At 43.9% G+C, this 504,934-nt stretch overlaps 2 protein-coding genes, 1 non-coding gene and 1 pseudogene across 8 annotated transcripts; 1 reads left to right on the forward strand and 3 right to left on the reverse strand.

Annotated features, from left to right (window-relative positions):
* Positions 1-75,679: 75,679 nt before the first annotated feature.
* On the reverse strand, positions 75,680-76,043 carry LOC105089098 (large ribosomal subunit protein eL31-like; annotated as a pseudogene).
* Positions 76,044-168,214: 92,171 nt separating this feature from the next.
* On the forward strand, positions 168,215-396,405 carry JARID2 (jumonji and AT-rich interaction domain containing 2). 6 transcript variants are annotated; one of them, XM_031435169.2, is made up of 19 exons: positions 168,215-168,362; positions 169,138-169,341; positions 274,856-274,991; positions 304,861-305,002; positions 337,664-337,833; positions 351,020-351,196; positions 367,119-367,357; positions 373,925-374,993; positions 377,977-378,479; positions 380,917-381,009; positions 383,759-383,877; positions 383,958-384,028; positions 384,662-384,776; positions 386,842-386,947; positions 387,885-388,067; positions 388,507-388,637; positions 389,197-389,380; positions 391,763-391,870; positions 395,102-396,405. In XM_031435169.2, exons 2-19 carry the CDS (start codon positions 169,297-169,299, stop codon positions 395,255-395,257), a joined length of 3,747 nt encoding a protein of 1,248 aa, XP_031291029.2. In that variant the 5' UTR covers positions 168,215-168,362; positions 169,138-169,296; the 3' UTR covers positions 395,258-396,405. The 6 variants fall into 6 exon arrangements, with proteins under 6 accessions (XP_031291029.2, XP_064332285.1, XP_064332284.1 ...); XM_064476215.1 differs by lacking the exon at positions 168,215-168,362 and adding an exon at positions 168,745-168,865; XM_064476214.1 differs by lacking the exons at positions 168,215-168,362; positions 169,138-169,341 and adding an exon at positions 171,519-171,647.
* TRNAV-CAC (transfer RNA valine (anticodon CAC)) lies at positions 190,255-190,328 on the reverse strand. Its single transcript has one exon. It is a non-coding gene; the product is annotated as a tRNA-Val (tRNA).
* Positions 396,406-397,647: 1,242 nt separating the features above from the next.
* Positions 397,648-487,379, reverse strand: DTNBP1 (dystrobrevin binding protein 1). Its single transcript, XM_031435170.2, has 10 exons — positions 487,176-487,379; positions 479,041-479,094; positions 478,271-478,321; positions 473,308-473,368; positions 466,716-466,848; positions 457,254-457,386; positions 446,438-446,460; positions 404,923-405,078; positions 399,143-399,286; positions 397,648-398,032 (listed from the first exon to the last, which is right to left on the reverse strand). Exons 1-10 carry the CDS (start codon positions 487,229-487,231, stop codon positions 397,815-397,817), a joined length of 1,029 nt encoding a protein of 342 aa, XP_031291030.2. The 5' UTR covers positions 487,232-487,379; the 3' UTR covers positions 397,648-397,814.
* Between the last annotated feature and the right edge of the window lie 17,555 nt (positions 487,380-504,934).

Below are 504,934 nucleotides of genomic sequence, written 5' to 3' on the forward strand. Positions count from 1 at the left end.
GGCACTGAATTAGAGTCCAGGATGAAAAGAGGCAATGGCAAGAGAGAAAGTTGAAAATGTAGATCACTCAGGACTGAGTAGGTTATACTGCAGTGACAAATGACCCCCAAATCTCAGTCGCTTACAAAGGTCGAGTTCTCCCTAATGTGACTCATCCGTTGCGAATCAGCGGGTGTTCTGCTTTCACTCCAGGAGCTGGTAGATGGTAGGAATAACCTCTGTGTGGAACATTACTGGTCTCATGAGAGGGGGAAAGAGAACCGTGCACTGGCTATTAACTTCCGCCTGGAAGTGCCGTCGCTGCTCACATTTCACTGGCCAAAGCAAGTTGTGTGGCCAAGCTTGACATTAATGGGGCAGGGGAGGTTTAATATCCCCCCTCCCCAAGGAAGGAAGAGCAGATGATGGTTAAGAACAATAATAGAGTCTGCCCCAAGAGGTAGGAGGCGGGGGAGAACCTAATCAAGACGCATCTTCCAAATGACATCAAGATAGTTGGGATTTATCCTGTGGGCAATGATGACTTATTGAAAAGTTATAGGCTAGGTGATCACACTGATTCTTTTGAGAGCTCCCTCTGTCAGCAGAGTGGTGAGTAGATTGGGAGGAGATGTCAGTGAACCACTGAGGCTGGTCTTCTGGACCAAACCAACTGTCTTGCTAAAGAGGCAAAGGGCCAGCTCTTCCCTCCCAGAGAGCAATCAACCTCAAAGCCCCTCTCAGAAATTTAAGGTTAAGAAACACAAGAAATTTAATCAGGAATATGGGATCAACAGATACACACCACTATTTATACAATAGATAATAAGGATTTACTGTATAGCACAGGGAGCTACGTTCAGTATCTTGTAACAACCTATAAAAGAAAAGGATCTGAAAAATATATATATCTATATATCTATAACTGAATCACTTTGCTATATACCTGAAGCTAACATAATATTGTAAATCAAATATATTTCAATTAAAAAAAAGAAATTTAAGGGCCTCCATTTAGTATTAGCAAAAATAGCAGCTGCTACTACTCAGCCATCAAAAAGAATAAAATAATGCCATTTGCAGCAACATGAATAGACTTGGAGATCGTCATTCTACGTGAAGTAAGCCAGAAAGAGAAAGAAAAATACCATATGATATCACTTATGTGTGGAATCTTAAAAAAAAAAATGACACAAATGAACTTATTTGCAAAACAAACACAGACTCACAGACATAGAAAACAAACGTGGATACCAGGGGGGAAAAGGGGTGGGGAGGGATAAATTGGGAGTTGGAGATTTGCAGATACTAATTACTATATAGAAAACAGATAAACAACAAGCTTCTACTGTACAGTACAGAGAACTAGATTCAGTATCTTGTAGTAGCCTATAATGAAAAAGAATATGAAAAGGAATATATGTCTGTCCATGTAAGACTGAAACATCATGCTTTACACCAGAAATGGACACAGCATTGTAAACTGACTACACTTCAATTAAAACAAAAATAGCAGCCTCTGTACAAAATGAAATGTTCAGGCACTGTATGATGATACGATCACAACTGTGTATTAGTGAGAAACTATGTATGTACATATACACACTCAGACACATACACACACACATACATATGCATGTGTACATATGTGAAATTTGAAACTTGGCTGGAAGGTGATGCTAAGGCTCTTGTTTTTTTCCTTCCAAACACTAGTAACTTAGGTTGGTTTACATTCTGATGGGAAAGAGGGTATAGCTCAGTGGTAGAGTTGTGTGCCTAGCGAACACAAGGTCCCAGACACGCAAAAGGTCCCAGGTTCATTCCCCAGGCCCTCCATAAAAAATAATAATAATGATGATAAAGCTAATTATCTCCCCCTCTGAAAATTTTTTTTAAAAATTAAATAACAATTAAGAAAAAAATTCTGATGGAGTGGGGAGGGTATAGCTTAAGTGGTAGAGCACATGCTTGGCATGCGTGAGTTCATGGGAGGTTCAATCCCCAGTACCTCCATTTAAAAAAATAATTAAATAAATAAACAAACCTGATTACCTCCGCTGCCAAAAAACAAAAAAAAAACCCACAAAACTAAATTCTGATGGAAAGGACACACTGGAAAGGCCAACATTGGAGATACGGACAAGAGCAGACAACTGACAGAGCAAAGCTGCAGTAAAGGGGCAGAAGGCAGACTAGGGAGAAGCAGTGACTCAGCTCAGGGGGAAGCTGGGCCCCTGCTCCCTTGGGCCTGACAGTGAGAGGCAGGGCAGGGGCTGCACAGAGAGAGGCTTAAGTTGGGTGGCTAAGGTTGGGCGCCCTACCTACTCTGAGAAGTAGGGGGCAGGACATCTTTGGAGAATAAGGGGTCAGTAACTTGGGAGAAAAGCTTTGAAGGGAGATGAGAAGTTGTAGAGGACACAGGATGAGTTCTGCTTGGCACTGAGGACTGTTGAAGAGACAGTCTCTGGATGCCCTCCACCCTCGTCCATGCAGAACCTCCACCAAGACGGCCAATGTCCTCCCCTCTCCTCCTTTGTTTTGCCCACCTTTCAGCCAAGGAACCCATCGAGAATTATCTAAGTATCTATACAGTGCTTCAGAAAAGGAGAGGAGGGAAGGGAATTGCTACTGGAGACAAAAGAGGAATCCTAACTTGAATTTTGACAAGATAAGAATGGAGAGAGGGACTAATACTGCAAGCAGAGGTCCATAGCTGCGTTGCAAACGGCTCCAAGAATCAAGCCAAGAAGGGCTGGGACAGATGGGAGGGTCTTAGGCAGTTTAAAGGAAGGGTAAGACCAAGAGCTTCAGAATCAGACTGCCTGAGTGACGAAGGCAGGACCAGAACCCATTCACCCTTTCATTCAGCAAATCCTGAGTTTCTCACAGACACCGCTGCTGGAGCTCCTGCAACACAGAAATAAAGACACAGCCCTTCTGGAGCTGAGATTTTAGTGGACGGGACACTAAACAAATAAACACACAATAGGGGGGATGGTGGTAAGTGCTATGGAGAAAACTCAAGTGGAAGAAGTGGGGATGGGCATGTGGGGGCAGAAAGTGGGGAGCTTTTCAATACAGGATGACCTGGGAAGGCTTCACAATGATGTGACCCAGATTTCCAGGCTTCTTTCTATATACGTTCTTATTTTTTTTAATTTTATATAACCACAGCCCTTTCCTTTGGTGCATTTTTTTTTAAGCATTTGTAACAAAATGTGTGCAGAGCAGTGGTTAGGGTGTGGATTTTGACATCAGTTGTCTGCTGACTTGTGAGATATAGTTCCACTTCCTCCTTCCTGTGTGATACTGGGCAAGGGGTTCCATCTCTAGCCCTGGGTTCCTCTGTCTACAAAGAGGAGATAATAATAAATTCCCCACAGGTTTGTTGTGAAGTAAAATCAGATCAAGTATGCAAAGTGCCTGACTTTTAGTCCCCTGGCAGGAACAGGAGTGGCCAAACGAAGGCTCACAAGTGGTAGCTCTTGTTAGGAGCACGTTCTGTGTGTTTAGGTTTTAAGATGGATATTCCCAGCCCCCGCCCCCCGGGAATACTGAGTCCAGTAATCCCCACTCACCTACCTCTCTGCACCCACACTTTGCCTTGCCCCTTCCTGTAATTCTGGTGATAAACGAAACCTCATCAAATCTGAAGATGCAATATTTCAAATTTTTGCATCTCCCATGTCACCAGGCATCTTACAGTTGATGGCATCTTATAATTGATAGATTCTTTTCTTTTGTAGTCATCTGTCTTTAAAAAGAAAAAAAGTGATCCTGGAATCAATAGTGCTTAGCTATGACAAGTGTAGCAACTCAGAATAAACCACAGCCAACTGGTACCCCCAGAGTTCCCATTGTGACCTAGGCATCAGCTGTTCTAATGAACAGAACCAACAGAGCAGGTCAGAATGAAGGCAAGGTCCTGGTCCAGAATCTGTGAGATCCTCCTAGTTTTTTTGGTAGAGGTGACACACACTGTGCCCAATAGTGAAAGGTCCAAGAGGTGCCAGAAATTTGGAGAAAGTTCCATCGATGGGATGGATACATCACCCTGCCAGAATCTGGGCTTTTCTATTCTACTCACTCTTGAGGTTTAATGTTAAAAACTTTTGAACCTACAGAAAAGTTCCAAAAATAGTACAACAAACACCCACATGTTCCTCATGTAGATTCACCGATTGTTACCAGTTTGCATATTTGCTTCCCTCCCCCTTTACCTTCTCCCTCCCTATGTGTGTGTGTATATATGTCTGGATGGATATACACGCACACATGGTTTTAGTTATTTCTGTTTATTTTAAATTTTTATTTATTTATTTTCAGCTGAGTCATTTCAGAGTTTCTTGCAGACAACATGACACTTCACTCATAAAAACTTCAGCACTACTAAGAACAAGGGCCTCCTGCTACAAAACCATAGTGCAATGGCCTCATCAGGAAAGTTAACACAAGCACAACACTACTACGTCACATATAGCCCATAGTTAAATTTCTCCGATTATCCCAACAATGACCTTTCTAACTGGACCAGTGCTCTTTAAATAAGAAGACATTCCTGCAGGGGTTTTTTTGTTGTTGTTGGTTGGTTTTTTGCAGTTTTCTCCAGACTCAAATAAATGAATGTTCTCCTGTCAACTAATTCCTTTGATGAGAGGGAAAACAAAATTCATATGCCACTAGAAATGAGAAAAAGGAAACAATAATTTTTTAAAAGGATAATTTATAGTTTCTCAAGATATGCATAATGATGGATCCATTCTTAACAGATTGATATCTATACATCGCTACTGTCTAGCTAACCGTGCTCAGTTTTGCTAATTGGAATAAGAGCAGCTTTTTAAGAAGCAGACAGTCATATCTTGAGATTTCTTTTTGATTCTAAATTTGTAGTCTGTGAATACCAACACGTCTATGTTAGGTGTCTTGATTGTGGTGGTGGTTTCAGAGGTGTAGACATCTATCAAAATTCATCAAATTGTCCATCTGAAATATGTGTAGTTTACTGTACAGAAATGATACCAAGATAAAGTTGTTTTCAAAATTAAAAAAAAAAAAAAAGAAATATAACATGTGTAGACTGTGGGCTCCTTTAGGTTAAGCTTGTGGATCATGCCACAGTCGTCTTTTAATTCTCAGTAATTATACTGCAGCTGGCACACAGAAGAAACTCAATAAATGGTGATGTGAAGGAGTGAATGAAGGCTTTTTCTGGCCACTCAGGGCAGGCTCCACTCCCCTCCACGTCTCTGCCAGTTTGCAGACGTGAGGTCTGTGTGCTCTTTTCCAGCTTGGCTGCAGTCATATAGAGACTGACACAGAGAAAGCGGGACCTGGAAAGTCAGTCCTTACTCGGCAGAGGCAAGATATTGTTGGAACACAACAAATCTGAATCACGGCAGGTTTTAACTGCAAATAAGTTCTATCGAGAGACTGGGGATGCACAGGAAGTGATACCGTTTGCCCTGCACAACTCCATGCCTCCTTTGAAATAGAAACCAGGTGTTAGGCAGCAGGTGGTGAAAGCTATGGTGGGCTATAAACCCTTCTTTAAAAAAAGAGTCCACTCAGTTTCCTTCTGACCTTGAGGGAAACCCTCGTTCTTGGACCTGTCCAGCTAGGTGAGTGAGGAAGTAAAATACCTTCTCTCAATGTGAGATGAATGCCTTTCACTCTAAAGTCTCAAACATCCTTGGGTCAGGGTTTGCGCATGATAAAATTTGGCTTCCTATTGATTAAGGGAAGAGAAAGGAAGGAGCAAGGGGGTTTTATTAAATGCATCTTCAATCCTGTATCCACTTATTCCTTTAAAGAATCACACACTGTCGATACATAGAAATAAATCAGAAATATATGGATCAAATAGTTCAAAGCTACTAAAGGTATATACCATGTGGATGTAATTTCTTGTTTGAGCCAAACCAATATCCTCTCCCAACATGCTCCAAGCTGATAATTGAAACTCTCACTATGGACATGCAGTGAGAGAATTTGGGTTTTTTTTTTTTTAATTCATTCTTTTTCATTTATTTTGATTTATTTTATTTCAGTTGATTGATTTCAATTTATTCGATAACATCTAAATGCACAAACACTGCAAAAAAATAAAATTCAACCAGTTTAAGTTGAAAGCCCTCTTGATTTCTTCTAATTCCTCTGCCTTTCCTGCAGGTGTCACTTCTCACAGGTATTTCGGATTCCTCTAGTTCTTTCTCTGGAGGTTTACAGACACATTAAGCAATAGAAACATGACAAGTATTGGGAAGAGGAATTGGACCATATCATGTGCACTATTCTGCCCTTCACTTTTTGTTCTTAATGTGTCTTAGAAATCTTTCTTCACTAAGGAATTTAAGAGGTGACCTGGACCAATGGTTTGTACCTGGGCTCCCCAGGACCCTAGGGATCCTATAGGGGTCCCTCACAGGCTGTCCCAAGGAGCAAGGAGGAGCCAACAGGGCAGCTCCAGGCTCCCACCCCTGCCCCAGCCAAGGGGCCTCCCATTCAATCTTCCTTTCTTTGTTGATTTCCATATAAATTTTTTAACGGTATACTTCTTTTTTAAAATTTTCTTTCTTTTTGGTGGGAGGAGGGGTAATTAAGTTTGTTTGTTTGTTTATTTAAGTGGAGGTACTGGGGATTGAACCCAGGACCTCATGCATGCTAAGCACACACTCTATCACTGAGATGTACGTTCCCTCCTCCATATAAATTTTAATTTAAAGTTTTTAAAAATGTGTTGCTTTAAGAAAGGGAGTGAGAAGAATTAATCTAGGTTAATTCTTTTGTCTCTGCCTTCTACTAAGATGTAAATGTTTCTGAACAGATTTAGACAGGCAGTCTCAGATTTCATTGGCTTTTTTTTTTTTTTTTTTGAAAGCAATTTTAAGGCAAAAGTGGAAAGTAACACTGAATTGCCTCAATTTCCCCAATGTGACCAGTTTTCAAAAGACTAGAGACAGAAAGGATTGGGAAAGGCCAGGGATAGAAGCAGACAGATTCCCTGGCCACTTTCTCTCTCCTCCCATATGTTCACCTTAGGTCTTGTATATTGCTGTGTATGTGTTACTGTGTATACTTTTCATACAACCAGGGTATCACTTCCCATGTGCATCCTGAATCTTCTCTGGGTTTTCTCTAAGCCCTAGATTCTGGACCTTCCTGTACTGCTGCTACAAACCCATATCCCCACAAATGGTCAACATTGTACTCATATCCAGAAGGAATGGGGGGAAAAATCTGACGAGACAGGGTGCTCCAGCCTATGGGAAACTTCCTTCCTGACTCAGGTAACCTGACTCTGAAAAATCTCTGGATCAAACAAAGCATAATAAGGCCCATCACCAAAATGCCAACGTGCAAGAGGGTTCTAGAAGTCAAGTCTCCCCTCTCACTGTCAAAGTGCTTGGTTACTTGCAAAGGCGAGCGATAGGAGGACATCTCCCCAGTTGGGAAACCCAAGCAAGCTCCTGATTTCCTCTAAAGCTCAGTATCCTTATCCATCTAATGAAGATAATAACTATTAATCTCATTCTAAGGTTGTTGTAAGGAGTAACAAGATGCTTAAATTCTAGCTTAGTGCCTGACACAAACTGTTGTGGGTTCAATTGTGTACTCCCCTAAAAAATGTGTTGAAGTCCCAGTCCCCAGTACCTCAGAATGTGACCTTATTTGGAAACCAGGTCATTGTAGATGTAATTAGTTAGGTTAAGATGAAGTCATCCTGGAACAGGGTGGGCCCTTAATCCAATATGGCTGGTGTCCGTATAAGAAATGGAGAGAAACACACAGGGAGAAGACGGCCGCGTGACGACAGAGGCAGAGTTGGAAATGGGGTAGCTACAAGCCACAGAACAGCACAGATGGCCAGTAAACCACCAGAAGCCAATAACAGACAAGGTAGATTCTCCCCTACCAGTTTTAGAGGGAGCACAGCCCTGCCAGCACCTTGATTTCAGACTTCCAGACTCCAGAACTAGGAAAGAATAAGTTTCTGTTACTTTAAGCAATCCAGTGTTGGGCTGCACCCCCCAGGTCTGCAAGCCCTGTACTTGCCCAGCCTCAGGACCTGAGGAGGAGCCCAGAGTCAGCAACAGAGACATCAATGATATAATGGATAAGGGATCTTACATGTGTAAGATCATACCCCTTGGTATGGCTACTTTCAAAAAAACCCAGAAATTGTAACAGTAAGTGTTAGCAAGGATGTAGAGAAATTGGAACCCTTGTGCACTGTTGGTGGGAATGCAAAATGCATAAAATGCAGCCACTATGGAAAACAGTATGGAGGTCCTTCAAAACCTAAAAATAGGATCACCATATGATCCAGCAATCCCACTTCTGGATATATATCCAGAAAAATTGAAAGAAGGATCTCAAAAAGCTATTTGCACACCCTAGTTCAACGCAACATTATTTACAATAGCCAGAAGCTGGAAGCAGCCCTAGTGTCTACTGACAGATGAATGGATAAAGAAAATGTGCTAAATCCATATAATGAAATATTATTCAGCCTTAAGAAAGACATCCTGTCACATGGACATTATGCTAAGTGAAAGGTGCCAGTTACAAAAGGACAAGTACTATATGGTTTCAATTATATGAAGTGTCCAAAGTAGTCACACTCATAGAAACGGAAAGCAGAATGGTGGTTGCCAGGGGCTGGGGGGAGGGAGAAGTGGGGAGTGGTTGGCCAATGAAAAAGTTGATGGAAAAGTTCTAGAGCTCTATTGCATAACAATGTGAATATAGTTAGCACTACTGTACTATACATTTTAAAATGGTTAAGATGGTAAATTTTATGCTATGTGCTTTTTACCATATTTAAATACGTGTGTGTGCATGTATATGTGTACATATACATAGATCTATGTTCTGTGAATCCACCATGATTCCTAAATAATACTATTGAATATAATGATTTAAATGAAAATTATTACAGATTTGAGGCTTAAATTTTTAACTTAACAAATCAGAATTTTAATAAATAATAACATTTAATGTCTAGTGATATGTCTTCAAAATATATAAACAAATGTCTTAACACAGTCGATTCTTACAAAAAAACAACTGTGAGAAACTATACATTCTGACCATGTTTTCATCATAGTATTAGCTAATATTCACTGGATGCTTACTCTGTTCCAGGCATTATTCATATTTTTATCTCATTTAATTCTCATGCCTATCCTGTGATACAGGTGTAAAACTGAGGCACTGAGCGTAATAGTGATTTGCCCAGGGTCACACAAGGACTGGACCCAGGCTTTGAGCTCAAGCCAACGCAAGCACCTAATCTTGTCCCCCACACTAAGCTGCCTCTGTCATAACCTCTGCCCTTGGTTTTCTCTGCATGGCAGTGTTGACATTGTGATGTGAGCCTGGGTTTAGTTATCCATCCACCAGCCCCCAGACGAGGGGAGTTGAGAAGGATGATGTGGTCCAGTTACCATTTCATCACGTGCCGTCACAATCCAGTGAACCCTGCATCTGCTGGCCCCCATCTCCTCCTTCTCTCCTGGTAGCTCCCCAGTGGGCTTGCCTGTGGGAAATCCCAGCCTTACCTCAGAACTGGGAGAAGGCACACTCGCTCAAGGAGGGCATCTGACAAAAATGGGGCTCCTGCTACTTCAGAAGGCAGGGGAAAGTGCACATAAATGAGCGTATTTTCAGATTTGATTTGAACATTCAATTTCATCTGTGTGCAGCATGTGTTTCATTTTTCAGGCAACTGAGTCCTGCAAAAAACAAGGTTCCAGAACGCCATTCCTGTTTGTGTAATTCTGTGTGAAATAAGTTCCAGAACTATGTTCCTGCACACAGCCCCCCAAAATAGCAGTATGTGTGCATACATATGTATATACATGCCTAAGTACCAGGTAATGCAGCATAAATATGGAAGTGGAATGAGCAAGCACATGTTTAGAAGAGCTGAAAAGCAGCACAGCAGACAGAGCCTGGGTTTTAGGGCCAGACTTCTATTCCAGCTTCATCATTTGCTAGTGAGGGAGCGTGTAGGCAAAGTGCTAACACCCAGACAGAGACACACAAAACCCTAAACAGAGCAACCTCTCTCTGACTACAGGGCAATGGTGAGGGTGATACACAAATCCACCATCAGGATTGCATTCTTCCATCTTTTCTGATCACTTTGCCCTAAGAAAATGTTGCCATTTTTCTAACTACTTTCCAAGATCTTAACCCAAGGGAACCTGACAGTTTTGTCCATCACTCTTCCAACAAATAGCTCAACTAAACAGCTTTCCCTCTCTCCCTGATACGTGGCAGTTTTTTTGTTTGTTTGTTTGTTTGTTTTCGGTTATTCCCCTCCTCTGACCAATAGGAAAACCATCCCAGAGAATCAGTGGAGAGCCTGTTTGCAAAGAAGTACTGCACAGCCCAAGCAAGGGCCCCTTTGAGAAATAAGAAACTGTCAGGAAGGTGGATAGAATGAACCTGATTTCCCATTATTTTTTTCAATAGATGGAGTCCAGTTTGCCTCAGCTATAATCCAGGCATAACATTTATATGAGAACATAAAATACTACACAGCTCTAAGTAAAACAATATGTGTGTTCCTGAATAACAGTGATACCACTTGCCAGTGAGACTATATTTTGACCAAATAAAAGATGACCTACATTTGACTCAGTGGGATGGGATTTACTACATGATTGCTTCTTGAAAATAAAGGGATAGAGACAGAGGGGATTCCCTGAGGGTAGAAGGAAATGGACAAGGAGAACAACAGAAAAATAGGATGGAGGGTTATACGATTAGGACTTGACTTGAAAGCTCCAATCATAGAAAGAATAAAGGGCACTTAACTTTAACTGTGTAGTGTGTCCCTCCCAAATAAAACCTCGTTTTATATGAAACATCCATATTGCATACTCCCACATGGGCAGACATCAAACATATAGAGAAGTGAGTTTTCAACCATAACCATAACGGGAGACAATCATTATAAACACTTCAGTTTACAATGGCTTTTATGCATTCCTCCAATCCTTCCTTCATTCACATGTATGATCACTTAACAAATATGCTTTGTGGTCTTAATATGGAACAGGTTCTCTGCTGCAACAAGACACAGCCCTGCCCTGAGGGAGTTCACAGCCCTGCAGGGAGGGAACCCAGGAATGGGGCCCTTTCAATCCCGTGTGTTAAGGGCCAAGAGGGGAAAAAAATCTCAACACAGGGTGCCGTACCAGTGCAGAGACGTGTACAAGGGATCTTAAGACCACACACAAAGAGGACACTGAATGACCCAGAGGGACCACAGTTGATAACACTGGACTTGGATTCGTAAAAAGGAAGAGGAGGGAGTAAATCAGAGAAACTGGAAAAGAGCACAGAGCAACTTATCATCCAACTCACAAACAACAACAGGTAAAGCTCCAGGTGCATGGCTTTTACACACATTCTCACATTTGAATAATACACAGACTGTTCCCAGATGTTTTGGTAAGCATATGCATTAGCTGGGACTTAGGTATGGCTGATGTAACAAAGATCTGAAATAAGAGTGGCTGAGGCAGGTAGAAGTTGATTCTTTCCCACAGAACAGTCCAGGCAGGAGAGCAATCCAAAGCTGCCTGGCAGCTCCCAGCTCGATGACAGTCTTTCTGATTTGTGGCTCCACCATCTTTAGGATGTTGTATTCGGCCATTTGGTCCAAAGTGGGGCACTGCTGCATCTCAGTTCCAGCTGGAGGGATGGGGAAAGGACAGAGGGGAGGACACAACATTCTCCTTTACCGACATCACTTCTCTCCACACGCCATTGGCCAGAACTTGGTCACATGACCACACCTGGCCACAAGGAAGCTGGAAACAGACTTTATTCAAGGCAGCCATAAACACAACTGTAGATGCATATTCCAAAGAAGAAAAGGAGATGGATACGAGGCAGAAACTAGCCATCTCTGTCAGCACACATGAGCCCTCCCTCTTCTTCCCATCCGGTTGGAAGCACACAGATTCTAAAGGACTCTCCAGGAAATCACTGGAGAATTTTATACACAACCATATGTGTACACATGCCCAATAATAATATATAGTCAACCATAAGGTTTTTTTTAAACCATAAGTTTTTTATTAAAAAAAAATAAGAAGATAAAGATTGTAGAACCTTGTATCAGAAGATACTGTAGATTAGACCCAAGATTATGGCCAAGAGGTTGGGACAGGCTCTCTCTACAGGGACTCAGGGTGGAGGAATCACGTGAAGAGGTGGATGGAGCCCCCCCCACCTCCCCCTCTCCTTCTTCCCCTGCAACGTTCTCCCCCTTATTCTCACCTCTTCATTGAACCAGAATATGATAGAACGCATTGCCTGGGTGATAAGAGCATGGATGAGCATGTTAGGATGTGCAGGACATGGTAGAGCCAAAAGTACATCACTGTAAGGATCAAAGACACCAATCTACTCCCAGCTCTGATTAATGAGTTAAATAAACTTAAGCAATCAATTTCCTCAGTATCAAAAGAAAATAAAAATACTTGCCCCACCTTCTTCATAGGCTCAGAGAGAGAACCGGCAAAATGGAATATATGTATATTCGTTTCTATTGCTGTATAACAAGTCACCACCAACTTAGTGGGTTAACGCAAACACTCATTTATTATCTCATAGTTTCTGCAGTTCAAAGTCTGAGCACACAGTAACTAGATTCTCCGCTCAGGGTCTCACTGAGCTGAAATCAAGATGTTAACCAGAGTTACGTTCTCATCTAGGGTTCAATCTTTTAAAAAAAATACTTTATTTAATTATTTTATTGGGGGTAATTAGGTTTATTTATTTTTAGAGAGGGTACTAGGGACTGAACCCAGGACCTACTGCATGCTAAGCATGTGCTCTACCACTTGAGCTATACCCTCCCTACCTAGGGTTCAATCCTCTTCCAAGCTCATAGGTTGTTGGCAGAATTCACTTCCTCGTGAGTGTAGGACCGAGGTTGCTGTCTTCCTCCTAGCTGTCAGCCAGGGACCACTGTCAGGTGCTGGGGGCTGTCCACAGTTTCTTGCCATGTGGGCCCCATCAGCCAGAATCAGCCACAGGCATTTCAGAACATGTCGTTTGCTTCCTCCAAGCTAGCCAGATGGAGACTCTCTGACTTCCTCTTCTACAACCAACCAGAGAAAGCCTTTCTTTATGAAAGGGCTTGTATGATTAGGTCAAACCTCCCTGAAAACCTACCTGTCTTAAGGTCAAGTGATTTGACACCTTAGTTATATCTGCAGAATCCCTTTCCTGGAGCACCTAGATTTGTGTTTGATCAAGTAGCTGTGAGATGGTGTATATACATCAAGGGCCAGAATCTTGGAGGGCCATCTTAGGATGCAATCTTTTGGCCCCCAAAGATTCACACCCTTCCCAAATGCAAAATATGTTCACCCTCTCCCAAGGTTCTCAAGAGTCTCATCCCATTAAAGCACCAGTGTTTTTTGTTTTTTAATAAGCATAGATCTTGTTAATTTGTGGATCTAAGTATTCTGCTAAGGCTCTCTTGCATTTTTCAAGCTGACATCACAGACTCCACGCTTGACTCCTTCCTCCAACTGAAGCATTCTTGCTGTGCTATTTTATTCTTCCATCTGGTTTTCTCTAGAGATGTTGCAAGGTAACTCCTGACTCCCCCTTCTTTTTCTGTCTAAGTTGACTGTGTTCCAAGCGATGTTCTTCTGTCGGCATCTGTTTAAACTGGCGGAGATAACAGCCTCCACTATCTGGATTCTTTTCCTTCCCCGGCATAATTTCCATTCACCAGAAAGATAATATGGTATCATGGCAAGAGCAGAGACTTTGGAATCCAGTAAATGTAGATTCAGAGTTTTCTCTCCAAGCATTGTTTAACTGAATGTTACTTGTTACTCAGTCTCTCTGAAAACCCACTTCCTCCTCTGTATGTTTGAGATAATACCTACCACACAGGGCTGTTGTGAGAATTCAATGACATCATTTTCTTCAGGATTAAATGACATAATGTTCATAGCATAGAGCAGGTGTGAATTCCAGACCCTTCCTCCCTTCCCCATCTCCTATCCCGCATCATCACTTCCCTTCATTTCTCCTTCTCTTCTTTGCCTTCCTCCCATCACCATCTCAAAGAACACCTAAAACTGGTGATACCACAGTATATCACATTAAAAGATAACTGCCTTGTTACCATATGATCCAGTAATCCCACTGCTGGGCATATATCCAGAGAAAACTCTAATTCAAAAAGATACATGAACCCCAATGTTCATAGCAGCGTGATTTACAATAGCCAAGACATGGAAGCAACATAAATTTCCATCGACAGATGATTGGTTAAAGAAGATGTGGTATCTATACACAATGGAATACTACTAAGCCATAAAAAGAATAAAATAATGCCATTTGCAGCAATGGGATGGACTTAGAGATGATCATACTAAGTGAAGTAAGTCAGGCAGAGAAAGACAAATATAACACAATTTCACTTATATGTGGAATCTAAAAAAATGACTCAAATGAACTTATTTACAAAACAGAAACAGACTCATAGACATAGAAAACAACCTTATGGTTACCAAAGAGAAAAGAGTAGGGGAGAAGGATAAATTAGGAGTTTGGTATTAGCAGATACAAAGTACTATATATAAAATAGATAAACAACAAGGTCCTACTGTATAGCACAGGGAACTATATTCAGTAGCTGTAATAACCTGTAATGTGACATGGACTTAACACAGGAATTGTACAGGTCACGAGGCTCTTTTTTCTTTTAATGCCAATGTGTGATCCTAGTTTGGTGTATAAGTGAATCACTGCTGTACACCAGAAACTAACACAACATTGTAAATCAACCATACTTCAATTTAAAAAAAAAAAAAAAAGATAACTGCCTTGTAATTTCATCCCAACATTACATTTGAATGCCAACATGGTAAGTGGGTTTCAATACCAACCAATTATCTCCATGCCAATCTATCATTGTGACAATATTCTCTCATTGTCCTGACACCCACTTTACTTTAAAAATGTGCTTGGACTGTTTTCTCATACTATTTCTACACTCTAACAGATTTATGCCTCTTAGAAAAAGGGGTCTGGTCTTGAAAGTGTTCCAGATCTCTGCCTTATCGAGATGCTTAGGATAAAAAAAAGGATTAATAGTCGAAAGTAGCATAACAGAAGAGCTGAGGCTGCCCAGAGGGAAATGTTAAGGACTGCCTGGCACAAGAGAACACTTTCTGGCAAACTTCTAAAAGTACTGAAATAAAAGGGTCAAGAGTCATCTAGTTAAGTAACAGTCTCCAAGGTGGAATATTGGAAGTTGAGTTCAGCCATCACAATGAGCTATTATATATATGTGACATGGACTTAACACAGGAATTGTACAGGTCACGAGGCTCTTTTTTCTTTTAATGCCAATGCATGATCCTAGCTTGGTGTATTTTTTGCAGAGTGAGGTTGGTTACATGAGAAGGGTTTCTGAAGCAAGTTTCTAGGCTCAAGCAATCACCAGCGGATGGACACAAACACGCCTTCTGGAAAAAGAATAGAATTGTCAACCAGGGGCCCCCCAGTTCCCCCCTCCATAGGTCTGTTAAACAAGGATGTAAGGGAAAGGATGACACTTCCTCTGAGTTCTAAAGATCACATTAGAGGCAGTTCATCAGCTCAGGCGGATCACGCCGAAGTCAAGCCCCCTTCAGTAAAAGAGGCCTATCTATAAATCATTAGAGACTCAGGGTGCCAAGAAAGCTACTGTATTAGCTCAGTATGACAGGCAGAGGGCTTGCATTTGCCAGATGTTTTACAACCATTTTTTATGAAGTGTTACTCATAATACCCTGAGAGATAAATGAACGATATAATCTCCATTCTATAACTAAGGAAGCAAACAGCTATGGAGGCATTCTGGAAGTGAGTTGCAAGCTAACGTTAGAACCCTCGGCCAGACTCCCCGGGTCAACGATCTTTCTAGTGAACCAGTTTACCTGGAAGCAAGAATGTTCTTAGGTTGATGTCAAACAAGTGTCTAAGTCTAAAATCTGAGCCAGAGCAAAACTGACCTTGGTAGGGGGAGGGTATAGCTCAGTGGTAGAGTGCGTGCTTAGCATGCACGAGGTCCTGGGCTCAATCCCCAGTTCCTCTGTTTTAAACAAACAAACAAACAAACCTAATTAACTCCCTTCCCACAACAAAACAAAATAATACCAAAAGAAGGATAGGGCTCTGCTGCTATAAACAAACAAAGAAACAAACAAACTGACCTTGGTGGACTGCAACTTGGAGTTAAAAGGAGAAGTCTGCTTCCCACGATAGCACAGGACTGTTTGATTGATATTGAGTGTATCAGTGAGGGTACAGTCACAGCTGCTGTAACAAGAGGACCCTAAAACACAGTGGCGAAACAAAGAGAGAACTTTATTTTTGCCACATGTAATAGTCCAGAGGTAGAGGTAGACCACGCAAAGCTAGGAGGGCAGCTCTGTCATCCTTAATATGTGGCTTCCATCTTTTGAGTCCATGGTGTCTGCTCCAGTCTCACCATTCCCAACCAGCAGAAAGAGGATGGGGAACAGGGCATGACACAGAAGCTGTACTCACTCCCACCCCATTGGCAAGAACAGTCACTTGGCCAAACTGAGATGCAAGGGGGGCTGGGATATGTAGTCTGGTTGGGTAGCTGAGTGCCCAGCACAAACTTGGGAGTTGTTGAAGGGAGAGAAGAAAGGATACTGATGAAGAAGCAGTAGTCATTGTCTCACTACACTTAAGAGGCAAAGATACAATCCCCACACACAGTGTTCCATCTTCCCTGCCCCAGGAGCGGGAAACAGAGCAAGGTCAAGCCTGAAGTGATTAAGAAGAAGTGTGGTACAGGAAAAGAGTCCTGCTATTGGGACCTAGAAGAGCTGAGTTCTGGGACCTGCTCTGTCACATGTAAGCTATGAGATCTTAGGCAAGTCATTCAAATTCTGGGTCTCAGTTTCCTCATATATAAAATAAGAAATTGGACCAGGTGACATCTGAGGTTACCTCTATATCTTAGATTTAATGATGCCAGAGTAGAAAACATAACAGGAGAGACTAGACTTCATAATGTAACATATCCACACAAGTTGACTCATAAATGACCAAAACTTACATCATGACAAGTTTTTAGTCTTTAATGGAATGTATAAAATGAGTCTACTTTATGAAAACCATGGCATGATTTAGTATGTAAACGAGTCTTATGTGTTCATAAAGTTTTAATCTTAACCAAAATATTCACTAGTCCTACTCACAGGTTAAAAAAAACAAAACAAAACTCCATTTCATCTATAAGCATAAACTACTACAAATACTTTACCAAAGTTTAATACAAAGCATATTATGCACTTTAGATTGCACTAATCTTCACAGTTAGTGCAGACATATTTATATATACTTTTCTCACTTATGTTCATATAAATATCTCCCCTGAGTCTGGGAAAGATGGGAGTCTGGCTTCTGGAAATAGGAGATAATTGAACCAGAATTCCCTATAGAACTTGCTAAACGTTTTAAACATATTCTTACCAGTCAACAACCATCATCCTTGAAGTGTCATTTGAAGCTAATTTCATTGACTATAATAATGAGGAAGGTGATGGTGGTGAGAGTAACTAACAGAGCCGTTGTTCTTGTATAAAGAGAAAATGGTTCTGAAACTATTTCTGACGGCAGTAATAGAAAGTTAACGGAAATGATATGTTGCCTTCCAAGGTAACTACTTTTGAAGGCAAAAGCATATAAAATGTTCAATTTGATTACCTTTATAAAAGTCTCATTGCCTGATAATTAGATAATAATGACATATTGGGTGCCATGAGTGTTTCCCAAGTGCCAGCCATTTTGCTAAATACTTTTATATGGATTTATCATCAACTTCACGAAGGTGTGTCTGTCTCCATCTCCTATGACAAAACATGAAAGCTGCCTGCCCAAGAGCTAGTCTCCCTTTCTTCCTTAGAAGTGAGCGCCTATTTTCTATAAAACATCGATGTGCCCAACTAAAGTGACCGATGAGATGAAAACCAGAAGTTGTTGAGTAAAGCTTGCAGAAAGGCAGGTTGACAGACTAAAGGCATGTGCCCCTTTGACTTTTCCTATATATCCTGCTGCCTGGAATTTAGATGAGATGGCTGGAGCACCAACTGCCATTTTGTAATTTATGGATGGAGACCACAAACTAAAGATGGCAGAAGATAAAGATAAAACAAACCTGGGTCTCTGGTAGAATCATGGAGCTGCCATCCTAGCCATGCCTGTCTACCACTTGATTTATTTTATATAAGAGAAAAATTAACTCATATGTGACTGAGCCACTATTATTTGGGATTTTGGTTTATACTTTTAAACCTAATTCTAACTGATATAGCTTTCCTCATTCTTATATATGAGAACTAAGTCTTAGAGGATAGCTTGTCTAAGGTCTAACAGCTAGGCAAATGGAGAGCCAGAATTCAAGCCCAGGCAATCTGATTTCAGAAACTCATAACTCAGAACCCATATATTCTTTAATTTACTAATTAAGACACAGCATTTCTCCATTCACTTTTATCTAGCCCCAACACACTGCTATAAAATCACAGAAGTGACAGAAGGTAAAATAAGGTAGGCTCTCTAATAATCCAATATACTAAGCCCATTGGATAGCTGAGTAATTAAGCATATCATTTATCTGCTACATAAGTTAGTGAAACTGATGTAAAGACCAGTATTTAAAGGTGCAAGTCAACTTCCCTCCCATATTACACTTCATAAAAGACTTCTCAAGAGGCCAGTCATGCCATACAACCAGGCCCTGTGTCCTTCTCCAGGGATATACATGTCTACGTGCATAAAGCCATCTTGCCAACCCAGGCCTTCTTCACAAGAGCATTCACATGCTTCACAGGAGGATTCTCAGTTTCCTGGATTGTGTGACTAATGAGAAAAGAAAGACTCAAGTCAGCAGTGATACGTAGAAGATATTCTGTACGTGCAATTAAATAACATTCATGCACAAAAGAGCTATATTTCATTCACAACAGAATACCAGGGAAGCAGTTTTTCCACTTGAAACCACATTCTCCCATGACCTCAGATGAGAGCCAAGAGCAACCAAAGGCTCATGTATGGTTTCAATGCCTAACCAAAATGAAATTCTACAGTACCCACCACATTTCACTCTACTGATTATAATGAACCCCAAATAGTTTCATTAAAATTAAGGCCTATAATTGCACAGGAAACACAGTCAGATTGCAACGTAGGCCATCCTGTTTTACCAGAAATCGTGGTAACTGACACAGCCACCACCTAATCACGAGAGTCAGCCTGATCATGAAATTACTGAAAGAGACCATGACCAGTGCAGAGCTTTGTGAAGAAAGACCAAAATTCAGGGGCCCACTTACATAAAAATGGTGGGGGAGCGGGGTATAGCTCAGTGGCAGAGCACATGCTTAGCATGCACAAGGTCCTGGTTTCAATCCCCAGTATCCTCATTAAAAATTAAATAAATAACCCTAATCCCCCTGCCCCCCACCAAAAAAACATATATATAACCATGGGCCAAAGTCCTCCAAAATGCAATCAGGGCCTAGGGAGCTAGGGAATGCTACACATCTAGATTTTTCTCTTCTTCCCTGGGCAATTTGAATTGTGCTTCTCAACTTTTGTGCCAAATGTCTGTTTAACCCACTTAGATCTGCCCTTCTCTACCCAAAAGGCTGATCTGTAAGGACAACATCAAACAGATGACTGAGGGACAAAGCCAGTGTCTTAGCCAGCTCAGGCTGCCATAACACAATACCCTAGACAGGGTAGCTTAACCAATAGAGATGTATTTCTCATAGTTCTAGAGGGTAGAAGTCCAAGATGAAGGTGCCAACTAGCTCAGTTCGTGGTGAGAGCTCTCTTCCTGGCTTGAAGAAGGACACCTTCCCGCTGTGTCCTCACTTGGCAGAAGGAGAAAGATTCAGCTCCCGGGTGTCTCTTCTTAAATCAGGACATTAATCCTATCAGATCAGGACCCTCTCTTGTGACCTCATTTAACCTTAATTACCACCTTATGGACCCCATTCCAAATACAGTCACAGGGGGGTTTGGGATTCAACATACGAATTTGGAGGAAGCACAGTTCAGTCCCTAACAGTCATGCTAGGGGGCTGCAGATGTAAGCCCATTCTACAGCTCTCCTCCACCTTCCCTGTCCTCCCCTCCTCTTCCTCTTCCTACCTCTTCTTTCACACACACCCAGTAGCCACCCCCCATCCACACCACACAAATCCCACGTGTCAGCCAAAGAAGAAGAAAGGACAACGGGGTTAGAAAGTGAACAAAGAGATTATTTCTTTTCTCCACACACGTCTGAAACTCAGAACCACTACAAAATCAGACTTGATGAAAATTCCATTTAAAATATTAAAACTGATTTAAAACTATCTGGCAATGTGGTAACTGGCATAAATTGCAACTTCATGGTTAAAACAACCCAGGTTAAAATTAGTTTTGGATATTGACAGGCCCAAGGTTAAGGAACTATAAATAGATCCCTGGTCAGCTAATTCTAATCCACCCTGGGCTTCTGTTAGCATTTAATTAACGCAAAACTGCAACAAATGCAGAACTGTGTTGGAATCTGGTGTCCAGAAAAGAATTCAACCAACTTATGGTTGTCAGGCACTTGTGCAACCTGAGCCTCGGATAAAACGGAGCTCAAAGTCTTCTCCCATTTCCAATTATGTAAACTAGAAAATCAGCTGCTGCCAAGAGCGTGCATAAATTAATCCCCAATTTTCCAAGTCAAAACTGGGTATGTACTTCAATGATACGGATAAGGCTGGTCCTCAGAAGGGGATGGAAGTGGGCAGAGGCTAAAGGCTAGGGTCAGACCTCGCTCTGCAGCCTTCTGCCCGTGGCACCTTGGGCAAGTTACAGGAGTCCCCTGGGCTTCAGTTTCCTCATTCATAAAGTGGGGATAAAAATGCCTACCTAATCCAGCAATTCCACTTCTGGACATGTAACCAAAAGAATGGAAAGCAGTCTTTCAAAGAAATATTTCTACGCTCACATTCACAGCAGCATTATTCAAAATAGCCAAGAGGGGGAAGCAGCCCAAGCGGCCATCAATGGATGAATGAAGAGACTAAATATGGTTAGTCAGTGTAATGGGATATTATTCAGCCTTAAAAAGAAAGATAATCCTGTCACCTGCTACAACATGGATGAACCTCGAGGACATTACGCTAAGTGAAATAAGCCAATCACAGAAAGACAAATGCTGGACTTAGAGGAGGTACAAAGAATAGTCAAATTCATAAAGACAGAAAGTAGAACGGTGCTTACCAAGGTCTTGGGTCAGGGAGGAGAGGAAGAAAGAGTTCTGTAAGAAGAAAAAGTTCTGGAGATGTTTTTCACCATAATGTGAATATACTTGACGCCGCTGAGCACACTTTAATATGGCCAAGACGGTAAATTTTACATTGTGTGTTTTTCTATCACAATTTCAGAAGTGCTTATCTCATTTATTCTCTGAGAGAATTAAATTACAGAAGTGAAAATGCCTGGCACACAGTAGATGTTCAGTCCATGTTACCTCTTTCTCCCTCCACCACCTCATTCGACAGGCTTGTAAATTACTTAAAAGAAAGAGACTCCTAGCATCCAAAACATACGGACATGGGTCGGAAAGAGGAATCAGGGCCCAACTTACTTTCCTTACCTCCCTTTCCCTTTTTCAGTTCTTTGAACCTGGTCCAGGTCACCATCCAACTCGAAACCTCAGAGTAACAGCTCTGGACACAATCTGCCACCCACCCAGGAGGTGCTGAGTGTCTGTCACCTAGTACCCCAGAGCTGATCTCTGGCCCCCAGAAGCATGCCTTGCCTTTCTGTGCTCCAGAGAGAAAGGTCCTGAGACAATTCCTTCTGTGTTCTGCTTATAGTTTTTAAAAAGTAGCAGTGTGTTCACTCACTCATGCAGCTAATAGCAGATGTCTCCAACGGGCCAGGCACTGTTCTCGGCACTGGGGGCAGGGCAGTAAACAAGGAAGACAAGGTACTTGCTTTCACAGAGCTTCCCTTCTATTAGCTTCTTTTGCGGGCTCATAGAAATTGTCAGTTTCCACCTCTGTGCCCTCACCCATACGGCCTCGAATTCCCTCCCTGCTTCTCTTTTCCATTCAAATAATAACCCATCTTTTCAGAGTCCAGCTCAAGTCCAAGATCTGCCTTACCACCCTTCAAGTTCCTCTGATCGTGACTCTGAATCCTCCGATCCCTGACAGCCCTTGCACCCAGCTCCTAGCCCACACCGCTCAGCACTGGCTCACGCTGCTCTCTCAACGTGGCTTGGGGTTTCATCTTGTTTCCTGCCTAAAGTATGGCCCCTTGATAGTCAAGGCCATCTTCATTTGTCCCTGAACCATCCCCGCCTCCGCCATAGGACACAGCACATAGTGTCTGCTGAGAAAAGGTCACAATTCTTAGCTTCTCAGATCTTTGGGTGTGATGTGGAACATGTGTTCTTGGTGCCAGGTTGGCACAGCAATCTGTTTTCTGCAGTTGTGTGTATAAATCTCTACCTCCCTTAAATTATATCTAACTCAATGTGCTAAAATAATTTCTATCAGAAGTATTATCTATGGAGTAGGGTTAAATACAAATGCTTAAAAGAACATCTGTATTGATTTTTCCAAAAAGTCCAATATATATTTTACACTTAATCAACCACACTGTAAACTGATTTAGAAAAAAACTCTCATATGCCTAGTACTGTGTGTAGGGGAGGAAAACTTTCCTCTACTCTCTTAGGTTCTGCTACTAGGGCCTGAAAATTAAACTGACAAAAGACACACAGGAGGCCTCACAGAAAAGAAATGAAGCCCCCAAAGAAGCAGTTAGACCTGGGGGCTTATATACCACTTTAACAAAGGGCAATAGATTGTGGGAAAATAACTAGACAAAGGAAGGTGGGTGGTTGGAGCTTCTAGGGGTTGTAAATTGTAGGCAGCTAAATATATAGGAGGAAATCATTAAAGATAAGGGTTATTTAGGAAGGTTTATTATGCAGACTCAACTTTGTGCTTTCTCCATTGATGAGAGTCATCTCCAGTGATTGAGTCCTCCTCCTCTTCCATGTATGGGAAAAGGAGACAGCTTTAAGGAGGTGGGAAGGGATAAGTTGGGAGTTCAAGATTTGCAGATACTAACTAATACATAAAAAACAGATAAACAACAAGTTTATACAATATAGCACAGGGAACTATATTCAATGTCTTGTAGTAACTTGTGGTGAAAGAGAGTATGAAAAACAAATATACGTATGTTCCTGTATGACTGCAGCACTGTGCTGTACACCAGACATTGACACAACATTGTAAGCTGACTATACTTCAATAAAAATATGTTTTTTTAATGTAGATGGAAGACATCTTTATAAACGAAATTTGTGTTAGCTTTTACAAAGGAAAATTTATGTCTTCCTTTTGGACAGAAAAAGGGAGGGCAGAGAGTTAACTTCCTTCAACTCAAAACAATCCTGACATCAAAGTGGCATATTGTGGGGTGGGACACCCTGAGTCCCTGCGTGTGCTGGATGGCAAGTGGGAAGAGGGGACTGGGAGAGACAAGAAAAGGTTAGGCAAGACAACAGATTTGTCAAAAGATTTAGAAAATGTTTGCAAAACTACATGGAGAATTGTAAAGCATTATTTAAAACTAATTTCTCTCAGTTCTTGAAGTTTGATTTTATTAGAACTTATGTTTTTTTTTTTTCTTTTTTTGTTCTGGATCTTTTTGAAGTGAAGGCAAGATGGACAACTTGACCCATAATTGTAATGATGCAAAATAGCAGAAAATAACTCCAAGGAAACACATGACTATCTGTATGCAATTATGTAATAAACAATCCTCCATTAGCTACGGAAGACACAAACTCTATGTCTGCAACAAAACACAAAATTATCAAATCATTCATAACACTGTCACTTTCAGTCATGCTTCACTACCTAATTCTAGGAGAGAAGAAGTAAACTTACCCTTTGACAGTCTCCATTTCAAAGTACAAGTGTGCAGAGAGAACACTGGATTGAGAATCAGACTTGTATTCTACACCAGTATCCAAAAGGAATATAATGGGAGCCATATATGTAATTATAAATTTTCTCATAGCCACACCAAAATGAATGACAAGAAACAGGCTAAATTAGTTTTACCCCAGCATATCCAAAATCCATCATTTCCATAGGTAACCAATATAATTAGTGAGATCTTTTAAATTTTTTCATACCTGGAGAAAAAGATTCTCCAAAAACCGATGTCTGTCTTACACTTAGAACACATCTCAGTGTAGACTAGCTGCATACAGGAGCAGCCAGTGTCCGGTAGCTCCTGGACTGGACAGCTCTGCTCTAAACTCTGAGATCTTGGGACTAGCTACACGACCTTGGATTTAACCTCCCTGTTCCGAAGTAACTTCACTTTCAAATTGAGAGGGAGAAATAGTCACCCAAAGTTCTTTCTAGTTTAAATTCTATTGTATCTATAACTTGTGTATCAGTGGAAAGACAGCCATTCCCCAAATTCCAAATGTAGCCCATGACATTTATTAATAATGTGCTGCTTTTTATGTAAAATACATGCCCATTGCAGAAAAAGTTGAGAAATACAGGAAAAGTATAAAAAATACAATAAAACAATCTACAATCTACCCAAACATATCTGCTACTAATATTTTGAAGAATTTCTTTCCTGATTTATTTAACTCAAGGAGTGAAGTTGAAACTTTGAGAATCAAGTAATATGTTGCTATATTACTCTTACTTACTTTAGGATTTTTTTTGAGTTATGTAATTTAGTTCCCAAGAAGACAGATCCACCTTGTATATACTTTTTTTCTCTCTCTCTGTTTTTCTTTTCTTTTTTTATTGTGATATAATGGACATACACCACTGTATTGGTTTAACTGTATTATCAACATAATGCTTGGATGTATGTATACATGGTGAAGTGATCACCACAATGAATTCACATCCATCATGATACATAGTTATAATTTTTTTTTCTTGTGATGGGAACTTTTAAGATCTACTCTCTTAGCAACTTTCAAATACGCAATACACTGTGGCTTACTATAGTCACCACACTGTACATTACATCCCCAGGACTTATTTATGTTATAACTGGAAGTTTGTACCTTTTGACCCCCTTCACCCATTTCACTCACTTGTGTATATTTTTAACATGAAAAGCATCCAAATCATTTCCTTTCAAAATCAGCTCATTACAGGGATCTTCCCTGGATTCCTCATGTGAGTTCTGTAGCCTTTTGTACATTTCCATATCATCTTGGGAATCTTTAGTTTCTGTTAATTTTCTCTCCTCTCTTGCTATCTGTATGCAAAATCACCTGCATCTGCACATCCCTTGGGGGGCCTCTCTAGTCAAACCACAGAGGCAATCCTCTCCTGGGGATGATTTCCTGGCCAGGGCCAGTCTCCATTAGGTAAGGATGGCCAGGCGGTCCAGGCTTAGCTCGGCTATTAACGGTTGTGATGATTTCAGATCAGCACCTCAGAGCAATAGTAAAATTTAGCCTAAATTGCTTCCCCAACCTTTGTGAAGGGTTTATTTTTTTCTTTTAACCCAGCAATTAGTCTAAACATAGATTCTAGAATAGCTGTTGAAAACTTAGCATATTTATCTGTGGGAGTTTTGGGATTTTAAAAAGGGATGAGAAGAAAATAGGGTTTAATCTCCCTTAAAATGCCTCCCTTTCCTTTTCTTTCTTTTTTTTTTTCATTTCTAATTTCTTATTGTCTCTCAGGGAGGAGTGTGTGTGTGTGTGTGTGCGCGCGTGCATGTTCGTGTTTAATTGTCAAAAGTGCACAGCCGAAAGAAGAGAGGAAATGGAATTAAAGGTGAAACAAGGAACCACCCTGGCAGCAGGGCGCGTGTTAGCAAAGCCCTGTATCTCCTTACATCCCAAACGTGGGCCCGAGCGCCCCTCCTGCAGCCCCCATCAGGACGCCCCCACTCTTTGATATGCTAATCGTGGCTGTGGGTCGGTTCGAGCTGGCAAGAGAGCAGAAGCTTTCAGAAGGCCGACACGTTACAAAGCTGCAAACTTCAAAGCCCGGTTTAAAAGGGTCTGTTCTCATCCAGCAAAATAAGTTTGCTTTTTACAATGCCGAAGAGAAAATCCCAACAAATTAGAGTGGAATCTTAAACAATGAAGCAGGCCCAACTCAGAAATAAGGAACCAATTAATGCTATCAACATGGCTTCTATCTGTCCTTAGGACTTTAATCATTTCCAGACGAGAGCATGCATCTGATTAGGGTCCTTCAGCAGCCCTCACCCCCATCAGGGCTCAATGAAAAGAATGAACAGGAGGCTCTCAGGCTGGCGTCCAAAATCTGGACTCATCGGCAGGTAACACTCTACCTTGAACCAGGCTGACGTGATTTCTGGCAGAAAAGTCCAGCAGAGGGGTAGGACTTCAAAGAATGCAACTCCTATCTTTCAGAAACACGTGTATGATTTGCAAATTTCTCAGTTGTTTTGACTCTTGACAAAAATTGAGGTATCTCACTAGGGTTGGCCTTAGATGTTCATAAAGTGCCTGCTTTCTCCCATTATCTTATTTTGTGGTATGTCAGTCAGTCCAGGTTCCGACCTCAATCTATCACACACTCAATCTACAATTCTACCATTTTTTTAATTTTATCTCTTTGGCTCTTGAAGACTATTTTAGTCTTTGTCCTTGGGCTGCCATAACAAAATCCCACAGACCAGGTGACTTAAACAACAGAAATCTATTTTCTTGCAGCTTTGGAGGTTAGAAGTCCAAGACCGAGGTGTTGGCAGGATTGGTGTCTGATGAGAACGCTCCCTTTGGATGGTAGGTGGCCGCCATCTTGCTGTAGCTCATAGGACCTCTTCACTGAGTGCATGGGGCTGGGGTTGGGGGGGGGGCTCTGGTCATCTGGGGATCTCTTCCTTCTTTTATAAGGACAATAATCCTATTAGATTAGGGTCCCACCCTTATGACCCCATTTAACCTTAATTATCTTCTTATGGGCCCTATCTCCACATACAGCCACATGGGGCTTAGAGCTTAAAGGGTATCGGAATATGCCACTCTAAAACATACCACTTTAGCATAAGGATTATTTTGAACTGAAGGTAACTGGGAATCAACAGATGCAGAAAGAAGCCTTCTCAGAGCATCCCTTATCTGACAAAAAGCAGCAAGTTCTGGGAAATAAGGCTGCCATAATTCCCTCTTCAGGTTGAATCTACTCCCAAGAGGGAAGAAAGCCTTCCCCAAATCCCTTCTCCACAGGAATTTAATATCCCTAAAGGAGAGAAATATCACTCAGACTTGTAGAGGCAAACATTATCACAAACTTTCTTATCTGTCCTTTGTTCTCCTAAAAACCCATTTGTCTTTCTTAAAGAAACCCATTAGCTTCTTCCATAAAAGCCTTTTATCCCCCATCCCTTTCTCCTACTAAGTTAGGTACATAAGCGTATAGCTTTAACCATTTAACCAGCTAGCTTCCTCTTTTGTTAACTTCCACATGCATAAGAATAATCTTTTTCTCCTGTTAATCTGTCTTTTGTTAGTTTCATTCACAGGCCTCCATTTTTCTGAACATAAGAGGGTAGAGAAGAAATTTTTTCTCCCCTACAAGCTTCAACTTATGAATCTGGGTTGTGGGTCATGGGGACAAGCTTCAGTCGGTAGCAGTCTCCAGCTTCCTCAGTTAACCCTTATACACACCTTTGAAGAACAAACACAACAATCTGGGGGATACACCTTGTCCATGAGAGAACAGGAAAGGAACAGGGGTGATGAACTCTGACCACGATGGTGGCAGGCCCTGCTCCTTCCCTGTGTTGCACCTGAGGTCTCCACCACCTCCAGCCTTACCAGCTTTCTGTTTTGGTCTTAAAAGGACAGTCTATTCCTTTGGCTAATGGGTATGACCTGTGTTGACATGTGTGAGTTAATGGGTGGTAGAGGAGGCTGAGAAAGGGTTGTCAAGACTTTGAAGAGGGGCAGGATATGACACCCCAAAGTGTGCTTCTTTAGCATAAGGACTATTTTTGAGCTGATTATTCTTGAGAAACTGCAGACACAGGAGAATCTCTGAAAACAGAGTAGAATTTGCCCTTTTGTAAGGGATATTTACATTTATAAAGGAATTCTCCTTTGGTCAATGTCTCCCTCATTCTACCAGAAAGAGGATGAGTTGTGAATCACAAGGAACTTTTACCCATGGTGAAGGCACTGGCATCATTCTGCATAACAACCGTACCCTTGTTTACTGGGCTTTTCCTGGTAACCTCCCACCCAACACCCTCCTTTGTCTTTAGCTGGAGATGGGATTTACGGTGGTGACATTTCCAGGAGTTTCACTCAGTTTTCCTGGGTCTCTCCTATGTTTTTATGTTTTTAAATTTCTGTTTGTTTTTCTCTTGTTAACCTCTTTTGTTACCAGGGGTCTCAGCCACAGAACCTAGAAGATAGAAGAAAAATTATTCTTCCTCCCCTACAGTTTGAACTTCAACCTGAGTGTAAGTAGTGCTCCTCCTGGAATCCAACTCATCAGTTCCTCTGAGGACTCCTGCCTGGGTCCCAGGGAGAGAAGAAAGGGTGAAAAAACAAAAGGCCTTCTTACTAAATTCTTTGAGAGCCCGTGAGAGCCCTCTTTGGAGATGAGGGTGTCGACTGAAATAAATGCACAGCGTTAAAGTTGAGAGTTATGTTTTATTTGGCGGACATTTCTGAGGACTTGAACCCCTTCGAGCCCGGGATGACAGCCTCAGATCGTGCTGAGGGACTGCTCCAAAGAGCAGGGGAGGAGCTAGGATATGCAGGAGCTTTACAACAAAGACCAGGTAGTGGGAACATTAAGATTACTTGTTAGCTAAAGAAAACCAGGCATCTCAAGTTAAAGAATTTAGCGCTTTTCTACGTATGGGAGGAAGCAAACATTTGGGCTCATTGAATTCATTCCTTTGACAAGCACCTAGCTATCTAGGGCCAGTATCCTGTCCTTTCTTATTCTGAGTCCCCTCAGAGTGCACCATTGTGAGTGGCTGCAGAGGCCGGGCTGCAGGCTTGTCTTCACTGGGGGGTGGTGGCAGCCGCTGAGCACTTGATGGCTTCAGCATTCCTTGTTTACTGATATGGTTTGTAGTATTTTTCATTCACAAAGGTATCATAAAGGTGGGAGACAGGAGGGGGTGATCAACTACCCCCTACCCACTGGGGCACATGAGCACATGTGCGTGCGCACACACACACACACCCCCTCACTCCTGGGCGGGCGGTTCAGGACAGCCCTGCCCTCCAGGAACAGCTCTAGAGGCACCAAGGGGCTGCAATCCCAACAGCTCGGTCTCTGCCAGGCACTGGCACTAGATGGTGGCATTGGCAGCATCAGAAACTGGTTTCCACCTCCTCCGGGGACTGGTGCAACCATCCAGAAAAATGGCCATTGAAGGATATGCCACCCGAAATGTGCCTCGTTGGCTTAAGGATTATTTTGAGCCAGTTGAGTTTTGTTTGTTTGTTTGTTTTTGTTTTTGTTTTTTAAACAGCAGACATAGGAGAACCTCTGAAAACCAAGTAGACGGTTACCCTTTCGTAAGACTTTTTTTTTAACGTATGTAGGGAAAATCTCCATGTGTGAAGGTGTCTCCCTTTGCGTACTGGGAAGAGGAAACCCTTATCAATGGAGAAGGCAAAAACTTAAATCTGCATAACAACCTTACCCTTGTTTACTGGGCTTTTCCTGGTAACCTTCCATAACTAGTTTCCCCGCCCACCCAACATTCTCTTTTGTCTTTAGCTGGAGATGGGATCTAAGGTGGTGACTTGGGCCATTTCTGGAAATGAGTTTTCCTGGGTGTCTCCCAGGTCTACAGGAGGTATCCGTGTTACTAAACTTGTTTTTCTCCTGTTAATCTGTCTTATTACAGGGAGATCTCAGCCAAGAACCTAGAAGGGCAGAGGGGAAATTACCTTGCTCCCCTATACTATATACAGCAAGGTTAACTACATTTTAAAAACGCGTAGAAAAAAATACTGGACAGAAACACAGCAAATGATTTTCTTTCCTGTATAGACAGCAGACTAAATAATTGCATCCTTTGAGATTTACATAAATCTCACTCAAACCCCCTCTTCTGGGTCCAGAAGGAAGTCTGGGCTCCTCCTGCAGGTCTCCTGAATTCTGAGGGCTTGGCTTGGAAGATCCGCTGCTCCCATTTCCTGCACTCCCTTCATTCTCAGAGCCACGGACACCTCACCACCCTCAGCTCATCTCTGTGCCCTTTTATTTTCCTACCCCCTCTTAAAACATCATTTGCACTTGGCTTTGGGTGTAACTGCCTTCACTGAAGGTGTGGGGATTGGGTGGGATGGGGGAGGAGACAGAAAGGGTGAGCATTTCATCGTGGCACTTAAAATTCCTTCAGCCACCCCACCCTGGTGAATTTCTCACCCGCCCACATCTGCACAGCCCCAGGCCACCACCTGTCACACCGCAGCTCAGCCCACTCTCCCGCCCTCACACCCCTCCCTCCGCTCTGCTCACCTCTCCCGCCCTTGCTCCGTCACCGCCCACGAATTGGTCTTCATTCTTATGCAGAGCTCGGAAACAGCCCCTGTGCTTCCTCTGCCTGGCCCGGTAGTGTCTTGTCAAGGTATTTTACCAAACAAAGGCACCCTACTCAGGAGAGGAATTTTGCCACTCTTTGAGGGGCAGAGGCAGCTGCCCTTGGGCTTTGGTTTAAAGCAGTATTTTTACTTTTGCTGCAAGTATTTTCCAAGCTTTCCTAACGCATTTGTTAATGTCAAAATATTTTTAAGTGAGAGTTCACAGACAGACCAGTGGTTCTCAACTGGGAATGATTTTGCATCCCCAGGGGACCTATGACAATGCCTGGAGATACCTTTGGTTGTCATGATGGTGGGTGCGAGGGTGCTGCCTGTAGTAGATGTTGACCAGAGATGCTGCTAAACCTCCTCCAGGGCACAGGACAGCCCCCCAGCAGAGAATTACCTGGCTCAAAATGCCAACAGTGCTGAGGATGGGAAACCCTGCTATAAGTTAATAAGATTCTGAAGAGAGGAACAGAGCGACTCTCTGTCTCCTCTCTTTAAAGTGGGATCAATGAAAGGAAGCCTGCAGAATAAAAACAACTAGGAATTACTGAGAATTTACTCTGCCCCTAACAACTCTTATAAAGCAAGTAGCGATTCAATTATTATCCCCTTTCTAAGGATGAGGGAGCCAAACTGAGGCTGGGAGGGTAAATAATTGGCCAAGTTCACACACAGTGACAGACCCAGTATAACCTGAGACAGAGAAGTGTCAGGCAGGGAGGAAATCATGCTAATATTCACACTTTGGTCCTAAACTTGCCACACATAGATATTTCTTGCATTTCTAGCCCATTGCTGAGCAAACAGAGAAGGTGTTACAGGAAACATGAAGTTTTGGCCATCAAATTTCATTCCAAATTTGTGAATGACAATTTTGTGCTTTGTAATTAGAACTTCAAAAATACGTTTCATTCGAGAGACTTGATTTTTGTCCTGTAAAATAATTATGTTATTGGAACACTATATATATGTGTGTATATATACATGCACACATATGTATGATATACAGATAATATATATTTTTAATACTTTAAATGTGCACTTTTAAATATGGAGAGAGAAGAGAGGCAGGTCCAGATGGTTTCACTGGAGAATTCTACCAAGGGTTTAAAGAATTAACATCAATTCTACACAATCTCTTCCAGAAAAACAGAAGAGGAAAGAACATTTCCCAATCCATTTTATGGGGCTAGTGTTACACTAATACCAAAACTAGGCAAGGACAGTTCAAAAAATGAAAACTACAGACCAATATCCCTCATGAACATAGGTGAAAAAAATCCTTAGCAAAATATTAGCAAATAGAATTCAACAGTACATTTGAACAATTTACTGTGACCAAGTGGGGTTTATTTCAGAGATACAGAGCTCACTCATATTTGAAAGTCAATCAGTATAATTTATCATATTAACAGGCTAAAGAAGGGGGAATAAAATCACATGATCATTAAATTAAAAAAAATCATTTGACAAAATTCAGTATTCATTAATGATAAGAAATGTCAGAAAAATAAGAACAGAGGGAAACTTCCTAAACTTGGTAAAGAGTATCCACGAAAAAACCCACAACAAATATACTTAATGGTGAAAGGCTGATTGAACTGTTTTCTCCCTAACAGTAGGAACAAGGCAAGGATGCCTGCCCTCACCATTCTTAGTTAGCATGGTACTGAAAGTTCTAGACTGTGCAAAAAGGCAAGAAAAGTAAGTAAAAGGCATACATAACAGAAAGTAAGAAATAAAGCTGTCCCTATTTGCAGATGATATATAATAACTGTCTGTATAGAAAATCCAAAGGAATCTATTTTTTAAAAAGAAAAGAAAAATAATAAATTCAGCAAGGTTGCAGGATATAAAATAAATATACAAAAATCAGTTGTATTTCTATATATTAGCAATGAATATGCAAACACAAAATTCTAAAATATCATGCCATTTATAGTCCTCCCCCAAAATAAAATAGGTGTAAATCTATTTTACACACATTTGTATGCTGAAAACTTAAACAACGCTGATTTTTTTTTAAATCAAAGAAGATCTAAATCAATGAAGAGACATCTTATACTCATGAATTGGAAGACTCAACATAGTAAAGATGTTAATTCTCCCAAACCTGATACACAGGTATAATGCAATTCTTATTAAAATCTCAGATATTTTTGTAAATAAAGATAAGATTACTCTAAAATGTATATGGAAAGGAAAGGAATTAGATTTTGGAAAAAAAGAGAACTCTTGTCTTGTTGACTTTGAGACTTATCATGTAGCTATAGTAATCAAAACGATGTGGGAATTGGCAGAGGGACATACATACACAACAGTGGAACAGAATAGAGACCTAGAAACAGACCCACACAAATATGCCCAACTGATTTTTGACAAAGATGCAAAAAGCAGTTCAATGAAGGAAAGACAGCCTTCTCACAAATGGTCTTAGAGCAACTGGACACCCAAAGTAAAAAGCAAAACAAATAAACAAACAAACAAATCCTTGATCTAAGTCTCACACCTGACTTATGCAAAAATTAACTCCAAATAGCCATGCTTTAATATAAAATGTAAAGCTATAAAACCTCAAGAAAATAACACAGGAGAACGTCTTTAGGATCTAGGACTATGTAAAGGGTTCTGAGATTTGATACTAAAAGCATGATTCATAAAAGGAAAAATTAATATATTGGACTTCATGAAAATTGAAAACTTCTCTGTGAAAGACCTTAAAAAAATGAAAAGACTAGCTATAGAGTGGAAGAAAATATTTGCAAATTATATCTCTGTCAACGGACTGGTATCTAGAAAATACAAAGAATACTCAAAACTCAAGCACAAAAGAGAAAGAGACATAAAGAGACATTTTACCAAAGAGGATATGCAGATGGCAAATAAATATATGAAAAAATGTTCAACATCATTCACCATTAGGGAAATGCAAATTAAAACCACAGTGAGATATCACTACAAACCCATCAGAAGAGCTAAAACAAAAAATAGTGACAACTCTAAATTCTCCCGAGGACGTGGAGAAACTGGATCATTCATATAATGATGGTGGAAATGTAACATAGTACAGCCACTCCAGAAAACAGTTTGACAGTTTCTTAAAGAACTAAACACACTTATCACATGACCCAGCAATTGCTCTCCTGCTCATTCACACCTGAGAAATTAGAGGGATTTACGTCCACACAAAAACCTGTACATAAGTAATCGCCAAAAACTGGAAACAACCCAGGTGTCTCTCAGTGGGTGAATGGTTGAACAAACGGGGTACGTCTTTACTGTGGATGATTCAGCAAGAAAAAGGACAAACCACTGATGCAGGCAACAGCCTCGATGACTCTCCAGAGAATTATGCTAGGTGACAAAAGCCAATCCCCAAAGTTTACAAACTGTGTGATTCCACTTATATAATAACATTCTTGACATGAAAAAGTTCTAGAAATAAAGAACAGATTCCAGGTTGCCAGAGGGTAAAGAAGGGTTACAGGCAGGAGGCAAACAGTGTGGCTACAAAAAGACAACCTGAGGGATTCTTGTGGCAATGGAGATGTGCTCTGTCTCGACTTCCAGTGTCAGTATCTTGGTTGTGCAAGGTGTTTGGGTGGGTGAGGGGCTTGGTAAAAGGTACAGGAGCTTTCCCTGTATTCGTTCTTACCATGTGAAACTATAATGATCTCGAAATAGAAAGTTTATTTAAATAAAATATATTTCCATTATATTATAGTATTGTAATAGACCATATCATAGTTATACAAGTGTATTATATTTAACCTATTTAAATAACCGGATGTCTACATGGAATTCACCGTAAGGTTTTCAGAGAGCCATAGTTTGAAAGAAAGACAAGCCTTAATACAGTCTTTAGGAAAAGGTAAAATCAGCAAGCCCAGAACAGACTAGCTCCTTGATTAAGGCTAAAAAGTACCCATTCACTGGAGGAGGCATCCCTAAAATGTGACCAGGAGACAAGCTGCTCACTGTGCTGAACAGCAGGCACCTCTAGTCCATGTGAAATAAACTGTAGACGTAGAAATTCTGATGTGAGAAGAGTGCGGAAACCGAGGAGGGGGATGTCATCATGACAAGTGTAAACAGAGCGGGGAGTCGGCCTGGAGTCTAGAAGGAGCTGGAGGGTGAGACATGGGGTGTTTTCCCAGCTCTGACCAGGACAGACCGCAGCTGGCCAACACAAACATCCAGTCCACTGGGTAAACATACTCCTCACTGAAGGAGGATTTTTCACTTGGGGCAGTCACCGTGTGATGAAAATATACCCTCTAGGAAATCCAATTTCCTTTGCTTGGGTTCTGTATTCATCAAGCAACCTTCTGATCTTAATTTGATTTCTGATGGTTTCCTCGCTAGAAGAGAAGGAGCTAATGGGATCCAATCTGTTAAATGATTATGTGTTTTCTTCCTTATGACCCTCTCATGGCTTTTTGGCACTGGGTATTTTGTTCCAAATTGTTTTTTCTCACAGGCATGGCAGTATTTTCCCTCCAACAAGAACATAATCCCCTTGAGCAAAGGGACCGAGTCAACAACCATTTATTAAGCACCTGCTATGTGCTTGGTACTGTGCAAGGATCAAAAGTAAAATGACAACTGAGATATGATTTGTGCCCCACGGATGGCTAATTTCCTGGTGGTCCTGTGCCAGCTGAGCTGGTCGTTGTGGCATTATGGCCACAGCTTCAAAATCAAACCAATGGGATTCATATCCTGTCTCCAACATTTACCATCTGTGTGATCTTGAACAAGTTATATAACCCTTCTGACCCTCAGTTTCCCCATCTCCAAATTGAGTAGGAGATTTCACAAGTTGCTGTGAGGAACAACTGAGTTACCCTGGACAAAGCATAGTACTAGAGACACAGTAAGCATTCAGTAAGTGGGAATTATTATGACTCTGCAATCATTCTCACAGTAAAAATTTTCAATTCTGTGAGATTACACTTCCCTCACTGCCCACCTAACTTGCCTGGCTACCTGAAGTCCAGTTATTTTCCAGCCATCTGAGAACACCAGGAATGCAGAGAAGTTCTACACATCTGCTTTGTTTGTCACTCGTCACCAACCAACAACTCATGCCCATTGCTCTGTTTTTTAGGCACCTTGAGACCTGCTTCTGCTACCCCTGACATGTTGCGTCCCCTCCTCCCCAAACTGAGCCAAGGCCTCACCTCATTCCCCACAGTGCTGGCTGAGGCCTTCACATTTATGACTTGCGCTTTAGAAGGTTTGGGGATAACCAAAGAGACCTGCACCCAGAAAATTCTAAACAGCTCTCAGAGTCTGGTCTTCCTAGTATATTTCAGAACCTGCCTCGCTTTCTGTCTAAAAAGCCACGCCATCACCAGGCCCATAGAGAAGGGGAGGAGGGAAGGTGTTTTGTTCTGTTTTGTTTCACTTTAAACAGAAACGTAATCTCAGAGATGCAGCTCTGCCCATCAGGGAGACAGAGCTGTTGAGCCTCCAGCTTTACCTGTGCGGGACCACAAGGTCCAATATAGAGGGAGTCGGCCGTTAAGGGACATCAGGCCTCCCTGCAGCAGAAATAGGCTTGCGGCATCAGTGATTTTTATGATCCCCCTCTAGCCACGAGAAACCTTGAGCTCCTCTGTTGATGGAGGCACCCCCCTCCATCTCCATTCATCTTGCCCAGCATAAGGCACAACAGCCGAATTGGGGGGCACAGTCAGGAGAGAGCATGCCCACCTGGAACAGCTACAGTCACACCAAAGGGTCTGAACAGAGTCCTGAGCAAGACGGACACCTGCCTGATCCCCCAAAATAATTGAAAAGCAATGTGAATCTGCTGTTAGGCTTCTTTCAAAAAAAAAAAAGAAAAAGAAAAAGAAAGAAAGAAAGTGCTTGGTGGGAGAGTATAGCTCAGCGATAGAGTATGTTCTTAGCACACACAAGGTCCTGGGTTCAATCCCCGGTACCAACACTATAAATAAATAAGTGAGCCTAATTACCTCCCCCTGCAAAAATAATAATAATAATTAATTAAAGAAAGAAAGAAAACGCTTAAGGGAAATTCAGCAAAACCTATTTAAATTCTCTTTGGAGGTGGGGGTGCTTGGTGTTCCTGAGGTTTTGGGTTCAATCCCCAGTGCCTCTGTTAAGGGGGAACTATACATATATATATAAATAAAAATTTGCCCTGTCCTCCCAGGCCACTGCCCCTGTATTTGCTCTTTGAGCTATTCTTTTTTCTTCCTCTTAAGTAGCTCTTTCTAGAATAAATCTATCAAGACTTCCTCTATTCGTCAGCCTGGATGGGGGCAGCAAGGCCAGCAGAAAGAAACAGAATCTTCCCACAAAGTTCAGAAGAAATCTCTACCTGTAGAAGGGTGTAAATTCCTGCTTGAATTTTGTTTGCTTTTTTTCTCCCACGTATCAGGTTACCCAGCAAGAGGCGGTTTCCCACCAGTTATCACTAAGCACAAATTGTCTCCCGCCACCAACACGACTACATGTTCACCCTTGAACTTGACCCACAACTCAACAACTGCTTTATTTTACAAAAGGAAACTAAAAAGCTTTTAAGAAGAGAAGGCAGAGGAGGAGAAGAATGTAGAAGAGTGAAGATGAGAAGACCAAGAGAAGAAAGAAGGCAATTGATGGTGAGAGAGAAAAGTGAAAGAATGGAAAACTGACCAACAAAATAGCTTCCCTGATGCGAAAGCTGTTTGCTGATTCATCCTGACTTAAAATTCTTGCAACTTGTTTTTCTCCTTCCTCTGACAAACCACCATCACTGCTTCACTTGCTCAACTGCTTTTGTGCTAAACAGCCCCCAACCTTTCCATTACGCTCTCCACTCCCTATACATTCTTGACCCAGAATAGCTTATCCTTTAACCCAGAAGCTGTATTCCAGAAAGGTGGCCACGGGCTAATAGCCTCAAAAGAATCAACAGACCTTCCCAAGTTTCTCCGTGACACCAGGTGGATTCATCAAGATTGAGAAGAATACAGCGCCCCAGAAAACGCCCTGATTGGTGTTGCCTTTCTGTTCCATCCAGTTTTTCTATAAAACCTCAGGGCACCAGCTCCAAGATGGATTCTCAGTCTCTGGGGCACTAGCCTGTGTGACGCCCCTTTGCCTGGCAAAGCAATAACGCTGCTCTTTTCTGATTCTCCCAAAACTCTGCCTTTGAGACACAATTTGGCTACCAGGGTACAGAGGCTGGTTTTTCAGCAACAAGAGGACAGAGCCGGACAGAACGCTCTCTGGGCAGTGCAGGGAAGAGCCACGAGAGGGGAGAGGGGAGCTCACAGGCAGCCTGCTCACTCTCCTGCACAGCCCAGTGATCCTCAAATAGGATCCACGGTCGGCGACACGGCGCTGTCTCACAACACCTTTCCCAGAGCACCTCCCACAACGTGTCAAAACAAATGACATTCCACATTCCTGCTTGTAAATATTTCTCCCCAGCAATAAATGAAAGCTGCAACTCTACAGATCGCTCACAGCTTAGCATTCTTTATGAGGTGCATAAATAAGACCTCCAGCGCGATTGGGAGAGCTGCTCTCCCCGCAGTCTCGTTTTTATACCATGGGCGAGCACACATTTCCATAATTCAATTCAACAAATACTGATTGAATATACAGAGTATTATATAAATATGTAGCAATACAGATGAGAGCTAAATGAAGAGAAGCTGGTCAGAGTCAGGCAGTGAGTGGGAGCCCCGGCGGCGACCCCCCTCCATTCCTGCAGCGGGACTGTGCTGTCTGACTTCGGGGAACAGATGCCAGCGGAGGGCCAAGGCATTACTCACCTGGCACTCCCCTGTGCCCGTCCCCGCTCCCACAGTGCGGTGGGTAAATAAAATCTGTGCTTGTACATTAAGTCAACATGCCTTCCACATCACTGAAAATACTTATAAGATGCAGGAATTGCATCTTCAGTTCCAAACACATTTGTTAGGAAAGTCTCTTAAAGAGATGGGGGGAAACCAGAGGGTTGAAAAGGTTAGCATTTTTGACAATGGAGGAAAAGGTTTTGAGTCGCATCTGTTATTTGAATTCTTAGGCTGAAGAGGTGACTTTCTGGATATTAGCAAACACCTTTCTAAATGAGTTTTGCAGAGAAAAAGATACCCTGTAAATGTATTTGTTTCTGAATCTACACTGAAGGAAGAATTAAAACAGCTCTATATAAGCCTGCTCAAGCTGCCATGACACAATGCCACAGACTGCCTGGCTTAAGTAATAGGAATTTATTTTCTTCACAGTTCTGGAGCCTAGAAGTCCAAAATCCAGGTGTGGGCAGAGTTAGTTTCTGGTATAAACTCTCTTTCTGGTTTGCAGACGGCCCCCTCCTCACCATGTCCTCGCACAGTGTTCACTCTGTGTGCTCACAAAGAGAGCGATGTCTGGTCTCTCCTCCTCATCTGATAAGGACACTAGTCCTATTGGACCAGTGCCCCTTCCTTGTGACCTCATTTAACCTTAATTACTTCCGTAAAGGCCCTATCTCCAACTACAGTCACACTGAGCATCGGAACTTCAACACACAAATTCAGACACAATTCAGTCCCTAACATGATCCTAAGCGTTTTCAACTAAAAATATTATTTCAAATATCTTCTGAAACTAAAATCTACAGATAAAGTTTTATAAGTACTAAAGGTGAGAGTGACAAGCACAGAACGAATTTAATCCATGTGTTGTTACTCTGATTGTAGGCTGGTGGTGGTGATGCTGGTTTTGCTTTGCTTGCTTTCTTCCCCCCATTATTTCACATTCTCTTAACTTCTCAGCATCCAAAGTTCATCCATGCTAGGCTATGAGCTCTCTGAGAACAGAAGACATTTCTTTTCAACTTCCTACAGAGTCTGGCACATATCAGGAGCTCAATGAATGCTTGTTGCAAAACTGCATGGCTCCTTCCCTTGTAAACGTGGGGCTGGGAGGAGAATGCTCATAAGGGCCGGAGCGGGTGGAGGCAGGCTGAGATGGACCCCCCTCTTGATCTACCCCGCCTCTGGAAGCTGAGGAAGAGAACCCTCTAAAATGTGTGGCCTCCATTTCCTAAGGAGAGAAGACATGATACCCTATGTCGATTCTCTAAGCACCACGGGCTCAAAGAACGTTGACGCATCAGTTGGGATGAAGTACAACCCAGCTACCCTTGGGTTCCCCTGGCCACACACCCAAAAGTTGCCAGGGCCCAGGTCAGGGGAGAAGGCAACTACATCAGAGCATAGAGCATGTGCTTAGCATGCACATGTCCTGGGTTCAATCCCCAGCGCCGCCATTTAAAAAAAAGAAAGAAACGACTGGCAAGCATGACTGAGTACCTGCTCTTCAGTCACCCCGTGAATACTTATTGAGGACATAGTTTGTGCCAGACACTGTTTGGCACTGCAGACACAAAAGATGAGTAAGACACTCTTGTCCGCTAGGAACAAGTATGGGGGTATCCAGAGAAACTGACGATGCTGCTCTGCCGTGCCAGGCTTCCTCTAATCTCCCACTAAGCATCACGTCATAGCTGGTGGTTCCCCAGCATCTGCAAGTAAAGACCTATCCTGCGTGCGTTCCCCTGAGCCAAACAAGAAGTTTTTCTTTTAAGTTTCCCTTGATCTGCCTGGACTAAGAGGCACAGGACTGGGCTGTTCTGGCACTGAGCCAGAGGAAGGACTAACTGGATATCCAACTCAGAGGGATAATTGAGCACTCCTGGGGTCATAAGGCTGAAGGTAACAAACTACGAGGTTAGGATGAATGCCCAGGGAGAAGGGGCTGCCCCCAGGGAGAGGCCATCAGGCAGCTGACAGGGACCACAAAGGGAGGATTCGTTACTCAAATGACAGCTCAGCTCGGTGACCTGGCCTCCCGCCAGGGCCAACCTCTCTGGTGGCTAAGTCACCCAAGATGTACCCCCCCAAGCACAGTATCACCACCACCCTGTACGTGAGATTAGGCTGGGCAGGACATCGTGAAGACCTCCTTGCTTACTCCGTCACTAAACTGGCCCAAGGAAAAGTGATTATGAGCTTGGTCTTGCCCTGGAAGTCACACGGGAAAGGCAGAGACACACAGACACTCCTGTGGAGCCGGCAGATTCTACCAGCAGCCCCCATGTGGGAGACGAGCCTGAAGCAAAGAGTTGCAGCAGAGAGGGGCAAGGATCAGGTTGAATGAGATGCAGTTGTCAGCACTGGATTGTTTCTGCCCTACGAAAACAGAAATTCCATATGGTCCAACCTAATGGCATCATAGCTAACTCTCACAGGCGCCTCCACCGTGCCAGGCAAGGCTCTAAGCTCTTTACACGCAAACCCGTTTCATCCTCATAGCGACCCCGGGAGGCAGGTGCTGTGGGTATCTCCACGTCATGGAGAGGGCTGAAGAAGAGGTTGCTAGGAAGGGCCAGGGATTCAAATGCAGGCAGCCCAACCCCAGAATCTGCACAGGATGAGGGGAGATGTTCAGAAAAGCCTTCCAGAAGGAAGTCAACCCAAGAAGCCTGTGCCCTCTGACACCCAGCAGAGCAACAAAGACCTTCATCTTGTTTTAAAAGGGGTGAGTTTGCCCAGCCAGGAGTTGTCCCTGGGGGTTCAAGTCACACCACCCAGACTCACTAAGATGTTCACTTAGTAAACATCTGTTGCATTAATGCCTGAGCGAGGAGAAAAAGAATGAACAAAAGCAGAGCTCAAGCTTGTTTGCTGACGCAGAGAAAGAACAGCCCCAAAGCACCCGGGATACTCGGGTGTGTGGAGATGGGCGGGCAAATGCTTACGAATGCACGACCTGGAGTCATTTCACAAAAGCTGCGTGTGGAAACTATTACCGCCTTCATTTTACAGACAAGGAAGTGAGTTGGGAGAGTTGACGGAAGCCATCTGCCCCTAGTTCTGACCATACTCCTCTCACCCCTGCTTCTGCCTTCCAAGCCGCTCAGCACTTGCTCCTCCCAGAAGAAAAATTAACTTGGGCAATTCAGTTAGGATGGTTCCACTGCAGGAGGGCGCACTGCTTAAGAGGAGTGGGGAGGTCTTCAGGAACAGCTTCTGGCTGTAGTACCCTGGTGCACCTTTCTCCACGGCGCAGCAGCGCACCCACCCAGCAGAAGAGCGCACTTAAGTCGGCGGTCAGGGCCTCTGCACCCTGGGTCACCAGCGGAGGAACTAGACTTTGTCATTCCCTCACTTGGGCAGCTTTTTCAATATTCCTTATCAGCCACCAAAAGCTACCGCCATTACAACATTGCCTCATGATGGGCATATTACAACTTCCTAGATAAATCTTATCCGACATTAGTTACATTTTAGGGCTGTTGCTTCCTGGCACTTTAATTTCGTAAGCAGGCTATCTCCAAATCACAGAGGAGGATGAGTTACAGGGACTTTACCATCCTCTAAGCTGCGTTTCCAGAAGCGAACATTTTCTTCCCTGGGCCTGGACTCCGTGGTGTACGATCGACTGGTTGTATAGCTTCCCGTCCATTAACTGTAATAGGTGATGTGATGTTCTTTGCCTCGATTGCTGTGTTTTCTTTTTTTGGTGTTTGGCCTGAGAGGAACTACAGGCAGAGTCTGACTGTGTAAAGTTGTCATTGTCAGAGCAAAGACTCCTTTTGTCAGAGATGGGTCATCAAGCTGCTAAGGAATTTTTCTTTCTTCTTATTGTTCTTAATTTTAATTATGGGGATTAGATATCATACAAAGAGACACCAAAGATACAACTCTACGTGGCATTACCATATAACCATCAAAGGTTGACAAGCACAAAGGGAAAAGAACGTGTTCTTACAACATGCAATGACTTACCTACATTTTCTTTCCTACCACTGCTGAGTCAAACAACAACAGAACTTCAAATAGAGCACATGAGGGGTGGGTAAGGCACTTGAAACGCTGTCTATTCGACTTCTCTCCACTGCCGGACAGCAGGATTCAAGAGTGGAAGACGGGATGGAGATAGGTCTTAACTCAGTTCCCCAGGAAATCCTCCCCCTAGTACAGAGCATGGTAAATCATAAAGGATAAAGAACAAAGCTAAGAAACAGGCAAGTTGAGATTACTGGCAATGATGAGTCGAAAAGCATAATTGTGTTAAACTTCTTCACAGGGCAAACAACTCTCTTCCCCGGGGGAGAACTTTCTGTAGGACGATCGTTCCAGCCCTCTGGCCTTCACTTCCACTGCACCTCCTCCACCAGCCCCAGATGTAAACCCTTCTGCAACTGGCTGCCCAGAAGTCGCTGTTCTGTTCTTCACGTGTAACGAAGACTTGTCATTTCCCACGCGTTGGGAAAACTAGAAGTCTTCGATGGATGTTTTACTGGATGGATTTGCAAATCCATTGCTTTAGCAATCCATCTTTCAATACACATCCTGTGTGTTAGCTATTGGGAATAAAGTAACGATGTCCAGAAGGTATCTATGATTTAACGTCCTCAAGTTCTTGTGGCTGAATTTGGATGAAGGGGTTGAATGCTAAAATTTACAAATCATAGCTAAAAAAAAATAGTAAGACTGAATTCAAAACAAATCAGATCCTCCAAACATACAAAGTCTAATGCAGGAAAGTTGAGAGGAGGGTGAGTGGGGTACACTCATGACTGGAGCAGGGCACCGAGGACCCGGCTCACTGTAGGAGACCATCAATTTGAGGTGACTGGGCCCCCAGGTTATGTGTTATTTCCACTCAGCATCCATTCTCACCTCCTTCTATCTCCCCCACAGGTTAGGGGCTGGAAGACTAAAAGCTCACATTTCTCGGCCTCCCTTGTCAATAGGATTCTGGATGTGACTTAGGCTCTGCCCACGAGATGCCCTTGTGTGATGCTGGAAAGGTGGAAGGGAGGCAGAGGCCCTCTTCTCGGATGGGGCAGTGGATAAGTGAGCTCAGCAGATGTGGGTGTTTCCCGTGAGTTCCACCGTCCAGTCACCAGCTTGCCAGGTGTGACACGGTGGTGCAGTGGCAACAAAGGTAGCAATTCCTTCCAACTGAATTCCAATGATGATCCAAGTATGATTGCAAATCCAAAAGCTGAGTGGTGCCTGGACCTCGGCTCCTTCACATCTTGACAGTTTTCTACGTACCCAACTCCTTGCATCAAATCCACTTCTGCTAGAAATCTCTAGAATGTCCTCTGTCTCCTACATCAAACTCTGATTAATATGTGTTTCCTCTAGTGCCAAAACAGCCAGAGATTATGAGGCTGAATAGTTGGACTGATCTCGGATTAGTATGCTGCAGGGCCAGCTGAACGGAAGGGAAGAGGGGAAAAAGTGATTTGGATAGCGTTTCCCAAACTATGCCATGAATAGCTTCGGTGATTTAAGCGGCACAAGGACACGGCATTAAATAACATTGGAACATGTAATGAAAGAGTTATTCCCTTTTCAATTCTCTTTTAATCATTTAGAGAGAATTCTTAGGTTGGGACTTGATTTCTTTAACACCCCTCTAATACTGACTAATCCCCTTTATTTGTGAAGAGAATAGGCACAGAGCCTTTGATCAGGCAACGATCCTTAGCTGGAATAGAAAGACTCTGTTTTGTTTTCAATGTATTTATTTCCAGTTATCACCCCAGTATGGTAAGCAATAGAGGTTTTCCATTTATGTTATTGAGAGACATGTCTTTTTTACTTGTTACTTTTTATTTTGAAGTCTTTCAACTATTAAAAAAAAAAAATGGAATAACACAGTGAGCATCCACATCCCCACGGCAGGGATTCTACCACTGTTTACATTTTCCTTCATCTGTAGTGTCTTTTTTGTTCAACAACGTAAAAGTAGATTGCAGACATTGAGGCACTTAACCCCTAAAATTCTTCAATTCCAGAAAACAAGACTATTCCTCTACAAAACCATACCTATTATCACACAAAACAAAATTAATAATTCCTCAAGTTGACTAGCCCATGTTCAATTAGGAGGGTTGTTACGGTTTTTTTTTTTTTTTTTTTTTGGTAAAATAAATTCACTTTTAAAATGTGGAATGATTTAAAGAAAATATAGACAAATAAGAGTAAATAATACTATAGACGTTACGTGGCGATGGAGGAAAGCGTGATGCTGGGGGTAGCAACAGTATGTCATAGTACAGGAGGTATGTGGATCTGGGGAAACATGTGGTGATGGTGGGTTTATAAAACTTCAGCCTGAACAGTAATCCCTGAGAAATGGTACAAATGATGAAACATGAGATCCAGGCTGTGTAGGAAAGGGAAACTGAACAAGAAAGCTGATCACAGGTTGGGAGAAGAGGAAGCGGGCAGAGAGATTCAAGTCACTCATCATTGAAGAATACGTGCGTTGGGAAGAAAAGAAAAAGCCAAGTGGAGACATAGTGTCCACCCGTGGAGTTAGAGGTTACCCCTGGGAGCCGTAGACAAGAGGCGACTTGTACGCTGTCGCTGGAGGACATGACCCTACAAGCTCTAGAATCAGCCTGCCTGGTTTGAATCCAGATTAAGCCACTATGAGCTGTTGAATCTTGATCTGATTACTTAAGGTCTTCACCTCAGTTGACTCATGTATAAAATGGGAGGGAAACACGGTTCCCACCTTATATTCCGCTGTAAGGATTAAATGAATCAATCCACCGTAAGCCCTCAATTACACGCGAGTGCCAAACATGACTCAGAAAATTCAGTGGTATAAAATGCGGGTTCCTGTTACGGCAAAGACAATGAAAAACGGTGTTTCCATTGGGTATGTGTGGTCATGAAAAGCACAAAGCTAAAGCGAATAAAACCTGTACAGTACACAACTGAGCAGAAATGGTACTGGGGCAGGGGGAGGGGAGGAGCAGGGAGAGGAAGTGGCCCAAGGGTGGGCAATCAGAAGTGGGCAGGAAGGTGGGGAATTTTAATTTCAAAGTCCGCGGGAAGTGGGAAAGGGAGGGGCCAGGAAAAAGGAGGGACTAAGATCAAGGTTAACATCCAGCACCTTGGAGTATAAATGTTTCTCCCAAGCAGAATAAAATCCTACTCAGCTTCCATGGGACACTGGGGGCAGGCGGAGAACAGGAGATAATTACCAGCAGCCAGCTGTGTTTTATGGGATATTGATTTATCACTTGGTTTTACTATATATGTCAAGTGCTGAGAACAGACCCTGGCACATAAGAAGCACTCGATAAATGTTCACCATCATTATTATCCCCTCCCTCTTCTCCGTTCCCACTACCTCACCCTATTTCAGGTCCACTTGGCTGGTTTATTAAATTCACTCTTCCTAACTAGTCTCCTGTCTGGACAGGGAATGCAAAGAACTGACCAGGATTCCCCACACTACTGAGTTTCCAAGGGTCCACCACATCCCAGCCACTTCCTAGAGTTTCTTCATACAACTCAGTATGCTCGATACCGTGGTACCCTGCAGTGCCGGCCACAGCTGGGTGGACCACGTGGGCACCTGATTCAAAGGCAACTGTTTAGCAGCCAGTAGTGTGGTCAGCAGCCAGCGACGTGACCTGCACAACAGGGGTCTCTATGCTAGCCTGTGATTGACTGGTCCAAACACATCCTTCCATCTAGAAAACTGAACATGAAATGTAGAGAGGACCAGTGGGCACAAAGGAAACAGATACAAACAACACAGAGACAAGGCAGTGAGCAGAACCGCTGAGGCAGGAGAAGCCACGAGTAAGCAGAGTACTTACTACTCATCTCTGGTCCCTACTGAACCTTGAATTAGGAATTTCAACACCTTGGTCTTAGTAATCCTCTCTGGTCCAACTCCCAGCATAATTGTGGGCAACGTCAAGGTCCATGTGGACGGATACCCAAGGGCTTCAGGTCTTAGAGTTTTCCAAATCCAGTGACTTTCTCTTTAAGTCCCTTCCTTCCTCCAGCAGAGCCTTAATACTTCCTAAATCTAGGAATCCCAGAATCCCAGAATTCTAAAGCTGGAACAGACCTTATAGATATCACTCCTCTCAAAAAACACTTAACTGGCTTCCTTCTGGTAGGATCTTTCAGATTGAATGACCATCAAAAGCCATGTAAGTATATACTTGTGCAGCCAGCAGTCCCACCTCTAGCCATCTATCCCATGGGAAAGAATCGGACAAGCACACAAAAATGATATGACAGGATATTCATGGCAGCGTGCTTCAAAATAGCAGAAGTTTGAAAACTACTTACATGTGTAACAATAAGAGACTGGTTATGTAATTGTTTCTACAGCCATTCAGTGGGACTCCAGCGACGGAAAAGTGGAATAAGGATTATAAACCCATTAACATAGAAACATGTTCTCCAGTTATCACTGGGTCACAAAATGGGGTGTTATGTTCTGATTTCACTTATTGGAAGATGTATCTTAGATATGTTTACATCAACAGGAAAAGACATGAAAGGAGTTTATAAAACTTCGAAGCGGCAGGGATGTAAGTGACAACTTTGCTTCTCCTTTGTTTCCTAAATTTCTTCACTGAAGATACATTTCTCACAAAATAAAAATCCTACCTAAGGCCCAGATCAGGTGACACCCCCCCTATAAACTCTGCTGAGAGACGCCCGTCCACAAACGTCACGCGGGTGCGTCTACGTCTGTCTCCACACGAAGCACACGCTCACAGTCGGGTCGCGCTCTCGCTGTGTGACCAACAAGAGCCTGGAGAGCACAGCTGCCTTTCCCTCTCCAGGGCCAGACGCATGTCTCACACATCATGGTGGGTTCTACGTCTCTGCTCCGAAATCTGCGCATGCCACCTTATTTGAGAAAACAGTCTTTGCACACGTGGTTAAGGATATTGATATGAGATCGTCCTGGTTTATCTGGGTGGGCCCTCAATCCAATAGCAAATGTCCTTATGAGAGACAGCAGAGAAGACAACCCAGGCACAAAGGGAAAGGCCACGTGAAGATGGAGACAGACCCTGGATGTAGGAAGCCACTGCCCAGGGACTCCCAGGGCCGCCACCAGGAGCCCCAGAGGAGGCAGGGAGGGATCTCCCCAGAGACTTGAGAGGGAGCAGGGCCCCACCGACACTTTGATTTTGGACTTCTGCCCCCCCAGAACTGTGAGAATACAGTTCTGTTATTCTAAGCCACCAAGTGTTTGGGAATGTGTCACAGCACACAGAGGAAGCAAAAACACACACAGTAGGCATTTTGTCAATATCTGTGGCAGGAAAACAGAATTATTTGAAGGGCTATGTCCTCGGTTCTAACAGCTTTGATTCAGAAAGAAAGAATATCTCATTAAAATACTTTTCTAAACCCTAGTTTCTTATGGTCAAATCTGAATTCCTCCTCCCACGGTGTACTGTAAGGCAATCAGAACAGCGAAGTGTTACTTGGTGATCCCTGAGCCTTGACTGGAAATGTGGAAATGAAAGTAATTGACTCCCCCTTACAACGTCTTCCTGGAGGCCCAGGGCTCCTCCACACTTTCGCAAATGCTAAGCTCCTTATTTTACTGAAGTGTGACTTCAGGATTCCCAGCTTTGCACCGACTTCACCGAACACTGACAGTGAGAGCTTTAAAGGGACGATGACAGAGTCGAGAGGTTGAAAAATTTGACCTACTTTTCTCTTCCGTCTGTTCTCAAAAATCCATGTCATTTTCTTCCTGTGATTCAACTCCGTTCTTTAATCCACACTCGCAGTTCCTTCACACGGAGGGTGTAATTTGGCCTCATGTGTTTGCTTTTTGTTTTGCTTTTGAATCAAATGCTCCAGTGCTTTGATACCTCACAGTGAAGAGGAGAAGAAAATGTGTTTTTCTTCGGGCTTAAAAAAAAAAAGTGCTGAACACTCAAGGGATTGTCATGTTAAACAAGGTGTAAGGAACGGTGAGTGGGGTGGGGCTGGGCCAGAGAGAGGGGACTTTGAAAACTCCTACATTGCTTGGAGGACAGTGTCTGCTCTGGATGACATGTCTTTAAGGTCGCTTCTTATCCATGTCGTGTACAACCGTGTATGGTTCCAAATATAAGGATGCTCAGATGCCAGCGTGGAGAAGGAATGAACAGAATGAACCCACGCGTACGTGAATGCAGGGCCACTGTGACAAGATCACAGAGAAAGATGTGCCCACGCCGCTCCACTTCCCCGCGTCCCACTCCCTGCCCCGTCTGTTTGATATGGGCTCCTCTCTGACCCAGAGATGCTCTGTGACTTCAGGCTAGACTGGAGTCCTTCCCCCACATCCCCCATCCCAAGGCAACCTTCAGTTTCCCATCCCTCTGAACCTGCATGGTGAGGGGGCTGCTCTGCAGGGGGCCTGGGCCAGGTTTTGAAGAAGGGGCTGCAGGAAGGCTCTGTTGCTGCTCTTGAGCTGTCCATTGAGTTTGTTAAACTAGATAGCGGGTCCCTTTCTTCCTCACAGGTAAAGTGAAGCCTTGGCCTTCTCACCTCAGAGAGCAAGCAGAAGGGCCTAGAAAAAAAGGGAAGGCTTTGACTGTTGCACCAACCAGAAATGAAGGAAGGCCTACAGCCTGGGGAGGAGACATGCGGGTAGGCAGCCTGCTCAAGGGACTGGAGACCAAGCCCATGACCGTATTGGACCAGGATGATAATGGCAGCTCATGGTATGGATTACTCTTCTAAGGCATAAATTGCATTTTAATGGTGGCTTTCAATGCCTGAAAAGAAGATAAACTAACATGGGAACGTTGGCCAGTGGCCAGCGAGGGAAATATCCTGTAACAGAAAGGCTTTAAAAATGCCCCTTTAAAAATCACATTGAAATGTCACTCTTACTCCCTGTGCCCTCAAGAGTTTAATGAATAGATGGCTCTGAAAAATATTTCTCAAAATAATGGAAAAATTGGAATGCACTTCCCAATTTGACTCCCTCAAAAGGACAGTGGTGTCACAGGACCACTGTCAGTATCACAAACCAGCTGGAGTCACTTAAAACGATGGTCTACGATAAATTGACTTGCTCAAATGGTGTAATTGATCAGGAAAAGGGAAGAATGACTGAGTCCAACAAGAGCCCAACTTTTGTCCAGACGTGGGGAAGCAAGCTGACAAATTGGAAAGACTAGAGTTAGGCCTCCCCTGGTGCGGCAGGAAGCCTAGTTCTGGTGACAACTGGCATCTGGGAAGACTGGCAAGTGCACTGCAGAATGAGGGACTTTCCCTCAGTCTGTGGAGAACTGGTCTTTTCTGTGGATTGATCAGGACCAAAAATATTTCAGGAGAAAGCAGCCTGGTAGACTGCACACCCCAGCATCCTGAGTCCCTGCTGACCATCCATGGGCTAGTAGGTCCCTGCCGACCATCCATGGACTATAGGTCCCTGCCCTTGACTCTCAGCAGGGTCTGAGTGGTAACGGGACATGGTCCAATATTTTCTTCCAGGGGAACATAATCACAAAATACATGGCATATCCCTGACCCATACCTCAGATCTCAGCACAAATCCAAGTTAAATGCCCTTTTCTGATGTTTGAAATAGCGTTCTGTGTAGCCCCCATCAAACAAATTCTCACCTTTCTTTAGGCTGCCTTGGAGCTGACATCAGCTGTGTATGTCCCCATGTGGGCCTAGGAGCAGGCCAGTCCTTGAGGGGTTGTCGGGGAGGGGAGAATGGAGCAGACACACGGAGAAGGTCAGAGGCCAAGGGCAGAGGAGAGCTATGACAGTGGGTCCCTGGTTCTGGCGCTCCTGGTGGCTGATCCCAATCCTGCCATGGGGGGTCACGAGGTACCCCATGATCGTCACCATAAAAATTCCCACTCTGGATAATGGTAGGTTCCCACTACTTGCTGCCCAAGGTGACCTATGGCTGTGTCCCCACCTGGACGGTGAGCCCTGTGGATACAGGGGCCGTGTCTGCCGAGTTCACACTTCGGTGCTGAACAAAGGCATGTACAATAAAGACCAAACATCTGAAAATCCTCAAAAGACAAGGAAAACAGGAGGTTTGTTGGAAAAAGTCTTGGATTGGGAGTCAAAGCCCTGTGTAATCATTTTATTTTTACCCCTGCATAGTTGTGAGCATAGATAATTTACTGAACTTCTCTGGGTCTCCATTTGGTCCTAGAAAGGCCAGGCCAGAACATAAAGCAGAACATTAAGTGGTCGGCACACATTAGAAAGACACTTTTATTATCTCCCCTGTGTTCCTCATAGTTTGTAAATGTTTTATCTGAAACAAACTGCATAAGCTAATTCATTTTTCCATAAGATAGCCAGTGTTACCACACCTGGCAGATATCATTCTAGTAAAAGCAAAAGCAAACAGATAAACCATCCCCTTCCCATTTCAGTTATGCTGTGCCCTCTTCCCCCAGACTATGACACACAGTTTCTGTTAGATTTCCTGAAAGACTGAAAACAGCTTGAAGACTCCCATCACTGCCCTCAGGGACGCCAGCCCTCTGGGTGTCCCAGGTGGAAACCATTTCACCTGATGACTGATAAACTCTCAAATTCAATGATTCTGATAACTTAACAGATACCTGCAAGTTAGTACAAATAGACAACCTGAAGGAAGCAGGCTGGACACCTACAGGAAAGTTAAAAAGAAAAGCAGGGCGCTCGCAGTTCTCAGCAGTTTGAGAACTGAATGCTCCTTCCAAAGACATTGCCAATGGCTTGCTGCGAACATTTGCAGGCCAGTAAACTAGTCCTCTATCTAATGACTGACTAATCACGTTTATTGAGTGTCTCCTATGTGCATACTAAGTAGTTTTCATCTTTGGTCTCCATTACCCTTCCCCCTGCCTGCCAGTCTTATCTGGTAGGCACTAACACTTTATCCCCCCCATTTTCCAGATGAGGGAACTAAGGCACTAAGGATAAGAGCTGGGATGAGACCCAGGCTGTCTGACTCCATCCTGAGCTTCCTGCTACGCTGCTTCTCAACATCCCTGTTGGTGGTTGGATGACACAGTCTGAAATCTTCAGTAGCATCTGGATTAGTTTCCCAGGGTTATTGTGACAAATTACCACAAACTTGAAATGTACTCTCTCACAGTTCAGGAGGCTAGAATTTCAAAGTCAAAGTATCTGGAGAGTCGGTTCCTTCTGGAGGGTCTGACGGAGAATCCTGGTCTACCTCTGCCCTAACTTCTGGTGGCTGCCAGCAGTCCCGGCATCCCTGGCTTGCAGCTGCGGCACCCCAATCTCCGCCTTCACATCCCTTTCTCCCATATGCAACTCTGAATCTCCTTTTCTGCCTCTTGCAAGGACCCCTGTTATTGGATTTAGGACCCACCCAATCCAGGATGATCTCATCGTGGGATCCTTGCCTCAGGTGCATCTGCAAAGACCCTTTCTCCAAATAAGGTCACATTCGCAGGTACCGTGGTTTGGGACTTGGTCATATCTTTTGGGGGACAACCACTACAGCATCTGACTACTGCAGCTCAAACTTTTCATGAGCCTTATTGTCACACAATCTCATGGCTCTTTATTGGAGGATGGTACCAACTCCTATACCCTAAAACATAGACCATATAAGATTTATCAGTCCAATTACTTAGATGTGACCAATTAGAAAAAGAAAAAGAAAAACAGAAACAGAGAGAATATTGAGATGATAGAAGACATAGAAGCATTTATTCAATTAACAATTGCTGAGAACTTCTGTGGGTCAAACACTGTGCCAGATGACAGCCCCTCCCCCCAAAAAGACATGGCGCCTTCCTTGGGGAGCCTGTGGTTCAACTTGGCGGGAGAAGGACTCAAGGGCAGTTGCAGTGCAATGAAAGAAATGTCATCAGGTGCACGGAAAGGCTTGTGGGGTCACAGAGAAAGGAGCAGTTAGCATCCCCAGGACAGGGAGAGACTGCCACAAAGCAGGTGACCCTGGAACCACATACTGAAAGATGAGTGGGTCTGTGCCCGGGCGGGAAGCAGCCCAGGAAGGGCATTTCAGGCAAAGGACAGAGTGGGAGCCAAGCTGCAGACGCTGGAAGAGACTGACAATCTCAGCACACAACCAGCAGTTCATTACCAGGCCCGAGAACCATCCCGTCAGCCTCAGCTCCAAAACTTCCAGTGACTTTCCATCATTTAAGACAAACACCCAAATCCTCTGTTGTAGAATCCTGGCCCTCGGTAACCCAGCTCACATCACTTCTTCCCAACAGAAGTGCTCGCAGTAGCCCTCCTGTCCCCAGGATGTCCTTATATGGAGTGACCACTCCTGCCCAAAGGCTCCTAGGCTCCTGTGGGATCTGCCACATAAGGGATGCTCCCAAGTCCCGGCAGTCTACAAAATTCTAACCATTCTGGGAGAACCACTGCCCACCAGCTTTAATTATCAACATCTAAAGGGAATCCTTCAGGTTCAAAAAAATTGGCCTTCTCTTATGGAGCTGCATCCAGAGGGTGGTGACATAGCACCACTGTCAACCCCAGCCAGCCAAAGTGTATGTTTGTGTTTGAGATGAACACTACGGAGGAAATGGGGTGGCGATGGTCCAGAGAGGCTAAGGGTCTGTCATTCTTTATCCACAATTCTCAAATCCAAGATGCTCACCAAACCACGAGTTAATTCCTAACTCCCTGGGTGTCCAGGACTGACCTGAACCGATGTGAGACTATTAATAGTCTGCCTCTTTCAGAGTGCAGTCCGTGCCTTTGGCTGCAGAATTAATAAGATGCTTGATTACACAATGCTTCAGGAGTCTCCATGAGGGGTGTTAGGTAATATTCTGTGTCCTGAAACTCATCTGGCCCCAAGGATTTTGGATGTGGCACTGTGGGCCTGTGGTTGCTAAGATCCTGCCACAGATGTTTTTAATGACTGAGTTCCCCGGGGCTGTGTTTATTCTTAGCTTGAGCTCACTTGAGGGATGCTCTTTGTCAGGGGCAGGTAAAAGAGCCAGCCCCGGGCAAGTGAAACAAGCAAAGTCAGCTGGAGATGAGAGCCGAGAGCCAGCACAGAGCCTAACTCTACCCCTTCCTTGGGGCTCAGGTGTATCAACATGGTCTCCCAGAAGCCATGCATCAGCAAGGGGTCCTGACCAATGCAACCTGAGTTACACTGAAGACAGGATGTAGAAGGACTTGGAATCTCCACCTCCTGGCCCTGTCTCACACCCACCTCCAGGTATCCTGGGTCTACAGATACTCACAGCTTCCTGAGAACTGCTGCAATGCTCTGAAGGTCAGCCACCTGGGAAGAATCACCAGACATCAGCAGTCCACGTCTCCATCCAGTGTCCCTCTTTACACACACGCATGCGCACGCGCACACACTCACACGGAGAACAGCATGTTTTTAACGTAGGCACATGGACCTTTGTCCCAATTCTTGGACCCGCCAGATTCGTGAATTGGAACCATCTAACTCATTCTCACCTTCATCATTTAAATGGTTATAATCATGAGAAGTGTCCCTACCTATTCTTTTCAAGGTGCAATAACAGGATAGATAAGATAAGCAGTAAAATGATACACAAATATCATCATTGTTGATATTATTATTTTTCAGGTTAGAATATTATTTATGCTGGAACACATGCATTAAGGCAGGACTTCTCAAAGCTATCATCAGGGGCGCTAATGTTCCAAAGACGTTCTGCTATTAAAATTGAACAATGACAGTCTTTCTCACGCTCCAGGAAAAAAAAAAAAAAAAAAAACTCAGTTAATGACAGCGTTTTCTCAATACTAAATTTACCATCAATTAGGTTTTTCTTAAACATTGGGGTCCAATTTTACTTGTCTCAACAGTCACGTGTCAGATGAGACTCATGTGCTTAACGAATGACTTGTGCTTGAAGAATTTCTCTTTTGTGCCATTTCACAAAGAGCATCTCTCCAGGCATGTGGCTGAGTGCTGAGGACACGCATACAAATGGGGCAGTGTCCTGTATTCTAGGAGCTGCCCGGTGGGGGCAGGTTGGTGTGAGGGCAGGTGGATGAACAAGCAATTGCAGTAAAATAAAAATAAAATCAGAGACACTGGGACACCTGTGTGTAAAGATCTTACCTGGGCACAAAGGAGGGAGTGTTGTCCACTTCTAGGGGAGAGAGGGTAGATTCAGGAGACGATTCACAGAAAAAAATGATACCCAGGCCAAGACTTAGGAAACAGTGAGCAGGAAATACTCCCCTATTTCCCCACTTTGCGGGTTTGCTATACTGAGGCTAGTTCTTGGACTTACCAAATGATGTTTTCTTTAACAAGATTTGAACTCTGGATTTTGCGTTAAAATTCAAATTTTTTTCTTAGTAAGACTCTCATGACTGAAGAGCCCAGCAGTCTGAGTTACGGCCAGACTGGAGCCGAGAGCGGCTGGGGAGAGGTTAATTAAGGCCGTGGCTTTGGAAGGACAAATGAACCTGACATACGAACGTGACAGATGCGTGTGAGTCCAACACTAATTAGCAAGAAAAAAAATACTTATCTTCTAAATACACAAAGCACATATTTTCAGTGACAACTCATTCCACACTTAATCCCGACGTAAACATGGAGGTCAAAGAATGCCTGGGTCAGATCACGGCTTTCGTTCCCGGGACCCACACAGGCCTTACTAACTGGCCCACAAGCGAGGGGAGGGGAAGCAGTCCGTATTAGCCCATGCGGGGGAAATGCTCATTTGCAGATGGGCAGAGGAACCCCAAGGACCACCTCGCCACGCATAAAGCCGTCTGTAAATGCGCAAAGACTTCAAAGGCAGCTTCGCGTTGACGTACGTACTCCTCTGCGTTTCTGCCCCTTCAGCTGGAGGCAGGATGGCTTGTTTAACCCTCCTCCTGAAGCCCAAAGAGTTTGTGTTCAGTCTGGATTGAACTAAACAGTCCTGATTCCAGGGAAAGAGTGAAAGAGCCCCAACTCTGAGTCTTCTAGACCAGTCAGCTAGTTAATTAACTATTCAGGCATCCCCTGATGTGTTTTGAACACTGTTAGGCACCATGTGCTGGGTCTTCCTCAGAGAGAACGTCCCTCATCACCTTATCAAAAGTAACAACCCCGCCTCCGCCCCGCCACCCACACACACACACACATATTCTTTGCCCTTCCCCTGCCTTATTTTCCTACAGCATGTTTATCATTTTCTAACTTTGTAGTTTCAATGGATTTGTTATTTCTATCTTCTCCACTACTAGGAAAGCTTCATGCGATGGAGACTTGGAGAGTTATGTTTAATTCTGTAAACCTAGGGCACAGAATAATGCCTGGTACATGGCAGGCACTCAGTGAACACTAGTACAACAAATGAATGAATGAAGCTGAATGAATAACTCAAGAACAAAACAGCCATGGGTCCTCTGGGATGGGTCTCTCTGTCTGCAGGCTGCTTCAGATGATTCTGGGACAGTCCTCTGACTATTGAGGACTGAGTCTCCCCAGTGGGTCTTCCAAAGAAAGCGTTTCAGGGAGAAGCACCACCCCTCACCGTGTGGGGAGGTCCTAGCCAGTGGCTAGAGCTTCAGATAAACATAAGAAAAATGAAATCAAGTTTGAGGCTGTCCGAGAGGCTTAGAAGAGAACGCCCCACCAACGGGGAGGAGGGAGGAGGGAGGAGGCAGGAGGCAGGAGGCAGGTGGCTTTGGGGGTGCGGATGACTCAGCAAGCCTTGTCAGGACACGATTTTTAACTTTCCACCCACGGCCATGTTGGGTTGGCTAGAGAGCTCTTGCTAAATTCCAACGAACTGTGCCTACAACTTGATGATTGTTCTATTTCTCCCCATTCTCCTCTCACTGCCTTCTTCCCATGCCATCACATGCATTGTTTCTGGGAAATCTGTGAGGAACAGTTGATCGATGTAGGCAAACGCTTATTCCTGTAAGCTACTGCAGTCGACCTTCATGGGCTACTTTCCCAGCATCATTTCTCCTTCCCTTCCCTATATAGGTCCTGGCTCTGGGCTGGCCATTGAGGATCAAGTCCAGAGGTGAAGTACACAATGCAGGGTAAGAGAACCAGCCCCTTCCATCCCCCTGGCCACACCAATTGGTTTAGGCCAACGAGCTTCAAGGAAACATTGCTGGGGATTTGTGAGAAGGAAGCTTCCTAGTTCTTTCAGTGACACCCGTGGTCCACAGATGGGGAGAGGGAAGCATGTAGTCCAACCATCTTGTGACCCTGAGGTGAGCTAACCTTGAGATGCAGCAATACCACAAAAGACAGATAGGACAGAATGAAGTAATCAGGATCTTTGGTGACGTTACAGAGCTAAAGGAAGCTTGCTTAGCTCTGGGCATTTCAGTAGATGCAAATCAGTATATTCCGTTTATTATTCTAGTCATCTTGAGCTGTTGTTGAAACTGAGAACTACCGAACTCACACACAAGTTCTGATTCCTTTTCCCAAAGTAAGGTCAATTGGGGGAGTCTGTCCTGAAAAGTGAACTCGGGGGAAGATAAATGTTTCATTTCCCCAGCTTTTATTATGGATAAACTATTTGATTTTATGATTTGTTTGGAATGAAATCCCGTACACTTGCATATTTTGGACTCAGAAAGAGATCTGGAACTTTGAAACTGAAATAACCCACTCATAAACTGACAATCAAATATGTTATGCCAGAATATTCTTCAACATTAACTGAGACTTATAAAACATCCTTTGAAAAATGGCTATCTAGAGAAGTTAAACATGTCTCAGATTTCGAACAGCATTTATTCACCATCTTTTCTTATACTGGCTGAAGTGTTTCTAATTGACTTAGACGTGTGGAATGTTTGAGATGGCGTGAACATGGAACCGTGGTTAAGAACAAGGCTAATTTGCCCAAGATTAATCTCAGGCAAGTTTGTTAACCTCATTTCAGTAGATATTGTTGGTGGCCCACCCAACATTCATGTCCCTCCTTCCTCTTTCCTGGTGGAACCTTGATTTTTCTCTGCCAAGCACACAGCCAGTGTGACTCAGGGGAAGTGTGACTCAGGGGAAGCCAGTGTGACTTACTTCTCTAGCTCTGGATGTGGGTCTTGATGTATCTAAACTAACCACATCGTTTTATCCTCCTCTTCAGTTTATGATACATGATGCAGATCAGGCCAACAAAAAATACAAGGGGATTTGCCCAGAGTTTCTAGGACAGTTCCTCTAAGAGAATTTCCAGAAGCAATTCCCTCCCTGAAGCTTAATATAAAGAAGAAAGCTGGGAAGCCTGAGTGCTGCTGACAGCCAGCCCTCAACCACAAGGAGACCCAGCCTTAGCATAAAGTCCACACCGCTGATGGCAGGGCAGAGAGATGGAAAGAACTTGGGTCCCTGAAGTCATTCTTCTAGATAAAAGATCACCCAGCTCTACAGTCCATTCTGCCTTTGGACTTCCTGTAAGCTCTGTGAGCCAAGAAATGTCCTTACTGTTTAAACCACCTTGATTTGAGTTTCCATTAATTACAGGCAAAAGCATCCTCACTGCTAAGTTCATTAAACTCTGTCTCACAGAAATGTTGGGAGGAATAAATTTGATAGGTCATATGACATGCTTAGCATCATGCCTGAATCATATAAGTGCTCAATAAATGCTCACTATTATTATTTAACCTCCTTTTTATGATTATTTGCCCAAGTTGCTAAAGATCTCCTACGGAAGTTTTCTGAGATTAGCCCAAATGCATCAAACCAGAAAGAGGGCCAACTCAACAATCAGATGGTTAAGACAAGAAGACTGATGACAAAAGTACCAAAACCCTAGAGGCAGAAAAAGGTCAAAATCCAAAAAGAAGTCTGGCTAGAAAGTGCTGGGATCAGATGCCTTGTAAGTGGAGTGAGATTGGGCCAGAGCGGATCTCCTGGTTACCAGGCTCCCAAATGACAGTCCCCCCTGGTCCTAATAGGTCCAGCCGAGGTCTTAAATGGAAGATCCGGCAAGACAGCATGTTAGCAGCAGAATCTAGTTGAACATCAAGATCTTATTTCTAGTCCAATGCCCTTTTCACTACATTAAATTCAGTCCCATCCCATGGGCACTTATTTTGGTTACACTCAGAAGAATCTCCCTAAGTTACCTAAGTAAGGCGTGCAGAGGCAAAGTGCCTACCTCTCTCTTCAACGTAAGTTGATGGTTACCTTGGGGTAGAGAGGAGATAAGCTAAGATGTTACTATCCACATAGCTTATTCCTATAATGACTGAAGTTTTTACAAATCATGTAAAAGTTTCTTTTTGTGCATCAAGGAAACTGATCCATCTGTTTAACAAGCTCTCAGCAGTCCCTGTGCTTCTGCCCCTTCAAATCAGGGCAAGTGACTGACCCATGAAGAGCTCCTCCCTCCCTGCATGCAGCTTTCTGGCCACTCCAAAGCCCGGGCAGCGTGCCGCAGCTGGGCCCTTCTGGGAGCGACAGGCCTTCCCAGTGCGCCCCGCCCACCTCTGTCCACTCTCACCCGCCCTCCTGAGGAACTGGGTCACTCTAGGAAAAGTGTGCAAAGAGCCAGCCCATGCACACAGTGGGCTGAATCATCCGAGAACACGTTCAGCACGGAAGGGTTGGCCTGCGGCACCTGCAGAAGGTTGGGGAACAAACCTGCTGTCCCCTGGGCGACCTCTCTCTCCTGTCGGCCGAGCCTCTTCGGTGTCCTCAGCTCACGGACCTTACAGCCACACAGGCCACCCCTGGTCACCAGGGTGATGGCAGAAAGCAGGTCATCTCTTCTCTTCGTCCTGGGCCCTTTTCTCCCTCCTCTGGGCTTTCTTGGGCTAGTTTTATGCCCGTTACCACCGTCTACCATGTATTAGGGTCGGTATGGGAATTAAGCTGGTTCGAGTCGAGGCTGGGCCTTTCTGGCTGGGGAATTCGGCAGGCGGCTCCATGACTCTGAGTAGGAATCATAAAGATTTGGTAAGATAATACAGAGACAGTATGGTCTGTGTCTAAGGGATACACCACAGAAGTCGGTATTTTTCCCTTGTCCTGACTCAGAACGCATTCTCATTCTTCTCCCTCAGCGCCCGACACAGGGCCCCACCCACGGTCGCCACCTGAATTACTTTACCCAATTAATTAGCCTACCCTTGAGTTTTCCCGGGGCCGGTTCCACTCGCACCGCCACTTAACGCTTTACGTGACCACCAGCAAAACCTATGCAGGCTGCATGCTCTAAATAAAATCCTTATCTACCGACATGAATTCAGAGATGTTTTTTGGGTTGTTTTATTTTTAATTGAAGTACAGTCGGTTTACAATGTTGTGTCAATAAGAGTTACATTTTGTTTTGAACATAGAGACTGGTTTATATTAGCATCCACTGACCCTGAGAACACTTTTAATAACCAAGAGGCATGAGCTGGGACCATTCTGCCTTCAGCAACCCAAGTTTTACATTTTATTTTTTTTTAATTGACTTTCATTTTTTAATTTACTTTTTATTTTATTTTTGTCAATTTATAATGTTGTGTTAGTTTCTGGTGCATAGCATAGTGATTCATTTATACATATATATATTTCTTTTCATATTCTTTTTCATTATAGGCCATTACAAGGTATTGAATATAGTTCACTGTGCTATAGAGTAGGACCTTGTTTATATGGGGGGTGTGTGTGTGTGTGTGTGTGTGTGTGTATGTTTTCGGGGTGGGGATGGTAATTAGGTTGGTTTATTTATTTATTTATTTAGTGGAGGTGCTGGGGATTGAACCAAGGACCCTGTGCATGCTAAGCACACACTCTAGCACTGAGCTATACTCTTCCCACCCAGGACCTTGTTGTTTCTTTATTTTATATAAAGTAGTTAGTATCTATAAATCCCAAACTCCCAGTTTATACCCCCTCCACTCCCTTTCCCCTTTGGTAACCATAAGTTTGTTTTCTATGTCTGTGAGTCTGTCTCTGTTTTGTAAATAAGTTCATTTGTGTCTTTTTTGTTTGTTTGTTTAGATTCCAAATATAAGTGATACCATGTAGTATTTTTCTTTCTCTTTCTGGTTTACTTCACTTAGTGTGACAGTCTTCAGATCCATCCGTGTTGCTGCAAATGACATTTTTTAGGGCTGAGTAGTATTCCCTTGTATATATATACCACAACTTCTTCATCCAGTCATCTGTCGGTGGACATTTAGGTCAGCAACCCAAATTTTAAAATGAATTATTCCCACACAAGTCTCTGTATCTCTTCCCCACCTAAATTATGCTGGCTCTTAACATGTGGAAGCAGAAAAATTTGGTTGGTTTGAGTCAACTGGGCAGCTTAACTGACACAAAAGAAGACTTTATTTCCAGTGCCTCCCAGGGAGACAAGGATGCCAGTGGGGGAGGGAATGTCCTATTTCAAAGGAGCCTTCTAGAGGTGGACTCTGGTCTTGAGGTCGCTGAAGGTTTCTTCCAAAAGGTGATCTAGCTGGAGGTAGTGCCAGGTGTCTGCGACCCAGCTGCCCACACTGTGCCATGCCCTCTGCCCGGGACCGGGGTACCGGTGGTTAAGGAGCTGTAGAAAAGCCATGTGATCTTCAATTATTGGGAGAGTAGGCAGGAGGGAGAAAGGGGACTCTGGTAGCTCTCTAATGTCCAACCCTGGACAGAGTGTGTCTGACAGGCGCAGCAAAGCAGTTTCAGTGCCAGAACTTGCCAGATCATCTGACGCACTGGGATCTTATGGACCCACACTAAGCCTGCCCATGTCCCCGTGGTAACTCGTGGGACGGACCTGTGATGAGGCTGGGTGTTCTCTAATAAAATGTCACCTGATGATTCCTAAGGATAAATAACAATGTATGATTTTCCATATTCAGACGCTTGTCCTTTGGCTGAACAGGAAGGCAGTTTGCTTTGCTATTGGCCCAAGCCTCTGAGTTTCTAAGCCCTTTTGTATCTTGGAACATTTTGTGTGAGAACTTGGCAGCAGAAGGCCTGGCCTCAGTGAGAGAACCTGGGAGCCCGTGTGCACAGACTTCCCGAAATAGAGACACAAAGAGAGCGGAGGCCTCCTGAGCTTGGCCAGCGTTCTAAGGCAGCGGAGGTGTTTGTGGTCAGCTTGAAAGCGCAGCTGAGCAGCCCTGGACCCTAGAGTGTTAATTTCCCAGGGCTGCTGGAACAAAGCCCCCAAACTGGGTGCTTTAAAACAGCAGAAATTTATTCTCTCAAAGTTCTGCCAATGAGAAGTCCAAGGTTGTGCTCTCTCTGTAGGAGAGGTTGGGTTCCCTGCCTTCCTCTCAGCTTCTGGTGTGGCCAGCAACCTTGGGCATCCCTTGACCGGGAGATGCATCATTCCAGCCTCCACCTCCGTCTCCACAAGGTGTTCTCCCTCTGTGTGTGTCGATCTCTTCTTGTACGGACACTAGCCACACTGGATTGGGGCCCACCCTGCTCCAGGTCGACTCCATCTTATCTAATTACATCTGCAATAGCCCATTTCCAGGTCAGGTCACATCCTGAGGGACTGGAGGTTAGGACTTTGTCTTAGTCTGCTCTGCAGACACAACAAAGTACCATGGACAGGGTGGCTTATAAACAACAGGAATGTATTTCTCACAGTTCTGGAGGTGGGAAGCCCAATATCAAAGTGCCAGTTGGGCCCGTTTCTGGGGAGGAATCTCTTCCCAGCTTGCGGATGGCCTCCTTCTCTCACAAGGTGGAGAGAGAACAAGAGAGAGCTCTCTGACCCCTCTTCTTATAAGGGCACTAATTCTGTCATGAGAGGCCCACCCTCAGACCTCATCTAAGCATAATCACCTCCCAAAGACCTCACCTCCAAACACCATCACATGGGTGGTGATTAGGGCTTCAACATATGAATTTTCAGGGGATACAAACATCCAGCCCATAAAGGACTTCAACATATCATTTGGGGGTGCCCTGGGTACACACACCTGAGCAGCCACAGGGATCAGGATCAGGAGGGACAGAGATGCACAGCCTGAGCTAAATCCTTCAGTGGGAGAAGAGTCACAACCCCTAACATAGGAATTGTTACCTCCCCAGCCTCCCCACATTAATCCTTCAATGACTCTACCATTTGATACTGAAATCTGCATGGGGTGCACTCCAACTTTTAGGGGGTTGGGGTTAATCCAGGAGGGTCATTTCCTCTCCTCCCATAGAAAACACAGCCAGCTAAAGCAGAGAGGTGTCGCTCAGGGAAGGCCGGCCAACTCAGGCAGTGCTCCTGGAAGCTGGTACAGTCTCCCCAACTGGAAACAACCCTTGGGGGGCACAGCCAGGCCAGCTAACTGGTTTCCCTCCTCAGTGCCCCCGTCACAGACCAGTGCCCTGTTCACCTTGTCCACATGAGTCCCGCCTGTCCAGGGGATGCTCCACAACTTCCACTTCACGCTGGCAGTCCCCGCCCACTGTCCCCATCCCGAAGATCACATGATGGGGCCGAAGGCCTTCCCAAAGGATGGGCTCTCTCAGCTGGGTCAGCTCTCCAGCCCTCCCCTCTGTCCGCCCTCCCTCTGCCCCGGGTATTTAAGTAGGCACGGCTTTGTTTGGAAACACTGTGCTCACCACTATTAATAATACATGGAGAGGCGCCCGTCTCCAAGGAACTCCAAGTGCTTTGCAGGCATTATCTAATTAGCCCTCACCCAAAGCCCTGCTCCTGCAGAACCATCAGGGGAACAGCAGCTGATTCAGAGCTGTGGCGGGACAGAGACACCCCTGGGGCTCTCGGCAAGGGCACAAGGCGCAGTGCTGACCCAGGAGGTGGGCTGACACCGCTTCCAGTGAAGAGACTATTGTAAAACTCTTCTCTTGCTTCCCCCCTCCCCCCATTCCAAATTGGGAAACTGGGTCAAAGGAATGATTTGCAAAACCCCAGAAGGGCATTCCTTGACAACTTGTCCAGGTAAGTCACCGTCCCCAGGCACACTGCCACATGCCAGTCAGGGCCCTCAAGATGACGACCCTTGTCACAGGCTCACTCTCTGCTTTTCCATCCCTGGGTGCCCCTCCCCACCCCTTCTACACCTACTCCAGCTTCTCTTGATGGGGCTACCAAAAGTGAGAGGGGGAACTGGGGGGGAGCAGTCAGTGCCATCCCTTCGGGGATCCATCTTCCCTTGAACGTTCCCCATCTCCCCGCCTCACACACGGCCTGTCTCTGCGGTACCCACAATAGCCAGAGTGCTCACAGCCCATGAGACTAGGCCCCCAGCCTCCCTGCAGAAGGCCCAACAGGCCTCCCATGTGTGCGCAGGCTCCTCGTACATCCAACTAATTTCCCCCATGCACCTGACTCAGCGCCTTACTCCCACCTTGAAAGTATCCTCTGCATATCTGGGGACACATAAGGGGAATGCTAATTCCTTTATCCTCTCAAAAATCCTCTGTGGAAGATAGGGCTGGAATTTTTATCTGCACTTTACAAATTAGCAAAATGAGGCTGAATTGACTGGGGGATTTGCCTTTAGTTTACAGATAACAAAACCCTGAAGGGAACCCTGATCATTATGCTTCCAGGAAGGAATGCTTTGCTATCAGGCCATGGTCTCAGCCCACCTGCCCCTCTTGGAGAGTTCAGAGAGCTCATGTTACTGACACCTTTACAGAACCAAAACTCTGTGTCATCTGTGAGGAAACAGACCACTGACACAAGTGTGAAATGAAAGCACAAACAAGAGAAAGGAACAGTTTCCCCCAGGAGACTACCTGGAAAATCAGAACCATTTCTATCAACCTGCATTTGGGGAGAGCAGAATAGGATCAGAGTGGTAAACAGAGTCAGCAATTTCCAGAACTGACAAGGGTTGATGTTAAGGTTTTACATAAGTAGAAGAAGTCAAAGAAGTGTTACGATAATTCTTACGTAGCATACAGCGGTTACAAACGCGTGGTATGCTTTCCCATGGGTTATTTCATCCAACTGTATAAAGACCCAGCATGATGGATACAGTCATTCCTATTTTTACAGTTGGGAAAACCGCGGCTCAAAGATTCCTTGCCTAGAGACACAGAGCTGGTAAATTTCAATCACACTCCAATCCGGATGTTCAGCCACAGTGTTGGTGTTCTTTCCAGTTCATCACAGCCACCTCCCAAAATCCTTTTGTTATGATCGCAGAAGTATCACCTTGAGTATTTGTGGATGACCTTTCTGCATCCGCTCCTGCTGAGTCAGCCATCATTGCTGTTCACTGACACAGCTGCCCTCTCTTTCCAGGCCTGCAGGGGGACTGCACTTTCCTGCCTCCTTGAAGGCAGACGTCACCATTCGGCTTGTTTTCCCCAATGAAAGGCTTCCGTAAGTGGTGCGTGTCATTTCCAGGTGGAAACATTTAACTGCTGGCGCCAAACTCTCCAGCTTTCTTTCCCTGTGACAGTTGTAGTGAAAGCTCCTGCACAGACTGAGCCTCCATCAGCCTGGGGCCAGGAGCAACCCCCACGAGCAGAGCCTTCCTGTTGAACCTGCATCAAACTTGAGCAAGAAATGTCTCTGTTGCTTCAAATCACTAAGATGTTGGGTTTGTTTGTTACAGCAGCATGACCTGTTCTACCCTGACTGTTGCACTACCCAGAATTTCCTTTGGAGAATCTGCCCAGCCTTGAGGAGTCTTGGGTGGGACTGAATCTACCCCCAGCTCTAAAGGATAGATTCCACTGGCATCCAGCCATCAGTAAAATATGATCCCTTGTGCCACAGTGCTTGATTTTAAGTGTGGATAATAACCTGGGCCCGTGCCAATTAATTCCTAGGATTTATTTAGAGCAGTTCAGGGATGAACCAACCAGTCTGAAAGTAAAAAACTGTTCAACAGTTAGGAAGCAGTGCTTTCTCCCCTTCGATGACAGCAAGCCCCTGTCACTGAGGGTGACCGTCTTGCAAACGAAGGACAAAGGTGAACCATGGGCTAGGGCAAAACCTAGACAGGAAGAGCAGAAGCCTACCGTCAGCTCTGGACTTTCAGAGACGAGCCATTAAGTCCCCTATTCGCCAAGCCAGGCAGAGGTCAGCTTTCTGTTACTTGAAATTAAAAAATAACCATTAACAGATAGTTTTAAACAGCTCCCTCCTTAGAATAATAACCTATTGATTTACTGATGGATAAAATATTAGAACTTCTACAATCAGTCCTGCATCTTTTTGGAGCTTACATTTTGACTTTTGTGGGGTGGCGGATATTCCTTAGAAAGGCAACAGAAATGAAGTTTGGAGTAAAAGATTTTAAAGAACATACTAGTTTGGGATTTGTGGATACTAACTACCATATATAAAACAGATGAACAAGTTTCTACGGGGAACTATATTCAATATCTTGCAGTAACCCAAAAGGGAAAAAAATATGAAAAGGAATATATGTATGTACATATATGACTGAAACATTATGCTGTACACCAGAAATTGACACAAAATAGTAAACTGACTATACTTCAATTTAAACAAAATTAAAAATTAATTTTAAAAAAGAAAAAAAGAAGGATGGTGTAACTGGCTCTTTTTACAGATGAAGGACTAAGGCGCAGAAAGGTACGGTCACTTCCCCTGGACATTCTGAGCTGCCCGGCTCCTGCTGACCTCTGATCCCGTGGGTTGTGCGGTCTCAGGGTTGTTCTGGGGATTAAAAGGAGATAACGTGTGTAAAGCTCCTCTCACGGTGGTTGGCGGTGTGGATAGCCAACAATTGCTAAAGGCTTTTATCAGTGACTCGCATTTTAGTCTTGGCGGGGGATAAATACTTGACACTCCCCTTATCAGTTATTACATTACAGAGAGAACCCGCCCAGAGCAAAGAAGGCACCAGGCCCTTGAGCTTGACCCAGTGACCAGCCACAGCCATCTGCAGAGAGGCGGGTTGACCCTGACCCGAGTCCCACATGGCGCCAGGGGTCACGCAGGGGCGTGTGTGCCAAGCACGCTGGGTGTCAAAAGTTAATCCTCACAAGGAACCAGCACCTGTAACTGTGTCCTAAGGTGACTGGGAGTCCTGTAGGATGCCGAGCAGCTTTGCTGCTGAAATTCTGAGGCACACTGGGGCACTAACGGCCCAGAACAGGCAGCCTCCCCCACAGAGAATCACTGAGAATGGACACCCAGAGGCTCAGCACCTCCTGGGGACGGCACAGAGCAGGCCAGAGTGGTTACAGGCTTGTTGGCAGCAGAACACTACTGAGCATCCTCAGAAATACCTAGTGGAGGTTCTGCAGGGGCTAGAGGTGCTGACAAACCCACAGGACAAGGGCCCCTGGTGCAGCAGTGGCTGCAGAAAGTGACAGGGACCCCACACGTACAGGGGACATTGGCCACAGGCGCAAGACCCAGCCCTGGTTTAATAAGCAGCGGCAGGAGCAGAGCTTCCACCTCATGGATGCAGGCAGGACGGAGCCCTGAGTGAGAAGAGAAGCCCGGGCCACCAAAGGCAACTGTGATCACTTCCCCTTTTGTTCGAGGCCAGCCCTGGGTGTACCTTTTGGGTCCTGGTGTTCTAAGGTCTCGGAGTAAATGAGTAACCAACGTAATCCCACCCCCTCAAATGAGCCTAAAATAAATGGCAAGTGTCTTTCGCTGCTTCTCTTCCAAGTGTGAATCTCCTCCCAAAACCAGCTGGACCACAGATATTCAAATGGGTCATCCAAAGAGCAGAGGCTTTGAGCTGGACTCAGAGGTTAGAGAGGGACCCTCTCCTTGCCGGCTGTGCAGCGGTGGGTTCATCTCTCATTCTCCTTATTTATGAACTGAAGGTAATATAACTCCTATGCTACCATGCCCATCTCATTGTGAGGATTAAATGAGACCATGAAAAAGGAAAGGGTTTTATCAGATGCCAAAGGGCTGAAAGGCCTTCATAATTCCTGTTAGCCCAATGCTTCTCTGTGGTTGATGGACAGAAGATGACCAAACTCCCAAGTGAAGCCAAAGTCTCTTGAACCCACCCCCTCAAAGAGCCAAGCGGCAGCCCTCTCTTTCCCCAACAAATGCATTTTTTTAAGCAACAAATTCATGGGATTTATCTAATCGCCACTTTGCTCAAGCAAATCATTTTTCCAATCTAAATTCAGTAGCAGCTGCGGCAAGTGTAAAATGACTTCCTCTTAATGCTTTGCTGTGGTGACAGGAAGAAAATGAGACGAAGTGTAAAGGTATGCTCTGTATTTCATCCCATGTTCTGTAAAAACCCCAAACACAATAATCCTCTGCAACTGCTTCCAGAGGCAGATGGGCCCGAGGGCGGGGAGGTGGGAGGCAAGCAGCCAGGCTGGGGGGCTGGCACTCAGAGGGCAGCTCTGGAGGCAGTGACGAAGGGGCAGAGGAAGGCGGGCATGGGGTCATAGGTCACAGGTCAGCGTGGCCATCGTCCGCACCCCACCCACATTCACACATCATCACCCGCCATCCACATCCTCTCTTCCTTCTCAGGAAAGTCCACTCTTGGGAAAGGTTCTAATAGGCGTCTGGGGCCGCAGCATGAGGTCACCATCCTCCATGTGGGTGGAGGTCCCAGTTCCTGCCGAACAACTCAGAGATACAGGTCAGACTGCTAGACACATCCCGGGAGGAGGAACTGGGACTGTTTTATCGCTGAGCTGTTGTTTCTTGACTACTTTTCCTTTGTTTCCACATTCCCTCACTTCCCTAATTAGTAACTCCTTGAATCTGCTCTTTGGAACTCAGAAAAGGCCTACAACACTAAAGGCTTTTTCTGCAAACAAGAGTCTCTGTTTAAAAAATAAAAAAGAGTGTGTGTTGAGGGGGAGGGGACACAAAGGGGCTTTTGCACCCTGAAGGCCCTGCAGGGTCCTGCCTTCTCTCAGTCCCTCCTTTTCTTTGATACTCCTCCATCCAGAGGGCCACGGGGGCGGGACAGGACAGGGAATGAAGTTCTGGAGAGAGAGGTTAATCACAAACTCAGCAGAGGCACTCAGGGTTAGGGGAACTAGGTTTCAATGCCAACTTCAGGAGAGCAGGGCTGAGGGGCGCACAGGACTTCTTTGGACATTCTTTTCACAACTTCCCATAAATCGATCTTTATTTCAAAATGAGACAGTTAAGGTAAAAGGCACCAGGTTCTCTGGTGTCTCCTTCCTTCTTTAGGGCCGTCTAACTCTTCCTCTTCAAACTCAGCTCCTGCATCATGTGCGGCACAAAGTACACACTCAATAAATGTTTTTGTTAACAAGTCAATGAATAGTCCCCGTTATTTCTGTGATAAAGAAAGAGGCTGTGGGATCAATAAACCAACATAATTTAGCAGTTAAAAGCATGCACTTAAAGTCAGGCTGCCTGATGGGAACCCCTGTTCTCCAGGCTGCTCTAGCTGTGTGACTTTCTGAGTCCCGTTTGCTCACCCTCAAGTAGGAATAGTGTTACCGAAAGAAAGTCCGCGTTCCCGATGCCCAGTGAGGCCAAACAAAGTAAAACATTAGAGTTTGGATCAGAGAAAGTTTTTGCAGGGCCAAGCAAGGAGAACCAGTGGCTTGTGCCCAAAAATCTCAAACTCCACGATCGTTTTTTGGGAAAAGTTTTTTATAAGTAACATTTGGGGTGAGGGCTGCCAGGTGTATGACTTTCTTCTGATTGGCTGGTGGTGAGGTAACAGGGTGGAATCTTGTGTCCAGCCTGAAGTTGCCAACCTCACCCGGGTGGGGATCTTAGCAGAACTCAAAGGTATTGTGACGTATATTCATTGAGGAGGAAGCAAGACCCTGCCCCAAGGCTGCACTCTTGTTTCTTGACTGATCCTCCCTCCCTTAGCAACTGTGTGAATCTGCCCTTTGAAACTCAGGGAAGGTCAAGGAGGCTGAAGGAAGTCTGTTTCCTACAAAGAAGAAATGGGGGACACAGAAAGGATTTGTGCCGGGGAGGACCCCACAGGTCCTGCTCTGTTTCAATAGTATTGACATCATAGGGTTGTTGGAAGGACGAAATGAGCTAATTCACTGAGACACAGTAGGAAATGTCCATTTCATCTTCTCCCCAGTTCCCGACACAGAATTTCTATAGTGCTTGGGACTTCCTGAGTGATAGGGGCTTTCTTTGTAACTCGTAACAAGCCCTTTTCAACAAAACCTAAGTTTATGCAAATGAGGTGGCACTTGGTGGGCCCCCGGATAGCTTGGGGATGGAGGCTGAGTGCCAGAGGAACCAATGGTGTGATCAGAGGGTCCCTCTCCCAGCCCCACCCCCAGCCTCCTGGGAAGTAAGGAAGATGGAGTTCAGTCACCAATGGCCACGATTTGACAAATCATGCCCGCATAATAAAAACCCCATGAAGACCCCCAAATGATGGGTTCTGAGAGTCTCCAGGTTGGTGAACATATCAAAGTGCTGGGAAGATGACGTGCCCAAGAGGGTATGGAAGCCCCACGCACCGGTCCACCCCCATTCCCTTGCCTTACGAATCTCATCCATTGGCTGATCCCGAGTCGTAGCCTTTTTAATGAACTGGTAATGGTAAGTAACTTGCCCCGAGTTCTGTGAGCCGTTCTAGCAACTATCAAAGCTGAGGAAGGGGTTGTAGGAACTCTAGTTTACAGCTGGTTGTTCAGAAGTACAGGTCACAACGTGGGACTTGCAACTGAAGTGGAGGGAGGAGGTGAGGGGGGCAGTCCTGCGGGCCTGAGCCCTTAACCTGTGGTGTCTGCACTAAGGCAGGTAGTTAATGTTAGAATTAGACTGGACTGTAGGATAGCCAGCTGGTGTCCAGAGAGTTGGAGAACTGGCTGGTGTAAGGAAGAGCCCCACACATTTGATGTCAGAAGTATCGGGAGTGGAAATAGTTCAGATGAACAAAAGCAGTTAGCACAGTGCCTGGGCATGCAGTAAGCTCTCAGTCTTGGTTATTATCATCCCTGGAATGCCCTTCTGACCTGCCTCCACCCCTAACCCTGTCCCTACTCTCCCCACGTGGATGCCAAACCTCCAGAGCTCTCCCCACAGCATCATCTTACCACCCTGGGTCCCGGTTACCTCCCACTGGGCAACAAACCACCCCAAGAACAGTGGCTGAAAATAATGACCCCATGTATTTTGTTCTTGAATCTGCACTTGGGCAGGCTCGACAAGGATGGATTTCCTCTGCTCTAGTTGGCATCAGCCGGGGCGGCTCAGAGGCTGAGGGCTGGAATCTAAGGCCATGTTCACTCCCGTGTCCAGTGCTAGGTGCAGGCTGACGACTGGGCGCTTGGCTGGGGCTCCCCATCAGAATATGGACGTGCGGACTCCACAGGTCCCTTGGGCTTCCTCTTAACGGCAAGTGTCCCTACAGAAAAAGAGCCCAGTAGGAGCCCTGATCCCTTTAGTGACCTAACTTGGAAGTCACACAGTGTTATTCCTTCCAGTCTATTCTTTGGTCAGGTCATAAAGGTCCTCCAAGCTCAAGGGCAGAGGAAATAAACCGCCTTCTTGATGGGCCAGTGGCAGGTTCTGGAAAAGAGTGTGGGGCCAGAAATAATACTGCCGTAGTTATGGCTTTTACTTTCTGTATTCTGATGCTTTGACAGACAGCAGGGTCCGTGCTGACCTCGGAGAGACTGCCCTCCCAGGAAACCCATTCTGAGACATAGTAAACAGCTAACCCACGAGCGCACTTTTCAAATACAAACCAACCAATCCAGAGCCGGCAGCCCAACCATCTCACTTATCAGCTGTTCTCACTCAGAGCCACCCTGCACCTGCCCTAATGCCCTCAAGGCCAGGTACCAGACAGCTAGGGACAGTCGTATGCCCCAGAGCCCACTGAAGGCATTCCAACTAGACAGTCCTAAGCCTCCTCACCCTGCCTCATGGCTCCTCCCCACAGAAACCACTAGAAAGGCTCCTGCCCGCAGTTTCTCCCTCCCTCTGCCTCCTGATGACTCTGGACCTTCCCCGTGTGGCCCCTCATGGCGTGGCCTGCCCCCTCCTCTTGCAATCTGTGATTATAACACTATCTTTTCAGTGGTAAATGTCTCCTGATCTGTTGGCCTTACTATACCTCAAGCTTTCTATTAATATACCATATTTTAGAATAATGACTGTGGCCATTTGGAGGAAATAACAACCTTCCACACTCTGTTTTATAATTGATTATGTACTTGCCTTTCTCCTCATCTTGACTTTATACACACAGAAAACAGACCTTTATCTCCTTATCTCCTGTGCCCAGTACATAGGAAGTACCTGCTGAATGTCTGTTGACTGACTAGCTGACTGAATTTGACAACCACACTACCACATTTGTCCTCCTTATTAAGTGTCCAAAGAGAAAGGACTCTTTGCAGATTCCTTTAACATGCCCTGCCACAATAGTTGCTTGCTCAGCGGGCTCTTCTCTTTCTGTTCCACCACGTGTGTGTGAAGGACACTCCAAAAAAACCCAGCTCCTGTCACCTCTGCTTTGTGAGGTTTCCTGGGGCAGAACAAGCCTCCCCTGTGTCTCAGGGGTTGGACATGCGGAGGCAGAGTGGGAACCCCTGAGGCAAGTCTCATCACCAGAAGGCTGCCCTGGCATGCAGAGCACTTGGAGAAGCTGGTCTCTGAACCATCTGCAGTCGTGCATGCAAACAGCTGAAGTGTCCCCCATCCAGGCAGGTCAGTCACGCTCTGTGAAACTAACTTGGGGATAGTTTCCTCAGTGCTCAAATCTCCAGACAGTCCCCAAAGGAAGGGAGTTATGCCCTCAACTGCCCCCATCCCGGAAAAGCTGAGAAACTGCAAGGCTGTGCAGAGCCCCCGGGACAGTGCCTGGATTCTCCCTGGCAATGGTTGCAACAGGAAGGAGCAAAAGCAAGGGAGTGCTCCTCCATCCTTCAGGTTTCTAGTCCCTCCTCCCGTTCCTCCTGTGGGGGCAAAGCCTTCCAAAAGAGCCAGTACCTTCCTCTTCAGCCCAAAGGGTGTATGAGAGGAAGGTCACCTTAGCCAGACTCCCAGCAAGGCAGGAGGTCAGGGAAGAGCCCCCCCACCTCTTCCACCTGAGTACCAACTGCTGGAATCCATTTGACAATTAGCAAAATCTAGTTTTATTCCCCGATGAGAGATGAGACTTAAAATGCAAATACTCCTGAGAGAAATAACAAGTTGGCTTAAGATCAGTCAGTACTTATTGCAACAAATAACCCTTCTCCGTGAGCAGATTTGGGGGAGGGCAGGAGAGGAAGCGGAGAGGAAACTCGGGGCAGAGGATGGATTTTCCCTCTCCTTCCAGAGGACGCTTCCATCCTTTGGCCATAACCTTGTCTAAAAATCTCATTGAGAGTTTCAAGCAGCTGTCAGAAAGCCATTCTAGTTCCACATCCCCAATGGCCGTCAGATCCCATTCGCCACATCACCCGACTAACCAGGCGCCTAGGAGTCCTTCAGTTGCTCAGAGTTCTCCGCAGAAAAATGGTTTTTTTAATGCGTAGAGGGTGAGACTTTTCTCAGGCAAATTCCAAATTGTAAATGCAGTATCATTCACAACAGCCAAAAGGTGGGAACCAACCAGCAGATGCATGGATAAACAAAATGTGGTATAAACACAATGGAATGTTATTCAGCCTTGAAAACGAAGGAGGTTCTGATCCACATCACAACATGGATGAACTTCAAGGACATTATGCTAAGTAAAATAAACCAGACACAAAAGGACAAAAATTACATGATTTCACTTGTAAGAGGTACCTAAAACAGGCAAATTTGTAAAAACAGAAAGTAGAATGTGGTTACCAGGGGCTGGAGAAGGGAGGAATGGGGAGTCATTGTTTCATGGGTACACAGTTTCTCTTTGGGATGATGAAAACGTTCTGGAAATGGATAGTGGGATGGTTGTTTGACCACGTGAATGTACTTAATACCAGCAAATTGTATACCTAAAAAGTGGCTAAAATGATAAATTCTATGCTGTATATATTTAACCAAAATAAAAAGGGTTTTAATGCAATTACCACTCTCCCCAGTTTATTACTTGTCTTTTTCCCTGACTTTTTAAAAATTTTTTAATATTTTTATTATTGTATTATTTAATTATTTTATTTTGGCAGGGCGTAGGTAATTAAGTTTATTTATTTTTGGAGGAGGTACTGGGGATTGAACCCAGGACCTTGTGCATGCTAAGCATGTGCTCTACCACTTGAACTATACCCTCCCTACCTTTTGCCCTGATTTCTGACCCAATCCTCTGTCGCTGACTGAGCACCACTGAGCAGGGAGGAGCCGTGTCCAGGAGCAGGGGGAGGACATCCAGGTGAAGCTTCTGATACCACAGAGAGACCGGTACTTATGCCAGAAATGAGGGCTGGTCTGTTTCCACACCACCCCTGAAACACCTTGTCTAGCCTGCCCTCTGTTACATCACACCTTCAAGAGCTGCCTTTTACCCACAAACTCCTTAGGCCAGAGTTCACCACCCTCCCATCGGGCCCCAGCCCAACTTGCCAACTTCCCTCCGGATACCAACCTTGACAAACTGCTCCGACCGCTTGGCCTCTTCCCTGTTCTCCAAATACACCGTGTGTTGACGCTACTGGATCTCCTGCCCACCTTTCAAAGCCCAACCCCCCAAGCCGCTGCTCCTCAGGGGTCCCTCCTCCAGCCATTTCGTTCAGAGACACAAGCCCTTCCTGAACCCTGGGCTCACAGCATCTTTCATCTGCTGCCTTCCTTTTATTGCTTGGTTCTACGACAGATCTATCCACTGGTGTTGGTGATTAGATTCTGAAGATTAAGACTCTAAGGAACTTTAGGAGATTATTTCATTTGACTCAATACGTAGCTAGGGCACAGAGCCTGAGCAATAGCTTGCCTGGGGTCCCAGCACTCCTTAGTGGCAGAGGAGAGAAGAGAGGCTACGTCCTGATCCCTACTCCATTCCCTCCTTCGTGGCACCACGTGGCCTCTTTGAACTATTCTAAATGTGTTCGCCTTATTGTCCCCAACAGGACTTGGACGCCACGTCAGGGCAGGCAAGGACCACACCCCATGTCATTTCTGTCCTGACGAAACCCAGCACAGCCTTAATGAGATGTCCATGTTAAAACCATAAAGGGTCACTAGGTCATCCTCTTAACCGCTCGGGCCTGAAATTTCTCTTAACCTTTTCCTACAAATAAGGTCTCTTTCTCCTCTGCCAATTCAGAATACCTTCCTTATGAGTCTCCTACTTGTGAGTTAGGCAAACCCAAACAAAAGCAGGTGGATAATAGAGTTGCAGGTGGATAACTTCACCAATTTTTGCAACCTCAGAAGCACGCTCGGTTTACTTCTTGTCCCTAACTGTGGACCCACCACAAGTTGAACCAGACTTACTTGCTCTAATTTTATCTCCACTTGGCAGGCAGACATCGGTTCCCTTGATCTGTCTCCTAGACCGTTCCTCTGTCACTCTTTCTGTCTCGGCCACGCGGGCTTTCTCTCAGTTGGAACCTCTGTAGGCTGCTTCCGCCTCCATGTAGCTCTTAGAAAGAGAAAGAAAAAGAACAAGAAATCACAGCTTCTTATTCGTGATAGAGGCAGAACCCTCCTGGCGGGCCAGGTGGCATCTACTTACAGGGGTTATTTTGCAGATGTCCCACTACCTGGGACAAGCCCAGCTCTCCTCCCACAGACTCTGGAGTCCGTTCTCTCCGCCAGCCTCATGGCTTCCATCAGGAGCAGGATATGGCTCCTGCTATCACAGACCATAAAACCCAAAGGCTGCAGGGCTGGGGGCACCCACCCGTCCATCAACATTGGGGTTTGATGATGGGGAAGGAAGAAAGGAAACCTGGGGAAAGTTCTGAACTCTGAGCAAATTTGGAGAGGTAGGATGAGGGAGACAGACCCAGACAAGGCCATAATTACAGAAGTCTCGTGCAAAACTTAATTAAAATTTGGGCAGAAATGAACACCAGAAACAAACGTCATCAACTTAAAACACCAAGGAAGGTAAACACTGCCCTAGACTCAGAACAAGAAAGGGAGGAGGAAGGAAAGATGGAGCGATCACTCCAGATATCAAGCAAATCAAATTACCCTGAAGGCCGGGCCAGACACATGCATTAATCACCAGTTATCCCAGCTGCCCACCTGTATGGCGTGCTCCGGACGACTCCAGTGGATGGGAGCGGGCCAGCGGCTTCCCCGAGGCTGGCTGGAAGGGACGGGGGGCAGGCCCAGTGCAGCGCTACCAGAAGTGGCCATGTGGCACCCCCAGGTCCCCTGGGCGGTGGAAGAAGGAACAGAAGAGTTAGATTCAGGCAGGTAAATGCAATCCCCAGCTCTCCAGCCAAGTTACTTTTTTCTTCCTTTTTTTTTTTTTTTTTTTTTTTGGCAGTTCAGTAACTTTATCTGACCATCAGCAGTTAATTCTCCTGCACATTAACTGTTGGTAGATTTTTGAAAGTGGCGACTAGTACATAGGTAACCAATGTACAGAGCTTGTTTGTTGAATCTAATCTTCATGACATATTCTGGACAACCGCCCGTGGATACAGTCTGGGCCGGTCCTTATTCCTTTGGCCCAGACAGCTTTTTGAGCCTGGTGTCAATGGGAAGAGATCCCATCCTTCATGGCCAATTTCCAGACTTCTCTGAGTGCAGAGAGGCACACTTCTTGAAACCCACTCCACGGATGCGCTTGTGAACGTTGATAGTATATTCTCTGGTCACCACCTCCAGGATGGCTGGCCGGCCCTTCTTCTCACCACCCTTCTCTGCGGCAGCCATTCTGTTACAGGAGGCAAGTTCACGTGCCCGCTGCACCATGAGGCCAAACAAACTGAAACAATGGAGTGTGGAGCAGAGAGAGGTTTACTGCAGGGCTGGGCAAGGAGGACAAGGTGGCTCATGCCCAAGAAAACCCTGAACTCCCCTAAGGGTTGCAGTAAAGCATACTTAAGGGCCAGGTAAGGGATGGGGGTGGGGTAGGGGAGTAGGGGGTGGGCACAAGGCACAAGAACCGCTCTGATTGGTTGATGTGGAGGTAACAGAGCGGTCAGTCAACACTACCAACCCCAAGGCTCCAGGAGGTCTGGGGGCCACGTGCTCTCCATCGTCTAGTTAATTTCTTCCCTCTGGTGGTGGTTTGTAGCATCTGAAAAACTCAGGAAATATACATGCGATGCTATTATCTGGATACTTCAGAGAGGAGCTACAGCAGAGGATATAGGGGAGGGGTCTGACCCTGGAAGGCCCCACAGGGTCCTGCTCAGGCTGGGGTTGGAAAAAAAGCCCAAGTTAACTTTCCTTGGCTCCTTTTATTTCTGGAGCCCTCGGGCAAGAGGGCCAACTCCTAAACTCACACTGTTGATGGTTTTCTCCTCTCATGAAGTTCAGAGTGGAGGGGGAGGGAGAGCAGGGGAGTGGACAGGAGCAGTGGGGTGGGGTGGGGACAAAACGAGCCTTTGACTTTGTTCCCAGTGCTGCACAGGCTTTATACACCCACAAGTGAGTCCCCAGGGCTGGTCACAAGCTGAACTTCCTCACAAAAAGGGTCTGGAAGGCAGCTTGGCCATCCAGGCTGGGAGCTATTTGCCCCTGATGAGACATTGCAAGTGGGAACCATCTGAGTCTGTGCCTATGTGAATGCCAGAGTGCATGCAGAGGGAACAGATGATTTATTAGTGGGGCCTCCACACAGTCTCCTTCAAAAAGGAAAGGAGCTTCTCCCCACCCCGACCCCCACCCCCTTATCATTAAAACCTTAAAGGGGTAGACTCTGTTTGGTCTCTTAAGCCAGCCTGCAAGGGAGTCACAGCTAATCAGGCAGCCAGCTCAGCTCCTCCAGCCTTTCTCTGAGTACAACAATATGTATAAACTGGCGAAATGGACTGCAGACCACTTTGATGTTAAACAAAGAGGAAAAAACTCCAAAAGAGCTAAAAACTGTATTCTTGTTTAACTCCTCTGTGTCCTCTCTGCAGAGCAAGTTTAAAACTCACACAGCCAAGTAATGATTACCATTCCAGACACTTAGACCCAAGCGTTTCCTAGCAAGACAATAGCCAGTCTCGCCCTCTGAATGACTTGCTCTGGTTATAAGAGACCTGATGCCATAAGATCGCTACATATATGCATACACCATCTCATTTAATCCTTCCAACACCTCTGTAGGATCCATATTATCATCCTATTTGGAAGATGGAGCAACAGATTGTTTAAGTGATGTGTCTCATGTCTTGGTCTGTAATGGGGTTTCAATCTCTGGTCTCTAGGGTTCCAAAGCCCTCCCTGGAATGCAAAGCTTGGGTTCTTTCTCATTCTCCCTTAATGAATGAACTGAACTCCCTTAGCTTGGGAATGAGATGGTTTACATATGTAAACTTTTCCGAAATCCAAAACCTATCCCTTTAAAGCCAAATCTTTAAAAAAAAATTTTTTTAATTCATTTGAAATAGAATTTTCCTAATATACATTGTACACTCCCATAGCTTACAAAAGAGAAAATTCCTGGGAAATGTCCAGAGAAACGAATCCTAGGCAGGCAGGAATTCCAGCCTTCAGGTCCTCGGAGATGCCAAGGAAGGGCTGCCTCTTATGACCAGAGAGGATAGATGTCTGGGGAGGAAGGGAAGAGGGGTGTGCTTGCCCTTGCTCCCTAGGAGTACAAGAAAGCAACAGAAAGATTTTCAACCACCATCTGGAAATGGAGTCGGAAAACTAGCCATGGATCAAGAATTAAGAGCTTTGGAAGAAGATTTTGGCATCCATATCGTCCCATTTCCCCCTTGCTAATAAATAGTAAAATAACCTCTAAAACAAAATAAATTTTTAAAAAATGAAAACGTATATGAACCAAAATATAACAGTGACGATAGCTTGGTGATGTTATTAACCTCATTCTTCTTTCTTTTTCTCCGAGGCTCCATTTTACTTTAGATCAGAGAGGTGGATTGGGTACTCAACTTTCAGGCAAGCATTGTACCCAAAGAGCATGCAGAAGAGAAGACATCATCTGACTCCCAAGCAATGTCATTGGATCATGTATGTTATTTTGTTTTATTCAAACCGTGTGTCCATCAGCCTGGAAAAGGGGGAGGCTTTGGAGTCAGGAAGAACCTACTGGAATCCTAGCTCTGCCACTTACTAGCAGAGTCACCCAGGACACTGAATCTCCCAGCCTTAGAGTCTCTGTCTATAACATGGGATGGGACTAGTGTTACCTACTTCATGGGACTGTCATCAGATTCTATACTTCACGGGGCACTCTTTCTAAATATGGGATGTATATACCAAATGAACAGATGCATTCATGAGGGCAACATATTCTGCCTACATTTACAATATGACACCTTCACCTCCTACCCTCTCATATATTGTCAAGTTAGGCTTTATTGAACCATAAAATTCATGGTGAGATGAATCTGTCCTGGACACCACTTTAAAGACTAATGGCAATTACCAAAGTGCCAAGAGAAACTGGCAGTAAGATTGGTGCTGCAGCATGAGACCATACTAGGGGAAAGCTACCAGCAGAGAATTAATGTGAGTTAAGCATCCAATTAAACATATGCACCGATCACTTTCACATGTCTTATCTCACTTCGCTAATAAAATAGCCTCCTAAGGTTGGTATTATTATCCCCATTTTACAGAAAGTTTCAACAGCTCCCCATGGTCACAGCACTAAGATTCATATCCAGACCTCACTGACTCCAAAGCCCCTTCTTTATACATTGTTTCATGTTGTTTCCTATTTGCAGTATCAACTGAGATACAAGATCTATATTAATAGTATCCAGAGCATTATTTAAGGCTAGACAATTCCAAGGAAGTTTTTCAACGGTTTATGACCCATGGATGAGTGATTCTGAATATTACTGGTGAAATGCAATTTCTTCCTCCATCTGTCTTCCTCTTTCTGGTTCTGTCTCTTTCCATCCTTGTCCCCTCCCTCCCCCTACTTGTTAGTATTCCCATCAATATAAAAATAAGATTATAAATCCAAGACGTTAGTCCAAACATTTTTTTTCTATTTAATGTACAAGAAAGAGAGAGAGCATATGAGAGAAGGATTACAAAGACATCTCCTTTTACTTGTTTACCCTTGGAATTTATACACAACCCATTTACCCTAAGGCTAAGGTCGTACTTGCAATGTTTCTGCTGGTACTTTAGCCAGTTTCCCAATCAGCGTGCTGAAAGCCTGGGTACAGCAAGGATGCCCTGGGACCTCAGGGCAGCCAGGCAGAGCCACAGTGGCCAGAGTCCCAGGGTGTGTCACCTCCAGCCAAGAGCAGCCCTTACCAAGTTACCATTTCTGATTGAGTCCCTCCAAATGGGAAAGGTTAGAAAGCTCTGCATGTCTTAAGTGGGGAGGCAAACATTAGGCAGAAAAATCATCTGATAGAAGAATTTCAAACACTCCCCCCAAAAACCTAAGGTGTCCAAAGATACTTAATCCCTTTCTGGGAAAAATACGGGAGAGGAGAAAAGTCCAAAGTCTAGACCTGGAATATCATTCAACTCACTGTGCATCCCTCCCCTCTCTGAGTTGGACCCGACACTTTCTAACATCCTCCACCATTCTAATTTCCCGCTGAAAACACCCCATCGTTGTGAAGGGGCAGCTTGAAGGGAAAGCAGGCAGCACAGGGCAGCGTGCAGAGCCAGCTGTTTGCTCTTCATTTTTAAGTAACTTAGTGGAAATCCAGTCATCCTGATGGAACCACAATTTGACCAAAAGGTGCCTCCATGAGTGACCGGTGTTGATTTGGCTTAAGTCTCAGCCCGCCCCACACATATCTTGTTCTCAAACACCCACCCTGCAGACACTCTGTGCTCGACATTGGTCTGGCTGAGGCAGGTCTGCTGGCAGCATCTTATCTCCTTCGGCACAGAGCCTCGGGCCTTTCCAGAGCAGGCCTGTTCCCCAGGGAAGAAGAACAAGACGACACTTGCTGTCTTGTCCTCAGACCACGAATGTCTATTATTTGAACAGCCATTTCCACAATAAGCAGCCTACCTAACTCTCTGGACCTCAGTTCTCCTTTTGGGTAAAACAGGAACATCTGCCCACAAAGGGCAGTTGTGTCAATTAAATGAGAAAACCTCTGTGTCATGTTTGACACAGAATAAGGGGTCAGTTAGCTCCTTCCCCTTCTGGCTTTCACCATAGCCTTCTCCACAGATGATGTGGGAGTGAGGAGTCCCAAGAAGTGGAAAAACAGATGCCGAGAAGACAAGCAGGCAAAGACTCTTAGATGAGAAAGGGTCCAGCCAAGGTCCCAGGCTTTCCCCAGAATGTAATCATGAGCGGAGGTAAGACGCTTCCGTGAGAGAGGCGTCAAGCAGCATACTTAGCCGCCAAGCCTCCAGCTCACGGCAATGGGGACGCGTGAATGCTCATCTAACAGCCTTGACGTGTGTTTATTTTTAACTCCACAAATTAAAATGAGATTGACGGCATTCGAGCTATCGCCACCCGTGCCAATAAACGATTTACTTCGTGATGGAGGTGTGTCCCTATGACTCCAGAGCAGACAACAAAGCAAACTAGAGATTCAGAAGTGAACCTAGGTTTAAGGCTAATACAGAACACTCATTTGAAACTGCAAAAAGGCAGGTAAATCAATGAAGTTAGAACACACCCTCACACCATACACAAAAATAAACTCAAGATGGCTTAAAGACTTAAATATTGGACATGACACCATAAAACTTCTAGAAGTGGGGGGAGGGTATAGCTTGGTGGCAGAGCACATGCTTAACATACATGAGGTCCTGAGTTCAATCCCCAGTACCTCCATTAAAAATAAATAAATAAACCAAATTACTACCCCCCCAAAAAAATAAATTTTAAATAAGAACTCCTAGAAAAGAACATAGGCAGAACATTCTCTGATGTAAATCATACCAATGTTTTCTTAGGTCAGTCTCACAAGGCAATAGAAATAAAAGCAAAAATAAACAAATGGGACCTAATCAAATGTATAAGCTTTTATGGAAAACAGTATGGAGGTTCCTTTAAAAACTGAAATAGACTTACCATATGATCCAGCAATCCCACTCCTGGGCATATATCCAGAGAAAACTCTAATTTGAAAAGATACAGGCACCCCAATGTTTATAGCAGTACCATTTACAGTAGCCAAGACATGGAAGCAACCTCAGTGTTCATAAATGGATGAATGGACAGATAAACAGATAAAGAATGTGTGGCATATATACACACAATGGAATACTGCTCAGGCATAAAAAAGAATGAAATATTGCCATTTGCAGCAACATGGATGGACCTAGAGATCATCATACTAAGTGAAGTAAGTCAGAAAGAGAAACACAAATATCATACGATATCACTTATATGTGGAATCTAAAATATGACACAAATGAACTTATTTTAAAAAACAGAAACAGACTCACAGATGCAGAAAACAAACTTATGGTTACCAAAGGGGAAAGGGGTAGGGGAGGGATATATTGGGAGTTGGGGATTTGCAGATACAAACTACTATATATAAAAATAGATGAACAACAAGGTTCTACTGTATGGCACAGGGAACTATATTCAATATCCTATAATAAACCGTAGTGGAAAAGAATATGAAAAAGAACACATATATATGTATAACTGAATCACTTTGCTGTATACCTGAAACTAATGCATTGTAAATCACCCATACTTCAATACAAAAATTAAAAATAAAAATAAAAAATAGAAAACTGCAAAACGGACTGGACATGTGCTGCTTTAGCTCTGTACATATGTGCCTGAATCTTCCTAAGGCACTAAAACTAATGTTTAAACAATATATGTGCCAAGAAATGCAAAGACATTCATTCTCTTTGATCTTTCTATCTATGGGAATTTGTCATAAGGCCATCATTCAGTGGCTCAAGCTCAAAACCTCAACATCACTCGGTTAGAATAGAACACTGCTGCAGGCAAGGAAGGGTGATACAGTGAACCGCGGTACAGCCACATGTGGTGTTTTCTGAAATCCGTATCATAACATGGAAAGTGCCTACAATATAACATTAACTGACAGGGAACCAAATAATAAAAATCAGCCTGATTACAACTCTATTCTTAAAATAAGCACACATAAAATTAAAGTATTAGAAGGAACTATGCCAATGTCAACAGCGATTTTCTTTGGGTGACAGAACTATTAAAATATTTTTCTTCTTTTAACTTTTGCTAAATATTCTTTTTTTTTAAACTGCAGCATTATTTACCTACAGTAAAGCACACAGATTTTAACTGTACCATCAATGAGTTTTGACAATTACATATAGCGATATCCAAAAAAAGTCGATACCCCTTTCTTATCAACTTCTCTGTCCAGTAGCAACCACTATTCTCATTTCTGTCTCCTTAAATTTGTTTTGCTTGTTCTTGAACTTCATATAAATGAGTTCAATCAAGTGTGTAATCCTTCATATGTGGCTCCTTTCACTCAAAATAATGTTTTTTAGATTCATCCAAGTTTTTGGATTCCTTTTTACTCTCTGAGTAGTATTCCAATGTGTGGACATAACACACTTGATTTATCCATTCCTCTGTTGGTAGATACTTGGGTTGTTTCCAATTTTTTGATATTAGGAATAAAGCTACAATGAACATTTTTGTAGATTCATGCTTTTATTTCTTTTGAGTAAATCTCTAAAAGAAGAAGAGAAGAATGTCTCTGTTCTGTTTATGTAAATAGAAACTGCCAACAGTTTTGCAAACTGTGCCATTTTGTACTCCTACCAGCAAGGTATGATAGTAGGAAAGTTCTAGTTGTTCCACATACTCTCCAGCATTTGGTATTATTATATTTTCATTTGGGGGGACATCGAGACCAGGAAACAGCCAATAGCAGCCCAAGGTGGTGAGTACTCTGATGGGGTTGGGGGCTGGGAGACGGGAGGATCCAGAATAACACAGGAGCATTTTGGGGGTAATGCGTGAGACCAGAAAGATAAATAGTGAAAAAGAGTTCATGGAAATGTATTAAACATAAATGATTTAAATTAATAACTGCAAAATACATGAGGAATGGTGAACATGGACTGCCAAGTGAAGAGAGAGGAATTAAAGACACCTCTTGCCCATTTTAGAGGTAGACGCGATGGGTTTAGCGATGTGCCTCTGCCAAGCTTTCACACTGCCTTGGGATGTTTTTCTAAAGCGGGAGGGAGCTGCCTAGGAAAGTAGGGGGCAAAACACCTGCAGGGGCGGTGAGCACGGGGCACAGGGTCCAGCAGGAGGCTTGCATGTGCAGTTCGCTGGCGTGCAGACCGTGGGGAGAGAGCGCAGGAGGGAGAGGGGGAGGAAAAGAGCTGAAGAAGAGGTTACAAATGGTGAAGAGAAATCACGGCGTTTATTTCTAAACGACAACTCTTTATCTTCCGACCCCAGGCCTATTTGTTGACAAGCCATTCTGTCAAAACGTGCTGGTCAGGGGAAGGGAGGCCCGGTGTTCCGGGTGCATTAGGCCTTGATCTTGTCTCCGCTGGAATTCAGGAGGCTCCCCGTTAGCAATCAGCCTCCTAATGGGCAGGAGGCACCTCTGGGAACGGGGATTTGACAAGGCTTGTCAAAACCGTCAGGCAGTTGTATTCTCCTCTTTCATTCTCCTGTTCCTACCCTAGGAGGGGGGCAGCTCCGTGGGCTCTGCCAGTCCCTCCCGGACGAGAGCAAAACCCACAGTGAAAGGCGGCTCAGACAGGAGCGGGGCAGATGCAGAAACCCATCCTATAAAAGAACATCTGGGCGAATAAAACAGGTGCAGGCCCAGCACAGTGTATCTCAGGGCTGCGGGAAGAGCCCACGGGGAGCTCAATAGAGTGCAGCTCGCTCTCTTTCCTCTTCTCGCAGATTCCCTATTACGAGGCAGAAGTGAATTTAAATTGCCTGAGAATCAAATAGGTGGTAATGGCCTCTCAGGCAGAGAAAAGTTATCTGAGGATAGACTCCTCCCTGAGGCTCTTACATTGTCTCCTCCAGCTCCCCGGCAGACGGAAACCAGCTGCACGGTGGACAGTCACACCCCACCAAGAGGTCCGGGGGCTGAGAGGCTGCAGAGGAGCCCTGGGCTGGGGGAGGCCAGGTGGGGGGAGGCTCTCTCGGCCCCCCAGGCTTCAGTGATGACGGCCTCGCTTTGTGTCCTCAGCTTCCCTTGGGAGAGCAAGGGTAGCTGGAAGCCAGAAGGTGATTTTGTCTGGCCTCTCCTCCGACTCCTGTTTAGCACAAAGCCAAAAAGGAGTGGGGGGCAAAGGGGAAGAGGTAGAAGAAAAGTTCAATTGTCACACGATCCGCAGGATGGGTCCTTGGCGACATGACAACTCTGGGAAGATGAGAAAAGATCTCAGGCTGCAAACATCTTCCCATTTCCTCCTTTATACTAACCCAGGCCCTCCCGTGACACACACACATGCACACGCCAACCCCAGCTCATCTGTCCTGAAGATAAACATGTTTTCTTTACATCCTAAAACCCATCTTCCATTAATTCTGCTTTCCCTGGTGACTGATTACAGAAAATTGCTGATTTCAAGAAACATGGAATCTCTCTTGCAGACAATGGCTTTCATTCTGGACATAGTTTCAGAGACTTCTGCACAGACAGGAGAGCACTTCGAGGTGATCAGGAGTGAGGAGGAAGAGGGGAGAACTGGTTCGCAGAAGCATCCTCCAAGTCACACACACACACAGCCCATCCCAGAAATCACACCACATGGCACAGATACATTGGGGCTTCTAATTACTTTACTGTCTAATTCATGCTAACACAGCAATTAGCGATAAAGCTCAAAACACTCATACACATTAGCCTGATGACATTTAATTATGACATTAGATGTATTGAGATATGTAGCTTAGCAAGTAATAAGAAATCTACATGTATGGCCGATCGAAACGGCAATGTAATAAAAATAAAGGAAAGCCATGAAACCTTTACTTTGTCATTTTTTTAAAAAATGGTGTAATGGGTGCATTTCTATGTGAAAAATGCCATTTCCAGAGGCTGACTAGAATCTGGTCTCCTCTGTTCAGAAAACATGGCTTGGTCTTTATTTTTGAAAAAAAAGAAAAGCAACCCAAGAAAAAAAAAAGGTAGGGCATACCTGATGATTGCTCCAAGCCTCTGTATATCCAGCCTCATTTTTAGTCCCTTAGACATCAGCAGGAGATGTAGGGGGAAACGTGACATTGTTTTGCTGGGATGGTCCGTGAGATGTGCTATTTGCTCGTGGTTTATATGGGGCCTGTTTTTGAGACATGATTAATAGCTCAGCAGCACTGCCAAAACGCACATAAATCTGGCCATCCGCAGAGTAATTGACACACTGCTCGTCTCGCAAATACCTACAGCGCTCGCTTACCGCGGGCCAATCCCCCGGTGGGCGCTCGGAAGCAGCTGATTATGCAATGCACAGTTGCTGACGCTACAGTTCGGGGGTCTGTTCCTTATAGCACCCAATTAGCTGCCACATACAGCCCGACTCCCCTTGATCAACCTTGGCCAGGTGCTGAGGACCAGCTGAGTAAACACAGGCTACCACAGAAATTCCACCGGAGCACCCAGGCCTTAACAGAGCTGGATACCTCAATCCCCAAATTCTGAATCAAGTTTTCCTCCGGGTTAGCTGACCAAACACCCGTGCTTCAGTTCCTTGTGGCCAGAGCTCGGCGATCTGCCACCTCCACCCAGCCGTGCGTGGTAACCACTATCACCTGGACCTCTCTTCTCCACCACCCCCTTCCAGTTCATCGTCCATCTTCACTTTCCACATTGGAACCTAGCAGCTCCACATGGACCTGTGCTGCATGAACTTGAAAACTTCAGCCCCATTCCCCCTCCTCCAATGTCTCCCTCTCCATGAAATTGTGTAAACAAACAAACAAACAATACTGACATAGCACAGGAGCAACTGCAGAGATTAAAGATTACATAATGAACCAGTTGCAAAGCCCTTTGAAAGCATTAACTGCTGTAGGAGTAATTATTATCATTGTTATTAATCACCTCGGTTCATCACGTAGAGTAAACATGAGATAATAAAGAGGAGACGCTTAAATGCAGTATCAGCAGCAAGACCCATTTATTACAATGCTATTTGCTTGGATTCCATTACAGATATAAAATTTTACGCTCATCTAGCACTTTTCATCCAAGAACGTCAAAGTGCTGCACAAGCACCGGCTCTAATTACACTAATCCTCCCAACACTGGGTTGGAGGGAGTGGGGGTTAGTGCCGGTGAACAGCACAGAAAGGCCCCTTCCACTTGTGGAACTCGCCATCTGAGCAGATCCCCGTCCAGGGCTGGGGAGGTCTCCCTGCTGAAGGCTGCATCTAGAAACTTCCAAAATCTGAAAAAGTTTTTAGGTGATTCATATCATTTTTTTTTAAAGCACAAATAATTAATATCAGATAGACACACAGGCAGATGTCTGAATAGTTTCCTTCAGTGAAGGGAAGACATAGTCAACGTCTTGCAAATAACCCGCAGGCTTTGATCTCTCCTTCTGGGCCCATGATCTGTATGTTTGCCATCAGAGTCTGAAAGAAAATCTTCCATGTCTTACTGGTTGTAACATGGCCAGCCTGGAAGTTTTCATACAGGGATGACGAGTAATGATAGTGAATGATTGTCTACATTGAGAAACACGATGAAAACAATGTATACTGTCAACATCTTGTCACTCTGCCAGTGTAATACTCATTTGAGGGAAAAAACAATTTTGGATAATTCTAATACAATATTTACAGTTTACAATTTTTTTTTTTTTTGGTGGGGGGAGGTAATTCAGTTTATTTATTTACTTTTTCTTAGAGGCGGTACTGGGGATTGATCCCAGGACTTCATGCATGCTAAGCATACACTCTACCACTTGAGGTAAACCCTCTTCCCTAAAATTTCTAATACTTGGTTGTAGGTTTTGGTTTAAGTAAATGCATAGTTCCTGCTGTAGTAATAACCCTGCCCCGCCACTAATGAGACTAGAACAAATGACTTACACTCTCGGGAATTTTCATCCTTACACTTTTAAAAGTGTGTTGCTGACTCCAAAAAGCAAGCCCAGAATGCGTGCAAGGTCACCGGCTGAGGTCCAGAAAGGAAATAGTGGGGCTTCTATTTGATTCACTTGATTCTATTTTACTTTATAAAACTTATGAAATAAGTTTTACTGATGTGTTATTCCATTTGAGAGTAGAACACATAGACATACAAATATGGAGAACGCCTGCCCAAATATTTGAGGAGTTCGAAAACCAAAGGGACAGACATTCACCGTGAAAGAGGGGTGTCTCAGGTCAGGCTCCACTTCCCTGTCCATGTTAGAAATGTGCAGGGAGAGAGGGCCACGTGCAGTCATCGAACAGGATGTGGCTGACATCCCTGGAACCAAAGAGGAGTTGTCACGCTGAGGTGCTGTGTCAGTCCTCACCCACAACAAGCAGAAATGACTGTCTGGTTCCCCACACAGTTCTGAGCACATGTAACTGTGAACAATACAGGCTGTGAAGCATCTTCAGAAACCAAAAAATCTGAGCCCAAAGTAACACAACTTTATGTAAAAATTAATTAATTGATTGATTGATTTAAAAAATGAAATATTAAATTCCTTTGGATGAAGTGCCCCCTAAAAAGATCTTACTGCAGTCCTAGATTTGGAGCCCCAGCCTCGTGTCCCAGCCCCACACCCACGGGCAAGGCCTCCACCTTCCAGGTGTGTCTCCTAAGCCCTGCTCCACAGCTGGGTAGAGTCCAGGTCAGAGTCGAGGCCAGGGTCTGACTCTGAGGAGAGGATAAAATCCCTCTCATGTGCCCCCGATCCCCCACCGCAATCCAGTGTCTTGCAATCACTTTTATAGAGACAGAATTTCCACAGTCACCAAAGTTGGGGGCGGCCGAAGGCAAACAGAGAAAGGATCTAAGAGGAGTCGCACTGCAGAGAGGACAGCGGGAGCCCAGGGGGACGCGGAAGAAGGCCGCTGGCCCGCAAACTGGGCCAGCAGTGGGCCTGAGGGGCGGATGAGGGCAGTGTTTCCAAGCCCTTATTGGAAGCCACTCAATGCCACCCTTTGGCCATTTATAAACACCCCAGCACAGCCCTGCTGGATAGAAATATAATGTATGCCATATATGAAATGTAAACCCTTCTACATTATTCACAATAGCCGAAAGGGAGAAACAACCCAATGGCCATGGAAAAACAAAAGACGGTACACGTAGGTACACACACACACAGAATATTATTTAGCCTTAAAAAGAAGGAAATTCTGATGGGGGTGGGGGCAAGAGGGTATGGCTCAGGGGCAGAGCGCATGCTTAGGTCCTGGGTTCAATCCCCATACCTCCATTAAACAAATAAATAAAGCTAGTTAACCTACTCCCACCAAAAAGAAAAAAAGAAAAAGTAAACAAAGAAAAAGGGAAGGTCACTTCTGTGTTGGGAGGACAGAAAGAATCACCGCAAAGCTGGAACTGTAGGAGAAAATGTTCAAGGAAATAGAGCAGGAAGAGAACCTCTGTTCCTGTCGCACACGTTTATACCACGTGCCAAGCACTATTCTGAGTGGTGGACCTGTGTGTACTCACTGAACCCTCCCAACAACTCCGTGAGGTAGAGGTACGAGTGTTAGTATCCCCATTTCACAGGCGAGGAAACGCGCAGGGAGAGTGTCCTGCCCAAGGTCGCGCAGCTGGCAGGTGGCAGAGCTGGGACTGGAATCCAGGCTACGACCTCGGGACCGGTGCCTTAACCCCTCCGCCTCCCACCTTCCCGCGAGCGCGCCATCTTCTCCGCGCACATCCGAAGGCTGCGGACCCAGGAGCCTGGCAATGGCCTCGGGGAACCGCAAGGTGGTGCCTCCCGGCCCGCTGCAGGCGACGCGGCAACCTTGAGCATGAGCAGAGTCCACGGGAAGAGAAAGGAGGAGGCAAGGAGCCTCGAGCAGCACGCAGGAATCCGGGCACAGGTGGGACACAGGGACCGTGGGCGGCAGCCACACGGAGGGAACGCTGGATGGAGTCCAGGAGGACCAGCCCGAGGTGGCGCGCGTGCTCTCCGGCCGCGGCATGGCCCCTAGCACCGGCCGCGAGGCTGTGATGGCCGGAAAGCGGGCACCAACAGAGATTACAGGTGAGCACCACCCCCATCCCAGCAGGATGGAGAACGCCCCGAGAGCAATGGCTGGGAGGTGAGCGAGGGCACCTGGGCAGCTGCACAATTAACTCTCTACCCTCAAACCAGTGAGACCTAACTCAGGTCACCAACTCTGCCTTAGGTTACATGTGAGTGTCAGATACTTGTAAGCATTCTCTGGTTCTAGCCTTTTTTGAGATTTTAAGTATTTCTTCTAAAGAAACTGGACAGCTGGACAGTGAAATCCACGGCCTGTCGAAAAAAAAAAAAACCCAGTAGAAGGAACTTGGCCTGTGGAGTAAATTCAGCGGTGTTTCTATCTCCCTCCGCGTTCTGCTCCAAAGTGCGCTAAATCAAAGAAAATAAGACTCGAGTGAAAAAAAAAAATGTTTATTTCAAGACGTGGTGACTCCTCAGCCAGAGAACTTAAGTCACCAAGTTTCGGTATTCTGAATGATGGAAATCAGGTCAGTCGGGGCTAATGAACAGCACAAGAATAAACAGCTTAATTTATCCTTCAAAGAGCGAGAAACCAGCCTAGCTCGGTAGAGAATCTGTATCACATGGGTGAAATTTCGCTTCTGATTATCACGTTAGTACCACGCAGACCCCCAGCCTCCCACAGAGCTGGCATATCAGAGGTGAGCCGTTGCCTGTTCCATCCCAATTGTCAACCACTCTTATCATCCCAGAGCCCACGCTGAGCCACTGCTGAGCTTGACAGACAATAACAATAACAACAACAGAAAGCCCTGCCTGGAAAATTATTGTTGTTATACACAATACACATCCGTTTGGTCGACAGTTTCCAAAACATCCAGCAACCCACAAACAGTCTCACCCAGTCAGCGGCAAGTGTGCCCTAAGGGCACACAATCCTTCTCCAGGCCACTGTGGTCTAACACAAACATCATAATTAGTAGCATGCTTGCTTCTATTAGCATCAGCAAAGAAGAATAAGAATGGCAGAAAAAAAAAAGAAAGAAAAAAAAAGAGTCCCAAGGAGAGAAATCAAAGTGGGTATATTTTCAAATTCATTTTTATTATACAAATAAAACACACAATTATGGGAAATTTAGAAAAGGCAGATAAGAGGAAGGGGGAGAATTTGTGACCTGGTCCAGAAACGAATTTATATTTCTGCATGATTTATTTCAAAACATAGGTTGGCAAGATACAGCTTCCCAACAAGCACCTCAGAGTTCGCTAACGCAGAGAGCAAACTCATCAGTCGAAAGCCTCTCACCAGGAACTTAACCAAGAGCAATGGACTCACTGGAGGTTTCCTGGCGGCTGGATCCAAATGGGTATAATAGGAGGTTTGCTTAGAGAGCTCACTCTCATGGTCTTAATTCCAGACTCTCAGAGCAAAGAGAGTTAGGAAGAGCAACAAGAGGCAGTTAAAGCAAGAATATTTGGAATTTCAGTATCTGATGGGCCACCAAAAAGCCAGGGTCCTTTGCTCTTTTCCAGTGGCCCCTACTCTACAGGCAAAGGGGATAATTGCAAGGAGGTTGCAAGTAGTTTGCAACACCAAGTAGTTTCCAGCAGTAAGATAATTAAAAGTATAATGACTATCACGCAAGGCTCATTAAATTCTTTGATATTAACAAGAGGTCCTCACCCTCATAAAGTTTGAGGGCCATCACCCTAGTCTGTCTTTGACTCCTAAGATTTTAGTTCCTAAGTTATTTCCCATCTAGGTCCTAAATATCCTCAGGCGGAGGGTGTGCCCAGAGCCTCCTCTACCTCTGTGGCCCCAGACACCTCACTTCTTAGTTCAGGTCTTAGCTTCAGTTTCTCCTTCACAGTCATTGTCCTACTGGTGGCAATAAGTGACACAAACGGAATTTCTAGCCCTCGAAGATAATTTTGGGAGTAGTGAGATAATATGTGTCAACTCCCTAGAGACGTCCATTTCCAAAAAAGGATGTAACTGTAATGATGTCAAGTTTTCTCGAGAGCTCAAATTGTGACCCCTACCTCACCACTTGCTAAATCTGTATCCAAACTGATTCTCAATCACAGAAAATCTATTACAAGTCTGCCAAATGGATAATTTCTCACATGGAATTAGGCACTCAAGATTCATGTTTTCTATTTCCACTGTCTGCCATCAGAGTCTTACCTATTTATCCAAACAGGGTCTCAAGCTGCAAAATGGATTAAAAATTCGCTCCATTGAGAGTGTTTGCAATTGTGTTTAGGGATGCTATAAATTAAAACCTTTGTCCAAATTATAAACTAACATCACATAATTAATGTTCACCTTTAAAGATAGTATAAAATAAATATTTAAAAAATACTAAAAAAATGTATTACATTATTTTTCATCCCATAAAAGCTAAGCATGTCAACCTTAATCCGGGAAATTTCTGGCCAAATATTATGTAGTACTTTGTTTCCAATAGGACTCCAACCAACAGAAAATTATGGAAAAGAATAGGATTTGGTATCAGAGACCTGGGTTTAAATCTCAGCTATGTCACTTGCAGATCTCAGTGTTGAGTTAATTTTCTCATTAACTCATTTCTCATTTAAGTAATAATGATAAATTTATAACATTAATAAGTAATAAATTTATAAATATACAAAATTAATAAAATAAAAATAATTATTTCTAAATAATAATATTCACAAGTTTGCACAAAAGGATTAAATGTAATAATGTACATGGAAGCAAAATTGCCATGGAAACATTAGCTGTTATATTGTTATACAACCTGTTATTCTTCCAGTCCAGCTAGCTAGTTAATAACCACAACTAGTCTTAACTAGAGTGAGATATGGGCAGCGGGGTATAATCACCCCCCCAGCCCTACCAGAAACATCTGTCAGCCTCTGCATCTCTCTTACCATCTAACAACCCACACTGAGAGAAATAAACAGTAGCCCCTCCTACCAAAAGACAGCCTAAGTCCTCACTATAGTAAGTCTGTTAATACTGGCTTAGTGGTTGACACTTCCTAAAATATTTTTTCATGAAAACCCAACATCAGAATCATAGGGTAGACTCAGAAATAGCTCTCTGTTGAACTAGAACAAATCATAATAAAATTTATATGGAACTATCAAAGACCTAGAATTGCCAAAGCATTACTGAAGAGAAAGAAAGAGGCTGGAGGAATAACTCTCCCAGACTTCAGACAATACTATAGAGCTACAGTCAAGACAGCATGGTATTGGTACAAAAACAGACATATAGACCAATGGAACAGAATAGACAGCCCAGAAATGAACCCACAAACTTTTGGTCAACTAATCTTCGACAAAGGAGGCAAGAATATACAATGGAATAAAGAAAGTCTCTTCAGCAAATGGTGTTGGGAAAACTGGACAGCAGCATGTAAAACAATGAAGCTAGAACACTCCCTTACACCATACACAAAAATAAACTCAAAATGGATCAAAGACTTAAACATAAGACAAGATACAATAAACCTCCTAGAGGAAAATATAGGCAAAACATTATCTGACATACATCTCAAAAATTTTCTCCTAGAAGAAATAAAAGCAAGAATAAACAAATGGGATCTAATGAAACTTACAAGCTTCTGCACAGCAAAGGAAACCATAAGTAAAACAAAAAGACAACCTACGGAATGGGAGAAAATCTTTGCAAATGAAACCGAAAAAGGCTTGATCTCCAGAATATATAAGCAGCTCGTACTACTTAATAAGATACAACCAAACAACCCAATCGAAAGATGGGCAAAAGACCTGAACAAGCAATTCTCCAAGGAAGACATACAAATGATCAATAAGCACATGAAAAAATGCTCAATATCACTAATTCTCAGAGAAATTCAAATCAAAACTACCATGAGGTATCACCTCACACCAGTCAGAATGGCCGTCATTCAAAAATCCACACATGACAAATGCTGGAGAGGCTGTGGAGAAAGGGGAACCCTCCTGCACTGCTGGTAGGAATGCAGTTTGGTGCAGCCACTATGGAAAACAGTTTGGAGATTCCTCAAAAGACTAGGAATAGACTTATCGTATGACCCAGGAATCCCGCTCCTGGGCTTATATCCAGAAGGAACCCTACTTCAGGATGACACCTGCACCCCAGTGTTCATAGCAGCACTATTTACAATAGCCAAGACATGGAAACAGCCTAAATGTCCATCAACAGGTGACTGGATAAAGAAGATGTGGTCTATTTATACAATGGAATACTATTCAGCCATAAAAAAGACAACATAATGCCATTTGCAGCAACATGGATGCTCCTGGAGAATGTCATTCTAAGTGAAGTTAGCCAGAAAGAGAAAGAAAAATACCATATGAGATCACTCATATGTGGAATCTAAAAAACAAAAGCAAAAAAACAAAGCATAAATACAAAACAGAAATAGACTCATAGACATAGAATACAAACTTGTGGTTGCCAAGGGGGCGGAGGGTGGGAAGGGATAGATGGGATTTCAAAATTGTAGAATAGATAAACAAGGTTATCCTGTATAGCACAGGGAAATATACACAAGATCTTATGGTTCTCACAGAGAAAAAAATGTGACAATGAATATATACATGTTCATGTATAACTGAAAATTGTGCTCTACACTGGAATTTGACACAACATTGTAAAATGATTATAAATCAATAAAAAATGTTAAAAAAAATAGCTCTCTGTTTAGAAGTCCTTGTGAGAATTGCCATTTTACGTCTTGAAAATTAAGGACATAAAATAGCACACGCATGTAGTGATCATTTCGGAATGTATAAAAATGTCACATCACTATGTTGTACACCTGAAACTAATACAATATTGCGAGTCGATTATACTTCAACTTAAAAAATTAAAATAAAAAAAAATTTTAAAAGAGCGCATTTGTTTCAGCAAAAGTTCTCTTCCTTCCCTCCCTGTTAGCATTTGTCATATCACCGGCACCATCTTGGCCCTAGCTGTAATGGCAAGAGTTGCATGCATGACCTTTTACCTGCCTGATTGGAGCTGAGTTAATTCCTGGGTGCTTTTCAGAGCTGTGAGGGAGGAAAAATTGTTTCTAGGTAACATTTTTTTTTTTAATCAACACTAAACTCTGGATTTTAGAAAACAAAAGAGACTCCAGGGTCAAACATCTTCCCTCCACATATGTTATCACCATTTAAGTTACAACCAAATTGAGCTGTTGGAGGTTAATGTAGAACCACTCATCTATTTGAATTTTCATCTACAAAGAGATTCTCATTTAATGTTTTCCTATACAGTTTTTTTCAAGTAGGGTTTTGGGTACAAAAGAAATGTGATTACTATAAACATTCAAAAATAAGAGAACTTCACTCATAATCCCACCAAAGATAACCATTAACATTTTGCCACATAATTTATGGTCTTTTTTTCTATGTGTGAATATACATTCCTTAATGACAATACAATCACATGCATATAGTTTTTTAATCGTTTTCTTCTTACTGTCAACATTGTTGCATGTCACACAATGTTCTTCAGCATTACTTTAAATGATAGTATGGTATCCCACGATGCAGAGTTACCATGTGTTATTTAACCAACCCTCTATTGCTGGGCATTTAAGCAGTCTGCAAATTTCATTATTATAAACAAAGCTGAGCTAGACATCCTTGCAGCTAAAGCTGTAGGCACATCCACAACTTTTTTTTTTTTAGGATAAATTCTATAGGCAAAATTACTGAGTCGATGGGTACGCCAAAGTTTAAGGCTTTGACGTGTGTCTGTGTATTTTTCTTCCTCAAAGCAAGATACTACAGTCTTTAAATAGGCTCAGAGATGTAAGAGTTACAGTGGCCTGTTATTCATAGAAACTAATTACTGACTTAGTCCTACTTCACCTCTCACTGATGGACATATTGGAAGCACTGAGGAGGAAAATGTGTCATTTGACCCAACAATTATTTATTAATTTCTCAAGAACCTATTGTGTCTGGCACATAGCAGCTCCTTCATCAATGGTTTTTAAGTGAACCCCAAGTTTGCTCTCATGAGGCCATGTGCCCCATTCTTTCTTTAAAGGAGCTTGCACAAGGTCTCTTAGCATCCTCTGTATAAGAAGAAATACAGTTTCCTTTGGCCAAGTTGTCCTCTGAACCATCCACGTATACACAAAACCAAAGTAAACATCTAAATATAGTCCAAGTAAGTTTCCCATCCAATGTCTTACAGACAGTTCTTAATACCACCACCGGGGACTGTCCTCTCCATGCTTATATATAGGAATAATGAAACAGTAGCCCTTGTATAAATTCTCTTAAACCGTATGTTAAATTATTCTCACCTTTCTTGATGAAATCCAACTGCGAAAAATAAAATAGACTATTAAAAATAAGAAGTATTTTGGCCAGTGTTTTAGAATCATTTTTAATATAAGTGCCAGTTTGTCCCCTGGATATACATGGAACCGCACCACACCTCTACCACCCTCAGATTGCTATCCTAACATCCCTTTCCTGCTATTTCCAAGAAGTCAGAGGGAAAAGGTAAGTAGCAAAAAAAAAAAAAAAAAAAAATCAGGGAGATAATTCAAGATTTAGGAAATTTTGACATCTTTTTCACGACCATCAGAAAATGATTTTCAGAAATAAGTACCACCCTGGCTATCCCTTGATAGTTTGGCAGACATGGTTCTTTCCTCAAAAGCATAATTTAACACAGAAAACATTGTCAGGGGCTGTCAGAACAAGTTATTACTGACTGGCCGTTGAATGGGACACAGATTCCAAAAATCAGTCATTGCTCTGCAGTTAACACCACTAGTGCTCGAATTTGGGTAAATCACCCGCTTAGCAGTATCTGGGTCATTGCAAAACTCGAGCTTAGAAAGAGAACTGGGTAGCCTTGTGCAGCCTGAGATTCATGTAGGACCACAGGGACCACACCCTCTGACTGGGCACCATGTTCTCAACCCAGTAAGGTGCTGAGAAAGCTTGAAGATTTCAGCTCTGAGTGCCTGGAGGGAAGAAAGCAGGTCTTACTTACCTTTGCAAACACTGTCCCTAGCACAGGGCCTAACACTGTGGATGAATGAAATAAAACACTATCAAAAGTTGCACCCTCTGGAGGGTAAGTTTTCCAACATTGAAAGATGTTTTAGGGCAGCAACAGTGACAACAATTATTCCCCAAGACCTGAAGTTGACTCTTTTGAGCACTAGAGATAGCCCAGGGAAAACACTGGTGCATTAAAGCACCTTTTTTTAATTTCTATTTATTATTGCATTATTGTTTTTTGGCAGAGTTGGGGGAGGTAATTAGGTTTATTTATTTTAAGTGGAGGCACTGGGGATTGAACCCAAGACCTTGTGCATGCTAAAGCATGCTCTCTGCTGCTTGAGCTGTACCCTCCCCCCATAAAGCATCTTTTTTGAATGTAGCCTTCTCTTCCTTTTTGCTGCCTTCATGCCTCAGAGCCCTAAATTGGCCTGCCAACTTTGCTCCTCTCAACTCACGTACATTTCCACTCAGCCGCGGGCTCTCCAAAACATGCTTTCAATCCTGTTTTCTTAGGACTCAATTTTCAAAAGATGAACAAATCCAGCAAAGCTGTGTTTGAATCCCAATTAACCTCCCTAAACCTTAATTTCCTCATCTGTAAAATGGAGAGATTTCCTACATCAAATTATATAAACTTCTCAACACGGGGCCTGACTCAGTGCTCAATACATACAAGTTTCTTAACTAAAGACCACAGAGGCATCCAGCAGTGTAGATTCACAGAGGAAAGTAGGAGGGGAGGGGGCCTCTTTATTTTTAATTTTTTTTAATTGATGTAGAGTTGATTTACAACATTGTATTAGTTTCAGGTGTACAGCAAAGTGATTCAATTGTACATATATGTACGTATCTATATTCTTTTTTATTCTTTGCCACTATAGTGTAGAGGGAGGCTCTTTAAAAGTAGTTAAATCACATCGTACTTTTTGATCTAGGGAAATTAAGCTAATCATAATGGAATGGTTACAGGTGTTGTGATCTGTGAGTAGGGAATCACATTTAGTTAGGAAGGCTAATTATTAGGTTAAAATTCAAATTTTTTACTGGGAAAAAAGTCATGGGGAAAACAAAAAAGAGAGAAACTCAAGTCATTTTAACACAGACGCTCTCTCCCCCCCCACACACACACACGGCTTTCAAGCATCCTTGAAGTCGATAAAATTGTGACCCTAATACATTAAGAAAAATGCCCTAAACCAGCCAAGAGTGAAAATAAACATGACTGAGCAATAAATTGGGATCTCCTTCACTCTCCTTCTACCTCCCACGTACTTGAGTTCTGCAGGGGAAAACAGTCCACATGGAGGCTCTGGTGTAATCATGCCCCACCCCCGCCCTCTCTGCATGGGCCTCCCCCAGGTGACTCCAGGCCCAGGCATCCAGGAGCACTGTATAAACATTAGCTGATGCAGATGGAATGAGCAGATGTCTGGCGTCCCAAGCCCAGGCTGTGAGGGACAGGCAGTGAGAGTCAGGAGGAGGCTTAGAGGGGAGCGGGCACCCTGCTTCCCTGCCTACTCCCCCATCCCTGGGTGCCAATGGTGGGGAGAAGTGCTGATTCTAGCATGTGGTGACTCCCTCCTCGTTGCCTCCCCCGAGACCACGACTCCCAGACCCAGGCAGAGCAGAGAGTCAGAGCATCTTGGAGGTCACCTAATCCGATCTGTCCATGTGACAGATGAGGACACTGAGGCCTGAAGGCTTTAAAGGGCTTGATCAACCTCCTATACCAACTTACTGCAAAACCCAGAACAGATTCCAGGTCTCCTGCTTTTAGAGCAATCCTCTTCTTTTGTGTCTACTGCTTTCATAATATGATCCAAGATCATTCATCCAACTTCTCATGAAATGCTCACTTTATGCCAGGCACCGTGGCAGACATTTGAAACAGTAAGACTCCCCATGGCAGAAATAAAAGATCTCTCTGCAGAGGCCAAAGAAAGACCAGTTATTCTGGGATCTTCTGGTCCTTCAACATCAAACAATTGGTAAGCACCTACAATGTGCCACATTCAGTACTGGGTGCCAGAAAAGAGAGAAATGGATAAGATTCTCCTTCTCCTCCTTGGGGTACTCCTAGTTGAAGCTAGATTCCACTAAAACGGATCAACAGAGAGGAGATTCAGGCCATGAATTAACATGGAATAAACACAGATAACAAATAGACAAGATTAAATATTTAGATTCTGTATTGGCCAGGGGTTAAGTGGATTAGTGGAGTGATGAGTTGGGCAGAGTTATGGGATTTCCATGTTTAGACAGGGTGGATTAGGGTGTCTAGCATATGGAAATGCAAATCGAAACTGCTATCATCAGCATTAACACCCTGTATTCATCTCTAGAGCTGCTTTTCTGTCAAAGGGCGGAAGGCGCAGGACAGACTACATCTCGCCTGTCTTTATGACATCCTGGTGAGTCAGAGAGCCAGTGCTGTCATTCCCAGACTCCTGGTGAGGAAACAGAGCCAGGCGAGCGAGTGGGAAAGTCAAGAGCCACTAAAACGGAGACCTGGCCCCTCTCCACCTCCAGTGCAAATGCCTCCAGAGTACTTTTGCAATTCAGACAGGCAGCAACCTGATGCCCTGTTGTAACCCAGCCCTTTTGATCACTCACCTCAAAGGAGGAAAAATGATGAGCTACTTTATAATTATTCCCCAAGTACTGCAAATAAATGTTTTGGATTCTCCATAGAGCGTAAGTTTCTTAAGGGTAGGACCTCAAGCGCCCCGTCACTTGCGGCTCTGTAGATGCAGCAGGTCTGTTCTTTCTTCCTGATGACAGAATGGTCTAGGGAAGAAACAGCACAAGAAAAAGACAGCTGCCCACCAGGCACAGTTCCTGCTGCCCGTCCACTTCCTGTCCTGCACACCTCCTGCGCCTGTGAAGCCTGCTCCTAAAACAGGTCTCAACCTGGTCGGTGACTCACTTAGGCGCCCCTGAAATCACTTGCTTGACTCGGCCGCCAATAGACACAAAAAGGGGTTATTCATGGATCCCTGTGAGAAGTGCCCGAAGACCAAGCTATGCTGTTTTTCTGGATGGAGGAATTCCATGACCACATTCTCATGCGCATCCCACAGGTACCACTTGTCAAAGAATAATTAGGGCACAGGCCTGCCTTTGGTTCCAGTGCCAAACCTGTGTTTGCTCCCAAACCTGAGGCCCATTCGCTACCCAGAGAAGTTGGAAAAAGTCTTTTTCAAAAATGATTAACATGTTGCTTCTCCATAGCATCATACATTTTGGACTGCATTTGTCTGTCTTCCGGGCCCCTGTTATGGGCGAGTGCTAATTTGCAAAGCAGTTCTAAGAGAGGTTAAATGTGGACACAGTGGAGTGGAGAAGTCTGGATTTGGCTCCAGGCCCTGCCCCAGCATTAGCAATGTGGCAGCCTGCTAATGGAAGTTCTTTGTTTTTCTTGTTTTTAATTGAAGTGTAGTTGATTTACAATGTTAGTTCCAGGTGTACAGCAAAGCAATTCAGTTATACATATACATATATATATATTTTCTTTTCAGATCTTTTCCCATTATATCTTATTACAAGAAACCTTTTGACTTACAGATAAGCTAAGGCCCTGGCACATTAAATAATCTAACTTTAAAACAAGGCTTTAGTCCCTCACTTCTAAAAAGTGGGAACTGTTCTAGTCAATCTCAAAAGCCTCTTCCAGCTCCATGCTTCTGACTGCAGTTTACCTGCCTGTAATCTTCCCTGCCATAAACTCTATCCTGTGAGATAAGGTGAGGAACCTCACCTGTGCTTGCTGGGAACCGTTCCAATCTTACCATGCATTGCAGTCAGACAAATGCGGCAAATTGGTGCCAGGTGTGGGCAAACAGGCCTGTGACCTTTATCCACCCTCCTATTGGGTGTGCTCTGCCCTGGTTCATTTCCCTGTTTGAATACCCTTTATCACCACCCTACACAGAATGGAACTTGATTCCTGACCCTGGACCATCTGTTCCACCCACCACTCCTGCCACCATTGGTTCCTGCCAATTCAGCTACCATTTTCCCCAGAGAGATGGCGCGTCCTAGGCCTTTGTGTCTCCTCCAAAACTCACTGACGCTACAACTAATTTCTCCTTGCCTCTAGTTCATCCTCCGCTGGGTCTTCAAAGTGTGTCCATTACTGCTTCCCCGGCACATTGTTTTGCTCAATAAATGAGAACATAACACAGAGCCCTGAAGGTCTGAGGGAGTCTCGGCCCTTGAAAGACTGACTTATATGTTGCTGTCCTGGTGAGTCTGCAAAAGGAACTGTGAGTTCAAAATGGCTTTGGCCTTCTGTGGCAGATAGAGGGCAATATTTAGAGGATGGGAGCTGGGAAGTCCCTCAACAGTTAAAATATTCCTTGAAAACACAAACTGGCAGACTGAATTCATTATTGTCGATTTTTTTTTTCTTTTAAAGCAGAAAAAACATTTTTCAATACTCGGGTTATATGCTTTAAATATTGTTCTGACATCTGTTCTTTAAAAGCACAATAGAAGGCACGCTTTCAACTACAAACAGATAAAATATGGAAACACAGCTCTGCATTTCTGGGCTCTGGACATGCTAAGTAATAGGGATTTGCATGACTAAGCTTCTACTATGCTGACATATGCAAAATTCAGGAGCAATCCAATCGGTCTTCTTAGTTTGACAATGTTTAAATTAGAAACAGCCTTCACCCTGGGTCTGAAGACTTTGTGAGCTCACAGGAGAACCTGATTGCACTCAATTTAATAGCAATTTTAGAACAGATCTATCTAAATATTAAGTCTCTTTAACTAATAGTGATGCAGGCAGTGATTCTAATTACGGGAACAAAAGGTCAGTAGAGATTAGACCAGGGCAATCGGGCACAATTCACCTGAGAATTGGCTCAAGCTGCTTTTTAAGAGCTCACCTTTACTTGTAAATAATAATAATAATAATTATTATTATTATAAAAACCCTGGACCTAATGAATATTTATCCTGAAACTTAGTTCAAGCTTAAGTTTTTGTAGCAAGATTTTTTTTTTCTTTTGCTTTAAGATGTGCTACCTCGTAACAATAAATGAATTCTCAAAAGCTTAGTCAGTTGAACACTACAGTGACAGCGTCTGTTCTGTTCTTTTCAATGACAGTAAAAGTGGATTAGGGGTTCTAATCGAATTATTTTTCCCAAAACATCAATTACCCACTCAAAAAAAGACTCCCATTTTGAATTTCCTGAATCAGCCTTAATTTCAAATTTTCTGTGGCCATTTCACAATAAGTAATTAAAATGTCCTGGAAATTCTTCATTGTTTGTTCAGGGAGGAGGGAAGCATTCAAATAGCATTGAAACTCTGAGTTTGCTGGCGTATCTTGATGTGGGTTCAGGAAATGTACTCACTGCCCAGAACTCGAGAAAGAGTTTTAGCCACCCACTGGTACCTGGATGATTTCACAGGACAAAAACACAGCCAAACCCCCAGTTTCACTGGTCCAGCCTGAACCTGCATTGAGACTGGCTTTTTCTAGTGTTTCCCTGTGTTTATAGATTAGCTGCTGGTGATGGCTCCAGTTCACTGCTAGAACCAGGTGTCAGGAGTCACTGGCCAACCACACCTGAAACCCATTTCACAGAGCCTCACAGAAAAGATAGTGCGGCTGACAGGTTAGTGAGCCCATGTAGGGCCTCTCCTGGGTGCTACCTCCCTCCATCCTTAGGACCAGTAATAGTGATGCAAGAGAAGATTGTTGGCCCCAAGCGTCTGAGGTATGGTGGTTCTCAGGGGATTGGAAAAGGATGCTGGTGATTTGAGAGTGGCAGGGACCTGCCCACCCAGGTCCGCTGTGGTGGCGGGGCCTCCGATGGAGCAAGAAAAGCCCAGAAATGCCTGCCTTCTAATCAGCCCCAAAAGACTGCTCACTAAGTTATTCAGCAATGATGGCGAAGATCTGAAGACCAGTGGCCCTTCCTTAAATTTTCAGGACTGCCTAGGCGTCCGAGTCTCTCGCCTTCGTGCTTCCCAAACTGTACTATGCACACGAATCACCTGGGTCTCTTGTTAAAATGCAAATTCTGATTCAGTAGGTGGGACCCAAGATTTCGTGTTACTAATACACTTCTGTGTGTGGGGGGGGGAGGAGGTAATTAGGTTTGTTTGTTTGTTTATGAGGGTGCTGGGGATTGAACCCAGGACCTGGTGCATGCTAAGCATGTGCTCTACCACTGAGCTATACCCACCCACCCCGTGTTGCTAATAAGATTCTGACAACCACACTTCGAGTCGTTCCTTAGTCTGTTTGGGCAGCTATAACAGAATACCGTAGACTGGGTAGCTTATATAAACAATTGTTTATTTTTGACAATTCTGGAGGCTGGAATGTCCAAGATCAAGGCACCAGCAGATCCAGTGTCTTGTGGGGTCCTGCTTCCTGGTTCTGGGTCCTCACATGGTAGAAGGAATGAGGGGGCTCCTTGGGGTCTCTTTTATAAGGACACAAAGCCCATTCATGAGGGCTCCACCCTCATGACCTCATCACCTTCCAAAGGCTTTCAACCTATGCTAGGATTTCAACCTGCGAATTGGGGGAGGATACAGACATTCAGTCCATAACATACCCTGTTACAGACTGAGAGGGATGTGGAGAAGCCCACCATGGATGGGTCATAATGGCCAAATTACCAGCCCTAGGAGGTGGCGCCCAAGGAGACAAATTCAATTTCACTTAGAAAAATTAAATAAGTGAGATTTCCTACATCCATGTGTTGTGGAGCACATTCAGACTCATTTCTGGGGAGACATGCTTGCCCACTAGTGATTTAAAGCTTTAAAACAGCTGTTACCCATCAAATTGAGCCATCAGCAAGGACCGGCACTCTGTGTGAGCACCCACAGAGCCCCCACGGGGTCCCTGTATCATCCACTGTCTGCCCTTCACCCAACGGGTCCCTCATCACTTGCTGTCATCTCAACCCAGAGGTCATAATAAACGGTTTTTCAGTTATTACAGTGCTTTTATTTTTATAGTGGATGATTTTTGTAAGTGCTTTAAGAACCATTTCATAATTTCATTGTTTCCCTACTTCAAAGTTGAAACTCCTAGCTAAATCCTCTTTTACTGGAGCCCCAGGTTCTGAGCCTCTACCAGGTATCTGCCATCACGCTGGGCTCTTCACAGACACATCGCCTCACCCCCACCCCCTTCCCTTGAGAGAGAGGTATTATGAGTCTCAGTTTTTGGCTGGGGAAATTGATTCTCAGAGAGTTTAAATAACTTGTCAGTTTCACTCGGTACTAAGTGGTTGATCTGAAAATTTAAAACAGGTCCACTCACTCCAGATCTCCTTTTGTTTGCTGTCTCTATCCGGCCAAACTATCCCGGAGCCTTCTCCCGGGTCCACAAATAGCCTTCAGATCATCCACCAACCTTAGGTTCTACTTCCCCACGGACCATCATGACATTTCCAAATAAAATAGAAAAATACTCTGCCAGGGGCTTACTCCACTCTTTTCTTAACATCCATTTGGAGCTTTCCCAGAAAAGCGGTCACCATAGTGTCGAGTCTCAAGAATATGCCTGATCTTTGATTCATCTTAACTTTCCAGATGTCTACTGAGAGTTTCCAATCCTTTTGGAAAAGCTTCTCTAACAAAGAATTCTCTATTCCTAGAGGGCTAAATACAGCTTTCTTAGAGTTTAAGACACTGTAGACACTACCAGGTCTTACCCATTCCTAAAAGGATACAAATCTCTACGGGGTTCAATTTAACCCTCTGCCTTCTCATTAAGAAACTTTTCCAGGAATTCACTGAGAATTTCCCTCATCCCTGAGACAGCTGACGTCACTAGGTCTACTAGTACAGAGATTGTGAATTGCTCCTAAAATCATTAGTTTGGGATCCCCTGTCTTTCAAGTCAAACTGAAGCGTGCATGGCACGGGTTGTCATTATACCAGAAGGCAGGTAGCGCTAGCAGCAGGGAGACCTGGATTCAAATTTGACTCTAAAACAAGCTGTGAAACCCTGGGCACGCTGCTTTACTTTTCCGAGTCTCAACTTACCTAATTGCAAACTATTAGCCATGGTAGTTGAACAGAAGGCCGTTTCAGGATGAAGTGGGATATTCTATGAAAAGTACCTGGCCCAAAGTCGCTATGCAGTAGAATGAATGAGAGGCCTCTCACAAGGTAGAGGTTTTCAGACTCTGTTCCTTCCACACTCTGTTTTGTTTTGTCTGAGCTGAGTGATGGGTAGGGGGAATCCCAGTCACTTTTATATTTCTCCTCCCATCAGCTAGCAATCTATTTTCTGGCAGTGAGGCCTTTTCCATCTTAGTCAGGCTCTTTCCATCTTAGTCAGGCTGAAAGCCAAATAATAATAATCAAACAAAGAAGAATCTTTTCCATCAAGGTATCATTAATTCTTCTAAGATTGTAAACTGGGCCAAGTACGGGTCAAGCTAAAATTCTGTCATTCTTCTGAGATGATGTGTTGGGCCATGTCTTGACTGCATTAGGTCTTATCTAGATGACCTCTCTTCGTGCTGCAAAAACAGCTCAGAAAGTACACATTTAGACTGTGGTTCGCCCACAGCTATGTACACCATCCATCCACCCCTCAGTGACACCCTATCAGTCCTCTATATTGAACTCCTATCCTCCGATTATTCAAATTCTACATATAACCCAGATCCTGCTTTTTCTTTCTGTCTCAGAATTATCTGGCTAAAGAAAATTGCTTTCCATGTCTGGGTTCAAATCCAGGTCAAAATGGTCCCTTTTCCCCTGCTCACTATCCTGCCCCGACGCCCCTCCGAGGCCCCCAGGACTGAGCATAGAGAGCTAGGTACAGGGTTGAATGATTGAGTGAATAAATGAACAACTGTTCCGGCAGGTTTGGGCACTGTGTCAAGTGTGCTAGAACACAGGCCATCTGCTTTGTATCTTAACACCACACGGTGTTTGAGTCATTTCTCTTAGGTCGTTCCAGCCCCCCAAGCACCAGCACACTGAGAGCCATTCAATAACCCCTCTTAGCCAGGGAATTCAAACTAGTGCAAGATAAGTGGCAATAATTAACAGTCCTATGAAATGAGGTCTTTGGGAAAGGGGAGAGAATTGCAAAGGTACAAACAGAACTCAGGTGTCCTTGCCCCATATACACGGCCTACAGGATCAGCTGCACACGCCCTCAGGACCCCCTTCACAGCCTGCATCCTGTCACTCCGCATCACAAACCTTATGCTCAGATGCTCTGTTTCCTCGCTACTCAGAGTGTGTGAACCATCAGCATCATCCAGGAATTTGTAAGAAATGCATGATCTTGAGCCCTCCCCAGATGTACTAAATCAGGATCTGCCTCTTAGCAAAATCTCCAGATGATGAAAACGCTATTGGTCTGGGAACTCTACATACTTCAAGTAGCATGGCTCTAGATTACCCATCATCCTCTAAAGAAGTCCCATGTGGTCCTAGCTCCAAGCCTTTGCTCATATTATTCCTTCTGTTTACAGTGCTCTTCCCCATCTTCTCTCTGTAAATCCTACACAATTTCAGTTCCCAGGCAAAAATCCCCAGAGCACCCGTCTCAGCACTAAGCAAAGAGAGGAGCTTGCTTATTGGACCCTGCGTCTGCATTCCTACCTGCCCCGAATTGTATGTAGTTGTTTTATGTGTTGGTCTCTCCTGCAGGAGTGAGTTGGTCAACAGAAGAGACCATGTTTATTTATCACATATCATACGATATGTGCATAATAAGTGTTCATTGAATCAATATTGATACTAGCCCTGTGCTCTGTGATTTTCGTATGTTCAGTAGTTTCCAGAAGAAGCCACGTGGCTTAGAAGACATCTCCCCAAATTTCAATGTGTGCCACGCTTAGCAGACTGCAAATGCCCGTGTGCTTGCTGAATGGTGGCCCAACTTGACACAGAAACTTAAGAGATTACATATAATATTATACACCACATATGTCCTCACAGATGTGCTGAAACAGAATAGTGGTCTACTCCTGATCATCTTTGGCAGGTGATTATATATTGCAGCGTAAACGTAAAGAGTGATTTGTAAACCATCAGGAGGAGCCTTCATGGTCCAAAACAGGCTCTTATAATGTTTTTCTCTGCCAGTCCAGGAGTGCACAATAGCAAGCTTTGTGGGTAGGTTAAGTTGATGATCAGGAAAAAAAATATTTGCAAAACACACTTTGAAAATGGACGGCATTGAAATAAACCATAAATTCGTCTCATTATTTCCTGCTTTTTACTCCAACCTCATTCGTGATGATACTCTAACAGCTTGGTTTGAAATGACTACTACTATGAAAATTTCCTCCTTTCTCAGGGCCCCAGCCAAATCCCACTGGAAATGAAAGAACTGAGCAGAGAGATGGTTGAAATTTCCCATAAGTTGAATTTTTTTATTACAGCGACTGCTGCTTTAAAAGCCGGTCGTAACACATATGGCTTACAAATGATTGCCTCATGTAGGGAAAGCAAAATTCTCTTTCTCCAAGTAGATGTGCACTTGCCCAAATCCTATAGGGTGGTTAACATGTTTAGAATTGAGATCCTGTAGCAGACGAGGTTCTGTTAAAGGCGCCACCAACAAGTGGGACAATGTGTATTTGTGCCTTCCTCGTCACTGTGTGCCAAGATTGTCCTGGACTGCCGGGACATTTATTACGAGGCTCAGTCACTGACAGTCCATGACTAACGAGAGTTTTAGAATTTTAGGATGAAGATTAAACCTCAAGGTCATTTCATCCAATGCTTGAATCTCCCAGATAACATCCCTACCGAGTGGTCATCCAGCCAAGACCAGAATATCTCCAGTAACAGGGAGGTATCTTTACCTCCCCAAACATTTAGGTTCCATAAGTCTGGTCTACACTTCTTTATGCTCCATCTTTTCCCAAAAAGGAGCCCAAGAACAGCGTTTTTAGAATCCCACCATCAGGAGAATTCAGGTCCAGTGGTTCCCAATCTTGGAAACTCTGGGTTCAAGTTCGAAATTTCAGGGAAACAGAATCTGCTTAGTCTAACTGGATGCCACTCCTTGTCCAGAGAAAGGCCACCACCATGGAGACCACATGCAGCAGAGATGGGGAGTCCTTCAAAGTCAAGGAAGGTGCTGGCACCAGAAAAAGGAAAAACAGTGCTAGACTGACAAAAACCAAACAGATGTTTACAAACTCACATTCCTGCTTTTGCTCAAACCTGGAATAACCTCTTCAACCCCCATACAATTCTAACTGGCGGCCTGGATTCCGGCTCCACTCCCCTTCCCACACTCACTGCATCTTGCCTTGATGTATAGACACCAATGTGCTTGTACATCCCACTTTCCCTACCAGACTGTAATCTCTTAGAGGGCGGGGAACCACTTCTTTCCGTTTTTTATCTGCCACAACAACCACATACAAAGTACACGCTTACATACTGTTGCTGTTTTCCAAATTATGTTTTCCAAAACAGCAGAAAATGTCCTACTTCAAATAGACATATACCCAGACAGCAGGGTGAAGGGTAGGAAGTTGCGTATAACCCTGGGCGCTTAAACACGTTCCTTATAAGATTGTATGACATATGGGATTCCCACTGGTTAAATAAAGATTTCTTTTTCATGATTGTAGTGTTAAGTTGAGATATCTCAGCATGTTACTATTCATCCTCTGACATTTTAACTACTATTTCTATCCTCTCATGAAGCCAACAACCCGTACCTGGGTCGGGACTCAGGAATATCAAGATGAGCATCAGATGTGTCTCTGCCCGCAAGGAGCTCACCATCCTTGATAAATGGGGACAGAAAAATAATCAGGGATTACAGTATGAGAATCTGGATGCCAGTGGAATAGACTAGGTGCCTCTCGAATCCTCTAGGTCAGAGTTTCTCAAAGCCCAATGTCAGACTTTCTGCAACAAACCCACTCCTGGGACTTCTTACACTGCAGACACCTAGCTCCATGTCTGACCCATAGAATCAAGCATGTAGCTTAGTGCTGGGGCTGAAGAGTTTTTAACAAGCACCCTGAGTTTATGTCATGCACAGTGTATACTAAGAGTTACTACTCTAGTCATAAATTCTTGAGATTTGAGTTTGTAGAATATTATAATATGGATATTTCAAAGCCAAAAAGAAAAACCCCCCAAAATTGTTAAAATCCCAACAAAACAATATATAAACTCACACTAGCTCATCACGTAATGAAAGGAAACTTCCGTGCAGTATTATATTCACTTTCCATGGGCTGCCAGTTACCAGCATACGTTGTTCTGTTGTTAAACCCTGCAGGAGATGGATGGCCTGCTTGACAAGAAGAGTTTTCAGACTGGCAAGTGGCTGGAATGTTGCCTGGTCCGGGCGCTGGTGAGAGGCTGCACCAGACGTCAGCACATCCGGGTTGCACGGTGAGCTTTCTGTTAACTGCGACCTGCAGTGCTCGTCATCCAGGCATACGTGGACCCCATGACAAGTAGGTTTTTTCTGACAAAGGGAAAGAAGCAGCCACTATAACATGTGTGTAGTTGAGCTGGAACAAGGTGCTATTGACCCAGTCAAAGGATAAAGAAGAAATGTCATCTAATTTCTCCCTTTTCTAAATCCCCTGATAACTAACAAAAAGTTTGTAAAAGGTTAAAAATTAAAAGTCTGTCTTTCGAACCAGCAGGTTCCAAATCGCTAGGGGACAATGGAACAAGATTGGCGTTAGAGCTCCAAGCCTTAGCCCCAGGCTGCCTCATGACAGATGTGGGGCCAAGTCCCCCCACCCCTGGGCCTCACCTGTCTGATGCTGTAGCACCCACTCTGCCTCTGGGGTTTTCGTCAGAGCCTCGGTTATGGTTGCAAAAGTATTTCACATACTCTAAGTCTGGGCTTCCTATCCAGGGGTCCATGGACCTCCTTCCTTGGCCTCGGCTTCAGGATCTGAGTGAACATCCTGATGTTATAAGTAAAATCAGCTACATATAGGCATGTGCTTTTATCTGGGGAGAGGGTCTGTAGCTTTCATCAGATTTTCAAAGGAGTCTCTGACCTAAATGAGTATCCTGTTCCTCTTCTCTCTGTAATTAATTACCAAGTGTTTACTGAGCCTTTACCGTGGAATCTGTCATTAGTGGTGCAGCGAACCTCCACTTCTCTTCTAAACTTTGAGCAGTCAAGGAGGATTTACAGGGTTTATATTGGTTTGGGTTTCACTTTATAGGAAGGAGGGGGCGAGAGTCACGCACCAAGAGACGCCTGAGAAGCATTACCTCATCTCCGGGGGAATCTAAGCCCAAGGGGTTCTCTCCCCCGGCCTCCAACAGGGCAGAGTGGGAGGCTGTCAGGCCTGTTCGAAGTCAGTGTAACGTGTTTTCCACTCTAGCAACACCTAACATATGGCGTGTGCACTGATGCTTATGAAAACAGTGATTCATCGTTAATCCTCAAAAAAAAAAAAAAAAAAAGTCGACCCTATGTGGCCTTGGCTCTCCTCTCTGAATGCCCTTCTGTTCTCCAAAATGTCTGTGTGGTCACCTGCCTCCACCTGGTCCCTTTTGCTCCTTGGTCCTCCTCCCCTGCCAGCCCCCTCCGGCCTTCGGATCTCCGTCTCCTTCCCTTTCTGTTGCTCTTTCTTCTGCTCCCCCACTGTCACTTCTGGAGATTTCAGCTGCACATCCTCAGCCCTCTCTGTAGGGTAAAGGCCTTTCCTCTCACTCCCATCCTTGTGCCTGGCCTCAGTGTCCCCCCGCCGACACACCCTTCCCACGCCTGGTCTACTCCACACGTTTACCATCCTCCCCTTCGAAGGAAAACCTCCCTACCTGGGTACAAGGGGAGGGACGAAGGGGAGGGAAGATGTGGGAAAAGTTGGGTTATGGGATAAGTAGGGGAAAGTTGGGGGAAGAAGAGTAGCAGGATGAAAACACGGAGAATCACTGACTTTCTCCTGCCATTTTGATTTACTTCACAAGGTCTTTTGTTTGATGCCCAAAAGGCAGAAGGCAAAGGTGTTATATCCTGAGGGAAGACCAAACCTCTCTGGTCTCATAAAAAATGAAAAAAGAGACGAACAGAGATATAAGGAAAAAAAGGGGGGAGGGGATTGTCAGGGAGTGACAGTGAGTGGAGGGTAAGACTACATCGTAATCTCCCAGCTTAACTCTGTTTAAACCAAAGCTGACCTTTGTCAGTGGGTAGGCAAACAGGACTTGGGGATCAAAAAGAGTCATATCTGGAGACAAAAGCTGCCAATCATTGTCAATGAGATTTGGGATTAGGGCAGTCCCGAATTATGCAACTGGGTGTGTTCCAAACATTGGCTATTTGTTGGGGCTCAAAACACGTTTTCAAAAAAAGGCAGAGTGATTCAGAGAAGTCAGACCAAACTGAGTGAATCCTGGTTCAATGGAACCTTCGTCAAGTCACAACCTCTCAGAGCCTCAGGTGAAGACAAGCACACCTTCTTAAAAGTGTGTCTCTACCGCAGGCTTGTGCCAAATAATATGTCTTAAGCTCCTGGCATACAGTAGATTCTCAATAAATTATGATTATTATTACTACTACTATTATTAAAATTCTGCTATATGTGGCAGTTAGAATCACAGGGAAAGCCACCATAGCTAATAACCTGCAATCTGTACTTCACAATGCTTCTAGAGGGGAATATCCTGAGTTCAGCCCCCAGGGGTACGAGTCAGTGCTTCTCCAGGTACAGCCTCTGCTGGACTCTGCACTGCAGGCTGGGTGGAGAGGGTGGGTATCCAGCAGGTTGGGGGTAGGGAGAGCCAACCTCATAAGTGGTGGTCAAGTTTCTAAGCCTCAACTTGTCATTTGTAGAAAAAGGAGAGTAATGTACACTGTACACAGGTTGGAAGATTAACAATTGACCAGTTTTCCAAACCTGTGTTTTCTGTAACATGAGCTTTCTAGGATATTAATAGGTATTACCAAAATGGAGAGACGCTGGGTCTCATACATCCTTGTACATATGTAGAAACAGGCAAATCTGCAGTATCTACCAACATTGCAAATGCACATACCTTTGGATACAGCAATCCTGCTAATGAGATGAGGGGGAAGAGATTAAATTGATTTCCTATTGCAGGACTTCTTCAAGACAGGAATGTGACATGTAGCTTTTCTCAAACACATTTAAATCCAGGCCCCTTTTCTTGTAGACCGTCTCCTGGGACTAGTGTTCCAAAGAAGACATTTGGAAACACTAAATTACATCATGCATGTGCGAGCTGGTACAGATGGCACTCCATAAGCCTTTTATTTTCTTCTGATGGTCCCAGGATTAGCCCTAGACCTCCTATCCCATCCCATCTGTTCCTTATGACCAAAGTCTCTCTTCTCCCTGGTCTGCTACAGAATACGATATGGTCCAGTAACTTCTCCCAGCCTCCCGTCTCTGAAGTATAGAGTCCCTTAGAGGCTTTCTAAGGATCTTCACTGCGTATAGCGGTAAGAAATGAAGAACAGGAACATTTTCTCCTCGAACTTCTTTCTCTTTATTCGCTTCGTCTCTGTACGGAACGACCAGGTCAAATACAGTTTAGAAAATAAAGGTGAACATTAAAGACTCAAAGTGAAACTCATCTACTTTGCAAAGAAAAATTAGATAATATATCATGGTCCTTCAACAGAAAAAGTAAGGGAGCATGGCTTGTGAACTAAAGCACAAATCAGAACAGAGGCTGGAGAACCACAGCAGTCAGCTAGAAGGCGCTTCGAGAGGAAGTTCCCCTTTCCTTTCTCGAGTCGTCCTTAGTCTTCTCCCCCAGGGTCTGACGTGGTGCCAGTGAGGAAAATGCGGAAGTGGTCAAGGTAAGGAGGACGAAGAGGAGGGAGGCAGGGGAGTGGTGGGTTTTAAAAGGGAAGCCGCTGTATGCTGTGTATGATGGAGGTGGGTGATGCCTACACAGTAGGTCTGAAATAAATCCCTGAGTGAATGAATGAACAAACCAGCTAGACATAAATTGAGTACAAATCAGAAAATCATGGTCAGTGTCTTCAGATTAAGAAAATCAAGGTTTTGGCAAGAGTCAGATCCAGTTGAGCAAGGCTGCCTTGGTTGACCAGGTAAGCTGTGTCCCAGTAGCAGTGAGACGCTCTGATAAGAGAAACACCCAACCATCGCTTTTTTGTTCCAGTTCCTTCTCAAATCCCAGGAGGTGCCTGAGGGAAGGTTATTCTTTCAGCATTTGTCAACAGATCTGAATTTTACCCTAATATGCTCAGAGAGGCTTTCTCTTTCTTTGTTTGGTTTCCACCCCCTCTGAGTATTGCCCGGTACCCACCTAGATAGCAGAGATCTTCGCCAACTCGCCAGCCATCAGGGGTTTGGCGCTGTGACTGTGGACTCTCTGATATTCCTTGAATATGAAACAAACACAATGGAGACTCAATGTGTTGTTATTGTCTAACATAGACAGGAGGAAAAGAAAATTTAAGTGTAGGCACAACTGAAAATATCAACATTTACAAAGGACTCCAATTACCATAGTTAATGATTGTGGAGTATCTTACAGAAGATGATGGAATGCCATACAACAGATGAAGGCTGTATACTATGTTTTTTTAAGGAAATTTTTTTTTGAAGTATAGTCATTTTACAATGTTGTATCAATTTCTGGTGGACAGCATAATGTTTCATGCATATAACCTTAAAAGTACATGGAAACTCTGACACATATGATAAAAAGGAAATGTTGTTTGGCCTAGAAAGATAGATTTAAATGTCAATATATTTGTTTAAGTAAAATATAATTAGGAAGATGAATCTTCAACCAGCAAAATAGGACCTACATTCAAAGCCAAAGATAAAAATTTTAACTTAATCATTGATTTGAATTACGAATACAAATTCCCCCACATTTCACTGTAAATGATTGAGAGTTAACTGAAGATTTAAAGTTTTTTTTTTTCTTTTTCAGAATAAAGGAATGAGTTTAACTCAAAAATTTAACTAATGCTAACTTTCTGTTAAGTACAATTAAAATAAAGGGATTAAGAAGACTAACATAAAGAAATAAAAACTAGTAACAGGAAGATTTAAAATTGACTTTGTGGGTAAACGAAAGTCACGCTTTCCTAATCAAGGATGAATCTATGGAACACAATTCTGATTGAAAAACCAACACATGCTTCTCCAGAAACTGCTCGATCTTTTTTTTTAACTCCAGCAACTTTTGATCTGAGTTCCTCTTCTTTACTGAAAGATAACATCTACTTTTTCAAATCACTTCTGTTGGTTAAGATTAATGAGTTGGAAGAAGGTGATCCTGGACAATTCTGCCTCCAGCTGTGGCAGATTAATCTGTAACAGACTAACACTCCCCCTAGGAACAATTGGAAAAAGTGGTGATAGGGAAGAAGAGCCTGTCTGAGGGCATCAGAGAGGTACCAAGGCACCTCGGACCGGAGGGGGCAAAGTTCCAGACAGCAGGGAATCCTAGGTGTGGGCCTGATATTTGTCAACTAAAGCAGCTTTCTCTTCAGGGCATTTGATGATTCAAAACAGCAGAATAGGGGTCAAGAAAAAAGAAAAAGAAGGAGGGGTGGGGATAGCTCAAGCAGTAGAGTGCATGCTAGGCATGCACAAGGTCCTGGGTTCAAGCCCCGGTACCTCCTCTAAAAGTAAATAGATAAACCTAATTACCTCCCCCTGCCAAAAAGAATTTTTTGAAAAGAAAATCCGAAATCTGTGTGTTATCAGTTGACGCGGCGATTTCATTAAAATGTCCAACTTCAGCCAAATGTGTATTACTCAGCACCAACGAGAAAGGCATTACCAGCCTCTCCAGGTGAGCGCTCCCTTGATGTTATGCCCAGCTTTTGTCTGGAGCTGTCGATGGTCTCCTGAGCCACAATCAGAATTGAATATCTCACAGCCTTGACAAAATAAATCTTGTACGCTAACTCAGTGAATAGTCCGGTGACCAAAGGGAAAGAGCTTTTTGCAAAGGCACGAGAAAGTCATTGCAGGTTGGGCTTCCCAGAGGCAGCTGCTGAGATGGAGTCTGGGGGACAACAATGTTTACTTAATGACCAGCACCTGTGAAAAGAAGCTGGGACGAAGGAAGGGGCAGAGAGGGGAGTTGAAGTGTGATGTGGGCTCAGTAAAGTTTCACTTAACCAGGCAGGAATATATTACCCCTCTGAGTTGGCTCCCACTGGGCCAAAATAGCCAGACCTTTAAGTCCTCCTTTATTCAGTCATGGGATTCAGAATACCCCGCTACGGCATGACCTCGGACCAGGTGGCTCTCTGCGGATAAAGCAGACCCTGGAGGAGCTGACAGCTAAGGGCTTTCTTCTGACTTTACTCACTACAGCTGGGCCGCAAACCTTCCCTTGGAGGTGGAGCTAGCTCCTGCATTTCCCTATTTCCCGGAGCAGCAGAGGCCAAGAACCGTAGCATGGGATACTAGTGGGGGATGGAGTCCGGGAGGGTGCCACCCAGGCAGATGACTCATTCAACGCTCCCCAGACGTTCACTGCATGCTTATTCTGGGTCTAGAACTCTGCTGGGTACTATGGATCCAGAGAGGAGGCTTACACACCCCCTACCCTCGAAAAGACATCCACTCGAGCGGGAGAGAGCAGCCCTGCAGTAAGTACTCTGAGAGAAGAAAGCACGACCGGAGGAGGGAGGTGCTGTGGGATGGAGGAGGGGCACCTCACCCAGCCAAGGTGGGGAAAGGGTTGGAATCTTCTCAACTTCCCACCCAAGTGCTTTCTGGACAAGTGTGTCTGCCATGGAACTAAGCACAAGCGATTCTCTATGGGGGAGCAGACCCAGGTGATTTTACGGAAATAGTAAAACATAAGGGGCAAAGACGCTTGGCCGTCATCCCCAATAGTCACATGATGGCGAATCACCGTCAACTTCCCTAGGCTTTGTTTTTCATCTGTAACAAAGGGGAACTCTATTTCAAAGAACAAATTAATTCCCATGAAATGTGTTCCCTGTAATTGGTCAGGATTATATAGAATCTGATCTTGGTTCTTCCGGTCGCAGAAGGCTCAGTAAGTTCAATGTACAGAGTCTACAGAAGTAGCTGAGAAGGGGGCTATTTTTGTCTGTTTTGCTTATAGCTATGTTCCAGCTTCTACAAGGGGGCCTGGCACAAATCGGAAATTCAATATTCATAAAGTCAGTTACTGAGCAGAAGTATGATCACCTCCAGCCTGCTGCTTCCCCCCTCCGCCTTCTTCCTTTCTCCCATCCTCCTCCTACCTAGGACCACCTCTGAGCTAAGGCTGTAGGCTAAAACACCTGCAAGCAGCTTCTCCAAGTGGCCAGGGCTTCCTCACAGCATGGTGCCTGGGTTCCCAAGGGGAGCATCCTGAGAGAGAGAGGGAGGGAGCCAGACAGAAGCCATACTGCCGTTTGTGGCATAGCCTTAGAGGTCAAACTGTACCACTTTCTCTGCATTCTATTTGTCAAGGCACTTACAAAGATTTTCTTACAAAGAGTTCAAAGGTAGGGAACATACCTTCTCAAAAGGAGGAATGTCAACATCACATTGCAAAAAAAAAAAACATTGGGGTGGGGTGATCCAGACATAGATACAGATATGGCATATTGTATTTTCCAAGGGATATACACACACACACACACACACACACACATACACACCATTAATGCTCAAACTTCCCCTTCCATTTACATTGTCAGATGTCCCCCACTGGAACCTGCACATTCCTTGTGCGGTGTTCAGAAGCTCTGCAAAGAAAATATGGACAGAACAGCTCTCCTTCCCATTCCTGCCCCAACTCAGGGCTGGGTGTGAGTAGGGGGGGTCGGGGCCTGCAAAAGTGGGACATTAGGAATGTTTATCTCAGCAAGCAGAGGACTCACCGGGGCTCTGGGTGACTTAGGAGCAAAGCCACACACAGTCATCACCACTGTCACCCATGTCAGCATACCATCCATGTCTGTCCCTTTTAGTCCTCAATTTCATTGTTTGTTTGTCATACATGTTTGGTTTATGTTGTAGGGAATAAATCCACTTGGGAAAGAAGATCTTACTGAACAGTAAAGCTCCAGTTTCATTTATTTATGACGGTGCCTGTGGCATCATTGGAAATCTTAAGCTGAATTCACTGATGCTGGGAGGCCCATCTGATAGAAAGTGAATTTCAGACCAAGTCATACTCAGACAGTAATTCACCTCAAAGTCAGGGTACAATTCAATTCTTTTTTTTTTTTTTTTTCCCTAAATGGAGGTACTGGGGATTGAACCCAGGCCCTCGTCCATGCTAAGCACAGGCTGTACCAATGAGCTAAACCCATCCCCCCAGTTCTTTTTGATATCAATGGATGCATTCTTAAGCTAGAGTTAAAATAATCTAAAACTATCTTCAAACAACATGACTGGATTGAAATAATACCCAGAGTACTTAGGTTAGAAAAAATGACATTATTCAATTTCCAAATATAGTCCCTCGAATAATGAACTTGAAGAACTTGTTCTTATTTTATTATTGGTGTGGCTTCGTAATTGTCCTTTGTGTTCTCTGTTTATTTCTTTGTGGGAAGATGGGGAAGGGGTAACTAATACAAAAGCAAAGTCAGCAACTTACCTTAAGCCGTAACTACTTTCCTGTATCCTAAACCCTCAAGAGGGGTTTCTGAAGAAAAAGAAGATTGGGGGTGGAATTAAACCTTATCCAGTGGAATTCAGAGAGCTAGAAATAAAATGGCCTTAAAAGTTGTAACAGATACCTTTCTGGTTTATGACCACATTCCCTAACATCTGTTGAGGGACATTTTCTGACCAAAGGGCCTGTCAGTATCAATAAGGAAAGACGCATTCCTCGTTGTTCTAGAATCTACAGTGTCTAGGGTTATTGAAATGGATATATACTGTGGTTCATACCAGAGGATGGAGAGGGAGACTACAGACGGAAGGAAAAGGGGAGTGTGGATTAAAGTGTGGAGTTGCCCCTGGCCCTGCTTTGAACTCTCCCTGGCTTTTTGGAACTTAACCAAGATCAAACAGGCAGTGGCAGCCAGCTCAAGGCCTCTGGTCCTCTGTATAAATTTAGGAGTAGATTTTGAGGTTAAGATTATGAAGTTTTGTGGTAACTATAAACTGAAAAGTATTGCAGTCACCTTTTCTACTCCCCAAAGAAAGAAGAAATACCCAGCCATGTAATGAAACTCCTTTCAATCTGACCATTGTGTTAGGAACAGATTTCACACTGAGCAAATCTTTGCAACCAGACTCAAATGTTTCCCATTAAGGCTGTGCATGGGTATAAATGTGCAAGGGCCTGCAGCCGGGTGTGCAATTCTCCAAGCAAATGCACACACGTGGTGACTTGGATGGAGTATTAAAAGCAGATCCACGTTTGAACACTTGTTTGTAATACACACATACTGCCGTTGCTTAGGGCCTAGGCAATGTGAAAGCAAAGTCCCTAAACCATCTAATTGGTGTTGGGGGGGGTGGGTGCTGTCTGATTAGATGGAACATGTGTGGCTCAAATTGTTGCAGCCTTAATGCCTGGAATCAGAATTGCTCCTTTGCAGTGGCTACAACGGATCTTACTAGACTCTTCACAGTTTAGCAACTTTTGCTTCAATGTAAAACAAGTGCTAAAATGTGGAGTTTAAAATGATACACCAAATGTTAGCCTGTCAAAGCAGAGATTCTAGCAGAAAGCAATTTTCCCTAAAGTTGAAGGAAAGTACATTAACGGAAAGTTTCAATTTGCTATAAGATAGTTCTTATTTGGATTATTTTGGGGGTGAAGGGGGGAACTTTCCCTCCCCTTATATCAGAGTAAATGTCAAAACCAAGTACTTCTTATAAAATAGCTGCATGCAAGGGGGTGTTGAGTCAAATGAAAGTCCCCAGGTGTAACTGCAATGATGCTAATGAGATAAATTTACACTGTGTAGCACGGGGAACCATGTTCAATATCTTGTAGTAATTTATGGTGAAAAAAGAATATGAAAACGAATATATGTATGTTCCTATATGACTGAAGCATTGTGCTGTACACTGGAAATTGACACAATATTGTAAACTGACTATACTTCAATTAAAAAAAAAATTTTTTTTAAATAATGCTAATGAGAACAGAAACAAGGGCAGTTATAAGCCGCTTTCACCCCAGACTTCAGGAAAGTTCACAGATGGTATCTTATGAATCCATTTTGGAAAAATGGGCATTGCTACCTCTACTTTATCAGTGGGGAAATCAAGGCATCCAAAGAGAACCTGCCGACGTCGTAAGACTCAGAGCCACCACCAGGAGGGAGCGCCCCTAACAGCGCGTGCTGGCTCAGGCCCGAGCTCATCTAAGAGGCCACTTTGTGTTCTCAGCTCAGAGACCGACTTTGTGCGCACACGTGCTAGGAGTAACTTTTGTAGACAAAGTACTAACTGAGGGAAGTGGCAAAATAAGAGGAAAAAAGAATAAAGAGAAGAACGAAGGCTGATCTGTGACTCCTCAAAAAAACTTATTTCTACAATTGTTCAAAAGGAGACCATGTTTCGGAGACATAATTTAATACAATTTGTGTGACTCAAATACATACTTCTAAAATTTCCCCATTTTTTAAATTGAAGTATAGCTGACTTATAATATGTGTTAATTTTAGGTGTATAGCAAAGTAACTCATCTTTTTTTTCAGATTATTTTCCATTCTAGGATTACAAGATATTGTTACAAGATACAAGTTCCCGGTGCTTTACAGTAAATCCTTGTTGCTTATCTGTTTTATGTTTACTAGTTTGTATCTGTTAACCCCATACTCCTAATTTATCCCCCACCCCAGTTTCCCTTTTCTGATCGCAGAATTTAAAATTATATTGAATACTCTTACCTAATATGTCAAACTTACTACATTGGCCTTCAGTAATTTAAAGTGACACTTTAAATTGATTTCAGTGTGTATTATGTTATACAAATATAGTATATTGTTACTCTCATATACTGATATCAAAAAACATACACAGAAAAAAGACATTTCCACTACATGATATATTCAGACTTTGGAGAGTTGATTTGCAGTGTTATAGGAATTACTTCAGTTTGTCTGGAATTCATCCAAAGAGCTACTTCTCCTTGGTTTGTTTGTTTGTTTTCCTTCAACTTAAATTCTCTTATTTGCTTACAGTACAAGTGGTTAGAATAAGTACGGGGGGAAAAGGTGACATTTTTCTCCCCTGAGAACATAACCAGCATTCAGCGGAACTCTCCTTTCTTCTACCCTCCCCCCATTCTTTTTGGTCCCAATTCCAGCCGTCTCAGACTATCACCAAGATGCTCAAGACTCCCATTTAAGGTGTTACTGGCGCAGCAGTACATACATTGTAACAGCTAGACTCTGCAGGCCTAACAATTTTCCAGGGTCCAAAGGCCGTCATTTGTAATGGTAGGATTTCATGTACGTTGACAGGTGGTAGGGAGCCATTTTTGAAACCAGAGTCGACTCCCCTCAATTCATGTTACAGAAGTAACTTCTTATGTGTAAGGCAAGTTTTGAGCACAGGTTTTGATTACTTTTCAGCTTGACTTAAATTTTAAAAACCTAACAAAGCCGGAAAGTAGTCTACTAAAAATGAGGGTCATGGACTCTCCCGGTCCTTGAAATTCAAGCTAGAGACAGATGATCCCCTTAGACCTCAGGTGCCCACCTTCCCCCCACTCCCCACCACTGCTACAGGGAAAAGAGGGGGCAGGAAGCAAAGGAAAAAGAACTGCTGATGGGGTGACAGGATTTGCCAGGAAGCGGTACCCCTCATAGAACCTCTCTAGACACTCAGATGGCCGACGTCTGCAGGTTCACAAAGAACCCTTCCTCCCCCAATAAAGTGAAGATGCCCTGGTAAAGGGTCACGTCTTATCCAATAACTTAACAGCATATCTCAACACCTACGACAGAAGTACTTAAGGTGTATGGTAAAACTCCAGATTCCTAGACCTCCACACAGAATCACCGGATCAGAATCCTGGACCCCATGGCCCAGGAATCTGAATTTTTAACCCAACATCTCCTGTGATCCTTGTGCACAGTAACATGTGAGAACCTCAGGCTTAGAGCTGGAGAGGAAGGGAGAGGAAGAGAGAGGATGCAAGGACAGAAGAGGTGGGCCCAGGGCTGTATGTGGAATCGGAGGTAAATATCATAAAGTGTGGCCTGTCTGACAATTTAAGCCAGTCTTGGAAAGCACCGGGGAGGCCAAAAAGGAAAATCAATGAGAGAAAAAGGAAAGAAAGAGGGCCCAGGTTTTATAGACCTGCCATGGAACTCTGAAATGTTGTCCTCATTAACTAGGTCTCTGCCACTTGACAAGGAAGGAGTTTTGTGGTGTCTCTTCCTTTCTTGTCTGTTTTCTTTTTATATAAAAAGATTCCTTATCTAATACACAGAATTTTGCTAAGGAAACATGGGTTTTGTGAATGCCTTGTACTTGTGAATCCGTATCTTTCCCCGTATTAGTTCCTTCAAGGATTTCAACAAAGGTGGGTTTTTTTTTTCAGGTTTTTTTTTTCATAACATCTTAAAATAAGCAAAACATTTTATTCACACAAATATCTTTCACTAACTCTACCCAATATTAGAAGCTTTGTCGGCTCCAAAGACTATCATGATTAACCTTCTTTGGATAAAACTTTAGGGATGTGCTTTGAACCCACAAAAGAAATTAAATGCACAGTTAAGACTGATTTTCATCATCAAGTTGCAACAGGGAATTGTCTTCAAAGCCATCTCCTGCTGCCTTCATTAGAGTCTTGATCTCTTGCTGCAAATTTATATTCCTTTGTGGGTTTAAGGCAGATATTGGATATCCTTTTAATCTATATTTATTAAGCGAGCTATTGACGAGTCTCATTCTGCCACAAATTCATGAGCAATGTTCCCATGACCACTCTAGTGGGAGTCTTAAGTGAATACAACACCTTCAGGATAAGTGGCCATTTTTCACAAGGTAAATGGATATTTTTTTTTAATTATGCAAGTTAAAAACACATACCAAAATACACTTTGACTTGTTTCACAAGCCCCAGTCAACCAGCAAAAAAAAAAAAAAGCCAATAATAGAACTCCAAAAGAGACATTTGCTCCCTACCCTGCTCCTCACCACCACTCTTTCCTTTTCCAGATAGCCTCTCCCAATTTAGGATATTCTGTATGTATCTAAGCCAAGCTCCTGATTGGAAGAAATTCTGACCTAGAGAGGAGAGACAGTTTGCCTGATTGCTCTCAAATTTATTTACTGCCCCTCTGTCCTACATCACAGGGGAACTGAGCTGCTGAGCTGTGCAAACTCCATCTCTCAGGGCCCCTTGCCACTGGCTGGATGGAGACTGGGGAGCAGAAGGAATGGAGAAGTCAGAGTATTTCTCCCCCTTCATCTCTGTCTTTAGTAGCATCTTTGGCCATGGCTCCACCTCCTCCATGGTTGCAGCTCCCCCAGGGCAGCCTCCCATTGGCTGAACCTAGCTGGAAGCCAGTCAGCAAGGGAGCCTGGGAGATGCTTTTGCTGATCAGCCCAATGTGAGTGATCCAGAGCAGATGAGGGGACGTATGGGTCCTGGATCCGAGAACAAACAGCCGAAGGACAGCACAGAGGGCTGAACTAAGACTCACTGGGCTCCTCTTTAGCTTGGTAGGGAGAAGACTGACAGCTGACTCCAATGCAGCCGCTCAGCATTAATGATGCATTTACCATGTGTCAGGAGCTGTGCTAATGTCTAAGATAGAGACCACGTTGTCCCAGCTCCCACAGTGTTCTGTTTGAATCCCAGCTCTGCTCCCTTACTTCTAGCTGGCTTTGGGCAACTGACTTGACCGCTCCAAGCCTCCTCCTCCACTGTGAAATGGGGACGGTAATAGTATCGACTTCCTAGAATTGTTGTAAGGGTTCCATTGCTTACAGTAGACATTCCGTGATCATTTGTTGGATAAAATTGTGCCTACTGAGACAGACATTTAATAAGTAAAATGAAGTTACATTTCACTGATTGCCTGCCCAGTGCCAAGCACATACTTTAATGCCTGCAGCCACCGTCAAGTAGGGTAAACAAGCAGTTTCAATACAATGTCTTAAGGGCTATCACAAACGCACCCACAAACTATGTGGGAAACACAGTAGGGGCAAAGCTGTAGAAACCTCACAGAGAAGACGTGAGGCAGTTCATCAGGGGAAGCAGGACACACAGCCCAGAGAGTGAGGGCTTGTAATAACAATGGGTAACAGCGACTAAGAATTCACTCCGAGCCAGGCCTGAGCAACAGCGCTCCCTGAGTCTTCCTCCATGGAAAGCCCTACTTCCCTAGCGAACCCATTTTACAGAGAAAAGAACTAAAGTTTAGAGTTCTAAATAACATCACCCAGCCAGTAAGGGTGAGGGTCACGATCCAAACCCAAGTGTGCCTAACTCCAAAACTGACGCCCCAAGGGACAGCAGGTGCCCTCCTGGCTTTATGGTTGGATTGCTTTATTAAGAGTTCACTAAGGAAGGGTGGGTATAGCTCAGTGGTAGAGTGTGTGCTGAGCACGCATGAGCTCCTGGGTTCAATCCCCAGTACTTCCTTTAAAATAAATGAAGAAACCTAAGTACCTTTCCCTCAACCCCGCCAAAAAGAGTTAGTTAACACACAGCAGCCGCAAAAGACAAATCTGTGTGCTAACATCCAACAGACGGTAGACTCCTTGGGGTAACTGCGCAAGGAGAGCCTGACTCTGAAGGCACTTAATTTTGGGGGAGGTCCTGGGTGCTCCATTCCAGCTGTACCGCCCCAGCTGAGCAGAGGACTAGGGCACAGAGGGTGCCATCCTGGGATGGGGGAGGCAGCCAACAGGAACATGTACTCTCTAGAAATAAACTGGGGGCCTTGAGAGATGAGTTAACCCTTTCAAGACGCCAGGCTCATATTTGGTTTAATTATCTTTTCCAAGGTACTAAATGGCACTCTGATGGTCTCACAGAGCAAATTTAGCTCTCAAATAGGAGCCACTGAACAACCTACTTAGGCGTCAATTCCTCTGCCTTCTCTTCAAAGGCCAGTTGCAGGCAACATCACTGCTTTTCTGCTTAAAAGAAAGTGAAGAGAAGTCCTTAAAACCTCCCAAGATGGTTTTTAATTTAAAAATACTCATCCTTATTTTTCCTATTTCTCCAACCTTCTTTGCTGTTGGGGGGGAGTGGAGGCAAGATATTTTGCAAATAAAAGTAGATTTTTTTTTTTTTTGCATTTCAGAGCTGTGCAATTATAAACACAGCCACCTGCAAAGTTGGAAATCAATTCAACTGCAATCTTCTTTAAAGCGTTTTCAATGCAACTGCTAACCTGTCTAGATGTTTAACTTTCAGGTTTCAAAACCTGTCAGTTAAAACTTGCTTACTGTTACTCCTTTTCTCTGAAGCTGCAAGCCTGAAGAGAAATTATGTAGCAAATTGGAAACAAGGAACTAAGACTTGATAGGAACACAAAAGACCCGCTGATGGGCTGGGGTGCAAGGAACTACAATCCCTACTCTGAAAATGAATGAGGATTAGGGAGCTCATCTACCCGCAGCCTCTAATGAGGTTGCGCCTTCTCAGTTCTGAAGCAAGCAGTGAATTGATCCCTTCACAAGAACACCTGGTCTATTCCGAGAAAAAAACATTAGTCAAACCTGTTGTTGGCTGAGTTTGCCAGTCAATTCCGTTAAATTGTAGCATGGGTAGCAAGGGGTAGACACAGCTCATTAAAAACACCATTGGGGAAGTCCTAAGGTGACAGGATAGTCATTATTGAACTAATTCTGTTGGCCTGAAAGAGTTAATTCAACTCCTAGAGGGAAGCAATGTACTTTCTATTCCCTGGGATGAGCCAGCTCTCACCCAGCTTAATACAATGAGGCTGTTTGTCACCAGCCCTCCCCTCCACTGTCTGACAGTTGACAAGCCCAAGATAGGGCGCGCTGGGAGGGTCACCTCTCGTTCCGCAGTGGGCCTAAGACGGGCTGGGTAATGCTGAATAAATCCACACACGCAGGGAACAAGCAAAGGACAAATCCCTTGACTTTGTGTGTCTGGATTCTACACACCTACCCAGATTCTAACAGTGCTGGAGATCAATCTATCAACAAGAGTAGCCAAGGGATGCCTGATTTATATGCACCCTTCTCCGTGTTTCCCTGGGCGCCGAGCGCCTGTGTAAACTGTTCTGCACAGGCTCCAGTCCTGGCCCAACCAAGAACAGAGGCCATGGCTCTCCTGGACCACAATGTCCTCACTGCAAGAGAGAAGAGAGCCACAGAGGACAGGGGAGTGTTAAATGATCCACACGTCCCCTTCCAGATACTTTTTTGTTTTTGTTTTTGTTTGGGGGAGTAATTAGGTTTATTATTTATTTTAGAAGTGGTACTGGGGATTGAACCCAGGACCTCGTGCCTGCTAAGCATTCTACCACTGAGCTGTACCCTCCCCCCTCCCACCAGATAATTTTTTAAAAGCAATTTATTATGAAAAATGTCAAACATCAATCAAAATAGACATATTATAATGGCCCCCTATGTACCTATCACCCAGCTGCAACAATTAATAACTTGCAGCTAATCCTATTTCAACTGCATCCCCAGCCACTGTCCCACCAGGTTAATCTTGGAGGAAATCCCAGACTTTCTATCATTTCATCCATAAATATTTCAGTGTGGAGCCTTTTTTTTTTTTTAAACAAAACACAAAACAATTACTACCTCAAAGAAAAAAAAAATACCCTTTTGACACAGGCTACAACATAGACGAACTTTGAGGACATTATGCCGAGTGAAATAAGTCCATCACCAAAGAACAAATACTGTATAATTCCACTTACATAAGGTTCTTAGAGTAGTAAATTTATAGAGACAAAAAGTGGAATGGTGGTTGCCAGTGGCTGGGGGAGGAGGGAATGCAGGTTATTGCTTAATGGGTGCAGTTTCAATTTTGCAAGATGAATAGAGTTCTGTGGTTGGATGGGGGTAAATATACTCAATACCACTGAGCTATATACCGAAAAGTGATTAAAATGGTGAATTTTATGTTAGGTGTACATACTTTACCACGATTTTTTCAAATGGTAAATTAAAATCAAACCCTTCACATCATAAACTATTCACTAAATGTTTAACTATCTCATAAATGTCATAAATTTTGTTTGGTTTGTTTGCTTGGGTCAGAATCCGCAGAAAGTTCACATACCGTGGTTGGTTGTCAGTTCATCTGTGTTCCCCTCCATCTGTTTTTTTTTTTCCCCGTTGAAATTTATGTGTTGAAGAAACTTTTCCTGTAAAGTTTCCTACAATGTAGATTTTTCAGCTTGCATCCTTGTAACGGCCTCTGTCCTATTTTCTTAAAAGTTTGAAGTTGGATCATGAGAGCAGGTCAGATTCAAATTTGATATTTGGGGCAAGATCACTGCACAGATTCAACTAAATTTTGAAAATGTGAGTGTGCAAAGATTAATCAACACACTGTCACAAACATTTAGTATGAGCTGACCACTGTCAGTGGCCTTGGGGTGCAGGCGGAAGGAATGAGAAGAATTTGACAGAATCCTTGCTATCAAGGAGCCTGCGATCTTGTTCAAGAGGCAAAACTGATAGAGGTGAAACAATTAAATCATAATTAAGGGCAAAACTGTGCTGTGACTGTAAAAGCCAGCTCATTCCAAGGGTGGGGCCCATCTAAAAAAGGTTTTAGGTAGATAAACAATAAGTTTATACTGTACAGCACAGGGAACTATATTCAATATCTTGTAGTAACTTATAATGAAAAAGAATATGAAAAGGAATATATGTATGTATATGTATGACTGAACTATTATGCTGTACACCAGAAACTGACACAACATTATAAACAATGACACAACATTGACTACACTTCAATTTAAAAAACAAAAAAAAAGTTTTAGGTAGGGCAAAGTTCCTGAAACGGGTCTTGAAGGACTGGTAGATTTTGGAAGAAAGAAGGCATTTGCTCCTCTTGGGGAGTGATGGAAATGTTAGCTGTCTTGATTGTGGTGGTAATTTCATAGGTGTGTACATCTATCAAAATTTGTGTAATTGTACATCTGAAATATGTATAGTTTACTGTACAGGAATCAAACCACAATAAATGTGTTAGAAAAAAAAGAAAAAGAATTTCATGAAAAATACAGTTAGAATTTGATAAAATATTTAGAATTAGCCTCAAATACTCTGGAGGGGAGGAGGGGTTCTAGAGGGATATAGATTGAAGAAAGATGGTCAAAGAGTTGAGAATCATTGGAGCTGAGTGATGGGTACATAGTGCTCTTAATGCCATCCTCCCTACTTTCAATCTTAGGTTTCAGTCTTTCCGTAATAAAAAGTTATTTGTAAGCCTATTACTGTTGGGGTCAAGGGCCACTCCCACATCCCATGTTTCCCATGTAATAGGGGAAAAAAAAGATTCACTGGACCAGAAGATGTGGCGCTTGTCTCTTCTGTTACTAAGCTGTTTAACTCTGAGCCAATTACTTCACCTCTGTCAACCTCAATCCCTTTTTCTGTAAAACGAGAGGAAAGGGAACAACTCACATTTATTAAATGCCTACTATGTGTAGGAATTGTGCAATGCACTTGATGTAGATGCTCTCAGTTTTCAGGAGGGTGGATGCAACGTCCTCCTCACTCTCCAAAGATTCTTTCTGGCTCTAGGGTTCCATGAATTAACCATTTCACTTTCATTTAGTTTTTTTGATAAATCCACGTGCCAGATACCTTGCTATATATATAGGTTTCGGAGGCACACAGATAAAAGAGTCAGCTCCTGTCTTCCAGGATTTTATGATCTAAAAAGACAGACTAGTAAGAAAAGTTATAATCCAACTGGTAAATGTTATAATAATTACATAGGTAAGATGCTAAGTGTTTTACATTATTGATACCATATGTCCCAACAATATAAAAAAAAAAGTGGGAGATGGTTTAGTAATAAAAATAGTATTGTGTGCGCTGGGATCAAGTAGAAGGAATACCCATCCCAGACTGAGGGGATCAGAAGAAGGTTTTAGAAGACAATGTTTATGTTAAGTCTTTTTTAATTAATTTATTTTAATTGTGGTAAAAGAATCACAACATAAAATTAACCATTTTAAGTGTTCATTCAGCTCAGTGGCATTAAGTACATTCACATTGTTGTGCAACTATCACCACCATCCATCTCCAGAACTTTTTCCATCTTCCCAAACTGAAGCTCAGTACCCCATTAAACACTAATGTCTCCCTCCTCCTCCCTCCAGCTGGTGACAACCACCATTCCTCTTCCTGTCTGTATAAATTTGACTATTCTAAGCACTTGATATAAGTGGAATCATACAGTATTTGCCCTTTTGAGACTGCTTTATTTCACTTAGCATCATGTCCTCAAGGTTCATCCCTGTTGTAGTATGCATCAAAATGTCCTTCCTTTTTAAAGCTGAATAACATTCCATTGCATGTACTCCATAGCCGTGAGTTCTGCATCTGTGGATTCAACCATCAATCAAAATGATTAAAAAACATTTTCTCCAGACAGTTCCAAAAACCAAAACTTGAATTTGCCATGCAATGGCAACTATTTACATAGCATTTACATTGTATTGGATAGTATAACTAATCTAGAGATGATTTAAAGTATACAAGAGGATGTGCATAGGTTATATGCAAATACTATGCCATTTTATTTAAGAAACTTCAGCATCAGAGGATTTTAGTATCTGTAGGGGGTCCTAGACCCATTCCCCGGTGGATACTGAGGGGCAGTGGTATTTTGTTTTATCCATTCATCCTTCAATGAACACTAGGGTTGCTTCCACCTTTTGGCTCTTGTGAATAATGCTGCTATGAACATGGGTAGATAAATGCCTCTTCAATATCCTGCCTTCAGATCTTTGGGGTATATACTATGTTAAGTTTTGAAGAGTGAGAAGGAATTAAGGCAAAAAGGAAAGAAGCATTCCAAAGAGAGTGAGCGAATTTTGCAGAGACATGGAGGACTACCGTTCAGTTCAGACTGTGAAGGCCTCGCACACCTTGGGGAAGGGGGGTGGTGGCCACAAGCAGAACTGAGATCAAGCCCCTCCTTTTACTGCTATTCTTTTTTTTTTAATCTTTATATATATACATAGTATAGGCAGTTTACAATGTGTCAATTTCTGGTGTACAACAGCATAATGCTTCAGTCATACATGAATATACATATATTCATTTTCATATTTTTTCACCATAAGTTACTACAAGATATTGAATAGAGTCCCCTGTACTATACAGTGTGAACTTGTTTGTCTTACACATTATTAGTTAGCATCTGTATATCTTGAGCTCCCAATTTATCCCTTTCTACCCCCTTCCCCCTCCTGGTAACCATTAAGTTTGTTTTCTATGTCTATGAGTCTGTTTCTGTTTTGTAAATAAGTTCGTTTGGCTTTTTTTTTTTTTTTTTTATTCCACATATAAATGATATCATATGGTATTTTTACTGCTATTCTTAAAGGGTCTATTTTAATGTCATTCTAAGCAAATAATCAAAAACAGTTTTTCAGGAAAGACTTTGCACCCTACTGGAAATGACCACTAGCTGTTCATGCGTTGTGGGGACCCCAATCTTACGTTTCTTTGTCAATAGGCCCCCTCACCCTGCAGGTGTCCAATAAGTAGTAACGAAATGCTCAGTAAAACCAATTCTTTATGGTCAATGGATTTATGCTATTTCATAAAAATCTTTTGCTCAAAATAATATTCTCTCATACCCTGCTTTTATCTTACTGAATTCTTTTCAGGATCCACTAAGCCAGAGCACAAATCCGTTGATAAGATTCTGCATTCAACTCTCCAGCCTGCTGTCTCTAACACGGACTGAATCCCTTCAGTTGTAACGAAAATGGTGCCAGGTAAACTCGGGGCCCCGCCCAGCTCTGAAGGATAATATGACGATATAATGCATAATCTATTCATTTCTATAAAGGGTCTTGATCCCCTGTGAACCCAGTTAAATTCTAGGAGAAATAGATGGCAGTTCGTATGTATGTGTTTGTGAGTGTGTGGATCAGTGTGTAGATGACTCAGGGGGCCTCTGGGAGTTTCTCACAATGCTGATAAACACGGACACCCTGCATGGACAAGCTGTTCTCACAGGAGGATCTGTGAGTCATGCCCGTGTGTTCTTCAACTTGTTTAACTTTTCTGGTATATTCATGTTTATGCTTTGGTTTATGATGTGAAATAATAGTAAAAATCAAGAATCCCTAGAACGATTTCTCAACAGAAGTGATTCAGCCAATGGAGGTTTGGTCTGCGTACATGGTCACGGGTCAGGGGAGTGTCTGGAAAGGGGAGGATGTACAGCCAAGGTCACTTTAGTTGTTGCTTTGTAAGATGGTTCGCAGACCCCAAAATGCTATAAAACCAGAGCTCTAGACCTGAAATCCTGCAGCATGGCTCAGTCAGTGGAGGCGGATTTTGAAATGACCTTACGAGTCAGAGAGCAATACAAAAGCAGTGTGAACTGGTGTTTCACCCGGTGAGGGGTGCCCCCAAATGCATCGATGAAGGTGCAATTATAGAAAAGGAGAGTCTGGTCCTTCCCTTTTAGAGACTCGTCACCTCACACCTGAAGTCTAGTGTTCCACTCTGGTTATCCTGGTGCTCAAAAGCAACTCTGAGGCATGTAGGCAGTAAGCATCCATTTTCATTATAGTCTCCTTCTTAATTTTTAAAGTGTATATTAATTTACAGTTTCTGTAGCAGTTTCTATTTGCAACTTCTTATTATGAATGAGCCAATATCTTTGCACCAGTTAAAAGCCATTTATATTTCCGTTTCTGTTAACTGTTTATATCCTTTTTCATTATTCAACTGGGTTATTGGGGTTTGGGGTGTGTTTTTGAAGAAGCTTTTACATTTTAAAGCTTTTGAAGTAAGCTTTTACTATTAGCACTTTGCCCATTACATGGGCCATTATATTCTTTTATTCAATGTGAATGATGTGATAGGCACGCTGTACTGCTTAGGGTTTAAGTTCAACTTCAGATCCCAGAGCTCCATCTCAATGCCCCTGGACAGCGGTTTATTTCTCCCTCAGATGTAAGCATGACCACCGGATGTTAGGAATGGTGGGGTGGCTCCGAGTCCTTATTACAAGGCACAGGGTAGAGGAAGATGGGGTATATCACCTCCTTTAAGAACGCCTCCCGGAAGTGGCCTGAGTTCCACATGCCAGAATTCATCACAAGGCCACGAGAAGCTGCAGAGGTTGCTGGCAATGTTGTCACCACAAGTAACACGGGGATTCTATGATAAGCACAAAGAGCATCGATTAGGGGACCCCTAGCAATCTCTGCCACATCTGTTTTCCTTTTACTGAATTGGAAAAGAAAAACTGATTCTCAAAGAGGGAAAACTCCCCCAAACTTACCTGGTTAACACCCACTCACTGCTCTTGTGTCAACTTAGAAGTCGCTTCCTCCAAGAAGCCTGCTCGGGGTTTCCCCTCCTTCCCTTCACCCGCTGCACCCCATCTGGAGGAGGGCTCCCTGGTGCTCTCTGTCAGCAGCTCTCCTCTCCAAGCGTTTCAGCTTGCCAGAGCTGAAGTTAACAACTCACCGATGTGACTGTGCGTGTCATGTCTGTCTCCCGAAGGGCACTCTGTGCTCTGTGAGGGCAGGGGCTGAACCTTTCATGGTCACATGGGCCCTTGGTAAGCACCCAAGGCAGAGTACTCAAATCAATTCATAAATGAATGGGAAGGCACAGGGTGTGCTCAAGGTCGCACAATTAGTGCCGAACCAAGACCGAAACTGGGTCTTTAAACTCACATGTTCTTCCTGTCACCTCACACAGCTTTTCCAGGGGACAAACTGAGGCCCAGAAGGACAAAGTCACTTACCTGAACGTGTGCAGATTACTAGTGGTAGGACAAGCTCTGGAATCCGGGATGCTTAATGCTCAGCTCAGTTCTCCGTCCACTATAATATGATAATGCTTCTATTGCCAAACCCAAGGAGAAAAAGTCAAGGTGTTCACAAAAACATGTTCAATCATGTTCATACACAATTTGCTTAAACTCATTTTGATTTTGAGAATAAATCAGAATAATCATGTGTAACACGTGAACCCTGATTGGATTCTAGATGATCAGGGAAAAAAAACTGTAAAAGGTATTTTTGGAACAACTGGAGAAATGTAAATATAGATTATATACTAGATGTTAGATATTAAATAAATGTTAGTGTCCTTGGATGTGATAGTAGTATTGTGGTTGGGTCGAAGAATATCCCTTTTCTCAGAAGGCACAGACTGAAGTATTGAGTGGGATTGGGGGAGAAGTGTTATGACGGCTACACTAAAATGTCTACCCTATGATGTCTACACGGGTAAAATCCCGCCTTTGAGTTCAGTTTGGAAGATAGTGCTGGTCTGTATGTACAGGGGAGCTGCTTATCTTCTCCTCCCGGAGAAGAAGTGGCATTTTGACCATCGTATAAACCACTATTGATCAATATTATTATTTTGATCAGCTGAGACTAAGGCATTTCTCCCCCCCCACAGCCCTGATTGAATGAAAGATTTTGCATCATCTATTTGCTGACAAATGGTAATAATACAGCTGCTTTTAAAACCTCTCTTTGCACATCCTGGGTTGGCTGTGTCGGGGAGTACATTACAAGAACATATGTTACAAAATATTCTGTGGCTTTTTAAACACAATGGACCTCGCCAGAGAAGGCCATGTACTCTTGGCGTCCAGTCCTCATAAACAATGTTTTCGTTGTCTCTGAGAATCATTTATGTTTAGCACGTGCTGTTTTAAAGAATGGCAAGAATTCCTAAACAATTGAAGCTCTAATCTATGATTGTCCTCTAGAAACAGAAATCCAAATCACAATATTCTAAACCAAAGAATAAGGTACCTAATGTGTCTCCCAAGTGTTTTTGTTTCTCCTGCCTTCTCCTCAAACTTCAGTCACCTACTCTACTACTCCAAAGTTACAAAACTGTAATTTTTAAAATAAAGCATTAGTAAAGGGGGAAAAAACCTCTTTAGATTCCACAAAGATGTTAAGGAGACTCAAAGAAGATTGACTAACTATAATGGTCTTTTAACACTAAAACAGGCAACTAAGCAAAGTCTCACAAATCTCCATCCCTAGAGAGCATTAAGAATAGAATGGGCCACCACATGCCTCAGATGATTTATTTTCTCAGATGTTCTAGGACAAAGGTCTCGACCACACCTCTTGAAATACTTTCTAGCATTAATATTCTATTAAAAAATTAAAGCAGACCACAAAAGTGAGGTCAAATTGTGTTTGTGATATTCCTGGATATACAAATATCAGAGGAGTACCAGACTCAAATATTAGTGTGAGTGACCCTAGGTGGTCTCCAAGCCTGAGAGGGAGGTGGGGGAAAGGCAGGACTTTTACTGTTGATTAATTGGGGAATAAGCATGAGGAAAAACAGCCCTCTGTTGTCTGCTTACCTGATGTGTTCTCATCAAAGTCTTGAAGATGAATCTAACATATTACCTTTTATTTAATAAGGCTCCTTAATCAAGATGTGAGCATGAGGAATCTCAAATATTCCCAGGGAAAGCAAGAGGATGCTGGTAGAATTTATCTGACTAGAAATGTCTGCTGCTGCTACCTTGAGAAAAGCTTCCAGAATATGACCAATACCCATAGGACCCATCAATTTATGGCCACTCATGAACTGTGAAACCATAAGATTAGCCAAAAAACAAAAAACCAAAAAAAAAACAAAACAAAAAAACCCATAAGATTGGCAATATTTAGAGGAAAGAGTCATAAATCACTTTAGCATATTAAGAAGTCTAATAAAGGAAGTTGATTAGTTCTTGTCCTCCTTTCAGGGAGAGCCACTTCAAGAATGAGGGCAGACACGAGGCACATTTTGGAGCAACAGCTAGGAGCAAAGAAGGGATGGAAAATACCAGCTGTTATGGATGGAATGTTTGTCCCTCCTCAAATCCATATGTTGAAACCTACTCCCCCACTGTGATGGTATTAGGAAGTAAGGCCTCTGGGAGGTAATTAGATCATGAGGGTGGAGCCCTCATGAATGGGATTAGTGCCCTTTTAAAAGAGACCCCTAAAAGCTTCCTCTCCCTTATGCCATGTGAGGACATAGCTGGAAGGCAGCTGCCCACCTCTGAATCACCAGACACCAGATCTGCTGGACTTCTTGACCCCTAGGAGTGTGAGAAATAAATTTCTATTGTTTATAAGTCACCCAATCCATGGTGTTCTCTTATAGCAGCTCTAACAGACTAAGACACCAACTAATTTGGGAGCATTCTGCTTACACAGAGTCCCATGCATATTGCTGGCTCCTGCTAATACTCTACCATTTTCACATGAGGCACCTGGATTAATTTCCTGGTTTAATTTGCTGCAACAAACTACCACAAACTGCGTGACTTAAAACCACAGAAATTTATTCTCCCGGATTTCTGGAGCCTAGAAGTTTGAGGCTGTGGTGTCAGCAGGACCATTCTCACTCTCCTAGCTTCTGGTAACTGCCAGTATCCCTTGGTGTTCCTTGATGCTATGGTCTGAATGTTTGTGTCCCCCTCAAAATCCATTTGTGCTGAAATCCTAACCCCTGAAGGCAGTGATATTAGAGGTGAGGCCTTTGGGAGGTGCCTCTAACCTGAGGGTGGAACCCTCAAGAACGACATTAGTGTCTTATAAAAGTGGCCCAGTGAGGTCCCTGGCCCCGTCCACCATGTGAGCAGGTAACAGTTCTGAGACCCAGAAAAGAATCTTCACCTGACCATGCTGGCTGCCTGATCTTGGACCCCAAGTCTCCAGAAAGTGAAGCATGAGTTTCTGTGGTCTGCAGGCCCCCGGTCCATGGTATTTTGTTACAGCTGCCCGAATGGGCTAAGACTCTGGGTTTGCAGCTGCATTACTCCCACGTCTGCCTCCAGTAATGTGACCATCTTCCTCCTGTGTGTCTGTGTCCTCAATGGCCTTCTCCTGTCTGTGTGTGTCTGTCTCTGTGTCTCTCCTCTTCTTATCTAGACTGTATTGGAATCACAACCCACCCTAATCCATTCTGACCTCATCTTAACTTACACCTTAATTACATCAACAAAGACCCTATTTCCAAATAAGGTCATATTCACAGGCACCCAGGGTTAGGACCTCAACTTTTTTTTTTTTTTTTTTGGTGGGGGGGACACAATTTAACCTACAACAACACTTGCCAGTCAGTCATTCCATTGATTAGAACCACATTTATTGAGCAGCTACTTAACACTTCCAGGCCCTGTGAGTTAAACAAAAAAATCTAGGCTGAAAGATGATTTTTTTTCCCTCAAGGAGTTAGAAAAGAGCACTTATTATAAAAACAACTTGAAAAACCATTAAATGCTAAAAAGAAGTTTGCATCAGTGCTATTTATAAGATTGAAAAATGGGGGGAAAAACTAATTATCCAATTAAAAGGGTGTGTAAAAGTAGAACGACCAACTCAATCCTGGTTTGTCCTGGACTCTCCAATAGAAGTTTTGCGTCCCAAGAACCCTCTCCAGACCGAGGCAAATGGAGGTGGGTGGTCACACGATAGCAATATAGTAAAATAGTATGCAATTTTCATTTTTAAAGTGCTAATAAAGATTTTTAAGTGATATGAGAAATGTTTTTAATATAATGTAAATAATTTTTTAAAATTCTATAGAAAAAAAAAAAAGGTACGAAATATGCCAAAAAGTTAACTGCAGTTGCCTCTGTTTAGTGGGATTATGAGAAGTTTTCCTTTGAGCGTCTTTACACTTTAGTGTGCTTTTCAATTTTCTATTGATGAATATTTATTGCTTAATCAGGAAAAAAAATTAAGGGAAAAACTAAAAAATTTCTGAATGGAAATTAGCCTCCTAAATTCCTACTACTTTTACTCTCATAGAATAATTTAAAAACCACTCTTAATAAGTATTTAGTCCGTGCTGAACACTGCTACTCATTTAATCATTATTCCTTAGAATAAAACTACAACGTAGGTACTTCTGTTATCACCGCCTTTCAGGGGAAGACACTGAGGCTCCCAGAGGAGAAATGACTTAGTAGCTGGAGAGTGGAAGAGCCAGGATTCTAGCCCATGTTCTGGACCGCTGCTCTCTCCTCCGAGAGAGCTTCCTGTGTGATCCACATCTGTAGCAGCGTGTGTAGGACACCCCGCTACTTCCCCCAAAGCGTTCATGGCATGAGCTCCCCTCTGGCTGCTGATACACACAATTGAAAGCAAGGTTGAGAGTAAGTGGTGTTAAGTGCATGGAAAATGAAGAGGAGAACAGGTGAATCATTAACAGGAAAAGCAAATTTTGTGCAAGGAATGAAAACTTATCACGTTATACCAGGTGGCTAAGCTATGATTAACATTTACATAGTAATAATAATGTACATACTTAGTATTGATCCAAATTAAATGATGGTTAAAACCTGTAACAGGAGAGTGGCGGCAAGAAGTGTGTGTGTGTCCTCCCCTAAGCTGCAGGAGGGCACTATGGCCTCATGCCCCACTGGGAAATCAACTGATAATGCCTAAAACTGAAAACTCTCGAAGGAAGTAAACATACAACTTATTAATAAAAATGTATGAAGATGAATACTGAAATAAGCCACTAAAAGTGTTGGAAGTGTCTGGGGAGCAGAGAATAGGTAGAGTTGATCAGGGTTTGCTGTTTTTAGTAACAAGCTTCGTAGAACTCTTTCACTCTGAAAATTACATGCATGTATAATTTTAATAAAAATAAAAACAGGAGAAAGATTAAAATAATAACAACAGATACCCATGTACATATCTTTGCACTCATTAGAAAATCATTTATAAAAAGTTGGATTTGGGGGTCAATGAAAATGCATATTTTAAATTTTGGTGCATTTTGTACAACTGGGATCTAGAAAGGTTAGATAAATTTCAACTACAATCAATAAATACATGACAATATTCATTTCTCTACTTCTTTCCCAATCTTCTGTCAATTTTTCATCTCTGACAATATGATAGAAATAATGAGACACTTTATTTGCATTCTTTGATGATGAAAGTCATTTCTCTCAGTAATAAGTACATAAATGTGATTTTTATTAGTTATTTCTTTTAATTGTTTTGTGAAATTGGCTGCTTATATCCCTCATCATGTTTTTCTTTTCTGCTTTTTCCTGTTGACATGTAAAAAGTTTACTATGTGTTATCAACATGAACCTTATGTTTGTCACATACTTGGCCAAAAATTTTCCAAATTTGCCCAAACATTTTGTGGCATAGTTAGAAAAAAATTTCTCTATCCCATTTTTCTTCAATCATCCATATTTTTTATTTCATTTTTATTTTTGAAGTTTTATGTTTCCCCCATTTGAATTAATGTTGATGAAAAGTGAGACAGTGATAAGTCATTCATTCTGAATTAATTTCTGAGTGTTTTAAGTTGGGGGGAGGGCTCTTGCTCCCCCTAGATGTGTAGCCAAAGCAAACACTAATTTCTAGATTCCAATTTATTGTGTTGTCTCCCCTTTTAGTGGAAATTAGAAATACCTTACCCTTACTTTCAGTTTTTGATTGCATTTCAGTAGCAATCAGTTATATTAAAACATGAATAAAATTTTAATAGCTTGAAATTAAACCAAGATTTCAATGATTTTTTGGCATTTAGATTCATTTTATGTGTTCTTGCTGCCATGGCTTTTGAAGTCTCAGAATGGTAAGCATTTTCTAGAAATCAGTGGGATTTAGAAAAGAAGGAATTTTAGGTGCTTTTTAGCTTCTGTTCGTTATTGATAGAGTAGAGGGAAAAAAGGGTTGTGATAAGATTTCTCTGCTCTAAAACAGGACTTTCCAAGAAATATTAGAAGAAACAGTTTCCTCAAAGTAATGAGGAAAAAAACAGTGGAACGTCTTAATAATTTCGGATGTTCCCCATCTAGGTATGTACTCTGTAGAACTAAACTGGGATGTAAATAAATTAGCAATGCCCAGAAGTATAAGGACAATTACATTCAAAGACACATAGGTGTATGAAAGAGAAACTTAAAGAGGTGGTCTGTAGACTAAAGAAGGAAATTGCATTTTCTTAAATACTGGACAACTTAGTAAACAAAAATCAAAGGAAATGTCCACCCACAAATTTTAGCACTCTTATTTGGATTTGGGGGAAAAATATATGGAAATTGTTAAGAGAGTAAATCCTAAAAGTTCTCATCACAAGGGAAAAAAAGTGTTTTATTTTATTTTGTATCTACATGAAATGATGGGTGTTCACAAAACTTGTGGTAATCATTTTGTGATGTATGTAAGTCAAATTATTTGCTGCACACCTTAAATTTATGCAGTGCTCTATGTCAATTACACCTCAATAGAACTGGGGGGAAAATGCTTTCAAAAACTGCAAGATGATAGAGTAGATAAAGCACAATGTTTTATCCTGTTATGTTGGGATTATCCTGTTAACTCGTGTTTATCCTGTTATCCTGTTAACTCGTGAGTAGAAGAAATGCAGTTTAATTTTAAAACATTATTGGAGTGTCTGTTATGTACTAGACCCTGTGTTGGGTCTAAGGTCATGAAAATGAATGTGACACAATCCCTGACCAACAGGGACTTAGAGTTTGGGAGATCTCGTTCATTTTGACATTCAGAGCAATCGCTCTATCAAGTGGAGGCACGGCCTTCTCTGCAGGTGGAGTGGTGGGGTTTAGAGCATCCTTGGGGTTTGGAGGAGGCATCTGGGAGGAGCCAGTCCCTGAGTAAGAGTTAGTCAGGGGAAACCTGCAAGGGCAAAGCCACCAAGACATGAAATAATATGACGTTCACAGCAGAGGGATTTACAAGGACTTTGATGTTACGAGAGCAACAAAAGAGAGGGCTGAATAGGTGGGAGATCAGTCTGGAAAGGGAGACAGAGCCTGAGGAAACTGCACGCCATGCTGAGAGTTTATTCTGTACGGACTAAGGAGGGATCATAAAGGCAGGACAGGAGGGACAGGGAAGTAGCAAGTCACTGGATGTCCCTGGGCCCCAGGTGTCCCACAAGTCTAAATTCTATAACCAGAAACCCCCTCATCATGGATGTGCTTTATCAACTGGTGTGTTTTGAAGGGGGTCAGGATATGCCACCCCAAATATGCCACTGGGGAATAAAGGTTGTTTTGCTGAAAACAATCAAGAAGTGGCAAACCCAGAAAGAACGCTTTGCCTTTCCCAGCTGCCTAAAAGCAGGTCATAAATTTCCCTTTGTGAAGGTGTTCCCCCTCCCCTTTCCTGTAGGAGGAGGAAAACAACCATTATCACTGAAGACAGAAAAATCAGCCCTGAATTGGGTCTATGTAAGCAAACCTTATTAAAATAACCCTTATCTGCCATTAGATTTCCGCATATATCTACCTTCCCACAGTTTACCAGCTCTAGGAGCCCAAACCCTTTTCCTGCGTCTTATCACTTCTCTATAGATTTATCACCCTTTGTTAAGAGGGTGTATAAACCCCACATTCTAACCACCCCTTGAGTTGCTCATCACTGACTACTCCCACATGTATGCCTGTTGCATGTATCAACAGACTGTTTTTTCCTTCTGTTAATCTGTCCTTCGTCAGTTTAATTTGCAGGCTCTAGGCACTGGACCAAAAAGGGTAGAGGAAAAAGTTGTTTGTTTGTTTGTTTTTCCTATCCTACAATTCCTGCATTCAAGCCAGGTCTCACACGGGGGGAAAAATGGCTATCTTAATAATAAAAGTTGAAATGAGACTTAGGGGAAGAAGGCCATGTGAAGACAGAGGCAAAGATTGGAGATATGCTACCACAAGCCAAGGAACACCTGGGGCCACAATATGCTGGAAGAAACAAGGAAGAATTCTCCCCTCAAGGCTTTAGTTCCTGCTGTCACCTTGATTTCAGTTGTCTGGGCTCCAGAAATGTGAAAAGAGAAATTTCTATCATTTGAAGACACTCAGGCTGCGGTAGTCCGTTATGGCAGCTCTAGGAAACACACGATGCTATAAAATTATCTTTCCGAGAGGAGAAAACCATGAAGAGAGTGATGTCAGAGAATTCCAGGAGGAGAGGTGGATTCTCAGGGTTGGGGGAAGAGTACAGTGTGAGTTTCTGGATCATACTTGAAGCTTCTTTAAGGTACACAAGCCAATCCCCTGATCTGGGGAAGCCTCATCCCCACCCTCTCCATGCCCCGGCTGTCACAAGTCACCGACTGTGATGAGAACATGTCACATTCATGTGCTCAATTCGCCTTGAGAACATTAGCCACGATGGAGAGACACAGGCCAGGCTGCGCTCTGCCTGGTGTGTGTAAGCCTGTGGGAGTTGTGGCTGGGGTGGGGGAAGGAGTGAAGAATACTGAAGGCAGGCCCCTCACGTAGAAGGGTAACTCCACTGGACCCCTCTGGGCTCTATGGCCAATTGTTTCCTGCCTGGAAAGGATGCCTGTCTTGTCCCCCCCCCCCCACGCACCCTTGAGAAAGTGAAAAGGAGGTATTTTTATGCTCGGGACTGGTTAACATCCTGAACTTAGCAGCAGCGAGTCAATTAAGCAATAAAACTAAGACTTTTATAACACTTACTTTAAAATAAAAGTGGAACTGTAACATAACAAGAATAAGAATTCAGGATGAAACTTAGATAAACTCTCTGCCCAGGGATTTTAAGCAAGATACTAAGTTCTCTAAATTCAGCCTCCTTCTCTGTAAAACATGGTTAAAATCCAGTTCACAGAATTGCTGAAGGATGAAATGAGGTGATGTCTACAAGAACTGTAGGAATCGTGACTCACTGGGTTCAAATATTAGAAACCCAATTAAAACCATTTTTTTAATGGAATGTATTGGCTCCTATAAACCGGGACATCCATGGATGTGACTGGCTTGAAAAGATACAGGTGCCTACATGTCAACAGCCCTTTACTCTGTCTGCTCTCTCTCTCTTCCCTTCTTGGCTAGTCTTTGTGTAGTGGTTTCATTCTCTTTCTCCAGGATGCTTCTTCCATCCTTAGAAGACGTCCACCACTAGTGCCAGGATTTCACATGCCAGCCTGGCAGTTCAAGTCGAAAAAAGGAAGCTTGCTTCTCCCACGGTCCATGTATCAGTCCCAGGGAAGGGCTCTGACAGGACCGGCTGTCCCACCCCCAATGCCAGAGTGACTGACGGGTCTGAGTGTCTCCCAGGGGCTGGGTGACAGCAGTAATCCTGGAGAGTTTTGGGGTTTTTTTTTTTTGTATATACGTATTTTTTATTGACATACAGTCAGTTTACAATGTTGTGTCAATTTCTGGTGTACAGCATCATGCTTTAGTCATACGTGAATGTACATATATTCATTTTCATATTCTTTTTCACCATAAGTTACTACAAGATATTGAATAGAGTTCCCTGTGCTATACAGTACAAACTTGTTTCTCTATTTTATATACAGTAGTTAGTATCTGCAAACCTTGAATTCCCAATTTATCCCTTCCTACCCCATTCCCCTCTGGTAACCATAAGTTTGTTTTCTATGTCTGTGAGTCTGTTTCTGTTTTGTAAATAAGATTTTTTGTCTTTTTTTTATATTATCACTTTATGTAAGTGATGTCATATGGTATTTTTCTTTCTCTTTCTGACTTACTTCACTTAGAATGATGATCTCTAGGCCCATCCATGTTGCTGCAAATGGCATTATTTTATCATTTTTATGGCTGAGTAGCATTCCATTGTATAAATATACCACAGCTTCTTTATCCAGTCATCTATCAATGGACGTTTAGGTTGTTTCTATGTCTTGGCTAGTGTAAATAGTGCTGCTATGAACGTTGAGGTGCATGTATCTTTTTGAATTAAGGTTTCCTCTGGATATATGCCTAGGAGTGGGATTGCTGGATCATATGGTAAGTCTATATTTAGTCTTTTGAGAAATCTCCATACTGTTTTCCATAATGGCTGCACCAAACTACATTCCCACCAACAGTGTGGGAGGGTTCTTTTTTCTCCACCATCTGTGGAGAGTTTAAAGTATGTAGGTGTTTTCATGTTCAGGGAAATCATGTGTAGAAAAAAAAAAAATCTATGGACATACACCAAACTACATTATTTCTGGTGGAATTATGGTATGTATGTTTGCTTACTTCTTTGCAAGTTTTGGCATTTTCTAAACATTCCATTAAAAGCCATATTACCTTGAGAATGAGGGGTTAAAATTACGAAAACTAATTGGAAAAAGAAAATACATTGCCGAGGAAGACAGGCGTAATACACCACCCCCCGCCAAGATGTGCCCCTTTGGCATGTGGATTATTTTGAGCTGAAGGCAATCAAGCCCCAGCAGACTCAGGAAAAACTTTTACCTCTCCCTTAACTGCCTAAAAGAATTTAGATAGGGGGCCTGGCCCAGAAAGAGAGCTATTACGAAAGATAACTTTTTATCTGAAGGACTTACCTGCATGGCGCTGCAAACATCTGATTACCAAACCCCTGCTTTTCTTATCTGCCTGTAAATCCCTCCCCCGCTTTCAAGCCCCAGGCCCCTCTCCCATTCCTGAGCTCAGGGTGGCATTTGCCTGACTACCTTTGGGTCTCATATTTTCATGGGACTCCCATACATGTGAAATTATGTTCTTTTCTCCTGTTAATCTGTCTTATGTTAATTTAATTATTAGACCAGCCACTGGACCTAGAAGGAGGAATACTTTATCACCCAGGTACGGATGAAACCATTTTTCATCAGGGAGTCTAGGGTGTGTCTCAAACCACACGGAGCATTAGAAAATATATGTGCCATTTCCAAGTTAGAATGTGATTGATTGTAGTATATCCAAGACAGAGTTTTCCCAACAGGATGGAAATGGGGAGAGGAGGAGCCCCCTGGAGGAAAGGGAAGGTGGTTTTGTGAAGCTCCCACAGGAAGGAATGCCAGCAACACTCTTGTTGATCAAGTCAGCCTGCTGTTCCAGGGAGAGCCCCAGTCCCTATGGGATGTTACTGGATCTGCGCAGAAAGATCCCTGGAGGGAAGAAGGGGGTCGGTGCTGTCCCCTCCAGGGGTCTGTATCTTCCTTCTCCCCTGTGCTCTCATTCCCTGTCTCCCAGAACTCCCCAGAACCAAGCCTTGGCCTCCTCCATGAACCTACTTATTCTGAAGATGAACAACCCTGGTTCTCCAGCCAGGATAAATTCCAGCTGAAATCTGCAAACCGCTGGAGGAGAAGAAAAATGATTTCCCTTCTACCCTTCTAGGTTCAGTGGCTGAGATCTCCCTGTAATAAAAGACAGGCAAGAGAACAACATAAACTTTAATAACATACTCACCTCCTGTATACACGGGAGAGACCCAGGAAAACCAAGTAACTCCCTGAAATGGCCCGAGTCACCACCTTAAATGCCATCTCCAGCTACAGACAAAAGATAGGGGGTGGGGAGGCCAGATATGGGAGGTTACCAGGAAAAGTAAAGTCAGGTTTTTATGCAGATTTAAATCTGGCGCCTCCTTCACTGATGAGAGTTTTTGGTGATTTAGAATTCTCTTTCTCTTCCTGGTACAGAAAGGAAAAGACCCTTCAGGTAAAGATTTCCCTCATAAATACAAATATAAATACAAATTTCTACTGTTTTTAGAGCTTCTCTTGTATCTTTTTTCTTAAAAATGATCAGCTCAAAATAATCCTCATGCCAAGGAAGCACATTTTGGGGTGGCATATTCTGCTCCCTTTTAATGCCATCTTTTTTTTTGTATGTATTCAAGAAACTGAAAGGGGGCCAGTGTGCCTGGAGTGTGGCACAAGAGGGGACTGCAGAATGAGATGAGAGAGGAGAGCTGAGCAGTTGGCACAGGGCAGATTATTTCCAGTAAAAGCATTAGTTAATGTAGGGACCCTTAGCTTGTGTTCCCTGAGAAAGCAGAGCCTGAAAAGAAAACTTCTGTGCAAGGAGTTTTCATGAAATGACCTCAGGAAAACGGCAAGATCAAGAGATTAAGACAAAAAAGGAGGAAAAACCAAAGTATCAGGTTGCCACTTACAAACCAAGCAGTGAGTCTTCATTCCGAGACCTCCCGAGAAGAATATAGCCAGCCTCCCAGAATGGTCGTCCTGATGGACTGGACGTGGGACTGTTCATCCTTTGCCTCTGGCTTCCTAGCATCTACAAATGTGGAGGAATCCTCAGGCAGGAAACAAAGGTCCCCCTTACCCAGGTGAGCACAGCAGGAGCCACTAACCTAGGAACTGACTTGAAGCCCACCTGGAGCTGAAATCCCAGGTGACTGAGAGGAGAGGACAAGAGGCATCTGATACCGAGTTTTAGGCCGAAAAATCATGAGGTCCAATTTCTGTTTTTTAAAACGGCCACTCTGGTAGATTCTTGGAGAATAGATCTGAGGACAGTCAGGGCGGAGATGGAGACCAATGAAGAAGTTATTGAAGCGGTCCTGATGGGATGATGATGTTGTTGTCAAAAGCTGACTTGCCAACACAGTCTGTTGAAGAGACAAAGCTGAGTTTATTGCTTTCCAGGGTAAAGCGGAGGAGGATTTGGGCAGTGTCTTAGAAGGGAAAAGACAAGGTCGAATTTTTTGGTGGATCTGGAGTGTGGTTTAAGATAGGTCTTTCAGTGTGGATCTGGAGTGTGGTTTAAGATAGGTCTTTCACGTAGGATCATGATAGAACAGTTTCAGATTGTTGAACCTAGCAAGTTGAGAATCTCAAGGCAAGGGGCTCAAAGAATTTGGGGGCATAATGTGTCTGTTGATGCTTTATAGTGAAAATTCAATGGATCTTCTAGGAACTTCCTGTAAGAAACAATCAAATTCTTTTGGAAGTATCTTCTGGAAGAGTAAAGCCACACTCAGGAAGGCAACGGAATAGTAAATTCATGTTAATGTGGACAATTCTGGGAGTGGAAGCTTCTTTCAGTTCTCTGAGTCCTGGCTCTGTGTCAGGAGTAGACAGCTTCTGTTCTCTGTGTCTTGTTATAAAGTGGGAGCCCTGAGGATAGAGAGAAGTCAATGGATTCTCAACATATTTAAGAGGTACAAAATATAGACCTTCCCATTGGACAAGATTGTGAGATGTGGAGAAGAAACAATACCACCTAGAAATCTCAATAAGACACTGAAATGTAGGTGCCAAGTTTGGGTTGGAGGCATTAATTTGGCTATCAGTATGTAATTATAACTTAGAGCTAAGAAAAAGTCACCTAGTGAGAGCTTCCTTCTCCCAGATCTTGAATATCACTAGAAAGATGAAGGAAGAGGGTCTAAGGACTAAAATCCTGGGTATTTTAAGATTCAGCTACAAGGTGGTAAGTGTGTCAATTCAGAATGTATTTGATGACAGCGGGGAGGCCATAGCTCAGTGGTAGAGCGCATGCTTAGCATGCAAGAGGTCCTGGGTTCAATCCCCCATACCTCCATTAAAAATAAATAAGCCTAATTACTCCCCCTCAAAATGTAAGAAAGTAAAAAAGAATGTATTTGATGACAAATGACAGAAAACACTAGTTGGGTGTCACAGACGGGGTGTATTCTTGTCGCATTCGTGAAGTCTGGAGCTGGGCAGCCCAAGGATGATGCAGCTGATCATAACACTTTGGGGACCCAAGTTCTTTAATCTTCCTCTTCTACCTTTTTTTCCACATAGGTCTCTGTCCTTGAGCTTGTGGCTTCATGGTCACAAGATGGCAGTTGTCCCCTTAGGCACACAACCACCATCCAGGCAGGAAGCAGGAGGGTCACAGGGCAGGTCAGCTCCTTTTTGTCAAGAAATGAAAGCTGTCCTAGAAGCCTTTGCTCTGCCAACTTCTTCATTGTCCAGAGCTATGACACACATCCTCCCAACTCCAAGTGTGTCCCGAAAAGGAAGTATTTTTAGCCGGGCACTGAACAGCACTGGGGTTTTATTCGTAAGGAAGGAGGAAGGAATGGGTATTACATACAGCTGGTGATATGCGCCACCGGCAAATAAAAACCCATGAAGGAGCCAGAGGGGTGGCTCTAGGGGTGAAAGGGAAACACTGAATTGTGTGGTGTCCCCAAAACCAAGAGAGGACATCCTTTCAAGAGGGAGGGAGGGACCAACTGGGTCAAATATTCCTAAATCTGAAAAAGGTGGGGAGGAGGGCGAGTCCAGGGACTCTGGCAACATGGAGGTCATCGGGGACGGTGACAAAGGCAGGTTCTGTGACAAGGTGGGCGTGGAACCCCAGGAAGTACGCTGAGAAGAGAATGATGGGTGATGAAGGGGAGACTAACTTTATTTTAGAAGTTTGGCCTTGAAAAGGGTAGTTGGGAGAAGAATGAGGTGTGAAAAGGGAAGGATGTGTTAGGATGGAAAATATTGCCATCCATCTCACTAAACTGTCTTGAGGGGACGACACATATTAACTAGCTTTAATATCCATTTAAAAATATTAAGTTAAGGGCATCCTAAGCCATTTTCTTCCCAAAGCTATACAGCGTGGCGCATAGAATAGGCTTTGGAGTCAGGAAGAGCAAGGTTTGAAACTCAATTCTGCCTGGCTGTGTGATCTTAAGCCAGTTGCTTAACCTCTCTGAATCTGTTTTCTCGCAAGCGAAATAGGACATTCATAGCTACCTCAAAAGCCATGAAAGAACAGATGTATGTAAAGTACCCATCACAGTATCAGGCACATAGTAAATCTTCACTAAGTGGTACTGACATTCTTCTGGCAGGCCGGACCTAGCATTTATATATCAAGGGGCTAAATGAAGCTCCCACGAGACAGAGCTAACAAACGCCTCATAACGTCGTGTAATTTACTTTGAGCCAAAGCACAGGAGGCCAACCAAGCCTCACAGAGCCACCCTACGTAATGCGTACAACCCAACTTACTCCTTCATGTTTCCCGATTTGTATCGCGGCAGAAAATCGTGTACCTGCTTGTCTCTCGGAGGCTCAAAGTATAGCCAGAGGGCTGAGCAGCAGCTGAGCATCTGCCTCCTCCTTGAAATTCGGGGTCAGCAGGAGGACAGACCCGTAAGAACACTCACAAGGGGAGAGAGTTCTTTGCAAGGCAGATGGAAGAACAAATATTAAGCAAGAAATGTGTGGCTGTGGGTGGAGGGAGAAGTACGTACCGTGAGAGAGTGCTCATCGCGAGAACTAACTTTGTATTATTATTATTTGGTCATAATGATGGTGATATTTACCTTTACTAGGGTTAGCTCTTGGTCTGAAGCTGAATGTGGTGGAAAGCGGTGGATCACAGTAGGCAGTTCGGAGGGCATTCGTTGAGTGAAATGAAGGACTCTAATTTCTCTCTCCTGCACACCACCCGGAATGATGCTCCTGGCTCTGAGCTCTGAGAAAATAACTGAGTGTTGATAAAGATGCCTTTGGCTTCTGGGGCTTCAGGAAGGAATCAGGGCCCACTGTGTTGTCTTACTATCTGCACAGCAGCACAAAGAGCCCAAACACTGGAGCCCAACAGTCTAGGTTCAAATCCTGGCTCCACCCCTTAGTAACCAAGTGACTTCAGGCAAGTTTCGTTTTTGTTTGTTTTGGGTTTTTGTTGTTTTTTTTTTTTTTTGGCATCCCTGGGTGGGCTCGAACCACCCCAGGCAAGTTTCTTAACCCTTCTGAGCCTTGGTGTCTTTGACAGTAAATGGAGGTACGAAAACCTACATCGCAGTTTCAGTGTGAAGGCTAGATGAAATACACAAAGGGCCAGGTTCAGAGCTCAGCACGTAGTCATAGTTGGTGCTCAGACATTTCTTGCCCTCTGAGCCCAGTGCATGTGACAACCTGTCCCCTTTCCTGACACATACAGCCCTAGGGATGGAAAACCCAGGAGCATAGCTTCTTGGCTTCTCTGGGAAGCAGATGCTTGAAATGGATTTTCACAGGAACACCTGTGAAAGAAAAGGGGCAGGGGCAGAACCAGGCTGGGGAAGTCTCAGGACCAGGATAAAGATGCGACCAAGCCTGTGCCAAGCCAGCCAAGGGAGCTGTGAAGCAAGGAACGCCCGTTAGAGGAGTCCCTCGTGGGGCAGAAACAGCCCAGACCGGGCTCCGACAGTGACCTTTGGCTGTCTAGAGAAGCCGGCCTCCAGCTGAGACGGGTCCTCAAGGAGACAGCTGGGGACAGTCAACTCCGCGGCCCGTCCTTCCTTAAAGATGCCTCTCTGGTCTGTCATGCCTCTCTAAACAACACTTATTTTTAACACACGCTTGAAAGTGCTTTTTAAAAACCACTAGGAAAAAGAAGATATTGGAGGATTTCCTAGTGTTCCTGGTGCTGGACCAGTGGTAGCAGCTGATGGAGAAGAGAGGTAGGAGGATGGAAAGGAAGGAGGGAAGGGGGAGAAGGGTAAGAAGAAAAGTGAGATAGGAGGGGCGGAGACAGGAGCAGGAACCTGACTCCCAGGCTTTCGAGGGTGGGCCTGCGCTGGGCTAAGGGGAGCAATGAGCCCTAAGAACTCGCATCATTCCCTCTCCCAGGAGTGGATGAACTGTCACCGTGTCATACTCACTACTGCTAGGCTGGCACCGGGAGAGGCAGGGGGACTCCTTGGCCAAGAAAGCTGTCCTACTGAGAAGGGATGAAAGCTTCCAAGACACAGCTGGGAGAAATCCACACATCCTTTACCCTCGAACAGTATTTGAGCCCCCAGTAAGGAAACCGTGTCACTGCTAACAACAGTAGTATGAACCTATGCTGACCATGTGTGAACTAAGTACTACGCTGAGCACTTCCTTTCTACAACGACTGTTCCTTGACGGTAACGTTACTGGCCCCATTTGAGAGAGGAGGAAACTGAGATTTTTCTCATTGTTTAGTGTCACTAAAGGTAAAGAGTTTGCCCAAGACTATGCAATCAAGCAAAGGCATAGTCTTCAGTTGAACCCAGGTGCTCTGATTCCCAGAAGCCTGCCCTCTTAATCCCAGATCTTCCCCATGTGGCAGATGGTCCCTCTGTTAGTAATAATAGGTCTGCCTCTTACTGAGGTCCAGTGTGACACGTGAACTCTCCAGAGTTCACTCAGCTGAAGTTCTGTGGCAAAGGAAAGGGAACAGGCCTAAAAGCCAAAAGCCCCGCATCAAGGAACAGTGTTCTGAGCATGTTCCAGTAAATCTTATCCACCTCGTTTCTCCACGCCCACCCATCTTTGAATTGACGAGATACGTGAAAATGATCTCCAAGATTCCTTCCAGCTATGTAGTCCTGGGAGTTATTCACTATCAAGGGTGAATAACCCCCAAATAATTCCAGGCTAAGTCAGCACTAAGTATATAGCCCAAGGCACTTGGACAGGTTTTGTTTTGGGGTGTTTTTTTTTTCCTAAGGAGAAAAAAGGGCAAAAAAGATCACTGCAGACTATTACATCAGTGCAGGTTGTTCATGGAGAGTCAGAAAAGGGGGAGTTTATTTTCTCATGAGTTTGACAAAGACCTTTCCCGGGCCAGAGGCCCATGTGGCTGTCTCCTTTGCTGGAACCAGACCTCCCTCCCTTAGGAGAACACACTCATTTCCCTCTTCATAAAGGGGAAAACCTCACACGCCCAAACCTGAAATCCTTCCAGTTTAGATGTGCTCTGTGCCTACGGAGGCTTTTACTCCCTCTTTCATGAAATGAATCATGAGTAATAATAGCCAGAGGGTGAGGAATTATAGTCATGCCTTATTACTGAAGACGCATCTTCACCCTAGCCGATGACGAAGCATTTCATCACCTGGAAGAGAGCCTCAGCCCCAGAATTTCACTCTTGCTTCCCCAGGGAAGGGCTATTCCAAGGTGCTTGGAAGAGCAGAGGGGGCCCAGCCCGGTTAGTCAACTGTGTCAGCCCATCCACCTCCTACTTAACTGATGATTCAGCTCTTGGCCCCCCCAAAACCGTCCTTTCTTTTTTTACTTTCTCTTTTTTTGTTTTGAGAGAGAGAGAAAATCCAAAAGTTAGTACTGATCTAAGAAAATGAATCAAATTTTCTCAGGACAGATGAAAATCAGAATGGGTGAAATAATAATTTTCAACTAAGTTACTTCCCCTTCTGGGCATTTGCCCAATCAAATAATCAGTAAAAGCCACTTATAGAGAGAGGTAAATGCAGGAGAGAGGCTGAGTGGCTGCTGCTTTTCAGCCTGGCTGAAGTTCCGTCTTGATTAATTCTTGTGTAATAAACCAGTCTCGAATTTAAACACTTGAGGGTGGTGAGGGAGAGTTCACACACATGGGACACAGGAAAATAAAATATATGAAAGGGGGAAAAAAGGATTGAATCAGCATTACTCACATATTATCTCTCTAGCCGCATCTCATCCTTTTGGTTTGAGAACTAATGTTTTTGTCACCACAAGTACAAATGAGGCTTATTCATTCAAAAGAGTCAGGTTTAGCCTGACCTCTTTACTAACTGGAAGCAGTGGATTGTTAAATCTAATAAGCATATGCACATTTGTTCTAGGAACAAATAGCTTTGGGGTGCAATGCAAGATGACCTGCAATGAAAATAAAATATTAAGTACTTAACATTTTACCATAAAGAGTAGTCCATTGTCAAGTCGTGTGGGATTTGATGTCTTATAATTTGATCCAGCTTCAATTACGTTCTGTTGTTGCTTTCAGCACCCACTCCACCACCTTCACCACCCACCCCCAGTGCCCAGCCCCCCTCAACAGGTCCTCATATTGCCCTTAAATGACTCTGAACCCACACACAGAAAAAGGAAGTCTGTTTGAGCTTCAAGAAATTGCCCCTTCCTCTCTTTAATTACTGTATATCCAAATGGTAAGTGATTTCATTTGCATTTGAAGGGACAATTCAAAGAATTGGGGATGGGAAGGGGAAATTCTTAAAATCTTTCCCTAAATATTCTGGCAATATACACCCAAAGGAAGGGGCAGTCTCCAAGGTTAGCAAGTGTAATGATAGACAAAATAAAATATAAAGGACCACAAAAAACCCTCCAAAATACCTTATTCCATAATCAGCAGCATATTACATAAAAAGCAGGCTATCCCAAATCTTGTTTTTTTTTTTCTTTCTTTCCCCTTTGCCTCTTCTGTTAGGCTTTCTCCCTTTGGCCCATAGGTAGAGCCTCTGGGACTTCTTTCAGAAAACAATGGTTATTATCTAAATTCTAAGCTATTCCTTTCATCCTAAACCCTCCCAAAGACAAACAAGTCACCTCCCTCCCTGCCCCACCCTGGAGCACTTTATTTTAGTCATGCCATATATTTAATTCTCCCTAGATCTGTTTCCAAGGCTGAAAAGGAGTGTCCTCTGAAACGTCTCTACTGTTGATGGGTGTCACTTCTGTTCCTGTTTTAAAAAATTGTTTATTGAAGTGTAGGTGATTTACAATGTTAGTTTCAGGTGTACAGCAAAGTGATTCAGTTATACATACACATACACATCTATTTTTCCTTTTCAGATTCTTTGTCCTTGTTTTTTTTCCTGCACCCTTAAGGTGAAAGGGTAAAGAAGGAAGTCAAACTTGAGAAAGGTTAAACAAAGGCAGAATACTGTGGGTCCTCACTGACAGGAACCTGGGTGGCAATAGAGGTAATTTGCCTTATTTCTCTGTCCAACTCACCTCCAGAGGTGGTTCAAATCAAAGGTGATCCATTGAACCAAAGAGCTCAGCTCTGAAGTCTGGATTGGTGTCTTGGATCACTTATTTTTCTCATTTATTGGTCAGTTTAAAACTTTTAAATCAGCCTAGGCACCTACAATCTGCAAGGCCCTTAATCAAGGCGGTGGGTTTACAGCAGTTCACAAGACGAAGAATCAACACTTGTGGAACTTCCATTCCGCTAAAGGAGACCAAAATTCATCAAATAATTGAAAAACCATCAACACTGAATCTCGTGTATGAGAACTGGGATATAGGTCAAACACAGAGACAGCCTTGCCTAGAAAGATCCATTTATGCTAAGACCGATAGGAAGGTCTCAGATGGGGAGGAATCAGAAGAGCTGTTCCCAGGAAGGACAAGTGGCAATGCAGGAGCCTGGCTCAGCGCTGGCTGAAAGGAGAGTCTGGTGACTGGAGCTTATTAGCAAGGGAGAAGGTGGTAGGAGATAAAGTTACAGTTTAAATCTGCTGGAGAACAAAAAGTCAGCTGGGTAAATTTTAAAGACCTTATTGGCTTTATTTAGCAATTTGGTAATCAGGCAGCATCCAGTCTGATAGAACGGAGCTCCAGAGTTGTGCAATCCGAGACAGGGTTCTACAGACAAAAATGAGCAGAAACAAGGCATTTGCTGATTGGTTAAAGCAAAGTTACTCTCCTTATATGGAGTGAAGAGAAGGCTTGAGCTGGTGAGGTTAACTGACGCTGAGCAGACAAGCACTGATTGGCTGACCTAGGCCTTCCTTTTCTGGGAAAGCCAAGGGTAGAAAGTAGTTAAGTTTTGGTTTGCTGACCTGGGTCTTGGCATGAGCAGCTCCATCTTGGGCCCAATCTGATTGCTTTAACAAACGCTATGGGAAGGCATAGGAGATTTTTACTCAGAGGAAGAACATTGGGGACTTACATTTTTAAAGGACCCCTTGAACCATCGGTTGAAGAATAGACTAAAGGTTAGAGTACCAGCCAGGAAACCAATAATCTGAGTAAACGGAAGATTAACTGGGATCATAGCAATAGGTGTTGAAAGAGGTGGGCATATTCTGATTCAACTGGATGATTGTCACAGAGACCATAGGAAACAGCAGGCTAGTTAGTCATCAGCAGAATTGATCCTACTCACTTGTTTCACCAACCAGCTGTATGGCCCTGGAAGCCTGTACAACCTCTGCTTCCAAACCTGTGACAGAGAACTACACCGCCACCACCTTTCTATTTATCTCACAGAACCGGCGTGAAAATCAAATGGATAACAGGCATGACACCCCCTCTAAGAAAGTAAAAACAAACCAAAAAATTTTTTTAAATAAAAATAATTTTTTTAAAAAGTAAAAACATTTATAAAAACAAGGCATTTATTCCCTCTTACCTAGCATGGACAAACACTGGCGTTCTTTAGGGAATTTTTAACATTGGAGTTGATGAAGAGGTGCACACGTAGACTGTCATAAACTGGCTCACTAAATTTTCAAAAGTTAAAACTAACCTTTAATCTCTGACAATTCATGATTTCAAGGTTTCATCCTATCCCAGGACTCATCATCGAGAGTACCAGGCACTGTCCCTTTGAAGATAGTTGAGACAGAGAGGAGAAATTCAAGATTCAGCGTTCCAAAACAAAGCTTTCAGGAAATAATATCTGCTGGGGATGACCAGGAATGGTACAAGGGAAGGGCAACATGATCAAGTCTAAAAAGAACAGTCCATAGTTTTAGTCCCTTATTCTGTTGGCCTTTCATTCATTCATTTGTCAAACACTGAATAGCACCTGCTGTGCAGATAGTGTCTGAGGAATAAGGGATACACTTATAAAAAAGGCAGAAAGTCCCCACCTTCATGGTATATACTTCACTAAAAGTATAAAGGTAGATTGTACAACACAGGGACTATAACCAATATTTTATAAAAACTATAAATGGAATATAACCTTTAAAACTGTGAATCATTTTGTTGTACATCTGAAAGTTACATGGTATTTTACATCAAATATACCCCAATTAAAAAAAAAAGTATAATAGTGGAGACAAGTAAGTACCCAGGGCAGTATAATAGTGGTACAGTAAAATAAATACAGGGTCAACAGAAGGCCTGACAAGGCCTCCAACCTAGTCTCATGGAATCAGAGATTTCCTGGAAGAAGTGATGTTTCCTGGAAGAAGGAAGCTGATGGGTGACCAGGTAGGATTAAGGGGGATGAGAGAGATGTGGTATAAGGTATGTGCAAAGGCCCAGAGTAGAATCCTAGGTGGAGGGGTGAGAGATGGGGCTGAACATGTAGGGTCTAGGTCAGCACCATTTTAAAGAAAGTTCCTTTAAGTGTAGGACAGGTCTTAGCCATGCATTGCTATGTAAGAAACCCTGCCAAAACTTGGTGGCTTAAAACAACAGCAACCATTCATCTATCCGTAATTCTGCAATTTGGGCTCTTCTTTGCTCCAAGTGGTGCTGTCCTGGCTGGGGTGGTTGGATTGGGATTGGAGAATCTGACATCGCTTGGGTTCAAACGTTCACGTGGCCTCACTTACTTCTCTGGTGCTGCAACATATGGGGGCTGGGTGGTCCTCTGTCTCTTCATGTGGCCTGTTATCATCTGGTAATCCGGCCCAAGTTTCTTTTCGTGGCAGTTGACTCCCAAGCGAGGAAAAACAGAAGTGAAGCTCTTAACCCTGAGGGTTAAAAGTCCCAAAATATCATTTCCACCACTAACAACATTCTGTTGGTAAAAGCAAATCATAAGGCCCAGATTCAAGAGGAAGAGAAATAGATTCTACCTCTTCGTGGGAAGAGCACACACATGGGGTTGGGAGTGACTGTTGGCAGCCACCTTCGCAGACGATCCACCACAAGACAGAACCAGATGTGAATTGTGGGGAGGACAGTCTCTCTTCACTGCAGGGAGTGGATTGTAGCTGGGCAGGGTGTGGGAAGGAAGGCCGGTCTGTAGGGAATTACAGTGGAACAGGCCAGAGTTGAAGGTCTAGGCTAGCGGTGAGGACAGAAGAGAAGTGGATGGGTTTGAAGGATGCTTTATAGGAGGAAGAGTCAGGTGACTGATTGGCTGTTGGGGCCAGGAGAAGGATGGGGCGAGAAGAGTCAAGAATGTCACCAGCGTTCCTCCTTGATTTCAGAGCGGCTGCTCCTGGTTCCATGAAATCCCAACTCAAGGAAGCTATTCTTATTCCTAAATGAATTATATCTTTCACCAATGCTCTGTCCTGCTAAGGAAGCCATTCAAGTAGGGTTAGCTTGACTTCAGGGAATCCAAGTTAAACACGTTGCGCTTAAAGAGCTCAGTCAGGGACACTGCGTATGTGTGAGTGTCAAAAATGCAGCATGTCTGGTGGCTTGAAAGAGTGTGAGTGCATTGGAAGGCGGAGTGGTCAGCCGGCCCCACCCCAACCCACTTCTCCTTTAGCCCCTGTGGAGAGAAGCAAGGGTGAGGCTATTCTGTCCCTCCTTGACCCCACACTGTGGGACTTTCTCCACTTCAGCAATCAGGAGACTCAGGCTGACCTATCTTCTCTCTGACAGGTAGCCGGGGCCACCAGCTGGAGCAGGACTCTAACATACCTGAGGTAACTGAGTGTCTGGGAGGCTGCAGAAGCCATGGCTCCTGTCCCCAGCGAGCAAGACCCTGTTGAGAAAGCTTTTGCTCTAGGAAGCTGAGCCCGGATGGTCCGAGATGACAGACCTATGATTCTTGTTCAACAGGTCCATCGGGAAGCCCTGATTCTTGGAGTAAGGACTCCTGAGAAAAACAAAAGTCTAGCCAAGCAGGTGAGGTTCCCAAGCCTCCCTTCACCTGAGGCCAGGGATGACAAGGACAAAAATGCAGGGGGAACAGCCTCTCCCATTGCACCTCCTCACCTTGGCACCTGGCACTTAGAATCTGGAACAGCTCCATTGTCTATTGATTCCTTAAGCTCTTGGGCCATTTTAGGTTGTATGAACTGATGTACTTCAATCTTGTACAAGATACAAAACTGGGCTCTTTTTTTTTCCCCTCTAAGCACTGAAACTAAGTTTTAAGAGAAGAAGAAACAGCTACAGAAACCAAACAAAGCAGCTCAAGAGAGCAAACAACGCATCCAAAACTGAAATCACCGTCTTTCCCCCACCCCCAGTTTCCCCTCCAAAAACCGGTTTCCCCTCTGAACTTCCCTATTTCTGTCAACAGTAACAGCATTTTCTGAGCTGCCAAAGCTCAAAAAACTACATATTTTAAATGATGACCCTTCCCTGTCCCTTGTCCCCTGTAACCACTGGCACCATGTCTTGCTAGTTCTTCCGCTCAAAAGCTTTGTGAGTTCCCACAATCCTCCTCTCCCCCCAGGGTCTGGCCTTTCATTCTTCAGTCCTCTGAGTGCCCTGCTGGCACCTCCCCTCCTTTCAGACTCCCATCAGAGGATTCCCATCAGACTGCTATCCTGGCCATGCCCCACTCCCTCACACCTTCTGCTTCTCTCCCATATCCATTCATGATCTCATGCCTGCCATCTCTCCAAGATTCCCCTCTGGTCACCTGGTCTTGTCCACCCTTGCCCGAAGCCAACCAATCTGCTTGATTCTCACACTGCCCCCTGCTCTCTCTTGCTTTGATGCCTCTGCACCTGCTGTTCCTCTGCCCACTTCTGCATCTGGCTAACTCTATTTAGTCCTTCTGGTGTCCCTTCCTCTGAGAAGCCTTCCCTGATAGCCCAGGCTAGAAATTCCCCAGTCTTCTACAGTAGAGTTCAAGACACTGTGTTAGGATATTCTGTCTCCCATCACTAGACCGTGAGCTCCTCCAGAGAAGAGCTGCTCTCTTCCATCTCTGCCCTCAGAACAAGATAAAACAAAACAAAGCACACACTTTGGGGAGAAATTCTTAGTGAAGCTGGTTTCCTGACACTACTTACTCTTGGTTCTCTCCTGAGACCCTCTCCCCACTTCATAAGCACCTGTGTTTCAGGGCTGTTACCCTGAGGCTTCTTGAATATGTACATATCGTGCTCCAGGCCACCCAGTTCCCCTTTGTTCCAGTCCTCCTCCCCCTTCCCCCATTGTTCTGGGCCAGCCTAAACCTCTTAGTCTGTTTTGAAATCTCTGCTCAAGCTCCACCCCTTCTAGGATGCCTTCTCCACCCACTGGATCTCTCTCTCTTATCGGAATCCTATGGCATTTGTTAATCTAATCTGAATCTTTATTTGTACTTACCCATATGCCACCTTGTGCTGCTATTAATTTTTCTTGAGGATATATTTTTGTTCTAACTAGATTCTAGGGCAAGGGTCATTTCTTACACAGATTTTTACTCCCTTCAGTATCAATTATCAGGCACATTATAGGCTCTTATAGTTAACAACTCATGGGAAAATATAAAATCATAGAAATATACAATCCAGCAAAAGCTATATTAAAATTTTTATCTTTAGCATACTGTCAAGAGTTGGAAAGGAAGTAGAAAAGAGGGTCCTGTCTTCATGAAGGAAGCTAAGACAATAACAAATAAATACTTAAGACAAGTGATTTTTTAAAAACTGCAGTTGTAAAGAAAGTTATTTACACAGCGATTTACTAGGTAATTTGGGAAATTCAAATCAGCTGTCAGGCCAAACTCAGTTCGCGTTTTTTTCCAGTTTCCACATCACTCTTCCAAACGAAAATGTCTACACCAGAGGCTTTCAGACTTAGATGAGCATCACGACCCCTGGGAGGGCTTGTTAAAACACAGATCGCTTCCTCCCGCCTCAAAAATCCTCATTCTGTTGGCCTAGGGTAAAGCCCCAAAATTTGCATTTCTTAACAAGTCCCAGGTAATTCTGATACTGCTGGTCTGGAGCCTCACTGGACTGGACCATTTTGGAACATAACCACCGATATTATTGAATTTTTTGTTGGTACTTCTCCCCTCACCCACCCCCACAAACCCCCGGAGTGCCTATCTTTTCTTTCAGATAGACTGTAATCTCCCACAGGATAGGGACTATTTTATCATTGTTTTTCTAACCTTCTCAAATCCCCAAATCCTAGCACAGCTATACACAGAATGTAATTTAATACATCTGTGAAAGCTGGAAAAGAAAGAAAATTGGATCCTTCACGGCAAAAAATAAAGGCAAAAGAAAATATTTGCATTCTTTCAAGTCTTGGTCAAATTAAAGGAAATAAATAGTACCAGTATTCATACTAGCGCCTTCCAAGGTAGCCCGTTCTCCTCAATGAGACTGAATTCTTCTCGAATTAAAAGGATCGTCCGTGAGATCTACACTACATGACTCAGTCGACTCGTTCGAGCACCCCAACCCTGCAACGATCTGAAGCAGTTTAAACATGAATGAGCAGCGCTCTGCAGGATTTATCACATTTGCGACACGAAAAACAAGCCGTTTGGCAGGGAACAAATGATATTACAAGGCCCAAAGGTGAGTAATTGGCCCTAATAGCTTGGAAATAAATTTGAATTCGCATTGGGTAGGCTGTATAAGTATCTACTGTATAACTGAATGCCTGGTGCTTTTGGGGGTGGGGGCAGGTGGATTGCGGGCAGGGGGGTGGGGACGGCGAGGGGAGGAGAGAGCATTGTTGTCTGCTGCCCCCTCACAGCTGGTGCTCTTCCCAGTTTCTTCTCCTCCCCAAGCTGAGTGACAGTAGCTTAAAGGAATTGCTGAAGCAGGGACGATCAGCGAAGAAAGTGGCAATTCATAGCCTATTAACCTTGGATTTTGCAAGGTGTGCCACTCCCAGGATTCTCCTCTGCAGCCGATTTTAAAATCGCAGCTGTGACAGAACCCCCTCCAGATCAGCCCTGAGACTTCCGTGTTTGGCTAAGACTGGCAAGAACTGGAAGAATCTCCTGGGGGGTCCCGGAAAGGTAACTCAGCTGAAGAAAGACTCCTTTGTGGACCCGAGAGGCCAAATGAATGATGGTTACTGGTTTCTGGGATGTATGCCTTTTTTTTCCCCAAGTGTTCAGAGGAATGGGTACAGTCTTTGTTCGTTGGACATTCACTGATTCCATCAGTCCAAAAATATTGCCCAGGGGCCTGTTCTACCCTTCACTTGGGTGTACAGTCAAGAATGGAACGAAGGCTCTTCCCTCTTGGAGTTTGCGGCCTTAGTGCCTTTCTAAACTGGGGTGACCATCCTTGACGGTGTGCCCAGCACTTTCAGGGCCAATACCAGGAAAGTCTCAGACAAACCCAGAGGTAGACTTGTACCTGCGCCCACCATTTCCTGGTCATGGTTGGCATTCATGAACTTAGGCTCAAGAATCCATAATAAAGGACTCTGCTTCATTAAAAACTGTAGAAATAGGTCTGTGTCATATACTAAAGGAGATCTACAGTGATACCTGTGTTTCCATACTGTTTTTCCTTTGAGTTGGTTTTTTATGTATCTAATATTCTTTCCCTCATCAAAATCCATACTAGGGTATGTGAGAATTTCTCCATTTTGTTGTTAAGAAAGCTGAGATGTAAAAGATACTTCATTAAAAGTGTCATGCATATCAACACTTCCTTATTTTGCTTCCTTAGACCTTGCTAGAAGTCTGGGTTGCTAATCTCTAATACTTAATTTATGATAACATATTAATGACTGATAACAGTTTAATAACTCTCTCATAGAACTTTCATGTAAAGATAGATTCCTAGATCTTAGAGTGTCTTATCCCAAAGGGAGTAATTTTCTTTCTTTTCAAGAATGGTATTGTAATGTAGAATTCTATGTAGGCCAATTAACTACCTAAAAGGGCAGCAAATGCTCTGTGGTCAACCTTGACCTTAGATTTAAGAAAGGAGATATTTTAAGTGCTTCTCTTCACCTAGATAATGATTTTAGCTGTGGATAGATAACATAAACTAGTTACTTTTGGGAATGTAAAGGCCATTATGTTGGGCTTTTAAAATTACTGGTGACTGTTAGAAAAATGGAAGTTATGCTTCAATAATACTCTACTACAGTATAAGCCCACCTACTAAACCAGCAAAGTCAAATACTTTGGCTGCTTATTTGTTTAAAAATTTAAGGAAGAAAAGAAAATATATTAGGCAGAAAAAGACATTCTGTCTTTTTGAAACTCATCTTTCCCTATTCTTTAGGAGAAAAACCCCTCAGGTGGCCAACTGTGGAGATGGATCTTGGGGAAAAGCAGGAACCTTGCCTGAAACCTGAAGAGGACCAGGTAGTTTTCTTAAAAGGGACACCCTTGTCCCCTCTGTGGCTATTAGACCCATCCTTGGCCACAATACTGAAAATTGAGATGCTTCATCCCTTCTCCCCACCCTGCCCCAATTCCCATGCTCATGTACCCTAGAAGGTTGTAAATCTTTGGATCAAGTAGACCATGGCTAACAGATCAAGTGCTGGGAGTGTACCCTAGTCTCACCTACCTCAAATTGCAAATTCATGTCACAGGGGACGTGGATGCCACAAGAGATCCACACAGCCTATGCTCATTACTAGAAAAACAACTCAACCTCAAGCCCTTTTGGCCCTTGGTCAATTTCACTTGAAAGGTTAAATTTACAAGGTAACTGCTAGTTTGCTGGGGCTGCCATAACAAACTACCAAAGGCTAGGTGGCTTAAATAACAGAAATTTACTTACTCGAATCTTTGGAGGCTGGAAATCTAAGACCAAGGAGTCTGCCAACACATTTTCTTCTGAAGCCTCTCTCCTTGGCTTGTAGATGGCTGTCTTCTCCCTGTGTCTTCCCTCTCTGGGTGTCTGTGTCCAAGTTTCCTCTTCTTATAAGATACCAGTCATATTGGATTTGGGCCCACTGTAATGACCTCATTTTAACTTAATTATCTCTCTAAAGATCCCGTCTGCAAATGTGGACACATTCTGAGGTACTGATGGTTAGAACTTCAACGCTGTAATTTTTGGTAGGGACACAATTCAATCCATAACAGCAGCAGACAAATATCATTTGTCAGATGAATATATCCATACTGGTCTTGAGCTTTAGACTCACTTTGTGAAAGTGTCTGGGCGTGTTTTGGTACTGAAGTGATATGAAATATTTCATTTCATTCTCTCTTCTTTGGACATTTCATAAGAGAAGTGCTGGCTGGGAAGCAAATGGAGATCTCTTAAGTGCCACTTGTCAATCAGTTTCACTTCCTCAGTAATTGCAACTCCTTGGTGGGAGCTGACCTCTTAGAGCACTCCAGATGCAGAGAATTATTTGTGAACAAAATGATAATTGGCACAGTGCCAGATTCCATTCATTTATTTAAGAAGCATTTATCTACCATGTGGAGATACTTTGCTAGGTAAGTGCTGGGTACTTTGCAAGTGGGTAAATGGAGACTATAAGGAATATGATTCTGACTACCTATGTCTGAGGCCTGGAAAAGTTCAGGACAGCTGTAGGCATATTGACGGGTCTGAGAAATTGCCAAGGATCTGTTCTCTAGTAACGTCAAAGAATCTTAGCCTCCTTCCTCCTGGTTTCTCCTGCCCTCTGGTTGAGAAAATCCTTTGAGACCCTTTTGGGTCCAAAGTTGCTTGAGAGATATGGATTCTTGTCCTAACTCAGACTCTAGTCTCATCTTCAAACATATTGACCCAGAGTACCTTAAACATATGCTGTGACCAATGTTTGTTCTATTTCTTTTCGTCTACCTATCTATCTATCTATTTATAAGTTTTTGATAAGCATGTCTGTTCATATACCATGAGTCTAATGAACTATGTTCACAGTTTGTGCACTGTGTGTGTGAGAATTTATTGTTGTATTTAAAATTTACAACGTTAACCATGTGTAAAATTGGTATGATCATAAATTACCCAGATTAGTATTGATTTGTATAGAAACATAGAATAGTAGATTTGGGAGGGTCTTTAGTTCACAGTCTCCTTTTTCACAAATGAAGAAAGTAAGGCCTAACAAAGTGACTTATCCAAGGTCACAAAAACAGCTGAGACTAAACCCACAGCCTTCAGATTCCCAGTACAATCTTGTCTGTAAGCTGTACTGTGTTAAATAACCACTCTGATTTTATAGCTTTTCTCTTTGTACCTGTATTTTTGTCTACAATCATAAAGGCCTAAAATCCTCCAGGTACCATACCCTGTTTAAAAGTCCTCACCTCCCTTGGCTTATGCACACACACACATGGACACAAAAAGGCATCGTCATTTTGTAAGAATAAAGGCCAGATTCTGACAACCTGGGTACCCTTGCCTTGACCTAGGTTTCCTAGACTTTACCCAGATTCAGTGCCTCTTCCCTTTTTCTCATCCCATGCTCTTTTCCTGTCTGAGGATGGTTGGGTTCTGCTTTGCTTATTCAGAAGGGCTGCAAGGAACCAGAAAGGGGTAAGTACAGAGGAAGGGGAGCATTATAAGCAGGCACTGGGTGCTCTTTGGAATAATGGATGAATGAATGAATGAATGAATAAATTAACAAATGAAAGGAGAGAAAAGAAAAAAAATTAAAAAGGAGAAGAGGCTGACTTGGATTCTCGTTATATATGAGTCTTGAGGCTGGGGCTGGGTAGACGGGGATTGGAGGTAAGAATGGGGCCTCTTCTGCAATCTTCTGGGAGGCTCGACACCAGAACCGCTCATGGTCAGCCCTGAGTGGAGTGGAGCCCAAAGATCCCCTACTACCTTCAAATGTCTTCCCTGACATTCCTTTCCAAAGGGAAAACTCTTAGTGCTTTGTGTGCATGCTTTGAGGACAGCGTCTGTGTTTTATTCAATTTTACATCCTAAGTAAATGTTAAAGAATTTTTTTTTTAATGAATGCTTGACAACTGTAGGAAAGATAAACATCTGGACATTGATAATCCACCGATTTCTAGTCACAGTATAATTGGTGACATCCAAATCTCTTCTGTTTTACTATAGGCATGTATATGTGTAGGATCAGAAAGAAAGATGGTCCTGGATTTCTGTAAAGGTAAGGATGAATCTGGGGTTTTGGAAACATTAAGGTTGCAGAAAACAATACAAACCCTGTAGATGTGACAGTTTTACAGGAGATAGGCCCTGTTTTTGTTGAGCAGCATATGGAGTCATAGGAGCTGTGGGCAGAGTGTCTAATATGAAGATTAATCAACATCTTGGAGTGGATTATGTCTGTGAAAACCTCCAACTGTGGAAGTTGGGGTGAATGAGAGCATGTAGCTCTGGACTGAGCTGGACTTGTCTGGAATCCAGTGCACCCCTAGGCTTCTGACTGGGAAAGGGTGCTTTTCTCCCACCTTACTCACTTCTGTGGCCCTACAGAGTGAAAAGCTAATGATTTCTGTGGTGGGCGTGACTGCTTTTGCTTTTTTGCAGCTCTGAATTTTTTTTTCCCCCACCCCTTCTGATCAAAAATTGTGCTCTACTCCTATGTCCATGGTGGGAAACGAGATTTTCCTTTGGAGCTACCTTTGCTGGCTGCCAACAGAAGAAACAAATGCTGATATGCATGGAAAGAGAACAGAAGGAAGGAGGGAGGGGGAAATGATGACATCATTTGTAGCCCTGAAACTAGGACCTCAGATTCCCCAGTTAGATGACGCAAACCTCTCCACCTCCTCTCTTTTTTTTTTTTCCATTAGCCATTTTCATTTGGGTTTTGTTCAGTTGCAACAGAAGGCGTCCTGATTAATATATTCCTTCCCTCTTTCCCTGCCTACTTGTAATCTTTGTGCCTCAGTTTCCTCATAATGATCCCCTGTAGTTTTGTTGATCATGGATAAGATTTTTCCCCCCAAACACAGAGTACAGTATTATTATAAACAGTAACTTCTATTCTTAGGAACTGCAGGTTTCCCATCTTGGCTGCCTTACCAGAGTTTCTGAATCAGGGCCAGCTCTCTTTCAATAACAGAAGACATAATCTAAGCAGAATAGTAATGATAGTCCAAAAATTGTAGATAATCCAAAGAACCAGGGACATTCAGTGACTTGTTTAAACGAGGTCCACAGTCAACCAGTATAAAATGCCATTTTATTGTATCTGGTTTGTGCTGCGACATTTGAGTGAAGCTTGACAAATAAGACTGTAAATTCAGGGACAGGAAGCAGTGAGTAACGAAAAGAACTAATGTCTCCTTGACATCACTCACTCTTAAGAAGGCTGTTTACTTCTGGGTTTACCTCCTAGCAGGTTTTAAAATACTCTTGCAAATCTCAGCTTGAAATAGCTGTTCTACCTTCTCTCAGTAGAAGCCCCCACCTTATAAGTACACTGGCTCATAGTTATTTATAAACCTGATGTCAGTCAAAGATTATTTTTTACATCACTCCTCCTAACTCCCTTACCCCTACATACAAAGATAGACCTATATAAAATTAGAACCTTCACATTGAGTATTCAAGCACTTAGGTAAGAATTATTGTCAGTCAGCAATCATTTATGAAGCATCAATTCATCATATTGGGTGAAGTATGTCTCTAAGACTGTTCCACGGGTACCAGCTCCTTAAAACAAAGGCTTCTGTGGCCAAAGTAGTTTGGAAAGTTCTATGCCTCTTTGGGATTTTGTTTTCTTTTTGTTTTCTTGGTCAGGGGAGGTAATTAGGTTTATTGTTTATTTTTAGAGGAGGTACTGGTGATTGAACCCAGGACCTCCTGCGTGCCAGGCATGTACTCTACTACTTGAGCTAGTCCCTCCTGGCTGCCTCTTTAGGGTTTTAAAACTCTTCAGTAAAGTATCTTTGGGTGAGTTAGCAATTTCCAAATCTACTTCTTCAAAGCATTCTTTTCTTTCTGAATCTAGTAACATTTCATGGAATAATGCATCTTGGATCATATTTTGAAAAGCTAGGGAGGTGGCCAGGATTTGACTCCTGGCTCTGCCACCCTACTAGTTATATGACCTTGAGCAAATCATAACCTCTTAATATTTAATTTTCACATTGAAAGAGTGAGGCTGATAAGACCTATCTTAATCTGAGTTGTTTTATGGGTTAAATTATATTACTATGACTGTGCTTTAAACCCCATAACAAGTTATATAAATGGAAGATATTACTAGATATCACAGAGAAATGTAAGGTTGTATTAGGCAGTTAATAATGTACAAGTGTAAAGAAATTTGCCCTAGCAATCCTTACTCAACAATTGTGTATGTAAGTCTATTTAGGGACCAGCACTGAGAGGGGAACAAGGAGGCTCAGTACAAAGGTCAAAGTAGGATTAGAACATGTTGGATCCAGAAATTTCTTTGGTGATAATTGAATTTAACCTCTCATTTTATAGATGATAAAGTGGAGACCCACAGGGGTCAAATGAATTGCTGAAGGTCACTTGGAGAGTTAATAGTAGGCCCAGGGACAGGCCTCATTGCCAAGGGCTGCCTCAATATGAAAATTTCAATCTAATTAGGAGAGACAGGATACACAAATGACATAATCAGAAAACAATACAACATGGAACATAATTTTAAAGCTCAAAAAATGTGTCTGATGGTAGCCTTGTGAGGCGAGAGATTTTTTTAACCAGCTTGACTGTAATGGTCATTTCCAAATGAATATGCATACTTGAATATCATGATGTACACCTTAAATACATGTGATTTTTACTTTTTAAAAATGTGGCTGAAGTAACAGGAGCACTGAGAATTCAGCAGTGAGTAAGCCAAGTAGCCAGGCTGAATTGGAGATAGGACTGGAGCTGAGGCCTTAACAAGAGTACAGCACTCTGCCGAATTTGGGTACTGTAAGAGGAAAAACAGTGGTATTCCAAAAAGGGGAACTGGAGAGGATAGTCAACAGACTAAATGGCTGGCAAAAGTCTATAATAGTCAGACATTATAGTTTTGGTGAAGTACTCCTGGGTGAGCATTTTCTGGACCCTTCCAAATTCTAAGAAGTTTCTGGAGCTTTGGGGAGGGTCTGAGAAGCAGACAACATGGTCTCTGACTTTAGAAAGCTTATTTTTTATTTGGAGAGAAGAGGTGGGAACATAAGACAAAACTGGAGAATGTAAGCAAGTAAGTATACAATACAAAGAGGGGAAAGAAAGGCAGGATTTCTGGAGCATACGAAGCTTGAATTACTTCTTAGGAGAATCATGGATATGATTGGTATTTGGAAGCACCTATATCATCCCCTGCATTAAAGAGGGAAATTTCAATATGCATATAATACAGGACCATGGATTATTCCTTTGTACTTGGTCTTTATTAACTTTTTACTTCCTTCCTTGTCATTTCTTATAGGAAATCAAACAGGGACTAGAACACTTGATTAAACATGACTGCCCATAGAGATCTGGACGCAGAATAGTGTCTGATGATTTGCTACCTCTTCCTCATTCACTACCATTGCGTTCCCATTCTTCCTACAGTGGATAACTGATCTAATTAAGAGCATAAAAGGTAAGATTAAGGAATGACTTTTAGACTCTACCCTGTTAGTCACCATGCCCTCCAGTGAACAAGTTACCAAGTCCTGTGGACTTTTGACATTCTAAATATTTCTCAGCCTCTTCACTGCTCTCTCTGCTATTTCCTCTGCTGCTGGATTCAGATCATAACCATTTCTCACCTCATTTATGCAATAACATTGCAATTCCCTGCCTCCTGCCTCTCTTTTCTTCAGTCCTCAATTTCATCTCTCACAATCGAAATTACTTTTCAAAAACACAGATTCACTTTGTACCTCTAGTGAAATCCTTCTGAGCTTCTTTTTAGCCTATAGGCAAAGTCCAAACTCCTTTGGCTGGGAGACTGAACCTTTCGGGTTCTAGCTCCTGCCCACCTCTTGGTTTCATCTTTAGTCACTCCTAAACAAAAAAATGAGTCCCATCCATTAAGTGTTGTTCCTTTTTTAAGGTCTCATGATTTTTTTTTTTTTTTCATGTTGGAGAGTTGCTTGGCTTACTTCAAACTGCTGAACTCCTACTCAGCCTTCAAAACGCCTTCATTCCTGGTCACTTCAGCTATGCGTTCTCTCTAGCACCTTTTCCATTGTGCAAATACAGCACTTTTTAGAGGTATCATAATGGATTATAGAGTCTGTCTTTTCTACTGGGCTGTGTGTTGCCTAACAAAGGACTTTTGGGCTCTCTTGCTCCTGGATGAGGACACTGCTGGCAAATAGGCCCTGCAGAAGCAAGGTACTTAGTGAGGTCTTCCCCCACCCTCCCATCCCCCACTCCACGACTTGCAAAGGTCGACAGAAGTGCTGTGAGGGGTTAAAATCATCAGGAGAAAAAGTGAATTAGAAAATGAAAAACAGAGGAGGAAAAAGACAGGAAAGTTAATATATGGCCTTGCCAAGATGGTAGGGAAAGGAAGTTCATCAGGAGACAGTTACTTCCACAATAGGAAAGGCTTTCAACTGCTAAAAAGGCCAATCCGTTTTCCTTTTAAGAGAAAACAACACTAATGTTATCCAAATCTTTTGGAAATGAGCAAATTCCTTCCTTTTCTCTTAAGCTTCACCTAGAAAGGTTTTCAAAATGTGGTGACCTGGAGTTGGTAGCCCAGCACGGGAGTTCACAGGCCCTGGACAGCCTCGGGGTGGGCTAAGGGAAGCTGGAAGAAACCCATCTTTGTTCTTTAATATTTTACCTGGGGAATGACAGATCTAACATTAAACCTCCTGGAAGCTGGTTAAAACCCTAACAGTATGGAGAACTGGAGACCTCTAGCATGCAGGTCATAATGATCAGAAAGTCTTTTGAAACCATTTCGTTGTAACCTAACCATGGAGTCACTTGGGTGGCCAATATGGAAAAGAAGAGTCTGTTCTGTTTGGTCTTGTGAGCAAACGGCACGAGCAAACAAGTTTTACCATATGAAGGCACAGAAGGTCACTTATTTTTCTGATTGTGAAATGAACACATGCCAAATGATTTCAATTTAGAAAGCAGTTTCTTTTTTTTTAAGGTAAAATAATAATTAAAAAGCATTTTAAAACAGCGTTTTATTTTGTTTACCAAAAGCTTCCAATAGCATGTCTGGTTCTTAGCTGGGTGAACATGATTATATAATCCTCCTCACACAAGGTTTGATGATTATTAATCTGCAGATGAAACTCAGAGAGGCCACCGGGTACCTTTTAGGAAGGGACCCAGGGGTGATTTGAATCCAGGTCTTACCTCCAGTTTCTGAGACCTTTCTAGACACCAGGTTCTCTCTTCAAACACTGCTGCAGATAAAACCTAATAATTGTGATACTTTCGAGGTAAGGGTAACCTGAGGGATGCGAAGGAGGCCTGAATGTATAGGAATGACTACGAGGGGGCACTTATCCCATTTTTCATTTCTTAAAAGGATTGCCTGAGAGGAGATCATTTAAAACACGACTTCTGTAAAACCAAGGTGAACACAAGGAAATTAACAATGCAGAATGGCTCCGAGAGAGACTTGACTAAGTTGTTAATAAGGCGAAGGCCGGAAGAGATTCACCAGGGCCTCCTACTTCATTTATATCAACGATTAAATAAGCACAACAGGGGGCAGAGGCAGGTATAAAGCGGGCTCTCGCGTGGCTGCGGCGGTTGATATTCCTGGCACTTGGTGTTCCAGATGCTTCCTTACGGTTTGCCTGTCTGTGTGGCTCGGGCTCCATATTCCACTCGTTTCCCCCTCAACGTTTTAATCTCGCTCAGAGGCACCCCAGACGCAGAAGGCGCCGGGACTGGCGATCTCTCTAAAAACGGTGGTCTTTTGTAGGAGGCGGCAGCCAGGGCTTCCCTTTTGGGGTCCCCCACCCCCCCTACGCCGCCCTCGCCCGCCGGGCCGCGGCGGGAGGTGGCCTTTCCGTGCGTTGGGGCGCGGGCAGAGGTGACCTCAGGCTCCCCCGAGCCCGACCGCGGCACGCTCCGTGCGAAGACGCGAAGCGGTGTCCTGAGGTGACACCGGCTGCGCCGCCGAGGCAGCAGGCGCCGCCGATCAACTAGTTCGCACAGAGGATTCCTCTTGGTGCGTGGCCCAGTTTTCCTTAGGACGGGCTCCAACCCCTCGCCGACACCGCCCCCCGCGCCGCCACGCTCCGAGGCCTTCCCCCGGGACGCCGCGCGTCCCTCCCCCGCCACTCGGCGGAGGCCGGCGCGCGCGCGATTCCTCGATTCCACAGGCGGTTCGCGCCGCGGGTGGGGGCGGGGCGCGCGGGGAGGGGGCCGGCCGCCGCGGGGGGAGGGGGACCGCGGCCGCGGGGCGGGGGCGGGCCGGCGTGGGGAGTTCCTCGCTCGCGGACCACACGCTCCGCGGGCCAATCCCGAGCCAGCCTCTCGCAGTGTCACACGCGGGACACGTCCAAGCGTTTGTTGGCAGGGCCGGCGAGGGGGAGGGGGAGGGGGCGGGGTGGAGGGAGGGGAGTTGAGTGACAGACTTGCGCGGCAGGCTGGGAATTGTAGTTCCCAGATCCCGTGGCCATAGCCATTTTGTAGTCGGGGGACTACAACTTCCAGAAGATCAAGGGGACCATTCTAAGGTGCCCCGGGAATAGGCGGCTCTCCCCGAGGCCGGGTGTCCTGGGGCACTGGCACCCAGCAGCCCGGCTGCAGGTAGACATGAGGGCAGTGGCGGGGGCTAGCGCGTGGCGGCTGTAGGGTGAGCGGCAAGCTGGGGAAAGGGGGTGAGGTGGAGCGACCGAGCGTGCCTTGCATTGAGCTAGGGAGCCTCTCTCAATTCCACTCCTAGGCTCGGCGTGGGAGCGATGCCTGGGGGGTAGCCCGGGAAGGGTGAGTCGAGGCCTCTTGGCGTGTCACGTCGGTGGGGCTGCGAGAGTCCTCTGGGCTGGGCCAGGGGTGGTCGGCGCCGGAGTAGGCAGGCGCCTGGTGGCTCAGCTGTGGGAGTTTTCGGCTAGCGTCCGGTGGGGAATTATCCGAGGAGCCCTAACTTGTATAAAAGCAGAGTCCATTTAAAGTTGGGCTGGATAGCCTCTCTCTCATTGGTTAGGGGGCTTGGAAAAAAGAGACTCGGCGAGCCCTCGCTGTGGTGCTGCCGCCGCCGCCGCCGCCGCCGCTGGAGTTGACTCTTCTGCTCTCACTGCTGCTGCAGCACAAACGTGACTTCCAACATTTTTTTATTTATCTTTCCCTTTTCTTTTCCAAGATGTAACTACAGATCAGACACTAAGGACCTTCACGTTTCGCGGATGTAGTTTTTGGAGGAAAAAGGGGGGGAGTGAAGGGCGTCGGTTTTTTTTTTGTGTGTGTGTGTGTGTTTCGGGGGAAATTTTCCATTATGAGTGTTTTACTAAAGTGAATTTTTTTTTGTTGTTTGCTTCGTTCGTCTTTGGCTTTTTTTTTTCTTTCCCAATTTCGGATTTATTTCAAGGCGAATCAGGCTTTGGGGGAAGAGGAAGAAAAGTCGGATTACAAGATCAACCACCACCAACAACAATAAAAACCACCGGGATATTTTTTTGCAAATTTCTGACGGCTTTAAATTCATGAAGCAATTGTCCCCTTTTGCAATCAGCATTTGGATCTCAGAATGAGCAAGGAAAGACCCAAGAGGAATATCATTCAGAAGAAATACGTAAGTGCTCCTAACAACACATCCTTTGACTTGTAGTTTTAAGCAATGGCTGTGAATGTCAAGTTTATAGATAATTCTGCAGCTGAAGGGTTTTAAACACAGCGTCCGATAAGGCTGTTTCTTTCTTTTCAGAAAGAAGGCTATTCAGGCAAAGTCGTGTCTGCCTAGTTGGGATGAAAAAACAGATTGGTGTAGCGATACCTCCAGTGAATAAATTGACCTCGAATGACACAACCATAATCTAGTTTCAGATGAAAGGCAAGGGATTTTGGTGGAGCACAGGAGGGTAGGGGCTGCGGTAATGTAACTAAACTGCATTCTCGGGCGGATTTGGCCTCATATTGCACTTTGCATGCAAATGAGCCTGTGTTATTATTATTATTAATGTTATTTGGGAAATCGTGTAACGCGTGTGTTTTGGAAGACCTTTAAGTTGCAATCGAGGGTCCGATTATGGCGATCTTGTTCCTTGCACTGGTACATCAAATTTAATGTATGTGGTCGTTTTGGCTTATTTGGTTCGCAACATAAACCAGTTGGGAATCGTGTTACAGCGAATGCATTTGTTGGGATTGACTTTAATAATGGGACCGGTTTTGTTTAAAAATCCATGGTTTCCAGTTTTAGGGAGAAAAAGACATACAATATAGCTAATGTTTTTAAGTAGGAATGTGAATGCATATGTAAGTGACTACAAATAATTTCTCCCAGTTAACTGGGCTTCTGAAATTGGGTGATTATTCAGAGATCTAAATGGTTTGGAATAGTTAAATTTTGTTTTGTGCATAGTACAGCTACGTTTTGATTGGCATGGGGAGTGTTTTTGTTTTGTGTGTGGTGGCTTTTTTTTTTTTAAGTTTGGGGGGAGGGAGGGGAGTGGGGACCGAGGATTAACCAAATATGCACTCGAGTGATCGGTGATTAGCTGCATACTTTAAATCAAAGAACTCATTTTAAAAAAGGCCAAATGAACATACATTAGGAATAATGCAACGTTATAAGAAAGTTTCATTTGACTCGAGACGACAAATTGGTGTTAATATTTTCCTTTTTGGAGCAATATGATGTATGTAATGGGAGATGACCTTCGGGGCACTGGTTTTATAAAAAATACATTTAATGGAAAAGCTGAATGCCTCTTTTAAAGGGCTGATTCTAATGTAGACACGTAAACTTCAACTATGAAAGAAATGCAAGGTTAAATAAGCAAGCTCAACTTAAAAAGCTGTTCCCTAAAGAATTTAAGAATTAAAATACATCCGCATTGCAGAGGGCTGGGGAGAATGCAAAGGACTACTTTAAACTCGGGCTGTGGAAACTGCTTGGAGACAACCTTGCTTGGGAGCGTGGACGCCTTCCCGGGGCACCTCCGATCCGGGTGCAGCCACAAAGCAAATGGGGTAGAACTTGGACCAGAGCCACCCCCGCCCCCGTCCCTGACCCCATCCCAGTCCTCGCTAAGTTGGAGAGCAGCATGGGGTGGGATTTTTTTGTTGCTGGTGGTCAGCGGATTGTGTCGAGTTGCTGGCGGCGGCCGCGGGAGGCAGAGCAGGAGTTAACGCTCGGGGAGCCGAGCCCGTGTTCCGGACGTGCTCGAACCGGCGGCAGAGGGGAGGGCGCGCGGGGGTCGTGCCGGCTAGGCCGGGCCGGGCGGCCGCGTGCGGCCTGTAGGGGGCGGGCTGTGGGCTCCGGGCTGCAGGCTCCGGGCCGGGCTCGGGGCCGGCGGCTAGGGCCCGCAGGCGGGTAGGTGGGTGGGGCGCGGGGGCGGTGCGGCCGGTCGGCCCGGGGAGGGGGCGGCGCGGCACGGCGCGCGGGCCGGGGGCGTGGCGGGGAGGGGGCGCGCAGCGCGCGACTGCTGCGGGCGCCCCCCAGCGCGCGCACGGCCGAGCATGGCGGCGGCGGCCCGGCCGGCTCCTCGCGGCCCTGCCCGCCGGCTCCAGTGCGGGCCCGAGAGCAACAGGTTAAGCCGGCGAGACGTCAGCGCGCCCCCTCCCCGCCCCTCGGTTCCTCCCCCGCCTCGCGCGGGCCTCCCCTCCCTCCCTCCGCCCCCCGCGGCTCCGGGTTCCCGGCCGCTCCGGCCGCGTTCTGTTGTCATTGTGACGTCACAAAGGGACGGGCCCGGGTGGAACCTTCTCCTCCTCCTCCGTGACGTCAAAAGTCGGGCGGGAGGTTCCAGCGCGGCGGGGCTGCGGGGGCGGAGGGAGCGGCGCGGAGGCGGGGGCTGCCGCGTGGGAGGAGGAGGAAAAGGAGGAGGAGGATGCGACCGGCGTCGGCCTTCCGCCTTGACACGCCGCGCTTCCCCTCAGGTGAGCGCTGGGAGCCTCTGGTACCCCAGGGAGTGGCCCCGACCCAGCTCCGATTCCATTTAGAGGGTGGGGAGCAGTGCGGAGACGCCTCCTGTCTGCGGCAACGTTTTCGCTTCCTGTTTCCAGGTCTGCTGATGGTGTGGCATTACTGCGGTGGTGGTCGTGTTCTCTCAACTAACGCTTTTGAAAAGCAAGGAAACTTCATTCAGGGAAGCTTGGCTTTGTAAGAGGACCATGTTGTGGATTTGGTTACCATGTCACTTTAAGTCGTGTGTAGGGTGTCTCCGCAGGATGTGGCGGGATGCCTTTCAGGGTGATGCTGCCCAGCGTCAAATGTTACTCTTTCTGGAAGCCTTGAAACAGCAGGGTGGCACTTCTTCGCTGTGCCAGCTCTAGGCTTATGGAGTATTTTGAGGGGCCAGACGAAGGAAGACTTCTCACTGATACTTGTGCTTGGAAGAGCACTGGACTGTAAGTCTAAGGTGTTTTGGGCTTAGTTCTTCTGAACCGGAAAATAAAGAGACTCGAAATCTGAGTCTATTTACTCTTCTGTAAAATAGAAAAAGTAATACCTGCCTTTGCCACTTCAGTTTATCTGAGTTCACGTGCGTGAGATAATGTGCGTGAAAGATGTAAAACTGCCATCTACGTAAGGTGGAATTATTACTTGAGCTGGTGAAGGCAGCACATTTCCTACAGTTGGTCTCAAAAGCTTTTGATGCCTGCCGCGTTGCCGTTTAGTTTATTGCCTTAGCAAAGCAGAGTTTGGGGGTGGGATTGTAGATGGCAGGCTTTGGGAGGAATGATTGTTATATTTCATATTAAATGACGTCCTTGAGAAGCTCATAAATTGCGATGTAATCCTGTCTTAATTGCCGGGCACGACTCCCACTACAATACCTTAAATAACTGAAAACATTTGCCTTTCAAAACCCCAATCCACTTGGACAATAAAAACAGTTGCATGTTTTGCTCTATGGTTATTTTGTGCCATTTATGTCACTCCACTGGTTGATTATTCCTATGGAGAATAGCAGATATGATACCCAGGCTTCAAACCCATTTGATCTTTGATGCTTTATAGCACGTATGAGTTTGAAATAAAAAATCTCTGCCGTGTGAAGATAAGATTCATGCAGTTAGCACGCAAACAAATTACCAGTTTGATTTCTGGGACTGCTCAAGCAGAATTTGTACCAGCAGGCTGTAAGTTTTAAGTATCTAATTTTCTGATTTGAAAGTGCACTATGATTGGAAAAACTGAAAAGTTTGTTACAAGATTCAAAAACAGGATTTACTAGAATTACATAAAACTGTAAAGAAAAAAACAGAACCACCCCAAAATGTACTGATAGGATTTATGAGCACCAGCCCCCTCCCCATTTTACACCTAATTGGGTTATTTTACAGTTCTGGGGGAAAAGTACACCTTATTTAATGGCTACATTTTTCCTTTTCTGAGTTGTTCACGTGGCTTTCTTCCTGTCTCTAGTAGTGGAAGAAACTTTTTCTCTTTTGTCACGCAAGTCTAGAGTAGAGACAGTTTAGCAACTGTCACTGTCTGGAGAGATTATGGAAGGAATACTGTCAAGTCTGAGGTGCGTCACTGAAATTTAAAAGGAAAAAGATCATGCTTAAAAATTATCCAATTTGAGTTATTACTACCTGGGTTACTACTTCACCATATACAAGTATCTGATTTGTGTGTCCCCCGTTGCCTTTGGCCCAAATAGCCAGCTAGAATTATTTGGTACTTGGATGGTATAATGGCTGTTCCCTCTGTCTTAGTAGGTCAGACCAGTTCCTGTTGCTGGGCTGAGGGCTATTGACTCTGAAATAACTCCAGTGTTAATCTTAACATATATTTTGCTCCAAAGGTTATTTAAACTTTCAGAAAGAAGAACTCTTGGAGTATATCACTGATGTCTCTTAGATTCAAAATAGAATCATTTTCTGTCTTTTTTTCCTTTCAAAGACGACATGGGAAAGCCATATTAAGCCTGGTATATTAAAACACTTGGTAAAAGCTAACCTGGATTTTCAAAAATTTAGTCATACTTTTATTTAACCCAGTGTATTAAAAACATCATTTTACCATATAATCAATTCAAAAATTGTTAAGGTATTTTACATTTTTTTCATCTTAGGTCTTTGAAATCTGGTGTATTTTTTTTTTTTACCTTGCAGGGCAACTCATTTTGGACGAGTCATTTCAAAAGTGCAAGAGCTACGAAAGGCTGGTAGCTATCCTAGTGGACAGGGCCGACTGCAACTAGAGGTGTATCTAATGTAGCATGGTGTCTGCATTGGTGAAACACTTCAAGTTCTGCAAAATTGCACACCAAAAATAGCAGGGGTAATGGAAAAATAAGGATGGAGCAGGTCACTCAAAACCTGTGTGACTTGGGTAAAAGTGAGCCGCAATGAATTGATAATTTGGATCTGGAAAAATGACATGAAATGCTCAGGCAAGCGCTTAGATTCCAGAGTGAATTTTGAAAGTTGAGAGTGGTTATGCTGGCAGTGTTTTATATAGTATGGAGCTGATGTAGCCAGGACAGTATGGATCAAAGTTTGCTGTTAGCTGTAGGCATTGTTTTTTTTTTTGTTTGTTTTATAGGGTTTTTTTTGGGTAGATGAATTTTGAGGTGTTTTTTTGTTTGTTTTTTTGTAGATGCACACTTTTGTAGTTTGGGAATTTTTAACAAATCATGAGTGGATACTGAAAAGCTGGACTATTTTTAAGGTTTGCCCTTGATCATGACGGTCTGAGGACCTAGACTCCTGACATTTTTATCCGAATGGTTAGAAAGTTTTGCAGTCAAAGAAATTTGGTTTTTGGAATTCTCATTGCATTGTTCTAATCCTCCTAATGTTACTAGTCCACGTCTGAGTCTCCCCCAGGTTTACAGTAACAGCTCCTGGTCACCTTTCATCTACCCGGTTCTCCTGGCTGCAGAATGTCCTGGCTGTGATACCGACCCCAGCACGAAGCTCCTGGCCAGTGGGCAGGCCTGGGGAGTGTGTGCCTCTGCCCCCTTTGGCTCCTGCCCAGATAGAAGGCTTGCCAAGTGTCAGTTGTTTGTTCCCAAATCTGGTTATTCCAGTTAGACTTACTGCAATTTCAGTTAAATATTATGTAAACCTTTGAAAGAGTGTGAAAAGAGTTGGTTTCTCTGAAAACTTTAGGCTGAATGTTTGGGAACCCTTGGTAAAAGTGAAGTACTGAAAAAATGAGGCTGTTCAATTAGATGTGGGCTAGAATTTTAAAAGACTTGGGGAAAATCTGTAAGGATTCTGCTCACACATTGCTTTGCAAGTGTTAAGAACTGAGCTTTGTGGCCAAACTCCCTTCGCAGCAAACAAAACAGTAACGCAGCAAACAAAACAGTAACGCAGCAAACAAAACAGTAACGTGGAACACCGGAATTCTCAAATCTATCTATCTGTAACTGAAAGTAAGTTCATGTGTTCATTGCATATGTATATAATCTACTTCTGTTTATCTATCTAGATAGTTTTCTTTTCTTTTTTTTTTTTTAAGGTTTCCCACCTATAAAGTTTACATTAGCTAACCAGCTTTGGGTCCCTATCATCTCTGATAAGAGTACTTCCATTGTATTTAGCCTTAATCCCCAAATATGTGCTTCCTTATCTAGTTCATGCCAGGTAGCACAGATAAAATTCTGATCAGTTTAGAGTGGCCCTACCGAGGTAATTTGTATTACTTTTAGAGGTAAAAACAATTGAGTCATTCTCAGGATGGTGGGAGCAGAAAGATTAGTGATTTTACACATTTATGTGGAGTTCAGAGGCTCATTTCTTGTAATCCAGCAACTTTAATTATTTTATCTTATTTAGGAGATACTGCTGAAGGTCTGTTCTCATTTTAAATCCTTAAGCTTACCTGTTAATGGAAATGAGACATGTCGAATCTGTTTCGTCCTTGTGAATCAGTTACCTTTTGTTTCTTTCCATCTCCGAGGTAACTGTTCTTTCATTCCTCTGACTGGCCTCCCCTCCGCAAGCCTCCTCAATTCCTTTTCCAGGCCCCAGACTTCGTCCCCTTTGTCCGCAAAGCCTTTTCCACACTTGTCTCATCATCGCAGGCTCCTTTCCTTCCAGGCTGGTAGGAACTGTGATGACTGGTTTTCTCAAGCTGTGCTGTAGTATAGCTATTTGTATCCTTTTTGGTAGACAATGTGAGATTTTTCTTAGCCTTTTAGGGTTTAATCTTTTCTAGGAACTTCAGAAAACCCTATAGCCTTCTGGCAGCTTCACACTTTTAAGGGGTTTTCATTCATTTCTGATTCAGAATAAAATTAAAAGTGGAGCTGAACCTTGTGGGAAGTCGGAAGTGGCAGCTCTGGCCTGATACTCTTTTGCTCCTGGTCGAATGACCTGGCCTGCTTCCAAGACTACTGCCCTGTCACCTCTTGCAGATGGCTTTTGTCTCTCTTGGTCTCTTAGTCAGGATGTGTGGGATGGGAAAGGGCCCATGTTTTACAGATATCGATCCTGTCCCAGAGGGCCACACCTGAGTGGGCGGCTGGACTACAGCCCTGGGTCTCTGGCTTTCTGTCTTCTTCCACCAGTCTGTCTTGTCACAGGTTTTACTGCTCTTGTGAGGAGGTGGCCCATGTCTCCTGGGTCCTCTTTGCCATTTGCAGAAATGTGCCAGAAGAGCTTGGATTGTGGGAAACACTCTTGGTGACCCTGCCTAGCACCCACCCATCCCTGCTGAAAGCATCTTCGGGGGAAGAAGACATGGTCGGTTCTGAACCGACCACTCAGTTACTGTTTCCTTAGTGAGTTCACACGAGAGAAAGAGGCTGTTGAGTCCATTTTACTGAAGGGAAAACTGAGGCAAGTTGAGTCTGGCCAGTGAGTTAAAGGCTGCGTCTCCTCTCCAGTTTTCAGTCCAGATGAACTAGAGGTAAAAGGAATGATGAGAGTAGCCTTGAAAAGGGGAAAAAGGTTGTAACAAGGGCTCTTGGCAGCCTTTCGTTAGGATATTTTGCTTGAGAAAGTCGGGGGGGGGGATGTTAAGGCATTTTTGGTCTCAGATGCATGTTTGTTTTTTTAAACACCAGTTGGGGGAGCTACCCCCTTATCCCCAGCTGCCTGTCTCCTTGGGTCCTCATTGGAAAAAGCACTGAGGTCCCCGTTGCCTTTGAAACTGGCTGGTTTGTACTCTGTGTTTTATAAGTGTCCCCACCCCTCCCTCTCTGAGTGCCTGAGGGCTGGCCTGGGCCACGTTAGCACATTTGACTTTGCAGGGCTTCGAGGCTTTTTCTGGCACTTGTGTTGTTGCCCCTGACTTTTGCTGCATAGGGGACCATGGGGCGCTGAGGGAAATAATCATTTGCCCTCAAATCTCACCAGGGTCCGGGCCAGGTGGTAAACAGAGGCTGCCCAGATATGTTAATGAGGCAGCATGAGTAACGGGAACATTATACATAATTACTCACATACTCAGGGGATGTCTGAGGGCCTTAGAAAGGGGAGCTCTACTGGCAGAAGTTCTTGAGCTGCTTTTGAGAACTGGTGCGGCCTCGAAGGCCTAAATTGGATTTTAAGTTCTAATTTTGTAAGGCTGTCAAGCTCCACCACCCATGAAGAGGAAGGCAGTGAGCGCTGAAACACTAGCAGCGGTGTTCAGTTACCGTGAATCCTAGAAGGTTCACCAAATTCATAGCCACAGATTTGGCCCCTCGGTACTCCCAGTACAGCTCTTCTCTCACACGTTTCCTCCGGTACAACGAGGATTTCTTTTCCAACAACATTTTTTGGGTGGACGGGGTGGGGAGGGGTGAGAGGAGTGAGTTTTGTGCATCAGTTTTGCATCGGGAGACCCTCTGGTTTATGGTGACAGCAGCCCAGGATCTAGTGACTGGATCACACAAGGGAGTGTGGGAGACTTTCTGGCGCCCTGTTTTATTGCTGTCTTTTTAAATCTGGGTGGCTCTTTCTCTGTTATTTCCCAACCCTGATTTGGGTTAGGGCTTGGTCTGCAGTGATTGTGTGTGTTATCTCTTGGTTCTCATTTCTTTCAGCTGTTAAAAGTGTTTGGTGCCTGTGGGGGCAGAAACAGGTGCCAGGAGGAAATGAGAAGGGATTAGGGCTGAGCATGTGTTTCTTGCATTTATTCCTTCCCTAGGTTTGGGGAAAGGGAGCTGAATGAATGCTTATTCTGTTAAGCAGCAGTTGGATGTGGATCTTATTAAAATGTGGAGTGTTTTGTGCTTTGTGTATGTCTTACCGCTAGTATGTGGGCTTCAGGAATGAAATGCCTCAGATTGGGGCAGGCTTGATTTAAATAGGTAGGGCACTTCTGCATTCACAATGGACAAGATTGGGAATACAAGCTGAGCTCGGAGTTGAGCCCTTCATGACACTGGCTGTGTGACCCTGGGCAAGCAACGTAACCTCGCTGAGCTGCTTCCTCACTTGGAAAACTTGTTCCGTGCACCTCACAGGCTTCTTGCTGGGAGGGTCTGAGGTTTTTGATGTGAAAGCACTTGGTAAACTGCATACTATGCACAGCTGCTCAAGAAGGTACTGTTACACAGTTGGAAATCACCAACCTGGAGACATCAGGTCTGTCCTTCCCACCTGACTTGGAAATAAATGAAATTTTTATATTAAAAAATTTTTTATTTTAGTAGGGGGAAGGTAATTAGGTTTATTTATTTTTAGAGAAGGTACTGGGGCTTGAACCCAGGAACTCATGCATGCTAAGCATGCTCTCTACCACTTGAGCTATACCCTCCCCACTAGTGACGGATCTTCTAAAGTCCATTTTGGAATATAGAACAAAGCTTTAAAGGTTAGAAAATGATATGATCTCTTCTCACCCCTACCCCCTGGTGGTGATTGAGTCTTTTCTATATTATCCAGAACATGTCTGGATTAGAAAGAGGGAGAGATTGAGAATTGAGATCAGAGTGGCACTGAATCTGTGCACAGAGATGGTTCCCCAGATTTTTAACCTGGATCTTAGAGCAATGATCACCTTGAACTTGGAAATCCGATGATCATCATCCTGCAGTGCATCAAGTCTAAACTGTCTGTCCTCAGCACCACGTACAAAGGCTTTGCTCTGCCTTGAGCTTCTGGCCACCCTGTCTGCTTTAGCTGAGCCCAGTCTCCTGGCCTTTGCACATCCTGGTTCCTCACCTTGCTCAGGGGATTGCCTGCGGAGCACACCCGACCTCTCTGAGGCCTAGCTGGATGGCCTGTCACCCCCTTCCCCAGTCGGGCAGAGCCAGGCCCCTTCTCTCTGAGGGCTGGAGTCCTCACACCCACTTCTAGGTGCTGGAATTAGCATTTACGTGCCTCCCACCCTGTTAACCCCACAGAAGTAGAGGCTGAATTTTATGCTATCACATGGTTGAGTTGAAGCTTTTGGAGTATTTCAGATCCTACCCAGTAGTGGGAGGGAATTGGTAAAGACCTACTGGGAAAGGGTGAAACTTCACTGATCAGAGAATTTCATAGCTGAGGAAACCTGAGGCATCTAGTAACAGAGGTTGCACATTTTGTCAGTGACACATCCGGGGTGTGAAACCCAGCCCCTGATACAGTGGAGGGCCATCCGGGTACTGCCTTTGGAGCGGTCTTTCAGAGATGCTGCCTCTTGCCAGGTGAATCCTCAGTTATCCATGTTAACTGCAATAACTGATTCATTTTCATGGAAAAATAAAATCCATGTGTAATCCCCATACCTGATTAGGCCAGTAGTGTTTGTCCCCCTTTGAAAATGACTTTTTCGCTTTATGAACTACTGCAGTTACCTGCGGGGCACTCCCAAAGTTATAGGAACGTCATTTTACGTGTGGGCTCACACTCACAAGTGATGTTCTGTTCCACGCTTTTTGTATTTATATCTCATCTCAGTGATCAAAACACATGATTCTGCATCATTATTTTTAATGGCTGTTGGGCACTCGGTCGATCTGTACCACAGTTTGCGTGTTCTTGATGGGTTTTTCACAGTTTGGGGGCTGTTGTCCAAAATGATGTGTGCAGTGAGCTTTTCCGGTATCCTATATCCTTTTGCCCTTAATTCCAAATTCCTCCAAGTGGAATTACTGACTCACAAGTGCCCGTGTTTACGTTCAGATCCCTCTTACGTGGCTTTCTAGGAGAAAGGCTGTACTAATTTACGGTCCCCCAGGTAGTGCCAGCGGGTTTGTTTGTTTGCTGGCTTTTAAAAACCAATACAGGCACTTGTAACAAGTAATAAAGATGTCAGTTGGGTTTTATTTAAGTTTCTATTTCCTTTCCTTGTCCTCTCTCAGGGCATTAGAACTAAATGAGATAAGATATGGGAAAGCACTTTGTAAAACAAAATTGCTCTGAGAACACAATGTGTTATTAGGACGACTGTAGCAGTGAAGGAAGAAGAGAGTCTAGAATTGTACAACTGCATAGTTCATATTTATGAAATGCTTTTTTTGTGAGGACATGACGTAACTTTAAGGTGACGTAGAATTGCATTGTTTTCATAAGTGATTTCAGCCTTGTTTGTGAGGTGGGCTTTGTATGGTTACAAAGGTCCCATTGGGCTCTGGCTTGGGAGATGTTTCAGTTAAAGATAGCTGGTATATTCTGGTTGCTTACCATGCTCAGACTGTTAAGCATTAGAAAATATGACATTGTCCTTGTCCTCAGAATTTACAGTTGACACTGGGAAGAGGGGGGTGACCTTGGATAAATCTCCTACCTCCGTGAGTCTTGGTTTCTTCATCTGTAAAGTGGGGAGAATTATACCTTCATTTATTGGCCTCTCAAGGTCATTTTGGGGGAGGCAGAATCGGATGTTAACATGTGAAGTGCTTTATAAACTGTCGAGACCATGTTATTCTTAAGTCTGCAGGTCTTTGTGGCTTTAACTTTCCAGCCTCAGAGTTAAAGAGGGAACCCTGTTTCTGGGTCATCCTTGCTGATTGATTGCAGCCTCTCCGGGTGTCTGAGGAAGAGGATAGAGATGAAGCTAATATAGGTGCTTAGCACTCTTGTCACCGAGGCTTGCCTTCCTCCCTCCCCCAACTTTATGGGAAAACCGCAGTTCGATATTTACATCAGACACATCTTTTGATCATTCAGATGAATTTTTTGCCATCCTCCCTCCCCACCTGTGAGAATGAGGCGGTCTCACAGAGCTACTAGGAAGCAGCATTACTTTTTGGTATTTAAGAATACTTTTGCATAAACTTCCTCGCCTTCCTTTTCATTCCCCAGACAAGATGTCCCTTTAGAGATGAGGTAGGACTAAAAGGTTTATTGTTTTTACCCATAAGTTGCCTCCCTTTCCATTCTTTCACATGAAAGCTTCGTGTGTTCTATTTTCAGCTTGTAATAATGTCTTGATGTTGGAGGAGGAAAGAGGCAACGGGATCTCGAGGAGCCGTGGTCTGGAGTCCTGGTTACATTGGTAGCACATGGCTTCCACCTGCCTTGAAAGGCTGGGGTTGTGTTAACCTGCGGAGCTGTTTATCTGCCGCTGGGCCACAGGACTGGGTCCTCTGTCTGCACTTGCCACGTGACTCCTTTCCAAACTGATGATCCTTTGATAGATGCCAGACAGTCAGCCTTGTTTCTTAATCATTTGAAAATGATGAAACATTTGGTGGGGCTCTGTAAAGAGCTCACTCCTGTGCATTTGAGAGGGTTTGATGGGGACCAAGGAAACAGTCTCACTAAGGAGCCTCGTTACTGTAGTAGTTCTGTGTGACATTCCGTTCCATCCACTCCGCAGCTTTTTCTACTGGGACTTGGACTTAGTTACAATTTTTTGAGAGGGGGTTTATTTGATATGTTTCCGTGTATATACCACACCTCATTCCGAAAAGGATTGAAAGCCATAATGAGCAGTCATCCCGGGAGCAAACAATTTTTGCTTTGATCTGACTGAAGTTCACTTTCTAAATCCCCGGAGTGACAACTAGATTAAAATATGGGCAGCAAGGGGAGAGAGTACAGCTCAAAGTGGTAGAGTGCATGCTTAGCAGGCACGAGGTCCTAGGTTCAATCCCCAGTACCTCCTCTAAAAAAAAATAAATAAATCTAATTACTTCCCTCCCCTACACACAAAAAAGTAAAATAAAATAAATTAAAATATGGGCTGCGAGCATTTGTCCTTCTCAACCCAGCAGTGTTTGGGCTGAGTAGCTTTTTGTTTTAGCTCTGAAAACTTGACCTAAAACTTTAATTAAAGGCAAGGTTTTTTAAAGTGATAATGGTATCGACACCCTGACAGAACTTTTAATCTGGAAGAATTTCAGAGATACATCAAAGTAATCCCCAGTGGTGATCACATCCTTGAATGGCAGAAATCAGATTTGTATTTAAATGCCAGTGCAGTCTCTCTCACCTTTTTCTGCTGTGCAGGGGGCCAGGGAGGGTCTGGATTTAATAAATGAACTTCTTTGGGGTAGCGGCTGGTAGGTGTTGTTGCATGATCCTGCATTCTGTGTCTTTAAAAATGTTTTGAAATTCTCATTTTGTATCGTAATCCTTACAACTACTGTTAGGATTCCAAACCATTGTGGTTTAAACTTCGCTGAAATCTGAAAGGTGGCTGACAGAGTGAAAGGAAACCTCCTTTAAGTGAAGAACACACTTGGCCTGCCTGATTGTTCCAGACTCTGGGCTCTGGGCATAATCCGAGCCACAGGCCACGTCTCCTGGTTGAAGAGGGAATACTTGTTCCTTCCTCCTGGACTGTTTTCCCCCCAGCTCAGTATAAATACCATCATTTAGTCCCGCGGAAACCCCTGATAACAAATAGGAACTGCAAGAAGCCTGCTCTCTTGTGCTTGTGATAAATCAAAACTCTAAAGATGCTATTAAAATGGGTTTTGTTTTGGCTCTGGTAAGCTAAAACATGAGGGGAGAGGGGGTGGGTCTGACTTGGTAGTATCTGAAGCTGAAAAGTGGTTTTTCCCTCTTCTAATTCTGCTCCCTGCTCCAGGTAACCACTGGAAGAATGGAAAGGTCCATTTTCTACCTTTTTTCCTTTCTTTCTAACATAAGACTAGCTGAAGTTGTCATGTTATTTCCTTCCAGAATTTATTGGAGCAGTAGGCAAAGCCTCTTGGGAGTATAAATAATGATGATTATAAAGAACAGTCAGTTTACCAAGGAAGGCCATTATCTTTGACTTGCAAAAGCTTTTACAGCTGAACATTGTTTGCTTACAGTTGTTTAATACAAATGAAGACCTTCATGGTACCTATTGTAATAGGAGTCCTTTTACTCTGTACACGAAGGTCATCTCAGTAAAGGACGGAACACCTTGCCCAGTCCTAACTGCTTGTTTCTCTGGACAGGCTTTATAAATGGTCCAGGGGAGGCCTGGGATCCTTTTGTTCCTATGGACAACGGCACAGGATCCTCCTTGCTGAGTGTTGAAAGATTTCTAAGGCTGATAGGTGATACCAAATGTACTTTTGGAGTTTCTCCTCTGTAACTGCTTCATACCCAGTTTACGAATCCAAAGATGGTTTTAAAACTAATTTAAGGGACTTGCCTGAGTAGGCACTGACTTTGGATAAATATATTTAAATAGTAGGCTGTCATGCTCTTAATTAAGGCCCACAACATAGCGACAGGGGAATAGGAAGCCTCCAGTTGCAGTTTTTACTTTTTGGGAGATGAAAGTTGTCCCTCGTCACACTTAGCAGTCTAACTCCAGTGTGCAGATATATATGTATGTATATATTCTTGGCATACGTAGCTGCCTTGGCTGCTGCATCTTTAGCAAAGTGTCAGCCCCTTTTAGCCTTTCTTTTTTTAAAACTCTTATATCCCCAACTTATTCCAATTCTTTTGGCAGTTCTTCAACTATGTTTCTTCTGGCGTTCCACTGGAGGTTCAAGACAAAAGGCATCCTCGGCATCTCAGTCTTCCCTGAGTGGTTTTTGGAAGCGAATGCGATTTTTTTTTCCCTTTCCTTAACAGTTCAGTGGTTTTTAGTATATTTGGAGTTATGCAACCATCACCACAATCAATTTTAGAACCTTTTCAGCACCCCCAAAAGGAACTCTATACCTCTTTGGCAGTCACTCCACATCTCATCCCAGTTTTCCCAATCTCTGGCAAACCACTCATCTACTTTCTGTCTCTCTGGATTTGCCTTTCTGGACATTTTATGTAAACCGAATCATACGATACAGGGCATTTTGTGACTGGCTTCTTTCACTCAGCGTAGTGTTTTCAAGGTTCCTTTATGCTGTAGCTTGAATCAGGACTCAGTTCCTTTTTATGGCCGAATAATACTTCATTGGATGGAGGCACCATACTTGGCTCACGTGTCCATCAGCTGATGGACATTTGGGTTGTTCCTGCTTCTCGGCACTTGTGAATAATGCTGCTGTGAACATTTGTGTCCAAGTCTTTGTGTGGATGCTGCTTGCGTTTCTCTGGGAGTATCATATTAGACAGGCGTGCACATCTCGATTATGACTACGTTTATTTACTGCTCTTTGACTAACCTGCTAAGCTGTTCTCCAAGCCTGGTCCCTGAGCATCCTGTGTTCTGTTCAGCAGGGTGCTGCATTGGGGACCCTCTCCTTCTAGGCAGCTGCTTTGCCCTTGGGGCCTGGGCTTCTTGTTTCCCTCACTGCCTGACTGCCACTTCTCCCCGTGTGTGGGTGGCCAGCAGTGGTCTCATTTCCTCTCCCCCTCTGCAAGCTCTGAACGTGTGCTTAGTTAGGTGTGAGAAGATGGTGGAGCTTGGAATTTCATCATAGCTGATGGGCTTTTTGAGGGGGCCCAGGTGTTCTGGGTTGTCATTCCGGGCCTTCAGGTGTGTCTTTTCATAGCACTTACCAGATAGAGGTTTGGGAGGATGGGGTAGGTTAAAAACCCTGGCCACTCTCTGGGAGCAGAGCAGCACCGAGGAGCAGTTTTCCTGCCTTCCCTTTGGTTTTGTCCTCGTTACCAGTGTTGACAAGGAGTAGAACTGCTGTTGACCTACAGATTCTGCTGGATTTTCTTGCTCCTTCCAGGTCTGCTTTTTACCCAAGTGAAAAATGCTTAAAAATTTTTTTAAAAAAGGCCCTCCTAATGGAGTCCTTTGAGAAACGGGGGTTCTTTTAAGGGAGAGGGATGGGGCATGTTTTCTATTGATATTTCTGATTTTTGCCAGATTTATTTTTCCCAAATCGGTGTGGAATTGTTGGTGAGATGGATTCCCTATTTGAATCAGGCACTTTTTGCTCCTTTGCAAGTATGATGCAACAGAAGAGAGGTGGGATGGTGGGGGCTTGAGGAAGTCCTGTTACCCAGGGGTGCTGGGAGCATTTGGAGATGTGGACTGGGCAGGTCCTGATTCTCTAGGGGTGATGACTTGGTGTGGGTGTCCGGGCTTTTCCTCAAGGTTCCTGGTGATGGGAAGCCAAAGAACAGCGTCTTAATGTTTAGGGATTTTATTTATTATGTAGTGCTCAAGTTCAGTGTCAAGAAATTTCCTGGTAATGGATTTAATCCTGCTTTTTCATACTCCGTGGTTTTTCTGGTACAACACTCGGTTCCGGATTGACTCTTGTGCTCTGGTCACTGATTTGCCTTTCGTTAAGGGGACCCCTGGCAGACGGCTGTATTCACTCTTTTCTCAGTATGTGGTTGAATACCCAAGAATTTTCAAGATGAGATACCCACTTAAATTTAGAAGGTAGGTGTGAGTGTGTGTGAGAGTGTGTGTGTGTGTTTGTGTGTGTGTGTGCATGCATGAATATCTAAGAAGGAGTTACTATTTTAAACTTTGCATTGTTTAACTGGAAATCTGTGTTCTGTTCTGCCAGGCCGCCTTTGTGTGGTGTACCTATAACCTCTGCACATACTTGTGCCATTTCAAAAGCAAATGCCACATCCCGCCTACTAAAATTGCTTATTAGAGCTAATTTTAAGAATTGAGTTAGAACTGCCCTATAATGTAATGCAGAATATTTCCCAATAATGCCTAGGTTAACAATGATAGTCTTGCTGTATTGTGCAAAAAAGGCTTCTGTTCAGACCCAGCTGGGTTTCAGGCTTAATTCATTGCTCTATGGTGGGATCACCACAGCTGCTGTGGGGCCTTTACAAATGCAAAAAAGCTGTCAGTGTTTGTTTCATCAGCTGCATAAGTGATGAGGCCAAGTTGAGGAATCCATTCCAGTGCGCAGTGTGCAGGCTGTAGCCATTATTGTTTACAGAATTAGTGTGTTGGAGCTTTAAAATAGTTGGCACATCGACGGCCCTTTAAAAGCACAAGACTAAGGGACAGGACCAGTTGGTTGTCCTTGTAATGTTGGCCGGATCTAGCCCAGCTCTTGTCTTTGACAGTCACTTGCTCCAGTCTGTGCTGTGGGACTGACCCTCTTTTGGGCAAGGTGGGGGTGCTGAATTCATGTCCCTTTAGTTCTACATCTCAAACTTAGGTTTACAGTCTTTTTTTTCCCCCACTGTTATTTTAGAGTCCCTTAATTGTAATTGAATTTTAAAGCCTTAATAATCCTCCTCCCTGCAAATAGGTATAGGACTGTCAGCAGGTCCAGCTCTGTGGGATTTATTTTGCGAAATGATACTGCTTTGGGAATTGCCCTTATTTCTCCCTCTGGGTGCAGAAGTTCTTGGCTACAGAAAAACTCACTGTACAGTTCACTCTCCAGCCAGTTAGGGGTGTTGCTGCAGGGTTCCTCAGTGGATGCTGACCCCCTTCCCCAGGGACCTGGTGTAGCCATGGTACCATGTCCAGTCCCTTTTGGGACCTGCGTCCATGGTGTTTCACAGGGTAGTGTATAATAATTGCCCCTTTCATTTTAACATGATAGATTTTTACCCCCCTTCTCAGCTCAGGGATCTCTCTGAAATTCGTCATGCCTCGTGGAGTTGGAGGGCACTGGTGGTGGCCAGTCTGTACAGGTTTTAGAAGCAGAGCTTGTCAGGTCTCTGAGCCAACGGGAATGAATAATGGTACTTCTTTCCTCCCAGCTGGAAAGGTCCCACAGTGCTCTCCCATATTATAAAAAAGATGGCACGAGGCTCAGGTCTCCAAATTAAAGGTCAATACTGATCAGCTCTATCTCAAATAACTGTCACATACGCTCTCCTTCATTCCTTTATGTCTCTACGTTTTACCCCATGAAGTGTCTGGAGCCCAAGGGGACAAGTGGGGTTCGATGAGTCCCATGTGGTATTTGTGCTGATTAAGCAGAGTTTTGGGATCCTGGTGTGTCCTCCCTTTAAAAGAGCTCTTCTGAGGGGAGAGGGGGGTCGCCGACAAGCATATTTTAACTTTCACACTGAACTTCCATCAGAGAGCAAATTCGGGTACCAGTCTAGGTTTTTTTTACCACAGCCCCGCCCACCGACCATCGCTCTCACCCTGGAACGGCAGCAGTGAAAAAGAAAATGGAAAACAGTGAGGTCCACATCCTCTGCCCCTGGGGGGAAGGACTTGGCGGGGCCTCAGAAGGAAATGGCAGTTTCCTGGGCCAGAGTGCTTGGTTGCCTTCAGGAACCGCGTTGCCCCCACCTGTTTCTCCTGGCTGGGGTGTGTGCTATGTATTTTGGCTTTAGGAATCTTTTATCAAAGCCCCTTATGCTTTTATTGAGTCTTTTGAGGCAAAAACGTGTTCTTGTGTTGGTTTGTTTTAAAACAGTTTCCTGAATCCGTATCTGAGCCTGTGTGTGTGTGTGTGTACACGTACGTACGTACATACGTCATCACACGTTCCCCGGCGACCCTCGGTTGTTGCCTGCCTCCTAGGACACTGCTCTAGATGCCCCTGGCTCGCTGAGTGCCCTGGCAGATCCCTGGGCCGCAGTGTTCTGCACTGTACGGTGGGATGGGATGGCCTCCCAGAGCAAAGCTAGGTGCTGATGGGTGTAACCGTGTTCCCTTCTGCCTGCACCGCAGTGTGGCTTTCTACGCCTGCTGTGATGCAGGGTTTGGACTAATGCTGACACATCACAACGTGCTGGATGGCAAACAGTTAAATTGTTCTCCTTCGGCTGTGGGGAGAGATGGTGAGCTCAACCCTGAACATTAACAGTGTGTGGAGAGCCTGGGCTTCCCGGAGTGTCGTTCTCCTGACCTCAGCGCTCTCCACCCACCCAGCAAAGAGTCTTAGGTGAACAGCTCACTAGCATCAGATACAGAACCCTGAGTGCCTTTCCTTTTCCCACGCGGAGGTTCAGAAATTGAGATCTGCTTCAGGGGAAGCAAAAGGCCCAGGGATGCCAGCAACTAGAAGGGGAGTGCCCGAATCCTAGGCAGCTGGCTGTAAACGGAGGAGGGAACTGCCCCCTGGAAGGGCACCAGTTGTGAAATAGTCCAGGTAGAACTTTGTTCTTAGAGTTGGGTTTCAAATGGCAGTAAGATGTGGACACAGTTGGAATACTAAGAATGAATGTGCTGTTTCTGGTGAGTTTTCTGGTTGGTTGTTTCAGCCCCTGCTGTTAGTCTTTATGAGAGAGCATTTCATTGGCTCTCCTGCCTTCAAAATCTGCTGTGATGTAGGAAGGAGATTTCACCTGTATTTCATTATTGAGGACCTTACTAGGCCCTCCCGGCTGTCAGTCTGACAGTTCTTTGTTACTGTACGTCCATCTGGATGGGACAGAAGGATGCCAGGCTATATGCCTGCTGATCTGCAGAGCGCTGTGTGTTTTCCCTACATTCCGAGGATGTGGCGGGGCCATGTGGAGCCCTGGAAGTAAGCACCATTCATCCGAGGGTTCACATGAGGAAAGTGGTTCCGCAGATTGCAGATTCACACAGCCTCCCGGCATGTTAAGGGGGCAGAACTTCTAGTCTTAACCCCAGAGTGGCAGAGGGGGAATCAGTCGTTTTTACTCTGGCCACAGTGTCAATGTGGACTCCTCCCCACCTTGGAGAGTGGAGGATGGAGGGTGAAAATGAATGCCCTGCTTATGAAACTGCTTCTCTGCTCACTGGACATTGTGCAAAGGGGTGGTGCACTCCCTGCTCTTGAAAGCCCGTCTCCATCACTGGATGCAGAAATTTAAACCAAAACCTCCAAACCCTCTCAGGTGGCCTTTTTGACCCGAATTAGCTTTTCATAAGGGCGTAGCTGGATTTTTCCTGCATGAAAGCTTTAACAGCACAACAGAAAAGCTCATCTGCTTTCAGCTCTAACTCCTGTTGACTTGTTGGTTATCTTGCTGTCGCTAATAGAAACTAAAAAGGTCATTTGCCAAAGTGACTTCCTAGGAGCTCAGCTTAATGCCAGGCTTCCTCTGGTCGGAGGGAAATGGTTGCTCCCTCCCTGTTCCGCTTCTTTCCCTTATTCAGTTGTGGCAGGATGAGTGCTGGGGGAGGCCAGGGAGATGGGGTGAGAAAAAGGACCAGTAAGGAGTGGCTGTGCAGAATGTGGACTCCTCTCCGAAAGCCTGTGTGCAGAGGCTGGTGGCTTTAGAAAGGGGGTAAAATGGGAGGGGGTGACGGTTGCTGAAGCATGACAAGTCTCCAGAGGCCCCGGGACTTAAAAACAAAAAAGGGAGCTTTCTGCACATCTTTTGCACTCACACGGCTTCCTCTCCTCCGTCCTTTCCCCCCTGCTGTTCTGTAAATCTCCCAGTTGGAAAGTTTGAACACAGGAGCGCTTCTTCCTGGGCTTCCCTTGGCAGAATGCTCACACGCAGCTGCAGAGAATTTGCTTCCCTCTTCACAGCATCTCCCCTCTAGAAGCGTTAGTGGGACGACGAAACAATGACAACTTGAGCATTTTTCAGAAGTGGAAGCCAAGTTTAATTAAAGTCAAGGAAGTTGGAGGCTGTAACTCTTTTGTTCAACCTCTTCAGGTCAGGCGTGTGCCAGTGACAGGCAGGGTGGAAAATGCCGGGTGGCTGCTCCCAGTTGGGAAGTTGAACGCCTCCGTGTCTGGTCTGGGGAGCACTCCAGAGTGTATCACATGTGCTGGGCCATCACCTCTTGGTGGGCTCGAGATGGTTGCGCCTTTATAAGGCGCCTCTTTCCTGTCAAGGGAGGAAAACTCTTAAGTGGCTTTGTCTCCCCTACCGTCTGAACGCCCCCCACCTCTGCCCACCCTCCTCCCCCTGGACCAAGCCTAGGCTGTAAAACGTCTTAAAAAGTGAAATTTCTAACTTGATAACTTCCTTCTCACATTGGCTTTTTAATCTTTTAGTGTACTTTGGAGGTACCCCTGAGCATTTCCTTGGCCTTGCAGGTTTTACACATTTCAATTTGCCCAAGAGGAAACCCTGTGTGTTATTCAGGCAGTATTTAGGTGTGTCTGAAGTGCTTTCTCTCTGACTGTAGACCAGGGTCCAGAAGTGAGCTGTGGTCTAGTCCGACCTGGATTGTCAACTGGAAGGACACTGAGAATTCACCTCACAGACTGAAGAGTTGTACATTCCATATTTGGTGACATGGCCTGAAGTTGAATTTTGCCAGGAGATTATCTAGCTTTATTCCTCAGTAGTTATATAGAAATTGTTTAATTGTGTGTGTGGTTTTGGGTTTTTATTTTTAAAAAATATTTTTGTTTTATACTTTTATTTTTTATTTTTTAAAAGCTTATTTATTTTTTTGCAGGGGGAGGTAATTAGGTTTATTTACTTAGTTTTTTAATGGAGATACTGGGGATTGAACCCAGGACCTCATGTATGTGAGGCATGCACTCTACCACTGAGCTATAACTTTCCTCACTAAAAAAAAATTATTTTTAAAGGCACAGGGAAGTTATAGACAGTTCTATAGAAGAGGAACATAGTCATTCTTTGGTACTTTGTATATTCCAGCAGTTGTCTTCAGACTGAGGAAATGAGTGACCCAGGACCTTTCTTGGGTATTTTCGTGTATTTGATCCTCCCCATTTATTAGGAAGTCTGACAATCTTCTTTCATTTCACTGCTATGGAATTGGAGCTTTAATAAGCTTAATGGTTTCAAATCCTGTCAGGCTAATGTGTAGTCAAGTCTGGAACTTGCAACTGTACTTTCGGACTTTACAGGGACTGTGTTGTAGAGGTGTTGAGCTCTGGTTTGGGTTTTTGCTCTGCCTTGAAAAAGCCATGGGACATTGTCCAGTTTAAGTTTTCCTCAGCTGAGAAGTCCTAATGTATGATTGGAATATTCTGATTTTTGTCTTCCTAGGTATTTTTAGCCCACCCTCCCTTCTACTTTATTCAATTTTAATTCTACAAATACTTGTTGTCTACTTTGTGCTATTTGTCCAGCTACATATTTTATACTCTCGTGGTGGGGAAGGATGTGGGAGGGAGTTCAGGATTGAGACCAAATAAGGTACCAAGAGGGTTTCAGGCCGCTGTGCGCTGACCACACTGGGATCTGGTTACAGGGAGCGTCTACGGTGGGGCCTGAGCATCTCCCAGGCACTCAGCACGTGGCCCTGCATCCTTATCCTCGGGGGGTGTAGGACTGACTTGGCTCTTGTGGGTGGCTTGCGCCGTGATTCTCTTCACGTCTGTGTCCCAACCAGGGAGGCTCTTTATTCACTGGGGAGTTCTCATAAGATCTCCTTTGCCAAAAAAGGTTTGTAAACACATTTTAGGGGATCCAGCTTGGCTGAATCAACAGGGGCTGAAGACCATGTTAGTCATTCTCTTCCAACTGAGAGGTGTTTAAAAACGGTGATGGGACTGTGAAGCCTACCCATTGCTTCACACAGCCTCTTTTGGCCCAGAGTCCTGTACATGCTCCTTCCTGAGGACTGTTCTTTAGTTTCTATTTTGGAAGGAAGCCTGTTGTTGCGTCAGTGCACTGTCTGTGTAGTGTTGCGCGTTTCCCCAAACTACGTCCTGTCTCATTTGGTAAACACAGAGCGGTCTCAGGGATTTCTGTGCAGAGCGCTTGCTGTTCTGCCAGTTTCTCTCCAGAACTCATCCTGAAAGCTAATGTCTTGAAAAAAGAGAAGTTCTCTATTGGATAGTAGCTACCCATTGGTCGAATCTGTACCTCCTTAAATGTTGTACATGCAGTATTTCGTATACTTGAGTCTGACTGCGACCTGTGAAGTAGCCTTTTTCCCCAAATTGCAGTTGAGGCAGGGAAAAGCGGCCAGGGTTGCACCGGCGGGGCCCCCCACCCCCCCATTTGAATCCTGCTCTTGTTTCACTTTGAAGTCTGTGCTTGTCTTCATCTGGGTGGGCAGTGCTGCTGGGATGTTACACAGCCCGAGTCCTGGGGTTCAATTCTGACTCTTAATAATTATTTAATCTGTGTCTCAGTTTCCTTACCTGTAAAATAGGGGTCGTAAGTAGTGTAGTATGTCGTTTAATTTTGACTGGCTCAGTTTGTACATTTTCATTTCATTACTGCAATTTTATTTATTACTATTGCCACACTGTCGCTGAATTTATGAACCTAGTTCTCCCCACCCCTCGTACCCCCAGTAGTTCTTTACAGTTCTACTTTTAACACTCAGGAGAATTATTTTTAATGACTTTTTTTTGTTCGGGTTAAAAGATACAATACTAGGTTAAGATTACTTATTGTTAATCGGTATTCAAAACAATAACTTAGTAAGTGGCTATTTATAGAGAAGGAAGTTGGATGATTCAGAATTGGTGCTTACTAAATTTTATGAGTCTTCATTGTTTTACTCGCTCAGTTTCCCCGTCTGTGAGGGGGAATTCCTTTTGCCTGGAAACAACGCAGCTTCCTCAAATTAAGAGTAACTACGAGTGTGGTGGTCTTCACCATACTCATGTTCACTGTCATCTTGACTTTTTAAAAATATTTCTACTTTGCTAACAATATTGAATATACCTGGTGGGTTCTCTGTAAATGATTGCTGAATTGAATAGCAGAATGATTAAAGATTTGTTAAGTGGTGTGTTTATATAATCTCTTTTTCCTCAATTGTCACCACCGATTTCTCTCCAGGACCAGCTATTATTTATAAAAGTAAGAAAGTGATCTTCAAATAACGATTGTGTTGTTTTAAAGGATGGTTTTTTAAAGCATGATCTTTTTTTAGAAATAATGTAAATTAGTAGGACCCTGGTTTTGAATTCCTAAAGATGAGTCTCATTCTTTCGGGGCTACTCACTGAAGAACATAGTGTTTCATTTCTCCCCTCTTCTGTACCTCTTTCAAAATATTTGTTTATATCTTCTCGCTTCACTACCCTTTTAAAAAAAATAGGTTTTTAGGTGTTAAATATTTTTCTTTGCATTTTTATGATATTTTTCCTTACTGTTTTTGCATGTTTTTTTAGAGGTGAATGAAGAAACTAGTGTATCTTTTTGTGTCTTAACTGGAGAATTATGACTCTATTTTGCATTCACAGGAAAGCTAAAGCTTCTATGTATTATCCAGTATTTCATTCTAAAGAAACGTGCTATTTGTAAAAACAGGAAATGTGTGGGAAAAGGGCAGTTCAGCACGAGTTGAATTCTGAAATCCAAATTAATTTGCCTTCATTCAATAGTTTAACACAGCCTAGTAACTGATCTTTCTAGAGTGGCTTATTATATAGGTGCCCAGGAGGTGAGAGGGAGATTTTAGACCTTGAGTTTTTATGTATGAAGGGGATGATTTATTAGACCAGAGCCAGCAATTCTGTTAGTCGACTTTTTGTGTGTGTTTTTTTATGTGTGTGTATGTGTGTGGAGGATAACTAGGTTACAAAATTTTTTTTATTTTTGTTTATTTTAATGGAGGTACTGGGATTGAACCCAGGAGCTTGCACACACTCTACCACTAAGCTATTTCCCCCCTCCCCTCTGTTGACTTTTAATTCTGGGTATTTCTCTTTGAGGTGACCTTTGGCATCCTTAGTCTCTGTTGCATCTAAGAAGGAGGTTTTAGAGGTTTCCACTCCCTCTTCCCTGATTTTCCCCATTGTCTGATCGCATTAGCGGGACCCTTAAAAAGCTATTGGCAATCTGATGGTCTGAAGCTCCACCTGCAGTTAGAAGCTGGTTGTCCTTCTGGAATGTTCTTTCCAATGGAGGCTGCTGGTTCTAGTCTCTGGGACAAAGGAGGTTTTGGTTCAGCCTTTGATTGATGGTCTCTGGAGAGGCCCCCAGTCTGCAAGAGTCCTCCAGGCTGCCCAGTTTGTGTGATGGGATTAAAAGTGGATTTTGCTGGGTTACCTGGGTCTCTGTGACTTGAAGGTCACAACTCTGGGTCAGAGGAGCGGTTGCAGGTGCTCAGGCAGCAGGAAGAAACACTGTCTGGGCTGAGGCTCCAAGGATGAAGATGCACAGTGCAAGGGGCAGCAGAAAGGCCAGCCCTTGGGGTCAGAGGCAAAGATGAGAACAAGTGGAAAACTTTGTCCTGACCTTGAAAGAGGTTATATAGACAGGCCTTTGGATCTTTGGCGTTTCCTTTCTTGCAAAAGGCCAAGTGCACAGCTGAGTCGGAAAACTTCCCCCATCCACAGCTTCTTCATTAGGTACTGATACCGGTTAATTCAAAATCATTTGTAATTGGAAGCAGCTGCTGTTTCCCAGCTGACTAGGTGTTTGAGTCAGATGCTTTGAATTAGCTGGACTTGGATTATTCATATTTTAATTAAAGTCCATTTTATCCTCCCCTAGTCTCTTGTCTCTCCAATCGTCAGGATTTTACAGTAACACATTTGAAATTATGAGAGCATCCCAGTAGAAAGGCATAATGTAAGTTCAAGGACTTGCAGTTGATTATGGCCTTGTATTATTAAAGAGTGAATTTAACTGCCTTGCAATTCCCTTCTCTCACCCTCTGAACCTTGCTTCTGTAGTGGGGAAATTCTATTCCATTTAGAAAAGTTGAGGCTTTGCTTTCCTCCTCTTGGGACACAGATGTATTAGCTTAATTGCTTGTGTCACTGCTATGGGGAAGGTGCTGCCTGAAATGGGACAAGCAATTTTCTGGTACTTTTCGTCTAATGGGGTTTGCAGATTAAGCCATGAATAGTGGGGCTTTCGGGGCAGTGGGGTTATTTATTTTCTTATAAGAAGAAAAGTAAACAAGTGCGGTGGTGAGGCTGTTTACTGCTTCTGTATAGATACAGAATGTTCAACAAGCAGCTCGCCGGGAAAAAAGAGTGCCTTAATTTTGAGAAAAAAAGGTTAGAGGGAAACTGCTTTGTGTTTCTCTCTCCGTTGTTGCTAATGAGAAAAAGAGGCAGTGCCAGAGGGAGGAGAAACACGGATGTCTCCCTTCTTCCTTCCTTTCTCTGTTTGAGGTACCTAACTTGACTAAAGTTTGACTTGATAAATGTCCTACTTAATTTAATTTTATGTTGGTCCCTCTCCCTCCCTTGAATGTCCATGTTTAGCTGACTCTCAGAAAAACCAGGGCAATGTAGAGCCATCTGATTTTTTACACCTGTTATAATGCTGAAGCATTCTTTGTGGTCTGGGACTTTTAAAAGGGTTTAAGATACATACATGATCTTTGTCCAGAAGGAGTTTGAAGTGTCCCTGGAGAGACAAGCATGTACCTGTCAGTGCATTTAGGGGACTGTGTAAGTCACTGTCAGCGTGCCCCATGTGAGCTGGCACTGTCAGGTATTGAGCTGAATGAGAAGGAATTGTAGGTGGATTGGCTGTTTGGAGGTAGCAGGTTACCCCTGGAACAATGAAGGAAGTGGTCTGTCCAGTCTAGTCCTTCCATTTATTTCCCTGTCTTCCCAGAGGTTGCCTAAGGATGTACTGCTAGTTGGCAAGCCCCTTGTCTAGAGATCCCAAGTTTATGTAGCACTTTCTTCTGTGCCTGTGTTGCCTTGGGGCAGAGATGGGGGCCCTACGGAATGAAGCAAGGGGTGGTTTTGTTGGTACAGACCGGGACAGAGACTGGCCTTGGAGAAGAGACACCCCGGGGTGTTACTTTCAGGGGCAGTCATTCTGTGTTTCATTCGTGCTGCCTGGAATCGCCAGTGGCTGTTCAGCAAAGAGTTGCTGTGCTAGTTTCTTGGTAACAGGCCTGGCACAATTTGATTGTTTTTTGGACTTTCCCTCACGTTACAAGGCCATCAGCAGGCAAACCCTTGCCCGTATACTTTAAGGAAGAGGGAACATATTTGAGGAGGCAAAATCTTAGCACCATGTATTTCATTAAAAAGCTACGGCCCCTCCAGGTTTCCATTCTTCATGAACACGCGCTTAGTGAAGGGGCTTTGTGGAATTCTCTGCACAGTAGTGAGTACCACATTTTTGAGTGCCTGGCCTGCTCAATAATAGAGTTAAGTGGTGAAGTATAGAAACCATATATACTCTCACATACCTCTGCAAAGCGGAGTTTATTCTTTTATTTTTATTGGTTAACATTCTTGGCTTTTGAGAGAGAAGTGGCTGAAGGAGCATGTGGTGTAGATGGAGCTGGTTGGAGCCCCTTCTTTCCTCCACTGTGCAGTGTTTAGCAGTGAGGTGATGTTCCTGTACCCCAAGGTGTCTAAGCTCAGGGGTTTTGACCCTTCCCTCTCCTGGATGAAGCTCTTCAGGGTGGTCAGCCATTCCCTTTTTCAGGGTACTTGAAGGAAAAGAGGAACCTGTAGTTAAACTGAAATCTCTAATCAAGGTCCAGCAGGCCTCATTTTGCATTTTAGGGTAACTTGAAAATAATAACTTACTGAGGTAAAATAATGATTTTAACAAATTGAATGGCTATTACTAAAGCATTGCATTTATTATATCTATTTCAAGCAGAAAACCAGGAAAAATGTATACTATATAATAGTATAGCCAAGATTATAGAAATAATAGATAGCCAAGGATTCCATCTAGTGAGACATGCTTGGGAAAATTTCAGGGGGAAGGTAGTGACAATACGGACAAATGGAGAGGAAGCAGAAACAACTCTTTTGGGTGGAGAGAACACTGTTGGAGCATGCTATACGAAGTGCAAGGAAAAAATTAACCCCAGTAAGAAGTATGAACTCAGGAAGATGAGTGTGGCTGACCACTGATGATTAAGGAAGGTGCAGTTCAGGAGGGGAAGGTCCCCCCTCCCCCGCCCCATCTGCTAAACCTGCTGCCTGGGAGGATTGATTGCAGGAGTGAATCGGGGCAGAGGTTACCCAGCTGTTGTGTAAACTCACTGCAGACCCCCAGATTGGTCACCGGTGGCTTCTGGGGGTCAGCACTAACACCCCAGGCCTAGTCTAGCCCTGCCTTCCGAGTTTCTCATTTTGTCTGAGATTTTCGCCTGGTGGGACTAAGCCCATGTTTGTGGAGGGGTGGAGGAGGAGAGGGAGGCAGGATTCAAGGAAGGTGGGGAGGAAGAGGTGGGAGGGGTAGGGATTGACCATGAACCTTCTCAACTCAAGGAGCTGGAAAGCGAGATGCTGAGTATATAGAAGGAATTCTAATTAGAAGATAAAAAAAGAATTGAGAATAAAGAGAAAGAGAGGCTTTTGGTTTTCAAAACCTGGCTGGGGATGCATCACCTGTCTACCCCACTGAAGTCCTGAGATGTTGGTCCCACCTAGCACCTGGCGAGAAGATCTCAGCTGGGATGAGAACCCTGCCTTGTGGGTGCTGTTATTGATTGACTTCAAAAAAGAGTTTTTCTTTGCCTCCTCACACACAGTAAAGTGTATAGGAGGCCACTTCGGGTGTGTCTGTGTGTGTTGGGGTGTGATAATAAAGGAGAACACAGAAGAGAGGGGGTGGCAGGTGTCCTGGCAGAGGAAAGAGGGCTGCTGGCTGTCTGCCTTAGAAAGGGGAAAATCATTTACTTTTGAAATGTGAGATTCAGGGACGAAATACTTTGAGATTGAATTTTTTTCCCCCAAGAAAAGCTCTTATGTATCTGTTGCTGATGGACGGTAAGCTGTTTCCTTTTTTGTTTTCTTTCTTTCTCTCTTTCTCTCTCTCTCTCTCTTTTTTTTTTTTTTTTTTTGCTACTAAACATAGCTGTGAGCCTCATTTGTGCATCTCTGGACTCACATCTATAGAAGTTCTCTACTGTGTAGACCCAGGATTTCGGTTGTCAGCTCACACATACTGTGTGTGCCTTTTCAGCATTAGTAAACACTAAGATGTTCTCTGAAATAGTTGAAGCATGCTACTCCTACCAGCAACATCTGTGTCCTGGCTAAAGTTTGATATTATCAGGGTTTTTTTTGTTTTTTAAGTTTCATGCGTGTTGAACTTCATGCACGGCACAGCTCGCCACCTGTTTTCAGTGATACTCTGAGGTCATAAACGTTTGTGTCCAGGTATATTACTCTTTTATCTCCCTTCCTGCAGATTTATAAAAGCCTTTGCTGACAGCACTTGAATTAAAATTCTGCTGTCACTTCCCTTAGCTCTCACAGCACAACTTTCTTGTCCTTAAATTATACCATATTAATCTGCTTGTGTTGTTGGGTTAGTGTGGATGAGGTACTAGCCCTAAGCTTCCTACTGTTGTCATCATTATCTGTCATGGAAAAAAAAATTTACTTTTTACCTTTTTTTTTTTTTTTTTGGCTGAAATCTTCCATAGCTCTCCATTGCTTATGGGATAAAGTCTAAGCCCTTAAGCATTACCTAAAACCCTTTATTAGCTCAGTCTTATCCCAGGATCATCTTCTGCAGCATACACTCCTGTTCATTTTTCTGTCTCTTTCCTGTCCAGGTCATGGTCCTTTAAGGCTACGGTTGTATTGCCCTCTTCTTCCATTTCATCGCTGGTGAGCTTCTGCCTTCCCTGAAAGGCTCAGCTTCTGAGAACCCAGGGCTTGCACTGTGTGTTGACACCCTAGTGAGCATCTGCTCTGTGCTGGGCACGTGGCCTTGTTCTGGGAGAACCACATGTTGTTGACAGGTAGACACCTGTGCTTCATCTTTGGTTCCACTGTTTCTTCTTATCCTCGTTTCCATCTTAACCCAAGGCTTGTCCAGACAGACTTGATTAAATTCCTTTCCCCAATTTTTTATATTTGGAGAAATCTCACATGGAGAAGCTGAAGGCACAGTATCATGAACACCGGGAGACCCGTCACCTAGGCTGTGGGGTGTGTCTGGGTATTACCCAGTGACTCCTTTCTTCCTTTCAAGTCTCTGACTTTGGAGAATTTGAAAGGTGCTCTTTCTTAATCATTAGAGAAGGACTTTAGTAGTGTAGCACTTTAGTGGGAATAAAAAAAAATAACTTCAGTGACTTTGGTTTTTTTCTGCCAAAGTAAACGTTGGCTGTCTTTCAGCTGTAGTAATGTAGCGTCTCTCAATTTGTTCAAGTTAAACTATAGCAGGGCCAAGTCGAAATTCTCGGGTTTTTCCTTCCAATTAAAAAAAAAAAAGAAAAAAAACCCTAAGATTTTGGATCCTCTTGTTCCTATAATCTTCCTGGTTCTCCCCTCTTCCTGCATTAAAAAGAAGATCATGAAGAATTGGCTAAAATGCCAGTGGAAAGAATGAAGATCTGAATTTACAGTATTTGTGGCAGATTGTTGTTGATAATCTCCAAACAGGGTGTTTGGACCTGTGTTGAGGGTAGTTCCTTTAGTACAGTTCCTTCTGAACCAGAACATGGGAAGTAAAGGGCCACAACCCTTTGGTTTTAACGTGTGTGTGTGTGTGTGTGTGTGTGTGTGTGTGTGTGTGTGTGTGTGTGTTTGCTTTTCTGGGACAAAAATGTTATTAGCCTGGAAATCCAAGTGCTGTCAACTGAGTGTTATCATGCAGTAGCTGATTCTTGAAAGACTGATTTGGGTGAGTGTTAAGAGAGTTTCAGGTGTGTCAGTGTTTGATTTCTCTAAGTGTGGGTGAGCTGTGTCATCTACATTGGCATTTTGGGTTTGCCCCAGATTCTGTCTTTTCACTCTTCACTGCATTTGATTCACGTGATGCCATTAACATGTAACTTTGTGCCTAAAAGAAAAATAACGTGAATATATCATGGTATGCAAAATTCAGATTGATTTTGAGTTTAAATTTAATTTTGAATTCAAAATCAAATTCAGAAATGTTCAGAGCAGAATGTGAACCCCACCCCCACCCCCTGGGTCACTCGGGCATTCCTGCCCAGTCTGCTCTCTGTGTGTTTACATGCATATTTATATAGACATGGATATATAGGCTTTTCTTTTTTTTTTTTTCCTTTTTGGATTGTTTTATATAAATATAATCAGTCATGTTGTGTGGTTTAGCCTTTTCTTTTAACTATGTCTTGCAGATCTTTTCATGTCATTCTTTTTAATACTGTGTAATATCTGACAGGACCAGTGTACTGTAATTTATGTAACCACTTCCTTATGATCCCCTTCCTAGAAGGGAGTGCCTGGCATTTAGGAAGCACTCAGTAGACATTTAGGTTGTTTTCCTCTGTTTTGTTTACTTAAAATCAAATTTCCATCTTCCACACATGTGGGCATATTGACATAGTATTGCAGTGGAAATACTGAGTCCAAGGGTACGTGCTCCGTTTTTACAGTAGGAAGAGATTTTTTTTTCCTTCCAAAATGGTTTAACCAATTTACATCCCCACCAGCAGTGTGTGGAGAGTCTGTTTCCCTCCCTTGCCAACACTTGGTATTATAAAGCTTCTTTAGATTTTGCAAATGAATAAAATATGACTCGTTGGATTTGCATTTCTCTGTCTTGAGCATTTTTCATGGGCCTTTTGGCTGTCCATATTTCTTTTGTTCATGACCTCTGCCTATTTATATATTGGTTTCTTTCTCTATTTTTTGGAGCAGGGGAAGGCAATTAGGTCTGTCTGTCTGTCTGTCTGTCTGTCTGTCTATCTATCTATCTATCTATCTATCTATCTATCTATCTATCTATCTATCTGTCTTTTGGAGGAGGTACTGAGGATTGAACCCAGGACCTTGTGCATACTAAACAGCGCTCTACGACTTGGGCTATACCCTCCCCCTGAAGTTTTAAATTTTTCTGTAGTTCAGCTTAGTTTTCCTTTACGGGTGTTGTGTCTTGCTTAGGAATGCTTTTCTGACCTCAAGAATATGAAAATATTCTGTAAGAAATTCTCTTTCTCTATTACTTCCAGTCTCCTTAAATACTACTCTCCAGTTTCTTAACCTTCTCTGAACCCTCCCATCAGCCGCTAAACTGGTATGAAACCTCCAGTCTCTGTCTGGAATCATCCAGTAATGACTTCTTCTGACAGCCACGTTTTATGGGGATGTTAGGGTTTATCCCTTCTTACATACCCAAAGGCTTCAAATGTACTTTTGCAAAGTGTTGGTACTTAATTATTGTCATGACTATCATTATCCAGTATTAAATAACATGTTCCTGTTCCCATGGATGTATAAGAAGACAGACTTGGCCTATGCTGGGATTCTAAATCCACTTTAAATACATAAAAGTCTGCATAAATTGTGTCCATGAGTTTTATAGTCCTTAAAAAAGAGGACAAAACAAAGGATAAGATTAAAGGGGTAACATTTATTGGGCCACTGTTACATACATGAAAGGTAGAAAATGGATAAAACTAACAGATAAAACTAGGAGTCTGCCCCTGAACAACATAGCTTTCTTTGTGGCCGGATTTGCGTTGGTGAGAGTCCCTTTGAGGACTGGCTCTGAGCCTTCATCTGTTGTGCGTGTTTTGACCATCCACGAGGTTTCTTTTAAAGGATAGAACTACTTTAAAAGCCTTTTAGAGCAACTGCTTTAGACTTGTATTTTCCCCACTCATTCGAGTTCTCCTTGATTTCTTTTGACACTTGCCACTTAACTGCTGGTGCAGTGGATGTGTCTTTAAGTCTGTTTTTGTCAGGTAGGTAATTATAATATGGGAAACCAGAAACGAGGCTTTTGCTATGTAAAGTAAAGCTAAAAAGTCCCTGATTCAGGGACTGGGCCTCTGTGAGAAGTAAAGTATCATTGCTCTTGTCTGTGAACTTTCCAATTGCTTTTGGTTCCTCAGAGACCCTTTGTTTATTGTCTCCTCTAATAGACTCCCTAATAAGTGAGGCTATAGTACAACTGTGTTCTAGAAAGGAAGGCAGCGTCTTTGTGTTTCTAACCTTTTGCCTCCATAAAATTTACACAGCAGTAGAACAGTTTGGAAGGTCTTTGGAATCTCTTAATAAAGGAATTTTTGCTGGCATAGAGCACACATTATGTATCAGACACATATATTAAAACCCACTTGATGGAAGGAGAGCAGATTTATGCTGGTTGACTTGGCAACCTGCAACTTCCAAAGTGTAAGTCGCGTTATTCTTTATATATTCATTTTACTCAGTTTGGAGCTCCTTCTAGTACAGTGTTTCTACTGAAATCAGTCTGTTTTCTGTGAGTGCTGCCTCCCTCGTGCAGCCCACCAGAACCTCATCTTGGGAGGCATTAGCCTCCTAGCTCATTTGCTGGTACCTGCCTTCTCTTTGTTGCCTGCTCCTGTGTCCTTTGCCCGTTTTCCAGGTAGCAGTGAAGGTAATCAGATGATCACCTTGCTCTGAGTCCAGCCTTCTGGCGAGAGCCTGCCAGGTTCTGTTGACTCTGCTCTCCCCTCCCCCAGGCCTGTTCTTCCAGTCTGCATTCCCCAAACACATGGCTGTTGCCTTTTCCCAAAGGTGCTTGTAACCTTCTGAAATCTGGTGCAGTCTGTTGACCCCTTTGTTGTTTTTTTTTTTTTCCCTTTTAAACATTTTTCTATTGAGTAATAGTCATTTTACAATGTTGTGTCAAATTCCAGTGTAGAGCACAATTTTTCAATTATACATGAGCATACATATCTTTTGACCCCTTTCTTAAAATGTTTCCAAATGCTGACAGTAAAATATCCAGGATTACAAAGGGAACCCATTACACGAAAGTATAGCCATCAGGATATTAAAAAGCAAATTTGTGATATGGTAAAACGTGTGTACTTCTAAATCCCTTGTTAAACAACAGGCCCTGTTGGTGGGTTTAATTACTGCAGCTTCAAAGCAGTGATCACAAACGGTATTTCTTTCATGCTGTCCTCAGCCACTGTAATGTGATAGGAGAATATTTAGGATCTTTTTGGTATCGGACTCCCGGTACTTCTGTCTCTGGTTCATGGCCTATATTAATAGTTGATGACAATGAACGTGGAGCTGTTTCCTTCTCCAAGATCGTCACAAACTTAAGAACCTTTGTGAATCTTCTTGAATGCCCTGGACGCCCTTTCTTCATTTGTTCTTTCCCTGGAGCCTTCTTTATTCTGCTGTTCTCAAGCAAAGTCCTGCTTCAGGCCTCAGCTTAAATGTCACATCCTCAGGGTGGCCTTTCTAGGTCAGGAGCCCATGTTACATGCACTGTCGAGGCCTCTGCTACTCATTTACAGCACTTTGAGTTGTGGACATCCGTGGAATGATTTGTGTGATACCTGCTCCCCAGGTGGGAGCTCTGTGGCTTTGTGAGCTTTGGGAACACAGTGACTGCTGATCCCCCGTGCCTGGTGCAGCGTCACAGGCACTTGTTAAATACTTGCATCTTACATAACGTAGATAGCACCTTAAGCAGAGAACAAACCACATGAGAAAAGCTTAGAAGGGATGGAAATCCCAGACAGTGACACCCAGGGTCACATGGAAGTCATGTTGGTGCATATGATCAGAGATGATGTTGAGCATAGCTAGGAAAGACTGCAGATGTGTTACTTGTTTGTCTGAATTCCTTCCACTGGAATGTAAGATCCATATATGTAAAATTTCATTCAAACCTAGCTGCATATGTATGCATATTCATATATATTATATGAAAACGATGTTAGTTGCACTGCCTTGCAGTGCCTGGCACATAGTAGGTGCTCAGTGCCTATTAAATGTATGAATGTGTAACTTACTTGGGCCATAGCTTGCTCATTTGCAAAAAAATGAGGGGCTTTTCCTGCTAATGTTCCTTTTGGCTTGCTTCTACCTAAGGTTTTTGTCTATAGTTAGAGAACTTACTTACTATAGGACATTAAGTAGATCCTCTGGGGTTGCAGAGGTGAATTGATTTGGATGTTGCCTTGTGCAGGCAGGAAGAAGGTAAGGATGGATGGACCCTAAAACATCTGGTGTGGAGGGGAGAACTTCTTCAGAGCCATTTGGATGCTAATGGCCCTGATGCCCAAGCCAGTGATCTCATTATGACATCAGCTTTTTGTATTATGGAGCAGTGGAGTCTGTAGTTGAGCAGGAGTGGTTGTCCAAGGCAGGGAGCGGGGAGAGAGGCCAAAGAGAGAGATGTCTCCACCCGGGACAGTTCTGTTGGGGAGAAGTTGGTTGCTCAGACATATAAATGGTCCTGACTGGGGTTGAACAGTTTGCCAGTTTGATGACGTGGCACTTGAGTGGGCCTTGAAGAAGTGATTTCCTCCAGTATGAGGGTGAGTCCAAGGGAAGGGGTAGGGTGAACAAGAAAGAGTAAGGAGGAGCGATTAAATGCATGGTGTATTCAGAACACTGAATGTGGTGTGCTCCTTTTAAGGGGAACGGTCTTTAAAGAAAATCTTTTATTTCATTATAAAGCCGATTTTTCTACTCTTACGTGTTTCTTGAAAGATAACTTAAATGGGACAAGAAACTGTACTACATTAGATCTGGGAAAAAGAGAAATCTATAACCACCTATATTAATGGAAAGAGAGGGCGAAGATTTTTAATTTAAAAAATAATCTTAATTGTAATAAATACTAATTTTGCTGCTATCCAAATTAGCAAATGTTTATTGACATATAATTTACGTAGTTGGACACACCTATTTCAAGTATACAGTTCTTTGAGTTTTGACAGTCTTCTACAAATCCCCATGTAATCACCACCCAACTAAAATATATTTCCAGCACTCTAGAAGTGTTCCTCATGCCCTTTGTAATTACTTTTTTCTCTTTCCAGGCACTGTTTTGATTTCTGTTCTATACACCGTGATCTTTTCAGATTGATTCGTGTTGTTGCATTTCTCAGTAGTTCATTCCTTTCTTATTCCTGAGTAGTGCTCCCTGGTATGGGTACACCCCAGCTTATTTATCTGCTTGCTGATCGGTGGACCCTGGGGTGTTCCCAGTTTTTGGCTGAGAGTTGCTGTGAACATTTCTGTTCAAGACTGGGTGTAGCCAATAAGTTTTCATTTCTCAGGGGCCAGTCAGTCCTTAGGTGTGTAATTAGGTCATAAATCAGGTGTATGTTTAACTCTGTAAGAAACAGCCACACAGTTCTCTGAATGAAGTGCCACCCTGAGCAGTCCAGCTGCTCTGCATCCTTGTCAGCACTAGTATACAGTCTTCCTGCTGTCCTCAAGTGGTTAGTAGTCAGTGTCTGGCTAGAAGCAAGCTCTCACATGATGGAATGTTGATTTTCAAGTGAGTTTAAAAATGCTTTAAAAATTCTCATTAGATTGAGCTTGTATGATTACCGAGTAGCATCTTGGTTTAAGTGTTTATCTTCTCTTAGGTTGAAAATGCTCATTTATTTATCTCCTTGAAGTTAAACTGTATATATACCCAACCCCCCTCCCTTTTCACACATGGTCTTCCTTTATATTGAGGGAAGCAGAGGAGCTGTTATCCCTACGGTTCTCAGTGACCTAAATGGTCTGCCTTCTCAGACTGTGTCAGACTTGAAGCAGCAGTTAAGTCAAGAAGGGGAATTTCTTGGAGCCAGGAAGGAAGGAGCAGTGACCCTCCAGTGAAGCCGAGGGCCCGTGACCCCCCCCCCCCCATCATGGTGACCTGGAGCCGGGTCACCATGGAGCGGGGTGCAGAGCGGGTGAGCAGACCTCCCTTCTCAGTGCTGGGACACAGCCTTCCCTCACACACAACATATTTTAAAGTGTTTTCCCCCCTTGCAAGTAGTAACACAGAAACAAACCACAGAAAAGCAGAGATGTTACCTAGCTCTGCTACCCCACACAAGTTGTAAACATTTTGTTGTTTTTCTTTTTTAAACAGCTGTTCTTTCCCTCTGTGAAAATATTTTGGTAATCCTGAGGTATATATAATTTTATTTCTCTCTTTTTCCACTAGATATTATCACATTTCCTTATGTGAGTACATAGTTTCCATATTAACACTTTTTTGCCCCATCTCATTGCCAGCTTTTCTGAATCAGCTCCTTCACTTTAGGTTTTCATAATGACTGAGTCTGAGGTCTTCCCTGGGTTTGCCTGTCCTGTGAGATGAGGCTTCTTTTTGTATTGATTTTTTTTCTTTCCATAATATCAGTTTTAATGGGGATACATCTATTCAGTGAACCTATAACTGCAGTTTAAAATTTTTATTATTAATAATTAATTTATTACTTTTAATTGTTTCTTTTCAGATAGGTTACCAAATACACTTTTGGATTTAGATCTGCTTGCTTGTTTTTTCCTCTGCAGATTTTACACTGAACTATAGAAATGGCAAACCTTGTTAGATGTCATGAATTCATGGTTGTTAAAGGAAGATGGCCTCATTTCGGGGATAACCCTTTTCCCCTTATCTAAGTTGTGATGCCTATTAAATCTTCCTACTAATCATTTTAGAAATCATTTTTAAAGAACTTTGGTTCTTTAAAAGGACAACTATTTTGTAAACAAAGGAATTAGTGGGCTTTACTTAATTTTTTTTTTAATTGAAGTATAGTTGATTTATGTTAGTTTCAGGTGTACAGCAAAATGGTTTAGTTATAGATATATACATTTAGACATCATAAATGTGGTGAGGTCTTACTGAATAATCTTTGGTTTGTTTAGTAAACATTGATCATCTTAAAGTGTTTTTCAAAAGTAAGATTGTATTTTATTTTAAGGATCTCTTTGTCTAGCAGGGGAGACAGATACACAAACTGATGAGGAAAGCAGTTATAAAGGATGAGTAGAAGTTACTCAGGCAAAAGGCTGGAGCATGAATGGTTAGATAAGCAGGGTCAGAAAGAATATTGCAAAGGACCAGGGCCTGGCGCCACATGGGCACACATGTAGGCTTCCCTGTGTATGTTGGTGTGTCCATTGGCTGGAGTGGAGGGTTATTGCAGGTCTTGGAAGGAGATGAGCCTGGAGATGGAGGGCTCGTTCCTGCCTGGAATCAAGAATGAGTGAACCATGAAAGATTTTTAGGCTGGACTGGTGGTGAACTGTGGGGTGATGGACATCCTGAACTCTGCTGGGGGTAGCTTTGGGGTCAGGGCCTCAATCTGAGTTCTAATGGAGAAGAGACACAGGGGAAGGACTTTGTCATCTGGGGGAGAGAAATCTGGCATCTTGGGACAGAGGGAGGATCCTGGAGCAGGAGTTATTTTAGGAGAGAATGTAATGAACTCAGAGACCCTTTCCATTTTGGTGGATCAACTGTGATTTCTTGAAAGCACCGTAACAGGTAACTAGAACTTGATCACCAGGGTCTTCCTGTAACTGCTCCCTGGTATGGAACCATCTCGCAGCATTATGCAGATTGTAGGTGTGGCCATAGGTGGCATTGCTAACGTTAATGAAGTTATTAGTAAGGTTTCAAGAAATGCAAAGTATTTAGCATTTTAGGGCCATTTTAATTGAGGGGGAAATTGTTTTCAATTGAATAGCTTTTTTACTTTGGTTCTTAAATGTAGATTGTATGATCTAACTAAACTGACAGACTGGAGGAGGCCGGAGACATTTGATAGATTTAATCATCTTCTCGGCACTAGGGGTAAGTGTACCTGCTTCTGGATGGAACAGGAATAGTGCTGGGATTGCTGGAAGCCTTGGGTGTGAGGAGACTGCTGGATGATGAAGGATTTAAGACATGCCAGTTTCATTGCTGGACAACTCTTGGCTGCCCAGGATTTTATATTTAAAAAACATTTTGTGTGTCACATAAACATACAAAAGAGAGACTGCTTCTGCCAGACCTGTGCCTTTCTCCCCTTTTGAGAGGCCGGAGCTTAGTGTGGAAAGGTGTTTTTTTTTTTTCCCGTTTCCTTCATTTTCTGATCTTGCTCCTTTTCATTCCACAAGGAGAAGTTTCCCTTTTGTCTTTTAAATAACTTACAAAAAGAAAGGCCTTTGTCAGTAACATTTTTATAAGTGGCTTTGCCAGGAGCGTTTTCATTAGTTTGGAGTGAATGCTATTTTTTATTTTCTTGGCATAAGTTACTGCAGTTGGTCATTTGTAGTGTATGTTCTAATAGTACGGTTTTTGGAGTCTGGGCTTGCAGATTTTGCTGGAGAAGACAACACCAGCAGATCTTTATCAAGCAGGGATAACCTGATATCCTCACATCTTGGAATGCCTGGTGACTTATTTTTTTCCCTCACTTTGTGGTATGTTTTAAAAGTTTATTTTTAACTGGAGAGTTGCAAAATTAGTATAAAGAATTTCTGTCATTTAAGATTTTGTCACATTTGGTTATGTTTTCTCTCTGTGTCTCTCCCACGCCACACACTTCTTATTCTGAACCATTTGGGAGTAAGTTGGAGACATAGTGATGCCCTTTTATCTCCAAATACTTAACTGTATTTCCTAAAAATAAGAACGTTCTCTTACAAAACCGCAGTATAGTTATCAGTGGGGAAGTTAATGTTGGGAGCCCCGCCTCCTGCGTCCCTGTAACACGTCCCCATTGCTCTGTAAGCACTTTCTTACTCTCTGACAAAACCAGGTGTACCAGGCCCATCTTGTATGTCTCAGCCCTGTACATATCTAGACTACTTTATGGTTTTCATGCTGTGAAAGTTTGTTTTTTTTTAATTCCATTTTCCATTGTGGTTTAACACTGCAGTATTCATAGCACCTCACGTGTGGCTTTTGTCCATATCCTGGCTTCCTGCTGACATCCTCCGACGGTCTCCATCCTTGAAGTGTCCACTCCCAATTTGCGTAATTAGTGTAGCAAGGCTCACAATTCCTAAGCTAAGTTAAAGGAAGGCATCTTCCTAGGTGTGGTTTCAACCTGATGTTTCTTTTCAGCTGTCATCCTCTGTTTATCTGCTTATGCTTTCATAAGTCACACCCTTTCCCAGACCCTCCTTCCGTGCGCAGCACCCACGCCTCATCATGGATATTTGGCCCCTACTCACCAGAGTTGGTAAATTCGCTTCACCCTTTTCCTTCCCTCTGGATCATGGCTTTGGCGGGTCCTAGCCCTCTTTGAATCCTTCTTGGAATCCTTTCCACATAACTCGAGTGGTAGCCCTACTAATCTGTAAGAATTGGCAGGGAAATTGGAGAAAATCAAGTATTAGGATATTTAGTGAGCCCTGTGTTTTCTCTTTAAGTGTAACATGTGAATTTTTTCCTTTTGAAAGGAGCATATATGTAGTACAGGAAATTCAGAAAGTAGAACAAGGACAGGACTGGGGAAACAATATTCTTGGCGCGCTCTTACTGCATGTAGTCCAGATCTGTGCACAGATAGATCTGACACGGTGAAACCACACTTACAATGTAAGACTGAAAAAGTGACTGCTAGGTGTTGTTAGACAATTTGTAATGAAGTCATAGTTCTGTTAAGGGTCCTAAGAGTTCACTACTACAATGAGAACTTGAAATTTTATGAGTTTCTCTAGTTATGTTTCATTAATAACTATTTGTATGCTTGAAACCTCCAAGGATAAGGATAATTGCCTTTTTCCAGCTTCTCTAAGCGAACATATTTTTCCCTTACATACTCAGTATCGTTGACTTTTTCAGTGAACATTCATTAGTATATTACTTAGAAAAACACCCTCCTCCCCAAATAAAAACCTGAATTAAAACGCAAAATTAGTTAGACAGGATTGTGTGGTGTATCCCAAATGTGTTTTGAGAAAAATGTGTTATGCTTTTTTGGGGGGGCAGCGGAAAGAAGCTTCTGTGGTCAGATTTCTTAGAGAACCACAGTGCACATGAACAAAGCTAAAGGAAAAAAAGCTGTTTAAAGCTGACATTTCTCAAACGTAGCTGGTCAGTGAACCCTGATTTTGAATAATATCCACGGACCTAGGCTTCTCTGGAACCCTCTTTGGGAAAGGCCAAAGCAGTGTAAGGAGGGAGCATCGGCTATGTTCTGATTATGCCTCTGCTGCTACCAACAACTAGTTTGTAAAACGTGAAGCTGTCAGGAGGGTAACTCAGACTTCAGGTTTCTCTCCGGGTGTGTTTGACTCAGGAAGAAATGGCTTTGGTCTCTGGGTGGGGTCATGAGGAAGAGGGTCCGTGGAGTGATAGATACTTTTCTTTGTGGCAGGAAGGGTATAGCTCAGTGGCCGAGTGAGTGCCTAGCCAAGTACAAGTTCCTGGGTTTGACCCCAAGTACCTCCATTAAACATAAGTAAGTAAATAAAAACCCAATTACCCACTCCCCCAAATACTTTCTTTGGGAAAAGGGTGGGGGGCAGTTTTTGAGGGGACCAGAACATCTGTTGAGTCTCTGCTTTAACTCACTAAGCCTGCCATCAGCTCTCTGAAGCTGGCATTACCCCTTTTCTATAGGAAGGAATTTGCACTTTGGAGAGGGGGTGGAGCTGGCATTCAGAGCTAGGTTGGCCTGCATTCTGCAGCAGCACTGGTTTCCTGCTCAGTTAGGCCTGGGAGGGAAACAGAAGTAAACCCACCTAGCTTTGCCAAACCCTTGGTCTTCGCCTCTGTTCCCTTTCTTTCCCGCCGCACCATCGTTTGGGGGCCACGCAGATGGCCCTGCTGCAGTTTCCAGAGCAATCCTCACTTGGCCGGAAGTTACTGAGGCAATCTTTTGCCAGTTTCCTCACTTCAAAGGGAGTGGGCTTGGGTGAATGAGATAAAACATTTTGTATTGAATCATATTTTCTGTTGGTCTGACTTGCCTGCCTTGAGGCTGATCACCAAGTCTCCTCTTGATGATGATCGCTTTTGCTGCCCTTCAGAGAACTGGAGTTCTGCCAGGATCTCAGGCCCTGTGGTCGTGGGCTTCCGAGTAACTGTCAGACTGCTTAACAAGTCTGTCCTCCCCCACCACTGCCCTGCCCCACGACCTACAGTTTCTGATGTCTCCCTGCACGGAACTCCAGATCGGCCTGAAGTGTGATTTCTAATTAGTCTGATATTTGTAAGAATCAGTCACCAGGTCCAGACAGTGTTTGTTTATCCCTCTGTATTTGGGGTTGGGATAGTGTGGAGCAGTTTTGTGCAGACTGAAGTCTGTTGGAAAACTTCCCAGCAGTGAAGGTTGGATGTGTGTTTTTCCTAGTTCTTTGACTGCTCTACCTTTCATCTTGTAAGCATGTGAAAACCTCTGCTTGCAGACTAATAAATCGGCAAGGTCTGATCTGAAATACATTTTAAGGGAAGATGCATAAAATACATGTAGAACTTTTCCACCTTAAAGTTGTGCTGTGGGCAGTGAGGGAAGAGGGAGTGCCTGGGAGCAGGAGAGATCATCGCTGCCGTGGGAGAAGTGACATTGAAGCATCTGGGCTTGCAGCTGACCTCCTTCCAATCTTGGCTCCCGAGATGCTGGACTTGTTCTGAGCTCATTGAGAGTAATAAACTGCAGCCGTAATTCATGAGCTTGCAAGGCTTTCTTTAACCGCTTGCAGCCAGGAGAATAATGACAACATTTAAAATTACCGATCGCTCATTTTGGGCCCTTTCTGTTTCAAGTTATGAATGAAATTTATGAGCCAATTACTGGATGGTAGAGCTTGTTTGCAAAGACCAAGCGCACCCTGCTGCGGGCAGAGGGTGTGTGCGTGTGTGCACATGCGTATGAGAGGGAGAGGGAGAAGTGGAGAATGGAAGCAGGTAACCCCCCTGGTGTCTTCCCAAATCTTGCATTCTTAATTTGAAATATTTTTTAAAGAAGAGTTAGGGTTACCCAGACTCTATCAAGGGTACTAGTCAGTAAGTAACCCTTCAATGAGTGAATTTTGAAAGCCAGGAAGCAGAATATATTGGGGTGAGAAGATTCTGGTAAAAAGAACTAGGTATGATTCTCTGCATAGTCTCTGTACAAACTAAAGACTCAAAGGCAAACATTTAAAGCAGTGTGTAGGTAACTCGATTTTCAGTAACTGTTTCTGAAATGGCTGTAATTACTCAAATCCCAGGTCTTTAAAAATTCCAAAGGAACAGTGGGGCCATCTAAGGAGGAAAGCTACAAAATGATAGGGTGTGACTTGAGTTAGCAAATTGGAACCTATGCCCTTTTTGAACTTTAAATTTTTTTCTCTTTTCAGAGACTGGTGAGACTGTTAGCGTAACTTTAATGCATTTAGAAATGAGACCATATTAATCACAGGCATTTCACTTTCTGTCTTGGGTTCTAGACATTTTGGCTTGAAATCAGTCATCAATGTGTTCCTTAGATATTTACAGAATCTCATTTGTATCTTCATTTCTTTCTAGCCCTTTCACCCAGGATTTATCTGAGTGATGAGAATTGACATTTATTTATTGACTACGGAGGGTAGGTTACATTAATGGATGATTGCAATCCAGCTCCCATTGTGAGAGGATCACATTAAATGGGGAATGTTGGCCAAATTTTATTTTATTTTATTTTTTATAGGTTTAGCTCTGCAGCCTGTAAGTTCTTAAGAGTGATTTGTGTGAGATGATTCTGTTTTCTTTCCCACCGTGGTTTGATAGGAAGGATGAATGCAGAATTGTAGCTGTCCTGTGTATTTGCAATGTAAGGAAATTACATGGATACTTGAATATGCAATTCAGATCAGGAAATGAGGCTGCCCTCTTAGTGTGTTGATGGACACATTTTATTATTAGCCTGGGAAGGAAATGTCTGGTTTGGTGACTTAGGTAGTAATAAGGAGAGCTCATGATTTTTCTGGAGTAGTAAAAATTTGATTAACATGGATTGTCAGTGTTGGTGAGTTGTATGTTGTGTTTTTTTGAGTCACTGGTAACTTAGGGAAAAGTATATCTCTAAAGGGGGGAAAATGGTTTACACTCCTCTGGACATAGGAAAGTAACAATGCATGACGTTAAGATCCTTCATTTTAGAATTATTACAAATGTGTTATTTCAGAGTGTGTTCATCGTGGCTTTAGTAGGCTAAAAAGCCAGTGCTGTAAGTTCTGTTCTTGCCTTAATAATATTCTGGATGTTTGTGGATATGCTTTATACTGATTTAGGGTGGCCCCTGTACTCGGGTGTCTTTACTCTTTTCTATATTTCCTTATTTTGCAAGCTTCATTCATTGTATAGTGATCCACTTTTAGTAACTGGGAATTTCTTATAAAACTAAACGGGACTTTCTGCCCATTGCCCAGGATGGACAGTTTTAATGCAAAGAATAAGAGAACGTCATTTAATAATATACTTCTTGCGATCACAGGATTTCTGGTGGTTAACTTTCAAAATAGGTGACAGCTATGAACTACAAAGACTTTTTCAATAAATTTCCTCTTGTTCACGCTTGATGGCAGAATTAGAATAAAATGGTAATTCTAATTTGTAGTTTATAAACATAAGTTACAGGAATCGGTGCCAATTTTGACAGCCTTGTAGCACTTGGTTCCTTCACATCCCTGCCTCCACTTGCTTTCTGGTAGAAAGTGTGATCGTGTCTTCAGGCACACATAGGCCTTGCACAGGGCGGCACTTCTCAAACCTGCACAGGAGTCACCACGGGATCTTGGATGCCTGTTGGGGTTCGAGGCCTGAGAGTATGTATTTCAAGCAGGCTCCCTGAGGCTGTCCTGAGCAGTGATGTGCGGAATGGGACTGTGTCCGGGGCCCAGAGCCCCATTTGCAAGTCTAGCTGCTGCTGGGCTTTGCTCTTCAGGATGTGTTTTATCCTTAGGGCTTGATTTTTCTCAAATTCAGCTCTTTGTTTGCTTCTATTAATTTATTAGAAGCGCTGTTTTTAAATTTTAATACTTGTCTCCCTCTTTGCCCAATCAAATAAGATCTGTTGGGAGAAGAGTTGCCCCTCTTTTGCTACTATTTACATGATTGTGATTCAAGTCTCTGGTATTGTTTTTAATACTGGCCTCAGCATCGTGCTTCCAAGAAAACCCCCAAACCCAGTCACCATTAAACTAGGAGAGCTCGTTGGACCAGGTGTTAGTTGAAGGGAATAAATAGACGTTTCCAAGTTTGTTTGGACAGTACTCTTTGAGGTGCAGACTGTACTGTGTATTGTTAGTGTTAAATGCCTCAGTTCCAGTTCACCTGGGGTGAATCCTGGCTGTAGGTTTAGTGATATGTGATCTTGAACCCAGCACTGAACCCCCAGTGCATAATTTATGGTTCAGAGCACTGGGTTTAAATCCCAACTCTGCCACTTGTTCAAACTATGTGATTTTTTTGCAACTTGCTTCTTTTCTCTGGGCCTCAGTTTGTTCAACTGAGATGATCATAGTGTCTTCCCAGTTGGGTTGCAGTAGAGGTAATCAATGTCAAGTGCTTGTGAACATTCCTAGAGGAAGCGCAGCGGGCAGTGGTCACTCTCCCAGGTAACTCACTGGCCCTTGCCTCCCCGACTTAAGTTGTCCTGGCCCTTTTCTACTGTGCCTTCTTTTTCCTGCCTCCTGGAGTTGGTGGTAGAGGATGGACATGATTTACTGATCCTCATTATAATTTGGAGAGATAAACCTGCACTTTTTGGTAGTCTCCTAGAGGGCTGATCATTCATTTCATTGTTTAGAGGAGTAATTTAAAGCTGGAGGATTCCCAGTCTGCTGGCAGCCTTTCCCAGGCCTGCAAGTTGCAGACACTGGAAGAAGTCGGCTGGTGGGGGCAGCGGCGAGACCGTCATCAAATGGCCCTTCACAGACTCCCATTTCTAGATGACAGATGCTTTACTTTTGACCTTTGGCCCTAGCCTTTTTTCCCTCTAGCCCTTTAATCATCTCTTAAAAAAATCAGTCAACAAATATTTATTGAATGTTTCCTCGTCGGCCCGCAGGCTGCTTTATGGATTTCTGCCCTGAACCCCACTCTTAGCCTGGACAGTATCCTACACAGTAGCCCTGGACAGTTCCTTTGGCATCTGTTTTCGTAGATTATGGCCAGGAGCTGAGCCGGCTCCTATGGCCAGGAGCTGAGCCGGTCTGTGGTTTCCTGGCATCACCAGGTGTGTGCAGAGCCCATGCGGGCAGGGGAACAGCCCCTTCCCAGTTGTGGACCAGCATCCTTGCTGCCGGGTGTCAGGGAGAGTGGGCGAGCAGCTCTTACTCCTCCATTAGCCCTTTCCTCTAGGCTGAAGGCCTTTTTAGGACAGTTGGGCTGAAACAAGTTGTGGGGTCACTGCAGCCCCCCTCCCCCCCCCGGTGGGAGTGCACACAGGCCTGGGGTTTAGTTGCACAGGGTGTCTTGCCTGTAATTCCAGCTGGAGAGTGAACCTAGACCGGACGTGCTGCTGGCTTTTGGAAGTCCTTCTGTCTTTGGGATGTTAGCCATGGTGCTAGCATTGGTGTGAGGAGAGATTTTTAAAGCTGTTTTCTTAGGTTGGCTGGTCCTCATGAGCACACCCCCTTATGTCATGTCACGCGAGGGGGTTTCCTCTGCTGAGAGCAGCTGACATCTGGGCCCACCCCTGCAGACCGCTGCCCCAAGGGCTGGGCTGGGCTGGGGACACGGCGCAGGCTAGTGATAATCACTCCACTTTGGAGACTTCGGAAAAGGCCCCACTGTGTGGAGTTGCTCCCAAACAGTTAGGTGCCTTTGGTCGTCATTTTCCCGTTTCACCACGCTCCGTTACATTCTTCACCTTCGTCTTTTCCTACAACGTAGTTCAGCTTCGAGTTCATACTGGTTTCATTGTCTGGTGGTGTTTCCATCTGTGGGCGAGTTTAGGTTCAAGCTAGCTTCGCGGGTTCTGATGTGTGAGTGAGTAAAGCAGCTTATTTCCCCGTGGACCGTGACCTTGTAGTTGTGTAATAGACTAGAAGCAGATGTCCTTGTTGACTGAGAATAAACAGAGTTCACCAGGTCTTAAGGGTTCTTGGCCTTGGTTTCTTAAACTGATCTCTTTGGATTATTCCTTCAATACCTAACATTCTGTTCGAAAGAGATGTACTTACCAGTTCAGATGAAGTCACAGAAATTGCTTGGAACTGGGTATGAATGTTGCAGGCGATCTCACCATCTCTCTAGGGTACTGTGCTGTACATATTATACACACACACATACACACATCATTGCGAACATTTTTAAGTTAAGAATTTACTGGTATTCACTATTGCGTTGGCTACATTTTTTAAAATGCAGAGAAGAATTTAATTTACTTTTCTAGAGGCCCACTTGTGGGACCCAATTGATCTCTTTTCTAAATGTGAGGTTTTTTCTTTGAAGCTGTAGCAGCAGTTTCTCAAGGCCTATCGTGTTTTGAGTTTCTCTGGCAAGTAACTTCAGTTTTCATACTTTGAGATCACAAATGGCAGCTGCTTTAAGTGTTTTGCAATCAGGTGGTTGTATTTGAGGGGAGAGTCATGTGACATGTCCTGACTGCCTTTGGGAGTTGAGTACACCAACCCCAAGAGCAGTGGCCACAAAATCTCAGTGGTGATCCCCTGCCCACCTACCCGGCCCCCTCCCTCATTCACAGTGAAGCAGGAGTTGATAGTATTTTACCTTAGGGATCATGCCATTTAGCTCAAATTCCAGGGAACTAAAAAGAGTGTTCTTCTTCAAGCTAATTTTTAGGTACTTTAAACTCTTTAGAGTTTTTGAAATTTCAGTTGAAGTACCAAGATCAAGAAACAGTTTAATCGGCCCCCCCTTAGGAAAGCTGTCTTCATCCCAGGTTTGGTTTTGACGTGTAAGTAGGTCTGGGATGTGGAGAGCAGACAGCGTACAAACAGTGTGGGGGCAAAGCCCAGAGGCAAGAGGGACATGTGGGGTGGAGAACAAATAGTGGGGAGAGCGGCACCCACTTTCTCCTGAACACATCCTTCTGCTTTGAATTTAAATGTCTATTTCCTTCTGTTTTTAGTAGATTGTGGTTAACGTCTGTATTTAAACTCCAGAATTCCTTTGAGCTCTGCTTGAGTCAAGAGGTTGTGGCTTCTGCAGAAGACCTGTATCTCACCCACCAGGGCACTGGGCCTGTCCGTTCTGGAATTTCATTGTGTTGCATTTGAGGTTGGAGGTTGCTGTGCAGATTTTTACCTTTCTGTTAACGTACTGCCATGAATCAAGAACGCTTTTGTTTATAGGGGGCATTTTTGTATATTTCTGTACTTTAGCTAGTTTCTCCCTTTGATTATGTGATTTACTTTCAGACTTGGAACTAGTAACCGATGAGAAATATGTTCGTTGTCCAGATTTCCTTAGGAGAGCAGAGCCTGGTTTCAGTTAATTTGCAGAGTTCATTACAGTACATAATTCATCAGGTCCAAGAAATCCAGACTCCCAGCCAGTGTAGCTTAAAACTTTGTTATAATTTTCTCTGGAACTAGTCAAGTGACAGCTAAAGACAGCACTGGCTAACCTGTAGACCATGACTTGATTTTTCTCATTCAGACCTGGGTTTCCATTCCAGTGTTTCTGCCACAGCGTGTTGGGGACAGTGCTTCCTCCTCAAGTTTTTCCACATTTTTTTTTCTTTTCTTTTGGTCTTGGCATAGAATTTTTTTCCTCCCATAATGTTCCTGAGCAGTTTCCAGTCATTTTCCTTAATCTTTTCCCTCTTTTTTCATTATTATCTGACTGAGTTTTGTTTAATTTCTTTGTGTTGGTTTAGGAACCCAACCACCATTTGAAACATCCTTTTTATCCTGAGTTTTCAATGGCTAGTCAATAAATGATCTTTTCAGAAGGTGGGCTATTTGAAAGTCGGTTCTGCTTGTGTTTTTGTCACCTCCTCACCAGCCCTTCTGGCTTACTTGAAGTCCTGCATTATCCTCGTGGGTTTCATCCCTCTTTAAGTACGCGTGGAAATGACACTGATGGTGAAAATAAGTGTCTGACGGTTAAATGGCACTTCCTGTGCTGGGCACTCGTCTAACCATTTCACATATATTAACTCATTTAATTCTGTATCAGCATGGTGCTGTTAACCCCATGACAGAGATGTGGAAACAGAAGTCAGAGGGGCCAAACTCACAGCATTCTGGCCCTGAGCCTTGTTCATTGTCACCGAGGACTTACTGCTGACACTCAGTTTGTCATTTCATTAATCCTTCTGCCAATCTTTCTGTTTCATAGAAATAGAAACACAACGTTGTTTTTCTCCTTCTTCGACTTTTCCTGTTTTTTTTTTAAAGTATCTTTTAGAAACTTACTTCATTTACATATGAACGTTGGTAAAAATTGAGGAAGAGATAATCCTGTACCCCCTGTGGTTAAATAGTGACAGTTGATCTGTTGAATACCTTCCTTCTTTAAAAACCAGGGAGATTAGGCAATTACAACAAATGTTATCATTAGTCATTTACTCTTGCTGCATACATTACCGTGAGGGTCTTAAGCTGTGAGGCTAAGCCCAGACCCTCCCTGCTTTGAAAAGATGTGAGGCCTGCACTGTAGAACAGCCCACCGTTCCGGTTGACCAGGACTCTTTTGCTTATTGGTGAAATTGGTTCTCTCGTGAGCAGTTTGCAGTCAGTATGCCTCGTGCTCTGGAAGCTGTTAGGCTAAGTTTCCTTATAGTTTTTCTCCAGTTTCGTTTGAAGAGAAGGAGCCCCCTGGAGGGTTGACACAGTGGTGGTTGAACACGAGTGACCTTTTTGGTTGAACTGACCTTCCTGTGGCCCAGTCTTCCCCTGTCAGGGTTCCCACCTGCCTCCTCCTGAACACACGGCAACTAACTGCGAGGTCGGAGTTGGCTCGCTCTCTGGGAAGATTCCATTCTCCTTCCATCTCGTTCAGAGGTTCCAGTTGGATCCTCATAAGGAGCTCAGTGTGACTCCCATCCAGCAGACTTGCTGTGCATCTTTTCTGGGCTGATGGACAGCTCTGTGTTCCCTCATTATTCTGCTCGTGGAGATGATTTCCATCTCCTTAAAAAATGATAACCCGTGTTTTAAGCTTTAGGTTTGTACTACATCTAGTGTGATATTTTGCGTACCATTTGACTCAGCCTCTCTGCTTCTAGGAATTTATTTAGACTTGGCCACAGGGATGTGTATCAAGTGTATTTCACTGTGTATCACAGTGAAAAATTGTAACCAATGGGGGATTGGTTAAATTAGTGAACATCTGTTCCATGCAATCATTAAAATGATATGGTAGCAAGAATATTTAATGACATAATGTAGTAGGTGAAAAAAGCAAGTGAGAGAATAGTATGTACAGTTTAATCTTTTGTTATTATAATAATTCAAGTAAATAGTATATTTAGGAAAGGGAGATACACACACCCCCCACACCCAAAACCAACAGTATTCTGAGTGTCAAAATAAGTTTAGTTTAATTCTTGTTTATCTGAGAGAGATTAATTGCTCTCCTGCCATATGCTAGGTGTGTGCCAAATGCCAGGCAGGCAGTGGTGAGCAGTGGCCATGGCCTTGTTATAGTGGGAGAGGACCAGTGCTTTGATAGATGAGTGTCCAGGGTGCTCTGGGCACACTTTGGAGGGACATCTAAGACTGTGGATGTCACAGTGTAGACACTTGGAGGGTAGGAATTAGCGGGGTGAAGATGGGAGTGGAGAGCATTGTGTTGAGGAGTGAAGGTAAGGATGGCATGCAGGAGTTTGGAAGGAGGAAGGGATGCTCAAGAGATAGGGCTTAATTTGTATTTTCTCCAGGAAATATGCATTGCAGTGTAATTTTTTAAAAGTAGTATCTGGAGTCTTTCTCTGTGAAAGAAGAGTAAGGGAAGCAGTGGGAAAACAGAGCCATGTCTTCTTAAGAGAAGCGGCCCATCCAGCTGTGAGTTGTGGACTCCTGTGGAGACAAGGGAGGTTTTCCCAACTGACTGGTCGGGCTAGACTGGACGTCTCTGGTGAAATAGATGAATACCAGGTAGCTAATTTAATTTCTAGAAGTGCTGCTTAAATGCCTTTGCCTCCTACTACTGGTTAGAGCAAAACAAGCATGTGATTTATGTAAAAATACCCGACTGTGAGTTTTTATCAGGACTCCGCAGAACAGTGTAAAAGTGATGCTTCCTGTCATAGCCACTTTGCAGAATAAAAGTAAGAAAATCAGTATTCTTTACAAATGACTAGTCACAGTGGAAAATACTGTCTGCTGAGCTTATTTGTAGATAGCGTGAGTAAAGCCCCCCAACCCCATACCCCAGCCAAAACCAAAACGGTGATTTACATAGCAAAAGTGGAACAAAGATGGCCCTGAATCCTGGTGAAGGGATTCTCAAGATGGTACAAGCCATGCTGTTTCTGGCCTGTGCTCTCTCTGCATTTTTTTGCCAGGTCATCCTGGAGAGCTGGGGATGCCCTGGCTTCTGGAGGTGCTGAAAGGAAATGGGCCTGTCTTCTGACTGATCCTTCCTAGGAGATGGGATTTAACCTTAAATACCCAGTACCGTTTGACCAGATTTAGACCAAGATTATTGCCTTAAAATAGCTCTTGGACGTGACCCTTGCCAGGATGACTTGTAAATCATTTTCTGCCAGGAACTGAGCTGACTTTGGTTTGTGGGCTGCTGAGTCCAGGTCTGGGAACGTGTTCTGCTTCTCTATGTCTCCATAGGGCTGCCTGCCCACAGCCGCCTTTTGAGAACTCTCATAGGCTTCTTGACATCTTGAGTGCCGGGACTGGACCCCTTTGGGATGCCGAGATTTGCCACAGCACTTTTTGGAACTGTAGTGAGATTACTCCCTGTAATGTTTCTGTAACAGGAAGCTGATGGGCTCAGAGACTTCCATGAGTGTCAACTGGGGCAGGAGGATTCATACCACCCCAACCCCAAATCCCAAAACCTTCCCCCAGAAGGACTGATCAGCTGCTCCCTGCCACCTAGAGTGAATCCTGGCTGTGGAGAGCCTCCCCCAGTTTGAAACCTACTCACTGGGTTTGAAAAACTTGGAAGCCTTTTCTCTGCAGAGGTCAATATTGGATTTGTTTTTTTTCTGCCCAACACAGAAGCAAACCCCTTAAAACAAAGCACAAGTGGTAGTCTGATTCAGCTTGCAAAAAAGTGGCTTCTTAGTTTTTTTTTTTACCTTTTTTCTTTTAAAAGATAAAATCTGCTTTTTCTTTAAATATCCCAAGGCCTGAAAGGGAGTTTGTATTATAAATATTTCTTTAATAAGTCACTTTTAACAGCATGAAACTTGGGGGAGTTCCCCCATAATTGGACCAGGTCCCTGAATTATGTCACTAAAGGTGTGGCTTTTAGCCTTGACTTGTATTTAATTTGGGTGGCTACTTTCCAGAAAAATCAGTTTAACCTAGTGAGTTGTCACAACCACCCCTCCTGTCCTTTTTTTTTTTTTTTAAAGACAATCGTAAATCAGTTCAGATTTTTTAAAAAAGCAAGTTTACTGAAGTCCAGTTTATAAATGCAACCATTTCAAGTGTGCATTTTGGTAAGTTTTGGCAACTTCGTTATATATTAGGTATTATACACAGCCCTCACCTCAGAGGGTTGTGTCCTTTTGCAGTCAGTCCCCTGCCCCTCCCCTTCCGTAGTCCCAGGCCAGCACTGTTCTGATCTCAAGCTCTGTGGTAGGAGTTCATGTAAATGGAAGCAATCTTGTGTCTAGGTCCCTTCACTGTAATGCTTTTGAGATTCATACGAATAGGTTCTTCCTTCCTTTTATGGCTGAATAGTCTCTTTTTGTCTTTCTGTGCCTTTCAATGGCTTTCTTTTTTTCTACCTTGCTTTCTCTTGCCTTATCTTTTTTTTTTTAGGTTTGTTTTTCTTTGGGGGGTAATTAGGTTTATTTTTAGAGGAGGCACTGGGGATTGAACCCAGTACCTCATGCATGCTAACCACACACTCTACCCCTTGAGCTATGCCCTTCCCCTTGCACTGCCTTCTTGAATGGTCTGGTCTTTCCGTTTATTTCGCATTGAGTCCATTTCTCACCTGGGCATTAAAACAACCTTTACGTTTCACACAGACCAAAAAAGCCAAGTAACTGGAGAGGTGATCCCACGCTCACCCCTCTACACAAAAGGGAGAAACCAGCAAACATGTCAGCAGACCCAAGCCTTGTTCTGTAGCTTCAGAGCTGGGAGTAAACCCTGGAGTTCTTACTCTCCCTTCAACATCTTTCCCTTAAACCAGGCTGCAGCCTCCAATTCCACAAAATATAATATGTGAGTGTTCTGATTGCTTGTGTTGCTTGTTTTGAAACTGATTTTTTTGCGACAAGAATTTGGTGCTGAATACCATAGAGTTTAGCACTGGGCAACTGTCTTCCTACCTGTTTCCATCCCTTCTTTTGATCTGAGGGAAATGTACCAACTAAGCAGGGAGGGACCACGGAGCCTTAGGTGCACAGAAAACATCTCCTGACTTCTGCTAAAGTAGTTTTTTTTTCTGTAAATGGCGGTACTAGGGATTGAACCCAGGGCCTCGTGCATGCTAAGCATGGGCTCTACCACTGAGCTGTACCCGCCCCCACCTCTGCTGAAGTAGTTTTAATCAGTGAGAAAGTCGCATTCTGGTGGATCTGGGTGCCTTGTTGGGGCTTGCTGTAACTTCTCAATTTTTTGTGCAGAAACTGTGCTCTGTTGAGAAGAGGTGTCTTGTGTGGGCAGTGGGGGGTTTGGTGGGGGGCCTGGGCTGGGAATCTGGAAGTGTGCCCACTCCACTTGCCTCTGAGCTTCTGTGTAAATACTGGAAAGCAGGGCCCAGTTCTCACAGATCTGACATTTGTACCTCCTCATTGTGGCTTCACATTTTCAAGAGAGCCAGCTTTTCTGGGAAGTCTGCCGTCAAAACCAAAACACAGGTTGCTGGTGAAGCTGAGAGCGGGTTTCTGGCACTTTGGCAGAGTGGGGTGTGTCCAGGCGCAGTACTGAGAGCCACGTCTGTTTAATTTGTTCGCAGAAGGGGTGTGTCTTTTCTCTGTGGCACTGGTTTTTTGACTTGCAAATCTGGGGAGGAGCCAGCAGTCTGAAAGTAAGTAGACTTTGTGGGAGCACTCCCTGGTGACAGAGAGGACTTAACTGCATTTTAAGAACCTGTCATTAGAAAGTTAGTTTCTTCCCACTTGGCATTTATCAAAGCAGTGCCTTAGATACATCTGTCATCTCAGCCTTGCCCCTAATGGCAGCTGAGCCTGCCAGGTGTGGGGTTGGTAATTACCTTTGTCGTCCTCTCCCACAGAACCTCACACCTGCTGCCCCGGCAGCCCCTCTTTGTTTCCTCCATCATCTTGTTTGAGGAGGAAAATACTGTGTTTGGGTCCAAGATACAGCCACGATAAGTTGCTCCAATTCTGGATAGCAATTATTCAGGTGGTATGGTTCACGGGTGAGGGACACCTGTGAGGCTTCCAGCGGTCAGGGAGGATGCTTAAGGTAACTCAGGCAGTGGGTGGCACGGCTGGACTGAAACTTGGCCCTGATCTACCCTTGGACCTCCTGTGGCTCTCTGGCCGGCCTGTGCTCCCCAATCCTGCCAGTTACTCTACCACCATATCCTTTTATTTCTAGCATGGACCACTACCTCTGTTACCTTATTTGTTGTTCACTTGTTGGTTTTCTCCAGTAGAATATAAACTCCATGAGGGCAGGAAGCTTTTAGTTCTTGGTCACAGATCTACCTCAAGCACCTAAATGGTGCCAGATGCTTGGTGCTTCCTAAGTATTTGTTGAAGGAGCGAATGAATAAATACTATTCTGAAATTTGCTGTAGTTCACTTTGTGACTTCTGGTATAAGTTTTCTCATAGGGCGTTCATTCATTCAGTAAATGATAGCCGGAGGTACGTAAAACCCCCATGTGTTGGAGATAACGCATGTTGTTTGTTTGGTACGTGTGTGTTGGGGCTGATAGGTCTCTAGAAACACAGTTGAGGTGTCTTGGAGTGGGAGGAAAGAGGGAGCCTGAATGTGCAGAATGGCAAAGGGAACCCACAGATGTCAGAGAGAGATCTTGGAGGAAAAGTTTGGGGACTGTGAAATGAATTGGCAAAAATAATTTGTGAGCTGCTACTAATGACTTACATCATTCTTGGCTTCTAGAGCACGCTGGTAAAGCAAGACCTCTACCTACTTGGCCTGGTTTGTTTGGTCCTCGCTGCCATCATAAAAACCTTCCACGGAAACTGAACATTAGCATGTTTGTCCAAAAATCCTCACTGTATCTCCGTAGATTGATTCTGTCGGAAAGAAGAGTTCAGACATGTTTTGATTACTGTCATCACTTCCTTAAGACGCCAGCTAGTGGACAGTCTGGAGGATTACAGAGGGTCAGAAACAGCGCATTGGTCCCTTCGAATTTTGTTTGAATGACTCCGTCACTGGCAGCTTAGCAGAGTTGATGCCTTACGTTTCCCTCGTCGGTATCAGCTGGCTTCCCAAGGTGGTGAGGACTGTGTGAGGACTGCGTGGAGCTGCGTCTTGAAGCATTACATTTTCAAACATAGCTTTGATCTTAGCACGGGAAGCTTAGGAGAGTCAGTAAGCCCTAGAGGGAGGAGTGGAATCTGGAGTCTTGACCCACACCACTTAGGTATTTTGGAGTGCAGTGTGTTCAGAGTGCAGCTAGAGTATTTTCCTAATTAGGATGGGGTCCGGCCGGGTAGGTGAAGTGTCTTCTGCTGCTTGGGGTCCCCGTTAGTTGTGGTGGTCCTGAGTTCCTGGAATAACGGAGCCGAGTTTATGCCCAATTCTTTCGTGTCTAATTTGGTTTGAGTTTTGAGTCGAATACTGTAACCAGAATTGGGAAAGGGCTTTAATGAAGCAAATGCTGTGCTGTGTGCCGGCTCGGCCCCATGTGCTGCCTATTTATTAGCACCTGCTAGGACTGCCTTGGGAGTACGATTTCTTTATGGCACCCAAATCTACAAAAGAAGAAAGTGATGCTTTTAGAATTAATCTTTTTATCTTCAGATTAACTCCCTAGTGACCGAGGACTTAGCTGGAGCCACAGATCATTCACCTGGGTCCTGCTTCCACTCAGTTCTATTCCATAAATGTCGTTTTGTTAAGTATTTTCTCAATACCACAAATACAACTACAGTGGTGGACTCTACACATTTTGATTCTAAAAAGGGGAGCTGCTTGCTTGAAAAGCTATATGAAATACAGATTCTGTTGTTACTCAGCCGAGGTTACCAGTTACGCGTCTTATAATAACGATTGCTCCTGTAGTAATTTTAAGGTTTATTTCCGAGGGCGGTAGAACTCCTTTTGCTTTGTACTGCTTAAAAGCAAGGACATTTTTGTCTATTCTTGCCAATAACAGTAGTGCCATCACACAAGAGTGGAGAGCCATCTTTATTTCCCCTTTCAAGCACCAGAAGATGGTGAATAGTGCCACCAGAGAAGCGGCATATATCTTAGCGTTCACTGTGCCTCTGGACCAGGCAACAGAGGAAGAGGGAGTGAGTGCTGAGCGAGCTGTGCCTGGGGAATTTTTCTTTAGACCTCATGTGAATAGGATCATTGCTATCACATGAAGGACTTGAAATCAGTGAGACTCCTTATTGCAAAGATAGATTGGTAGATCGATCAATTGATCGATAGGTAGATCGGTTGATTGATCTGTCTGCCTACTATCTCTATCTATCTATCTATCATCTATCTATCTATCTATCTATCTATCTATCTATCTATCTATCTATCTATCTATCATCTATGGTTTTTGAAATGTCATCAGTTTCTTTGAAGCAGTGTCATTTGGTTGATAGGATTGCTTGAAGCCAGACACCTTGGGTTTTTTTATTTTAAATATTTTTAAATTGAGTTATAGGCGTTTTACAATGTTGTGTCAAATTCCAGTGTAGAGCACAATTTTTCAAGTTATACATGAACATACATATATTCATTGTCCCATTGTTTTTTTCGCTGTGAGCTACCACAAGATTTTGTATATATTTCCCTGTGCTATACAGTATAATCTTGTTTATCTATTCTACATTTTGAAATCCCAGTCTGTCCCTTCCACCCCCTGCCCCCTTGGCAACCACAAGTTTGTATTCTGTCTATGAGTCTGTTTCTATTTTGTTTTTTAGATTTCACATACGAGCGATCTCATATAGTATTTTTCTTTCTCTTTCTGGCTTACTTAGAATGACATTCTCCAGGAACATGTTGCTGCAAATGCCGTTATGTTGTTGGTTTTTATGGCTGAATAGTATTCCATTGTATAAATAATACCACATCTTTATCCAGTCATCAGTTGATGGACATTTAGACTGTTTCCATGTCTTGGCTATTGTAAATAGTGCTGCTGTGAACATTGGGGTGCAGGCAGAACACCTTGGGTTTAAACCCCAGCTCTGCCTCTAATGGAATGACCTTCAGCAAGTCATTTAGTCTGGACCTCAGTTTCCTCACTTGTAAAAAGGATAATAGTAGAACTGTTGCCTTAGGGTAGCTGTGGGGTTTAAATGAGTGTATGTCTGGTCTAGAATGAGTCCCAGTAGACACTCTTGAGTATTAGCAGCTGTGATTCTATATGCCTCCTTTCCCCACTGGTTATTTATAATTAGAAGTGTCACGTTGCTCAGCTCTTCACTTGATTCTATCAATTTAGCAATAGAATTTTAAAAGTCAGAAATAATTTCTTCCTGTTCCCCTGTGAAACCCCCTTGAGAAAGGGGGACGAAATAGCCGTTAGAACCAGTTCTGTGAAATGTAGAGACAATATTGACATGTCATTTTTTTCCTATTTTACTTGAAAATGCGAGCCTCACTGAGGATAACAGTTTAGCTTCTGAGATGGTTATGAACTGGTCCATGTGGTTTGGGAGTCATTTAAAGGTGATGCATAGATTTGTAGTAAAGCTTTGCTTTGCTTTGAAATCTGAGATTCAGCAGACAGTGCCCTGAAAGTAATTCCCCCCAAAACTCCCCAGGAAATTCTCACCATTTACTTTAGTAAAACTGGAAGTTTGCCTCTTGAACTTAAGTTTTGCACTGCTTACACAGTAGGTCAGTAAAGGTGAGTTTTTCCAAAGGTACCCTCTTAATTGCTTATCCTGTAACCACTGGGGCCAGGATCCCAACCAGAATATGTCCTCTGAAATCCTGAGGTGTTGGCTTGGAATGTATTTTTGGGTTTTTTGTTTGAATTAATTTCACTTGTTGAGAGTTTCTAATCTGAAATGTGACTGCACTGGTGTTTGTTCTAGGCTGTCCTGTCCCCCTCACTCCCCTGTTCATCCCTCAGGGTAGGTTTGCCCCTGGGGGCATGAGTTAGCTCCGAGGACCACACGGAGCTGGGGTATGCAGAGCTGGCTGAGGGCAGGAGTAACGAGGTGTTGATCTCTGTCACACATCTTTTCAGTACCAGCTCTGCTCCCACAGAATGCTGGAGTTTAGGCCTCCCTTCCCCTCCCGTGTTTGCGGTGATGGGCCTCACCAGCCAGTGTAGCTGAGGTGAGTGCAGAGGGCGGCAGAGGCACACGTGTTCCCTGGTGTCGCAGAGGTTTGCTGATGATCCCAGGCATGGAGCACGCCCCCCGAAAGTGAACTCAGGTGTGAGAATGAGAACGCTTCGTCAGACGGAGCTTGTTCTGCCTTTGTGTTTAAGCTGCAGAGAGGCAGAAGCCCAGGGCAGGGCCAGAGGACAGATGGGTCTGGCCGGCACTTTGAGAGGGAAGGAGAGAAGTGAACAAGATAATGAACGCTATGCCCTGGCTGCCCAGGTGGGTTGTGCTCTCCAGCTGCACATCCTTCTAGAAGAGGCATGTCGTTGTCCGTTGTAGGGTACCTGGGACCTTTTACACATCCGACAGGAGCTTTTTTTTTGGTGTTGTTGCCATCCGACTACAATGAAAGAACCTTTTTTACAGCACTTCCAGCTGCGCAGTTGCTGGGAACCACAGGCTCTCAGAGCTGGTCCTGAGGTTCCCCAGAGGCACACCACTCCCCCTCTTTAATCATAAGGCATCTCAGAGGAGCGTCATTTGGGGCAGGCCTGATTCATGGGTATGACTGTGCCCTGGCTGGCCAGCCTCATTAGAGATATTTTTGGGAACAGAGACAGTGAGGGATGGGAAGGGTAACAAAAACCTCTTGGGATTCCCGGATTGCTCAGGATGTTATAAACAGTAAGTGTTGCCTTTGATCTTGGAGGGTGGTGTGGGGCAGGCAAGAAAGGGGGTGGTGGTTACAGAGGAGAGAGCTGGAGCCAGACAACCATAATGGCCTGTCCAAAGGCTGCTGTGAATCCCAGTGGCGAAAGGCTCTGTACTTGCCACTAATTTCTGTTTTCTTTGCTGTGGTTGGCTTTATTAAAAGGGCATAAGGAAGCAGCCTAGACATTCAGTTCTAATCAGTTTTCTGAGTTAACAGTGGGGAGGAGAGAGAGAAATCAGGCCTTTGGTGATGTCAGAGAAAGGATGACTGGCTCTGTGGCTTATTCACTTTCTTGGGGCAGGAGAGAGATAATGTGTTACAAATATATAATATGCAAGGAATGTTATAAATCATCAAAAAGATTCATGGGACACAGCTGTTTCCTTCTCTTTGGAAATCTGGGACTAGGGAGGGGCTGCTGCCTTAAACATGATTTTCAAAGGGTGCTTCTGACAGTCATTGTATTGTGTGTAACCTTTTCCTCTACACAGTTCCGCACTGGCCGTTCTGTGTGTGAGTGAGGTGGACTTACCTGTCCTGCGTGCCTGCAGCAAGACCGGGAAATGGGGTCTGCATCGGAGAGTAGCAGGGAAGATCTCACCTGTGGATAGCCCTTTAACTTTCTATGAGGGAGAACCACCTAATCAGTGGCTGCACATTATGTAAATTTGATGCAATAATCAAGCTTCATGCTCCCTGCATCATCTGCATTTTGATTTCAGGGAAGTTCAGCCCTGTGACTCTTGGCTTATTTGAACTGGAGCTAAGCGCTAAGATATTTCAGTCACACCCTAGTTAGGGAGTGTATCTGTGTAAATACAAGTTGGTAATTTCAAGTAGACACAGCTATATTAGAGCTTGGTTAATTTGAGCTCCCTGGCTTCTGCCATCATCATGGTATGTTTTTCAGTATGTTTCAGAAAATTAAGACTTTGTTGTCGTCCCCTTTTCAGCATGGTTCACTTCTTATCCTGTGCATGGAGAAAGCTGACGGGAAGAAACTTAGACTGTGCTTGGGGAGGCTTGTGAAGAGAGTGGAAAATGCATTGCTGTGTTAATTTACCCCACAATCCCAGTGACTTAATATTTATTTAATGAGCAGGTCAAGTCTTGGTTATGTATGTATCAGTTATCTAAGCTAGGCTAACCCTGTTCTGTTTCCAGCTGGGCCGATTTAGAAGGAAAGAGGAAAACCTTGCCTTTAATTAAGCAGCTTGTAGGATTGCATGGGTGAAAATAGGAAAAACAGACTTTAGGAACTTCAGTAATTGTACTCTGCAGCCCACACCCTTAGAGTGGACTAGTACCTGCGGGGGGGGGGGGGCTACCGTGCAAGTGGGTTGAGGCAGAAGTTGAAATGTTGACTGTTCATTATCAGCAGGCCACATAAATGTGATTTGGAGGTTGTTATGAAAGCTACTGTACTTTAAACTCATCTGGTATTCATTACAATGCAGTTACTAAACAAGATGAAACTGTATAGCTAATGGCATAACATGTTTCCTCCTTATCTAATCAGGGATCTTTCTTGAGCAGCTAGATTAGATGTTATTCAGAACAGATAATATAGGAAATAATGACTATATTTCATTTGTGGAATTAACCATATGGCCTCTAACTTAACATATATTGCTTATGAATATAAAACCAGCAAAGAGCAGTCTGTCATGTGTTTAGCCAATGGCAAACAAGATTATGTGGGTTTTTTTTTTAAAATCTGCATATGCAATATCTGCAGTTTGGAATGATTTTATGGTTTTGGTGCTTTTGCCCATCTTGTTTATAGAATTTATGAAACTGTAGTCAGAATGTGGGTGAGGTAAGGTAGTGAATCATAATGAATAACATTCACTCAAGAAGATACGTATTGATTGTACAAGGCAGTATGGTGGGCACTGATTTGCCTGTTGTGAGCATGTTGAATATGCCGGAAACTCACAAGATCATTTTGAGAAGAAAACAGCTAGATTTCTTCAAACATTTGAGTTTGATTTCTGAATGTTACCAGTTATAGAAGACCTGGGCATGTGCCAAATCGTACTGCATTGAGTTTCTGTATCATTGATATAATCAGCCACTTTCTTCTTGTAGGGGTGAAGGACTTGCCGTCTTTTACCTCATGAGGAAGGAAGTCATAAAAATGATTCTCAGTAGTTACTTGTGAGTTGTCCGCTCTGTGTGTTAGCTGAGGCTGACTGTGCCCACGTGTGTGTTCAGATTAGAGAACACATCTCATTGCTTACAAGTAGGTGCTGTTACTGTAGCTTTTTATTACTTCTGCTTTCTGTGTTCAAGGATTGGTAGCAGTGAAACCAAGCAGTATGCTCAGAACCGAAGACTGTGAGTACCAGGAGACTGGTTATTTCATAACTTGTCAGCAGAAAACACATTTCTGCAGCATCTCATGAATACCCCTTGTCTTTACAAATTAATAGCTGCCTTCCCTGCGCCAGTGGCTCAGTGAAGTAACAGCAGCAGAAATACTTTCCTGGAAGATAGAAGTTAATCAGTAGGAACAGAGCATGAGTTGGAACTCTAATTTTATAATTTGAAGGGTTCTCAACTATTAAAATTGGTGTCTAGGGGTTGATGGGAGGGTGGGAAGTCTTCGTAGGGCCTGATAGGTAGAATGGAAAATGTAATAATATAACTCTGGACATACCCGGAAGCATGTAGAAGAATATGATGACCCCTTGTGGGACCTTCGTTTTCAAGGGACAGAACAAGGGGAAGGGGGTGTGGGGACTGCGGTTGTGGTCGTACACCTGGTTAAAGAACAGACTGCTCACAGATGAAGAGCCATGTTCATTGCTCTGGACTAATTTAGTATTGATTTGCAGTGGCCTGCCAAATATTTTCTCCCTCAGTGTATCTCCCGGAGCCCAAAGAGGTCCGGACAGACGCTGCGGTGTTTGCTTTGACTTAAGTCCTTCATGTCTTGAGTCCCGTCCATCTCTGCAGAATGGGAAGTATTAAATCACAGCACCTACTTGAAAGGATTGAGTGTTTGGATCGCATGAGAAATGCTTAGAATAGTACCTGGCATAGATTGAAAGCGTTCAGTGACTGTTTCTAAACCTAAATTGTGGGCAGTATTTTCAGCCAGTGGTCAGGGGGCGTCTGCGTCAAGCCACAGGCTTAGCTAGACTCTGTCTCTCAGTCTTTTAGCTAAAAAGGTGGCTTTGTCTGAGGAATCTGCAGCATTGGGGGTAGGGGGAGATTTCAGGATGGAGAAGGATAGATGGTTTCCTGACTTCTTCCAGAATATGTCTTCAAACACCCCCCCCACCCCGTGTCAAATTCTGGAATATCAGATGTAACCATAATAGAAACATAACAGCATACTCATAAACCAAAGAGAGAAAAATTTCAAGCTGTTCTGAATTATCTGGTTCATTTGAGAATTGGGCTTTGCCATTTGGTTATAGCAGGCTCACTCTAGAAATGCAGTGCAGTTCAGTTCACTGCTAAGGTAGCCAGCACCAGGTCTGTAGTTTGCTCTGCCCCACAGCATGGTGGTTGTGGGTTTAACAACAGATTCATTCTGACTCTTTTCTGCTCCCCTGGGCTGTAGTAAGGAACCACTTAGATCTGAGTGGGTGGTGGGCTTTTGCCTGCTAAGCAGGCAGACACAGCCTGGTTTTCCAAATGCATTTCTTCTGTCTTGCTTTCTGTATCCATGAAGCATATTTGAATTGTGTAGGAGTAGCTAAGTATCGTTTCCTTTCTTACTCTCAGAGGAATGAGCTGGGACGCGTGCGTGCATGTGACTCACCATAGCCTCGCTTGTGTGCATTACAGCACCAAGGGAGATCCTGTCCTCCTGGCCCCGCAGATCTGTGGGTGACTGACTCTCCACTATCCCCAAAGAGTCAAACCCAGGGAAGGTTTTCTAACACCATGTCCTTTTTCCTTTTGTACTTCTTCCTTGGAATCATGCTTTGTCCTGCACTTTTAACGTTCAAAGCTGTGAAGGCTAGTAGCCTCTAGCCACCTGTGAGCAACTGAAGCGTGCCTGGTCTCTATCAATACGCATCCTTGGTAGGAAATACACACTGAATTTCTAAGACTTAGTAATATGAAAAGAAAGTGAAATTATTTGATTTTTTTTTAACTGAATGAAAGTGTCTTTAAATTCTGTGGTGTTTTACAATTTTTAAAAGTTTCACACAAGTGATTTCAAAATAGACCCATAATAACCCTTTCCCCTCTACCCTGGTATTGCTCCTACCCCTTCCCTCTCCTCACTGGTAACTGCCAATTTATTCTCTATCCCTCCCCCACTTTTTTTTTTTTTCTTTTTGCAGGGGGAGGTAATTAGGTATACTTATTTTTTCCCTGGGGATTGAATTTAGAGTTAAATAAAATATTTTAAAAATCTCACCTGCTTTAATAATTTTAATGTGGCTATTTGATAAAATTGTGTTATATTTATGTTGGACAGCACTCATCTGTGTGCAAGGATCTCGGAGCACACCTGTGTCATTATGCCCTGAGTAAAGTGGACATATATTGAGGTATAATTAGCATGCTGACTAATTCACCTGTTTCAGTTCTGTGACGTTGGATAAACGCATGTAACCTATCACAGTGAAGGGCCCCTTTGTAGTTGATCCGCGCTCTAACCAGTTCTTTTCTGGATTTCCTGCGACTTTTCTGGAATGTCTTAGGAATCACACAACACATAGCCTCTTGAGTGTAGTATATAGTTTCTTCATGTTTTTGAGATCCAGCAGTGTCATTCGTATTAGAAGTTAATTTCTGTTGCTGAGTGGTGTTCTGTTTGGCTGTGCCACAGTTTGTCTATCTGTTCACCAGTTCGTGGACATTGGCAGTTTTTGGTGATTGTGAATAGACCTGCTGTGCATAGGTTTTTGTGAGGTGATGTTATTCACTGCTAGGTATTTATTGTTAGTGTGTGTTTAACTTTATAAGAAAATACCAGTCTTTTCCAGAGTGACTACTCTGTGCATTCCACAGGCAATGTACGAGGGTTCACTGCTTTGCTCTGGAGGGTTCATTTGTATTTGGTGTTGTCAGCTTTTAAATTCCAGCCATTTTAATAGGTATGTAGTAGAATTTCACTGTGGTTTTAATTTGCGTTTTCCTGGTGACAAATAGATGTCGAGCATCGTTCCGTGTGTGTAATTTGCCCATTTAAAGTTGGGTTGTTTTCTTATCAAGTATTGAGAATTAAAAACAAATATGTTGTGGATGTAAATCTGTTATTAGATATGTGTTTTGTACATATGTTCTTTTCCAGTATTAGTTTGCTCAGGGCTGTTTTAACAAGTACCACAGACCGGGTGGCTTAAACAATCAAAATTTACTTTGTCATAGTTATGGGGGCCAGAAATCTGAGCTCAGGTTTGTTACTTCTGGGGCTGCCTTTCTTCCTTGCTTTCTGGTTATCTTTTCCCTGTATCTTCACATTCTCTTTCCTCTGTCTGTGTTCAGTCTTCTTTTTATCAGGACACTGGTCATAATCCAGTGGGCTCCACCTTTAATGACCTCATTTTAACCCAGGCACCTCTTTATAGACGCTCTGTCTCCAAACACAGTCACATTCTGAGGTACTAGGGGTTAGGATAATTGAGGTTTTTTGTGGGGAGAGGAAATCACAACTCAGGCCATGCCGTTTCTTGACATTCATTGTCGTCTGTAGAACAGAACCATTTTTATTTGAATGAAGCCCAAATTATCTTCATCAGTTCCTCCTTTTTGTATCCTAAGAAATCTCATGGCCAGGATTGTCTCCTGTGTTTCCTCTAGGAGTTCAGTGCTGTGTTTTTTAAATTTATGCCATGACCACTTGGAGTTAAGTATGGTCCAAAGAGTTGTGTGTGTTTGTTTATTTGTTTGTCTTGTTTTTTGATGAGTCTCCTTTTACTTTTGATTTTAAACTCCATTCCCTTTGATAAAGCATTTCAACAGCACAGAAGGGAGTAAAGTTATAAATTCTCCACCCTGTCCAGTCTCTCCCTCTGTTTTTCTCTGTATTTGTATGTGTCTATAATTTCATTTTTCTCCTACCACAATTTTGAAACTTGCTTTTTTCACTTAATTCACAGCAGGCCCTCGAGTCTGTTGGGTCACATTCAAAAAGGTTGATGGAAGCACAGAAGGCCTGTTACTGAGCCTGAGAGCCGCGGCTGCCAGCCGGGAAGGGTGCCCCGGTTTCACTCTGACATTCCTAGGTTGGAAGCCTGTAAGGGGAGGAGCTTGTGTATCATAGATACTTCTTGTACTGGGCACGGCTCAACTTACATCTTTTTCACCAGCTGCACTGTAACCTCTGGTTTGCAGGTATTGGACTTGAAAAAAAAATGTTTTTTTTTTGCACTATTGACTGCCAGGCTGCCCCTTTTCAGTCATTGATCATCCTCACAGGTCTGTCTTTTGATTTTTGCATTTTTTTGAGTAAATAGCTTGGTAGGCTTGATGCTTACGGTGGGTTGTGGAGTCTCCTGGGTTCTGTTCCCCTTGGCCCTTCACCCCGTCCCCTGAGAAGTCAGGTTCTTTCCTATTTACCCAACAGGCCCCTCGCCTTCTCTTGCTTCCTCTTCAGATGCTCTTTTTCTTCCTATGCTTTCTTTACAAAGACTTTAGAATCTGGACCTTGTACCTGAGCATGGTGTTTTGTTGTTTGTTTGTTTGTTTGTTTTGAACTTTGACCTGCACTAAGAAATTTTGAGTGTGACCTGTGCTCGTGCACACGTGCATACAACTGAAACACGTTTCATGAAATTTAGCCATATGTTCATTATCCACGATGTACTTGGATCTGTCTACTGTTTTCCTATTTGAAGAAAAATGCTTGTCAGGAGACCCCATGTATTGATTTCCTATCAGGGACCAGCAGCCTAGAACACAGTGCATCTTGGCTTTTCACCACTCGCCTTGGATTTCTGCACGTGAATGTTTAAAGGCACTTTGTACCAGTCCCTGCCACCCAGAGGCCCCACGTTGTCATGGCGCTGTGTGCGGGAGGGGCGTCTAGGGTGACACTGTTCTTCTTTTGCCAACTTCGGGCGAACCTTGTGCCTCATTTCACTTCAATGAAGAGGAGAGGGTCTTTGCTGGGCCTGGTCGCCGAAGTTCTGCCTTTTGCCATGGGCTTTCCCCTCTATCACAGTCGTTCTCAGTGCCACCCAGGGATCTGTGAGGTTCTCAGAGTCCCGTTTTGGGGAGTTCACAAGGTAAAAGTACTATAGTAACACCAAGGCATTGCCTTCCCTTTTCACTCTCATTTGTCTCAAATGTGCAGTGGGGCTTTCCAGACACTATGTGACCTGTGATAACGCAGCGGGTTGAATTCTGTTATGAGAATCCAGCTGATTTCTGTTACAGCAGACATTAATGAGACTTGCCACATTGCCACCTTTTTCAGTAAATTTTTTTATTTTGGGAAATACAACTTTCATTGGAATGTTATTAACGTGTAAGGGTTTAATTATTTTCTAAATGAATTAATGTATATTTAAATGTTTTTTTCACTTTTAACTTGAGTATCTTGCGTATCAATATCTAAATCTCTGTGCAATGTAAACAGCTCACTGGATCCTCAGTAATTTTTCAGAGTTCCAAGAAATCCTGGGACCCAGCAGTGTGAGAATTTTGCTTTCTCTATTTACTGGCTCTGTGGTTTGAAACCTTTTTTTTTTGTTTCTTTTTTCTTAGAGGTGCAAACACCTTCCTTTAAAAAACATTTTATTATAGGAAATTGCCGGCATGTGCAGAAGTAGTGAAAATAATATGCTACCATGCACCCATCTCCTGGCTCCAGCAGAATCCAAAGCGTGGTCGATTTGTTTCATTTATAACCTCTACTTCCACCCGTTTGGATTGACTGTAAAAGCAGATTTCAAACATCGTGTCATTTAATGTGTAAACATTACATTATTAAACTTGAAGATGAGGATTCTATTTACAGAAGACATATCCATGATACAGATAACATAAATAATAGTTTTTAACATGAAATAACTAGTCGGTGTTCAAATTTACTGTCTATTTTAAAAAAGGCCGTTTTAAAATAAGGTCTGTGCAGTCAGATTGGTCGGTAAAAAATAAGTGTGTTGCTAATATAACACCCCACCGCTGTCCCCACCCACCCTGCAATTTGTCATTTGTTGAGGGGACAAGGGTCTCTTATCCCCAGGGGCACAACTTGTGAGTGTGTGGGTTTGTGGCCTTAGATGCCAGCAGCCTTTGGGAGAAATCGAAACACCATTGATAGGCTTTTGCTTTGAGGGAAGACTGGACCAGCCTTGGGTTTTTTTTCATATCTCATTCTTGCCTTCTGATTAGTCTCCACTTCTCTCCCCAGGTGCAGAAAGTCCTCTGCACATTTTCACATGTCAGTCCCTCACTTGCACTGTTTTGGGAGCACAAGTTTATGGTATGTGTAGTGTTCAATATCTGGAAACTTCTGCAAGAGCCTCTGGGGTCTGCGGGTGGCACACGGTGTGGAGTGTGGTTGAGAGTGCTACCCTGACTGCCCACCTTGCGGGTGGGAAGTGACCGTGGGATCTTAGGTGGGTGTAAACGTGAGTGAGGCAGAATCCACTGACCACCCTTTCCATTCTGATCCTAGTTGACCTGCGGTGCTTGGAGCTGGGCTGGAGAGGAGAAAAGAGGATGGGGAAGGGTGGAGAGGATTCAGCACCTGTGAGCCACTGGGAGGGTCTTGTCAAAACAGCCCTCATAGGATGGTAGAACTCTGGTTCTAGGGCAGTTTTTACAAAAATCACATTAATGTGCATGGAGATGAATGGGGCTTACAGGAGGCCTCTATCTAACCTCTTTATTTTTACATTCTCACCCTTCAAGATTCAGTGTCATTTCCTTTGTGAAGTCCTCTCTGTTTCCCCAATTAGATGCATCCTCCGTGCTGGTGTTACCTCGTGCTTATTCCTGTCACAGTGCAAGTCAAACAGGCTCTTAATTCTTGGTTTTCAGATGTGTCTTTCCCCCCAATTCTGCCCTGGCCCCCTGTTGGTCCGTCCTGTTAGCTGAGTGCTGCTGAATATTTATTTACCACATGCCTGAGTGTTCCAATAAATGTTGGCTGAATAAAAGACTCACTTGAGTGAAAGTTCATGAAGGGGAGGTTCCTGGAGCTGTGAGGGTCAGCCTCCTGCAGCATCCCAGGAGCCTCGTAGGTCCTGACATGCAGGTTGGTCCTGACATAGAGGTTTAGGAACAGCATTCTGAGCTCTCAGGAAGCAGAAAGAACTCTCCCGCCCAGGCACGCACCCGTGGGGAATTCAGGCAGCTCACAGAAGAACTTCCACCAGCATCTCTAACCTCCCTGAAAGTCATACCTTGGTAGCTACTGTTTCCTGAGCACCTACTGTGTGCCAGGCGCTCTGCTTCACATGTGTTGTTCCCACTTCAGCTCTGCTTGCATGGTGCTGTTTCTCTGTTCTGTTGCCTTCTATCTGTAGGAGTTGGGCAGGTTCCTTAAAGTCATGCCGAAAGTTGAGGGTAATAATAGTAAAGCTTATTATTTGCTGTTGTTGGAAGGATTAAGTGATTACACGTGTGCAGTGCTTAGAATATAGCTAAAATGTACTGAATGCTCACTCCTGTTTTTACAGAAGAGGGATTCGAAGCATGAAACTGTTCATCCAGGTTGTCCAGAGTAATATTAATATTGCCCAAAAGCCAGGAGTGAGAGCATACATACAGTCATAGTGAGACTGTGTGCACCCTGTGACCTCAAAGCAAGAAATGCAGATTGTCAAGACACCCCACCCCTCATTCCAAATCGATAGCAGCGTGGGTTTTAAGGGACGGGGGCTGTTGCTGCTGTAGGATGGCTACTCGTCAGGTGTGTAGAGTTGTCAGGTGTCCATTAGATCTCTCACTTGAGAGGCCCTCCCCCAGCGAGGATGAACTGGGGGCACGCATAGAGCCGGTGTATGAGAGACCAGCCTGGAAAGCCAAAGACGTGACTGTAGGCTTCCAAATGTGATACCCTTGAAATGGGCTTTTTTTTTCCCCCTCCTAGGTTCTCATTTTCCCCTTGGGACCAGGGAAGTATCTGTACCCCACTGTAAACTCACTGGTTCAAAGAATTATCTAGGTCAGAAACAGTTCAGGAGCCCAAAGAAACAGTCTGTATATTGATGCTTGATTTTATTGAGGGAGAAACAAATGTCTTCATAATATGTTTGTTTGCATTATTTGGGGATCCCCTTAGCCCTGCAGTTCCCTCCTTAATCTTCCTCCTACTGTCCCTTGGGACTCTGGCCTAGGCTGCTTCTGCTCAGTGATTGTGATTAATCCTGCCAGAGGAGGCAGCGGAGGGGGGTGGGTGTGGGTGGGACTGGGGAGGGATGGACCCAGGGAAGCCGGCTGCTGCCAGGTCCGTGGTAGGGTGTAGGGGGAGAGTGGACAACCTGCCTTGATGTGACAGAGGTTTGGGCGCGATGGAGGTGATGTGCTGAAATGAACACCCTTATGATCCTGCCCCTTCACTTGTGACCAGTGTACTGAATCATATGACGGCCTCGTGGACTGTTTCTTTCCTCATTTGAGGGTGCCCAGATTAGCTAGCATCTCCCCTTTGTGAGCAAGAGCTTCCATCTTTAATATGCAGCTTAAACCGCTTAGCACTGTCTAGCTTGTGAACGGCAGGCGGCTCATTTGGATTTTGTTTCCAGACTGATGTCAGAGTTGTTGTGCAGTGTTAGCAAAGTTACTGGGTTTTATTTTAAGATGTTTTCTGCTCTTGCTCATCCATGGAATACCTTTATCCTTCCTGGGGGAGGAAAATAAAGAACACGAGTCCTGTGCTGGGTTGCAAATGTTGTTTATTTTTGGGGGGGAATAATTGTTGTAAGATGTTGTTAGAGGTTTGTGTTGTTTCGAGGTCTGATGATTTGAAAATTTTACCTTGTATAATTATTGATGCACATCTCAGTGCTGCTCAGCAAAATAGGTGTTTAGCATCTTGCCTTAGTTTTTCTTTTTCTTTTTTTTCTTTTTTTTCTTTTTTTTTTCTTTGGTTCTTACTGTAATTAAACTTGGCATTCATTTAAGGAATATGTTGTGATTTCTTTGGCCATGACCTAGAAAAAATGACATGTATGTGCTCAGAGTGAATTCTGGTGAGAACTTTTCTATCCGCTCCCCACCCCCTTTATTATTATTATTTTTTTATTTCACAAGTCAGGCTGTAACTTTAAAAGAAACTGTAGGAGCTGTTCCCCAGGTTATTCACAAAATGAGTCTTTGTCTGCTTTTTCATTCACCATCTGGTTACAAAGCTAAATTGGAATCGTGCTTGTTTTAATTATTTTCTACTTGTGTGGCCAGGAGGTTATTTGGTCTGGCGAGGTTACACTGTAGGCTCGCGCTCTCATTAATACCACCGCATCCACATCCTGCACCAGCACCAGAATGGTTAAGTTGATCCACTTGTGTGGCCAGCGCTTGATACAACACAGTGGTCACGACTTAAAATTACCAGAGGAAATGTGGTGTCAGTGTGTGGGTTTTTCCCCCCCCTTTCTTATTTTTTTTTAAATTTCCAATAATGTTAATTGAGTACATTATTCTTCCAACAGAAATATGATTATAAATGGCTTAGGTTGGCAACCTTAGATTAGTGCATCGTGTTATTAAAGGGTTACAGTGTGTATTTAAAATATTGGTAAAATAAGAAATTATTCAAAACACATTTTGAACACTCCACAGCATGAATAATGGAAATAGTGTAGTCAGAAACTTTTCTGTTCAGTCATTTTTGGTGAATCAGCCAAAAGATGCAAGTATTGTAAAGAGGTATTGTTTAATACTAGGAAAGTGACATAAAAAGATTTCTTAAAAACAAAAAAATTTCTCCCTCACTTCTGTACTTTCCTGCTTGGGAAAATTGAATACTGAAAAACTTGAGTTTTTTTTAGAAGATGATCTTTATTCACAGTTCTGTGAAATGTTGCTGTTTGTTGTAATAAAGTAATTGTTTTTTAAGATAGTCTAATAAGCGCTTACATATGTAACTTACAGATTCATTAAAATAGGTAATGAAATTTACATCTCCATTGGCTTGTGAAGTCAGTAGTAGTTCTGTCCCCCCCCAGTCTCCATTTAAAAAGCAAGACAAGCGTGTAGTCTAATATTGGGAGAGGAAAGCAGAGAAAGGTCCTGCAGAAATACTTGAAGTAGTCCATTTAAGCAAGAGTTTACGAAACACCCTGAGACTTGGGAGCATATTCGCTGAGGTAGCCTGTTAACAAATGCATACTCTGGCATAAGGGCTGCAGCCGGGTCATGACCGAAAATACTTGGAAAGGCTGGTGAGAAGTACTGCCAGACTAAAACCCAGTAGCTCTAATTCAGCCATACATCGGACTGTAGAGGAGGGAGGGCGTGGAAGGATTACAACAGGCCAGGAAAGAAAGGCCTGCAAAGAAGGATGAGAATATTCGTACGAAATTACTTCACTGATAATTTATTGATACTTTACAGGAAAGGGGTTAAATGGTTATTTGAGAAAAACAAATTAGCAATTTGCCTCATGAGTTTAATTTTTAAAGATCTATCTGAATAGTAATTGGAGCTCAGACTTGTCACACAGTTCCTTTCGTCAGTGAATCAAAATACATTGTGTAATAGTGTTAACGTAAGAGACTCAAACCCAGATCTTTATTTTCATTTCGTTAAACTGGCTGGTCTCTTACAGCAGCACCGCGGAGAAACAGTTTTATTATGTGGAAGGAGTAACATTTAAAACTCCCTCTTCTAAAGTGCCTGTAACTTTGTGAAACTCCTAAAGGAGTATGTGTGGTGGTCACTTCAGCTCCAGAAGAGCCCAGGGTGTCGTAGATTTGGTGGATGCTTGTTGCACAGGTGCTGTTGGCCTCCTCTGAGTTGTGAGAAGAATTGAGGGTTTCACTCTTTAGAAACTACAGAGCTGGAAACAATTCTTTGTGTGGATTTACTTTGAAAGACAGGCAGATCCAAATTGGGGAAATAGACATAAGTTCTTGTATTTTAACACATACACATTTCCTAAGCCGATTCCCGCTTTTTTTTTTTAAATAACAGCTTTATTGAGATATAATCCATGTACCCAAAAATGTACCCGTTTAAAAATTCTGTGGATTTTTTTTTAAGTGTATTCACAGAGTTATGCAACCATCACCACTATCTAATTTCAGGACATTTTCGTCATCTCTGAAAGATACGTCATACACGCCCAGTAGCGGTCACTGCCCATTCCCTGCCTCCCCCCAGGCCCTGGCAGTCACTGCTGTCCTCTCCGTTGCTATGGATATGCCTATTCTGGACATTTCATAAAAATGGAATTGTGCAATTTGTGGCCCTTTGTGTCTAGCTTCTTTCACTTGTCATGATGTTTTTGAGGTTCATCTATGTTTTTACCACAAACCAGTACTTCATTTCTCCCTTGCTTTTAATTTCTTTTTAAAATGTGATGAAATATACATAACAAAATGTCCCATTTTAACCACTTTTAGGAATATAATTCAGTGACATTGACAACATTCAGTGGACAATCATCACCGCTATTGATTTTCTAGAATTCATTATAAATAATGCTGCTATGAACTTCGGTGTACAAGATTTTGTCTGGAAAGAGGTTTTGTTTTTTTTTTTTTTTGGTGGGAGTGAAATTGGTCGTGTGGTAGCTACGTATGTCTTTTGTACGTCTTTATTGGAGAAATGCCTATTCCTTTGCGCATTTTTTGATTGGGTTGTTTGTCTTTTTATTATTAAGTTGTAAGAATTCTTTATTTTGGGTACAGATCCCTTATGATACATGATTTACCAATAATGTAAATGTAATTAATTTCTTCCCTGTTGTCACGGAAATAGGGGTATGTTGGATGCCCCCTTTTCCTTAAGTCCATTTGAGTGAGTTTTGGTATTTGCAGAAAGGATAATAGCTGGTTCAGCATCCAGATTTGTTGAGGAACGTGTAGGTGAAAAAGAAAGAAACTGAGGTTGAGTTCTGTGTTGTCAACAGACATGAGAGTCCGAGTTGGTGCCCCAGCCCACAAATGCTCAGGGGAGTTGGTGCCCCAGCTCACAAATGCTCAGGGAGTCTTAGGTCAAGGGTAACAGCCCCCTGAGGTGGTAGGACAGAGTTCCAACGAGTGCAGAAGGAATCTGTCATTATGCAGGACATTCTGGAGGAGAGAGGAACAGTTTTTTGTTGTTGTTGTTGTTGTTGTTTGGTTTTTGAAAGTCTGTGGTTATTGGTAAGGAAGGATACGCAGAACACATTAAGTGGGTAAACCTTTACAGTACAGCTCTTTACAGAGGGGAAGACCACAGCCCCAAAGGCAGGCTGGCTCTGTACAGGCAGAGGTGTTTCTCGGAGCACATGTAAGGACGGATTTGCAAACAGGAATTGATCTGACAGCGTGAAGACACGGCAGCCTTCTCTAATTAAAGCCTCTTGATGACATTAAGCTGTGTTGCTTAATTACAATAAATCATACATTAACAGATCACCTCTCTGAAGAGCACGTTGTCGTGTGCTGCATAATGGAACAAAATGTGACCTTGTCATCGTGGGGGTTCCTGCGAGGGGATGGCTCTTGTCGCCCAGGGGAATGCAAGCCCTACTTGAGTTACTTTGGATAGTAACTCTCAGAGAATGCACCCTGATAATTCTGCTTATATACGAAGATGCTTTTTATATAGATACGTGCTGTAAAATGTAAGGCCGTTTTATATACATTGAAGGAGAATAGAGTTTTCATCCCCTGTGTGTTTTCACAGCCACTTAATTTTCTGACTCCCTTTTAATTTTCATGCTGGTCTGGGCTTGGCTTGACCTAACTTCCACAGTGTTTTCTGCAGGCTCCTCCGACAAAGCGCTTGTTTCTTTCCCCTCCTTCAAGCAGCACTTGGAGCCGGCTGACTACCAGATGGATCAAGCAGGTATTGGCTATTTTTACCATTTGAGCATCTGGTAGACATTATATCATGTTCTGTACGGCTTTCTTAGATTCTTAATACTGAAATACTTGGGATAGTGTAGACCTGTAGAAACAGAAGACCTTTTTGAAACTCAGCATGAGGTAATAATAAAATAAGGGCTAATGTGGGACTGGGAAAATTCTAGTTCCTGTTAATAACCGACTCGTACCACCAGTTCAAGAACTGGAACATAATGACACCACGTAGGCTCCCGAAGGCTGCTGTTAATTTATTTTCATTGGTTTAATTTTCAACAGTTAATGGTATTAAACCAGTGGGGTATATTTAATTTCTCCTTAATGCAGACTGTTACACTCACCAGCCCTTTTTCTTCTCTTGATTTTATAAATGGCAGCTGAAAGTCAGTACATCTTAGCTGTGTACATACAACCAGAGGGGACCCCAGGGAGTGCTCTGTCCACACCCCTCGTGTTGCACACAGCAGTGTCAGAGACATCAGGGTTTCCTTACTTTCCGGCAGAGGTCTGCCCTGAGCCCAGATGTCTTAGGCCAGGCCCAGGCCCCTTTCTGTGCTGTAGTGTTAACCTCTTACAGCGCTGGACACATTTGACTGTTCTTCCTGCAAGTGCTGTCTCCTGTCTTTGCACCTGGGACACCATTTTCCTCTTCCTTTATTCTCTTCCTGTCTCTGACCATCTCTGGCTGCAGTTCCTCTTTCTCTGCTCACCCCTTGACAGTGAGCTGTCTCTGAGCATCTTGTCTCGTGGTGTCTGCTGTCCTTGCAAGGCCCCCCAGCTCTTTATCCATAGTCTTTTCTCTAAGCTCCAGCCATTCCTCTTTGACTGCCCACTGCTGCTGTTGGACAGCATTCAGAACAGGCTCCTCCTACTCCTGGTAGAAGCCGCTGTCCCCCCATGGCCCCTCATTGTCCTGGAGGGCATCCAGGTGGCTGGGCTTCTGTCTCTGAAACTGTAAAAATGAGGGAAGAGCTGAGGGACATTGGGTAGATTGCCTTTGGGAGGGAAGGAAAAGCATGTCAAGTCTGACTTCTAGTTACATGTTTTGTGGCGCTGTTTCTATAATTTCAGTTTGTTGTTTAGATATCCAAGGATTAAATGTTTTGGCTTTTCAAGTTTTGGAATGAATTATTTCTGTCAACCCCAGAATTTAATAATTGCTAACATTTAGTTAGAACTGTAGTATATACTTTTTAAGCATACTCTGAAAACAACATTTGTAAATTCCTGTAGACAATGATAGATACTAAGGCTTTTGTAAGGAAACTATTTTGCCTGGGGAAAGAATGTTCTACTAATTCCCAAATGTTGAAAACTGCTCTCTGGAGCTTATTAAAAACACACCCGTCTCTGTGTTCCATTTCAGCATTGGTTCACTGGTAAAATACAGCGTTATGGTTTTTTTTTTTTTAAAAAGTAAAGTAAAAATTTTAGGTGTAGACCGTTTTATCATGCTCTCTAGGTTGTGACGTGCAGTCAGGACTGGGAGCCAGCACTGGACTTTTATGAGATTTCTTTTTCCAGCCAAGGGTTAACTTATTTTCTGTACTGAGTGTGGTTCCGTAGGTCACATGTGAAAATCAGTTTGTTACTTCTAATCACCCCTCTTATATGCATTCCAGATAACAGGGTTATCTCTGTTAGAGTGCCGATGCTGTATTCTGATGCCATGGCTCTAAGGTTGTTAGAGTCAGGACTCATTACACGTGCCTGTAAGTACCTGGCGGGTCTCTCTTATTTGTATGTGGCTACTGTAGTTCTTAATTTTACAGAGGGAGGAAACTGATGACCAGTGAGGTCACACAGCAGATAAAATCATGGCTGCTTTCTGGGTCTGATTCTGATTATGTGACTTGTGTGACATGAATGAAACTTTTGATACTTTGCTTTTCATTAGTGGGGCATGTAATTCACCTACTACATGGGAGTTCTCAGTTCTCTGGTGCTAGGTGTGATTCCTTGGGTGGGTGTGCTAACCCCCAGGCTGTAAAGTCTATTCCCCGTCTTGCTTTGACTGGTCCTTTTAGTGGGTGAATTTTGGAGAGCTGTTAAATTTGTATGCAGGAAACATCTGACTTCCATTCATATGACTTAGTGGTGTTCTATCCGTTTAGTATAATTACAACGAGATGGGGAAGGTCGATTTATGGTGTTGGTGCCATGATCTTTCTCGCAGGCCTAATTTCCTTCCAGGTCAGAAATGTATCTTGTTTCCTCTTCGTTGGGAACAATGTGCATGTGAATGTAAGATGGTTTTAGGTAACAGTCCCAGATCTCAGATGATCTGCTGACCTTATAGCCCTGAAGTCACTTCTGTGGGCTGTTAACTGAATTGTGCTTCCAGGCTGTGTGTTGGGACATGTCTGTCTCTCTGTGATAATTTTAACTGTCAGAGTCCTGGCCACCTTGAGCAGGCTAACAGTGCTGTGTACTTCACACACACCCCCAATGACCTTTATCTCTTTAAAAAAAAAAAAAAGTGAAAGAAAAGAGACTGTTTGCAAAAGGAAGTCTTCTATACCCACGCTATTCTTCCTGCATGCGTTATGTTAGAAAAAGTGTGATTTTCACTGTTATGTAAAGCTCTTGATGGTTTCTTCTGTGTAATTTTGAAATGTTCCCTATTCGATGGAAAAGTGTGAAATACACTGCAGAACTCCTTCCCCCTCCCTAGCCCATTTCTTCCCTTTCTCTACCTGTTATTTACATGACCATCTCCCTCACATATGCTCTTCCCAACTCGGCCACATTTTGAGTGGGGAAAATTTAAAAATTGTTCTTAAATAAAGTTAGAATTTTTCTTTGAAATAGCAGATATAAGATCTACAAAGGCTTCCTTAAGCAGACAGGCTTTGAGTTTCTCTACAGCAGATAGGGAAGTGGTCACAGTGTCTGGGGAAGGCCCCAGCCTCAAAGCTCATAGGCATTTGCCAGAAACGCCTGCTTTTCCTGGGCCGGCCACAGTATATATAGGTGCTCAATCAACAAAACTTACCACACTCCATTGACTGGACTTCCTATTCTGTGTTCATAAAACTTATTATTTACATGTAAAATATCTTCTTTGGGCAATACTGTATTCTAGGAATTATTGAAGGGGTGCCAGTTAATTTTGCCACTTATTGCTAGATTAGTCATTATTCTTAGTAAATGGAGATGAGACATCACATTGATGAAAGACTAGGTTTGGAACAGTGCCCAGGCAGGGGCGGAATCACAGTCTCCTCATGGTACCTTCATTGATAGATAGTCAATAAGTGTTTTCAACAAATGCAGTTATGTAATTACGTATTTATCAGGAGGGTGTGCAGTATGAGAATGTCTAAACTCTGGAACTGCAGAAAGAGGAAGTGTAATTTGGTAACAGTTGGATACCCTATTTTGTGTTTGATTTATTTAAAGTAGCTTTTTATATCACACAGGCATTTCAGTTTCATTTTAGAACATTTAGAAACTGGATGCTAAAAAAAAAGAGCAGCATTTGTACCACTCTGATAATTATTAACATTTTGTGTTTATCAATTTTTCCTCTCTCATTTAGTGGGCTGAAACATGAAGAAACAAAACAGAAACAGTCCCCAAAGCACATTTCATAGAACACTTAGTTTCAAGTCTGGTTTTAAAGTAATTTTCTGCACATTTCTTTGTAACTGGCTGTAGAGTGTTCCACAGTGCAGCAGGTTTGACTCACCACACGTTCCCTCCCCCAGGAATTTGGCTGTATGATCTCTCCTGCCTCCCCTTTCCTTAATTCCCTGGCTACTTGATCAGCCTATTTGAACAACCCCAGAGGGTTGGTGTGGATGTGGGAACCTGGGGCAGAGCACGCTCAGGGTGGTATGACAGCCAGGTGCTCAGCTAGCCCAGCTCTGCCACCCTGCTGTGTTCCATGTTATAATTTATTAACACCTGGCTTTGGAATAAAGTAATAAACATCCCCCAAATCTAGTGCATCTTCATAATTATCTCCTTAGGATACAAAGGAGTGAATTACTTGGTCCGCATATACACTTTTTAAAAGTCTTTTGTTGAGTCTTTTTACATAGCTTTTAAATCATAGAGATGCCTTGTGAAGTTTCCTACTTGGTTAAAATTATAGGAAAAAGTTAGGCGATGGTTTTCATTGACAGTGTTTTTCATAGGGTTCTTCAAATTAAGTCTCCTACTTTAAAATGAACATTACTATGATTGTATGAACCTTTTCCATCCCAGTATTTAATTTGTATCCTTATTTACCCAATACTTAGGCATTTAATACTAGTACTATAAACTAGTTATTATTTAGTTGCTTTGATTTTAGAGTTTATGTTCATGTTCTAAAATGTGTTGACTTGAGTCTAGGCAAGTAAAATAATGAGGATTGTTGTGAATAACTTTCACTTGTGCAGTCCTAGTTAGGATTTAAAAATTGCCGTTGTGCATGCTTGTCAAATTTGGTTTTGATTTCTCGGATGTTTCCCCAGAACTTCAAAGGACGGTTGTCATTAAGTTCTCCTTAAATGCAACCAAATCAGCCTGCAATTTTGGTGGGCATACTTACTGCTGGGGGAGTTCAAAGATGGTGACTATTATATTTAAAAACTCCCCCAAAGCTGGGTTGCGATTATGTTGAAGAGTGGATGTGTGTTGGAGTTGGAGCGTATGATCATCTCTCCGTGTAAAATTAGGCTGTTGTACATCAAAGAAGCCTGTGTACGTATGGTTCCACCCACATCTTGGAGGGGGAAGGGCAGCTTGATACCCTGTCACTGTGCCCTCCAACAGTTAGCAGATGTTCTGTGAGTTAATGTGGCCCTTCAGTTATCTTTGACAGAAGCAGGGTCTGGTTAAGGTCAGATTGTTTAGACTAACGCACGTTGATCTTGGCATAGTAATCAGAAGCCTATGAGCCAGCCAGACGAGGAAAAGCCGGTGGTGAATTGTTAGATTAAAAAACAAAGCAATTAATAATTGGAGAATAGCTTTGGCGCCCTTGGCTCACTTTATAGTCATTCGTTCTGATGTGTGCCGATTTTAGATTTACCCAGGAGGCCCTTTTAAGCAGCTCCAGAGTATTAGCGGCGTGCTCTCGCTGATCTGGGCGTCAGAGATGGCACCAGCCCCCCCTTGAGCCCTCCAGGGAGATCACGGAGACAGCTAGCCACTGGGTTGCTGTTGCAGCAATGTAACACCTCACTGTTTGGCATTTGTCCTGGAGCTTCGGATTAACTTAATGTTCGCTTAATGCTAATGTAATGCATATGTATTTGAATTGAATGCAAAGTTTGCTTGAGTTTTAGGGGAAGTACATGAAACTCTGTCACACTTGGGGAGTAAGTGGTGATTTTACAGTTTCCAATGGTAGCTGTGAAACTCACTTTCATAGTTTGACTATAAAGTAAGTAGTCAAACCTAAACTGGTTTTGGAAGGAAGAAGGAGGTGTTCACTGATTCGCTCTCTTTTAAAAAAAATTCAGTAGGTGGTGCTTGAGTATATGATTTCCTCTCTTCCATTCTGTCACGTTCCATGTAACCAAGATGAAACACACTTTGGCATATGAGATTTCCCTGGGTTCACTGGGGTGAGGAATCAGCATGGAGTATGTGGAGCTCTGGCTGACTCAGCGGTTGTGATTGAAAAATAGAATTTTTCTGAAATACTTCTTTGAATGAGGTTCATCTGAAAGTCGGATAAGCTCTCAGCTATTTTCTTAAACAGCTTTATTGAAATATAAGTTTCATACCATGCAATCCCACCCATTTAAAGTGTGCGATTCAGTGATTTTTTTTGTAAGTTGTCAAGGTTGTGCAGTCATCACCATAATAGAATTCCACAGCATTCTCAGTCCACAGAATCTCTGCAAATCAGTAGTAGTAGATTACCTACGATTGTTTCTTTCCATGAATATAGATTATCCAGTGTTGACTGGAGCTATTTTGATGGGTTCTATGCTACCTAGCATGTATCTTTATGTATTCTTGGTGGAAAAAAATTTTAATCCTGGGTTGCCTGTCTCTTCTTGGTCTTGGTTTTAACAGTCAACTCTTAATTAGCTATAATAGTTTTACCTTCCTATACTATTGTAGTGCTTTAGACACCTATTTTTATTAATAACTTAATCCATCAATTGCTGCTAATATTACAGTACACTTCTAAAGACTTGGATTATGTGCTGTTTGCATCATCATCTTCTATCTTTAATATGTATACTCGAAGTTCCATTAATTTTTTTTTGCCAAAGCCTAATTTAATTATAAAGATGAATTTGCTATTGTTGCAAAAATCGTAAAATGCACGTTAAGCGTGACTTCTCTCTGTATGGCAATTTTAACTTGGTTTTTCTTTTTTTGAAGCTGCAGCTGTCTTGCAGGCTCAAGGATGATAGTTGGCGGGTATTCCTACTGCTTTCTTGTTAGACTTGTCAGAAGTTTCTATATATTCTTGTATTTCTAAGCTTTGGAGTAGAGACTTACACGCTACTTCTCATCTATTCATGTAGACAGGTTTCTTTCAAGGCCTATTCCAGAGGGAGAGGATAGGTTCAGGAATGCAGTATGTATGGTTTCATATTCTTGACTAGGGATGTGCATCTGAACCCCTCGTGGAGCTGCAAAAATTAGAGCTGAGCTCTACCCGCAGCTACTCTGGTTAGGAATAACTGGAGTGGAGCCCTGCTGTCATGATTAGAGCTGCACCCCAATTTAAGAACTATTTTAAATTCGTTTGTCTTTGTACCGAAGGTCGAGTTTATCAACTTACCTGGTTTAGCCACTGCATTCCTGTTTTTCGCCTGTGTAACTGAGAAGGAGTTTTGATATGAATTAGACAGTGTTTGGAAAAGTAGTTCGTGTCCGAGTGAGAGGATGTGATTCAGCTGAAATTCAATTTATAATTAAATATAGCTGACATTTTGTTAGTATTGTGTTGGGAATGAAGCAAGACCATCTCTGCATTTTGTGAATTTTATACTTTTACAAATTTACTCTCCTTTATAACTACTGTTTCCCCTTTATTTTTAAAAATCTGTTTTTTAAAAATTTTGTTCTGGGGGAGGTAATTAGGTTTATTTTTTTATTTTTTGATGGATAGAACCCAGGACCTCTTTGTGTGCTAGGCATGCACTCTACCACTGAGCTATCCCCTCTCCCTACTTTATTCTCTTCAGAAGAAATTGTTTAAAGAGCATTTCCATTTTCTTATGCTTTCCTAGAGTAGCATGGGGTAAGGTTCCTTTTCAATAGAGACCTCAGCTTGCCGTGTACTGTTTGGGTCTCACTGTGCCTTGGGTAGACCAGAAGGCTTATTAGCTCTAGCTAACAGCTTGGTTACTTTGGAAGGAACTGCTTGGGGGTGAACCTCTCCCCTGCCTCTTACTAACTGTGCAATCTGGGTCAAGTTAACCTTTCCTTCGTGGGGTTGTTCTGAGAATTAGTTGTGGTTGTACATGTGAAATCTATTCAATAAATGTTTATTGTTTTTGTTGTTGTTACCCAGCTGTTTATATTTGAAATAATGAATTATTATTAAGTGCATTTTTTTTGGTCTGGAATTACACAACTTTTTTGGGAGCGGAGAGGGTTCAGATGTAGACTGGGACCTTTGAAGAAGTTCAGGGGCTTTCTGTCCTGGTAAATGAACATTGAAGCATCTGTTTGGTGAATGCTACTTTGGAGGTTTAAAGGAATTTAAACGTACTTCCCAAAGATCCTGACTCACATTAATGTATTCATTTATTCATTAGGAGAGTCATTCATTTTTTACTACACAGTAGCTTATAGCAGGTGTTAGAAACTCCTGTTGTTAACACCAATGGCAATCAACATTGAACTCTTTTCCTTCACTGTCTGCTGTCTTGTGGTTTTCCACCATTTATTCTTAATTGTCATGTATAGTGGAAGTAATTAAACCCATGAGCCTCCTCCTCTTGTTATAAATGTTTGCACCCCTTTTAAGTTTTCTTGGCTTTTCCAAATTCTGGTTTTAATCAACATGCTGATGGTTCTCTGGTTTGTAGGGCAGAACAATTGGCTTTGGTGTGGCTTTTTTCCTTCTTCCTTCCTGTTTTTCTGCGTTTGGTTGATGCACCTGTGTACATAAGTCTAAGAATTTCCCTTTTATCTGGAAGGAGGGATGTGGAGTCACTTAAAGAAGCCTTACTGATTACCTCCAAGAGCATTGTTTAATATCATTGTCCTTAATATGCTCCACTGGATGTAAGCGTTTGGATGTTTGTAATTCCAAATAGGTTTTAAATATAGTTGTCAATTTTATGTAATTGGACTATTTTATATCAGAAAAAAAACAGGTAGAAGGATTTCCTGAAGCAGTATTTGTTACCTGAGTGGATAGGTGATTAAGTAATCCAAGTACACGAGGGCGCATGTTATGTAACTGAACATTCAGTGGCTGCTCTGTTTGAGTTTGGGGTTGAGAATTTGAATATGTTGATTTAATGCACGATTTCATGAACATGTGTGGGGAGGATGTGGAGAGAAAGAAGAGTTGCATGCATGCTTCTCATGAGAGAAATGATTTTTTTTTTAAGCAAGAAAGCATTCTTCTAAGTATTGTAACTATTTATGCCTTCAGAATCCATTTTGCCTTCCCTAATTATTTATTTATGAGGCTGGTGAGCATTTGTGTGAAGTGTTCAGTTCTCTTTATGTGTGTTTTAAATTCTTGATATATTGTGTGGTGGTTTATTTTTGAGGATATGAATGAAAATGGGACAAAGAAGGAGACGTTCTCCACCAAGTACACCAGTGTCTTTTTGAAAGATACAATTCTGTTGGGGTTGAAAAGTTTACTTTTTGTATATGTTGGTGGTGGCAGCTTGAAATCCGTTTTAAAGGACAAGGAAATTTAATTACGTCTCTTAAGTATGCCATTTTCCCTGAATTTTCACTGTAGCAGAGTACTGTGTGTTGGAGGCAAGCTAGTCAGCGTTCTCTAAAATGTATTTTGGAAACTTCCATTGACTGGTTCAGACTTTCCATACATTCACAGAATGGTTTAACGTTTTGGTTTGATGTAGCATTTTGTTCCAGATGTTATCTAGTGGATTTTCTTTTCCTTTTCTAGTTATATTGGAAAAGGCAGAGAGAATTGTTCCTGCTTTCTTCTCAAGTGTAAAAACGTCAAAATGCTCAAGTTATCCTTTCTTCTTTATTGAAACCACTAGAGGGTAAAAAGCCCACAACCAAGCCTTTGCTGAGGGAACAACGTAAGGCTGGGCGAGAAGCAGCAGTGCCGGAGGGCAGGGTGGGAAGACCCCACCGGACCACACTTAGCTGCTGACTTAGCACTTACTGTTGACTGCCTCTTTTGATGGGTGGGTGGGTGGGTGAGAAGACTTGAGCCAGTTAATCGGATAAAAATTTAATTGAATACAATGAAAGAGGCAGGTTATAGTATGCCATCTGAAGCACAGGGTGGAAAGTTGAAGACTTGTTAACTGAGGCCATGCAAAGAACTCCAGGGACACCGTTGGAAAGGTTTCTTTTTCACATTGATTATGTGTACATTAAGGAGGGAAAGCATTTTCAGTGAGATTGCTAAGACTATCTTGTAGTGTGAACTCTCCCTTTGACTTGCACTTCAGGTTGCTCTGCTGATCACTATTCTATTAAAAAAAAAAATCTCTCCATGAGGTCACCTATGGGTGATGTGGTACTGGTGAGTTCTGAAGGACCTTGTTATTTTTAGCTTTTATTTTCTAATCCAAGATGGTAACTTCCTTTGGGTGATGGAAGATACTGAGCAAAAAATGTAAAAATGTTCCATCTGAGAATGGAATTTTGTGGGCGGGTAAAATGTTAGTGTCTCCATCCATGGCCACAACCACATTGTGTGTCCTAATTAGGCGCGTATGAGTGAAGTGGGTATCACCGGGTCATCCAAAGAGAATGAGTAGGGAAGTTTTCAGTCAGAACTATTTCCAGGTTGGAAAATTCCCATTTCTATTTCCAGGGTTGTTCAGTCTGGAGGTAGAAGACAGATTAAAGAGCACAGTTTTAGAAGTGGGATTGGGTTTTGGCATCAGCAACTTGATAATTGCAGTTTTGGCAAAAGATCCAGGAGCTCCTGAAGAAGAAAGGAAGGGATGCCATTAAGGAAGGTCTAAACTCAGAGGACACAAGCCTCCATTCCCCCTCCTCAGGCCGCAGTTTTGTTTGTATCAGTGAGACTGAGGGAAAGTTGAAGATCTGATGGATCAAAACCCAGCAGTTTCTTATTGTTACTCATCTTAGTGCGAGCAGCATCATTTCTAGCTGAAATCCTGGTCGAGGCAGACGCCATGTGAGTGTAGGATGAAGGCGTTTCTTTTTGTGCCCTTTGATCTCTTGTCACAGATGTCAAATGTGGCCCTTCTTAGTTTTATCCTCCATCAGATGGTGAAGTTGTAGAGACTGGTTCAGGGGTGGTCGCTGGGCCCACTGCAGCTGAGAGGTAAACGTTGCTTAAGTCCTCTGGCTTATTTGTTCAGCTCCATAGATGTACAGCGTCTGTTCTCACATCTCAGGGCCAGAATCTGGGGAGATGGATCAAACTCCAGGCATGAACAGATACCCGGGGGACCACAGACTCACCATCGGCAAGGTCTGCTGGGTGGGCAGCCACTCAGATTGCTCGTCTCTTTGGTGCTGCGTAGTGACCAGGCACCTGCGGTGACCATGCTGTTGGCTGTATCCATGAAGAAGGCAGGGTGCATGTCTTCCTGCTCCAGCTTGTGTGGTTTCTTTATCTGGAGACTTGCATCAAAACAGGTATTGAATTACGTGTCTGTCTGGCAGATGCTCATTGTACTCCTGGAGACTGTGTAGCTGTTGGAGGAACTTGGGTGGTACTGACAGTGGTACTCAGTCATTCTTTGATTCTAAGATGCATTTGGTTTTCATATTTTAAAATGCAGAAACTAAGAAATCACCTGATGGCGTCTGTGACATAGTTTCCATAGCCTGAGCACGAGTGGATTTGGTCACAGTGGTTCATCTGACCATTTTTGCAATCAAGTTAGAGACACTGTTGGGTCTTCACATGTTGGAATTCACTCCTATTTAAACAAAATTCAGAAAGACTTCATTTCAATGCCAGATCATACTGTAAAGTTATTGTGAGTAAACGGCACAGAAATGAAACAGCAGGCTGTAAATTTGATATTAGTGAAACAAATATTGATTGTGGCCACAATTTCATATTTTCATGCAAAACAACTGCCAAGTGTTTTATGGCACCTGAAAAAAAGAAGGATGGCCCCCAGTGGATGAAGTTCTTTTGGATCTGCGAAGATTGTCTGTTCCAGGGAGCCTGAAGGCAGGAGGAACTGGACTTAAAATTCAGAGCAAAACTGTGGTATCTTTCAGCACAATGAAGGGACTGTGTCCGGGTGAACTGACGGAGTTTTCTGTCCTAGTGATATGTAACATCCTGGGGACTGTCATACTTGTCCACGCCGTTACTTTTTGGTGAAGGAAGAGGATGTTGCTCACTGTGCTCGATGAGGAGACTGAGCCTCCTGGAGTTACTGTGTAGTGGGGGAGCCAAGCGTGGGTTAGAATCTCTGGGTGAGCATATTGTCCTCATAGAAGAACTGCATGCTAATGCTCTGAGTTGGAAGAGAGACATCTTTGGCTGATACTTAAAAGGTGAATATGGGGTGATGAGGGGAAAAGCTGGCAGTGTTTGAGCAGAGCCCTCCTGGTTTGCTCGCACAGATGGTTGCCACGGTGGTGGGGATTGTTCTGTTCCCTGGTCACACAGACCCTTCTCCCAGCGCGGGGCATTGACATAATGAAGCAGGAGGTCTGGATTCTCATCCCTACCTTTCTTAGTGGGGTCTGCACAAGCCGTTCTGACCAGCATTTAGACTTTCTGGATCTTCCCACTGTCCTCACATGTTCGTCCTGGTGCAGGTGTATAGGTTCTGTCAGAGGGAGGTGCATTTGTGTCACTGAAGCCTGGTAATAACTGCCGCCTCTGAGACAGTTGTTTTGGGCGCCAGTGCTATTGACCATTACTTTCATCTTTTATTAAAAAATTTTTTTTCCTTTGATACATTTTGTTATTTCTTTTTTAAACACCTTTATTGTGGTATGATTCCTGTCCAGTGAACTACACATATTTCAAATGTATAATTTGATGAATTTTGATAGATGTGTATACCCCAGTGAAACCACTCCCACCATCAAGATAACTAACATTTCTATCACTCCCCAAGAGAAGAAATTTTCGAATTCCCAATTTATTCCTTCCCTACCTCTTTACCCACTGGTTTGTTTCCTATGTCTGAGAGTCTATTTCTATGTTGTAGGTAAGTTCATTTGTGTTTTTTTTTTTAAGATTCCATATGATCATTACTTTTATATTTGCTGACTTTTTTTTTTTTTTTTAAAGGAGTGACCGCTTGATGGGTTAAACTTGGAAGTTATTCTAGCTTTCTGAAAAGTTGCTGTGTGGTCCCTCTGTGCACACGCTGTTGTGCGGCATTATAAGTTGGATGTTCTGGCATCGGAAGCTGCTGCATTTGGCAGAGAGACAGCCTGAGTCACTCACTCTCCCTGCTGCTACTTCCACGCTTCCCTGGCCCCTCGCTTCCCCCTGCTGATCACAACCCTGGAGATTGTCTCCACAGACTAGTCTGGGCTTGGCTGGAGCCTTGGTAAAAAGGAGCAGATCCTCCTGTATATAGATAAGCTTTTTAAAAAGGAAAATCACTGCTGAATCTTAAGAGGCCAGGAGGTATTTAAAGTCTATGTTGATTTTTCTTCTTCTCTTTTATTTTTTTCCCCCATGCATAGCCTCATTTCTGTCAGATGCAGCAGAAGAGCTCAGCTCTGGCCACACAGACAGGCATCTTCCTTCGCATGAACCCAGTCTTCACTGCCAGCTCATCTTCCCAGCTCCCCTCCTCCCTGAAACTCTGTTTGTTTCTTAGACTCAAATTAATTTATTGACATGTAGTTCTTTGTCACAGAAAGCAAGCGTTTAAGGCTGCTGTAAATCTGAGCACTCATGCTTAGCTGAGACTCCCGTGAGGCAGGCCCTGCGTTTGGACCACTGAAGCTCTGGATTGTTACCAAGGACCTCTCCTTAGATTCCCCTCCCCTGGCCCGCCTCCCCAGCATTAATGTCACACTGGCCTCTGCCTGCGAGTTGTTTCTTAGTAACACACGCACCGCTGCTGTCCCGCACCTGCCCCGCTGCGGAGTCACTGAGTGGTGCGGGAGGGAGGTCTGTGTCTGGGAGACGGGAAACTGCTGCATCTCGGGGTTAGTTCTCTCATTTGCTTCCCTAACCTGCTGTTACACATGGAGTTGTCTGAATGTCTATTAAGGCGGGCCTGCTGTGTAGGGAACGGACATGGTGTGACGTGCCTCCAGCTGGTGGAGCAGTTGAAGGGTTGCAAGCAACTCCAACTCTTTCCATTGCTGATGTGATTGTAAGTCTAAATTCTCTGTAAATACTTACCAAATGTGCAAAGTAGATGTGGTGTATATAGCATGGCTGGAGTTATTTCTGTGCACATGGCAACTTTATTGAGATAGAGCAATACTGCCTTTCTTTTCTCTGTCGAACAATTCCATTTGTGGATATGTATCACCTTTGATCCACTCATCTTTTTGATGGACATTTAAGTCTCCATGTTTTGGCCATCACGTATGATGCTACTGGCAAAATGTGTGTGCCGCTTTCTGTGTGGACATACGTTTTCACTTGTCTTGGGTATACACACCTTGGAGTGGAGTAGCTGGGTCCTGCGGTAACTCGGTTGAACTTTCTGAGGAATAGCCAGACTGTTTTTCAAAACCACTGCCCCAGTTTTCATTCCCACCACAATGTATGACGGATCCAGTTTCTTCACATCCCTGTCAGCTCTTACTATCGTCTGTCTTTTTGATCATAGCCGTTCTAGTGGCTGTGAAGTGGCGCCTCATTGTGGTTTTGATTTGCATTTCCCTAGTAACTAACTGCTGCCAAGCACGTTTTTTCGTGTTTATTATCCATTTGTATATCTTAGAGTAGAAATCTTGAGGTTAATTCATATCATCTTGTTACCTCTGAGAAAGTTTCAGCATATTTATATGTTCTTTATTTAAATTTCTAGTTTAGTGCTAGTTTTGAAAAGACCATTTTGGAGATTGCAAAGGAAAAAAACCTTCCTATATTTAGGAAACAATAAAAATAATTACCCAGGAAAGGTTCTTTTTGAATAATAAAGTAAAAAATATAAAATTCCAGCCCCAAGTTTAATGCCATTGGGTAAGTTAAATTAACCATTAAAATCCTAGCAATCAGTTGCAGGCTTCGAAGGGAAGACCTGTCTTCCCTGTCACACGTTAATCCCGTTCCTCACGTGCACCCCACGTTCCTCTTTATTGAGGAGTCCAGCAGTAAACCCTTCGACCAATTTGCCACTCCCCCTATCTGCTATGATTTCAGTACAGAAAAAAAAAGTATTTTCAATCAAAACACTCAATTACTTTGCTGTTTCTAGGGAAACATAATAAACTTTGAGAGATGGTAGTTCCACCCGGTATTACTGACCTACTCAGGGGTTCCTTCCTGCTTCATTAGTAACGGACTTGAGGAACTGATTGTATTTTTATTTGCACTTAAAAACAAGTGGGAGAAAATCCTGAGGCCCATATTCCTTCAGTCCTTCAGGTACAGCTTAAGATAGCGGAGGCAGTGTAATGACCCCCAAATATATTCAAGTACTTTATGTGGTAAAAGGGTCTTTTACCCCAGATGTGATGATGAGGTTAAGGGCCTTCAGAGGGGAGATGATTCCGGATGGTCCAGGTCAGCCCATTGTAATCACAAGGGTCCTTAAAACACAAGGGTAGGAGCATCGGAGGCAGAGAGAGAGAAAGGAGATGTGAAACCAGAACCAAGAGGTTGGAGTGATGCTCCTTAAAGATAGGTGAAGGGTGCACAAGCCAAGGAACACAAGTGGCCCCTAGAACCTGAAAAGGCAAGGAATTGGATTTTCCATTCAGAGCTTCCAGAAGAAGCCAGCCTTGCCAAACACCTCCACTTCAGCCCACTGAAACTGACTCTGAGCTTCTGGCCTCCAGATCTGCAAGAGAGTGAATTTGTCTTAAGACACTAGTCTGCAGTACTTGTTAGCAGCAGCAGTAGGAGACGAGGCTAAATGGTATCCTTGCTTCTTTGTCCTCATTAACAAGAGAGATGGACTTGAATTTGTAGCATTTGTGAGGTAATCTCTTTGACCCTAATTACCATATTAACATTTTAGGATGAAAAATAATGAACTGTATCACCCTAGAGAAGTCACATTTTAAAAAAATTTAATTTTTAAAAAAAAACTAAAAAAATTTTTTTTGGGGGTGAGGTAATTTAGGTTTATTTATTTATTTATAAACAGAGGTACTGGGGATCGAACCCAGGACCTTGTGCATGCTAGGCATGCACTCTACCTCTGAGCTATATACCCTTCCCTCTAGAAAATCAAATGTTGAATATATTGGGGGGCCTCAGTGTCCTAAGGCAGCCGGGCTTGTCCACAGGCTCTGCCTCCCCCTCCCCTTAGTTTATTGCCCCTGGCAAGCCGTCTATCTCCCCATCTGTGCATTATTTCTCCAAAATCTTTTAGGAGGCTGCCTAGAGTGTGGTGAGCTCAATGAGTGTTAAGTGTATAACACTGGGTTTTGCAGTGGTGAAGATACTATTTTTCATCATAGAACATTTCTTAGTCAGATGTGTACAATTCAGACTGGTGAGGAGTATGAGGCACATTCACGGACTTACTCTTATGCTCCTCATTCATTATTAGTATTTGCTTCGTCTTTAATCACAGGTTCATTATGGATGTGACTAAAACAGTACCTGTCAGTGAACTTAAATCATCATTTCCAAGTGATAACATAATCACAATGGGAGCTGGTGTGGTTGAACGATGGACCTTCCAGTTCAATTGAGAGGCGGTCAGGCTCTCAAGCTATTTTTAAGGGAGAATCTAAAATAGCTTCTCTAAGTAATTGGGTTTATTGATTTTTTTTTTTAATTTCAAGACATTGGACTGATTGGGGAATTTTGTACCAAATGCACAGGAAATAATAAGTGGAAGTAATGAGAAAGAAATCCTTTCTCAAATATTTTCTTAAGCTGTATTTTGTTGGGTTTTCCAGAAACTTTTCTGTTCGTGCTACAGAAAATGAATTGCCACCAGGTTCTCTCTTTGTATTTCAGGGCTGTGCTGGCACTTTATACCCTCGCGGCCTCTGTGGGCTTGCGGACGTGTCCCCTTCCCTTGCTGGAGCATCTCCCAGATGCGTTTCTTTGCATCCCACTGAGAAGCAATTCCACTTTCCTCCCAGTTTATTGCCGGCCGTGTAATTTTGTTTATGATGTTTTTGTTGCTGGTGGTTTTTCTCCTACTCTGTACTCTGACTCAGGAAGCCCATCTCCTTTTCTATTTATGGTAATTACTAGAGAGCATTTTATTTTGGCCCTTGGGGAGTGCCTGCTGGGTTTCTTTGTGTGGGCATGCATGTTAAAATTGGGAAGTGTTTTCTTTGAGGTCAGGGCTTTTATAAAATGGTCTGAAAAGTTTGTCAAACCCCAACTGACCATTAAAAAAAAAGATTTACAGGATAACCTCTCCTCTGTCCCTTCCTTTTTCCTACCATCTTTTTTTCCTTTTAAGTCTTTCGTCATCAACTTTGTGGGTAAATTGAGTACCTTCCTACCCTGTTGGAAGGACGAGACCTGTTTCTCTTGTGTGTGGGGTGGACAGGTCTCTCCGAGATCCGCTGTGTTACTGGGGAATGTGAAGGGCAGGAAGGCGGCAGGCAGGTAGCTCAGTGCCTCCTGATGTGTTCTAGAGGCCCGTTTATCTGGAAGCCGAAATTGAATTAGATGTTGACATGGGCAGGAGATCTCACGGAGTAGAGGCCTTGTTCTGACGGCACAGGGAGAGGAACGGAAGCCTCAGTTGTGTCTTACTGGTAGCCCGGGGCTGGCGCTGTGCTGCAGCAGCTTGAGTTTTGGGTTAATGAGAGAATGAACATATGAAGGTCCCCTTCCCCCTCCTTAATTTAGTTCTTAGTTTCCAGCGATGGATCAAAGATGATCTGCCTTTTCAGTCTCTTCCTCCTGGTGCAGGTACATCTCCGAGCAGTCATAACCTAGTTTCCTGATACTCATACTGAGATGTTATTTTTGTATTTATTATTGACAAATCAGAACTTAGCTCTGACTCATAAACATGCAAGGTTGGTTTTCCTCATTCAGTTGAAGGTGTTGAAAGTTTTGAGTAGTTTATTTAGTATGATTTGATTCTTTGAAGGCACTAGGGACTTGTTTTATGTTTCAGAGAGAGAAAGCTTTAGTATCAGGCAAAACTTCGTTTTTCCTGATTTTAGGGAATACTGAACCCTCAATTTTAGAGAATTACTGTCAAGAAAATAAAAGTGTATTAAAACATTCTGTGTGTTCTATTTAAATAGTTACCTGGTTCCCTTAGTTACATGGGTTTCTTTTCTTTCTTTCCTTCTTTTTTTTTTTTTTTTTTCTTTTTTTAATTTGAAAGCTTCCTTTCCTCAATGCTTGCTTACTAAGCTTCTGTTGTGTACCTGGCCTGATGTTAGGAAGTTGTCAGGATGTGGATGATTTTAGTGCCGTGAGACTGATTCTGTGGCATGTTGTTGGATGGGCGGTGCCAGGGCTGAGTTCCAGAGCCCTGATTCTGAGTTTACTGAAATCAGGCTACACCCTGGACCAGAGAATGGTGATGAGATGTGTCCTTTATAAAGCTCCCCAGAGGATTTCCAGGGCAGCCAGTCTCAAAGACAAGTATTGCTGGTGTTCTGGAGACATGCTTCTGGTGCTGTTCAGACTTGAACCCAAATCACCAGCAGTGGCGATGCTGAGGACTGGTTAGGAAGATGGGAATGTGGGTTTTGGGAGAGCCCCATGAAGAGCATTTTAAGGAGAGAAAAACTTTGTTTCAAGAGCTTAAGGTTTCCTGAAGTTGAGAAATTGAAGGAGAAAGCCCAGCGTGGGCATGGCCAAGGGTGTGACTCCCGGGTGGGCGCAGTACAATATAAAGTTGACTGTCTAGCGGGAGTTGTTCTTTGCAGTTTTCCTCCAGGTCTCAGGGGCCCAGCCAGTAAGTGGCACTCAGTCGGAGCTGCTCTGGAACCTTCCAGGATGCACTTGAAATAGAACAGGTTGTAGTCTGTCTCACCTCTTGGGTACGTCTTTCTGCTTTGTTGACCACTTGAAAACTTGTCTGCATAGTCGGTTGTTGCCCAGGGTGTCCTGTGAGCATATTTTGGTTCCCTGGGAGAGCTGGCCTCAGGCCTGCCTCTGTCTGCCGGGGACTGGATGTCGGTCATTCTTCTCATTTGCGTGTGAAGCTAAATGTAAGAGGGGGTGTCTGGGTGTGGGTGTGAGATAGATGAGTGAGTGGTTTATGACTCACATGGCTACACAGAACTTTCTTACCAGCGACAGCTGTTGAGCTAGTGTGGCCCGTGCTGAGCAGATTGCTAAGGTCTCCTGCCAATCACTGAACTGCTCTGATGTCAACTGTAGATGTTTCTAGAATGACTCTGGAGTGTGTGAAACATTCCTTTTCTTCTGTGTTCAATCCTCTGCCTTCATTCACTCTATTTTAAACCGTCATTTCCCCCAAGACCCTGAAAACCCTCTTAGCTATAAAATGACTTGGCCAGGTCAGCCGGCCCTTATGTGACTTCACTCCTGACTTTAAATGAAGAGATAAACTACGTTTTTCTGTCCTTTGATAAAGTACCTAAAGTTGGATTCTAGGTTTGATGGTTAACCACCAGGCTTATTCAGATCTCTGGCTCTGACACGTGGCATGAACTCTGACCTCTCCTCCAGGGTCTGTGTAGACATCCCCGACTTGGCTTGTCTAAAATCTAAACTCTTAATTCCTCCTTTCCTTCTGTCTGCTCCGAAGTGCTCTTTTTCAGACGTGCCCTTCATTCCCCCAGCGACCACTCTATGTCCTGAGATGAAGGATTTGGGGGTTAGTCTCTGATTCCTCCTTTCCCACAAGTTCCCCATCAACACCGGATTGGTTCCACCTTCAAAGTGTTTCCACAATGTAATCAGTCCTTACAGCCTCTTGCTACCTCCTTAAAGTTCTCACATCTTATGTAGGCAATTTCCACAGCCTTTCTTAATCCCTCCGCCCCCCTTCCTCCATGGTTTGTTCTCAACCCAGCAGCCTGTTCTGAGCTTTTAAAAATGTACATCAAATTATGTTACTTTGCTCAGAACTCCTCCCCTCGTTTCCCATCGAGGGTAGAGTTGTCATCTCCCCATTTCTGCTTTATTCTTTCACATACATTACCTGATGTGTAAATAGTAAAGTTTTACTTAACATCTACTGTGCTCATAATGAGTTTTATTTCTTTTATCACTGAAATGTCAACATAGGAGGAAATAAGATGTAGCTTCTAGATGGCCATATTTGCTTTTCCTAACTCCTTTGCTTGAAAATGAGATTGCATATATGCCATGTCATCTTTTGAGGTGGGGGTCAACCCTCATGACTTTGGGGGACTTTGTCAGTTGATAGGTAAGCGTGAATCTTTTCATTCAATCATTCACTGGTATATCATGATTTTTAAAATTTGAAGTATAGTTGATTTACAATGTTGTGTTAGTTTCTGTTGTACAGCATTTTGATTCAGTTATATATATATATTCTTTTTCATCTTTATCATTATAGGTTATCACAGGATATTAAATACAGTTTCCTGTGCTAAACAGTAAGACTTTGTTGTTTTTCTGCATAATACTATCTTCAGATCCCAGACTCCTAATTTATCTCTCCTCCCCCTTTCCCCTCCTAGTAACCAGAAGTTTGTTCTCTATGTCTGGGAGTCTATTTCTGTTTTGTAAACAAGTTCATTTGTGTCATTTTTTAAGATTTCACATACAAGTGGTACCATATACCATTTGTCTTTCTCTGTCTGATTTACTTTATTTACTATGAAAATCTCTAGGTCCATTCATGTTGTTGCAGATGACATTATTTTATTCTTTTTTATGGCTGAGTAGTATTCCTCTGTTGTGTGTGTACCACAACTTCTTTATCCAGTCATCTGCCGATGGGCATTTATGTTGTTTCCATGTCTTGGCTGTTGTAAATAGCGGTGCTGCTATGAACATTGGGGTGCATGTGCCTTTTCGAAGTAGAGTTTCTTCTGGATATATATACCCAAGGGTGGGATTGCTGGATCATAGAGTAAGCCTATTTTTAGTTTTTTTACGGAATCTCCATACTGATTTCCATAGCGGCTGCACTAATATACAATTTCACCAACAGTGTAGGAGGGTTCCCTTTTCTCTATGCCCTCTCCATGTCAGGCTTTATAGAGCTTAAAAAACAAAACAAAACTGTAGGAAGTCTTATTTTTCATGACAGAAGCAATACCAGAACTGGCTTGGATACAGGAGCCAGTGAAGATACTCAGTTTTGTTCAGGTGGCAGAAATAATTGTGATCTTTGCAAACCATTGTGAACTAGTGATACAGTTAAATTTTGTCAGTGGACTAGGAGTAGATTAACTGATAGGAAATATATCAGGTAAAAAAATTGGTATCTTGTACTCAGGGTCCTGGTCACATAGAATCATGATTTATATGCATTATAAAAACCAAGAGAGCTATGGGTAAATACTGAAAAACAGACAGAGCTGGTAAATTGAGCCTAATTGACTATGTATTTCTTGGTACTAAAGTATTGATGTAAAAAAAGATTTGAGGATGGACTTTTATCTGTATTTAGAAAGTCTGTTCTTTACTGTTGAATTACTGTTGAAGTCATGATCAATATTTAGTTAATGATCACCAGTTCTTCTGTTTCCTGGTGTCTGTTTTGAGATGAGGATGCAAAGTTGAGAGCTGTTGCCTCTACTTGAGATGCTCACCCCTTGTCGGTTGGGGCAGGGGATTGGGAGTTCTAGAGAGGGGGAAGAATTAAAGCCTTTGTGGTGAGTTGGGCTTACCATAGCGGCTTCAATATATTTAAATAAATACAATATAAAATAATTTATAGGCCATGCTAAGAAATTTGGAAATTAGCCACTGGGAAGGCCACACAAGGCTTTTGAGTAGGCGGGAGGAGTGTGGTGGATTGGTGGTTTTAGGGAGTAACACACTGCAGTGTGGCTGTGTTTTAGAGAAACAGTGTGTGGAAGATGGTTGGACTAGCAATTGGTTGGTAGTGGTCATCAGGAGGGTTTCTTCTGTAGGAGAGGAGGTGATGAGAGCCAGTTTTAAGTCTGTGTCTAAGGACAGGTAGCATTAACTGGGTTTGGAGGTGAATATGAACAATTAGAAAGAATTTGCATGCCCTGCTCAGGATTCTAAACCCTGAGTAGCCAGGCCCGGGGTTGGGATGGGAATGGGGGGTAGACTTAATAGAGAGAGAATCACACAGGGAGATAGGAGGGTGTGGGAGGAGATTGTCAAGCAAAGGACTTAGTAATCATGGGTATTTAGATCATAGAGATTGGGGAGGGCAGAGGAATCAGAGTTGAAGGGTAGGGAGGAAACAGGAAAACCAGGGGAGAGTCAGGTTACCAATAAATTGCATTAGATTTGGCAATTACATGTTTTGTGGCATTGAGAACAGTTTTCATTCAAAGGCCGTGCACAGCTGTGGTTCTCAAACGTGTTCCCTGACCAGCAGCCTCAGCCGCACCTGGGAGAAAGTCCGGTGGAACCAGCAGTGTGCGGTTTGTTAAGCCCCGGGGTTGTCACGGATGCTCAGGTTGGCAAGCACTCAGCAGAAACCCAGCACTGAAATCCAGCTCTCTTCTACCTCGAGACCACTGTTTATGTGTGTTCTCTCTATTGAGATGGTTTTGGATACCTCCTGTGCACTAGACTCATTCCTTGGGATGAGTTGGGAACACAGAGATTAGAAAGATGTGGCAGGTCCTCTGGAATCAGACTAGTTAGGACACGGTCTGTCTTAACCTCAGGTCCATCATTTGGAAACATTACTTTGACACTGCTTTTCACAGACTAGTTCTAGGATGTAGAGGAAAGACTGTATGAGAAACTAGTAGTATGTGGCCTGCCACACAGTGGTCTGCATGTGCCATTAGTGGGAGGCACAGCTTGAAGGGGAGACAGGCATTAAGATTGTTTCTGGAGACCCATTCATTCCCGAAATGACAGGATGCAAACCCATCCCTGGGTGGTCCCAGAGGGTATGATAAAAAGGGGGACAGGGTGAACATGGCGTGATGTTAACGTACATTAAATCCAAGGATAGGATTTATTTCTGTTCTTTAGAATAATCTGAAAATTTTCATACAGTGGCCCCCAACCAAAGCCCTAGTGGTTTCCAGTATAGCATGACCAGATGACCGGTCCTCTGGGAATGTGTGTATGCTTATGTTTTATTTCCTGGATGGAGGTCCTTGCGGGGCCAAAAAAGCCAGCAAGTCAGTCAAGTATTGACTGAGCTTATAAAATGACCCAGCAGTGTCCTGGGAAGAAGCAGAAGTGTAAAAATTGCCCTAACCTTTGGCCATGGTATGGTCCCAGGCCCTTAACCTTGACTGGCCCTGGCAGGAGGCGGGACAGTAATCAATCTCAGAGGCTTGGGTCCCCCTGTTGGTGCTTGGAAGACTGGCTGGTGGAGTGCTGGCTTTTGTCTGGTCTTAATCCCAAAGGATTTATTTTGTAGGGGAATTCCTTAGAAAATGGTTTGAAGGCATTGTAAAGCAGTGTGTGTTACCAGGTTTTCCTTATAGACTGAATCTTATAATACTTCATCCTCAGAATTTTCATATACTCCCGGCAAATCTGAATTGGAACCACTTTCTTGAGACTTGTATGGGTGCATATCTGTTCTTACGTATTTTCGACTCTGGTTTTCTTGTGTAAGGTGAATTCTCACATTCTGGAATATTCCTGCTAGGCTGAGTAGAGCATAAAGATACAAGTTTTGAAGAGTCTCAGGGAGATAAAATGAAATGTGTTGACAAGTAACACAGTCACTCAAAACCCTGTCCAATTAATTGTAAGGACTGCTCTGGAACAGTGCTGTCCAGTAGAACTTTCTGTAAACATTCTGTAGCTGTGCCATTCATTTTGGGAGACATATGGCTGATGAGTACTTGAAATGTGTCTGGTATGACTTAAGGAAGTTAATTTTTTAAATTTAATTAAGTTAATTGTAAATAGCTGCGTGTGGTTGGTGACCACTCTATTGTATAGTGCAGCTTAGAATATGCCATTTGAGGGATTTGGGGGGTATTTTTATTAACCTAAAAATGCTCTAACGATTAGAAGACCCAAACTCAGCCAGAATTCCTTTGGGAACCTGCTTGTTAATAATTTATTCCCAAATGAGGTTGTTGTAGAGGTGCATGTTGGTATTGCTCATTGTTCCTCATTCTGATTTTTTTTCCCAAGACACTGTTCAAATATTTATTTGTAATTTGACTTAGTATCCTCTCCCCTCTCAGTTCCCTCCACTGAAGGTAGATTGCCAGTGCGATTTCTGCTGGATTCTTGTTGTCGATTCCTGTTGTCGATCTCAGGTCTTTTTTGATGATGTTGAAGCAACAAACTGTCAGACCAAGAATTGCGAGGGAGTGGGGGTTTGCACCCTGTGTTGCGTGGCCCTCACTGCTGTTCCCTGACTGCACCGTTTAACCGTGAACGTGTGCCTCTGCAGCCCAGGCTGCTGCTGCCTTGACAACGGCGGTGTCTGACACGCTCAGACGCAAAAGAGCTGACTTGGCAGCTGCCCAGCAGATTTTTATAAAGGCTCAGTTGGTGGCCGGAGATTCAGGCTGTCAGAGTTGTGTTATGCAATAAATCGTTTTCAGCAGAAGTTCTTAATCCAATTTCAGTTGTGGCTTTTTTTTTTAAATAGGCGGTAATCAAAGATAAGTACACATTATTTAATGGGAGTTTGGAAGAAGTAAAACTCTCCTTGCATAAGCATTTTTCAGGCCATTTACTTTATCCTGGGAAGCATGTCTGTTGGAGGAAATTTGCTGCTTGAAGTGCTTTTAATTTAAAACCAAGGCAAAGGAACAACGTTCACAAGTTCAGTAAGTCAATGGCTTCCTGGGCATTTATCTGATTTCTAGATGTGAATATCCCCTGATTTCTCTTTGATGTTTGAGTATTGACAGTTAAACCATTTTATGGAATTTATAAAAATGGGTTTGCAGCAAGTTGATTTGAGAAATTGAGTCGATTTCCAGTGAAGGAAATATTTTGTTAAAAGGGGAAGAAACAGTACTTATAGCCTAAGTTGTGCCCTTCTCTCACGTTTTCGTTCAATATTTCTCTCTCTCTGGCTCTGTAAACCCTTGATTATATGGAATCTGTGCCAAGAATCAGCATCCCCCCAAAATTATTATTATTATTTTTGATGCTTTCATTGTTCTCTCAAACTGTTGATGGAAGAGGCTGACATTTCAGATGGCAACAACTTGCATTAAGTGGAATGATTTAACAGCAGGTAAATGCAAAACTTGTTCTCTTGGAAATAAAAGACATTCATGGAGAGGTTTCCAGATATTTTTCCCTGGAAGGAGAAAGAATTCCTAATCCTTTCCTCCCCACCTTCCTCCTAGACCAGTCTTTCAAATTTTGTTTTCTTATTGGTCATCTGTGCTGCGGTCAGTCAAACCCACCTTCTCTCTCTGCCACCCCACTCCTATTATGTGGCATTTCCTGTTAATCCAACCCAGGGTGGGGAACTGGACATCACACTTCATTTTTTTTTTTTAAAGGGGTGGAAAGTAACAAATCTGTCCACTCCCAGAGCGTTGGCAAGGTGGATAGAAATGGGATATATGCACATGGTTGTATTGGTAACTCATCCAGTGGCTCCTGTAATCCAAACACATGTTGTTTGTTTTAGGAGTTGTGTAAGTTTTAATAAATAGGTTTCATGTTAGAAGGTTTTCCTGCCTGTGAACCTAATGTTCTCTTTCCTCTCAGTCTCTGTGCCCCCATCTGCTTGTTTTACTTACCAGAGCCTGTGAGGAGCGTCTGACTCACTGTGCCCCTTCCCCATGGAAGCAGGAATGCTTTCTATGGAATGTAGTGCCTTCTGCAAGTGCCTGTGTGCACCCCTACCCCAGCAGGTCGACATTTAAAACATTGGTTCAAGGCTCTGGATTTCAACTTAAAAAGCACTTCTATCCTGCTGTGTCTTGGCTATTGACTTTATTTTTCATAGTGGTGATGTTAAAAATGACCTGTGTGGTAGTGAAGATCTTTCCTTAATGGGTTCAGATCTGCTAGAAGGGTCGTAGTATAACTGGTAGACCTATGCCCTGGTTTCTACCAGTTGTCCCAGCATCATTGTTAACCATGCCCTTGGTTGTGATGATGAATTACTTGGTCACTCTGCCTGCGATTCATGAGTCTCTTAGGCTGTTAACTATCTTTCATTGGGGCCTGTTTCATTTTTAAATAGTTGTATTGTTAGAAAAAATTTTTTTTAAATTGATCAAGAATGTGCTTCCCTAGAACTTATGATTTTTTTTGTCCTTGTTTCCCCTCTCTTGAATCAAGATGGCCTGAATTTGAAACCAGAGAAAAAAACCAAGACAGAGAAATTGCTTACAGACGCTTTGAGAGATGCCCTTAGAACTGATATGCTTTCAGTTACAGAAGGTAGTTGTAAAGGCCAGTCAGAGGAAACTCCCTCCCTCCCCCGCTCCCCTCCGCTGCCTCCTCTTACTAGTTTCCAGCTCTAGCTCAGGGTCACAAGTTGTTTCTCATATAACATTTATATTTGCCTCTTGTAATTAGTAATTTTAATGGTGCTTTCATGTAGAAGCCAATGTGAGTTACACGTTTAATGTTTACTCTTTAATAACAAATTTCTGAGTTTCAAAATTTCACTTCCTGATCTGGCACCTGCCACATAGTGGACTGGTGGACTGGTGGAGCTGGTGACTGTGCCATCCCCTGGTTCTCTCCAGCCATGGAACCTTTGGGCAAGATACTGAAGCTCATTAAAAAAAAAAAAAAAAAGACAAAACACGAAGAGTTTTGTGATTCCTTCGACTTTCCCATCCCTTTTAAACTAAAGGGAGAAAGTATGGTGTGAACCTTGTACAAAGGGAGGCTGAGCAGAGAATTACAGGAGTTAATTACTCCTAAGTGCTGAGCCCAACATCTAGCATGTAGTGAGCACCCGGTAGACGTTTGCTGTTGTTATCCAGTTGGCACTCTGTCTCCATGGGTTCTGCATTCCTGGGTTCAACCAATGGAGGATTGAAAACATGCAGGGGGAAAAAAATTTCAGAAAGACACAAAAAGCAAAACTTGAATTTGCCCCACCAGCAAATATATAAATATTTGCTCCACCTGTAAAAATGTAAGCAGCATTTACATTGTATGAGGTGACAAGTAATCTAGACATGATTTAAGGTGTACAGTGGATGGATGTGGATGTTGGTAGGCTACATGCAAATATAACCATTTGTATGAGAGACTTGAGCATCCTGGGATCTTGGTATCATTGGGCGTTCCTGGAGCCAATCCCCTGCTGATACTCAGGGATGGCTATAACCATTACCATTTTTCATATTCCCCTGTTATGACTCCAGGGGGTATCGTCCTCTGCCTAGCACCTGTTTTGTAAGCTTGACTGACCTGGCGTCCCTGTTTTCTTGCACTAAAGCATTTGAGTGCTCTAAGGAGTATTGGAAGCTGTAAGGAGTATTAGAAGCCCATCTTGTTGAAGAGCTGGCTGTCACTGGAGAGCAGAAGCCAAGGAAGCCTCCGCTGGGCCCTGTGGCCTAGTGGAGGGCATGGCTTTACTGTATCAGTGACCTGATCAGTTTTGAGACAGTCAGTTACAAGAATCCTTGGTGCCGTTAGAGCACATTAAATCAGTAACCCAGCGTTTTAAAGCATGGGCCATGGACAGGTGATTTGAACGGTCAGCAAATTTATGTTAAGACGGTTTTGGGCTTTATTTAAAGTAGCATTGGTTTGAATTTTCGCCATCAGTGGAGGTTGGGGTAGGTACTGAAGTACTTTGAAAACAGCCAGAGTTTAAGTCCTGCACACTTACATCAGAGCCCCAGCCTTTCTCCATGAAGGTGCGAGGGTAGGAGAATCTGCAGCCTGTCCTATCAAATAAACCTGGTTAAAGAGAACAACTCGATTTATGTTCTCATGCACAGTGACTCTTTTTGTGACCTTTTTGTTTTTAGTTTTTGCCTTAGCAATCAGGAGACCATCACAGAAAAATTCTATAACTTGGAGCCATGATTTGTTTTTTTGTTTGTTTGTTTGTTTGTTTTGAGTTGGATTCGGGCCTTCCTTTGGGTTTTGTTGTAATGGAGAAAACAAAGTATCTCCGCCCCTGCCCCCACCCCAAATAAAACTACCATGGAGGGTATAGTTAGCTGCAAGCTTAATGAGATCCAACCGTGTAATGTGGCCGCATTATAGTGTATCCTCACTTTTGGATTTGTGCAAGGAAATAGAAATGATCTTGTTGCACATGTTGGCCCTGTTCTGGAATACTGTTTATTCACATGTTGAAATGTATGTTTTATTCCGGGCGTCACATTTTAAACGGAAGTCACCCCAATTTGGGTAATCAGAGAATGAGGATTTGAGAGACTGTGTTACATAGGAACGATTCAAGGAACTAACACTACTTAGTGCCTTACTTTTTTTTGTTGATTTCACTTTTTGCTATTTGGTCACTTGTTTTAATTCACTGAATTGAAGTCAAAGGGATTTCTTAGAATATATTAATACAGACCTCTTATTTCTGACAGTAGAAATGGCACAGTTAGATGGAGTTCGGGAGCATTCATCTTGGGGTTTCCCCTTATCTTTCCCTTTGCCTTTACTTTGACGGGAATGAGAAAGTGATGTGAAATGGGCAGGATGGGGAACCAGTGTGTACAGCCGAGCTTCTGAAACTTTCATGTGCATGCGAATCACCAGCGGATCTTAAAATGAAGATTCTGATTAAGTAGGTCTGGGGAGGGCCCCAAGAACCTACATTTCTAACAACTCGCCAAGTGGTTAAGGCACTGGTGGTCTTGGGTGCGCATTTGGAGCTGCCGGGATATGGACGGAGGTGGGAAGAAGGCGGCTGTCTCTCTCCCGGGACCGTGGGCTTTGGAAAAGTTGTTGCTTAGATGGTGCTGCCCACTGCAGGGTGTGCAGTGTCTTCACGCCTTACTTTCTGTGCTCCTTTTTCTTACACGTCTGTCATAAAACTTGGAGCAGGTAGAGGTTATGCTGTGCTCTGTTTTTCCTTTTAAGAAAAAGGTCATGACCATAAGCATTCTAGTTTAATTCCTGACCTATTTCCATTTTTGACAAGAAATTATCCAGTTACTTCAAAGAATGGCAGATGTTTTGCAAATGAAAATAACACTGTCTCACTATTACTTTCAAAGGTCTTACTACTCAAATCTTCCATTTGCCTAAGAAAGGTATTTTTCACAGTCCATAGCAAACTGAACCTAGAGCTAGGTGTTCATTTCCCCCTGTTGCCCCTGTTGGCAGACCCAAATATTTTTATTTCAGTGTTAGCAAAGCATTTGTTTTGGGCTCGGGGAGAACCAAGTAAGAGATTGGCGGGTGGGAATGAGGAAAGGTGGGAGCTTGAACTGTTCTTGCCATATTTTTGATGGGCCATTAACCTAGAGGTCTTATTGAAACCCCATTTGGCAAGGGGTGTTTTTAAATGATGAATGCAGTTCAGAAGAACCGACGCACACTCTTGGCAACTGAATTTGTATCAGAATGAGTGAGGTTGCTGGACTCCTGTACCGTTGGCCGTGATTCCTCCTGTATCTGCCTTTATGAAGCGGACCAGTAGAGGAGAAGGGACTGGGTGCTTGGTTTAGTGGAGGAAGCTTGGAAAGGATCTCTCTGTGTTTAGTGCTGCAGTTCAAATCCCGAGTGATTCCCTCAGGGGAGGGAGAGCCGCGTGGTTTGAAGTGGCCCAGGAAGGCCAAACGGAAATAATGTGGATTTTGAAAACTGAGGCCCAATTGGGCTGTTTGACAATAGTGATTTGGGAGTGAATATTTGAATACAGGAGGCTGGGGGTGGGGGTGGGGGAGGGTATAATGAGAGAAGCCTGAGAGAGCGAGGAGGCGCCTGTGTGGGTGTGATGGTGACTGGTAGGTAGAGGGGCCACGGGAACAGAAGAGGTGTCTGTGAAGGACTGGTTAGTGTTTAGCTGAGGGTAAGGGACTATGATGGGGGTCACTAGATTGGAGCCCTGCAAGGCCATGTGGGCTTTGAGATGGGCAGTGTGTGTTCTGCAGGGAACTAGGCGGTTGCAGAAGGGGTGGTGTGGCCACCGGGTTGGGGATTTCTCCAGGATGTGGACACCACAGGCTTACGGCTGAGAATGAGAGGTGTCACCTGGGTTACTAACTGGAGTGTTTCATGGGGAGGAGCTGTGATTTCAGTCAAGAAAATTGTCGTGATTTCATACTTCGCCCATCCTGGATGTTGGCAAGGCCAGGCCCCGGCAGGCCACGTGTGGATGACCGTCTGTGGGAAGCCTGCCTTCTAACGAGGGAGTTTTGTCTGAGCTGTTCTCTAGAGCACTCAGCATTTGGCCTTTCACAACGGTGATGAGTGTCAGGCCCCTGAAGTACCTTCTTTCTGGTTTCCCACGACCCCAATTTACACAGCGTGGTGTTGCCTGGGCATTGGGTGCAGGCCCATCTTACCTTCCGGCACCTCGCCTTCCACTGGGGAGGCTTGTGAGCGTAACGTAGTGATTCATCATGGCTCTGCAGCTGCGAACGCCAGTTTGATTTTTAATCTCTGAATTATTACTTACCTGGTGAGTCTTTGGAAACAACAGAGTCAGCTTCTTAACCTACTAGGTTTGTGTCTTGCATCATTTGAGGGAGATGACAAGTCTTGACCGGCACTGTCAATTGTGTGTTTTTTTAAGTTTGATTTTTAATGTCAAGAACTTGAAACCCCATATTCTGTGCCCTGGATTTGCTTCTCTTGCATTTAAAGCACTTCATGGGTGTCAGGGGGCCTCTGGGGTCTCGGAGCGAACCTTCAGTGCGTCTTCCTTTGCAGGAGTTTTCATCTCACGTGGTTTACTTAGACTTTTAATTAGGCTTTAGTTGTCCGGGTATAATTTCTCTGCATGGGGGCCTGGAGTCAGAATGAAGGCACTAGTCTGAACAGGAGGCAGTAAATTGCCGTAGGAGTTTTACATTGAAAGCTATTTTGGGGCTTTGTAATGTATAAACTGTGTGTATGTAGAAATAATCATTTATAATCACAGCACTGTTTGTTGTGGATATGTAAACCCTGAGAGAGTAGGAACCTGGTGGAGACGGAGAGAATTCTGCCTTCCCTGGATCCTGAAAGGTGGATTGCCGCCTAATAGGCCTGGGCGCTTCCTGAAGTTGTGCCTGTCCTTCAGTTGAGGCTAGAGGTGCTCTCATGCCCATCCAAGGGAGTTGCTCCAAGAGTGGATTCGGCCACGTTGTGCTTTTCATGCAGCTGAACCTTCCTCTTAACTCACCGTAGTTACATGGGCTCCCCAAGTGGGGTCTGGTCAGTGCTTCATTTTTCTGGCTTTTAACCGTGCGTTTGGAACACCTCTGGTGACTTGGACCCAGTAGCAGTTAAGAAGTTATGCATGTTCCTCCTGTCGGGTGGAGGCAAAGTTTGCTGCCGTCCCTGTGAGCCGCGACCACCACCACCCTGGTCTGCAGCCGACTGGGCTCTCCCAGGAGGGCGACTGGGGAGACAGGATGTGCCTCTTCCCCTGGAGGTAACGGAAATCTCAGCCCGGCAGGCCTGCAGCAGTGAGGGACGTCCTGGACGTGGTGGAAATCCTAGCTCTTCTCTCCCGGGCCTTCTCTTCCCCTAATTACAGAAGATGGAGAATCACTGTCATTCTAGGAAATCCTGGAAGCTTAACAGGCGCACCCTTATGTTATTTAGGGCTTAGAGTCCGTGCGGCTGGATTTCCAAGGTGCAATTTTTGTACGCAGAGTGTAGCTGAAAGAGGCCTCGGATAAGCTACCCCCTTGTCTAGTCCCACGGAGGTTTTCGTGACCCGGTGCCCCGCAGAGAACAAACCACTTCTGTGGAGCATTCCGAGCAGCAGCACCAGCCTGACTCCGGGATACCTGGCCTCCTGTTTGAACAAAAGGCACTGGAATATCCAACATCCTGCTCAGTAAAGCCTGAGTGTTCATGTCTTCCTTATTCGCTTAAGGCCCTAAATATCTGAGAATGCTTCCATCTCTAAATTGAACTCTTAGACACTGCTTAAGTGTTGAAGTAGGTGTGTGACGGTAAGGACTTCTTAGATTGGCAGACAGTGTGCAGATACCCGTGGAAGAGAACCTGTGACTGTCCCCAGCTGTGTGAAGCAACACTTTAAACCTTGAAAAACCTTCTTGCTGGGTCCCTGAAACAGTGAACTCAGCGTGGACACCCGTTCCACCATCTCTGTCTTCCCAGACTTGGCGCTTGTCCTGCCTCAATCCTTGCTGGTCTTTAACGTTTCTGTCTTTACTACTGGAATTGCTGGAGTGGTCTCTGGGCTGCTGCTGGTTCTTTGGTTCCCCCACCCACTAGCCCAGCCTTTATTTTATTCATTCATCTCTCTGGAACTTGTACTGGATCTGATACGACAGAAGGGAGCCACACTTTTACACAAGACCTTCAAGACCTGTTATTAACTTGTGTGTATTCTTTTCAAAAAACCATTCCTCCTACCACTGCATTTTCTACTCCATCAAGATCCATTGCCTCTTTCTGCAGTGGTCTCTCTCTTCTTTCTCTCTCTCCCTTTCTTTCCATCCTGCCTCTACCCAGCTCCCCTTTTGGGGACTCATTTCCTTAAAAGGCCAGTGCAGATTCAATTTCATTTCTTCTGACTGAATTTTAAATTCCTCCAAAGCAGCACCAACCCCCAACAACAACAACAACTTTTCCAAGAGTGTAGCACATACTTGTAGGGCACATGCCTCTCTGGCATTACTCAGTTTAAAAAGCTCCAGTACAGAGGTGCATTGCATCTCCTGTTGTGGGTGCAATCACTTTCCTAGACTTTGCCAGGAGTATAAAACTTCAGTATTACTAGTTCATGATGGTATTTGGGGCTGGGGCGTAGAAAGGATGAGAGATGGTTGTGTCTTTCTTCCAGTCCCTTTGCGGCCCTTTGGGGAGTTCTTTTCCTCAGGTCTCTGCAGGTGTCGGAAGGCCCAGTGCCACCCCTTCAGCAAAGGATTTGAGTTCTCATCTCCGGAACTGGGTCTCGATCACACATTACTTGCTTGGATTTTTTTTTTTTTAAGTTTATTCCTACTCTTAGTATTTGCTTGCTTTCTTTTGAGTAACTTCCCGTCTCCCCATTCTTCCTTATGTCTCTCCAGGACGACAGTGATGGGATCCCGTGGTCAGAGGAAAGGGTGGTACGTAAGGTCCTTTATTTGTCTCTGAAGGAGTTCAAGAACGCCCAGAAGAGGCAGCACGGTGAAGGCATTGCTGGGAGCCTGAAGGCGGTCAATGGTGAGTTGCCTGTTTTGCTGGATTTGATGATGTCTCTGGGCCTGGCCTTGTTTCTGAAGTGGACGTGCTTTGGGTGACTCGTGCTTCTCAGGCCGGGCCCCTAATGGCAGCTATTCGGGACATTCTGTTGGGTTTATAGGTTCATTTTCATGGTGCATAATATAATTGGCAAGGTGCCTTAGTTAGTCTGCCCTATGGGCAAGACCAGGGCTGCGATCTGGTTTCTGCTGTGGAGCCCGACTTCCAGGTTTTTTATGCGGCTATCTGTCTCTCTACCCAAGTATGATGGTGGAAGCCTTTGCTGTTCTTGCTGAAATGTGGTGGCTTGATTCTTATCCCCTGTTTATATGGGAAGTAGTCTAAATCTGTGTGCCTGCGTCCCTTCCTGCTCTCTCTTTGGCTCCGCAGCTGCCTGAGGCCCGGCTTCCTTGTTGAGCAGGCCAGGCAGGTGGCTGCGCGGCAGCAGGTGGACAGTGGCACAGAACTCCTGTGCTATGCGTCGGGAAGTGCACCTCATCCTGTTTGGTTATCAAACAGATCTGTGGAAGCCGGGGGAGGAACCTTGCTCCTCCCTGAGCTTATTCTGATGTCTCTTTTCAACAGGATTAACATGACTCAGGTGAAATCATCCAGTGAAGACCATTTCAGAACTAGCATGTGGTTATTTTACCTACGGCTTATATTTTATCTCAGGGGATGTGGCCGTGGCAGCATTGCACAGCCTCTCTCATGCTTATTAATCTCTTAGAATCTAATGTAAATGTGAATGAATTGATCATGTTCTGGTTTGTACTTGCTTGGAGCAAGAAGATGAGGAAGAAGAGATTCTGCTTTTCTTTTTGAGTCTTTGCTGTCATCAGGGGATAATAGAGTCATCACACATGGGGAACCTGGCCGCTTGCCAGGGTGCAGAGGGACAGGTTGACTTACGGCCTCCCGTTTCTTTCCATCCTGCTTAGTTGTAAGGTGACTTGTCTGAGAGTTGCTTGTTGGAACCAGTGCTTCCAGACAGGACCCATTGGCACTCTGTTTCCATAAGGCCATGACGAGGTTTTCTGAGATGACCTCTCTGAACTCCCCCGGGATCTCCTCTGCAACCTACCCATGTTCTGCTAGTATTGTGTGACTTGAAACAGAAACCCCCTGAAGTCTGAGTCAGTGTGTACGGGAAAGGCCCATTTGTGAATCTTTCGCATGTGCAGAAGCAAAATAAGTCAAAGAATCTTGCCACAGTTGCACAATTTGGACCCTGTATATTCCTGCGTCTCCTACAAGGTGGGGACGCCACCAACTCCTTGGCTGCCTGTAATTGAGTAAACACCAAGCCCTGTGTCTATTTAGAGGGCATGTGATGTGATCGTTCTTTGTCACGGCTTCATGTTGAACACAGGGTTTTGCTTTACGTTTTTGAGGGGAGGGTGATTGGGAGGAGAGGCTCCTTGGACCCCGGAGTAACAGTAGAGCTGTGGATGCTGTGGGTTTCGGTCTTACTGCTGTGGCAGTCGTGTTCTTATTCTGTTCAGGAGTGGTGATGCCTTAGTGCTTTAGGAGTCTGTCAGCAATTAAAAAAACCACCCAACTGGGAAAAGTCAGCTTTCAGGACAAGAAGGTAGCCAGGTGTCCAGGATTGAATAAAGGCGGAATTTGGGTAGAAGAACAGAAACTAAGTCATTCAAGAAGCAACTAGTGCTGCCAGCCAGTTGGCCAAACACAGCCCTCGTTTTCATTGGCACAGTCACAGAGGTGGCGATATTGAGGAAGGAATTCTAAGAATAAAGTTGGCAAAGATATCTCTGTTGGGATCATTGAAGACTTTAAAGAATTCTTTAAAACCTGCATTTAAAAAAAGGTACTTTTTGTTTGTTTGTGGTAGGTGATCTCTCACCCTGATAAAGACTGACTGTTTTTTAAATACTAAGACATCATGGCTTCCGTCTTTTGGTTGTGACGTTGCTGTGAACTTTCCCTTTTCTGCTTCATGTTGAGTGTTGTGCAGGCAGTATTCCAAGGCCACCTTTTTCTTATTCTGTATATTGGATTTTGATAGTAGTGCTAATAAGTAAACACATCGCCTTGTTTCAGAACTTATTTGTGTTTTAAGAATAATTTCCTTAAAGGCAGCTAGCAAAGTGTGCTTTCTTGTTTGGAGGCTACTGGGAAGCACAGAAATCATGGGAATAACTCCTCCTCTGTAGGTCCCAGCATCTCAGGGGTGCTCTCCTAGGGGGATGTGATCCAGAGAAGGCATAAATAGCAGGCAGCCTCCAGGACTGTGGGGGAGCAGCTATGATTGCAAGCAGCGTTGTCTCTGAATGTGTGTACATACGTGTGCTTCAGTGTGTAGCACTTGAGTTTGAATGGATGCTTTGTAATAGATCATCGTTCATATACTGTGCAATAGAATGACCTTGTCTTGAGCTGTACGTCACAGCACACTATTTGGGGTTCTTCATTGTGGGGCAAGAGAAGATAGGTTAGTTGTGGGAGAAGAGTGGTTTTAACAGTCATGCTTTTCCTTTTTTTTTTTTTTTTCGGTCCCCCATTCCCTTGAGATTCGTTTTCAAAAGTTGAAAGTTTTTTGTTTCAAAAGTTCCATTGGTCCTGGTTGGTTTGTTTGTTTCTTTTTTTGGTGGGAGGGGGATTAGGCTCATTCGTTTGTTTAATAATTAATTAATGAATTAATTTTTAGAAGAGGCACTGGGGATTGAACCCAGGACCCCATGCATGCTAAACATGCACTCTAACACTTGAGCTATACCCTATCCCCCCATTGGTCTAGTTTTAATTGTGACAGGAAGTTGTCTGGTGGTAGAATTTTGAAACTGTCCAGCACAGAGCCTCACTGGGTGGTGTGATATGAAAGTGCCCGGACAGAGGTGAGAGCAGGTGCCTGTATCCCAGATAGCATGGTGTTGGGGTGACTCTCTCCCCCACTTCCCTTTTCTTGCTTTGCAGCTCGGGGATCTTGGATGGTGAGGTACCTCTGAGACCCCTGGCGTTTTTGTTGTAATGGGAAGAAAACATTCTGAGTGTTCTCTGTGGTAGTGACTTTCCCAGCGTCACACGGTTATTTTTTATGCAGTAGCAGAATTGGAATTACAGCTCAAGTCATGTAACTTTGACTCCAGTACTTACTTTAGAACGCAGAATGGAATGAGAATGACACCATATCTTTGCAACAGTAGTATTGAAAAAAAGGCATTTTGGTTTTTTCTCCCTATATTAAGTAAAGACGTTTCTGGGTTATTGGTCTTCCCAGAGTTTCTTGGGAAAATTCAATTTAAAAATAATATTTTGAGTTGGCAATAGCATGGGCTTGACGTAATTTTTTTTCTATCTAACTGGGAAACGAATTGGCAGCCCCTTGGCTGCGCCCCTTGTGTGAGGAGGGCCGGGGTCTGGTGTCTGTTAACAAGCAGGGTGCCAGCAGCAGCAGCTTGTCTCTCGGGGGCTGAGCTCCACCGCCCGCTCCTGCAGGTCTCGTACAGTGGTAATAACCCACGCAGACAGAAGATAGTAGAGAGGCCTCACATTTTATGTTGTAAAATCCATGTTTGCCATCAGTCTTGCTTTTGTGGTTCTAAAGTGACAAGGAAGGAGTGTTTTTGCCTACTAGAGGGAGCGAATGTGTGCTGGAACAGCCTCGTGGATTGTCCTGTAGGAGTCGAAGCCATCATTACAGCTGGTTAGTTAGAGCCAGGCTTCGGGGGGAGGTGGCACTAAGATTTCTGCTGAATGCGGGCCTTCTGTCTCCTTCCTGTGTAGATTGCGTTGCTTTTTGCTGGCGGTGATAGATGGACGAAAGCTTCTGAAAGGGCTGGCTGAGGCTGAGGCCACTCTCTGAGGGCCCTTGGCCTGCTGGGGCTGAAATTAGGAACATTTAAATAATAACATGCTACACACATAATGAGTACACATAATTACACGGTAAGAGAGGGGAGCTATTAGCTGTATTCGAATTTCATTTGCTTCCTATAAATTTCATCTGAGATCTCAAACACTCTGGCCAGCTATAGAGCCTTGACTAGATTTCAGGGATACTGCATCCTTTTTTTCTTAGAATCTTCCAGTAGTTGTGATAGCTGGAACCTGTCTTGAGAGCTTCCGTTTTTGCCAGTCATTGTTCCAACCCTTTACCTGTGTTTCATGCATTTAATCTTCAGAACCAACCATTTTATAGACGAGGAAACTACACAAGGGTGGACTAGCAGTTTGCTCACACGAATAGTATGGGGCAGAGCCAGGATTTAAACCCTGGCTTTCCACACAGAGTTCCCCTGCTTTTAACTACCACTTAGGTAAATAGAGGTAATTTTGGAACCATCTATAAAAGGTAAGATTCCAAAAATATGAAATTTAGGAGGGTGAGTGTGGTTCTGGGCTTTATTAGCACTTAGAATTGAATTGGTAGTCAGGGGGAGTCAAAAACTGCACTCCTCCTGAATGGCTGCCCTCCTTACACACACATACATTCATTATTTCTTTCTGTTTCTTCACCTAGCGATACAAATCTGTATTTTTAATACTGTCATCGACCCAGCCGGCTGGCTGAGGGCTGCCACTCATCTCCATGAGGTGGTGAGAGAGGCAGTGGCCTTGCTGGCAACACCGGCCAATTTGTAGCCAAGGACCGGAGTTAGAAGTGCAGAGACAGGACCCCCTGCACCACCGTCCCCACCGGCACTATCTTTAAAAAAAGAGTAGAATTTTTATTGACTCTCTTCAAAATCTTTCTCAAAGATTACTGATGTCTATGGAGTGAAACATATGCCCAACTCCTGCAAATTCAGTTTACAGGATAAAATTAAAATGACTTGTGAGTCAAAATCAACGTCTGGGTGTTCTTGGAGCCACATTTGAACGAGGGCAGTGGTTGTAGAGTTGCCTTCCCTCGGCCTGAAGCTCGCGCGTGCATCCTCCGTGAGCTGTGGGCAGCAGCGGCTGCAGGCTGGGCCGCGAGTCTCAGACGTTTCTTACCCGTGTCCCCGACATCATTCCATGTGACAGACAGCTGGGTGCAATGAGGGCGAATATACTTCTTGAAAACAAATTAAATTTATTCTTCGTTGAAAAACAAAGCTGCAGCTGTCTTGGAAGACTGTAGAGTCGAGAAGGCTTGATTTCTTTCTGTCGGTAGCTGTTTTGTCGTGGGTCTGTTCATGACCTTGAGTCAAGCAGGTGGGGCATGTCTAGATAGAGTTCCCGTTTGATCAGTACCTGATGGAGTTCTTCAGGAAGCAGAAGAGTAGGAAGCATTGTGACTGATAAAAACGGAACTGAAGTTGCTTTTTTTGGAGGAGTCAGAGTAGCTTATTTCATCTCCTCTAAGATGCCATTGGTTGATGCATTATTATTTTATGTAAGAAAGGAAAAAATACTTCCAGTTATATAAGCCATCATCATTGTGAGGTGCTTCTAACCAGAGAAAAATATGTGTGACTTGTTACCAATGAAGCACAACAAAACACAGTGAAATGCTTTAAAAATCAGATGTTTGTGACTGTTGGGTTTGGTGTGAGGAGGCTTCGCTGGGAGGTGGGTGATGTGAAAGGCCCAGCGTTGAGCAACCAGGAAAAACTTAATCAAAGAAGTTGCGTTTGGAGAGGGGCCTTGAAAACTCTGGGGCTTTTTGAACAAGGGCTGAGGATTGGGACAGGGGAGTGTTGGGGGCAGGGGTGAGGACCAGTAAATAGATATTTGCCAGGAGTGTGGATGTCACAGTCCCGTGGGACAAATGGCAGGTTTCTGTGGCCAGCCTGCTTGTCCTACTCTGGCACCAAGGGACTGGTGAGCCCGCCTGCAGAGTTACAGATTGCTAGAGCAGGAAGGGACTTTCGGAGGTTTTAGGTCAGACTCACATTTTACAGATGAGGTATTTTGAACCTTGATGATGAGCTTAACTGGAAGGAATGGACCATGCCGAAGACTGAGTGGAACCGGAAAGCCAATATAAGTGACGGTGAGACACCAGCCTTCCCAGTAGGCATGGCTGCTTGGGAGGAGGTTAATGCACTCGTTTCCCTTCACTGTGCTTGAGACCCGCTGCCTTGCAGCGTCCGCAGCCTGCCGCCTTTGGCATTTCTGCAGACTCGGTGGTGGCTCCCCAGCACATCACTATCGGTCGGCCTGGACTGCTAATGGGAGAGGCGACCACACCGGTAGTGTCTCCGGGTGTGGGAGAGGCGTGTGATGTCTGAGCTTGGGACAGTCGAGTTCTTAGAGCAGCCCAGTTTTGAGGGGTGTTGAAGGCAATTGAAAGCAAGAGGCTGAAAACCTGCTGTGGTCTGGGATGGTTTTTGAAGCTCTTCCACCTCTAAGTGTCTGTCTTTGGGCAGCGCCTCCCATTGCGCACCCAAATCCATTTTTCTCGTCTCTACTAGGACACCACTCTGGGAAGTATCCCTCCTTTCTTCTGCATTATTTATTCTATACTAAATCATTTCCAAAGCATGTTGTGGTTTCTCCCATAAAATAAATCCTCTGTTATTCCTGTCTCCCCCCACCCTGCTGTTCATTTCTTTTTCTTTATAGCATAATTTCTTGAAAGAAAATGTCGTAACAGTTTATCTCCCTCTATTATTCGTATTCATATTACTGTCCTCTCCCCACTCACTCTCTTTTGAACCCCCAGAGTCAGGCCACTTGCCAAGGCTAATAATGACCTTGATGGCTACATCCAGTAATCACTGTGGCTTTAGCTGCCCATTTCGCTGTGTTTGACACAGTGATTCTCTCCTAAACTCTGTTTGCCTACTTGCCTTCTGCGCTTTGATTTCTTGATAGTCTTGTGAACTTGAGGTTTCCCAAGCCAGCTCTGTATGTCCACTCTCTCATCTGCTCCTTGCCTGTCTTCCCATTGCCAGTAAATACCGGTTCCTTTTCTTTGGCTGCTTTGCTTAAAATCTTGGAGTTATCTGGTACTTCTCTATTTTTTCCAGATTTTGCGAAACCCATTTATTCTAAACTCACACTGTCTTCTGGAACTGGGTTGGCAGCACTGCCACCAGTCCATATAGTCTCTAGCTTGAGCTAGGATTCCTAAAGCTCTCTGTTTCTGCCTTTTAACCTTTCCTGGCAGCAGCCACAACAGTCCTTTTATAAATGCAAATCATTACACCCCTGCAGTCTTCCCCTGTCTATCTTGGCGTCTCTATTAGCGTGAAAGCTAAACATCCTTACCCTGGACAGCTGATGTGTCCCCGTAGTATCTCTCTGGTCTTACCTGCCTGTCTCTTCCTCACCTCTGTCTCACCTGATGTTCCAAAGGTACTGAGTAGTTCACTCTTGCCTCAGAATTTTTCTGTTGTTGATGCTTCTTTCTAGAACTCTCTCTTTAGGTCCCTACATGACTTGATTCCTCCCAGGGTCCTGTTCATATGTACCCTTACTGGAGACTCCTTCCTTGAGCATCTGATTAAAACTTGTGCCTTTACCTGTTACCCTTTAGCTCCTTAGCTTGAACTATTTTTCTGTATAGAATCCTCACTGCCTGATGTTGTATTATGATTGTTTATTATAAGCTCTCTCCCCACAGTAGATTGTAAGTTCCAGGAGAGAGAAGCTTCATCCGTGTTGACTGCTGCCATATGCACGACTCCTGGCCACTTTCTGTAAAGCCACGTGGTCGCCTGCACACCAGCCGTGCCCCGACCCCCGCCCAGCACCCCTCTGCCCCTCTGCTCCTCTCTGTTCAGGGGTTTGTACCACTGCTCACTCCTGTTCTCATTTTGGGAACACACACACCTTGACCCTCCAGTCCTCTTGCCCCAGATCAGAGCCCATGCTGTTTTACCTGTCACCAGAGTGCCTGTTGATTTCATAAATGTAGTGTGTTTATAAGTCTCATTATCATAAACAGTCTTAGAATTGGGTCACCATTTTCCTCTTTGTTTTTGAAGCACATTTGTTGAATACCTACCTAGTACAAGGTACATAGTTTGGTAGTTTAAATTAAAATTGGGCTTTTAAGAAAGTTGAAGGTGCCCTCTTTAATTCTCGTAACAGTACGGCAATTATACTATTACTATCACAATTGTGCATTTGATTAGTGGGTCTCAGATGTAAAGCAACTTGTATAAGGCTGCAGAGCTAAAGAAGTGGTCAGATCAGGGTCTGAACCCAGGACTCCTGACCCCGTATCTTGCTCCCTCTTTTGTTTTTAAACTTGAGGAAAACTTTACAGTCTGTGAAATCACTTATCTTAGGCGTGCAATTCCCTGAGTTGCCAAATGCACGTGTTCCTGTGTGAGCAAGGCTCCAGCGTAGATACAGGGCTTCTCCATTGTTCCAGAGAAGTTTCTCCCTGCCCCTTCTAGTTCACTCAGATTCTTCAAAGTGTGTGCTCATTTGGGGGTTTGGCTACATGGCTGTTTCTATTTTTAGATGCTGTTTTGATTATACATGAGTTTATGATGTTTCCCTAGGTTGTACCAGATGCTTGAGCGTGTCTGCTGAGACTTGAAAATGCCTCAAAGCCAGAGGCTCATGTGTGTCTGGTAAGCCACTCTTGGAGGTGGCTTTAGGAAGTGTTTGAACGAGAACCCCACATTGGACTTTCTCATAGATGACGTTCACTAGCTTGTGGTGGCCTTCGTGGAGCCAGGTTCTCAATCCTAAGCTTGCGTCGTGGCTTTCCTTCTGAGCTGCTGCACCAGTCCAGACCAAGTGGCCTTTCAAACAGTTGCTTCTCATCGTCTTCCTTGTCTCCTTTCTCTCGATGCGTGCCCCAGCGCCTCCCCATTCCCACCCTGCCCTTGTGGCACTGTTCTCAAAGTGTTAAGAATACTCAGCCTTAATGTTACAATTCAAAACATTCTAGAACTGGGGGCCAAGACTTGGCTTTTCCCCAAAGGCAGGCTAAAGGGATATGTGTATGCCATGTCCTTTCTCTTCTAATACAGTGTGTTTTCAGTTAGATTGATTCTCTGTAGGACCCCATGATCTACCTAATGGCCATGAGGATGCAAAGACATGTGGCAGCATGGTGTGATGGCTAATTTCTGTTCATTTTCTTGTGGCTGTGGTGTAAGCCAGTATATTAGTCAGCTTGTGCTGCCGTAACAAAATACCATAGATTGAATGGCTTAAACGACAAAGCTTTACTTTTCCTAGTTCTGGATGCTAGAAGTCCCAGATCCAGGGTGCTGGCCACTTCCCGTTCTTGGTGAAACCTTGCGTCCTGACTGTGTCCTCACATGGCTGAGGGGCAGAGAGAGAGAGAGAGAGAGAGAGAGTGTGTGTGTACACTGGTGTCTTATTAGGACACCAGCCGTATCATACCAGGGCCTGCCCTTGTGACCTCATTTAACCTTTATCACCTCTTTACAAGCTCTGTCTTCAAATGCAGTCACATTGGGTGTTAGGACATCAGCATAGGACTTTTGGGAGGTCATGTTCGGTCCATAACAATTCACTGCTTGGTATGGATTTGAGATGGTGAGGATTCTATTTGTTTTAATTTTAGATTAAGTTAATTTCCGTGTTAATCTGCACCATGTTTCTTTTTGTGAGACTATAAACTGTTTCCTGGTAAAGTCAGGAAACCCTAAGAGCTGTTTGACCTGAGAGGAAATACTACTCCTCTCACCTGGGTGGAATTAAACTTGGACATTTATTTATTGAGTGGTTGCTTTTGTGAAACCATTTGGACTAACCCAAGTCCCTTACTTCGGTGGGGATTGGAACATAATTCATACGCGTGGGAAGCTGCTGTCCAAGGCTGAGCATTCTAAGAGAGGTCAAACAAGGTGTTTCAAAGGCGCTAAGGGTTTGGGTGGGGACTGGCAGTGGAGATGGCCCAGGAAGGATGGTTCTGTTGTTGATTTTGAAAAAGTCCTGGGATGATTTGAAGTTGAGGGAATCCTATTTGTTTTACATTAGTTTACCTTATTTGCCTGACTATTATGCTGGAGGTGTAATTTAGGGCAGTGCATCCGAAACATTTAAAACTTTCAACATGTAGAGAAAGGGAAGGCCTGTGGGCTCACCAGGTAGGGCTGCACTCAGCCAGAGGCAGCTTGCCCACACGTGGAGTTGATCTGTGTTCATTCTTGTAAAGATAGTGCCGTTCATTTCCTTCTACTTGGAGAAAGGCCTTAGGTGTTGTCTAAATTTTTCCCGTCTCATGATTTGAATCCTGTGATATGTGGATTTATAGAGCTTATAATTACTATCGGATTTACCACGTGGACCAGTGCAGTTTTGCTTTGCTTGTGAATTTCTTAGATCCCATTTCCCCCAAGTTTAGAGGACCTTTTACATAGCTTTTGGAAACAGCCTGTTATGACTTGAGCCACATTAAATGTTTAGAGTTTGCTATGAGTATATTTAAAGCCAGAGGAGTGATAACTCATACGCTTTTGGGAAAATACCCCACAGTCCACAAATCCCTTAATTTTCAATTTGTTGCTTAATCTCACCTGCTGCCAAATCTCATGTATCTTTCTAGCTTCTCCATCGTCTTTAGGGTCCTTCTGCAGAGTCCCAGATTTAGCGTCCTCATAGTTTCTTTCCAAGAGATTGTAAAGCAGTCCAGATCTCTCATTCCAGGAAGTTTGGGGGCAATGAAGGAAACGAGCTGTTCTATAACCTGAGACCTGCCTCTCAAGGAGAGGAGTGGCAAGAGCTGTGCCCAGCCTGCCAGCCAGGCTGTGCCCGTGCTGTGCCTGATGTCCTGGGATCCTGACCTGTCACTAGTGCTCTTGACCCATTCCCGCTCTGGTGTAATGGGGCCCGCTCTTTCTGCACACAGGCGTCTTCCTGGATGCCCCACCCCGCCCTTGTCTTCTGGGTTATTTCTTCGCCAGGTCTGAGCTTCCCTTTGGCAGGTAGATGGACGGGCATCCTGGTCACGGTTGGCACCTGGTCTGATGACAGGGACTGCCATCTGGGCCTGAGACTCCGGGCCAGCTTCTGCTGCTGTCTGAATTGGCAGTCTCCTTCCAGTTTTCTGTGGTTCTGAACTAGTTCTGCTGCCTTCTGATTGATGCATGAAGGCAGCTCAAGGTCTCCACGTTGGAAACATTTAACTGTTACTTCTGACAGTCTCCTGCCTTCCCATACGGTTGGGTATTCGTGGAGGGACTCATTGAATCTGTGTTTTGAAAGTTGTGTTCCACCTTCTAGAGGGTCAGTGATTCCTCTTTGGTCCTGATCAGGGCAGATGGCACGGCAGTGGAAATACTCCGTTTTGGCAAACAGGGGCTTCTGCAGATTTCTAGAGGGATCTGCACTTGAAATGGCCTAGCCTGTACCCTGGTGGCTTTACCCCGGCTCACTCAGTCCTTGACCTGACTTCAGGCTAGTGCTGTTTGAAAAGGGCCTTTCCAGTTGGAAAGTGTTACAGTTGTAAAGGGTGAGCTGGAAGTCTCTCAGCTGGCACTTTCTGAATCCCTCAGAGGAAAATATTGGCACACGCTCCACTCTCCAACTGAACCCTCCTTATAAATCCAGAAGCCAAGAGTTACGAAGCCATTGCACAGGGCCAGGTCGAACTGTGTGGGGGGACACGTTGTCATCCAAGCTGAGATAGCCGACTGGCTCATGATATAGTCCCATTTCCTTCCCCCTTCTGCCCACATTTTGATGGTAATCTTCCTGCCACTGAAAATAGAAGTGTCTAGTGAAGGCAATTTACAGTGTGTTTCTTTCTTTCTTTTTTTTTCTGGAGAGCCTTTTCTGCAGGAGATGCAAATAGCTTTCTGGTCCGTCTCCCCCCCACCTCCCCACCCCCCGGTCTTTTACAATTTAAATCAGAAGGAAAATGCCAGGCTGCTAGATTCAACAAGTGTTACACCTTTTAAGGAAAGTTGCCTTTTTTCATTTTTTGGCTTTTCTTCTATGGTTTCAGGGGACAAGGTGCTGAGATAAGAAGCAGGAACTTGCCATTGATTTATTATCCTGTTTGTTACCATCTGTCTGCCTCGCACTTCAGTCTGTTGGTGGAAAGCCCAGTGTGAACAGGCCATGGGGCCTGAGAGGTTTCCGTCTTCCCGAGCTGTCTGACTGCAGGCTGAGTGTCATCCCTCCTCCTCGGGCCCCCAGAGGAGTCTGGGCATGGAGAGTAGCCCACGGGAGAGTGCTGGTCCATCCTTGGACACCCCTGCCACTGCAGTCGCAGGCCCAGCAAAGATGCCCTCTCTAGCAGTGTCCACAGTGTCAGCCAGCCCCCGTGGTGCCTCTTCCCTCCCGGGGTCTCCCTTTATGGAAGAATTCCAAGGGAATAGGTTAAGATTGCCATCAAGTGGCTACTCCTGGTAGTGGATGGGAGGATGCTGGTCACCACCATGGGCTGACTTGTCACACATCCTCCAGTTTCTTAGCTCCTTGTGAAGCATAATCATGGTCAAAAATGCCTTCCGTCTGAGGAACTGACTGGGTTTTTTAGTGGGGAGTGGTGGGGAGAGAGCTCAGAACATCTATATGGCACATCCTCAGAGAGAAGGCATCTGTGTGAACGAGAAGTGTGCCCTCCCAGGTTAGCTGTAACAGAGGCAGGCTTGGGTGCATGGGTCTGAGCGCGGGGCCCTGCAGCTGTGAATGCACATGATCTAGAGGCTTCCTGGAGAGAACTGCTGGGCATTCACCCTCCTGCCGGTTCTGGGCCAGGAGGTCACAGCCCTCCCGCTCCGCTCTTGGAAATTGGTGGAGAAGACCATGCTGTCATCCCTGAAAGGATGGCTCTCAGTCCCACCAAGGGCGAAAAGAACTAACAAACCTGATCTGGCCATTCTGTTTGGCTCCTGTTCGTTGCTGCTTAGCTCTGTAAGTGGCGGAATGATTCCTTTCTCAGACAGAAGTGATATTCTTTGGGTTAATGGGGTGATTAATTTTAAGTCCTTAGTACCTGGCAGAAGGCAAGAATTCAAAGGGCAATTGTTATTGAGGTTCTAGATATACATTACCTAACCACTTCTCATAAAAGCTGTGGCTGTGTCATTAAACAGCACACTTAAGAGACTGCATTAAAGTCAGTTTGCTTGGTTCCCTGCGTCTGGGTGCCAGCATCCTGTAATTAGACCTCACCCTAGGACTTGGAGAGAAGAAACCCCGACCACGCTAGAAGGAAGTGATCCCTGTTTAGTTTTCCCCAGCAGGTCATTCCTCAGTGGTGCTGGGAAACCTGCCCTGTAGGAATAGTAAGAGTTAGGTTTGTATTGGCAGGGCGCCCCTACCTGTGCACAGAGTGCTGAATTCTGTGGTCTCTGAGAAGCCTGAGAGGATGGTTCCTGAGCTGGTGCTTGGTATGTGGAAGAAGATGGATCTGTGCCAGCTGGGCTGGTGGGGACAGACCTGAGGCCGGCAGAGGGGGAAAGTGACTTTGGAGTACATCAGAATGGCACCTAAACTTCAGGTCACAGTCAAAAGAAAATTCTTAGGGCCTATGTATTTTCAGCTGCCTTTTAGAAAGGATAGGGGCTGTGTTATGTAACCACACATACTGCAATCTGTCAAATCACATTAACCCCAAATTCCTGGATTCCAGCCATTTAAAGCAATATTGGATGCGTCAAAAATTTGATGTGCTGTAGTAAGCACTGACATTGTCTTATAATTCTAGTTCTGCCAGTAACTGGGTATCGCTCTGAGCAGTCCTCCCCACACTGGTTTTGTCCTTAAGTAAAGCGCTCGACACCCCTTTGTCTCCCTTGGGTCTGTTTCAGTGAGAGGGATGACAGGGTATGTTTATGGCAGACTCGAATTCTTCCAGTTCGCCCGATGCCCTGTGCTGTTGGGTTTGGAAACATTTGGGTGCTTTCGCAGAATTTGGAGGGAAGTGGATAGGAGGTAATCTAGAGGAAATGTGTCATCGTTAGCCACTGCTTCTCTCCTGTGGCGGGAGCACCCTTCCTCACCCCCGCCTCTCCCTGAGCACAGGAGTGGGAGGGCGATGCTTTCTCTCTGGAGGTCTCACGCAGGTGTAGACACCAAGGCAGCCAGCCAGGGTCCTGTATTTGTGGGTTCACACTTCTCAGCCCCTGTCACTGGGAGGGCAGCAGGCTGCAAGTCTAACTCCAACAGTTTCCTGTGGCTCTTTGTGCATCTTAGTTGATACTCGCTGACCTTTTCACCCGCAGGCTACATGGGTATCACCTAAAACCATTTGTGATAAAAATCCCCCTTTGGGGTAATTGCTTTGCATAGAAAAAGTTTCTGCCATTTTTTAGTTTTCTGAAAAAGCTTGTGGCTTTTGAATGGTTCCACCCTCCGTTTTCCCTTCTCCCCTCCTTTAAGAGCTAGATTACACCATGAGCCATCTGCCGCTGAATTGAGGGGATTTGTCAGCTTGCTGCTCTATTCACTCCCCCTCTCCCTTCTCCCTGCCGTCTGTCTGTCTAATGTGCCCTTTTTACTGGGTCTTCGCTCCTAGCCAAGGACAGCAGAGAGATACGTGGACTGCTGCTGCCTGCAGGCTTGGCGACAGGGTCTGGAGACGAAATGTTTGAAAAGTCTTTAGATCTGCTCCATCCAGGAGAGCTCTGGGCCGGTTTATGTTCTGTGTCTGCGCTGTCCTGTACAGTGGCCACTAGCCACTTGTGACTCCTGCTTCCTTGATGCCTAGCCGGTCTGACTGCTAGGTTCAGTTAATTTTAAAAGCCACATGTGACCAAAGGCTACCAGAGTAGATCATGCAGTTACAGAGCCAGGATGGGCATAGCGGTGGACTTCTCTTGTATCCTCATGCTCTGTCTTTTCTTCTTGTTGTTTTTGGCTGGAAGTCTTTTTAGATGGCCAGTGTAATTAATTTCAGAAACATTCTCTTGATATGTTATGTAGACAACTGCTGACAAAGTGAAACATATTGATGTTTGATTTGATTCACATGCTTTTAGTGTTTTGGGCAATTCCAGAATACTCCTGCCCATGGTATTAATGTCACAATACTTACATTATCCCTGACTTCAATATAGCGATGTTTCACAGTCTCCAGAGTTGTCTACTGTCCTCATGTACCTCATCTAGGGTTTTTTGTTAGGGCCACATAAGCAATGTTTCGAATAGCTGCTCCTTTTCATTAAGTACTATTGTGTTTGGAAGCTAGTTCTATGACGGCAACACACCTATATTTTTCCTTTTGATACCATGTTAATAATTTTTAAGATTTCCTTTTTACTTTGTAGTTAATTAAGGAAATCCATTTTAATTGTGGAAAATTTGGAAATTTCATAAAATGATGCAGATTGCCACTGGAGAGAATACTGGTTTTTATTACTAGTTTATTTCTTCTGGTCTGCTTTCTGTACACTTATGTATTTTTTTTAAACCCAACATAATTGTTCTATGCAGTGGAACCTCTACAGGTTAAATTAAACTGAATTTCCCTCATGTTACTAAGTATTTGAAATTGTGATTTAAAAAAATTAATCGGCTCCAAAATGAAACTTTAAAAAGGAAATCATTAAGGGGTTAAATATCTATAAAACATAATGTGAAGGTTAGTGTTAAATTTATGAAAGCTCTAACTTTATTTCATCTGAGAATTTGAAGGTTATTTCTCAAGAATTCCTAATTTTGATCAGAGAATGGCAACAGATCAGTTTATTGTAAATTAAATGAAGTACTCCCTAGCCAAATACTTTGAAACACAAAGAGGTAATAATTTGAAACATTTTCCTTTCCAGGAAGAAAAAGGGAGGGGGGTTGGTCTTTGATGCATTTTATTTAGAAAGGGGCCTCCCCATGGTCTCAAGAAACAGCTTACTCTTGAAACAGCATTTATCAGGCGTCAGCTATTTTTCTCTAGCTTATGCTAGGTTTTGAGGGTTATTAAGATGAGGAAGACTAACTCCTCCTAACAATCAGGTAAACTCCTGCTCATCACGGCAGATATTGTATAGAATATCATCTGCAGAATGGGTTGGGTGTGTCCCTGAAGGCTGACCAGCAGGAGGGGCAGGAGCTTTCTGGGCAGACAGAGAAGAGAATATTGCAAAAGAGGAAACAGCACGTGCAAAGGCACTGAGGCTTGAGAGATCAAGTAACGATGAGGGCTTGTCATTTGCCGTACATGCCCCCAAGCCAGCTACCCCAATGCCTTCATGGACTGTATCATAGGCTGTTGCCAGGTTTGTAAACCAAAGCACTGATAATCTATTGGCTCAGAAAACTGATATAGAACTTTCTCACTTAAAAAAAAAATGAACAAAGAATTTAAACCAATATAAGAACCAACAAAATAATAAAGACAAACTATGTCATTTCTTGCACATGAATTCTTGTTTCTTTAATTTTTTAGTACTACTTTTTAGAAGTGAAATTTCTGAATTAGAGACTTTTGAAAATGGTTGGCATCTGTTACCAAGTGGCTCTCTAGAAATACTTTTATCAGTTTATCACCATCTGTTAAGACTCTAGGTTTTGACAGAGTTAGATTTTAAAAGGTGGCCAAATGCTCTTCAGTTGTGACCTGAGTCCACTCTTTGTTTTAGTACTTTGCAAATGTGGTTTACCGTTAATCGTTATTCGTAAGTAGGTAAAATGTCCATGCTGTGATTCTGGTTGAGTTTTACTTAATACTATTGTGATTTATTTTCAGAATCTTAATGTTGATCATCTTCTTTAACTTGGCATCGTTTCTCTATACCTTTTCAAATCCATTACCAGAATCATTTAAAACATACATTAAAAGCTAAAGTATATTTTATCTTCTGTTTCTTTTTACAATCAAATTATGAAAAGTATGTATCAAGAAATTGTATTTCATTAGCACCCAAGTTTTATTAAGACATATAGGTAGCCCTTAATAAAGCACTCACTGTGTGCCACAGGTACTGTTACATACACAATTATTTTAATGTCTTAAACCACCATTGCCCTTATGCCCATTTAACAGTTGGGGAAACTAAGGCACAGAGAGCTTTTGGTGATTCTCCTCAAGTTCAAGCAGTTCATGAAGAGTAAAACTAGGGTTAGAACCAGGTGGACTTGTCCAAATTGTGGTGTGTTCTCTGAACCACTATAGTTCTTAGTGGCTTAGGTGCTTACCAAATCAGTTTTTTCTTTTTTTCAATTAAAAAAATCTGATGAAATATTGTCTCCCCCCCGCCCCCCATAGCTTGTTAATTTGAACTTCCTGGTTTAATCATAGTGCCATTTTATTGGAATTAGTGACTGAAACCATAGTAACCAAGTTTGTTTCACTAGTTAACATACGGTCGCCCATCCTAGATCTCCCTTCTGTTTCCTTGTAATTATTGGTATTATTTTATAATTGTACATTGTGGCCTAGAAGTCACGTTGGCTGTAGGGCCAGCCACATGCATTATGCAGTTGAGCGCTGTGGTACTTCAGGAATTACCAAGCCCTCTTGGAAAGGGTCCAAGCCAGACTCCATGTGTACTTAATTCTGCTTGGTATATTGCCAATGTCTTAACTTTTACTTAAATACAATTCTAACAGGCGATGTTTACTGTTTATGATGGCTGCTATATAGTGCCCACACTTCAGTAATGTTTTTGAAAGTCACACATATTAGTGCAGTGGATCACTTTTCTGTATTGGCTTTTAAAATAATAATGTAAGTGATATGATCAATACTATGTAATTCAGCCCAAATAACAGGAATATCTTTTGAGTACATGGCTAATGCAGTACAATCTCTTATTCCTGTATGGACTTCTAGACTCTGCAATCTTGCATGCTTCTCTCTCACACAGGGCAACTGACTTCACCCTGTATTTTGGGGAAATTGCTGTTTGGAGCATGTAACGCAAATGCTGAGGTGCCTCTTGAATGCAGTAACTTGTACAGGTAGCAGGAAATTGGAGAGCTTTGGGAGACAGATCATGGGTGGTCGGGGGTACTACAGGACTGGAAGGCTTGTCTTTCCTTCATGAAGTGGGTCCTAGCCTTCAACATGGGCTGATGTCCTTGACTGGATACACGAATAGAAGAAGGTCTTAATACTTCTGAGGCAGCAGGTTCTTTAATTAATCAACACAGGGTACTATTAGATACCCAGATTTGATTAAGGTGAGCAAATGGATCGCTCTTTCACGTTTCATCCACATCCATGATTGGGGTTTGCTACAGTAGTGTATTTTTAAAATGCTGAGTACAGCTGGTAGGCCACTGGAGATGGCCCAACCCAGAGATAATGAAATGGTTGTGCACGTAGGTGGGTCCTTGATTCTGAAGCTCTCAGCAGCAGAATAGGTCCTCAGATGTCATGCTGGTTAGGTGATGATTAGGTGGACGGTGGGCATGTACCTGGCTGGCTGCAGAGCGTTTCTTTGGATAGGACATCCTTTCTGAAATTCTGGAGTAGCAATTGTAGTGATTTGTACTCTGGAGCCTAAAGACCTAAGAGGTCTTTATAGTCAAACATTTGGAGATTCAGGGTTACATTGCTGGTCCACAAGCAAAAATTGACACCTGCTTTGGAAACTAGTTTGCAGTTAACTGACACATTTGAGTGTTTGTATATTTGAGGATTTCCAGTAATTCCACTCCTAGGTGTGTATTCCAGAGAAACTCTAGTACCTGCTCTCCATGAGGCATGCAGAAGGATGTTTGCTGCACGGCTCATGATAAACCAGCAACACTTCAGATGAACAGGAGAATCAGAATGATTTGTGACATATCCATACAGTGGAGTATGATAAGTAATAGTGAAAATGACCAGGCAAAGTGTAAGCAAAATCATGAATGGATCTTAGTAACCTCATGTTGGGGGAAAAAGATCTTCCAAGACTTAACACAGTGTGGTACACTTTTGGTGAAGCTCCTAATCAAGCTTAGTGAAATAACACATTATTTAGGCACGTGTATTTGTGCTGTAATTTAAAAAATAATGAAATAGGGTAGGGGAAGCAGAACAGATAATGTTTAGTGGGTTTGTAAGTATCCTTTGTATTATAAAAAATTAAACAGGGCTAGACTGGAGTTGATAACACTTGGGGGGTCTTGTCTTCATTTAAGAATTGAGACTTGCTCTGATCTTTGAATGTTGAAACTTACCGGGTGATGCCATCAATCATGTTAACTTTGAAAAGAAACAGCCCTTGCCAGTCTCTCCCTTTCTACCCTTCCCTCTTTTCAGAATTTAAATGTTGAAAGTTGTGTTGCTGTTCCTAGTTGTCAGTTTTATTGTGTGTCTCCCAGAGGGTGCTGATGCCATTAGTCCATCTGGTGCTAAAGATTTGTTTCTTCTTTGGTAAACCAGCATTTTATCTAAACAGTCCAAAACCTACTGACGTTTTCAGGGACTACCCAACAGCAGAGCACAGGCCAGAGTGGACACACAAGGCCAACTTAGCATGTGTTTTAGGTAATACTGAGTCCGTGGTCAGATGCTGATGATGATTTTGGAAGTAAGAGCAGCCTGGGGCCAATATCTTGTCTTTGTGAAGTTAAACACTTTGTTACGTTCTCTATTGATGGGAAAAGGCAGGAGCAGTGAAGCCAGGGAGAAGAGAGAGAGGAAAGAGCAGATAGACCTTACCCCCGTGGCTGTGTACACTCCTGTTGGATTGGTCAGAGGTGGGGATGCTAAGGATGGCCAGTATCCGTTCATGACCCTTAGGCTTCATTTCTGATTGGTGGTTTATGTCTTGTGGTTCCTGCTTTCTTACTAATCTTTTCTCAGAATTACCGTACATTCAAGTATCTGCCTCATATCCCCTTTCCAGCTCTCCGTTTTGTGTGTTTTGATTAGTGAAGGCATCCAAAGACAAATCCCAGTACAAAGAGCACGAAAAAGCCAAATAGGCATCCCTTAAATGTCCTTTAATTGACTGTGTATGACTTACGCTGCAGTGGGATCCATGCCAAACAGCTGTTCAACATAATAGAAATGTATTGCACTGGAGAGAACTGAATGAGGGTCTGCTCTGTGCTTACACTGGCCATGTGATGATTGGAGAGGGATTTTCCAACCCTGTGTATTCTACAAGGGAATTGTATCATGAGATTATTCTAGTGTGTTAGCTTGCCCCCATCCCCAAAGCCCTAGGATTCTTGGATGGCCTCCTGCTTGATGAGAGCTTGTAAGGAACTGACGCTGTGATCTTGGCTAAGAACCAGACCTGCATAAGCTTCAGTTTACTCATCTGTAAAGTGGAATATTGTAGCAGGTTATCTCTAGGGCCCTATCTGTAATTTTGGTTTTAAAATGGTGGAAATCAGGTAGCGGTTAGGGAAGACCATCCCCTGCCTCCTGATACTTTTTGTTTGAAAGTGAGGCAGGTAGATAGGTCATGGTGATTTAGGAATTGGGAGCCAGCTATAGCGGGATGAGTTAGGGACCAGCCCTGCCCAGCTAACAGAGCTGCCCTCAGGGTCTTTGTGAAATAACTGCACCTGTGAAAAGCCAAGAAACTGCTCAATCAGTAGTTAAATAACAACAACAAACTAAAAATGACAGTAAAGGGGCATTCTTTCCCCAGTTGCCTTGGACAAATCTGTGAGTCCGGCTTTCAAGGCTGTGTGGGTTCTCTGCGTGTGTGGCCACCACCCTTTTGCCCCACAAGAAAGGCAGAAAGAGGAGGGTGTGGGGTGGTGTCCAGAGCATGTGTTTTGAACGTTATAATTGCCAGCTGAAGTTCGAAAGCTTCAAAAGAATCGACTTTGAAAATCAAAAAAGCTTATGACACGTGAGAGGAGATGTGAGCTGCAGTGATAGGAGGCCAAGGAGCTGGCCAGCCCTGCAGGAATGTTGCCTTTTCACCCCTTTCGGCAGCTGCCAGGCCACAGAGCCCATTTTGTGAAAGATCCTCCAGAAACAATGGGGAAAACAGCTTCTGTTTTATTAGATTAGATGAATTTATGTGCCTAGGGGAGGGCTGTCTGGGTGTTGGGGGCGGGGAATGCAGCGGTGGCCCATGCGGTCATCACATAAGTAATGAAGCACCCTGGGAGCAGGGATGGGGAGGGGGGCGGCTGGAGGAGGAGCGTGTAGAGAGAGATTTCTGCGTTCTCTCTGGAGAGCTGCCCAGGTTTCCCAGCCAAAAAAACAAATAAAAATAAATAAAAGGCAAGTGCTGAATGACACAGATTATGATATTAAAAAGGGATGCCATTGAAAGTGTGCCACGGACCCCGCTGCCGGGGTTGGGGGGAGCGCGTGCACGGAGAAGGGGGCGGTCTGGCACTGGACACACAGAAGTGTGGACAATTAAACTGCCCCCACCTGAGGTGTCCCCCACCCCCTCAGTGTCGGAAATTCTAAAATAAGGATTTGTCTGCATTGCAGGTTGAGGAAATTGCAGGATGAGAAAGCTAGTCGAGCTTTCCCTTTTTCTCATTCTAATTTATCAGGGAGGGAGAAAAGAGCCCCAGACCCCTCCTCTTTGGTGTTAGATTCCCTCCCAGCCACATAAATAACCTTCTCTCCCTGGCGCCTCCCCTCCCCCTCGGCCCCTGTGCTGCCTGGCCGTCCTATTGCTGCGCGGAATCTGCACTGCCGGAATCTGCACTGCCGCCTGCTTATTGCGTGCAGGGGAGGATTGTTGACAAGTGCTCTGGAGCCTGCCTCGCCGCGCTCTCCCTCCCTCCTCCCTCCCTCTGTCCTTCTTCCTCTCTGTCTCTCTGCAATGATCCGGCTCTGAGGATGGCTGCTCCACGGGTCTGTCAGGTGCAGTTTTTGGTGGCTTATCTTGAGGAACCTGGGATAGAAGGTCTGTTCCTATAAATAAAATAAAAACCAAATAGCTCTAGATTTGTTTCAGGCTGCTAGGGCTTTTGTTGGAGAAATAGGCCTTTTGTGGGTTTCCCTGCTGGGGTCCTGATTAAATCCATTATGGATGGCAAGGTGCTATATATATATATAGCTATACATATATATATATATGAGTATGTAAAAAATGTTGCGATTTGCTTAATGTTAATGTTCTTTTAGGTTTGATATCCTCCCTAGGGGCAGTGGTGGCTCCTGCAAAGGCACTGTGGAAATTTACAAGAGAGAATTAATGTCGCTCTTAAAGCATTGAGCTCTGTTGACCATTTTAGCCAAATCTGCAGTTTTTAGCCAAGCTTGTGTGAATTTAGACCCTTCTCTGGGGACGGAATGCCATCCAGCTATGGCTGGTCCCTTTATTTTATTGCCAATTTATGTGATCATTTCCCAGCATTTAAAAATTGTTGTTTGATTAAAGTTAATTAGTTCATCCTCACCATAGCTTTGGTTTCCTTTATAAACAACATGCATGGTTTTCATTTCCTTTCATACTTTTCTTTCTCCGCTTCTGTGTCCCTCCTTGAAAGATGGAGGAAACTGAGGCATGTAAACAGATACCGGTTGGGTGATTCTAGGTTCGACCTTAAAGCTTTAAACTCTGAGTGCTTGTTTCTTCTCCTGTATTTCGTGCATTCATCCATGTTTATATCACTGAATATAAACACAGGTGAATTTTAGCAGCCATCAATTGTGGGTGCCTCGAATCTTTGCAGATTCTGAGGCCAGGTTTCTGGGGTTCTGCTTTCTGTACCATTTCCATTAGGTTTCCGTTAGATTTCCACTCGGGAGAGAAGGCAGCTCTCCGAGGCAGTAGGCCTCTCTGAACTTGCTTGTTGTCAGCAGATTTTTTTTTTTTTTTTGGACTTTCAATAGCCCACTTAATCCTTCATCATAGTCATCTGAGAAGTGGGTGTTCAGTTGACTTGTCTATATGTGAGTACTGAGTGTACTGGGAAACTTCTGCCCCTCCCAGTCATGCTGTGAACAAAACATAGTTTTGAACTTCTGTGGGTCCATTTTACGGTCTTAGAGAATAAAGGCAGCCAGAGAGGTTTGGGAGTAAGGATGGGGATATTAACTTATCCACGAATTAAGATGTTAGGACACAGAGTATTTGGAGTTGTTCCCATGTATCTTCACTGACTTGTACACAAACTAGTAACTCTATAGGATTTGTCAGTTTGCGTTAAAGCCAGCCTTGCTTAACTTTGTAGAGACTTGTTATTACAGGAGAGCCGGTTTCTTTTGATAATTTCTAATTTCTCTTTGTGGGGTACATGTAATGACGATGTGAAGCTTTAAATGATTATCTGTATCTGTCTATATCTATACCTAAATACATGCACACACATGTATTGCAGTTACTTAAAGGTAGAGTATCGCTAGCTATCTGAGAACATGCTGTGCATATGGAACTCTCCCTTTGAGAACCGCAAATTCTGTGATTTGTAAAACCAGATTTTGGCATGTCAGCTTATCTGAATGTAAGACTTAGGGCATGTTGGTCTCATTTATGTATCTAACAGAATTTCTCTAAAAATGCCCCATGTTTACCTCTGCCGTGTCTGCCTCTAAGTTCCCATGCTCTGCAGCGGTCCATTGTTCTGTGGCTTGTCTTCCACACCAGCCTCACTGAGCCTAGCACTGTCTTTAAGCACTTCTTCTAAAGTGGAAGGCAGTTTTTGACCTTTGGGGTGTCCAGTTCTGGGCCACCTCACCTGCGCAGTGGAACCCTTTCACTTAGCTGATAGAAACTTACGTTGCATATCCTAGAGGATTCCAAGGATTCATGCTTTTGGACAGTCTAAACTGGGCTGACTGGTTTGCCGGTTTAGAAGTTAATAAGGTATTGGGATGGGACATGGATCTGGGATAGAAGAGTTTAACATGAATGGATGTGGAATAGAACTTTTCATTGTACAGCAATGTGGTTGCATATTTGAGTGGTTAATATTACTCAAGATACTGTACCTGTTCTGATTGTTAGAAAATTCTCATTAAGGATGAACAATGGGGCAGGGGGAGTACAGGGAGAAAGGAGCCTTTGCCTCGGAGCAGTAAGGGAGTTGTGCCAGAACGCACAGTATGTTTTGCTCACTGTTGTGATCATCAGAGTTTCAGTAGCCTCTCGGCCCCCTCCAGAAATCTTTCCTGGAGATCATGGCTCCTTCCCGCTGAGGGAATTTCGTACCCAGTGAAGTTCCGCTGTGGCTTTCTGGTTGTTGTTGTTGGAGCCTCTCCATGAGGACTGTTGGCTCTCCTCCTGTGACCCCTGGTCAGGACATGGGAAAGGAGAGGTCTTCTGTCTCTTGGTGGTGCTCACTTGTGTAGGGTTTAGTAAGAGCAGCGTCTGGTCACCCTTCTGTGTGTAAATGCGACATGTCTGCTGGCTTTTTCCTTTGTGCCCCAAGGTGAGGAAATGCCTTCTGGGCTGAAGGGTTCTGTTTGCCTCTTGTCCTGCTAGTGCCTCTCAGATGTAGTCATTTGCTTGGTCCTGAAGTAGGAGACAAGGATGGGGTCAGACATCCTTGCCTGCTCAGGGGCCCAACTTTTTCCCTGTTATTGCGTCGGGTTTTTTATCTAATATCTTTTCTCAAAAAAGGGAGCGTGCAAAAGGAGATTCAGATTGCTGAGAAGGTTTTGTGGGAAAAATGTCTGGTGATGGTGAGGGGCTCCTGGGGGACTATCAGATGTCTGTCTACTTTTTGGATGTTTAACGAAAACCTGTGTTGCCCCTGTATCTTGGGGGCTCTTCTGAGGGGTTGTTGGGGCTATTTTTTGGACTCCATTTTCGTGGCTGGAGTGGGAAATCTCCACAGCTGATTTGAGAGCAGACAAAGGGGAGCCCTGGTCTGTCAGGGCCCATTCTCCTGAGGGAAGGGGGTAATTATTTTCCATAAGCTGAGGTATTAAACCACGCTCATTTGTGCTTCGTTGACCATGAGTGTGGCACTGACATCATGCCTCAAGACTGTTACTTGTTCTCAACCACCTCGGCGTTTTGAGATGGAGAGGGTGTCAACAGACGGGCCTGGGCTTAGCTTTGCAGACCCCTCTGCACTGCTCACCCCTCCCCTGGAACCCTAGGATCGAGCCAGACGCTCAGCTGCTGACCCAACTGTGTGCAGTTGGGTTTAAACTCAATATTCATGTTGACCCCGTGAAGCTGGCCTGAGCCAGATTTTCCCTGGCATCCACACGCAAAAGCAAACAATCTAGTTTTCCCCCCACCAAATTTGAGTGAAAATAAGCTTTATCTTGCACTAATAATGGCAGCAAACTAGGCATTCTGCATGCCTCAGAGAGGGTCCTGCCTCAACCACGGGGGCTGCTTTTCTAATCTTTCAACTCCAAATGCAGCAGCCCCCACCGCTGCTGAAAATGAAAGCTCTCTTTGGATGCATGACTGTTTAATATGTAATGTGATACCTTGTCTCACAGTGACAGGGTGACAGACGGGCATTGGCTCTATAATACAGAATTACCTTTTGTGAATCTCTGCCACAACAAAGCCAAGCACATTGACTCTCCCTAATATGCTAATATGTCCGTGTGCTCCAGATGTTTTGGAAGCTCGGGGACAGCTTCAAAGGTCCCCTTGTTTTTCTTTCTCTTTAACCCTCGTTTAGGCATCGCTTTTGTGAAATACAGGCACTAGATTTTCCTTCGATTTTGTATCCCGAGTAGCTAATGGGAGGACTGGCGGAACTTCTTTGTGTCTGAAACATCATAAAATTATAAGGACCATTCTGGTCTGCCTGTTCAGATGTTAGGAAAGAATCTCCTTCTCTGTAGATGTTTGTGTTCTGAAATCTGTAGCTCTCACCCGTTGCCTAGCTGAAGGAATCTTTGGCCTCGTCTGTGTTTCAAATTCCTCGTCCGCCTTTACGTGAAGGCAGGAGGGCGAAGTTCATGCACACGGATCTCCAGCCTCTGAGAACAGAAATTCTCCCTCTTTGCTGTTGCTGGTCCAGGCTTAGGATGAACCGACTTGGGTGTATTGCTTTTTGAAAGCCTTTTTGTCGCTTGCTTACTTGGGAGATGGGAAGAAAAGCTCCTGAATTTGGTTACCTTGGGGTTTTCGGATTGTGAGCGTGGGCACTGCCCTTGTGGTGGCTGAGTGGTCTCAGGCCTGTGACTCGCCACTCCTGCCAGCTGATGGGGACTTGCCGGGGTCGCAGGCATTCCCCAAGCTGCCTTTACCCCAGTGGTTTGGAGTTTTCAGCTCATATTTATTGCTTTTGTGCAAGACAATAGGCATGGTTTAATTTAAGTTCCACCTACTGAATATTAATAGAGGAGAACGAGCGCTGGGGTGGGGAGACCGAGTCTGTGGGCTGGTCCGTTTCCTCCTGTAACCTCCTCCCCACGTCCTCCCTGACAAAGGTTTGTGTTGGTGGGGGGAGGGGTTTGGAAAAACAAAACCAGCCTGTGTGTTTCAAAGAGGATGTCATTACTTCTCATTGACTAAAAATAATCTTAAAAATTGTTGGCGGGGCTTTGTTGGAAAGGGGGAAGCAAAGGCCACGCACACTGGCTCGTCTGGTGTTAGAATAATGGCTGTCCTGCCCCATGGCATCACGTTCCATCTTGCTGCCCTGGCTCTCCTGGACTGGGCAGGTGCATGAGCTGGATGAAAACATTCAAAATGAAAAGGCGGTGGGTAGCTAGTACATTGGAGATGTGAAAAAGAGGGTGGGGGTGTGCAAAAGACAAAAAGCCCAGGTTCATCCAACCATGTAGACTGTCTAACTAAAAATAAATGTACATTTTCTCGGTGCTCACGTACAGGATGGGAGCACTCAAACTGAGAAAGTCGGTCACATGCAGAGCAAATCATCTCGCCTCCTCTAAAGGCGAGGAAAAGCCGAGGCCCTCGAGTTTGCAGAACAGGCAGCCAGTGCCCTGTGTGTGGGCCCCCTTTTCCTGATCTGGAAAGTGATGAACACCCATGTCTCTTCCACTGCAGGTCATCAGACATTGTTAATCCTTGGAATGAGGGAAACTGGAGTTCTTTGAAGGTACTAGTCTGATGAGGGCTTGGGACAGTGGATTCACCACTTCAGTTCCTTTCATCAGAGTTTGGTTGTGCCTTAGTGTTTCAGAGCATCATCCATTTTGCCTCACGTTGAGCCTCCCATGCAAGTTGGTTAACCTCCGCTTTATGTGAAATTTCATAAACCAGTTTTTCTGAATTTGTGCTTGGGCCGTGATTATTTTAGGAGGGAAGAAACATCATATATCTATATCCTTATTTTACATTGATGTCTCTTACACATGTGTTTTTTTTTTTTTTTCCAGCATGTGTTTCTTATTAAAGTCTGTATTTGTCATCAGCGGTCTGACGGCTTTGTGATAAGTTCTGTAAGCCGCCGTCTCTCCCTTCAGAACATTAATGATTTCGGGGGAATAATGCCCCAGCAGAACTTTGGGCTGGGATGTCTTACTGTGGGTCGTGTTATGACAGCTTATGGCATCATAATCAGTTTCCTGAGATCTAGTGCACACCTGCCCAGAGCTTTCAGTGCCTGAGGGCAGCAAGATCTCTTCCTGCCTTGAACCTTGCTTCCTCCTACAACAGTGGTTCTCAAAATGTGGTCCCCAGACCAGCCAAAGCAGCAGCCGCAGCACCTGGAAATCTCTTAGAAAAGAACACGCTGGGGGTGAGGCCCGGGGAGACTTGTAGAACAAGTTTGAGAGCCACTGCTCTTTACAGTCTACTGAGGTTCTTCTTGTCTGAAGGACGAGCATATAGCTGTCCTTGCGTAGCTTAACTTTTCTCTGCCAAATCACTTGTTCACTCACTCACTCACTCACTCACAGGATACAAAAAGGATACAGCAAGTGCTTCTAACCCGAATTCTCCTCCCAACGCCCAGTCCCATCTTACTTCCTCCTTGATCCACATACAGCGTCAGGACAGCCAACCACCCCTTCCTCCTTCACTACCACCGGCACCACTGTTTTGTTTTTGCTTTTAGGTGTATTGCAGATACCAACTTGGCTGTTCTTGTTTTACTATTGCAAGTTTGCTTGCTGGCCCTGGTGATTCATCTTCACTGTCCTCTCCTGTCACTTGCCCTGCAAGTGTCAAGTTTCTGCTTTGTACGTGCTGCTACGTCATACACACAGGTGTCTCCTCTCACTACTAGAATTTAGGTTTTGATTATGCCTTTATCCCCAGTGCCCCGGCACATATAGGTGTTAAGAAAATGAAGTTATATTTCCTTCCTCCTTTCCTGCTTTATTGTCTTTTATGTACTTACGTACTACTGAAAAATTTGAATTCAAGCAAGAGTATACTTCTATGTAAGAGGCATGTCTCCCTTTAAAAAGTTCATTTTATATATATGGTTATGTAACCAAAATTTTTATTTTGAAATTTACCATTCTTTTCCAGTGTGGTAACTCATACGTCATCTCCCCTTTTTACACATGTGACTCCTGTCCCTGGGCTGGTTAATAACTGTTAACCTCATCTCATTTAATAACTATGGCCGTTTCATCCTGCTGTTTGGGTGGGATGCTGCATCCCCCCCCCCTTGTGACATTATTACAGCGCTCTAATTGAATGCTGATCAATAGCAGTGTTATTTCAACCACATCCTAGTGTTAGTATTAGTTTTCTAGTGCTGTGTTAAAAAATATATAAAAGTAGGTAATACTAGTTAGTAATTATCTGACTTAGCCTAATAATACACCCAAAATAGTTCAAGAATTAATTTGAAATTATTAAATGTTGGAGTCAGCTTTAAAATAATAAAAGTTAAATAAAAGTAATAATTCATTTCCTTGACCACACTAGCTATATTTCAAATGCTCAGTAGCTCCGTGTGACTGGGGGCCACTGTAATGGATAGCACTGCTCTAATCTTTGAAATGTTGGCCACACTTCAGCCCTGAGACTCATAGATTTCCCTACAGTTATGTCTCCTGTTTGCCTCACAGTGCAGACTCCCCACATTTTCTCTTTCTCTGGGAAGTTGTCTGTGTTTTCATTTCCATATTGTAGTCACGACTCCCAAAGCCACAAGTCTAAGTGACAGCTATGGGATTTTATTTACTGCATTGTATTTGATTTCCAGCCTTATGTTATTACTCATACTCTGAAATGATGTAAAAATAGATAACTGGGGAAATGCATGCATAAACAGGCCGAGTCCCAGGGTTTTGTTGCAGTATACTGTGTTCTTTCAAAAAATCTTAACAGTATGTGGAATAGTGTGTTCTGTTTGGTGTTTGCTGTAACTAATAGGAACCACTCTAAGTGCTTCAACCAAAAAGTTATTTAATACAGGGATGTAAGTGCTTACCAATTTCCTGGAAGGGTTAGGAGAACAAAAATCAAAGGGCCACCCCGCCCTTTTGGCTTCACATAAAAGCCAGACACTGAAGCTGTGAACATGCAGACCTTGTGCTTGCATTTCTACTGATGGCTCAAAGGCTGGTGACTAGACAGGGGCCAGTTGCTGTGGACACTTGTGCTGATGCGAGCTTCTGATTGGTGGAACCTACATTGTACCCAGAACCCCAGATGCAGGGACACCTGAGTGGAGGCAAACCAGCCAGGCTTTTATTCAGCGGTTACCCATGATTGTGGCCTGACTGCTAAACTGGGCCATGTACACCATCATGGAGAATCCTTATCCTTTGAGACGATCAAAGGCAGATGTGGTGACCCTGATCTAATGGCCTGCTAATGAAGAGAATGTTGTACAGTTGGATTTCTAGTTAAGAACTCAGATACGGCTGCAGAGTAATGATGCTTTTTCTTGTGTGGCAGGTACTGCTTCCTGAAGGCAATTCCAGAAAGGATTCTGGTGTTTCTAGAGTAAATATTTAGGAAGGATAACTAGTTTGGACTGAGGTCCTCTCTTCCTTTCTCCTCCCCAGCCCTGCGAGATGTTGATGTGCTTCAGAAAGAACTCTGCAGCGTAGTATCACCATTACAGATTTCTGCTGGAATTTCTTCCCTTTGAAATGATCTCTTTGGTAGGCATTCCACTCTTGTGTGAGGTCTAAAGTAGGATGAGGTGTGACTTTCCCCCCCTCCATTCACGAGGGATACGTGCCTTTCCTTCTCTCCTCTCCGGATCCTTGTCTGCCCTCATCAGCCACTGTGTAGGGTTAACTGTGGTAAAGTGCTGCTTCCTGATGTCATGTATTTAAGTGTTTGTCCCCTTTTCTCACCTGTAGGGCTCCTTGGTAATGGCCAGTCTAAGGGATTAGGACCAGCATCAGAACAGTCAGAGAATGAGAAGGACGATGCATCCCAAGTGTCCTCGACTAGCAACGATGTTAGTTCTTCAGATTTTGAAGAAGGGCCGTCGAGGAAAAGGTTAGTACCCAAGGCTGAAAACATTGGTGCCTTAAACCAGGGACTTCAAACTAGGTGCCAGTTTTTTGGCCCCGTTGGAACATACTTGGGCCCACTCACCTGATCTCCTGATTTTTTTTTTTTTTTAATAGAGGAGCCAGAATTTTGGATTTTAGTTTAAAATTTCCTGGTTTCTATATACTGTCCACTATTTACAATTAAAAATGAATAAGCCAAACAAAAACAAAAAGAAAAAAAACAAAAGGCTTTGGGCCAAACAAAACATGTTCCTGCCATAAAAATTGGCTGAGAAGTTGCCAACGTGTAATTCCTGTCTTTACTGTTCATTTTAATTGATTTCCACCAGTTGTATTCTTGAGTATATTAGATACTATTTTGCCATTGCTCAAGAGATGTTTCCTAAAATTTGAAGAGTTAAATGTGGCGTTTCTGAAAAAATTTCCCCATCATCAGGAAAGCAAAATCCACTTGGTATGCAACCAACTTAGTAGATGTTTCATCGGTTCTTAAAACTTTTATCGGGAGGTTTTAAATTTTTTTTTTAAATGACTTTCCTAAATAAGCTTAAGATAGTTTGATCAGGAAGTTGGCTATGGTCGTTTGATAGGAGTTGTGGCTTTATGGTCAAACAGGGATAGTGACATTATATAATAATACTTTTAATTGAGTGTTTAAAAAACACTTTGCTGGTTATCTGCCTCATTTTGTGTCATGTGTTGTCTCCCCCCTGCCCCCAATTTAGAATTTATATTTCATTTCTTTCCTTTTCCGTTCTCATACTCGGTGTTTTCCTGGATGAGTAGGTTAATTACTTTTTCTTAGAATCTGTTTGTTTGAAAGGTTGGGGAAAGGGGAAAACAAATCCCCTGAGCAGGCCTTTGTTTACCCTTTCCATAGAATTATAGTTACTTTTCAGAAACTATCTAGCTGTGTGTATGTAATGAACTGAGTATGGTGGAAAATTAAGAGGAAACAATTAAGAGCGACCACGTGTGGATATTTAAAAATCCTTTACCAAACTGTACTTTAGATCTGAAATTTGAGATGTGCAGCTCCGAGTCTTTGTTTTCCTCTACCACGCAGTGTCTTCGTTTTAGAACATCCATGGTATAGACTGTTAATTTCCATCTCCTCTTTTTCTCTTAATCCTCAGCACTGTGTCTTAGAAGGTGTCACTGGATTTGTTGGTAGTACAGTTTGTGTAGGAAGTGTCTCTGCCAGCGTACTGGACTTTGCACATTACTCTTTTTAAAGACTCTTGGGTGAGTGTAGCCGTGCTAAGCCCTCTTTGTTTCAGATGCTCTGTGACAAACATTTGCTCTGCCCCGATTTGAAAAATGCGTCATCTCAAGAGAGGGAGTTCAAGGTTTGTTTGTTTGTTTGTTTAATCACGTCACGTATTGGAATGTGTAATAACATTATCCATGTTTACAGACATGAGTGGAGGGTTATGCATCTAGCATCGTCTTCACCTGTGTTTGGGGAACAGAAGTCTGTGAGTTTGGTAGGAAAGGACAACACCCTGTCCTTCAGCTACATGACTGCCCATCACCTTCACCCCTGGGAGGATCTGGTCAGCATGGGGGTATGATGACAAAGGTCATTAGGCTTCATTCTCTTGGGGTGGGAGTGGGGGCCATTTGTCCCTGGCTCCTAGTGCCCTTCTCAGATGACAGTGCTTCTGGCTTCCTCTTTGTCTGGGACTGTGTGGCAGCTGTGTGCAAATTAGTTAATTAACTTTAGTTCTCCAGGGCAGAGCAAAAGAGAAACTTTGTTCAGGGTGAACTTCATGAAAACATAACCATTTCTAATCTGCTTTAATTATTAGCATGCCGACTACCTTGTTTTACTGAATTAAGGGTACATAACAGCATTTTGGCGGATTATAATCACACTCTGCTAGTGAAATCCATCAGGGGCATAGTGTAGATCAAGGATTGACAGGTTAGGCTGGATTTAGGGCTGGTGTAGGGCGGCCTGCATTGCAGAAAGGGGTTTTGTAGTTTACGAATGAGTAGTGTAGTTAGGGCATAAATTTCTTGCAGTGTTGCAGGGTATGTAGCAAATACAAAATAATAACTTTTAATACTTTTTGGCTTTTAAGAGCTCATTTGTTTTGATCCCTTGTTGGTACTGAACATAAACATTTAGTATAAATTACTGGGTATGAGCCCTGCCTTCTAAGAACTGGAATCTCAGTTCCTGGAGGTTGTTGTCAATTACTGTCAGACTTCAGTGCTCAGCCTTCCTTCATCTCCCATATAATGTACCTTTTCTAGTAAATCGAGGAGTGTGCTGTCTCCGCTGATGCCAAGCCAAGCCCAGAGTAACTACCTAAAGTGATTTTAAAATGTTGCTTCAAGCACTGGATGGATTGTTGACTAGATGTTACTTTTCACCTTGTGGCTAACATTCCCAAAGTCTTGTAAATATGCATGAGAAGAGCATGTTTTATGATGGGCCACTTGCATTCTCTGTTGGCATTTGGACTTTCTAGGAGGGATCACTGAATCCTAAAATTCCAGAGTCATGATTTATGTATTTGCCTTGGAAAAAGCTCTCTCTCCCTCCCTCGCTCCCTCTCTTAAGAATGATACGAATTACTAGCTATTCTTGTACAGTTAATTGCTCTTTCTAGGTACATGTTTTTAGGATCACCAGTTAATAAGCCTTTTGTCTTGATGGGGGAGGGGGAAAGACAGGAAATTTATGTGTCTGGTGGCTTCCTTAAGAAAAATTAAAATCTGAGGTGTAAGCTGCACCAGCCTCAGTTTATCCCTTGCCCTGATTTTCCAGCCTGCAGTTTGAAGCAATTCCATTTTCTGATTGATGCCTGTAACACATTTCTTAAGTCTTTAGTCAAAACATCCCATGTGTTTACAATGTGTTATTTTTCTACGGGAAGCCCCCTACGCTATGTTTGGCCCTGTGTCCTTAGTGCCATTGGTTTTATGTAAGATGGGAATCTTTTTGGTACATAGAAAGCAGTAGAATCCAGAGTTCCATAGGATTTATTTTTCTTTATTGAGACAAAAATAAAAGGTATTTCTTTACCTAGCCATTAAATCACTCTGTAAAAGGAAGAGCCAACCTCTAGAAGCTTTTTGCCTGTTTGATGGACAGGGCAGCCCAGCCAGTGCAGATCTGAAGGACTCAGTGCTGGTGGGAGTTCCTCAGGGTTGGTTTTCTGTTTCTTTTGATCATTGTGGTAGGTGAATTTAACAAATCATTTAAAAAATTCATATATTAATTAGTTATTACTATTTAGAATGGAAACATCATAGAGACCCTCAGCCTTTAATTAGCCCCTTCTAAATTTGTTGGTGGCCATGCCTGGCTCCTTAGCCCCTCCCCATTATATGGCTCCTCTCCTTACACTCGGTTATTGTAAAAATTTGTGTTTCCTGCAAGAAATATCTGATTTCTAAAAAGGAAACCAGAATGGACAGATGTTGTTCGTCAGGTGTGGCTGGGCTGTGAGAAACACGGGAATGAGGGTTGTGATTGGGATGGAGATGGTGTTTGGCTGGTGGAAAGGAAGGTGTGCAGAGACGTTGGTGATGGTGTACTTTCAGGTGTAAGTACATGAGAGATCCAGGAGGGGTCACCTGCATCAACCACTCAGATATCTAGCCAAATTAACCGTGTGTCCTGATTTTACTTCCACTTGAGGGGTGGAGGGGATAAGTAGGGGAAGTGTAAAGGCAGTGGTAGTTATCAGGGATGTGTCACAGGGACCTGGCATGTGGCACTGTGGTTAATTAAGACTGTGGGCTGGAGCCAGACAGTATGATTTCTGGCAAGGCTATGTACCCGTCACGTGCTCGTGGGCAGGTTCTGTAACATCGCTGGACCTCAGTTTCCTCATCTGTAATATGTCTGTTGACAGTGGTTTGGTGTACTGAGCAAGTTAATTCTGGCGGAGCTCCCTGCTGCGTGATGAATACTGCGTGTTCGGTATTACTGTTCGCTGTCATCTGCGTATTTGACACATGGGTTGCTACATGGGGGCAGGCATGTTCATTGAAGACTTCTCCGATGTGTTTTAGGGAGATTGTGATTTATGCAAATTGTGATTTATCTCTTTTCTCCACGGCCCCGTCACTGCCACCACCACGACCTGTGGGCGTGTGTCCCTCTTTTTTAAAGTTACTGAGTCACAGGAAGGACCCTAGTGGTGTAAGGTGTGAATTTCCTCCGCAGAGCTCGGTGTGACCGGGTATTTGCTTGCCCGGGGCAGGCACGAGTTGGGTGAGGTTGTAGTTGGTGAAGGTGTTGCCGAGCAGATGCCATCTGGGCTGTTCACACATAAGTCATCGCTTCACCTTGGGGCAGCCCCTATTTTGCTAGGTTCCTGCTAAGGTCCCGGACACACTTTTAAAAACAAACTCCATGGCAGTCTACTGAACTAGCTTAAAAAAATAAAAAAAGTACAGACTGTGCCTCTTCAGGGATTCAAGTGTTTTCTTTTTATTAAACAAAGGGCTGCTGCATTTTAGTTATTTAGGCGTTTGCTGACGTAGGACTTACTGAGTTCAAAGACAGGGAATCCTGCTCTAGGGGTTTGAACTTTGAATTTGGGGAATTACTTTAAGGGTGAAGAGTTGGTGCAGTTTGGATTTCGGGTGTAAATACATGTTGAAGGTGATGGGGCTTTTAACACGTGCTCCTTTTAAAGCTAAATTGTCAAGTGGTACTGTTTTGCTTATTTATGTTCTGAGTGACTATGTTGACATGAAACACTGTGCTACTCTTGGGAAGAAAGATAGGCCTGAATGCATAAGATTCTTGCTTGGCAGCACGCAGTGTTGGAAATTGGAGTTACTCAATGGGAATGCCCTTAAGAATTGGAATTTTAGAAGCCTGAATAGTTTTTATGTATCCCTTTAATAAAATGCACTAGCAGAATGGTTTAATGTTAAAAGCACTACTAAATTCTAGAGCTATCTTGACTGAAACACGTTTTCCACTTTACAGGAAGTAAAAAATGGACAAGACTGAGGAGCTGAATATTATGTGGCACCTTTAATAACCACAAAAAATAACTGGAATTAAGTCAGTGTAGCTGTGTCCAGCCTGTCTGCTCTGTGCAGTTGCCGTTTCTGATGGTCTTCTTTCCTTCCCTTAGATCTAAATGTCTTTCTGACATCATCTTCCTTTTGACTTTGCCTGTAGGACTTTAACATTTCTAGTTTCTGTTGGCTTTGGATGAATCATTCAGCTTTCTTATGTCTGAGAAGGTCTTTATTTCACTCTCATTAAAAAAAAAATCATTTCTTATTATTATTTTTAATGGAGTACTGGGAATTGAACCCAGGACCTTGTGCATGGTAAGCATGCACTCTACCATTGAACTATACCTTCCCCTAAAGAAAATCTTTTTATTAAAATTGTAGAATCCCATGCTGTTGTAAGAAATTGACACTCATTTGTGGAAGACACTTTTGCTGGGTATAGAATTCTAGGTTAACAGCCCTTCCTCCTGTACCCCTTCTGTGGGGCATGTTAAGGTGTTGCTCCACTGTCTCCTGGTTTGCAGTATGCCTGACAAGGCATCTATTAAAGATTTTAAAAAATCTATTCAGTGTGCTTTGGTATAGTTTTCTTTGATTCTTGTGTTTGGGATTCATAGAGCCTCTCAGTTCTGTGGATTTAATCAACTTTGGGAAGATTGAAACCGTGATTTCTGCAGGTACTTTTTGCCTGTGTTCCTTTCCCCTCACAGGGATTTCATTTGCACATACATTCAGCTGATTAAAGTTGGCCCACAGCTCATTGGTGCTCTGTTCCTTTTATTCTAGTCTTTTTTTCCTCTTCGTTTCATGTTAGCTATGTTCTAACTAAAATCAGCCGACACGTATTTTTCACCTAAGACATTGTGAGTTTTAGTCTCTAGAAGTGAGATTTTGGTCTTTTTATTATCTTCGCTGTCTCTCCTAATATATCTTAGCCTTGGCTCTACCTTCTTGAATGGAATTACAGTAGATGTTATAATATAGAATGGAATTGTAATAGATGGTTTTAGAGTTTTTGTCTACTAATTCTATCATCTGTGTCACACTGATGTCCCTCTCCTCAACACAGGTCATATTTTCCTGCAGTTCAGCTTGCCTGGCAGTTTCTTACTGGATGCCAGGCATTGTAAATTTTCTTTCCTTGGGTTTTTCTGGATCTGTTTGTGTTTCTCTACCTATTCCTGAGCATCGCTCCAGGGCGTGATTAAGTTATTAGGAAACTTTGAACCTTTTAAGCTTTGTTAGGTAGGGCCAGAGGGCAGAGTTTGTGTGGAGTTAAGTTTCCCCAGCTTCCTGTGAATTCCGGGTCCCGTGTTGGCAAGGCACATTGCCAGCCCTGTGTGGGGTTTGGGGGCTGCTCCCTCTAATCCTGTCTTGAAGTATTTTCCTCACATATGAACGAGTAGTTGAAAAGGGTCCTCACCGGATTCCAGGGCTTTCTGGGTGACTCCTGCCTGTCCAGTGCTCTGACCCACATCCTGTTCAGTCATGTGTGGGGCAGAGTACTAATTCTCAGTTCCTTCTCCTCGACTCAAGTATTCCTCTTGTTTCCCCACTGTGTGCTCTGGCCCGGACATTCTCTCCAGGCAGTCAGTCACTTGGGCAATCATTTGTTTCCCAGGGACCACTGTGCTTTGTTGTGCGATGCCCATTGTCTTGTGTGGAGTTTTAGTTCTTTCAGGCAGGGGGATAAATCCTGTCCCTTAACTAGAAGCCGAAGTTCTTCTCTGTTCTTTGAATGTTGACCGAATGAGACTGAGAGAGAAGTGCACCGCAGGAAGCGTAACTACCGTGTTTGCACTTTGTCTTAGTCACAGTCATAACCTTACGTTTAATTAGTCATCAGAAAAGAAAAAAAAAAGTGAATTGCGTAAGTAGGCCCTGATGCAGTGTAAAAGAAAATTTCAAAATAAGGAAGCAATTGACCTATAAATAGAAAATTTCACTCCATAAGAGAGGGTGCGCCAAGTGGAAATCCATCCTTCATACTCTGTGAGGCTCAGAACCCCTGTGTCTAGAAGAGGAAGCATGTTCCCTTAGTGAACATAACACATTGTGCTAATAAATCTTACCTTAATCCTTAATGAAACGCCTGAAAGGCTTTAGCCCTGTTTTAGAGCTGAGTCAACAAATGTTCAGAATGCTTCCCCACTGACACGTTTCTTATGCACAGCGAAGTCACGGTTTGAGCCCGTCTTCAGACCTGTAATCCTGGGAAGTCTCCCACTACAGCACGTCACCTTGCATCAAGAATATCAGACCTAGTATTTTCAGATATCAGCTGGATGGAAGAATGCCAGAAAGGCGCTCCTTTTGGGCCAGCAGTACCTGACTTGGCAAGCTGGACCATGGCTGGGTCACAGTGCCTCTTGTCCCATCAGCTGAGCACCTTTGTGCATGGCCACCTTGTGGCCCCTCAGATCATACAACCTAGTAAATGCCCTCTTCTCTGCCAGGGCTTGTATTCCTTCTTTAAGAAGTGAAGGTTTTTCCTTCATTATAACCCAAGCAGTAGATAGAAAATGGGCAAAACTTGTTTATTTTGAGCAAAGCGCGTTTTGCTTTTGAAATGATCTCTGGAGTCCTCCAGTATTAGAAGTTAGAGGTCCTGCTTTCCTGCAGAAGGACACTGGGCAGAGTGAGAGCATCCTGGCTGTGAGAACTGTCAGGCCCTCACTGACTCTTCCATTTCAGGTGACCGTTCCAGGTAGATCTCTGATGACTGTGGTTTTAGGGGGTTGTTCCTGCACGGCTCTGGGAGAGTCCTCTTTCCCTTTACTTTTCATCTAGTCAGGGGGCTTGAGGGGCTGCTCGCCTCAGGTACCTGCTCCTGGATCTGCTTCCCCTGTCCTGCTGTTCGAGTTTGGGGTAGAGTTTACATCCCTCAGCTCTACCTTAACCTTGATTGCAAGTGTTTTCCCAGATAAAATGGCCACCAAGGTGACCCTGAGGGTCAGGTGACTCAGGGCGTGCGGGGGCATCTCCAGTTGTGCCAGAGGTTCTCTCTGGCTGTGGACACACACATTCTGTTGGCTGCAGGATGGCACAGGCCAGGGTTGTGGTTGGAGACATATCCGTTCCCTGCAGGAGCGTCCCCTGGGCGTCTGTTCAGGCCTCACAGGTCACTCTCACAACCTCTCCTTCCCCTCGGTAACCCAAGACACTAGTGGTCTGTTAAGAGAAGCCCCCTCCCTTCTGTCCCCCGTGGTGACAGACAGCCTGGCCAGGGTGTCTGCAGAACCACAGAAGCTACTCTAGTAAACAGAGCGCACGACTGGTTTTGCACACGAACTTATTCGTGGGAGGTTTATGGGATTCCCCTTTTCCCCTTCCTGTCTTGGAATTTTAACTGCTTGGCACATTGTTACCTGTGTGGCATGACCCGGGGGTTTCAAGACTATCTTTTGCGTTGCTTTGTTTTACAGGAAGCAGGTCCTTTTTCTGTCCATGAAGCATCTTGTGGAGTCCCTCCCCACACGTGTCTTCTTTCTCACATGCTAGACCCTCTTGTCAGTGCGTGTGAATAGTGTCTGAAGGCACCGGCAACCCCCTTTGTGGAATAAAGGTACAGCCCAGTCTCGGATTAGAGGAGAGGAAGCTGAGAGACTTGGTGTTTTAGGGGGTGGGGTGTAGCATGGCTGTTGGAGGAAGCAGAGGGTGGATTTTGGAAGAATGTGGAACTGGGTTCCTGGGTGACTGAGCAAACCTGGGCTGGTATTTTGAGGTTCCCTTTATGGAATATGCATAGTTTTGTTTGGCTTAAATGGAAGGATGGACTGCAGATTCCCTTTGGAATGTTTTTTTTTCTCTACCCTGTATCTCTAGCTTTAGCCAGGGCCCACTGATACACCCAGCTGGGGCACGCAGCTTCTCTGTGTGCTCGACTTCACCCTGGGCTGTGTCCCACCTGTTATCCTGGGTCGGGGTCCAGGGCTGCAGGAGCTGGGCCAGCTTGTGATGGCCCGGAGCCCCTTGGCCATCCTTGTGAGGGCCTGAGCCTTGACCCACGCAGTTCTTTGTGCTCTGTAGCAGGCTGCTTCTGCAGGGCCTCATCTGCTTCGGTGCTTGGGACAGGAGGGCTGGAAGAGGGCAGGGTTTATTTACTAACTTTTCTGTGCCAACATAGTGCACCTGAGACGAGGGTTAGTTTATGCTTTGAAAAGGGCACACGTGGGTGTTGAGGCAAAAGTATCAGATCCCAGTCCAGATTTCTATCTTGTAGAAGCCTCAGGATTGACACAGTACTGTAACTGATTTAAGAAGTCACCTGTCCAGAGAGCAGACCGCACCCACCACCCCCATCACCTGTCCTGGGCCCCCGGAGTCTGGGGGGAGGGGCCGGCAGGAGCTGCGCAGGCTTCCAGTTGGACCAGCCCAGCTAGGCAGCCTTGTAATAGCCCGCAACCCAGGCAGTTCTTAGTATTAAACAGGATAACGTAGCTCAGCAGTGGATCGGTGCCTGGTAGGCTTTAGCCTTGGTCCCCAAATCGGTCTAAGACAGGATGTGCTGAGAGGCAATGAATCCGTACTTGTTGAATGCACGTCGAGTGGTAGCATTAGCTTCTTTCGATTATAGGAGGAAACAGGCTCCCTGTCTTCACCTTACTAAATGAACAGCAAACCCCAGTCGTGATCTCTTTCTTTTTTTAGGTCAAAGGAAGAGTAGACTTAAACATAAGAGGTTCTCGACTAATTAGAAGGGAGATGGGGGTACTAATCGAAAAGCTGTTACTGTTGTCTGGTTTTTATTAGAAGACTTTCAGAATAAATTTCCATCAGCTCCATCCTTTCTTGACTTTTAAAGTTATCATGGAATTTCCATCTTTAAGTGTCTATTAAAGCACCACCTGTCTGGCCTGGGTAATCTGGGGTGGGGTAGCACCTTGCTGTAGTTGGGGTAACACAACGTAGGAGTGTAAAGCAAGGAGAGATGGAGCTTTCTGGCATTGTGCAGTTTATTTTAAAATTTACTGTTAATGCTTACCTTCCTGGAATTGTGCATTAAGCTTTCTCATTAGTGAAACTGGGCTTCTCTTTGCTTAATATGTTATTTTTCCTACTAGAAAGGGATTCTGTTTAGAGAAGTCTTCATAGATACTCAGTTCTTCAGCACGAACACACTACCCTTCTAAAAGTTGAGCGCACGTGGGTCTTAGTGTGAAGGAAGGAAAGGGAAATGCAGGGCTGCCCCAGAGCATGTGTGTCCTCTGTAGGGTAAGAGATTGGCAAAATACGTTTGATTTAATTCGCCGTTAATTATTGCCAAGGGCAAAGTTTTAGAGACTTGTGGACATGGGCTGCTGCTCCTAGAATTTGGCTGAGGTTCCTGGTAGTCGCACAGGCTTTGGCTGCGTGTATTTGTTTAAGGAAAATGGTGGAACTTCATTTGAGGCAGTTTTATTACTGCTGTGGCCGTTTCCTTTTTCTGTTCCCTCTGAGGTCTGATTGCAGGGATGTCACTTCCACCTGCCATGCAAATGATGCTCTAGTATGCTTTGTGGTTGCCACGGAAACTGGGTACCAGCTTCTTTCCTTCCTCTTAGATCACATCTCTTCCTCATCTTTTAAATACAAACATCTCTGTCCCATGCTCTTGCCCTTCTGGCCTTTTACACCCTCCAAAGGACAAACATAAACACGTCCATGATCTTTTCAGTAGTATCCGACCCCCCTGGAAACTTATCAGTTGGGAAGTCTTCCTTGATGAAATTGAGAGCACGCACAGAGATGCTGGGTGTGTGGGGGTTTGGAGTCACCTCATTTGTGAAGGGGGTGACAGCCATTAGTGTCACTTGTGGTTCACGTGTGAGTGCTTGCAAGGGTTGTTAGACATGGCTTTTTATGCAGCGTGTTCCTTAATGTCAGCACCTCACTTGGCTGCTTAGCAGCTCAATTAAAAGCATTGCACATGGTTGCGACTAAGATGGGAATAGAGTGTTCTTACCACCCCCACCCCCGTCTGTTCCTTCCCTCCTTCCTTCTCCCCCCTCCATTTTTATGGTAGAATTGGCTGGGTGGGGGTGGGGCACTTGGCTGCAGAGATACTGAAGTACACACTGAAGTACTTGTGTGTGTGTTGTGGGGGAGAAAACTTTTGTTCGTTTCTGCTATTAGAAATTTAAATAAGCGATCATGATAATAGGTGAGCTTTTCCCCCTTGGAATAAGGTAAATATCGGGCAAGAATACTTTCTCTCTTGCTTCGATTTAGAAACACAGAATCTTTCAAAGAGTGTCAGCCTCATAAAATGCCTTGATCGATCTGTCCCTCTAGCTTAAAGCCCGTCCCACAGGGTGAATGTGGAATTGGCAACATCAGTCTCGTTTTTTTTTTGTTTTGTTTTGTTTTTGTTTGTTTGTTTTGTTTTGTTTTGTTTTTTGAATGTGTTTGAGTGGCAATGGACTCGGGTGGTCGCTGCTGCCTGGCTGTCCCTTGGCCTTTAGGCTTGAGAAGGGCTTGGCCCTCGGCTCCCTCAGAGCTGGGATCGTCCTTGTTTGTCTCTCTGTCCCCAGTGGCTGGTGGAGTATCTGGTATGTTTGCATGTTTTTGTGAAGGTAAACCAATTCTAAGAATAGCCAAATAACGTGTAAGGAAAGGAAGGCTTCCCAGAGGAGTCGCTATGTTTGAGAAGCATATTTTCCTGTTTAGAATTGTCCAGATCTTTCATCCCTCTTCTCATATTGCAACGTAGGTGTGTGTGTACTTGTGTGTCTGTCTGCCTGTTCGTGTTTCTGAAGTATTACCCATAGTTATTTGTTTTGTTTTAAAGGGTTAGGAGCAAATTTTTGGTAGTGATAGAATACTTTTATCCCCCCCCCCCCCCGCCCCAACTTGTTTCTCCTCCTCTCTCCTCTCTCTCTCTGGTTTCATAAATGCTTCCTAGGTCCAAAATTACGCATCCATCTATATACCAAAATACAATTTGTAAACTTACTTCTTGGGGCCTGTCTTGTGACCCATCTGACTAGGGCATAAGGAAGTGCCTGTTTCTACTTTCACAGCAGCGTCTGGAGTCCTCCAGCTGCCACAGTATAAGGTCACTTAATTTCCATCAGCAATGTTAATTAGTGATGCCAAGCGAAGGAGGAAATGCCTTCTTGCCTGAAGGCCCTGTGGTTCCTCCTGTGGTGCTAACTTAAGGTTGACCACAGTTTTCTGGTATCCTTAGAATTTTGAGATGCTTACAGTGATCATCAAATTCTATGATAATAAATATTATTCACTCATAATGATGGTGATAAGCATATATTACCTTATCCTCTCAGGTTTTGGTTTTCTCAGAGGTTGAAGAAGACCTAGCTCTTGTTTATTTGCTTTTGAAGAAAATATGAATAGCATATATGACCATTTTAAAGAAAGCTTTAATTATGTAGAACTGGCATTTATTTTAATTCCTGGTGTCTACCATATATAAAACGTAGAAGGATTGAGAACATTTAAAAGGAAAACAAAAACAGGGTCTTAAAAATGAATCTTTGGGGGAGGGTATAGCACAAGGTCCTGGGTTCAGTCCGCAGTACCTCCGTTAAAAATACACAGATCGAACCACCCCTCCTCCAATTAAAAACTGTACAAAAATAAAATGTTCTAAAATTAAAAAAAATAACATAAATAGAAAACAGATAAAATAATAAAAGAGAATCTTTGCTGCTGTTCCTGCTTGGTTTCAGACATATTTGGAAATGAATGGAGGCCTTTTAAGAGGCTGCTGCTTTCATATGAAGTACTGTTCTTGTTGAGTATATAACTGTACTACGGGCAAGGTGTTTTACTGAATCAAGTAAATTGTTCCTTAATAATATAATTAAAAAATGACACGAAGTGAGTATTGGCTCTGATGTATTATGATGTAAATCCATTTGGTGGTTATCGTCTCGTGGGAGGGCCATTTTTGTCAGTGTCTACTTACCTGGGGATGGTAGGACTACTGGGCGTTCTGTCCAGGCCAAGCCCACCTTGGTATGAGGCATGAGTGGTCTGTAGAGGATGCTCTGAGTGACCGTGAACACTATTCAGGCCAGTCTTGGGGTGGGGTACTTTGTGGTGCCCTGTGGGGTGTTCATTAACACTTTGTTTATTTGTTTGTTTGTTTGCTTTTTTGTTTTTTGTTTTTTGTTTTTGGCCTGTCCACTTGGAACTCTACAGATTGGTATTCTCGCAATTGTAAAATATATGTTGTTTTCAATCATTCTTTCTCTCGAACATAATTACTGATTTGTTCAGCCTGTTACCCTGCCCCCGCGAGCTGTGTTTGCATCCCTCATGACAGCCTGCAGACCGTTTGTACTGTGACCTCCTTGCTGTTCTGGCAAATGCCGCTGTGTAACGTGGACTGGCATGTGGCCTTTCTGGAGCTTGTAGCTAGCCCCCTTTGTTAGGAATTTGAGCCACCTTGGCCGTAATTTCTCTCTCGATCCTCATTTCTTAGGACTGTGCCAGTCCGGTCTTGCGGAACGAGGCCTGGATAAATGGAGCCCTTATAGGTCATCTGAATGTCAGATCATCTGGGTCCATAGATGAGAAACCTAAGGCTTACAGAGGACTGGGGCACTGGGAATCCTTGTGGTGAGAATGTCTCTTAATGTTTGAAACAATTTAGAAACCAAAATTACACACCAATCTTTCCCAGGTTACGGCCGAAATCTGTGTGTCTCCTGAAGGATGCCCTCCTGCTGTGAGTCTGGGCTGCTGTTTGAAGCAAGAGGAGGGTGAGGCAGGTACAGCTTTCTCTGTGATGGAGATCTGTGTGTCTTCAAGGGCACGAAGAGGGATGCCCGCAGACACATGGAGGGCTTGCTCGTCGGGCCTTCTGTGTGTCCCTTTCCCTCCTCATCCTGCCTCTCCTCCCGCCCCCTTTGGTGTGAACAGGTGCTTTCCTGTGGTGGCCACATCTTTCGGTTCAGATCTTAGGTGGGCAGGACGCCCTTGAATCCCTGTTTGAGGACAGACCTTTGCTCTTGCCCGTCTTTCCTGGTCTCCTGTGTTTGCCCAGATTTTCAAAATTCATATTTAAAACAATGAAATTTGTATCCAGAGAAAGTATTTAAATTAAGACCACGAATAAAATGTTCCCTTTCATTGAAAGTTTGAGAAATGAAGAAATGTACAGTTGTCAGTTTGGATTGTGACACCGCAGATTTCCCAAAAAAGGTTCTGTCTCCACTGTTAACCCTGAATCTAGGAACGTAGTAACCGCTTTTGTTGAAATCTCCTTAAGCCAGTAGTTACTAAATCCATGCCAGTGGGAGTGGACACACCTCTCATATTAAGTAAAACCAGTGGCCAGGCGGGCAGGCTGACCCTGCCGCGAGCAGTGCCCACGTATTTTCTGCTAATCGAACTAGAACCTACGGTTCACGTAGCACCAGTGTAGCTACCTTTGGTGCTACCGTTGAAAGTAGCATTTATCAACAAGTGAGAGGGTAAATCTTGAATTAAAATCACTTTGCACTGAATCTGGTCTTGTTAATTTAAAATATAAAGTAGATCTTCAACGTTGCCTTTATGGTTAAACCAGTCTCCGTGTCCAGTGCTAGGGACAGAATGCTCCTGTAGTTTGATACGGTGGAAAGAGTTCAGGCTTTGGAATAATGGCCATGTTTGCTTGGCATCTATGCTCTGAAAAGCTGCATTAAGTCTCTGGGCCTCCGTTTCGTTGTCTGGTAAGTGGTAGCTGCAGTGCCTTACAGGCTGGTGGCTCTCCCCAGTGGTTCTCCGACCTGGGTGTGCAGGAAACCACTGGGAGGACTTGTTAAAACACAGCTTGTTGGATCCCACTCCCGGAGTTTTTGATTCAGTGAGTCTGAGAATTTGCATTTGTAAGTTCCTAGGTGATTCTGATGCTGCTGGTTAATCACCTTCTGATAGCCACTGCTCTGGTGACCCCTGGACTAAATGCTACATGTGATTTAAAGCACCTGTCCTTTAATAAATACTAAATACCCATTCTCTGCCGAGTTGCTGTGGGAGTGGACAGAGGTGATCCCTGTGGTTAAGAATTCTGGGGCCTTTGGTCTTTAGCTGTTAGATGTAACAGCTCCTCCTGAAGGGCTTGGTCTCACAGGACTGTTAACCCTAAATCTAGGAACGTAGAAACTGTGTCTTCCCCGTGTCTCCACTTGATAGTTTGCGTGACTCCTTTAGGTAAGAATTTAAATGAGTTGAGTTGATTTTTCTCTTTGGTAAGCTGTGATCATTTTAGGTTCTCCTTTGAACAAACCTTTCCCCAGACCCACGGGTGAAGCGTGGTTCCAATTTACTGATGTCTGCCCTGCTCTTTCCTTCATAGATGTTGAGTTCAGGCCTTGGCCGATTTTCCCCTGCCTACTTGAGACAGACGATGCCTTTTTCTTTATATGCCCCCAAATGTTTCCTTCCTCAGCTTGCTCATCTGCCTTGTGCAGAAACAGAACAGTGATGTCTTTCCTTCCCTTGCGGTTTATTTGAAATTATTTATAGATTGGCTGCACGCCACCTTCTCCCCACCCCGAACCTTTTTTTTTCCCCCCGTGGTGTAATTTTACTTTAGGTAGTTGCTTATGTGCAGTATGTCCTCCCAAAGGCATAGATGTTTTCCTGCTGTGAACAACTGACCATAGCAGGCAGTGTGATTTAACCTCAGACCACCTTTGCAGGGGAGCCTCGCAGGCTGGCTTCCGTTTCCTATGTGTAGACTTCTTCCCAGCTCCTTGTAGGGTGCAGTAGGCGACGCTCTCTTTGGGCAGGTAGATACACCCACAGTGATTGCACAGACATAGGTCTGGGGATGGTTCCTACTATGCTTTCTGGGCTGCGCAGAGGAAAATTTGGAAACAGTACTATGTCCGTGTGAGTTATTTCTACTTTTGTTTTGTGCTTGATGTTCAGGGATGGCATTCTGGCTGACAGTCAGTGCAGTATCATCACATCCCTGTTCAGGTTCTACCAGCCTTTCCTCCAAGGCCCTTCCAGGGTGTATGTGTGAATGTGGGCGTGGCAGGGTGGGGTGGGGGCGGGAATAGGTACCTGTGCACCAGCGCACCTCATTCTTTCCCAAATTTCACACGTTTCAGCTTGCACAGGATTTAATTTAATTTATACCCAGCGGGGGAATCTACCCATAAAACACACACACCTCTATCAGTCTGTCTCCACCTTTCACTGTGTGCCCGACAGTTTCTGTGTTTTACAAAGCAAGTCGTGTTTTAGACCAGAGACAGAGAGACGGCTCTAAATGACACTGTGGCTGTCCCTTGGTGCACAAGATTCATGCTGCTAGTCACGTTTACTGTGAAGGGCAATTTCACATACTCATCACTGTTTTCTCAGTGGCTTATGTTTTCAAATGAAATTTATTGTATTTTTAGGCTGTGGGTTTCTTTTTTGGGGGTGGGGGGTGTCTCCCGGAGGATGTTGCACAGAGATTGGGATGAAGCCAGTTCCCTCAAGGAGATGATGGGGAGAGAGAGTGTCACATAATTCTGCAAGGGCAAGTAGGGTGAGTTCTCATTTGTGTTTATTTTAACCTCTGTCAAGAGTGGGTGGGAATGCATTGGTTTATGATCGCCATGACAGCAGATGCCGTGCCCCATGCCCCTCCCCACAACAGGAAATGAACCCATTCATTTATCCAAGCGTCTCAAAATTCTGTTATGTGAATTCCGTGGACAATTAATTTAGGTATTCTAACAGAATGTTGTTGTGTGTTCTCTAAGAGTTTTCAGCAGTGGCTTCATCCTGTCTGAGTCGCCAAATGCTCTTCTTGAGGCACTGTTTCCTCATCTGTCAGGGGGAGATGAGAAGGTGGACAGTGCACAGTAGAACAAGGTTTCTCAGCTTTCTGTGTCTGGGGCCTGAAAAGAGCCTTTCTGTGCTAGAACTTTTCTTTGATCTGTTTTAATAATTGCAAATTTTTTCTTTCTACTTCATAAATAGGTTTGGGCTTATTTTTAATAGGAAAATGCTTTAAGTTACCACCGAGATAAATGTTTACTTTTGTCTTTTTTATTTTTATGGAGGTATAGTTGATTTACAATGTTATGTTAGTTTCTAGTGTACAGCATAGTGATTCAGTTATATACAAATACATATATACATACACACATACTTTGCATATACCGTTCCTTTTCATATTCTTTTTCATTATAGGCTATTACAAAATATTGAATATGGTTCCCTGTGCTATACAGTAGGACCTTGTTGTTTTATATATGTTAGTTTGTAGTTGCTAATCCTAAACTCCTAATCTCCACCCCCCGCCCCACCTTTTCCCCTTTGGTAACCTTAAGTTTGTTTTCTAAGTCTGTGAGTCTTTTTCTGTTTTGTAAATAAGTTCATTTGTGTTATATTTTATATTCCATATATAAGTGATATATATTTGTCTTTCTCTGTCTGACTTGTTTAGTATGATAATCTCTAGGTCCATCGACGTTGCTGCAGATGGCATTATTTCATTCTTTTTCATGACCAAGTAGTATTCCATTGTATAAATATACCACATCTTCTTTATCTAGTCATCTGTCGATGGACATTTAGGTTGTATCCATGTCTTGGCTGCTATGAATATTGGGGTGTGTGTATCTTTTCAAATTAGAGTTTTTTTAAACATTTGTTATTGATTTATAATCATTTTACAATGTTGTGTCAACGAATTATTCTCCAGATACATGCCCAGAAGTGGAATTGCTGGATCATATAGTAAGTCTGTTTTTACTCTTTTGAGTAGTATTGTTTTCCATAGTGGTTGCACCAACTTACATTCCCAGCAGCAGTGTAGGAGGGGGTCCCTGTTGGGGGACACATGGAGGGCCAGTGTCCTAGGTGGCGAAAAGAATTTACCAGAAACCAAGAGAAGTTTAAGAACAAAGGAGAGTTGAATAGGTATGGTGCTACAGGCAACAGTGGGCCACACAGACAAGAGATGCCTGCATGTCTTCCAGGTGTGAACATGCAGGGTCTTTTATTGAGGAAGCAAGGGCTGTGAATGCAAAGGGACAGGGGAACTGATTTTTGATTGGCTGTAAGTGAGGTAGGGGGTTTGGTACATGGGAGGATAGTGGATTTTCAGCTCCAGTAAGATGGAGACCTGGGCTGACACAAGCAGTGTAGTGGAATTTTTGATTCTGATAAGGAGGAGACACGGGCTGAGACAAGTCAGCCTGAGCTATGGTGAGGCTGGCCGTTTCCCAGGGCTGTTCATTCTGCTAAGGCAAACACCCATCAGGAGTTTGTTTTCCATAGAAGGGCAGGTGGATGCCTAAGAGCTCGAAGTTTGGGGGCCAGAGGGCCTAGGCAGGCACCAGCTGGCACTGCAGTCTCCTGCCTCCACACCCTCTCCAGCACTTGGCATCTGTCGACATTTTCGTGGTGGACATTCTACCAGTGTTAGGTGACACCTCATTGTGGTTTTGATTTCCATTTCTCTGATAATTAGTGGTACCTAGCATCTTTTCATGTGCCTATTGGACATCTGTATGTCTTTGTTTTGTTTTGTTTGTTTGTTTTGTTTGTTTTGGAGAAATGTCTATTGAAGTCTTCTGCCCATTTTTTGTTTGGGTTGTTTGGTGTTTTTGTTGTTGTTATTGAGTTGTATAAGCTATGTGTATATTTTGGAAATCAATCTCTTGTTGGTTGTATCGTTTGCAGATACTTTCTCCCCGTCAGTAGGTTATTTTCCTTTTGTTTATGGTTTCCTTTGCTGTGCAAAAGCTTATAAATTTGATTAGATCCCATTTGTTTATTCTTGCTTTTATTTCTGTTTCCTTGAGAGACTGACCTAAGAAGACATTGTTATGATTTATGTCAGGGACTGTTTTCTGGCTAGTTTATGTTAAATTTCCTGGATGTTAAGTCACCACCTTCCCCACCCCCCACCCCTCTCCCGGCTCTATTGACGTTTAATTGACATGTAACGGTGTGAAGTTTAAGGTGTCCAACCTGCTGATGTAGTATATGCATGTTTTATGAATTGATAAGCACTGTAAGGTTAGTTAACACGTCTGTCACCTCGTATACTTTTGTTTTGTACTATATAACTTTTAAGGTTTACTTTCTTAGCAACTTTCAGGTATACAGTATAGTATTGTTAACTATAGGCACCATGCTCTGTATTAGGTTCCCAGAACTTACTCATGTTATAACTGGAAGTTTTTACCTTGACCACCTACACACACACACACACACACACACACACACACACCCTCTGCTAATCTACCTGTTTCTGTGAGTTTGGTTTTTTATATTCCACATGTAAGCGAGATCACACAGCATTTGTCTCTCTGTCTGACTTAGCAGGATGCCCTCAGTGACCATCCATGTTGTCATAAGTGGCAGGATTTCCTATTTTAATGGCTAAACAATATTCCATTTATATGTTCATACCACGTTTTCTTTATCCCTTCATCTCTCCACAGACCCTTAGTTTGTTTCCATACGTTGGCTGTTATTGTAAATAATCCTGTAGTGAGCACGGGGTGCAGATAGCTCTTTGAGATAGCGACGTCATTTCCTTCAGCTAAACCCCAGGGGCGGAATTGCTGGATCATACGGTAGTTCTGTTTTTAGTTTCTTGAGGAACCTCTGTACTGTTCTCCATGGGGGCTGCACCAGTTTCCACTCCCACCAGCCACGCACGAGGGCTCCCTTTCCTCCACATCCTATCCAGCACGTGTCTTTCTCATGCAGTTGTTTCCTGTACCGTGTTTGTATTCTGTGTTTCCACATTCAGTTAAAGGTGTTCAGTTCGTGGGAGAACTGAAGAGTCTGGTGGGCTTTCCTCCCCTGAGATGGAGTTTGATTCCTCCTGGCACAGGTGTCTGCCTTGGGCCCTTGGGCTGGTGGGAGCTCTGAATGGACCGGCCCAGCCCAGCCCCTCACGACCGCTGGAGCCCAGTTGCTCGCCATGCCCTTGCTCTCCAACTGGGTGGTTTTACTGTTTTATTGTTGAGCTAATCAGCAAAGAAGCTCAGGGGTGTGAGGTTGTCTTTGTAGTTGTTTGCTATGAGAAGGAGGAGGTCAGGAAGGAATAAATTGTACCCTTCTTTCTGGGAAGTTTTCTCCTGGTGAACGACTGGTTCCCAAGTCTAATTCTGTCCCAGAGCAAAGTTGTTTCAGGGGCTGGCAGGGCTCCCCGGTGTAGCCCAGGCCCTGTTGTATTGTCCTGCTGTGACTAGATAAGGCTGCATGTCTAGAAACAAAGCCAGGCGTCCCTGGTCAGACCCCGGGTCCCTTTCCGTCCAGCTCGTCACCGCACGGAATCTGCCCTCAGTTTATCCTTCAAGGACACTCTTGCTTGTGCTCACATATGGGGGTCTCCCCTTGGCGTAGTTCGTAGTTACTGGGTCTACCCTTTTCCTCCTTTGTGGCACTGGAGTGGAATGAGAGAGAGGATGGATATTCTGAGTTTTCTGATTTGGATTTTCCTTTCTGAGTTGTCCGTGCCTTAGTCTTCTGTGAAATGCATCTGCGATTTTCATAGCAAGTTGATCATAGCTCACTGAGTATTTTCATTATACAATTCCCAGCTCAAGTCTGTTGATGTGTTTACCATCCTAGAACTGAGAGACCATGGCATTCTAGAGCGGGGAAGTCTGACTTACGTGGTGGCACCAACAGCTTCAAGGACACATCTTGTTCCTACCTGTAGTACTGATTCATGTAACATTTTCTGCTTTTAAAATCGTGTAACAGAAGAAAAGAAAACAAACAGTAATTTGGGGGTTGGGGGGCGCTCTGTGACTTTGGCTGCTGTATTCTGTATCTCAGATGAAATGTCCATTTCGATTTACTGGATAAAATCTGGGATTCCTGAAATTCCTAAAGTCAGAGACCAAAGATAGATGAACCTGAGGAAGAGTACAGTTGAAGGAATAAACTGAGGAAGTGAGCAATCATCTGCAAACCGGTAGTTAGCAGTTAGCTAGGGTCAACTTCTGGGGGTGTTTTCTGGGTATGAAGTTGTTCTCACTGATCTCTGAGGGTGGTTTGGAATGATCGAGGGGTGAGGGTAGGAAGCCTTAAGTGTCCAGCTGGAAGTGTTCTCCTACAGGCTTATTTACAAATTGCAGGAGGTGGGGCCTCGCGACCCTTCCCAGGGCTGATGGATGACTGGGAGCGTGGTGTTTGGCATCGTATTGACACAGTGGAAGACAGATGCCTCTTTGATCAAAGGGAGACCATTAGGGCATGTTTAGGCTGGTGGAACTGAAGAGACTCCTTCTGAAGAGAGTACTTACGTACCTCCTGGCCCCCCACGGCCTGCCACCTACATCTCCGTGAGCAGGATTTGGATTTGGCCACTTTGCCGTCCTGGCGTTTTGCTGAAGCCAGCTGCTAGGAAGCATGCACTGAAGCAGCTTGTTTCTTTGAGTTAATCAGCGGCTTGCAGAGAAGAGAAGGATGTCGTTTATTGCCATGATGCCTCAGCAGCGTGTCATGGATTCTGACCACTTGAGAAGATGTGACAGTTTTTCTCTCTTCTGCCCCCTCCTTCACGTGGTCCCTGCCTGCACCCTCCCCCTGAAATGCACCTTGGGGTTCTGCTTTCTCCCCAGAGGTGGCTTGTCTGGTGGTGCTGGTGCAGCATAGCCAAGAAAGGACCATGTGGCAAGTTCCCTTGACCAAGTGTCACAGCCCTCAGTTGAAGGGGCTGCTTCTGCTTTTGGCTGGGTAGTGGAATGGGAGGGACTGGAGCCGCAGGGAAATGACACTCCCACTTATGGGAAGCATCACAAAAATGGATTATTCCTGGTATGGGAGGACCCATTGAGGCTAGATTTGAGTTGGGGTTTAAAAAAAATAAGATTTGGGAAGTTGGTCACTTTTTAAACTCGTAGCTCATAAATTTATGTAATAATAATAGTTTTTATTATTGGGAGGTTTCCATCTGTTGAATATTCCCTCTCCTCCCATTTTCACATTTTATTAGGATCATGTAGAACTTTTGGATTCTCTCCCACTTCTTTCCCTCTTGTCTTTTCGTTCTCTGTCCTTCCCTTCGGTACCACCGTATGGAGAAGATGAGTAGAGCCAGGCGGTACTGAGGCTTTGTGACAGCTTCCAGGACAGATCTTTGGCTGTGGCCTTCCTTGGAGGGTATAAGCTGCACTGACGAGGCTGACCTGTGGCTTCTTGGTTTCCTGTTTATAGACAGGAGTAGTGGGCGGGAGCAGGAGGGATTAATGAGGGACTTAATTGAACAGGAAGTCTTTCAGTCCTTTAGAGTTGCTAAAGTGATGCCTGCAGCTTGGGTGTTTATCCTGAGCCCTGCATGAGAGGTTGGACTTTCTTCTGCTCGTTCCCTGGAACTCACTGGGGATCAGAACTTCGTCAGGGCATTTGAATGTTCAAGAGAAGGGGGATAACTAGTCGTTGACAGCTCTGGGTGAATTCAGGCGGGGGCTTGTTTGGATTTCTCTGTACTCCCAGTCTCATCCCTGGGGGTTTCTGCTACTGGCCTTAATCAAATCCTTTGAAAGTCCTTTGAGCTATTTTTATAAGCATCACAGCAAATACAAATGTAGTATCTCTGGAAAGGTGTGGTAAGTCGCTCGTCTCATTAATAGCAGGGGTCTTTTTGTTGTTGGTTAAATGGCTATAAGATGTTGGACGACAGCACCCCTTGTGAGTCGGAGGCTGACTCTCCCCTCATGGAGAGATGTTCATTTTGTGATGTAAGTGAGGTCTAGTCGGATATTTTCACCAGACCCCTGTGAGGGTTCGTTTGAGCCACGCACAGTTATGGTGGTCATGTGTGTCCTGCAGAGGTTCGGCAAGTCTCTGCTTGTCATCTGCTGCCGTCCACAGACAGGGCCCCTTTCCACTCAGTGCTTGTCCCTGACATCAGGTCGGGGGCCTGCGGGTTCATATCCTGAAGACATGAGGGGGGCTTTTTTTATCCTGGGGAGGGGCATCTTAGATCCCAGGATGATACTAAGAATGTAAATGGGAGTATCGTGTCTGGGTTGGAAGGGGTGAGTTGGCCCCCACTCCCCTGGCTGGTCTGGTTTAAGAGGCCACTTGGTTTGGTTTGATTCCGCGATGCCACGTGGAAAGATGTTTCTGCTCCCTGCCTGACAAATGGTTACCTCGTGCAGCCCTGAACATTGGTAGAAATTCAGTGTTGCTCGAGGGTATCCTAGGCAGTGTTCAAAGGGAAGGTGATTTCTGTGCCACGACTCCCTTTTGCCTGCTTATGAATTGGTACCATTTCCTTGGTTTTTATTTACATTTCTGTGCCAGGGTTGTGTTTGCTGGATCCGTCAGGGCAGCCTCTGAGCCTGACCCGAGTCACCGAGCCTGGGATGCTGTGTCAGCTCCTGTTTTCCTTTGAGAGACGGTACCTTTACTCCAGGATCACAAAGCAAAAACAGTAACAAGGAGGATAGTTCTCTTCGTCTGTTCGTTAGTGATTAGCAGATTCGTGCATTAGGATCATGCTTTCTCACCTTTAGGCAGTTGTCATGAATACCTAGACCTCTTGTAAGCATTCAGGAAGAGACAATGTGTGGATTGTAGTGCACCCTTTTCTTACAGAACAGAGCCCCAGTGTGAGTACTCTGGACTCTGGTGTGAAGAAAGTGTATTAGAACCATGGTGGGTTGCTTTAGTTTTGCCTTTTCTTACTCTCCTTGGTGATAAAATTCACTTTGGCAGGGTTGTGGTGAGGAACGTATTTGAGAAAACAGCCCAGTGGATTTTAGCCCTACGTATGTTTCCAGTATATAAAATGTTGGATTGTGATTTGCTTTATATTTTCCGTACAAGCAAGGAACTTGAATTGTGAGTTGTTGGGTGAAAGGGTAGTGCTAACATCGTTCACCTACTACTTTCCGTAAGCAGTGGTTGGATTTTTAGCTGGTGTCAGATTCTAGCACAGGTCCTAAGAGTTGGTTAATGCCCAGGCTTGTCATAAACCCGTGAAAGCCAGAATTATTTATTCCCTTTCCTCTTGAGGGGTGATCCCAGAGCTGGTGTCCCAAGACTCTCTACTGCCATCTATGGGTGCTTGTTGGTTACTTCATGGGATTTCCAGTGGGCGGGGAAATAGTCCAGAATCCCTTTTCTATTTGCTATCCTTTAAATAAAGCAGGTCCCTGTTAGCAGCCTTACTGTCCAAGAGGCAGAGGATGTGAGTGAGAAGCTAAACGAAGTGTATTCCGAATCTTTCAGGGACTAGTTGGTGCTCTGAGCGCTGCCTTTATGCTGTAGTCTGTCACATGATGATGGACTTCAGAATCTGACTGCCCGCCCGCCCCCACTGTGCCCCCAACTCCATGGAGAACGTTTCTAGTGTGAAGTTTCTCCGGGACTGAGTTTTCAGTTACACTGCTAAGGGTTCCGCTGGATTTTTTATTTTAAATGAATGCGCTGTGTAGCATTGCAGGATGAATTTCTTTGTGTGTTTTTCTTCTCCCTTTTAGAGAACAATGTAAAACATGATCCCTGCCTCACAGAGTCACACGCCCTCCCTTCCCAGCCATCATCTTTTTGCCAGGATTCGAGGAGTTTTCTGGCAGTTTGCAGCCGAGTATTGAGTAACCTAAAATAGAGAAACTGCTGGGGTTTTTGTTCAAATAGTATTTTAAAAACAAAGTTGGCAACGCCACCTCATGAGAGGTTCAAAAGGCAGATCAACACTTCCACTGGCTCTTTGAGGCTTCTACAGCAGAGTGTACTTTAGATAATTTGTTCACACCTTGTAACTACCAGAATGTATTAGGAATTTCTTTGGCTGGATCCTGACTACATTAAGATTTTTAACTTCCATGTGTTGTTGTTCTGACTTGTCTTACCCTTTTCTTCTTTTTGAGATAAGACACAGTTTTTGCTCAAGACTACCCTGAGCCCAAAAGTCCTTTGCAGCTCCTCGACCCTGGTTTGGAGAGGGTTGTGCTGCGTGGCGGGGGAGGGGGGCGGCCAACCCGGCGGCTTTCCATTGGTGGTAAACTGTAACACGTGTGACACTGGGGACTGACAGGGCAAAAGGGCTTTGTTGCTGCTTTAATTGTTGATTAATGATGATCCCATGCAAGTTTGACATGGTTGCTTTCTAGAACACAAAAGAAGTCAGTGTCAGATATTTCCTTGATCATGACAGGATTTCCAGGCAGCCTTGGTTCTTTGACATTTCAGGATGCTGCGTCAGACTTTAAAAAAAAAAAAACATCCTTGTACCATTGTATTAATGAAATCAAAGTGATTTCACTGTGGGGACTCTCACCACCGGCCTGAGATGTGTGTGCCCAAGTGGTGTTTTCCTTGGGAAGATGCTGTAGATAGCATGTAGACATTTAGTGCTTGAGAGTCTCCTTCCTCTCCCCTCGACCCTTTCCCCCTGAATTTTAAAGACGAGGAGAAGGCTCGCCTGTCTCTGTGATGCCTGCTTTCCGTGGGAGCTCAGCTTCTGGGAGCAGTTGAAACACCCTCTGAGGTGGTGGCGACGTCGGGTTCGTGGTGCCTGCCTCCTCCTGGCCTTGGAGTTCGGTGGGTAGAGCTCGTGAATGTCTTCAGCCTTCCCTCCTAAGGATGTCTCGGGCTTTGAAGGAACTTCATCTGTTTTCCTGTGGGTAATTGACTCCTAACTGGAAGGGTTAGGTCTCAAGGAAGCAGAGTATAGATAGGATTGTTGTTAGTATTTAAGGGGAACTGAGGAACAACTTTTGGAATTGTGTTAAAACATTTGTATTTAAAATTTTTTTTCCTACCCCTACCTTCTAAAGTGGAAGGCGGTATACATAACCTCAAAATCTAAAAGCTGTCATGTTTGCTGTTCAGTCTGACAACATGTAGTGAGGAAGTAGGCGCTAGGAATCTTCAACACAGGCATTTTGGAGATGCAGGTTTTTATTTCCCACCTGGCAAAGCAAAAGATGAGTACATGTCATCAAGAATAATGAAATCATAGATGCAAGAGAAGCTGTTACGGGAGTTACTGTATTCAGGTTTTATAGAGGAGGTCAGAGAAGATGGGGGCTAGAAGGAGCCTTAGTTTTTTCCTTTTCATAGGCCTCCCCTCCCCTTCCCCCTCAAAAAAAAAAAAAAAACAAACCCAAAAAACCAAGGACATAGAAGCCCATTTGCCCAAGAGCCCAAGTTAGTTCAACCAAAACAGCCAGGTCCTTGCCCTCGAACCACTCTGACCAAGCAGGGCTTTACAAGGATTCATCTCAAGCAGATTCAACCAAAAATAGCTTCTCTAGGTAAATCGGGTTAATAGCAGACTTTTACTCTAAATAGCTGCCTGTGTAATTTAATTAAGACAAGTGCTGCAAATATTTAACATCCTGTGGTTTTCAGCATAAACAAATGATTTCATCTGTTTATATGTAAAGCAACGAATGAGGCCTCTGAACCTTACTGGTTCAGAGGCCTCCAGAAGTACCATAAAGCGGGCATTCCAGGTCACAAACCTCTTCTCATGGAGCCAGCGAAGTCCTTGCGCCGGGATGAGACAAACACGGGCTGTAACTGTGGAGCAGGGAGGACGGGAGCACCGAGGGTCCAGCCTGCAGCCAGTGCTGCTTGCTACAGAGGTTGCTGTGAGTTGGGCTCTGCTAGCCTCCGGGTTCACTTGAGGGTGTGTTTATTTTCTCTGTACTATACAGGATGTTTACAGCCATCTTGTGTGGTTTACCCACAACTGCACTTGCATTTGAATTTGGTGGGCAGCGTGCCCTGGGCCCAGGATATCCCCTGCCCGACCCCCCACAACCTCCAAGACACACACACTCACACGCACACTCATGCACGCACGCCCTTGTTTCTTTGACTAGCTGCCAGGTTTGTAGTGTGTGTCTGGGATAGAATAGAGTGGGTAATTATTTTGGGGATGGAAACAGGAATCTTTTTTTTTTTTTTTTTGAATAGGCCTTTCAGCAAGTTGGCAAAGCTTCAGGGCCAGCTCCCACACCGGTACAAAGAACACGGCTATGCTGGTCATTCTGCATTTGCCAGACACAACACATCTTCTTTTTTAAATGAACACCCCTCTCCGCTCCATCCATTGCTTTTTGTTTAGAATTGGGATGTAATCTAAGTAATTGGATTTACCAGCTTATGTCTTGAATATTTGAAAATTGAGTTAATAAAGTGGCGTTTAGGCATACACGTCCCTCCTGGAGGACCAGCTGGGCACTGCTTTAAACCGTCTGGTCCCCCTTGCCCCTGCTTTGTCCAACCGAATTGTGAGCATATACCCCGTGTCCTCCTTGGGTTTGTAAACTATCAGACATCCTGGTCAGAAATGGAATTTAATTAACCTAGAAATTGCTGTTGTGCCATATTTAAGGCTGCCCTAGAGATTGAGCGCGCAGATAGCAGTAAGCTGGTTAACTCTGTGCTGTAGATAACCCCAGAGGAAACCTGGAGACATAGTGCCACCCCCTCGCGAGGCCAGTGGTGGCAGACTGCCCGGGAGGCTTCTTAATGCAGGATTTGGGGAGGGCGGGCAGGGACACAGGGAGGTGTTACAGAACAAAAAAGATACTTGTCACAGGGCTTTGTCAGCTACCAGTGCATTGTCTTGCAATTCATTTGTTAACTTTGAAAACAATGCTAGTGTTTATTTTGGTCTACTGCTTTATTCCGATCAAGGTGCTATATATATATTTTTAACCTGAATATGAAAAATATTTGAAGATTTATCTGGGCAAAATTTTAAGTGATCAAGGAAATTCTTCTTTTGGCTGTTGGCCCTGATGCCAACTAACCCCACATCAGAGAAAGCTTCTTCGGTGTTTCTTGGGGCATGGACGACAAAAGAGGAAGAAGATGGACCCTCTCCCTCCAGCTCGTGCAGCTCAGCAAGAGGTGCCAACAGTCTCTGATGTATGGGGGTCAGGTGTGGCAGGACCCTCCATCTGGGTGCAGCAGATCGTGGCCCATGGGCAGTTGTGCTGTGTGGGGGCAAAGGTGTGCCTTGGGGTGGGGGTGGCACCTTGTAACACACTTTGGCTTTTGTAAGACGATGCTCTTGATGCCAGGTGGCTCCCTAAATCCTTAATAAGTGATGACGGTGGTGATGGTGGAAATTGTGACCATGTGGGCAGATTCCTAGTGGATTCTTATGAAACTGATTCTTACTGAAACTAAGTTCCAGTTGACATTTGGGCAGCCATCTACTGGGATGGCCAGTCACCTTACCAGGGGCAGAGCCGCAGGCCTCTCCTGTTGCCCTTGAGTGGTTCCAGATCTATCCAGGTGTCTCCCTGCCACCTCCAGATTGCCATTCCGTCTGCCCCTCTGCTCAAAAAAAGTGTGTAATTCCTAAAGGATGACAGGTGAATTATATCATAAATGGGACAGCAGCAGAGTGTCCCTGCCGTTCTGTGCCAGCATCTATGGGGGGCTTGCCTGGTCGCATGGCAGCACGTGGTCGCAGAAATAGGCTGGAAGGAGGAGACTGTAGGGGAGCCCACTCTGCAGCTCACCGACGGGCAGAGGAACAGAACTGGGGTTGAGTGGTTGTCGTGGGGGACGTGCTGTGGGAGGATGGTTCAGTCTTTCTGAGGAGGGGATTTTCAAACAGACATGGAAAATTTTGACTCCATATAAAGCAGCAGGCTGAAATGTTCCCCTTGCTGGATTTTGGGGAGAAGCCAGCCATGGCAAGATGAAGGGGAGGGGTGTTCCGGCTGGAGGAGGCAGTCTGAAGTAAGCAGGGTTCCCCTGGGAACCTTTGCCTCTATCCTAAGAGCATTTATTTCTATGTAGAGTGACACTGGGGGAATCAGCAGTTTTAATTGCAACCCCCTCTACCCCTCTTTAGGGTATTTTGCTTTAACAGGATTCACACCAGCAGGGCTGAGCTTTGTCATAACTGACTTGACGTGGGAGCTTCAGAGAAGGCACGCCCCAGATGGCCTTACCCACAACAAGGGGTTCAGATAGCAAGCTGTATGTTCTCTCAGTGCCGTCTGAAGCTTTTAGTCCTTTAATTCACATAAGCACGTTTACGGCACGGAAGCTGATGAACAGAATGATTTGATCTGAAACCATTTCTGGTCCCTCTATCTTACTGCCCAACCCAGCCTTAGATTTCAATACACTGCCAATAAAATGTTACCCTCAATGTATTTATTCATGTATAAATGTCTTTACACTTTTCTTCCTCAGTTGGTTTAAGTTTCTTTGGCTTGCTAGAGAGTTTGGTTTAATTGGTTTAATTGACCTCCCGAGCATGAAGGAGTCTTCTGTAAGGGAAATTCCTTCCTTGATCAATTAATGAAATACTAACACAGAAGTGAGTCACGCTCCGCTAGATACCCTGCGGTTTGTGTGAGGGACAGATGACCTCTGTATTTCCTGCATTCTGGCTTGTCTGTATATTCCGGACGGGCAGGAAGGGACCGCCTGGCTTAGATTAAGGCTGAAAGCCTATAGGGGCCCCAAATTCTTGCTTTTTTCTCCGCGGACCCCCAGGAACCCCAAACTCTCTCCACCCTCACCCTCAGGATGGTTCTGAACCTCCTTAGTTCAAACTAAATTTCCGTTTTAAAGCGTTTTTGCTCTGGTAGTGGAATGGAAGGTATTCCTGGCTAAAACGTTAGTCACCTGTTGGAGGGGTGCTTACCTGCTGACCCACTCCCTGCTGGAGCCCGGCCACTGAGTGCGGGCCCCCTCCTCTGCACCCGAGCCTGCTTCCTCCCCCAGCATCTCCAGGTGCAGGTAATCTGGTTCTTCAACATCTGGACCTCCCTGCCCCCTTTTCTGTACTGATTTTGAATTCCTGGAATGAGACAGTCTAGAATGAATCACCTATCCTGCCAGCATACTGACACAGCTAAGAGCTTCCTCCGCGGACTTGGCCTCCGAGTTGTGTCATTCAGATTCCTTTGTTGTGTGGGTCCGGCCAAGCAAAGTCACACCTTTGTAATCCCCCGGGACTCTGCCCGATGAAAAGGCAAACCGCAGACCTGCCCTTTCTGCGAAGTATGGATTCTTCGGGCCTCTTTAAAAAGATACTGGTTTGTCTTGTTCTTCAGTTCCTGCTTTCATCTGGGTCTCACAAATGCTTAATCACTTGGGAGCTCGGCGTATTCCTCTGAGGGGTATTTTATTTTACTGCCGCTTTTTAATCTGTTGTGGCCTTATTTTTCATAGCCTCCCTGAGAAAGTCATCAGGCAGAAAAGCGTCTTTTATTTGAACAGCGGTCAGAGCATTTATCTCTGCGGTTCTAAAATTGTAGAATGTTGTGCCGGGTCTGCTCCGGGGTCTGCACTCCACCTCTGTTGGCGGGTTTGTTTTTCATTCAGGCTGTGCGGCTTCTCATAATGTGTGGCATTCGTCATTTGCCAGCTTTTGGGAAAGCAGTAAGCACTGAGCATCCTGTTCACACGCAGGCAGCATTAGGTCCCTTTAGTAGTAGCTCATGAGTTGTGTCCATTTACATGAAGATGTACACATCATAAAATTGCCAGTTAGAAAACCCCTTTTCAGTTGGAAAACCTGACAGGTTTTCTAACAGGGCGAGAAGGTTGGTGGAGAAGAGCATCTCTCTGTTGGATGAGGAGAGTAGGCCTCCTGCGGCCGGCCAGCCCGCCCTGAGGGTGGCAGTGCCTGGCGAGGGTGTGGCTTGTGGGACCGAGGTTGAGTTTTATATCTGTTAAATCTAATAATAAATTCGAGCTTGTAGGTTATATCTTTCATTTTCCCCTTACGGTAGCTACTCTTTTCTTACAAAAATACCCATTTGCAATATGCAGAAAATCTAAGGTGGTGAGAACGAACCAAATACAAAAGAGATTTTCGTCTCAGTTTGAGAAGCACTGCCCTCAGGTCTCTCAGTCAGTCACCCCTGCCCCGTCTGATCCTCCTGGGAGGTCACTCCTGGGCTTGGTGGCTTGTCCAGCACATACTTCTGCTCACTCACTGTCTTCTAGACAGTGGTTGAGGGGGAGGACAAAAAAAAGCTCTCCGTTCTGCATAACACAGGAACAGGGGTATCATTTTGTTCCCTTACCATTACAACGTTTGGAATTTCTCTTAAAGTCATTTAGCTTTCCACCAGTACCTTGTTCTGTGGCTGTTCCCCTTCAGTTATTCCTGGGTGCTTCTGATTTGCTGTGATGTTACTGGATTTTAAGGTTGGAGAGTTGTTGCCCAGTCAGTAAGCGGCAGTCATGCTGTCTCTCCTTTGATCACATGTCAGTTCATATCGGGAACGTGACCTGTGCAGAGGTGTTTTTGGTGGGTCCTAGGGGAGGAGGAGTAGAGTCTGCGTGGGACACAGGGGAGGTTAAACTTAAAGGTACTAATTTTTACAAAGGACAAAACCAGTGTGTGTGGGGGGAGTATTTTGTTGAATACTAGATTGTTAACTTAAGCTGTTAGGGCATTTTGAAGATACTACGCGTACTGTTTTATACAATCCCAGCAGTAGTTACGGGAAGACTTGTTTGTGCTTTACGAACGTAGTCGCGTGTGATGCTCCAAACAGCCTGAATTGGGTTGGCGGGGTGGGGGGGCATTATCAGTCCCACGCAGTGATTGATTCTGATTTGGAGTTTGAACCAGAGTTATTCAACGCCCTGTGCTATAGGGCTACTTTTGGGGTCTTTTTTCCCCCTTGCTCTCATACACAATTTCTTAAGCATCTTTATGAGTAGGGCCAAGAGAGATGGTTTAAAGCAGGACACACATAGGTCTACACCCTCAGGTGCTTACTTGCCACGAGGCTCTGAGATCTTGAAAACTGAAGGAAGAGCTAATAGGAGGCAGTTTATGATAAAGGTCACATCAGTTACACAGAAGGTAAAAATACTCCGTAGAGAAAGGAAAATTAACTATTGGCCACAGCGTTAGGAAAGAAGTAAATAAATCTTTGCAAGGTTCATTAGGATTCAAATTAATAGAATGTCTGACATGTAAAATTCTGTAAATGAACGAGGTCTGGTTAAGGAGATCTAAGTTGTGATTTGCAGATGCCAAGTGGATGAATCAGGGGTTCGGTCTCTATGTAGGATGGTGATGAGGGGAAGAGGCCTGAAAGGTAGGTTTAGGCCAGTTTGTTGAATTCCTAACTCTAAGGAGCTTTTGTATAGGCGAGGGTAACACATAATTTGGTGGTGAAGGAGGGGTTTTGAATAGACTAGAGAAATAGATTTTTTTTCTGCATTACACGCTTTAAAAATTAATGTAGTCTTTTATGTGGCTGAATTGGAGTCAGAAGAGTTTAGAGATGGGGAGACTACTTCCCCTGGGGTATAAGACCAGGTCAGTGACAGGCCCAGGTGGGCCGGGTGCAAGGACACAGTGTGAAGGCAGCTGGGCTTGTGTTTGCGACAGTATCTTGTTAGAGCAGAATGCCGTGTAAATCTGGCTAAACGTCCAAAAGCCATTAGCCCTGTGTCACCCAGCGCCACGTGCTGTCATTGCAATACCCAGGCATGCACATGGTTTGTGCACAGGCATGCCCTTGTACGCACACGTACACACAATCTCAGGGTGCATATTACCGGTGTGTAAAACATAGCCCTTTAGGCAAATTTATTGCCCTTTAAAGCAGGCTCATGGTTTATGAGAGTGTGAGAGATACAGAACCTTAATTAGAAAGAGTTTGCTTGAAATAGGGTCTCTTTTCCCTTTTGTGTCATGATTTTATTGCTGCACGTAGATCTATATCCTCCGATCTCTGCTTAATTTATTTTTAATTTTCTTTTGCTCTTACAGGCCCAGGCTGCAAGCACAAAGGAAGTTTGCTCAATCCCAGCCGAACAGTCCCAGCACAACTCCAGTAAAGATAGTGGAGCCATTGCTACCCCCTCCAGCTACTCAAATTTCTGACCTCTCTAAAAGGAAGCCTAAGACAGAAGATTTTCTTACCTTTCTCTGCCTTCGAGGTAAGACTGTGTTGCCAGTTTGGACGGAGCAGCTGAAAGAAAAGAGTACAGGTCCTACCCAGGAGTCAGTGCTGGCTTTGGTCTCTGCTCTGCTCATGTTTGAATTCCCCCTCCTGATTTGAGGGAGGGCGAGTTTAAGGTGAGAAATCTCACCAAGAGGGTGCTTCAGCCTTCATATGTATTTCTCCTTCTATTTTTCTTTGACTCTTAAATCACCTTTCTTGGCTTCTCAACACACAATGTCACAATTTGTAGTTTCTGAATAATCGACTTCTCCCTGGCGTCTTTTTAGGACCTCCACCTCCACCATCACCATCACACACAGGCTTTGGTGGGGGATTGTGGATGGGTGTGATGCACCCTTCCCTTGCTTTCCTGGTGTTTCCTGAGGTCTGGAAGTAAGCCGCGCTGACTGAGTGTCCTCGCCCCTCCCGGGGCCGAGCCGCTTTAGGGAAGACGGTAGCCGTGCTTTCTGAGTGCAGTTAGCAGTGCAGACGCTGCTTTGTGCACACGAGCAGGACCGGTGAACAGGGAGTGTGAGGGATGGGTTTGGGTTTACACGGACTCATTTGGGGAAAAGTACCTACTCTGGGAACTTAGTGAGGGAAGAACTCAAAGGATGGTGAGAGAGACTGAGAGCCTCTTCGGTTTTGGTCAAGAGTATCACGCAAGTGAGTCTTGATTCTCCTCACTGTGCCCTGTTGGGGGCGCACGATTTCAGTCTTGTCGCTCACATTGGGCACTCGAATAAGGTGGGTCTGTCAGGCGTCTCCACTTAGCCTCTTCGGCCTTTATAATTTATTACGTATTTCATGGGGAGGCGCTTTGAAACGCATATTTCATTTCTCGTCAACCTAAGGGTACTGATTTTTTGGTATCTGTGTGGACTCATTTCCTGTTTCGTTTGAAGGGTGGTAAACTGCTACTGTTATTCATTTTGATGTTAGATTGTCCCAGATCTCGGCAGTGAGCCCCTTCAAGCTGGCTTCCTTTGCCTTCTGACCTGTCCCTGTCACCCTTCCAGCCCGGCTCCCTGGCACAGCAGAATGCCCCAGGCTCATGTTGGGCACTCCTTCCCTCAGCCCTGGAACCAGCCATTTGTCCAAGGAGCCCTGTTTATTTTAAGGAACAACTGCTCTTTAGAAGCTAAAGTCTGGGCCTGAGCTGTGCTCATAACGAGTGTAGTGGAAATGTAGTGTGTGTGGGTGTGTAAGCGCAAGAAATGTGTACACACATGCTTGTTTAGTGGGTGTATCTGTGTCTCTAGGTCTGTTAAGATCCATGAATGAGCACCAGGACCCCCAGTTTTAGTTTAGCCCCAAAAAGTTCTTTCTGGTTATCTTTTTTTTTTTTTTCCATATTAAACCCCGAGAAGTCTGGCTCCCATTATCCATAATGTATTTGTGTATATGATCCATCTTTCCCAGTGTGCCCCACCTCCCATCTCTGCTGGCCCCCCGCCCCCAGCCCTTCTGATCTCACTTGGCTCCGACCCCCTGAGCAGGCTGCCCCACGTGTGACCACCTCTTCACCTGGACTTGGCTCTCACACCTGACACGCTCCTGCCTCCCTCCCCTGCTCGCACTCTCACCAGTTTGTGTCAGGATTGAATTGTTAGGGGAGGGAGAATGAAGGGCGGAGGTTTATGTTCGACATTGCAGGCTGTTGGTAGTGCTCCAGGATGCTCAAGATGTGAAGGAGGAGAATGTTTGTGTTTCAGGGTGGCTCCCTCGACCCTCACTAAAGGGAGATGGGGGTAGCTGGGCCTCCTACCAGCAGCGCCCTTGAGTTTGACACAGCACCTTGCCTGCCGAGAGGTCCTGGTGATCCTGGGTGTTGAGGGTGAAGATGGAGAGGACGGTATGAAAACCCAACAGGAAGGAATCAGGTGCTGGATTGGCTGTGAGGGGTGAAAGGAAGAGGAAAGGTGAGAATGACCAGCAGGCCTGAGGCTGGTAGGGTGTGGGGTGGTATCACCAGAAACAGAGAGTGAAGGGGACCAGGTGCTCAGAAGGAGGAATTTGAGTCAAAGGGATCTTTGAAGGGTCTGCAGTGTCACCAGCAGCAGGATGCTTCAGGTAAGTAGGTAAAGCTCTGTGTTGGTGGGACTCTGCCTTTGGGTCTTTTTAGTTCCACTGGAGCCAGGATAAACCTGGGAACCGTGCCTTATCCCTTTACTTCTCTTGAGGAAGATTCACGCATCCTGATTTGTTATGGTGTCAGAACACTGCTCTGCTGATTATAGAATTTAGTTATGAAAGCTTTTCATATGGAGTAGGTACGATTTGTTTTTAGAGATGAATTTGTGTTTGTGCCATGTGTATCTGTACATGCATTATTTCATATTTTCCATAGTTTTGAGTGATTTGGAGAGGACCTTACTTGGAGAGACATGCTTATTGCTCAAGTAAATGGCATCTGGGGAAACATTTCCAGGTACCCAGCTTCAACACTTCCAGACTCCTTAAAAGACACGAGAGTCTTGTCTTTTCATAGACAGTTTTCTTCTTTCAGTTGTCAGAAGGAACAAAGGTTTCAATAAGTGAAACCTAAAAGATGTTTAAAACAGTTTTGAAAAAATGCTCTGAGGCTTGGAAATTTATTGCTACGTCTGTGAGCCAGGCAATAGAATAGGTTTTTTGTTACTTGTTTTTAGCTGACATGCAATAAGGGTTTGACAGAGTACTGTACTCTCTTAGTCTTTCTCCTGTACTGAGGTATTTAAAGTGTGGAGGCACCTTTTTAAAAAAATAAAAAACCACGGCTTTGTGAGGTCAGGCGTGTTTACCTGATCTGGCTTTTCTAAAAGCCCCAAATGATAGGTGATTCATTAAGTACTTTGTGATCCTGGAAATGTGGTGGGTTTGGTGGCATTAGATGGCATTTTTCAATACACAATTCCTTGAGCTAATTAAAACTCACATTTTGAATTGTACGAGGGTGAGATGATCTCTGTTGAAGTGGTTCTTTACTAATTTTCTTTGTTTCAAATGGAGAAAAATAAGGTATCAGACTTTTTTTTTAAGTCCTAGACGTATTTCATGTTCCTAAAGGGAAGATCAGCAGAAAAAACGGAGAAACAGGCCAAAAAAATAAATAAATAAAAATACGCGGCGTCGCCTCAGTCTCCCCCCGCCCCCCAGTCTCCCAGAGACAGCCACTGTTGACGTCCTGTTTGGTCAGTGTTACTGAGCCTTCTCTGTGCCTGTACAATAAAAGTCACCCCCTTCCCCCTCAGTGGAACTGCATTACATTTTTGTAATCTGGGTTTCCCATTTAACAGTATCACATAAATACCGGTTCCATGGTGTGGATGTCTCATAATTTATCTGATTCTTTGTTCACAGTTAGGTGTATTTCTTACTTGTAGATATATCAGATGCTAGTGACACCTATCCTCACCTAAGTCTTTGCCTCCTCTGGCATCTTTACAGGCAAAGTTGGCAGTTGGGAATCTGGTTAACTTTCTATCTCTGTGTTCTGATTCTGATACTTCTCTTTTGGTGCGGGTTCCAAGCGAAACAGAGCTTGTCCAAGCCCCAAATTTGATGTTCAGCCTCAGGAGCACAGTCACTTTGTTGGGGTAAAGAAGGCGGTCTTACTAATAAACTCGGGAGTGATAGGAAACAAAGTTTGGCTCCGGAAATCATGAAGAAATCAAAGATCTGAACACGATGTTTGTTGCCAAAGATTACAGACAATTCTTTTCTCCAGTCCCCAATTATTGCCTCTAATAGCCTCAGCGCTAATTTGGAATGTGGAAGAGGATAAATCTTGGGGCTGAGCAAAAGAGGGAAAGTGCGGTTCTTTTAGCCTCGGTGTTCATTGTCCATCAGTGACACCCAGTGAGCCTGAGACTCAGCCTTCTCCCCACAACTCCATTAAGTATCTTCACCGAAAAACTGACCTATTAATAGTCCTGGGATTACTGTGTACATGTAAACACGGCAGCCTTCATTCAGGGTTAAGAAGCTTTAGAGATTTTTTAAAAATCTGTTTTCAAGCACTCAGAGACCTTTCAGTGAAGTTTGGCAAGGCTCTCTGCTGTCAGGACCTAAAATCTCTATAAAGGAGAGGAAGTTGGTAGTGCAGGCTGCCTGGAGTTCTTGCCTGCAGTGTGTTTACGTGTAAATGGCTGCTTTGAATGGGGTTCACGTGTCTCCTGCCAGAGGCTTAATTACTATCTTTCTCAGGTACGTGGACCCGCACCCTTGGGGAAGGGGGAGAAGGGTGCCCCATGCAGCGCGCAGCGTCTCGAACCGTTGCTGCGTTTTCTGTCACTAGTCTCTTTATTCTGAATGAGTTCTGTCGTCCTCTCTTTGTTCTATGATTATAAGCAGATTAAAAAGCTGCACAGTAGAACAGCGGCGGGTTAAGTGATTCTCTTGTTTATATTTTTCTCTTTATGGGGCGCTGTAAACAAGGGGGCTCCCCAAAGAGCAAACCCTGAAGATACACACCTACACATGGTTGCTCCTTCTGAGCGTGGGTGTCACAGTCTGATGTCACAGTTCAGCCTGAAGAGAGCTAAGGGGTGGTGGTGGGTGGGTTTCTAGGAAAGACCCACACTGTCAGCAGAGCCGAAGCAGTCCTTTCTGTTTGGGGAACTGCATGCCTTTTGTTTCCCAGGTCTTAGAGAATCTTCAGTGATCCGCTGTCATTCAGTTGCTAATTAATTCAGCAAGCCTTCATTGAACCCCTTTTATATGCTAGACACCTAGAAACAGGAAAGCAGTGTGGTGGGTGCAGTAGACTCCTGGCAGTGCCAGGGGAGAGGGTACCTGTGTGGAGCAGGAAGGAGTCAGCTCCCTGCCCAGGGCTGTCTCTGGGTGACTGGGGGAAGGAAGTAACCTGTAGGCTGGCTTCGTAGGCAGGGAAAGTTCTGCAGAAGCCCCGACCAAAGCGTGGGCTGGTGTTGGGCTGGTTGCCTGGAGTGCCCCTCGTGAAAGCAGGAAACTTAGATGTGGGCCCTGGGCTGGATATTAGGGCATCACTGAGGTTTAATGTGCCCTGGTTGAGTAAGATGATCCTGGCGGCATCGGAAAATGGATTGAGGCTACAGGGAGCCTATCGAGAGGGTTTTATTTTAGGAACTCAGGCAGGAGCTGAATGAAGCCTAGTCGATCTTGGGTAGAGGACTTAAGCTGCTCTCAGCCCAAGTGTCCTCATTTGTAAAATCGGTGTGTGGTGTCTTCAGCACACAGTTGCTGTGAGGTTGAAGTCATGGGTGTGAAGCAGGCCGGATGGTGCCGGTGGTAGGTGCCTCCAGTACACTTATATTTCCTAGTGAATTTAGGCACACCAATAGAGGATAGGAGGGACGTTCTGTTTGAAATTTAGGAGGAACAGTCTAAGAGACCAGCTGAGTAGAACGCAGGTACTAGAAGAGACAGCACACCCATGGAATTTTCTCTAGAGGCAGTTGCCGGCTTTATTGGCAAGGAGCACATATTTTGATACAGTACTGGCTTTGGGTATTGAGGAGGATAAATTCTAAGTAGGGCAAATGCAAAAGCCTGGGGTGATTTAGAGGTCACAGAATGAAAGGGGATTAACTTGCTAAAAAGCAATTAAGTAATCCTCCAATTGCAAGGAACACTATGGCGCTAATAATGAACTTCCTTGAGCAAAATGAGAATGTGGTACGTTACACCATCTCTTTGGGGAGGAAAGCCCCCTGTCACAGTGGTACACAACTTTTTTTTGATGGATCCTTCTAAGAGGCGTTGTTTGCATCTTAATTTTTGAGAGAGGTAGCAGGGAAAGTGTGATCCGACGTGGTATTCTCACCACCTTGAGGATATCGGTGGCCACCCTCACTTTTCTCCAAATCAAGCCGGCCGTATGTTCCTCATCTGCTTGCTTTTCCAGTAGAGTCTGTGTTAACTTGGCTGAGTTGTGCTGAGCAAGCAGTTTATTTGCCAGGATAGTTTATCAGGCTAGTTATGAGGAAACATGAAACCCTGGAATCCGTAAGTGCCGAGGAGGGGAGGGATGGATCTCCTCTAATTGCTCTGTGACCTTGATCAGTGGTTCAGAGTCTGAGACACTTTGCTCAGGGCTGGCCCCGCTCCAGGCCAGCTGGCCCTTGACCACGCATCGCCCTCCCTGAAGATGAAGCGGGCCCCCTCGTCCTGCCAGTGGCTGCCGGCGCGGATTCAGTATCCTTCTCACTCTCGTCTCTGGCCTTCCCCTTAGTTTCTAGAGAGTCCCTTAGTCTTTCTTGAAATCCATTTAGAGGTTGGTGGGGGGGAAAAACACTTGAAGTAGGGATAGTCCTGTTTGGTTTGCTGAGCACTTTGCTGGTGGCAGTCAGCATTCAGGGATTCGATATCCATGTCCCAAAGGCATGGCCCTTCCCCTGTGTTTATGCCTCTCTTAGGGTTTGTGGACCCTTTCGTGGTGAAGTGAGCACAGACGTTGGTGTTCAGACAGCCTCCCTGTGACCTTGATGAAGCTAATTTCTGGCTTGTTTCCAGCTCTGCTTCTGTGGGTAGAACTTACGTAGGTTGAGCCCAGGTGGCTGTTACGTGATGTGATTTGGGCATTCATTCATTGGTGGTGAAGAGATCCCGAGACCTGGTTGCGTTTGATTGGATGATTGTTCTTGTATGTTTCAAACCACAGGAATAGACAGCATGGGGGAAGGACCCTAAGGGGAGCATTTCAGCTGTTAATTAAAAGGTACTTTCTTCCTTTGCCGATGGCTGGGTCAGCCCACGAGCTGACGTTGTTGGGAGGGAAGGTAGCTCTCTTGCCAAGTCCCTCACTGCAGGGCTCTTGCAGACAGAACACGTGCCCTGACATGGGTCAGCAGGCACACCTGGGAGCACATAACTGAAGAGGGGTCGCTGAGGTGACAGTCACGCTGTCACTTACTCCCTTGAAAAAGACTCTTAGGGGCTGCAGGTCTCCAACTCTCAGAAGGCTTTGCTCTCCTGCCTGTTCCCAAGTTCCAGAAATTCTAACTTGAGTTCTTTGTGTTTCCATCCTGTCTCCCTGTCCACACCCCACTTTTCTTGTCACCAGTCCACTCACTTTCCCATTTAGAAAAGCAGATAGGAAATAAATCGCCTTTGCTCTTACTTGTGGGACATAACAGCCTGTTCTGTGTTGTTTTTTCCCTGAAGTCATGTATCAGCTTAATAATGTCACTGAAATGTAGGTGTTCACAGTGCTTTTGTCTGTGTTACCTCCCAGCCTTTGAGGTCATCATGGCTTTTATTTTTGAAGACATTAAGCTCATTGTACAGGCAAGTAAACTGCGTCTCCTGACAGGTGAGCACATGACTGCCGAGCTGACGCTTCATCTTGGATTCTGGGGTTCCAGCTAGAGTCCTTTTCACCAATTGGCATCCTTTTTGGGGGGTGCATGTATTTATTGTAAGGAGGAGCAGTCCTAGGATGGGCAGCATTGCACAGACTCCTCCTTACCCGGTAAGGAATAGAGGCTCCTGTTTGTTTGGCCTTGGGCTGGAGGGCTCTTCCCCAAGCCCTGCTGTGTGTACCCCTGGTGGTGCCAGAAATGACGTTAGCCCAGTGTTTAAAAATTTTATTGTAATATTAACTACCTTTAGGACATGTGATATTAATTTTCTTCTGATATGATAGAGATCAACTATTGAAATCATGATGTCAGTCACTTTAAAGCAAATAGCATGTGAAAGTGGTGCGTAATCTTAGATCATAAGTGGACGAGGTTTGGGTAATCCTGTTGTAAGTTACTCTTCCCTGGTCAGTTCTAAAGCCTGCCCCGAAAGAGAGGTTTTCATTTAGTGTGTGACAGTTGTCCCCCAGTGTTGGTGTTTACGCATTTGGGTGCGTGCGTGTGCAGGGTGAGTAGGGACATCTGGTCTGTCGGGGTGACTGGTGCCTGGATCAGTGTCTCGTACTTACGTAGTGGGATTTACGAACCAAGGCAGTTGCAGCCGCTTTCCTCTGTGACTTTCCATTTTCGTGGGATGGCGTTCCCTAACTCAGAAAGTCAGTAAACAACTAACCCTCTGTCCCCCTACCCAGTCACTACCAGAACACTTTGAAGTTTTGTTGTTTAATTTCGTATGATAGTAGGGGCTGATGCCTTTCCGTCTCTTTGTGTACACTAAAGACCAGTCATGCACACGGCAAATCAGGGGGACAGCCTGGAGTTTATTAGGTCAAGCTACAGCGTTTGACTCCTCCGCTAAATGACGGAGCAGGGAATCCCTTTAGGGCCTTTCCAAAATAGAACTGAGCTATGTTTAGCTTGTTAAGATAAAGAACCGGTCAGGGGAGGGAAGATAATGAGAAAGAGGGCTTGTATGTGTACATGATTCATGGAGAAGAATCCAATTTTATAGAAACCACAGCCCAAATTAGAGAAAGCAAGCTTTTGGATTAAAATGATTTCTGTTGTGGTTGTAACATACCACAGTTTGATTTTTGTCCAGATGAAAACATTTGGTTTTCACTTCAGTAAATATTGTGGAGACATTGCCAGCTAATTCTGAAAAGTAATGAAATACGGCTTTGGCAAAGCGCAGATGCGTTCTGCACTCTCGATTCCACCGACTGATCCAAGTTCAGATTTTTTTTTCACGTTTGCTAATGCGCTTGAATAATCAGGAGAGAAAAGTCTGCCTATAATTTTAATGGAAAACTGTATATACGAAGTACACGCGTAGAATTTATCTTGTATAACCCGTCCCTCCCCATACCTGTGCAATTCTTAAACCTCATATAACATTGAAAACATTCACCTTTCACTGATTACTGCTTTGAAACTACACAGTTTGTAGGGGGGATGTGTGACATGATTCTGTGTGACAAGCCCGCTTCTCTTACTTGTAAATTAAGTCCCTCTCGTGGGGAGAGGCCCCCAGCCCCCACCCCCGGGTCGGGGCCTAGGAGCCCTTCCTGAGACCCCTTGTTTCCACCATCTCTGTGGTGTTTTGCAGCAGAGCCCTGCCGTGGAAAGGGGAAGGTCTCTTTCTAGGAGGCTTTTCCGTGTTATGTTTTCCGGCTGTCTCTCTCTTCCTGTTATTTTTGCCCTTGTGCCCCCATTCCCGTTTTCCTGAATTCTGAGTCCCCAGTGAGCTTTTCACAAGTTTGCCTCTTCCCTGACATTTGGAGGAAAGACGTTTCCCTAATACATTTTCTAAAAAGGAAGCTTCCTCTTAATCATGCGTGAACCTATAAGTTGCAAACGATTTTTAATGAAAATCTGAAAAACACATACTGTCATCTGTTTCAAATACTAAATATTAATTTAACTTTCGATTGACGCGGCATCGATGTGATTATATAATGTACCCATTCAGCCGTTTTATACTGAGGAATGTGGGATAATTCTCACATTCCTCCAGTGATAAATAGCCCCCGACCACTGTGTCCTCTGTGTGCTTTAAAATACCCTTTCCGTCATCTTCTTTTGAGTCTAGCAGATTCCTCCTCCTCTAAACTTATTTATAAATTAGATAAGCAAGCTTGTGTCTAGGCCAAGAAGAAATAAATACTCTCTGGTGAGTGTCTTAACTAGTCTTGGTTTCTCAGGTGCTTTTGATTTCCTTTTATGTGTTTGACGTTGTTCCAGGTGTTAGCGTATGGCAGGCAGTGTTCATCTATCAGCGTCATTATGAAATATGAGGTGATCTTACTGATCTTGTCTCAGCACAAGAAAGAAGCTGCTTTTGCGTCTTCTTTGCCAATGCTGTGGGGTATGTTGGCCTGGCCTCTCCATGACTTTCCAGAAGGACATGCCAGTGGAGTCCTAGAGGGATTTCCAGTAACTACATGGCGACAAGAGTTTCAGAATATACAGTATTGGATTTAGTCTCTGCTACTTGCTGGAGTTTGTCTACATGGTCAGTGAGATGTCCAGGAATGCAGGTACCCAGTAAAGTCCCTGTTTCTTCTGGGGGAGAAGCTGATAGTTTAGGAGGTTACAGATTGGCGAATGAAGAAGCCTAGAGAACGGTAAGGCCATCCCCAGGCTTGGGGAGAGTGCCATCGTGATGAGGGGCACCAGCCGGAGGGGAGAACTGGTACAGGCCTAACTCCTGAGCCACAGGAATCTCTTGTTTCTGTTAGTAATTAACTAACCTCTCCACCCGAAGTTCATTATTACTGAGCATTAATTTCTTTATCTCCACTTAACCCTTCTCCCAGAAGTTTTCTCCCCTTTATTGTACGAGCCCCTCCATTCCCCATCTGGTTTGAGAATCTGCATTGATTGTTATTTTGTTGATACTTTAGGTCTGGACCATCACGTCAGTCACCTGATGAGAACCCATGTCACCATTTAGGGTGAGGGCAGTCTGCTTCCAGCCCCCACACTTAGGAGACTTCATATCCTTTCCCACCTCTGACTGCAGAGCCAGTTCTTGAGAATGAGTCCCTCAGGAAACCCTACCCACCCCCCATCCCTTCTTCACTGGTTTTCTGTTTCCTGTTTCTCGTTTCCCTTATATTAACTTCTGACTGTTTTTTAGAATATCTAACAGGCTACATCAGGTTGTTTGCATTTGCTGAGAAGCTATTCGAGCAAATGCATTAATAAGATGGATGGTTTTCTGCTTTTGTTGAAGATATTAGCCTGTATGCTTTCTTTAGTGTATTAATGAAACTTGAATTCTGAACTGAACTTCTAAACATTTCCTCTGTCTAGTTCTTTGGAACATAAACTTAGTGTTCACCCCAGTCTCAGAATCTTGATGTAAGGAATGGGATGCTTCACGCATTGGGTTTGAGTTTCAAAAAATCCTCAACAGATCCTGTAGGTGGAACTTAATTCCTTGTTTGTTTCTCATGTGCTCCATTTGGGTTTTCCCTGATTCTCTTTGAGACATAGACTCACACCCCCCCCCCCCCCCCTTAAGTTACTCCCAAATGGCCTCAGTTGCAGAGTTTATTGCCTTTCTTCTGGGGGCTGGGAACGGGAAGGCTAGGGGGTGATGGCTTGCTTCTCAAAATTACATTCCTTTAATCCCACTTCCCTCCGGCAGATGGCGGAGTTGGCTGCATGAGTCACCGCAGGGTCTGTGCAAACACCTGCTCCGGGCGGTGCTAACCCACGTCTCCTTTCAGCCGCTAGCCCCCATGTCCAAGAGAGAGTGTGCGTGAAGGCTTTTCTTTAAAAGAAATCAGGCATGGATATTTGTTCTGGAAGGAACTTGAAGATAATTTATTTACCCTATTCTTTCTCATTTTGCCGAAGCAAGAAGTTTAATAACCGAGTCCATGGCTTCCAAGGGTTGACGTTCCCAGCTCTGTCTGTCTGGTATGTCACCTTATGTCGTGTGACATGCTAGAATGTGCTGGAGTTTATGGTAAATTCTCCCCGCCTTTTTTTTTTTTTTTTTAAAAACTCAGAACCCATGTTGAGTGCTGAAATAAGGTTTCTTTTGCTTTTTCTTAAGTACTTATAAAGTTAAATTTAGGAAGGAAGACTCTAATAGTATTAGTGTCTTTGTGGAGGTTCTTGCCTCGTGCAAATGTGTGAGTGTTAAGTCCCGGCTGAAAACTTCTAATTAGGAAGGAAGCTAACAAGGGTGGTGTCTCCTCCGTTTCTAGTCAATCTTGTAGCAACTGTAAAGCCACTTAGAACAAGAGTAAATATGATGTTCCAGTGGAAATACGGTAAGAAATTTCCTTCTCTCTTTTTTTTTAAATTTCATCTGTAACTTCTGTTTGATTAGATTATTTCCCCCTGAAGCCTGTCAGGTTTAAGAACCTTCCTTCTTTTGGGAACCTGCTTCTGACTGAAGTGATCAAAGGGGAAAAGACAGAGGAGATGGCATTTGTGTTCAATCCTGTTATCCACTGAGGGTCTTCGTGCCAGATACATCCCTTTGGAGTTTCATTTCCACCTGAGAGCACGATGCACGTAACCTGCGGGGTTGTGCAGTCGGCGGGCCGTGGCTCTAACAAAAGGAAGGGGAGTGGAGGCACCTGCTCTGTCTTCGCGTTTCTGTGTTGGCGACTTCCGCTCTCTGATGCTGCTTGTTCATTTCCGTCTCCTTGTTTGAGCAAGTAGCCCCCAAATTGGACAGGGATGTTTTAGCCATTGTGGTTGAAGTTTGAGATCTCCATTTGGGAAGGAGAGCAAATTTGGTTACTTGAATCTTGACTGTTGTTTTTGGAGTGTTTGCTCCTTCACAGGAAAGTGGGCTAGAGAAGAGACTTTGACATTTGTTAGTTTTCCTGTTACTTTGGTAGTAGCTCTCCTCAAGATACTTTGTGGGAAGGAAGATTGAAGTTGCTACCAGAAGATAATATGACCCCCCCCCCGCCCCCATTTTAACAGCCTTTGGTCTCAATATACCTATGAATTGACTGATCTCTTTGTGAATTGTCATGATTTGATAAGAAAGAACTGCATTGTGCTTCTTTGTAATCTTGAGCTTAGTCTCTGGTGTTACTGTTCTGTCTTAAGTTCAGAAACTAAAGCATTTGGGGATGAAGAGGTCAAGGTGTAAAAGGAGTGAGGAGTGTGAGTTCTGTGAGGAGGCTTTGGTTTTTAATCAAGCCCTTTTGGTTATTCTTATGCAGGAATTTATATTAATAATTTTACATGCTATTAACCTGACCATAATATCAAAGTAGCTTCCAAATACATTCTGAGTTCGGGGAATCCTTACCTGTCATTCACCCCATGTGACTCTGGCACAGTTTCTTCATATCAGGAGGTGTTAGAGTCTATTTTTACTCCTTGCTTCTCTGTGATTGTCTTTTCTTTCATTTGAAACTCATTTGCTTACATTCATATTTTTTAAGTCTAGTAAGTTAAAGACATACCCTGGAATAGTCTCTCATCCTTGACACTGTGGTTAGATGTGTTTATTTTATTGATTTTTCTCTCTCAATTCAATCTTTGGTGGCCCCCCTCCCCACACCCCACACCCCCTTCTCAAGAGCTATTGAAATGAGATTTTCAAAATTTTGATTTGTTATGTTTTGTGAATGGCATCATCCCCCTGCTGGGGGATTTTGCTTGAAATCTGTTACAACGACACAGATGGAGTTATATTTCCTGGGGGATGTTTGAAAAATAAATTAAAAATGGCAGTAGAGATGAATAGCTTTGTTTATCTGCTCACTCATGAGGATTTAAGTTTGTAACTTAATAAATGGCTCCATTTGAAGTGCTCCTTCTGGAAGGGGTGATGATCCAGGCCTGTGTTTATGTGCCTCCTTTTAAATCCACCAGGTTCTCCTGCGCTGCCCAACAGCATGGTATATTTCGGAAGCTCTCAGGACGAGGAGGACGTCGAGGAGGAAGATGATGAGACAGAAGATGTCAAAACAGCCACCAACAACGCTTCATCTTCATGCCAGTCAACCCCCAGGAAAGGAAAAACCCACAAGCATGTTCACAACGGACATGGTAGGTCCAGTGTTGAAGCTGTGTTAAAGATAAGATCCAAAGCTTTGAGTGAAAGCTGGCATAGACCAGGTATTGAGAAGATGTTGAAGGCTGTGTGGCTGGTTAGTGGCGAAGCTAGTTTTGGATACTTAAGTGCCAGGCACTTAAAAACCGGAGAGATTGGTCCAGTCAGGTGTATTCCAGACAAGAGGACTGTTAGGATAGGCATACGCATTTTTATGTTTGTGGAGATGGTAAATTCGGGAGAGGAAGGCATCACATGTGAGCAGGGACAGTTAAGATGATTTCATCAAGAGGCTGTTGTGGTCAGCTTGCTGTTGTGATTTTCGCAGGCTTAGATAGTGTGGGAGGGAAAGTGTTACCCACTCAGCATGTGAAATCAGGTAAATGCATATGTATTATGATCTAGACTGATTTTTTTCCCCCATGAGTGTTGAGTGTTACCAGTGTGGGGGAGGATGTAACCCAGAAAGCAGGAGCAAAAAGTTGCATTTGAGAGAGAGAGGAAAGTGTAAATTAGTTGGCCATGGAACGTGCCCAGTGCTTTTTCAACAGGGAGGTGACTTAACAGGAGTTACCTTCTGAAAAGATGAAGCTGGCATTGATGATGAGAGTTTCATGAAGGGAAATGACTTGAACAAGAGGAAACACGTTGAAAGGCTGTAATTGTAGGCAGTTGCTTTGCCATAGGGAACAAGGGACCAAAAGGTGGTTGTGGTGATATAATAGGAAGATGTAAGTCCGAAAACCTGGAGGTAGATTGAGAAATACTTGCAGGGGGCAGGGTTGAGACAACTTGATGATGGATCGGATTAGCGTCGGGTGGGGGAAAGAAAGTGAGAGGAAAGAGGAGAGTGAAGCAAGGGGAGAGATGATGGCATTTTTCTGTGAGCTATTCCCAGGGTCTCTGCTAGGAATCACATTTCCCTTGGGACTCACAGCGACCCTAGGAGGCAGAGTGTCCCTGTGCACAAATGGCAGAAAACCAGTGCTGGCAAAAAGTGGTTGAGGCAAAGGAAAGCTGCTCATTTCTTACTTCTCCGCCTTGGCGGTGCACTGAGCGACCACTTGTGTGTGTGTCTGGGCTCAGGGGGAACCGGAGATGCAGGCAGGCCTCGCGTAGAAGTGACGGCGCCTGCGTCTCGCCTGCGCCGTCGTCGCGCGCTTCTGCCCCATCTGTGGAGTGATTGTTCGCCTGTCCTGTGTCTTGCTGGGGGCTGTGTTCAGGTGGCATGGACACTTGGTAAAGACTGACCCCGTTTCTCAGGACCTTACAGTCTATTAGGGAAATGAGGTTAATAATCCTAGTACATAACTCTTTCTCAGCCTCGGGCTCCTCATCTGCAAAGCAGGGATTAAGTGAAGCATTTGTGTGGCCCCTTTGTTAGCCGTGTGTGTAGACATGTTCCCAGGTAAGTGGTGGCTTCTCTGATTACATCTTCCTAGGGGATCTCTCAGAAATCTTTGTGAGAGGGAGGTTGGAGGGCTGTTTTCCATGAGTTGGCAATAAAAATATGAGCGTTTTCAGAATGTGTTCATGTACATCGTCTCTTGATTCCGTCTGCAGCAGAGTCATTCAGAGGTGTCAGGGCAGGAGGGGTTTCTTGCCTTACAGTTGAAGAACTGGGAGATCTGATGTCTTGTACCCATAACCAAAAGTGGCAGATTGCAGCCAGGAGTCAAGAGTTTTGAAATGCCCCGACCCTGGGGACCATCCTGTTGTAAGGATGAGGGCGTGAACAGCTGTGCTTTGCGATGGGTAGAGTCTGTGCTGTGGTGGTGGAGTCACTGCTCTTGATCTGGTGGACAGTGTCAGAAAGCCAGCGCCACGGGCCACGGCCTGGGGTGGACAGCTCTGCTGGTGGGGTCTCCATGTTTGCTGTTGCCACGTGGCTTCCATGTCTTTGGAAGCCAACCAGTAAAACCCCACAGGAAGGCAGTGCTTCTTCTGTGTGAGTCAGTGGAGGGAGTGGGCTGAAGCCAGCTCAGAACTGGACAGGCTGTTAGGAAAGCCCCTCCAATTTCAAGTGACCCAGAGGAAGTGACCCAGAATTAGGTTGAAAAAGAGAAGTCAGCTTTGGAGAAGGGCGATTGCAGCCTCAGACTCACGGAGCGCTCAGTCCCTGGTCAGCTGAGCTTAATTACCTGCTCTGTTCTCCGTCTTCTGTTGTATGAAGAAGGCAGAAGACAAGGAAATACACTGCCATCGGCAGTTTATTAAAAATGAGACTCATTGATGCTGTGGACCATGTCCCCCGGCGGGAGGATGTAAAGATATTCCTGAAGGTACAGGTTCCAACAGCAGAGGAAGGAGTTACTGAATATTAGAAGCCTGTCAACCAAAAGTGGTGAAACTGAAATGCAGTCGTCCTTGAAAACCGAACATTCAGCTGTAGAATGTTGCTCCTTTCTCAGCCACTCTCAGACAAGTGAAATTGTGCTGTGACACCGAGTTGCCCAACACACTTTGGTCTGTCTCTCTTTTTTTCCTGTTTGGATCCTACAAAGGTCGTTATCAGCATCGGCATCGAATAGTCATCAGGAGCTTCGTTTCCTGCCCCTCTTCAGGCTTAATTAGCTGTGTCTTCTTGGGTAGGCATTTATAGCTCTGATTCTTAATTCCCCCTTTTATGAAAAGAGCAGGATAGAGTGGGTGGGCACTCATCTGTTCTTCCTTCATTTACATCGCAGAATAAGGAGATAACGACGCGTGTGTGTCGTGTGCAGGAATGTGTACCATCGAGACCTCCTGCCGTGCGTGATGGGCACTGCTGCGTGTTCAGCGGAAGTGGCTTTTCCAGGAGTACAGGGTTAGCTGGGGGAAGATCCCTAACTAAAATTTTGTTCCTGGAATCCTGCCGCGCCCCCCCCCCCCCCCCCCCGCCCCAGACAGGAGTACCTTTTCCAGATTAAAAACATCAATATCCCACCCTGTTTACATCTCCTTCCTGTTCCCCTCTGTGCTTTGACTCCTTGCCCCTGTTACTGCCTGCCGGGGACTTGGCAGCTGCTGTCTCCTGCACAGTGGGAGGCAGTGGACCCAGGACTCCAGGGTTTACACAAGACTCCGCCGTACGGTCAGGCTGGGATCACTGAGGACTCTGTTTCCACTGTTAAAAAAAACACACGTCAAACATTGGCGCAGTTCCCATGGCAGCTGAAAGTTGTCTCCCAGCTTTGTTCTTACTGAGACCCATTTCTTTGTACCTACAGAGCAGGACTCCGCGTAATGGGACTTCATTATGGGTAGCCATCAGTTATGAAAGCGGATGTTTGTTTACATGTGACATGCGACAACGGAAGGAAACAGATATTCCTGAAGAGGGTGCACTTGTAGCAGAGTTCTGTGTGTGAGGATAGAGGTGTTGGCCTGGCACTGGGCCCGTGGTGGTGTCTGTAAACGCAGTGGATGGATGGTAGTGAGTGTGCACGAGAACTGCTCGGGCTCACCCGGCACCTGCCGCTGCCGCTGCCGCTGTGGTTTCTTCTGTCTGGAGTTCAGAGGGGGCCTCCTTTGGGTTCAGAAAATTGCACTTTTCCGGCTCAGGTCCTGGGAGCACCTGCAGGGTTCCTGGCTTGATTAGATTTGCAAGGCGCTGAGGCTGCCTTGCTTCCCGATGAACAGCAGGCTGGTGTCAGGGTGCCCAAGCCATGAGGCCGACCAGGTAGACCTACTGCTCCCTCGATTGGGTTGGAGGGCCTGCCGGTTGACACCTGCAGCATTGGGAGGCCAGTGGTGCTCTTGTCCTGCTTCCTGTGCTCCTCCCAACCCTTCTCCAGCCCTCCCAACCCTTCTCCAGCCCCCATCCCCTGGTTTTACAGGGCACTTGGTGAACGCGAGCAAGGAACCATGCCTGAGTTCTCTGCCTGGTGGAAAGAAGAGGTCGGGGACGGTTTGTGAATGGAGATGAGTGTGTTCCTTTACCCGCCCTTGTCTTCAATTTGATTGATTGATCCTTGCCTCAGTTTTACTCCCCCGTTTTCCAAAAAGTACAGTCCAGAGACTGATCATCTGTTTCCTTTTGGTTTCTGACTTGGGGGAAAATGTCCAAGTGTTAGATTTTCTAAGAGGACAAACCTGGATGGGGCCGTCATCATACTGTGGTCAAGCGGAATTGTGGACTTTTACACGTGAGAGAGCAGAAGGCAGGCTGATTTTTTTTTTTCTTTGTGACACGGGAGTTCTCTTGTCAGTTGGGGCTTTTCCCTCCCTCGTATGCTGGGGGTGCCGAGGGTGTGGGGAAATCCAGCAGCACCTGAACCCTCCCCAGGAGTGTCACCTGCACTGAAATGTGGGGAAATAAATGCACAGAAGACAAAATGTGGAAAACCAGCGCTTTATTACTGGGGTAGTAGCTTTGGCCTAGATCCCTGATCTGGCTGCACACCCAGGAAAACAGTTTTATTTAGGCTGTGTTAGCTTGAAGAAACCAGAACCCAAGCTGCGGATGGCGTCCTGCTTTCTCATTTCTCTCCTAAACTTGAGCGTGAGTGAAGCAGTGGGTTCCCTCCAGAGCAGGAGCCTGGCTTACGGAAGCAGGTGCCAGTAGAGGAGGCTCGCTCCCACCTGCGCACAATGCCAGGCTGCCGGGGTCCAGCGGGGCCTGGCTGGGGCAGTGCTCCTTGTCCCCAGGGTAGGAGCCACAACCCCAACAGTCTCCCACAAGAGCCTGGTGTCCCCGGGCAAACTTTCAGTTTCACAAACATTACACAGGACTCTAATGTTTTCATTGTAATCCACTGAGTGTCCACATGGAAATGGATGTGTTTATTAAAATACATAATCTGAAATGACATGGACAGCGTCATGCGTGCTTTTAACCTTGAGTTAACACTCAAGGGTTACAATAACAGTGCCTCCAGCAGCTTCTATTTCGATAGCTGTTCAGAGCTTCCAAAATACTCTCACGTACACAGAACCTCCAATGGTCCTAACAGTAGGGCCCTTAGGTAATCTCTGTGGCCACAAAACAACACAATCGGAACGCAGCTCTGTGGGTTTTTATGTTACAAGCTGATATTTGAAATGGCCTGGTTTTTGAGAAGTTGTCAGCATTGGTCATTTTTTCCAGCACACAAGTGAGGTCGGGTAGGGTATTAATGCGTTTGTCTCCGATGAGAACAGCCCTGGTGGTCCCTCAGTGCTGGGGTCCCTCATCCTTGGCGAAGGAGAACGCTGCGAGGCGAGTTGCTCACGTCAGCCCCGTGTTGGATGTTCTCCACGTGCGTTTTCTGCACTTAATGAGAAGTGGAAGGAGCAGCAGAGACCAGTTTCCTTTTTGTGCTCTTTCTGAAAAGCGACATTCCTCAGAAGGCTTTTTAAACATGCCATCGGACTCCCAGCTGGAGTGATTTAATTGCTTTTGGACTCACACCGGGGGCACGTGGTGTGAGGGCCAGCAAGCACCGGCCTTGGGTTTACCGCGTTTCTGCTCTGTGGTGGCCGTCGAGGTGCATGTGGGCCCCCCTGTCTGGGTGGTGGGGGGTGGGTGTGCGGCAGGACCAGGGCCTCGCCACGTGTCACGGGGGGAACACTCTCCAGCTGAGAAATGCTTTTTTTTTCCCCTTTAATTGATGTTTTCATGGGACATCGTCACCTTTTTTTAAACCTCCTGCAGCTTTGTGTCCCCTGTCCCGTCCCGTCCGTCCCGCCCCGTTGAGGCAGGTGAGTACCTGCAGGAGTTTGGAGTGCGGTTGGGAGCGTGTTTTTTCAGAGCAGTAGTACATGTAGAGTCAAGCGGTAAGTATTTGCTGTTAACCCCCCACCCCTCTCCTGCCTGGGGCCACGTCGCCTGGTGGTTGCACTGGGGCCTGTCTTCCCAAAGGTGGTTGCAGCTTGGGGCGGTTTTAGTTTTCTTATCCTTAAAGGGGCAGTAGGAGTACCTTTTTCATAGGTTTTTGTCAGCAGTAACTGAGTCGGTATACACTTCATTTGTATCTGGTTGAGAGCACTGTACTGACTATTAATGCCACATACGGTTGAAAAGACCTGGAAATCTAGAACAGCCTTGTCCTTGATAAGAGAATCCTGGAAAGTCAGTACATTTCAAATACCTGGCACACACGGCAAGGGCTGCCCGAGAGGGACTGTGACCACTCTGAGCGTGTGACATTCCTCACCTTGTCATTATGAGAAGGAGCTGTTCCAGGTGTGGCAGACGGTCCCCAGTAATGCCTGTCTGACAGTGTAACCCGCCCATCCCTGTTTCTTCCCATTTTCCTTACAGTGTTGGTTCTGTCGGTCCACCCAGGACCTCAGGGGGCATGTGCACACTAGGACAGCACTGGCCCCCCAGTATTTTCGTGTGCAGATGTCTCTTCCTGATGACATGGGGGCCCCTCTCCTCTGTGGTGAGATGCTTGCAGATTTCAGTGATGACCAACCAGAAAGAGAGGCTGGTGGTGAAAGAGAAACTTCTGCCTCAAATGTGTCTTCCTAACCAGGTGTGATTGGCCAATAATTTAATCTCAAGGCCTCAGTTTTCCTGTTTGTAAAATAACACCTGGTTTTTCCGATTAGGTTTCAGGAGTGGGCAGGGATGGTGTTTCGTTTTGGGGGTGGTGAAAACGTTTTCAGATTACATTGTGGTGATGGTTGCACAACTCTGAATATGCAAAAATCTGTTGGATCATACGGTTTGGGTAGATCACGTGATCTGTGAGTAATCGCTGACTAAGGATAAACAAAGGTCTGTCAGGACGGAGTGGGTGACAGATACACTTAGCACGGTGCCTGGCACTTGGTGACTTCTCCTGAGGTGGGGCTGGCTGCTGTCCTGTTACTGGCCTCACACCCACAACTCTTTCTTCTAAGGAACTGTAATACCCTGCAGTGTGGAAGAAATTAAGATAATGTATTAGATTTTCAGAACTTTTCATCAATTTTGTTGTCCACACTTGGTGGGGTGTGTTTATATCATACACATTGTGAACTGAATTGTTGAGCTGTTCACCAAACTGTTCAGTATTTAATATTTCTAGCTGAATTCATCTGGCCTGCCTCACAGAGCAGTTATCCTGTTCCCAGAGACTGAAAATGTGCATATAGGACTTTCAAAAGTCATTCCTTTCCTGGCTGGATGAGGAGGGTAGAGATACTGTGGTACAAAAGCAGGTGCACAGTATTTGTTTGGAGAACCTTGAAAACAGTCCTTACTGCACTGTGAATATTTCTGTATTTAGTTTCTTCTGTGCTAATATTTTTTATTCTGCAAATTACCAGTTCTTCTATAACTTGTACAGTTGATTGTGTATGTGGAAGGCCTTCCAGAGTAGCTCCTGTGCACACTGGCAGGGTGTGTCTGCCCTGGTTTGTTGTGAATAGTCAGAGATTCCTTGTTTAGATTCAAAGAAGTCTTGCCATTTACTTCACATGTGGTTGGCCTTTTAGGATTCTTTTTCTTGAATGTAGGGCTGTGAAAGAAACCCCAAGCTGCAGAAAAACCCCTTGATTTACTTACTCTTCCAGAGTTAACGCTTGTCCCCTTCTGAGTATCACCGTAGTGCTGGGCTCTGTTTTATTTCTTGAGATTGAGAAGGCACCAGGTTCCTCTTGGCCCCGTGCCCACCCCCCCAGCGGGCCCCGCAGCTGCACGATGGGGAAGGCAGATGCCTTAGAGCCAGCCCTGCGGGCACAGGCTGGGGGTTAGTCACTGTCAGGCCATCAGTCTCCTCCTTTCCTCGGCTCCTTTGGGGGACAGGTGGGCCAAGAAACCATTTTTCAATGACAGAAGCCATTCATCTTGATTTATAGTCTTTGTGTCTCCCTGACCTTTATATTCTCATAAAGGTCATACATACACCCTTTTCAAACTTCAGTGTCAGCAGCTGTTAGGAGCCTGTGTAAGAAACACATTTAACGGGCACATCGATCCAGCTCTGTTAGGTGTATTCCATCATTGCCCATAACATATTCACATTTCTCTATCTTGGGACTGTGGTGACCAAATTCGGATGGAAGAAATATTCTATGACTTACAGATTCAAGTTGTTACAGAGAAACGAAAATCAAATTCGCTTGAGGAATTCTTTTCAGCGTATTTCTTTCCTGTTACACGAGTCACCAAAGTGATGGGATGTCATGGCGTGGGAATCCCACAGGGCTCTTGCCGATTCCACGCGAACCAGCAGAACTCGCTTGAGAGGCTGGAGCCGGGGTGCTCGGAGGCCGCTGCGGCTTCATCTGCCGCTGTCGGCTCCCGGCGTGGGGCTTGTGCCGACCCGCACGTCCTCGCCGCGGTCTCTGGTTCTTCTCGTGGCTGCTGGAGCAAAGTCAGGGAGCTGTTTTCGCCCAGGGCAAACCGGGTTACAGCACTCACTCACACAGACTGCATTAAAATCCTTTTGAACTGTTGGCACAGGTTGGCAGACACATTCCATTGTTTTCAGACAATAGTGACTCAAAGTTGAACTGGCTCCAGGGAGCAAGTGCGGCTTTTGTACAGTAACAAGGGTTTACTGCCAGCCAATTGACGGAGTCTGTCTGCCCCGCGTCGGGACGCCTTGTAATGACACGAAGCTTACATTTAAATATCTGGCTCCAGATCAGAAACTTGGCTTGCTTCTCTTTTCCGTAGCCCATTCTGCTATTTACAGCAGTTCTTTCTTCTTTTTTCTTTTTTTTTTTCTGTCCCTTAGATTTGTTTTGGGGGGCAGGACAGGGAGCAGGTCTTACTTTATGTAATGTGGGGGTTAGTCTAGTCTTTGAGACTGTTCACTTTTCCCTCTTGGTCGTGGCGTGTCTGCTAGCAGACCTCCCGGCCCAGCTTTCTGAGTGGGTCTTGTCCACGTTTCTGTTTTAAGAAGGTGAAGGCTGGACATGGGGTCATCTCAGGGTACAGTAACTTTTTTTTTTTGTCAGACACCAGGCAAGGAGTCAGTCCCCTTTCCTACTCACCTAGTAAAAAAAACCTCAGGATCACTTCCTGGTGTTCTGTTGAGGTGCCTTTATTATTAGCACGAATAATTACAAGATTGGGGTGGCTGGATGTGGGGAGGGTGGGAGGCTGGCTTTGTCGGCTCTGTTTAGGGAGTGACTGTTTCAGATGTGGGTCTTCTCCTTGCCGTTACAGCAGGAGCTTTGGAAAACATCAACTTTCTTTTATTTGCACCACTCCTTCCTCTGAAGAACGGAAGGCATTTTATATCCTTTATTTTGAATACTTAAGAGATTCCTGGAGGGCAGATGAGGGGAGGCAGCTGGCCCGTGGTTGTGGGAATAGAGGCACAGATGTGCTTCTGATCTGGGAGCTGGAAATCACAGCCAGGCTATCTCCATCCCTCCGAGAGGTCGTGTATGTCGTGAGTGTTTTAAAGACCTTACAATCGGTTTTATCCACTGCCTTATGGCTCTTCCTTGGGAACCACATCAGGATCTTACTCTGCGGGTCGGGGAACATCCTTTAGTACAAACTCCCTGGAGCTATATTGCGAGTTCCTCCTTAGAAAATGTCGTTTCCCACCTTTCCAGCCCTCGCGGGAATGCTGGTGAAGATGTTTCTAAAGTGACTTCTCTTGACCATTTCTTTTTCATCCCTTATTGGGAACAGAACTTACCTTCTCAGCCATGCAGTGACCCTAAATCAGAATACCAGTCTTTTGCATTTAAAGATTTTGCTTGCCATGGCATGAAAACCCTCGTCTGTGGGCCGTTTAACTTTCAGCATATGTGTATACAAATCAATAGCTGTGTCTCTGTTGATTAACACAGAGCTGTTTGTATCTGAGTACAGTATGTTTCCCTAATGTGGTTCACTGGGATAAATGCTTTGTTTCTCTCCTTAAAGAAACGAGTCCAATTACTCCTTCTAATTGGAGACAGCGTGTGGGTCTCTTATGTTCACAGGGTTTAGGCTTTTCCTGGGAGTGAGTATTTTTTCCTTTTCCCCATCTCTCCTCTTCTGGAGAATCTTACAAATTAAGACAAAAGATAATTACTTGGAGGACTAAAACTGGCAGGTTCCCACGACACTTAAAACTAATGAGCTGTTGAGGACGAAATATACTTCGTCTTAGCCAATGTGTGCCCCCCCCATGGGTGGGGGCCCCCCATGAACACGAGTTGACTTTTGGGTCCTGTTTGCCATTTGGGTGGATGGCAGCTGTGAAATAATAGCAAGATGGTGACAAGAGCGGATTCCTTTGAAAACCCATCTTTTGTTTGCAAATCAGAGTTAATTTTATTCAGTTCTTCATTTTTGTATTTTTGAAATCCTTCCCCCCTTTCTGATTATCTGTCAAAATAGTCTTTTGTAGAATCAGGGGCTGCAGTTCACAGAGCAGCAAGTTTGGTTAATATTAATGTTTAGGGCACACGCCTCCCTTTTTCCTCTCCTGTTGTAGTCACAGCCCCCTTTGCCCCAGCTTGGCTTTCCTGAGTGTTTCCTGGGGAGTCTCTTTGATGCTCTGGTGTGGAAGCTCCTGAAAGGCATTAGAACAGAACCTGAGTTGTGCCTTCCATGGCAGGTGCAGGTAATGCCAGTGGAGGATCTGTTTGGGTTTCCCCCCCTGGATCTCAGAAAGATACTGCTGGCAGTTCCACTCTCAACTGATTTCCTTGAAGTCTCCCTGTAACGACTTGCCACCGACTCCATCGGAAGTGGTGTGGTGACCCGTACAAGCTAACGCTTGCCCACTGCCCCTACTAAGATCCTTTCTAGATTAACTTCCTCACTGAATCCTCCAAGCAACCCTAAGTCTTAGACAGGAAACCAGTCCAAAGTCAAACAGTTAGCAGATGATTTCTCCAGATTCAAGTTCAGGTAGCTTCACCTTAGAGCCTGAGTTTTGGGGGGTTTTGTAGGTGTAGATGGAAGTACAGGATCCATCCACGCCTCTGGAAGCCATGCTGCAGCTAATCACCGTCGTGAAGACGATCCAGCCTACTGGTTTCAGGCTTTTTGGTCTCAAGATCCCTTTTTCCTCCTAACACTTATTGAGGGAACCCCTAAAAGCGTTTATTTTGTGGATTGCATTTGTCGATATTTACCATGTTAAAATTAAAACAGGAAATTTAGAAATTTCATTCAAAAACAGCACAAACCCATTACATGTTAACACAAATAACATTTTAATGAAAAGGGACTCTGTTCCACACCCCCAAAGTTCTAGCGAGGAGAGTTGCATTGTTTTACATTTTTGCACATTTCTTCAGGGTCTGGATTGGACAGCGACAGCTGGATTCTTAGGTCTGCCTCTGCATTCGGACCAGAACAGACCAAAACGTAGGGACAGAAAGTGGATTAGCAGTTTCCAGGGGCTGGCCTCTCTTGCCGCATATAGTTTTGGTTGATGTATATGAAGAAAATCAATCTCAGAAAAATAGGTGGTTGGAAGAGGGAGGAGCCTTTGTGAATGATTTTGTTCTTTCATTTCATACCCACACTCAACCAGCATAGTTTCTTCAAGATCAGTTGTTACAGCGATCTGAACCCATGGTGGTGAACTTTTCACACTCTGTTGTGTTAAAGTCCATGGATTTGCCTTCTGCCTTGAATGGCTCATGTACCCACGTGCAATTTTGTAACATCTTGTATTGATCATTTGAAAATAATGGTTCACTGGGCTTTGCACCCCTTGCAGTCGTCAGCACCTTTCGTCACATAGTATCAAAGAATCTCATCTCTGCACACTCATCGGGAAAGTCCTTATGTGTTGAGAGGCTGTCAAACTCATGGTGGCAGATACAGGTTTTCCAAAATTGTAATTTTCCCCTGAAATCGTGAATTTTGTTGTTGGCAGCAAAAACTATTATTTCCCTTGACAGGCTGACTTTATTCATTTTTGAGAAGATAGCCGACAAATGGCTACATCAGTTGTCCTTTCAAATTAAAAAAAAAAAAATTCCATGAAAAAGCAGCTAGCTTACAGCATTAAACAATCTCACAAGTGCTCTGCCCTAGAAACAGTCATCACTGTTCAGGAGAAGCACCTTACACGTGTGTCATACAAAGTATGGATGCACAAGAGTTGAGATTTAACATTGTTAACAATTTCTATTGCTTTGTCACTTTCTGATGTGAAACTGGCTTTTTTTTTTTTTTTTTAAATTAACTGCTAGTAACTGGTAATGAAGAATATAATAAGTATTAGTCAGATTTGGTGCAATTGCATTGATTTGTGTTAAGGCACCAAAAATTTTTACCACTTATTGCTGCTGGTTTTTTTAAAAAAATAATTTTATTGAGATATAATTTACATATCATAAAATTTACCCACAGTGTACAACTTGGTAGTTTTTAGTATCTTCATAGGGTTTTGCGACCATCCCCACAGTCAACATTTTCATCGCCTTCCTCCTGAAAAGCTTGTACCCACTTAGGAGTCATTCCCATTTCCCCAAAGCCTCCCCAGCCTGCTCCCCTCCTGGAACTGCTCATGTACTTTCTGTGTCTGTGTATTGGTCTGTTCTGCTCGTTTTACGTGGATGGAATCCTGCAGGAGGAGGTGGCCTTTTGTCCTTAGCTTCTTTCACTTCCCAGAATGTCTCCAAGATTCGCCCAGGCTGGAGCACGTATCAGTACCCGATTCCTTTTTATGGGTGTGTAACACCCCATTTTGTTTAGATAAATACCGGCTGATGAACCTTTGGACTATCTCCCCCCACCCCTGTTTTGAACTGTTATTAATAATTGTACTTAATACAGTTGTACACACATTTTTACATGGACACATTTTTCATTTCTCTTGTGTGCCTACCTGGGAGTGGAATTGCTGGGTCACATGGGAACTCTGTTTCACTTTTTGGGGAACTTCCAGATTGTTTTCCGGAGTGGCCATGCCATTTTACAGTCCCACCTGCAGTGCACGAGGGTTCCAGTCTGTCTGTCCTGGCCAGCACTTGCCATTGTCTTTGAACAGAGCCGTCCGAGGGGATGTGAAGTGGGATTTCTTGGTCATTTTGATTTGTATTTCCCTGATGGCTAATCTGCCTTTAATAACCATCATTGAAATAGCAACGTAGAGAAAAAGGCAAATACTCTCTTAGTGTAATTATGAAAATAGTTTTGACCTAGGGAATCCCCTGAAAGGGCCTGAGGGTCCCCCAAGGGTCAAGTCACTCGTTAAGCTGGTAGAAAATGTGAGTTGTTTTCAGCATCGTTATTTCTCTTTGCTTGGACAGGGCATTGGCACCACCTCTTTTTTCCTATGAAGTGGATGTTGGGAGGCAGGAGGTTGTGGTGGGTCTGGTCTGCTCAGGTCTGCTGTTCAGCTTAGTGAAGCCTGTTTTTCCTACTGGATCGGCAGCGAGATCGGGAAGCTAGAAGAGATTTTGCCCCAATCTGAGTATGTAGTAACCTGAGATGGTCCTTTTAAATATGCAGCAGGAAGTTCTCCCAAATGTTGAGTGCCAGCTGAACCCTCACACAGGAGCACGTGGTCCCCAGCCTACGGGTGAGAAAACCAAGGCTGTACACAGCTTGCCCAGGTGTAGACAGGAGTTGAACTGCTCATACAGTGTTACGAAAGGGGACCAACCCCAGAATCAAAAAAATTTTTTTGTAACCAAATAAAGAGAATTAGTTCTGGAACTGGCACTTCTTTCATAGCAGACTGTGTCACGAAGCTCATCTTGTGGCAGTAACAAAGCTTGGAGAAGTTTGGAAGATTTAAGATTTAAAAAAGAAAAAATAAAGAACTTCCTGTGCTGGGTTTCCATAAAGGAGCTGTGTTCACCGCCTTAGAAAATTGGTTGAACGGTCAGGAGTCGCCTAGATGCATGTTCCTTGGCTTGATTTTTAATCACACTGAAGTATGACTTCTTATGGATGTTGCTTCTAATTTGTCTTGAAAGCAAGTACAGATGCCGCCAGCCTGGGTGTGATGGATGGTTTCTGACAGCGTGTAGTTACTTACACTTAGAATAAATGCCAGCCATTCGAAGCTCTCCATTTTCCCTGTAACTGAGGGTATCCAGCAGAACCTCACACAACACGGGATCATATACCATATTTTGATGTGATGCCGGTCTTCTCAGTATTGAAAATCTGTTTAGAGTGTGTAATCACTGGGGCTGAGAGCATCTTTAGAGATCAGGGTTCACATCCATTCCAGATATGGAAAATGTGAGTCTCTGTGTGACACCATATACGATGTAATTACAAGTGCTCTAAAACAAATCTAAGCGACTGAACCAGAAAACAATTAGACGTAGGGGAGGGTACAGCTCAGCAGTAGAGCATGTGCTTAGCATGCACAGGGTCCTGGGTTCAACCCCCAGTATCGTCACTGAAATAAACAAATAAATAAACCTAATTCCCCACCCTACCCCACCCCCCAAAAATGGAAAACAATTAGAAGAAAACTTAGAGGAGTATCTTACCATCTGAAAAGATAGGATTTTCTAAGCATAAAACCAAAGAAACTTTAAAAAATGTGTTAGCAGATTTAGCACTGTTAACAGATGGGAAAGCAGATAAGAGAAAAACATTTGCTCCCTACAAGGCATAAGTGTAATTTATAGGACACCCATACGAATGGGGGTGAAAAAGCGTGCAAGGCTCTGTGGGTAAGTTTGGAGGGAGGGCACCCTCAAGAGAGGCCAGGTTGTCTGAGGAGGGGGCTGGACCCCTGCTTCTCTCGGCTTCAGGAAGAGACTCCACCTCAGAGGAGGAGTTTTCTCTTTACAGCTGCCTGGTCCTCTGGTGACTTCTGCCTGGAATTCTGCAAGGCCTGGTTGGGGTGGGCATAGCCTTGGAGAGGAGGTGTCTGATGGGCAGGTGGACACAGTGACCTTTTGAGGCTCCTTCTGCCAGGAAATACAACAGGAGCCTTTTTAAACGACAGCTAAAAGGGCTCGCTCTCTTCCCTGGCTGTTCTGCCTGGAGCTTGTGGGGCCAGACAGACCAGGCTTAGGCACCCTTCCTCCTTCGCTGAAGAAGTAGCCACCTGCCGGGATGGCTTGAGGGGAGGGGGGCCTGTGGGTAAGAGGGGACAGATGTGGAACTGATGCCCTGGAGAGCGTCCAGGCCCGCCGAGCCTGTCTGGGAGTGTGGGTCCCAGCTGCGAAGTACAGGAGAAGGCTCGCGGCAGCAGCGCTGATGAAGTTACCGCACAGACCCGAGCGTCACTGTTCTCTTGTGAACTTCCTGAGCAGGAGAGGGTGGGGTCCAGCAGGCACATTTGGAAGGGGCACTGAGAGCCACCTGGAGGTCAGGAGCTTTGTAGGGGGGCGCTTGGGAGGCAGCACGGCCTGGGCAAGGCGCGCGCCTTCTGTTGGGTCCTCTGTAAAGTGGGCGTGAAGATCATGTCCCTTTGGATCCAGAGACTGAACGACTTCCCGGCCCACACTGGGCTCACAGCAGGCACCTAGTGCGTGTCAGCTGTTACTGCTGTCTGTCAGGGCTTTTGGAGTGGAAGCAGGTCCGGCCCAGGGCTCCCGTGCCTCTCTCGCTCTGCTCTGGTCACCCAGGGGTCTGGTGCCACAGCTACATCTTGACCGATGTCTGTCATCAGATCTGCAGCCTCACAATGTGTTAAGTTTAAAGAATATATATGACCATTTCTAGAGCCCCTGTATCTTTATACATGAAGTGGCCCTGCTCTTGGAATGTGACTCTTTGTTTTGGTTTCTTCATTTTAATTCCACTGTTTTGTTTAAGGTGTACTGTTGATATTCTGAGGGGTGTGTGTGTGTGTGTGTGTGTGTGTGTGTTTGTAGGGATTTTTAAAATGGATTTTTCAATTGTTTCAACCAAAGCAAATGATTCTCAGTCTGTGTTTATAACTTTTGCTTTGGTCTCTCCATGTTAGGATTATTCTTATCTTTGTGGTGCTTGTCTTGACTTGAGGGCATATGAGACGCGGTGTTTGTCCGGAATGTTTTTCTTCTCTTTCTCCTTTTGTCTTCAGGGGGTATGGGGGCAAGACAGTGGGCAGCACACCCGATGTAGTGACTTTGTTCTTCTCTCTCCTTCCTTTCCAGTTTTCAATGGTTCCAGCAGGTCATCACGGGAGAAGGAACCTGTTCAGAAACACAAAAGCAAAGAGGCCACTCCCGCGAAGGAGAAGCACAGCGAGCCCCGGGCCGACAGCCGAAGGGAGCAGGCTTCTGCCAGCCTACCCCCCGCGACCCCCTCCGCGGGGGGCTCCTCGGCCAAGGGGCTCGCCGCCACCCACCACCACCCGCCTCTGCATCGGTCGGCTCAGGACTTAAGGAAACAGGTAAAGCCCTGCCTGGCCTGGCCGTACAGGGGACCCTGATCACCAAGTTAACTGAAGGGGAAATCCATGTTTCCAGGGCTCAGAAAGCAGGAAAGGATGCTCAGAGGGGAGAGGGGGTGAGAGAAACACGACCCGGGCGCAGAAGTGCCGGGGCCTGCGCCTCCCCTCCCGTTGGTGGATTCGCATCCCTCTCCGGAAGATGCTGCCGTCACCCGGTGCCACCAGCTGCGGGCTCTCTCGAGCTGGGATGTTCTAGAAGGGTAGGGAGGGAATGCCCCTTCATTACCCTCTTCCATCCCCGTGTCCCGGGCGCCAGGTGAGGCGCAGAGTACTGGGGAGGGAGCAGCGTTTTCTCAGGTTAGGCCAGGGCCACACTTTACCTTGGAACAGGCCAGCAGCGGCTCCAGCAGTGGACGGCCTGGGCTGTACCTCTTCCTGATGGACACATTAGTGTCTCGCGGCCAGGACTGCTGAGCCGCTGCAGGTGGGGGTGAGACGGGGTGCAGGTGCAACAGGACACTTACTCCCCCAGTGCATTTCTGTCCTGCACCCTTGGGATCAGCAGAGTCCGCACTCCCTCTGCCCCCCACTTCAGGATCAGATACAGAGCGCAGATCCCGTCGACAGCGCTTCCTGTCCTTGGCCGTGACTTTCCAGGACCCAGGACAGAGACAGCAGGGAGAGAGGAGGTGCCTGGCGCTCTGCTGTGGGGCTGTCCCAGGACAGGTGGCACTTCCTTGACCCCTCTACTCCCTGTTCTCACTCGGTGTCGAAGTCAGTGAGCCACAGGGATCACAGACGAGGACTTGCTCCTCACTGGGAATCTTGTAACACGCAGTTAAGTTTTTCCCTAGAATAGACCGAAGATTGTGATCTTGAAAGATTGATTTGGGGTGAGGTGAGGGTGGACCTGAGGTTCCTTGACTTGACCGGCAGTGTTGTCGAGTGACTGAAAGATGGTCATTGTGTCAGGGTTGGAGTTTCTCTTTTGTTGAACCGTTCTTTCCCCCTGGTCTTGCTCGTTCTTGATAATGTTAGAAATGGTTCTCTCTGACTCTGTGACTATATTCATGTATGTACACGTGTTATTTGTCTTAACCTTTAGCTTTCAGACACCACTCAGCTCTCAGTTGGGGATGACGAGGCACGAACCCTCATGGGTCTGTTTCTGTGGTCCTCAGATCACCGCTGCATGCTTTGCACTGTTATCTTGAGATTGAACAAGTGGTTTTTGCATATTTTGCTCACCGTTCCCCAAACAGAGTTCAGTTTTCCTCATGGGAACACCCAAGCTGTTTGTGGAATTGGCCTCCCCTACGCCAGGAGCCCAGTTTTCAGGACCAAGAGGCATAAAGCACAGGACACACCATCCCTTTGGTGTCTTGTCTACTCAGGTTCCAAAGCTGTTGGCCGGACAGGGATTTGTCCCTCCAGAACTTGCCTCCCAATGTTTCCTTATGAAAGAGAGCAATTCAAAGCCTAAAAGTTACAGAGGGGAGGCATTTGTGGGCCAGGAATCTCAGTAAGGGATGAATGTGTGACTTCTCGCATAGAACCATAGTCACACGCACACACATACTCTTCTCTTTCATGTTTGAGGCTGGAGTGATCCAAGCTCATCCTCAGTCCCCAGGGCTTATCCGTCAGTTCAGGATCTCCCTTTGTGACTGAACAAGGGGAGTTCCCATGGTTGGAGGGAAGAGTGGAGGGGAGCAGAAGGCACCCCTTGCTCCACAGTGTGCATGTGTGGCCCGTTTCATGCGCAGTCCTGGAGGCAGAGGAGCGACCTGGGCACCCTTGGGGTGCAGAGCCCCATCGTCCGAGCAACTGCGGGAGTCTGGCTGGCTCTTGCAGGCAGGGTGTAACCACTTCCTCCGCTCTCCACCCACCTCCTCCCCTGTCCTGCCTGCCCCACCTTCTCCCATCAGGTCCTCGGGATGGGGTAGCCAGGGCTCCGCGTTCTCGCTGGGCTCCCAGCTGGGCTCCGACCACGACCTCCGCTGAGAGTTCAGCTCTGACATGTAACCTTCCTGGGCTGTATTGTGCATCTGGAGCCAGTGATGCCAGTTCCTCTCCCAGGGATATGGCGAGAAATGAAAGGATAATTTTGATGCCATCAAATCCCATTAGTTAAGTACTCTGAAAAAAAAAAAAAGGTCAATAAAAGCCAATTGTCGATTCCTTTGTAACAGCCTGATGCCAGTGATTAGAATCTGACCTTTCATCTTTTCAACTGCATAAAAGATGGGGGCCCAGAGAATACTTGGATCTGTAATTTTGATTAATTTTTTTCATTCAGCCTAAAAGGAAAAAAACAGTGCAATAGTACCGGGCCTGGCCGGGTGAAGGGAGCAGTGTTTAGAGGGAGCTGTCGAGAAGTGACTTTGCCCAGCTTCCCTGATGCACCCAGGCGGGGAGAATGCTTTCTGCTAGGATAGCTCCTCCCCCGTTGCCTTGCACAGTGCTGTGTGGTAGTTTTTTGTTTTTTAAAAAGCCCTGGACTTGAGCATGTGAACTCAGTGTGAGGGGCCTGGCCAGCCCTCCAGCTCTGATTATACCAGAGGCGCTGTGACCGCCATTGACATGCACGGGTGTGTGGCTGCCCCAGATGGTGATTTGGATGTGTGGTGGGTGTCCGACAAAGGAGTGTTTCCTGCCAATGATACTTAAGTTATATGCAGTAAAAGGCAGAACAAATTTAGGATGGGGAAACTCTCCTTGCACCTGGAGAAGGTTTGGAAATGTTAGTTTTCTAAGCATGTCGTCAGGAGGTGTTTGCAAAGAAGTTTGTGTGGTCGGTAAGCCAGGATGTGGATGGCTAGGCTGCACCGAACGGGGCCACCTGCCTGTTCTCACCTGTGCACCAAGGCCGAGCTGTAATGTGAAGAAACGCGTGGAGCGTGGGCAGCGGCCGGGCCATCTGCTGGTGGATAGCGTTTCACGGTCAGATGCACGGGGCTCCAGAACATCTTGGCTGAGTAAGGCTGAGAGGAGAGGGTTTAGCTGTTCAGAACTGCGAGTGTTCTTTTAACATTCTGGAAAATGGAAAAATGAGCATCTAGAGAGAAAAATGTGAGAAACTCTCCTTAGCTTGAAGAGTGTTCAAGGTCTTCCTTGCTGTTCATCAGGTCACCCGGAGAGTTTGAATTGGCGCTCTTTGTGACCAGGGTACAAGGCCTGCAGAGGGAGCAGGCTTTGTAGAAGGTTCAGGGTCCCACAGGACCCAGGTGTTTTTGGAGAGCGGGGCTGCCTGTCAGCCAGCCGTGTCCCTCTGCTCACTACTGTCTTTAACCTTTCTCCAGCCCAGGGCCCTGCCTTCCCTGTCCATAACTCACTGCCTGTCCAGTGGATTCTGTTCATTTAGGCTTTCTTGCTTTTTAACTTGAGTTTTAAAGTCTAAATGCACTGTCTCCAACCAACCATGTTTCTCCTAGGCAGAGCCAGCTGACTCAATGGCTCCCTCTAGTGGGAAATGAAAGCCTGACAATTTCTGGTTGGAGTGAGGACAGCTTCTGAGACCAGGACAGGCTGCTGTAAAACCCCATGGCTGTGTGCCTGCGGTAACCTGAGCTACAAGTGGTCAAGACACCACACTTCCTGCAGAGCTGAGTGACATTTGTGGGGGAGTGGGGTTCAAAGTCAGAAATCCATATTAAGCCGAGAAGGAGCAACTTGAAGAGATGTGGGGGGCTCTGCCATGAGCCTCCTTTGTGTTAATTCTCCAGTGAGTTAAAATGCCCTGTCTCTTCTGTGCTCAGTGCATGTGCTTCTTCAGGATGCATAGCAGTGAGACGGGCCCCAGTGGTTACCTGGCCGTGGGTCAAGGCGAAACTTAAGTGTTTGGTTCTGTCCTGTGAGGTGGTGGTTGGGAGGAGATGCTCAGTGGGAAGGTGAGACAGTGCCTTCCTCCACTGCTTTGCTGTCTTTGGTACCAATTACACATTGGATCCCCGGAGACGAGTGCAGGCCAAGGAACAGGCATCTGTGTTTACAGAAATGTGTAAACAAGGTGTTGCTTTTAGTTAAATCAGATTCTACTGTGGGAAAATTTCCCTCCCAGCAGGCTGGGAGGTCAGGTGCCCCAGAGAAGCCAGAATGCACGGACCCAGGGGCCCTGCGCTCTTCTTTGAGGTAGAATCTGGGAGATGTGGACGTCCGGCGCCTAGTCTCCCACAGGTGGACCACAGTGTTGGGGAGGGCAGGGCCAAAATGTTCGGGAACACGAAGCTGTTGGGGAACGTACGAACACTGATCCCCTTTCTCCATCTTCACTGATTAGATCAGAATCTGGATCAAGGGGGTGGTCAGACTGGAATCAGCATTATTTTTAAGCTCCCCAGGGGTTCATAGGGCTTCCAGGTTTGAGAAGCTTGAAAGTTGAGCCTCAGCAGGGTATGCAGCTGATGGTGCGCTTTGCTGGCAGAACATGGTGGCGTCCAGCACTGCGCGCTGGTTGTCATTTTCGCAGGCGGTTTCTCCTCTTCAAGGAGAGATTAATGGTGCTGTGTAGTCCGCTCACGTGCGAGCTGGGTGAGGAGTCTGAACAGGTTTACTCTCAATGGTTAACCGCAGATTGAGGGCCTCAAGGGGTGTCTTCATTGAAGGTGCGGATCCCGGAGCATCTGGCTGATGGAAAACTCCCTCTGTGAGCCTCAGCAGGATTTTACTGTTTGCTTTAGTTCTTTTAAATGGTTTGTTTTGTTTTTAGTCAATGGAATTGTTTGAAAGAACAGTTAAAAATTAGAGATATTTGCATTCCTCACCATGCGTCCTGTTCCAAATTAGTGATAGTTACCATGGAAATTTTGTCTTTGCCCCTACCCCCGGTTTTATAAATTTGTTTTTAATTTATTGCTGCCAGGCTGCTAGTTTTGTTTGCGTTATTTCCTGTTCTGTGTTCCAGACCCTCTTCCCACCTGACCTTTCAGTGCTGCTGCCTTCTTGGGTGGGTGGCCTGCAGTGGTGCATCCGGGCTGTTACCCCTGGGTCTTCCCTTCGGCCTCTCCCTCCACTAGGGCTTGGGGCCTCAGTGAGTCTAGAATTCAGGGTTGGCTCATGGAACACAATCTCAGTCAAGAATTGATGGCTTTGATTGGACCGAGTATAATTGGCACAGGAGGACATACAGATTTTGGGTGCTTCTTTCCTTTTTCTGTTTTCAGAACCTTCTCCTGACACTTTGCAGCAAAGTAAGTCCTCAGATGAGGCTCAGTATCTGGGACCTCATTAGAAATGCAGATTCTTGGGCTCCCTCCTGCTCGGACCTACCAGGTGGGAGGCTCTGGGGGCGGGGCTCGGGCCTCGGGCCTGTCTTCCAGAACCCTGCCCTGGTGGCGGGGCGTCTGCACAGCCCGTGGGTGCGCTAGGTGTGGACGGGAGCCAAACTGCTTTAGGCGCAGCTGGACAGTCCACTCCCTGACTCCTCTTCTGGTCACCTTCTCCTCAGGGCTATTGGTGAGAGCTGTTTTTTCTGCTGTTTCCCAGTGATGGCGTTATTTTTAGTCTGCCCCTCTGGGAGGTGGTGGTGCTTAGGGAACCCTGGCGTCCTGGTTTTGAGCTCATCTTGCCGGTGAGGAATCATTGCCCAAGACGGGCACGTCCAAGGCCTCTGAGAGGCAGAGTTGTGACATGGTGTCCACCCAAAATCAGCCCAGCAGTGGCTCCCACTGTGGGCCTGTCATCATTCTTTGGAAATTACTGCTTTTCTGGTGTCCACCTTTGTCACTCTCTGGCTTCTTTTTATAAATGAGGGTGACTTCTATGTATCACAGAATTATTTTGGTGTCCAAGCTGAAGACAGTCATGAAGAGAAACTGATCGTTTATCAAATTCCTGTGGAACCGAACGTGGATGTTTGTAGAGGACAGGAAATGGGAGCTGCCTGTACACAAGGGGGTTGGGCCTGTTTTGCTTTGTCACGGAGGTGAGGTGTGTCCCGCGAGGCACCTGGGCTGCAGTCTAACAGATGCCCACGACTGTCATCCACACCTCTGGGTCTGGCCTGTGACCAGCATCTGAGCCACGTGAGTGCTCTTGTTCCTTTCCTTCCATAGCGTTTTTATTTCGTTCTCTAGCACGTAGATTTTAAAATTCTGTGGGCAGATCATGCTGTTACGTGAAGTATACAAAAAATAGCCACCCTGTCACTTGGAGCAGGGGGGGGTGTGTATGTGTACGTGCGTGCGGTGTGCATCCTCTTCTCCCAGATTGGCAGGACCTTGATACTGTGAGTATTCTTAACCTGTGACAGAGGTTGGCAGGCACATGGAGGGTCCTCACTGGAAACGTCTGGTTTCTAACAACAGATGTGAATGGTAAATACACCCAGATACACATGGGGCAGCCCCCAGGCCTGGCTGTGTGTTTCTGTGCAGAACAACCGGTGCCTAGTCCTGCAGACTCTGTAAGTGTTTCAGAGTGGTCTTTGGGGCCGGGTGTTCTGCCTGCCTTGGCCGGGACCCTTGTTGCCTCTTCTCAAAGGCAGGCGCAGGCTGCTTAGTCACAGCGGGTGGGGTCACCTGCTGCCGTGCACTAATTCTGCTCCCCCCACCTTCTGCTGCCTCCCAGGTTTCTAAGGTCAATGGAGTCACTCGAATGTCATCTCTGGGTACAAGTGCAACCAGTGCCAAAAAGATGCGCGAAGTCAGACCTTCACCGTCCAAAACTGTGAAGTACACTGCAACGGTGACGAAGGGGACTGTCACATACACCAAAGCCAAGAGAGAACTGGTTAAGGAAACCAAACCCAATCACCACAAGCCCAGTTCAGCTGTCAACCACACAATCTCAGGGAAAACTGAAAGTAGCAATGCAAAAACCCGCAAACAGGTGCTATCCCTCGGGGGGGCGTCCAAGTCCACCGGGCCCGCCGTCAATGGCCTCAAGGTCAGTGGCAGGTTGAACCCAAAGTCATGCACTAAGGAGGTGGGGGGGCGGCAGCTGAGGGAGGGGCTGCGGAACTCCAAGCGGAGGCTGGAAGAGGCGCCCCCTGCCGACAAGCCGCAGTCGCCCCCCAAGAAGCTGAAGGGGGCGGCCGAGGGCCCCGGCAGGAAGGCGGCCCCTCCTGCCCCGGCCCCGGCGCCCGCGCCCACGCCCGCCCCCGCGGAGAGGGAGAGGGAGAGGGCGCCGCTCAGCGGCCACGTGAAGAGGGAGGTGCCCGAGCGGAGCCTGGAGAGGAACCGGCCGAAGCGGGCGGCGGCCGGCAAGGGCCCGCCGGGCAGACAAGCACACGGCAAGCCGGACGGCGTCCCCTGTGAAAATCGTTCTACCTCGCAATCGGAGCCCTTGCCCCGGCCGCACGAGGCGGCGGCCAAGGCCGAGAAGGGGGCCGGCAGGGCCGGGTGGACGGCCATGGACGAGATCCCCGTCCTGCGGCCGTCGGCCAAGGAGTTCCACGACCCGCTCGTCTACATCGAGTCGGTGCGCCCTCAGGTGGAGAAGTACGGCATGTGCAGGGTGATCCCGCCCCCGGACTGGCGGCCCGAGTGCAAGCTCAACGACGAGATGCGCTTCGTCACGCAGATCCAGCACATCCACAAGCTGGGCCGGCGCTGGGGCCCCAACGTGCAGCGGCTGGCCTGCATCAAGAAGCACCTCAGATCTCAGGGCATCACCATGGACGAGCTCCCGCTCATCGGTAAGGCCCCGCCGCCCGGCCTCCTTCCCCGCACCCAGGCCCGCATCCCGCCGTGTCCGCCCCGCCCCGCCCCCAAACGAGCTCCTGCTTCTCCGGCCGTTCTTGGCCCGGGAGGAGTCCCAGGCCGCCCTTCTCTGGGTCCCGGGGCTCCGGGCAGGAGGAAGGTGGGCCCTGTCCCTCTCCCCTGGAGCTACAGGGTCTCCTTACTGAGGCCAGAGCCTGTCCAGAGAGTCAGGCAGGAACACTGTCCCATACATTCGGCTGTTGGGCCGCCTTAACTAAGTACAGCGGCTGGGAGGCTTGACCTACAGGAAGTTCTTTCTCACAGCCTGGAGGCTGGAGATCTGAGAGCAAGGTGTTGGCTGAATGGCTTTCTCCCGTGGCTCCTCCCCTTCGCTGGGGTCGGCCGCCTTCTCCTGGACCTCACGTGCTCTTTCCTCTGTGCGCGTATTCCTGCTACCCCTTCCTCCTTAGGCTAGGACCTACCCTGATGACCTCATTTTACCGTAATTACCTCTTCAAAGACCCTGTCTCCAGTCACGCTCTGAGGCGCTGAGGTTAGAACTTCAACACAGGACTCTTCTGGGTGGGGGGACATTTCAGCGCATTTCTCTCTCTTTCCTCATTTTCCCTTGGCTCCGGGAATGTGTGTCAGCTCCTGAGAGTGGGCTCAGCTCTGGCTGGTGCTGATGTAAAGCGCGCCTCAGTGACTCCTTTTGTGAACGTACGCTGGCCGTTGGGAAGACTCTGGCCCCAGGCAGCCCTCCTGGAGCCCGCTGCCCTCTTCCTCTCCTGGTTCTCACACCTTCTGGGTTGACTCGCTCTGGCAGAGATGAGCCAGTTCGGTGGAGTGGGGTTCCTTTTGGGTCAGCCGGTGAGGTCACGTGCTTCTTGTCCGGCTCTAGACCCACGACAGGAACAGGGCCTGTCCTGCCTGTGATTTGGAGAGCCTGACCTTTCAGAGGCAGGGAGCAAAGGAGACGTTAATAGTCACTGAAGTGTCGAGCCTTGGCAGTGAGATGGGTTCCTTGTAAGACAGAGGTTTCTTTATTCCCCTCAGCAGATGAAAATTGCTTAAATTGAAAGAGTCTTGGTTTGTGGGCCACTGTCAGGGGTGCGATCGATGGTGACGCTGGGCTGTGGGAACCTACTGAGGGGTGAAAGCATCTCAGGAGCTTGGTGTTGGCTGTGTTGTGTGACTGTGGTGACCCCACAGAGCAGCACCAAGTCGTGGCTGCAGTGGGACGTCCTGGGTCCCCCACCCTCTGAGGGGATGGTGGGTCTTCTGGGGAGAGTTGGGGTACTGTCATGAGGACAGCCAGCGATCTTCTGTTCTGAGTGGGTTTCCTTAACCTTGACGTCCGTGACACTGTGTTGTATGTGTGTTCACACCTTTTGCTGTCACCCAAGGTGTGAAGCATCATCAGCACCCAGAGAGAAGCTGAGCTGGTCTGTTACCCGCAGAGGCCTTGGGCGGTGGCTCTGAGCTCAGCCTCCTCGCAGTGCAAACAAGGGACTTAGTAGTTTTGAAGGAATTTCCCAGAATCCGGATAACGGGTGCTCGCCTGCATCTGTGGACACAGACGAGCACCCCAGCCCTGCTGGGAGCGGCACGCTGTGTCGTGTGGCATCCTTGTAGTGCTGTGAGTGAGTGTGTTGATGGTAGCAGATGAGGGGCGTGAAATAACGGATTTCCAAGTCCCAGGTCAGTTTCTCAGTGCTGTTGGATTATAACGAACTTGGAGAAAAAAAGTAAAAGTACGGATTGCCTCATTTCTAGTCAACCTGTGGTCTGAGCCACTTGGCACAGTGGGGTGACTCACCTCCCTCTCCACCTCGGCAAGTCGGGCAGTGTGTGGGCTGCGCCAGGAGATGCCCGATTGAGAGCCAGGCCTGGAGTGCGTCTCGGAATCTCAGGCCTCTGATCCCGTGGCCTCCACTAACCAGCCAGCCCCAGAGTCCCTCCCAGCACAGTAGCTGCCTGTCCCCTTGCCTTGCTGGCGGGCAGGGTGGTCCCGCGGTGGTTGCCGCTCCGGGAGTCCTGTTGGCTTTTCTTTTCACTTATTTATAGAAATCTGCCTCCAGCTCTAAAGATCTAAAGCGTTCTTCATGTTTACTTTACTCATCCAGCATTTCTGTGGTATATTTACCTCCTCACAGCTCGTGGATGGTTATTCTGGAAGATTTCCCCCCCTTTATTGGCCAAAGTAAGGCTGATTGTTCAGGTCCCATTGAGAGAGTCACTCAGCGGACATTCAAACATACTGGAGTTTTGTTGTACTTTGTACGGTTTGATCGAGGGCTGGGGTGAAAACCAGCCCACACACCTTCTGAGATAAATGTCCCTCTGCCTGAGTGACGATGGGAGGAGCTGAGGGACAGACAGACTGCCGCCTGCCCTCCCGTGAGCACTGCTTGCTGCCCAAAAATCCAGGGCGGGTGGAAATAAGTTAGTGTGTGTGTTGGGGTGTGTGGGGAGGGGGATTGGGCCTGACAGCACATCTGTTTGTTTCCTCTGTCACAGCTGTTCCAGGTGACACTGGGACGTGAATGTGGCCGGTTGGCACTGCCCAGGCCCTGCCACCCCCACCAGGGATGCCCTGTTCCTTGCACCATTCCCCTACCTCCCGCGGTGTGAGGGATGTCACTAGTGCCTGTGGCCTCTGCTCCTGGGGGTGCTGGACACTTCCTCCCCCCAGGTCTGCACAGCCAGCTCTCTTTCCATTCAGGCCTCTGCGGGGGACACCCGCTAGGCCACCCACCTGAGACGGGAGCCCCATTACTCCTCAGCCTGTCGGGCTCTATTTATCCACCCCAGCACCCAGGATGGGGCAGCCCTCTCTCCGCAGATGAAATGATTCTCTCTGCTGCTCTGACCCCAGGGCCCAGCGGCGTCCCTGGCACATGTTGGGTACCGGGCACCCATGGACTCTCGGTGACCAAAGCCCTTTTCACCCACTGTTTTCTCCCCTCGTCGTCCCAGGAGGCTGTGAGCTCGACCTGGCCTGCTTTTTCCGGCTGATCAACGAGATGGGCGGCATGCAGCAAGTGACTGACCTCAAAAAGTGGAACAAGCTAGCAGACATGCTGCGCATCCCCAAAACTGCCCAGGACCGGCTGGCCAAGCTCCAGGAGGCCTACTGCCAGTACCTGCTCTCCTACGACTCCCTGTCCCCCGAGGAGCACCGGCGCCTGGAGAAGGAGGTGCTGATGGAGAAGGAGAGCCTGGAGAGGCGCAAGGGGCCCCTGGAGGGCCACACGGAGCAGGACTACAACCGCTTCCACCCCCTGCCCCGCTTTGAGCCCAAGAACGGGCTCATCAATGGCGTGGCCCACAGGAACGGCTTCCGCAGCAAGCTCAAGGAGGTGGGCCCGGCCCAGCTCAAGACAGGCCGGCGGCGGCTCTTTGCTCAGGAAAAGGAGGTGGTGAAGGAGGAGGAGGAGGACAAAGGTGTCCTCAGTGACTTCCACAAGTGTATATATAAGGTGGGGCTCCTGTGTGCGGGGTGGGCTGTGATGGGGTCCCGAAGCCCCTGGTCGGCTGTCTCGGGGAATGAGCCATGTTTGCCGTTGAGGGGGGTGGGTTGTCAGGACGGGGCCTCTGGGCAGCAGTCTGGGGGGGTTGTCTCTTGCCCACTCCAGCCTTGGGCTTCTTTTCCCTTAGATGAGCCCCATGTGTGCAGGGGCCCTTGTGCCAGGGACGCAGGCCCCCGTCGTGAGGCCTGGGGGGGGCCAGTCTGGGCTGGAGCTTCTCGGACGTGCACGGACCAGATCCTCTGCGGTTCCTGATTCACATTCCCTCCGTGCGGCCCCCCGCCCAGCTCTGCTGCCTCCCTCCAGCTGTCTAGTGGGGAACAGGCTTGGGGGAGGAGTCGAGGAGGTTTCCTGGCTTCTGCCCTGAAGAGATCCCCTCCTCCAGGAAGCAGGGCAGCATCCTGGCGACTCCCTAGTTGGCAGCCTGGTTCTGCAGCAGAGTCTTGGCCAGCCCACCAGGGTGATGGGGCCCCGGGCTGGGAGGGGCACAGACTGGCCCCTGGTGATCCGTTCTGGAGGCACCAAGAAGGACCGGGGCCCTGCTGAGGCCTTGGCCTGGCAGGGGTGTGTGGACGGACAGGAAGTCTGTGGTTGGGCTTGGAGTTCTGCCTCTTCTGTTTCTGAGTCCATCTTTGGAGGCCACATCTCTGGCTGCCCTCGCCTCATGACTCATTCTCCTCTGGGTTTTTGTCCTGCCCTCCTTTCTGAAGAGAGACACCTGCTTCCCTAGAACTGTCTGTTACCGGACCCAGAGAGGGTTGGGTCTCCTGTGCCATGATCCCGTCGTCCCCGTCCCGCACCGCCCCACAGGGACCGCTCGGTGGCGAATGGCCACTTGCAGCCTCGGCCGTAGTTCACAGTTTAAATGTGTTACGGAAAAGGAGAGGGCAGCTTTGGGCTGTAAACTCGGGAGCACTTTTGGAGTGTTTTTCCTGAATGTTTGCCTGAGAATCTCTTCAGTTGCAGTCAGTTGTTAAATCCTGACCGAATGGCCAGCTTGTGAAATTAGATGTCTTCTACTTTTGTTACTTTTTCTATAAGGAGGGCAATTCTGTGAGAATGAGGTGAATCTGAGTAAGATGGGTTTTTTTCTGGAAACATGCTCTGTAAACGGTAATTTCAGATCTCATCAGGAAAACCTGATGGGGTCTGGCTGTGTGGCGGCGGCTGGTGCCCGTGCTGGGTAGCAGCTGTGTGCTGAGGGCCGGAAGCTCAAGGCCTCCCGGTTCTGAGCCCCGGCAGCATGTGGGGCGTTGACTGCCGGGTGCTGGATGTCATCTTGAATTACAGATATTCTGCTCTAGTTGTCGTAAGATCAGGCCCCTGCTAGTGGTCCTGGTTTTATTTTGTAAAGAACAGCTCACGAAGAGAAGTTTGAAATTGTACAGAAATTTCTCTCTTCGTTAGAACCCCCCTTAGAGCCGAAGAGCAAAAGCAAAGGGCAGAGTCCGCGGGCTGACGGCTGAGACTGTCCTTCCAAAGGCGAGAAGAACCTGCCCCTCCCTGCCCCCCTGCGGCTGGTTCACTGCACTTGGTGCGGCCTCACAGCGGACACACTCCTGGGGGAGCACCCCGAGGCCAGGGATGTTGTCTGTTTTGAGCTTGGCTCCAGCCCCTAGAACTAGGCCTGGTACCTGGTACACAGAAGGTGCTCAATAAGTACTTCCACATTCAAGGGCTGAGCGCGAGGGAGTGGAGGGCTTGTGCCTAAAACAAAGTATAGTCATTCCGATGTAAGTGGGGAGCCATTTCATCACAGCCCCGGGGCTGCAGCAGGGGTTGGGGGTGGTGCTGGACCATCTGAGGGCCCTGCCCGCCCCCCTGGGGAGGCACAGGTGGGACCTGTCCACTCAGGTCCACGAGGCGGGGCGCCACATCTGGCCGATGCTCATGTGAGGACCCTGAGGGTGGGTGTAGGAATCACCCCAAGTTTCTCTCCACGGGTCCCCCGGTCCCAGCCTGTCTGTTTCGAGGCTGTTGGTTTCTTCCCTGGCCTTGGCCTTTCTCCCGCCCTACATGTGGGCCAAACGTGGGAGTCCTGCCTCTTGTTAAGCCCATTTCTCCACGGAGTGAAAGCTGCTTTTAAGCAGGGACCTTGGCAGCAGGCTCCCGGCTCCAGTCGTGCGCTGCCTGGGCCTCCAGGTGGGAGCCCGTTTGCCAGGTAACGGGTGGATTTGCGCTGCTTCTACGGTGTTCGAGGGGCCTCCAGCTGCTTTGTGGGCAGTGAGGGTCCCCCTCTGCTTGTGTCAACTCAGGACACAGACTGGCGCCCTGTCCCGGGGACAGGCTGGCCAGGGGCCCATGACGGGTGTGGCCTGTGTTGGGGTCTGGGGTCTGGGCCCTGCTTTGTTTGTTCAGCTTGACTCTCCTGTTTTTGTTTTCTTTTCAGGGAAGGTCTGTTTCTTTAACGACTTTTTACCGAACAGCAAGAAATATCATGAACATGTGCTTCAGCAAGGAGCCCGCGCCCGCTGAGATTGAGGTGAGGGCTGCCGTCCTCTGGCTGCCGCGGCAGCAGATTTAACTTAGGTTATTCTAAACTTACTCAGGGTCGGAAAATGTAAAATGAGAGTGAGCCAGCCTCCCTGGCTTCTCCCTGACTCACCCCAACCAGAGGCCGCGAGAGGCAGTGGCCCCCTCCCCACCAGCCACCTCTTTCCCTGTCTCCCCTGTCTCCCCCCCTTCACCGCGCCCCCCCCCCCTTCATCCCCTCTCCCCTCCCAGGTTAACCCACCCTCCGGTGCCTTGTTATGCAGGAGAATGTTTGGAATCCCTTAAAGCCGCATTTGTGCCTTTTTCTCTCCTGTTTTTTATTTGATGGGATTGGCAGGTTGCCATTTTTGTGCTTCTGCCAACTCTGTTCTTCGAGTTTAGCGTGAGGTTGGAGAGACGGCGAGCCCAGTCCAATCAGGGGGAGTTGTGTGTGAGGCGCGACAGAGGACAGAGCCTGGGTTGGTCTGTCTGTCTGCCTCCCTGGCACCCCCCCCCGCCCGAGTCGCCGTGTGCTCCCAGGTGCTGAGGCCGGTGGGCTTCTCTTGCTGGTGAGGGCTGCTGCTGGCTGAGCAGGAAGTGATGTGGACCGCAGCCTCGGATTCTGGTGTACAGCTGGTTTCAGACCAGTCTTTTTCTTGAAGGATGTATACCTCCTTCTCTAGGTAAAACCCCGCGTGGACCACCCAGGGGCCCGGGCCTGATTTGACCAGGTTTCCTGGGTGTGAGACTTTCAGGATAGTCCAGGACAGTCCGGGTGTCCAGGCTGCCTGTTCCCCTTCCATGGTATGTGGGGCCCCACCTCTGGTGGTAGCCATGGGAAGCCCAGGAGGTCCTGCCCTGGTGCTCAGGCCTGGTTTCCCAGGTTGGTGAATTCGTTGTTGACTTTGGCATCACTCTTTTCAGGCCCTAGGTCTCTGCTGATTTGTGCGGGCTGCCCCAGCTCTGCACCCTGGGATGTATCTTTAAACACCACACAGTGGCCTCACCTCTACCACATCCCCTGATTTGGCTCCACCAAAGCCACGGTCCATCAGCCACAATGTCAACAGGGCCCTGATTCTGGAACATGTGTGGCTGTCACAGTTGCTTCTGGAGCGCTCATGCCATTTGTGGTAGAGACCTCAGGGGAAAGGAATGTGGCTCTTGGGGACTGAACATCTGAGATGGAGAAAGAGACCTTTGTTTTATGACATCGGTCCTTGTCGGAGTCCCCAAACGTGCAGGGTTTTTTACTGTCCAGAGGACAAGGAAGTCTTGGCTTCTTTTAGTTTCTTGCTCAGGAATTTATTCTCCCTGAAAGTCCGGGTTTTGCTTAGCAGTTGTGTAATATCTAAACACAAAGGGAAGCTTTGCTAAAATTAAAACTTTTAGTCTAAGTCTGGCTAACTACTGGATCCTGTAAAGGGGCTGGGCCCTCTCCTTGGCCAGTGGTCACCAGCTGGAGCGCCACCGCGCCCCCCACCCCCTGCTCTTAGTGGAGGGTCATCTTCCTTCCCCATGTCTGTATCCACCCAGCGGAGGTTGCTATGATTCCAGGTGACTGCAAGGCCACCTGTGTGAGGAGCCCAGGCATTTGATGCTCGACTTTGTTCTTGATGTGGGGCCTCTGGCCGCCCCCAGGCTGGCCCCTCTTTGCAGAAGCCACACGGCACGGGGTGAGGGGTGCTCCTGGGGGAGGCTTCCTCCTGAGTGTGGCTCCAGTGAGCATGTGGCCAGGGTGGGGAAGGTGATGTGCTCCTGGAATGACGACTGAAGGCAGAATGGAAAGAGGCCTCTGAGTTGGGGAGTCGCTGAAGGAAAACCAGCCCTCTGACCTGTTGGCCAAGCCCGTCCTCACCTGCTCTTTGCCCTTGGTTGTTGAGCTTGTGCTGATGACAGGGACCTGGTCAGCGTTTTAAGCTACTGGGTGTGCCTCCCCGTCTGTGTAACTGGGGGGCGGGGTCGTCTCTCCTGTTTGACCCTCACGTGCAGCCCGGCTGACCCTGCGTGGGCTCAGGTTGCTGGTGGCTGGGCGTGTGTGGCCTGTGTCTGTCGGGAGGCCCACCTGGAGGCTGATTTGATTCCACTGAAGGACAGTCGTGGGTCGTGTTCAGCCTCCTCCATTATGGTTTTCTCCCTCCTTTTCATATAAAGGATTTCTTATTGTGGGAAAACATAATATTTACCATCTTAGCCATTTTTAAGTGTGCAGTTCAGGGACATAAAGTCCATTCACATTGTTGTGTGACCGTCACCACCATCTCTCCCCAGAACTCTTCCCTCTTCCTGAGCTAAAGCTCTGCCCCATTAAACACTGATACCCACTATCCCGGTCCGTGACAACCACCATTCCTCTCTCCCTGGCTTTGGCTGTCACGGTACCTTGTGAGAGTGGGATCCTTGTGAGAGTGACTCTCCTTGGCGAGATGTTGTCACGGTGTATCCGTGTCATAGCATAGGTCAGAATTCCCATCCTTTTTAAGGCTGCCACCTTCCGTCACATGGACCTCGCGCCTTCTGTTCATCCATCGCGGGTGCTGGCTGCTTCCACGCGCAGCCATCGAGAACAGAGCTGCTTCACGTGGGGCAGCGGCTGTCTGTCTCAAGCTCCGTGTCCCCAGCCAGCCGCCCACGGCTCCCACCCAGCACGCTGCGATGTCGTTGGGCCCTCTGTCGAGCGTTCCCGTGCCGTGGTGCTCAGTCGAATCGGGCTCTGTGTCCCCAGCAGCGAGGTGCTGACGCCCCCCCTCTCCCCACAGCAAGAGTACTGGAGGTTAGTGGAGGAGAAGGACTGCCACGTGGCTGTGCACTGCGGCAAGGTGGACACCAACACGCACGGCAGCGGATTCCCGGTGGGAAAGTCAGAACCCTTCTCAAGGTAACGTCGGACACTCTCGCCCGTGTGGGGACTGGATGGTGCTCCTGCCCGGGTGTGACGCCCTGTGCTTTCCTCTGCAGACACGGATGGAACCTCACCGTCCTCCCCAATAACACGGGCTCCATCCTGCGTCACCTCGGTGCTGTGCCTGGTAAGCCTGCCGCGGCTCCACCGCGCGGGGAGCCGGAGGGGCGGGGCCGCCCTGTAGGGGTTGTGCTGGGAAGACTGACTTTTAGAGAAGAGAGAGGAGTTAGGATCATAATTGAAGTCAATAACAGTGGGGAAAGGTAAACCAAATTGTGGATTCTCAATGCTGGGCAGCTGCTTCATGGCCAGCTTTTTACTTTGAAATTGGTATTTTCAGAGCTAACATTTGGACTCCTAAGGGCTACCTCACAGGCTGAAGGGGAAACCAGATGACCTGAAAGCAGGGACCCTGGAGGAGAGGGCCTCCACCCTGGTGGGGGGGCTTACGCTTCCCGCGCCCAGCACGGCAGCGTCCGGGGGCAGGCGTTCTCGGCCCGGAGGTCTGCAGCGCGCTGGCGGCTGACTGACAGCGGCTGCTGCGGTCACGCTCCTCGGTTCAGATGTTCTTTGGCTACTGTTTCGTAACAGCGTCTGTGTTCTTGGTTTCTGTATAAGCAGGAAAAAGCAGGTGCCTTCTCACTGGGCTGTCTGGGTTTGAATCTCGTTTCTCTTTTCTTGTTTGGGGAGAAGACAAGATTTCTTTTCCTGCCACCCTGAGAACACTGGTCTTCATCACGCCCTGTCCCCTTTGTTCTAGGAGTGACAATTCCCTGGCTAAATATTGGCATGGTCTTTTCTACCTCATGCTGGTCTCGAGACCAAAACCACCTTCCCTACATCGACTACTTACACACTGGTGCTGACTGCATTTGGTGAGTACCCGGGCCCCTCACGCACCCGCCGGCTGACAGCCTTCCCGTGTTTGCCCCTGCTCCCCGTCATCGCTCCTCAGCTTGGCATCTCTTGCCTCCGTTGGAAGTTGAGCTGTTCCTGTGCTTATTGGCCATTTTTCTTTTGCCAGTTGCTGAGTTTTTTCTTCTGTGATGTTCTTTCCGTGGTTGTTGATTTCCAAGACTGCGTTTGTGTGAGTGGCAGTTTTCAGCATCTCTCCACGGCCCATGTCCCCCTCTCCACCAATGGCTAGAGAGTAGGTTTTACTGGAGGTGGAGCTCCTGCCCTGAGAGATACATGTGTGTGTCTTCCTGGGAAGCCTTCTGCCCAGTTCCCATGCGCGATCCGTAGCTGTCAGGCTAGCCAGCCCTAATCCGACGGGGTCCTCCGCTCTTTGTTTGCGGTGGCAGGTGGGAAATTACCATAAATAATCAGAAGTCTTGTCTCCCAGCACCGCATCCATCCCACACTAATGTGTTTATCGTCCTAATGGAGTGATCAGGCATCCTTTATTAAAATACACAAAATCTTAGAACTAATGTTCTCCCTCCAAGGAGCCAGTGTCACAGCAGTCCCAACCCCCTCGCCTTTCAGCCACGTCGGCGGGAGTGGCAGTTGGTGTGGAAGCAAGCGGTCAGGGCCCTGTGGTTGACCTTCTGCCACACGGCTGCTGGGCTGTGGAGGCCAGGAGGGGAAGGGGCCTTGGGCAGAGCTGAGGGTGGACGGCTGGACCGTCCTGCTCAGAGCGTGTGTGTCTCTCCTCTGGGGACCATTCCCCACGGAGAAGCTGCTGTGGGCAGTGCCGGCCAGGCTGGGTGGGTTGGATTCACAGGGTCCCACCCAGGTCTGTGACCAGGCCTCACTGGACCCTGGTTCCTCATCTGAAAGCAGAGGGATATGGCCCATGTGGTCATTTTACTGCCTGACCAGTGAGTGAGAGGCAGGGAAATGCTGGCTTCTGGGCTGTTTGAAGACTGATCCCTCGAACCTCAGTGATGGGAATGGAGGGGCGGCCAGGATGGACTCAGAGAACTTGATGCTGTGTGGTTTTTCTTAAAACGTGATTTAGATTAGAAACCCTGGATTTAAATCACAAATCAGTTAAGTTGGCATTGAAATAACAAACATTTGAAAGAAACTTAAATGTGGTGATTGGCGCCCCTCCGTCAGCAGCAGCAACCAGGTCCTCCCCCAGGAATGGTTTCCCCTATGGCAGTTTCCCTTTAGGGGTTGGGAGGGGCGCTGGTCAGCCTGAATCCCTGTCACGTGCCTGCGGGGGGCCCAGAGAAGGGGGCCTTGAGGAGGCCATGCTGGCTGGCACTAGGATATCACGAGTTGTAGATGGGAGGTGTGTCCTTTGGGGACAGGAGAGGTAATTCTCGTCCCCTCGCTCCCTGGGGTTGCAGCGAGGGTCCAGATTCTTCTATTGGGTAAGTTCTGCCCACGTTTTCTCCCACTATCTCCCCCGGCCCCCGCCTCGGCTCCACCGCAGGGTCTGTTGTCGTCTGAGCCCCGCCCCCAGCATCGACCCCTTTGCCCGCTCCCCTTTTTTTGCTCCTTTTGCAGCTGCTCCCTTTGCTCTACCCATGCCCTCGTGGTGTTGGTTCTCCTGTGTGTCCTGTGTGTGTGTCCCGCACAGAACCTTAGTCCTGCAGTGTCTTCTCTGCTACAGAGAAGTGTCAGCCCAGCCTTAAGTCTCAACTCAGGAGGCTCACGAGAGGCTGTTGAGTCTGCAGATGTGTCTGGATCTGATTTATAGGGGCTTTTAAACATCTGTGTTTGGTTTGAAGGCTTTTTGGCTGATGCATAAAAGATGAGCGTTTCTGTCCACTCACGGCTGTGGTTTGGCCATGCTGGGCAGAAGCGGCGGAGTTGCCCTGGGAGGCTGGCGGGCCTGGAAACCCTGGGGGCTATCTGTGAGCTCGCCCACCTTCCCATACCTGCGCCTCAAGCCACCGTTTGCTCATTTCTTTGAGGGAGTGGAGGCCAGGCTCCCAGGCAGAGGGTCCTTTTCAAGTCTGCTTCTGCTCTGATTCCAACCCCCAGGTATTGCATTCCTGCTGAGGAGGAGAACAAGCTGGAGGACGTGGTGCACACCCTGCTGCAAGCCAACGGCACCCCAGGTCTGCAGATGCTCGAGAGCAACGTCATGGTACGGCGGCCGGGCTGTGTGGGGCGGGGGAGGGGCGGGGTCAGGTGTCCCAACCCACTCAGTTGTTTCATTGACTCGGCCTTCTTGCAGACCTGCCTTGCAGAGGCAAAGAACACAGTGAAAAATAAATGCTCCAGGTGTCCATTATAACCAAAGTGCCCTCTTTTATGGGAAACAAACTAAAATGCTTTTCTCTGATTGCAAAGGACATGGGGCTCGTGCCCGTGTTGGCCTCTGACTCTGTTTGGGGGCCTGGTTGTTATGTAAATGGAAACTGGGCTGTGCTGGAGTTGGCCCTGAGTATGGGCTGGACCCCTGGACGACGGGGTCCGGATCACCGAGTGTTGCAGAAATAAACACAAAGGCTTCAGACCCCACTGCCGAGTTCCTGGGACTCTCTCAGCCCTGAGCTGTGTTCTGACACCTGAACTTAAGGCTGCTCTGGCCTCTGCTGACCCCTGCACGGGTCTCCTGTCCCTGCTGGGCCCACATCACTCTGGGCTCTGCTCTGAGTGAGCAGCAGCCCCTCTGGGGGGACCAGGCCCAGCCTGTACCCCTGTGGACCCGCTGGACTCTGGAGACCCCCACGGTATACATGGGTCCCAGTCCAACCCTGGTGGTGCTTACTGAGACACGGGCCCCCGTGTGGCATGAGGGCTGTGTGCTCACAGTGGTGCTGCCCACCCCCGACTTGTGTCAGTGTAGGACTTCCTCCTTCATTTAGGAATTGTGTATCTTTATTTTCTAAAAGAGAAGCAGACCTTTAACAGAAATCTTGGGAGCAGGTCTGCCTCCTTCTGCCCCGCCTGGAGGACAGGTGTCTGTTTCTGCACCTGTCGGGAGGCCGTCAGAGGCTGATCTCACACAAGGGGCTCCAGACGGCGGGCGGTGGTGGGCAGCCCTACGGGAGCGCTTGTCAGCCCCGCGGTCTCCACAGATCTCCCCGGAGGTGCTGTGCAGAGAGGGGATCAAGGTGCACAGGACCGTGCAGCAGAGTGGCCAGTTCGTCGTCTGCTTCCCGGGGTCCTTTGTGTCCAAAGTGTGCTGCGGCTACAGCGTCTCTGAGACCGTGCACTTTGCCACCACCCAGTGGACAAGTATGGGCTTCGAGACGGCAAAGGTAGGTGGGCGGGCGCCCCGCACATGAGCCAGTCTGTGGGTAATATGTGTTTAATTCCAGAGCGAGCCTTAGAAACCTGAGAGTCGCCTGAGAGGTGTTCATAGGGAAGGAGAGTTGTTAGCGGTTTGTATATCATGGAAGGTACACCTGAGTCCTGTTACTGGCCCTTACGGTATCAGGAGATCAGTACGGAGGATGTTTAAGGCAAAAATCGCCCATTTCAAAGTTGTGTCTGCATTTGGCATTGGGGAGTGATGACTGTTGGTGTTCAGTGTCTCTCACGGGCAGACACGATCGTTGTGTGGTTCTCATTTGCTCTGAACCCCAGTGGAATTCACAATTTGAAAATTCAGATCACACCCGCTCCACGGTAAAGAAAACCCCTGACAGCTGCCTAGAAGTGAAGATCTCCCCTGTGGGATGTGGCTGCCTCTTTCAGGAAATGAAGCGTCGGCACATAGCTAAGCCATTCTCCATGGAGAAGTTACTCTACCAGATCGCACAGGCGGAGGCGAAAAAGGAAAACGGTCCCACTCTCAGTACCATCTCAGCCCTTCTGGACGAGCTCAGGTAGCCGGAGACCCAGGCGCCGCCCTGCTGGGGCTCAGCCGGGCGGGGTACAGCCGGGCCTTTGTGGGTAGGTGGGCCAGGACTTGGGTGTGGCTCTTGTATTTCGTTTCCTCTTGTGCTGATGATGCCAGAGTTTAGCCTCCTTTGTGGCAACGGCCAGGAGGCGGCTCCTTGAGCCCCAGGCCCCACTGGTCCTCGCAGCACCTTACCAGTGAGAGGAGGTGGCCACCACGGCATCAGAGCCTGGCCTGGTGAAGGAGCAGACGGGGCAGGACTTGAAGTGACCCTCTTCCCTGCCCCGGGGCCCCTCCTTCCTGCTGGGAGCCCCAGTGCACCCGGAGCGCCACTTGGACTTGGCTGCCGGTGCCGGCAGATAGTTGATCACGTCTGCCCTCAGCTCGGGGAAGGGCGCCCCGACGGGCACTGGCGCTGTGTCCTGTGTTAGCCGCAGGCAGAGTTGGTCAGCCCCGAGGCCTTTAGACTAAAGGGCACAGGTCCACAGGCGGGGCCGAGAGGGCGCTGCTCCGAGGAGCCCGCTGAGCCCTGCGTGTCCGCGCAGGGATACGGAGCTGCGGCAGCGCCGGCAGCTGTTCGAGGCCGGCCTCCACTCCTCCGCTCGCTACGGCAGCCACGACGGCAGCAGCGCCGTGCCGGACGGCAAGAAGAAGCCTCGGAAGTGGCTGCAGCTGGAGACCTCAGAGAGGAGGTGTCAGGTCTGCCAGCACCTGTGCTACCTGTCCATGGTGAGCCCCGCGTGCTCTGCTCCCGCCTCAGGGTCCCCCCCCCCCCCCGACTGGCGGCTTGGACCCCCAGCCCTGCTTTCCTCTGTCCCTGTCCATCCTTCCCTGAGTTGGTGCCCCTGTGGGATTTTCAGTCTCTGCCCTGGTCTCTGAGCTTTCATTCAGCCACATGACTGATGTCACTGCCCCAAGGACTCTGAAACTGTCTGGTTAAAGCCAACACTTCTTGGCTGCACCTCCTAGTCTAGCCTCCATGTTGGGTCCTGACTTGAAGGCATCCCCCTCGCGACTGTTCGCTCACCTTCCTAAGCCGCCGCCTTTCTCCGATCCACAGCCTCCTTGAGGGACTTATCTGTCTCAGCCTTGGGCTTAATTGTGGACTTACTGCTCCAACCCCGACCCCATCCCAGGCTAGAGGGGTCTCCGAAAAACCTTGCTCAGATGGCTAGCTGGACTGGTGTCGCCTCCCCTCTGATCTTCCAGTCCCTTCCTGCTCTGTGGCCGCTGCCCTGACACAGGTCTTTCTGGCTGCACCGGCTCCACGCAGGGTGGCTCTCCGCCCTCGGGTGCCATTGCCCTCTCCCCGCCCTTGTGGTCCTCCCTCCAGAGAGAGGAGCCCAGGTAGTAGGTGCCCACCCGTCACGCAGCCGGGCACCAACATCCTACATGTACCTCCCTATAAGCCACACATGGCCTCCTGGCCATGTGCCGCATGACTGTGATGCCGCCTCGCCTGTGTCCCTGGCACCTGCCCAGCTGCCCTGCAGAGAAGGGGGGCCCCATGGCCACTCCCAGCTGAGTCACGTGCTCTTTGTAACATCTGAGAGGTCAGAACACAGAGAAAGGAGGGAAGAAAGGACTGAAGGATTTTGCCAGTGCCATTGTGACAGTGTCGGTGACGGCTGGCTTGAATAGTAGAGGTTGCTTTTCTTGTAGTTCTGGAGGCTGAGAGTCCAAGGTCATGGTGTGGCCAGGGTTGGTTTCCTCTGAGGCCTCTGTCCTTGGCTTGCAGACAGCTGCCTTCTCCTGTCCTCACTTTATTTCTTCTGTGTGCATCTGTCTTAATCTCCTCTTGTTGTAAGAGTGTAAGTCATTGGACTGGATCCCACCCTTTCAACCTCTTTTTACCTAATCTATCTCTTTAAAGGCTCCAAACAGTCACATACTGAGTTACTGAGGGTTAAGACTTGAGCATATGATTTCTGGGGTGGAGGGGTGGTAATTCAGTCCATAACCACCATGAATCCATTTCCATGTTTTCTTCTATCTAGCTTTCTTTTCCCAGATGCTTTTTAAAACATACAATCAAGATCTATGCTGTCTTAAAAAAAAAAAAAAGCTGTAAGAATTTCCCCAGATCTTAGAAGTGTTTTATAAACATCACTCATAAAAGCCACATAGTTCTGTCTGTTCCTTTTGTGTTGGAAGAGGGTTATTCTCGTGGGAAACAGTCATTTCCCATGAGCCAGGGTGACCTCATGTGGCCCTGGTCCCTTCCTGTGGGCTCGTTTTCAGGATGTCCCTCAGAAAGCTGTACCTGGAGAGTTGTCACCAGGAATTTCTTAGCCTGGGTGTTATTTTTAAAAGCATATATCCTGAATTCATAGGTAAAAACTGGTTTTATTTATATATGTTTTTCATTGCTTGGGTTACGAAGGAGAGGCTTTGTGCATTTTTGTTCAGTTTCATATTTGTGTCTGTTCCTGTCCTCAGCCCCGAGTGATGTGTCGTTTCCTTATGCCAGTGGCTTGTTTTCTTGTCTTTGCTTAGAAGCACTGAAGACAGGAAGCCTAGATCTTTCCCCCAAATCCTTATGAAAAGGGCTGTGAAGCTTTTGCATCTCGTGTGTTACAGCAGCATTCTCCCATTGTTTACACAGGGTGAGCCCAGGGCGGCGAGTCAGGGTGGGGGTGAGAACTCCTCGTACAAACAGGTCTGAGTGTCCAGGGCCCCGGCTGGGCTTGGGTTCCATGTGGCCTTGGGGCAGCATCGTTTCCCTGGGAGCTGCAGGCAGACGTGGCTTGGGTAACAGGGGCTGGGGATCAGGGATCAGGAACCGTGCTGGTTGGAGTTGGGACAGAGGCACTCGCTCCCCACGTGGTGTAACTGGTTGGACTGACTGAGCCAGTAAGAGCAGGAGTAGAAGAACCATGTGTAGCCACTGAAACGTCCAGGGTGTGACCTCCTGGCACCTCTTGCACTGGGGTAGTTTTTGAACCAAAAGTCCCAGAAGCTCTCAGAACCCAAGAGCAACTTCCCGTGTTTCTGGGTCGTGGGCACCCCTGGCTTGGGCGACGGCCTCCCTGCTCTGCTCCTGGGAACTTGTGTCCCCGGCCTTGGTGACTGAGTCCCCTTCAGAGCCTCAGGTGCACTGTCCTCCCAAAGGTCGTGCAGGAGAATGAGAACGTGGTCTTCTGCCTGGAGTGCGCCCTGCGCCACGTAGAGAAGCAGAAGTCCTGCCGCGGCCTGAAGCTGATGTACCGCTACGACGAGGTCAGTCCTGGGGGGCGGGCACATCCCGCGGGGGGCCACTGTCCCCGGCCTGAGGCCACATGGGGCCAGTGGGTTCCAGGCTGGACAGAGCCTGACTTGAGGTAGCTCTTGGTCCCAGACTGGGCGGTGGGCAGGTTCAACCAGTGTTGGACTGACCTGGACGCACCAGGAGCGGAAGCGGTGGAGAGACGTTTTTCCTTTATAAATGGTTTCATTCCAGTTTTCTCCTTCATGCCCCAGTAAGCCCATCCGCCCTCTGCTTCCCCACCAAGCCCTGCAGCCTCTCCGTTGGCAATGCTGGCTGCCAGCGCCTCGGTCCACAAGGCATTTGGTTTCAGGATGTGGGTCCACACCATCTGGCGGGGCTTCTGAGGAATGGGGGGAGGCACCGTCCCCTCCGGCCAGGGCTGGGGCCCAGACCCAGAGGGGCAGAGGGGCCAGCAGGCTGCCTGTGTGCCCACCACGGGGCAAACCCCAACTGGAGGTGACAGTTCCAGTGCTGGTCAGTGGGGGCAGGCCAGGCTTTCTCACCATCCCTCCAGGCCGTGGGCCACGGCTCCAAGGGCCTCGAGCCAGGTCTGTGTGGTCTCCGTGTCTTCAGAGTAGCCTGATTGCAGGGTGCCAGGGACGCAGCCTTAGGAGCCTCCCCGACTGTAGCTCCAGGGAATGTGACGATGCTCACACACTTCTGCCCGTGTCACCATCCCTGCCCTGCAGTGTGCGGCTGACGGGGCTTGGGAGGGAGCTTCTGTTCCGATTTGTGGGCCAGTGTGGGGTGAACTGGCTCCTCTCAAGTGAGAACTTCAGAGCAGGGGACCTGGTGCCTGAGGCCCAGGGGGTGGCCCAGGAGCTGCAGCCAGTTGCACCCAGTGGACCAGCTCTGGTCCTCCCCAGGGGCTTGTTTCTCCTTCTGAATAAAGCCCTGTCCAGCCACCACCACCCTTTCCTGAAGACCCCAGCCATCCTTAGAGGCAGGTCCATGTGGATCTCCCACGGGGAGGGGACTTCTTCAGCAGACAGGGAGCTGGCGGGATGCAGGCAGAGCCCCCGCCCCCCGGGGCTCCACTTCCGAGGCAGCCAGCACACGGCTCCCTGTGTCTCACCACGTGTATTCTGAGTGCTTCCAGGCTGCTCGGCAATTGCGTGTTTAGGTACAAGCTTGCAGCTCCTGGGACACGTGGCCCTGCCCCTCAGAAGCCCTCTCATTCCCGGACCTGGAGCCCTTCTTGGGGGTCATTTTTGAGGTTGCCATGGGCACCCTGTCACCCCTCCTGGTCATTGCGGCTGCAGGCCTGGCCCGCTGTCATCTATAGAGTGGTCCTCGTCCCTGTGGTGTCTGCAGTGGGAACCTCTCCTGCTGCTCCAGCCCCACTGCCCCACAGACCCGGGGAGGTTGGTCTCATCCGGGCATCACACAACAGAGCCCTGGGCAGGGCCAACCCAGGTGCCCAGGCAGACCGGGAGTGATGGGGTGTCCGCGGCAGCTCAGGCTGTGATCAGACTTGATGACAAGCCTTTGGCTAAATTACAAGATTAGAAAGCTGAGAATAGATCTCTTTGCATCTTTTGTTTTTAAAGAGCACGTTCAGCGAAGGCAGTAACCACTCTGCCCTCCCTGCTTCTTCACTTGAACAGCAAATGTCAGAACAGTTAAAAATAAACCGTCGTGTCTGAGTCACAGCAGCTCTGGCAACTAGCAGAGCCCACCAGCGGCACTGGGGCTTCGCAAGTCGATCCTGAAGCTGGACAAAGCGTGGGCTATTTCCCACCGCCAGCCCATTTCGTAGCTAGGTGTTTTGATGTCACCAAAATCCTGGAGAAAATGTTCAGTTGTCAGTCTGAAGCTTAACCATTGGTTTTAATGAGTAGGGAAGAGAAAAAAGTTTTGTAAGCCTCCTGCTTTGCCAGTGGCCTAACTTATTTTAGTAAATGAAAATCACAAATAAGTTCCCTATTGAGTTGAACCGTGTAGTTTGTTTCCAATTGTGGAATTTCCACTGTGGGTTGGATTTCAGAAATGGCTTACGAGACACAGCTCCTGTCCTGAGCCCTGGTGCCCAGCACTCAGATCCCCTCTGGCCCGTGGGGTGACACAGCCCCAGCTTCCTCGTGCTCAGCCCCCTGCTGCCGAGGTGGCTTCAGCCATAGGTCACTGGGCTTTAAAGCAGCTCGTGGCACAGGGGAGGAACAGATGTGTTTCTTACGTGCTTTAAATGGCCCAGAGACGTTTGTAGTGCTCGAGAGCAGGCCAGGGACCAGGCTGACCCTCAGGCTCAAGGGAAGGAGTGGCCTCCTGCCCCCGTGTCCTCCTGGTCCATTCGTCTGTCCCTCTTGGGCTCAGAGGAGGCACTCGGGATGGGACATGTGCCACTTTAATACTCTTCCCCTGGTTTCTTTTAAAACTGGGTGGTTCCAACTTGTTCTCAAGTTATACACGTTTTTGATGCCAGCAGGTTGATGGTTCTCGTCGCCCTCCGCTTCGCTGAGGCAGAGGGAGTAACATTGATGGACAGGCATTTGCATGAGACCAGGTTAATAGGCTCGAGCGCAGTAGCCAGAAAAGCATGCAGCTCAGGCATTGGTCACCGTCCAGGGAGCAAGTTGAGTGGCCCTGAGTCTTCCCTACAGCCGTCCCCTTCCTGCGGGGACCCCTGCAGCCTCTGAGCTCCCAGATGGCCAGTGCTGTGGGTCCGCTGGGTTGTCTCTGCGGTGAGCGCCCTCATGGACGCAGGGAAGGTGCAGACCAGAGGGAACAGTCACGACTGTGTCGTTACCATGCTCTTGTCTTTAGCACACAAACCTGTTTCGACTTCACAGCCACGGGGGTAGGGGCGGCGTTCCTAGGTTCCCTGGACGCTGGGACGGAGTGTCGGGGGTTGGGAGGCGCCCATCAGGAAGGAACTCTGCGCCTGCCTCCCTGGCTTCCAGATGAGAAAAGGCGTGTTTCTCCCGGAGAAGGCAGGTTTTATTTAGGTGCCTGGTAGAGGGCGTCGGTCTCAGAAGGGTGGTTCTAACTAGTTCCCACACCGCTGCATCTTGGCATCCCTGCGCAGATTTCAGAGGCCAGTCCCAGCCTCCCTGGGGCCTCCTCTGGGCGCTGCTCCCATGTGCTTTGATGAAGGTGATGGCTGTTGGCCCGGCCACTAGCTCCGGGGGGAGGGGTGTGGGGTGTGTCTGGGGACACGCTCTTCCTGCCTGCTAATTTTGTGTCTTCCTTTCAACCCGAAACAGGAACAAATTATCAGCCTGGTCAATCAGATCTGTGGCAAGGTATCTGGTAAAAACGGCAGCATTGAGAACTGTCTCGGAAAACCCACACCAAAAAGAGGGCCCCGCAAGAGAGCGACGGTGGACGTGCCGCCCTCCCGGCTCGCATCCTCCTCGTGAAGACGCCAACACCGCGGTCGAGTGATAGATATTTTTTTGTAATTATTATATTCTAGTTTGGAGTACTTGCTGTAGGATACAAGCTGTCTTTGCACTAGCTCTAAAGAAGATTTTCTTCTGGTTTTAGAGAACTAATTTTGTTTTAGCATTAAACTGTTGAACTTTTTTTTGTACTTAGAATACCTAGATACTGCAGTCAGATTTTTGAAACTGCCGTATATTCACTGTTTTAAAACCCTTGAGGGGCTGTATTAATTTGTATTGCCCCTTGTGGCTGAAAAAAAAAGCCTTTTTGTTTGATTTTGTTGGTTTTTTTTTTTGTTTTTTGGGTTTTTTTTTTTTTTTTGTAATTGTTGGGGAAAAAAAGGTTTTTTAACCCATTTTTGAAGAGGGTGAAGTTTGGAGAACAAATTTTAAAATCATCAGTCATGTGAACAGATTTTTTCTAGAGAGGAAAAGGGATAGGAGACACACACATACAAAAAAAAACTTGAAAAGAAATGGCTTTACTCTGGCTGTCTTTTCTTCTGTCCTGTGCAAGCTGAGTTTGTCGTTGTTGAAACCGGAGAATCCCCATTTTGTTTCTTTGGGCGGTTATGGCAGCTGAAGGCGGACGTTTCCTAACCGTAGGCAAAATGAGGAGGTGGGAGTGACTAGGTTCTCTTTACCAGCACATCACTATGCATCTGTTTGAGGAAATGAAGAAGAGAGAGAAGAAAAAGACTTGCCTGCCTTGGAGGGGTCACGTGAGGGAAACCTGTGCCTGATTTCATTAGGAAATCCATTCTGTTATTTTTTGGTGCTGTTGGCTACTTTATCAAAAAACCCTTCAATAGCATCCTTGAGGAAAAAAAAAAAAAAAAAGGAAAAAAAAAGCGATTGAAGCCCGAAGTGCTTCTCGGTCATGGAGGTGCAATCTTTCTAACATTCCGTCTTCATCTCACTGCTTGTTCACGCCGTCACACGTCAGCATTAATCTTTTCTTTTAAAACTCGTTTTGCTGGTGATCACATCCAGAGCCACTAGGAGGTCTGCGGTTCTTTTTGAATGTGAAAATGCGTCCTGCACTCATCCGGTCTATTTTTTCTCTTCATGTTGTAACAAAAAAAAAAAAAAAGGAAAAAAAAAAGAATCCCGTCCCTTTTGTACATACGCCTGTAAATTGTTTTAAATACTTGAGCCTTTTTCTGGGTGGGGGTGGGGAGGGTGAGAAGACGAGATGAAGAAAAGCCTTACACTTCAGTTTCTTCATCGGTTGGATTGGATGCTTACAGGGTTTTTCTTGTAACATTTATAAGTGCTGCTTACATCACTGAACAACAACAAAAAAATAATAATAATGGAGTAGCTGTTGCCCTTCTCCGGTTGTGTGTACAGTATGTGTGGAATAAAAAAGGGAAACTGTTTTCACAAGCTGTTCTTTGTTTCATAATTGGATTCACCGATCCCGTAGCTGCCCGTGTTGCACTGAGCTCGCCGGTGGGACTGTCAGGAGCGTCCTGTGACACACTTTGTCGGTGTTGTTGGAGACTGAACTGTGTTGGAATATTTAACAATGACATGAGCAGAGTCGTGTTTTCCAATGTGCTTGTCCGGTTTTTATGGCCTTGCTGTGTACTTGCCCTCTTTTGGACAGTGAACTTCTGCCTCCGGCTTACGGTCTGACGTTTAATTTATTAGCGCTGCTCTGCACCCTCCCCCGGGAGGGAAGACTTCATGTTGTTTATTGCCAGTTTTTGTTTACTTTTCAGGTTTGTACTACAAGGTTTAATAATAAAAACAAAGTTTTTTGGACACCTGTGTCTTGTGGAAGATGAGTGAATGAAATGAGCTCTTTTCTGTTAAATGGGCAGAGGATCCGTCCCCTCGGCCAGGGAGTGGAGGGAACACCGTGTTTTAATCTCACTTTCCACCTGCTGGTGCTTGTCTGGATCCCCTGTGAGCAAAACCAGCAGCTGCCGTTTGCCCCTCACTTTCCGTGGGGCCCCAGGGACCGGCGGGCGGGCCGCCCCGCTGCACGGAGGTCAGGCCACCTGGCTGTCAGTGCCCCTCCTGCGCCGTCCCACCCCAGGCCGTGAGTGACGGGAGACAGGCGCCCATGGCACCAGTGTCCCGGCAGGAGGGGGAATGGCATGTGGACTTGGCTTACGTTTGTTTCTCTTCCTCTGGGCCAAGGTGTGTGCTCTGCTCTTCAAGGAGAGGGTGCTTGCTGGACTTAATAATTGTGTGACGTTCAGATGAAAACCCGAACTCTGGCAGAGCTGAGAGGGAGCACGGTGTCCTGCCTGCAGAGGGCTTTCTGTGCAGCGCTGGGCCGGTGAGGACGCCGACTCCCCGGCCGGGCCTGCACAGCATGCGTATTGGAGCCTCTGTACAAACTGGCCGGGTGCTGCTTAAAAGCCTCAAACTTTATTGTCAGCTGTTCTTTCAGTCAGTTTCTCACGTTACTGGCAACTGTGTAAAAACCAAGAGCCTCCCTAAAACCACCTGCCTTCACAGTGGGATCCTCGCGCGGCCGAGTCTGCCTCCTGAGGTGGTCAGAGCGCGGGCGCCGGGCTTAGGAGTCACTGTCGTCGGTGTGTAAGGTGGCGAGGGCGGTGTCCACCTCCACTCCCTCCTCGTCAGACTGAACCACGGGGGACTCCTCACCTTCGCTGGGCTCCTGGGCGGCCGGGTCGGTACAGGGTGAGGGTGAGGCAGGCGGTGTGGCTCGCGAGTGGGAGGGATGTGGAACCTCGAGGGTGACTTCGTGCTGACCGGTACCTGCGTCCAGCCCTGTGAGATAAAGCAGAAAAGGGCCTGTCATGGAAGGACTGCAACTGAGCATTGCCACCGAGGAGGGGCGCTCTTCCTGTGATGCGGGGGCTGTGGGGACTGCCACCGGCGACCCACCCCAGTGTCTGGTAACACACTGGGCCCAAGGCCGGCACTGCGTTTCTCTGAGAAGCAGTCCTCGTCACCTGGATGATCTACATTTAGCTCCTTACATCCTTTGATGCAATTCAGAGAAATCGACGCTCAGGGAAGACTCTCGTGGATCCTCTTAAAGGAACCAAGACCACACACGGAGGACGGAGCCTCTTCCTGATGCTGGGACAGCACTGTGCTCACCACTCTGTTAAGAACTCCGGATGACACAGGTGACAGGAAGCCCAGGGGCTCGACTTCGAGGACCTGCAGCCCGAGGGTGGTTTCGCGGGCCCAGTGGCTGCTGGGAGGCTGGCCTCTGCCTTGTATGTGGAGGAAACTTAGCCGTGTGCTCTGCAAGGATGTGCACTGAGACCACCCACCCAGAAGGAATGGTCTGAAGTTTTAAATAATCTGAGCCCAAGCATAGGGCCAGAGCTCAGTAAGTATTTGCTGAGTGAATGTGAAATAGAATTTCGGGAAGGCATGAAGTGGAGTTAATGTGCCCAGAGGGTTGCAACTAACTTTTAAAACACAAGCCAGGTGCTGAACACACACCCTGGCCATGCCTACGACAGGGATGAAATAAGTAGCTGCTGAATGGTGGCGGAGGTCGGGGGGGACCGAGTCTGAGCCACACAGGAGAGCTCCCACCTCCCCCAAACTCTAGTGTGGACCACAAAAACCCAACTCACTCATTTCTGAGACAGAGGAGGAGGAACACTGTTAAGAAAGCTCCCTGTTCTCTGAAGGTCTTTGGGTTGAGCACTTAGAATCTTTGAGAAATTCATGATCACAACAGCCAGTGTTCATTTGTCCACTTCTGAGAGGCCAGACCCGCGTGGGGAACAGGGCTTAGCAGAACAAGAAGGGATCTGCACCCTGTGCCTGATCAAATTACCCCGTTAGCAGCCCCCCTCCTGGAGGGAAATTACCATACTAAGTGTTACTAAGTCTGTGCAGGCTTGCCCGTCCTACCTGAGTCCGGCGAGAGCACAGTGCTATCTTCACCACCAGAATTCAGGAAGACATCCAGGGCCTCCTGGTCGGAGATGTCCATCAGATCCATCTGCTCCAGCATGTCCACATTCACCTCCATGGATGACATGCTGCCCATGGGCTCTGGGGGAGATCAGAGAGTAAGAGACTGGCCCTGCTGCCACTTCATAATACTGTGATGGGGGGCTCCAGCTGTGCTAGGCTAGCCGTCCTGTGTTTTCTAGGTGTGTTTTCCCTCTGCTACTCCAGACTTTTTTAGAATTTGCAGCAATGTATCATTTCCATGTCCTACTTTGGTACTTTAACTCCATCCTGGCTTAACCTTGGTTACTGTTATCTCTTACACAGCAGTTTTCCTTTTCAGCCATGGCCCTTGGCTCACAGGGGCTGAAGACAAACCCCTTTCTGCTTTAAGCAGTTCTTGGCTTGGGAGTTGGGCACTGACTGTCCTACAACAGCATGAGATCAGCAGCCTCCCTGTGGTTTACTGCAATTCCACTGTAAGTTTTTCCTGCCCCTCTGACATTTCTCTAGTCTTCAGTCTTAACAGCAATGTTCGGGCATCTGCAAGCTGGCAAGTGGGAACCAAGAGCTCCCTGCAGTGAAAGCACAGACCGGAAAACAAACGGGCCAGCCAGCAAGGAGAGGCTGTAGAACCAGTAGGAGCCTGTCTCAGTCTGGGCACTGTAAGGGATGCCACCTGGGCCTCGAGTTTATTTCAACTACCTCTGTGGTCCAGAAAACTGCAAGCCAGTTAGCTTAGATCACCTCTTCAACCACGCATGGTGGTGCATGCCACAAGCCTGTCACAGATCTCTTGGTGTGGACACACCCTTAACCCCGGGTCTCACAGGAGTATACACACACTCGGCACAAAATCCAGTCCAGAATTTACAGCACATGGAAATATGTCACTATGAGTAAGAGCATCCTTTCCCAAGAATTTTAAATGACTTTAAATATTTTAAAGAAATTAAAGATGGACTCAAACAATGAAAAAGCATCAGAAATCAGATCAGGTATTTGAAAGTCAACTTCCAAGTAGGAAAAAAATCAGTGAAACTTAAAACTCTGGACATGAGTTACATTAAAGATTAGTGAGAACCAAATAGAAAATTAGTAAGTTGTAAGACTAAAATATTCTCCACTGCACAGCAAAGAAATAAACAAGTGCGCAGTATGAAAGCGCTAAGAGGTGGAAAATGCAGACGTTTAACATGTTCACAGATCTGAAATGAGAACAGAGCCGGCGCGGGGAGCAGCAGCACTCAAGGCCAATCATATCCCAGACCTGCTGAAAGACTCGATATCCCAGATACGGGGACAAAATATATTCCAAGCAAGTCAGATAAAAGCGGTCCTCCCCTGATCACTGCAGTGAACGTCAAAAAAGGAAGGGCAGGTGAAGAAAGAAGGAAATAATGAGACCGACAGCTTCTCAACAAGACAGTGAAATAACAAGTTCAAAGAAGTAGGTGTCACCTCTACAATGACATAGCATTAAGGAGCATTTAAGATCAAGTGTCAGGTACAACCTCCCCTGAGCCTGCTCTCAGCAAAAAGCCCAGCCAGAGGGGAGGTCGGCGACAGGTCCTGGGGGGGACTCAAGTGCAAGGAAGGGTGTTCGCACAAGAGACCTGTGAGTCTGTGAGTGAACATGTAACGCTGCATAAACAATCATAATAGCATCTAACCTGGGGACTTCACTCAGGCTGAATCAAGGGGCTGAACGATGAGGACAGGACTGGGGCGGGGGTGGGGGAGAGGAGCCAGAGCCCTGGTTAGTCTGGGGGGAAGGCGGGGTCTCACTGTCTTCAGGCACAGGAATCACGAGAGCCAAGTACTCTAGCCAGGGACAAGTGTAGTAACTGTTCGGCCGGGCAGGGGGAAAGCTTGTTTGGGTTGAGACGATCTCGCTCAAGGTGGCAATGCGGCACGGTCAGGAGCCGGGTGAGGTCACTGCTCTGCCATCAGCACCACCCTTGGCCACAGGGGGTGGGGGGGTCACAGCCGCTTCACCGAGGACCCCAGGGCAGTGCAGTCCTCGGGCTCCTGCCAGGCTGACAGGTCAGGGGGACCTGACTACACGGGGTCCAGTTCATCCCTCTTGGGGGCGCTCTCCCACGGTGGGGCAGTGTGGAGTTTCTTTGTCCCTGTGGAGGCCTTGCTGGCATTTCTGGCCTGGCTTTGACTTCAGTTTCGAAGGGAGCAAAGGCTCCTTTTTGGAATGAAGCCAGGCAGTGGTCACAGTAAATTTGGTTCATTAACATTTGCTGTAATCACTGATTACCTGGCTTCATTACCATCTTACTGGGTGCCTTCTATTTTCCTGAAAGTGTTTCCTATAGGTGATAAAATCTAGTTATGTTCTGTTTATAGGAGATACTCCTTAAGTATAAGAACACAGAAATATTAAAAATCTAATAGAAAATGGGAAATTGGCAAACAATTAACTTGAAGAAGAAAGCTGACGTAGCTACATTAATATCAAACAAAATAGACTTGAAGGGGAAACAAGCATTATTGGGGTAAAGAGTAGTACTTAATGATTTTTTAATGGTTCAACTCACCAGGCATTGCTGTGTGACTATATATGCTGTGGCTATGTTTTTCAAGTAAAACAGGGAAGAATGACAAGGAAAATGTAACAAGTCCATAACCATGGGGGAAAGGAGAGTTAAATGTACTTCTTTGATAATTAAGCAATCCAAAATTGAGTTTTAACAGGAAACATCTGAACAAGCAATTTGCAAGTCTAAAGAAATGGACTTACAGACCCCCAAGCCTGACAGTGAGAATCTTGCCGGGAAACACTCTAACAGGCCTTAAGGTCAGTCTTGAATAAGCGGGGGAAATCCCATTCTCCAACGAAAATAAAATTTAATATTTAAAAACATACTTCTAAACAGCTTCACAAGTCAACTGAGAAATCCTGATGGGAATGTCTACATACCCAGAAACTATTACTTATCAAAACGTGTAGAGGATGTTTTGTGTAAGATCCACGAAGAAGACAGAAGGCACAGGTGAACAGTCTGACGAACACAGAAGCAAACCTAACCCCCAAGTACTGCAAAGACTGAAAAGAGGAAGCCACGCTAGTGTGTTTGACAAACTGGACAAATTCCATAGGCAACTCGCTAAACTTAGCAAGAAACAGGAACCCTCTATAACCAGAAGAGAAAAAGAACAGTTGTCTCTTCCCACAGAGAAATCGTGGGAGTCAGACGGTGTCAGCAGCAAGTTCCACTCAACACAGGAAATGAGCAGAGGAGCACGTGCACGTGCAGGGAAATCCAGCACCGCTGAGAAGCTGTTCTCCCTCAGCACAGAAACGACGCGATTCCAGTCAGAGTCTGGACAGGGTTTCTCACAGCATTTGAAAATCTGACTTTAACATTTATCCAGGAGGACAAAGGGCCAAGACCAGCCAAGGGAACTCTGAAGGGAAGGCCACGTACAAATGTGTGTGGGGTGGGGGAGGGCTCCACCAGGACTTGCTGCAACAGCCCAGGCACTAAGCACACTTGGGGCCGGGCGGGCAGTTCCGCAGTGTAGGGTGTGTAGCCACTAGATGCCAGCAGCACACCCCTACCCTAGTCACAGCAAACAGCTCTCCCGACACTGCCACGTGTCCCCTAGGGGACAAAGTTGTCCCTGGTTGAGAACTGCCATTTACTGAAGAATTATAATTAAGATAATGGGGTTTTGGCTCAAGGCTAGACAAACAAGAATGGCACAGAAAAGACACGATGTGTTGAAGCTGACAGAAGACCATGCGACGTCGTGGGGAGAGGGCTGGTGCTCAGGCAGATGTAAGTTACTGCTATGGAAAAAATTTAAAGCAGATCCTTTCACCTCATGATATACACAGAAACCAACATGGTGGATTTAAGAGCCAAATATAAAATGGAAAACACTGAAACTTTTAGAATAAGGCAGCAGAATGTTCTTAGAACTTGGAGGGAAGGACTTCCTAAACGACACAAAAACACAAACCATAAAAAGTGGGCAAAGCTGGTCACATTAAAAATAAACATTTAATTTAAAAAAAAACCAACACTTTTAGCACAGGCCACACTAGAACAGCAAAGCCACAGATTGAGAGATCTCCACATCAGACATAATCCGAAAAGGCCACAACCACGAGTAAGACTCAGTAAAGGAAAACCACCAACCAGTGGGAAAATGGACAATCAAGGACATGCAGATTCAAACCAAAATGGGGTATCATCTCATACCCATAGCCTGGCAGAAAATTTAAGTATGTGACACTCCCAGGTGCTGACAAAGATGTGGAGAGCGGAAGGTGTACATACAGCTTTTGGGAGAGCGTGAACTGCGTGGGTACTTTGGCAAGTAATGTGACGGGATCTCGTAAAGTCAGATGTGCTTGTCATGTGACTCGGTAATCCCTGCCCAGTTACAGACCCTAAAGAAGTGGTTCTCCAGATGTGGACTCCAGACCAGCAGCACCTGGGAACTAGTGAGAAATGCAAACCCCAGGTCTCACCCCAGACCTGCTGGATCAGGAGAAACTGGGCTGGGGCCCAGTCCCCTCCCTGAACAGCCCTCCAGGAGACTGAGACCTGCTGAAGTCTGAGATGCACTGTCCTAAGGAGATTTACATCTGTATGAAAGATCAGAACGTCCAGAACAGCAGCGTTTTTACTAAGAATCTGAAACAACTAACACCTGTCAGCATAGCAGTGGATAAACTGTAGCACACTCACATTCCACGGAACTAAATGAACAAACTGGAGTGAAGCGTATGGATGATTCTCAAAACGCCTGCCTAAAAACAAGCCACGTCAAGCTACAGTGTAACGCCATCTCTGTAAAGGTTGAAAAACTTGCAGCAGGTACCGCACTCCGCTGTGGAACAGTACATGTGGGAAAAGCAAGGAGAAACAGGAGGAGGGCGGAGGTCACACCAGGACGGGACCCCTGGCGTGGAGGGGCGGGATCAGGCCAGGAAGAGAGGAGGGCTGAGTTCAGAGAGAGATGGGAAAAGGGGTTTCAGGGAGGTGAAGAGACGCCAGGAGCGCAGAGGGCAGGGAAGCAGGGAAGCAGGGAAGCAGTGGACGCCTGCCCACACTGCCTGCGCCTGGGGAGGGGAACATCAGCTGCCCATCCCGACCGCTCCTCCAGAGGCACCATGGCCTGGGAAGGAGAGGCTGGATGAAGGCACTGGCGTCCGACTCCTCCGCTCCTCAGTGTGTTCCTGCGAACCATCAGAGATGCAGACGAACATTCATGTACCTCGATGTTCATCACAGCACCGCTTACAGAGGCAAAGAGCCTAAATGTTCTACTAGGGCACTGGCTAAGTATGTTAGGATGCATCCTGACTGTGAAGATGTAGCTTTCAAAACAGCCTTTCCAGGAGTTCCTAATCATCTGGGGGAAGATCCCCCAGATGAGTATTAAGGAAAATCAGACACAAAGCCAGACTGACTTACAGTCTATATGAACAGACAGAGACTGAAAAGAATCACCCTAAGACAGGAATAGGGATTATTCTGTGCTATAGAATTATGACTAACGTTTCTTCTGTCTTTTTACTTTTTTCTTAAAAGGTATTTCATGTTTTCTAAGTATCGCCAACAAAAGCCCAGAACTACAGGAAGAGGCAGAAACAACAGCAAGACACACATGCAGGATGCACCCACTCTGAGTGCTGAGGTCTCAGAACAGGATGGGGCCTCTGGGCCCCCACCCCCGCCCCCCGCGGCCCCCCGCCGCCTCCCCGCACTTGCCTCGCCTCTCTGCTATCTGCAGGTAGCCCGTGGACAGGTACTGCTCCATGTCCTGCTGGAAGGCTTCCTCAAAGAACTTCTGCCGCTCCTTCAGCTTCACTTGCTGGGTCTGCTCCATTTCCAGCACCTTCTGGGTGTGCTGTGCATCGAGTTCGGCTAAGGAGACAGAATTTGGGTCAGGGTCTGAAAAAGGGACTGAGGCAGGACGGGTTATGTATACTGACTCATGGCGTCACATCTGCTTGTTGAACCGGCGCCCCGACCGCAGCGCTGCCCCCCCGTGCCCTTCGGCACCCCAGCACGTGGGACTACCTCTGCCTAGACGGACCATCACCCACGCCCCCTTCACACAGCAGCTGTTCATCTTTCAAGACCCACTTCTCAGTGACTCCCTCAGCAAGAAGCCCACTGGAACCTGCTGTTCCATCCGGAGGCTCTGCGTCCCTGAGGTCAAGCTGCTGTGGCTGACTTGTCCCTCACGGCCCAGCATGCGAAGGCCTGGGGTTCCTGGAGGACTGCAACCACGAATTATTCACCTTAATATACCCAGGGCTGGGCACACAGTAAGTGCTCAATAAATGTTGAAGTGCAAGTGCATAGCCACTGTGGTCTGTGGGAAAATTACGTAGTCTTGGCTTTGCTGTCGATGAACCAGCCACTTGGCTAAGTCAGTTAACCTTTTGGAGGCTCATATGACTCATTTGAAAATGTGGGATAGAAATATTAACCCAACACTGATGTGAAACTTAAGAACTTTATATTCAAGTGAGGGCTGAGCCAGTAACACCAGGAACAGCTACACTGTGACCAGCCTTAGCCTTGCTGCCATCGAGAAGCCTAAATTTCCATCCCATAAGGACCCTCTAGTGGCTCAATCTTCCCGAGGCTGCGTGGAGAACACAGATGATGCAATCACATTCACCTTGTACACAGGCCAAGGGTTATTTCTGGATTTGCTTCTAACCCACAAGTCCTTTATTCTCCACAGGGTGCAGTGGGCAGGATTTGAAGATGGCCCCTGGGAACGCCCCCCCCCTCCCTGAGAGCACACGCCCTGCATGACCCCCAGGACTCCTGTGATTAAGTTATGCTCTGTGGCTGACTTAAGAAAGAGAGTCGTCCATCCCAGGCCTGACCTCCCCTGGCTCTTAACCAGGCCTGTGCTTTTCCTGAAGACAGAGGTGAGTGTGAGAGGGATCTAACATGAGGGTCATGCCCTCTCGCTGACTTCGAGGATGGAGGGGCTGGATGCAAGGACTGCAGGTGGTGTCCAGGACCTGAGAGCCATCCTAGGCCAACAGCCAGCATGAGAACAGAAACGACAGTCCCTCCCCTGCAAGGAGCTGGACTCTGCCAACAACCTGAACGAGCTTGGAAATGGATTACTCCTGAGTCTCCAGAAAGGAATGCAGCCTGGTAAACTCCTGACTTCAGCCCGTGAGACCCTGAGCAGAGAAGCTGGTCACAGGTTAGAATGGCCATCACCCAAAAGACAAGAGATAACAAGTGCTGGCGAGGATGTGGAGAAAAGGGAACCCTTGTGCACCGTTGGTGGGAATGTAAACTGCTGCAGCCACTGTGCAAGACAGTATGGGTATTCCTCACCAAATTAAAACAACTACTGTGTGGTCCAGTAATTCCAATTCTGGACATATATCTAAAGGAAATGAAAACAGGGTATCAGAAAGATCTTCATTCCCATCTTTACTACATCATTCACAATAGCCAAGATATGGAAACAGCTTAAGTGTCTGTTGACATCTGAATGGATAAAGAAGATGTGGTGTGTATATGCAAAGGAATATTATTCAGCCATGAGAAAGAAATCCTGCCATTAGAAACAACACAGATGGACCAGCCTTGAGGGCAGTATGCTAAGTGAGATAGGTCAGCCGAAGACAAATACCATCTGATCTCACTTATATGCGGAAACCAAAAAAGGTGAACTCATAGAAACAGTGAAGCAGTGGTAACCAGGGACAAGGGTTCGGGGAATTGGGGAGATGTTGGCCAAAGGGTGCCAACTTGCAGTTAGAAGATGAGTAAGTTCTGGAGATTGAATGCACAACATTGCCATTATAGTCAACAATATCTATTATATTCTTCAAAGTTTCTCTAAGACCAGATCTTAAATGTCCCCACCACAAAAAAGAAATGGTAATTATATGACACGGTGGAGGTGTTAGCTAGCAATCATGTTGCAACACATAAATGTATCAAATCAACATGTTGTACACCTTAAACTTACACAATGTAATAGGTTAATTATAAAAAATAAAACAAAAAAATCTTTTTAAAGATTTAAAAATCTTCAGGGCGTTATCAGGTGATTTGTAACCACCATAGCAGAACTTTCAATGAGCAATGGTCTCTGAGGCCCCACGTGATCTGTCTTAGTCATTCCCACCACAAATACCCAACACCTCATCTCAGCCCCTGAGGACAACACAATCCTGTATGCACAGATCTTAAAAACTGGATAATGGAGTATATTTTAAATCCTAAACCAGGTATAGTCTCCAACACTTAGAATATTCTGGATATTCTTGTAACCTAGTCTGCTAATATCAACCAGAGCAACACAGACAGGAAAGTGAGTTTTCCCGACGACATGTGATCACATGTATGATGTTGATGACGTGCGGTCTCCTCACACCATGATAATTATTATGTGCATTCTCTGTATTTCCAGGGCCCCCTGACTTGCATCCCCATCTCAAATCTGTTTACAGGGAGATGGTCTGGAAAGAGCACATGTTTTGTAATCAGTCTGGTCTTGGGTCCTGTCCCTTTTAGCAGATGCTTCTGACACATCACACCACCTCCCTTTAGTCTACCTCTGATTTCAGCTACAGCCCTTGAAGGCAGCTCTGTGTGAACTGATCTGTATGCTGACAAGGTCCCACCTCAAGGTGCATCTGTTGAATTTTTCTGGTCAGAGTATTCTCTGAATTCCAGGGAACCTACAAGCCAAATGGCCCGGAAGTTCTGGGGAATTAAGGCAGCTCTCAGCCAGTGGGTGACAGAAGTCAGGGTATCAATGCTCCAGCTCCCATCCTTTGGATGGACAATTCCAGGAGGCATTTTGAACACTTCTCAGCCATTCTGGTGGACCTGCAGCCTCTCAGCTTACAGCAGCAGCTTCAAAAATGCATCCCTTGATTGCCGTTTCCTCCTTGCTCCCTCCCTCCTGCTTCCTGGGATCACCTCCCAAACTACCTGCAGCAAAATCCTCATCTCAGGCTCTGCTTCCAGAGAAACCCAAGCTAGGATATCTATCACTAACTCCAACTAACATAACCTCTCCAAGTCTCAACTTCCTCTACTGTATGAGAAAGGTAAACCTATTTCGTAAGTTTGTTGGCAGGATCAAGTGAAGTAACTAACATATGTGAGTCACCAGGCACACAGTACTGACCAGCAGCTGACAGCATTATGATTAGGAAATGATCTGAAGTATTACCATGAGCTAGGATGAGGATGACACCGAGAATCACCCTAACTCTCTCGGCCCCACTTAGGCACTTGAGAACAAGTCACCTTTCAGGGCCCTTAATAAATCTGCAAGGAATTGAAAGTGTACTTGTAAGAGGGGAAAAAGAGAACTCAAGAGGATGTCTTTTCATTTGTTTCACTTCAGCCGTCACCTTGTCTGCTCAAATGCTTCACAACTGACAAGTGCATTAGGATAAGTCAACCCTAAAATAGATTAAGTATGCTTCAAACACTTCAAACGAAGTTCAATTAAACCTTAAAAAGTAATTCCAAAATAGGCAGCTCAAAAACAAAGATCAATGCAGACATCATCAAAGGGCCTTTCATTAAAGCATATCTTGTTTTAACTGAACTAAGATTTTCTATAGGTATAAAAATAGTTATGCAACTTGAAAACTGATTCTTCTCAAGACTTCTGCTTCAAAAGTTCAATTCTCTCATGGTTCTGAATGATAAGTCCTATAGTTTTTATCTTAGGCTTTCTATATTGGAATGAAATCTTATCATGTTTCAGCCCTCACAGAAGGTGGGGAGGGTTGGATGAGGGAACTTAAAGTGACTTAAAGAAAAGGAAAATAGCCGCTGTTTTAAGTTTTAAAACATGTCACACACTTGTTATTTCAAATATTTCCAACTGCCCTTTATCAGTTCTCACTTTATTTCAGAGCTGACCTCTAAGCTAGAATTACTGAGAACTAAGTGTAGTTAACTCTGTACCAGCTCTGTACTCAGGACAATGATGAGAAAAGCACATGGCAGACACCAAAAACCACAGTCCTGCTCAGCAGCTAAGAGTCACCCTCGCCTATGTTCCTGAGCAAGGATGGTCTGATTGTGCTGTTTGTCCTGGAATTATCAGTCCAGGTTTAGCCAAGAAACAACTACATTTGGGAGAGGAGAGATGACAGAAGGACAGCGAGAGAATATTTCAAATTTAGAGGTTTAACAGCAACTGAATCTGGGAGAATGACTATGGAAAAATATAAATTGCAGAACATTTTCTACAAGGAAAAACGGCCCCTTACTCACATCTAAGATGTCGTTTATTACAACACGTGGAAAGTCGGACAAATACAAACGTTTAAAGAATTTCAACAAATAGTCTTAAGGTTAAAAAAAAATGCTATAGCTTGTTTTCAACAGGAGTCAGGAGTAATCATTTAATTCCATCATCAACCCCGGCCTGCGTCTCCTTTTATTTCAACTCCAGGTCATTGCTCAAGTTTCATCTGACTGTAGCCTCCACTTTAGCCCCCACTGTCAATTTCAAATGGATAATTTCTCAAAACAACAAAAAATCCCATTACCAGTGCAGATGGTATAATCAATTCTCAATTATACATTTTAATGGGGCATAAGGGTAGGAGCACAAGATATATGAAATATTAAAAAAAAATCCATCAAGCTCATTTCAGGAACAATTTCAACTCCACAACTGAGCCTTTTAACAGAGCTGATAAGTAATAAAAGATAGTGAGGTGGTAACAGCGGGAAACACTCGGAGCAGCTGGGAAGGAGGAAAGGGATGATGTGCGGAAAACCTGGATAAACCTCTCTGTTAAAAGAATGAGAATCTCTTTACTCCAAATATGTTAAAAAGAGAAACAAAAAAATTTAATTAAAAAGGAGTTATGAAAAATTCTGGTAATCTCTAGATAATACTAAAGATTGAGAACATTTTCCATTCAAGATAAATAACCAAGACTAAGAATAAATTTAAAATCTATCATTTAAATATCTACAATTCAGATGTCTTTTTATCACTAGAGGATATGAATTTTGTGACACTAAAATGCATATGACATGGTCAAGGAAGAAATGTGAAATCTCTAAATCCCTGAACAAATTTCTAAATACAAACAGGTAAACAAATAGCTTTCTAATGTCTTTCTTGATGATGAATGATGCATGTACGTTATGGAAAAATTTTAATCATAAAGAAGTACAAATAATAAGGTGAAAATCTCTCTGAAATCACCATAAATGGATGACCACAGCCAGCATTTTGGTCTATACTAATCAGGTTTTCTTTTCTCCTTGAACCATACAAAGCTGCAATATTCAGTCTTTTTTTTTTTTTTCTTTTATTGTGCCACTGGAAGAATTGCTGTTTTTTAACTTTTTACTCTAAAGTAGTTATAGGTTCACAGGATGTTGTCAAGAAATGAACATGGCAGTCCCACCCACCCACCCTGAGCCTCCCCCAATGCTAACATACTAATTACTGTACAATATCAAACCCCAAAAAACGGACACTGGTACACTCCACAGAGTGTACTCAGATCTCAACTGTTGTGCAGGCACTCATGTGAGAGTAGGGTGGCGGGGGAGGGAGGCTCTGCTGGCTTATTACATGCACAGTCTACAGTCTTGTGCAGACCTGTCTGTCCTGAAGGACACCTGGGTTGCTTCCAGCTTTTGGCTATTATGAATAAAGCTGTTATGAGCACCAGCTCCTGGATGAAAATAAGTCATCTCTTGGAGATAAATGCCCAAGAATGCAACTGCTGGGTCATATGGTAAGTGCATTTTTGGGTTTAGAAAGGAACTGCCAAACTCTTTTTTCAAGTGGCCCCATCACCAGTGTAAGGGCGACCTCAGTCCTCCACATCCTCTCCAGCATTTGGTGAGACTGGTGAGACCTAACTACTAACTGATACAGGGAACTGGTTTCCTTTCCTGTCTCTTCTCCCTAGAGTATGTAACTGCCAGGAACAAGTTTCAACTTCCTTTTAAATATTTTCCATAATTGCTATTATTTAAATAGTAAGATATATTTAATTTTAGAAAAATTCTACACAGGAATTGAGGATTTGTTAGACAATGACAAAATATACATTTCCTTCCAGTTTTAAAACCCACCTAATTCTGTAATTTTACCATTTAACAATTACCTTTTATTTCTACTGCAAATTAGTTCTCCAAATAAGGCACACACAACCATTTTTATAGGCTCCCCAACCTCCTGCCCTACCTTAAAATATGAATACAAATTGTCTCAGATCAAAAAAGAGACCTTTAATTAATACTGTCCTAGAATTGTAGGTTTTAAACATTCATTTTAAACTTTCATTTAACCAGCTTCTGTGCCCTATGTTTCTACAGTTTTTAAAAAAGTTTTCTGTCCAGCCTTCATCAACAGTTGGTTTCCAAGACAGACTTACAATTATTTTATACATTATTTCTGAGTATTCTAAAATATTATAGAGCCTTTATCCCATAGAATTGGTCCTTAGGGGAAAAAAAATCAGTGCATGCTAAAGTTAATACATTTTTTAAAAGAAAGTTAAATGACTTTTAGTACTTTTCTTCGCCCTCCCTCCAACACACACACACACACACACACACACACACACACACACACACACACACACACACACACGCTTATCAAGAACCAAATGACACATTTCTTTTACATGCAACTAATAGAGGATGCTTCTTACCTAAAATGTAGCAGTTTGGAACAATGGCAGGTTTTGCAGACAGACAGAATAAATAACTTTTAGACAACAACTCATGGCAACTCCTAAGAAGACTTCACAAAGTTCAATCCTTTAGAGCAGCTACTGGAACAGCTGTTTCCTAAACCCATGTCACAGGAAACAAACACCATTCTAGTGCCTAAACTTCTGGAACACTTTTTAAATTTCTATCAATTACCCTGGAGGAAATGACCATGACCTACAGTATGGCCAAAATAGATACTGCAGAAACACAATACGTACAAGGTTTGTCCAAAACAGACAGAAATACTCAACTGTACCTTATCTTGTTTTCTGAGAGGAGCAAGGCAGTTTAGAAGCCCCCAGTGTGGCTGCTAGTCTGTGAGGCACACCACTCACCCCGCCAGGCCTCCAATTTCCTATCAGTTAGAAAGGGTGGGGGTGGGTGGATGACATCCAGAAGAAAGTCACTTCCAGCTCTTAAATACTATGAGCTATTTTTCCTTACTTTTGATTGGGGCAGGAGGAGGGATCTCAAATCCTTTTTTTTTTTTTTACTAAAATTATATGAAAATCAGATTAGCAGTAAGGAATTCAGGACCTATTGAATTAAGACAATGACATTTCAGGAAAATCAGATTCAACTATTAACAAAAACCTGAAGGTATTTTTTGCATTCGTTTTCTCGGTCATTCTATTGCTTAAAGAATGATTAGAACCAAAAAGCGTAAGATTAATGGATAAGTGAGGAGTGCACTCAATCTGTGGTCAGAGGCTTCCTGAGTTATTAACTTGTTCAAACTTCACGGGCTCAAGGTGGGAGGTTGACAGGAGAGCTTGTGGCCTGAAGTGAGTCCAGGCAGCATCAGGGTAGCTATACTTCCTTCAGGGGATCGACAAATAACTAGACGGATAAGATGAGTCCGTTTACAGGAGTGGTTCAACTCCATTTGAAAGTGTTTTATGTTGACAATGTATACTTTTTTACAAAATCAATATGTAAAAATGCTGTATAAGATATCAAGCATATGTCATGTTATCCCATTCTTCAGATGGTTTCCAATTTTCTTCTTATTAGACTAAAAAAACTTCAGGCCTGAAGCTCTGTGTTATGAATATTTAGCCCAATTTCCTAGAATTTTAAAGTGATATCTGACTTTCCTTAATTTTACTTAGAATATTAACCTACTTAACAGCAATTATTTGGGGAGGAAAAAAAAATGGGAAAAGTTGGGATTGCTACAGGAATCCTTTCAAAATCCAAAGTTTTTTTTTGTTTTTTTTTTTTTTTTGTTACTACATTAAAGACTCCAGGCAGAGAGGGGTATAGCTCAAGGGATAAAGTGCATGCTTAGCATGCATAGGGTCCTAGGTTCAATCCCCAGTACCTCCTCTAAATAAATATATAAATAAGTAAACCTAATTAACCTCCCCCTAAAAAAAGTTAAAAATAAATTAAAAAAAAAAAAAAGACTCCAGAAAAGAAGTATAAACCAGTTGCTCGTGTCTAAGTGTGAAAATCAACCATTAGAGAGTTCATTCAAAGGGGATATGGAGATAGCAGGTCTGCAGTGTCATCATAATCACCTTGGGGGCTGGTGAGAAGAGGCTGCTGGATCTCTGGGCCCTATGACCAGAGTTTCTGGTTCAGTAATTTGTGGGGCCAGGAATCTGCATTTCTAACTAATTTCAAGGTGATGCTGATGCTGCTGGTCCAGGGACCAGGCTTTGAGAACCAAGCTCTTGAGGAAATATATCTGCATCCACTTCATTCAGATTTTCACTCTGAATAAATATTTATATAATTGAAAAGAATAAATATAAGATGAGGAAGCTGGTGCAATTCATGGAAATGACAGAAACATCCTCTCCTAAACTCTCTTTAAATTATTTACAAAATCGTCTAAAACGGAAAATCTCCAGCAGCAGCCAAAAGGTATAAAGGTAAACAAGCGTGCCCACAGTCGTCCTCCCAGAGCAGAGACGGGCGCCTGCAGGGTGGGAATCCCTCTGGAGCACTGGATCCCGTTCTGTGGCTCCCTCACCAGTCCCGGGCTCGTGGCCCGGGGGCTTCATACAGCAGGAAAGAAAAATGCTGTGACCATCTGTTCTTTGTCCTGAACCCAGATCCAACCAAGGGGCGAGTCTCATCCTCTCCATTTCCAGAGACAACATAGGATCATCTCCATTAGACATTTATGTAAACAATATAAAATTACACTTGTATTTAAAATAGACAAAACTCAGCCAAATGCAAATTAAGAGAAGACAAAGTACATACACCTGGAGTGAGATATGACATAGAAGGTATGCCAACAGAGGCAGAAGAGATGTAACAATATGTGAATAATGATGGGGTTCGGGGCATGCTACCCCATAATACGGCACCTTGATATACTGAGTATTTTCAGCTGAAGGAGTCTGAGAAAACGGCAGAAGCAGGAAGTTCACTCTGACCTTCCCCTTGCTCTTCTCCCCTGAAGCAGGTCATAAGAACCTCACGTAAGATCCTTTCCACACTTGGAGGAAAGGAGCATCCTTACCCCAAAGACGGAAGGACACTGAGAAGAGTCCAACACACAGACCTTGCTACATCTCCCCCAGTTCCCTACACCTACCTCATACCCTCTGTCCTAAAACACTTCTTCATGACTGTCCACTCTTCACCAAACCTGCATAAAACACTCAAGCTTAACTGTTTCTGTGGGTCTTCATCTCCATATGAAGGCCCCTGTGTCATGTAAAACTTACATTAAATCTGAATACTTTGCTCCTGTTCATCTGTCTTTGTCACTTTAATTTTCAGACCCAGCCAAGGACCCTAAGAGGATCGAGGAAAACTCCCCCTACCCCCGTGCTAACTATCATGCCCAAATACGTGCTAACACATTTTGAAGCATCAAATGCTACATGAATAATCTGATTTTTAAATTATACACATTAGAAATTAACACAAGAAATGAAATTATTACATATCAAAATCTGATGGAGAAACAAATTATTTCAAATTTTCAAAGGTCATGGGTATGGAAAAAAATCAAAAGCTATCTATTGGATTTTTGGTAGTAATTCTGAAATCAAAACTTGATCATGTATTTTTCAAAAGGTGAGGGTGAGGGGAAGCCTAGCCCTACCAGATATTACAACACTTCATAAAATAACAATTCAGACATTATAGAAAACAAGAAGAGATGGGCAGATCACTGAAATGGAAAATCCCCCAGAGACTCGATCACATACTAAACAAATATAATTAAGGATATATCAAAATCAAATGAAGTAAAAAAAATTTATGGTATTACTTCTATATTGGAAATAATAAATAAATTTATGGTATTATGGTATTTAGAAATCTTGTTGGCCCTTTATTAAATCAATTTAGAAGCATATGAGATGAATCAAATAACTGAATACCAAAAATGATACATGGAAAAAGAAAAAGAAAACCAAACTAAACCTTTAAAGTTAACCATAAGGGATCTTACACACACTTGAAGAAATTATCAAAGATCAACAGATCTTGTGTAACGTGAACAGTAAATACTCTTGGATGTTTAAAAAAATACAATAAAAAGGGAAACAACAGATTGAGGAAAATAGTTGCCACAAGTGGCAAAAGACCATTATTTTCACCACAGTGAAAGACAAAACTGTTAGAAAAAAATTCAGACCCCAATAAAATCTTTTCAATAGAAAAAACAGGCAATTCACAGAAAACAAAAAGATGTTCGGCCCTGTATATTATAAAAAATGAAGTTGTATTTTGTCCCCTTACAGACCGGCCAATATGTAAACAATGCTAGCAAGAGCGAGATGAGATAACTCATTAGCAGTGTTTGCGTAAACCGTGAAAAAGACGCTTAGGAAGCGATCTGATTTTAAAAATCCATGTACTTTCCCCTAAGGATATCACTTCTGTAGATACACACTAAGGACATAATTCAAAAGGAGAGAAGTGCTACCTACATGTAGAAGCTCATTTCTGCATGAAACGACTTGGCCACTTGATAAGCCATCATGTAGCCATCGACAAATGTGGTGAAGACATAAGATATTAAGTAAAAGAAGAATAAAAAGACAAATGTGAGTAACTCAACACATGAAAACGGGCTGGTAAGCACTCCTGAAAAAATCAGTTTCATTAATACAGTCAGACTGTGGGATGGCTGTTTGACCTCAATAGTATAAAATTTTTGTAATGTTATATAGCTTTAGAATTAAAAATTCAAGTAAGCATAAGACTCTATAAATATATAAAATATCTTCACCCCCCAATAATCATAATAAATTTGTGTTTTGACATATCCAACTAATTCTCTACTGTTTTGAGTGGTTATAAAGTCAAGTAATTCCTTCTTTTAGAAATTCAATATATGAATACATTTCTTTATTCATTTATTCTTTTTTAAACATTTTTTAATTTTTAAAATAAAAAAAACATTTGGGGGGTAGTTAGATTTATTTATTTATTTATTTTTAGAGGACGTACTGGGGATTGAACCTATGACCTTGTGTCTGCTAAATATGCAGTCTACCACTCGAGCTACACCCTCTAATCTCATTTATGCATTTAATTTATTCAATATATTTAGTAAGCATATTTACTACATGCCTATAACTCCTTATAGCTTATTTGTTCATAATTGAAAATACACTACTTTATAGCAATACTACAGTAAAATCTAGGGTTATCTGGAATTTCTACAACCATAAATTTCCATTAATCAACATTATGAGCTTCATTAATAAAAGCAGTTAATCACAATAACCTAAGGCATTAACAGGTTTTAAAGACCTTTCTGAATTATTAAAAAATTTTATAATACATTGTAATGCTTGGAAAATTGGTGATCTTTGACAGACTAAATGGCAAATACTAATGGGTAAAAGGTTTAAATTAAGCAGAAACTTCTCAGCCTTGAAAATCTGGTATGCAACGTAAGTAACCACATATTTAAAAATTTAAGTATTTAAGAACATATTTAAGAACAGCTCCACCTGCTTTGGGTTCACGGCCATTAAACACAATCTATTCATGGGTTAAGATAGATCACAGTTAAGTTTCACACCAATATTTTCTATTTGTAAATTCTAAATGTTAAAAACAAAGAAAACAAATTCTTCCAATTTCTCACACTTGTAAGGAAGGAATGACTTTTTTTGCAAACATAAAACTTAAGGACACAAAACCTAAATGTACCCCTTACTCGGAACATTTGAATTTCAGTATAAAAGTGGTGTCACTGGAATTTCCTCAATAAAGTTCTCATGCTATGATAGCAGTGAGGTAGACTGGCTGCTATTTTATTAAAAAAAAAAAATCTGAGAGATCTTCAAACACTAAACTCATATGCCTGTCTAAGGAGATTTGGAGGGAGGGGGAAAAAAAGAGAAAGGAGGCAGTAACATCTCAGTACATCTAAAAATGAGATGACGTTAATTAAAACAAAAACTTGTTGGCAGTGATTGGGCCTGGTGTTGAAGCCTGCGGTCAGGGAGTTAGTTTTGTGTGTTTTGTTTTTTTATCAAGAGGAAAACATTTAGAGACATAGATACTAAGTTTAAATTTTCATTAATTATTGAAAATTTATATTTCTGTATCTTATTCCTCCAGAAACATGCAATCACTTGACAAACGTGAACTAGTTCTGACAGCCGCCTCCTGAGATCAGTCTCACCAGCAGTATGGGGAAACGAACTTAAGCTTTGGTTGCTTTCTCATGAGTCAGATCAAAAAGAAAATGCAGTCAGAGATACCATCACTTACCATTTTATGTTTGACCTCAAAGGTGTCAAAGGAATGCCATCTGTATGCCTATAATTTGAGTGTTTCTATCTGATCAAAAATGATTTTCTTCTAAGGGGGCCCTGAAATCTGGAGGCCCGCAAGACGCAGGCTGGGTGTGGGCACCGCGTGAGGTGGACACGGCCACCCCTGGGTGTCCCTGCCAGCCCCGGGCCCTCATGGCTACCTGGTTTCCTCTCTTGGAGCTAATTTTCTTGACCTCAGGAGGCTGCATTATCTTTTTCACCAGGATTTTACACTTAGCTAGTTGTCGACTAAGCTCTGTGAAAAGTTTTTACAGAACAAGACCCTTTCAGCTCTTCAGAGCCAAGATTCTGTGTTTTTAGGTTTAGTATCTCCCTAAAAGGGCATCTGCATTTTAACAGGACACTCTGGAATCCCAAAGCCTTAAAGCCCAAGGAATAAAGCCGAGTGAGGAACCGCTCTTCATCTTTTTGGGCCAGGGCTCCTGCCCCAAGACTGCCCAAGTCGCACCACCTGGAGCCAGCTCCTGTCTGGGCCACTCCCACTGCTCCATCAGGAACTGTCCCAGCCAAAGGGGAGAGAACCACCAGTCGGACAGGCAGTTCCTCACGACACCAGTGGAACACTGGGAGATCAAAATTGTGTTCCGTTTACGTTTACACGTTAGCATCATGATTCTTAACACTGATGGAAAAATTCAGATGTTAGATTTCTTTAGACTTTAAATATCACTGAAGAACACTCAATAACATTCAAAACAATCACCTTTAGAGATGTTTTTACTTATGCTGCCTTGATTTCAAATTAAGTAGTCCAAAAATCAGAACAATGGTTTCAAACCTTTTCAAGTTTAAGGGTGGGTATATTTTTATTGACAATTTACCAAGAAAATACGTAACAAAACTCTATTATGAATTTAACAGCACTTTTAAAATGACTCAATTTTATCTCCTACAATATTTATACACATTTGAAACAGAATACTGCATATATTGGAACTACCAATATTTATCACACAGGACCCAGAGCACAATATAATTTTGGATGCAAGGGCCTCCTGTTATGAATGTCCTCATGCCACAAGTTGGAAATATTCTGCCTCTAAAAGGTTCTGTGATAGTCAAATCTCAGCATACTTGACAGCTGATCATACCTCATTATTTCCAGAAAATATTTTAGAAATGAGGATTAATCACTTTCAATTATGAGCTGTTGGAGGCTAATGAATGAGTGAGTTACGAATAAACTAGCATTATGAATGGCTGTCTTGGTCTCCTTCCTCCTTCCATCGCAAGTCCCCTCACTGCCAGCTAACAAGACAGGGATGAGACATGGATTCTGTGCTTCCCAGACAGGCTGGTGGTGCAGCCAGCAGGGATGGCAGGAGATGTCCCTGAGTAGATCCCTGAGTCAAGAAGCAGAAGAAGTTGCAAGAAGAAGGGAACAGCTGTCAGCACAGGGGGCAGCCTGTTGAGAAGACCAGATTCCTCCCTTCCCTTTGAACTACTTCCTAAAAGTTCTCATTAGAGGTTTACAGGTTTAACTGTTCCCTTTTAAGCACGTAGAGAATACTGTATTTGGGAGCTTTGAGAAAGTTTCAAAGTTCAAAATTTAATGTGACTTAGTTTATTATGCTTGCTGTCTTCCCAATGCTTCTCTCAGATTAACTGCTGTATGGATATGGAGGCAAAAAGAAAGCTGGTTTTGAGGGATGCAGCAGTGGGCCGGGGAGAGGGCAGCCATGGCAGGGGCCGCAGTAGGGACTTCTGGTCGTGAAGGGATTCATGCCCAGCAGAAAGAGGGAAAGGGAAGAAGGCCAGTATGAAATGTCAAAGACGCACCATTCCTGACTCAAACTTGTGTTCAGAGATTATTCGACCCTCTGCTCTTCCTATTTTCCTCCGGCTCTTCACCTACATTATGGACAGTGAGGACTTTCATAGGAACAGCCTGGAAACTAGACCACTATTCAGGAAGTATCACTGAGAAATTGCTTTCCCAGTTCAAATGATTCACAGTCCACGTCCTCAGGCCCCAAACAAGCCACACACTCTCCCCTGCCTAACCGGACGGTGCTGCGTGTGGCTCAGCCAACCTCGGCTCGACCACCAGGTCTCAGATCAACGGCTCCCTCCTCTGAAGCAGGGAGTTTTAGGCTCTTTCCTCCGCGTTCCCACGGTCACACAGAAGCTTCACTCCTGCCACATGCTTGCCCTCTGTCCCTCCACTAGACACCAGGTTCCTCGAGGACAGACATGATGTCTTTTAAAGGGGTCAGGGTATGCCACCCCAAAATATGTCACTTTAGCACGAGGATTATTTTGAGCTAAAGGCAATGTAGAAACAGCAGAAACAGGGAAAGCTCTTTGGCCTTCCCCTTTCTGCTGAAAGCAGGGTATAAATTTCCCTTTGTAAAGGAAATAAGTTTTCATTTGTAAAAGTGTCTCACTCTCCCCTACCTGGGGGAGGTTGACTCGTAATCACTGGAGATGACTGATCAGCAGAGAAGGCGCATCCAACTGCTGCTCTGGGTCTTCATTTCTTTTCTAAGAAGGCCTCCATGTACACATAAAAATTAAGATATTAACCTCAAATAAAAATCTTTCTTTTGCCAATTTAACCTTCAGGATGTAGGCACTAAACCTGAGAGGTGGAGGAGAGAGCCTCCCTCCCCTATACTTTCAACCTGGCAGCGTCAGTGCCTGTCACATGCTCAGCGAGTTTGGTGAATGACCTGGTAACAACCCCAGCCCGGAGGCCGCACAGTCCACACCACCCATGCAGGAGCAGGTGGAGGGTCGCAGGCTTCCAACTGGCTGCCTGACTGCACAGGCGCAGGAGGCAGTCACAGCAGGCCAGGTGTTCAAGGTGCAATGATGCAGAAGACAGACAGCAGCTCAGGAAAACAGCAGCACAGCTGGCAGGAAGCACTGGCATCCCGTTAAATGGGCTGAGAATAAACACGTATCACTGTCAAGGGTAAGAGTGGGAGCAGGAAGTGGCCACTATAGGCTTTCAGGGGCTGGGCAATGGACAATGACATCAACTTGGTCCATAAGATCACTGCAGTGCATAGTCAAACACACCTGAGCTTAACAAGATTCACAAAGGACTACAGAAAAGTTGGCCAAGAAACCTGTCAAGCATTAAAAATATCATTCCAAAAATAATGTCACCACCAAATGATCAACAAAACACAGCCTGTGAATCACTTCCCAGAATTCATATTTACAACATGATGCAGTGAACTTTTCCTTGGGGTTGACAACTGAAAATAGGCAGAGAAACTGAAGGAGTATTGAGAGTTTATTCAGAATAAGCATACAACCTGTAAGGATATTTATCCTCTCAATGAAAAGTCCAACACATTAAGAGATTACAGGAACTCCCTTCTATGTACTCAGTGATGTGTACTTAAAATGGCAGCAAGATAATACAAGAAGCCTATTTTAGTGTAAGAAAAGTATGCAAGCGGAGCTGCCATTCCTAAAATAAGACCCACTGTGCTTTGAAACGGCGACATGACATGACTCTCCACATAAAGCCAAAATTCATTAGAATGAAGACTTGCCCACCAGTGCAACACACAGAAATAAGTTGTTTTCTTGGGGAACTTCGTGGTCTTCTTCTGTTCTGAACACAAAGTAGGAACTCAAGAGTGACTGTGAAAACAGCAAATCGATGATGGAATACAGGTGAGAAGGCGCAGCATTCAGGAAACACCTACTCAAGAAAAAAGTTTAGTCTAAGCCAAACAGAATTATCTTCATTTTATTACCTTGTTTCTTCGTATAAGATCATAAGCAGAAGAGAAAAACAAAAAATAAACAAAACAACCCCCCAAACACTTGCCATCTTATGAAAAGTCTGCCTAAAAATACAGTAAAACAAGTCGAGTTGACTCTATGAGACGGTTTGTAACATAACAGGAAAACAGCCCTATGTTTCCATGTCCTTTGAATACGTTAGCCTATAAACTAAGGCTGAGGATAGAGATCCAGGATTTTTAAACCCTTAAAAACACAACCTTCATATTACGTAAGATGGCACCAATCGTGGTATATATTCTCTTTTAAATTCAGGTAAGACAGAGCCAGAGAGAGAGAGAAGTGATCTGATCAGCATTTATCACATACATTGTTTCTGGCCTTTCACTGTCTCTGTCGACCCTTCCTTGTATGCAGAGGAACTTGGTTTATTCGCCATGGTCAAGGCAATTAATGACAATGCTCTTAGAAACAGGTAGCTCTGCCTTTTTGGCTCAGACAGCTTTGCCAGTTCTTAAATTTACTTATAAAAACCTATGTGGGTCCCTTAGAAAAAGACCCAGAATCTGATAATTTCTTACATCTTTTTTTTTTTTCTCTTTTTAACCCTTTCCTTTCCTAAACGTAACTCCTTCCATTACGATCATGGGTATGCACACAAGAGATGAAATATTTTCCAATTTCCCAGAATCTCTCAATTTTGACGATCAAAAAGGTCCTTCATTTACTATTTATGACATTAAGAAGCTAGAATGATCCCGGCAAAGGGATTTCAACATCACGTTCTGTTTTTCTTTCTTCACAGCAGCATTTCATGAACTGCCCTTCTCTATAACTTAAGTCAAGAGAAATCTTCAATTCTCCCTGTATACTTCAGAAAACAGTAGAAGAGGAAATATGTTTCTAGGCATCAATTTCACAGACAGAATGGAAAATACTTTGTAAAAATAATACGTTTTAGTTTTCTCAGCAAGACACTTCTTACCATTAGCCTAGAAATCTCATGTTTTCTGTTGTATTTTGAAAGATAAAATTAATTAGGTTTTTTGTGATCCCTTTGAGAAACAGTAATTTGCTTCTATTAGTTCACTCAATTAAAGGACAATCTGGGGAAAAACCATAGGAAAGATTCTTCCCCATTTCGTATTTCAGAACTAAAATAAAAGCTCAGAGTTAAAACTCATACTGCAGTCCTTGAAAATGTCTCACAGTCTTTTGTTGAATTAGTGGGTTACAGGGCACCATTTGTGTCACTGTCACTGTTCTCTTGCAGTCACCAGACTCAGTAACATTTCACTGGTAACCTCCTGAATCAACAGTACGAGTGGGTCCCAATGAGACTACTGACCCTAGATTATGAGCCACTTTTACCTAAAGGTTTTCCTTTCCACAACAGAGGGACTGAACCCTCTATGTGTGTAGCAAATAATAAGCACTTACTTTTTTTAATGAAATGGACATATGAATAAATAACTTGCTTTTAATTTTTTCCCAAAGTCTTATGAAGGAGGAAAGCAGTGAAGATAGTTAAACTCAACTGCTATGTGTAAGCTATTAGGACTATTTCTTCCTGGTAAAGAAAGTCCAAGGAACAGAATCAAAGCGAGGTGAGTACTAGGGAACAGAGTGGAAGTGACAGACACTGGCTCGCTCACCCTTAGTGTAACCTGCTGGTTGAAAAGCTTGACCACGCAGAACTCAAGGCAGCCAAACCCTCAAGGGTCCCTAATACCCCCTATTTTCACATTTCCCCTGGGTCCAAGTTGCCATTATTGCTCACTGACTGGTCAATAGCCTCCTAGCTGGTCAATCCAAAGCCACACCAGCCCTCTTCCAATCCATTTCTGCACAGCAGCCAGAGTGATTTTTCTGCAAAGCAAATCTGGTCATGTCACTTCCTGCTTAATAAAACTCCCCTGGAAGCCATTGCTCCTATCAGGCTTGCTTCACATGGTCCAAACAACCCTGTCATCTCCTGTCTCATCATGTACCACCACCAGCACTCACCACGCCCAGCTCAGATGGCCTCCCTCCTTCACCCTCTTCAAACTCGACATCATCCCACCAGCCTTGAGCTTTGCACGTGCTACTCCCTCTGGTTGGAATCTCTTCCCTCCCCTTTTCAACTCCTAATTCATCAGCTTCCAGATCTCAGCCTACACACCACTTCCGCATGGAAGACCTCTGTGACCACCATAATTAAGTGAAACCCAGACTATTATAAAACTTTTGGAAGGAAACAGGAGAAGTCTTCATGGTCGTGGGCTAGGCAAAGAGTTCCTGGATATGGCAGCAAAAGCACAATGCATTAAATCTTTTTTTGATAAAATGGACTTCACCAAAATTAGAAACTTTTGTGCTTCAAAATATACAAATAAGAAAATGAAAAACCACAAACTGGAAGAGAATACTGGCAAATCACATATCTGATAAAGAGCTGGTATCTAACATATATAAGGAACTCTTCCAACTCAATAAGACAACTTAGTCAAGAAATGGGCAAAATATTTCAATAGTCATTTAACCAAAGAAGACATACAAACGGCTAATAAACACATGAAAAGATGCTCAACATCATTCGTCAGTGGAGAAGTCCAAATCAGAATCACACTAGAGGGAACGTAGTGTCCTCCATGGGCACTCCGCAGCCTAACAGCAGAAAGAGCACCGCCTCTGAAGTCAAGACAAGGTTCAAACACCTGCTTCACTGCTTCCTGGCTGGGTAATTTTGGAAAGTTACTTAAGACTCTGTCAAATTCATAGGGCAGGGACAAGGATACTACGGTTGCTGTGAAAACTAACAGTATGTGTACAATATGGCTTCTGTCCCCTTTACTCCACGGCCACCAGTGGTTTCCACGTTGCTAATTCCAATGGACGTGTTGCAGTCTTCATATTCTGAGAAGATGACAAAGCTGACCACTCTCCTCACTATCTGATTACTCCCAGGTTTGCAGATTCCGTCCAAAATACTCCTTGAATCCACTTTCACCCTCTCCATCCCTGCCACTTCTGTCCTTGTCCCAGTCCCTGTAATACTTGGTCTGGTCTCCGCTTCTACCCAACCATTTCTACTGTCCGTTTTCCACATACGTAACAAGAAAACAACAGTCCTTTGCCCACAGACCCCAAAAGAGTCAGCTTTTCAAATTATGAATCAGCTCACCCCCAACCGCCTCCCATGCACACACTACTTAGAATCCTTGTCGGCATTCCCTTGCAGCACAAATGAAATCCAAACTCCACCAATGCTCCATCACGCCCTCTGGGGTCTGGCTCCTGTGGTGGCTCCACCCCCACCACATTCTGGCCACACAAGGCCACATTTCAGTTGCTTTCAAACCTTCAAGGAAGTTCTTTTACTTCCTTGGAACCTCTGAACACGTTGTTCCTACCACTAGAAATTTCTTTCCCCCTTATTCACGTTGGTTTTCTCCTGCTTCATCCTTTAGTTTCGGACAACAGCCACCACCTCAGGTAGTCCTTGCCCTTTCCATCCCCTTCACCAATCAAAACTGTCCCTGTGATAATGATGGTCAGTTTTTGTAAACTGCCTATGTCTTCCCACTGGACCGAACTCCATGAGGGCACCTCCCCCACCCCTCACATGTACATCTGTACACGAGTATGGATACTGTGGCTGTGCGTACACATACAAGCATATACCTATTACATGAGCGTATACCTAGTATATCCATGTATACCTACTATGCTAGGGTGCCTGGCATATAGTGAGCAAACAAATGAATCCTATTAGTTACTTTTTGTTTGTTACAGAATAAAATGATCATTAACCCAAAGTTTGCCAAGTACCTTTCCTAGAAGCCCAAGACAACTCTGGGATTCCTTTCTGTTCCAAATACACTAGCATACACTGTTTTACTATTTTTCTATCTCTTCTTACTAGACTATCAGCTCCTTGAAGGTAAGAACCTTTTAAACTTCGAATTCCCAATGCTTAATAAAGAAACAAGCACAAGTTGAATCAGCAAACACTGATTAGCACAGAAATTTATTTTTAAAAAATCTTATTTTTATTTGGGCAACCTTTACAGTTATCAACATGCAAATGGTCTGTCTGGTTTTACTTTGATGTCTTAAATAAATAGTTAATCAGAAGCAGAAAGCCAAAACAGCTACATTATCTCCAAAGAGCCTGCTTTCACTTTCCATAAAGGATACTTCAATATTTATGTAATTTAAATCCAAATTATTAATTTTTAATTAAAAAATCTAAAAGAAAACACATACACAGCTATACTCTTTCCATATTTTCATTAAACCATGTCTTAGCATTGTGATCTATTCTGGCCTAGAGAGTGACTAAATTAATTCCGGATTTACTAACAATAATCCTGTGGAATGAACTGAAAATTGAAATTGATGCAGAAGCCAAAAGAAAAAAAGCACACCTCACACCCTGTCAAAAGACACTCCCATGAAAATGAACTTCATATTTTCAAATAAATACTTAATGAAAATGAAACTAGGATTTAAAAACCGGCTCTATTCAAAAATACACTGTGATGTACAGAACACTTTCTTCAGCTGTTTCACATTTTTATTTGATATACTGAACAGACTACTAACCAAAATATCCCTTTCTCTTAATTAAAAAATCTATTCTACATATTTATAGTAATAGAGGCTAACAATTTTTTCAAGGTGGAAAGGGTTGTTACTAGTTTTCTGCTAAACAAGAACAAACACGTGTTTAGCTATATTTCACAGCATAGCATGTTACAGCAACTTGAAATAGCAAATGGGACACAACTGGAATTTCTGTGTGACATTTATAGCCTACTTCTGAAAAATTGTTATAAAAATAGCAGAAACAGTTCTGCTCATTAGCCTAACCTTGCTGCCCAAGAGAACAAAAGAAGGATGAAGCAGAGGAACCTGAAAATGTGTTGTCATTTGTCAGCTTATGTGAGGACAATGAACCAACTACCATAACAATACCCTATTTCTGCACCTGCCTACTGCTTCCTTTCTGGGCAAGCACCAGAAACTCCACCTTCTAAACCAGGGAACTCACTGACAATTAACAAAATTTAAAAAATTCTCTCCTCACCCAGCAGATCCCTGAGACATGCTGATTCTGTCTCTGGAGTAAACACTTTACCTTCTAAAGTTATTACACTCTTCTTTCTGGGAGTGCTTTAAATAAGCCAACTATACTCAGAGCTTTCTGTAAATTTCCATTTAAAGAAGGTTAAAGTCCCTGATAAAATAATAACATGTGAATGTCCACTAAGGCCGTTTATTAACTGACTACTAGACAATATGAAAATAAAGAGTAAGTCAAGAGCATACTTCTAGTAAACTAGAAATTAGCAAACTAGGTATTACAGAGATATTAACAGATAGCTTGACATCTATTTCACTTATTAATCTAAAAAACCTGACAAGATCTTTCTATCTTAATAGTATTAAGAATTATAATTATTATATTATTTTAGATATGCTAATGGTATTGTGGCTATGTTATTAAAAGTCTTATTTTTTTAGAGGTATCCATTGAGGTATTTATGGAAAAAATTATATCACTTAGGGACTCTGCTTTAAAATGAGGGAGTGAGGGAGGGAACAGGCAAGGGTCGTGGTGAAAGGCCGGCCGTGTGCTGACTGTTGCAGCTGGGGGACGGGGACATGGAGTTCCATTATGTTCTACTTTTGTACATGTTTGAAAACTTCTGTAACAAAAAGAGGGTTGGGGGAAGCACAATAATTCTTTTAATTGGCTACTTGATCAAAGAAAAGATTTCAGCTAGTCACAGTTCAAATTTATTCAGAGAACTGTCAATCTAAATTAAAAGACTGATAAGGTGTATTACCTGCCACATTAAACCGTACTGTAATCTCTTTAAAGACTAAATCACTGATCTGTGAAAAATCCTTCCTCCCTCCTGCTCCCTCCACTCTCTTTAGTTTCACTGCAGCCACTGCTCCTGGGGTTTCAATAGCCACGTGGGATCTTTTTCAAGATTGGTGTGTACTCACAAGACAAAAATTCCACAGGTTTAGTGCCATGTGATTGCAAGGATGCGTGGTAACCTTCCTCTGGGCGCCCTTCCCTGCCTGGCAGGCCCCCCTGGAACCCTGCACCAGCCCTCGCTGACCCCGTAAGTCCACTCCTGGTCCTGCAACAGCTGACTGTCTCCCAGCTGCACGGTGAACTTCCTGCTGGTAGTGGACACATGGTCTTATTCATCTTTTCCATCCTGTGCTTGGACTAAACAGGAACAGAATAAATGAGCAATCTGAGAATAAATTTGTAAATCTCAAAATGAGTAACTCATTCTTAGAACTCTATAAATATTTTGATATTTTTCATATCATAATTTTAAGACACTGTTCCAAAAAAATAGTTTAATATTCTAGTTTAATCTTACTACAGCATGTTTGCAAATAAACTCCTTCTAAAACAAAAGTTTGAGCCCTGAAGATACATTTATGGTAAAAATAGCCAATTCATATTTGCATGTGGACAACTACCTTAATTTACAGAGCTTTACCTCTGTTGTCATTCAATAGACAGCCCATGGCTGATCAAAAAATGGAGAGTCAGGAGTTCCATCAATGAGAATTACAGTTAGCACGAATTCATAATTATAAAAATCTTAACATTTATTCCATATTTATTATATGCCTGGCACTATTATTTCATTTATTCTCACAAAAGCCCTATGAGGTAGGTACCACTATTTCTATTTTATAGGTAAGCAAGCAGACTCAGAGGCTGTCATGTACCCAAGGACACACAGCTGCGAGTGATGAAGCTGATTCAAACCCAGCCCGCGTGCTGAAATGCTGACGCAGACACCCCCACCCCTACTACATACCAGAAACTCAGCTCTCCGACCTAGGGGGGTTTGGACTTGATTTTTCTCTTTTCCTGTATCTTTATGCCTTTCAAGTACAAGACAGAGAAAGCAAGTAGTGGAAAATAAGTCACTTACTCTGTTTGCCTTGACTCTGTAGTAACAATAACTCATGCGTAAATGCTAGACACTGCTGGAAACCCTTCACGTGGACCAGCTCAGTCTATTCTTCCAGCAATTCAAGGATATAGGTCCTAGTATTGTCTTCATTATTCAGAGAGAAAACTGAGGCTCAGAGAGGCTGCATTACACACCTGGTGAGCGGCCCTGTTCGAAGTTCAGCACTCCCAGTGGCTCTGGATTCTGAGCTCTTGTCACCTGCTACACCGCCTACTGGGCATACGTGTGCCTGGGTTAACCTGAATGTGTGGTTTAAGGATTAAGCCTTGCAGATCCCCTGAGCAGGAGCAGAGTTACTGTTTTTCCACCTATGTTATATTTTCCAGCAATACTTTGTAGTCTACTTTTCAATATCAAAATCAGAAAAATTACATTGGTGAACATTAATTCACAAAAATAGATATCATTATCTTTCATCTTTAGTACCACACAGGACATGTTTGCTACATGATTTATATAAAGAGAATGCTAAAATGAAGGTTTTATAAACTCAAGAATTTGCTTTATCAAATCAACATTTCTGGGCTAGTCAACTCTAATGTGCTTATATAAGCCATTGTAAAGAGTCAGCTTTGCAAAATTCTTAACAATAAATAACAGAAAATGGTCACTCTATGAACATTTTCTTCTGCTGTATGTAGTTCATATAAATTCTCAGCACTATTTTAAAACATAAAGGAGCATCACTGCCACTATTGCTAGAAGTCCTTGATGGAAAGACAGCAAACCCAGATGATTAAGTATTTCAAAGGTAAGTCTGAAAGGTACAGTGACCTCTTATCTCTGGAGATGCCCACATCTCCAGAACCCGAGAACAGACATATAACCAGAAACCCACGTAGATTCTCTGCATCATCACAAAAACAAAAAGTCACAAGGACAAGACACAGGTATTGCATAAGTGGATGACTTGTTTCTTCACTCCCTTCCACGAACCCTGACTGAGGGCCTATTGTGTGCAGGGCAGTGCACCAGCTGCTGATGGGGGCACGAGCAGGCTCTTCCTTAGTCATCGCTACATCCCTAGTGCTGGACAGAGTAGAGGCAAGAACAACAAACACAGGTGTTTACTACGTGAATCAGCAACATTTCAAGAGCCGAGGGGGGGGGGGTTGTCTGGGGGAAACAAGTCTCCCTCACATGGAGGAAATTAACTGAGGCGGAACCTGGCCCGCCAAAGAGGACGCTGCACTCCGGGCAGGCAGCTGTCCAGAGTCTGAGACCCAGGGCAGAGACTCAGACACACCACCCGCACAACTTGGGGTGTCTCATATACACGAATTTCATTCTACCCAGAGCATACTGTTTTCACTGAAAATTATTAGAAGTGACTCTATTGTGACACTCTCCAATGCGCACGGAAATAAATACCCTCCAGCACATAGAGCACTGCCCTCAGCAAGCTGTTCCACCCAAATGCTCAAAAAATGTTTGTCAGGGACGAGGAGGAAAGCAACTGTTCAAAGGCTGTGTTTCCTTGGCGTTACTTGCACGTGAAAAAACACAAATCTATGTATTAGTTAGCAGTTAGACCCTCTAACACTTCTCTCAAAGTGGAGTGTCACCAATGTGTTTTCTATATTATTCAATATAACCGTAAAAGGGGAGGGAGAGGGTTCTGATCCCGGCTGAGTGCTTTCCACCACGAGGCTACAAGTACTAATTTTTCTGAACACAGAATTTAAAACAGATTTATTCTATAAACACAATCACAATTTTCTGCTATATGTTCTCTGAATACAAAGCACAAAATTTTGCCAACCTAGCACAACTGTCCTATTCCAGAAAATGTTTTCACCCCTTATTCTACACAAACCAAATCAGCTATTTAAACATGTATCCCCATCTGACTTCCATGGACTTTTTTTTTTTAAAAACACTTCCTTGAACTTTTCCAGTGTTTACCATAGTATAAACCTTCTTACCAAAGTTCTGAGAAAACACTTGTTCTATCAAGTACAATACAAAACTGCGGTAATCGCTGCTGCTGCACAAGGCAATCTGAGAAAAGACTGAATGTGAGGAAAACAAAAACGTGAAAAAAAAAAACCAACTTATGGGCCCCTCCTTCCAACTGCCACTACTCTCCACAGTCAGTCACGTGGGCAAGAGAACAATTCCTCTTCAACTCTGTGGTGACGCTTCCAGTTGTGACTGGCATTTTGGTATCTGGTCTCACTAAAGTGCAAATCAATGACGTGGCCAGCACCAGAAGCAGCGAAAGCGCTCCTGCTGAGAGGGCCCCAGGCAGGAGGAGGAGGAGGAGAGGGTGACCAACAGGGTTTGCCTCTTGGCAACACTGCTTTCAGTATGACTTACACTTTCTTTTTGATTTTTTTTTTAACAGATCAGTGAGAAAAACACTTCTCAAAAAAATACATGGCTCAAGATAAACCCAGCAAACGATATATCCTTAAAAAAATCTGATGAAGCCAGAGAGGCAAGCATGGGCCTAGGAATGTTGTTTACCCTGTTAAAGAGCTTGGACTTAATCCTCAAGCTGTTTTCCAAAACACTGTAGGCAAGATAGTCTGGGGTGGTACAGCTTTAATAGTTACGCATGTACTTGGGCAATTTGTTTCTATTTGTGTCAAGTGATACTGGTTTTCTGCTTATAGTAAGAAGTGTGTTAAAGTACATTTTTAAAATGAGTTGATTTAAAGAGAGTCAGTGAAAAGCAGTACAGCTGATTCACGGATATGACAAAAACTGTGACAGCGAAGCTCCAGGGACTGACACCAGCAGACGTGGCTGGAAGGATTAAGGAGCCGCTTCCAGGTTTCATGATGCAGCTGCTCTGAGCTTAGGCAGACAGCTCCAGCAGTGTTTTGGAGACAGAGCTGAGAGGAGTCCAGGACAGAAAGCAAGGGGATAGGATGCTGTCCCAGAACCGTACCCACCCACTGGACGTTTGTTGAGTCCTCTCCCAATCACTGTCTACACACACTGGACACGGCAGAGAAAAGCCAGATAACTGCATGTCAGGTGTGCACGGTAGAGAAAGACAAGAATATATGTCATAAATAAAGCCAGGTTAAAGGGAGAGAGAGAATGACGTACAACTTACAATGTGGAACCCTTTGAGAAGGCTTAGCAGGAAGGAAGGAGCCAGGCAGCACCTGGAGGAAGAGCAGTGCAGGCAGAGGGCTTAAGAGAAGCCCCCGGACAGGGTTGGGAGCCAGTGTGGCCTGATGGAGGAACCTGGAAAGAGTAGGAGGAGGGAGGCCAGAGGGGGAGCCAATGGCTGGGTGGTGCGGGCTGCTCTAGCCACGAGAAGGGCAGCATTCTCCACATGATGAGAGGCCACAGGGGTGCTCTGAGCAAGGAGGTGACATTCTGCATGGAGGGTGAGAGTAGCAGCAGGGACGCAGTGAGGAAGCCACCACAGCCGTCCAAATAGGGCCTTAAGGCAGCCTGGACGAGACTAAACGACAGTGGGAGAGCCAGCAGGAAGTGGTCGGATCTGGGATCTAGTTTGAAGGCAGAGCTGACTGGATTTACTGAAGAACTGGACGTGAGGTGTGAGAGCAATAGAGGAATCCAGCAGCATTTTATTTTCTCGTTGCTGGTTTGTTTTGGCCAAAGGCCCAGGATGAATGGTGGTTTTATTTAATGAAAACGAAGAAGACTGAATGGCCAGGAAGGTGGGGAGAAGAGAGTGAAGACTTCAGGCTTTGACATGTTGAGCCGAAGCTGCCTGTAAGCACAGCCGTGGGGATCCTGAGTTGGCAGCTGGATATTCCAGTCTAGAACTGGGGGGCAGGAGGGGGTGTCAGGACAGGAGTTGTTTAATCAGGGAGTCACTAGCATCATGGTATTTAAAGCCTTGGGATGGATGAGGCCACGGAAGGTAAGAGAAAAGGTCCAAGAGGCGCTTCCCCATCTGGGACAGGGGGAGCAGAAAGGACAGTGAGGCAAAGGAGACCAAGAAAAAGAAGAGTGAACCTTGGGGAAAATCAGAATAAGTGCTGGGATGATTCAGTAGAGGGTAAAAACCGATGACGTGGGAAGACAGAGGGAAGACGTGTCAGAGCAGAGCCCTGGAGGAGGACAGAGCAGATGGGAGGCAGCACAGAAGGAGAGCCTGAGAAGCAGGGCCGGCCCCCGAGTCAGGGAGGACGAAAGAGCAGGGGGAGTGAGAGAAAGAAGCACGGACAAGTCCCCTCTGACTGCTTCTATCTCCTTGGTGCAATCAGAGAAATCAATTAAGAGCGAGGAGCAGAAGCGGGATGCTGGCAGTCTGAGGAGAGGGGCAGAAGTGAAGTGCGCTGGGACTGCCAGTCGGGGCTCAAGGCTCTCTAGGGAATTGTGGACAAAATTTAAAGTGAGACCTCAGGGAAAGGCTGCATGTCTGTTTCCAGCCACATTCAGCTGCTCAGGATCAGGCATCACACAGGCGGAGTTTAATTTAACCAATTAAAGTCTGCCAACAACACAGGTTGAGAACTACAATGCATTATTCCACAGTACTAGAAAAATTAATTACCGCTATTGGCAAAAACCTTAGTGATCACTTCATGCTGTACATCAGTATAATTGTTAGAGCAAAAACATCAAAGAAAAATTAAGGTCAAATAAAAACTGGAAGAAATTACAAGTTAACATTTATTTCTTAGGATTGGGAGAGAACTTATTAGGCAGAAAAGCAATGGAGGATATCATTTTAAAATACTCATTTGAATACATAAAAAAATTAAACTCCTATGTGTAATAAAAAAGCAAGCAAAATTAAAAGGCAAATAACCAGCTAAGATGTTAAATATCTGCAATAAATATGATGATTTGATATCCTTAATAGGTAAAACCTCACTTAAATCTTTAAACACACTAAAATTCTACCTGAAAATGGCCAGAAGCATGAACAAAACAACTCACTACGAAGGAGCTAGTAAGTCAAATTTCGTGTTCACAGCAGCACTATGTACAATAGCCAAGACATGGAAGCAACCTCAATGTCCATCAACAGATGACTGGATAAAGAAGATGTGGTATTATTTATACAATGGAATACTACTCAGCTATAAAAAAGAATAAAATAATGCCATTATTTTGGATGGACCTGGAGATTGTCATTCTAAGTGAAGTAAGCCAGAAAGAGAAAGGAAAATACCATATGATATCACTTACATATGGCAACTAAAAAAATGACACAAATAAACTTATTTACAAAACAGATTCGCAGACATAGAAAACAAACTTATGGTTACCGGGGGAAAGGGGATGGGGAAGAGATAAATTGGGAATTTAAGATTTGCAGATCCTACTATATATAAAATAGATAAACAACAAGTTTCTACTGTACAGCACAGGGAACTATATTTGGTATCTTATAACCTATAATGAAAAGGAATACTAAAAGGAATATATGTATGTACATGTATACTGAAACATTATGCTGTACACCAGAAATTGATACAACATCGTAAACTGATGTATTTTAATTTAAAACAAATCAATTTCACCTCATTATGAAACCTCAATCAACAAATACTGTATTTATCATATTAGTAAAGACAAGAAAAAGAAATTCTCGAGTGAGGGCATGTGAAACAGACACAACTGATTAGTCACATACATTGCTAATTAAAGTGTAAACTGGCATCTTTCTAAAAAGTGAGTGGTCAGTACTTATCAAAAACCTTAAAAAACACAATATCCTTCAATTGTTTAAAAAAAAAAAAAGGTACCCCTAAGAGGTACTTCCAACAATTGAAAATGGTATTTTTCAAAAATTCATTAATGGCATGAGGCAATACTCATTTTATAATGTGAAAAAACAAGGAACAAAATTGCTTATGTTATTCCAACTTACATGTCTATGTCTCATTTGTGAGAGAGAGAGAGAGAGAGAGAGAGAGAGATGTCTCTCTGTATCTCTAGGTAAACTCCAAAATTCGAGATTTTTTGACTAGTGATTCAACTTTTTTCTTGATAACTTTTTGTATTTTCCTAATTATCTGTAACAGGCATACATCACTTTGTTTTCCCCCTTTACTCTTACTGGCTTTATTTTTCTTCATGGAATTTATTGCACAATTTATCCTATATGGAATTTATACCTCACATATTTATTTGTTTGTTTATTAGTTTATTGTAAACCAACACCTTCTCAAAGACTGTGTGTTCCAGGAGACCAGGAAGTTTTTCTTGCTTATTATTCTATGATGAATACACTGCTTTTATAGTCATTTTTAAAAATAAAGATCAGGCTTTCATATTTAAAAGGAAATATGAAATCGGGCTTTGACGTGTTGAGTTGAAGCTGCCTGTAAGCACAGCTGTAGAGATCTGGAGTTGGCAGCTGGATATTCCAGTCTAGAACTTAGAAGGGAGGCCAGGATAGAAGTAGTTCAGTCAGGGAGTTTCTACCATCAAACGGTAATTAAAGCCTGGGGACCGAAGAGACCACAGAAGGCAATCTCGTCGTGGTTAAGTGTGAGCTAATCAGGAGAAAACACGACTAACAAGCTACGGTACTGGTCCCCATTTCCAGAGGACTGCAGTTTCAAACACCATTTTTATAAAAGGTGTTGGGAAACTTGAGTGTGTCCAAAGGTGAACAGGACAGCAAAGAAGCTGCAACCAAATATTATGGGGGGTGGGGGGAGGTTGAGGGAACTAAGACTCTGAAACATCCCTCAGAATTACCCAAAAGGGATTCTACAAAGGATAGGATGTTGGATTACGTGACTTAAAGGTTTTTTTGTTTGTTTGTTTGTTTGTTTGTAAATCTAATTACCCCTGCTAATAGCCAAAAGTTAAAAAATTTTTTTTAAAAATCTCACTAATTGAGATACTCTGGTACTAACTATAATATATATAGCTAGCACATTGTAGCTGTTTAATAAGTACTAGCCTCCTTTCCTCTAACTTATAATTTTAATAGAAATAGCAGAGCTATATTCATATAACTATAATGGTAAAACTGGTATTCTGCACCACATTAATATTACTAAATGAAAAAGACAGCAAATCCCTATGCCAAATTCATATATTCAAATACTATTTATTTTTTGCCATTTCATGAAAATTACTGAGACAATTCTTGTTAAAAATATTTTAAATTTTTAGTAATGTTTATTTTTATTTGGAACTGATGAGATATCTACACATAGTAAATTTCTTGACTATTCGGTTCCATCTTACCTACAACTACAGTACTTCTTTCCTAAGTTTTCAAAACTGTAACTACAGACTTGAAAGTGCAGAGAATTGGTAAGTACCCTATACTAATCTTTGTTGCCTGTACGCACTTTAAATAATCCTTCAAAAAACAGAAAAGTGGATTAAACTTCACAGTATTGTTCCAATGTTTCTTTAGTTATTTCCCTTATCTTGGAGGGAACACTGTTTTGTCCCTCAACTGTAGTCAGATTAATCAGATTTTACCTACTTTCATTTACAGAATGAGCAAATCTCTACAAAGAAAGCCAGATGAGTATGTGGGCCAACAGGGCTCAGCGGGTCACCTGGCTTGGCCCTGGAGATCTATAGAAACCAGCAGGGAAGTACCAGTCTTCTGAGAAGGTGCAAACTCCATCACCTGCCTAAAACGTTTGAAACAGCAGAGCTACAAGATCCCATAGGTTATTTTCCAGCACAAACCTCCAAAAACCTGAGACAAAATCATGAAGCTCCATATCAATTCAACAGATAAAATTTCTTTTGAGCTTGACAGGGAAAAATTTTCACAGAACTCTCCTTTTTGTAGTACTGAAATTTAGTTTTTCTGAAGGGTATAATTTTTGCTGTCAAGTTTATACCATGTTCCAGCAAAAAGGTAATGAATCAGAACAGCTGTATTTATTCATGATACCAAACATACATGATATGTAACAAAAAGTTGTCCTGATACATTTGTAAAAGGACTCTACTGCTGTAATTATTGCTTACAGAACAGTGGTATATAATCATTATGAGAAATCACAGAAAGGTAACATTTAAGCATCACAACCCTGATCTCAAGGCACTACTTTTGTGTAGTTTAATACCTAAACAAGATGTTAGAATTCCAATTCCTCTTCAATATAAAACATCATCTTTCAGAGTTCTAGGTCCTGCCTCAGTACAACGTATTATAACAGGTATTAGAATAAAGAATCGACTAGTTCTTAAACATAAACTGTATTAGAAACAAAATTAAGGGACAGGATATGAATATTTCTGTACTACAGGACACAGATACTAACTTTATTTGAACACTAAGTTATATAATATAAACCAGCTTTTTAATACACTTACATATGTAGACATGATACTTAAAAGAATCTTGCCAGTATTCACCAACAAATTGAGTTTTTTCTCGGGGAGTAATTTCTTAAATAATTTAAATTTGATACCAGATTATACCTGTATTCACATCTTTACTCTTAGAACCACCATGTTAAGATAGTAAAACTGAGGAAAGAAGAGAAAGCATCACTGACTATACATTCCCTATAAATAAATACTTTAAAAATAAACCCTAAAGTTCTCACTCCCTGCATGCTTACCGGTTTATTCCTGAACACTTGACAAATAATGAACAAGAATGTGGTAATACCTCAAGCTAGACTTTCATTCCATGAACGCTCCAGTGTTAGGATGAATTCCTGAGCTATCATCTTGCATCGGTTGAGCTTGAAGGTTTGCTACACTATTTACAAGATGGACATGAGAAAGGGAGAAGGAACCTTCCCTTTAATTCAAGTTTGACTTTAACATGTAATCTCAAACAGAAGAACCACAAGAGTAAGAAAGAGATCGGGGACAACGTGCACCTCTTTCATTTTTTTTCCTTTGGAAACAAGTGGGCTTCTATCTGACAAGGCATGATATATAACAGGTCAAAATATGTGCCACCTTAAAGGCATAATATAGTTTTAAAAAATGCAGTAATTAATAAAAATTATATCTCAGTTATCTCCATGGGTAGAATAATAAATTACTCAACCAAAAAAAGCCACCGATTAATTTCTAAGGTTAAATTTTTTTGCAGTAAATTCTACAAGTTCAATATTCTTGTATATGTTATTCATAAAAATGCCACAAATAAACAGACATCATAAAACAATAGTCTCTAGACAACAGGTAATAGGGTGCACTGAAGTTCTGAATAATTAGGAAAATAACATAGTCTTTAATCTCTATGAAGTATTATTACATTTTTAAAGCCCATTTGGAAAATCAGCCATTTTAGATGAACTAAGGTAGGAGCACGGAATGAATTTTAACTTTACACAGTTCCTGGATATGGCTCACATGTTTAACTACAGTAACTGCTTCTTGGCAGAGGAACACACTAGCAGCGGGGGATGCTGAGTTAGTTTTATAGAGCTGTACACAGAACTGGCCTTATTATTCTAATGGCTGGCATTGCTTTCCCTCATTTTATATTTATCTTTTAATATAAATGCACTGCCACATAAAAACGACTGGTGAATTTCACCTGATGGACAAAGCACAAAATTATAAAAGCAAAAGTCCTAGACGTCCATGCAACATTTTTTACTTACTTGTTTTAGGTATTAATTTATTAATTATTATCTCTTGGTAAAATAAAGAGATGATTAATGCTTTCATTAAAGTGTACTGCTTGTTGGTTCAAATCAAGTTGAAATTTCTGCTTTTTAGTGATGTATCATCTGCATACCATGCAAACATTGCAATGTACCAAGCACGGAGGTAAAATCTTTAAAGAAAAGCATTGAAGGAAAAACATAAGATAAAGTTCCACCTACAGGGATTCCTCTGACTAGTTTCGGTGAGTCCTGGAGATGACATGATGTGAGACCTGAACAAGTAAACAGAAGCTCAGTGCTGATCAAGTGAAACCTCAAGTTACCAGGCAGCTCTCCTGATGTGCATCTTCTGGGATGTAGAACAAAGGAAGTGAGGCTCAAGGCAGAAGCAGGTTTTTCCAAAGAAATTCTATTAAGCTTGTTAGTTTTCTGCTGATGGCTTAAGCAGACATATATCGGAATCTACTGCCTCTATAAAAGCCAAATGCAAGCTCTCAGGACTCTGGTGTGCAAAGATGTATGCACAGATCTAGGGCCATACCAAATGCTGCTCAAAAGGTAGGGGGGAAGGAGGCTGAAAATATACTAAATTCATCTGAATCTGTCAACCAGGCACGAAGATGCATTAGCAATATACCAAAGAGAGAAGAAACCTTGCTTTCTGAAAGTAATAAAGATTAAGAATAAAGTTTGTTTCTTAACACATAAGGTATCTTTAAATTTCCCCCACTTCATTTTTAACATAGCTTTAGCCAAAAGGTTCCTTCAAATTCAGCAACACTAACCAGTAGTTTGGAATGTGCTATGTATTTTTAATAAGTTTCTTAAGTCATCACAATTCCAATAGTTACAGATACGTGTCAGCAGTCTTCCCCTGTTTCAGAATAGTATGCTCCACACCCCACTCCCTCTGGTCTGCTCTGAGTCACAGCGTCATCAATCAGCCACTCTGCTACCTTCAGCCTCTCCCTCTCCAGCCTCTTTTCCCTTTTTCATACAAAAGCGCTCAAATTTCTCAGATTAAAAAATGTTCCTCCCTTCAACCTAACCCTCTCCCCTAACCTCTCTTCTCCTCCTTCCCTCAGCCTTAGCTTTTGAAAGCTCTGCTCTACTTCCCCTTTCATCCAAGTATTTAGTAAGTACCAATGTGCCGAGCACCCAGGGTCACCGTGGTGAACCAGGCAGAACACCCTACGCCTCCCCAGTCCCCCGCCACCTGGTTTCCGCTCCCACCCCCACTTATGAACACCCATGCTGCTGAAATTACTCCCTGTGACATCTCCAGTTAGCTTTCAGGTGACATCTCCAGTTAGCTTTCAGTTGACATATCACGTGCCCCTTCTCAGATGACCTTTCTCTCTGTTCTGTTCACAACAAGGTGACTCTGCCTCTTGACATTTCCTTGAATTGTTCTTCTTGAGTGATACCACACTCTCCCCCTTACCTGACTGTTCTCAGCCTCCACTACAAGGAACTAGGTCTCTTCTTATGCCTGTCTGGTGAATTCTAGTGCTTCCTAGATTGCTCTTAAATGTCACCTTAGTTTTATCCCGCCTGCTCTCCACAAGCAACTGCATCCAAACCCAAGCTCCCATTCCCACCTGCATACTGACTGCTCCCAACTCCAGCTCAGATCTTTCTCCTGATGTCCAACAACCCTTTGGACGCTTCTACCTGTAAAGTCTCATAGACATCTCAAATTGAATATGCTCAAGACAGAATTCAGTCAAGAACAACATATTTATGAATAAATTTAACAAAAGTGTGAGACTTGTAATACTGAAAATAACACAACATTGGTGAGAAAAATCAAAGAAAATCTAAATAAATGAAGACATTCCATGTTCATGAACTGGAAGACTCATATTGTTCAGATAGCAGTTCTCCCCAAAGTGATGTATAAATTCAACACAATCCCTATCAAAGTCCCAGCAGGCTCTTTTCTTGTAGAAATAGACAAAATGATCCAAAAATCTGTACTGAAATGCAAAGGATCTAAAATAGCCAAATTTATTTTTAAAAAGAACAGAGTTGAAGGACTTATACTTCCCAATTTCAAAACTTATTACAAAGCTACAGTAATCAAGGCAGTGTGGTACTGGCAATAAGGAACAAAACTGAGAGTCCAGAAATAAACTCTTATTTATATTTATGGCCACTGGTTTCCTGCAAACCAATGCAAAAAACTGCTAAAGCAATTCAATAGGGGAGAAAAGTCTTTTCAAAAAATAGTTGAGACAACAGAATATTAATATGTAAAAAAACAAACAACTTAGATTCTTAGATCGCACAAACACAAAAACTGACTCAAAATGGATCTTGGAAGAAAAAAAAATGGATCACAGACCTAAATGTCAGCGTCAGTAATAACAAGTGATGGCAAGGGTGAGGAGAGACCACAACCTCCAGGCGAAGTTGGTGGAAACATAAAAAGTACCACCATCGCTTCAGAAAACAGTTCAGTAGTTTTTTTTTAAAAGTTCGTAAGATCAACATAAATGATCCAGAAATTCCAGGCTTAGCTGCATACCCAAGAGAAATGAAAACTTATGTCCACAGAAACACTTGCACATGAAAATTTCTAACAGCGTTTTTCACAATAGCCCAAAAGTAGAAACAATCCAAACGTCCATCAGCCAGTGAATGGATAAACAAAATGTAATAAATTCATACAATGGAATATTAGTTCAGTAGTAAAAAAAAAAAAAAAAAAGAACAATCTACTGATATATGCTACAAAATGGGTGAATTTCAAAAATTTAATACAAAGGAATCCAGAAGCAAAAAGACTACATATTGTACAATCGCATTTTTTGTGAAAAGTTCAAAAAAGGCAAATCTAGAGACAGAAATTGATTAATGATGGCCCAGGGCTGGGGATACAAGAGGGTACTGAATGCAAAGAGGCAGAAAGGAATGGTTGTGGGTAACGAAAATGTTTTAAAACTGCATTGTGATGATGGTTCCACAACTCTATAAATTTACTAACAATCATTGAATTATACACCTAAAAATGGATGAATCTTGTGGTATAAAAATCAAACCTCAATAAAACTATTTTTAAAAGCCTTTCTCAATCTATCAGATACTGAAAAGTTTTACACTTTTGTGGGTTTATTGGGAACTTGCCTGCGGTCATTAATAAACTGATACTTTTACCTCCTCCCCAAAAAACCAACAGAATTCACTACCACTTCCTCCTAAATCTGCTCTTCTGCCTATATTACATATGCTGGTAGATTAAAAAAAATCTACCTACCCAAACGTCCTAGCCAGAATTCTAGTCATCCTAAAATCCTCAAAACAATCATGAAATTATTTTTATTCTACCTACCTAGATTCTTGAATCTGGGTCTTTTTCTCCATTCTACTACTGCCTTCATTCAAATATGTTTAATAGTTTCTCAACAAATCTCTCTTGCTCTAGACTGGCTCTTTTCCAATCCATCTTCTACAGGATCCCAGAAAACCTGCTCTACAATACAAATTGGACCCTGCTACCCTAATTAAAACCGTCTGGGTTCTCCTACTCCTGCCTTGTCTCTATGCGCTGCAACAGTAACCTCTGAGTCTTCTGACCACGCACCTCCGCCATGAACAAAAACGTTTAACATGCACCCCAAATGTGTATATTTATATATCATACATCAATTCCTGTACTAGCTTATAATAGAATACATACGAAAATTTAAATTTACAAGGATGACATAAAAAAGAAACAAGTAGAAGTTCCAGTTTTCTTCTCCACTCGTAATATTTTGCACACTCACATGCCTCTTTGGAGACCACTAGCCCAAAGGAAAAAGTCCAACTTCTTTGCATGACATATAAGGCTGTGTGTGTATCATTTGTTCCCCGCCCACATCTCAACTTCATCCCTCACTCCCTCACCCCACACACCATATGCTTCAGCACTAATTATCTGTAGTTCCCTCACTGAACAAGAAGTTAAATTTCAGCTTGTATTACTGAAGTCAAATAAACATCTCTGCAATTGTTCTCTCCTCTTCCTGGAATGTCCTTGTTACTCCTTGCAGCCAGGTTAGCACTCATCAGTCAGACCCAGCTCAAGTACCTCTCTCTAAATGGCTGATTACTCCCACCTTGGTGTACTTATTTCTGTTTTAATATTTTTTACTTTGTATTAAAATTATATACTGGCCTTTCTACAAGCTTTACAGCAGTGCTTCAGCCTCTTGAGCACAAAGGACAGAGTATTATTCAACCTGAGTCTCCGTGACCTATCAACTGCCAAATGGCAGCTGAGGAGTTTCACGTTATACGTTGAATTGAACCAGCTAACGCTTGAATTGAACCAGCAAATTCTACCATCTCTCTATCACATCCATATCTGTAATGTGCTACAGCTGCCAAGCCACCAGTATGCATAATCCACATCCAAGAGTCAAAGGGAGGATCATAACAGCCTGCGAAGTCTCAGACTCAGATGACCTCTTCAGTTTTAGTTCCTTTTTATGCAAATGTACACCATTACTGGGACTGCTTCACCTGAGACCTCAAACTGAAACTCTTTCTTTGACCACAAGATGTACCTCAACCACTGAAGTGGTTTTCATCTCTAGGGTGTCCGCCATGCCCGGTACCTCACAGCTTGCTTATTTTTTACTGCTCTAGGCAGGCCTCTCCTTTCCAGCCTGAGTTCCATGGCCAACCATTTTAATCACGATCTCCTTAGCACACAAGATTACCAGGCTCTGCTGATCCATCCTACATTCTCTTCAATTCCCACCTTTGTGTTAACCGAAGCACATTTGTTCTGGTTTTTATTTCTACTTCTGAGCCTAGCCTTGCAAATTCAGACTATCTTTCCTTACAGATTCTTTTTCCCATATTACCTGCCGTCCTTTCCTTCTCTAAGGTCTCAGAGAAAGAGATATCCCTGGATCCTCTCCAAGGATAACCTATCTGGTTATTTTTTTCCCATCTTCTCTAGATCTTAATCAACCCTTTAACATTTTCAATTTCACCTCCATCGATCTTGTTCATGTCAAGTTCATGTCACCTTTATTCCCTAATTTCTCATGTACTTCTGATTTGCAATCTGGATTTTCCCTTTACAAATAGCTCTTATCTGTTCATTGTCAAATCCACCTCTCTGTTCACTGTCATATCCAGCAAGATGTCCCCATTCTGCTCAACTTCTTTACATTATTTGTATCACTGATAACTGATTCTCCTTTAAGCTTTCTCCTCTCTGGACTTCCTAGTCACTAAATTGTCTTGGTCTTCCTCTAGTTCCCATGATCACTCTGGCCCTGTCTTTCATCAGCTCTGCTTTCCAGAGCTAAGCCTTAAATGTGATCACAGTGTTATCAGCTCTTTCCCCACACACTCTCAAGATGATCCACTCGCTGTGATAGTGCTAACTCCTAAATCCTGGCATGTTTTCACACTGTCAGGCACATTTCTGACACAGTTGGGTAACATACTAAGGAGGAAATGTCAATGGATGTCCTCTTATGGAACCTATAGTGGTTGTTTCATTTTTAAAAAGCAGTTAGCATAGGAATCCATTAAAAAAAAACACATAAACAAACACTTTAATTTACAATATAACCATAGTCTGATTCATGAATTCTTTGAGTATAGGTCCACTGAGTGAAAATTCTTTTGTAAGCCACCCCTACTGCACTGAATAAAATTTCTAGCCTATTTTTAAAAGCAGAGCAGGAATTTAAGATGTGTGAAACAACCTGTGTACAGAATCTTTCAGAATTTTTATTATTTTCCCCCTATCTTTTCTAATTCCTAATATACCTTCTGCAGCAATTATTAAAAGCTATTTATGTATATTAAGTCTTTCAAAGCAGTCAACTTAATTTTCTTATAAACAGTTCTCCTTAACAGTGAGGTTTCATCATTTTACATGAATTTAATTAAACTGCATATTACAATAATATGCACAACAATAACACGGGTAAACGAACCTGGGAGTGAAGAACTCACTCTGGGTAGAGAGAAGTTATCTGGCTGTGTTGGCAAGAAGGTAGCCTATCAGCCTTCAGCCTTCAGCACCCTGTGGTATCAGTCAGTACGTTTTACAGAGAAACGGGAGAATGACAGTTAATTTGGTGAGGCACTAAAGTGACGGTAAAAAGAGCCATGTTAAGTTGGGAATGTTATGGAGCTAAGAACAACAGTCAATCCTGAGTCGCCTCTTCTCTGTTCTTTTCAGTGGCACAATATTTCTAGACTTATACTTAAGAGTGATTAAGATTTATACATGAAATGACAGTCTATTTTAAAAATTAAAGTGGAAAAATGATGAATAATCTCTAAATAACAGATGTGTCTACTCGTGGCCAATTTCCTATGTCTTTAAGGACTGCGAAAAACTTACTTACTATACATGTAGTTATAATAATGGAATTCCTTCCCCATTGAAATAAAAAATTAAGATTTTTAAGATCTTACCCTCCCTTTTATAGTGTATAATAGTCAAGTGACTGTTAATAAAGAGTTTAAAGGAATGTATTATTTGAGGGAATAGAGAAAACCTTCCTGTTGCCAATATTTAAAAAAGCAAATAAACAAATAGCTTCAATAATACTGTAGAGATTTGCTATATATTTCACAAGTGAAAGGTGAACTTAACTCACTAACCTCAATGGAGTACAGAAGGAAGAACCCAGAACTCAGTGGATCTCACTAATTTTGTCTTTTTGTCCCCAAAAGTTAGTTCTTCCCCAACTTAGCAAAAAGCTTCTAAATAAACCACAAGTTGAAGAAAACAATTAGAGGAAGTAAAACACCTTTTGTTTCCCTGCAATCTACAAAGGAAAAACAAAGGCAAAAGCAAAGTTCAAAAACTAAGAAACTGTTGCAATATGTTTGATTTTTTTCTCCACTAATAACTTGGAAAAGCAGTTACTTTTTTTTCCTTATTATATGCTACTCATGCTTTTGAAATATTAGCAAAACACTCAAGAGGAAAGAATTTTTTATTAAAATCAGTACTTAAAAAAGAACTAGACATGATACAATAATCGTTTAGGGTTTGTTCAAATTTAAGGGCTTTAATTGGCCTGTGGGTGAGTTAGATGTGCTGTTAAACGTTGTGCATAATTAGGGACGTGTGTATAAACAAGATATTTCAGTATAAATTGAATCATTCTATCTGGTAATACATAACACTACCTAACCTTTTTGCAAACTGCTGGTCTCTTCTTTTTCTGGCAATATTGTCATACAAAAAAAAAAAAAGCCTCTGTACTGAGATGCAAGCAAAGTTGACATTTTGCATAATCTGTGTCCCTGCCTGTCTTTTAATATTAACTTGATTCTTTTTTCTTCTCCTAACATGATATAACAGGATGCTAGCAGACTAAGAGCAAGAATGAGAGGGAAAAGATCATTTTATGAGGATTTCAAATCTTATTTTAAACCACTGATGAAAAATAATGTACATGAGTTGTGGTTCACAGATTGATTAAGAATAATGATAGCCATGATAATACATTCTATCAGACAACCATTTAACACTGCCTTCAACAAACTGGCCATGGACTTAATCATTTATACAACTGCAGTCAGCCTAACAGTTATCCGGCCAAAACAAGTCTGTTCAATTATAGTCATAATAGGAATAAACCTTTATACCTTTTATCTTGAGGGCTAGTTATTTTTTTCTTAAAAACAACGAAACATCACACACAGAAACAAGTCAACTGTAAATGTATACTGGAAAATCTTTAACCATTCAGTAAATCTGAAAGTTAATACTAGCTTATCTATGAAACATAATAAGCAAAATTCAAAGTCTTCTTGGTTACTGAAATTCTCTGAGAATAGTGATTTCACTACTTTATTGCTAACGAGTAACTGAAAAATGACAAATTGGAGGCACTTTGAGATGCTGAAAAGTTTGCAGTTTTCCCTGTTTTTCACTCATGTTTCTCCATGACCAGTAAGGGTCAATATGGCCAAGAATTAATCTTCAGTGCCCCACCTGCAAAAGTTCCCTAAAATTAAAAAGCAATGCTGGGCACTTTTAGCATCTCAGAATATAGTTCATCAAAGCTTCTAATTATACAGATGGAGAAACTGAGCCTGAAGTAAAGAGACTTATCCAAGATTACAAGATGGGGGCAGAGCAGGACCCAGCACCGACACCTCGCAGGAGGTTCAGGTGGCTGCTGGGTCAGCTGCAGGGACACACCTCTGCCTTTACCACCACAGTTCTCCACGTGGCTCAGACTCTGCACAACAGAAATCAGAATCTTCCCAAACTATGATTCTCAGCAACTTCAAAGTTAGCCCCATGCCATCCAAACATGTTACTTATGAGGGTCATTAGCAGAAACTCGCACTTGGTACATGTGCTACAGCTAAAAAAGAATATCAAAACCACTTGTGATTAAATAAAATTTACAGAACCAGTATTAAGCAAACTCTTATTTTTTGATGTAAACTGCTTGTTTTAAAGAAAAAGGAACGCATTCTTTCATCAAGAGAGAACATCTGACATCAATTAACTCTCATCTACTTTAAAGTGAAGAATTAAACACAAAATTACCTTTGAAGGTTTCAAGTTCCTTCCTGTAGAAAAAAAAAAAAAAGAAAATGTAAATTTATTAGTCTATTCCCAGTGGAAACTGCTCTTAGATTACAATCGAATTTTATGTACTTTAAATGCCCAGAGTGGTATTCCTGGATGCTCACATGTCAATTATGCTTTACTGAAATTACCAATACAATTAGCCTAAAGCCACTATTTTCAATTTTTCTGCTATTACCCTATTAATGGCACCAAAAAAATTCTACAAAAATTTAAACTATTAAAACAATGAAACACTTATAAGAAAACACAGCATTTTAATGCCAGCTATGAATCTTCTAGTATATATAAGAATCAGTTTATAAAACCTCTTAACAATTTTTCCCTCTTCTGATAAATACAATATTTTAAGATCTTTAATTAACTATCCAGAATAAGAGCAGTTATTTCCCCTTCTAAATGAAAGGGGAAAGTATATATCAAAGGATTGAAGTCCACAGCTCATCCTGACACAAAGGACCAAGCCTCCAGGAAATTCTCTGGTTTGTAATTTTGTCAGAGTCAATTAAGGATGCTGAAACACAAAGTTTCCTGGGGAAATGTACAGCCGGAGAAAACAGATGACCAATCATAAAACATTTTTGACAAAGATGTCAGTAGCACGTTTTTTTCAGGTTTTCCTTCATAATTTTGTAATTATATTTTCCTCATTATCAGTACTAATAAAAAGTAATTTTGAGGAGGTAAGTTTATTCAGGAAAGTTTGTCATCCTACTCAAAATATGAGATACTTATCTCTTATTTACATGCTAGGTTTTACTAAAAATCTAGAGCTATTTTTAAATCTCAAATCAGTATCCCACACTGCTAATTACAATACCCTTCATGTTCCAAAACAGTTGACTACAACGAACAGCTGGCCGGGGGACCTGGCAAGCTGCCCACAGAAAGGCCAAGCAGATCATATCCTTGTAACAGCCAAGTGAAGGTTCTTAAATCACATGGTCATCTCGCTCCTTTCTTTCCTAAAACTACCGACTCATGATAATAATGCTCCGGCACCAGAGTTCATTAACTAAGAAAAAGAATGTAATTTTCAATTCTACCTTTAAAAAAAGAAAAAAAAGGTGCAGTTGTGTCCCTTCAGCCAACAGTCAAACTTCGTTCTTAAAAAGATTAGGTACAAAGTAAACATGCCTAAAACCTACTTTATAGTCCAGTTATGGGATGAAAGCGGAAACAGGCTTAACAGAAAGGCGGCACGTACTGTAAGAGAACGATTGAGGAGATGCTTTCAATTTACTTCTTACTGACGCCCTCACATTTGCAATTCCCTAAAGCCACCGATCGGTGGAAAAGGTGACGGAACAGTCACTTCAACATTCTAATGAGTAATTCTTTTTTCTCTGATTATAACCTTTAAAAAGCGTCTGCCTTCCGTCTTTTAGATATGTCGCAATGAGCAAAATTTCAAAGAGGCATCTTGTTTAAACAGTGAAATGCAGAGTAATGATTTCACAGATGTTCTTCCCCACTCCTGCCCTCAAATACCAACAACCATAAAGCAAAGAAGCCAGTGTCATCGCCCAGTGGAGGGAACTTTCTGTGGGAGTTACCTTGCCTACCTTCCAACCTTCTGGCTGCCTCATCAAAGCAACAGGAAGCTGCTATGAGAAAAGAGGGGAGGCAAGCGGGGCACTCCTTCTAGGCACCTCTGTTTACAGAATACCATGACGTACGGCTGTTCATCAAACTTCCAAGAAACGTCCTTTCAGACAGTAAATCATTCCTGTACCCAATTCCTGAAAAAGGAGACTGGCTGAGGAAGTGGTGGCACAGACAACTGTGGCTTAAAGTAAAAATCAGTACTATGGGACTTTTCAAAAACTGATCAAGGAAAGCAGTAGCACTGAAAGCCTTGAAATGTCCTAATTTTTAGGGCTGACTCCACAAGGTCAGAGGTCACAGCACTGGGAAATACAGAGGATGTAAGAGAAGGGAAGGAAAGGTGCGTCAAGCAGAGATACAGGGAAAGAGAAAGCACGGAGGCCATGCAGTGCGGATTATCTCTAGGAAAGAGCAAATACTTCAGAACCGCAGACTGAAAGAAGACAAAGTAAGGGAAGATAAGGTTAAAGAGGTAGAGGGCTCTGAGTGCCAGGCTAAAGGATGTGGTTTTATTTTTAGCAGGAGAATAACATGCTCAAAGCCATGCTTTGGGAAGGCCCTTCTAGCATCTATCTAGATGGACAAATGTACTGACAAGGGGGAGAAGAAAGCGGGGAGTCCTTAGGAAACTATTAAAAGAGTTTGAAGAAGAGCTGACTGGTGCCTGGCAAGAGCAACATAAGTCACAAAGGCCATGAAGAGAGGGATTCCAACTTGAAAAACGCCAAGAAGACTCAACAGTCCGTGAAACTGGTGACATGGGGATAATTGCAGGGGAGGAAGGTCACGAGCACATTAGCCATGAGGGCTCTCGTCTGGATCACTAAGAGGAAAGTGAACTCATTAACAGAAAACATAGGAAGAGGAGCAGATTTGGGAGGGAAGTGTATGAGTTCAGTTTGGGACTTAGTGAAATAATTTGGAAAGTTGGAAACCTAAGGCTCGTAAAGCTGAAAGACATGATTCCTGTCCCCTGCATCCCACTCAAGGGTTTAGCTCCCTACAGATTTCTACTCCCCCACTTCCCATTCAGTCCGGAACCTATTCCAGTTTGGCTTCCACTTCCCACCACTGCACAATGAAGGTCACTGACAATCATCATGTTGCCCAAGGCAATGACCACTCTCACCTTTCATCCAAATCCCTCAGCAGCACTTGACTAAGCTGGCGATTCCTTGAGAAAGTTTTTCTCCTCCCTCAGTGTCTTTTGCTACTTCTCCAGACCACTAGATGCTGGAGTTCTGCCAACTGGGTCCTGGGTCCTCTTCTCTCCTTAACGTACATGCTCTCACAGGGTGATTCATCCAGCTACGTAGCCTCAGATACCATCCATACACTGACTTCCTGATTTATATATCCTGTCTTGATCTCTTCTATGAGGTCCAGACTCGTATGCAACTGCGTATGTGAAAGCTCTGCTGGGAAGCGGAGAGGGCTTCTCAACACCTGCAAAACACAGCCTGTTCTTCCTTCAGTCTCCCTCACCTCAATTCGTGGCATTACCAAGTTCCTCAAGCTTTGGTTTATCCATTTCCCTCCTTCTCCACATCCAATCCATCAATAAATCCTGTTAATTCTACCTCAAAACCTATCCTGAATCCATTCATTTCTCCCCATCATCACTACTGTCGTGATGATAAATATCATGCCTTGTATAATATCCATTTTCTTACACTGAATGTAATCTTTCAGTTCGATCATTCATTCAACAAAAAAATGTATTGAGCACTAGAAATAATACTAGGTTTGGGACATATACATCCCATCACCTCAAAGAACTTGAGTGAAAGAGACAGAGAAGTAAAGTAGCAATCAGAAATCTAGGTGATAGATTAGTGCTCTTATAATGCCATGCTGAGGATTCTCCAGGAATACAGAGGAGGGAGCAACGCATACACCGTGGTTTGACAGGAAAGGCTTCTTGGAGGAGCCAGGATTGATTTGAGTTTTGAAGCTAAGTGTAACTGACGACAATAGGTAACATTTATTGAGGACATGGCAAGATATTTCACTCGTAACCATTATGTCATACTCTCGGCTAGCCAAATGAAAAAGCATGGGTAAGCAGGAGTTTAAGTTCTGACCACTCTCCAAACTATTAGAAATGGCAATGACACTAATCAGTGTAAAACAGTATCCGAGTTCATCTTCTCCATGAAGACATCCTTCACGTTCAAATGGCGAGCTCCCCTTATCTCAACTCCTATGGCATCAACTCCATCAGTGTTACAACACCTCGTGCACTGCCCTGTAATGCAGTGACTTCCACACAGGTATCACCTCTACAAGCACGCTGCAGAGGTCCGGGAGTGCAGAGATCAAGTCTCATCCGTCCTGATCACACAGGTGCACAGGGTCAGACCCAACAGACACCCAGCAAGTTCTGATTATCAAGTACTGTGGCTTGATAGCTGCTTCTTCAAAGAAGCCCCTGCTATAACGATGGGATTCTATTCTTGATAAAAGAGTTTGGTCACACGGTACTTCACCTGATAGCAACTAGTTTGCCTCCTGCAATTTCATAAATTTTGAGTCTCCGCTTTTCCAAACTGTAATAATATTTTCAGAAGATCAAATAAGTAGAAAGAATTGAAATGCTCTCCTTTAGATTTTATTGTATTTTAAATTTTACTCAATTCAGCAAATGCCATCCAAAAATTTAGCATAACAAACCCTGAAACTAAAACATTCAATAAATAACAGCAGACTCAAAATCTAATAATATTTCCAAAGGGTGAAACTACTATGTAATCACTTTCTCTACAGGTACTGAGTTACGAGGGCAGAATAAAAACAAAAGAAGCATCACATAAATAAATAAACCTATGGAATGTTGCAAGAAGTATATTAAATCTGTATATGTACAGAAATCAACTAAATCAGAGCCACAGATGCAGACTTAATAGATTGGAACTACTGGATAAGTATCTCCATAAACAAAATCATCTCACAGATGGAAGCACACTATCTCTAAACACAACAACTACTTCCCTAGGACAAATCCAAAATAAAAACCTAACACGATGATTCTATATTGCAAAACACCACATTCAAAATGCCAACTGCAAAATCAACTCTAACGTTTTTTTTCGTATTTGAAAATGCTTAGGGTAAAAATTTTTTAAAATATGATTAGCGATACTTTTTTGTATTGAACACACGTGAAGAGCATCCCTTCGTTACAGCTCGTGGACAGGAAAGATCACAGGAAAGGTTATCACAAGACCTCTTTCAAAAAGGACCATTAATACCAAATCTCTTCTTAGCATTCTACAGGCATGAAAACATGTACCCTTACGGGCTTGGTGAGTCTGTGGTTAAGAGGGTAGCGGTGGATGGGGTGAGGGTGGTGGGAGAGAGCTGGCCTACCTGCTTGAGGTAATATTCTCAAAACTCTATCTTAGGAGTCCCTGTTGTCATTTACTCTACACACAGATTCTGCGGAGGGGGATGTGTTACAGAACAAGGTATTTTTAATATGCAGAACCAGAGAAGGCAATAACCAAGAACAGAATCCAAGAGAATACCAGAACTAAAGCATCTACCATGGCAACTAAATACTAACCTACCGCAGAGAAGAAAATTTAGGATTCGAGTGTTATAAAAGTCAAAAACGTACAGTTTGAAGAGGTCAAGGAAATAAACACTGATTTATCAATGGGCTCAGTTCCCTAAAAAGCTAAGAAGAAAAATACAGGATAAATATTTAAAGTGCATCATGGACTTGTTCTCTATCGGTGTCTTAGTATTACACGATCTTTATACAGTCCTGTGTGAACAATTTTAACTCAGTGAGCCATGCATCTTGTCCATTCACAAGCAACCGGTCAGAATGATTTACCTTGTTGGGTACTAGATATTTTGTACTCCTACACATATTCTTGAGCTTTCTTTTGGGACACAGTTAGTTTATTTGGAAATAGTGTGATCTTTTGGATGCTTGCTTTTACAATTTGTTAAGCAGGTCTGCAGCAGGGCTCGGTTGAGGGCTAATTATACCCTGGCTGAGGGATGACTTTCCTGAGTGATCTTCCCAACACCCCATTAACTCTAAACTTTTTCAGTCTGGCTGTTGGGCGCAGGCCCTGTGTGAGCACCAGGCACTGCTGAGTCATCCTTTCAGATGAGTTTTATCTCCTGCCTTGGGCACTTTCCTCATATGCATTATCAGACCTCTGCTGAATATTCAAGGGGAGCGCTCTGCAGACTTTCAGGACTCTCTCCTCTCTGGTACGAGTCCTGTAAACTCTAGCTGCCTGGGTCCCCAGACTCTCAGCTCTGTGTCTTCAACTCAGAGAGTCTGCCAGGCTCTACCTGGCTTTCCCCTCCCAAGCGGGAAACTCCCAAGGCAGAATGCCAGGGCAATCACAGGGCTCGGCTCATCTGTTTCCATCTATCAAGGGTCACCTCTCTTCTTGGCCCAATGTCAAGTGTCTTAAAAACTCATTATTTCATTTACTTTGGTTTTTGGTTGTATCTGGGGGAGAGTGAATCTGGTCCCTGTTACTCCACCCTGGGAGGACCCTTTATGTAAATGAAGTGTGTGAGCGGAAGCTCTCCTGATCCACTTTCCATTCAGCATCCAAACGGACCTCCATGCAGAACTTCAGGAGCTAGTTTCTGCCTATCTCCCTTGGACGAGGTACCTTCACTTTTGGTTCCAGAGCCACCTTCACCAAGGAGAATGCCACTGGTTTCTCCAGTTCTATTCTCTGCAAAGCCAGGCCTGTGGCCACAGTCCTGCCAAACCTCCCAGCACCACGATTCCCAACCTCCTGAAGTGGAAGTACAGGTCAGACCCATGGCCCATTACCTGTCCAGGTTAGTTTGGACACCACTTCCTGAAGACCAGGAATTTGGGGGGTTATTCTCTAGGACATAAACTGGTCAAATTCTACTAAAGATATGCCATAACATCTTAAATCTGTTATGCCTTGCTTTCAAGGTTTTCTAAACTTAGTCCATAGTCAACGTTAACAAAAAAACAAAAACAAAAACAAACAAAAAGATGAGCATAATTCCTTAATATTAGCTATAATACACAAAGCAAAAGGAATATAGACTTAAAATATGCCTGAGCACTAAATCTTATCAATAGAAGCAGTGACCTCTACTCACTGGAGAGTTTCTAAGGGATAACAATTAAGCTTCAAAGTCTAAATGAATCAGTGAAAAATGCTTCTGGAGCTTAGTGTGCCCCTAAGCAGATTTCAAGTCCAATGGAAGACTGTGCTAAAATTATGAGTCATTTATAATTGAGTAGAATTACTAAAATCACTCTGTTCTTCAAGATGTAGCTATTTTCAGAGAAATTATGATGGTATGCTGCATACTGAAGGGGAAAACAAAGGATCCAGAAGTCTGAAAGTAAAAAATACTTTAACTAAATCACTCACATATGTATGATTTTAAGTATAATACGATTATTGTAAAAGAATCTCAATAAGCATTGTGAGGAATATTATGGCGGTACTGGAAAGATTAAGAACTTAGAAGGCTAGAAATGTACATTTCTTTTTAGCTCTGCTTCTTCACTCTCCTAAACTTATCTGTCAGTCCCTGCACCTGTTGTCCCTCTGTCGGAAGCGTGTCATCCTCTGTCCTCGTGGGGCTGCCTCCTCATTCAGGTTTTTCTCACCTGTCCTCCAAGAAGAGCCTCCCCTCTCACACCAGCTAAGGCAGCCCTCCCCACCACTGTAACATCACCCTGTCTTATATCCTTCAAAGCCTATACAGTTGTCAAAAACTATCCTGTTATAAAATCATGTACACATTTATCATCTATTTCCCCCACACCTGTGACTACAAATGCAAGTGGACTCCCACATCTCAAGTCCATCCCTCTAACTGCCAGCTAGACAAACCCACGTAAATGGTTTCACGTTCTTTATCTTGGCTCATATACTGCACATTAACTCTTCTTACCAGACAAGAAATATATTTCCTATTGGTTATGAACACCTATGCAAGGCATCCAGGAGCTACACTTGTACGGCTAACTCATCTTCTGAACTGACAGTGTAGCTACTGGGACTGGCACTTGTCTTCTGCCTATAGCCATATTCAATCCACTGCACAATGTTTTACAATTTAGCAAAGCAGTGGCCATTCCTGTCCATAAAAGGTCAGTAATAGTAGTGCCAGTTCATATGCAGAAGAGTTATCAGAAAAACTATGTATGGGTATTTCCCCCTATAACCATGCAGTTGCTTATAATATGTCCCTTTCATTAGATAACGAGCTAAAGAAGATGTCCTTCAATGCAGAAAACACTTAGGTTACACCATTTAATGTTTCTCAAGGGCAGGTAAGAGCGCTCGGAATCACCCTTAGGAGTGTTCTAAAGCTATGAGTTTCCCTCTGCCCACAGTGAGCATCCCTGCCACGGCAAGCCACATCACTGTGGGGAACAGGTCGCAGCCCTCCTTTCACAGGAGGCAGGGATTTATTCTCTGTACTGGGAATGCCTATCAAACAGATGACAAAATATCATATCCATTCTCAACTAGAGCTGCACTGATAACATCTGGGACTGATTCAGCTTGTTCCAACTCAATAGTCAAAAAAAAGACGACCTTGGCTTTGATGCTGGCTCCTAAGCAGCTACACGTTTTCATGTAACTCAGCCTCCTCCTCAGCTCTAATGACAGCTGGTCTGCCCGCTCCACAGTCCCAGACGGAAGCTGAGTGAGAAAACGCATCGGAGCCTACTGCAGGCAGAGACATTCATCCCCTGCTCTCTCCATCCCTATCTAGTTGCCTGACCTGGATTTTCTGGAGCTACAGAGTGGGAGTACACTGCGAAACACACACACACACACACACACCCGTACAGCCAACCTGTGAACACACACACAAGCACACCCCCCCCATACAGCCAACCTGTGTAGGATTTCAGTAAAGCTGCGTAACTGCATTCAATCCACTGTGTTAAATGAAAGTTCTTTATCAATCAAAACTATTTTGGTGTCATTATACTAGCCTTCATACTATGCCCAGTTTTGATAACCTCTAGATTAAATAAAAGCAGCTTAAAATGTAACATTTCTGAATAGTAAATATTCTACATGATTTATTTTTGAAAAGATATTTTTTGATCAATCTACATCTGACTGAATAAAACCGCTCTACTTTCTCAGTATTGCCAATTCTATTTATACTACAACTGACTGTTAATCAGCCACACATATGCATACAGACATACAAGTCTGTGTACAGACTGACTAAACAAATGGATTCCAAAGGTTTCTTTGAAGAAGATAGTTCAGCCTTTTATATGCTGAATAAAATAGGTTAAGAATTTCAGAAAGACTGTGCATATCCAGTTAACTAATATTTGACAAGGGAGCCAAGAATCCTCAATAGAGAAAAAAGTCCCTTCAATAAATGGTGCCAGGGAAACTTAATATTCACACGTAAAGACCCCTCTCTTACATCACTCACAAAACTTAGCTCAAAATGCATTAAAGACCTAAATGTAAGACTGAAAACAATAAAACAACTAGAAGAAAACGGGAAAAAAGCTCCTTGTCAAGGGTCTTGGCAACGATTTTTTGATATGACACACCTACAGTAGAAGCAACAAAATCAAAAACAAGTCGGGGAGGGTATAGCTCGCTGGTAGAGCGTGTGCTTAGCATGCATGAGGTCCTGGGTTCAATCCCCAGTACCTCCACTAAAAACAAAATTTAAATAAATAAACCTAATTATCTCCCCCCCAAAACAAACAAAACTGATATAGCATCTTACATTAATCTCACATGGTCCTTGAGAAATAGAAAGTAAATTTTATAGGTTTTAAAAATCTGACCTATCAGAACATGAAAAGTTTACCATTAATCTTCAGGTAATATAGATTTCAAGCTACTGATTATAAATCGGTAGTCCTCAACTGGCACACCATTTTTTCCTACATATTTCAGAGTAACAGGTATGATCAACAAATCTGTTTATCGTATTTAAATGTATTTAAAAGGTGTAATTTTTTTTTTAGAAGTCTTTCAAATGCTAGTCAAGAAGATTCTAGACTAAGCAAAGCTTTATGACAGGATAAAGTATAAAGGAAAGCGAACGGCTTGCCCGAGAGCACAGTTAGTAGCTGATGAAGCCAGGACTTGGGGAGACCGATTCTAATGACAGTGTTCTTTCTACTATACAGTTCCACCTCTAAAATGACAAATACTCCATCATTTCAACTATGTCAAACATGTTAAGACTTGTCCAGCACACTCCGGATTTTTTTTCGATGGGGGGAGGTAATTAGGTTTATTTACTTATTTTTAATGTCAGTACTGGGAAATGAATCCAGGGCCTCATGCATGCTAGGGGTGCACTCTACCACTGAGCCATACTCTCCCCACTACACTCCCCTCACTTTGGCTTTTACTTAAATTACAGGTGAGGATATTTTCTGAACACTAAATTAATTTTCATTTTATAACATACAAATTATAATGTTCTAATTATATATCTAATATGTCTAAGTCACTAGGAGAGAGTGAAGAAGAGAATGACAAATAAAATTTCACAGTTCCAAATCTTACTGCCCGTTTCCAGTTCAGGTTAGCCTAATGAAAATCACTATAATCGCTACTTCTTCCAGAGCACACAGCACATCCGGTAACGACTGTCTCATCTAATCCTCACGGCGACTCTGTGAGGTGGTACGTTATCATCCTCCCTATAACCTACACATGTTGAGGTTAAGAGGTTAAATAACTTGCCTAAGGTCACATAACCCACAAGCAACAAAACTGAAATCCAAGCCCGTGAGCCCCTTCCCACAGCCGGGGTTCGGGTTCCTTTTCCTCCTGCTCTGACAATAAAGGAGAAGAAAAGAAAGCAAAGGTGAGACGCAGCGCGGGACTTGTCATTTTGGAGAAAACGAGGTCAGAGGTTATAATTTCTTGGAAAGCTCTGCCCGCTGCACTGCTCCCCTCCCCTTTTATTCTACCCCCGTTAGTGTTTCAGAACTCATCTCCAAAAAACAGCAGCAGATACTGGTACCAAAAAAATAATAATAAATCATGTTTTGGAAGGCTCATTAATGAGATTTACCTGAAACCTTTGTCTTTTATAAGAATAAATTTGTAAGTTATAGCATGTAAAGTACTCTGGAGAACTTTGAGATTCAAAGTGAATATTGTGGCTAATTTTTCAAACTCACCTCTTATTTTTCTTGTAATTTTCCAGTTGCTGGGATTGCATATGTTTGTATCTTTCTAATTCACACTGTCCACATAAATCCTCCAGATTCAGCAGGTGGTTTTCTACCTCCTCAAAACTAGCCTCTAAGTGAGCTGAAAGTATATAAGGTTAAAAGAAGAAACAAACGTCAAAAATCAGAATCCTTGATCATGGAGAAAAGTGTCCAAAAGTTAAAAGTCTAAACTGCTGAGATTGTTTTGCATTTATTTAATATTTTTATTAAACTTTCTTGAAGCAAAATAAAATGCACTAACATTAAAACATACTTCAAATTATCTTTGAGTATATTTTTATATTTCAAACATTTTCGAGATGTAACTTTCCAAAATACTTTATTAACCAGGACGAAGGAACAGAGTATTTACATTAATCTAACGTGTGATAGCCTAATGATCCCATCCCCACACATGAACAAACACTTGTCAAATTATGAGAATACAGTAAAACATAATTAACACAAATGATATCCAACATAATTTGGTATTTGAGATTCCAAGTTACTTCAGCCTTTCTTTCTTCAGGGCACATGACACACGTAACTCCCCAGGGCACCATGGAGATGCACACACACTCAGGAAGCACAGGGCACTGAGCACTGGCCTTTCACGGCTCAACTTTGCCTCTAGGCCACAGAGGCAGCTTCACCGGAACACCGAGATCATCTAGTCAAATCCTTCATTTAAAAGATTCAAGCCAAAGCCTGCAGCACTGAATTCAGTGCCTTCGCCAAGGTCACCTAGCTAGAAGAGCACCCAGGAATCAAAACGCAGCCCTTCTTACACACAATGATTTCCAATGACAGCTGCTAAGTAGCCCAAGACTTTCTAGCTGTAAGAGTGAAGGCTGGTTGTTCTCTCAGACAACAGAAGAGTTTTAGGAGTCAGAGATTTTAGAACTTGGACAGCATCACAGCCACTTACTGAACACTCACCACATGTGCCAGACACTGGGACACAAAGATGAAAAAGATAGTCCCCGTGCTCAAACTGCTTAAAGTAGAGGGGAAACATATTTCAGTGATGACACGGCCTGACAGAGCTGGGCTTGAGGTGCTGTGAGAACTCAAAGGAGAGGCATCCTCAGAGATGAGGGAGAGTGAGGCTCAGCAAGAAACGTGACTCCCAAGCGTGGAAGTCACAGACGCCGGGAAGGAGCAAGCTGGCTGTGAGGCCTCCCTCAGACAGACATGAGCTCTGTCTAATTCCTTCCCTTACCCATTAGGTTGTCATGTGACTTTCTAAATTAGCTTTTGTAGCAGCTACATTTTTTAAAATTTATTTTTTGTTGTTTTTGTTTTGGAGGGAGGTAATTAGGTTTATTTATTTACTTATTTATTTTAATGGAGGCACTGGGAATTGAACCCAGGACCTCGTGCATGCTAAGCACACACTCTATCACTGAACATACCCTCCCTTCACCTGCAGCATCTACATTAGGAGCAAATTCCCTAACTTCAACTTGCAAATTTAGGTTTATTAAGATGCAAACTTTGCATTGTTTTTAATTAATCTTTGATCCAGAGATTATTAAATCTGGAAGCATTCACATTTTCTAATATCCAAAATTTTAACTCTACTAAATAGCTATGCTTACAAAAACTTCCTCTTCTATTTGGTAGGGTCTATGGCTTAAAGACATGGATTCTGGGGGAAAACAAAATTTCACTAAAAAGTGAAAAAGTGATGACAAGCAGTTTAGCACTCCTCTTCAAAGACATTTTAGGTAATGACTTTTATCATATTGAGGTATCACTGAAGATCATAAGTCTGGAAAAGACTGATAATCATGCAGTTCATAAGTTCTGAACTCTCTTCAGGGGTCACTAATACATGTGCCTACAGAAAACCTGACCTGAAACAATTTGCAAAATCTAAGTTTTTAATCAAGAAAAATTATATATAAGATTTTTAATAATGTCATAAATGGCACATAAGGAGTTTATGTGGGGGAAAACAGGCAATGATGCTATTATATTAGTTGCTATTTAGATTATTTTTTATTGTTATGTTAAATGGAGAAACGACTGGGAGCTAGTACTACTGGCCCTGAAGAAGCAGTGTTCAGCTCATTCTGTTATAAGCAGTTTGACAGTCTTAAAAGACGATCATAGCTAATAGGATTATTTAAATGCTATTTCACTCTGATTAGTGATAAGAACCAGAATAATTACATTTAATAAAGAATCCTTAGCATTTAGGGGACTGGATAAGAGTGAGGCTTCAAAAGACACGCCAAGAACATTATATTCCTGTGCTAAATGTCAAATCTAGATTTAAAAGGTTTGGGACAGTCAGTGGTCATTTTATGGTTACCCCCAAGCTCATATTCCTGTTTTCCCCTTTAAAAGTTTCAAAGGCTCCCGAGGACTTTAGGAATCCAGTTTAACTCCTTACCTGAGCATTCAGGGACCTCTCACACCCTGGCCACAACCTACTTTCCCAATCTCACTACTACTCTTTAGGACCACTCATCTCCTCCTTGCCTCTGCCTGTCCCTGAGATGTCTCCACCAGCCTTCCTGCCCACCCCCATCTCCCTCGCAGGTTCAGGTCAGTGCCATCCCTCCCTGCAGCCTGCAGCACCAGCTCCCCATTCTGTGCTTCTTCCACAGACCCGTGAACCTGACACAGGACTCGTACTCTGACATCATGCAACTACTTGTGTGCTCTCATCTCTCTCAGGAATCTTTAAGAGTCTTAAGGATAAAGTCTGTATTTTTGCATCTTTGTATCCCCTAATACCTAGTCTGCTGAATTCAATTAAGAATAATTTCTGGACATAGAATGATTCTATCACTCTAAAACATAAAATAACAACCAAGAAAGCAAATCTATGACATGTTCATCTAATTCAAATATTAGGAAGTTATGTTAAATTTTGTAAACAAATAAATTAAACATGGACATAGAACTTAGAAAACATTAAACTACATGATGGTACTTTGTTATCAGTGTGTCAAATCAGGCCGCATTACCAGTGAGTTAAAGCAGAATCAGCAATGGAACTTGTCCATTTTAACTTTTAACAGACTTAAAATCAGTAATAAAATATAGAAGAACTGTACTGATGAAAATAAATTTTCTTCCTTATAGCATGTTTTCTCTTTAAGAAATACTTTCACTTCCAAAAAAATAAAAAATCAGTAAGTTTTCTTCCCTTTTTATATTAAAAACTTAAAAAATCTCTTTAATAATTACAAGCATATATATGATGTATATTCTGAGTATTGAATTTAAATGGACATGGTGGGGTGTGTATAGCTCAGTGACAGAGCGCATGCTTAGCATGCACGAGGTCCTGGGTTCAATCCCCAGTATGTCCATTAACAAAAAATTAGAAAATTTTAAAAATGGGCAGAATGTAATCTTCCTGTCACAACCTGCTTATCTCCTATTACAAAACAAATTGCAGATATGAGTAAATTTGGCAACAAAAATTAGAATGCATGTACATAAAACACTAGCAGGCCTCCGTGGACACAAATATACCTTTACAGGAAGCTCCAGCCTCACCATTTGGCTCACTGTTAACAACAGCATATGTCTCACTCAGTGATCAGTGGAAAAGATGGGTGGAATTTTATTGGGAAAAGCCATCTGGGAGAGCCTGACAGCTGTGCGGGAAAGAGCTTCACAAGTCTTTGTGAGGAAACCGTCCCAGAGGAAGAGCCATTCTGTTTGGAATTTTCCTTTGTGCCATTTAGTTCAAATACGTATTATCTGTAGTGTAACCACTGATAAATGAAGAATATAAAGCAGCATGCAAAAATTAAAAATTTCACACTTAATGAGTTTTTTTTCTAAGAAAAATAATTAGCCTCAAGGAATCTTTGACTACAAATCCATAGGTCACAGAGGCCAGGTACTAAAAGACCACAAGAGTCTTCAGATGCTTTTGTTACTCTTTCATGTAATAAGGTAATAAGGTAATGATGGTATGGTAATAGGGAACTTTTAGTAAATGCATTAAAAAGCCATTATGGAACAAATGAGATCTGTGTAGTATATACTAAAAGGTGTCTAAAGAGAGTTAATGAAGGGTCTAATTTCAGAACATAACCTGGACAATAAGATAATCTGTTTTGTGAAACCCTAGTAACTGTCTCCCTGCTAGAGGCACTCTCAAATTCTGTACAGAGACAGCAAAACAGTGGCATATCTGGTTAGGTCAGGTCAAAAGAAATGTGCAAACGCAGTAGAAAGCCTTCATTCTCTTACAGCCCTCTGTTATCTAAGAATTAACAGAATCTTCTGTTCTAGATGAAGGTAACAGTCTTCTTAAAGTAGGTCATATAAAATAAACTAAGCAATAGAGAAAATTCAGACAAGCCCTTGACATTATAAACTTCAATATAGGAACAGGATTAGACTACCCTCTAGTGGAAGTTCAAGAGAATTCAATAAATACTTTTCAAACAGTTCACTAGTTTTACAATAAAATGCACAGAATAAGAAAGGATACAGAATCTGGATGGCAACACTCCATTTTACCCTTACTGCCTTTCACTATACAGAACACTACACTGCTCATCTCACCACATTTCATGTACGGTTTTGCATTTGAACAATTTTGCAGGACAAGCTAAATCACATAACATCCATCCACACCCTTCTGTCAAAGACGATGGCTTTGTAAATTTGCAACGGCTAGAGAGACTCCCACTAGAATGTCAGCATCCTGGTGGCAGTTACCCAGTCTTGTTCACTGCTGCTTGCCCAGAGCCTATAAACAGTGCCTGACACTCCGCAGATACCTAATATGTACCAGGCACTGTGCTGAGTGCTTTCCACCCATCATCTCACTCAGTCCTGCAACTACCCTTAATTTTGCAAACAGAAACTAAAGCTTCATGCAGTTAAGAAACCTGCACGGAGTCTCACAGATCAGGAGCTGCAGAACTGGGATCAAAACCCAGATCTGAGAGTCAGCCCATGGCCCTTATTTTCGAATTCCCAGCATATCTTTATCATTTCTTTTTGCATGATAAGCCTTACCAGTAATTATCTATTACACAGGCTTTTTGTAAGCTGGATGGATCACACCACATTAAAAAAAAAAAAAACCACAACATGAATGGATTATCTGTTCTTAATTCCTGAGGGAGCATGTAATCAGGAGTCATATTTTTAAGCCATAGCATAACACAGCTAAAAGCATCATCAAAGGTCCAAATTGCTCACATTATATTAATCCCTTATTCTTTAATAAGGGCACACTCTTTGGAGAGCAAGGCAAGACTAAAAGAGTTAAGTAGTCTGGAAAATGAACGGACTGATTGGATATGGATTTGACAGTGAAAGGGTAAAAAGTTTAAAGACGTTAAGAGAATCTTGTGACTACATATATATGAGTTATTATTTTCCTCTAAGTTATTTTTATTTTTTATTATTGCCTGACTATTTAAGCCTTGTAACATCATGCCAAGGTATTTAGGTGATGATAAAGTATTTTGAGGCTACCAAAAAATGAAAGAATCTACAGTATGTGAACAAACATTTAAATTCAAATGATTCAAATATCTAAGAATGATGCATAAACTTGTTAAAATGAATTCACAAAATACATTAATGATAATAGATATGTTTCTACAACCTACCAAATTTGGCTTCAGAATTATTTTCCTTACGCAAAAGGAACAAACGCAAAAATAAACAAACAGGCCTATGTGAAACTAAAAAGCTTTTGTTCAGCAAAGGCAACCATCAACAAAATGAAAAGGCAACCTCCTGAATGAGAGAAGATACTGCAAAGGATATATCTAATAAGGGGTTAATATCCAAAATCTATAAAGAGTTCACACAACTGAATATCAAAAAAACAAAATTAAACAATCTGATCAAAAAGTAGGCAGAGGACTGGAATAGACATTTATCCGAGGAAGACATCCAGATGGCCAACAGACACATGAAGAGATGCTCGACATCACTAATTATTGGGGAAAAGCAAATCAAAACCACAATCTGTCAGAATGACTATTATCAAAAAGACAATTAACAAGTGTTGGTGAGGATGTGGAGAAAAGGGATCCCCTGTACACTGTTGGTAGAAATGTAAACTTGTGCAGCCAGTACAGAAAACATACGTAAGGTCCTCAAAAAATAAAAAATAGAACTGCCATATGACCCAGTTATTCCACTCCTGAGTATTTATCTGAAGAAAATGAAAGCACTAATTAGGAAAGATAGATAGATAGATAGACAGACAGACAGACAGATCGATCGGGATACATATACAATCCTATGTTCACTACAGCATTAGTTACAATAGCCAAGATACAGAAGCAACCTAAGTGTCCATTGACTGATGAATGGATAAAGATGCAATATATAGATATACACAGTGGAGTATTACTTAGCCATAAAAAAGAATGAAATCTTGCCATTTGTGACAACATGGATGGACCCTGGGGATACTACACTAAGTGAAATAAGTCACACAGAAAAACAACTACCGTATGATTTCACTTTCATATGGAATCTAAAAGACAAAGTAAATGAATAAACAAAACAAAATAGAAACAGACAGACTCATAAACACAGAGAACAAACTGGTAGTTGCCAGAGGAGAGGGTGGCTGAGTGGTTGGGTGAAACAGGCGAAGGGGATTAAGAGGTACAAACTTCCAGTTATAAAATAAGTCGGTCCTGGGGGTGTGATGTACAGCACAGGGAATACAGTCAATAATACTATGATAACTCTGTATGGTGACAGGAGGCTACCAGACTTAGCATGGTGATTAATTCATAATGTACATAAACGTCGAATCACTATGTTGTATACCTGAAATTAATACTGTATGTTAACTACTTTTTTTTTTGGTTGGGGGAAGATAATTAGGTCTATTTATTTATTTTTAGAGGAGGTACTGGGGATTGAACCCAGGACCTTGTGCATGCTAAGCATGTGCTCTACCACTTGAGCTACACCCTCCCCACCTTGTATGTTAACTACTTAAATGAAAAAAAATATGATTCAAATTACTTGGAAGTGACTATCTGTCTATAATACTAGTATTTCAGAGAATCCTTTAGCTTTAATTTGCTTTCAGTGGTCAATGTTCTCAGATTAGTAAAGAGAGAATTCAAGTGAGCACTTGGGAAGCCCACCCTACTCATTTAAGAAGCCAAAATGCAGTTTCCAAAGAGAAGGTATTACATCTCTAAATGTCAGACTTTTCCCGGGATATTAGAATCCTAATTGAGAAGAAAATACAATATATTCTATTTTAAGAAAGACTTATTTAAACTGCATTTCCTAAGCAGAATTGACTATGAAAATAATTAGAATTGTGGCAAAGGGCATTTCATCAGCAGAGTGGTATCAAACAAAGAAAATCTATAAACAGAACTTACTCTCAGCTGGAAAAAAAAAAGAAGGGGCTATTATCGTAGGTATCTCTGCAAAGAAATACACAACCAATGGAAAGCAAGCAACTCAAAGAGATACATGAAGAGCAGCTAAAAGGAAAGTGGCTAAAAGGAATATTCCAAATATCCTGGAGGCTTTTTCCATCAGTTAGTTATCAAAGACTTGAGAAGGCTCATTCCTATACCTGCAAGAGGGAAATAATGCACAGGGCCTTAATCCTACGACTCAGAATCTCTCTTCCATGCCCTGCCTTCAGAAATTACAAAACACTGATGCCAGGGCTTCAAGACTGCTGTTCGTGGGGCCTATGGGCAGCTGCCATCCTAACCACCTCACCCTCACCGAGGCTGTCATCCCCCTGGGTTGGGATCCTGGATCCACATCTTATTGTGTGACCCTGAGCAAGTCACAACCTCTCCGAGCCTAACCTTCCTTATCTGAAAAGTGGATAATAAAAGCTACTTTCGCAGGGATCTAGTGAAGATTGAAGGTAACATCTGTAAAGCCCTGAACAAATTCTGACACACAGTGGGTGCTATAATCTTGAGCTACTGTTATCAGCAATAGCACTGCAGATACCATTCGGGTCTATTTTATTCACACACACACACACAAACCTGTTTTATGATTTGCTAATTACTTGTGTTGTAAATCAGCTTTGTTTTGCCTTAAAAAAAGTAATATTTAAAAAAGAAGAGATGATAAGAAGGTAGGGATACCCTACCTATTAAGACTGGATCAGGTTATTAGCTCACAAAACTCATCTCCAAGGTAGATAGCTCCTACCTCTTACTTCACTAAGATCGTAAGCTTGGTTAGAAAATAATAAGCCACAATATTATCCAAAGCTGTGGCCCTGCCAAGCACAAAAGTTAGTTTTCTGAATATAAACCCAAGAAATGAAGAGTACCAGCATAAGCCATCCCAATGAAAACAACCAGCAGAAACAAACTTCCACAAGGTGTAAATTTAGCCAAACAGGCACCCCATTTAACTGGATCTGTCTGATCTCTCAGTTTGCGGAGGGGAAAAAAGCCTATTTCAAGACATGAAGCTCTGAGCAGACCTAATTTTTTAAAACCATTTAAAAATTTATTTATGTGTTTATTTTACAATGTCTTATTTTTTAAATTGAAGCATAGCTGATGTACAATATTGTATGTTACAGGGATACAATATAGTGATTCACAAAGTTTTAAAGGGTATGCTCCATTTATAGTTATTTTAAAATACTGGCTACATTCCCTGCGTTGTACAATACATCCTTGTAGCTTGTTTTACACCTGATAGTTTGCACCTCTCAGTCCTCCACCTCCATCTTGCCCCTCCCCTGTCCCTCTCCCCACTGGTAACCACGAGTTCCTTCTCTACATCTGTGAGTCTGTTTCTTTTCTGTTATACTCACTAGTTTGTATTTTTTTTAGATTCTACATGTTAGTAGTATCTTACAGTGCTTGTTTTTCTCTGACTTGTTTCGCGTAGCATAACGCCCTCCAAGCCCATCCGTGCTGTACACCAGAGACTAGCACCACATTATAAATCAACGGTACTTCAATTAAAAAGCAAACAACCAACCAACTAACCCATTTAAAGTATGGGCAGAACTGAACAGACATTTTTCCAAAAGAGGAAATGCAGATGGCCAACAAGAACATGAAAAGTTTGAGCAGACTTAATTTCAAAAGTAACAGCTTCCAGAGTTCATCCTATAGTCATAAGAAAGCCACCCTAATCCCTTTTATTTCCTACATTTATACTTTTAAACAGAGACTGAAAGTCACGAAGACAAGCCTAAGTCACCTTAAGAATCAACAAAATTATGTTTCCGGAGCAGAATCAAGGCAGAAAAAGTGGTGTGTTTTAGAAATCATTTCTAAACTTCAAATCATTTTTTGTCTAATCCTCACTTAATCAGCATATGAAATTAATCAGAACTCATTATTTCCCCCCAAATCTTGGTAAGGAATAATTTAACGTAGTCTTAGAAAGCTTTGGAATTACACCAACTTATTTTCATTCCCAGAAGTAATGTATAGATTCAACCGTAAAACTTACTCAGATTTGCTGTCATGGATTCTAAATCTGCGATTAAGCCTGGAAGCTGCTGAAGCTGTTGCTGTAGCTCGACCAGGCTCGTCTGCTTCTTCTCCCAGTGTGCGGAGAGCATGACCACCTCGCTGTCCACCAGCTGCAATGCAGAAGAGGGGGGCAAGAGTAAAGCCAGACTGTAGGCACAAAGAGATTATATTCAGCGTGATGAGAGCCAGTCAGTGTTATCTTTAAAAGCCCTTCTCCTGAGTATAGAGAGGCTGAAGTTGTTTTCTTTCTTAGAAAAGAACCACCTTAATATTCAGTGCAGAAAACCTCAAATTACTGCTTGTATCACAAAGTGCATCTTAACCTAGAAAAGAGAAAGTTCAGCAATGACCTTAGAAGTCACTTCTAAGTATACCCTATATTTAAGTAAACCATGTATTTGAAAATCCAAAAAATAAAACAAAAAAACTGCCACTAACAACCAAAGAGAAAACAAAAACAAACCCAAAACATAATGAACGGGTAATTATTTGCTTTGCAAAAGGAATTCTTTTAAAAGAAAAGTTCCCGAATGCATATAGAATATATTATGATTCAATTTACATTTAAACAGGGACATTTACTGCATAAAATAAAGTAAATGGTACTTGCATATGACGGGAATATTGAGGCAACTGATAAACCCCAGAAAAAGAAGAAAAGGGTTTATACTAACAAAGAAGAAATTCAGATGTGAAAGGTTCCTAATAGCAGGTTATGAGATGCTAGACTAGCCTAAAATCAGACTGTAAGGAAAATGACAGACATCAGTTTCTCCTAGGCAATTTTGTTTTGGTCTCAACATGGTGAGGAATGAAAGGGCCCAGAACAAGATTTAGAAGGAGCAAGGAGAGGTCATCTTCTGAAAGCATCACCAATGACAGGCAAGAATCGTGAAAGATGCCTACATTCTGTCCAATAAGTATAGACTGCAAAATCCATCATACAGCAGAAGAAAATGCATTTGAATTTTATATGTAAATCAGAGTTTACAGTTACCAAAAAAGGGGGGCAATTTACACATCCCAAGATAAAGATTCTTTAAGAGTTGAAATATGAATACAATGATTTTTACTAAATCTCACTAAAGAAATAAATTTTAGAGGAATAAAAATATCAATATAAGGTAGAAAATTATTTAGATGTGGTGCTGGACTGCTTTAGTTTCTACATTTTAATATATTCTAGGCATTCACAACATTGAAATAAAAGAATTAAGCTATGACAAGGAGTTTAGCAAGCTGCCTCCTCCCCTCACTGTACCCCCACCTCCCACACCCCCCCACTGTTACTCAGCCCACGTGGGAGGGATGACCACCTCACATACAAGCCTCAGCTCAGCTGGGGAGGTGACATCAAGCGTTACTCCAGTTGCATTTCTCATTAATTTTGTATACTTAAAAATGTCTGTGCCAACCGGATTTATAAAGATCTCGAAGAGTATTTAAAACACACTAGGCAGCCCTAACAGAGACAGCTGTGATGCAGTAATAAGGAAACCAAGGCCTGAAACAAGGATCTGTGTCCACAGGATTCATTTATAGTACTCAACAAACTTCTGCTGACTACCCACTCTGTGCCAGGCACTGGAGACCCAACGGTGAACAGAGAAAAAACAAAATCCTGCCCTCTTGGTGCTTTAGTCTGGTAGTAGGTCCAACAAATACTCAGCTTCAGTTTTTAAACTCTAAGAAAAATTAACTCCTGTATCACAGAGTTGATCTGACGATAACATATTTTTCCTGATACATGGTGTATTTCTTTAAAAGCTTGTTAAATCTTAACTACTCTGGTTAATTAAGTTAATACTTTTAAAAATCTATAACAAATTATAGATATTAACTATTTCTTACTGAAAGTTAAAGTGCAAAATACTTAAATATTAAAACTTAAGTACAGAATAGTTCACATTTTTCACAAAATTAAAAATTTATATTCTGCATATAGAATACAAGAAATATACAGAGACTATATCAGAATGCATTAAAACATCATTTTAATTTAAAAGAAGGGAAAGTTGAATAGATTCTCAGAAATCATTATCAATCATTATGTAATAATACTAAAACATTTTGAGCATTTTCTATGTACCAGGCCCCATGCTAAGCAATTTACATATATCTTATTTAAACAGAGCAACCTTGTAAACAGAGCAATATTACCACCTCCATTTTATGGATGAAGAAATTAGGTGTAATAAAGATAAGTCAACTTCTCAAGGGCCACAGAGGACCTAGATTCAATCCCAGGGAATCTGACACTTAAGTCCATGCCCTTAATCCATATTCTAGGGGTTGTGTTTTAGGAGGGAATGAAAGGAAGAAGAAAAGTAAAAAGCTAGCAAAGAAGGGGTTCTGAAAAACTGTATTTCAACTTTACTTAGTGATAATAAATGAGCTATCTCCAGAAGGCCAATTTTTCTCCTCCAAGCAAATAATTCTGAATAAACCCAAATTTAACACCAGGAAATCAAGTTTAAGTAGCAAGACAAATCCTTAGTGCTTCATTCCAAAATTCCTCCTGGCGGACATGCGGTTAGGAGAAGGAAGAAAAAGCAGGAAACACCAATGATTTTCAAAATGGGTAATATTAGGACCTTACTTTGTATAAAACTCAACAGTTCAGAGTTTTGGGAGCATGTTATTCCATGTGATTTCCAAACAACTTTGCTTGGTAAGCAGGCTAGGTGAGTTACACCATTTTATATATGAGGAAACTAAAAACAGAGACTACATTCATCTGCCCAACGTCAAAATGTATTACTGCAGAAACTAGGGGTTCCTACACCCAGTTTAGTTCACTTTCTACCACAGGCAGGAGAGATCCAAGCTGGAACTCAAGAGAGAGTGACGCATGTCTAATGCAACCAGCTTACAGACCAAATTGTTAAAACATGACTCTTAAGAGTTCAATTTGAAGGCACCCAAATATTTCACAACAATAGGAAGCAAAAAAATGCACTGGAAGTCTAACCTTAAAAAGGTACCCTTGGAATCTAACCACTAAGTCATTAGTTACTACATATTCATTTATATATTGCTAAGGGAGGGGAAAAAAAAAACCCACAAAGAACTTGTAAAAAAAAAAAAAAAATGTAGAAAAAGCCTAGACAGCAAAGTTACCATTGACCAAACTATTTTCTAAGATGTTGCTCTGAATTTTAAGACTACTTAGTAAGAATTAGCTTTAAAGCAGCTGAGTATAAAATAATTTGTTAACAAGACTGAATTGTCCTTAAGTATATTTGCCCTGGCAGTCTGACACTGTTTGGTTAAAGGCCACTGAAGATACATGAGCATGGTCTGACAAAATAAACACATGATAAAAACACTTTGCACATTAAAGATACACATTTTAGATGTTTACATATGTCTCAACAGTACGTCAGAGAGCTTTAAAATAAAATTTCCATTTTTAAAGCTGAGGACTATATTTCTGGAAATCAATAGAGGCATTTTTGATCAGATACGGGTTTTAAAATAACCAAGTACTCAACTAAGGAAAAATTTAAGGCCCCCTAAATAGCATAAATTCAACAACAGATCTTACAGGAAACTCTTTCTCCTATATATTTTATTATGAAACACTCCTTACAATCAAAGCAATAAGTTTTGTTAAAGCTCCTCTATGGGATATAGTCTTCATTGAACACTGTGGGACTCATTCACGCTGATACAGTGCAGCAGTTCACTAATGGTCACTGCTGTACAGTATCTGATTTCTTGGATAATAATTTATTCTATAGCTGGACTTTGGGACTGTCTCAAGTTTCACTAAAATCCTCTAGTTGTATTCTCGTACAAAACTCCTGGTGCATACACGCAATTTTCACAAATTAGTTACTGACATGTCAAAGACATTGAGCTCGTCACCTCCCAGAGTAGTTCCACAGGGCTTGGAGTAACTAGACCTCCCCTAGCCACCTCGGACTTCAAGTACTCTCAGCTACTTGTCACACAGCGAATGGATGACACCACGCCAATGTTATTCAAGGAACTCTATGCCATACCAACATTACCAGGAGAAAGCTAAGGATGCAGTGCTCTGGAAGCACCCCTAGGGGTGGAACCACTGCTTGAAAGGCATGTGCAACTTCAACCCCTATTTTATGCCAACTCACTTTTTCTAACATGACTGTGTCCATCGATGTGAACTCCCTAGTTCTACTTGTTCCTCATCATCTGTGACGACGGGAAAACTGTCATCTATGAATAATGACCGTCTGCACAGAAAATTCAAGGCTTCTTAAGTTTTTCATAAACTAATGAGTGTAAATTTGAGACTTTAATTTGTATTTCCTCGAATACTAATCGAGTGAGGACACGTTTCCATGTTCACTGGCCACTCATGTTTTTTTTTTGGTGTTAACGCCTGGTCATATCTTGTGCTCTCTTTTTATTAGGTAATTGTTCCCTTTTAATGGTTTGTAGAGGTTTTCCATATTTTTTTTGAACACTTGTCCTTTGTTTCGTGACTTGCTTAACTTTTTCATAGTGTTGTTTGATGAACAGAAGCTTTGATAAAAATGATCAATATTTTAATTTATTGCTGGTGATTATGCCTTATTTAAGAAGTCTTTCTCTACCCTGAGCTCTTAAAGCTTTTCTACTATTTTCTGAAAGATGTATAGCTTTTCCTTTCACATTTAACTCTGATGGAGCCAAAATTTGAACCAAGATCTTTAGCTACTTTTATTTAATGTTATATTGGAGGTTCTACCCACTATAAAAAGCCATGAAGAAATGAAAGATTGGTAAGTTTTTTCCCTTCCCTTCCATCTACACAAAACAACTCCTATCCCTGAATGCAAATTATTAGAATAAGAGCTTTTAGCAAGATGACTGAATATGGGATAAATATACTACAAGTCAGATCCTGCAGGTTTGGGTAGATATCAGGACAAAAGTTATCTTCTATTAAAAACTTGCTAAAATGTTTTACTCTGAGTAATTTTATTGAATGTATTTTCTGCATCTAATGATCATATATTTTTCATTTGTTAATGTGGTCAACAGCATTTAAAAGATTTTCTAATGTGAAACCAACCTTTTTGATCTTGGGATAAACCTGGTGTATTTTGTTTTTTATGAATGGGTGGACTTGGTTTGCCAACACAGCCATCGACTGCAGAATGTCTCCCAGGTAAAATGCCTTTTGTTTATTATCCAGCATTCACAGACAAACACATATACAAAGTTCTGGCTAATATTTATATAAGAAAATTTTATATTTAAGTTTGATATACATTTTAAAACAATGTGTGAGAAGATCCTCAAATTAAATTTCAAATAAAATTGCTAGAATATCAGAATCACAAGACAGTACAAGGAGCCCATGCATAAAGAAGATGCGTGCTTTTTTGTTAATTTGGGGAGGGGCATGGGGGATCAATCTGTGGGAATCTTGAGAGCCCTAGGTTTACAAGCTTCATCCTTGCAGAACCTGTGTTTGTTTCTGTTGGGTGACAAAAAACATAGCCACTTGTGGCCCCTTCATTTAAGTTAGTGGTTCCTTGATCTTGCAGGAAGTGTAAATTAAGAGCCCCACGCTCATGTGAGGCCAAGACCATGGAAACAAATCCGAAAAGGATACTAGGTATGTTCCAAGTTGTCATAAAGACAGGTTTCCTCCTTGCCTCCTTTTGCCAACAGGTAGCTTTTCTTTGTCTTTTTTTTTTTTTTTTTTTTTTTTTTTAGCTTCCTAGCTTAACCTTTCACAGAGAGATGTAGCCACTTCAAATATCCAAGAGCTTTATGCAGGAATCACAGACTGAGGCTCAGGTCCCCATAGACAAAGTCTCAAAATCCCCACAGACATAAACCTCTAAAGCTTTTGTTTTAGTATTTGACCCCAGCTTCCATGTTGGTTTTTCTTTTTTTTTTTTTTTTTTAAACCACTCTGATTTCAGTTCCCTGTTTATTGTTTGTTTTTTTTTTTTCCCAGCCTTCAGTCTAAATTAATTAAAATCAAAATCAAAGAAGTGGTTTTAGAAAGAAATAAAGCTTGACTGGCCATCAATAGCACAGAGTATTTGATCCTGGCTTAAAAAGCTTTAAATATATTTACTAAATAATTTTAATTACAAGTTAATTTTATTCATTGTAACTCTATGGTGCTAGAAAATAGTTTGTTCTTCTAAGTGACTTAAGCATGACTCTTGAAATTTTTATATTTATTTGCTAATATGCAAACTAATGGTTTTAGGTAGACAAAGCAAAGTTAAACTTTTGCCCAAATAATAAGGAATTCTTAGTGAGTAGAAAATTACATCTTATAATTTACATATACTACAAAAGCATCAGACTCAAATTTAAAGCATTATACGTGGATGAACCAAATGTTTACTTGCGACTCTAGAATAAAAGTTATAAACTCTCTAAGCCTAATGAAACTAAACTACTTGACTGAGAAATTATGAAAATGTGCTTTAGTTTCATAATAAATTACAAAATTCCACTGCAGATATCCTACAAAACATTAATACAATTACAAATTTAATTTCTTAAAAACTAGCATTTAACACTGCAAAAAGATATTTTTCCCACAAGTTTAAGATTAGCCAAGTCCTTACCTCTCCAGCACTTGCGCATTCCTTGGCTCTCCTGTGGAGTGCAGCCCATGTATCTTCATACCTAAGAAAAGCAAAACACTAACTCAAAATACAAGCCATACATTAAGAAAATACTATCTAAAGAGAAACCTGGAACATCCAGTGGTGTCAGAAAGGAAAAGCTCAAAAAATAATGGGGATATGTTACAAAAACACAGAAGTCAACTTGAAGAGACGTACAATGGCCAAATCTGGGACAATTTGAGCAACAAAATAAATACTGGTAGCAATGGGTTGTAACTCAAAGAATAAAATGAATATCCATGAATTCAATGATTTAAAGAAATAACTGAATAAATAAATGGGGGAGAAAGGAAAAACTCCTCCCTGCAGAATTCTAATTAATAATTGTAGAAAAAATTTATAAAAATAGAAAATCACCATTTGGTAAACATAATAATTATTTCAGGTAAGAACAGTAATAGATCCTAAAATCAGTGGTGAAAGTATGAAGAGAAACAGGATAGTTTCACAGTCTCCAAGTATCTCCCCACAGGATACTCATTAATTTAAAAGGGGAAACAGTATTAAGAGCCGAGAAACCTGGCAGACACTTCTTTAAACCAAGTGACCAATACTAACATCAACAATAATGAGACATATCAACCTCGTGTGCCTAAAGATATGACGCACTGGAACTACACAACACTATTCTTCTAGCATTCTCCCATAAAGGCACTAACTTGAATTTCATCATGAGAAAATAGCAGATACACACAAATTGAGAGGCATTTTCCAAAATAACAAGCCAGCACTCTTCAATAGTGTCAAGGCCACAAAAAACAAAGAAAGCACAAGAACTGCTACCGATTAAAGGAGATGAATGAGATATGGTGACTAAATACAACTCGTGATCCTTGATTGGACCCTGGTCCAGAAAAAAGTGCATTATCGGAACAACTGACAAAATGAGAAAAAGGTCTATAGATTACGTATCAATGTTAATTTCCTCATTTTGATAATTGTACTATTGTACATGATCCTCAAAATATACAAAGCAAAAACTGACAAAATTGAAAGGAGAAGCAGTTCTCCAATAACAGACTTCAGTAACCTACTCTTAATAATGCATCAATTGACCAGACAGAGGGTAAGAAAAAAGAGAACATGAACAACAGAATAAACCAACTAGATAACAGACATATACAGAACACTCTACTCAACAACAGAATACACATTCTACTGAAGTATACAAGGGACATTCTCCAGGAGAGAACATGTGTTAGGCCACAAATGAAGCCTTGATAGATTTTTAAAGGCATATATGAGAAATCTCGGAACCTTCTGCTCAATTTTGCTGTGAACCTGAGATACTCTAAAAAAAAAAAAAAGTCTATATTAAAAAATAAAAAGATAGCTACCATACAAAATATCTTCTCTGACCACAAAAGGTTGAAGTTAGAAATAAGTAACAGGACAAACACTGAAATATTCACAAATTTGCAGAAGTTAAACAATATGCTTTTAAACAACCAATGAGTCAAACAAGAAATCAAAAGGAAAATCAGAAAATATTAAGAGATGAATGAAAATAAAATTACAACATATCAAAACTATGGGTAGAAGCAAAAGCAGAGCTAAGAGGGAAATTTATAGCTATAAATGCTTATATTAAACAAAGAAAGATACCAGCAAACCAAATATAGTAGTACATTAAAAGGATCACACACCATGATCAAGTGGGGTTTTTTCCAGGCATGCAAGGATGGTTCACCATCCACAAATCAAGTGATGTGATACACCACATTAATAAAATAAAGGATAAAAATCATATGATCATCTCAATAGATGCAGAAAGAGCATTTAACAAAATTCAACATCCATTTATAAAAACTCTTAGCAAAGTGGGTACAGACAGAATGTACCTCAACAAATTTCATATATGACAAACACACAGCTAACATCATACTCAGCAGTGAAAAGCTGAAAGCTTTTCTTCTAAGATCAGGAACAAGACAAGGATGCCTAGTCTCACCACTTTTATTTAACATAATGTTGGAAGTCATAGCCAGAGCAATTATGCAAGAAAAAGAAATAAAAGGCATCCAAATTAGACAGGAAGAAGGAAAACTCCTTATTTGAAGGTGACATGGTAATTATACATAGAAAACCCTAAAGACTCCACCAAAATATTGTTAGAATTAATAAACAAATTCAGTATAGTTGCAGGATGTAGAATCAACATACAAACATCTCTTTCTATACCCTAGAAACAGAAAGTGAAATGAAGAAAATAATCCCATTTACAATTGTATCAAAAACAATGAAATCTCTAGGAATAAATTTAACCAATGAAGTGAAAGACCTACACATTGAAAACTATAAGATTATTAACTAAAGAAATTAGAGAAGACACAAATAAGTGGCAGGGTATCCTATGTTCATGGATTGGAAGAATTAGTATTGTTAAAATGTTCACATGCTCCAAAGTGATATCCAAAGCAATCTACAGAGTCAATGCAATCCCTATCAAAATTCCAATGGCATTTTTTGCAGAACTGAAACTAACAATCCTAAAATTTGCATGGAATCACAAATGATCCTGAATAGCCAAAACAATCTTAAGAAACTGGAGGCATCACACTTTCTGATTTCACACTTTATCACAAAGCTGTAATAATCAAAACAGCATGAAACTGGCATAAAAACGGACACAAGATCAATGGAACAAAATAGAGAGCCCCAAAATAAACCCACACATATAAGGTCAATTAATTTACAACAAAAGAATCAGGAATACACAATGAGGAAAGGACAGTCTCTTCAATAAATGATGTTGGAAAAACTGGACAGCCCCATGGGAAACAATGAAACTGACAACTACTTTACACCAAACTTAACTCAAAATGAGTTAAAGACCTGAATGTAAGACCTGAAACGATAAAACTCCTAGAAAAAAACAGGCAGTAAGCTCGACACTGGTCTTGGTGATGATTTTTTTAAATCTGACACCAAAAGCAAAGATACCAAAGTAAAAGTAAACAAGCAGGACTACATCAAACTAAAAAAGTTCTGCAGAACAAAGGAAACTATCAATAAAATGAAATAGGTAACCTACTGAATGTGAGAACATATTTGTAAATCATGTATGTAATGAGGGGTTAACACCCAAAATATGTAAAGAAATCATGCAACTCAATAGCAAAAAACCAATCTGATTAAAAAATAGGTAGAGGCTCGTAACATTTTTCCAAAGGCATACAAATGACCAACAGGTATATGAAAAGGAACTCAACATCACAAATCATCAGAAAAATGCAAATCAAAACCACAATGAGATACTACCTCAGCCCTGTTAGATGGCTATTATCAAAAAGACATCAAATAACAAATGTTGGTGAGGATGTGGAGAAAAGGAAACCCTTGTACACTGTTGATGGGAATGTAAATTGGTGCAGCTACTATGGAAAACAGCATGGAGGGTCCTCAAAAAATTATACAGAGAATATAGCCAATATTTTGTAGTAACTATATACTTATTTTCATAACAGCTTTATTGAATTTTAATTGACATACCATAAAATTCTTGCTTCTAAAGTGCATAATTCAGTAGTTTTTAGTATATTCACAGAGTTGGGCAACTATCACCACTATCTAGTTTCAAAACATTTTTATCACCCTGAAAAGATACCCCTCTCCCATTCGCAGTCTTTACGTATCCCCTCTCTTCTCCCGACCTTGGCAACCATTATCTTTGTCTCTATGGATTTGCCTATTCTGGACAATTCACATAAATGGAATCATACAATATGTGCCCCTTTTATTGGTTCCTTTCATTTAGCATGATGTTTGAGTTTCATCTGTAGTGTAGCATAGGTCAGTACTTCATTCCTTTTTGTGGCTGAATAATATTTCATTGAATGGAGATACCAAATTCTGGTTATCCATTCAGCAGTTGATGAATATCTGTGCTGTTTCTACTTTCAGGCTCTTATGAATACTGCTTTATGAATGATACTGCTATGTACATTTGTGTACAATTTTTTACATGGACATAGGTTTTCAATTCTCTTAGTGTGAAATTGCTGGGTCACATGGTAATTCTACATTAAACTTTAAGAAACTACCAAACTGTTTTCCACAGCAGCTGTGCCACTTTATATTCCTACTAGTAAAACATTAGGGTTCTAATTTCTCCATATCATTGCCACCACTTGTCAATATTTGTCTTTCCGATTACAGCCATCCTAGTGGGTATGAAGCAGTATCTCACTGTGGCTTTGATTTGCATCTCCCTTATGACTGATGATGTTGACAATCTTCTTATGTGCCTATTGGCCATTTGTCTATCTTTTTATGGAAATGTCTATTCAAATTCTTCATCTATTTCTTCATTGCATTGTTTATCTTTTTATTGTTCAGTTACAAAAGTTCTTTATATGTTTTAGATACATAACTTAGATGTATAATTTGCAAATATTTTTACCCATTCTGCAGACCATTGTTTCACTTTCTTAATGGTGTTCTTTGAAGTGCAAAAGTTTTAAATTTTGATGAAGTCCAATTTATCTTTTTATTTCTTTGTTACTTATGTTTTAGATGTCATAGCTAAGAAAATCATGTATTTTAACAGCAGAAATGAACTGGAGAAGAAATGGTATAACATTAAGTAATCAAAGTTAAGAAAATTATTAAGGACTCAAATTCAGAATCAATTTTATTGCAACAAAGAAATCATAAACAATACATGCACGTGATGAAGTATCCAATAGTAAACACAACAGTGATCAATATGCTCAAAGACTGAATGGCCTTTGGATTCATCAGTGAAATGTAAAAGCCCCTGAGGGAAACAAGTAAATAATTTCCAGTCTCTACGTTAAGATAAAATTTAGTTGTTTTGAGGTTTCTATCCATAAAATTACAAAATATGTTTAGACAAAAGTCAGAAGCATAACCTTTTCACTTAAATAAAAACACTTACCTGCTAAGTAATTCTAGTCCAGCAGAGTACTTTGGCAAATATGGAATAGTTCTGCGAAAAGAAACACTTATTTTATTAAAACTGTTGCTGATTTAGGCCAACTTAAAAAGTTACAATAATTTTGACACTATCAGTCATAATGTGGACTATTTTAAAATCACTAATGACAATTTATCTAAACTAGTGTTTGTATTGTTTTATTCAAAGTTAATCCACTTGCTATACACTATCAACCATCACTTTGCCGTATAGATTTTTAGCACACAATAACACAATAGGCACTTTAACATAAAGCCAGATAACAAGAAATTATTTTAAAGGCTTTTCATCTTTAGGTTTAAAGTGAAATTTGATCATGTGCTTTACTTTATTAAAAAATGGAAAAATTGCACAAATAGTACTAGTGTTTTCATATAAAACAGATAACACAGCTAAAGAGGCTCACTTGTCAAGTATTATTTCACTATTACTGGGCTTCTCAACAATGGAGAACTTGTATTTTGCTCTTGCTATACAAATAAAAATATTAATTATGATCAAATAGCCATTAATTGTCATAGAGTAAAACAGTTACACTTCACCATTTTCAACTATTTTACCATTTTATCAGAAAAATTTCCAGTGTTACCAAATTTAGAAAGAATCAATAAATCATTTAGTCAGATGCATTCAACAGATGTAAGAACCATTAAAGTAATTATACCTCTGTGATTACAACCCAAAGTTGTATGAAATTTAAGTCATAGTAAATTAAATCAGCACTAGCTTACCTGGGTTTGTTTTTTACTTTAGCTTCTCTTGACTTGTCACTTAAAGTCTTCAGCCTGTAATTCAACAAGTATAAAATATCATTTTTACAGCCTAAGAGATTTTTTTTCAACTGCATATTTCATAGCTGTTAAACTTTGAGGTTGGATAAGCTAATTTTTTTTTTTAGCAAGAATTAAGCACCTCTACAGACAACAAACACTTGTTTATTGTAAGTCAGATATCACATATGGAAAATTTGTAGCAAATATTTTTATGTATTTTTCTTGCCCCAAATCCCTTTTCTAGAAACTTCCTAAATGTGACTGGATCTGAAAAACCTCATTATTCTGGCATCATCCTTAGGGGAAAAAGTGGTCCCCTTAGGTGAACTTGATCCGTAACAAAGATATCTAAGCAGCACATTTTATTAAGTGGATACTATGCCAGGCACTCGAATCCCTTAAGTACCAACATTTGGTGAAATGTTAGCTATTGATGAAAGGCTTTCTAAAATATGTTACAAACCTCTTTTATTAAGGAGGACCTGGTACAGTCTATTGGACGTTTTCTGATAACTCCAGCTCATTATTATGAATATCACTGACTACATTTCGTGCCGAAACAGTACTCTCCTCAGGTGTTTCTCAGCTAGGAATGCCTCTGCATTTACCAACTGGAAACCAATCGTAAAAGGTGCTTTTTTGAGTTTCTGAGTTTGTTCAGGATCCTGTGTCTATTTTTTCCAAATTAAAATTTTCCATCTCCACCACTGGTCATCTCGTACAGGCTACCACTTGCTGCTTCTGCTAACTATTTAACTATGACAGCCTGCGGCCCTCCTATCTCCTTTTTTAAATTATTGGGCTGGAAAACAGATAAATGGGCTAAAATGTATATGTAAAATAAAATATGCTCCTCTATATATAAAATATGAAGTTCATAAAACTTTATACAATTTTTGTTTTTTATATCACTTCACCAACCCATTTTTACCTTCGACTGAGGACTCTGTACCATTCAACAGGTTGCCAAAAAGTTGAGTGCTAAATTATGAGATTATCTCATAAAAATGAGATACCTGGACACATTCTTCTTAATTTGGTTACTTCCACAAATATCACTTCTAAACAAAGTCTGATACACAGGCCACAGTATCACAGTTAGAGCTCTACAAAGCCTTCGTAAAAACTAGAAATAAGTGCTCCTTCCCCAAGACACTGCACTGCAATCAGCCAGAAACTGTCCTAGCAAACAAGCTGACTCTTAATGCCCAGCCCTCCGTTGTGTACAGCTTTATGTGCAAGCCCTGAAAGAATTCCAACCTTTTTGCCAGTAATGCCTGGCTAAGTACCAGAAAGAGACTTCTTCTCTCTGATGCCATTTTTTAGTAAGTTGCAAGGTCAATTTCACACCAAGACTTTTTATATTACTCTCTGTTCTCTTTCAAAAACTATTGATGAGATCAATTTCTCTACAGTGTTAAAAAGACTTAGCAATCTCTTTAATACAAAACTAATTTGTACATCTCTCTCTAGATGAGCTGAATTTTAAAAGTCTAACCTGTCCTAGGGAAACTATAAATTTTCAAGCTTTGCTTAGAAACCAGTAAATCCATTTTAAACAGCTGGGAAAGGTATTTTGATAGCCACACTCAACCATCTCTATTCCAATATCAGAAAGGCATTTAGTTGTGACATTCCAGGTAGAAGCATACCAGGATAGTCATACACAGCAGTGCATCATACTCAAAATGATTCTAGTATTATTTTTAGTGATTTGGGACAATTCTATATGGTTAGGTGTTACAAGGATATTGAAAGGGAACCGCTCAGGTCCTCTTTGGGCCATTTATTATGACCAAGCAAATCTCTAAGCTGATATTTCAAATGTTTATTTCTGAAATAAATGTTTAGTTTCTCAACTGTAATTTATCAAATGTGGAATTCTCCTTCACACTTCCCCAAAAGAAAAAAAGAAAAAATTAGTTTAAAATAAAAGAGAAAGAAAAAAAGTTAAATGGAGCTGAAAATAAAATTGTTAGGTCAGTAAGGGTTTCCCCAAGTGGCTCCTTAACAACCATCTGCTTTAAAAATTAGTCTTTAACCAAATGTAATGTGTGGAACATATCTGATCTGGATTTGAATAAATCAACTGTGAAAAGACATTTCTAGGAACCAGGAAATTTGATTATGGACTAGATAATTGATAATATCAAAGAATTAGTGTTAATTTTGCTAGGTATGGTATTGGCATTGCATTTATGTAATTTTTTTTTAAGAAATGAAAACTGATGCATGAGAGATGTAATAGATAAGTCTGAGATTAACATTATAAATAAGGGAGAGTCAAAGCAGTAACTGACAGCTGTTAGCAATAGTTGACAACTACTGGATCTGAATAATGAATACATGGTGTTCACTGTGTTGTTCTATTTTTGTATATGTTTAAAACTTGGTAAAAAAATTTTAACAACAAAAACAGTCTTTTAGATATTCATCTTATCTCATCACATCTTCTCCATATAAACCATCAATATGCCAAAATTCAGAATAGAAACTGCTGGAGAAAACAAAGTAGCTAGAAGGAGGTTGGAAACAGTGAAGTTCAGGGGAGAAAAAGATAAAATAAGAATAGTAGTCACTGTAACACTTTAACTTAAAAAAATAAGGTCAGATACATTTAACAAGTAACAAACAACAACAACAAAAAAGCAAGAAGATCCATTCTGAAATACATCCTCAAAATCCAGAATTCAACTGAAAGTAGCTTACCATTTTTATTTTAGGATAACAAGTTTCTCACAGTGATTCTGTGCTGGAAACAACCCACTAATAAAGTCTATTTAATGTCCCACAATGTCATGACACACTGAGAAGGAAATACTCATCCGGTGTAGTAACCCAGTTTCCTAAACCATAAGACAGTAGTATTATATTGACTATAATGATTTGCCACAAGAATTAAATGAAATTCCAATTTTGACTTTAGCAGCATTCTGTAAACTATAGAGCTAATTCAAATGAAAGGTATAATTCAAACTGTCACCATCAAGAAAAGAAACTATGTACATCACAGAGCCACGGTAAAACAAAGTAGAGGTCCCCCAATGCACCGTTCCTATAAAAGGCTTCTGCATCATTCCTAAATCTTCATGATACCATAAACCCCCAGGAAGACATGACTGCTAATGAGTATAATAATACACAGCCTTTTAAGTGAGCCACCTGACAATTATTTTCTATGCAAAGCAATTTATGTACACTTTTGAGTTCAAAAGCACTTACCTTCAAATTCATCATAACACTACAATATTTTATTTTTAGACTGTTCCAAAGACTTACGTTAATTTGACTCCAGCACATGTATTTTTTTCCAAGCTTTGTAGAAAATATTAAGATGGAGGCATCTAAGAAATGGAGGTAATTAACAAAACTGCTCAAACAAAAAGTCTGAAAAGTAGAAACCCAGAACGAGAGGTGGAGCGCTACAATGACTGAGGAGCAGGAAATGTGCCTTCTCTGCCTTTCTCACCCGCATGGTGACCTTGACAGCACTCCATTTATCTGCGCCTCCCTCTCCTACTCATTGAACCCCATCAGCTATTTTGAAGATGAGCATGGCTGCTTTAAAACACCACACAAGGTATTTATTAGCATATTTTGTCCTGTAAGGTTCCATGTTCATGCCTTCATCATTCTAACTTTCAATTCTGTTTATGAAAACAAATCCAATCTATTATATTTTCCCATTAATGTTTATCACTTTTTCTTTCTTTTTTCAAAACCACGAGCAGGGAAACACAAAAGTGTCAGTCACACCTAAAAGTGCACATGATCTCCTAAGCTCTGAAGCCTGAACGATTCACACAAAAGCTGCACAGACTCAGGAAGGAGAGGGGAATGTAGACCATCTCTACCCTAATTACCCCCAGACACACCCCTTCAGTCCTGACCTTTCTCCTGTGTATTTCATAAATTTCCAACTGTTTCTTGGAGTTAAATTACCTCACAACAAATTCATTGTCAACTGCTCTTTCTCTTTCAAAACTACTCCGAACCTCTCTTCTGTTGGTAAATGACATCAAGATACTCCAAAATTAACATCCTCAATTTCTCCACCTTTTTCACTTCCTACATCTCACTTTTTATGATATTCACCAGCGCCTGTCGCTATACCCTCCTTCAAATTTCCACCAGCACTGCCTTATCATCATCTCTCACCTGCCCTGTAATTATAGCCTCCTGAATAACCTGCCTGCTCCCTATCCCGAGCCCTCCCATTACACTGCCTCTCAAATTATCCTTCCAGAAATACAGGCAGGCTTATGCTGCTCCCCTCCACAAAAACGGCCAGAAGATTCAGTCAACCTAAAAATTAGCTAGGACCACCTTATTTGAAATAGCAACCATCCCATCCCCCAAACCCCTTCACCCGCTTTACTTTTAGTGATAGTACTACCACTTCTAGATATTCTACGTCCGGCCAGGAGACTGAGCACAGGGATGTCATTTGCTGTCTGGTGCATGCATTCTCTGCTATATCTCTAGCTCTGAGAGTAGTGCCTGTCAGTAGAGTAAGCACTCAATAAATATTTGATAAATGAATTAATTTAACAAAGCACTGAAGATCCTCTATTGTCAGTCACTAAACTTCCTTTCCAGGTTCCTCTCCCACAAGAGCTTCATCTCTGAAAGGCCCTCACCCAAATCTGTCCCCATGCTTCAAGGCCAAATCTACAAGCCACCTCCTCTGTGAAGCCATCTGAACTAATGACTCTTTCCTCTGCACTTACAAACCACATCACTTCCATCTGTCATTTAGTTCCTTCTGCTCTGCTTTATGTCACCACCAGTCTACTCTGTAGCCCCAGGATCTAGCCTGATACACAGACACCGGCAAAGATCAGGCCAACCTGAGCATGTGGCCTCTTAAATTTTTCTTTGTAATGAAATAAAAAAAAGCATATATGTAAAAGAACACTGAGTTCCTAGCCTAGTGTCTGACACTTGGTGAGAACTCAGTAAAATGTTTTTTTAAATCAAGGTGAATATTGAGATTCTTCTCCCTGCTTATTAAAAGGTAAGTAATCATGAAAGAGCCAACATTTTAGGGAAAACCTCACCATTTTACTGCACTGTGAATTAGACTGTTAGATCCTCTCCTTTGAGCAGGTTTTGATACTGCAGGGAGGGGAGAAGAGAAAATAAGCATGCTGAGCAGGGGTGGAGGTCAGGGCAGAGGTGGCTTTGAGGAGGAGACACCCATGGTCTAGTTGCAACAAGTAATAACTACCAGCTTCTATGAACCCACAAGAACTCAGAGCATTACAAACAGGAAATGCCAGCCAGTGACAGGCAACTGTAAACCCCTTGATAAATCTGATTTTTAGCTTCCTGAAGGGTTTTGCATGCCTGAATACTTCAATCCGGAGGCCATGGGTCATAACTGCTCAAATGGTAAAAATCAAAGACCAGAGTGGATTTGAAGTGCTTCAGTATGACCAAAAGTTTCCCTCAGAGCTCAAGTCAATCCCTAAAAAGTGGATGTTCTGTGTGAACTCTCCAAAAGGCTCCAAGAGTTCTGAATGAGTTAAATCAGATTAGGACTCATGTAGGTGTAGGCAAGGGGAACAGAGTAAAGCCCAGAATCAGTCCCCTTAGTCCCGTGGCCTTTGGACCAGCTGGCCGACCTCTTAGGTCAGAAAGAAAGCAACACAATCGAGGTTTATCTCGATTCTGACGTAACTGTTATTATGAATAAAAATTTACAAAAAAGATCGCTAGTCCATGGACAATCTAAAGTCCCCTGCAGGCCACCAGCAGCCTCTCCACTGCCCTTAACTGATCTCAAGTTGCACTTTTTCTAAGTTTGAATGGAAGACTGAAATTCACTGTGTTCTTCAAACATGCTTTAATCACTAATGTGACATTCTCTTGTGAACCTGATAAAGAATAATCCAGTTTTACTTTTTTAAAAAAGTAAGCTGCCTACATTTCAGCTCGAGTTATATGAATTTTCAGAAACTGAAAATGAGCAGAAAAGCCCTGAGGAGAGGCTGCTGCTATGGGAACTGTGAAGGAGCTCAGGAAAGCCCCAGGCCTCTCTCCTACTGAGTTCCTGGGGCAACCCAAACAGCTGAAGTTTCCCATTATCTTAGAAGCCAGCTGTTTCGGCTTCTATGGGCACCAACAGCAAGTGTTCTATAAGAATGCAGGTCTAGTCTGACAGTTTTGATAGGTAAGGGCCATGCTGCTTTCATCTCTGAATCCAATGCAATAGACAAGTGAAGCTGTGTTTAATTTTATCTTTTCTCAGCCTGGCAAAATATGCAAAAATAGGCTGATCTCAGGCTGACTATGAGTTTACTAAAATGAATTACGTGGATTTCTTCTCGTGAAGAACCACACAGGAGTTTGTGGACCTGACAAAAGTGAACGTCAGAGTTTAGAGCTGCCAGTCAATGGGCAGACAGACATCACTTGGAGATGAGCTATTTCTCTGCCAGGTGACAGGCCAGTAGCACACAGACAGCCCAGTGGTTTGTCAGCTGAAAGTGACCTGTACAAGGAAACCAACAAAGGGCCTACAGGGAATGACAGCCCTCTCAAGATGTCCAGTCCCAAACTGGCCCCAGTTTATAGCATCTGCAAGAGGTAAAATCAGTTTTCAAGTCAGTTCCTAACCAGATCCTCTCAATTCTCTTCCTAACTCTAAACTCAGGTTTTCCAGATCTCTCAGGATGGTTTGGATCCAGAATCCACACTCCTAGGTAAGCTGAACCCTCTCAAGCAAAGCTCAAGAGAATAAATGGGTTCTGAGATAACCACATGATCTAGAGAATTATATTAACTACCCGACTATTGAACCATCAAGGAATTCCTTGAAGCAATGACAACAGGGCTGTACCAGATGCGTTTCTCTACGAACATTCTCGTACTGTCATTCCAGTATCATACCAGCATTTTTCAATATAATAATTAACATTCTGAGAAGTTACTTTTCAAACTTAAAGGGAGGGATACAAGCACACCATCAATGGATGACTCCCAGATCACCAATAATTAATATTCTTAAGGACACCAAACTAAGATTACCAAAAATGCTTCACACGTGCTAAGTGCTCGAGTATTTGCCAGTTTAACACTCAGCACTCAACAATCCAACAATATAAACATTTTTGGCCCTCATATTAAGAGCATTCTCCAAAGGATTCGTAATCTAAAGGTGACAGCTCCCTTATAAAAGTGGCCTCCACTGTAGAGTCGTGGAAACCGAGGCAGAGTAATTTGCAGAAATACGTCTGCTTAAGTGGTAGAGGTAAGAACACAGGCAGTCCCGCGTTAGAGTCTACGCCTGTAGTTCCCAGATTCTGCACAGTGGAATCACCTGGGGGCCTTTAAAACTCCATTCCCACTCTGATGTAATTGGTATGGTTTGCGACCTGGGCAAGATGGTTAAGCGTTCCCAGGTGATTCTAAGCAAAGTTCGGGACCGGCTTGGTCTGTGTGCGCTCCACCACTAGGTATTATTAACAATATTGCTGTAGTTCTGTTGTTTCTGTTTCCCTAGAGTTTCTCCACTGAGGCGTGAAACCCGAGGCAAAGGTAGAGAAAGCAAAAGGGGAAGAAGCGCCAAGCCTTGCAAAGGGTTCGGCAAGCGAGCCAAGCGCCGGACAGGACGCGCAGCTGGGCCCCAGCCGGTGAAGGCTGCGGGGGCCAGCGACCTTCGGCCTGGGGCGGGGCCGCAGAAGCCCCGAGGCCCGAGCGGGCAGGGGGTCTCGGCAGCGGGGGAGGGGGCACAGGACCACGGTCCCCGGGTGGCGGGAGGGGCGGGGAGGCGCGCTCGCCGGTCACACGAGCCCCCCTCGGGCCGGCTGGAGCTGCCGGGAGAGGGTCGCACAATCCCCGGCGCGCCCACTGCCTTCCCGACCCCCTCCCGGCTCCGGGACGCGGGTCAGAGCCCGCCGGGTGAGACCGAAGTTACTTTGTGTCGCCGCACCGACCCCGGAAAGTTCGTTACTTTCCTCGGCGGGGCGGGGATGGGAGGTGCGGTGGGACGGGACTGGACTGGGGTACGCGGAGGGGAGAGAAGCGGCGTCCCGCGCGCCCTAGGTCCGGCCCCCCGGACCCCTTTCCATCCCCCACCATGTACCCACCCGGAGGTGAAATCCTGCTGCACGCTCAGCAGCCGCTCGCGTAGGGTCTCCAGCATCGCCGCCGCGTCTGCTCCCCTCAGGCCTCAGGACGCCGCCGCCGCCGCCCGCCCTCACCTGTCACCGCGCGCCCCGCACTCTCACGGCCGGCCCCGCCCCCGGCCCGCTCTCTTCTCGGCGTCGCGGCCCTTCCGCGTTCCCGCCCCCCGCTCGCGCGCTCCCGCCCCGCCCGGGCCGCGCAGCCGCAGTGGGCCACGCCGGGCTCGGGCTGCGGAAAAGGGGCGGTCCTTCTCTGCCGGCTGAGAACGCAGTAGGCGCCCGTGCAGTTTTCTAGCCCAAGCCAGGCCCTCTCGTTTTCCTCTTTAACACTGAAGTGACGTCGTGAAAGAATGCTTTAAAAAAAATCCAGGGCTTCTGTGAGTGCATAGTGGATCGCGTGCACCTCCCTTTACCAAACCATTTCATGGACTCTGGGTCCGGGATCTGACCCCGCTGTCTTTGACCTTAGGTGAGAAAGTTAACCATTCTGAGCTTCGATCTCTTCATTGATAAAATGGCAATAATAAACTGTTTCGATATCCTTACTTTCCGTTCTCTCCTCAGTCTACCTCATCAGGATTTCGTGCCCTTCACACCAAAGGAGGTCGCTTTTGTTGAGTCAGCAGTGACCTCCATGTTGGTGATACCGTTTGTTACTAATCCGCCCCGATTTTTTTTTTCCCGACCTCTCGGTGGCTCCTGTGCAGTTCCTTATCCTATTCTTAAGACACATTCTTCTCTTACATTCAAGGACACCATACTTCCACTCTCCCTTCCTCTCCACTCCTCCTCCTCCTGCTCCTATTTCAGCAGCTGCTCCCAAGGCTCCATCTTCAGCCTGCCAGCTCTTCGTGCGTGCTATCTCCCGGGGTTATTCTATCCACTACGATGATGCCCAAATCTCCATCTTCAGCCCTGTCCTCCCTCTCCCTCCTTAAATTCATGCCAGTTGCTTACTCCACGTGTATCCAACAGACATCTCAAACCTGACACCTCAAATTGAAAATCTGATCGCATACTTACCTCCTAACCTAACCCCAGTATTTTCCATTTCAGTTAATGGTGCCATCATGTACCAAGTTGTGCGAGTGAAGCTACCTGAAGTTGCTTGTTTCCTCTCTTCCCCATCCCCCATATTAACTCATCAAGTCCAATCAACTTTGTTTCTAAAGTATTGCTGGAACCTGATCCCCTTTCTCCATCTTCACTACAATCATCCTAATCCAAGGCATCTTTCACCAGGAACACTGGCAGGTCTCCTGATTCTACTCTTTTGCCATCTACACCTCTGTAATCCATCCTTGACCCAGCAGCCAAAGAGAATTATTTAAAAGAACAATCAGATCATGTTGCTCTCCTGCTTTAAATTCTTCTATGCCCTTAGGGAAAAAAATTCAAACTCCTTACCTGGCTTACAAAGTCCTAAAATTTGAACCCTTCCTGACACTATTCAAAGCGAGTACTACTCACCTATCATGTCCTTGACATTTACACCATACTGACATTTTCCTTGAAAATCCCATGTTCATTTCCACCTTGAGGGCTTTTCATAAGCTCTTCTCCAAACTGTCCCATGGCTGACTCCTTCGTGGCATTCAGATCTTAGCTTAAATATCATCCCCTTGGGTAAGTCTCCCCGATCACCTAAGTTATTGGCCCAATCACTTCTATACACACTCTGTTTCTCATCTTAGTACACAACACTATCTGACAATTTATTTAATAATGTTTAAGAAAAAGTTGTTTATTAGTTTGTTTACACATTTATTTTAAAACCAGGTCTGGGACTAGGGTGAGGTAGGTAAGGCATTCACTTCAGGTGTAAAATGTAAGGGGGATCCTAAGACCTTAGTAATCAAGATGAATAACATTTTGATACAATATTCAAAATTTTTTTAATTAATGAAAAAATTGGTAATAAACAAAAAATCAAAATTGTAAATAAAGACAGGATCTGATAGGGCTGGGATTGAATGAGGCAAGTGAGATGGGCTGGGGGAGGACAGCCCTTTACTGGTGGAGTGGAAGTGGCTATGCTGATTAGTGATCTAGGGAGTAAGGAGCCTGGCCCCATCCTCTCTTTTTCTTGGGAGCAAACATCCCACAAAGAACAGTCATTCTGCCCATAAAGAGAGGCTGTCAGGTGAGGAGGCTGTGGTGACCCAGTGCTTTCTGTGACTAGGTGGGCAAGTCTGAATCTGAGGTTTGGTAATAGGAATTCTGGTTGCCCATGAATATGTCATGTGCCTTCCAGAAATGAAAGTACTGTTTTGACCACTTTATGCTGACGCTCTTATCTTATTTCTGTTGGTTCAGACAAATAAGAGAGAGCGGTGTTGTTTACTGAGCCCTCCTCTACCTCCCAGAAACACTACCTGGTACAGAGTAAGTGACTGAATGATCAAATCTATAGAGACAGATGCCTCGGTATCTAGTAGATTTGGAAGCCACACATACTGAGAAATAATACATCTTTATTTTATTCAATTAAATAAACTCCTCTGCTCATAAGCTTTCAATTTACTCTTTCATGGACTCCAACAAAACATCAAATCAGAGCACAGACTCTGCCTGTCACTGAAAATAGCTTCACCCGTTGTGCCCCATCATTTTTGTCTTGATCACTCTATTGCTCATTAGGTCATGGCACGTTTGTCCTTCAGTCTGAGGTGTTTTATAAATATTCTTAATTCCACCATGCCTGATACACTCCAAAGCAGTGGAACTTTAAAAGTGCTAATAAGAGATAATTATAAGGAAACAAGAGTAAACTTATAAAAAAAAAAAAAAAGAAAGAAAGCAGAGAGAAAATGACTGCTGTTGCACATGAGTTGTTTTATAGGAATGATTAAGGATCAAGAGTTGAGGCATGTGACAATTTGTGTTGATTTAAGTAACAGTAATCAGCCAGAAACTAGCAAGATTGACTGGCAAAGTGAAAAAACAAAAATTTTAAGTATAGAGAACCAATATCAATATTGGCCTAATCTTAATTCGGCAATTGGTTGAGGGTTGATCTGGGAACATAATAGCTTAGCCCGGAGAAGGCTCTGCTGATAAGGCATCTGGTGCAGACACCAGGGCCCCTAAGAAGCCCCTGTGGCAGTGCTTCCCTGGACTGGCACCATCAGCATCACCTGAGAGCTTGTAGCAAATCCAGACTCTCAGGCCCCACACAGACCCACTGAATCAGAATCTGAATTTTAACAAGATTCCCAGGTGATTCATATTCCTTTAACATAAGAAGCACTGCTCTAGGACACTCCCTAAGGAAAGGGGGTTCCTTGTCTCAGCGGATTTTTACAGCAGACAAAGTAATAAGGAGTTAGTGGAATTTAGTGAAGATTTAGTGGAATTGGAATCAAAGAGAAAGATGCTATAAAAGAAGAAGTCATAGAACCCAGAAGATTTCACACCTCTTCACTGGTGGGGGTCTTTTAGAGTAATTGGAAGGCACTGTTGCCATTTGAGTTATAGGAATCCAACTTAGATCTGTAAAGGTATCTATAAATGTGTTGTTATTAACTTATTTATAATTTTTTTAGAAAACCAAGGTTTTTGATATCTTTAATTTTTAACAGTTTAAAAATGCCAGAAGAAACCATTTAAAAGCTGTAAATGTTTCTTTGAAACAATGAATCATTCTAAGAATAAGCTGGAAAGGTTACATCGGCATGGCATTTTGAAAAGGAAAGCAGAGGCAGGAGCCAGAGAGCTGGAGGAGGGGAATTCCAACACACAGGAGCAAAGATTAGAGCCCAACTGAAGAAGATAAAAGAAGAGGGCACCAGAGAGGACATGAAAGTCTGAAGACAAACGCTAACAGACCAAGAAGGCAAGCACTATTTGGCGTGACACTCTCAGCAAAGTTGGGAAAGAGCATTTTCAACGTGACATTGAAAGAACAGTGAGAGACAGCTCAGCTGCATCTATTTGAGTTTTGAAATTTTATCACACTATAATAAAATGTAACCAGGCACTTAACCTCATCTTTTTGCTCAGATGGAAAAAAGAAAGGTATTACACAGTGCTTTAGAGGAGGAAAACTTTTTTGTTAATCTATGCATGGATCTGTATGATCTATGAAATATTCATAAACAACCAAGTGACTCCATTCAGTAAAGAGTAAGGACCCCACGTGAGTAGAGAAGACCACATCCTACACTCCTATAAATAAATGGTTTTCCTTGGAGAAGGTGTATCTCAGAAATTACATCTAAACCACTATAGAAGAGAAATCTCTTTGAGTGGGAGAATTTAATTCAAATGGAAACTTTTAAATAAGAATTCATTGCAAAAAATGATCAAAACAATTATTACCTATAGTTATGTATCAGCTTAATATAGGCAGCAGTGGGGGTGGGGTAGGGGGGAAAAATAGTCCCAATAATTGAAAAGGACTTAGGAGAAGGGCAAATATTAGGTCCCAGTGCCCTAGGAGTTCTTCTCTATCCACAGGAATTGCCCACATCAGTGGAAACTGATACTGAGAAACTGACTCTAGTAAGAAACTAGAGAGATCAGTGAAGTGGACGGTTGTCAGCTCCAGCTGCACTTCAGTCACTTGGGGAGCATTTAAAAGACACCAGCACCTGGGCCCAACTTCCGGAGACTCCGGTTTAAGTTGTCTGAGGCCACGCCTCCTCAACCACACTGTTTAAAAAGCTTCCCAGTTGATTCGAATGTACAGTTGGGGCCGAACAACTGAGCTAGACTTTTAGACCTGAGCTGCCTGCAGACAAAGGCAGCAGAAGCTCTGGTTAGAGCAGCCACTATGACCTCAGAATCCACCAAGTCCCTCCCTGACTTCCGGATTCCAGGCTGAAGTTTGTCCCCACCTTCCCAGCTCCTTCCCCTGGGCACCAGCCCCACCACTTTGGGTGTCACACTCGGTGCGTGGGCCTGGGCCCCTGCGGCCTCTGCCCACACTGTGCTGCTGGCCCTGGAGGCAACAGGGGGAAGGGGAAGAAAGAGCAAGTCGGGGCACCACACATAAAGGACTCGGGAGAAGTCTGCTACTGGTAGCTGATTAGTTGTTGGTCAACAACAAACCACTTACACTGTCTACTTTCTCTTGATCTAAGTCACTGTAACACCAGACAGTGACCCCATGGCACACTTGCTCTCTCAGCCTGGACACTGGCATTGGGAAACTACCTTGCTTCTTTGCAGCAGCAGTGTTTTGGAATTCTGAGCTAGAATGACATGCCCAGACGATCTGACACAGTTCTCCCATCTCACACTAGAGAACACTGCTGCGGCCCCTTGGCTGTGGTGATGTCAGCTGCCAAAACAGCTCTTCGTTTTTTACTTTCTTTTCAAAATCTACAGTATTTGCCAATATGGAAAACTGAGGTACAGAAAGATTAATGTCATAAATTGGACCTTCTAAAATTCTTAGCCTACAAAACTGGAGTCATTTTTGGCTTAATTTCCAAGAGCCATCTCAGTTTTCTGATTGTTCTTAGTGAACCTCATGATTAGTCATACGGATGATTTAAGATCAAAATACCATGAGGCTATATTCTCATCTTTTACAGTTTTAAAAAAACTTAATAGAGTAATAAAGGTAAATTAACTGAAGGAAACATGCAGTTTCGCTTTTTTACATTGTAAAGCTGTCACGGGCCTGGCTTTCTTGAAATTTTCGTCACACACACACACACATATGCACGCACAGAGTCCATTCCTGCTTAACACTCCATCCATGGCTCCTTCCCTCCGGAGGTGCAGGCCTGGCCTAGGCTCATGACCCCCCCATAGAGAGGAAGATGGACAGATGGACGAGGACTGGCGTGTGTGCTTTCACTTTTGCTCTTCTTCCCTTTTCTGCTTTTAGGTTTTCCTGAGTGGGACAGGGAGTAGGAAAGGGGAAGGACGCCTAAGCAGGCACGGATATAATGCTCTGCTGAGGCCCTGAGGTCCCCCTCCCACCCCCAAGGCCTCAGCAGTGCCCTGACCTGGGCATTCTGACTCCTCTCGTTCCCCCTTAGCCTCTGGTTACTTGGCAGACAGCCCCCTGATGAGAACACCTTAGAGAAGCTCCCCAAATCTCCTATCAGCTCACAGGAGACAGTAAGTTACCCGTGAGTTTGTTAAGCCCTTGTTTATCTGTACTCCACAGAGGCACAGGGTTTGAGCCAGTTAGCTAATCAGTCAGACTAAATAAAGACGCGAGGCAGACACGGTAAAAGCCATTGTGCATCATTACGTACTTAACCAAATTACATGTGCGAGAGATGAATGTTTGCCTGATGATGGAGCTCCCCAGGCCAGACTGCTCAGAATAAATCCCACCAACAAAATCACAGAGTGTAAATGATGCGTTATAGACAATGCCCAGGCTGGAAAGCCATGCTCCTAAAGCATGTGTCAGTGTTTAGAAACCCAAGATGCACCTTCCCCTCAACCGCAGTGACACATGGTGATTTGGTTGCTAGGCCTTTTCTACAAAAGCCGGTTCACCCCCTAAGGTGGCTGAAAGACAACCAGAGCCTGAGTTCTGGGTCTGGGAGTGGAAACCTCGGCCTCTGTGTTGAGGAAGGGAAAGGCGTGCTCTTCCCCTCTCCTGGGTCCAAGGCCAGTCCTACTTCCCCTCCCCGACCACACAGCTTACACAGCTCCCTTTCTCCAGGCGTCTGAACCTTCATTTGCCCTAAGCCCTTGCACTTGACCTGGGTCAGCCCAACTTCTCTAGCACACCCAAGTCGCCAGCCTCCTTCTCCACCTTTTTACTCAAACCCCAAACCCTCCCTGAGATGAACAGGAAAGAAACAGTATTAATTAGTTCAAACTAACATTTGATTTTCTAGTGGCCCTTGCCTTTCTACAAGTGCTTAGGTCTTTGTGTCGGGGATTTTACCTGGCTGAGGAGTCCGGAGGAAGAAACAGGGACCAAGATGATAACAGATCTGTTATTCTCAAAGTTGTCTCAGACAGTAATTATCCCTTTTCTCAACTGCCTCAGCCTCTTGGGGCAAAACAAGCCACTTGCGGCAATATAGCAGCACTGGACTGCCCGCCCCAGACCCCATCCTTCATCCAAGTGCCTGATTGTTCTGTCTGAGACAGGTCCCCTCATTTCACTATTGGGATTCTTGTCTTGTGTGTCAGTACTGACGTTTGTAACAGATGAGACATGCTGCTTTTGGCAGTTCACCACTCTTTAAACTTTCTTGGGGCAAGACCACTCACTCGGGAGGAATTACCTCTCTCCCACTGGATACATTCAAACGGGAATTTAAGTCACGGGGATCATCCTTTCTCTAGCCAATGGCTGGGCAAACTGACCCAGCTAATCAGTCATGTTCAGGCGGTCTGATTTTAGGGCTACGCCGCCTCTCCAAGAATGAAGGGACTAGATGTTTTCATACTGAACTTTGTTGGTTTAAGTAGGAGGCTGCCAATCTGACCCCAATTCCCTATTCTTCAGCAGGAGTAACTATAAAGTATAATAAAATATTTCTCAATTTCCAAAATGAGGAAAAATGTTTTTGGGTGAGTTGAATGGTCTCCAAAGACGGCCCCCCAATCAATTGTGCATCCAGTTTTCATGTCTTTGTGTAGCTCCCTCCCCTTGAATCTGGGCTGGCCTTATGACTTGCAGACTGCAACCTGTGTAAATTCTGAGGCTCCTTCATAAGGGGTCTTGTAGCTTCTACCTGGGTCTCTTGAAATGCTCACTCTGGAAGCCAGACCCAATGTAAGAAGTCTGACCACCTGGAGACCACCATACTGGGAGGAGGCCCAAATCAGGCACACAGAGAGACCCCACGGGAGAGGCGGGCAGACAGACCCCTGCCAGCCCTTAGCGCTTCCACTCATCCCAGCTGAGACACAAGACTGTTCAGGTGATGTTCCAGGCCCAGGTGCCATCTGGCTGCAATCACATGAGAGACCTCAAGTGGTAACTGATCAGGTGAGCTCAGCCAACCACAGACACATGAGAGATGATAACTGCTGTTTGAAGGCACCTAGCTTTGGCTCAGTTTGTTATTCAGCACTGGATATCTGGACCAGATGCTGGATGGAAGACGGAAGACAAATACTGAGATCTTACTTTGTGCCAGACCTTGTGCTGTTCTCTTTACATAAATCATGGGGTGAAAATTATCAACATGGAGTGTTGGCTGATTTCCTACCGTATCGCTCCTCCATATTGACAAGGAAAAAGCCTGTAATTTCCTGTATAATTCAACCCTTCCCCTCCCAGAACAAACCACTGGTCTTTCTTTCTCAGATGGTTTCTCTATACTTGTGATGCAGGATGGCCAGGGAAACATAGAACTGCAGAGGCTACAGTGAAAGAGAAAGGACTTTCCAAGAGAAGTTAAGTCACCTTTGTAATGATGTCTGGGAAAGAGATGGATTGGACAGGTAGGAGGGGAAGTGGGAGAGACAGAAGCAGCAAGGAGGGGTGGAGAATGTTCTTTGGTGGTAAATGAGGAACTCGAGAGACGGAACACAAGTGAATTAGGTAGAAGAAACAAGCAGCTATGATAAGTACTGTAACTGGTTACGACTGGATTCTCTTTGATGTTGAGAAACTTGAATAAAATTGGAAGTGCTTTTCCATGATATTTAGCCTCCAAATTCTGTTTCGTCTGGAACTGAACCACATGGGTTATGGCCTCAGTTACAGATACGTGTTATCATCTAATTTAATCCTTTCAATAATCTCATGAAGTGTGTATTATTGTCCTCCTTGTTTTAAACATTTGGAAACTAAGGCCCAGAGAGGTTATGTGGCTTATTTAAGGTTATATGGCAGTAAGCAGTAAGGCTGATTTTTAAATCCAGCCCCATCGACTCTGAAGGCCATGATTTACCACCTCACCATTCCAGAGTCAGCTCCCTAACACGATCACGTCAATTCATAACACTGTCCTTTCTTCCGCGCCTGAACCCACTCTATCTCACATTGTGGCAGTGTCGTTGGGGGTCCTGAATTGGGTATGAAAGTGAGAAAGAAGTGGCAGTAAATATATGTCTATGTGAATTTTACATGTAAGGTGATATTTCAAAAATCAGAGGCAGTCTATACTTTCACTGTATTTTGTTAATGTAACACACCCAAGTTTTCCAAACAGTTTCTAAAAGCAGGTTTTAAAAAATGGCACATATAAGTGTCAGATTATGTAATTTCTTAAAATTTGATTGTGTGTCCTTGATCTTTTCAATTCTGTTGTGATCTATTGAGTTTTAAAACAACTAATTTGATGGAATCTACAAAGAAGATAACATCCTGAGGCTATCTTGGAACGATATCTTTTAACAATAAAAAAAAAAAATGCTTCCATTTATTATAAAGCCAGATACACAACACTTGACAAAAAAAGGAGATTGGGTTCTGATTCTTTCTCTTTTTGATGCCAGCAGTTGCTTGTTAACCTTTCCTGATCAGCTCTGTACCTAACTCCCTTTAAAAAAAGGAACAAAACCATTTAGCATTCTTCTGGCATTTGTGTCATAATGCAGGTATGCTTTGGGGAAAGAAATGAGAAATGTTAGTCTGTTAGATGATTCAGAACATTCATCCTGAACTTCCATGACCCCAGAAAAAAAAAAAAAAGATGATGTTGTTTCTTTGTGATATTATGCATTTCCTATTTAAAATGTGAAATTACGGCATCTGGAATGTACTCTTTAAACAGGAGCATGTATATAAAAGCAAATCCTGATCATACATAAACGTATTGCCTGGTGTGTCGTGACATTCACCTTTTGGCAGTTTTCACCTCCGGCAGAGCGGAGGCTAGGGGAATGCGGGGAATTTCAAACCGGCCAATTTGACTACATAACCGTCTTGGTTTCCTAATTAAAGATCTGGCAGGAATGCTAAAATAAGAATTGGCAGTTATCTGTGAATTTTAACTATTCGTATTTTCTCATGCCTGTCTCTAAAATTTCCTGACAAATGTCAGTGTTTTTTAAAAAAAAAAAAAAAAAAAAAAAGAAGGAAAGAAAGACAGCACAGAGCAGGTGGGATAAGCATGGGCTTGGCTTGTCCTGGACTGGAACTCCGGATCTGTCCTTTGCCAGATGAGCGACTTTGGGGAATTTCTGTAATATCTCCAAGCTTCTGATTCCCTGCCTATGAAATGCAGGTAATAACATCAACTGCAGGTGATGCTGTGAGGGCTCAAATGACATGATGGGTGACACTCTGAGGACAAGACACCACAAGTTCCTTCCTCCATAACTTCAGAGCTAGAAAAGAAGACAGGGTAGCAATTCCATCTTGCCATCTTAAGGAAAATATCTAAGCTTATTATTCTCTTAGATTTACTAGTAAATGACCATCGTCAAGTGCACAAAAGTGCACTGGGCTTGGAGCCAGAGACCAACATTTAATTTCAGGGTCCAGCTGGGACTTCCTGACTTTTCTAGACATCAGTCATCACAGGAAAGAAAATGCAAACAGCAACATTCAGCTCCAAACCACTTGTAGGGTTGCTGTAAATATTAATAGGCAATCAATTACCTTTAAAGGTCTTGGAGAATTGTTCTGCATAATAAAAAAATACTTATCATTATGTACAGAGAGAAAAGGGCTTGTCTGTAAAGTGTGAAATTTCTTATGAAACAGTCCCCTGAAGCCTGCAATATTGTGATAATCGTATTGTCCACTGACATTTGACACAGGGCCACGACCTCTTGAGAAAATAGCTACATTAGAAAGAGGAAATGATTTTAAAGCCACTTCATATTCTGTGGTGGTTATACTGTTTGCTGTTGGGAATCAGTTTCTTTTGCTCATTGAAACTGGTCAGCTTGTTCTCTGCTTTGAGAACAGAGCATGAAAGCGGTAATTCTACTTGCTCATTTAGGACGATTTTCAACGTTTTTGTTGAGCTGTGTTGCTATGTTAGAGCTGACCTACTGCGCTTCAGTCTTACAGGCAGCGTGGTGGGGTGGGGCTTGAAGCCAGGCAGATTTGAATTCCCAACAGGATCCATTGCCTATGACCTGTGTGGCCTCAGAAAAGTCACTGAGCCACTCTGAGCCTGTTTCATCAACTGGAAAATAGAGGAAACAGTACAAGATCTTGCAGGAGTTTTACAAAGATTAAAGTTTTAGATACATAAAGATATAAAATACAGTGGTATACAATGGATCCTCATAAATGTTTAGGGGTACACAGAATAATCACTCATAAACATTGTTCATGAAATTACAAAAACAAAAGATAAATTATGTGAATGCTAACCCACCCACATTATGGATGATTAGTTTGGATTCAGGATTAGATTTGAAACATCTTTTAAAATGAATGCAGGGCAAATAAATTAATATTCACATTCCTTGAGAATCTTAAATTTTCTTTCTGACTGCTAGTATATAATTTGAAATTCAGCATAAGGTTTTTGTATGCTCCCTTTTCTTTTCCTTTTATTTATTTTTAATGAACAAATAAACCCACAGCATTGTCTACCATATTGGTAATTAAAGCTGTGATGAGATGGAGCCATAAAAATGAAACATTGACTCTAGTTATCAGGGGACGCCAGAATCTAGGAGACGATATGGTAAAGCTTACAGAAGTTGCTTAGGCTATTGATGTCACTGGGGTGTTATTAAATGGTTATTTAGTGGGCATTAACCAAAAAAAAAAAAAAAGTTCTGGCAACACTATCTCACCCTTTTGCTAAATCAAAATTGGAGAAATTATCTAGGGCATTCAGCTCTTCTCTGGAGAACATAACTATTTTTTAATTACCTAACTAGAAAACTCATGTGCCTCTGGAGAAATCTTAGGAAACATTATAGAGAGTTTATGCAAACAGGAGTCTCTGCTGGTTGATACCCCATAGTGAACACACTCCCATATGAAATCAGTTCTCAGGTCCTGACATAGCTGGTTCTCCCTTCCCGGTGTCTCCTCCTCTCTCCCTTTCTCCTATCACTAATCTAGGGACCCTCCTGTCTGGCCTGTGTGCCTCCTATGTGCCTCTCTCCGCTTCCCCCACCTGGCATCTGTTCTAAGGGCCAGTCTCTTGGTCGCACACGTTCAGCGGCTCCCCTCATCCTACACGACGAAGTCCAGACTCCTTCAAATGTCATGTAAGGCCTTCCATGACTTGATTGCTCTTTATGTTGAAATTTCATCTCCTAGATTTCACAACCCCCATTCCTTAACCTCAGACATTCATTTAACAAACATTTTAAAAGTGCTGCAGATCAAGCACTGGATGGAGGAACAAGACACAGCCTCTGTTTCCAGGGAACTCAGAGTCTGGAGGTGGGTTAAACAGGTACAGAAAGTTATCGAATAACATGCTGTTATATTTATTTACTAGATACCCAATGAATATTTCACAAGTGCCTATGACGTGCCAGGAATGCACAAGGCATTCGGCGGCCAGAATGTCTAATGTTTCCTGCAGTCAGCAAAAGCATCAAAGAGGAAATGGCATTAACTGAATCTTGAGAGATGAGCAGGTGGCCTCTAGGTGGGGAACTTAAAGTGAGGACAAAGTCCATGTTCAGAACAAAAGGGCTGGGTCGGGGTAGGGGGTAAAGCACACAGGGTCTTGCTGGGACAGTTCTTGGGGCGAGAGCACAACTTCAGCATCATTCAGCACTTGAGTTGGAAGAGGACACCTTCTTTCTTGGCCCCAAATCCAGAACACACACCTTCTATGTCTGTTTAATTCTATTCACCCGTCGGGCTCAGCCTGGCGGGTCACCTCTTCAGAGAGGCCTTTCCTAGAAGTCCAGTCCCCAGCTATTTAATCTAATAATGTCCTGTACTTTTTCTTTCTAACACAAATAGCTGTAAGCAGATAATTACCTAGGTAATTATTTAAGGTCTGTCTCTCCTCCGCCCACTCTAAACCTGAAGTGTAGTGAGGGCAGACTTACGCCTGCCAGTTCGCACTGCATCCATTGGTATAGTTCCAGACATGCGATAAATTACCAACAATACATATTTTTGAATTAATAATGATACGCAGTTATGGTCATTTTTCCTTCTGGCATCATGGCCATATTACTCTTAAGTGTCAGGCAGAACATTCCAGAATGTATTCTCTAGTCTAGTTCCACTGAGACTGTTCCTCACTTTGCCTGCTGGCCAGTTGCATAGATGGGACTCCTTTGTCCTTGCCCTGCACCCCTACATCAGCGCATGCACGTGCGCACGTGCACACACACACACACACACACACACACACACACACACACACACTCATGCGCTCATATTCCTCCGCTCAGTTTTATACTTGCTTCCAGAAGCTGATATTAATGTACCTCACAGCTAGGGAGGGGTCCAGAGAGGCCAGGCAGGGGCTCCCTCTGTAAGGGCTGTGCTGAATACACTTTCACTCTTGCACCAGGAACCACTGATGTATGTATGAGATACCTTACAAGCAGGCAGCCCCAAATGGAGTCGTGGCTAGGGTTTCTCGGATTCCCTACGCTTCACGCATGGGCTTATGGCCCCGATGTAACCAGGACCAATGGCAGAGCCTTCTGGGGGTCTCACTGAGACTAGATGCATATCATCAACCTCCTCACTATCAATGAACAACGCTGACAAGCTGCTACAAATTGCCCAGACACTCCGTGGTTACAAAGCCATCAGCGTGCTTCCTGTCTTCAGCAGGGCCACTGCCCGACAGGCATACGTCTCATGTCACTAAGAGTGCAGGCCAATTCCAGACCTGCTGGAACGGGCTCTCACAGCCTCTCAGACTTAGCGTGTCCCCAGTGAAGCTCTTGACAGTACCTCCTAGATCCCTCCTCACTTTGCCAATGACAGCTCCACTCTATTCGCTCAGACCAAGAACCCTGGCGGCCTCCGCGACTCCTCTCTCGAACTCATGCCCCACCTCCAGTCCATCGGCAAGTCCTGCGAGTGCCACCTTCAGAATGCACTCAGAATTCCACGACTCACCACCCTCACTCATATGACTCGGATCCAACGCACCCTCACCTCTCTCCTGGTAATTTCAGCGTCTTCCCAGCTGGCTTCCCTGCCTCTGCTCTTCTCCTTTCCACTCCTCTCTCAACACAGCACTCAAAATGTTCCCCTTAAAGATGAACCACATCCTGCCACTTCTCTGCTCAAACACCTTACCTCTTGGAAGAAAAGCAAAGGTCCTTCCTCTGACCTACAGGCTTCATCCATCTGGCCCCTCCCACTTCTCTGATTCCATCACTGGTGACTCCCTTTGTTGTCTCCACTGCTTGTTCCTCATCATTCCTGCCTCAGGGTCTTTGCTGGGTCCTCTGCCTGGAAGACTTTTTTTTAGCCAGATCTTCTCATCTTTAGCTCCTACCTCCTTCGGGTTTTTCCCTTGGTGAGGGCTTTCTAGATATAAAATTGCAGCCTCCTCCCAACATTTCATCGTCCTCTTCCAGGATCTTTTTTCCCTTAGTCCTTATTATCTGCTGTATCTACATTTCCTTATTATCCTTTTTATTGAACATCTTCCTTCTAGAATGTACGTTCCATGAGGATAGAGAGTTTTGTTTTGTTTACTCTTATATTTCCAGCCCCTGAAGCAGGACCTGATATAAAGAAATTGCTCAGTAAATATTTTTTAAATGAACAAATGAGTGAAACACACCATAGCAGTAATATCACTTATCTACTAAACTGTAAATTCTTTTAGGACAGAGGCTGTCTTATTTATTTTGATATTCTACATTGTATGTGATACAATTCTTTTTTTTGAGGGTTTTCAGTAAACATTTATTGAAGGAGGTAAATTCTACTGAATTAAAATATGCTTATTTTTTAAAATAAGATGTTCTAGGGTTAATATATGGAACTATGGATTATTTTCTAAAATGCAAATGTTTAAGATTTTTTATAGAAAATAGTTACCACATTTGATTAAATCTAAGACATCACTGAATATATATCACACCATTACTTTATGTTCTATGGAAAGAGAAAAAAATGCTATGCAAACTATGTCAAAAAAGCAAAAATGCTTTTTTATCACGTGAATTTTTATTTTACACTCATTGAAAGAGTTTTAAAATATTTCTTTAGCATAGATATCATTCTATATCACGTTTGTACAATATGAAAGGGAAAATAGATCAAGTATTCCTAAAACATTTTCATATTCAGAATCTAACTCTTTGGAATAATTTTTTGACATTGAATGTCCATGTCTTTTGCTCAAGAATGTTCTTAAAAGAGTGCTCTACTGTTGTCTCCAGAAATTCTTCCCTGGCGTCCTGGAAACCCAGTTAGCACTTTGCGATACACAAGTGCAGGCCACAACAGCTGCAGCACCTGGCCGCAGGGGCTGTAAGAGGCATCTCCATTTCAGTAATATTAAAGAGTGAAAAAAGGTGCAGCTTAGAATCAATGAAATGGGAATGCAATGACACACCCACTTCCAAAGGCCTTAATGATTTTTTCCTTAAAACCAATTCTAACTTCTTTCTCTCTACTATTGTGGAGTAAGTAAATTTTATTAACCATGGCAATTTATCTACAGCACACGGAGTCAAGAAATCTTTTCATTTATAAATTCATCCTGATTATTTGCACAGTGATAACCATAGGTCATAAAAGTGAACTGCAGGAGGAATTATAAAATTACCAAAGTCTGGTAACAATTTAGATACAACCAATTGAAAAAAGAACCTTTTAAAATTTGATTATTTGAATCCAAGAAGAACATGTGAAAGTTACTGACTGCAATCTTCTTTTCATCATCTCTTTAACTGGTAACTAGTTACTAAAATGAGTTTTCATTAAATATATTTTTAAGCCATTTAAAAATGTATTTTTTTTTAGTGAGGTAAAATTCACATAATATAGAATTTACCATTTAAAAGTATACAATTCAGCAGCATGAAGTACATTCACAATCTGTCACCTCTAACTAGTTGAAGAACACTGTCATCACCCCGAAAGGAAATCCTGTACCCAGTAAGCAGTCTCCTCCCTCTTCTCCCCAGTCCTCAGCCCCTAGCAACTGCCAATCTGTTTTCTGTCTCTATGGATCTTTCTTATTCTGGCTATTTCATATAAATGGAATCATACAATAGATGACCTTTTAAGTCTGGCTTCTATCACTTAGCATAATGTTTTTGAGGTTCATCCATGGTATGGCATGTGTCAATACTTCATTCCTTTTTTTGGCTGAGTAATATTCTATTATATGGATATACCACAATTTGCTTATACATTTGCCAGTTGATAGACATCTGGGTTGTTTCTACCTTTTGGCTATTATGAATAGTGCTGCTATAAGCACTGTTTTGCAATTTTGGGGGGGTATATGCCTAGGAGTGGAATTGCTGGATTAAATACAGTTGACCCTTGAAGGGCATGAGTGTTGGGGCATGGAGCCTCTTCTTAGTTGAAATTCTGGGTTAAACTTACAGTCGGCCCTCCATACCTGAGGTTCCCCTAAATCCGTACTTCCACATCTGAGGATTCAGCCAACAGCAGATCATACAGTACTATAGTATTTACTGCCAAAAAAAAAATCTGCATATTAGTGGAGCCTTGCTGTTTCAACCTGTGTTGTTCGAGGGTCACCTGTAGTAACACTATGTTTAACATTTTGAGGAACTACTAAATGATTTCCATAGGGACTGCATCATTTTACATTCCTATCAGCAAAGCACAAGGATTCCAATTTTTCTCTGTCCTCACCAACATGATTAAATATATTTTCAAGAACAGTTTTTTTTTGAATTGTAAAACAGAAGTTATGAAAGTTTAAATTTTCAGAACTTTTTTGAGGGCATTTAGACACACTACTTGGATTTTAAAACTGTTGTCCATGCAGGGTTAACAAGTACTTCCTTGCAGTCAGAGCACCTGGTTATTCTGGGAGCCTCACGTGTTTGACCTCCCTTTTAAGGTAATTCCCCCTCCCCCGCCACGACCTTGCTCCCTCCATGGTGTGGAACATTCCCATTTCCATCTGGGACATTACTTCCCTGTTTTCTCCCTGTAGTGCACACACACACACACAATCTTCCTCCCCTCCCTCTCCCAGTAACTCCTACCCAACCTCCCAGTCTCAATCATATGCTAGCCAGGAAGAAAAGCCATCAGAGGAGTTAACACCTGCCCCAAACTTCCCAGGTCTAGTCTGACACTCTCTAAGGAAACTTCCCAAAGCTCACCTGAGCACGGCGAACACTGATTCTCTCCTCTGTATTCCTGCTATTCTAGGTCCCAGGCCAACCCTCTCCTGTTATGAATAGCTAGCAGTTTTTCAATCAAGCAGATTGCCCACGTCTTACCAGAAATCGTGTGATCCTGGTGTGGTGAAAAGGACACTGAATTAGGTGGCAGAATATCTGGGTTCCAGGCCCTGCCTATCACCTAAGACCCTCATTCCTTTCAACGTTTCCCACTCAATTCCTCTTATGTGCCAGGTACTCAATTATGGGAACAGAGCGCTTATTCTGCCTAGGTCTCAAATCTATGTCATGGAGAGAATGCCTAATTTTCCTGGAAAGTGATCATCTTTGACATCCATTCCAAGTGAAAATCGTTCTTTGATTATGAATTGAAAGCCTGCCATCGTGGGTTGGAACAGTGGTTCCTAGAAGTAGAGATGTAACCAATGAGTAAAAATTTCCAAAAAATTCAGATGATGATGTGGGACATTAAAAGAAAAATTACCATTTACTATCATTATCATTTTATAAAGCACTCCAAATTTGGCAGAGCAAAAATTCCAGAACTAAAGTTAATCCTTAAATGCATTTTTGGTTTGTGTATTAACTTTATT

This window comes from Camelus dromedarius, chromosome 19 (assembly GCF_036321535.1).
Source record: "Camelus dromedarius isolate mCamDro1 chromosome 19, mCamDro1.pat, whole genome shotgun sequence".
Lineage (NCBI taxonomy): Eukaryota > Metazoa > Chordata > Mammalia > Artiodactyla > Camelidae > Camelus > Camelus dromedarius.

Coding starts and splice junctions, on each gene's coding strand:
- JARID2 (XM_031435169.2), top strand. CDS start 169,297: ATGAGCAAGGAAAGACCCAAGAGGAATATCATTCAGAAGAAATAC. Junction 351,197..367,118: donor GCATGTTCACAACGGACATG/GTAGGTCCAGTG, acceptor CTTCCTTTCCAG/TTTTCAATGGTTCCAGCAGG. Junction 374,994..377,976: donor GGACGAGCTCCCGCTCATCG/GTAAGGCCCCGC, acceptor TCGTCGTCCCAG/GAGGCTGTGAGCTCGACCTG.
- DTNBP1 (XM_031435170.2), bottom strand. CDS start 487,231: ATGCTGGAGACCCTACGCGAGCGGCTGCTGAGCGTGCAGCAGGATTTC. Junction 478,322..479,040: donor AAAGTAAAAAACAAACCCAG/GTAAGCTAGTGC, acceptor TTCTTTTCGCAG/AACTATTCCATATTTGCCAA. Junction 457,387..466,715: donor ATCCATGACAGCAAATCTGA/GTAAGTTTTACG, acceptor ATATACTTTCAG/CTCACTTAGAGGCTAGTTTT.